Source organism: Periplaneta americana, chromosome 9 (assembly GCF_040183065.1).
Source record: "Periplaneta americana isolate PAMFEO1 chromosome 9, P.americana_PAMFEO1_priV1, whole genome shotgun sequence".
NCBI classification, from domain to species: domain Eukaryota; kingdom Metazoa; phylum Arthropoda; class Insecta; order Blattodea; family Blattidae; genus Periplaneta; species Periplaneta americana.
In genome coordinates this window covers 19,403,540-19,980,255 of record NC_091125.1, presented here as the reverse complement: position 1 = coordinate 19,980,255, position 576,716 = coordinate 19,403,540, and the positions used below count along the sequence as shown (strand labels likewise).

The following is a 576,716-nucleotide window of genomic DNA, read 5'->3' as shown; positions in this document are numbered from 1 at the left end:
TTTAATTACAAGGCCTATTGAGGATTTAATTATAATTTACAAGACATCCATGTTTCACTGTAACCGATATATAATTACCCGAGGAAATTTTAAAGCTCTGAAACATAATGGGTTAACATTTTTCGTTGTATTTTTGAAACATTCATTTTATGCGAAAAAACATGTTATTTCCTCTTACTCTTTGTATAAGTAGCTGCCCGTTTGTGACTAATTTTGTGACCTTTTCCTTTTTATTGGATTACTTAATTGTATTTTTAATTAATCTGTAAATTAAAGTATTATAAAAAGACACGGTGGGCCTATATTCTATGCAGTTTTATTACCGATAGTAAATAAACTTACGAAGAATTTCTAAAATATAATGCTCAGCACAGTTCTCAAGATGTTAATCACAAAAGCAAAGCTATTATATTTAATATTTCTGCAAGACGCAACTTTCTCACACACTATTACAGTTTTCAAACCAATAAAAGTTACATAACTCATGTTTTCACTTCACCCAAATGAAGGCTACTGTCAGACAAAGTGCAAAGTACTGTCAAGTGATGTAAATAAATTGCCATGAATAAACATGTTTTAAAAACAATAGTGTCCTTTCTTGTGTCAATTTCGCTGTTTCAGTCTTACTTAATAGACTACATTTTTCATTAATTTGTAACTTCAATTTCCTTACAAAAACGTCGACAGTAAAAGTGTCCTATATTTTCATGACACATTTATATCAGGCTTATCTTTGAGTTATTTCATGTTGTACTATAAAACAAGCTATTAAAACAAGACACTTGTAAAATTAGGATTTACCAAAACTTTTTTTATCTTAAGACATTCTAGGATACGCTGTCATATTCGTAATCTTTGCAATAAATTGCATCCTAGATCATATATATGTGATTGCATATACATACAGCATACTGTGTAATGTTTTCCCCGAGATTAGCTGATCGGATAGAGCTAAGAGAGCTGTTATCTTGGTGCCACGTTTATTCGACAGAGTAATATTGAACGCCCTCTCTATTTACTTTAGTGCTTGAAGGTACAGTATACGTAATTGTACTTGGTTCCACTAGAAAACTGGATTATAGTACTACAATAATGACACACTTAAAAAAAAAGTAAACTCAATCAACAGTAAAACAAAAACAAACAAAAAAAAAACTTTACGTACTTTTATTTCTCCCTTCCCCAGAATACGTCTGTTAGGTAACAATTAATATTAGAGGAAACAGGCCATAAAGGAAAAAACACTGAAGGGTACGTACACGTTGGAGCAACGATAAACGATAAAAGAAATGACCTAGCGACGCTTTGGTATTATCAAAGAATCAAGTGTTCATATCGGAGCAACGAGGACGCGGAAAGCGAACATTTTGATTTATCAGTAGAAGATATTCTATACATCCACTTAATGGAAGAAGATATATAGGAAATATCAGCTGCTAGGTTCAAGTTTAATATAACTTAAATACGTACAAAAGTGAACCCGTTTCTCATCCCAAAGGTGGTATAAATTCGTTGTGCTGTGATTGGTTCTTGTGATCACATAATGTATCACGAATAAATACACAACTGATCAATTTTCCAATAATTAATTTAATATGCCGAAATAATAATAAGTCGATAAATATTCGGATATATTGATAACCACCCGTCATTATACAGAGTAATATTATCTTAATCAGAGATCATATGAACGACAAGAGCGAAGGAAATGGTACTTTTCTTTTTCGTCGCTTTTATCGTGTATCTTCGCTTTTATCGTTACTCCAATATGCACACCTCAATGACAATGCATGCTTCAATTCTCTCTGATATAGCATCGGTGCTTCTTTTATCGTTTATCGTCGCTCCAACGTGTACGTACCCTAAGGCATCCTGCCTAGGACTCGCGTTATGGAATGCGCGCTGGTTCGAGTCTTCATGGGGGAAGAAATTTTCCCATGAAATTTCGACCAGTGTATGGGACCGGTGCCCACCCAGCATCGTGATGCACTTGGGAAACTACGATAGGTAGAGAAAATCCGGTTTCGCAAACCAACTATATTGCCTGGGGGGATCATCGTGCCAACCACACTATACCTCCATTCTGGTTGGATGATCGTCCACCTCTGCTTCGGCATGTGGACGTGAGGTCAGCAGCTGGCTGGTCGGTCTTGGCCCTGCAAAGAGCTGTAGCATCATGGATTTACTTTGTTAGTAGAAGTGGTTGTGGTGATAGTATTTATAGCATTAATAGTAGCGGTAGTAGTAGTGGTGGTGGTAGTAGTAGTGTGGTGGCAGAGGTGGTAGTAATAATAGTGATACAGTAGTGGTATAGTAGTGTAAATAGTGGTAATAGTAGTAGTGGTGGTAGTAACTAGTACTAGTGATAGTAGTAGTAGTATTGGTAATAATAATAATAGTGATAGTAGTGTTCGCAGTGGTGGTAGTAGTGATAGTAGTATTAGTTGTAGTAATAGTATTAGCAGTAGTCGTGGTGACAGTAGTAGTCTTAGTAATTTATAATATTGGTTGTAGACCTATTAGTAATAGTTGTAGTAATGGTGTAATAGTAATACAAGTAGTGATAATAGTGATGGTAGTAGTAGATATTACACTGGTGACAGATGTAGTATTGGTGGTAGACCTAGTAGGGAAAGTGGTAGTGTTTTAGTACTGGCAGTAGTATCGGTAATTTAGTTAACTACTGCAGGATTATTTAGCATCGAATTTCATTATGAGCGAGAAATTATCTACAAATTTTTCCTGGAGACCTCCTCTATCAAGGACAGGGTTATTATAGAGGAAGTGTTACAAATATTAAATAGTGTGATATAGGATCTGAGACGTGTTGTATTCTAGCGGAAGCCTTCCAGATTACTACGCAATGATAGGGGAGAGTTGCCTTATTTGTACCGTTTTACACATTTTATTTTTTTTTTCTAATTTTAACTGACAAATGTTGAATCATTACAATAGCGACGTCTTAATTCTTGGCATGTTGGGAGGATTTTCCTAAAAAGAAAAGTTTACTTCAAGTTAACATGAAGTCATGACGTTCAGTTTTCTAAATGTCTGCAATGAGTACAAAATATGCAACTGGTTTCCTAAATTGTAACATTGGGTTCCTAAATTGTACCACATTCATCAGGGCATCAAAGTTCTTGCTGTGGATGGTGTGTCCCTCAAGCAACAGCACTACTGGCCTTTGTTTGGTAGGATGGACGGAGGAAATGAATTGTTGCATCCATTTGACGAACAATTCAGAGTTGATGTAGCCAGTTTCTGAAACTGTAATAATAGTGACCGGTGGAGCACCAACAGACAGATCATAATCATGGGAGGAACATATTGACCAGATGCAATGGCACATCGTTGTATCCACTCCATTTTCTCCGCTCGATATCACACCCACTTCTTTCTTGCCTTTCCTCGCTACGATTTTCTGTGTTTTCTTCTGTATTGTGAAGAAGCCACTTTCGTCCACATTGAAAATTCTCGTGGATTCCAATTTGTATCTTTCACTAATGTTTTCCAGCAGGTCGAAGAATTCATAGACACGTTCCTTGTTGAACCCTTTCGCTCGAGCCATGGATGTTGCCTCTGTCTACCTACACAATTTGGGATACCTCTTCAGATAGGCTGTGCATAATACCATTTCTTCAATGCTTGGTCCTTTTCACGATCGAAATTAAGTGGCAGTTCATTTCTCTGAGTTATATCAAAATCAAGTTTCCTAACATCTGTTGGAGTTAATCCAAATATCATTTATTAAAACTTTAGAATGTGATTTTCAAGTTCATTTTCAATTTCTGCCGAAAATACTGTGGTTCTTCTAAACGATTTCACATCTCCATTAGCAATTACGTTTTTGTTTTTCGCATGTTTTAGTATTGTAGGCTTAGGCAGATTGTACATTCGGGCACATTAATTTATTCCATGATCGCCATTCATATATGCAGCAACAGCAAGATTTTTGCCACTGTGGAATTAATGTAAAATGCAATTATAATTTGTTAAAAAGGAAGAAACTTAAAAACGCCAGAACATGAAATGTGGAAATTATTCGATTAAATTCTAAATGCATAATTTATTGTGTTTATGCTATTTTTGTCACAGTAATTTTTATTATTTGTAATGAACGTCTGACATGACTATTTTAAATTCAGAATTTAATGTGTTTTATTTCCTAAAAATAAAAATTACAGTGTTATGTTCATATTGAAATGATTAGACGTTAATAAAGTATAATTGCTGATTTAAATTAGATATGATTTTCTTCATACGTCACTATAATTTAAAAAATATATAATGAAAGGTCCCTATATTGTACCAGTACATTATAGGAAACTGAAGCCGGTACAAAATACGCAACCTCGCCATGTTTTCTTTGTTGAATTCTTGCTGCTTAACAGTTTCTAACAGAAGTCTGTAACTTAATGACAATTACAATATATAAATGTAGTTTTAAATAATATAAAGCATTGTGGACTTCCACTTACCTTTCGGAAGTAATTGTTGTAGCCAGGTAGCGCAAAAACTAGATTGAAACTGCCTAAAACAAGATTTTACACTTCACGTCTGCACAACACAATCCACAGACTTCGTCTCTCATAAAATGGCATATTTGTAGATGTAGTTCACAATGTTTGACGTAGATGACAACACTTATCAATGAACTAATTTTCAAGACGGTAGTACAATTTGGGCAACGGTACAAATTACGCAACTCTCCCCTACTCTCTTTCGCGGGAATGTGTTAGTTTGCAGTTAGAAGCTGAAATGTTGAAACCTTTACCATTATGTAGGCCTATTACGTTTTCGAGGAAATTTTGGCGGTAAGTTCTTTTTTTGAATATACATTGTTATTCCTTAGGCCTATATATTCTTAAAGGGAAATAATCTACTTTCATAGCAATGTATGTTTAATTGATTTCGTTTTTAAATTTTGATATGTTTAAAGGTTATGATGACTTGCAATATTAATGTGTCGTGAATTTTACATGAGAAAGGAAATCTTATCTGGATCTGAAATAAAATATAAAAATCTACGAATTCTGAAATCATTTCTACACAAGATCCTCCACCAGTCATTTGCATATGATATTTGTACCAATGAATAAAAAGCATTTCATTCTTATTTTATGTTTGATATTGCCATAGTTTAAGTTGAATTGTGCTGCGTTTGTATGGAACAGAATTAGACTCCTAATAGCGTTTTCTATCTGTGGCTCAGCTTTAGCGTTCTGATCTTTGAACCAGGCGGTCCGGATTCGATCCCAGTCTGGTTGTGATGGACTTTGGGTAGACAAATCTGATCTTGCAGAGGCTATTCTCGTTTCCTTTTCATTCTACCAACAATCTCAATCTTCTCCTCATTTTATCTATTATCTGCAATAGTTGAAAATAAACTGCAGTGATGTCTTTGGGATAGTACGGATCCCCGATGCTGGCACAGGATTTAAGGACTTGTGACTTCGGGCCCTGGGGCTTGCCAGTTGTCAGATACTATTCTGAGAGTGGGAGCTGCTTCCGTTGGGGATGAGGCAAGATGGCCCTTCTGTCAGCATCTAATTCACGAATACTACCCAGGCCACCCGTCGGACTTCGACAATCACAACATATAAAGAGCGCACTATAGTCGCGCTTAGGTGGACGGATCCGACATTCGAAAAGCCATCCAAGGAAGCACTGTGTATCCAAGTTTAGTATTATTATTCTCTCCATGGAGAGTTCATTTATTTAAAAAATCACGTTCTGTCACCTGTGTGACAATTTATTATTGAAGTATTGAAGGAGCAACCGAAAATCGCACCTAGTTAGAATTTCAATTTATAATATTGCAATAATATTGATAAGTACTAGCAGATATAAAAGATAAGGGAAACATTCCGTTGGGTATAAAAAAGACTTCTGCAAAAGAAAAAAGAAAAATATCTTACATCCAAACAAACAGTCGAAGTCTTAAAATGATTAGGCCCTAATATAGAAATCCCGTCACCCAAGTAAATCTTCCTAGCTTTATAAAACATCTGAATTCATCTCTGAATTGACTCGTAACTCTCTCACGTTCTTGTATTGCTTTCTGTATTTATGTACTGTATTTTTACCGGTGTTTGCAATTATGGCCACCAATAGTAAGAAAGAAGGGGGCGAATCAAATATGTTTGTGTGTCTAATGCCTACCCACTTCATTTTGTGTGATTCGAGTTCCGCATACTGCGGATAGGTGGCAGGACTATGACTCATTTTCAAGTTGCACACCACTTCGGCAGGCCACGTTATGCATGATCAAGTTGCACACCACTTCGGCAGGCTACGTTATGCATGATGTGTATCTGTGAAGAGTTATGTCGTGTACTAGGGTGAGTGTATGTGTAAGTGTTCGTGTAAGTGTAGTGTAGAGAATGGATGAGGATGATGATGAAGGTGAGGAAGGGAGAAGGGGAAACCCGGTGATGGCTCGTAGCCTACTCCTGTCGAATAGCACTAAGGGGGCCGCCAGGCTTAACGTCCCCATCCGACTGACGAATCATCAACAGTGACACATGCCTTCTCTTCATATGCACTGCGGAGAGATTTGGGATTTAACCGAGGCATATTGGTGATTAGGAGTTGTGCTGTGCATCGCCCTCTCTCCTAGTCCCGAAGTAGAAATTTTACATGAAAATCTCTGATCCCGCCGGGAATTGAACCCGGGTCGGCTAGTCTGGAGGCAGACGCGCTACCACAGAGCTAACTCGGCGGACTTGCGAATCAAATATTATTTGTAATAAAAACGCAGATGGCTTTCTGTAACCGCCTATTATTCCATAGTTACTATACCTATGCTATTTTGATTCATTTAAAACAGATGAATGCAAGACTTCGTATTCCATGAAATCAGACATATTTTAGTCATAGTGTAGGCTAGGCCTAATGGAATGGACTTCACATTCTTTGCTTGCAGATAATGCGTATATCTTAGTGACATTATTGACAGTTCCGAAGTGATAAATATACAACACAGGGGTCGACAAACTATAGACTTGCTGAAAGTGTGAAGGTGGAAAGGAGTGGCAACAGTTCGGTCTACGCAAGAGAACCGAACTTGAGTCGGCAGAAATGCTGTTTCACAAACATCTGCCTAGGCCTACTGATGGGCAGACATAGGATTTATGTTCACTAGAAGTTAAGAATGGCGCCGAGCGCTTCTGTGAAGATTAGTCTGAATCTGATCCTAACAAGAGTAGGCTCTACTGCCCAAGGTAAATATAATATACTGTACTACCTTCCTTCCGCTGGCGCCGTCTAGCCACTAAAGAGGAGAAGGAGAGAAGTGCTATGTTTCGTACAAAATAATGCTGTATTGTTCCTGTTTTAGTATGTAACAAAATTTCCCTACTTTAACTAAGAAGCACTTCATTATCATCAACCTTTCTACTCGTAACACGATTACTATATACTCGCCTTCCATTGCTTTAAATAATCCAACTAAAAACTCACGCTCAGAGGGCAACTGTTTTCAAACGGCATCTAGTTATTTACTCTCGCGTGCCGACAAGCATCTCCATGACATCATCTTGGCTTATTTCCTGCAACAGCATAGACAAAAATATTAATTAGATTTCGCGCTGCTTCGTATAGGTACCAGCTTGATTCAGATCTCATTTCCTACTGAGTATAAGTGGATGTGGTGTTCGTTAAGAGAATTCTTAGGCTTTATTGACGAGAGTCCAAAACTTAGCAATAAAGAAGTGAGTCATAAAGATTGTGTAAACTATAGACTAAAAACATAGAAAGATCTCCAAATTCATGTATACTATATTCGAGAGACTATTGAAACTCAAAAGCGAATGTTAAAACCATTGGTAGCAAAAATCGAAAGTACATCTCGTTACACAGCCCAGTCGATATTACAAGTACAGTATCCATTATAGCATATTATTATTATTATTATTATTATTATTATTATTATTATTATTATTATTATTACCGTATTTGCTCGCATAATTTGCGCACTTTTTAATTAACTTTGGCCACTGAAAAATTGGGGTGCGTAAAATGTGCGGATTATTCAAATAAGAGGTTCTGTTCTGCGTTTATCTCAATTAGTATATGTATAGGTAAGTATTTACGGTAGGGCTAATTTTCTATACCGGTAACTTGTCTCTACCAAGGACAAGTATTGTTAAAGTAGCGGGACTTTGGGGTTTCTTTCTGAAACAGGTACTTCAGTTGCTGGTGAATGACCTACGATGGACTGAAGGGCAGGTAAATCCCTACTACACTGAAAAAATATTTACGTAATCCCTACTACACTGAAAAAAATATGTACGTAAAATGTGTGCGCAAAATACACGGAGCAAAAATAAAGTTCAAAATAATCCCTTAAAAATTAGGGTGCGCAAAATACGCGGGGGCGCAAATTACGCGAGCAAATACGGTATCATCACCATCATCATCATCATAATCATCATCATCATCATTTTCATATTATTCCCCAAAGGATCGCGTAATGATTTATCAACAGTAATCTCCAGGGCTAGGATTTTGATGAAATTGCATCTTTTTTCTAGTAAGCCAGAAACATTGCTGCGTTAGTATTTATATGTTATGTGATAAACTGAGTATTTTAAAACATATTTGTTAGAGTATTCTTTTGCAATTTTTACCTCTTACAACTCATAAGAGCATTTTTTTGTTTTATTTGGTCATTTTTGGGGTATTTTCATTTAATTTTGGCCATAAATCCCCATTATTAACGTAAAATATTATTTATTTCCTTTGATATTTTCTCTACATATATTTTTTCAATGAATACCCATTATTTTCTATATTTTTTAATCGTTTTTCTACACAAATATTGTCATTTTAACATAGTACACCCCTACGTAAAGGATCAATCTAATCACCCCTTCAATATAGACTCCTCAATACGTGCTAGTTCCGGATAAGAGTGGCCTTGTGGTTGACTACATGGAACTAATTAATTAAAGTGTACTACTTAGAAAAATTATGTAAAATTAAATAAATTTGATTGTTGGTACTAGAATTTAATTTAATTACTAGTCTAAATATTAATATTCTTACTAAGCCAATTATGTAAGATCAATTTTTAGGGCATTTTAAGGGTATTTTTGAAAGATTTTTGTATTGTTTTTAGGACATTTTTTTTCATGATTTATAGGTCATCACAATCCTAGCCGTAGTAATCTCTCTAGAGGTTTTGATTTATCTAGAGAAAATCAAAACTCGAGTGGGATTTAATTGACTATTTCATGATTAGAAGAAATAAAGTACTCTAATACAATAAAATTCCATTTCACTAATGTTAGCTTCATCAAAACGTTTGAACTGAGCCGCCATTTTCAGTTGACTATCTATGCGGTAAACAAATAACGATCGCAAAGCATGTTTTATAGTACCGTAAAAAAAATTGCAGTTTGAAATGTTGGAAAACAAAGAAACAAATGGTAGGGAGGTGATAAAAACAAAAGAAAGTAGTATATAAAGATTGGAAGAAATAAACTACTCTAATACCGGTACAATAAAGTAGGTATTGACTTCAAAAATTCTATTTCACTAATGTCAGCTTCACCAAAACGTTTTAACGGAGTCGCCATCTTCACTTCACTATCTATACGGGAAACAAATGACGATCGCAAAGCATGTTTTATAGTATTCTACTGTAAAAATTTGTATTTTGAAATGTTGACAAACAAAGAAACAAATGCTAGGGAAGTTATAAAAACAAACAAATTACAGGGAAGTGACAAAAACAAACAAATGCTAGAGAAGTGAATAATTTTTTTTCATATTTAAGAACTTTGGCGCACAAACTTTCCTGATGAAATACATAGTGTACTGACAAAATACTCGAACCATATGCCACACCGTTAAACATTATCATCGTAGCTCCTATGATAATAAATCAAACGCACTGCAATTCAGCAAATAATTGAGCGGCAAATAACGTCTTCGTGTGCTTTCTGCGAACGCCAATGAAAGAGCCAAAATGGCGGGCGATTATATTAAGTATTTATCGAGCCTTAAGAAATGAATAACGTCTTCCTCAGCGAATCACAAGACGCACCTGCAACGTGATTGGCTGCCGGAAATTAGAGCGAACGGGACTATAGCTAGAACAGCAACTTGATTCGAAGCCTGTAAGTTCGTTTCCTCTTTGAAACGCTAAACAAATAGGCCTAAAGTGCAAATGTAAACCGTTAATTTCCCAAATCTACAGATAAAAATAAATCGGAGTTAGCTTAAATAAAAATTCAAGGTAGCGATAAAATATAGTGTATCAATAAAATATACAATAAAATGATAGGAATATACCATATAACAATACCAAAAAAATACCTCTTTAGATGACGTTAGGTATTCAAACTTCTCGAAACGTCCTTTTCTCTCCTAATTCATCATACGTGACAGCAAATCTAGCTTTGTAGTGTCTTTCAACATTATATTAAATTTCTTTGTGTAATTGTAATAATAGTAGTAGTAGTAATAATAATAATAATAATAATAATAATAATAATAATAATAATAATAATAATAATAGAAGACATATTGTTTTACTGAGTTAAATGACAAAGGTTTCCGTGGGTTTATTTTGAGATTGGCACCCTTCTTAGCTAATGTACCAGCCTGTTCATTCCCATGTAGATTACAATGTCCTGGGATCCACTGTAACACAACTGTTTTGCCACGTTCTTTTAAAGTTGCAAGTATTTTTTGACAATTATTGATTTGTTCTGTGTAGGGGTGATCAGTTTTGTTTATGGACAAAATGGCTGCTTTTGAGTCCGAGAGGATGACGGCGTTTGTGAATTTATCCACAGTTATCTGGCAGTTGAAAGCTTTCGTCTTAACACTGAACATGACATCCTGGGTAAACACCTCAATCGTCTTGGCATCCTTCCATCAGCATTCTGCATTTTGTGCCATCAACAGGAAGACATGGATAGACAACATCTTGCAAAATGCCCTGCTCTGAAATCCTCCAAGGAAGTCGACCGCTACTGGGAAGCCAGAGCCCGAATGTTTTAATTACTTAATCCATAGTTTTGTTCACCACTTTCTTGTTTTTCCCCCAGTCAATGATAGTAACTATCCATTAGACAAATAAATAAATAAATAATAGAAGACATGTTGTACAGTCATTAATTACAGATATAAAGTATGTATCATGTTACGGTCTCATACCTTCTTTTGCTAAATTCCACGTATTCTGCCGTGATGAACTCGCTACTGAACCAATATGTTATACCTGAGAGGCAGTCTGATCATCTGCCCTGTCAAGACAAGCAGCGGATACCACTCACAGAATATGCTCTCATGCCGACCGCTGGTATAGAAAGACCATATGTCTTGCCAAGATCTATTATTTCCGAGAAACAAATAATCTAGAGAACTTTTTCCTCCAATGGATAACTTTTCGGACATAAAAATTAATGCTTGGATATATGCATATGAAGTACTTTGAGAAATTAACGCTAGGACGTGACATAAATATCACGACACCTGTTCTACTATACAGAGTAAACTGTAAATAATGTCATTAATTTCAGGGAGGTATTCTTTGAGGCACTTCAAACAAAAAACTTTAATACAATTTTGCTCGTTTCTACTTCCTTTTCGAGATAAAAATTGTTTTATATGAAATATTTCATAGCGTGTTTTGGGAAATCCATTGATTTAAATCCTTATAGGCATATGCTTATTAATGGAGAAAAATTCGTTCCGGCACCGGGATTCGTGAATGACTACATAAAGTCATTGGCTACACAATATTCGATAGACGATGGCGAGAATATACAGAGTGTCTCACCTAACTCTGCGATCCCAAATATTTTCGAAATGAAACAAGATGTGATAAATCTGCTTGCGCAGGCATGTACCCATGACAGGGGCTCACACAATGGGAAGAAACATCAATTTCAACTCAAAGTTTCCTTTTTTAAAATGGAACATGTATGTTTTTTCTAGCGAACTGAAAATTAGTGGTATAATTACTGATAACAGAATTGGTTTCACTTTTCTAAACCTCATACCTTCTGAATAACTAAACTTTTAAAGTGTAGCAACGGAGACACTGTCTGTGACGTTATGCAAAGAGTGTGTAGTACTGTACACACAGCAAGAGTGCAGAAAACGTCAACGTACAAACACAGCAACTAACAACGGAAACGACGTCACTGTTCTGGCTGCTGTAGCTCACAATCCGCGAGTGAGTGCACGACAGATTGAAAGCGGTTCTGGAATAAGCCGTAGTAGTGTTTGGAGAATTTTGCATAGGCAGAAGTTTCATCCACATCATATGTATCACTGCACCAAGAACTGTACGGGAATGATTTTGAAGGCCACATTGTAGTCTGTCGTTTTGCAGTACAGCAGTTGCAAGATGATAATGCATTCCTAAGTAATATTTTGTTTACGGATGAAGCTTCCTTCACAAATCATGGTCCTTGCAAAATCCCCACTGACTTAGCGAGGTTGCTCATCAACAATAATGGAGTATCAATGTTTGGTGCGGTATCATTAACAACAGTATTGTAGGTCCCTGTTTTTATCAAAGAACATTAAACGGACAGCGATACGCATAATTTCTTCAAGACACTCTACTCCTTCTCATGGAGGACGTAGGATTGGAAACTCGCCTATCAATGTGGTTTCAGCATGATAGATGCCTCCCGCATGTTTGCAGAGAAGTAGTGGATGCAAAGTTTCCAAATTGATGGATAGAACAGGGTGGTCCTGTGAGATGGCCAGCTCGGTCCCCCGACTTCACGTCATTAGACTTCTTTCTCTGGGGCGAAGTGAAAGATAGAGTGTAGGCTATTAGGAAGTACCAACGACACTAGAGAATATGCAACAACGTATTGCTGCGGTGTGTGCGGCAATATCTGCAGAAACACTATGATCTGTGCAACGCTCTCTTGTTCACCATCTCCACAAATGTATTGATGCAAACGGTGGTCACTTGGAACATGTGTTGAAGTGACACAGTTTATTTGTGAGTGCGTTTTCCATGCTGTATGTAATTTACAAACGTGAAGTTTCTTTGAACTATAGGCCACTAGTAGGCTATTCTGTTTAGGAAAGTAAAACCACTTTCGTTATCAGTAATTTTACCTCTGCTTTTCAGTTCGCTGAAAAAAAAAACATACATTTTTCCATTTAAAAAGGTAACTTTGAGTTGAAAGTGATATATTTTTTTTAATTTTTTGCTTGTGCATACCCTCCCATTGTGTGAACCCCTGACATGGATACATGCCTGCGCAAGTAGATTTTTCACATCTTGTTTCATTTCCAAAATATTTTAGGTCGCAGAATTAGGTGAGACACCCTGTATATAGGCCTAACTATATGCTTAGTAAATTTAAGAGAGCTGTATATTATGATAATTGAAAGAATTTTTGTTTTGTCCTTTAAAAATACAGAAATTTAATCTGAATAAATGTAACACTTTAAAAATTCCTTTCCAGAATGAAAGTTAGGCCCTACATATTTTGTTCAGATCAAGTAATTAATAATATATATTTATCTGTAGGTTATTATTGATATGTCAATGTATACAATAATAATGTATATAGGTCACAAAGTGGGCGAAAACCTCCCCCCCCCGCCCCTCGTATTCTTAATTCACTTAGTTTGTGAACGTTGAATATGAATGTTGGTACCTCCATGTTTACGTTGGTATTATGCCACCATGACAACCGTGCAGTTATAAATAAACATGGCTGACCAGACTTCGTTTACCATCGAACAAATATTAGTGACAGCTGTTTGGCTTCATGAAAAACGTCATACTGGCGACACTGTGGGAACAGTGAAGATGAAATTTCGTGACCGCTTTGGTGTGGAACCGCCAAGAAAAACAATGTTGGGGTGGAAAAAACGTGCATTCGCAACATTTCGCATTACAAGTGCGCCGATACCTGAATTCGAACTTTCCCAACCGGTGGATTGGAAGACGATCTGCAGATGATCAAGTTCCTTTTGCCTGGCCTCCACGAAGTCCCGACCTCACAACACCTGATAATGCTCTGGGGGTTCATCAAGGACAGTGCGAAATCACCGCTATAACACAATGGCACAATCACGAGCAGCTGTGGAAAATGCCTTCAACGAGTAACCCTTGATTATCTCCGCAAAACATCTGCCACGACATGGCGCAGAATTCAGATGTGCTATGAAAATGAAGGTCTTCATACCTATGTTTGGATCGTTAAACTATCAGGTACATGTCCTTATCAATCAATCAACCACATAGGCCTACATCGTAGTGTCGTAGACCTAATACATGGGTACAAGGGAGTATGCCCACTTTTGTGACCTCTCTTTACATAGGCTAAATGAATAACAAACTAGACAAAACGCCACAATTTAAGAATAAGAAGGAGAACAGTCTCCACTTTTGGCCCGTGCAGCGGGAAAAACATTTTCAGCTATTTCATTTGAAAATAACATAGCTACTTAGTACATAATAGGCCTATAATGCGACAATTTCGTCACCACTATAGTTCATTCAGAAAAACGTTAGGATGCGTTAAAACAGTTTCAAGCCTATTGAATATGACCTATGACTGATAAAACTGAAGAAAGCAGTACATGCGAAACATTGAACAGTACAGCTATTTTTAAATAGTTGTTTTATACTGCATGTTTTTTGTTTTAAGTACTGAGGTAAAGTATGTCAAAATACTTTTTAATAAGTTTATTTTACGACGCTTTATCAACTGCGATGGTTATCTGGCGTTAGAGTGAAATGAAGGTAATAATGGCAGCGAAATGAGTCCAGGGTCCAGCGCCGAAAGTTACCCAGCATTTACTTTTAATGGGCCGAAGGAAAACCCCGAAAAAATCTCAACCAGGCAACTTTCATCAAAACATAGATTCCTTTAAAACAAATTCAACCTATCATGAGTATAACACCAGAACATCCCAAAACATACATCTGAATTACCACAGGCTTACCAGAAGTCTTAACAACATATCACATGGAGGCAGCAATTTACTGGGTGTTCATTTCAAAGTGTGCCATGACGTCACTGTTGCTGGGTCACCGATTTGAAGCGAGTTTCAGTTTATATGTTAGAGAAGTTGCCTATTATTTAAGGCGTTCTTCAATCTGAACTTGAGAATGTGTACGGTATAACTTGAACGTCGTAGCAACAGATGGCGGTCTGTACGGTCTGTGTGCTACCATAACCTATTTCGAACTGTGTTTTGCGCCGGCAAGTCGTACGCAGGGTATTTGTTATCATCGGTTGCGTATGGTAACATTCCACAACACAAATCAAATGCTCCGTGTCCATGTTGACCGTCGAAGTTAATGTCAACAAATACGTAAGTAATCGTCTTAACCCTCTCCCCATATCTCGACAGTACGTATTTCCAAACAGTTCACATTCCTGCCACTACCGGCGTTACCGTACGTATCGGCACGTACTCTTCAGAATGAACGCCGTACTTGCTAGCCAACTTCTCTGCCTCTTAGATTATACACCTGAGCTGTGGAAGTGTAGGAAGATTGAATTCTCTAGGCTCATCAGCTAGCCACATGACGGCATGCAGCGAGCCAAGACACATTTTGAACTGAACACCCAGTATATAATAAACTTCCACAGAAAATCAAAGAACTTAACATAAGAAAATTCAAAAAAGAGGTAAATAACATTTTATTAACACATATGCCATTTTGCACAAATGAATATCTAAATTTAAAATTTTAGAATTTAACGTTTCTTGATACTGCCCTTGACCATTTATGTTTCAGGTAACTCAGAGTTGAAGAAAAGACAGGGAAAAGCAAAAAGAGAAGATACTAGATAGAACAGTGGAAACTGAAGATCAAGCTTGTCCTGTAATATTAAACTGTTAAATTTATTTAGAATTAAGTCTATTTTTGTATTATATTGTATGTTATGTCATTTTTCTTGTGTACTGACGACGCCATGAATGCTTGTAATTCTATTCGGCTAATAAAGATATAATCTAATCTAATCTAATCTTTACCCAACCAAGATTTGAATCTGGGTCCGAGCATTTTATGGTCAGGCATGCTAATTGCTAGTACTCCACAGCGGTGAACTCAAAAAACTGGTTTATTACCGAGAAAGTATTATGTAGGCTACTATTTTGATGCATGTAAATTTAAATTTTCGGATATTCGTACAATATAACCTTGTGACAAATACGCATCAATACACCGTCACAATGTGAACCATATTTCCATTATAAACATTTTGGGAACGGAATATCACCAATAAAGATGTAAACCTATTAAGTTAGTCGGTGATACCTACTCATTTATTTTATGAATTAGAACATTTAACTACATAGTAATCATCTTGTTTTAAGCCGTAGGTATAACTATAGGCTATCACTGCTGATTCTGTGCAAAATATAACTCTACACGTTGTCACATGCATTTTTTTTTTTACGAATCACCAGTAGCGACATACCTACGCCTGCTTAGACGCGTCACAATATACAATAGGACTACGAGGGTGGATTTGGCAGAACTTCTCAGCTGCTCTATTAAACATGACGTTTCCATGACAATGGACATCGTCCCATATCCTACCGCTATACTGTAGGCGTCCGCTTCGCCGCCTAAGGTTGACGCTCACTGGCACGAACCGACCGGAACGGAAATCTACAGCAGTCCGTCTTCCGCGGAAGCTCTGACGCTCACTGCTCGGAATATTCCGGTACAGTCGACAGGCAGTCTGGTTTAAACATGGAGTGGGATAGCAGTTCCGAAGATTATTTTATTTTACTGAGTCTTTAGCTGATGAGGAAGAAAAAAAGAAAATATGGGTCCATAACTAGAGCCAGGATTTTATGTAATGTGAAAATGAGAACTATGTAGACTACATAAATATGAAGCTAAAAATGACGAAGTATGTAGATAAATATGTAATAAATAAAAAAACGTTGGTAATTTAAAATCTAAGCTTTATTAGATGTATTTTTGCACACTAATAAAAAATTACAGGTGCACATGTGATTGAACCACATTGCTTGGAGGCGCAATTAATAATTAAATATTTTTACATATTTTCTGCGGTTATTGATCGTGTCGTCAACGGCAACCCATACGTAGGAATCATCAAGTCCATCTCTAATCCTTTTCATTGTGTCAGTATAGCAGCAGTTCAAATATTTTTTCCGGAGTGTTGATTCATGCGAAATATTGAAGATGCAGTATTTGCGTAGGAATGCTTGGAACTTTGGAACTCCAAGTTTATACCACTGTATATGTTTGCAGCAACCATTGCCATGCACAAATTTGTATTAAATTCACTTGTAGAAGACGAATGTTTCAGCACCACTTGTGTAAGAAGAACTTTTTCTTTTCGACGGAGCACGTTTTTTATTTCTCACATAAAGTCCAATTTTTAAATGCTATTCTAATTGTGACTTCATGGAGCACCCAATGCGTTTGTCACACACTTTGGACTGCACGATTTTACCATTTTAGTAAAGGAATCGTCAATTGAAATCCAGTCTTTTAACTTGGATGCGAATGGCAGTAGGCTTGCTACTTGTATTACCTGATGTCAAAATAAGTTTCTTAAAAAAAAAAAACAGAAAAAACTATTGTTTTCTTTTAGAGCAACTGATTGGGGGTGTTTGTGCGAAACGGTCATACCCACAGTGTAATTTTCATTCTTTCCTTCACTACTACCATTCGCATTGGTATTTGTACCTACTTTACCGTTACTTCTCAAGGGATATAGCCTGCAAACTATTAGCATTGCAAAGAGATGTCCATTTTTTGACAGAATACGTTATTATTTTCAATTATCAAATTATATTTATGCACTAGAGACGAAGGGATAAGCTTTATAAACAATTTTAAAAAATAACTTAAGCATTACGTAGAGAGAAAATTAGTGAAAAAAGGTATATATATATATATATATATATATATATATATATATATATTCTTTCAAAATATGCAATATCCTTCAAAATATTTAAAAATATATAATATATGCCAAAGTATTTATTATGCACCAAAATATGTAAAAAAACATTTAAAACTTCGGAATAATGATCCCTTTCGTTAATCCTCGATGCTACTTACCCATTAGAGTTCTACGAAATGTTTATTTTGCCATTATTCAGTCTACCATTCAATATGGTATAGGCCTAATTGTTTGGGGTGGAAGTACAAACATTAATCTTAGTTCGTTAAATTTACTACAAAAGCGAATAATTAAAATTTGTTTGAAGAAACGTTTCGATTATCCAACTAAATTAATTTATTCTGAATTTAATGTATTTAATATTGAACAAATTTATAAGTATACGCTGTTAAAATTTTATCATAAAAATCGTAATAAGTTTGTATTACAGACACATAATTATGACAAAAGACGAAATATTAATTCAACATTGATAGAACCTAAATATCTCACATCCGCTGGTCTAAAGAATAGCATTAATTTTGGCCCTCGGTTGTACAATGCTTTAACTAAATTACACCCAGAACTTCTAACATGTAACCCACTAACATATAACAAGAAAATTAGAAACGTGTTAATATCTTCAATTTGATTAAATAAATTTATAGTCTATGTGTATGAATTAATCAACCTATATTATATTTGTATTCTATAATTTTGAAATATATATATATATATAGTCCTACTTTTCACGTGCGATATTATTCTTCTCTAGTGTTAATATTATATTATATAATTCCATTGCCGCTGTAATTTAAATTTTAGTTCCTATTTTATTTTACTTATTTATTTTTATAATTTTTTTCTATATTTCTCTTATATTAATATTGTATTATATAATTTCTATAACTGTAATTTTAATTTTATTTCCTATGTTATTTCATATTCTCTTATAGGCCTATTAATATTATATCTTAACTGCGACCGAGCACGAGCGCTGCTCATTCGGTCTCAAATTTTGTTAATACTACTGTATCTCCTTTTTTATATTGATTGTATTATTTTATTTCCATTTGTCTTGTTTGTTTGTAATTATATTCTTTATTATGTATATTTAAGTTTAAATTTAAATTTAATATGATTCGCGGACTTTTAGCTTTCCTTATAGCTACATATGTAGGAACGGAATATGTAATTACATACAATCCGTGCTCTAGTCATAACAATATAAAAAAGTGTTTTGATTAATTTAACCATTTTTTCCCACATTTGTGTAAAGATCGAGTAAGGGTTTTTTTAGTACTTTCGTATGAGCGAAGAAAAATGTTTAAAACTTCATCTGTTATTAGCATCTGAAATAATGAAGGGAAACATCACATTTCGAAGGCCAATCAGCACAGAAGCGCGATTAGCTCTGTTAAAATTAACTTTTCATCACCCATTTTAAGAATAATCTGTCTGGACAACGCACCAGCACACGTTGAGTGGGAAAGTACTGAGAACAGCCAACACACTTTTCTCCGAAGACCAGCGAAGACATACGAATGCTCACGATTGTCATCGGAAATTCCGCTAGGGTCGTGTCGCGAGAACCCTGTCCGTCAGGACCGGCAGCCGGTTGCTTCCGTTCGGACAAGTGAGCGTTTGCCGTTTAAAATACATGCATACGTCTCTCGCAGAATATTTCCGGTTCGTTCCGGTCGGTTCGTGCCAGTGAGCGTCAACCTTTAGCGAGTGTCTATGAAACTACCCGGCATACAGTATATGAATGGATTGACAATTCAAATATGATAAACGCTATTCTCTCTGCATAATTTGCCGTTCTCAAAATCCAAAGTTTTATTTCACATTTTAATATTTTGTCATAACCATGCCTCTCTATTACTAAACACCATGATCCGCAACTAAATACCACACTTCTCTGCACGGTGTGTCAGAAGTGTTCGTGATGTGAGGATATAACGTACACACTAGTAAGTTACGCCTATTTTAAGCAAAAGTTTGCCAACATGGATCTACAAATGAATTGTTTGCGAGATATTGCACATGTTATGTTAAGATCCATCACTGACTTGTTTATTCATACGCATGCTTATTTCGTCCTATTCTCCTTTTAGAGTGGACTGAGATGGAATAGCAGGCACGTTACTTGTTAGAGGATAGTTGTAGAGCTATTGTCTAAGAAGTTCATGATCATAGGAAGAAAAGTAAAGATGGTAAACTTGCGAATTCTAAATGAAGTAGGCCTAGTAGAGCAAGTGGACAGCTTCAAATACGTGGGGTGTACTATAAGCAGTAATATGAGCTGCTACCAGAAGTCAAAAGGAGGATAGCAATGGCCAAGGAAGCTTTCAGTAGAAAAAAAAAGCATTTTCTGCGGATTTCTGGAAAATAACTAAGGAAGAGACTAGTGAACTGTCATAGCATAATGTGAAGCTGCCCCTTCTAGCTGAAACCGCATTCTCATCCATTTATTTAGTGTAAATCATGTAGGAAGTCTATTATAATGCTGTTAAATAATTTGTCAAGTGTATATTGGCCAACATTTCTATAAAAAGAATATTGTTCTTGTTCCATAATCATATTGCTTAATATTCCACACTATGTAGACAATTACGTTTTGAGCACTAAACTTATTGGATGAACGCATCTACCTTGAGTTGTCTTTGGATCAGTATCGTGTATTTTATGTATGAGCGTAATAATAAGAATAAAAATAAAACTAAGAAGAATATGAGTGTCCCTTGTAGGATAGAGTATCCTAGAAAAAGTGGCCCATTTGAACATATTCGTTGGGCTATTGCGAGTGTTCATACATGTATGGTTGTACCCATCCAAAAAGAATAGGCATTGTCACTAAATGAAACATGCTGAAGGAAGGATTGGTCAATATGCAAATACCGCATTATCCTGTTGCTATAAGCTCGCCTCTTCCATCTTTTTTGCATTATGTGTACTAGGCCTACGTGCAACAATTTGAAGAGATGGAATCACTCTGATTTCAATATTCTGCGAACAGGTTCTCTATTACCACGGTACCGGTACCATTATCTCGAGCCACATAGCACACTGAACTTTCTGAGCTGATCGATTTGTAATCCAATCCATTGAATTTTGTTCGTAGGTACTGTACCCTATTTAAGACGACTGCGGTACTTTGTTTCATGTCGAGCACACTAAATGTTATTTTAAGTTAAAACCGGACATAAAAAAGGCTGTAACTGCCAGAGAGAAGAACCCTAGAATACTGGGCTTTCTTGTATAATAGTAATAATTATATCATACATTTTATACGTCTATGGAAGAAGCTAGTTCTAAATAAAATTTCAATGGGAATTATCCTCTTTTCTTAGTGGATTGAGTCAGGGACTTAACTCTTTTCTGGAAAAAAAGCTATTTTTCAAAGATATTGGCACATAGGGTACAGCTTTTTTATGCCAGTCTTCAATTTATGTAATAAACTGCCTTTTCATTAATGTGATGGTTTAGGAATGTCTAAATGACGACAATGAAACTCGCTTGCAGCTTCCCTTGTTCTGTGATTGTCCCCACAGAGAAGATCTACTAATTTCGTTCTTTGTTCAGGAGTCAACATAATCTTTTCTTCAACAATCAATAGCCTATCAGCTGATTACAACTCAAAATAATAATATGATTTCTCCTTCAGTTCTCAATAACTTCAAACAATAAACGATACAAAACAAACTAAATGTACCGGTAGTATTATTGTTTACCATAGCCTACTTCACGATTAAAATCACAATAGAATACAATAATGCATTCCATTTGGCAAGTGACTTTCGTCTCACAATATTTGCAATAATTTCTTGCTCTAGTAAGAAAAAGAGTTTGTTTGTTTAGTCAACTGTCTGAAGACAGGTTTGAACCAGGGGATAATGGGATATGCTGACCAGTTCCTTTGCATATATCGCTTTAGTAACATTTTACACTAATCAGACTAGGATTATATATATAAAACAATAAACGCATATAATGTTTGTATGAGAATTATACCCTGAAGTTATTCTGTGAATGAGAAGTTTACCGACCCCTAACATATAGCACTTAAAACATCCTCACTATAATTTTATTATTGTTATATGTTGGATTAACTGGCATTGATTAAGAATTCAGAGGTTGCATGCAAAACTGTATTAAAAACTAGTAGCTGCGAAATTATTATAACATTTATAACATTTCGTTAATTTTTCTCTTAATAAATTGAATGAATGTGTTATGAACATCGTATTTATCGTATGATAATCTAAAACAAAGAGCAGGAAACAGGAAGCGCATCAAGTTAGTATTGTAGAAGACTAGGGAATTTTCACGTCAGTTGGTATCGTTGTCGCCATTAAGAAGTGAACGTCAACCTGAGACATCTGCCGAAGTGTCGTCAGCTGTTGTAGGAGGTGACTGGATAGATTTACATTGCTGAAAGATGGTTTGTATAATTAAGTACTTAATATTAAGTAGTACATTACTAGCATGTTTTATTAATTACATTGTGTAACGTAATATTAAACTTTCTGTATAATTGTATATTTCATTCAATATTTTCAGTCGCTCGCAGAGAAAATTGGTACAATAATGCAAAGACCAGGACAAGATGCTGTTCCAAAAGACGATGTCCCGTGGTGGATGAAATACGCTGGTCGTGGTTTAGGAACCGCCGGTAGTTTAGGTATATTGTCTTTATCATTACATTGAAGTTGATTTGGATTCCATCGATTTTTTTTTATTCTGATAGTCACGAAAGGGGAACATCACTTCGTGTGAACTCTTATTAATATCATGAAGCAATCTCTATCATTTCATTAGAATAAATGTAAATTATAACTAATTATTTTGTGTGTAATGAATATTTAATTGCACTTGGAAGATTCTCTTGCGCCTGTCAGATTACCGGATGTTATTCAGTGAGTTGTACGGTATAGGTAGTGAGGATCATTATATATTACATCTAATTATATTTATTAGGGCCTATAGTGAAAAGATTAGTCGTATTTCAGTTAATAGGCCTACCCTAAAATGCCCTTTTTAACATCATTTGTATTATCTCACTACATTAATTTGCAGAGCAGGTGATTACGGACAACACTTGATACAGTACATAGGCCTAACGTTCCTTATTTAAAATTTTTAATCTGTTTCATTGTTTAAGAAGAATGGAGACAGACCTATTGTAACTGTTGCATCACCCAGGAGACCAAGAGGAAGAGCAGGAAGTCATAATGCTATGTAACAAATACTGTAGGCCTAAATGAACATTCAGTAGGTTAGAACTGAATAATGTAATCGAAGAAGCAGGAAAACATAAGATAATGACAGAAGCTTACATTTCCACGGTAAATTGCAGTTGATTAGTTTTGAATAATTGTAGCATGCTACGACTGTTGTGCGTAATATTGCAAGCTTTAATTTAGCGTAGAAAAATAATGTAATATTTGCAGCTCAAAACATATTTTTTTGACTTGAAGAAATTCGCCATTGACAAAGAAAGGGATTACCCTAACTTTCGTTGGAAAAACAGAATGACCCCCGCGTAGAAAACAACTAGGCTTTATTACTCTCAAAATGAGAGGCAATGCGTATTCTTGAATAAAATTATTAAACGTCACCATCTTTGATGTGGGAGTGATTACTGCCATTACATATCCGAAAATGATTCACTGTTACGAGCGGTACAGATTCTTAGCATGGGCTTCTGAAGTGAAGCTGAAAGGCCCTTGTTATGGATTTGAGATATACGTGAAGGAACTCTGTATCCGAAGGAGAACATTCCAGGCAAAATTTTATGGCCAGATAGCAAAACTTTGTATTCTTGACAATCATTTTTCATTTAGATTGCTTAGGAACATAAAATTATAATTCCCATTTAATGCAAGGCTATATTCAAGAGAATAGGTTTAACAAATTAATGATCTGCAAAGGAAATTAAATATATTATCTCTAACGAAACTATTAAATCATTGCAGTTATAAATTATCCTCATAAATGTACAAGTCGACATGGTTCAGACCTAAATTAAAAGATTTGGAACCTTAGGATAATTGTCTTGAACAGTGGCGGCTCCTGCGTATTTCTTAAGAGGAGGAAAGAAGGTAATAGGACGAAATGACACCTTCTTGAATGAAACATGGTACAAATTAGCCAACATGCACAGATGTAACACCAGGTAGTGTTGGGGTTGGCCTTCCCTTCTGTATAGTAATAATATGTTCTTGTAAATCGAGTTTCCTAAATTTTCCGAAATAGATAATGTTTTCACTTCCATTCATTGTTGAATAATTGCACAAATTAACAATTACAAGGAAATTCACCTCGCAGCATTTTTCGAGCACACTACAGCATCACAAGTGTTGGAAGAGACTATAGCTACTAACACGTAATCGGAACCGCGGAAATGGGAATGGGAAATAATCTGAGGAAAGCGAGAACACTGCACCCACCCACGTGGTCTGTGTTGCCACATGTACATTTTACAAGTTCAGTATCACATGCTTTTGAAAAATATCAGTTCTTATAAAGTCATATTACCATTATTGTTCAAAGTTGCCGGTGGCCAATTTTTTATGTAAAAAATAATGTAGTTTGGAGTACCTACTTTCAATTTCAAATATATTTGTACAAAACTGACAACTTGGCTGTGTTGTCTAGTACACAATGAAAGTGAATTACAGGGGCCAAAAAGATCTGCGATACTAACGTAGAACTACTTCCTCTTTGTTTTATATAAACCCGACATTAACTTTCAAATATCCTTGAAAGTTTCAAACCATGAATAGTAGCCTATATAAAGTGCAATAAATAATATTTTTGACATATAATTAAAAAAAAAAAGTTTATATGGTCTCTTTCATAGCACTGCGTTAAAACTGTTTTATTGTACCTGCTCCTAGATGTGTTATAGTCTGTTGAATGCAAGATCGTTAGATGGCAGCGGTAGCGAGCTTGCTGCACGACCAGTTGGTTTCTATTTCTCGTCCATGCGCTGATTCAGAGGAGGATCTCCTCCTTCTCCGTTCATTTACCCGCTTTAAAACTCTGCTTCTTTCTCTGGCCACTAGTGTGCTGTTGTCTATGTGTGTTAACTGCAGTAAAGGAGGAAAGGATTGACTTTCCTCCACACAAACAATCTCGCATCTTTCTCACAGTTTTCTAGCAGCACATGAGCGCGCATCGTTTAAAGCTCGATCAACCGAGATTTTCTTATAGCTGTGAACTTAAAAATTATCGAATCTTCCTTGAATTTAAAGGCACATATTTTATTTGGTATTTACTTTCAAAAGAAGAAAAATGTGAGGAGGACGTTCCTCCCTTCCCTCCCCTGAGGAACCGCCACTGGTCTTAAACCATATTGGAACCTTAGGATAATTGTCTTGAACTATATATTCTAAGTTATGCATTGAAAGCAGATTGTGCATCACATTCCATGTGACTTGTCTTTACGTTAGGGTTGAAAAAACGGGATGGTCCTGAATTTTAGCTTCAAGAAAAATGTCCTGCCTGAATTTTTAATTTCTTGCAAGTGTTCTGAATTTTTTTATATTACTGAAAAAAATTAGAGTTCCTTTCTGTGCGTAGCTTTTTTCTTTTGAGGTTATGCAACGTTAAAATTCAATCAGATTTTTTTTATTAATTCTCTGCAAAGTGACATAGAAGTAGGCATGAAGTATTTGCTGGAATGGGGGGTGTAAAGTGGATGACTTTCTGCATTCACGCAAGCACTGTTATTAAGTAAATTTGATCAATCTGGATTTTCCTATTGCCACTTCCAACGGACTCCTAATGAATATTGACACGTTTATCACTGGGATTGTGGCGCTGGAAATCAATTTTGAACATATTTATCACAACCGCGACATATTTAAATTTTATTGTACAATATATATGCAATTATCACTACAGTGACACAATAATTCTTGCAGATAACATAAATCAACTTAGGAAATGTAATTAACAGAGTCGCAGTTTCACTTCACTTCCACTAAAAGCCAGGTTATGAACCGACTAAACAGGAAGTAGTTGGGTGGGCGAGAGGAAAGTGCGGGTTAGAGGGGTAGCCTGTGCAGTGATGATACGTTGAATGTGGCGGGTTGGAGGGGAAAAGAACAGAGCTTTTCATTGGACCTCACGTGAAAATGTCGTCTGCTAATGAAAATCTGGCAACGGAGACAGTGTAGCCAAACTTCCCAGTTCATTTGCAGTACCATGTGCATTACGAGTCGTATTTCGTACCAGCGTCATTAGCTCGTGCTTTCTCAAACACAGTAATTTTAATTACTAATATTGTTGATAGTGTTATCGAGAACCATATATAGTAGTTATTTTAAACATATCGGTGACAAACGCTGAACATGCTTTGAATCTCGCGCAACTCTGTGGCAACAGAGCTCAGAAAGAGAGCAACAGAACGTTGCTTCAGGTTTTGTCGGTTCATAACCTGGCTTTTAGTATAGATGACCGACTATGACTTCCAGCAGACGATATGCTATAGGTATAGCAGGGATGCCAATATTGGCAAACGAAATGAAACTGTTAGGAATGTTACAACAGGTGTGCTAAACGTTAGGAATGTTACAATAGGTGTGTAGTATGTTAGGTTAGGTTAGGTGTGTAAGATTATATGAATGGTTACGACAGTTGGCGACACTGCAATCATTCTCCCACTCCACCTCAAATTACGTCACGATGACGAAATATGGCTGCCTTCTTGATTCAAGTACGACGATTTTCCTATATAAGTAAGGAACGTATTTAGGGCGGGTTGGGTGGGACCATAGCTCTGCCAATGATCACATCGAGTTTTTACTACTCCACACTACAAAACTAAGGTATTTTCAGTGTTTGTTTTTAATTTCCTGTACTGGCAATACCAAATTCAAGATTCACCATAAATTTGTCTCCCAAGAGCTGAAGCGAAATGACAGCTTCAGCTATTCTTTAACCTCCCATAAGTGTGTTAAATTTTTAAAACTTGTAAGAATTCTGAGCAATATTCAGAATTACTGAAACTGCATCAGTTTTACGTTTGTTTACTTGGACATAGCGCCAGTGTAGAAAAAATTTTTTCCTTAATGAATAGTCAGTGGACTGATGAAAGGAATAGACTTGAAGTGATCTCTGTATTAAAATCAATTTTAATGTTACAATATTTAATTTTAAAGACATGACTTTTGTAGCATTTCATGATTACTTCACGAATAAAGATTATTAAAATAATATTCCCAATCTGATTTAAGCATGACTGGTACACAGAACATTAATGTAAATGTAAACAATATGTAACTGTACAAAATATAGCCTATCTAATATTATTTTGTTGTGCTATTAATATGATATCCCCAAATGTTGTCATTAATTATTAGTATGTGCAATGGAAGGAATGAAAAGACATGTAATAGAGGTCTGCATTCCAATAAAAACAACCAATCAAAGATCATGATAGTACATGCAGTCGGTCGCTGAATTCTGTATGCAGCAAGCTGGCTGCTGCATGTACACTTGGTCAAAATGAAAGTGGCTGGTCTCTTGAGCAGCGAAAATTTTCTAACTCTCTTCAGGTGAGTACTCAGTTCACTATCGTAAACCTCCGTGCTCCGCTTTAGTTAACTCCATAATATAAGGCGCTGATGTGGGCTACCTCCACAGCATGCTTCGAATCTCCATAGTGAATTTTTTGTTTTGTCCTTTCATTTTTTACAACTCCTTTTAGTGTAATAATTTTGGTTATGTTAATTCATGTTACTTACAGATAATTACAAAATTGGTGAAAATTTGGGGTTATAATTCCAGAAAATCAGGATATATTTTGTCATCAGAATTATGGTTTTTCTTTTGTTTATAATTATTGTTTATAATTATTACGTTCTGATGATCACGGATTTAGATTAATAGACCTATAATAATCATATTCCCTATAGCACAGCTTGCAAATTAATTATTGTCAATTATTTAACAGTCAACATATTATTTACTGAATGTTCCTTAGGCAATAGAGTGTAAAGCAGCAGGGATTAATAAAATAAGTAACACAGAATTTTAATACCTCCACAGCATGCTTGGCGTGGAGCAGTGGTTAAGCTACTTAACTTCTATGCAGACAATTTGAGTTCGAATCTCCGTAGTGATTTTTTTTTGTTTTGTTCTTTCTTTTATTTTTACAACTCCTTTTAGTGTAATATAGTCAAATAATTTTGCTTATGTTAATCCATGTTACAGATAATTACAAAATTGGTGAAAATTTGTGGTTATAATTCTAGGAAATCAGAATATATTTTGTCGTCAGAATTATAGATTTTCTTCTTGTTTACAATTACTACGTTTAGGCCCTTATGATCACGGATTTAGATTAGTATAATAATCATATTTCCTGTAGCACAACTTGCATATAAATTATTGCCAATTATTTAAATATCAACATATTTACTGAATGTTACTTAGGCAATAGAGTGCAAAGCAGCAGGGATTAGTAAAATAATTAATGCAGCATTTTAATACAAAAACCCCTAATTGTCGTCTTAGTGTTACTTCCATCTAGCGTCAAAAGTTTCTATTAACACGAAAAAAATAATAAAGCGAAAAGTATTCTAAGGATGAAAAAAATGACGAAAACCTGTTACGTTTTCACTGAGCATTTAAAAGGCAACAAAAAAAAAGTTTAGTAACTCCACGAAGATTTGAACTCGCAATCTCACGAACTCTTAGCTATCACTCTACAAACTACGCTAAGTGTTTTATTGCCATTACAATGGCATTGTAATGAGCAATAGTCATACTCCACTTGAGAACCTGTTACACAGTATATAGTGTTTGTATTACAATATTCACTGTTTAACACTCTGAATGATCTGTCTGTTTTAAATCTCGTATATGAATTATTTTCTCGGAAGATTTTAGTGATTAATAGTTGTGTTCCACATTGTAACTACTAGAAGAATATATGCAATCTTTTGAACAAAGCCTAGCTGTCCCGAGCGCTCACGGAAATACCCGATTCGAATTTAGTCTCTCAGACGCTGGCCACTTTCATTTTGACCAAGTGTACTGACTCTACAAACACCCAATCGAAGCATTATGGTCGACTAGTCAGTGCTTGTTGTTAGAAGAGTATCTTAGGTTGAAAACTATCTTTGTTCAATGTGTTTACATTATGCACTATGAAAATGTTAAACTGTCTGATGCCCTATCACCTGATTAGTGAACCTGCTAGGTATACAGGCTATCAGATTTTAGTCTTTTTCCTCTATATGAACAGAATATTTGTAATATTTTGTAACAGCATTGTATTCGTAACATCACAGGGAAAAAGTAAATACATTAAAGAAACCAAGGAGGAAATTATAGGTAGATAAGATTGCACAAAAATTATTAATTTTAAAATCAAATTGTGATTCTTTGATTTTTGGAATAACTTCAGCACGAATTTTGTTTGCTCTATCCTTGATATTTCGTGATATGGTTGTTGAATGTGGAATAATAGAATCTGCATCCACCTTACTATATATAGGTCTATAGCTTCAACATCAATCATTGCCTGTGATTAAGCATATCTTATTATACACTATTGTAAAAGTTTTAAGTAAAGTGAACTTGTAGATTCAATTTGTTTCTATTAAATACTGTGACTGAGACAGATTATGTCTGTTTTTGAAGAAATTTTGAATGCACCACAAAATCTCTGTTCTTTTTATGCAATCACATATTTACTAAACTACATTAATCATTTTCATTACTGATATAATAAGTTTGACGAGGAAGATGTTGAATAACATTATTAATAATATAAAGTATTATTTCATTTAGCGAATTGTGTTATTTAAATATTATGTTTCCTTATTTAAATGTTCAAATACTTCCTGCTTTTCATGCTATCTGAAATAAAAACAAAACAGTAACCTCCTTAGGTAGGTTGTTTTTGAGTATCAGGCATTAAAAGGTGATGTAACTGTAGTGCAATAACCTTGATAGCTTGTGATCAACTGAGCAAAAGCTTCAACCATTTGGTTATAAGTACTCGACTCCATGCGCTCGAGTGAATCATTACCCAGCTGCCTTCTTCACAACTGAAGGCTGAGTGGTGAACGTCATTCGGTTGTTTTCATGAGAATGCAGAGGTCTAATATATATAAATTCCACAAGGGTAGCTGCCCTTCAATAAGGGTTGCCATAAGACACAGCATACTAAACAAATAAAAGTAAAAATAAACATTTGTGTTATGATTATTATTTTGAAATGGAAGCTACCCTTGGGAAAGTAAATTTATTCAATAATTATTAGTAATCAGATAGAATATAAAGAAATTTAGGTGTACAGGTAACTTGTCATGTTAAAATGTCGTGAATTTTTGTGTTACTGGTATGGAAACTCTAATTTATGTGCAGTAGGCCTAATATTTATTTACCATAATATTTCACGTTTAATTATTTCAGTAATTGACTATTTCAATATGATTTTGAATTTATATTTAAGTGTATTTTAGGCTTAAGTATGTACTTTTCTGTGTGTAACTAAAATACACTTAAGTTATAATAAATAAATAAATAAAAAGTTCATGGTTGAAAAATTCCCTAAATTTTGGAATGTTACTGACACTGTATGGAAGTAAACGCCACATTTTCTTTGAAGCTCTTGTAGTGTAGACTACTTGTATTTCTTAAATTATAAACAGTAGTGTTAGTGAGAAAGATTGAGAACTCAAGATTAAGAAAAAAGATTGTGCACAAGCAGACAGAAAAACATATTCGAAATTTATGTTGTGTTATAATACTGTTGTAGGTATACTTTGCAGAATAGGTTCAAGAAGTACCATAATTAGAATGTTAAAAGCTAAAATTTATTGAACTAAATTGTAACTTAATTCTGATGTGCTGTCTGAAACTATCTCATCTCATCGTCTAATCACATACATGAAAAGAAGCATGGCTTTGAATATTAAGTTGTATGATATTTTAAACTGGAATGTTTTAGTATTGGTCCTAATTTCTTTTTCCACTTTTCTTTTACAGTTGCTATTGGGCTAGGACTTTGGAACTGTGTTGGCATTGTTATTGGACAAGTGGATTGTCTCATTGGTGGCATGTGGCAAATGTAAGTAAAAGAATATATATACACTGTAAATGTGTAGGCCTAACCTATATTAGATTAGACCAGAGCGGGCAATTGGCTGCCTGTATGAGCATTTTATCCATGTGGCAAATGAATCATGTTTGTTTCTTGGTGGTAAGGACTGCTATCCCTCTCCAAGGTAGTGGAGAAGGGGAAATAGGCACTTCTTTTGTACAGATCAGGGGTGAAGTACTTACATATCTTAAGGATGTTGCAAAGCAGAAACCTGGAACTGAGTTTAACAGTGACTGGAAATTGTTATTCCTTTTTTTAAGAATCAAAATAGGGAGGAGATGCACTGTGTCTTATTTGTAAAAAAAAAAAAAAGTCAGGTACAGAAAATATGATTAAAAGCTTTGCAAATGTTTTTTTTTTTTTGCACTAAGATAGGCTATAATTAACTTATTATATGTTCTGATGTTAAAAAATTTTGGTGTGTATGAAATTTATGTATTCGTGCAATATTTTATTTTTTGTTTGCTAGATATGCTTATGTTTTTAGATTTACAAATGGTGATAATATTGTTTTCTTTGATAAGAAATTTAACGTAAAAGGTGTGATTTGTTTATTATTATTATTATTATTATTATTATTATTATTATTATTATTATTATTATTATTATTATTATTACTGCTACCATTGAAGCATAGTTAAGAGTGTTATATTTAATAGGATAAACATAGGCCTATTTAATTACTGTTCATTTAATTTGTTTCTCTAGTTACTGCTTATTTTATAATTACAATTTATTTACAATCACACAAGCAGTGGTATTACTGATAAAATAATAAACACAATAATCTTTCACAGTCATGCCACTAATGTACTGCACAACTATACAACCCTAGTTCACGTCACCACACAGTACTGCAGATGCCTCAGCACACTCGTATAGGCACACTCCAGCTATTTATTGCCAAATCAGGGAATAGCTACTTCTTGTCGGACCTGGATTAGACCATTGCCATGATATCAGTTATGAATATGATGTTAACTGTTTCAGCTGATAAGTTATTTGATAACAAGCCTAATTTAAGAGTCTTGGAGCAGTTTCTCACTCTGCTTAATAGTCTCTCTACTTTAAGGAGTTAGATACAGGTTACAGCAGTAAAATTTTGGAAATATTCAAAATTTTTTTCCTTCATTACTGTATCTTGTACAATAATGAAAATTAGTATGTGTAAAACACTGTCCTTCTGCTATATGAAAAAAATATTTTTACGATTTAAAACATTTATATATATATATATATATATATATATATATAGGCCTATATTTTTTTTTCAAAATTCAAAATTGTGGCAGTTCACTGTGCAGTGATGAAGTGTTTCCCCTCATAACACTATCCAGCATTCTGTGATGAAATTTTTTGTGTGTATTTATGCATGTCATATCTACAATATGATGCAAAATCACTTCTCTATCTTTGACAGATTGTCTGATAAAAAATAAATTCATTTTAAAAAATGGTCAAATATCAGTATTTTTTTCTAACACAAAATAAAAAAAATATTAATTATTAAGGAATGTAGTTGAAAGAGCATGGTATTATAAACATGAGTTTCAGGAATAAAATAAAAGAGAGAGAACATGAAAAAGTTAACAAGTTTATGAGTTATGAGGGAAATGCTTCATCACTGCACAGTGAACTGCTACCATTTTGAATTTATTTAAATATAAATAATTTTTTTAAATTGTAACAATATTAATTTTTTCATATTGCAGAAGGACAGTGTTTTACACATACCAATTTTCATTATTGTACAAGATACAGAATGGAGGAAAAAAATGGTGAATGTTTCCAAAAATTTTACTGCTGTAAGCTGTACCTAACTCCTTAAAGGTATTGTAAAGTAGTTACATATTTTTTAACCCATTAAGTCCCATCCCATTACATTAAGGTTACCATATGTCCACATTTTTCGGAGACACTTCCTGAATTTTGCTTTTTGTTCTCAACAAAATTCGTCCCCAGAATATCCCCAGATATAACCGGCATATCTGTGTTAATTATAGTATTCATTTGGTTTAATGATCCTTGTGCATTGTTGTGGATAAATTTTGTTACAGCAACTTTGCTGCTTTTTCATGATGCTATAATCAAAACCGAAAGTGAGGATGTAACTATAGTCACGTCTTCTATATTGTTATCAAGGTTAATAGAGAAACTGACCTCCAGAAAAGAATAAAAATGTATTTCATTATCAATTAAGTAACTTCTGGCATCTTTAGAAGACTACGGCTCTTATTCCACAACAAAATTTCTCAATGTCCTTTGTGAATTTTATGAAAATGCTATTGAATATCTCAGTGCCTGGGTTATTCATTCACAAGATAAGATATCCATGGAAAGTATATTGCTAAGATCCCTCCAGAAAGAGAAAAATTTGAAGAACAGTCCATTATTTTTCTTCAAATGTTTGTGGACTTCACTTGAAGATAATTTAGTTGATGAAATTTCTTACTTGAAGAAATATGACTTAAGATAAGATAGCAAAATGGAATGAAAATGCTATGTACTTAATGCTGAATATGGAGTAATTTTTTAATTTTTCTCTTAAAAATGATTTCCTGTGCACAACTCCAGAAGTTGATTGAACCATCTCTGTGTCTTCCTGGAAGTAATGCTTCAGTGGAGAGAGTTTTTCCTTCAGTGAACATGATTTGGACATTCCAGAAATCCAGAATGAATTTAGAAATTGTTCGAATCATGCTTGCTATCTTCACCAACTTCAACATGATCTGTCAGGAATTTGCTGCAAAATTAGGATCCAGAGAAGACCTGCTTAAAAAAATTCACTCCTGAAAAGTACAAGTAGCTTAAGTAGTAGTTAAGTAAAATGTTTTTAGTGTATAAATAGAATGAATGTTTTGATTCTTTAAAGTGTGTTAAGCAATATAAGTTATGGCAAAGTAACAGGAATGTTAAAGGTATTTCTATCATAATATAGTCAATTCTGGATATAGTGAAGCTCTGCGGACTTTCATATTTTGTTCACTAAATTCGAAGTGTCTCTCCCCTAACCTTAAATGACATGAATGAATGAAATTGTGAACAAGAAAATAAAATACTATACAATAATTAAAATATTTCATGTTTGTGGAATGGATTACACTGTATACTGTTACTCACAGCTGATTTACTTAAACTACCTATGCTGTTGACCCACATTTGCTTGCAAAAGACCACGTTCAATGTCACTTATAATATTCGCCTATCTTCCAAAGAAAACACTTTACTCTTCGACATTTTTATACAATACATTCACTGTTCGGACACCAGAAATAAACTGTTCAGGTAGAAATGACAAATGCTGTGGTATGACTGTATATACTCAGCCTTGGAATTTTCCAGGTCACTTAATGGAAATTGGGAGGGGATTGATGGAGTTTGAAAGCCATCAGAATCTTACCTTCAGTTATGTTCTGAACATAATGTCCGTCCCCTTTTAATAAAAGAAGGCAATTTCATTTTCCGTTGTTTCAATGCTATCCGTCATAATGGAAATGTTTCTGAGAACAAAAGGCAACCCTTTGATGGTGGAGGATTAGAAATAGCAGTAGAGTGTGTGCCTGAGAACAGAATGGCAATCCTTTAACGTTGGATTTACAGTTCAGCTCATTGTCTAGGAATCACTAATCCTATCTTTGTCCTTTGACTAAAGGATTAAAAAACTTTGTTATTTTCAACACATTCATTCAATTTTATACAAGAAGGTCTGACTTCAAATAAGAATTTGTCAAGATAGAACTCTTGTAACTTCAATTTTTAAGGTCACTATAACCGAAGCAAGGGTTCACTATAAATGGAAATATTAATGTACTTTTTAATGTATGTGGGTTGGGACCAACGATTTAGGTTCAATAAGTCGAATGTTCACTATAACCAAGTTCACTATCCAGAGTTGACTGTATGTTGATATCTGTGTGAGAAAAATCTGGTAGCCTTACATTACATGTATATGGAGTCCTGTCATCCTATCCTATCTCACTTTTTCCCTGATTAAACTTCATTATTTTGATGGTGTTTCTAAACATTTTCTGTTTTATATGGCTAGTTATGTACTTTTTATTCTTATTATATTGGATTTGAAGTATCTTTGCCATGTGACTTATTCAAATCTAAGTGGACATATTAGCCATGACATTGTAAGTTTAATAATTTAAAGGAAGTTTGCAGTTAACATTCCTCCAAACTTTACTGATATAGCATTAGGCCCTACTGATATTCATAGTTAGATTTGGCCCACAATATAATTATATGAGACCAGAGGTCAATGCTTCAAAATCTGTGCTTCAGTGGCTGGTCATGATAATATCTTTGAAAAATATTGGAGTGCAAGAGGTCAAATGACTTCATTGTCAAATGCCTGGCATTAGAAAACAGCAACAGCAACAACAACAACAACGACGACGACGACGACAACAGCAACAACACTTCAAAATGCTCCTTCGTGGTTCTTGCAAGTTCATCATCAATTTTAATTTCATTAGTTTACAGGAAATCATGTAAGACTGGAAATACATCAAAGCAATTTTCTTCTGCTTTACGGGCCCATCTTTGAAGATTTCTAACCACTGCTTCTATTTTGTCCTGCACGTAGAACTTGTGGAAATCCTTACCTTGCAGTGACAAGTTAAGGACATTGAGAGCATTGAAAATGTCATCCAAATACAAAAGCCTTTTTAACCAGTTCTTGTTATTCGCGCATTCTATAAAGTGGCTTATGCTTTCGGATTTTGCATCACTATCTTCCAGTAAAAACATTCTAAGTTCGTCCCAGAGATTCAAATAATCTTGAGAACACTTTAGCCCTCAACAGTCACCGAACTTCACAGTGAAGGAGATGTTTTGTATTCACTGCCCATTTCGTCTCACAGGATAGCAAACAGTTTTGAGTTTTTAGGCCGTGATTATAAAATTGACAGTTTTCACAGCATTGTCAAGACTTTTCTTTAGCCACTCATCCAAACCTTTTACTGCAATGAGTCCATTGCATTGAAGGGCAACTGTTTTAACATTGCTGACTAAACCCGAATAAATGTCAATGGGCACAATTAGTTGTCAAACATACATATTTTGACGAAGTCAAAATGAGCAAAGGATAATAAATTAACCTTGCCGGCAACATCTGTAATTCCATCAAGCTGCAACGAAAAATACTCCCTTTCCTTCAGAGCTGTAATCATAGCTTCTTTGATGGCATCGAACATTTCATCGATTTTTCTTTTTACTGCAGTGTTTGGTAAAAGGATCTCCTTTATTTTTTTCGTGTACTTTTCATCAGATGAAACATTAGATATAATTTCTGCAGCAGGTAAAAGAAGTTCCTTTCCCACGATATGAGCTGCCCTGTTTTTTGCTATTAAGAAGGATAACTGGTAAGACGCTATGATAGCTTGTTTGTTTTGTTGACCTGACGTGAACTTTTCTATAGTAGATTTTGTCAAAAGATAATGACGTTTTTTATTTAAGAAAAATTTAATAGGCTTATGTACTCTGGATGATTGGTTGATAAATGCCTTTCAAGTTTTGATGGTTTCATGCTTGTGTTGGCTAACATTTCAAAACAAATTATACACCAAGGTATTGGCTCCTCTTCAATACCCGAAAACAGAAAGCTATGTTTCAAATACTCAGGGTTATATTTACAGAAACAGGTTTTTTGCTTTTCCACGTTCCCTGCATTGCTTCTACAACTAGAACTCGACTGTGGCTCACCAACACTTTCACATTTATTACTCTGAGCACTTGTTGTGGAATGTTCATCATTATTTGGCTGCTCTCTTTTATGGCATGATCCAGTTTTAAACCACCTCTCCATGTTGACATAAAATCACAAGTACAAGAATTTTTATTTTATTTATTTATTTTATTTTTATTTATTTATTTATTTATTTATTTAATAATGACATATACATAAAAACGTTACATTAAAATACCCCGAAAGAGCAAAGCTCGTGTTCGGGGACAGTTCCGTTACATAGATATACATACTTTGTAGACAAAATACTTAAGAAAAAAGCTCACATAAAGATTGTAATAAAATTAGTAAATAATAATACTAATAATAACTGAGTGAAAAAAGAGATGATGTTTAGATTGATGGATTAATATTAAATTATTATTAGTAGTATAATTAGTGCAGGTCATGTTGATATAGTAACCAAGATAAAATAGAAAAATACACTTAGGATAGAAATAAACTTGTTTTACAATACATGGTACATAATATATATACAGGGAAGTCTGTCATATAAATTTTTTAATTCTGGATCTGAAAATTTCATTGCTTAAAGTAGTCAATTCTGGATGAAATTTTATTATCGAATTATATAGCTGTGGACCATAATTTGTACTGTGTAGTAAAGCAGCAGATGTGAAATATTTAGGTTCAACTAATTTAAGAATTTCATTTCGTCTCGTATTATGAGCATGTGGCTGAGCTACAAATTTCGTTCTAATTTCATTAAAGAGTATTTATAAATTTGGTCAATTCTAAAAACATTCAATTCAGAATGGATCAAATTTGTTGGATAATCCAGTCGCCTTTTCAAACAAATTTTGATTATACGTTTTTGCAACATAATTAGAGGAAAAAGAGCAGTTTTTGTAATGCCTCCCCATCCAATTATACCATATTGGATAACAGATTCAACTAGAGCCAAATAAACCAAACGTAATACATGAGTAGGCAAGTAATGGCGAAGGTTTACAAATTTGTAAATTGTTTTACGTATCCTGTTACATAAAAAGGTGATTTGTCTATCCCATTTCAAGAATGACAAGAGACTACTGAAGAAAAATTTAATTTTATTAGCAGTGAAGTTTTATTCCCCATTATTACATTTAAATCTCAAGCTGACTAAAACTCACTGTTGACTTTTGTCAATTAGAATTGCATAATATAAATACACGCTACCAATCCAAATTAAATTAAAAACATCAGTGGGTTGCGACTCATAGTTTGGAAACTGCTGCACTAGCTAACAAAATCAAAACTAAATCAGAGATCACACAGTAAGAAATGGGCAGAAATCAGTAAACACTGGAAAACAAATAGCAAGAAACACAGAAAAGAAGCTGTGGCAAACTTCCAGTTGAATGCAGGACATAACTACCTTGCAACACATCTTCGTAGGATAGGAATCTACAACACAGAAGAATGCACATTGTGCAATTCACAAGGCTCATCTATGGGAAAAAAAGTCTTCTCCAATGTACAAAATTCAACAAAGTGATGCAATAAACAAAAAATCTGGACATTCTATACCGAGAAGCAAGAAACAAAATGGGTTAAATGATCCCAAATGTGGCCATTGGAATCCAACCAACTAAATTTTTCTCTAACAATAATGTGTAGATGTATGTACACCTAAACTAATTCTTTTATTTCATTATCTTATATGTAAAAAAAAGCAAAGGTAAAGTTCAGCTGATCGTTTGAAAATGAAATGATCTTTGTCTACTGAATAAACTCCGGCCATTTACTCTTACAGTTAAAATAAAGACTTCTGACAGCTTTGTAACATCAACTTTTTAATTCTTTTCTACTACTACCCACATCTTTTCCAGTGTTTACTGATTTCTGCCCATTTCTTACTGTGTGATTTTAAAACTTAACACTAGAGCCGCCAGAACTAGTTATATACTTAGAACTGTTAATGTGATCATTTTGACAACTTCTATATATAGGCCTACAGTACAGCACTAAGTAACAAAATAAACAACACTTAATAATACTTATGTCTTTCTCTTATTTTCCTAGCAACTTTATAATATATTAATTTACTTAATACAATATATTTTTCTATTTCTCTTACTCCCCTGACAACAAGAAAATTTATTTTAGGTCAAAATGTAGGAATCAAATAATCTCGCAGCCTGTTCCTACCCATTGTCTCATTGAAGAATAGGGGACCAACAGGAGGTCTGAATGTCATCGTGAATCTGACACTGGCAATTGGGCCATCTAGCCTCAGGCCCTTACAGAGCCAGGTCCCGTTTCGCTGATAAGTAGCCCGAGGAGTCTGGAGCCCCAAGCCCTTCTTGTATCAGCATCGGAAACCCGTACTATCCTCAAAACTTCACTTCAGTCTATTTTTATTATTAGAGATGATATATGAAATAAGGGGGAGATGGAGAGTGTTGGTGGAATGTTTAAAATCCCATAAAAATCCTCTGCAATGTCGTCTTTGTCCAAAAAAAATTCCATCACAAGCTAGTCAGGGATCGAAATTGGGCCACCTGAATGGAAACCCAATGCGCTAGCACTTGAGTCCCAGATATCTGCAAGGTTGGGATTACTACAGAATCCAGGTTCAGGTTCGACGACTCTGTTACCTTTGTTGTTCGAAATGTTATCCTCCGAATCATCTGTAGGGTAGTAATTTTCGTCTGAGGAATTACCACTATTTTCTATCAGCAACCCTACATCTGGATCATATTCCACGTCTGATTTATCCTCGGGAAAATTATACATAATCTTCAGCAATCCTTCATTTGTTGGAGGCCATTGTCACCCTATGATTGCTGCTGAGACATTCTTGTGTAAATAACTGATGAAATGAATTGTTATAGACTAACTAACGCACAAATACCGACGAAGGCATTCATTTCATTGTAGAGTATTTAATTTCAATTGTTGGGTTTGAATTAAAAACACAAAAATTATTATAACATTTGTTGGAGAACATTTTACATTACAGTGGTCAAAGTGACTGCTTGGCGATTCTAAGTATAAAGATCAATAACTATATAACTAATTTAGCAACAGTAAATATTGTTGTGCCCAGATGATTTACGAAACAGCGTAGGAAAAGTCACAAACTCACAACAGTACACTATAAAAACTGTAGGAGTAATAGCGAGTTTAAAAATGAAAAGCAATCATAACACCCTATATTGTGGATACTAATCCTGAAGGTGATCTCCATTTCATTGCACACATTCTTCAAATCGAGATTCTTTGTTTCCCATTACATAATGCAACATGTCCACAGGAATTTCAGAAACTTCGTTATGAATTCTTTCTTTTAGTTCTTCGATGTTTTGTGGGAGTGAATCATTTTAAAAATACAAGAAGGTATCCTCTAAAAGAAAATTGAAAACCTACATTTATTAACCATTAAACCTATTCTTTAGTCTTCAGATACTCCCAAAAGAATAAATTGCATGCTGTTGGATCTGGCTATCTTGCAAGCTATGGAAGAGATAATGTGGCCTGGAAACAAAAATGCTTGTCTAGCCATGTGACTGGTCATCCCATTGTGTTGAAATTACGTGTCTGGAGTGATTTCAAATTTCTCCTTAACTTTAGAAAACAAAAATTTTTCATTAATTTGGACATATTGCTTTGATATTACTGTAACAGAATTCCCATTATCATCCTCAATAAAATAATGTCCGATGATTCTAAAGGGTACTATTGCACACCATGCAGTGACTTTGGCTCTGTACAGATGCCCCTGATGCATTTCATGAGTAGTGTCAAAAGTTTCATTTATTAACATATCCAGAGAAATGAAAGTATGTTTATCAACAAACAGTAAAACCCCGATAAGACGCTGTTCAAGGGACCGGGTGTAAACCGCATATTAACCGGGACCGCGTATTAGGCGGGTATACTAATTTTGACTTATATACAATATCTATTAGCATTTTCCTTTATTGAAATACATGATTCATGAAAGGTAATATAGTATTACTCCATTATGTAATTACTGTACTGTACATCAAAGACATTTACAATATGTACTGTACTTAATTCTTTCGGGAAAAAAGTCATTTATAGTTGTTTTCTGTGTGCATGTTTTCCAAGTCATCATGTTTACCACACTTCAGTTTCCTGCGATTATATCTTCCCTACGATGTCGCTACTGTAGTGATTGAGTCGCGGTTTTTCATTATCATTCTTAATATCGATATGGGATTCCTAATGAATCAGACAGTTGTTTCTGAGTAAGAGTACTGTTCTCATCGTAATTCGTAATATTTCCAATTTTTCTGTTTGAGAGAGAGGGTTAGCAAGAGGGTGAGGTATTGTAACTGTATGTAGACTTTAAGCACGCAGGTAAAGAGTATGAAGGTTTAAATGTGCAGGTAAAGGGTCGAATACCAATACTTTTCAGGTTAATGGCACTAGTGAGTTCAATGACCAAGATGTTTCATTGCTGTTACAGTACATTGCTGAAAATTACATCAAAAATATTCCACAAAAACCGTGTATTATGGAGGACTTGAGCGCAACAAACGGGGTATATTATAAAGGCGTTATATATGAAAAGTGCAGGGACCGGACAAAAAAAGTGTATTACACGGGATAGCGTAATAAGCGGACACATCTTATCGAGTTTTTACTGTATCTGCAGGGGCGGCTTTCGAAGGGGGGCTGCAGAGCTGCAGCACCCCCAGAATTTGTGGCTCTTGACTCGTTTTATGTTGTGAAATACATTTATTATACAGTCTCTATTTAGCAGCTCGAATTTTTTACAAAATTTCGCTCTCATTGACATGTACACAATCGTTAGTGAAGTCACTTCCTCCCCTGGTGCAGTGAAACCAAAGACAAGGACTATAGGATGAAGCCACTTACTCCCCTGGAGCTGCCAGTCTCGTCTCAGATGCTTTGCGCGTTAGTTTTACCCCTCCCCCCGCTGCCCCTTGCCTTAGAATCCAGAGTTTCCAGGCGCTGCAAAATTTACAGCAGTTTGTCAGTAGCGCGCAGTTTTAAATACATTTTCTTTAATGTTGTGAGTTTATACAACAATGTTTAATTCTGTACAATATTTACGGTCTATTCAATTCAGTACCTTAACAATTCAGGAGAAATGTGAAATTAAGTGCCCATCAGTTGAATCTCATAATGGAAAGAGCCGCTAAACAAAATACAAAGGCTCGCATATTTTTTGCTCATTTATCCAGTATCCCTGCTTTCTTCTCTCGATCTCCTCACAGTCTGTATTAGATTAATTTGTTTCAAAGACAATTCAATCAGCTGGGGCAACAAGATGGAGTTTTAAAATAAGAACAGTAAATGTTGTTCATGAGAAGAAGGAGCCATTGCTAGAATGTTTTCAAACCATAATGGAATCTGAAACATCTAACAACATCACAATAAATGAGGAAAGCACGGAACAGTGCACAGTTGAGCAGCGAGATCTGTGAAAATGAAAACCCTAAAAAGCGTCGTAAGATCTAAGGGATTCAGACAAGGGTTACGGCAGCCAAGAAAGTGTGTGACCTCATTATCACACAAACTAACACCCGATTCCAGTTCATAGATCATCTGATATTATCTTCTCTTCTGTGTCAAGAAAAATTTAAATGCTACAAACTAAAAACGGAACTCACTGTGTTGTATCAGAGACAAGAATTCAGAAATATCAGTGACACAGTCAAGCTCTTGCAGTTTCTTCTATCTGAGAACTTGCAGGGCTCATTTTCAGAAGTTGTGGAACTACTACGCATAGCTACCACCATATTAATGACAACTTCCGAACCAGAACGTTGCTTTTCGTGTTTGAAGAGAGTAAAATCCTATCTTAGAAATACGATGAGAGAAGAGAGACTGACCGCATTAGCTATGTTTTCCATTGTAAAGATTATGTTAAACTACATACCGGATTTTAATAAGAAGATGATTCAAAAGTTTGCAACCTACAAGACAAGGCGCATGGAACTAATTAATCTTTAAATAAAATAAGTTGCTTGATATTTTTTGTATGCAGCCCCCCTTAATTCAATACTCACGAGCCGCCACTGTGTATCTGGATAGTGTTTGACAATCCAAGTGAAATTGCATGATGACAGGCAGAGTTAATGCTTTCTTTGTTTACCTAGAGACTACTACTTCAGTGCAGAGCCAGTTGCTTCAGAAGTCTGCACCTAGACTTCAGTGGCATGGGCTAATGGTACCACATCATTGCAGTGCATATTGTAGTGACATCGAAATAGCTGTTTTTTCAGCCACAGAATTATTCCCATTGCACATTGTTCACGTGTCCAACTCTCCATCACACCGCAACTAAATGCTGTAGTACGAAGAATCGATTTTTATTGGCAAAAATTAAAATATCAGCATGTGTTTGGGAACAATTTATGTTTATAATCGCCTGACTCATCTTGTATTATAAAAGTACCTAAAGTGTTTATACCAAATTTACAGAGGTGTTGCATATTTGGAAGCAAATTTTACAGTTAATCATTGTTTTTGCAAGCAGATTTGTATTATTTTTAATCACTTTAAGTAAAATTTAAGTGAAAAATGGTACTACAACCTTGGTGCAAAGAAAATTTTACTAGTTCTTTAGATTTATCTTCTAGTGACCATTACTTCAGCATTACACTGCAATCTGATTCCCTTAGTTCTTTATTTTAGGACTTCTAAGTAAGTTCCAGTTGACGATATTTCCTTGTGAAAGCTTTTATTATAGTTATGAAAATTTGGGGTGTGCTCTAATATTTTTAAGAGATGTTTTTTAATGGCAAGGAGTAATAGTTCAGGCAGTCTTTCTTGAATTTGAGTGCTTCTGAGATATGTGTGAATTCTTTTCATTGCAGAAAAAGCTCTCAGCAGAACTACTTGTAGCTGGAATGGTTAACAACAAGGCAAATAACTTTGTTACTTCCAACAGTGCAGAATTTAAACTAGTCTTTGTGAGATATTTATAGAGTGGAGAGGTATTAACCCTTATTTATTTCTGATGATGCATACATAACAGATTTAAGGACAGAATCATCAAAGTAACATCTGTAGGAAGTAATGAGAGATACATATGTACTTGGAAAAGCTTTTCAGTAAATTTCGAACTTGCTAAGGTCTATGAGAGATAGAAACTCAAGTTTTTCTATGATTGATTTGGTCATTCAGATTGCTAATATTATATATAGTATCTAAAATTTACAACTACAGCCTACAATAAGAAGCTGTTTTCTCATTATTTATAACAGAAATTCTTGCTCTTCTAGATTCAACGTCTTTGTTGCTTGATCTACATTAAAATTACTTTTCACAGTGTCACCATAAGTTGTTACATTTATCTTTCAGAAAGTTATTTTACTCTTCAACTTTTTTTGGGGTAGTATACGAATATCATTCATTTTTGTTGGCAGGATATCAAACAAAATGTTTGCCCTTGATAGAATTTCATCGCATAAGCAGAAAGTTAAAATCAAATTAAGAGTAGTACTGAAGCCTCTAGGATAGCACGTATTCTAGTTTCTCAATCACAGTTTTTACGGCCAATGACTATTGAATAAAAAAATTCTAACAACTTTCGGTTTATTTTCCTAGATAGTTTCAACTAGTTTCTGTGCTATTACGAGCTACTGGAGGTAGGCATTTGTTTTATTACAATTTATGATACACTGCTTTTCTTTTAGAAGTTTGAAAAAGGTTAAAAACCGGAAAGAATTTAAAAAACAACTTTACGTTCCTTAATGCATTTCACTGCCTGTTTTATAACCAAATTAAGCGTATGTGCTTAGGAGTGGACAAGAAATGCAGTTTAGATATTTCACCTTTATATACTTCTGAAACCCATTACAGAACAGCCATCATAAGTTGAGGCTACTAGTTTCTTGCCACAATCAAACTCCGAAATTAGTTCAATCAAATATGCTACTATTTCATTAGCAGATTGACTTCCACTCGCATAAATCAATTTTATGAAGTGTTCTCGAATTTCATCACAGATGATATAATGTAACACGAATGCTGTGACTTGTATATCATCAGTTGCTTTGGCTATAGTAGATCAGATACGAAAGACGCATCTCTCATATAGCATCAATTTAGCCATTTAGAATGTTGTGGGACATTCCAGCAAGCATAAGAACTTTCTAAGGGTTATGCAATTCCTCGTTATATTTAGTTCTGTGATGGAGAAGTTCTACATAATTCTGTCTCTGTTGTCTGAGACACTCCGAAATAGAAGTTCTTGTTCACTCAGAAAACTATAGCAGCTACTAAATAACTGACTACATCTGTGTTGCTCTTAACCTTTTTATAGTATTTGTCATGATTTATTTTGAATGCCACACTTAAGCATTCTTCAGTTCTAGTATTTCCAAACTTCTGCAAAACAATCTTAGAACTAGTATGTGTTACTGTAAGTTCATGTCGCTTTTTGAAACATAACTGTTTACATAACTAACTCTTTTATTTATCCATATATTAGCCTCATTTGAGACGAGAAGGCATGACTATAAAAAAACAATAGATTTCTTACAACTACAAAGTCTCTTGAATACCACTCTTGATGCACAGAAATTTCTATTTCTTTGATTGAATTTTTCACCATTGGAATAGGTCTTTCTTCTTCAATGATTTGTTTTTTCCAATTTTATTTTTTCTACTACCAAAAGACTGCTTTAATGACTGTTCTGTAATTTAGTTGCATTCATCCATTTTGTTTTCAAACTCCAGTGAACAAAGAGCAAATAATTAAATTATTTCTCGTATAGCTATCACGGAAGCAACAATAAAATCTTTAACATGACCACTCTTCTCACTGGCTGGCAAGTGGCTGGTGCAACTGCCAACTGCGCATGTATGGCTCTTAGCTAGCAACCATGGCCAGTTAATGAACAGACATTTGCTTGCACCAGGCAGTCCTGCTATACTACATTGTATGTCTCTAATGCAACACGTTAAGAAATATAAACAGTCATTATCATACGAGTTAAAATAACAATTTATATAACAATATACAAAATCAAATAAAAAATAAAGAGTAAATTTTGAAATTTTAGCGGTGCTAACACTGACATTTCTCTCTGCTATCCCTATATTTTTTCCTTAATGTTTTATCGCCTGCTTTTGAGTGATTGTAATCTTTTGTTATGTCATTCTTATTATATACCTATATAACAAAATATTCAATACTTTATATGAGATCATCAGTGTACTTTAGAAGTTAGCAAGTAGAATGTGTGCTTTGAAGCTGTGCAGCACTGAAGCATGGATTCGAATCCCACTTTGGTTATCTAGTTAAGTTTTTTTCGTAAGCTTTCCCCAGTTCTAAGACGAATGTCAGGAAAACCCATGGCAAATCCTCAGATACACATCTCCAAAATAGCATCCCACTATCACAAATTCCAACATTGCTAGATAACTGTTCAGTTGATATGTTATTAATTAACTGGTTAAATACTTTTATAGTAGAGTTATTTAATACTTTTCTTGTAGTAAATAGGATCTCTACGGAAATCTTGTCATTTTCAATTAGTCCAATTTTCCTGCTATTTAGCAATAGTTTTAACACATCTGCACCTCTTTATAAATATGAGTAAGTATGTTTAATGTATGGAGCTAGTAAAATGTTTCCCTTTTTATTATTTTATAATAAATTATAAATCTTAATAATTTTCTTTTCTGACATCTTCTTTTTTTCCCCGAAACTCATGTTAGTATTTCTTTATGTGTGTCAAAGTACCTCAACTGGCTTGGTTATTTATCTTACGTTGATTTGTCTATATTATTCTTGTTCTTATCTTAATAACTATTAAAAAATTGCTCCCTTAATATTAATTTCATATTCACTAACCATTAATATGTTCATATGAACCATTATTTTAATATCAGTTATTATTGGATCTATTGGTGGATTAAATCAAATTTCGATCCGAAACATTCTAACATATTCTTCAATTAGCATTGTGAATATTTATTATATTTACACTAATTTTCCTTAAATGTATTAATTTTAAATAGTGATGTTGCATTTTGATTATGAATAATTAATTTAACTTTTTAACTAAGTTGAAAACAATACAATTTCATTTTACACACATCAATTAAAATCATACAGTATATCATCTTATTGTGTTGATATTGTTGTGGTGCTGATACATTTTTTTATTTCCTTGTAAAATTCTTGCTAATAAATTAGTACTTTATAATTAATATACAGTAGACATACAACTATGAATGTAATGTTTTCATTTATCATCTTAAGTATTGCTGTAACAGCTTGTGTTATTATTTCATTGTCCACTTCATGGTATTTATTCAAATTTTCATAGGACTTCCCCCCCCCCCCACACTGATTTCATATGTTTATTGAGCTTGAAGAGAGAGAGTCGTATTCCTCACTCTACAGTGTTCATAATTTGTTATTTTCAGAGATGGGGTCATTCCATGAAAATGCGACATTTTCATGAAAAAGAAAAATCTCACGAATCCCTGCCTTTTATGTCGTTTTTTTCGTTATGATCCGAATTTTTTGAATCTGACAACACTGATTGTGTAACAATGCTTATGTGGGGGAAGAAGCATAAAGAAGTCCGTGATTTAATAGCGCGAAATCATCTATTAGAAATCACATATTGGAATGCACATTTAAAGCAAATACTGTAAATCATTACTTCTGTATATTAAATTCAATTAATAATGAAGTGTTGACCTTTGTTAATAATTATAATGCATAGAAACCGTAATACAATGATTATTTCGAGCTTGATTACAATTATTACAAAGAAAGTTTGAGAGTTTGTGTGTCACTCTCAAATGGACATTTATTTATATTTCTTTAAAACTATTTCATTTTTAATGTTTCATAAATGTAAAAATGAGACACATCACATAACAATCAACTTCTTATATGAACAACATTTTGATTTATACACACATTCTGCAAGAAAAACACGTGACACACATAACATAATGACACAATGTTCGTGTATCACTAAAGTTTATCCTCAAATCCACTTACAACTTTCGTTGTTATTGGAAGTCTTTATGCCTAAACTAATTAGCAGTGGGATTTAAAATACTTATCGTTGATTTAGATAATTGTCTGTGTGTGCACACGCACCTGTGCCTTTTTTTTTTTTTTTTCCAATGTACATATACTGTAGGTTAAACATTCTTGAAAATATGTATTCCATAATAATTGTTGTAAGGGGAAAAGGAACTGGCCATTATCTCCTGGCCTAGTTGCCTCATAAGTGGTGCCTTCTTGGTATCACTTGTGAGATTCACACCTGTCTTCGGACAGTTGACTAAACAACAACAGTTGTAAAAATATAATGTGTAGGGGATGTTCCATATGAAATCGGACAAAATTTAAGAAAATTTGACCTCACATTTAAAAAAAAGAAAGGTCTTCACTGGACAAGCCTAATGGTGGGTTAAAATATCCCCAACTAGTATTACTTCTCATTTTATATAGCATTAAATTTATCGTACTTTCGTAAAATTCTTAGTTTTGAAAGAACATTGCTCAGAGACATTTAGTGGTAGGATTTTCAACGGCATCTCTTTTTAAAGCAGACTCAGAGAGTAATATGACGACTTTGGAGGGATTTTTTAAAAATTCTTATTCACTTGACTAGGCAGATTTATTTATATTACTTTTTTTTTTTGTTGACGAAATAGCAAAAATAAAATAAAAATACGACAATATGGGTGACTTAATATAGAATAAAACACAATTTACAGACCCAAAATTTTCTTTGGGTAAGGGTACAAAATAAAATAAAGAAAAGAATTCTCATTGTGGATTTCTTTGCCGCGTGGCTCCATCCCATAGCAAGCTGAGCGTGTGCGTAGTTGGCCAACGTTAGCAGCTTGTAAGTTCCGTCATGCGAGTAGTTCACGCATTCGAAAACAACTCTAAATGGAATATGTATTTCTCTGAATATTAAAATAATTTTCTACAGATATTACATAATCACTACACTAACCTGTTACTGTTTACTGATGGTTACGACTGGTATAATTCTTACTTTTAAGGCAACACATAATCACTATCTTACCTTAACATACCAGTTTTTTTTTTTAATTTGCTGCAATGCAATAAAGGAAAAGTCTCAAACATTGGAATTGAATAACCATTGTCGTCTTGTAATAATACACACAGAAGATTGGCTAGTCCTAGTGGGTCACTATTTGTCTCTTTCCTTGTGTTGTGACAACACACCAGTTGTTTCAAGACCACTCAAGGCCAGCTGATAAGAATATTCTGGCTTCTCTCACATCTCCGCATGACGCTGCAGGGAGTGCGTATTTTTATAGCGAGATTTGAAATATTTATTTTAAGGTTTTTCATTTAAAAAGCTTTTAAAAAAAAATGGTATGTTTTTTGTCTCAACAATAACTAATATTACAATATTTTATATCTATATTTTTTTGGTGGTAACATGTTATAAATCACAAAAAAACAATGTATTCATAATTTCCATAAACAATAAAATATGTGTGTTATACTCCATCAATACACTTAAATGTGCACTACAAAATTAGGTATAGCTTAAGTTTTTATTTCGAAGCCAGACGTAATAGTATGCGTTGAAAGTAAGAATAAAATACAAAATATGCTAAATTTTAAGGAAATATCAGAAAAACTACTGAACTAAAGAAAGTCAAAATTTTTACATTTGCTAGTTCCCACATACTAAACCTCTGTAGGAATTTTCAGACAATTCTGACATGCCATGGTATTTCGTTGTCCGATTTCATATGGAATAGCCTGTAGGCCTAAAATTCGTATAAAACATTTAATTTATGCCTACGTTCGTATAAAATATTTATTTATTTTTTAATTCCTTGAATTAGAAACTTACAAAATTGGTTATGTTAATTTATTTTTATATAAAAACAAGCTTACACAGTACATATTTATGGTAAGTAGGTAGCCACCATACCAGGCCTATGTGTAAATGAATCGGGTATTGTGAAAAGGGTTCTAAGTCACCATTTCGGTAATTTTGAGTTAATTACATTTTCGTAATTCTTGAGGATAGCTCTGTGTTTCGGTGTTAAAAGGGACTTCAGTCGGCACTTCCGTAGTAGTGAAATGTATGCTACATGTATCATGTTGTGTGTAAGAAGGGACCTGAGTCAATGACTTAGGTATTTATTTACACTCCATGTTGGCCTCACTGGAAATTTCCATACATTGTCAACACTAGAAATTAGCTGTTTCATTCTTTATTTGCGGAGTGTGAAGATACAGTAGAAAGTATTGCGGTTACATAAGAAAAATTAAAGTTAATGAAGACCCTAATGTACTTCAGTTTCCTAAAAGGAAGAAAAGAATAAGACATGATGAATCCTAAAGAAAAATGTGATTAAAAAGACAAAATTATGTAGTGAAGAATATGTTGGGCATAGAGGAAAGCTTCATTGTGGTCGCACTTCACATTCTCCTTGCAACTAAGTTATACAATTTTCTTAACACAGTGTGTTCTCATTGTTATATTTGTGTTAAACATAATAACAAATGAATTATTAAATAATTAGAACAATTTTATTGCTTTTATTCAGATATAAATAAGAACCACAACATATCATATCATGGCCATTTTTACAGAACATTAATTTATAATAAGTCTGTGACCATAGCCACCTTAAAACGTAACATTCATGAAATGTTCTTTGTTTTTTATTTGTAAAATAGCTAAAGAGTACTCATTATTTTTCTTTCATAGACTACCAAAACTTCATTTTATCTCAAATAGATTTGCAATTTTTTGTCCATCTTTATGTCGAAAACTGTCCTGACCAAAACAAGAACTACATGGTTTCAAGAATTTGCCTCGCACTTACTGACACAGGACGCTTTAAAGTGATCAAGCAATTTTTCCCTATAAGGGGACACTTGTATAATCCTTGTGATTGGAACTTTGCCATAATCAAACGTTCTATTAGGAAATGTGATAGGATCTACACAGTAAAAGAAGTATGTGCCCTTGTTGTGAATTCCTACAAGAAATCACCTGCACCCTGACCATTGTGGATACAGATGATATTCTTGATTGTTCAAGCTGGTGGAGCAGATAATCTGTGTCACTTGAAACACAAGGCAGACTACATACAGAGAGGGTACCTTTCAACATTTCAACTTTTCACTACTTTGAGTACTCATCAGAAATGAAAGGAGTGATCAAAGCAAGTGACGGAATCAATACCTCAGCAAATATTCATTCATTTAGGCTGAAAAGATATGAAATTGTTGAGCTGCCATCTATGAAAACATATCTTACAGGGAAAGTACCAATAAAAGAAAGTAAAATCAAGGATTTGGGAAATGCTTTTGAGTATATTGCTCATGAATTTAAAGACTTTTATGATAATATTTTCTTGTGGTCAGCATCTCAATACATAACAGACTGGGATAACAAACTATGGAGATGATACTAATCCTCTCTACTCTCTAGGCTAAAAGATGTTTTTTTTTTTTTTTTTTTAAATTCTGTATTTGTTTTCAACATGATTATCTAAGCACAATAGTGTATTTCATGTATAATTTCCCTCAATAAATCAGAAGAGCATCATCATTCACTCAAAAGATTGTAAAAAGGTACCCAAGTCAACCATTTTCGAAACAGAATTTCTCCATTACGAAATTTGTTCATAAAACTAAGTGTTTTTATAGTTATCTCTACCACAAAAATTTTTGTCTTAAGTAGGCTACATGCATAATGAAATGAAACCCTTTTTTTTAATTATCTCGAAACTAGAAGAAAGTGACTTAATTCCCTTTTTACAATACCGGATTCAAATAAATTGGTGTATATACTTGCACATTAGGTAAATGGTACTAAATTTCTAGTATTAATTTAAAATAGTCTCATTTAATAACATTAATTAACTTACCTTAGATGTCATTTAGCAATTCTAAAAGATAGGCCTATTTTAATCTATATTAGTTGTTCTATTGATATCATAAATATTTATACATTTTGAATATTTTTATAGTATTTTCAAGAATTTTAAGTTAGATAAATTTAGTTTGAGTTAGCACAAAAATGAAATCAGCCCACTGGATCACTGACCTAACTTCTCCAGTTACTGTAAATGCTGCAGTAGGCCTACTCTACTACAAAAACAACGGGCAACAGTAATAGAACAATAAAGAAAGTAACTGCCTGGAAGGGATGGTGCAGTCACACATTTTAAGAATAGATATATGATGGCAACCGTGTCGAACAATAACTATCTGCATGCCATCCATTATGATTAACCTATGATGACATCAAATGTGCTATTGGTGCAGCTCAGTCGGTTAAGGCACTTACCTGCCGATCCAGAGTTGCGCTCGTGCACAGGTTCGATTCCCGCTTGGGTTGATTACCTGGTTGGGGTTTTTCCGAGGTTTTCCCCAACCGTAAGGCGAATGTCAGGTAATCTATGGCGAATCCCGGCCTCATCTCGCCAAATACCACTTCGCTATCACCAATCCCATTGACACTAAATAACCTAGTCATTGATACAATGGCGTTAAATGACCAAGTAAAAAAAAAAGAAATGTACAGGGGAAATTTCTCTCGAAATTATTCAAATCAACTTCACAAGGAGTTATACCTGAAAGCTCTATTTGCATAATACACGTCACTGTTCGTTAACAGTAAAACCACAATTTGTCACACAGAGTTTGTGTGCACTCAGTGTGGTTGCTTGATGGTTGTCAGCCCACTTTGAGGTCTGTGGATATAGAGGAAAAAATTGGTTTGGTGTCTGGTAGAGTTCCTGGTTGGTAGCTCAGTTGGTAGAGCATTGGTACATGTAACCAAAGGTCCCATGTTCGATACCCAGCCCAGGAACAATTTTTTCCTCGAAATTATGTACAGGGGAAGTTACAGAAGGTTGTGGTGGCGAAGAATTTAAAGTATCTGTGATATTCAAGGAAGGGAAGTACTACAAATGGCAGAAAAAGTGGACATATTGATGTATTCGTCACATGACATTACACAGGAAATATCATCATCAGACACCGGATTCTAGGGCAGATGCCTATTTTGTTTCTTTAGGAGAAAAGTAAAAATAATTATTAATATTTGTGTTTCATGGAAATTGAAAGGTATTCAAAGAGTTGTATAGTGCCCTAAAATGCCCTAAAACGGTTATTAGAGCCTAATTTGTTAATATTCGCCTAAAAATGCCTAACTCACTGTAAAGTTTCGCATTTTACTCTTACTTTTTATAATTTATACATGCATTCACTGCGAAATTTAAGGCATTTAAAAAGTGGAAAGTTTGCTTCACACCGGCCATGAAACCATTGATAAAGGAAACAAAATGTTTTGAATCTCACGACACTCGCAATAGATTTCACCGAATTTAACATGTTTGGAGGCATAAATGCCGACAAAGAACCAACCTTAGTTTTGAAGCAGGCAACAATCACAACATGTGCTGCTACCGATTCAGAGATATACTATACTATAAAAATGACTGTTTTCGGTCTGAAACCGATTAGCTGTACTGCCCTTCAGAGTGTCATAAAATCACAATTTTTGGAGAAAGAGTGTTTTTGAAATATTTATGAAAAGTCGTAAAACTGCGAATTAGTAGGGTAAACCGTTACAAAATATTTAAAAGAATGGCCCTCCTAGTGTTAACACTACCAGGAAATGCAACAATAAGTGGAACTTTGTATTTTTGTCCAATTGAATCTCAATAACAACGGTTCATTTGAATGCTCGTTAACAGTTGCTCTTTCCCTCACCTTATTTGTGTTGAGAAGTTTTGAGCGTAGGACGTTTTCCTGTGAAGTTTAACGCGATAATGCCGAAAAATATAAGTGCAAAATCTACATTGATCTGGCAATGGCTAACAGAATATTCAGAATTCACTTATGATGGAAAAATAATATTCTGCAAGATTTGTAGCAAACAGGTATGTAACAATAGTTGAAATATATAAATTCTATTAATTTTAATGAGTAGGCCTATAATATTTATACATTGACTGAGCTATCCTGAGGTATAATTCTTTTTAAGACCACTACACTTTAACCTTTTAAATTCCGATAGTTAAAGTATTTGCAGGTCATTAAAATTTTGATTGTTCGAACCCACTAACTTTGTGATAGAAATACGGCAATACAACAATTAGGATTTTATTTTAATTCAGTTTACTTTACATTTTTAGATTTCGCAAGAAAAGAAGTGCCACCTAAAGCAGCATGTGCAAGGAGCGGCTCATAAGGCTAAAGCTCAGCAGAAAAATCAACTGCAACAAACTTTACTAACACAGCTTACTTCATCCAATCTCAGCAGCAATTTCTATGCTGATTTAACCAGAGCGTTTGTTGCTGCTAACATTCCCTGGAATGCAATTGAAAATCCGGTTTTAAGACAGTTTTTACAAAAATACTGCAAACAAAATATCCCATCTGAGTCGACCCTAAGAAAAAATTACTTAGACAGAATATACAATGAAACTTTAGCTTCCATTCGGGAGGATATAGGTGATTCTTACATATGGGTCTCTGTGGATGAAACCTCAGATCCTATGAATAGGTATATAGCAAATATGGTAGTAGGAAAACTTAGTCCTGATGGACCTTCGATTCCACACCTCGTATGTGTTAAGGAACTTTCGAAAGTGAATAGCCAAGCCATTGCTTATTTTGTAAATAAAGGCCTACAGTCTTTATACTCAGGTAATATAGACGATTCTAAAGTTCTGTTGTTTTGTACTGATGCTGCCTCATACATGGTTGCTGCAGCTCCACTTCTTAAAACATTTTATCCTAACCTCACGCATGTAACCTGTCTAGCACATGGCCTTCACAGGGTTTCTGAAACAATCCGGAATGAATTTCCTCTTGTCAATTCGTTTATTTCTAACACAAAAAAATGTTTTTGTAAAGCCCCATCCAGGATTTCAATATTCAGAGAGAACTTTCCAGATATCCCACTCCCACCTCAGCCGGTTGTTATACGATGGGGAACCTGGATTCAGTCAGTGGTGTATTATTCTAAGTATTTTAAAGAAGTGGTCACAGTTATTGATAAATTACCTGAAACTGATAGTGCAGCGTGTGTGAAAGCAGTGAAAGATTGTCTGAATGACTCACGAGTGAAAAACGATATTGCCTACATAACATCAAACTTTTCTTTCATACCTGCAAGCATTGAACAATTAGAACGTGAAAACAATCTCTTTGTAGCCAAATAGCAATAGTAAAGGAAGCTCAAGTGAACATACATTCTGCTTTGGGCGAAACTGGGAAAAAAGTTAAAAATAAGTGGGACAACGTATTAAATAAGAATGTAGGATTTTCATTGTTGGAAAAAGTATCAAGAGTGATATCAGGGGAAAGTGTAAATGTTCCAGTAAGTATTGATGTTTCTATTGTACCTAATTTAAAATTTGCGCCTCTCACATCAGTTTCGGTTGAAAGAAGTTTTTCTGCTTTCAAAATGATTCTCAGTGACAAAAGGCAAAGGTTAACTGTGGAGAATTTAGAAAAAATTCTGGTGGTGTACTGTGCAGATAATTATAATAAAGTCTGAGCATGGAACTGAATTTCAATAACTTAAAATGAGTAATCTTGATATCAATAATCATTATTTCATTAATTTCAATATATTACATTTGTGCAGCTCTGTTTATAAATATAATATAGTATTCTTTTTTAATGTTTAAACATACTTTTTTGTGCGTATTTTAGTGTATAACTAAAAATTTCAGTGAAAGAAATAAGTATGATACCTTGATGTGCCTAAAATGCCTATTTTCATTAAAATAGAGCCTAATTTTACAAATTTTGAGCTTATTTTAGGCGCCTAAAACTGCAATTTTTAGTGCCTAAAAATCTGATGTCTAATCATCACATATGGGTGTAAACAACCGTGGATATTTTAAATCTGAAAGTGTATTTTAGTGTAATCAAGTGTTTTGTATAATAAGAACTGTAGGCATAGTTTTTGACAAGAAGTGTTGTATTATAGTGCATTTAAAACAATTAGTAACCAACATGACAGAAATGTTCATGTGTCATAACATATTTGCAATATTTTATTTGTTAGTGGCTGTTATTTTTTTTTTAAGTTTGTGATTTAGCAGTTACATGTACTACACAAGTGTCTTAATTGTTTGGAAAACAACTGAATGCATTTGTGTCATTTGACATAATAATATGAACATTTTTCATTTTGGTAATAAATTAAGTGGCAAGAAAATGTTCGTGTGTTACATCATATAATATTTCATATTTTTACATTATTTATTTTCGTTAAGAATTTGTGTTTATATTTAGGAATGCTTATGTTAAAAGACAATGTCTTTTTCATTAACTACTAAGTATTTAATTAAATATCCTGCGAAGTTCATAGTTACTTCGAAAATTTTATGTATGTCAATATGGAATGACCCAGGTATAGCATTCTTATTATCGTTCTTTCCAGCAGTAGCAAACCAAAAATTGAAAATTTTTATTTTAGTTATGCTGTATTATACTGTAGTATTAAAGTAGAGTCACCATTCGATAAAATGTCAAGGGAGAACATTTCGTGTGGAAGATGACTTAGGTCACAAAAGGACCTTTTTAAAATTACCGTTATTTACAGTATACAAGTTTGACCTAGAAAACAATATACACAATATAATGCAATGAATAATTATTCATCAGAAGATAGATTGAAAAAAAAATGAGAAAAAAGGTACAATTGAGATTACAGAATATACTTTCAAATTGGCAATATAATATGGCAGCAAAACCTAGATAAATAAAGGAGAATTGAAACATTAGAAATGGATCATTGAGGAACAGGATAAGAAATGAAGATATAGGTTCAGTGTAGAATTAACATCACAAATTCAGTGGCATCAAAGAAAGCAGCATGACCACGTAGAAAGTATGCTACCTGAATGCCTACCTTGACATGACAGTCTATATGTAGGGTATTATCCAAATGGAATACTAGACATGGGCTGCCTCCACAGAAGATGAAAACAGAAGTTTCAATAATTAAACAAAAATGGGTATTCTCAAAAACTATGCCTACAGTTCTTATTATACAAAATTTTCCTCTTCTGGCTGACCACTATGAGACTCAAACCAAACTGTAAGGTCCAGGATTACTTTGGATTTGCAGTTTGGTTTAAACAGAATTATATATCAAATATATTAAATGACACATACTATATACTTGTGTTTTTGTGGGAAAAAATTCTGCGAACTGACATACCGAGGGTCGTGTCTTATATCAACAGTACTGATTGGCACAATGAGTACAAACAAATATGTTCTGAGCTGTGTGGGCGCAAATATTCACCCGATAATGTTTATGAATGATTAAGGAATCATTCGTGGAAAACTATAACTAGTTCACTGTAGCTTGAGTATCAAAGAGTTGTCGACATTAACCTTTTGAATGGGACGAAAATTAATTAGATCTCGGTTAAGTAGTCCTTCAAGTTAATCTTCTGACTTACACTTGTCTGGACTCTGGAATTGTCACGCATATGTACTTCAGTCACCATCGCCATAGGAGTCACATATTTATCAGAGATGGCGATTTCTCGGAGCTGTGATTTTGGAACTACAGTCACAGTTGGAACCAGCAACAAACCTGTCACAGCGACAAAATCACAGATCTCGAAATCACATCCCATCACTAGTTTGGTCATACTTTTATGTGCAGTATTAATAATACAGGAATGTAACCTACCTGATAACCCTCTGTGTTTTTATTTGTATCGTTATCCCAGGTTTCAACTAATTTGTCTGGTGCTGGTGATAGAATATTGGTTGCCTATGTTATCTCTATAGATCAGTGTTCACTCACAAACAAATAGTATGTGATAGCAGGTGATTGTGATTGAGTAATAAGATGGGTCAGAATAAAATCATGCTACATCTTTTGGCGTGTTTTTTAATGTTCACAATTTCACTGTAATTTTATATGTATATTCCTTTACTTATTTATTCTTTGCAAGAATTTTAACTGAAAAATTTAGAAAATGCACCTGTTAACACATTGATGACTTTGGCTTCTACCACCAAACTTTCATTAAAAAAGTTACATCCTGAAATGTTGCAAAATGCTAAATTTTACCGTTAATGCTAAATCTGATTTCTAAAGTGCTAAATTTTTTATTTTCATTTGCTAAAATCTACTATTTCTACTCTACATTTTTACATACTTAATAATGTAATTTGTCATAATTGAGGAACATAACTAATTTATCATGATATTTGTTCACAGGGTAGCAGGTGCACTTGTGATTGTAATAGAAGCTCCATGCTGCTGTCTTTTTATTGATTTTGTGCAGAACTTCAGTGACTGGGTAGAGAAAAGACCTTATTGGAATAGAGCAGCTTTGTACTGCGTGTAAGTGATGTCTTTGTTTTCCAAGTGTGAATTTAACTTTAAATGAATTTTGTTGTGACATAGCTCATTTAGCTGGCCTCTACATTTTTTAATGCATTTTTTTAATAAGTGTAACTCTCGTTTGAATATTCTTTGTTTGAGAATAAGTATATTATCGGTTAAAAAGGTAAAAGGTAAAAAAATTGCTACCCGAAGAAAAAAGAGTAAAATTTGTCATTTTTATATTCTTGATACTATTGAATGTGTATTGATGTGTAGAAAATTAATTATTTCAAATTAACGAGTGTAAATGTGCCTTTTCTGTAATCTGCAGTACCATGGATTCAATATGTGTTTGAATGTTGAAGCAGTGTTCTAGAAAATTTTAAGAATTAATACAATTTTGCTCAGAGAGAGAAAGAGAAATACAATTTAAACCTTACAAAGTGGTAGAAGTGTAAAGTATAAGACATAAGAGTTCTTGCCACTGGAATCTCATAGTAATTGGTTTCTTCAGTCAGTAGAAGTGGTAACTTAAGCATTTAATTAGTACTGTTTTCTGATGAGGCGTGGTTTTATTTGCATGCATACATACATACATACATACATAAATGCGTGTTCTGCCCAAGGGCAGGTCTTCCACTGCAAACCCAGCATTCTCTAATCTTTCCTATTTTCTGCCTTCCTCTTAGTCTCCGCATATGATCCACTTATCTTAATGTCATCTATCATTTGATATCTTTTTCTGCCCCGAACTCTTCTCCTGTTCACCATTCCTTCCAGTGCATCCTTCAGTAAGCAGTTTCTCCTCAGCCAATGACCTAACCAATTCCTTTTTCTCTTTCTGATCAGTTTCAACATCATTCTTTCTTGACCTACTCCTTTCAACACAGCTTCGTTTTTTATTCTGTCTGTCCATTTCACATGCTCCAGTCTTCCCCATATCCACATTTCAAATGGTTCTATTTGCTTCTCTTCACTTCGCCGTGATGTCCATGTTTCTGTCCCATAGAATGCCATATTCCACACAAAGCACTTCACTAGTCTCTTACTTACTTACTTACAAATGGCTTTTAAGGAACCCGAAGGTTCATTGCCGCCCTCACATAAGCCCACCATCGGTCCCTATCCTGTGCAATATTAAGCCAGTCTCTATCATCATACCCCACCTCCCTCAAATCCATTTTAATATTATCCTCCCATCTACGTCTCGGCCTCCCTAAAGGTCTTTTTCCCTCCGGTCTCCCAACTAACACTCTATATGCATTTCTGGATTCGCCCATACGTGCTACATGCCCTGCCCATCTCAAACGTCTGGATTTCAAGTTCCTAATTATGTCAGGTGAAGAATACAATGCGTGCAGTTCTGCTTCACTAGTCTCTTCCTTAGTTTATTTGCATGGACGAGTTAATTTACAGAACAGTCGGTTTCTTATCTCCATTCTGCAATTGTATTGGTCAAATGAAAACCTGAGGCTGATTTACTATGTTATAACTCTTGTTGCACATGTTCAATAATTGAGGTGTCTAGTATCAAAACCGCACAAAATTAAAAAAAATGAGTTTTAATTATGAACTGAAAATAGTAGTGTATATCTGGTAAAGCAAGAATCGACTATGTCATCGTATTACAAAATCACTGATTATAGGGTTGTGCTACAAAACGGGTCAAGTCACTCAGCCAGTGAATTCAAAACCGGCCAAGTAAAGGAATGACATTGTTATCCTGCTGCCATGTTTTTGTTTTGAATTATGTATTGCTGGATTATGCAACAATGTTATCAAATCAGTAGGCAACATATTTGCCTATTCTCGAAATCATTTTGCGATGTTGACAACAAAAATTCTGAATTTTTCCATTATCGATAAACATCTTCCAGAGTTTTGCATTCATTATCAGAGATGATATTTGTTATGTACGAAGGATCTTTCATTGGATTAGCTGACTGGGGCAGCCTTAGAGGACACTCATCTTATCTGCTTTCTCTTTGTGGTTTTCTTCAGATGCAGTGATTAATTTTGAGGCATTTTGCAGGAAAATTGAACTACAAATCTACTTGTCTTCAATGGCCAGATTAAGCTTTATTACCTTTATGGTTCACCAGCAGATTAGCTTTTGGCTGATGAAATCTTGTCACGATAAGAACGATTACATTGCAAAAATCTTTACTCGAATTTCGACTCGTAAATGGTGGAACTCATTTCAGTCGTTGATTTGAGTTCTAATTACTGCAGTAGATAGCACTACCTACAGACAACCAAGGCATGACTCAACTCTGCGACCAAAGAAACTTGCTTCTTGGACTAGGCTTAGCAATATTGGTTAGGCTATTTTAATGTTTCAATAGGTTATAATTTATATTAGGTTTTTGGCTTCAAAATTTTTATATTATTATGATGTACCGAAGTACATATGATATTTCCGTGCAGAAATTCTGCGTCATCATATGATGAAAGATGAGTGGAACAGAGAAAAATTCTCTCCGGCATGGGATTTGAACCTGAGTTTTCAGCTCTATGTGCTGACACTCTATCCACTAAGCCACACCGGATTCCCATCCCGATGTCAGATTGAATCCTCTCAGTTTCTTCAAAATTTTTGTAACTTGGAGTGAAACACGTGCTTAGCAGATTTAATACTGTCACATAAATTCAGATCATTTTCCCAATTGTAGGCCATTCGTTTCTACCCCAGAACTGTGTTTATGGAAGGATTGAAAAAGAAGTTAAAAAGCGCGAGATCCTTAATCTCTAATGAATATAAACAATTATTATCTCACCATGGAACTGTGCATGGCTTGTAAATTTGATGATTGGAAATCTGATATTGCTGATGTAATGAAGCCCCCTTGTGATTGACATTTTATTTTAGTCAAGGCAAAAGGAATTATTAAGAAAACAAACAGAACACCATTTACTATCTTTGTAAGAGGTGAGCTATTCTACCACAGTGATACTGTGAAGTGTCAAAGCCTGTATAAAAGGAATAAATCGGTGGCTCAAATGAACTCTAACACAGTGAGTGAAAGAAATTTTCTTTCTATATCTAAAACCAAAGACATAAAAAATCTCTTGGAGAAACATTTTCGTCCAACATGGGAAGATCTCCTGTCATTGCAGTTTTACAAGGCCATAATCTTATCTGGTGTAAGAGCTTCCACTGGTCATGAGAGTTCCAGTACAGTTTCTGATGTCCCTGATGTCTTTCCCAGTGATTCATGTGAATTGCCAAATATTGTAATCTAAGTGAGGACTAGCTGAGAACTTAAAAAAATATTACTTATTGTGTGTAAATAGTATCTATCATAATACTGCAACTATAACTGATTATTTACTATTTGTATGTAAGTTTCTAATGTTGTATTTAAGTTTTAAGCAAATTGCGATTTTAGTGAAAGAAATCTACTGCAAACAGTAGGTCCATTCTTCTAAGTTTTATAAAGTTTTTTAGTAATATTTCAATAGTAATTTTAATGCTATACAGTATTATTATTATTATTATTATTATTATTATTATTATTATTATTATTATTATTATTATTATTATTATTGTCAGGTTAAGGTTTTCAAATGATCATAGAATCGTGGAAGCCACCGGCGTAGCTCAGTCGGTTAAGGCGCTTGCCTGCCGGTCTGAAGTTGCGTTCGGGCGCGGGTTCGATTCCCGCTTGGGCTGATTACCTGGTTGGGTTTTTTCCGAGGTTTTCCCCAATCGTAATGTGAATGCAAGGTAATCTATGGCGAATCCTCGGCCTCATCTCGCCAAATATCATCTCATTATCACCAATCTCATCGACGCTAAATAACCTCGTAGTTGATACAGCGTCGTTAAATAACCAAATAAAATAAAAAATAAAGAATCGTGGAATAGTAGTGCAGTGATTGTGAGATAGGTTTCCTCCAAGGAGTTCAGTTTCAACAGCCATCTCATTCTACTTCTACTTCATTATTGCTTCATCGTCTTATGTTATCTCTTTATCACTGTACAAATTATTAAATAAATGACTTCAAAAGAGTGAAAATAGATTTTAATTAAGAGAAGCTCTATACATATATTATATATCCAGCACCTGTATGTATACATATGTGCATTCTTATGGATGTGTATGTATAGTGAAGGAATATTTATTGCTGTTCTTTTTTATTTTTTTTTTTCAGTATTGCTCTACCAGCAATATTTCTCTGTCCTGGGCTTGGTAGTATATTTGGAAGTGGTTTAATCTTCACTACAGGTGTGATATATGGACTTATGGCCCTCGGAAGAAAGTAAGTAACTTTTGTGAACAGTATTTTAGATACATTTTATTTTCATGTTTTTACTGTTTACTGACTTTAATGTACTATTTATAAGTATTAAAGGGTTTCATTTTAACAGATATAGTTTACTGTAATGAAAATTTCATGACATTAAAATGAAAATTTTCGTTTGGTACAACAAAATTACGTATAGGCCTATATTTTATATACCAAAATGTAGCAATGATGGTCGTGGTAAAGTGGTACCCAGTAACAACAATAACAGCTATGAGAGCAATGAATGCTATGGTGAGGGTGGGAAGTAGTGTTTAGCTATGGTGGTGGTAGCAGCAATGGCTGTGGCATAAGTGATAGGGCCGATTGGATGGATGGATGGATGGATGGATGGATGATTGGATGGCGAGGAGGAAAATGGCTGGATGATACAAATGAAAGTTACTAATTTCATTGAATAAGAACTTCCTAGTGAAACGAAAATAGGGTTTGGTGTTGCTGTTATATTTATAATATTGTTGTCATTGTCATCTTTTTCTTTGTTAGATTCCGTATACCAAACCATATAGAATCATTTTTAGCAAAGACTGAGTAACATTCTTATAAATGCCTTGTGATATTATCGCATATCAAGCAGATTATTTGTTATAAGGGTTACGTTATTTTGGTAGGTAGATAAATACGTGAGGTACAACTACAACTGATATTGAATGTATAGAATATGTAAATTGTCAGATTGTCACTTGTTAGGGTTTTCACATTGCAATTATTTGTGCCATTTAATTTCTTATTTTTATCTATTATAGTAGAGGAGGCAAGACATGTCCTGTGACCTTATCACGCACCATGGCTATACCCCCAATGGATATGAAGGGGGAAAATAACTTTTGAGTCGGTAGATTCGTGTAATATTAACCAAACTGAAACAAACTTTGTTTCTGATCTCCCATCCTTTCCCCTCTCTCGTAGCTCACATGCCAGATTTCGTCTCTCGATCTATACTACTTCTGCTCTGTTACCACCGATATTATTACTACATCTACTATTACAACTACCTATCACTACTATGACCACGACTACCACAACAATAACCATTACAACTACTAATATTATGCAGAATGACATGCGGAATTGGTATTCGTAGGATCTGAGATTGAGTTATGAAGGCTGACAATTGTACACATCTCGTGGCATATCTTGAGTGATAGGGACCATTAGACTGGAAGTGGGTAGTACCTATTGCACTGATTTCCACATTGTTGCTACAACACATCAGTTGTATCACATTAGATGTGTGGTTAATGTTTTGGTTTGCTTTATATGAGCATCTTTTCTTACCTTAATTTTAATTTTTACTGACGCCATCCAGCTCTCAAGATATACCATGACTTGTGTAATCTAGGTTTATTATGGTTCTCTTTAAACTATTCAAGCAAATGTCATTGATTTATAAAATAGCGGACATTTGAGAAAATACTGGTAGAATATTTATATTGGTTATTTCACTAGATGTGTGGCACATAGATCCCATTTTATGTTGTGTCATGCAGACAGGTCATCGTTTCTATTGTGTTTTTCACAACAGTTGGATTTTTATCAACAAAAAGCATGTGTTTGAATATGATTAGTGTGTCAATTTTCAGTTTAGTCATTTCATACTTATCAATTTAATATACCGTACATTTCATAAATGTAAATTTCACGAACTTGTACTACTATAAATATGAGAACTCCATTTATAGTTTGAGAACGATTACAGCGACATGAAGGCAATGTGATATTGGCACTTAAGATCACCTATTTTCATTATCAGCTGATTCAACCTTCGGGAAGCAGCAGCACATGACCATCTAATTATTCTAATGCAATGGCTCACTAGAATATTAGGCAGAGAATTTCTTAGTGGACACCAGTGCCCCAGTGGCAGTCCATGACTTCTAATGTAAGGGAAGCAATTTTACGAAGGTTGCTAGATCATGGGTGCCCTGCCCCCATCCCAGTCTTTTCCATTTTTGAAGATAAACAGGCTTACTGCTACTTTTAATACTTTTATAGACATCTATTGGAATTTATTCATTTTGTTAGTTGGCATTTTAGTATTCAATATGATCTTTTCAGTTTATTCTTTAATATTAATTTGAATTGTAATTCCATCTGACAGGACACACTTAAAGAAATCTCTTTCTTACTTCAGAATCTAATGCTGCCATTCTTAAGTAGAATTTAAAAAAAGGAAATGCTGCCAAGAGTCACGGAAAAACTATTGCATTCTTTGATTGAGAGAGTACTAAATTAAACTGGTGTGCCAAATAGTGCACAAATATTGCCTCGGGATATCTATCTCTAACTCTCTAGAACATTAATTTCTCCTGATATTACAGCAGCACCATCATAATATTGTGCAACAATTTAGAACCACACTCATTTAGGGTATCAAATAAGTGCTCCATGAGAGCACTGGAAGTGTGGTTTCCGCTGACAACTGTAAAATCCAGAAATCGTTCAACAGTTTCTCCATCAGGAACGTAGGCGGAGAGAGAATCGTTTCTTTGGGGGGGGGGGGGGGGCAAAGTAAAACCATAGAATCCCCATATAACGGGTTATGGGGAAGCTCATTTACCTCCTCCCCCCATTATAGCTTGACCGTGGTACAGTACAATATATACAATATATCGGAATATGATCATTTAATAAAGGTATTTTCTGGGGCATGTTTCTACAGTGTTACATGCATATCCACGATGTTTCGGACTGAATTGTATAGGGCTTGAACTGTAGATCTACTACTGTACAAATTATAATAGGGCATAATTTAAAACAATCCCTCTCTTTTTTTCTCTCGTACAAAATAGTTTAATAGTTTATATTACTTGTCTAAGAACAATATGTGTAGACAAGGTCAGATAAGCCAAGAACAATTACAAAGAGACTGTACAATCAAAAAATTCTGTCAATGCATATACTGTACAGCAATAAAACTACCTAACAGTGCTAACAGAAACTTTTTTATATTAAGCTTTCCTGAAGATATCATGTGAAATGTAAACTCTAATTATTTTATCTAATCTCGTCTTTAAGTTTACACATTATACTGGGATCACTTTTCTTTTTTCTGCATTATTCTGCAGTATGTTATTCATATTTCTATGGCCTGAACACCTGCAGACTTCTAACACATGAATATAGGCTGTTACAAAGGAAACATTACAGTGCTTCCATTCCTCAAATGAGGTAAAGAAATTCTTATACATTCAGAAATTTAAAATAAATATTACAGTCCAGAAACATGATCTGAAGACATTAATTCGTCAATTTAAGCACAGAAACTTAATCATAAACAAAAGCAAAAAAGATCTTTTGAATTCAGTGTTTTCTAACGTTAATAAAATAACAGTTCAGACAAGTTTGGGGAGGGCAGTGCTGCCCCATGCCTCCCCCCCCCCCCCCCATAACTCCGCCTATGATCAGGAAGTGAGTATCTTATCACTGTTGATAGTAGAGAATGAAAAGATATATTACTGACCTCGTGTAATATTAGGGTAATTAATGGTGGAAGAGTTACTTCAGCTTTTATCTCGTTAAAAATGATAATGGCAACATTTTCAGTTGTCAATCTGAAAATGTTTTATAACCCTGAGAAGACTGTAGGTTTTTGAAGATAACTATCTAGAGCATCATCATACTTTCTTAACAATGAAATCAATTCAGTATAATCCCCTCTGTTTGCAAAGGTTTCATCTTTATTTCTAAAAAAAAGTTCCCGAGTGTCCAAGAAGATAGCAATATGAATCAAATGCCGTACCACTTTCCTATTGTTTTTCATGGTCTCTTACTTAATATGCTGGTCTAATTTTATTGTAAGTTTACTCTGGTTGTACCAAATGTTGTTAGATAGATTGTAAATGTATATAGTTTTGTGATTTTTTATGTCTTGTGGCTTTTGACAAATTGTTCATATCATGGAACCCAGAATCGTTCCAAGTGCCTTTCTCATTAGAAAATAAAATAAAAGACCAACAGAATAATTTTGGCATTTTTTGCATTCACATAACCAGTCAATTTTTTTCATAGTGTATTGTTCTTTCCTAAAGTAGTGTACATGTCGCTTTGTTTTAGTTTGAATATGATCAAGTAGATCGGGTGTAGGCCTACTGCGCGAAATCATTTCATTCTTCTCTTCAAACATCCTCGAACTGAATGACTGCGATTTTAAACACACTAACACGCAGACTAACACTCTCGCACTGTACTGCAATCTCTTCAAATGGAGAGGAATGAATCCAAGCAATGCGTTCCCTTCACACGATAGTCAACAGCACGCAGTATAATGTAGCATAGATTTGTACATACCTGAAAAAGAATTCGTATCTGGAAGAATTCTCAATCACCTTTTAAATAATATATCACTTTCATCAACTATAATGAATTACATACTTAAAGTCCAACAAATACATACATTAACACTTGCTATTCACGCTTGAACATGTGGAAAAAAAAAAAAACTTAAAACACACTACAGCTGTGCGAAAAAGAACTTAGGGTACGCATTCAAAGAAACATTCCAGAACTCTCAGCAGCTATAGTGAGGGTCACGTAAGTGTAATTCCTGAAAGTTCATTTTTGGCCATCTCTTCAATGTTGCCAACTAATGCCAGTTATCACCATAGAGGGAAAAATCACAATGATACATACTGAAATAATAATAATAATAATAATAATAATAATAACAATAATAACAATAATAACAATAATAATGATAATAATATAGTAATTAACAATAACAATGTCTTACTTATTTACCACATCTCATCTTTATGTTGCAAGGTGTTTTCTAAATGGTTCAATAAATTATGAAATAGTACCATTATAGGCTATTTTCCTCCTGGACTTCTCACATATTATATTGGTAATTTGGATTAGTATGATCTAATATTAAAATTTATTTTTCATTGCTTTAACCAAACAGTTTACGTTCACGAGACCTAACCTAAAAATATAGTTGTGTGTATGAGACTTCAACTTCTTGAATCTCTTAAATGATTTTTGAATGCTTAACTGCAATCTTTCCTGAATACCAGCTAACATTTTCTTTTCCTGTCAATACACTTCTCCCTTACTTTTTTCATGTAACACAGAACTATTATTATGCCACAAATGATTGCGTGAACATATTATTTAGTTGGTGTAGGTGATTCTGAATATTTGTGACGAATATTAACAAATATACTTTTTAACATGTTTTACAGAGTTTTTTATTCTGTAAACAAATAAGTTTCCACTAAAATAATTCTCTATCTAATACTGTAGCAAACCATTGCGTTGGATTGACTGGACAGATATGCACTACTGGTTTCCAATAGGTTGCCTGAGCTGGTATAGGATGAGATGATGTAAGTGCGGATAAAGCATTGAATAGATGTGTACTGTAACCATTCCCAAGTAGATTCACACAAGTTTATACTTACTTCTGAGTTGCCTGTCTCCCTTTGGATGGGAGTATAGAAAGGATCAAATACTAGGTTTAAGTATTAAAAAACTGTATATGAATATTTAGATTTATAAATAACTACTTCAGGGAACAGGCTTTTGTTTTTGTCCATTAAGTGGGCATGCAGTATACACCTTCGGAAGTCGAAAAAATGTTTTCTGATGCTCTCTCTTTTTGGTTTTGTTGAATGGAGTTTTCTAAATAGTATGGCGAGAAAATGTTTAAATATCTCATACTTTTCGAGTTATGACCTAAAACAAGAGACTCTGTTAATTGACTTGAACATTTAAACATAGACAGAACTCCTCATCCTGTGTAAGTTTGTCACTTATTTCCTGTAACTTAAGTTTCCAAATCTTTTTCATCAAAACTTTCACTTTTTTTTAGATAAAATCATGAAATTTTGCATCAAGTATGTTTTGTACAGGAGTGCTTTTAGCACTATTTTATCATTTCAAGTTATTTTTTCATTACTAATTCTTTATGTAAAAATAATTAAATTTTATGGTTCATGCCAAAAAAAATCGCAAAAATAAATTCTTATTTACATAGTCAACTAATAATGGCAGTATTTAGTAACACATTAAGAATAAAAGAGAGGAGAAATCATTAAAAATAGAAAAAATGTACAAGATATCAGCGTAACTAATTTTCCCTGCACAAATTTGTATCCCCAATTTGAAAATAATAATTACTTTAACAATAAAAGTTTTTTGGATTCTAAAAATTGTTTATTGATCTAGAAGTATTGTCTAATCATTATACGAAATTCGAGCGCAAAATTAATTTGGGTTATGTAGAAATTAAATTTTGAATTTTTCAATGAAAGACGGGAAGCAAGTCGTACAATTAGGAATAAAAAGAGAGGTTACTTGAAGGAAAAACTGAATGAGGTAGAAACAAATAGTAGGAATAAAAACATTCGAGATTTATATAAGGGTATAAAGGAATTTAAGAACGGATATCAGCCAAGGGTAAACGTGATCAAGGATGAGAATGGTGACTTGCTTGCAGACTCTCCATCAATCCTAAACAGATGGAAAAACTATTTTGCGCAACTACTAAATGTACATAGGCCAAATAGAAATGATCGGGACGAAATTGAAATACAAACTGCTGAGTCATTTATACCCGAACCCACGCTTTCAGAAGTCGAAATTGCGATAGAAAATCTGAAAAAGTACAAGTCTCCAGGTATCGATCAAATTCCAGCAGAATTAATACAAGAGGGTGGGAGTGCATTATATAGCGAAATTTATAAACTTGTACTTGCTATTTGGGAAAAGGAAATTGTACCAGAACAATGGAAGGAGTCCATAATTGTACCTATTTTTAAAAAGGGGGACAAAACCAACTGTGGTAACTTTCGAGGAATATCACTTTTGTTGACGTCGTACAAAATTTTGTCCAATATTCTTTTGAGAAGATTAACTCCGTACGTAGATGAAATTATTGGGGATCATCAGTGCGGTTTTCGGCGTAATAGATCGACTGTTGATCAGATTTTTTGTATTCGACAGATAATGGAGAAAAAATGGGAGTATAAGGGTACAGTACATCAGTTATTCATAGATTTCAAAAAGGCTTATGACTCGGTTAAGAGGGAAGTATTATATGATATTCTTATTGAATTTGGTATTCCCAAGAAACTAGTTCGATTAATTAAAATGTGTCTCAGTGAAACATACAGCAGAGTCCGTGTAGGTCAGTTTCTATCTGATGCTTTTCCAATTCACTGCGGGCTAAAGCAGGGAGATGCACTATCACCTTTACTTTTTAACTTCGCTCTAGAATATGCCATTAGGAAAGTTCAGGATAACAGGCAGGGTTTGGAATTGAATGGGTTACATCAGCTTCTTGTCTATGCGGATGACGTGAATATGTTAGGAGAAAATACACAAACGATTATGGAAAACACGGAAATTTTACTTGAAGCAAGTAGAGCGATCGGTTTGGAAGTAAATCCCGAAAAGACAAAGTATATGATTATGTCTCGTGACCAGAATATTGTACGAAATGGAAATATAAAAATTGGAGATTTATCCTTCGAAGAGGTGGAAAAATTCAAATATCTTGGAGCAACAGTAACAAATATAAATGACACTCGGGAGGAAATTAAACGCAGAATAAATATGGGAAATGCGTGTTATTATTCGGTTGAGAAGCTCTTATCATCCAGTCTGCTGTCCAAAAATCTGAAAGTTAGAATTTATAAAACAGTTATATTACCAGTTCTTCTGTATGGTTGTGAAACTTGGACTCTCACTCTGAGAGAGGAACATAGGTTCAGGGTGTTTGAGAATAAGGTGCTAAGGAAAATATTTGGGGCTAAGCGGGATGAAGTTACAGGAGAATGGAGAAAGTTACACAACACAGAACTGCACGCATTGTATTCTTCACCTGACATAATTAGGAACATTAAATCCAGACGTTTGAGATGGGCAGGGCATGTAGCACGTATGGGCGAATCCAGAAATGCATATAGAGTGTTAGTTGGGAGACCGGAGGGAAAAAGACCTTTAGGGAGGCCGAGACGTAGATGGGAGGATAATATTAAAATGGATTTGATGGAGGTGGGGTATGATGATAGAGACTGGATTAATCTTGCACAGGATAGGGACCGCTGGCGGGCTTATGTGAGGGCGGCAATGAACCTTCGGGTTCCTTAAAAGCCATTTGTAAGTAAGTAAGTAAGTAATAAATTTATACTAGCAAAAGTTGTACATACCACCTTAACAGGATCAGTTTTTAAAATGTTCTTGAAGTACAACATACCAGATACAACAAATATTACTTGTATTAAAAATACCTATAAATATATTCAGACTTTGATTCTTCTCTCTTCCAGTGTAGCATATAATTTTTAGAAAATACAGTCAGCAGAGCATCATCATCATATTTTGGTATTTATTAGAATATTACGTGTTTCGTAATCCAGAGAGCTGTCATTCTAATAATATTTTTTTATTGAAAGGATATTGGAATCTTATATAGTTCAATATCAGTAGGTACGAGTATTTGAATGAAACTTCTATACATCTGTTTTAAGGTATTTAAATGGTCATAGAACTCCTGTTTCAGGGCTCGAGGTGTTACAATACTTTATTCCCTTAAATGTTGCAGTCGTGTTGCTAACTATGTGATTTTATGTGTGGACACTGTTGATGCATGCACATGGGTTTTGGAAACAAGTTTGAATGTAGTTGTGTGTATCCGTGCAGAGGGTCACGTCAAGACATGGCAGCCATGGCATCTCCACCAGCATCAACACCCCAGGCTGACCATAACACCACATTAATGGAGGATCCTGATGTCTGGCGTCCAACTTAGGCCCATTAACACGTTCACATGAGGCAAATACTAACTCATGCTTGCTTTGTAATGATATGTTGCACGTTTTCCTTACACCCTGTATGTTAAAATAGTTAATGATATAATTTATAATTGTCTGTTCACTCTCATTCATCCAACCACCCATTTGCTCCCACACCCGCCCACTCATTTATCTACCCATGTGTTGCTATCCATTCAAAATTAGATGTGTCCAATGTGACCACGAAAGTGGAATGATTGTCAGTAGTCAGTTTTCAAAGAAAACGCAGACAACGTTCTCATATATTTTCATGGGGTTTTATCTCTTAATTCACAACTTCAGGAACCTCAGTGGTATTGAGAATATGACAAAATAGGGCACTCACTGTATCGTTGAATAGGTATTCTAGGATGTTATGCATATAATGGTTTTCTCACACAGTTATTCAATACTCCACATCCACACTTAAAAGATCATATACAATTTCAAATTCTTTATCATTATTAATTTTGTATGTTAACAGAAAATGACTAACTTTCTAGATCACTAACACAACTTCCATCTGAATATACTTACTACGGTATTATACTTTACGGTATGTAGAGTGAACTTAATGTAGTATGATAAAACCCCTTAATGAATCTCTAGGGGACTATTTTTTTTCTTAAATACCAGTTTGTCTTAAAAAAAAGGGAGTTTCACTTAACATAAGTAAGGGAGGGCTGAGAGTTGAAACACTATTTAACTGCATTACATTTACATACTCTTAACACCTGCTAAATATACTGTTAGTAAACACACATTAACAATAAACTTTTCACAACAGACAATATTATATTTTCTCAAAATCAGAGTAACATACATTTATAACTATTTAAAAATATCTGGTGAAGTATCCGATTTCTTAACATCTTCTGTTAAAATTAAATAATATTCAGTATCAAATAACTCTAGAAGTCTCTTGTTGGGTTTTTGAGCATACCTCTGATTTTCTTTTGTAGTTGCTTTAGGAAAATCTTATTAATTTCTCATAAGTACTGTGTGACAGTCGCCTTTTCTGTTTCAAATTTCTTATTTGGATTATTTGTTAATATTTTTATAACAGTTATTGGTGGAGTTTTAACATCTATTATTAATTGAAGGATTTGATTTTGTATGTTACTAAATTTTTTCCACATTTTTATGATTATTAGTATTCCTTCGTAATATTTAAAAATTTACTTTGTATACATTTTGTAAATGGTATTTAAGGTTCGTGTAGAACATCATCACTTTTTTCCTGCCAGTCATTTTAAGAATGAGAGGATTTTTCTGCCTTTCTACAAATATACTCAAGACATTTCTTTCCTAATAATATTGTGACAAACATCCACTTGTTCTTACATGTTTCATTTAATGTTTCATCATCCAACTGTAATGATGTCAATGATTTCTTCCTTAGTGAAAATAATGAATAGTTTTCTGAGCATTTATTTTCATTAAATTGTTAGATGACCAATTCTGTAAATGTATCAGAGATTATTTGCTTGTGTTTATTAATTGGAGAGCAATGCTTAACTGGCAACATTTAAATCCCGGTAACTTCACATTTCCGTTGCTGTAATAGACTATGTTTGAATTACAATATTCTTACCTCCTTCGATTTTCGTAAAAGATGTACTGCAGTAACACATTTGAATTAACAAATTCTTAACTCCTTCATTGCTGAACATGAGAGCCCTATACCAAACCTTAATTACGTCTTATGATTTTATAAGGGTCGAACTCGGGAAATAATTCCCTTACAAATTTGAAACAATGGCTTATTGCTATGGGCAAGAATCATTATGTATGTAAATTTTGACTTTTTTAACGTCTTCATATGCATACTAATGACATATCTATACAAGGCTCCAACTCAGGAAATAATGCATTCACGGAGTTCAAATTATGGCATGTTACTACATAGGCAAGGGTCATTGCTCATAACAAGATCCAAGAGCTAGCTATACACCAACGTAATCGGGTAATTATTATGTAGCCGAGGTTTGGTTTTCTTCCACTTATTTAGAGACGTCCTATTCGACCGATACAGTCCGAAATTTTAATGTGTATGTTAATTCCAATTCAGAAACCAAAATCAATATCAATATACAAAATATTACTGTCAATAATACGAATAATAATGTAGGTCTAAGTATAACATTACTGGCATGAAATAATATTCATCACGTCACTAATATAATGTTATTAGCTAGTCATTAAAATTTTATTATATCCATTGTTGACGTCCTAACTTCACCGAAACGAATGCCATGATCTATGTAAATAATAGTTCAATATTACCTTACCAACATGAGCATCTACGAGTGACGTGAATAATGTTTACATACGAAAGTAATTATTATTATGGTTATGTTGCCATTCCTTTGCCTCTTGTCTTTCAAATTGTTAAAAAATGAGTAATAGGCCCTAAATGTTTACAGTTAATATTAAATTATGTCAGCCCTGTCAGATTCCTTATGTAGATGGAGGACCATCTCATAGAGATTCCAGTCCACACCTGTGGAGTAAGGGTCAGCGCGTCTGGCTGTGAAACCAGGTGGCCCGGGTTCGAATCCCGGTCGGGACAGGTTACCTGTGGTTGAGGTTTTTTCCGGGGTTTTCCCTCAACCCAATACGAGCATATGCTGGGTAACTTTCGGTGCTGGACCCCGGACTCATTTCACCGGCATTATCACCTTCATATTATTCAGACGCTAAATAACCTAGATGTTGATAAAGCGTCGTAAAATAACCCAATAAAATAAAAATAAAAAAGATAGAGATTCCAGATATTAGATTCTGTTTCGTGACATGCACATTCAGAATTCGTTCCCACTAAATGTACTGATTGTCCCTACTGATTCTTCTTTATACTGTGCTCTAATCAGCAGTAACAACAATCGAGGTTGCCAAGCAACGATATAAAACAAAAGATGTAAAATAAATGAATGAGGTGTATAAACAATTGAATGCTCTTTCATATTTAAGTGTAAAAAAGGGGTGCCATTTGAAATTTCAAAGTGAGGGAGGCTGAGGAGTGGGGGGTGATATCTAAAATACAATTAAGCGTGGTTTCAGACTTCCCCCTCAATATCTAAATTGACGTGTTTTTTGTTTAAATTAAATTCAAGCATGCAAGATGCTATACTTTATGTACAGTACTACCGTACGTTTCCAGTTAACATAATGTTGAAAATAGAAATAAATACACACAATACATAAAATCTACAACTAACAATGAGTAAAATAAGGAAGTAAAAGTTAAAAAATATATCAGCTTAAAAATTTTTAATAACGTTTGCATTATAATGTATGGGATTTAAAATATGTACGCAAAACTAAAAAGTGCACTAAACTGAAGTCTGCTATACTGTACTGTAGCCTAGTTGGCAGTTACATCACTCTTGTTTGATGTATCATTTCCTCTACACTGCAGTAATGCAGTCCCCAGAGCCTCGTTTGTTTATAACAGGTTGCATCATGTGAAAACAAAGATGGGACTTGGGTAAGAGAGGATTGAAATACACTTCACTTCTCCTTTGCAATCGACGTTTAGATGTTCATATGTAACAGGTTGCACCACGTGAAGATCAGGATGGGAATTGGGTAGGAAAGGATTGTAATACACTTCACTACGGTACTCCTTTGCAACCCACATGCAGACATGTTGAAATCCACATCTTGTGTGAAATGTGAAAACATGTAGGCCTTACTTCATCAGTGAGGTAGTAAAAATAATAACCTAACACATTGTCAGTAACCTTCATTATCATCACCTTCCCTTCGCATGAAGCTTTGTTGCAATCTGAATGTTCGTGCATTTGTATTAATGCATGTAGATGTAATATTAATCGTATTAATTACAAAATACTTTAAAATATATGTGTGAATGTTTGTGGCTTTTTACAATTTCTTCAGATAAGTGTTTCTTATGTTTGTAAGTCCCTATTCTCTGATTCTTAGTAATGCTTGTAGCGGTTCTAGAGAAATATAGGTTAATATTTTTAAAATTCATTTCGGTATAGACTGTTTCTTTTGAACTTGCAGCTTCCGAATACTGTATCAAGTATGTAAAAATATATGAACAAACAGCATTTAAGACTATTTTTAAGAGTCTATCTTGTATCTGCTGCATTCCTGTTAACTTTTGAAGCAATGGACAAGTTTTAATTTAATTAGACTTAATTGAGAGGCATTTTCTTATTTACAGTCTGATTCATTGAACGAATCCAGTCTGGTAAACTTTCAGAATAATGAGTGAAACAGTAATACAATATATGATCGTAAATATAGAAACTGTTAAGATATATTAAAGATTATATAATAGTTATATGAACACTAATAAATACAATAAAATTCTTAAAGAAATTAGTAATAGTCAGACATGTTTCGGAGATGCTTCTCCCTCTTCAGCGACTATTTACCACGACAGATGGTTCAGGTGATCGAACCTCCTTTCAGCCAAGCAAAAATGCTGTTCGATCACCTGAACCATCCGTCATGGTAAATAGTTACAGTTTTTATTGACATGGTGTTAAATGGTATCACAAGTAATGTATTTATTAATTTTCCTGTCTGTATCCTTATCGAATGAAAAAATATTTATGTAATTCGTAGTGTTCCCTTAATTGTTTTGAGCAGTATATTTATTAATTGAATACACAATATCTGGAGATATCTACGATACTGGAAAAATTTTCACATTGTCCTTAGTGTTAAAATACCAACATGACGCATGAGGAAGCATTAATTTTATATTGTAATTTTGTCAATCTTCTCTACTACATTAATTGGTTGAATGTCAAAGATAAAATATTTTATCACAATCTGGATAAAAATTGTTAAATATATCAATACTATTCAATGTTTCATTTCTAGTTGCTATTCTCAGAAACCCAGAATTTTAGTCATTAGTACATTTGAGCACTGTGTGGATATTTTCTGAACGAGTTTAGTGAAAACAAGTATCAATTGGTATAAAATATGCTCTATTTTGGCATCTATAATAATTATTATTTTACGATATACGTGAATATTATGACATGTAAATATACACGAAAATATATAGTTAGAAAAGATCATCTTTGATATATCAACTTCTCGTTGTACAGTATATTATCGTAGATTATATTAAAATTCATTAATGAATAGGATATGATCACGTACAAGAGGTAACTTAGATAGGTATTCTATGATGTGTGAGTGTGCATATGCATGTTTGATATGTGAAAATGCTTAAGTATAAGAATATGCATGTGCATGTTTAAAAATATGTATACGGTACCGTGTCTAAATGAAACTAACTTATGCTTTATTTAGAATAACGATTTTGATAGTGTTTACTGTATCTTTTATAAAATTGAAACCTTGAAAACTGTTACTTTTGTACTATCAGAATGACCGAATTTCGTCATAGTTTGCTTTTATTTAGTATATGTAGTCTGTTTTACTATCTTAACTCATAATTAATATATACAATATAACTCATGCTTACAGCAAACTTAGTTATTCCTTTTCGTGTAATTATCTAACTCTGTTGATGATCTCAAGAACTGATCATTTTCACAGAGAACTATGTTACTTGTTTGTAGTTTAATCTACAATCAGACGTGCCTAATTTGTGATGATACAGTTCTTGTCAAGCTTAGATTGCCTCACTCACACTACTCTCTAGCCTCATGGCCGACTCAAAATATAATAAATTAGATGGTGTGAGCCTGTTAGAGCATTGTCGCGTTTTCTTCAAAATAAATCAGCAATGAGTGTTTAATGAAGAACCTTTAGCTAAGGCTTAAAAATGTTCGATACTGTACCATACAATATAACACAACTAAAACAACCCATCTTCACAGTATGTACTGTAATATCCATCCAACTGGACTTCCTACAACATACATCCTAACACAAGATTACAAAAGAGTTGTGGAATGTCGTATTTGAAATACTAGAGCTATTGAAGCCTGACCGCCTGCATAAGTACGAGGAGTTTTTATTTTATTTATTTGATGGTGTCACTGTCATGACATTACAAGTTCTAGGTCACATGGATCCTAGCTAACAAGGCAGTATCTAGAATTTCCCAGAATGGTGCTGCCATCTGGACAGGAGTTATAGTAACATGATGCAATAGGTAGATGATAAGACTTGCGTTTGGGGAAAGGAATGAATCCTTCCTGTGATTGGCTACTGCATTGAGGGCATGTCTAGCTGTATTAAGTATGTTTGATACTTCGAAGTTCATGAAAAAGTAAAATGCTGCTTACAGCTTGCCTGTGTGCTGTTTTACAAATTACAATAAAATGTTTATATTAATGTAGTGTACAGAACTTTAAAAATAATGTTGTATTTTAATTATTGAACTCAATGACTTATTTATGAAAGAGTGATGGATTGTAGGCCTACAACGTATTAATGAATATCTTATAACTGAATATGTTGTAGGTCTACAGAAAATAAAAGAATGCTCATGGCTTGTGGATGTTTTATGCCTGTAACACACTATACCGAGAACTATGAACTATGTAATATGTGTGGAGACTGCTAGCAATGCTTATGTCTTCACACTACAGCGAGAAATATATTGCTACACAATGGACCCATCTCTCTATAAATAACTAAAACACGAATTTTATTACACCATATGGAAGGCAGTTTGATTAAAGACGTTGTATATAATACTATTCAAGGTTTTTGGGTTTGATATGCATTGAAAGAAATAAAGTTACATAAATTTGAACATCTGACTTTCTATTAATTGTTCAATTTCATTCACGTAATATAAATTTTATAGGCTACAATTAGATTAGGTTACCTGTGGGAGTGCGAAATACAGGTGGTAGGGTAGCTATGTTTTCAAAAAATCGCTAGCTGACCAATGTCAGCCACAATCTAATACATACAGAAGCGCAACTCATACGTATTGTAACTTTTTATACTAAACAACAATGTAACTTTATTATCTCAACAACAGGATTTGCTCTCCACACAGTAACACAGTATTCGTTAGTGCACTCCACTGACGACAATGACAATTTACTTGGACTATTACGAACAACAATGAACTGTTAATCTTAACTAATATTTACAAAGCACTATTTACAACACAGAACGGTCAGTTCTCAATTCACAGCTCGTTTGTCTTGGCTAGTTCTTCTAGCTCAGTCACTCGCGTTCACAAAATCTCGAACCACAGGCCTTCAGAGACGATCCGCTGAACTTCGAACTCAGGTCCCCCAACTGCGGTCCACTGCACTCGAACTCTGGGCTTCAGGCTCCACAGTTACGGACACAACTCAAGTCGCGCTCTGGTCTCAAAGCTGGCTTCACTGCTACACAAGACTGGCTTACTGACTGACTGAATGGATGACTGTCTCAAGTTCACTCACGTGCGTAATTTATACTCACACCACAGTTTCTGGAAAGTACGAGTTCTCGATATTTCGTCGCGCGTCCAGATAACACTCCAGAGAAAGCACTCGAACAATCCGGACCCCTCTCCTCTCCGTCGCGATCGCTCTTTCCCCTTTCTTCTCTCCGCAAGCACCAGATGCGCGTGCAACCTCCCCTCGCCTCTCCAAGCCGCGCGCCGTTCCGCAGTGCTCTGTGGAGTCCGTGTCGACAGCAGCATTCATTTATACTTCGATCATCAGTTATGTGATTGGAAGCAATTGCTTGAATTGCTGCTTTTGACTCTATGAGTAATATAGCTTTATAATATAAGCTGTGTTTTCAGTAGTAGCTTAAACTCTGTTCAATTTAAATTGTTTGCAATTTAATCCGTAATTCAAACCATGTTCCATATTTTCGACACAGTCTGGATTTATTCAAGAAGTTAATATTTTGCAAAAGGATTCAATACTCCATGAATTCTTGAAAAATTAACACCATGATCCCTACTTGAATGCAATATAACATTCAACTTTTGAAAAATATAAAGAAAAAAAACACGAATACAAAAATTATGGAATTACTTGCATTAAAAACTGTAGATACATTATCAAAAATCGAAATCGTTACACATTTACACATATGATCTCTGCAACAAAATAATATACTGCAACAGGTATTTACTTTTTTTTTATTTAAACTGTCCTTCCTGACATACAAATAGGCAAAGGATAAGGAATAAATGTTTTATAGAACACAATACGTAGGCGACCTACAATGTGGATTATTGGTTATGACTGAGTTATGATTTTCTGATATACACTTACCTCTCTTGGTCTTTAGGAAGTCTGAAAAATGACAAATTCCGAGATTTAAACTTGTTATTGCAATTTACAGCACTGGACACATTGCCTTTATTCTGACACATGAGTAAAACGTTATTATAACATCTCGCATCCCTTAAAAGCACGTGCTGACTGTATCAACCCTATGACCTGTGCCTTGCCTGCCGCTTGGGCGCTAGTGTAGCAAATGTTGGCAAAAAAAGTGTTGAAGTTGCGTGACTGTATGTATTAGACTGTGTCAGCTATGCCTTATTTCGAGCATTACTCCGTGCTAAAGGAAAGCATTTTCCAAGCTCGACAAATACATTACATAATTCTCGCTATTGTGCTATGGGCCTTAAAATGAAACTTTATTAAATATCATTCATACTGTAGGCTTATTAATAACCTTAAAATGATCTATGTATTATAATACTTTCCGACAGTAATTTATCAAGTCATAAGCAATAAGATTTAATAGTAAATGGCTTACTGGAAGAATTGCTGAAATTATATTTTGTGTTTTGCATTGTAGGCTTAGTATCTGATTACCAATAAAATTCCTATCATATGGCATGTCCCTTTTTAGGTTAAAATATTAATTAAGAGAAACAGTACAGGTAATCAACAGATTAAAAGCATACCAATACTAAAAAGTAATAGCCAAGCCCATATCTTATTTATGCAACTATTCAACATTTGATGCTGTATTTCCAAAGAGATGGAAATCTTCAGTTATTATTCCTTTATTAAAAGGAAAGCAAATTCTTGGTCAGAAACTACGCCCATATCCCTTCTACCAATTTCCTCAAAGATCTTCGAAAAAGTTATGTACAAAAATTGTGTGCCCATATAAGAGGATATACAGTATCATCATCATCATCATCATCATCATCATCACATCATCATCATCACATCATCATCATCATCATCACATCATCATCATCATCATCTCGACAGGTACAACATTCTCATCTCAGGACAATTTGGATTGAGGAAGAATAAATCAAATGAGCAAGCTACATTTAATTTAACTGATAAAATCCTGAAAGCACTTAATGAAGAATTATATACAGAAGAGATATTTTCTGATCTGCTCAAAGCCTTCGAATGTATTAATCATAAAATGCAACTAAATAAATGAGAATACCATGGAATTAAATCCATAGCATACCAGTATCAATTGTTTAAATCATAACTTATCTCCTGACCTAAACAGAAAACAAAAAGTTGAAATCAGTGCATTCAATAACTTTCTTAAATCTCCTTCACGTCAGCAAATATTCAGAGTGGAATTACACAAGGGTTTATGATAGGGTCTCTTCTTTTCTTAATTTTCATAAATGATCTTGGCCTCTTAATAAAGAAAACAAATTATGCTATAGGCCTGCTGTTTGCAGATAACACAAGTGTCATAATAACAACTTTGCCACATTCAATTTTTTTTAGTAATGATGGGTACTTGACTGCTCGTCACTGACCCAATATAAAACAGAATTTATGACTGATTCACAACCAGTAAACTAGCTCTAAGCGTTAATAAATCTAATATAATTCAATTTGAAACCAATTCAAGTTAAATTTCTCAAACGTTAGACACATCAGGAAACCTCATCAACCAAATTTCTTGGTTTGTATCCCAGATCATACATATAACAGATTGATCAGCTTTATGTGCTTTGAAGGCAACAACTCTTATCAATTTTATTATGCTGCTATCTAGCGACTGCAGAAGAAGTCACGTTATAACTCTCATTTGAATTACATGGAGCAACTGTACTTCCATCTAGCAGTCGTTACCAATTGACAGTGGCAATCCTGATGGTTGTTCTCTTCCACATGTTACCGCTTTTAACATGGGAATGGCCAATTTGTTATATAAATTACAATTTGTTATTAATGGAGAAAAATTCGCTTTGGCGCTGAGGATCGATCCCAGTCTCCCAGTTCTACGCACTGGGTGCTCTAACCACTGAGCTACACTGAAGTTCAACCCACCGCACCAGATTGAATCTTTCTCCTTTGGGTCTTTTCCCTTAGTGGCCTTATTCCATGTTCGACACGCACGCGCACGCGCGCACACACACACACACACACACACACACATACACACACACACACACACACACACACACATACACACACACACACACACACACACCTAAACTTAGGCATTCCATACAAATAGCGGCATAATACAAGCTTATATTATAATTAGTCAACAATCAGGTATATGGTAGCTTATCAATCATTAACTTAACACAACTGGAATTCAACTTAAGTAATATGCATCCCAGGCAATATAGATGTAAACCAGAACATTTAGTATTACAAACTGTAAGGGAACATGTTATTTAATTACGTTTCTAAAAAAAAAAAAAAAAAAAAAAAAAAAAAAAAAAAAAAAAAACCTCACAGAGGGTTCCGAAAAAATGTATGCACACTTTGACAGGAGGTATCTATTTAATATATTTCAAAGTTTGACCGAGAAACAACAGTAATTTGTAGTATGATATCCTGTAAAGAGATGAGACTCGCATACATTATGCTAGCATTGCTGCGAGACAGGTCAATTGACAACAACAACAAAAAAATGAAGCCAAGATTATCGTTTGAACAGTGGAAAGCAATTTTGAAATGGTATTGGAGAACCGATAATGTTGTTGAAGTTCAACGGTAATGGAGATGTGTGTACAGAACAAAACCACCAACGAGATTAACAATTGCACTCATTTGTGACAAATTTGAGACTCATGGTACCATATGCGATGTTTACAAGGGCAGATCTGGGAGACCTTGCACATCAACAAGCCCCACGTCCTCGGCTATGGTTTTGGAATGTTTTGAGCACTCACTACAGAAATCTACAAAGCAATGTGCATGTGAGACTGGGATTAGCAGAATCAGCGTACGTCGTATTATTAAAACAGCAAACTTGAAAGTTTCCATCCCAAGACTTTGCATACATTAAATGAAGATGACCCTGATCAGAAAATACTGTGAGTGGTTTCGGAACATGGTGCAAGGGGATGAGACCTTAGTAGGGAAAGTTGTTTGGTCCGATGAGGCACAATTTAAGTTGAACAGAACTGTTAACTGGCATAACTGTGTCTACTGGTGTGCGAACAAACCACGTGTTTTTGTGGAAAAGGCTGTTAATTTACCTGGAATTAATGTTTTGTGTGTATTGTCATCTAGGGGTCTTAATTGGACCATTCTTTTTTGATGGAACAGTAACTGGGTAAGTGTACCTGAACATGTTACGCACATCCGTCTTACTCGCCATTCATAGACTCTATGGAAATGAGGAATTTTACTTCCAACAGGATGGTGCACCACCACATTACCACTGAGATGTACGTGCATATCTTGATGACAATCTTTCAGGGCACTGGATAGGACAAAGATGTCCGATTGAGTTTCCACCGCATTCTCCAGATCTAACTCTGACTTTTACCTATGAGAAACTCTCAAGAATGTTGTATACCGTAGAAAACCAACTACACTGGCAGCACTTCGGGAAGAAATTGAAACGGCATGTGCTACAATCGCTGAGGACACTTTTGCAAATGTTGCTCAAACAGTATGGAATAATATTTTGGAGAAATTCTGCGGATTGGATAGTAAATACATATTCTTACTGTAAAAACGGAGTAATTAGAATACTACTTGAGCAGTGCCTAGAGAATTGTGTAGACCATTTAAAAAAATTGACCTTAACAATTCAATTAGTCTAGTCTTCAGTAAATTTCGTATTATGTAATAAAGAACAGTTTCAAACTAATTCTGTCATACATAGCATAAATATCCGTATAATGAATGATTTTCGTACACCATCATCAAATTTATCATGCTATCAAAAGGTAGTACCTTATATGGCAATAAAAATATTCAGTAGTCTTCCAATGACAGTATAATATATTAGGTCTTGGAAACTTTTAACTTGCTCTCATGTAAAGACAGTAAGACATGACATATCAGGTTTTTCCCTGTACTCTTCAAATATTTTCCGTCCTCTTTCTGCAACTTGTACTGTAGAGCACAATAAGCATTAGGTTAATGTTAGCTAAGTGTGTATATGTGTGCGCGTGCATGCTTGTGTTTTAATGTATTTCAACATGCTCCATTACATAGGTTGTAATATTACATGTTTTGAAATGTATGGATAATTACATTTTCATACATCAAATTTATCAATTGCATAATCAATAAAATCAATGTGATAATATGTATAAGGAAAACAAAATCATAGTAAAATACCATTCCAACTTATGAAGCCCTACACTTTTCTACTTACAAATTTACCAATTATATAAGCAATAATAATTCAAAATGCGCATGTGTGTGCGTGCGCGCTTTTTTTTTTCTTACAAAAAAAAAAAGAGCTATGTTTAACGATAATTCCATTGTTGAGTTTTAAAGTGATTCAAAAGTAATTTCAAGCTTTAAAATGTTATAGATGAAGGCTAGGGAAAAAACAGGGAATGTGAATTTTTAGTGATTTGATGGTGTGTAGCGCAACTGGAATTAAAGATGTGTCTAATCACAAATACCTAGTTTTGAAGTCATTGAAATACATTTTATTTAAATTTGAAAGATTATGTAGTGACATAAATGAAATATTAAATTTAATTCAGATTCTAAGTAAAAATTATTTTGTTACACACTTTATATCTGAATATATACTGTATATTTCTTTTAACCACTGGCATAATATTGATTGATTTATTTCCAACAACTTTTGTATATAACATTTTGTGATAAATATAAAAATTACAAAGTTATGAGTAATATTCCGTCCCCCGTTTTTTTTTTTTTTTTTTTTTTTTTTTTTTTTTTTTTTCCCCACTCCGTATAGTAGCATGCTACTAAACACTTCTGTGATTTTAGATTTTGTGATTCAACATGAATTGGAAGACTTACTACTTTACATGAAGATCTATCATTTAGGATTTTAGAGAGTTTTAGAGTGATTTTACTGCCAATTTTTATATTAGCTTTGTGTAGAAATATAGTTGGTAGAAAATGCTTTGTTGTCAGGAATCCGTTCTATTTACAGATGTATAAAAAATGCACTAGATATTAAAATATTTGTGCTTGCTTTCCTTAAGTATATCATCTTTTCTTATGTGCAGGGCAACGCAGGAGGAAATGATTAGTAATGCTGAAAGAGAAACAAATGCTTCAGTATCTACCCCATCATCTGGGATGCGGTCGACTTTGGTTGATAATGCAGTGCCAATGTCAATCACTGGCTCCCCAAAGGCAGCTTTTGATAGTGGTGTCTGACATCTTAACAGACACATAACTTGACTCTTATTTATTGTTTTTGGTATGTATTCAACAGTGAACTCTTGTTATTTCATCAAAGAACAAGGATGCTAAACGTATTCTACGAAGGTCACATTAACATTAAACAAATTACGAACATGACTGTCAAAATATTGGAATACAGTTCATGCTAACAACGACCTAATGTTACATTCACATCTATTAATGTAAATTAATTTCCCTTTATATTGATTTTAGACTATCATTACAGGAACATCATTTAAAATGTATCATATCTACTCCTTGATTAAATTGAGTTGGTACAGTTTTTGATACACTCTGTCCAGTCATAAAGATGAATTGAAACAAAGTCCATTCGTTTCTGTTTTATAGAGGGATGAATGTGATGTGATCAGTGTTCAGTTATAAGAGGAGCAATTGCTTTTACGTTATTCTGTAAAATTTATTTGAATGAACAATATAAATTCAAATGATCTCCTCATTTATACATTTTGTTTGGTTTTTTTTTATAAACTAAGGCTCCCATTTTTCATCCCAAAGAGAAATATTCTCTAAGAAACTGGAAAACGTAATATCATACTAGTGTATATTTAAGTGGTTATAATGATAATATTCATTAACAAATATGCAGACTTCATCAGTTGCTGGTCATTGCTCTTGTGCTTAGGATGTGACAAGTTTAACATACCAGATTAAGCAATTATTAACACTGGTATGTATTCTTCTTCTTCTTCCTATCACGTATTAAGCCTGGTGGCCTGTTTTAGTCTCACTCAATCATTTCAGTGGACGGTCCAATGATCTTGTTCCTAAAGGGCTGTAACTTAGTGCTTGGCATGGTATCCTTGTTCTAGGAATCCTGAGTATACGAGATTTTCATTTCTGCCTATAATTTTGAATTTTCTCTATAATTGGATTAATATTTAATTCTTTCAAAATATCCAGATTTTTCTTTTTGTCTAATCTGGTATGTATTTTATTAAAATAATTAATACCCATTAATTTCCATACACTTAGTTTATTAAGAATTTGAGAAAGTCGACGAATTCCAGACATAAAATCACAGATAAAAATTTAATAAAAATCGAAATCTTTCATCGCATCTTGACGGCAAACATGTTTTCTTTTGCTCTCAAATCATTAATGATTTCCAAAATTCTTACCACAGCCACAAAAATAAGATGTTACGAAACAATAATTCTCCCCATCATAATACACGGTACAGAAACGTGTATTTTAACAAAGAAAACAAATTTTTGAAAATAAAAATATTGAGAAAGATTTTTGGCCCCATTCAAGACAATGGACAGTGGCGAATTAAGAAGAATAGGGAAATAAGAAGCCTGTACCTGGAAGCAGATGTTGCAGCACTAGTTAAAAATAGAAGACTTAGCTGGTTAGGATATATACTAAGAAGAGAAAAACAATCTCTTATAAAAGTTACGTGGAAAGAACTACCAGGACCTTTGGGATGACCCAGATTCCACTGGAACGACTAGGTGCAAAGAGATCTGGGATGAATAGGAGGAAATAGGACCATGGCAGAAGATAGAGAAGCTTGGATGGAAATTGTGATTGAAGCCAAAAACCTTCTGAGGTTTGTGCACAGTGATTGATTAATTGATTGATTATTGTAACTAATGTTTTGGGCATGAGTAATAACCTGACTTCTGGAATGCTTATCTGAGTGATCTGTATCATAATCAGTAGCCACACTCATAAAGGCCACATTTCTTCCTCTCATTTCCTCATAAGTAAACTTAATAAGCAGTGTTTTGTTACTCCACTACCTTTTTATGCAGTTGAAAAACAGACAGGAGTATTATAAGTGTTCCAGTTACGCAGTATGAGAACCAGGATGATTGGGAGTCATAGAGTGAACTCTGATTTGGTTTCACATTGCTGCAACCATGTCTTTTAAAATTAAATTATTCACGTGAATTCTCTCTGTAAACACAGAAACAAGACTGATCACCTGAGAGTATGCTTCTTATTATTGTAACAAATCTTTTTTATAAGTTATTTATATTGAGAAATAATATTATATTAACTTTAAATTCTGGATATACAGGGTGTCAACATGAAACCTTTACAACTTCAGATGTAAATAACAAATTATTGAGACAAGATGTCTGGATGCGGTTTCCTGCATGTTAATCAGAAACTGTCAAAGTTTTTATGACAAAATCAGTAGACCTTTACATGTGCATCGTTAGTTATATGTAGCACATCAAGCTGATACTCGATTTCCTGCCCTGTTCGCTGGAGAATCTGGACACCAACGGCTGCCTCGTCACTGAAGACAACACGCTGATGGAATTCTTCCTCAGCATCAATTGTGCCCAGCATGTTGACAGCAAATGCTGTGCAACATGGACAATCATATGGCTGAAGAACTTGCACTATTGTCAATGCATTTTGAACTGGCGGATCAAGGTCACGTACAAACGTACAAACCATGTACGAGTCACTGAACTGAAAACTGTGAACTGAAACACTGGTAATCCCGACTGTCCCAGCTGACTTTATTTGAGGAGAATGGTCCAGGAATGGGGTAAGCACACGTGGAAAATGCAGTCCATTGCTTGACCTTGAGCCCCAGTTCAAAATGCACTGATAGTAGCTAAACTTTGTGAAAGACTTTGTGGACAGTCGAACGTGATAAATTCAATTCCCTGATGGTATTATGAGTGGTTTCGGACAATTGCACCTTGCACACATTCATTGTCTTCCACATTTGTACTTCACTGCCCACTGCCCTTTTGCACTCCCAGTCTCCATGAATTTTTGGTGCCACTCCCAGATTGTTGGTCATGATGGCAGTTCTCTTCTATATTGGGTCTGAACGTGATGTTGCACTTATGTATCTGAACATGTTTTGATAAACCAGGATTCACATTGTATCATCTCCTGAAGTGTTAACATCGCCTTTACTATCAGATTTCAAATTTCACCAAAATTCATATCTTCAACCAAAAATCGCATTTCAACAATCCAATAAAATTTCCATAAAAACGTTGACAGTTTCTTATTTATATGCAGAAAACCACATCCAGATATTGTGTCTCAATAATTTATTTACATCTGAAATTGTATTGATTTCATGTGGACACTTAGAGTTTTAATACTTACGTGTGATTAGTGATTGTAGGTGTGGATGAAAGTTAATACTATAGATGTAACAAATAATTTTTATATTACGAGCTGGATTGTTATGATACATGTGTGGTATGCATGTAGAGAGTAAGCTGGAAATTAACATTAGGTCTTTCATGAATTTTACAAAGGAGGCAGTACATTCTTTTTAAATTTGACTGCATTGATTCTGTAATCACATTAATCACAATCCATAACAATAGTCTTGCTTAATATTTTTCATTTGTTTTCTACTATGTGTATCTGTAGTGATATCCAAAAATATCAATATTCAGTTGTAATATCGCCACTTGTAAGATTATGGAAGGATACAGTAAATTTGCAAACTTTAAAATTTTCCATGCATAATGTTTTCTAATGTGGACTACGTAACTTATAACTGAAGATACTCTGTAAAAAAAATTATTGGATTAAGATTTTACTTTAACTGGCTAGTTATTATGTAGTACCTGCTTGAATACTGGTAGGCCTATACAACATTTTTATTCTAATTTGTTAATATATAAAATTCATTATGTGAGGCCGGCAATGAACCTTCGGGTTCCTTAAAAGCCATTTGTAAGTAAGTAAGTAATAATATTCATTAGTTTTATGTTGCTTATAATTGAAGGATACTTCTCTAGGATGCATCTATCACACAATGACTCTAATAGTCTTTGAAAAAAAATTAAAATCTTACAGTTCTCTTTTTTGGTTATTAGTATAGTGTACGAATTTTAGGTTAAATACTGGATTAGGTTATAAGATAGTGCAGTTAAATTTTTATCTTTCTCTCCCTGCCTCCCTCTTCTTTATTCAAATTTTCTATGATGTGATATTTTTGTTGCTATAAATATTATTTATTCATACATTATTATTTTTGTAATAATTAGTGAATATAGATAAATAAATGGCAAACAATTACAAATTTGAAGCTCACTAAACGAAATCTTACTGTGACAAAGAATCTTTAAAATGCATCGAATTAAAATAAAATTGAATGTGAATAAATTGAAAAGGCAAATTCGGAAGAAACAAGCCAACGAAAAGAAAAGGAAATTTAAATTCATTAATGAAGGAAGAGAATGGAGGAAACAAAAGCTGGAAAGAGAACGAATAATTAAGGGGAATATTTTGGTTGTATTGTTATCCTACTTTTTATATCACATCAACACATACATGAGACACATTCCAGGAAACATGACACAAAGCACCTCAGAATCTTCAGTATCAGAGTGTTTAAAAAACTGTTAGTTCTTTTGTTATTAGCCTCTTCTATTTTCGCTTAAAAATAGTATTTTTGTTTTCCCATTTGTATAACATATTTCATTAATATTAACAAGTATATCTAGTGATATGATTTTTTTTATACCGGTAGTCCAGATTTTGTGCCAAAACTGAATTGTTAGTAAACATATTACTCATTGTCCTATAAAACAAAGTTCACATTTTTATTTTCATATTTTCGGAAGCTAACTGCATATACTATATACATATACAATAATCCCCACCCTCAAATAATGCCTGCAACCTAATTTTATGGAAAGAAATCTTGAAAATATATATATATATATATATATATATATTCCCCCCCCCCCACTTTTATTACAAAGAAAAATAGTTACATGATTTATTTATATTATATTGGTCCTGCAATAAAAGAAAAAGAATTTTAATTTTGCGTCTTGCATGAATAAGAACAGCAAAATATTGATAAAAAAAAAACTTCTCATTCATCATCACTTTCGTCGTTGCTGGCTAAAGAGATGTTGGTGTCGAAATCATCTTTGTCGCCATCTTGCCACAGCATATCGTCATCTGTTCCATCCAATGAATTGGTAATCCCATACTTCTCAAAGCTATACATGCTATTGTTTCAAGGTACCCGTACCCTAATTTTTGCAAAAAAATATATGCGGGGATTATTCGAGTATATACGGTATAATGTAAGTGTATTGTTTGCTGTTGTCATTAGAAGACAGAAGATTTTTGGTTCCTACACAGCGACAAGATATCACATCCCTTGGCATAAGGAGGGAGCATAGTAATCAGTTCAATGACCTCTCTGAAACTGATGTACAACTAACATTCAGTATCGGGACCGAAACTCTGCTGTCTGGTCATAAGTTACAAGAATGCTATCATGATTTTCACGTGTTAGTACTTATGTACAGTAATAACAAGATTTCACTGTATCTTTGTCCTGTATTATGATTAATGCATGAAAATGGTACAGCTTAATTTTTTTATTAGTTAGAACGATGGAGCACTCCAGTCTAGTGTTCTTTGTCATTATCTTATGAATTTATAATGTTTAGTTTATTTCAGTGTTCTTTATTAGCAGAACTTGTATGTTCAGCAGAGGGACACATACTTGGTGACGGGAGAAAGGTTTTAAATGGAAAACAAGAGCGAAAGTATACACTATGCTTCCGAGACTTCTTCTGTACTTTCATTCATCATTCTTACATTGCTTCTTCGTAACTGTTACATTAAATACAAATTACTGTTTTCATGGTATTTCTTGAGAATTAAATAGTTAAAAGGTTTTTGAGTGTGTATGCCCATGTGTGTGTGCGTGCAACCAGAATTTTTCACTTTAATGTTTCTTTCTTCCAAACATATAGACATTTTTTGTGTCATCTTTGCCACTTTGAAAAGTGGTGGTGCAATATATACATATTAGCACGCATTTCCCTCCTTCGAATATTGGTAGTTGAATAACGTGAGAAATTTTGTCACATTTTTGATACTTTATAGTTTAGTGTTATTAAAATTATAATTAATAATGATTATTTATAAGTAATGAACAAGTGTCTTTGCAGGTTTTGTATTGCGAGATAGGATGCTGACATGCGCATTTATTTGTTGCAAGACAATTTGTGATGAGTTAAATACAACATAAAGTAATATGGTTTGAAATCCATGGAAGACTTAAAGCTGCTCTTATCACAGTGATGCGTGTTGAATTGTTTGCTAATCTGGGAGTCAGTGCATGTATATTGATTCCAAGGGTGGAAACTGCAAGTATCTGTTCAGGACGAAACAAATTTTTGTGTGTACATTTGGCTGCATTGATTGCCTTCCCCCTCTGTTATAACCTTCCTAGCACAGAGGACACTAGTTGTTAATTATCATTTATAACATTAGAATGTTTCACAAACCAGCAAATCATAAATCAAACTGTACATTCCTGTTTTGGAGGCTGTCTCATATGGTTGTTGATTGTTCATATCATTGTAGAAATATAAAGTTATGATGACATTTGGTGGATTAATAGGCTGTAGCCTTCTAACAGTAGATATACAGCAGATTTTTCATGTTGAGGTCGCATTAATTGTAAAATATTTTCAAATATTTATAACTATTCCTACTAAGTAACGAGATACAAATTTAAATGTTTCACTAGGTATCATGTGGGAAATAATTTTGATTATTGAAACAATATCCAGTAGTTTTAAACAAATGTATAAATAAAAATATTTTCTCTGATTATTTTATGACTGTAACTTTGATAAAGTTCTGTATGTTGTGTTAATGTGATGATGGATATATGCTTCTGCTTTCTTTATAGGCTTATTATACGAGTACAATGAATGTATTTACAAAAATAACCAACATAAACATGAACAAACATTTCTTTGGAGTATTTTGTGGTATTTTGAACACTAGTTTGAGTTTGTATCTCACATCACATCCACATAGGACTATTTGTTGATTTATTATGTAACTGTATTGGGAAATATCTTATCAGCTTCCAAATTGTGAATAAACGAGGTGTTCTTTCAGATCCCGGATATCATATTTTGAGTATGGAGGTAAAATGGCGTAAATAGTCAAGAATATGGGAATTTTAATATTGTTGGTAAAGATAAATTTGTAACTCAGTATAGTATGAGATTCCAGTTGCATGTAAGAAGTTAGTTTTACGAGAGTAGTGTGTGTCAGTGGAAGAAGTGTTACTAGTACTTGTGACTAAAAGTGGGATAACGTGCTAGTGACAGTTTACTAATATTAAAGTTATGCATTTATGTAAGTTTGAAATAAATGTTAGCTGCAGACGTGTGCACATCAAGGTTCCCTTTGCCCTTCAATATGGCAGCTAAATGGATACCAAAATGAAAGAGTATAGTTCTTAAGTCTTTGAAGTCTAGGTTGGTGCTGCGTTTAGTTGTTTATGCATAACTCTAGTCTTTATGGTTAATAGCCTGGACCATACTTTATTGAACTTCTGATATTGTCCGTCTAGGAAATATTTTGCTCCTTTTCTTGGATTTACAGAATTCTAAAACTGTCCGTTTTTTACTCTAGATTTTAAAGGTGTTACCAGAAATGTAATTCCGTAATATTGTGTAGTATGTGAATTGGAGTATAGAGATTTTCTTACAGATTGGAACAAACACTGTGAGGAGTGTTAGGACAGTGTTCGCTTAAGACAATAGTACAGAAAATAAAGGCATTAAATCCTTTGTGAAGGATGCAGTCATATTTTGAACGCTTACTTTTATTTAGTTGTAAATGTCATTGTTCCATTAATATGATGTGTTTCAATTATGGCCTATTCTAGTTCCTATAAGTGAGACCAAAATATTATATTTTGTAAACTATTGTCACTAGTTTAATATAAACTGGAATACATGCAAAAATGTGTTAATGAAAGTAGGAAGTGAAAATTTTCAGAATTCGTTCATTATGTTCAAATAAGCAATTTCCTGAAGTTTGCAGATAAGAAGAAAATATGACTGTGTCTAAGATTCAATTTGTTGTACTAAAAAGTATAATTTATTATCTCAATCTAATTTTATTAAACATGATAAAGGACACAGTTATTGAACTTTCGAGGTAGTAGTGTAAATTGACAGTAGATATACATTATAATTTATATTCAAGTGATAACAAAAATACTGGTTTATTGAAGTGGTAAATGCCTGCATTTTTTCAGTGCATATGATAATTTTATGTGCGAAAATGATTAAAATTGTGTTTTTTTTATATTCCAGGTCTGTTTTATAATAGATATTTACTGAATCAACTGAATAATAATAATAATAATAATAATAATAATAATAATAATAATAATAATAATAATAATAATAATGAATAATATTTAAATGCCTTCTAAGTTGAATTGTGAAATTTTATTACTTCAGTTATTTATTATTTCCATTGATGACATACTTCCATTATCACTCTTAGGTAACGGAGGAAATGTGTGTTATGTAAAGTATGTATATAACAACAGTGATATATCGGGGTATTGTCAAAAGAGGATTTGGTGACCAAGATTTTTTACTTGTTTTTATTTAAGTCAACGCAGCATATAAAATTAATGTTTGTGTATTTTCATTTGAATATTAGGAAAGCATGTAAATAATAAAACATATTAATCATAAAAAAGGTACAATAAATAATTTACAACAATATCATGGACACTGATAAAAATCTAAAATCAGTTACATCAACACAAAGCCATCTACAACACACAATAGAAAACAGAAACTCAACAATAGTAACAAGGCCTATTAGTATACCCACAAATCCTAACACGCGATATGATCACAGATGAGGAAAGATGAGTGGAATGGAGAAAAATTCCTGCACCGGGATTTGAACCCGGGTTTTCAGCTCTATGTGCTGACGCTCTATCCACTAAGCCACATTGAATTCCCATCCCGAAGTCTATGACGCAGTGCATGAGGGTAGGCCACCCAAGAGGTGGAACTTAAACTGAGAGGATTCGATCCGACATCAGGATGGGAATCTGGTGTGGCTTAGTGGATAGAGTGTTAGGACGTAGAGCTGAAAACCCGGTTCAAATCCCTGTGCCAGAGAGAATTTTTCTCTGTTCCACTCATCTTTCATCATATGATGACGCAGAATATCTGCACAGAAATATCATAATATGTACTTCTGTACATCGTAATAATATATGATCACAGTTGCTAAACGTGTATAAATAAACTTGACAAATAAAAAATAATGAAATAAAATAATTTACAAACATTTGACAATACAGAGTGAATAAAAAGTATGGGAACAAAGTTCAGGAGGTAATTCCTGACAGGAAAAGGAACAAAAAATTCATATCAACATGTGTCTGGAAATGGACAGTGAGTCTGCAATAAAGCAATTAGTACTGGTACATTACATTACACATTACATGGTATTAATTTCATCCATGTTCCAATGTTACAACAGATGTTCAAAGTGGCCTCCATGGGATACAATGCAAGCGCCCATATGTCGCATCATGAATTGCCTCACTCTTTCGAATGTTCCAGCCTGTAGCCGAATAGTGTCACAGGCTACAAGGGCACACTCTTCAAGGGTCTGCACACCAGGAACTGGCTCAGCATACACAAGACTTTTCAGTTGCCCCCACAAGAAAACATCAAGGGAGTTTAAGTCCGGTGATCGAGGTGGTCAGGCGCAAGGACCTCTTCGTCCTATCCATCTTTGGGGAAGAAGATGTTGTTGAGGTGTTGGGCGAACAGTCATGCAGAAGTTGGCTGGTGCTCCAGTATGCATCAGCCACATTACTTGTCTTATTGCCAAAGGCACATTCTCCAGCAAAAGAGGCAGTGTGTTCTGCAGGAATTCCGGATACATCTGTCCATTAAGGCGTTGTGGCAAAACAAATGGTCCAAATAGGTTCGTGTTGTTATGAGAGAATGATGTTCATCAGTGCCATTTACCGTGACAAATATGCATTTCTAGACACATGTTTTTTGTTGAGTTTCTGTCAGGAATCACCTCCTGAAGTTTGTCCCCTTACTTTTTATTCTCCCTGTATAACACATGGAGTAAACAAGTTTATGAAATGCAACAAAATTGTAAAAACAGAAAATAATAGAAGTGCGTATATGTTCTAAAACATGAAATTGTTTGCAAAAACAAAAAACAAACATTATTACATTTAAACGAAATTCCGAAATTGACGAGATTTTATTAATTTTGAATTTTTAGTGAAGGAAATGCATATGCCTAGTCTCACTTCTGAATACACTCCTGTACAGCGCACTTTGTGAACTTCAGGATCAGAATGGTCATCACTGTTGAATTGAAAAATGTAGCAGATACAATTCCTTATGTTTTATTGCCTTCCTCAGAAGTTGTACTATAGCAAATGAAGGGGCTTGGAGTTACAGGTAAATGATCAAGCTGTTACCAAAAAAAAAAAAAAAAAAAACACAGTCACACTGTAGCTTTTGTATATTCAGGCATTAAATTTAACTCACCGTATCTTTTTGAAGATCTGACAAATCGTTCTTTCACATATCAACACTGAATGACACCAATAACCTAAATGTATTGAACTAAATAAAATCTAATCCAATATAAAATGCACTGATTAAAAATCAATATATGGAGATGCTGATATTCTCGTATTACATTGTCTTTTTTGGCTGGAATTGGCATGACTCGTCTTTAAATTATGCCTTTTATTTGCTGCTGTTGTAAGTTAGCATGTAATCATACAATAATTATTTACTTTTCTAGCTAGACTGAGGTACATTAAAAAAGGTAATAGGACTAATAGATATTTTTTGTATGGATTGTGCTCTTTTACTGGTAATATAGACTAGCAAAAACTCTTAAATAATAATAAGTAATGTTCCTGTTTATAATATAAAGAAAAATATAATATGCCACTTTAAGAGTGATTGATATTTGCCACATGTATGTCATGAAGACTTATTATGAATGTCAAGGTTGGCTTATTGTTCGATATCTGTCACAAAGAATGTCATTTCAGTCGAGCTCTTGGATTCACATCCCTTGCTCACATTTACAATTGGAGTTTTCAAGATAATTGTAAACTGGAGAAGACGAGGGTTGTACTTCTGGACTACTTGGTGGAGGCAATGTCCTTACAGAAACTGGAACTGCTGCCTGTGGATCAGGATGCTCAGTTAACAGAAATAGAGCTAGCTTTTCTTCTCATCCAGACAACACACTGAAACATATTTCATCAGTAGTTAATTGTATGATATCTTTGTGAAATAGATATCATATTTTGCCCTTGGTGGAAATGGATCTGTCACTCTGTGCATCTTCTTCTTTAAGAACCTGGGAAATAATACTATTCACCTCACTATGTGCTATCTCTTCTTTGACAGTCCAATGCTGTTTCCCTTTAGAGATTTATCTCAAACAATTCAAACAACTCTACTGTTTCCATACGATCAGTATTGGCATTCCATTCTTCTCGTCTGCTGACTTATATTTCTCTTATGTTTTCAGAAACGTATTTCTGTAAATCTCCATGGGAAGCTATTAATACTCTCAGATGCTAAACAACATTCATTGATAAGAAACATAAAAAATATATTACAGTTGTATGAACACTAATAAATATAATATAATTATTAAAAAATTAGTAAAAGTCAGACATGTTTCGGAGATGCTTCTCCATCCTCAGTGACTTTACCACGACGGCTGGTTCAGGTGATCAAACCGCGTTGTTGCTTGGCTTAAAGGAGATTGACCTTAAAGCCAAGCAACAGTTCTATCACCTGAACCAGCCATCATGGTAAAGTCACTGAGGATGGAGAAGCATCTCCGATACATGTCTGACTTTTACTAATTTTTTAATAATTATATTATATTTATTAGTGTTCATACAACTGTAATATATTTTTTACGTTTCTTATCAAATCTATGAACACTGTATAATTGGCCCAACATGTGTGGTTTATCTTTGAATATGAACATTCATTGACTTGTTCTATTATATGTATGTATGTATTGCAAGTAATTTTACGGCTGTCACTGTCTCCCGCTTCTCAACTTCCAGGTACTCCGCTTTTGCCAATCGCCCATTTGTAGACCCCTGCGGACCATATCCTCCTGAACCTCCTTGCTCCATTTTTTCATTGGCCTTCCTCTTCTCTTTTTTTTCCGGGGGAGTCCAGTTGAAGATCTTATTTGGCCAGCGGTTGGCTGACATTCTCTGGAGATGCCCATACCATTTCAGGTGCTTACGTTTTATTATATTATGATCTATTTATAGTTTGCATCGCATTGTAAGCTTGAAAATTATCAAGCATTTGGTTTTTGTGTGAATTTTTTCGTATTATCGTCCTTTCTTATACCAGTAGTCAGGGGCGGCTTTCGAAGAGGGGCTGCGGAGCTGCAGCACCCCCAGATATTTGTGGTTCTTGTCTCGTTTTATGTTGTGAAATACATTTATTATACAGTCCCTATTTAGCGGTTCGAATTTTTTAAAACTACACTCTCATTGACATACACGCAATCGTTAGTAAAGTCACTTTCTTCCCTGGTGCTGCCAGAGCGAAGCCAGAGACAAGGACTATGGGTGAAGCCACTTCCTCCCCTGGAGCTGCCAGTCTCCTCTCGGATGCTTTGCGCTTTAGTTTTACCCCTCCCCCTCCTGCCCCTGGCCATGAATCCAGAGTTTCTAGGCGCTGCAAAAATCGCAGCAGCTTGTGAGTAGCGCGCAGTTTTAAATACATTTTCTTTAATGTTGTGAGTATAACAAGTGCAGCAATGTTTAATTCTGTACAATAAAATTAGAGTCTATTCAGTTCAGTACCTTAACAATTCAGGAGAAATGTGAAATTAAGTGCCCATCAATTGAATCTCATAATGGAAAGAGCCGCTAAACAAAATACAAAAGCTCACACATTTTTTGCTAATTTATCCAGTATCCCTGCTTTCTTCTGTTGATTTCCATACAGTCTGTATTAGATTAATGTGTTTCAAAGACAATTCCATCAGATGGGGCAATAAGATGGAGTTTTAAAATAAGAACAGTAAATGTTGTTCATGAGAAGAAGGAGCCATTGGTAGAATGTTTTCAAACCATAATGGAATCGAAACATCTAACAACATCACAATAAATGAGGCAAGTGCCCTGGTGCGTGCTCTTGAAGATGCTAAATTCAATTTCTGGCTCAGTTTTTTTCATTTATTGATATATCATGTAGATATAGTATACAACCAACTACAACATCTCCAGTTAGATATTTCTAAGGTTCAAATCTGCATATAAAAATTAAGTTATGGTTTATTTAACGACACTCGCAACCGCAGGGGTTATATCAGCGTCACCGATGTGCCGGAATTTTGTCCCGCAGGATTCTTTTAAATGCCAGACATGAGCCTGTCTCATTTAAACACACTTAAATGCCATCGACCTGGGCCGGGATCGAACCTGCAACCGACTATGCTACCGAGGCCGACTCTGCATATCAAGCTTTGTTAATGCCATACAGACAATACGGAACAGTGCACAGTTGAGCAGCGAGATCTGTGAAAATGAAAACCCTAAAAAGCGTCGTAAGGTCGAAGGGATTCAGATAAGGGTTTTGGCAGCCAAGGAAATGTGTGACCTCTTTTTCACACAAGCTAACACCCGATTCTAGTTCATAGATCATCTGATATTATCTTCTCTTCTGTGTCAAGAAAAATTTGAATGCTACAAAAACTCATTTCCTGAAAATGACTTAAATGTATATGTGAAGCTTTTCCCAATGCTCGATAAAGACAAACTCAAAACGGAAGTCACTGTGTTGTGTCAAAGACAAGAATTCAGAAATATCAGTGATGCAGTCAAGCTCTTGCAGGTTCTTCTATCTAAGAACTTACAGGTCTCATTTTCAGAAGTTGTGAAACTACTACGCATAGCTATCACAGTGTTCGCACATACAGATGTGCTCTACAATATTCTTCAGACAAAAAGTCTAGACATAGCATACTGCTTGCAAGAGGTATCAAAGTTAAAAAAATACTATATCCGAGTTCAGACGTAGTGGGTTTCCGTCCATATGGAGTAATATGGAAAATGAAAATTCTTCAGCCAATGCAATGGAACCACCATTAAAGCGAAGAAAAGGAGATGATGAATTGAAATACAGGCAGCTGTACTACAGCATACTAGATCGTATGCACATGGAAATTACTGACAGATTTTCTGATTATGGAAAGCTTCAGTTCACACATCTAGATTCTCAAAAATTTTCTGCTTATAGAGAAAACTTCCTGAATGAGCCACTAAACAAATTATTTCAGTCCTATAACAGTCACTTTGATCAAGTACGTTTGAAAAATGAATTAAGTGTAATATATTCAGCAGAAGTCTTTGATTTTTCGAACAAACCTATCCATGAAATATTATCTGCCATATATGAAAACCAGCTGAACCAAGTTATTCCTGAAGTCCTTAAATTGGCAACATTAATTGTGACAATACCAGCTATGTCAGCATCGGTAGAAAGAACATTTTCTGTGTTGAAGAGAATAAAATCCTACTGTAGATCAACTCATACACAAGAACGTTTATCCGGCTTGACACTAATATCCATTGAAAAGTCATTTCTACAGAAACTTTGCAAGTGGCCCAACTGTAATTTCAATGACGAAGTCATCAATGTATTTTCGTCCCAATCAAGACGACTGGAATTCACATAAACATGTAAGGAATTTTATTATAGGGATTTTAAAATATATTTTGTGTAATAATAGGGTCAGTGGTAGCCCAAACCCTTTAACCAGTATATGCCACTGCCGTATACTTCCATAATTATGGAAGATATCTTGCGGGCACTGCTGCTGTTCTTTCTCTTCTAGGTCTGACACTAATACAGTCCTCTTAAAATAATTTGTTATAGGAAGTACAGTTCCAGGAAAAACTGGTCTGCCTGAATTTTCCAAGTTCCAGATAATATATTATATTACAATGCATTGCATATGCTGAGCGCTCCTAAGGAGTGGTACACACGAGATCACTTTAGCAGTTATTGAAATTCATTTTACTTCGATTGTTGTTATACCCGAAAGGCATTTGAAAATATGTGATGAAAATTGATCTATTCTTAATAGTAGATGAATATTTATAAATCGTGCAGTAAAACAGAGTGATGGTAAACGAAATGTATGTATCCAATGCCTACTCACTTTCACTTGCGTGATTTGGGTTCTGAATATTGCTGATAGATGGTGGGACTATTTTCAAGTTGCACACCACTTTAGCGGGCACCACTGCATGATTTAATATGCATAATTAATTAAAAACCTCTTTCCTCAACAGTATCTGAACCCTGAACTTTGTAATCTCTGAGCAAGCACACTAGCACAGAACTATCGGAATACTTGCAATGAATTATGATAATCAGGTTTGCCATACTGTATCATATTTGTTATATTATAACTCTCTAGAAATTAATTTTATCTTATTTTCGGATTAATTTCGTGTTTCTTGCAGTAGTTGTGAAATACCTTTCTGTAATACTATTCAAATAATACTGGTTTGAAAACTGTTGTTAAATCATTGTGATGTGAATCATGCTCTGTAAGGATCTTCAAGAGTTGAGCCATTTTTTTTCTGGAACTGCATACTTTGGAATGGTCTCAACAAGTTGTTGAACCTCATCACAGATATCCAAATTGGGACAAAAGCCGAACTAACCATCATATGCGTGAAATGTTCAACAGTTCTATAATCTGGATTATTATAAGAAATTTGAAGTTTCAATGACTTCACTTTTTGATATATAGACTGTGCTAAATGAAAGAAGTAACTATATGTACACGGATTTGAGGAGAGATAGATTTTGCAGCATTAAGTTAATTCAACATCAGACTTAATTCTAACTAGAGGTGTGAAATTAATGTATTGTGTTTCCCCGTGGCTTGAATGTATTCACTTTCGATGTGTTATAAAGTGGTTGATCATTTTGCGGTACATGGCTTCCACGGAAAGATCTGCACAGAAAGCACCTACCACGACCCCAAGGACGACTGCATCTGCAAGTTATGTAACAAACCGTGCTCCAAGTATCACCTACAGAAGTGCAAAAACAGAACTCTATCACGAATTGAACAAACTAAAGACTTCTGAAATCACAGCCGCAATGTAACATACCTCTCTATATCTTTTTCTTTGTACACATTGTGTTTAATAAATTATTTAATAAAATGGTCGGTATTAAGCTCATCACATGAGCAAAGTACAGATATACTTCAGGAATACCTTCAAATGCCGAAGAACCCACAAATGTTTGTCTGTTGTTAAAGATGATTCAGACTTTACAGTCTAACTTAGTTCAGCTGTCTGTACAACAGTCGTAAATGAGTATGTATGTCACACACGCACCTTGTTGGATTCAGATCTGTTGCATAGTGATGTTGGGCTTGCAGAACATGTGGCAGTTAAGTAGTACTTGGAAGTTGCATTCTCTTATTTTGGGAACAGTTGTGAAACTAAAGGACGAAATATAAGAGACCTATATACAAAAATATGAAATATTCTGAACTAGAGCTAATTATTCTTTATACAAAGTGAAAAATAATATCTGTGGCTTAAATAGTAGCATTTCTAGCAATTTTGAACACCGAAGTGGAGATTCATTTTGTCTTTTGATTGACCCATAATTTCCAACTGCAGCATGGTGGTCAAGTCAAATTGGGCGCAACATCCATAAGGTCTAAACCTTCAAGACATAATGAAAGTTATTGGAAAGATGTGATATTTTGTGACAAAACAAAAATTGAATTCATCTTATTTGAACGTAAAGCTAAAGGAATAATTTTTATTATCATTTGTTGAAATCATAATACTGTAAGTTTGATATTGTATTGGAAAAATATATATTCTCATACATACATATATATAGCAGGCCTTAATGATCCTAAAGACAAATTTGTTCATGATATCTATCAAATATATAAATCTTATAATTTATATAAGGGTTAGTGCTTTCAGTAAATGGGTTTCAGAGACCTAGTGGCGTACTTTCCTATCCTCCAGTCTACAGAAATATTAAAAGTGCAGCTAAAATTTTTCCAATGCACTTTATTCATAAATTCAATTATAACCGTACTGTAGTCTTTCTTATTACTTGCATAAATTGACAACGTTCACATTTTAATCATTTAAGTTTTAATTCAGTTTTAGTTTCATCTTATATATTTATTTTAGGTCTAGATGTTGTGCAATTGAAAAATGAATCATATGTCTACCATTATAAATATGTAATGTTAGAAACATTTGATTTGACAAGTAATAATCTATTTCCATAATAATGTTAATGGTGTAAAGCATAAGAAATAAGTATTGTTTATCTTACATTCTGTCCTCCTAAATGCACTCATCCCTACATATAAAAAATGCAGGCATTGCCACTGTAGTTCACCCAGGTCCTTTGTTAAAGTGACAGTTACGATTTTAATTACACAAAACATTAGAATTTCATTTTAATATAACGTCGATATTTTGTTTCTTCTAATTATTTAAATATTGATGCTATCTTAAATATAAAATTGGTCTGGTACTACTTTAGCTTCCAGAAAATTTCTTCAACAGCAACACTGATGGTTTCGAAAGTTTTGAATCAATTGCTCACTAAACCCACTAAGTAAATATTCAAATTCAATATTACATCTGGTTTGTAAGTTGCACAAGTTCTTTTTTGTTTACAATTTGCAGTTAATAATGAAGTGAATTTTCTAGAATTTTCATTTTATTGTTAGAATTGTGTGCACAAATGTCTGTGACTTCAGATGGTGCGAGTGCAAGTAAATGACTACACATACGCCAAGTGTTAAAAGAGTTTTAAAACTGGAAAAGAAAAATGTATATGAATAATTTCGGAGTTTTTAATATACATCAATATATATGACGACATTTAATGTTAATGTGTGTGTGTATGTGTGCTTGTGCATATGTTTTGAATGTCTTTTGGTGGAAAAAAGTGTTTCACATTAAAGATAAAACTACAACAAAAATTTCTGTCCACTTTTACATTTGTTCGTGTATGTTAGCATGTATTTATGGAGAGGAGGAGGCAAGATGTATGTGCTTGTATGTAAGCTTATTTGAATTGATTGTGTGTGTGATTGGTGCATGGTATTTTAGTAGGTCTTCTTGAGAAGGTGAATGGTGAAAATTAAGACCAAATGAACATGTGTGTTTGTCAGCCAATCTGAACTGTTTATATCATGTAGTATGTTTAAAAATTACTGTCAAAATTTAAGACAAATGTTATTTTCAATTAACAACATAATATTAATTATAATAAGTTTGTTTTAATGTAATGGTTACTTCATCACTACTGGTAATTGTGTCAATGGTACCCATTTGTATGTATTCTTCTATTTTATAAATATATATTTTGTTTAACGATTGAATGTGACAAACCTTCTGATACAATTTTGATGGGGTAGGAAACTGATAGGTAGGAAAATATTAATTTAAGAAGGCCACTTTCCCATTAGAATAAAACGAATTTTCTATGTATGGTTTATAGTATAATTGTAAAATATGTTAAGTCTGCAAACTGGAAGAGCCATTGTCTATTTCAGTACTTCCAGATGTTATTAATATATACATATATAAATAAGTGCCGTATAGCTCGATTGTAAGTGATGTTCTGGAATCGAAATCCATGTCAATTAGCGAACATGTGCAGGTTGTAATGCTGGTAGAGAATGGATCCTGCTTGCAAGTGTTCGCTGAACTTCGCTTGCAGTGGAGCTCACTGTTAGTATACTGTATGTGTTTAGTTGCTCATAACTATACAATAATGTGTGTTTGAGTGTGTGTGTGTTTGTGGTCACGGATATATGTTATGCCTGTAATGATAGTGTTTTGGACCACAAATCGATAAATGTAAGTGTCCAATGTAGTATATTAATAAATGTGACAAAAATATCGGTAGTTCACATTGTCCATTTTTACTTCTTTGTACCTGATGATAGAGAGTTCGTCATTTTTGCACTCGCATTATCAACATAGAAATGGCATTTACCTTATAACACAAAGTACAAAGAGAATATTATTTATAGTTTTCAACTGAAATAATACCTATTCAGCTTCTCTGATGCTGATAAATTCTTTCTGACATCCTGTTGTCTGACTCCTCCACCATCTTGTCCTAGGTCCATCTATCCACTATTTTGCCTCCATCTGCATTCAGTGTGAATTATTTCACTGGATTTTTTCTTCTGGTATCAGGAAAACGTAAACATGAAACTGAAGGTTTTTAATATTTGAGGAGAAAAATTCGCTCCGGTGCCGGGGATCGAACCCGGATCCTTGGTTCTACGTACCAAGCACTCTGACGACTGAGCTACGCCGAATTCAATCCACAGCACCAGACCGAACCCTCCTCCTTCAATGTTTCCCTTTGTGGCCTGACTCCAAGTTAGGCATATATGTTGACGTATATGTCCAATGTCAACTGCCACTGAGCGCTTGGTACATAGAACCCTAGATCATATATGTAACAGATAACTCCTCACTACGTTAAAATCGGCAGCACTTTGAAGAGAACAACCGCCAGGATCGCCACCCGTCCACCGTAAACGAACACGAGATGGCAGCACAGTCACTAATGCTATTCAAATGGGTATTATGACGTGACTCCTTATGTAACAACTAGATGGCAGCGTAGTAAACCTGACAAAAGTTGTTAACCTCAAAGCCTATAACCTCGACATATCTGTTACATATATGATCTAGGATAGAACCAAGGATCCGGGTTCGATCCTGGGCTCCGGGGCGAATTGTCAATATTACAGATATTATTCTGTAGGACAAATTAATAAATCTATAATATGAAGGTTTTTAGTTTGATTAGTAATTTTATATTGAAACACTGCTATTATTATATAAAACTATGGCTGTTCCTGTTCTTTTACGTAGGTCTGAAACATGGACTTAACATCTAAACACAAAAGAAAATTAAAAGCTGGAGAGATAAAATGTTGTGTTAGATTTTGTCTTTTTTATATAATGTGGACTTGTTGTATACGTATATTGTGTGAACTTGCTGGGACAATGAATTCTTTGGGGTTAAGGGGACGTAACCTCCGAAAATGTTGCAAATTTCTATGTATTATATGCTGTCTTTTTCATGAAATTTAAGAAAATGGTGAATATGTTACATTAATCCAATATGGCCACCGTATATCTTACAAAATCGTTCTCAACGTCATCAATGACGTCACAGCTATCCATCGATTCCAGGAAATTACATAGAATTCTATTGACCTTCATCTAATTGATATGGCACGAGCTGCCATTGCCATCTATGTGTAGCAGATTGAACAGAATATGTTGTCATTTGGTACCATATCATCAGCATACTTACAAGGAGAGGACATGCTCTGTACATCACGGAATGGAATAAGATTGTGTGAGATGAAAGTACAAGACCTATTGTTTAAAGTCATACATGGTACAGGTGGCCAATGACCCCTCGTTTTGGGAATATTGGCTATTGTTTGTGACATACTTCCATTAGGTGCTCAATAGGGAAGTATTAGCCTGTGTAACGGCTGTGTAGCTGACTTGTTATCCAGGCAACCTGAGTTCGAATCTTAACTGGTCCTGTATTTTTTTCTTTTAATAATGATTAATATTGTGATCACAGTTATCTATTGACATACCTATATCATATTTCTCAATGTATTGAATGCTTCATCATGTTTTAAACAAATTACTAATTAACTAACATTGTATTGTAAAAGATAAACAATGAAATACTGCTCACGTAGGAAGGTAAGATGTGTCACTGGTGTCTGTTCTATTTCTGTAGCAGCTATTCCATTTCATTTTGTCCCGATTCATTATGATGTCATAAAAACACACAAAACATACATATTTCCTGCACCATGCACAGCAAATGAAAGAAGATTGTCCACAGTCACACACATTTTTCCGCACTTCTGCTGTGAAACAGATATCCTTCACATTCACAAACACTTCTCGTTCGTTTATCAATTTTGATGCATACCACGCATATATCAACATGGCTTTGAATATAGGAACTGACAACTGAAAGTGAATAATAATAATAATAATAATAATAATAATAATAATAATAATAATATCAAGCTTTAAAAAATGAGAAGGCATTAGGATTCGAACTCGGGTTGCTTGGATGACAACTCAGCATCCAGCCATATGAACTACGCTGTTACACAGTCCAATTCTTCCCTATTAGGCACCTAACGGAAGTATGTCATAAACAATAGCCAATATTTCCAAAACAAGGGGTCATTGGCCACCCATACCAGGTATGACTTTAAACAGTGTCTCTTGTACTTTCATGTCACAAAATCTGATTTAATTCGGTGATATACAGAGCGTGCCCTCTCCTTGTTAGTATTGTTGTAGGAGCTGACTGTTTCAAGAAGCTTTTTGACATTATTTTCTATTTCAACTTCCGAGTGCATTGTACTGTACAGAAGGAATTTTTATTTCGTTTTCCTTTATAAACTATCATGAGTATTGTCTGCCTGCCTCATGATTTTGACATCATGGATTTCTCTGCTTGCACATTTAATGTACAGACAAGACTTGTGCATTTACCTTGTAGCTTATTTCCAAGTTTCACAGTGGTGAAGTTGCCTGAAATCACACTTCGTCTTTTTCTTGGATATGGTGCCATCAACTTCATGACTATATTTTCCGGAAGTCTTTGATCAGCTGGTCGCAGTTCGTCTTTTCCAAAATAAGGGACCCATTACTAAGGAATTTTGAGTCAACATCTGCAAGAAGTCAGAATTTTTGTGCCAAATTTATCTGGTTTGTTCAGCATGAGTTGCAAGAAGGGATGTCTTGCTTTGATACGAAAAAGCTGCTCGTCTACAGTAACATTTGCAGAATAATTGGCTGTTTTCAATCAATCTGTTACAGATACTGGAAATGAGTGCATATTTATCTAACTTCAAGTGTTGTTTTTATTTCAAAATGCAAAAAGTCTTAGAATTTTTCAGAATCTATTTCTATTCATTATTTCTGAAGAATGATGGTCCCACTTTTTTGTAGATCATAGTTCATTAGGCTCAATACTTCTGGCTCCTAGACAACCACATGCATGTACTAAAGCAATGAAAATATCTAATGCATTTAATAAACTTACACTCCAGGAATTGTCTTCAACAACCCTTCACAACTCTGTTGTAGTGCATTCTTTTATGTAATTTAACATTGCTGCATCAATAAATACACACCATGCAAACACTATGCTTTGAATTTTATGTAGGTCCCGGATTTTCTTTCAAGATGTTATTCTGCTTTATGCCCTTATGTTTGAATCTAATTCACAGAGGGCAATCAGTGTTGTGTAATGAAGTGTTAAAGCATTCAATCAAGTTTTTTTTAATAGTGGTAGTAACTGTACTTCTAAGAAAAGTCAATGATGCAGTAGTTGATATTCCTTAAAGTTAAATTGGTAAATGTTCAGTACATCACTGCGACTTCGTAGCAATGCCATATTGTATTTTTTGTCCAGGGAAAATGCTTGTCTTTTACAGAAACACTCACCCCTGCCATTTCGTAGCAATACTGTATTCATTTTCTCTGGCCCAAAAATACAATATGGCTACAAAGTAGCAATGAAGTGCTGAATATTTATTATTAAATTAACTTTATACAGAGTGTGCAGATCCGTCTTTGGATGTTTCAAACAGTATGTTGGTGTGGTCAGATATTCAAAGCTAGTTAGATGGTGTTGTAAATATTCTGTACTCCCCTTCTTTGTGATACGAATCACCCCAAATCAGCATTTGCAAGTTTTTCAATTACTCTACACATAATTCTGCAGTAGCATGCTACATTGCAGTTTTCCTTTATTTGTAGACTTTTTAGACTTTTTCAAGGCCACTAATTGTTGTTAGTTTTTCCGATGTACTGTAATATGTCACTATTGGTGTGATTGTGATTTTGAAGAACATCATTGTTGTTTCTGGAGACAGTCTTATTACGTTTAGTTTATGCTATAGAATAGATTGCTCTTATAGCTATTACTGAGTTCTCCCGATTGATTTATTCCGAGGTACTTAATTGTGTTTATTCAGTGGTGGTTCCTCTATTTGAGTACAGGAGCACGTGAACACCTTAAAAATCAACAATAATCACACGTATTATTGTATTAATATTACATCTATTACTTTCCAATGTGCAATGAAGTTCCTACATTTTTTGGCTCGAGAGAATGTTCTATTCGTGTGTCGTGTGTCTTTAAATCTCCATTGGACAGGTTGACATGAGCTCGCATAATTTTTCTCTAGCAGGATGGAATAGCCTCAGGCGAGAATATTTTCTGGTTTATTACAATAGCTCTGCTCGCACAGGTCTAACATGCTCATGACAGAGAAAGAGAGATACTCTAACTCTCTTGGGTCTGGCATCCTGTTCCTTTCTCCCTCTTTCCTCGTTTTCTCTCTTTACTCTTTTTTTTTTTTCGAAATACTGTTATGCGCAGGGGTTGGTTTTGCTGTCTTTTGTTCATAAAAGTATGTATGTATTTATTTACACTGCAAGTGGGCAAGCACCCTGTGGCAGTTGTATACACAATATAAACAATACACAATACAATTATATACACAGTACAATAAGAATACACAATACAATTTAACACAACAATTACAATTAATTATAATAATAATACATAAAATAACCTAATTAGTAAGTGAACCTAATTTTACAATACAACCTACATATGTATAGGCCCTACAGAAGTTTCACATTGGTACTGATAATAGTCTTTCACTTTACTCTTATCTCACTCACTGTAATGGCACTATGACACATTTCACTGACACACTATAACAGCGGTCGTCAAGAGAGTGCACGCTCGTGCTATAGTAAAGGCAGAAGAAATAGGCGGGTTTTTGGTCTTGTGCGGAAACTACTCACTCCACACTTTCTCTAGCGGTTTATGACCCGAACAAAGAGACCTTCCTGTCGCTGTGTTCGAATGCTAGATGTTGACAAGTGCTCGTCTGTGATACTATTGTGTTATAGTTTGTTCGAAAAAAATATATCATAATAACATAATAAACAGTATTTTGAAATACCAATCACTCACAATAACCAGAATTTTTATATACTGATCATCCAAGTAATCGCTATCATGTCTCAGTCAAGCCCTAATATCACAATTCATATTAAAGACGTTATTTATCACGTTTGTTGTTTCTTGAAAAAACTTCAAGTTTGTGACGACATTAAAAGTGTCCTATTATCAACGCAGACAGCTATGCCAAGGAGTGTAGTGTTTCTCTACAATCGGTTAAGAGAACCTGTGCAGAACGATTTTTCTATTCTTACTTATTTGTCATTTGTTTTTGTTAAGCTAAGCCATTCTTAAGTATGCTTATAATACGTAAGTATTTTTTTTTACTACGAAACTCGTTCATGTTACAATAACGTGTACATTTTCTACACACAGTAAAAATATATTAATTTTTTGCACTTTAATTTTTTATTTTCTCATGATTCACAAAGTTGATAACTGAATAAACTTTATTTAGTAGTTACCGGTACTATTTCAATACAATATTCTGAAAACATATAAAAACAAAATACTAATATAATGCTAAAATATTTGATTTCTCGTACTAGGTTTACATTACATATAATGATTGATACATTTGTGAAATGGCTAAATTGCGAAATATTATACATGATAATAGAATCTAAAGTCTGATTAGTGTAATATGTTACTATTCAATGATGTATGCAATGGCGAAGGAAAGAGAACTGGCCACCATAACCCATTATCTCCTGGTTTAGTTACCTCATTAATGATGCCTTATTGTTGTCACTTATGAGTTTTAGATCTGTGTTCGGACAGTTGACTAAACAAAACAATATTCAGTAAATCAGGTATTTGTAATTAATAGAAATTACGTTATTATTTGATTTGTTCTTTTAAGTTTTCCTATAGTGCAAAACGTGTGAATGGAGGAGTAAGTTATTTGGGACAGGATCATACACCAAACAGGTTCTGAGGGGTATAGGAGTCGGGGTAGCGAATGAGGGGTTCGCCATACTCGCCTATTTCTTCTGCCCCTACTATAGCGTCTCTTACCCTCGAGCCCTCTAGTGCATTTATAGGAGCGGACGGGTAAGCAGTATTTCAGTGGCGACTTTTCGTTCGTACCATAAATTACGTAACTCAGTGGAATTCAATAGTACTAATAGTGTAATGAAGCACCTAGTGTTCACATGTGTATTTAAGTAGGCTTATTTTACATAGTTAATAATTTCTCAGGATTTCCGTTTTTAATGTCAAATAACTTAAAAAAAAAGTCACTTCTGAAATTGTGGATTCGAATCAAAGGAGGAGACAAGCCACAAATCCTTGTATTTCACTGAAATGTGAGGAAATAATTTCTCTGGACTAAATTCTATGACATATTATTCTAATGGTAGGTTATATTTAAAATGTGTAAAATTTGGAATTTATGAGCACACACGGCAGAATATTTAAATTTATGTAAATATTTTAATTGTGGTTTATTCTCTTATCTGACTGGGCCCCTCAATTTTGAAAAAAAAAATATATATATAATTAGGAGAAACCTAATATATAAAGTACAAGAAGAAGTTTTGAAAGAAATTTATGAACTTATAAAACCAAGTACATATATCTTTGAGTTTGGAAGATGAATCGAACAAATTTCAATTTATGTGATCTTCTCCTAAACGCATAAAATAATCGATCATTATTACGATTTTATTGTCGGTTGCTATCAGGTCGCAATTGAGAATAGCAATGTATGAAAAACAAACTACGTACGTCGTGGCGAACTGTTCGAGACTGTCGACAGTTCTACTGGGTGTTCAGTTCAAAGTGTGTCATGGCTCGCTGTATGCCGTCATGTGGCTAGTCGATGAGATTAGAGAATTCAATCTTCCTACACTTCCGCAGAGATGTATTACGTATGTGCGAGAGAAGTTGCCTAGAAAGTACGGCGTTCATTCTGAAGAGTACTTACCGATACGTACGGTGACGCCGGTAGTGACAGGAATGTGAACTGTTTCGAAACATGTACTGAGGTGAGTTTTTTTCTTACTGTCGAGATATGGGGAGAGGGTTAAGATGATTACTTACGTATTTGTTGACATTAATTTCGACGGTCAACATGGACACGGAGCATTGATTTGTGTTGTGGAATGTTGCCGTACGCAAACGATGATAACAAATATCCTGCGTACGACTTGGCATCGAAAAACACAGTTCGAAAGAGGTTATGGTAGCACACAGACCGTACAGACCGCCATCTGTTGCTACGACGTTCAAGTTATACCGTACACGTTCTCAAGTTCAGATTGAACGCCTTGATTAATAGGCAACTTCTCTGACATAAAAGCTGAAACTGGCTTCAAATCGCTGACTCATCAACAGTGACGTCATGACACACTTTGAAATGAACACTCAGTAGAAAGACCGAAACAGTCTTGTTCAGTATCAGACAGTCCGAGACGAAACTTGTCTCGTCCAAGACACGATGTCCGATGCAGTATTTTGCGGGCCTAGGGAAACGTTCTCTGATAACTGCATGTCAGTATCAGAATTATTAATAATAATAATAATACCTGTCTTATATTGGTATTTTTTAACTTCTCCATCATTTCGATTCTTTCGTCATCTTTTAATTTGTCGTATTCATTAGCATGACAGTTGTCATAGTGACGCTGCAGATTATATTTTCTTATCACATTGAGTACCTTATTGCAAATTAAACATCTTGATGCATTTTCAAACTCTGTAAAAAAAAATGCCTCCTCCCATGAAGGCTTAAACAACGTAGGGGTGGAAGACCTACGTAAATCACTATTTGAACTTTCTGCCATCGTGTACGTGCACAAACCACTCACAAGTATCTAGTACTTACTACTCTAGTCTCCACTGATCGTCCGCATCACCTATTAAACCCGAGTCACACGGGGATAGTTTACAGGAGTCAAGTGCTCGAAGCCTCTAAACTGGATGCTATATTTGTGATCACACGGAGACATTAAACTTGAAAGCATGCTTGAAAAAAAGCGCGCGCTGAATGTTGTATTCATAGTGGTGTTTGAATTCTTGTATTGTATTATAGTTAATAAAAATTAATAGTGAACTGGCATTTTTAGTTTGGTGAAACTGAAGATGCCACCAGCACATATTCAAGCATGTGTGCAGCTAATTGGCGCCTTGTTATTGTATGAATTACAAAATATTCTTGAAAAAAAAAAAAGGAAAAGAGAACGTGGGTTAAGAAATGGATTCGTAGAAGAATTCTACACGGTGCATCTAATACCTTGTTGAAAGAATTATCTGAAGAAGATCCTGCAGAATACAGGAAGCATCTCAGAAAGAGCCCTGTTTTAAGGGTTTTTTACTTTTTTTGAACCACTTCTACGTCTATGTTTTCGAAACCTTGTTTCATGAGTTCACTGACTAGTTTCTGGAATAATAATTCACGCTTGTTTTTATTGAGGTATTCTTTGTCACGCATATTCCATACAAGTTCATACTTCTCATACACTTTAAAAAAACTGTACGATATCGTTAGAATTCCACTTAGGGGCGCTCATTATTAATTTACTTCGACAATAGGCATAAAATACAAGCTTTCTACTTGCCAAGTTGCTACAAGTTCGCATTCACACGCGGGAAGTGGTGGAGTCAAGTTGGTCACGTGACTGGAAAGTGGACACAAAAGTTGACGGGTCGTCAACTCAAATTCTGCTTGACCGCCAAGTCACAACTTGACTGTCTCGACCATATCACACGGGGAAAGTTGAAGGAAAGTCGACTTGCTCCAAGCACTTGACTCCTGTAAACTATCCCCGTGTGAATTGGCCTTTAGTAAAGCCAGATTCCTCCCTTTCCCTCCCACGAAGCATGCACGGACTGCAGGCTTCCCCGCTCTCTATACCCAATACCCATTTCAGCGAGTGCTGACGACCACTGCTCTATAACACATTTCACTGACACTATAGAACACATTTCATTGACGCTATAAATTATCACTGATCGGAACTATTCACTGCACTGTAAAACCATAACTTAACTGACTCACCACGCTTCACTGATACAACCAGGGGCGGCTTTAGAGGTAGTGCCGTTGTGCCATGGCACTACCAGAATACAGAAGGAAAAGGAGAATTCATATTTTCCGCTCAAAACCTGAGAGAAAAAAGTTACGCTTACACAAACTCTACCGTCAATATGATCTTTGCAGCGAAACACTTTGTAACCAGTGTTTGGAGGATGGATCTGTGCCAGGCACTACATCCCATAAGAAATATAATGGGATGCGCGCGCAATCTTCATGTTCGCTCGTCCTTTTCAGCATCTAAAAGCATGATCTGAAATGTGCCAGGCACAAATTGCCGCTGGCTTTTGCAATGCTTGTAAAACTGTATACATCCCCATTTACTACGCCGATCCCTTACTACCTCGCGCTCTGTCTGCCCTTCGCTTTGTCGGAACAAGTTTCTTAGCGAAGACTGCAACAATAATAACAAGATAATAAAATCTCTCCCGGTTTCTTGAAAACTTGGCTTGAGAAAGTTTTCACTTTATTATTTCTACCAACAGTACCAAGTGTAGTGTGAACGTGTTAAGTCGTGAGGTTGTCATCGTAATAGTGGTCGTGTTATCGTGTTGTGTACTGTTAAAAAATGAATTCGGTTGGCGCTTTATTGAAATCTCAGTTTTCAACATTAACATATGAAAACAAACTTCGTGTTAAAGAATCAGGCAGACCAACACCGCACTTAAATATTCATCAAAAGCAACAAAGTGCTAAAATTAACAGATCTCGCAAATTCAACCCAGATATTTATTTAAAAAACAACTGGTTGTGTGCATGCGATGTGAAAAATGCGTTCTTCTTTTTCCCGTGTGTTCTGTTCGGAGGTAAACTTAGCTGGTCAAAAGTGGGTGTGACAGATTTAGTACACTTATAGGGTAAAATAAAAACACATCATAAGTCAAAGGTTAATATAATAAATAATATAAATAACGTCTTCAGTTTGTCTATGCTGGGTAAAGCGAACACTGAAAATCAGTTAAATTCACACTACAGACTCGCGATTGCAAAACACAATGAGCAAGTTGATAAAAACAGATATGTGTTAAATTTAATAATAAATTGTATACGATTTTGTGGGGCACTAGATTTAGCACTATGAGGGCACGATGAATCTGAGGAGTTTTGTTTGCAAAATAGACAACTTCAACAAAAAAATGATGGATTTATTTTCAAGTCAGAAGAATAGGCGAATGGGTTTTATCTATCGCGCATATTAACCTGGTCAACAAAAGTGCTCAAGTGCTCCAGTTGTATAAATTTGGTGAGTGATTATTATTATTATTATTATTATTATTATTATTATTATTATTATTATTATTATTATTATTATTATTAGAGACGAGAATTTTATGCACTATAAAATCCCAAAATATGCATGCATTCATGCACTATCAAACTATGAAATATGCATGATCAAGCGAAAAATACATTAAAATATGCACTTTTATTTTTGTTTCAAAATGTCTTATTTCACTTCACTTTTTTTGCACAGTTAAAAGCCTAATAACATTTTTAAATTGGTTTCTGTGAGGTTCCTGCACTTGTCTCTATATTGCAAGAAGTTACGGGTTTAAACTTGAATGAACATATTTGTGACAGTGTCAGGTCAAATTCTTCATTCAAGTTTTCGCCACAAATAACCTTCTCCACTGAACAAAAGAATCCGCAGTCCGGGTTAGCATTTATGACCCTGTCCAATTTGTTTTTCGCCGCTACATCCACTTTCCCACGGGCATAACTGAGGGATCTATGAAATTCTTTGAAGATTATTTCTATTGTTGCATTCTTGCTATATGTGAAACAGATGCGACATGCTGGTCGACTTGAAATTTTTTAGTACATTTCATCTGAAATCATAATAGACCTTACGGTTACCTAGATACGATTTAAAAACGGACATCGTAATTTAATAATTATTTTGAACAAGTTTTGTAATTTTTTTACAAAGAACAATTGTCGTATAAAATATTCGGAAACAGAACAGCATTGCTTTACTCTTTACTCCAACAGTCGCAAAATACGACATCCTCATCTGACCTAATAAAATCTTTTCCTTTACAGTAATCCACTGTGCAAAGAATACACTTTTGGAATCTTTAAATTGGAAACATTTTACAACCACATTAACACGCGCAAACAGAATAAACAAGCACATTAACAACTTACAACATTCACACACTGCAAACACAGTTTAACGGTGATTCCAATTTTAGAAGAATCTAAATTGCTACTAGTACTAGAAAAGGAAGAGAATTTACAACCTCCCTGAAAGAGGATGCTTTTGACCTAAATTATTTGTCGGCAATTTCCTTGAACCCTCTATATTTCCTCTCTACTTGCTATTCTCAAAATATCCAACGTAATACATTTATGACACGCAGTGTGTAGAGGTCGTCGGTAGAGTATTGTAAAAGTGGACTTCCGTCCAGGGAAAGGTCCTCTAACACCTTATTGAGAAAATCTTAACATTTTATTTAATTTTTCTGTTATATAGTTTTTTCTTTTTTTTTTCTTCAATCCTGATTTCTGAAGCTAAAATATGGGACATAAAATCGAGAAACTAATGTGTCCACACAAAACCATTAAAACATGTATTTAAACTGAATTTAATGTATATTATATGCATTATTAAGCTAAAAATTACCTAAATATGCATTATGCATGTTTTTATCCCTAAAAAGTCGAAAACATGCAAATATGCACGGGAAAAGTACACATATTTGGAACCTGCAAGTAATGAAATGGATAAGTACTAAGTATGAGCTATGTCCTATGTTCCTATAAAAACATGCATTTGCATGGAATTCTCGTCTCTAATTATTATTATTATTATTATTATTATTATTATTATTATTATTATTGTTGTAGGAAAAAGAGTTACCCTCCCCCTTAGGGTATCCTGGATAAACCACTGATTTTGGCACTATGCATTAAATATGTATGAGCCGCCACTGGTTACAACAGTTCAAATAAGACAATTATACCCTTATGCATACTTATAAACAGAACTACATTTAAGCTAAACATTTCTAGTCTAAAACCCTCTTACACGCTATTTTTAAATAATTTACAATTCAATCCAAGGGAGTAACTCGTCAGGCTAAATAAATACATGTCACCTTAAAAAGAATTAAATGTTAAATGTCACATTAATTTTAATTCGAACTTTATACACAACTTTTTAAGTCATTCTTGAATCTCCTTAAGGAAGGACAGCCCTCAAAGACCGCTGCAGGTAGGTCATTCCAATCATTTATAGTTCTATTTAAAAATGAGAATTTATTTACATCCGTTTTCTGTTTCCTACATTTGAGGAAAATACAAGCTGCATTGGTGCGTATTAAAACAGTATAACACTTAAAGATTGCAGACGGACGTGTGTGAAATTGTGTGTTAAATTATTGTGGTGTCATATAAAATTGCTTATGGAGTATAGTAAAAGTGCATTCAGCAGAAAATAGATTTAATGTAATTTCGTTAAAAGTTGTATAATAATGTATAATACTGTGTTAGGCTGTGATTAATTATTTTTAATGATTACTGATTAGAAACTGTGCATTGTGTACAGTTTTGCTTTAACAATGAACTCCATTCAGTCGCTATTAAACAAAGACTTCTTCTCTTATGATGATAGATTAGTAGCTAAAAGATCAGGTCCTGATCGGCCAGAATTAACAATAGAGCAAGTAACAAAATGTGAAAAAACGGGAATATCGTAGAAAATTCAATATATCTACGTATAATAACTATAAGTAGTTGTGTGGATGCTCTACTAGAAATGCGTTGTTTTGTTTTCTCTGCCTGATATTCAGCAAGGAATCAAACGCATGGACAAAAACACAAATTTATTATCTTAATTTATTAAAATATTATTGCTTTCATACCGATAACTTACTTCAAATTAGAAACCTAAAATTATTTATCTTATAATTATTTAACTGATTAGGGGGATCTAATGTAGATGTTTGAGTTAGTCTATTTAGAATCTAAAATTCCGTTTAGTATGTCTATTACTATTATTATTATTATTATTATTATTATTATTATTATTATTATTATTATTATTATTATTATTATTAGAATAGGCCTACATATTTGTATAATTAATCAATTTAGAGATTAAAATTGAATAATAGTGCAATATTATCACACATAATTATTTTGAAACAGTGGTTGAATCTGAATAGACAAATTACGATATTACTAAAATTCAGACGTCATGTTTATGAAGTTCATAAGCCTATACAAAATAGATAACATATTTTACTTTAAAATTTATATAATAGTAGTGAAACAAAGCAGCCGGATATCTGAAATCGTATAGCAACTAACTACGAAGTGGGAGGTTCCAGGTTCAATGCCGGACGGTGGCAGAATTTTCTCGTTACAAAAACTTCCAGAACGGCACCGAGGTTCACTCAGGTTTCGTGCAAATTCAATTTCGGAGTTTTCAGGAGTTTTGAGCTTGGCGCCGATCACATCACTCCGTTCTAGTGAGAAAGTTACGGAAGCATGAATCTCTGTCTCCATGCCCCTACATACGCCTTCATGGCGTTTGAAGAGTCTACTTTTACTTTTGATATTAATACGTACTCATATAATACAGTACAACTTTCTTCAAACTATATGGTAGCTAACCATTGTTCCTTGCACGCAAATGTTGCGATATGAGCATGACATTGAAAGAACAACGCTAGTTGTTAATAGCTACTAATGAATAAGAAAGAAAACCATGTGATGCGTGTGTTGCGGAACAAGGATGTGACACGATGACTCACGCTAGGCATGCTGACTGGCAATTACAAGACATGACTCTCTCAGGGTTTCAACGCAAACATTTTGGAGTAGCTAAAGATGGGCTGTAAATTTCGCTCTGCATAGGTAATCTAAACTTTTATCACCAATTTATTTCGTTTTCTGGACTGTAAAAGTGTAAAACATATACTGTATTTTTTTTTACGGATCCTCTTTGAGCGCTGCACATGTTCAAACCAACTACTTTATACATTCTGCGCTGATATGGCTAATATCCTGGACTCTCAGTTCTGTATTAGGCTACTTCTTCGTTTCTATTTAGGCGAAGGAGACTATATCCTGCCAAAGGTTTCAAGAAACTGCATACTGTAAATAATACCACGAAAATTACAACTTGACTGTCAGACCGATGCGCTTTCACGCGTTGGTTATGGAGAGATCATGCAATGGGTGATTTTATTCAGAACCGTACCTTTGGACAATAGTTTGCTAAAAAGGTGGAGCTTAATGTAACACCATTCATAGCGCACCATACTTCTATTTTCACATTATGTAACAGCTCTTTATGAAAGAGGTTGGGGTTTTTCGGATCACCAATACCTGTTGTTTTGTGTGCTTACATACCCAAGCAATTGAAACCAACCCGCCTCTGTAACCAGAAGAAGTTTAGGGTCAATTCCGAAATCCTGCTCTCCATTTAAAAGTCCACTTTCAAAATTAACGCCTGAATATAGAATCACCACGTCGTAGTTCTTGTACCACTGTAAATCTGTAAGGTTTTAACTTCAATAACTTTGTAACAAATCGCATAGAGCAGTAAGACATACCGGTCAGTTTCCTGAGAAAGACGACGAAGCGATTTTTAGGAGAATTTTCCAAGCGATGTCCAATGTCGTGACATTTTTCTAGGTGAGGACACTCTGCGTTTCTTATTTGTAACATTTCCTGTCGCCGGGATTTATTCACTAATTCATGGATCATTCAACGATTTGTAAAAGTAACACCTGTGGAAATCCCTCCTGATGTCTTCGAACTTCACGATGCGAATTTTTGACATTATCATACATAAACATCCGTTGTTGAATATAATATGTGTACCATTTTAAGTTAAAATTATGATCACGAACGCACGAGCGTAAACTAACATCGTCTTCGTTAGATTCCAATCAGCTCACGAGGGCCGTTACATTATGTATGAGCTATGTACGTGGTGTGTCTAAAAAGTTCGGTGAATGGTGTCATATCTGAACGGCAACTTGGCGCATGTGCTTGCGCATGCGCATGGTTCTTCAGAGACTTGGGGAGAATCGATACACAGCATGCAATGCATGTGACTGGCAGTGTAAACAGACTGCGACCAGTTGAACGTAGTCAGTGTAAGAGGAAGTGTCACAGTGCAATAGAGCAACGTGTAAACGTGAAGTTCTGCTACAAATTAGGGAAGACTGCAACGGAGACACATGGAATGTTGGTGCAGGTGTACGGGAGGGAAGCCGTGAGCAGAAAATGTGTTTACGAATGGTTTAAACGCTTCCGTGAAGGGAAGGAAACAATTGAGGATGAGCCAAGTTCAGGTCGGCCATCGACAAGCAGAACCCCAGAAATGATCGAGAAAGTGCGACAAATGCTAGCACAAGATCGGCGACTGACTCTAAGATTGATTGCGGAGGAATTGGACATTAGCAAGGACACGGTGCACATCATCGTCCGCGATGATTTGGGTAAGCGGAAGATCTGCTCCCGATTTGTGCCGCACAAACTCACAGACGAGCAGAAAGCAAAACGGATGGAAACTTCTGGTAATTTCATTTCCATGTGTGACCAGGATCCATTGCTTCTGAAAACCATCGTCACGGGAGATGAGACCTGGTGCTACCAGTTCGATCCGGAATCAAAACGGCAATCGATGTTATGGTGTTCACCGACTTCCCCGCGACCAAAACAAAGCAGTCTGCAAAAATCCAAGGTGAAAACACTGTTGATCGCCTTCTTCGACAACAACGGCATCATCCACAAGGAATTTGTTCCTGCAGGTCAAACCATTAATGCTGCATTTTAGCAGTCCGTTTTGAACCTATTGCTACAGCGTATCCGGCGGGTTCGGCCAGAGTTGCACAGGACTGGAAAATGGATGCTGCTCCATGACAATGCCCCTGCACACTGTGCGATCCGTGTGCGCCAATTCGTGGCTCAGAAGATGGTAACTGTTCTTGATCACCCTCCGTACTCCCCTGATCTGGCCGCCTTCAAGCGAGGAAACAGGAAGAAGTCCGCAGGATCCAGATCAGGGGAGTACGGAGGGTGTTCAAGAACAGTTACCATCTTCTGAGTCAGGAATTGGAAAAGTTCGGAGAATGCTATCAGAAAACAAACAAAACAAAGATACAAACAAATTTTCTTTATTGACCTTCAAAATATTCGCCACCCGCTACAACACAAATTTGACAACGTTCTTACAGCTTCTGGAAACTATCAGCAAAGGTCTCCTGTAGAATCGATCGCAGAACGGCTGTCATACGATCTTTGATGGCATTCACGTCAGCAAAACGTTCACCTTTTACGGCCGCCTTCAAGCGGGGAAACAGGAAGAAGTCCGCAGGAGCCAGATCAGGGGAGTACGGAGGATGTTCAAGAACAGTTACCATCTTCTGAGCCACGAATTGGCGCACACGGATCGCACAGTGTGCAGGGGCATTGTCATGGAGCAGCATCCATTTTCCAGTCCTGTGCAACTCTGGCCGAACCCGCTGGATTTGCTGTAGCAATCGGTTCAAAACGACTGGTAAAATACAGCATTAATGGTTTGACCTGCAGGAACAAATTCCTTGTGGATGATGCCGTTGTTGTCGAAGAAGGCGATCAACAGTGTTTTCACCTTGGATTTTTGCAGACTGTTTTTTTTTTTGGTCGCGGGGAAGTCGGTGAACACCATAACATCGATTGCCGTTTTGATTCCGGATCGAACTGGTAGCACCAGTTTGTGCGGCACAAATCGGGAGCAGATCTTCCGCTTACCCAAATCATCGCGGACGATGATGTGCACCGTGTCCTTGCTAATGTCCAATTCCTCCGCAATCAATCTTAGAGTCAGTCGCCGATCTTGTGCCAACATTTGTCGCACTTTCTCGATCATTTCTGGGGTTCTGCTTGTCGATGGCCGACCTGAACTTGGCTCATCCTCAATTGTTTCCTTCCCTTCACGGAAGCGTTTAAACCATTCGTAAACACATTTTCTGCTCACGGCTTCCCTCCCGTACACCTGCACCAACATTCCATGTGTCTCCGTTGCAGTCTTCCCTAATTTGTAGCAGAACTTCACGTTTACACGTTGCTCTATTGCACTGTGACACTTCCTCTTACACTGACTACGTTCAACTGGTCGCAGTCTGTTTACACTGCCAGTCACATGCATTGCATGCTGTGTATCGATTCTCCCCAAGTCTCTGAAGAACCATGCGCATGCGCAAGCACATGCGCCAAGTTGCCGTTCAGATATGACACCATTCACCGAACTTTTTAGACACACCACGTATTTCTCTAGCAGACAGCAATGTTGCCGCGTTCTGGTCTGAAGATAATTTATTAACTGGTACTCATTAAGTCTATTATTTCACAGGCAGGCAGAAATAGTTACCGGTACCGTAGCCATTAGTTACATTTGAACATTGTATACTTACAAGTATTTTGATAGGCGTTTGAGTAGTTTAATTTAAGTTATGAGCCGAGCTCGACGCATCAGTCAATCATATAGTAGACCATCTCGCCGACAGAATGCATTTAATTAGCATATCGTCGATAGCGCCATCTTTTCTTTTACTTTCTTACCTAAATTCCTATTGGCCGGTTAGGGTTTGAAGCAGACGAGAGAGAGAACCGAGTTTTCTTGTTTAAGATCATTAGGAAAGCCTTTCACTTGGGAACTCATCTTCGACACGTAAGGTTATTTTGGGAACTAGTGGAACATCAGGACTAGTTGTATTATAAAGATCATTCGGGAAGTCGTTGTCGACGTACAAGGTTCTATGGTATTTATTCATTGACCAGTTAACTTAAAATTATGAACTTATATTTTGGTGCTTTTAAGATCATTTTGGCAGTCGTCATATGAAAGTTAATTGGAAATTCGTTATTGCGTTGAGAGTTCAATATAGTAATTCATTCTTATGTGGTCAGGAGGATTTGGTAATTTATTATTGTATTGTGGTATTGATTTAGGAAATCGTCTGATTTGTCAGAAATATCCGCAAGTTCATTCACGAAGTTTCCCGATCGAAAGTAATTTTGCTTACTCGGACTATCGTTCAGCAAAAGGTTAATTTCTGGAAGGGATTGCGATTTTGTATTATTCATATTGAATAGCGACATGTGGCTTTATATTTATTTGACCGCTGTAATATATTCGTTACATTTCTTACGATAGGTTTGTGGAGTTCATGCTAAGGCAATTTGTTACAGATTACGTAGCAGCTCGCGTGAGAGTAGATTGCGCGAGGTTGGAGGTCACTATTCAAGGTGTATTGGTATATTGTGCTTTGCTCAGATTATGCGAAGTAGCCTCGTGGTTTATTGATACGGTAATTTGTGAGATTGGGCGAAGTGGCTTCGCGTTTTATTGATTTTGCGTGCGTATAGGACGAGCGGAGGTTATATACCTATATGGTATTGGGATTTAATGATGGTTTCCAGAATAGTTGTGATCAGCGTGATCTATTTTTATATCGTAATAGAGTATGTAACGCTACAGAAATCGTATTGATCTGTCTATGTCTATACTAATATTCCTTTCCAAACTGATTACTTGTTCATTCACCATGTCGTATATGTTAACTTCATGTGATTATGTGCACATTGAGTGTGTGTGTGTGTGTGTGAGAGAGAGAGATTGTTCTAGCACGGAACATCTTCCGTAAGTTAGTGAGTTCTTACGTTTGAGCCTTCTAGTCAGATTCTAGTCATAACTTCCAAATCTAATTGGGCATTTAATAAGGGTTGTGGAAACCGCTAGATATTGGGGTTAAAGTTTTATATCCTGTTTGAGCTGTTGTGACAATGTTCCAGCGGGGAAATATTTTATAGGTCATAAATCTGTTGTTTGTGAACTTCCGATTAGACTGAGTTATGAGTTTAGGAATGTATTGGGACATATGATTGAAAGTGTTGAAGGTTCTGGATTTTACTCATGGTTATATTTTCAGATTAATTTATTATATCATTTTTCTTTTTATTTAACCTCATACTTTGTGTCTTTGTTTCATCAAATTAATTATGTACTTGTTATTTATTATTTGTTAATAATATTTGTTATAATAAATTCACACTATCTATTTTGTTCTAAGTCTTCCACTGCGCATATCCCGATCATCCGATGCACCAATTTCCATCTGGCGAGTAACATCCAGGTATTCTCGAATTTTTTAGAAGAGTGTTGAAGAGGGGGAAGGAAATCAATTATGAAATCAATCAATCAATCAATCAATCAATCCCTCTCAGTTACGGACTGGAAGGTACCTGGTTCAATCCCGAGTGGTGGTGGTGGTGGTCAAGCCCCTACAATCTCGGCTGCGCGGAACGAGGAAACCGGGGCAAATTGAACGCTGCGCTTGCCGCCATGATGTAGGAGAGCAGACGCATAATAGCAGTAGGTAAATCACGCGATTTAACGCTGTGATGATCTAAAATTGACAGATTATGTCCATTTTCGACGTTTAACGTAAAATTAGGACGAAATAAATATATTCAAAGTTTCATTGATTCGGGTCAGAGCATTAAAGCAAAGGAAATACGTACGCAGCAATTGATAGAAAACATGCTCATACATCCATAAATAGGCATACACAATACACATTACAGAATGTATAAAAATTTTACGTTAATCAGCATATTGTTAGGTTTCAGAGAATAGAAAATTATATTAACATATATTACTCTTAGATCAAAGACGTAAATACATGCACCTTGATTACACAAGTTCTTATTATAATCAAATTCTTAAGTGAAATAAATATGTGATAATCAGTATAGATCTGTTGTTAAGTTTTAGAGAATCGAAAATTATATTACCGGTACTTTTAGACCACAGGACATAAGTAACTACGCAAAATATAATGCGCAAAGGTAGCAAAATTTCATTCCATTTATAAGTCATTCTTCAATTCATAAAGGAAATGCTATCAATTGTAAAAAGTAGCCTACCGGTACCTAATACATTGCAATTAATAGGTAATAAGAAGACCTAAAAACTAAACATAATCACATTATGTAAAAAAAACATAATTTTTATGAGTGGATTTCTTTACATAATATATTGTTATTTTAAATAACCTACCCTGCGTGCTCACTTGCTGGAAGTAATGCGTTCTGGTGGCTGCTTTGGTGGCTAGCTTGCTGGATTTCGAGGGTAGGTTCCTTGCTATTTTTTGTGATGATTTGCAGGCTGGAACCAAAGATGATGATATAATATCACCACTGCCATCAGCGCAGCCACCTTGAAATCCATCACAGAAACTAGCACCGTCTGAACCAGGCTTAAGCGGACCCTGTCGCTATTCTGTAAGTTTTGGCAAAGAAAGAAATTCCATCACCACCACCACCACCACCACCACCACCACCACCACCAAAGACATTATATAGTATACTAGACTCACACGGAGCGCTGGTGTGCTGTCCAAAATTGAAATCAGTCTGCGCATGTTTATGCCGCCATTAAATAGGTAGAAACAGCGGTAAACACGAAGCCCGAGCTACTTGCAAAGTGGCTTGTTGCTATTAAAAGAGATAAATTTCTGCCTTCACCTAACGTAAAATTGTGTTCGGCTCATTTTAAAGACACAGATTTTTGGAAAAGTAATGGCAATAGAATTTTGAAAGATGATGCTGTACCATACCTGTTTAATTTTCCAAGCCATTTGCAAGAGGTACGATATATTATCTCTGTTGTTACACTATCAATATCATTAAAAATCAATCAGTAGTTTACGACAATAAAGAATACTTAATTGTTAGTACAGGTATATCAGACTGTAGAGAAATCCCACTGAGTGAATTATTTAGACTTAGACATCAGTTTTTAAACACAATAAGTGGAAAGATAACTTTTTTTTTATTATGTAAATTAATTTATCTGCAAGATAATAAAAATCGATTCAAAATCTATAGGTGGATAAATAAATAAATAAATAAATAAATAAATAAATAAATAAATAAATAAATAAATAAATAAATAAATAAATAAATAAATAAATAAATAAATGGCTATAATAGCTAAGCCTACTTTGTGGACTTATGATTCAGGGTCCATGATCAATATGTATAGGCCTAACTGGACTAATAAATTAGCCAGCCGTGGGTTTGATCTTGTTGGAGAACATGCTATGTTTCAGATGTAAGGAAATGAATACATAATTTCCTGTGGGAACTAAATATCACTAATGGGATTCTAGGAGGGGAGAGAGAGAGAGAAAAGTTACTATTTTTCAGTTCAACCATCTTTTGGCGTTTAACAGCAAATAAACATGATCTACCTAATTAAGTGTATAAATATTTAAACATTTAGTATTACATTGTAGCAGATTTTGTAACTTAATAGAGGTTGTTTTTTGTAGGTTGAGACGCCACCCCGTAGGCCATTAAAATTACTTTATATTTGTGAGTGGTCTATGCTGTCATTTGCACAGCAATTTCTGTTGTTGTTTTGTTTTTGCAGATATTCCTAGTGCATTATTTTTCACTGGGGGGATTATAAATGCATATAGTTCACATACAAATAACCCGTTTATATTTTGCCGGATATATATTATTAAAAAAAGCAAGGAATATCATATTATTGATATTACTTATGTGCATAAAATTACGTACTATCATTCCGCAAGAAATGATATATACATATATATATAAAATAACAATATATTATGTAAAGAAATCCACTCATAAAAAGTATGTTTTTTTTACATAATGTGATTATGTTTAGTTTTTAGGTCTTCTTGTTACCTATTAATTGCAATGTATTAGGTACTGGTAGGCTACTTTTTATAATTGATAGCATTTCCTTTATGAATTGAAGAATGACTTATAAATGCAATGAAATTTTGCTACCTTTGCGCATTATATTTTGCGTAGTTACTTATGTCCTGTGGTCTAAAAGTGCTGGTAATATAATTTTCGATTCTATAAAACTTAACAACAGGTCTACACTGATCATCACATATTTATTTCACTTAAGAATTTGATTATAATAAGAACTTGTGTAATCAAGGTGCATGATTTACGTCTTTGATCTAAGAGTAATATATGTTAATATAATTTTCGATTCTCTGAAACGTAACAATATGCTGATTAACGTAAAATTATACATTCTGTAATGTGTATTGTGTAGGCCTATTTATGGATGTATGAGCATGTTTTCTATCAATTGCTGCGTACGTATTTTCTTTCCTTTAATGCTCTGACCCAAATCAATGAAACTTTGAATATATATATTTCGTCCTAATTTTACGTTAAACGTCGAAAATGGACATAATCTGTCAATTTTAGATCATCACAGCGTTAAATCGCGTGATTTACGTACTGCTATTATGCGTCTGCTCTCCTACATCATGGCGGCAAGCGCAGCGTTCAATTTGCCCCGGTTTCCTCGTTCCGCGGAGCGGAGACTGTAGGAGCTTGGCCTGAACCGGGCTTTAGTCTCTTGTAAAATTGAGCATCTACTGAGGCTTTCCAGTGGGTAAAGAAGTTCGGAGAATGATACGACCAACCAACTTATTCTAGTGCCGAGGTCATGAATGCGTGATGTCTCTGCTCCCATGCGCGCTCATGGCGTGCAAAGAGAATATTTTTACTTTAGTTTGATAATTTTTGAGTAGATATGCCTAATGTATTTTTTTCGGGAGGTGATATATTATACTGTCCGCTATGTACTGTACGTACTTCAGTATGGTATAAGCACCGTTAACTTAACACAACAATATTTGTATGCTTTTCACTATGTCGCTGTTAATTACTTATTAATATTAAGTCTCTGGTCAATGATATTGACTGTTCTTACAGTAGGTGCTGTATAGCAAGTCGCGTGGTGTCATAGGTAGATTTCAAAGTTAAGGCACATTTACTATTAAGTTAATTACACACAGAATAAGACAGTGTTTACAAAGCAGCTGGCAAGGTAGTTCTCTCCCCTCATACACACATCAAGTTTGTTGGATTGACATGTTGCAATACAAGCCGAGTAAGGAAAAAAATTGAACGTTCGCCGTAAATATTATGTTGCTCAGAATACGTTGTATTATCGTCTCTAGAGTATAGAAATGTAATATTTTTCTTAGGTCAATAAACAGTTATACAGGGAAATACTATTCACAAAGGTATTTTGTAACAATTTTTATAATACTAATAATAGATGTAAAATAATAATAATAATAATAATAATAATAATAATAATAATAATAATAATAATAATTTATTACTAGGATATCAGAACACATACCATTTGTAATAAAACTGTACATAAATTGAATCGGTCATTGCAGAAAGTGGATAAGTCATGAAAAACGCGAAAATGAGTTAAGAGTGCCATTGCTTTCTCCAGACCTAGACACACATCTCCATACAGAAATGGGACACATTTGCTCATTCTCAACGCAAAGCAGAGTACCATAAGCAGCGCAGTCATTGCAGAAAGGGGACAAGTCAGCGACTTACCTTCTTTCTGCACTGACTGACGACGTGACGCAACTGAGTGCCACGGATCTAATAAGTTACGCGCCCATCAGCTGATAGGAAAATGACAGATAAATGACTCAGGGGAAGAAAACTGTGTTATTAGTGGTAAACGTAAACGCAATGAAATTAACTACAACAGAAATGTAAATAAGAAAAATAAACTGAAGGCATTGGAACGTCAATTCCATTGGGAAGTCTGTAGCAGCCCGTACGACAGGAGAAAAATGTGGGCAAGAAACTACTCATTTAGACGAAACTTTGGGTCATCAATTTACAACATTCACAATTTCAAAGACCATACGGCGCACTTCTATTCCTATCATGAAGGTATAAGCCACAAATCTCCAAATCAAGTGTGTTCCTTATGAGTAGTATTGGAATGATGGTCACGTGACAGGAGCTAGGGAGCAAGGCAGGAGCGAGGGGGCGTGGCCAAAGTATTACGTCATAGTGGGCGTGGCAAGTGACGTCATGGGCGTGGCTAAAGTATGATGTCATGGAGGGGGTGGGGGGGACGTAGGAAAGGGGCGTAACTTAAATTACGTCATAAGAGTTCAAGTGTGATGTCATGCAGGTATGTAATGGCATGACATGTTTATCTCCTCAATGTGGAAATTATGACGTAAGAAAGGGGCGTAACGTCATAAATGGCAATCCAAGAGTTCAAGGTTAAAGTATGACGTGCAGGTATGTAATGGCATGACAAGTTCATACATGTTTATCTCATCAATGTTGCTATTTGTGCAAATATAATGCTGGGTCATATCCGGCAATTGTTCTTAGGTGAAAGACAAGTTCACACATGTTTGAAAACTGCTATGTGTGCAAATATTATGCAAGGTCACATCCGGCGAGTGTCCAAGAATTAATCTATCACACTTAAACACATACATTCTTTTTCTTAAGATTCTAATGTAATGGTAATTTAATTGATTGGGGAATGGGTGTTGGAATGTGGGACATAAGGGGCGTAACTTAAATTACGTCAAGGTTAAAGTGTGACGTCATGCGGGTATGTAATGGCATGACAAGTTCATATATGTTTATCTCCTCAATGTGGGGGGCTTAAATTATGACGTAGGAACGGGGCGTAACTTAAATTACGTCATAAGAGTTCAAGGTTAAAGTGTGACGTCATGCGGGTATGTAATGGCATGACAAGTTCATACATGTTTATCTCCTCAATGTGGGGGGCTTAAATTATGACGTAGGAAAGGGGCGTAACTTAAATTACGTCATAAGAGTTCAAGGTTAAAGTGTGACGTTATGCGGGAATGTAATGGCATGACATGTTCATAGATGTTTATCTCCTCAATGTGGAAATTATGACGTAGGAAAGGAGCGTAACGTCATAAATGGCAATCTAAGAGTTCAAGGTTAAAGTATGACGTGCAGGTATGTAATGGCATGACAAGTTCATACATGTTTATCTCCTCAATGCAGATGTAATGTCTGCTATGTGTGCAAATATTATGCTGAGTCATATCCGGCAATTGTTCTCAGGTGAAAGACACAAATTCATACATGTTTGAAAACTGCTATGTGTGCAAATATTATGCAAGGTCACATCCGGCGAGTGTCCAAGAATTAATCTATCACACTTAAACACATACATTCTTTTTCTTAAGATTCTAATGTAATGGTAATTTAATTGATTGGGGAATGGGTTTTGGAATGTGGGACATAAATGGTTGTATAAAAAATTAATCTAGCACACTTGTAAATTAAACAGGATGTGGCTGAAGTTGGAAATGGGGGAGGGGGGTAATAATTTGATATACACACGGCATAACTCAAAGTGTGACGTCATTCACAAGTGCAGGTTGGGGCGTAACGTAATAATTTGAATTACATATGTTCATACAAGTTTGTATAGTTGAAATACACAAGTTCATACATGTCTGAGATTTCATCTACACAATGACGTGATTACACGTGCAAATATTATGCAATCTCACATCCGGTGATGCAATTGCTGAGTAATAATAAAAGCATGTTTTTGAAGCACCTGCAACGTGTCATATTACACAAATATTGCATGATGCAAATAATATGCAAGCTGTTAATTCACATCCGGTGAAGACGCAAGTGCTGAATAATGGCCAGCTGTCCAATGGATGTCCTGAAACTGGTTGTACTTTAAGCCAATTGTTGAGTAATTGATAAAAAATATTAAGATTCTAATGTACTGGTTATTGAATTGATAAATAGTAATGGGAAATGGAAATTGGAATGCGGGAATTATTGATGACGTAAATGGTTGTACTTTAAGCCAATTGATAAAAAAATAATCTAGCACATTTGTAAATTAAACATATACATTCTTCTTCTTCTTCTTCTCATTATTATTATTATTATTATTATTATTATTATTATTATTATTATTATTCGTCATAAAGAAGATTAAAGTGTGACGTTATAAATTTGTAATTGAAGTTGGAAATGGGCGAGGGCTGTTTATAATTTGAAATACATACGGCATAACTTAAAGTGTGATGTTATAAATTTGTAATTGAAGTTGGAAATGGGGGGGGGGAATTTGATAAAATTCTAATGTAATAGTAATTTAATTTATAAATAGTAATGGGTAAGGGAAATTCGCAAGTGTTAATTGAAATTGGAATGGGGGGATTATTGAGGGCGTAAATGGTTGTACTTTAAGCCAATTTATAAAAAAATTAATCTAGCACACTTGTAAATTAAACACATACATTCTTCTCATTTTATTATTATTCCAATGTAATACATTTTGAAGTAAAATTGAGTGGTGTGTTTAGCGTATTTAATACATTATTACCAACATTCAGAATGTGACATTATTATTTCGTAATACAGTAATTGTAACAGATAAATCAATGTAGATATATATGTTGTGTAATGCATAAGCGTGCATATATTATGCAAGCTTGCTGAATCACTTCCGGCGACGATGCAATTGCTGAGTAATGATAAAAATATGTTTTTGAAGCACCTGGAACGTGTTATATTACACAAATATTGCATGATGCAAACAATATGCAAGCTGTTAATTGACATCCGGCGATTGTTCTCACAGCGTTTTATGTTACACAAATATTGTATTGATTACAAGTAAATAATAGCTATCTGCTATGTGTGCAAATATTATGCAAGGTTGCTAATTTTACATCCGACGATGAAATTGCTGAGTAATGATAAAAACATGTTTTTGATTATGTAGCGTAATGACCTTGGAGGTAATATGGCTGGATGATGAGGTGAATTATTTAGAAGTGTAATGAAAGAAGTATTGCAGTTTGGAATAATTGACATTGAACAAGTTTAGACAGCAGTGGGAGGGGGAGGGGCAAGGTGATGAATAATACGCTCGAATTTATACAACTATTACACTATCACATATTTTATAAAAGATCTTTGTCAAAAAAAAAATTTGGTAGTGTAATAGCAGCCATAGCGTTAATAATGTCTCACAATATTTATTTTTAATTTTAATTTAGATGATACTGCATCTCCAGTCTCGGTTTGAGCTGAAGAAGAAGAAATCGCACAATTTAAATGCTCTGAGTGTAAAAAAACAGTGACCATGATGAAGCGTGGTGAATGTTAAGCTTGATTATGAAGAATGTTCGAATTGTAATAAATGTTCTTTTTGGAAATAGTTTTGCACTGTAATTTTTCTATGTCTTAACCATCCATTTCCATCCCACATAACCAAAGGGTTGGGTTCGTTTAGAGAATTAACCTACAACACTTTCCTTTCAAATATTAGTAATCCTTTTCCAATATTAAGAATTGGTATATAGGTTTTCAAATATTAATAATCCTTAAGAATTGGTGTATAAGTTGAGATTATTCTAAACATATATGTTACCAGAATATAACATAATTCCAGTGGTAGCTTATTGATTTGGGAGTGGTGGATTTGAAATGTTCATTACATGTTTGTATGATAAAACCTGAGGATGATTGAGAGAATGTCAATGATTAAACTGAATCTAGTCATTGGGGATGGGGATGTGCTTGGTAAAAGAAAATAGTAACAACATAAAATTATGCGTATATATTTAATCATAAAAAGAAATACAATGCACTGAGTGTTGAAATATATTTTCAGTTAGTGAATCCCAATTGTGATAATGTTTTCACCAAAATTGAAGAAGTAATACATTTTGAGTGGATTGTTTAGTGTATTTAATTTAAGCCATAAATTATTACCCACATTAAATTAATCAGAATGTGACATTATTATTATTATTATTATTATTATTATTATTATTATTATTATTATTATTATTACTATTACTATTATTATTATTATTCCAATTTAATACATTTTGAAGTAACATTTATTGGTTTTATTTTAAGCCATATATTATTAGCGAAAGTATGATTTAGAGCAGTTCGTAATATCCACTTAAATTCCAGAGTAGTAAAATATTATACTGTATTAAGTGGATCATAAAGAAAGTGAAATTCTAAAGAAAGATATTGAGTATGACGTAAGTTGGAATTTATATTGATGCTATGTGATGCAAGCCTGCATTAACATCCCGTGATTGTTTGACGACCACCTGCGATGTATTATATTACACAAATACTGTATGCACATAATAGCTATCTACTATTTTCAACAAATATTATGCTATATTTTATCATTACTCAGCAATTTCATCGTCGGATGTAAAATTAGCAACCTTGCATAATATTTGCACACATTGCAGATAGCTATTCTTTACTTGTAATCAATACAATATTTGTGTAACATAAAACGCTGTGAGAACAATCGCCGGATGTCAATTAACAGCTTGCATATTATTTGCATCATGCAATATTTGTGTAATATAACACGTTCCAGGTGCTTCAAAAACATATTTTTATCATTACTCAGCAATTGCATCGTCGCCGGAAGTGATTCAGCAAGCTTGCATAATATATGCACGCTTATGCATTACACAACATATATATCTACATTGATTTATCTGTTACAATTACTGTATTACGAAATAATAATGTCACATTCTGAATGTTGGTAATAATGTATTAAATACGCTAAACACACCACTCAATTTTACTTCAAAATGTATTACATTGGAATAATAATAAAATGAGAAGAATGTATGTGTTTAATTTACAAGTGTGCTAGATTAATTTTTTTATAAATTGGCTTAAAGTACAACCATTTACGCCCTCAATAATCCCCCCATTCCAATTTCAATTAACACTTGCGAATTTCCCTTACCCATTACTATTTATGAATTAAATTACTATTACATTAGAATTTTATCAAATTCCCCCCCCCCATTTCCAACTTCAATTACTCCAACTTCAATTACAAAATTATACCGTCGCACTTTAATCTTCTTTATGACGAATAATAATAATAATGAGAAGAAGAAGAAGAAGAAGCAATTACTGTATTACGAACTGCTTCGGTAATAATGTATGGCTTAAAATAAATCTAATAAATGTTACTTCAAAATGTATTAAATTGGAACCATAATAATAATAATAATAATAATAATAATAATAATAATAATAATAATAATAATAATAATAATAATAATAATAATAATAACCATATTCTGCGATTGTTTTTTAATCAAATACCACGTACGAATAGAGTGTAATATTTTTTTATCATCACTCAGCAATTTCATCGCCGGATGTAAAATTAGCAACCTTGCATAATATTTGCACACATAGCAGAAAGCGCTTATACAATATTTGTGTAACATAAGACGCTGCGAGAACAATCGCCGGATGTTTGCATCATGCAATATTTGTGTAATATAACACGTTCCAGGAGCTTCAAAAACATGTTTTTATCTTACTCAGCAATTGCATCGTCGCCGGAAGTGATTAAGCAAGCTTGCATAATATTTGCACGCTTATGCATTACACAACATATATATCTACATTGATTTATCTGTTACAATTACTGTATTACGAAATAATAATGTCACATTCTGAATGTTGGTAATAATGTATTAAATACGCTAAACACACCACTCAATTTTACTTCAAAATGTATTACATTGGAATAATAGTAATATGAGAAGAATGTATGTGTTTAATTCACAAGTGTGCTAGATTAATTTTTTTATAAATTGGCTTAAAGTAAAACCATTTACGCCATCAATAATTCCCGCATTCCAATTTCCATTTCCCATTACTATTTATCAATTCAATTACCAGTACATTAGAATTTTAATATTTTTTATCAATTACTCAACAATTGGCTTAAAGTACAACCAGTTTCAGGACATCCATTGGACAGCTGGCCATTATTCAGCACTTGCGTCTTCACCGGATGTGAATTAACAGCTTGCATATTATTTGCATCATGCAATATTTGTTTAATACGACACGTTGCAGGTGCTTCAAAAACATGCTTTTATTATTACTCAGCAATTGCATCACCGGATGTGAGATTGCATAATATTTGCACGTGTAATCACGTCATTGTGTAGATGAAATCTCAGACATGTATGAACTTGTGTATTTCAACTATACAAACTTGTATGAACATATGTAATTCAAATTATTACGTTACGCCCCAACCTGCACTTGTGAATGACGTCACACTTTAAGTTATGCCGTGTGTATATCAAATTATTACCCCCCTCCCCCATTTCCAACTTCAGCCACATCCTGTTTAATTTACAAGTGTGCTAGATTAATTTTTTATACAACCATTTATGTGCCACATTCCAACACCCATTCCCCAATCAATTAAATTACCATTACATTAGAATCTTAAGAAAAAGAATGTATGTGTTTAAGTGTGATAGATTAATTCTTGGACACTCGCCGGATGTGACCTTGCATACATAGCAGGCGAGAACAATCGCAGGATATGAATCAGCATAATATTTGCACACATAGCAGATGGGATTTTCAAACATGTATGAACTTGTCATGCCACAACTTCAATTACATACCTGCACGTCACACTTTAACCTTGAACTCTTAGATTGCCATTTATGACATTACGCCCCTTTCCTATGTCATAATTTCCACATTGAGGAGATAAACATGTATGAACTTGTCATGCCATTACATACCCGCATGACGTCACACTTTAACCTTGAACTCTTATGACGTAATTTAAGTTACGCCCCTTTCCTAAGTCATAATTTAAGCCCCCATCCCCTTCGTGACGTCAAACTTTAAGCCCCACCCCCTCCATGACGCCATACTTTGGCCACGCCCACTTCTGACGTCATACTTTGGCCACGCCCACTGTGACGTCACATGGAACCCCCTACCACCACCCTACCACCAGCCTACCACCACTGGTACCCACCATTTCTTATCTACTCTTATGAACTACATTGAAAATAATGTCCCTTCATCAGTCAATGAATTGTATCTTTTCTCTGATAACTATGAAGGGCAAAATAAAAATTATACCTTAATTCGATTGTTGCTTGCACTGACTCAAATGGGGAGATTTAACAAAATCATTCATTATTTTCCACAACGAGGCCATTCATTTCTTCCCTGTGACCGCAACTTTGGTGTAGTGAAGCGCAAACTAGGAAGACAGACAGGGTATATGTGCCAGACCAATACAATACCTTGATCCACCAGGCAAACACAAACAACAAATTTTCTGTAGAATCAGTTACTAGTGACGATATTTTGAATTTTAAATACTGGTGGCCAGAGTATTACAAGAAAACCACTTGCTCATTAGACACACTGAGGAAGAAAGGGAAAGATAAGAATATGTTTTCTTCAGGACAATTCCGTGAATTTGTTTACTCTAAAGATGATCCAGGATGTGTGACTGCCAGTTTGTTCATTGGTAGTGAAATTAGGAAACACAGATTCTGTATGAAAAAACCCGGTTCTGGACGAATAGTAATGCCTACATAAAAGCATACAATGGGAAAATTCCCATTAATACGAAAGAAAACTTGGAGACGTATCGAAAGTGAGGCAATACATTCCATTGGAACACACTTTCTTTTAAGAAGAGATCCTGAACTGGCCACCTTGTGACAAGGAATCTACAAATTACGAGGTTTCCAACGCCTAACAATGCACTCTATAACAATTGAAACAAATGATTTTGTGTAGTACTTTAGTGTATTTTTATTGTGCTCTCCTATATGCAGTTTTTGAGTATTAGTTTAAAAGTAGAGTTTTGATTTAAAACTGCGGTATAAAATCACATATTGGTACATTTCTGTAGTAGGAATAATGATGAAAATGCAAAAATAATTATGTAAGTGATGACAGTAATGTAGTAATTACACACAAAAACATCATTATCATTGTAATTATTAACATTTAGTTTGTTTTCAAATATTACATTAGCCCAAAATTGTAAATTATATATCTTTTCTTTTATATTTAACAATTCCTTGCATAAGGGGATAAGTCATGGTTCGATTAAACAGCTTTAAACAAAAGTGTTTGAGATGTCAGATGTCTAACATGATGTATTATACTTCACTATTCATAAACAAAGTAACAAAAAATATTTATAATGATTACTCCAGTATTGGAAGAAGAAAACAGTTTTTATTGATTATCTCAAAAGTAAGATTTTATGACTTATCCCCTTTCTGCAATGACCGATTCAATTATAAGTACCGGTAATATAAGAAAAAGAAGCGACATAAATACAGTACCGGTAATTATAAAATACAAGTCACAGAAATAGACTTGTCTGAAAATAATAAGATTACTATGAAAGAAACATTTAGATGAGACATTTAGGAGACAACATGTTCTATTTAATACAGTAATCTAACCTCCGTGTGAGTAAAACTCGTATTGAACATGGAGTAGCTTAATAAATCATTACAAAGAAGCAAATACAGGGACATCATTTTATTTTTACTAACATTTTTAATATTAACCTGTCTATACCTTTAGAGAACCGGAAACACCGCTTGCTCCCCCCTCCAAGACTGGAGTTCGATGATACTGGCGTAAAACACAAATCACTCTAATAGGTATAGGAAGGAAGAAAAGTAGTTCATCCATTTACGTAAACTAGGAAATATCGCGATTTTGAGTTTGATAATTTTCATTAGGTTTTTCTTTAATGAAAGTACAGTACTGTATTAAGAATAAGTGTTTTTACTCACGAAGTGAGTTATCCATGCGAACGTATTCATTATGCGGTGTATATTATACTGCCTACAGCACATTGGCGTACAATATAGAGAAAGAAGTTAAATTGAAAAATAATCATAATATGAATATTTAAACACAATTTTGAAAATGGTGGCCGTTCATTTCGATACAGGCTTCAGTTCTTTTGTGCATATTATCGCACTATAGACTATTGCATCTAATTCCAATTGCCAGTTTCGTCCTTCGTACTAGTAACTCATGTTGAAATAATTCTGTACCTACTCTACGTACTGTAAATTCAATCTTCACTTCTGCCCGACCCGAAAATATAAAATTACTCAGACATGCTATCTACTGTCCGTCCAAGTGGTTATGCCGCAGGATTGTAGAAAGGAGGAAATCACGTGCCAGTTAATTACTTAACGAGGCCCCTTTATTTAAGTTAAATTAAACAGCTGTATAATATTACGTAAACGCCCAATTCCTAAGAGAAATTAATGTTTTCAGAAAAGATCTAAGACAGCCCAGCTTTTACAGAGGGGCGAGCAGAAGCTGGTGGGGGAAATCGGGATGCGACGTAGGCAAACGGACAGTACCTGTGCGAAAATATGATTCAATATTGAAAGCTCTTTCGTCACTGGAAAACGCGAACATATTTCTGGAACATACTATACTCAGTAACTCAGTACTGCTTACTATCTGCTGTCTTGGCTCTGTGTGGAGTTGGAACTTGATTAGTAGAAGGGGTGGGAGTGAAGTACATTAAAAAACTCAGGTACAATAAAAATTGAAGTAAAAATAAAATGATGTCCCTGTATAATGTTATATACGGTACCTGTACTTAAAATGAAAATAACTCAAGCATTGTATTGTAAGAATTTAATATTATTAAGAAGTTAGAATGAAAGTTTTCTAGGTTAACTTGATAACAAAATAGAGTAAACTGAGAATCATTTGAATTCAAATGAGGTACCGGTATCACAAATTTGCAAGATACTTATTTAAAATATACAATATGTTAAATATTCTTAATATATTAACACTAATTTAAATTAGGGCCTAAGTGTTATAAATATCTGCTATTTCTAATTTGGATTTATACGTTATAATTTTTTTAATATAGATGCCGGTACTTCATAATCATGTCATTATACATTTTTAGTCCATAATTGAAGAGTGGATATAAAAAAGGCTGTGGCCTATCGTTGAAAGTTAGTTTTGTAAAAAAAATAAATGAATAAAGCATATGTCCCTAGCTCAATCCACTAAGAAAAATGATAATTTTATTTAGGCCCTAGCTTCTATCCTAGATGTGCAAAACGTATGATACTGATATTATATTACTATCTCACAAGAAAGCTCTGTTTTCTGCGGTTTGTCTCTTTGGCACTTATGCATTTTTTATGCCCAGTCTTCAGTTAAGCTGTATTTTTTGCCAGCAGTTGTGATGAAGTTTGTCTTTTCAAATAAAATGTACTTGTAAGAGTTTTTTTAAAAGAAATTTATTAATGTATATTTAAAAATTTGTTCCAATTGAATTTCGTTTTCGAGCTCGTAGTGACTTTACATTGTCCCAACTGTCCAGATTCAGTGTTAGTACGAAATCTCCAGCCAGACTTAGAATAAAATGGAATGGAATTTTTGGGAGAGGACACTATGACCCACCATGCGGGTTATTGCGCTAACCTTCAAGATAGGCCCATTCCCAAACCCACATCGGCTGACTACACTAATGTTCGCTGCGTACCTAGGTTTCGAGCAACCGAGCAGGCCTGGGATTTATCAACAGTAATCTCACTAGAAGTTTTGATTTATCTAGAGAAAATCAAAACTCGAGTGGGATTTAATTGACTATTACACGATTAGAAGTATATAAGGATTAGAAGTAACGAAGTACTCCAATACAATAAAATATTAATTGACTTACGAAAATACAACTGTCTTCAAATGTATTATTGTACCATCTCAATATTACAAATATTACGCTAGATGCATGCTAGATGGCAGTAGTGAGTCGAGAAGTTCTCGATCTATTATACACGATGGCAATGTTACTAGTCAAGAAGGCTTTGTTGATTAAGTTTCATTTTTATTAAAATGCAACATTCCACTTCAATTATCCGAATCCCAGTATTCAACGTCACTTGACAGATGATTTTCAATAAATCTTAATATTAAACAATCTCTGATACGTGACTATCCATAATATCATATAGCAGAAGCTATAACATAACCTAACTAATATACACAAGTGTCAGAAAAGTTTTAATTAACGACGATGACATAAAAAATAAACATGAATAATTTTAAAAGGAATAATTATTGAATGTACAATTTTCAAATTTGAATGTGGTTGGTGGTTCAATTGATGTTATATTGGACGTGTGCGTAATAGAAGTGGAACTCGTTGATTTAGGCCTACATGGTGTATTCAACTTATTCAGAATTTCCGAATGAATAATTTTAAAAGGAATAATTATTAAATGTACAATTTTCAAATTTGAATGTGGTTGGTGTTTCAATTGATGTTATATTGGACGTGTGCATAATAGAAGTGGAACTCGTTGATTTAGGCCTACATGGTGTATTCAACTTATTCAGGATTTCCGAATGGTGCTCTTCATTTATTTGTAAATCGGATTTCAGAAGATGCATAGGTATGATCAGTGATTTCTATTAATTCTGTTCTTGAATGCCAATGCGAGTCATATTTGAAACTGCTGTGCATCGACTGGAGTGGTTTGTAATTTTATATATATATATATATTTTTTGTTTGACGTCCAGACCCGCGCAGTTTCAAATGTTGTCAAACAAAGAAACAAATGCTAGGGACGCGATAAAATTAAACAAATGCTAGGGACGCGATAAAATTAAACAAGTGCTAGGGACGCGATAAAATTGTGCGATAAGCAGCCATGATTGGTTGAAATACGTCCTTTCGTACCGTTTTATTGGTCAAAAGTAGTATGACGTAGTAAGAGTGTAATAGTCATTGAAAAATCCATAGTGACACTTGTGGCAGGCAAGATCACAGTTGAGGTCTTTCTCGGGGTTCTCCCGTTTCCCCATATTAGGCATCTACATCATTCCGATCCTTCCGTGTATTAAGCAGTGAGCTTTAGAGCTCACTGGTATTAAGCCAATGCCTTCTCGATCTAGACCAGGCCGTATTTTCAGAATACGGTTACTTTCCTTATTTGTAGGTATAAAATTCACCACAGTTTCTCCCACCAGTATTAAATTTAGAGTTCCCCAAAAAAGGTATGAGACGATGGAATATTCTCGTCTCAGATGTAAAACACTGCGCATGATCGGAGACCAGAGCACTTATACACAAGATAACGAATATTTAAGTTACTTAAATTCAGGCTATGTGGTTTGTTGTTAGCATTATTCCGAAATTCACTTAAAAACTGCAAAAAATACGGTAATATGACGTAAATAATAAATAAATATATAGGCTACATAAATCGTGTAGTTAAATCAACATTTGAACCTTCATGACTAGATCGACACTCCGCGCGGAAATGAAAACTTTTGTGTTGTATCGATAGCTCAGTCGCTAAATTTTTTATGAATTGTGCAAAAAAGCGCGGGTTCGATTCTTGGTCCCTACCAACGTTTTTTTTATTTCGTCTGAATAACGTTGAAATAGAGTTTTACAAAGTGCTGAGATTGAGTGTTAATGATCATAGACAATACAAAATTGCAAATTATAATATTATAAACGTTAATCTAATGAACGCATTTACACAATTTATATTATATTATATTGTATTATATTATATTATATTATATTATATTATATTAGCTGTAAATGTATATATATATATATATATATATATATATATATATATATATATATATATATATGAAAAACTAACAATTACAATGAAATTGAAAAATGTAAAATTCTTTAAAAACAAACATTAAGAAATTGATTTTAAATAACTAGGTCTACATTAAAAAAACGTATTAGCCACCGAGACAAGCTGGAGAGACAGATATTTATTAAGCTTTTTAGTCTCGCCGTAGGCAGGTTCCCATTCAAAATATTGACAAAGAATATTATAGCCCGGGCCATTTAGCAAAACGTTCCAAGAGGGGAAACATCGGAGTGAGAATGCTGGCTTCCCCTCCTCGAGAAGGCTCTAAATTAAGTTTTTTCATTTAATTTAATTTCATTTCATTTCAGTTATTGTATTCTATAGATCTTACATTACAAGCTTTAAGATATGGAATAAATCACAATTTCATAAGATTACAATTGTAATCTTCATCTTACGATGTTTGGGTACAAATTTTTGTACTATATAGATGAGGAGGCGAGATATGGTATAATATGAGCTGTGTGTCAAGGGAAAGAAAGAATGAGCTATCAGAATATATATGTAGACCTTCAGAAACTTTCAGAGTACGAAGAGGATACCCAACTAAATATTTTAAGAATATGAACTAGGTGTCCCACACGTTTCATTAAGGCGCTATAGGCCTTTTTTGACTGACGACAAACTTTACTGAACGCCCATGATGTCACGACACATTTATTTTATTTTTATTAATAATATTAATATAGTAATAATAATAATTAACAGCTTCTATGTAGTGTGGGACATCCAGTGTTGTATGTAGGTCGATGTTAACACGCAATCGAAAAAAAAAAAAAAAAAAAAAAAAAGCAACAACTTGAGTGGCATTAGAACAAACAAAGGTTTGTGTCAAAAATCCCAACCTATCTATGCTGTATGTCCGACAAAAAACTTTTATTATCAATTTCGAAAATTCGTCTATTTAAATTAGTGTGAAGTCTGCGCTTGGTGGGTTGCACAGAATTTCTCTATAAGTGCCCTTATGGTTGACAGGCCAACATGTAACTCATCTTAAAGATGCAGCAGTCTGTTCGTTTATTTAGAATTTACTATTATCATGGTAGAAATCGCTGATTCACACAAGTATGACGTTGGAAACGGCAGCAAAATATTTATGGTCCTCTTTGCAATTGTGGGGTACTGACATCGCGCATAAGTCCAAAAAGACTACACTGAATCATATTTAGTACTTAAGGGTAGATGGTGCGACATCATAGTTATAAATGCTCACGCCCCTACAGAAGAGAAAGACGACTATATAAAGGATAGCTTCTATGAGGAATTGGAACATACTTTTGATCAGTTCCCTAGATATCATATGAAAATTTTATTGGGGGATTTCAACGCTAAAGTAGGACGGGAGGATATTTTTAGACCAACTATTGGAAAAGAGAGCCTACACGCAATTAGTAGTGACAATGGAGTTAGATTAGTCAACTTTGCCACATCGAAAAATTTAATTGTCAAAAGTACAACATTCCCCCATAAGGATATACATAAATATACTTGGACTTCTCCAGATGGATTGACACACAACCAAATAGATCACGTCTTGATAGATAAACGGAGACATACTAGTATAGTAGATATTCGAACTTTCAGAGGTGCAGACTGTAATTCTGACCATTATTTGGTGATTGGAGAATTAAGAGAAAGATTATCAGTAGCCAAGCGAGTAGAGCAACAAGTTAATATTACTAAATTCAATATTTTGAAATTAAAGGACGAGGAAGCTAAGCAAAATTATCAGGTCGAAATTTCGAATAGGTTTGCCACTTTAGAAAGTTCCGACGAAGTTGAGAAAGAATTAGATGTTAATAGCGTGTGGGAAAATATCAGAGATAGTATCAAAATTGCAGCTGAGCAGAGCATAGGTTATTATGAAACTAAGAAAAAGAAACCGTGGTTTGATGAAGATTGTTGCATGGTAGTAGAAAGAAGGAAACAGGCAAAATTGAAATTCTTACAGGATCCAGTTGAGGAGAATAGAGATAATTATTTCAATGAAAGACGGGAAGCAAGTCGTACACTTAGGAATAAAAAGAGAGGTTACTTGAAGGAAAAACTGAATGAGGTAGAAACAAATAGTAAGAATAAAAACATTCGAGATTTATATAAGGGTATAAAGGAATTTAAGAACGGATATCAGTCAAGGGTAAACGTGATCAAGGATGAGAATGGTGACTTGCTTGCAGACTCTTCATCAATCCTAAACAGATGGAAAAACTATTTTGCGCAACTACTAAATGTACATAGGCCAAATAGAAATGATCGGGACGATATTGAAATACAAACTGCTGAGCCATTTATACCCGAACCCACGATTTCAGAAGTCGAAATTGCGATAGAAAATCTGAAAAAGTACAAGTCTCCAGGTATCGATCAAATTCCAGCAGAATTAATACAAGAGGGTGGAAGTGCATTATATAGCGAAATTTATAAACTTGTACTTGCTATTTGGGAAAAGGAAATTGTACCAGAACAATGGAAGGAGTCCATAATTGTACCTATTTTTAAAAAGGGGGACAAAACGAACTGTGGTAACTTTCGAGGAATATCACTTTTGTTGACGTCGTACAAAATTTTGTCCAATATTCTTTTGAGGAGATTAACTCCGTACGTAGATGAAATTATTGGGGATCATCAGTGCGGTTTTCGGCGTAATAGATCGACTATTGATCAGATTTTTTGTATTCGGCAGATAATGGAGAAAAAATGGGAGTATAAGGGTACAGTACATCAGTTATTCATAGATTTCAAAAAGGCATATGACTCGGTTAAGAGGGAAGTATTATATGATATTCTTATTGAATTTGGTATTCCCAAGAAACTAGTTCGATTAATTAAAATGTGTCTCAGTGAAACATACAGCAGAGTCCGTATAGGTCAGTTTCTATCTGATGCTTTTCCAATTCACTGCGGGCTAAAGCAGGGAGATGCACTATCACCTTTACTTTTTAACTTCGCGCTTGAATATGCCATTAGGAAAGTTCAGGATAACAGGCAGGGTTTGGAATTGAACGGGCTACATCAGCTTCTTGTCTATGCAGATGACGTGAATATGTTAGGAGAAAATACACAAACGGTTAGGGAAAACACGGAAATTTTACTTGAAGCAAGTAAAGCGATCGGTTTGGAAGTAAATCCCGAAAAGACAAAGTATATGATTATGTCTCGTGACGGGAATATTGTACGAAATGGAAATATAAATATTGGAGATTTATCCTTCGAAGAGGTGGAAAAATTCAAATATCTTGGAGCAACAGTAACAAATGTAAATGACACTCGGGAGGAAATTAAACGCAGAATAAATATGGGAAATGCCTGTTATTATTCGGTTGAGAAGCTCTTATCATCCAGTCTGCTGTCCAAAAATCTGAAAGTTAGAATTTATAAAACAGTTATATTACCGGTTGTTCTATATGGCTGTGAAACTTGGACTCTCACTCTGAGAGAGGAACATAGGTTAAGGGTGTTTGAGAATAAGGTGCTAAGGAAAATATTTGGGGCTAAGCGGGATGAAGTTACAGGAGAATGGAGAAAGTTACACAACACAGAACTGCACGCATTGTATTCTTCACCTGACATAATTAGGAACATTAAATCCAGACGTTTGAGATGGGCAGGGCATGTAGCACGTATGGGCGAATCCAGATATGCATATAGAGTGTTAGTTGGGAGACCGAAGGGAAAAAGACCTTTAGGGAGGCCGAGACGTAGATGGGAGGATAATATTAAAATGGATTTGAGGGAGGTGGGGTATGATGATAGAGACTGGATTAATCTTGCACAGGATAGGGACCGCTGGCGGGCTTATGTGAGGGCGGCAATGAACCTTCGGGTTCCTTAAAAGCCATTTGTAAGTAAGTAAGTAAGTAAGAAATTACCCATTCTAACTCTGAAACGGACAAGTTAGGGAAGTACTTTGTTACTGAAGTTTGTAACGCATTGAGGTGTTCTCCTATTAAGAATATTGGACAAAATTTCGTACGACGTCAACAAAATTGATATTCCTCGAAAGTTATTACCGTTAGCCTTCCCACCTCTTAAAACTAGGTACAATAAGGTTCAAAAAGAACAGTCCGGCGACAAATGTCAAAGTTCCAGAAACAGAACAATGCGCATGCCCATCTCCTTGAAACTACAATTCACAAGATGACACAATTAAAACACGTAAATGTGTTGTATTTTGTTCTAAAATATGTTATAAAATAAAACGAAGAGTTGATTCTAGCTGCATCAAGGCCTCTTGAAGAATGAAATAGCAATACAATTGATAAATACCAAAGAGTTTGTAATACTTACTAGAGACACATACCCGTGAGTGGCAGGCAAGAAAAATGTCACAAATTGAATCGGCTAGCATCCGCCATTAAAGGGAGTGTTTGCGGCGCGAAATTCGAAAACAGTACCACAATACATTGATGTAGCCTGGTGATAGACACTGTTTTAAACATCTTTTACAAAGGATGAGTCGTGATGAAATAAACATGAATGGCAGAGGAGTGCTATATTTATTAAAGTATTATAATGATTCATCTTTGGCGATATTCTAAAAAATAAATTAAATCGCCATATACTGTACGCTCTGGATAAGTATGTGAAATATTGAATAATGGCAATGTCAACATTAATTTTCAATATTACTTTATTGTTTTAAGGACATAATAATGGATATTTACTGTAATATTTAAAATGATCTATATTTGTCCTTTCATGCAAAGGAAGAGGAAGGTATATGGTGCTTAGAAAATATTTAGTGGTGAAATGTGAGATCATAAAAATTCTGGAAACTGATTTAAAATATAATGAGAATAAATGTTATCATAAAACAATCTATTCATTGTGTAGTTGATGACTACCAAGTTAGAGGTCAGTACAGACTTTTTAATACAATTAGTAGCGGTAATAGTAGGCCTAGGAGTAGTGGTAATAGTAGGCCTAGTAGTAGTGGTAATAGTAGGCCTAGTAGTAGTGGTAATAATAGGCCTAGTAGTAGTGGTAATAATAGACCTAGTAGTAGTGGTAATAATAGGTCTTGTAGTAGTGGTAATAGGCCTAGTAGTAATGGTAATAGGGCTAGTTTTGGTAGTATTAGTAGGCCTAGTAGTAGTGGTAATAGTAGGCCTAGTAGTAGTGGTAATAGGCCTAGTAGTAATGGTAATAGAAGAGCTAATTTTGGTAGTATTAGTAGGCGTAGTAGTAGTGTTAATAGTAGGCCTAGTAGTAGTGGTAATAGTAGACCTAGTAGTAGTGATAATAATAGGTCTAGCAGTAGCAGTAATAATAGACCTAGTAGTGGTGGTAATAATAGGCCTAGTAGTAGTGGTAATAGTAGGCGTAGTAGTAATGGTAATAGTAGGCCTATTAGTAGTGGTAATAGTAGGCCTAGTAGTAGTGGTAATAGTAGGTGTTGTAGTAGTGGTGGTAGTAGTAGTAGGCCTAGTAGTAGTGACAATAGTAGGCCTAGTAGTAGTTGTAATAGTAGACCTAGTAGTAGTGGTAATAATAGGCCTAGTAGTAGTGATAATAATAGACCTAGTAGTAGTGGTAATAATAGGCCTAGTAGTAGTGGTAATAGTAGGCCTAGTATTAGTGGTAGTAGTAGGCTTAATTTTTGTGGTAATAGTAGGCCTAGTAGTAGTGGTAATAATAGGCCTAGTTGTAGTGGTAATAGTAGGCCTAGTTTTGGTGGTATTAGTAGGCCTAATAGTAGTGACACCTAGTCAGTGGGAGTGGTAATAATAGAACTAGTAGTAGTGATAATAGTAGGCCTAGTAGTAGTGGTAATAGTAGACCTAGTAGTAGTGGTAATAATAGGCCTAGTAGTAGTGGTAATAATAGACCTAGTAGTAGTGGTAATAATAGGCCTAGTAGTAGTGGTAATAGTAGGCCTAGTATTAGTGGTAGTAGTAGGCTTAATTTTTGTGGTAATAGTAGGCCTAGTAGTAGTGGTAATAATAGGCCTAGTTGTAGTGGTAATAGTAGGCCTAGTTTTGGTGGTATTAGTAGGCCTAGTAGTAGTGAGACCTAGTCAGTGGGAGTGGTAATAATAGAACTAGTAGTAGTGGTAATAGTAGGCCTAGTAGTAGTGGTAATAGTAGGCCTAGTAGTAGTGGTAATAGTAGACCGAGTAGCAGTAGTAATAATAGGCCTAGCTAGGCCATCAGCTATATTTTCACTGATTTCTTTGCATTTAATACAACCAGAAACTAGAAGTACATGCTGTACAAAACGGAAATTATATGATTAATTAATTTATTGTGAAACAAAACAGTTTTAGACAGATATAGTCTGCGGATTTTCTTATGCACTCTGCTATTATAATCCACTGTAATGTGATGGCGCCTAACCCTTACATACATTGTTGAAATCAACCTTATAAATCTGATTAATGTGTTTCTGGAAAAACTTTATCCAATAAATATTCCGACATTCTGTAAACACAAGCAAAGGAGGAACTGCATTTGGAACATTCTTCCAAATATTAAGATATGCATGCTTTCCTGGGCATCCTACAATAGTAGCTAAGTTCGAACAATTATTTGCGGCGCAGTATTTCACCATTTTCTTATTATTTCCCTTCAAGTGTACTTATATTTATCCGTACTCCTCAATAAGCATGAACTGCTTGCACTCCGACGAAGCATCAACTGCTTTTAATGGCGGCCGAACAGCGGTTCAATTTTGTACGCGAAACTAGCGCCGTTGGTGTCTCTAGTTATATATTACAAACTCTTTGATAAATACTAAATCTATCGAAACGGAGTACAAAATATATCGAAACAAAGATGAACGAGAAAGCTACGTAATGCGCCAGATTAAAGTATGAGCCATTGCAGCGTAGGTCAGCGTGTCTCAACCTTTTTGATGGTGCGGACCCCTTGCTGTTATATTATATTCATGTTTACTTGTTCTTTATAAAAAATTAAAACTAAGGTAACACTACAAATCGAATATATTTGAAATTAATAAAGGTCAAATAATAAATGTTACAAAATTATTATGCTCCAATGTATTAAACTCTTGACGTGTTCACAGTTTTTAATACTCGTAATTGAGTTGATGATAAATGAAACACTTCACTTTTACAACAAACTTAATGTGATACTTGTTATTGTAATCCTTCTACAAAAACATCAATTCTCGGCTTCAATGTTTTATTCAGACCTAGTCGCAAAAGCTTTTGCAGATTTTGTAGTCCTAGAGGATTCTTTTCCTTTGAACATATTGAAGCCATTGCCGAGAAGTCTGCCTCACCTAACCGAGTAGTTTAGAATGGAAGAAGCTTTTCACTGCCACACTGATGAGTGAAGGAAATTCTTTGCTTACGCTTATTCAGAATTCTGATAATGATGTTTCCAAGAATTTATTTTTCAGAGTGCTGTCATATAATAACTCTGTCAAGTTGTCTTCCTCACACCTTACATGGCTGAAGAGAGGTTTCACTACTAGAGTTAAATGAAAATAGAATCCACTCATTCTTTTCTTTGGACGGAGAAAATAATATTCAAATTTCTCTCTTGTTTTTCCAAAAGTTCTATGATTCTATTTCATTAATATTTCACCACAGTACTTTCAAGCACTTTAATGTATTCGAAAAACATGTCTGTGATTTTTTTTCGTTCTTTTTTCAAGATATAAAGTTTTCTTTTGAATACATTATTTCGATCCATGAAATTAAAGATGTTTTTTTAAGGTCCTTGAAGTGTAAGGTTGAGCTCGTTAACCAAGTGAAATATATCACTCAGGTATGCCAATTTCATTACCCAGTCATCATCATCATCATACATTCGATGAGTTGAAAGACTTTATCATTAAAAACTATTTAAACTTCAGTTCTTAGCTCCAATAACCTTGATAATAATTTTCCGCGGCTCAGCCAACGTACTTCAGAATGTAGTAACAAAGCGGAATGTTGGACTCCAACTTCAGAACAGAAAGCTGCTAATAACCTGGAGATTTTTGGGAACGATTTACAGTGGCGTAGCATTAAATTTTGAGCAGGGGAAGCTAACTCAAGTTGTTTTTCTTGTACATATGAGAAAACGTATTACAAAAATATAGTCTCAAAATAAATAGTAGTCAATGTCAGTCAGCAGTCCGAAGATTTGTTGGAACCTCGTAAGTAACAACAATAAGGCATGACCTCAAATGGTACGTAGTAAAATATGATTTCTTATCTCTAACAAATAGACACGGTCATTTGTTTTTTAAATCGCACTTTTGTTCGTAAGTCAGTCTTGATAATAGAATTAATCGTCCTAAAAATTCAAGTAAATCGGTGTCAGGAACTGTTATTTCACTCATTATTTATTATATCAGCCACAGTGCACACTAACACTTCAATTGAACACAACTCACGAAAGGGATAACTGGGAAACTACATTATTTTGAATGTAAAAGCTAGCTTCTTGCGAGCCTTGCGACCAGGGTAGTTTAGTTAGAAAGGGATGGAAAATCTGCGGGGTGGGTTACATAGAAGAATGAGTGAAAGAAACCAGTTTGCTTGGAAGCTGGTGTGCGCAAGCTTCATGTTTACTGCTGCATCACGAATCATCCTGAGCTGCCGCATCACAATATTTAACGCATTAAATATAGATTATATTAAAATTAATAAATAATTTTGTTCATAAACTGTAGGTTTATTATGAAATTATTATTAATTGGGGAAGCTTAGCTTTTTAGCTTACATTGACGCTACGCTACTGACGATTTAATCGTAGCCTATTTACTATTTTAATTGCATCTGTTAAGACGACATGTAACTCTGGTGACATATATATACATACACATATATATATATATATATATATATATATATATATATATATATATATATATATATATACATACTGGTAAGATGTTCTCGGTGAATAATGCAATGAGTTGTGTTCATATAAGGAGAATGAGCTTTAATTCGTGCGCCAAAACCAGAATACTGGCCAACCATTGCTGCTGTCCCGTTTGTACACAAACCAACACAATACTTCCATTCTAATCCTTCAGTACTAAAATAGGTATTCAAAACATTGAAAATGCCCTCTGCAGTAGGATCGGCAAGTTCAAGACAACACAGCATTTCTTCCACACTAGATACAGTTTTGTGGTTTATAAATCTAACATAGACCATCAAAATAGTACGACCAACGATGTCGGCAGATTCATCTATCTGTATGGCAAACCACGGTGATAATTTAATACAGTCAATTAGCTGAGACTTTGTATCGTCCGGCATCATATTAACACGTCTAAAGGGCTTTCAGAATAAGAAGGCATATGACCTACGCCAATCGAGTGCTAGCAGCAATACGGCGTTGTCAGACGATGCACGGTGTACGAGACGTGGAAGACAGCAACAGATAAGGACAGAAACTATCAGTCGCTGCTCGTTGCAAGCGAGAGGACGGGTCGAGATCCGTTCCTTCATTGTGTGTAATTTTAAATATTATTACTCTTACTGAAGTAATTTTCATCCAAATTTTTATTATTCTTCGCTTCACAGATCAGTAGATCTTGGAGTCACTAACTTGCGAAATAAAGTGACAGATATGTAGAAATTTACTTTGCTAATGTCAGACAAAGAATGTCTTCATTTAAAAAAGGAATGCTGCATATTGTATTGCACTATCTGACATGTGGAAATTCTCTCCTGAAATAATTGAAGGCGTGAAACTGTACCCAAATGTTTAGACTTTCTTGTACAGCAGTGCTCAATTCATTATTGTTTATTTCTCCAGAGGAAAGATGAGATACTGTTTGTTTGTAGGGGCAGCCTACGAATCTAGCGATAATAAAACGTAAACATGTGTGTAGAAACGTAATTTAGTATTGATATTGAAGTTGAAAAGTAATTTATTTTTCCTCTGCTAAATGAAGCCTATATAATTTAATTTAATTCTCTAGCTTATACCTTACTTAGGGTCCAGGGTTCTATATTCTGGTTACGAATCTGGCTATAATGCAACGTAAGCATAATAATTATGTGTTCATACATAATTCAGTATTCATATTGAAACTGTAGATTATTTTATTTTTCTCTGTAAAACTAAGTCTATCTAATTTTATTTTATTCTCTAACTTTTACGTATCTAGAGGTCCAAGGTTCTATATTCTGGCTAAGAATCCGGCTATAAGAATATAAGCATATCTGTTCATAGGTAGGTCTATTCAGTACTCATATTGAAATTGAAGATTACTTTCTTTTACTTTGTTAAATCAAGCCTATCTAATTTAATTTAATCCTCAGGCTTATACCTACCTAGAGGTCCAGGGTTCTATGTTCTATCACTCTGGCCTGTGGCATATCCTACTAGTGAAGGTAGTTATATAGAAGTGAATGTGAAAACCGTAACCCAATAATATCGTTAATATATTTAAGGTAAATTTGTATATTAAAAAAACGTATAAAATGTAATATATTATATATAACGCGAGGTTTTTAAAATAAAAACTGAGTTTTGGAATTGTAAAATCTTCTCGTTTCTAGCATGCCTATATTTATTTTAAAAGTGAAATATAATTAAATTGCTTATCTTATAAAGTTTTTTTATGCTCTTCGTATAACTCATCGAAAAAGAGACAGGGGTGTTTACGTTTACAATATCAACCAAATATCTGATACGTTTAAGCAATATTTCGTCTTATACCATGTATAATATTCCAATGATAAATGAAAATCGTATCAGTGGTTTTTCTCAGCTTTCTTCTTACTTTCCACGTTCTATAATGGCACTGCTAACACATTCTACTAATGTAGTCTATTTTAATTATTATACGATGAAGTAATACACGGTTCTGAAAATCGTCCAAATAATTAACACGTTTGTTTTGCGTTATTTCCAGGAGAGGTAAATACTGGTATATCACGTATTTGAATTGTCTCTTTGCCCTGTCCGAGAATACGAGATAACGTATGTACAGTTTCCCTGGAAAAGGATGAGACGATTGAATATTCCAAAGTCTCAGATGTAAGACACTGCGCATGATCGGAGACCAGAGCACCGATACACAAGATAACGAATAATGAGTTACTTAAATTCAGGCTATTTGGTTTGTTACTAGCATCGTTCCGAAATTCACTTCAAAAACTGCAAAAAATATGATAATATTACGTAAATAAAGGATAAATATATACATAAATCGTGTAGTTAAATCGACAATGGACCTTCATGACACTCCTCACAGAAAGGAACGCTTTCATGTCGCTTCAATAGCTCAGACGGTAAGACTTCTACGTGTTGTGTAGAAGAGTGCGAGTTCGATTCTTAGTCTACACAACGATTTTTTTTGTCTAAATAACGTTGAAATAGCTAAGTAACGTTGAAATAGAGATTTACAAAGTCCTGAGATTAAGTGTTAATGATCGCAAACAATACAAAATTACAAGTTATAATATTATAAACGTTAATCTAATGAATGCACTTATACACACATATACAATGTAAATGCATATATATTAAAAACTAACAATTAAAATGAAATTAAAAAATATATGTAATAATAGACAAACTTTTACAAAGGTTTAGAGTCCTTAGGCTAAGTCATATGTTGAGTAATTATTACAATATTTTATTAATAGCTTTCCCATATGTGTAAGAAATGCGCTCGCACAAAACAATTTTTGTTAAAAGTATGGCTTTGGATTATTTCATTCTCACCCCTTCAGTTAATTTTAACTATTTTATCTACGTGTTTGCAATAGTGTTTCATTTAATGTGCATTCAATTTTATTCATGTTATGATTGAATGAAAAAGCACTGTTGCAGTTATTGACTAATTACATATATTAATACTAATTCTTAAATGCATCTGTTAAGTAACCTATTGCAGTATCTTTTGCAAAATCTTGAATGTTTAAGTTGTTAATAATATTTCTGTACTATATACTATAAGACGTTAAAAGAATTTGCAATAGATTTGGGATCCTCTACTTCATAATCATTGGTTTTAATGAAAAAATATTTTATTTCTTAGGATATCTACAAGTTTAAATTTAATAATATTCCGAATAGGTTTAATTGTATTATCTGAATTTCGTACTTTTCTATTCAAAGATATTCTATTTCCCTGTTTCATAATTTTTTATAAATTACACTGTACTTTTTGCAGTATTTAAGAACATGAGGATCATTACATTGCAACACATTACATATCGATTCTTCTTTTTAATACATGAGATAAGTCCCTGCGTTATCTACATGTTTTTACTTTTGAATTTTTTTCACAACACTGAGTGGAGAACATCCACTGACGTGATTATGAAATTAAGTGAAAAATTCAATACATTTACTCTTAATATCAGTAGTACCAGTATCATATATGTTTTTCCAAGATTCATTTTGTAGACATAAATGTGAATAATCACTAGATACAGCATTTACGATCCTTTCTTAGTTTTTAAATTAATATTTTGAAATTGTTCAGTAACATTGGAAACACTCAGGATTTGTTTATCATGTTCAGACAAATAATTGATTATAGGTTCTGTCGAATAGAAATTAGTCTAATTCTGTGTACAAAACATTTATCAATGGCTGTGCTACTTCAGCTTGTATGCTGTGGGAAAATGACTCTGCGACTAAGGTTTCCAGTTTCAAGGAGTGAATTTAATTTACTTTTAAGGAAAAGTTCCGAGAGATAATCTATGTTTATGTCACTAAAGATCACAAATTCCATATGAGATTTCTAAAGTCTTTTCTTTACAAATTCAATGTTGGCTATAAATATTAATAAATAATCTAAGAAATATGAATGATTGTAGTTAGAAGTCTGATTTACATTATAAAAAGCAAGAAGTTACATTCCTCCGCAAGTTTCGAACTTTCGATGATGGTTTTGTCGTCCAACGCACAACCACGGACCTATTCAATGCTTATGTTAATAACCTACAATTTAGCTGTAGTAATGTGTTGTCATAACTTGGGGTTTGTTTACCTAATGTAATTAGATTTAATTTGATTAGTTTCGCAACAATTGGACTTCCTGTTATATCCTGTTATTTAGATATTTAATTCAGGGTTGATTTATTAACTCTTACTATGCAAGATGCCCCTTATTTCAATAATTCTATATCACGTTAAATAGTCATTGTCTACACTAAAGTATTATCGTCATCCCTCATTTCTCATCGTAATGGCGAACCGACGTGACATGAGACAGCGAGTTATAGCTCTAGTTGAGGCTGGATATGGGGCTAGATCTGCTGGCCGTTTGGTCAGTGTTCCTGGAAGTACAGCCGCGAGGTGGGTTCATCGTTACCAAAATTTAGGGGAGGTCGAAAATCGCCCTATTCCTGGGCGTTCGTGGATTTCTTCATTGGAAGAGGATGCTCTCTTATTCGAGACAGTTCGACAGGACCCCTTTCTGACTGCTAACGAAATAAGAGCAGCATCTAACTTTCCCGGCTCTTCACAGACTGTGATCAGCAGGTTGAGGAACCGCGGTATTAGGAGCCGGAGGGCTGCGCAAATGGAAATATTGGGAGAAGCACAAGCTGTCGACCATCTTGCCTTCGCTACCAATCGACTGGATTTCGATTGGAGAAATGTAATTTTCTCCGACGAAACAACCATCTCGAGTGATTACGAAGGTCCTGTCCGTGTCTATCGTGAGGATGGTCTCCGACATGACCAGCGCTATGTGCACCCACGTGAAAGATCGGGGCGCTTTAGCATATCGTGTTAGAGGTGGATGTCTTACGATGGACCTGAACGCATCAATGGTCGGTTTAATGCGGGAACTTACGAGCACATTCTGGAAAATATATTCCTTCCCTCCGCCCGAGAACACTTTCCCGAAGGAACATTGCTGTTCCAGCAGGATAACCATCCCGTGCACTATGCTGCAAGCATTCAAAGATGGTTTCAAAGGAGACCCGAAATCGAAATCATTAATTGGCCTCCGAAGTCACCTGATTTGAATGTCATCGAAAATTTATGGGCGGAATTGCAAAAGAGAAGGATAGCCACCTATGCCCACCGACGTCCTCGAAATCGAGACGAATTGTGGGATCAAGTTGTTGACACCTGGGAAGATCTCGCCGGGGATCAGAACTTATTCCACAATCTCGTGACATCCATGCCCGATCGACTTAGAGCTGTAATAGAAGCTGATGGCATGTGGTCAAGATATTAAGTTAACAGGTCTCTTTTTGTTTCTTATGATTTTTGTTTGAGGAAGAATACTTTTAACTTCCAAGTAAGATTTATTTTTTTTGGCGAGGTTCAGCCCACTTGTAAGACCCAGAAATTGGGCATAAATTATTCCATATTTTTGACAAATTAGACAGTCGAGGAACTCTGAAGAAATTAATTACACCTCAATAAAAAAAAAGTTTTACCCGGGGTCGAACACGAAACGTTTCGGTTATACAGTGGAACCGACACGCTACTATATGAGCTAACGAGACAAGACAGTGACAGCAGCAGTCCAGAATGTAGATCCCTTAGCACGCATTTGCCATTCGGTACAGTGAAGCAATGATATTTTGTGACTCGAGCTATGTTGTGAAATCCTGGCCTTAAATAGCAGTCTTCTTCGTGATCCTTATTCTGGTCCTTGTCCTTGTTGTGGTCCTTGTAACAATTCTTGTACTATTTGTCATGTTATGTATCCCTACGTCGATATCGAGTGAACCGCGCTGTAGAACTTTAACTTCCGACGACCAAGAATCGTCTCATTCTTTTTCAGGGTAACTGTACATCTATACCACACGCCTCTGCAGTCAGATTCTTTGTTTGTGAAGAACTGACACGCACTGCATCATAAACAGTATATACCGGTACTGAAAATACAATTATACTCCTTATCTGTGAGTGTAGAACTATTCTTTTGCGTATAACAGATGTTTTAATCCACGTCTGAATTTGAAAATAAACAGAATCTATCTTCGTTTACAGAGAGGGACTTCAGGGCAAAATATGCTGTATATTGTAGGTTGGATATCTCTGTTTAGTCTTAAAGCGATAACACGCGAACCAGTTGACATATAATTGTCATTCTTGTACCGTTGAGTTCAGAATTCGTAGCTCTATCGAATGGCACAGCTTAAAATTCATTCCTATCCATAAATATTGTGCGCGCAAGAAATAAATTAATACGCGACGCTTCAGCGAGACTTCGCGACGATTTAACTAGGCAACACCGCTTCACTGTTACTGGCTAGTCGAGATAGACCGGCCTGAACTAGCTCCGCCTTATATGCCTTCTTATTCTGAAAGCGCTTTAGTGATGGTTTCATTAGGTAATGGGAGATCTTTAACTTTCTTTGCCTGTGACACTTCAAATAACTCATTTACAACTTGCAGTAAATATGACTCAACAAGTGATTCACCTATTGTACACGCCTCCGTAATTTTTGCAATTTCGTGAGCTACTAAGAATGAAGACTTTATAAAAGCAGCATCAGTTGATAGAGAACTTTCCATGAGCATTTTTTCTTCATTGAAGTCCTTTCGTTTTCTTCCAAAATAATCACGTGGCTTATTAATAGGATTAGGATGAACATTATCCAGATGTTTTAGTTTCGTTGGCTTCAGAGATTCATTAGATAATTTTAAATTACATATGGCTAGGCTGCGGATTTTGCATATTTGCATGTTAGTTTCCTTAAACTCGACGATATGTAGAAAAAACATAAACATCTTTCTCGTTAGGATGCGTATTTTCCGGGCTAGAGGGCCGTGGTCTGTCGGTGTTACAACCAAACGTTTCGTCTAACCCGGAAAATACGCATCCTATCAACGCCGGCCGTGAAAGCCTACATTCTAACATCTTTCTCGTTGTTTGGAATTAATATGCAGAATTTTATTGTGCATATTTGAGCATATCTGTAACTTTATGGCATGTTTATACTTGTAGAGCATATATTTGCATATTTATACCAACTTAATACATCTATCTACTTCGCTCCAATAGATGACGCAATAGTAAGCACATTCCTTTCACGGTTTATCTCCTGGTTGGAGAATAGTATCCCCGTGTGAATCAGACCTATGTGACTCATGTCACTAACTAGCATCCTAAAACCCCCTTACGTGAAAAATACAACTTTCAAGGAAACAACTATCTGAAAATCTACATAACAATTTATTGAAGTTACTGAAAAGACATATCAAATTGAAGTGTAATATTGTACAAATTAAATTTTTTAATATAAAAAGTCTGAAATATCGTTGGGTGGGGACATTGTCCCCAAGACCACTCTCTGAATTCATCGCTTGTTACAGATACAAGTCTGTTTTTTTTAGTGAATGTGAAGTCTATGGTAATATCACAGTCTACTATATACAGTCGCGAAGCTCAATATGTAGTAAAAATGCAAACATGGGTAGTTGCCCACCACAAGGATCGCTACTATCGCCTCATCATCGCAGATCTCTCTCCTATCAGACGACAAAATATGTTACACTTTCGTTGTCGTGTTCCTTTGGAAAAATTAACACCTTCCTTCCATTATTGAAATATTAAATGCATAAAGTTAATTTATTATTTTAATGAAGTATATTAAATTCCACCAAAAAACTCGAAGATACCTGCAAGAAATAAGTAATATAATTTTTGTTTGTGCAAAACGAACTGAAATTTACTATAATAGCTTCACTCATTCAAGATTATAGCGATAATTAACTATGAAACCAATAAATATTAATTTGCATTTCCCTTACAACAATAATAATGGAAATATGAATTAATGGAGTAACTTACGCTTACTGGTACTTGTAGTGTAGGCTTACGTAGTTAACAAAGTAGGATGAGGTTAAGCAATAATAATCACACCAGAATTGGAAATAAAACGTGATCAATAAATTTTATTGTAACAGACTTTTTCTACGTCTCTAGTAAAGCAACAAATAAAAATAACAACAAAATTAACAGCTATAATTAAAAACATATCCTTTGAAAAAAAATAGGCCTAAGCAATAGTAATCCCACCAGAATTGAAAATAAAACGTGATCAATAAATTTCATGAAAACAAACTTAATTTTTCTACGTCTTTAGTAAAATAACACATAAAAATAATAACAAAATTAATAGCTACAATTAAAATATATCCTCTGAAAAAAAAAAGTAGACCTAACCTTTATTTCTCTGGAAATTTAGCAGCCTAAGTGACAGAACTTTAACCGGTATCTAATGTCCTTTCGGTTAGACTGAAACATTTCATTGTGAAATTTAAGGATATAATGTATTCTAACAGTCACAAAGAACTTCAAAATTAAGAGTTTTGTTTCTGCACAGCATTCTTGTGGAAACCCAGGAACCTTTCTGAATCTTTCGGAAATCGGACAAAGGATAACTCTGGCCTCTTTCTCTTACTGTTGCTACAATTTATAGCACTACAAACGTCTCCTCCTTGTCCCATATTATTATTCCAATTATTATATTTTAGCCATTATCATTTTCATTACAACCAATAACGAACATTTCACAAGCATCAATGTGAAATACGCAACGAGCTAACACTCGATAGAAATACGACACAGTCCAAAGTCGACCATGGACAGTCTATTGTTTCTAGTTGCTAACTGCTTGGAGCGCTTTATCACGAGATTTGCAAAAAAACACCTCAAGCTTCGCGACTGTATATAGTAGACTGTGGTAATATTGCATTAATTTGTAACTTGATTCCCTCATCCATGAATGCCTTCAATTGAGCCCACGTCGCTACCCATACGTAACAAGAATTACTACAGACAGTAGCTTTTTTTTATAGCGGCTCTCGCCTGAAAACGACAAGCCTATAGTGAATGCTGAATGCTTATTAGCTGCGACATTTCTTTATCGCTGAGGATAAACAAGGCGGCCATTACAAGGTAACGTGGTAAGCACAATGCTGCCACAAGGCCAACGGAGCCTTCAGGGGAAGTCAGTCAACATATACCGCAATTCTATGTGTTGAAAGGTGTGAGGGGAGTTGAACGTGGGGTGGGGGAACATTGATGTGTAGCAGCTGTAGAAGGATGTGTTAAAAAAAACAAAGACGAGGATAAGTTCTCAATGTTATTAGGATCGCCTCGCTCTAGGCAGCCGATAGTTGGCAGTACATTCACGTCTGTCAGCGAGTTTCCTCCTTCCTTCCTTCCTTCCTATCAACGATCCACAGGTTTATAACACGAGGAATGTCCCGGACAGGTCAGTCGCGATAACAGGCCCGGTGGTTGCGGCACATCTTTTCGATAGCTGAACGGACGGCAGTACCTACGTCACGTCGTGGTGGCCGTTGCTTCTTCAAACGCATGAGACCTCTCTTCGACTGTTCATCGCTTCGTTACAGGAATCTAATCATCACAGCTTTTGCAAAAGAAGGGATTTTTCTTTCGCGGTGTAGTCGTGTGTTAAGTTCACCTGCTATAATAAATTGTCTTCGGTGTATCGGAATCAACTACCTCCATCTGTGCGACGTACGTATGCGAAGTGTAGTAAGAGGATATTAGTAACGATGAGCATCAGCGATAGAATTTGGTATCTAATGTGCAACTGCAAGCGAAAACTGTAGGTGGAACAAGAAACTATGGAGAGCGTGATCAACCCTGGACTGCACAACATCACCGTGCTGCTGACCGAGGTGGACGAGGTGGCGGTGATCCCGGGCGCCGGAGCAGGAAGTCGCCGTGACGAGGAGTACGAGCAATTCCTCGCCGACGTCTGGGTGGGCGTCGTGCTGACCCTTATGGTGCTGAGTTGCGTGTGTTGTGTGTGCTCCTGTCTTCTCTACCACAAATTCCAACAATGGAAGCGTAGCGGTGAGTTCCGATCTTGCTTTTTTTATTCAGGTAATAAGCTAACCCACGTAGGCCTAATTGGTAACGGTTTGCCTATCTTTTGGTCGGCATTCACTTGATCATTTCTTCCGCTTTCACTAACAATTGCTACATATCGCTTATGGCGATTTCCAGAAAACGAGGGACTTTTCCTGCAAGATTATTTTTTACCAATTAAATTGTTGCATGGAGCGAAACAATTTATTCTTCCCGTTGCAAAACAATTTCCCAAACACAATAGACTGAATAAGCTGGAAAAATATCCTCTAAACTTCTACCTAACCCAAGCCATTAAACTTTTATTTTCCCCCGGTGCAACATTCATCTCAATGAATAAATAAAGTAAAAGTACTCGCCTAAATTCTAACCTGCCGTTTTTAATCAAAACTAAGATATGTCACTAAAAGCCATTTTATGTCGCAAATTTAAACAAATGAGAATTTTCATGGGCATATACAAGATTACATATTAACATTTTAACTATGGGTTTTGTTATTTGGTATATTGCTAATTTTCCTTAAGTCAGGTTAAGTTAGGTTAGGTGAAGTTATCTGAGAGTAAAAATTGTTAGTGCATAACAACCTAGGGAACACGACACTTTAGTCTTTAAATAATGCATATGGCCACAAACAGACTCATTTTGCACATTACTGTTTCACTGTTTCAGCGACCTACGTCATTTATCCTACTACTGCTACTACTATTACTGCTGCTACTACTGCTACTACTACTACTACTACTACTACTACTACTACTAATAATAATAATAATAATAATAATAATAATAATAATAATAATAATAATAATCTAGGACATGACAGCCTCTAGAGAGCCAAGTTCGACCAGACGACTGCTGGCCTAAATTCCTATACCTTAGTAGAGGTGGACGATCATCCAACCAATACGGGGGTATCGTGTGGTTAGGCACGGTGATCACTCCATTTGTTCGCCATTTATTCTACGAAAGATAAATACGAATAAATTGGTACTATGCAAGGAAGATTCAAGACCTGATGACTAAAAGGAAACATATTTCCTGAAGTTTCAAGAGCTTTCTCATAAGATACAAAAAATAACACATGCTTTCTTTTTTAAATCGCATGATAATTTAATAGATTTTTACTTTGACATTTCACGAAATACAAATATTGCGTGTCTGTCTGGACAAAGTTCTTCAGGAGCCATTATGAAGCATTCTTGAACAAAATTAACCTCAGAAAAACTTCGGAATGTGTCCGCTATTTTCAGAGATGTAACATAACTCGCCCGGACAATGGTATTCGAGACAATCCTTGGAACTACTTCATATTATATTTTGTCCTTGCTTTGACAAAAAATTAATTTTTAAATCTTGCAAACATCGTTCAAACCTAGACGTGTATAAGAATAAAGAAGTATAAAATACAAATAATATACTATAGGTGTAGGCCTATATGTAAATAAAGTGTGTGTATCCATTGTCTACCCACTTCACTTGCGTGTTTCCGGTTCCGCATATCGGATATAAATATATAAAATGTGTTTTATATAAAACAGTTATATTGCCGGTTGTTCTTTGTTGTGAAACTTGGACTCTTACTTTGAGAGAAGAACATAGGTTAAGGGTGTTTGAGAATAAGGTGCTTAGTAAAGTATTTGGGGCTAAGAGGGAAGACGTTACAGAAGAATGGAGAAAGTTACACAACACAGAACTGCACGCATTGTATTCTTCACCTGACATAATTAGGAACATTAAATCCAGATGTTTGAGATGGGCAGGGCATGTAGCACCTATGGGGGGAATCTAGAAATGCATATAGATTGTTAGTTGGGAGGCCGGAGGTAAAAAGACCTTTGGGGAGGCCGAGAAGTAGATGGAAAGATAATATTAAAATGGATTTGAGGGAGGTGGGATGTGATGGTAGAGACTGGATTAAATAGTCTTGCTCAGGATAGGGACCAATGGCGGGCTTATGTGAGGGCGGCAATGAACCTCCGGGTTCCTTAAAAGCCAGTAAGTAAGTAATAGTCTATCTGAGAGAGGCGGAGTATGAGCATTTGCTAGAGCAGGCCTGCACAAGGTTTGCGCTCTCCGAGCCGGCTCACAGCTCATGAGCGGAATGCAGATATTAGCTGCGCTCTGTATAAGGGTGGACTGGAAAAAGGGGTGATCTCGTACAAAATATACACAAAAGCAAGTAATATTACGAATGTTTATGAAATGAATTCCCGTTCAGTGTTTGCAAAACTATCTTGGACTATTATTAATTAATAAAGAAATATTTACAGTACTTTACATAAATAATAGAAATTCTATAGCTACTTAAATGTACAATATCGTTTTGTTATATTTTTATTTATTAGTACACCAAAACGAGGTTTTATGCTGTTGGCAGCTGAAAGGAACAGTAGCCTACTGATCGTAATGAAACATCAGTTGCAGGTGTTTGATGTCTGCCTTTATTAAAGCTGATTATAGAAAACAGTTGCTCACAAATATAAATGTTGAGCCAAACATAGCAATAATTTTCACAGCAGCCTGTGTAGTCGTGGATATTATTGCTAATGTTTAGTCTTGTAAAACTCAATCAGGCTAGTACTGGGTGTTCAGTTCAAAGTGTGTCATGGCTCGTTGTATGCCGTCATGTGGCTAGTCGATGAGCCTGGAGAATTCAATCTTCCTACACTTCCGCAGAGGCGTATTACCATGTGTCAGAGAAGTTGCCTAGCAAGTACGGCGATCATTCTGAAGAGTACTTAGCGATACGTATGGTAGGAATGTGAACTGTTTGGAAATATGTACTGAGGTGGGTTTTTTCCTTACTGTCGGGATATGGGGAGAGGGTTAAGACGATTACTTACGTATTTGTTGACATTAACTTCGACGGTCAACATGGACACGAAGCATTTGATTTGTGGTGTGGAATGTTGCCGTACGCAACCGATGATAACAAATACCCTGCGTACGACTTGCCCGCGCAAAACACAGTTCGAAAGATGTTATGGTAGTACACAGACAGTACAGACCGCCATCTGTTGCTACGACGTTCAAGGTAGCCGTACACCTTCTCAAGTTCAGATTGAACGCCTTGATTAATAGGCAACTTCTCTGACATAAAAGCTGAAACTCGCTTCAAATTGGTGACTCACAACAGTGACGTCATGACACACTTTGAGATGAACACCCAGTAGTATTATTCAAACGATCTTCAGCCCTTAGGTCACATTGAAGATCAATAAGTTCGAGCTGTATGTTAAATGTTATGTTCTGTCTTTTAGATTCCTCCATACTGTACTGTAGCAGTAGGTAAGCAACATGAAACAGCTACTGAGAATAGGCCTACACACTGCATTCCACTAGATAGCTGAGTGGTCCTTTCCCTCTCCTCTACCTATAGCAAGTCTGTCATTCTGACGTATCTTCCTCTCCGTTTCGGCGAGCGGTAAACAGAGCTCTCCCGCTCCGAAGGAGCGCGCGCGCTCGTCGAGCGCTGTTTGTGCAGGTATGTGCTAGAGGTTGTGTTGTGGGTTGAGAATCCAAGTGATTCAATTGTGCATTCGTTCACATGACTGATCTAGACCACTCAATCACCGCAGGAACTTGCACATATCATACAGGGAAGGAAAGTTTTGACATGGCTGTTGGTGTATATTTACGAATATTAATAACTTCTCCATAACTACTTTGATTATACTGAATATTTATAAATGAATTCTTCTGGAAATTATGCACAACAAATGCAACCATTTTTACAAAGCTAACACAAGATGGGTTCTTGATAACTTATATTCATCCCCCTTCATAATATAAGTACCTTTGTGTTATAAAACGAGTTATTCTCTGTCGAGGCCACTGGCGTAGCTTAAGGATAAGCCAGATCGACTTATGGTTAGTGACTGCGTTTAGATGTTGGTTCGAGTCCCGCTGGGCTGATTTCTTGTTAATTTCGTCCGAGATTTCCTCCGAATGTATTGTAAGACGAATGTCAGTTAATTACCTTGGCGAATCCTCGGGCTCACTTGTCAGATGAGATTTCATTATCATTAGTGGCCCATACATTAGCAGTATTATCGACAGGCTTTACCCGACGAGACTGTCCCGTCAGTATTTGCCCGTCACGGGGTAGTTCTTTCTCTGACCACTAACACAAAAGTGAAAATGAAGGGCAGGCAAATATGTTGATTTATCCCGTGGCGGGTGAATATTTCTTGTTAATGGTGCAAGACTGTCAATAATCTCGTACGTTGGCGTGACCCATTGGATTTTCAACTTGATGAAAGTAGGCCTATTAGTAAGCGTGTTGTGTGTGAAAAAAATGAATCGCAGAAAAAGACTTTCTTTGCTTAGCTAGTTACATATTATATTGAAAATGAAATTTAAATACAGAACACGTTCAGTTTGGAGTAAAAATTAACTAGCAACGAAGAAAACTTTAACTCACATGCCTGTTCATAAAGGGTTGAGAGAAAATTGCCCCGATTATTTTAACAATCATCTCGGAATGATAATATAGCATTTAACGACATACTGAACTCGGTAGCATAATATTAATTAACGAAACAAATGCGAGAATGTATACCACCTTATGAGCGTCTCGTTGAGATTTTTGGTAACAGGAAGGTCCTATGAAAATATTATATTTTCCGCTTCTGATCTTGATGAACATAAGTAATGTGTTAGACCAAACAGTCGGTTCGTATACGTTTTCGTTCCCTATCCGCTCTTTCTACTTGCTTATACTTTTTCTAATTTATTTTCTATAACTTACGAATACTTTGAATTTTGTTGTTTGCAAACTTGATGCCTGCTTCTGGGTAACTTCTCTTACTAAATATTACTAATTGCTCATAGACCTTATTTTTTTTAATTTAGATTTAAATACTCTTTTGATTTTATATTCCAAAGGCATGGGAACTTTTCTTACAGTTTTATGGACTACATAAGAAACTCTTTCGGTAAGATACGACTAGATCTATCCAGTTTCAACGATACACACACTTTCCCACCAATAGAAGCCTGTTTCTAATACTGCTATGTTAAGGGACACGTGTGAATTTTGCCTGTCACAAGCTGTACACTTGGACTGGGAAGTGGAAAACCTGGCGTGTGAGTTGCGCATTACCCAAAAGTAATACTGGCAGGCATATTCCGCCGCATCCAAAGACTGTCGCTGCATGGGTAGCTATTATCAGCATATCCACCGACGCTAAATGACGTCACTGTTGATATTGCCCCGTTAAATAACCGGTTAAAATTATTTCTATTGAATTATTCATTTAATCGAAAACTCTTTCATACAAACATTTTAGGACTTTACAAAATCTAAGTTTGATACTATGAAGAATTAACGTGTCTTATTGTTGGGGTACACAAGAATAAAAACCCAAGTACTCGCACTTCCAATTCTAATTTCTTGTATCATTTCGACTTGTGTTATTGTTACACACAACACTCAGTTTATAGAAAATAATTGTGACATTAAGTTATTGTTATTATTATTATTATTATTATTATTATTATTATTATTATTATTATTATTTAATATAAAAATAGATTTGAGGGTGGTGGGATATGATGGTAGAGACTGGATTAATCTTGCTCAGAATAGGGACCGATGGCGGGCTTATGTAAGGGCGGCAATGAACCTCCGGGTTCCTTAAAAGCCATTTGTATTTAAGTAAATATTATTATTATTATTATTAATATTATTATTACCATCATCATCATCATGTGGAACGATTTGACCCGGGTTCAAATCCTGATTGGGACAAGTTACCTCTGACTCATTTCGTCATCATTACTACACTTCTCTTCTTTCATGATCATCATCTCCGTTTCTTTGATATGTTTCGGGTTTACTAGACCTACGCGTAAACTTTTAAACACAAATGGAAAGATATCATATAAAGCATATTTAACCTGTTATTATATTTTTATAGAATAACAGCAAGGAAATATAGTTATATTGGTTAATCTTTGAATATAGACATTGCAAACACACATATCTACTCTACTTACGAATTTTAATTAATACACAAGTCTCAAGTCTGCTGCAGTGCAAACATCAATTTTATGCTGGTACTGTAATTCAATGCGTAATTATTTAAGCCTGTAATTTTGGACGCAGATCGTTAGTTAAATTATATTTACTATTTACGTACCACTGAATTTTTTGTCGACACAAAAAAATTCTCAATTCATCGTCTAATACTTAATATTCACTCCATCACAACAAACTTTCCACATAAGAATAACCCACAGAGACGGTCATATTTCATTTCACGACGTGCTATGACCTTATATCTAGGTGGTGTTGGTTGATCCCACGTCCAAAGAGGCCTTTTATTTTGCACACATCCAAAGCCTGGTCCCATATGTATCTCTAGTTAAGAAAATATCATGAATCTAGTATTTTCTTTTCTTGTTTTGGATATTTAGGCCGTGTCTCAAAGCTACATTTTCAGCTGAAGTGAACTAGATTGTTGACTAAATAGCCGGATGTGACGTCAGAAGTTATGATCCAAAGCTACATAGTGCATAGCAGTCAAGTCTGTAGTAGCTAGTAAACGAAAATGCTTGCTCGATTGTTGACTTGTTCACTAAACAAACATGGATACCTCATCAGCAATTGGGGTTATGAAATCTGAAAATGCTTTGGAAGTGAAATAATGTAAATGTAATGTAGAATAACACGTTAACTTTGAACACTGACATTGTTAGTACCTTCTGTACAATGTTTTAAACATTATTGTAATATATTAAGCCCTTCCTTATCTTTTCCACAACTCGTAATGAAACTGCGTTAGAACACTGCCTTCTTAATTCAGTGCTGCACCATGATGTCATGGTTTTTAGAAAAATAGTCAATGAAGAAGGCCATGTTTGAAGCATACATGTCCAAAGCTCCCTAGTGTGTAGTTTACAAGTCACCTAGGCCGTGTCTCAAAGCTACAATTTCAGCTGAAGTGAACTAGATTGTTGACTAAATAGCCGGATGTGACGTCAGAAGTTATGATCCAAAGCTACATAGTTCATAGCAATCAAGTCCGTAGTAGCTAGTAAACGAAAATGCTTGCTCGATTGTTGACTTGTTCACTAAACAAACATGGATACCTCATCAGCAATTGGGGTTATGAAATCTGAAAATGCTTTGGAAGTGACATAATGTAAATATAATGTAGAATAACACGTTAACGTTGAACACTGACATTGTTAGTACCTTCTGTACAATGTTGTAAACATTATTGTAATATATTAAGCCCTTATATTTTCCACATAAGTCATAATGAAACTGCATTAGGACATTGTCCTCAATTCAGTGCTGCACCATATCATCATGGTTTTTTTAGAAAAATAGTCTGTGAAGAAGGCCATGATTCAAGCATACATGTCCAAAGCTCCCTAGTGTGTAGTTTACAAGTCACCTAGTTGCTAGTCACTAGTGTGTAGTATGGACTTGAGCTTTGAGACACGGCCTTAGTTCTTATTTTTCCGCTTCTTCACAAACTGTGCTAAAGTTATTATGTGATACATTTTAAACTGCAACACGCTTCGGTTCGATTCGATACCACTGTATGTGAGCAGCAGCAGATTTTACGTTTCGAATCGATTCGATTCTGCTAAGTCGGAGCGGGCATTCGTATGTTCAGAGAACAACCAGAGGAGTATACAAAGAAGAATAAGTTGTGTAGCACACAAATGGAGTGTAGCATTAATAAAATTAAAATTTAAACGGCCGACAGTTGTAATAATTAAATAAGTTGGTCCAATATGGAGTAAAATAACTGTGAGAAATATGGATAAAAGAAATGGGTAGCGTACAGTGAAAGTGACGTAATCTTGTAGATAACATCACTATGCAATCAATAATTTAAGTGACAAACAATATTCCGATAAGACCCGACATTTTGGCATTGAGTGTGTTGTCTTCAGTTGTGCCAATCTCACTTTATGTTATGTCTAATGTCAGATCGAAAACCAAAATAATTGCACGACAGAGTTACTGTGCATACAAGGAAGAGCAAAATGATATGTGATCCTGTTCCTCAAAATATGTTAAGGAAGACGGGCGGAACAATAAATTTACGAGTGATAAACTAATTGTAACTAGGACTTCATCATCATCATCAACAATACGATTTGGGCCCATTGGCCCGTTTCGTCTCGATAGCAATATTAAAATTGGTCTTTCCAGCGTTTTCCAGGGCGTCCGATTCGTCTTCTCCCTTGGGGTTTATAATGGTGTAGTCGGTATGGAATGCGAGTTGGTTCCATCCTACATATATGTTCATGCCATTTATTCCTATATTCTGTGATAGTTTCTGTAATATTTGGCATATTTAGTTCCTGTCGTATGTCTTCATTTCGCTTGTGGTCCAATAAGCTATATCCTGCTATTGGCCTTAGCAGTCTCATTTCAGCTGCTTCTATTCTCTTCATTTGTTGAGTTGTCATACACCATGTTTCGGATCCATAGGTTAATGTTGGAATCGCCATTGTTTTGTAAAATTTTAAAATTGTGTCAGTCCTAACTTTCTTCTTTAGTGTTCTTTTTATCGTGCCAATTAACTGCTGGAATTTAGAGAGCTTCCTATCTATGTCGTTAATTTGTTCATATGATATCATGCAGCCTAGGTAATTAAAACAGTTCACTTACTCTATGATTTCATTATTAATAATTATGTTTGTTCTTAATGGCGTTTTTCCCTTAAAACCCATCACTTTAGTCTTTTTAGTAGATATCTGAAGATCATATTCTTTGGCGATGCAGTTCAGTTTAAATAAAGCTCGTTGGAGGTCATCTTCTGTAGTTGTAAATATATCCTGATCATCAGCAAACAATATTGTATTTAGAGGTGTATTGGTTCGGTTAAAAATTGTTTCCATATGTAATAGCCACCTTCTGGTGACGTCGTCAATGTATAAATTAAATAAAACAGGTGATAAAGAACACCCTTGTCGAACACCTCGTGTTATTTCTTTGCTTTCTTTGCTTATTCCATTCTTTAGTTTAATTCTAATTTTAGTGTTACTATATAAGCCTTATATTACCCTTATTAGATGATCTGGTATTCCTTTAGATCTCAATACTTCCCATAATTTTTGACGATTAACAGTGTCAAAAGCTTTATTGTAATCAATAAAGGCAATATAAGTTGGGATGTTGTATTCCCTATTTTTCTCAATCATCTGGCTTATGGAGAATACACAATCGATACAGGATCTATTCTTCCTAAAACCATGTTGTTCTTCCAGTAATATATTTTCTGTTATAACAGCTAATCGGTTTGTTATTATTTTAGAATATATTTTATATCCGGTATTTAGAAGACTGATCCCACGATAATTTCCACAATCTCTCCTGTCTCCTTTCTTAAATATGGGGATAATTATAGCTTCTTGCCATTCTTCTGGTGAATATCCATATTTCCAGCAAACATTTAAAAGATTTAGTAATCTGTACATAAAGTTTTCAGGAGCATACTTTATTAATTCCATATTAATGTCATCCGGGCCGGGAGCTTTTCTGTTCCGGCTGTTCTTTACAACATCTTTTAACTCCTCTATCGTAATCGGATCAACGTCTTCGTTATTTATAGATAAATGTTCAAAGTTGTAATTAGGACTTCAAATCAAAATATAAGATTGTAACTTACATTAAGAAGAACAGTATCCAAATTTAAACGATACAGATAAGTAAGAGTAATATAGCACAGCCCACTCCCAATGATTTTATTTAATTTCCACGTCCCTCACATTAGAAGAGAAATACATGGAAATTCAGTCGTAGCTCTCTAGATTCGACGTTAAAACTTAAGGGAAATAAAATCGTACGCGAATGCATGGAAAAAGTCTTTATAATTTTCTTAGATATGTATGTATTTATTTACACTGCAAATGGGCAAGCACCCGGTGGCAGTGGTATACTCAATATAAACAATAGGCCTACACAATAAAATTACAATACACAATACAATTATACAATACACAATACAATTATACAATACATAATACAATTATACAATACACAATACAATACGAATACACTATACAATTTAACACAATAATTACAGTTAATAATAATAATACATAAAATAACCTAATTAATAAGTGAACCTAATTTTACAATATAACCTACATATGTATAGGCCCTACATAATTTTCACATTGGTACTGATAATAATCTTTCACTTTACTATCATCTCACTCACCATAGTGGCACTATGACGCATTTCACTGACACTTTAGGACACATTTCACTGACACTATAGAACACATTTCATTGACACTATAAATTATCACTGATCAGAACTATTCACTGCACTGTAAAACCATAACTTCACTGATTCACCACGCTTCACTGATACAACAGCTCACATAAGACAAATAATTACACCCTTATGCATACTTATAAGCAGAACTACATTTAACCTAAACATTTCTAGTCTAAGACCCTCTTATACGCTATTTTTTTTAATTATTTACAATTCAAACCAAGGGAGTAACTCGTCAGACTAAATAAATACATGTCACCTTAAAAAATTAAATGTTAAATGTCACGTTAATTTTAATTTACACTTTATACGCAAGTTTTTAAGTTATTTAAGGAAGGACAACCCTCAAAGACCGCTGCAGGTAGATCATTCCAATCATTTATAGTTCTATTTAAAAATGAGAATTTACCTACATCCGTTTTCTGTTTCCTACATTTAATTTTAAAATCATGATCGTTCCTACCATAGTACGTTGGCTTCTCTAACCGAGCAGTTATGTCTACTCATGCTTCTGACCTAGATGTGCTCTATACAGTGATGTTATTCTAGTTTTCTTATGTCTGTTTTCCAAAGTTTCCCATTTAAGTTCTTTTGTCGTATCGTTTCCATCTTCTCTTTTACCTTTAACAAATTTAGCTGCCCTATACTGGATTCTTTCTAAGGAATTTATCTGATATATTCTATAGGGATCCCAACATGTTGTTCCGTATTCCATTAACGGTCGCACTAACGTTAGATATGCTATTTCCCTCGATTTGGGGCTAGCCTTTTTCAAGGTTCCATAATAAAGTGAAGTGCCTTCCATGCTTTACCTGTAACATTATCAACATGCTCTCCCCAAGAAAGTTTGGAGTTTAAATACACTCCTAGGTATTTACAACATTGTTCTTGCGGAATTACAACACCACTGAATTCGTAACTAAGATTAGTTTCCTCTCGGGTTTTACAAAATGTTATAGATTTACTTTTAGAACAATTTATTTTCATCCTATGCATTAACGCCCAGTTATAAATTTTATTCAAGTCTGTTTGAATAGCATCCACATCTGAATTATTTCTAACCTTTCTATAGATAATGCAGTCGTCTGCAAATAGCCTCACATTTGATGTAATATTCTGGCATAAGTCATTTACGTATATTATAAAGAGTAATGGCCCCAGAACGCTGCCCTGTGGCACCCTGAACTTACGTTCCCAATTTCCGATATTTCATGACCTACTCTAACTCTCTGGGTTCTACCTTTTAAGAATTCTTGGATCCATAGCATCACTCTTTTATCTATTCCTAGCCTACTTAACTTATCTATTAATATGTACTGTGGCACCAAATCAAATGCTTTCGAAAAATCAATCACAACTGCATCGATTCTTCCGCCTCTATCTACCTCCTCAGCTAGATTCTGAACCAGCGACGTAATTTGACTATCACATAAGAAGCCTTCCCTAAAACAATGCGGCTGTTGTAAAACCAGTCTTTCGCATTTAGAACACGATGAATATAATCCGATATCAAATGCTCCATGACTTTACATACCGGTACGACAGATGTAAGGCTAATCGCTCTATAGTTTCCGACATCTAATTTATTTCCACCTTTATGTGTGGGTACCACTATAGCTGATTTCCAGTCACATGGAATAGCTGCATTGTTTATGGAAACATGAAATATACGCATTAAGTATGGAATTATGGCCTCGGAACCTAATTTAAGAATCTCTGTAGCAATACTATCTGGTCCTCGAGACTTTCGATTTTTAATTTCGTTATTCTCTCTCTAATCTTTTTGGAAGTTATTTTGAAAGTCGAATTTGGTTCAAATTCATATTCATATTCACATATAAAACAGGAGATACACAAAAAGTGTTTCAGGCATAATTTGATGTAATTTTTACAGCATTGTAATGTATAATTATTAATTATTATTAACAAATGTGAGAAGTAACTTTTAGGTGGATAGTTTTTTTTATCCACTATTACATACTTCGTAAAAAGTATCACTTTGGAAAACGTATTATATGTCTTTCACGTGTTAAATTTTATGTTACGTTGTTAACATGATTCGACCTGCTATTGACCATCATCAGAACTGGTTGTTGCTGGTCTTGGCGCCTTTTGTTTTGTTTCCTCTTTGGGGTTTGTTTGTGTAGTGTAATGTGGAGTCAAAGAGTGTGTGTGTTCTGAAATTGAGTTGTGTTGAGAATTTCATTTTTATATGTTTTTGTGTGTTTGTATATTTCGTATTGTTCTAGTGTGTTTACTTTCTGGCTTTTTGGTTGGATGAGTAGAATTTCCATGTCTGTGTTGTTGCCTCTGCATGTGTGGTTAGCATTTGTGATGTGTTCTGCATATGCGGAAGTGTTTTGTAATTTTGTTATGGCCGTGATTTCTTTGTAACGTGTTTGAAACGATGAACTAAACGCACTACCGAAAATACATAAAGGAAATACTGCCCGTGCCTCACTTTCTGAGCTGTTTCTTTGCGGGGCGAGACGCAGAGGGGGAGAGTGGGAGGTCCTGGGTACCGCATGTGCCTACTACCCTACGTTCAACACATCGGCCTTTTCAGGATTTCTTTCGTCAGCTATGGAGCAAGATCAGCCATGGACAAGCGAATGTATAGGCTGTCCCCTCACAAAACAAATTATGTCCTTCTCATCAATTCCTGTAACTAAACACTAATACCAGTGGTACACTACAGTCTCTATTTGAGATTATCGACCTAATCGCGATTACGGTTATCACGTGTACACATCCGTAAACTCTTTTCTCTATGGCAGTGTTTCTGAAACTTTTTCCACCGCGAAACCCCTTTTAATCTACAGTGTAACTGCGGAATTCTTGTAATATTTTATTGGTATTTAATAGTTAACAGACAAGTGAAAGCTAGTATCTCAATAATTCTGTTCAGTGGGACGAATGTATTTGTTTTTTAAGCCTGCAATCTGGTTTTATGGCGGAAAGTTGTTGTCTCATTTCTACTGTACTTCTGCATTTTGTTTTTTCGGTATTTTGTTTTAGTGAACACATACGCAGAGAATCCAATGATGAAAGTGACAAGTATTATGGGTATTTTCCGTTTTAGATGTTCATTAAACATATTGTTATTACTGATTGTTAACCTTGTTCTCTTTTGAATAAATGTTCATGTTAAACTATGATGCCAGATGTGGGATTATAATTGCCTATGTCAGTACAAGTTACAAAAATAGGGAATGCAACATTTTAACATGAACATATAATTAAAAGAGAACAAGGTTAATAATCAATACAAATCAATAACTACATTTCTGTAACAACCATGGCTATCTCTAACCATATTACATCTTTCCTTCTTTGCATAGCAAACATTCTCTTAAATAATATTTCTGCCACTTCTTAGCAACATCTCATCTGAATAATTTCAAGGGAAAAATTGTTCCGGGGCCGGGTATCGATCCCGGGACCTCTGGTTGAACGTACCAGCGCTCTACCAACTGAGCTACCCGGGAACTCCACCAAACACCGTCTCAACTTTTCCCTTTATATCCACACAACTCGCGTGGGCTGACGAAACGCCAGAGACCCACATCGAGTGCACACAATCTCTGTGTGACTTGGAATTGTGGTTTTCTGTTGACGTACACAGTGACGTATATATTATGCAAATCTAGTCTTTCAGGTGAAGCTCCCTGTAAAGCAGATTTGAATAATTTCAAGGGAAAAATTGTTCCGGGGCCGGGTATAGTTCCCGGGACCTCTGGTTGAACGTACCAGCGCTCTACCAACTGAGCTACCCGGGAACTCCACCCGACACCGTCTCAACTTTTCCCTTTATATCCACACAACTCGCGTGGGCTGACGAAACGCCAGAGACCCACATCGAGTGCACACAATCTCTATGTGACTTCAATGTTCAACCAGAGGTCCCGGGATCGATACCCGGCCCCGGAACAATTTTTCCCTTGAAATTATTCAAATCTGCTTTACAGGGAGCTTCACCTGAAAGACTAGATTTGCATAATATATACGTCACTTTGTATGTCAACAGAAAACCACAATTCCAAGTCACACAGAGATTGTGTGCACTCGATGTGGGTCTTGAACATCTCATCTGTTATGTCTTTCCTGCAATTAACACTCTCTTTATTCTCTCCCTGAATAACAACTTCATTCCTTTCTTCTTTAACTTTCCATGGTATCCATGATTCCTTCTCCTGCTGGAATTAAGTGACATCTGTTTCTTATAAACTCCTTCTGATCAATTTCCACTATATATGATCTGGGATGAATCTGCTCCACAGTATTACCATATCTTCTTAAGTTCACAATCCACACTTTCTCTCTTTCCAGCAGTTGTTTTAAGTCTTTGACTCTGTGTCGTCTCTTAAAGTAATTTGTGAAGCAGATTCATCCCATATCATATAGGGTAAAGATTGGAAATATTGTTATGTGAGTAATATTGTGATAGTTTATTTTGAGAATTTATTACAGTTTTACTAGCGAGATGAAGATCGATTTTTTGCGTCAACGTATTAAGGGAATGTTCGTGGACAAGTTGCTGCACAAAACCGGTCCTTCTCTCGCTCATTAAATTGTAATGCATTTTCAAAAAGAACCATCACAATATTACTCACATCACAGTATTACTAACGTTTACCCTATAGTGGAAGTTGCTCAGAAAAATTTTAGAAGGAACAGATGTCACTTAATTCCAACAGGAGAAGAAAAGAAACAAAATGAAACATGGATACCATGGGAAGCTGGAGAATAAAGGACTGAAGGTGCTATTCAAGAAGAGAATAAAGAGAGTGTTAATTGCAGGAAAGACATAACAGGTGGGATGTTGCTAAGACAGGGCAGAAGAATTGTTTAAGAGAATGTTTTAGTATATAGAGAAGAAGAGATGTAATATGATATAGAGATGGCCATGGTTGTTATAGATATGTGGTTAATGATTTGTACTGATTGTTAACCTTGTTCTCTTTTGAATAAAATGTTCATGATGAAATAAGAACTGTATAAACTAACCGATCTAATAATAGCCAGTGTTAAATTATTTATCTGCAACTACGTTTTTCCAAATCTATTTCTGTTTTGCAAATCGCCAACTGGTGCATAAACACATTAAGAATAAACGTTCAGTGTACTTGTATTGTAAATAGATCACAAAGGTTTCCATCCTTCCTGTTAGCGAACCCAGCGACCTAGGTAATATATTATATTATGGTCTTCTCGACGTAGGCTTAACACGTGGAAAAGTGTGCTACGTCATGATAACTAAGCAGTTTTTTCGGCTTATAGAAGGAACGGAATTTTTGCGAAATCCCTCTTGAGGCAATTTTGCCGATTAGCTGATGGACGGCGCCTTGTGATAAGGTACAGTCATAAGGACATGTTATGTCGTGTACGACTGTATATATTGCATGCAAACGTAGGCTATACTTGTAATTTATAGTTAACATTTCCTTATGTGTTTTTGAATGGTCAATTTCTGCTCCTTCTTATTTTCTTCATATTGGTTTCTTTATTTTATATATGAGTCGGTTAATTCTAAAACTTAACATGTCCATGGCTTATAATTTTGTATTTACAGATACGGAATAAATTGCATAGTGTAAAACTCATTCTTGCAACATATATTGCAACAATTGTAATAATATTTCTGTTTATTGTAAGTAAATATTGTTAAAAATACGTTTGACATGAAGAGTTTTGGGAAATGTAGTTGGACATGTTGAGTTTTGGAACACTTTTACAGGGACATGTGAAGTTTCAGAATGAAAATATGTTAAGATAATATTAAAATGGATTTGAAGGAGGTAAGATATGATGGTAGAGACTGGATTAATCTTGCTCAGGATAAGGACCGATGGCGGAATTATGTGAGGGCGTCAGTGAACCTCCAGATTTTTTAAAAGCCATAAGTAATTTCAAGGGAACCCGGGACCTTAGGTTAAGCGCGTCAACACTCTACCGACTGAGCTACCCAGGAAATGTAAACCATACCGCCTCAATTTTTCCCTCACATACCACACACCTCAAGTGGACTGACAAGACGCCAGAATCCACCACTGAATGCACACAAACTCTGTGTGGCTTGAATGTGGTTTTCTGTTAACGAACAGTGACGTATATTATGGAAATCTGGCTTTCAGGTATAGATCCCTGTGAAGTTGATTTGAATAATTTCAAGGGAACAATTGTTCCGGGGCCGGGTACTCAGTGTTGGATTCTGGCGTCTTGTCAGCCCATGTGGATATAAAGGGAAAAATTGAGCCATTTTCGGTTATAGTTCCTGGGTAGCTCAGTCGGTAGAGCGTTGGCGCGCTCAGCCAAATATCCCGGATTAGATAACTGGCCTCGGAACAATTTTTCCCTTGAAATTATTCAAGTCACTTCACAGTGAGCTGTACCCGAAAGCCAGATTTGCAGCTATAAGTAAAGAAGAAAGTAAGTATTATTACTACTATTAGGGCCTACTACTACTACTACTACTACTACTACTACTACTACTACTGCTGCTACTACTACTACTACTACTACTACTACTACTACTACTACTACTACTACCACTACTTAAATAATGTGAAAGACGTAATGAATGAAATTAGTTTTATTTAGTTCAAAAAATTATATATATAAAGGCTTAATATAATATTTAGTTACATAAATTGAACATTTTTCAAAATTCAAGTTTGAAAATCACTCTACAAATTGAGGTCGTTGTCTACCATTGAAGGATTATCTTCCTCCTGTTCTCATTGGTACTCAGTTCCACCAAATTAATTAATCTTTCATAGAACTTAAGACATCGGATCGTTTGTCAGTTATCACTTCATCACCGTAATGCTTTCTGATAAGGTTCATAACATCAGTGACATTTGCTGGTTTAGGTACTAATGTCGTGCATTACAGCCCTATGTTCGGTTCAAGTTTGTCGAGTACAGCGAAGTTCGATATTCGCCGATATTCACTTTGCAGAAGGAGGCCTATTGTGTTTATTTTATCTTGTTATCAAAATATTCGCTATCCTTCACTCATGTTTTAATCTCTTAAGAATTTTGGCATGTAACTTGCGATTAGTTTTTCATACGAAATAAGGCAAAGTTTTTAATGTCTTGTTTGCCTCTCTCATGTTCAAACACTGCAGAAGTTAGGTACAACACCTAAACATATAGGTGCAAGAACAATTTGTAAAATGCTCTTCCTTTTCCCGCAAACACTTTTTGATGCACTAATATATGTATGATAATACATATAGATAGTCTCTTACTGAATAGTTACAGATATATTCCTATGCAAAATAAGTATTTTAAATGGAACAAATTTGAAGTGCCAATTTGCAGGTGACATCAGAACTTCAGTCACATCCTTCTTGCAATTAAAGAACTCTGAAGGATAGATCACCATCTCAAAACTTTGAAAAGAATATCTCTGTATTCATCTAGGTTTACGATAACTTCCCCTCTTCAAATAAATTTCTCAATGCCCTCGATTGCTCTATCTGGCAATATGTAAGAATGTTCATGTTTGGGAAATATTAATTTTACAGTAATTATTTGCATTGGTGCTTCATCCTTCAGCAACTTATTCAGCTTACCTAACATAGTTTGATTTTTATTTTGTCCTCTTCTGCGTTTGTTTTTATTTTTCTTCCATGAACACACATCCCTCGTTCTTTTTCTACCTCGTCCTGGTTCTTATGAAGAGATTTTACTCTTACAACTTCTAGTCTTTGTTTCCTGGATTCATTTCGAAGGAACAAAAAATTCCTATCTGAATGTTCACTTTCGTTAGAGGTATTTGTAATGTGGTCTACTCGTAAATGCATTTACTATTAGAAAAAAGTTCATTGTTGAATAATTAAAATTTAAATTGCATTAGATTTGATTTTGTACAAGTTTTCTAGCATTAAATAGAATAAAAAAGATATTAATAATATAATAATTTCATTTTATGACGACATGTTGACTTTTGGAACGTGAGGAACCTTGGACATGTTTAATTTTTGGACAAAACACAGATTTGAGTGCTTAATATCTAGGCTTAAGTGAAATGTTAAATATTGGAACAAAACATTTTTCCATTTCATGTAGACGTTCATGAAGAACACAGAGCATGCATTAATTCGTTTTTCAAAATTTATGGATATCTTGGAACTAACCGACTCATATTATTATAGTTTTTCTCCTGTCTTTCGATTTGCCGTATACAAAAACAAATCTTAAAATGCGGAAACATTTCAATATTTGGGCATGTTGGAGCCATCTTTTTTCATTTCGTCTCAACTTCCCGTTATATTCTCTTTGCGCCCTAAACATTTTGTCAGAGGAATATTTTTCAACTTGAAGCACAGTTTTGCTATTAATAATGTTTTATGATTCAAGTAGGCTTAGGCCTATATATTTTATGTAGATACATACGCTCAAATGTAAAAATAATTATTTATTGTATATGCAACAATTTTCCTAGCAGAGGCTATGTAATTCTATCTTGTGCCTTCGAAAATCTGAAAAGGCCATATAGAAATATTGGAATCTACGTTGGCTGTCCTAAATTGAATTACAAATACTTCCAGTTTGGTTGAAAAAAAAAAAAAAAACATCCCAAGTCAAACTGAATGCAAGGAATATTGAAACTAGACTGAGCTCTAGGTTTTTCAAGGTACACTTTTATATTCTTAAATTAATAAAAAAAATATTGCTACAAAGATGACACATTGGCCGTACTTTCGCTTTCTCACTATGCATTCCACTTGTCTCGCAACATCTCACTTCCTTTTCCATGAATTGCGAATGATATTACTGTATGCATTTTACTATCTTGAACTACTCAGTATTATTCGAAAAACATACCTAATTGATATCATTTAATATGCATCCACATATTAAGAGGAACTTATCTTTTTCTAAAGTGCACAAAAAAGGCGTCTTTTTATAATTACAAAAGTAAAACATTTGACTGCATTAATAATTTTTGTGTTTTTGATAGATATAGACTAATTATATAATTGATCCTACAGAGAGTTATACCATTTCAAGTATATTGTAATCATTTATAATGCATTTCTTTTTCACAAAAATAATTTTGCAAATGCTGCAAACTAAATTCATTAAAAATTCAAATAAAGATTTTTAAAATTTATTTTTTGGAAAAAAATACCAGAATGTTTTTAGTTACTCGCTTCCTATAACAATGAACATACTCCACCGAAATATAACGCTAAAAGCAAAGCAATAAATCAGTGAAATGTGACCCTGTTGAAAGATATCACTTTTAAGAGCCTTCCTTCTTAATTGTTTTTTTTTTGTTTTGTTTTATCTCTATGGTCTGTTGTTTAGTCAACTGTCCGAAACAGTCTTGAATCTCATAAGTGACACCAATAAATATCATCCATGAAACAACTAAGCCAGGAGATAATGGGCTAGGGTGACCAGATCCTTTCCTCTGCCATTGCATACATCGCTGTAACATATTACACTAATCAGACTTCACATATATACAAACAATTGTTCTTCATCTGACACGTATCATGTGAGATGTACTGCCTGATAATAGATGCACCTACATATCAGCCAGAACCTGAATCGGAGGGAATTTCTATGGTAACAATGTTTTTTTTTTCTTTGCTAGTTTAAGAAGGAGCATTTCGAAAAATTCATGGACACAAGTTCAATTCTGGGCAGAAATATAGTTTATGCGTATCATTAGTGGTAAATACCCACACCACGGGATTATCTATAATAATATTTTATTTTTAACATCAATAATGGTGCCTTACCTTTCATAAGTTTAGTAGTTTTTAATAATCAATATACAGGCTGCCGTACTCAGAAAACTACAGAACATACAATCAGAGCTGTAAGGAAAATTATGTAGGAAAATTGACGTTTTACTGAAAACTATTATTTTTCCTCACATCCTCAGATGCCAAGCATCAAATTGAGAGGTCAATTATTAAAATCCGTTTAGCCATTTTCCCATAGTTTCAAAGAGCGGAAAATGGCTAATCAAATTAGGTATATAAAAAGATAATAAAATTAATGAATGAAAATTTTCTGTATTAATGTCACGAGAGGTCTGAGATCTGCCGATAAATCTCAGACCTCGAGTGACATTTATTAGGACTATTTCGTGAATAAAATAAAAATTTAAATAAAATATCCCTAAAATTCGATCACAAAATGTTAATAATTGTATATTAACGAATACTTAACCTATTCAGACATTGTGAAGTTGAAATACTCGTAGATGAATATCGATTATTGCAATAAAGAAATTCGATGTTATTATTCAGTAATGCCAATTGCGAAAATCGAAATAGAGGTTTAACATTGTTAATTACATGTACTGCACTTTTCTCTTATTATTATAACAAATACATTTTCATTATCTGCTGAAATCATAATTTAATTTAACAGTAACAGTGGGGACAGCTATATACCAATGCTTATGTATTCACAGTGAGACATGTTGCTACACAGTGAAGCCATCTCTGTATAGATAGGCCTAATTAAAACACGAATTTTATTACGCCATACGAAAGGCAGTTTGATCAAAGACATTATTACTATGCAAGGTCTTTGAGTTTGATATGCGATGATGTTACATAAATTTGAACGTCTATTAATTGTTTAATTTCAATACAAATGTTATAGGCTAAATTTTATAGGTTACGTTAGGCCTCCTGTGGAAGCAGGACCAATGTCAGCTGTGCCTTGTTTCGACCGTTACAATGAGTGCTACACGAAAGCATTTTTTATAGCTCGACAAACGCATTCTCGCTACAGTGTGTAACGGAACTAAAGCTGCATCTACACAGTTCAATATTTCAATCACGTATGCGTGCAATCTGGGAAGAATATTGAAAGAATCAAGTTTAAAGGTACGTTCAATTAAGATGCATGAAGATTTTGTGTCTACATGTTGCGCCGTTTTGAACGTCGTCTTCACTGCGTCAATATATTAATTAATATTAAATATCAACCGTGCATTCATTGCTTTAAAGTTGAAAGAAAAGTTTAACCGTGTAGTTGCATCTTAATGTATTCATGATCATCAATTTACGGGGAAACAGTTGGCGACAGCGACTAAAACAAGAGAACGACCATGCGATAAATTGATAGCGATAAATCTAGCTGCAAAAATTATCGCAAAGTATGACTGTGATTGGTTGGAATTCAAAATTTCATTACACTGCATTGGTCGAAAATGGAATGACGTCATATAAACGAAATAGTCAATGTAATTTGAGATCAAGGGAACTTGTTCAGAAATTTATATACATAATGAGTTGTGATGTACCTAATTATCTTACAATTTACACAGATTTCCATATGTAAATGTAATTATGAATTCCCCAAAACGCTCGAGAATGTACAGTAGAAGATGTATATAGAGGTTTTATTTATCAATAAATGGAAATATCCAATCACTCCCGCTTCGATAAGAGTTTTGAAGGCCGAACTATCACGAATATAAGACTCCTCTGTATGGGAGAACATAGCGCGTACCACCGTTACCCCATACTAGTTAGGTGATCTTTCACTTGTTAAACATTTGTACGTGAGGCCAGCAGTTGGTTGGTCCATGGCTTGTCGCACCACGGATTCTTTTTATAAATAGCCTATCTTTTTTCCCTCCATAGAAGACAATTAAGCAGAGAAAAGCTCATCTGGGTTTGGAGCAGTAAGACGTTCTTAACAACTAAACGTCCCTGTCCATGATTAAGAAAAAAATATAACAACAGTTACGATGTAGAGGGCAAAATTCTCAAGAAACACTGGTATAGAAGGAGCAGCAATGCCATAGGCATCTTTAGTACACGACGGAAATGTGTCAACACGTGCTTAGAGATGATGTCATCAACAGACTTACAGATGACAAACAGGTATCTTGGGAATAATTATTAGTTTTCTTAAGTTCGGTAAACAAGGAAAACTAATACATTTAAAAATTCTTTGACACATTTAAGACGTGTCGTTTTTAAACAAAAGGTGCGAAGGGAAACTTATTATTTTGAAAGTAGATCTGCCTACATTAGGTGATGTTACATTCACCACGTGCGTGGTTACAAAACATGGATTTAAAATTCTTAAAGACTTGAAAGGAGATGAAATGTGGTTTCTAGTAATCCTGAAAAGCTGTGTATTGCTAGATAAAAAATACAATACACGGAACACACGAACTCACGCCTGAATAGCAGCATTCCGTCTTTTAGTGATTGTAGTACGGTTTCCAGACTTCCTAATGACAGGAGATGACGATACGTGTTAATCTTTTTATTTAATCTGCAAGAAAACCATTATATTTAAAAAAACTGAAAAATAATAAATAATTCCTTATAATTTTCTCTAAAGATAAGAGTAAAAATCAGAATCTTACGAGAGTATTTACCGAGTGAAACAGTGTTAACATTTCGGGGAAAATAGTTTTTTTTTTTGAGAAAAAGTATTCATTTGGGACTAATATGGTATCAGATTTTTTTGCTGTACTCTTTGCAAAGAACAAGGTGTTAAAATCTGCACATTATTATTAAATTTACACTTTTTTATACAAGGTGAGTCATAAGTATGTTTGGAAAACGCGTGAGGGTGCTGCTGGATCAAAAATAAGAACAATTCCTTATATGAAAATTTGACGGAAAATGCTTAGGCCTATTTATTAAAAAAAATAGTAATAGTGACTTTTATTTTCATAAGTATCTGATCATAACATTGTGTTGTTTTGTTTTGATTTTGTACCAGTGTTTGTTTACAAACAACACAGTGACAAGACAGTAGTACATTGTTTTGTTTTAATTGGACGCGGTGGTCCAGTACCTTGGCCACCCAGATCACCAACCTCACCCCATTAGATTTTATCTTTGGGATCACTTGAAGGCTGTCGTTTATCCAACACCAGTGAATGATGCAGATGAGCTATTGTAGCGTTTTGTAAATGCATGCCAATTGATCCGTGATGGCAACATAGTGTTTGAGCGAACTGGCCAGTCGTGTGTACGTCGTGCTCAGGATGTGTAAATAATGGAGGGGGGACACTTTCATCGCCTTTTTAAACGTTAAATGACAAGTTTCCAAACATGTACTTGTGACATAACAAAAAAGAACAAAAGCAAAGTATGACCATTTCTCCAATAAATAAGCATTTTCCGTCAAATTTTCATATAAGAAATTGTTCTTATTTTTGATCCAGGAGCACGCTCACGCGTTTTCCAAATATACTTATGACTCACTCCGTATATTTTGATTTTTTCGTTTAGTTGCATTAATTCTTAGAACTACATAATTATATTGAGTGGAGACTACGATTTCATGTCAAAATAAATTCATCAGTTGTTATTTAAGAAAAATTCAGCAAATAGGGTTATTTGGGAATAAAGTAACAATACGTAAATATGTTTACGATGTCAGAAACATTGATAAATTCTAAAGTCTACATGTTTTATTTGCGAATGCGACACTTAAAATACAAATGCAAACATGGTTTTGAAATGTAGTCCTTGATATTTAAATTAACATTATTTAAGATCTCACTAACACAAGTTCTTTCTTACAATTTAGTATGCACGGCAATAGCAACATATTCATGTATTCTTCTGATATCTGTATGGACGATTTTTGTTTGTTATTATTTTCATGGTGTCATGTGAAGTACCATTTCTTTAAATGTTATATTGCTATTTTATTGTAAATATACTGTTATTAATAACGATGAATGCTACAGTTTGGTTCAGCAGAATACTGGTAGTTCATTATGCAATTGCCGATGGCGACTTATAAAACAAATTGTGATCTCATCTGATAAGCTGACGGTGTGTACTGAAAGTGGCTTTGTTTTTTTATTATTTATTGGGTTATTTTACGACGCTGTATCAACATCTAGGTTCTTTAGCGTCTGAATGAAATGAAGGTGATAATGCCGGTGAAATGAGTCCGGGGTCCAGCACCGAAAGTTACCCAGCATTTGCTCGTATTGGGTTGAGGGAAAACCCCGGAAAAAACCTCAACCAGGTAATTTGCCTCGACCGGGATTCGAACCCGGGCCGCCTGGTTTCGCGGCCAGACGCGCTGACTGTTACTCCACAGGTGTGGACGAAAGTGGCTTTGTAATGCGTCATTGATCATCATAGCAGATTCCTATATTTAACGCAGAAACATTTTTTTCTACGAAAATATTTTATTACGAATAAGAGACTTTTCCCGAGCAGCAGCAAGGGTCACCCAGGTAGTTCCCACGGGCATTGATATTTCACTGATATAGCCTGAGCGTACAATTAATACCCAGGCGGAAGGTTTTGTGTTCGATATATCTTTTTTGCACGCATCAATATTTATAATGTCAAGCGGTGTTGTCACACTTTCGTTGCAAAAATTATTCCTGGTTACAATTATTTGTATATGGATATCAGTACAATGATTACTACTAACCATCATCCACAGTAAATAAAATTTAAGCTATAAGATTACTTTTAATGAAAATTGAAATTAAAATTCCTGAACTTTTTTGTCGTTATCAGTCAAGTACAGATACAACATTAGGTTTCACTTCACGTGGAATATAAATGAGAACATCAATTACAATTGCTAACGTATCATTGGTAGACATATGTTACCACTTCTTTTGATTGGAGCGGCATCTGAGAAGACCTAATCAATGAACAAACTCTTATCTTATCTCTTCAAAAGAAAGCGCCCTCTTTGACGTTGCCTGAGTATTAAATGAACGCTCGAACTATATCAGCGAGGGACGGAGTCAAATCGTCTCATAGGCTATTCAGCACCAGGAATTTCACCTTCATCCGTCAGCTATAATACTTTTCTTCTGACCCGTCCCTAGTCCAGCCCTCGTAAAGCCAAGCCAAATCTACATTGCAAAAAAGTACTGTGCTAATATTATTTACCTACAATAATGGAGGAGATATAATATAACTATGGCGACATTTTATTGACTGACCTTTCCAGCGACAACAAAACAAAACTTCAACGTGCTCATTATTTGTGTGTACGTTTTGTAAGCAATGTTCGCAAATATGATCATATTACCCCATCCGTGGAAGCAATAGGTTGACTTAAACTAGATAAGAAAAGAAATGTACTTCCATTTCTCCTTCTCTTCGAAATATTGAACTCTCCTATTCCTTCGTACCTGTTGTCTCGCTTGACTTACCTTTCTTCCCACCATAATCTGAACACGCTCTCGCCATGAAACAATACTAACAATCAAGATCGGTATATAGACAGGTTACCTCGTAACTTTTTTCCTGTAAGATGGCAGCACCATGTAAAACGTCATCAGTACGCCGCGAATTTCCAGCGGTCTTTCCACGTGGTGAACTGATTTGAAGCCAGTGTTCTGATACCTATTGTGCGAGTTTAATATTTTACAGTGTGAAGTTTATCTACTGAATATTGAAAGTGATGTGTAATTGTGACATAGGCGAGTGATATAAATTTATAATCTGAAGTTCAGGTGATACTAAGCTATTTTCAGTATCTTACACTCTTTCTTCCTTTGTTCTTATTTCGGTTTTTCACAATGACTGGAACAATTTGTAGTGTTGCAGTTAGCACAAGCATTTCAGAACAGGCAAAAAAGCAAGGCGAAAAAATATCTTTCTTTACTTTGCCTAAAGAAAAATAAATAAGGAAATTATGGGTGCAAAAATGTTATCGTAAAGATATATTCGATGCTGCAAATAAAAAGATTTGCTTTAAACATTTTACTAAAGATGATTTTGATGATACCATTAAAGCAAAATTGACAAATTCCCTGCAAAAAAATTAAATTTACTGCCACAAACGACGATTCTTGACAATACTCCTCCGACTGAAAGATTAAAAAGAAAACAAAATGAAGAAATCGTAGAGAAGATTTTACTATCGAGCCATTGTAACGATGATCTTGATCATAGTCAATTAAACAACGATGAACAAAATTCTGAAAATTCTGACAAATATACAAATACAAATACATAACAGATTTGGAAAGACGAGTAAATGATCTTGAACGTAACAATTCCGAATTAAATGTCTTAATCGATCAATACAAACCGGATTTCGATACTAAATTTCAGGATACATTGGAGGGCTTTTTAACAAAGAATCAATTAGATATAATTACAAAGAAAAACAGTAAGACAAGATGGACAGATGATGAAATAGCTAGGGCATTTACCTTAAGATATTTCAGTATTCGGGCTTATAAATATATGAGAGAGATACTGAAATACTCTTTGCCGGGCATATCAACACTTAAGCGATGGGCAACTAATATCAATCTAAGAAATAGAATGTAATCTATTTCATGGGCGTTAGTGGACAGAATAAGAACAACAGAGAAAGAGCCACCGTCCTCTCTTTCGACGAAATGAAAGTTTCGACTGTGTATGAAAACGACCCTAAAGAGGACGAAATATTAGGCCCGCACAAGTATATGCAAGTAGTAATGGCGACAGGGCTTTTAGGCAACTGGAAGCAGCCGGTATATGTCTGATTTGATGAAAAATTAACTAGACCAACACTTGGTGAATTATTTATTATTTCACTGCATGACATCCAGTACGATGTAATAGCATGTGAGTCGGATTGCGGGGGAGGAAATATGGGACTGTGGAAGGAGCTTGGTTTCACCACTGACAATACTTATTACTTACATCCGATTTGAAGAGGACACATATACTTCTTCGCCGTTGCTCTTCATTTAATTAAATTAATGAGAAACTGGTTCATTGACAGTGGTTTTTGTCTTGAAGATGGGACGTTGATCACAAAAGAGTCCGTGTATCATTTAATAGAAAATACAAAGTCAGAAATCAATTCTTGCCAAAAACTCACTCTGAACTACCTGAACTGTGAAAAATCGCAGAGGCAAAGTGTTTTTATCAACCACTCAACTTTTTTGCAATAAAGTAGCAACAGCTCTCAGTCGATATTTGCAGGAGATAACTCAGAGTTTGCAAGAAATGTCGCTAACTTCATTCGGTTAGTCCGTTATTGGTTTGATTTAATGAATTCGTATAATTCAGGCATCCTTTTACAAACAGCCAAGCCTTACGGCAAAAGTCTAGAGTCTCAAAATGAAATTCTAAATGAAGTGATTAAAGTCGTCTCAGGTATGAAGTGTATGTCTAAAAAATCTATACAGTTATTCCAGAAAGGTTTAATATTATCATCGAATTCATTGCGCAGCCTGTACACTAGTGTGTCTTCTAAATATGACATATTCTACATCTTTACACACAGACTTAACCAAGACTGCTTAGAGAATCTTTTCTCTCAAATGTGAACAAGGGGAGGACTCCATGATCACCCTTCGCCCTTAAATAGTTTGCAGAGGTTGAGAATGATATTGATGGGAAGGATCCTGGGATTGTTCAAAGCAATAAAAATACTTTGAGCAATTGTATGGAAGATGAAAGTGAGTATATAATGTCAAGTGTCATGAAACAGGCGAAAATAAAGGAACTTATACTCCATGAAAACCTCTCAACTGAAGACAATGAATGTGCAGAACAACTTCCTCTTCTTCGACTGCTTCCTCCAAATGCGACAAAGAAAACACATATAAGATGAGCCAACAATTAAACAAATATCAGAGGGAGACGGACTGGCATACATCGCTGGTTACATTGCAAAGAAGAACCAACGAGAATTTCCTGAACTAGGCACCCACACTTACAAAATTAAAAAAAAAAGATACATTCTTATAGTTTGCCATCCTGGATTAGAAGTTTATTTTTCGGTGGCCTAATTGAACCGTCTGCGTTCTGGATGAAGAATGTTAATGCAATGGAAGTAGTCTTTCAGAAAATTCATGGGGATAGTTTTAAATTAGGGAAAGGTACAACAGAAATTAGGCCCACTTGTAGAGAGCTACCAGATATTCCCCGAATATTAGTTGCAAGCTTTTGCCGGCAAAGGGTATTTATAAGACTAAAATACCTTAATAAAAAGCAAAAAGAAATATTCGATCACGGAAAAGAAAAACAGACGGCGACTATGAAAGACGACTTAAAAAAAAAGTGGTTACATGAAATGGAAACTTAAACTGTACACTTCAGTTGTTTTTTGATAGATTTTAAGTGTTTATTTCATTGTGTATATGGATTGAAACACGGAGAAAATCGGAGTGAGACAAGTGGCCAACAGACTTCGAGCTCACATATCCTATGCACTTTTTCTCAGCCTCAATTTCCCTTGCAAGGACGCGTTTTCTCGTACCTTTTAAATGTTTCTTCCCCCATTTCTTCATTAATTCAATTGGTTCATTGAAACCCGTACAAATCCTGAAACTAACAGTGACCGATGTCAACAGGTTCAAACAGTTTGCCAAAAGATATTTTACGATTATAAAGTTATATATTATGTTTTTGGAAAAGCGCAGTAGGTCGTGCTTGAGGCGTTGTGCTGCCTGCCGAAAGGTTGCGAGTTTGATTCCTGAAGGCGTTGTAGGTTTTTACCATTTATCCACTCCCAGCCGAACTATGAAAATGGTCCTGGGGTTTACTCAGCCTCCAACAGAAGTGAATACGAAGGGTATATCCTTGGGGATGAAAGCGGAAAGGACGTAGACTGACATCCCTACTGCTACTAATATCGATTATAGGAAAGGTGGGAACCTTAATCTGTCGCTACCTTATGGGCTCATAGGGATTTCTTTACTTTTTTGAGCCACCGGCGTAGCTCAGTCGGCTAAAGCGTTTGCCTGCCGATCCGAACTTGCGCTCGGACGCAGATGCGATTCTCGCTTAGGCTGATTGCCTGGTTGGTTTTTTTTTCGAGGTTTTTTCCAACCGTAAGACGAAAGTCAGGTGATCTATGGTGAATCCTCGGCCTCATCTCGCCAAATACCATCTCGCTATCACCAATCCCATCGACGCTAAATAACCTAGTAGTTGATACGACGTCGTTAAATAACCAACTAAAAGTAGCTTTTTGTGTCATCTCTCCTGTTTTCATGAAGAAAAACTCGGAAAGTGGTTTGTGTCAACTATTTTGTCTTTTCTGCACGCATTATTCTTTCCAGAAGCAAAATATGTTCCAGTAATGAGCTGTCTCAAATAGAGGCAACAAAGACAATTGGCTCTCTCATTCATGTATCAAAGATGGGGGAGCGGGAATGTTATAACTATGCATAGCGCACGTTCTTTTTTAAATTATTATTGTACTGAATTATTATAGGCCATTAGTTATCTCGTCTATATAATCTACCTGTTCATCAGGGGCAGAAGAAATTATACTAAGAAGCTACCCACCTCGCTCTGCTTCTACGTGCAGCTAGCTAGCTCACTTACCCCCACCATAAGCTATGGCGCAACCATGCATTTGATTTCACGAGATAACGAATGGCCTATATTTTGTTTTATTTATCTTTAATCTTTAGAGGAATTCAGAATTTTCGCATAGTACATAATTATGAAGTTTTATATAAACCTGAAAAGGATTTGATATCGTATCCAGCAACTTCTCACCTGTTGTCAATTTAATTCGTTGAGACAATGATCGAATTAGTTCAACCGCATAGCCGGGTCCAACAAACGCACCCATAATGTTGTTCTACATAGGTTGGATAAAAAGTTATGGCAACACTGCTGTCGCGTGACGATGGTGCGTTCGAGAGCTGCCAACTGTGTGGACATGAACAAGGATTGTTAGATGAGTTAGTGCAGCCAGCGGCGACAGTACTCTGTCATTCTACTGCAGTGTGTAGGGATAGTGCGAACGCCCTAAGACCACGTTTACAAAACCAGAGCAACGTTCCTGGATCAAAATTGATGTGCACAAGAATGTTTTCAGGGACTGCTTGAAGCATGTGCCGATGCAGCGTTGCCATATCGCACAGTGGCACGATGGGTTAAAGCGTTCCGGAAAGGCAGGGATACCGTTCAGGACAACCTCGGTACAGGACGACCCCGCGTGGAGGACAACGCAGTTCAACTCCTTGCTTCCCCGTTGGATGCTGATCGCCGATGGACTGCGCGTGAGTTCGCAGCGGAAGTCGGAGTATGTCACAAAACTGTGCTCCACATTCTGCAAGACATTCTGGGTTACCGCAAAATTACAGGGCGTTGGATACCCCATGAAATGTCCGAGGTTTAACAATGGCACCGCTATGCAGTAGCACTGGCCTTGTTGAACCGGTATCAAAGGAAAGATGACGACTTTCTTGGACGAATCGTCGCTATGGACGAAACCTGGGCTCGCTCATACGAACCAACCAAACTTGAAACGTCAATCAAATGAATGGAAGCCCTACGCAAAGTGCTGTGAAGGTGATGTTCATTATGGTGTATGACATTGATGGGGTAATACTGCACCACGCTGTACCTCCAAGACAGACGGCAAACGCGGACTACTACTGCAGGTTCCTGCAGCACCACCTTCGTCCAGCCCTCAGGAGAAAACGACGACACTTGGTGGTACAGAATCCCATCATTCTTCATGATAATGCAAGGAGTCACACCGCTGCTGCTGTCAAGGACCTCTTGCACCGCTGGCTATGGGAGATACTGGCACATCCACCGTACTCACCCGATATGAGTCCATACGATTACGATCTTTTCACCAAAGTGAAAGAACCACTGCGAGGAACCCGGTACAATACCAGAGGTGAACTTATCCGTGCTATAGGGCGGTCAATACGGAACATCAGCAAAGATGGACGCGCTGATGGTGTACGACGCCTTCCAAACATTTGGCAAAAGGTAATAAATAAGGAGGGCGACTATATAGAAGGTACGTAAATTCTGTACCCCTGTGAATAAAGCCATGTCATAAATATCGAACTGTTGCCATTACTTTTTATCCAGCCTAATAGATAAACATCGAAATATTTATTTTCATGATAACGTGATAACACAACTATTTTTGAATATTTTCATCATTTAATAAAATTAGACGATAGTAATTGTATTAATAGTTTTTTCCACTGTAGTTCCACTATTTATTATTATTATTATTATTATTATTATTATTATTATTGTATTTGCCTATTTGGTGTTTAAGTACTGTATATTATTTATTCAAAATTACTTATATTTCAAACTAAACTTTCAAATCGCCGTTCAAGAAAATATTTTCAACTCGCTTTGTAATAATGGATCACGTTACTCTATTTGCAGCATTTGGTAAGGTTGACTTCTTCTAACTGACCAATCTCTAATACCGAGTTTATGAAAGCGTAAAACCATGCATCTTGATGACGTGTATGAGCATTTTACCTTAAATAAGTGACGACAGGAAGAACAAAATTGCTGAAACTTTAAGTAGGTAAAAATTATTATTGTTGCGTTGGCTGCCAGGGCCAACCAGTTCATTCACATTGCACATGCGAACATAAAATTGTGACGTGTTAACCTTACGCGGAAGCTACAACGATCAAGGATAAAATGAACTGAAACCAATTCTATTGTATAACGTTACGATAACAGAAAATTGGAAACGAATTTTATATCGAATTATTAGGTCACAGTATATCACATACATCGTATTAAGGTCGAACGCGATCATGTGTCAGTCACTTTCTTGAAGGAATATATTTTCTCTTTCTCTAACAAAGCAAGGCTAAGGTCGAACATATTGAATTGCATTCTCTTCTAATTAAAACAAGTATCACTTCTCCTGAACCTTGACATAAGATTGCTTTCTCGAGGCCTGGTTTTTTACGGAGTGATTTAATCTAGTCTTCGTTTTGTATGGCTATATTCCGATAGAGCGACGGACTGCGAACTGCGCGCTCGAATGGTGTCGAAATGTGTTGTACTTACAATGTAAAAAATCTAATATCGATATTCTAACTCCAAGTATGCGTAAATTAAGACCTTTCGAGACATTTATACTAAAAATTTAATCACTGTTGCACAGAAATTGTGAAATTCCAAGAATGTGATCTCTTCAGTTGCAAGAATAGGCTATATTCGTTATCTATTTTGTCTACGTTTTAAGCAATGCAATTTTGCTATTAATTTAGGAGTCCGAAGAATTTCTGTAGTACGTTATTGTTGGCAGTCGGGTAGCTCAGTTGGTAGAGCAACAGGCTACGGACTGGCAGGTGACGGGTTCAATCCCGGGCGGTGGCTGGATTTTTCTCGCTGCCGAAACTTACAGAATGGCCCCGGGATCCACTTAACCTCCTCCGGGAGTGTGCTACCCACCACACTACCTCATAAGCTGTGGTGTATTTCTAAATAAAAAAGTGCCCTGGCTCTGCGGTTTTCGGTAGTGCCGGTAGTAGTGTCTTCATCGTTGTCGTCGTAGCCATCGCCGTCGTCGTCCTCATCATCATCATCATCATCATCGTCATCATCATAATCATCATCACCATTTCCACAGGAATACTTATGGAATGTCAGACGAAAATACATGGATTCGAATCTAGGCTAGAAGTTGTTAGGTCTGCAGAGTTGACCTTACTTTGAAATTGTTTAAATATGGATGAAGTTGTTGTTTAGTCAACTATCTGAAGACAGGTTTGGACCTCATAAGTGACGCCACTCATGAGACAACCAAGCCAAAAGCTATTAAGGTAGGATGGCCAGTTCTTTTCCCCATCCATTGCATACATCGCTGAATAGTAACATATTACACTAATCAGTCTTCAGATGTATGAAAACAAATTATTGTTCTTCCTTTGACATTGTGAAGTGTACCCTGCTCATAAGCATGGAGTTCCATCTCCATGACTTAGTCGCCTTCGTTGCATCTAAAGAGGATAACTTTCATTGATTGATTTTTTTACTTGGCTATTTAACGACGCTGTATCAATTACTAGGTTATTTAGCGTCGAGGGAATTGGTGATATGAATGGTATTTGGCGAGATGAGATCGAAGATTCGTCATAGATTACCTGACATTCGTCTTACGGTTGGGGAAAACCTCGGGAAAAATCCAACCAGGTAATCAGCTCAAGCAGGAATGGAACCCACTCTCGAGCGCAACTTTGAATTAACAGGCAAACGCGTTACCGCCTGAGCTATGTGAGTGGCCATTGTTTGATTTCACTAGGGCTGGGAGTCGCTATAGCTTAAATGCGACAGGCTCATGTCAGTAGATTAATTGGCATGTAAAAGAATTCCTGCGGGACAAAATTCCGGTACATCGGCGATGCTGATATAACCTCGGCAGCTGCGAGCGTCGTTAAATAAACCATAATTTATTTTTTTTTTACTAGGGCTGGATCCATGATGGATCCTTGCATTTGGGCTGTTTAGGGTCATTGTACGCCCTATATGTGATGATTGTCTAAGTCCGACGTATGGCCCGGGGTAGCATTCGTGAATCCGACGCTGACAGGCAGGCCATCCTTCCTGGGTCATGCTGATAAGGATTCATCATCTACTCACTAGCCCAAATCCAGAGCCGGTGCCCGAAGCCCATAAAACCTAGATCAGGAACTAAAAACCGTATTAGCCCCAGATATCACTCCAGCTTATTTTTATTGTTACAGGTCATAGATGAAATGAGAGTGTTGGTGGAATGAAAAAGGAAAATGGAGTACCCCAAGAAAAAACTTTCTGTAACGTTTATTTTGTACACCACAAATCTTACCTTGACTTGGCCGGAATCGGACTCAAGGAGAGATAAAGAGCATCTGTTATTGCGTGACTATTTACGTTCTCCGACTATCCATTGCGCCTAGTGTATATACGAATGAATAAATTAAAGAGCTGCAAGCCTGTTTACCACTGTCTTATTCTGAAGTAGCCTATTCCTTTCCATGGAAGGACCTCAAATGATTTTAAGGGAAAACTCCCTGAAAAGAGTACCTAACTTACTTACTACTGTAAAACAAATAAAGAAGGCAGATTTTCTTTATGCACATCTCCATTAAGGACAGCTTCTTCAATCGTTCTGTACTAGTAGGCAGTCCTATCACTCAAGCCCAGATTTCAAAGTGTTCTGTCCTTGATTTGTCGGAATCCTGACCATGAATTTGCCAACTTATGGTTCATGTCATCATGGTATAAGATGCCACGAACCTGCACAAATGAGCGCGTGAATTTGAAAGAGATTATTTTTTTTAGTGCGCAGAGCTAGCTCACAATCCATTGCTTTTAAGTCTAATCACTCTATCTTTCTTTACACTTTAGGTCTTAGGAAGAGATTATATTAACTGGTGTACATGTAACATTTATGACGCAGCTTTGGTTGTGAGAGAATTCACAATAATTAGTTCTAATATCACCTATGTACATTATGTTATAAAAGATGACCTGCGTGTTTGTCATTGAGTTCCACATTGTACCTGTTTAGCATGTAAGACTAAATGTGCCTCAAACCAAACCCTGACCAGGGTTAAAAGCCTAAAGGGATAAAGAGGTACTCTTCTTGCTTTAACATGTTAGTCATCATTGCTTGTGTAAATACTCTGTTATTTTGTACTTTAAAAAGGCTTCAAAAGAGATGCTCTGAAAAGCATAATTACGACACAGGTCTGAATTGGTTTACCGTCGCAATTTTCATAACATCTATAATATACGACAGTGTCATGCACCACTATTACGCCAGATTCAGTGGCAATGACAGTTTTACTCAGATTATTCGTCTCGAATACAATGTTGTGTATGACCCCAGAGTCTCAGATTCGTACCTATTCTATTCGAAATTTGTTGATCGGGACATTTCAGTTACATTTTGCATTTCAAGTTTCAATGAACAAGATACGGAAATTTGATGGAAGCTAGAATACAAAATATGGGGGTTAGAACCTGATAAACTGGAATGATTGACTCTTCCACTTTTTCATTCAGTAGTTAATTTTTACTATTAGACTGAATTTGTTTATTTTTGTCTTACATATACTGTACCTTCTCTAAAGATCCAGAACATCTTATGATTTACATTATTTAGTTCTTAGATCCATAAAACGGATGAGGGATAGCAATTCCTTTCCAATATTTTTCACACGCTTTATATTCTTTGGACTTTATCTGGTTTTTAAGGATCTTTTTAAGGCATCACGAATATTTCGAAACTTGTGCAATTTTTTAATCGAACATTGATCATATGTAGTTCGTATTGATGTGATCATTATATAGTTATGATCGCTGAAAGAAATTATGCAAATAGTACATTAACTTCCTAGCTCTACTCAACACATGTAATCACATATACATTACATCATACTATGTCAGTTTGTCAGTTTCTTAAATATTAACATTATTTTGTCCCAATTTTTAAGACTCGTGATGGTAACAATGGTAATTACATGACGAGAATAGGGAATTTATTTAGACCTATCATCCTTCCAAAGAGAATTCTTAAGAAGGAGTGTGTGCCCCTTTGTTTTTATTATTCCTTTGTTGTTTTAATTAGTACAAAAATTTGATAACTCACGTAATAATCAAGTGTTACGCAATTAACTTAAGGAATTTTATTTTTCGAAGACAATAGCTGAGAAATTATTGTTTGAATTTTAGAAAAGGAATTGTAGGAAAGTGTTTTCTTTGCCATTTCAGAAGGTTAAATAATATAATTGATAAGAATGTTCTGATACAGATGAAAGTGTTTTTATAAAGCAAGTTATAAAATGTGAAATTATTTATATGAAGATGAGGCATGCTGACACAAATGTTCAAAGAAAACGGTGTCCTGAAGACGCTCTTCTTAAGATGCTTCTAATATATATAATACACACACACACACAATTATCAATGTAACTTAAGGATCTATTGAGCTCTGAAGGTAATTTAAAAATCTACAAAATTCTAAATGCAATTGAAGAAATCTATAAAATTCTACATAATTCGGAATATAATTTTGAAATGTGTAAAAATCACAGTGTAATTTAAGATAACTATGAATTCTACATGTATTTTTAAAGAATCTATAAATTCCTAAGCATAATTTAAGACATTTATAAAATTCTAAATTAATTTTATCCTATGCAATTCCTAAAGGCAATTTTTAAAAATCTGTAAACGTCAAGATTTTATTTTAAAGATATATACAACTCTAAATGCAATTTAAGGAATGTATAAAGTCCTAAACGCGACTTAAGACGTAAAAACATTGTAAGTATGATTAAAAAATGTGCAAAATACTAAATGTAATTTAGATCTCATATGAAACCTAGCAGTAATTAAAAAAAAAGCTATAAAATTCTACATGACTTGATTTTAAAAATCTATCAAATTCTAAATATAATTTAAGAAGCGTATAAAATTTCCAATGTAAGTTTAAAATCCTATCAATTCTAAATATAATTTAAGAAATAGATAAAATTCTAACTGTAATTTAGGAAAGTCTATAAAATGTAATAATGCCTATAAGAAATATAATTACCGTACTAGTATACCTAATATTCTAAATGAGGTTTGAAAATTATAACATTCTAATTATAATTGTAAAAATCTATAAAATTCCAAATATAATTTAAGAAATCTATAAAATTTTAAATTTATTTTTAAAATGTAGCCTACAGATTTCCAAATTGTGTCTCGAATATGTACGTAATTTGCATTCTTTTAATATTACACGTTTTTTTTTCTAAAGTGAAGTCTTAAAAAGTTACAGCTTATTTGGAAATGATACAGACCTCAAGATAAACCCCAAATGCGACGGGGGAGTATAAAAATGGTTGACGGCCTTACAATGCGATTTGCAGTTACATTCATAAACGCTTTGCTGAAGTGGATTGTGAGTGGAGTGGCCCTGCAATAAGCTGTATTTGAATTTTAAACCTTCCTGTTTAATCGACCGTCGTAATTCATTTTATGTTACATAATCTGTACTTTGTTCTCTGTTTGTTTTGGAGAAGGCGCAATAATTCACCGCATATTAAGTTGAAATCGCGTTGATTCGATTTTAACACGGCCATTGTGGGTTTACTGCATCCTATCCAATGCCAGGTACTTGACTCTGTGTTATTCACCCAAACGTCCCCATATATGAGCGACACGACGAAGCTGTAGTTATTTTTGTCGCCGTAGTCTTTATTCTATTGGCATCATGGGAGGCGAATTACGTAACACCACATGACAATGATTACTGGAGCAATGGTGAAATGCCCTAGAGAAACGGGTGTAACCTGCGGAAGCCCATCACCAATAAGTCTATTATTTGTACTTAAATTGAGCTTCATGCAAATACATGTTTAAGTCGTCGTCTTAAGTCAGTACAAAATAATTTTTGTTCCAAGAATATGTGAAAGAAAAAAAATTAAAAGTATTTTCATATACCTATACACACGCCGCTATATTCGTAACAACATCGGATGCTGATTATTATTATTATTATTATTATTATTATTATTATTATTATTATTATTATTATTATTATTAAACCCATCACTGTAAAACACCTTCTTATGAAACCACAACATAAGCCCCGGAATGGAGAGGAACAGAGGCTAAGAGTATTCGAGAATAAGGAGCTTAGGAAAATATTTGGGGCTAAGAGGGATGAAGTTGCAGGAGAATGGAGAAAGTTACTAGAATTGCACGCATTATATTCTTCTCTTGACATAATTAGGAATATTAAATTCAGACTTTGAGATGGACAGGGCATGTAGCACGTATAGGCGAATCCAGAAATGCTTTCAGAGTGTTAGTTGGGAGACCAAAGGGAAAAAGACCTTTGGGGAGGCCGAGACGTAGATGGGAGGATAATATAAAAATGGATTTGAGAGAGGTGGGATATGATGGTAGAGGCTGGATTAAGTTAATCTTGCTGAGGATAGGAACCGATGGCGGGCTTATGTGAGGGCATTAATGAACCTCCGGGTTCCTTGAAGGCCATTTGTAAGTATTATTCATTATCTAACGTCCACACTTCAAGAAATATATCTCTCAAGCTCAGATGTATTACCTCACTTTGAGCGAATATGCGGTTTTTATTAAATTAGTAATTACAATAAATTATATATCTTGGAATCGTGAAGTAATACAGATTTTGAAAGTGTTATCTTCTGACGTATAAATAGATTACAAAATATGAAGGGAAGTAATTTACAGATTGTTGTTGTTGTTGTTTAGTCAACTGTTCAAAGACAGGTTTGAACCTCATAAGTGACATCAATAAGGCATCATTCATGAGGCAACTAGGCCAGGAGATAATGGGGTAGGGTGACCAGTTCCTTTCCCTTTCCATTGCATACAATCGCCGATTAGCTACATAGTCCACTAGTCAGACTTCAGATACATACAAACAATTATTCTTACTCTGATATATATCGTCAAGTGAGATGTACTATCTGATAATAGATATACATATCAGAGGTGAATTTACATATTTTGAAAGTGTTATGTTCTGACGTATAAAAATATTACAAAATATGAGGGATCACTTTCATACGGTCTGTGATTCTATTAAAATAATTTTTCATTTATTTCTATTGTAATATTATAATGATACAGTTTGCACAAATCCTTCCATGATTTGTTGAAAACAATATTTATGAAATAACGACAATATTTGTATAGCCTACGTATTATTTTCTATTCTTTTAGTTTCTTCACTATTGTCACTGAGAGAAAACTGGAGACGTAGGCTAACATCTTTAGTACGAAGAATTCCTTAGATATTTAATAAAATCAAATATGAGTTACATTTCAAGTTATTTCTCCACATGACAGACATTACTGACATATAAATAATTCTCAAGTCATCATTTATGTTCTGTAATCGTTCTTTAGCGATATAAATAATATTCAAGACATCATTTATATTCTGTTATGTTCTTTAGCGATATAAACAATATAAATTTAATGTAAGATTTGGAAAAATCCTTGGGAACGTGTCTAGCACTGTCTATAACTCGCACCTGATGGTAAAGGTATGTTTAAGCAGTCAATGCTTAAATTTCTCTGCTGTTTTCTCAGCGTGGAAGAGTGCTTGAACCTTAATAAACACTTCAAAGAAAATATATTTTAGTTCGGAGTTGGAAGATTCGGCCTTGAAGCCGCTGAATTCACAGTCCAGTGCCAATAGACAGATAATTAGCAAGAGCGTAAATACAGTAGTATGAACTACATATTTAAGCAATTGTCACTTCCAGTATTAGCAACAGAAGAACTGAACTGCAGCGAAAAGGTGAAGAGAAAAATTGCTCGAAATATTTTAGAAATATATTTTCAATGTTTAGAATTGGGACTTCGATTCACATGTTTGTTTCAGAATTATATGGCTGCTTTATTTGTTCTATATCAGCATCTGTGTTGAGTTCTGTGTTTGACCCTATATTATGTACTTACTTCGAGTTAGAGAAAATAGTTGTATGGAAAAAATATTATGCATTCAGTAATCGTCACAGATTATAGTGTAACTGATTATGCTTGGCTATGTACAGTGAAGTATAAGGGAATACAAGTAAAATATAATCAGCAATAAGAGAAAGTTGTATATCAGCAATAGGTACGTTCTTATTTTACGATAGACACTTCCATTTTTCTGTGATAACTGAATTAATATAACTTTCTTTTGTTTTTTCTTTCTTTTGATATCCCGAGACGATTGAACGGATTTCTACTGTAGGAATTCAAAGTACCGGTAACTAACTTTTAAACATTTTCCCAATATATAGGCTATAAGGATTTAAATAGAATTCATAGAATACAGATTGAAGACGTTCAACTTACAGACTTGGCATATTTTTGTCATGCATTACAGAATAGATAAGACAGAATATTTACGAGATTGGGTTCATGCGTATCAAAGATTTAGGAAGACAAATATTTTGCTCTTCATTATTCATAATTATATCGGTGTTATGCTCCTGAAACATTGTTCAATAGAATCCTGTGCTATCTATCTCATTGAACTTCAACATCACGGCGAGCTTCAATTTAGTGTAAAATGTTTTTTCACGAAGTAAGAACGAACATGAGTTCTTTTAGATTGTTGTTTGCAGAGGGCTACAAAATCGACATATCGTCGGCTTACAAACAAAATATATTAAGTCAAAAATATTATCTCTGAAAAAAAAGGCGTTTTGAAGACTCTTGACAAAACTGAATCCTCAAAATATTATTTTTAGTAAGTTGTTTCTCTTTATGTCTATTTCATTTTTCAATTCTAAGTTTATACACATACATTATTTATAGCTGTCAAAAGAAAAAGTGGCCGCTCTCTAGATATTAAGTTCCCTTCGGGTATCTCCGCTACAATTCGGAGACAGGCGAAGTTACATGTTGTTGGACCACGATTTGTGCCATATACAGTTATAATTAAAGTATTGTACGTGTTACACTTGTAGCGTAATGGTAGCGTTACAGGCTGGTATTCGTGCGTTAACATCACCGAGTGCTTTTTATGTTCTTTTGTTTTTAAGATAGAGAGAAAATATAATTGCTGCTGTCTCTTTTATGACTGTTTTAGTAGGCCTAATAAACATCAGGTTCATGAATGCATTATGCCATGAGTTTATCATTATTTATTATGACATTACGGCTGCAAATAGAAAGAAAGAAAGAAAGAAAGAAAGAAAGAAAGAAAGAAAGAAAGAAAGAAAGAAAGAAAGAAAGAAAGAAAGAAAGAAAGAAAGAAACATTTTATACTCAACAAAAATATCTTTCGTAGCATAAACAAAACAAACATACTGACTTAGAAAATTCAAACAATTAAAAGTTAAAAACCAAACCAAAAGCCATGATTCAATATTTACTCCATCTTTCTCCAATCTCGGTCACATTTTGCAGTCGAGTGGATATGTCCTAGACGAACTTCCACAAATCGTCAGGATGTCTTGGAGGGGAATTGGGCCAATTTTTCCGCATATTATTGTGGTTGTTTACTTATCCCCCCTTGGCTCAGTTAGAAGAATGTCTGAATTCAGATGTCAACGTCTCAGGGTCAAATGCTAATCGTTCCTTTTCATTGTATTATGTTACAGGTTAGTATAATGTAATAACATAAGAAGAAACTAACACTAGTATTATACAAGTTTATTTTTCTAAATCTTACATTAAATTTATATTGTTTATATCGCTAAAGAACATAACAGAATATAAATGATGTCTTGAATATTATTTATATCGCTAAAGAACGATTACAGAACATAAATGATAACTTGAGAATTATTTATAACGCTAAAGAACTATAATAGAATATAAATTATAACTTGAATATTATTTTATTACTAAAGGACGATAGCAGAATACAAATGATAACTTAAATATTACTTATTACGCTAAAGAACTATAACAGAATATAAATGATAACGAATATTATTTATAACGCTAAAGAACTATAACTAATGATAACTTGAATATTATTTAGGGGAGAGTCGGGTAGTATCGGACATCGGGTAGTATCGTACAGTGCGTTTCTTTCATCTACCACCATATGGTAGTACCTGAATGACATGGTTACGTTTCTCTATGCGACATCACAGAAACGTAACCATGTCACTCAGGTACTATCATCGTGTAGTAAATGAAAGAAACTCACTGTCCGATATTACCCGATGTCCGATACTACCCGACTCTCCCCTATATCGCTAAAGAACGATAAGAATATAAATGAATCCTCTGGATTCAAAATTCCCCAAAGACCATTTTGTTATGAATGAGTTATGCCCACACACTGCTTGCTAAGGATGAATTCTAATGATTTACATAGTTTGAATTAAAAAAATCACTTTATTTAAAGCAAAAGGTTTGTTAAAAGTCACTATTAAGTTGAAATATAAAGACACACAAAAACACATCCAAATGAAATTCTCAACACACAACTCAATTTCAGAACACACACACTCTTTAACTCCACATTACACTACACAAACACACCCCACAGGAAACAAAGCAAATGGCGCCAAGACCAGCAACAACCAGTTCTGAAGAAGGCCCATAACAGGCCGAAACATGTTAAGCAGATACGATAGAATTTAACACGAGAAAGACATATGTGGCGTTCAGAGCAAAAGTGGTGTAAGTTAAAATTGGATAAAGAGGTTTAAAGTAAAAATTCTGTAAAATACAGCGCAAAGTAGCAATTAATATGTCGTTCTTGCTATCCACTGACTACTAGTAGTTTAAATGAAGTGAATATTAATTGCTACTTTACGCTGTATTTTACAGAATGTTTACTTCAACCCTCATTACCCATTCTTGACTTATACCACTTCTGCTCTGAACGGCTCATATAATACATATTCCGAAGTAAAAATTCCCTTTATTTGCCACCAGTTACTGTCAAAATCCTTTAATTTATGAAAGTAGGTGCAGAGGATTTTGAATCTATAGGATTCAAATGGTGACTTGAATGTTATTTGTATCGCTAAAGAACTATAGAAGAATACAAATGATAACTTGAATATTATTTATATCGCCAAAGAATGATAACAAAATAAAATGATGACTTAAATAAGGCTCGAACTCATAACCTTCAAATTATTAAGCGAGTGTTCTACCGCTACTCTACGAGACCAGATATCGATTGACTCCATAGTTCCGAAACTGCTTTAACAAGCGCGAGCATCGTGTAACATCACCGTGATCCGAAGTGGACTTACAAAATATTCGCTGTTAACGAGTGGGGCCACTTTTTTTTGACAGCTGTACATTATATACGTCTTTTTTCTGAGAAGTAATATTGTGACTTAATGTGTTTTGTTTGTAAACCGACGATATATCTGTTATAAATCCTGCTTTATTCTACTCTCTTCTGTGAAAACAATTTTGATTTGACATTCTGTTTAAGCCACAAGGACCATTTTGCAACAGTAAAGTTATTATTTTGTGATAGTGGATTAGTTATGGAAAGATAATAATGGAAACACAGAATTACGGAGGAGGGAATTTGGTTTAATGTTTCAGTTCTGGTACAAAGTTCACGATATTAAGCCGCCTTGGCAGGTCAGCTGGCAGAGCGTTGGTTTACGAGAACCCACGGACACGAGTTCAAATCCCGCCGATGGCTGAGTTGTGTTCGTGGTGGACAAAGTTAAGGTTTTGAGGGTTTCTCGAGGTTCTCTGGTTTTGCTCTCTTCATATCATCTGCATTAACACTCTCAGCAATTCTTCTTTATTAAAAAGTCAGTTTCGAGATTAGGGTATCTAATCGTGTTTGTTGAGTGTCGAATCGGTTGTCCGCCGTGACAAGTGTTCCCCGTGTTTGGCTGAAGATTAGTAGATGTCACGGTGATGGGTACTATACGACTCTAAGATGTTCAAAGAAGAACGTGAACCCATTGTTTTCTATGGGGGGATTTGACGACTCAAGTGCCAGACCATCACCAGAGGTATAGTATTTGGATTTCTTAGTTGGAGAGGAATGCGTGATGTGACGGATGGTGGAGCAGGTTCAGCCGGGCGGAACAATCGACATGCAGCTCATTCCATTACGGGGACACAAAAAGCCTACTTTGGCTGCAGTGCATAAGGGTGCTTCCGTCTTGCCCGGTAGTTACTGATGTCAATATCAAATTCACGAGATTTATCGGAGATTAAACTTTGATCTTTCTGATGGGAAACAGCTGACTGAGCTATTAATTGGCTCTGTGTACCAGTTCAGCTAACTTGTGAGTTTCATCAATTACAGTTCTTTTTTTTTCTAATTTTTTTGTACAAGAAAATAAATATGTGTGAGAAAACTATTACTCTTCTTTCTAGATTTATCATCACATACACTAAAGAATTAGAATTAACATCTTATCCAGGTGAATGACTAAGAAATAACAAAATTAGCTTACAACTGCAATCCGATAGGTAGAAGAGATTTGGAACGACCAGAAGAGATAACGATATCTAACAGAAAGTTTAATAGTCGTACGTACTATTGCTGCTACTGTTATTTCAGGTATGATGGTCATGATGAAAGAAAATGAATGGATTTTGAAAAGCGCGTAATGTACTATTTTCTTATTAAATTCCATGTGTTCATATCATGTAAGTTTTGATGAATTTAGGCCAGTAAGAGTGTTAATCTCATATTTATAGAAGCAACTACTTAAAATTCTGTCGTCATTCACACAGCAAAGGCATGCGCGCAATCGAAACAGCGACACAAGTACGAACATAGCATGGGGCAAGCAATAACCAGCATATAGCAGGAAGTTAGCACGCCAGACCAACACTCCGCTGGCAAGAGTGTGTGAAAAGGAACAAATTTAATGTCTATCGAAAAGTAAATGGGAAATTAATACATGTTTAAGTCCATAATTTACATGGCATTTGGCTGTAATACTGCGATAAGGAGTCAGAAGCAATGGATTCTCTTTGACTAACACTTTTAGAACTGCTCTCCTAACGGACGTTCTTTTCCGAGGGACAAGAGAGACGAAATTTTATAGGGCTACTAATCACCAGGCAACGCATTTTCGTTCCCAAACAAGTTATCGGTTAGTAAATCCTGACCGTTCTGAGTTCAAACTTTGATGCTAAGTGTTTACGTCGGGACGCTACGAAAGGTATAGTTCAGTACATAATAGCAATGGATCATGACAACTATAAGTTGGATTGCTACTAAATTGAAATGGTCTGTCCAGCTACTTTTTAACCACATAAACACACTAAAACTTCGAAACTAGCGTTCTACAAAATATTAGTGCTACATATAACAAAAAATATAATTAGATAATAATACTGAACTAGTATATAGAATATAATATATTATACAACATAATAGTAAACATGATACACATTAACTGTATATACTCTATATACAATATATGCAATTAATTCATATAACAAAATCAGTTCCGTTACGGTGAACAAAACATATATGCTGAGATTATGAAATTCATATCTTTTACCATAATAATTATCAGTAAAAAATTTGTTTAGGCTAAGAAAATATTGTTCCTACTTACATGACATTAGAGAAACACAATTATAATAAGAAAACAAATATACAAATTAACAATATTTATATTTCACACAATATATACAAATAATTCATTTATCAAAACCTATAGGCTATGAATATTTTGGATAAAATTCTTTACGGATAAGACAATACTTTCTTCAAAAAAATTATTAAATCATGAAAATTTAATGAAACTTATAAAATGTTTTAAAGCAAAACCTGGTGATTTACTGTTAATAATTTTTGGAAAAAGAAAAAGAAAAACAAGAGCGAAACTAAGTAAATTACGTATAGAAATGGCTCATCATTTAAATTTAAAAAATCCTCAAATATTTAAACCTTTATGGATTATAGATTTGCCGCTTTTGGACATACATTCTGAGGTTGTGAAATGCAAATCTTTTACGAACGTCACAAAATTTGTTTAAACCAGTCACTTCCAACTCAGTGCTCTGTGACGTCATAGCGAGCTTGTCTCGTTCTCCGTAGCAATCCAGACAGACTCTTGGAGCAGACTGCAACGCCAGATCCTATCGAAGCAGTGGTGTATGGCAAACCAGTATAACTTAGCGTTTACAGTACCTAATAATAATATGTTAATGTCTTAGGAACGAGATAGGTGCACGCTACTATACTTAAATAATTTTGGTATCTGTCTGATATATTTAATGTACTCTAAGTTCATGTGGACTTATTTTTAGACTAAACTGTAGTCCTGGGCGGCTTGGCCTTTTATTAAAAACCGCTTGTGTCAACCCAAGCTAAGTGCAGTTATTTAGTAGGTAGGCATATTTTACTTATGTAGAAAGTCACCTGATATAACCTAGATATCAGAACTACATGTCTTTAAATAATTTTATATATATTTTTTCTAGGTTGAAGATATAAATGAAAATGCAAGTAGGTTCCTAATTGCACCAACACTGAAATTTCTGCAACGTGTTCCAAAATAACTATTTCTGTTGGAAGTGAAGTTAATTTATCAGTTCACAATCCTAGGAAAGAAAGATTGAGGAAATTAAAATGACTTAAAAAAACGGCATGTACATAGTAAAGTATCCTCATTGTTATCTGTAGGAGAAAACAGTCGTGATTCTCAACTTGCGGGTGGAAATAGCGACCAATTAAAATTTATGTGATAAGTTTTTAACTACCGTAAAGATTTTAGCACACATTGTGAAAATTCAAGTGGATTTACGGGATCGTATCAAGAAAGGAATGTGATACCCAAAGGAACAGAAAACTGTGGCTCTAACGACGTTTTTAAGTCGTAATGTTTATAAGTTTATGCATTACTACAGTTATTGTCTACAACATGCTTAAGACAAATGACAGAAAAATGGCAGTACTTTCCTGCCCCAAATGAATTTATATTTTCTGGTGTAAAGTTGAAAGTGAGTAATTTAAGTGAGATAGAGAAATATTGTCTTAATTTCAGATGAAATCTCATTTTTTACTTCAAATCGAATGATGAAATAGTAGAATTAGGTACCGTAGTTTCCTCTAACTATGGTCCACATTTTTCACATTTTTCTTTGTATATTCAGTACTGTTCATCCAGATTAAGTGAAATTTTGGCTTCCGACTCTTGTAAGTTTATATTAAATAAATATTAACATATGTGTTTGAAATTATTTAATTACAAGTGTTAAAAAATAATAAGCATTGGTACATAGTTGTATTCTGAGTTGCCCAACTATGGTCCACTCATATATTCATGCTTGAAAGCATGAATGGCCTATAGCTGGAGCTGTTATTATTCGTAAAACAATACATTGAGTTTCTAATTTAAGGGTAGAAACATAATCTAGCACAGAAATATTAAAAACTAGCTGTACCCGTACGCTCCGCTGCACTTATTAGAAATAAATATAAAGTAATTACATAATTAAAATAGGTCATTGGGTCCAGGGAACATTCGTGTTTGATAGAAGAATAAATCGTTTAATATGCCACTTAATTTAAATTGTATTTAAATAATTAAAATGCTATCATTTTGTTCCAGAGACCACTCATTTGGTGCAAATATAATTCCTTTAACATTTTTTCTAAATTAGTCTTGAATGCATCCTTTAATAAATCACTCCAAATTAATAGAGTTGATTGTGTACGAAGATCATTTTTATGTTAACCTTACTGCGCATCTTTTTTTTTTGGTAAGTTTATTTTATTCACGCCTTAACGTCTGTGGTCATGTTGTATGTTTAGATTGTGTGGTTATATCAGTAGGCCGTTTTTACTCTTGTTGAGTTCCTGTTTCTATTGTATGTTGTAGATGGCTTGTGTTCATGTAACCTATTATAGACTTTGATTAATGTTTTTGGTATTGGTAATTGAGGCGGTGATGAATAATGGCATGTATTTTTCCAATCCGGCATTTGCCTTTATGACTAAGGGAAATCATGAAAAACCTCAGTCAGATTGGTCGGCCACGGGGTTTGAACCCGGGAACCCCGAATGCGTGTCTCAAATGCTACCGCCTGAGCCAACTCGCTCGGTTATATATCATTGTTTATGCAAATAAAAAAATGAGGTACCCTACATAAATATTATTTTAAGAAATACAGGAAACGAATATGGGCAAATTATGAGCGCAAGAACGCAATTTCATGACACTTTTTAAAATACCTCAGCTCCAGTGATCTCTATGGTAAAATGAGTGTATAAAATTAGAGTATTTTATGTGGACCAAATAAAGTTCCAATAATCAAGTTTCGCAGAATATCAAGTTTTCTGTGCGTACAGATTTCTTTTCATCTTACCTCAGTCCTCATTTGTAGCATTACACCCATCTAGAGAAACTACAAATTTCGAATAGTGAAGGTTAATTAGCTTCTGAGATTACTTCATACAAACACACAAAATATTCTCTGTATATTAATATTGATAAACGTCAAGGCCGCCTTAAATAGACGAAGTCATTTGTTTTGATTTCATTGTAGCCATCGTTGTCGTTCCTGTAATAACTCCTATGTCACATATCGATTTTCAGATTTTTGCTCTATTAAATAACTTAAATAGTGATGCAGCAAATAATACAATCTATTATATATAACTTAATTATATTTCTTTCGAAAATGTAAGAATTCACGATCTCCTATGCACTACTGTCATAGAATGAATAAATTTGTTTTTCTTCCTACTAAAAAATTTAATATTTTGCACATAGAAGTTCCTGAACAACGATACTATAATCTGAGGCGGCGGTGGAAATGTATTGTATTGTATATCCTTAAATATCAGTCCTATCAAAAATTTTCAAGGAATAAAACTTATCGGCAATCATTTTTAAAGAAACTTTTGTTATGTAACATTTTTCAGAACAATCAATAATAAGCGAGATATTTCGGTTTATTTAATTCAGGCCCCCTTATAACCCCCTTTTAAACAAAGTATTTTGAATGCTATATAGCCTAAAATATAAGTTACAAAGAACGTAATTTATATTCCAATTTTCATCGGAATCCGTTCAGCCATTATCGCGTGAAAAGGTAAACATCCAGACAGACAGACTTAAATATCAGTCCTATCAAAATTTTGCTTGGAACAAAACGTATCGGAAATCATTTTTAAAGAAACGTTTGTTATATAACATTTTTCACAAAAAGTAATAATAAGCGAGATATTTCGGTTTATTTAATTCAGGCCCCCTTATAACCCCCCTTTTAAATAAAGTATTTTGAATGCCTTATAGCCTAAAATCTAAGTTACAACGAACTTAATTTATATTCCAATTTTCATCGAAATCCGTTCAGCCATTATCGCGTGAAAAGGTAACAAATATACAGACAGACAGACAGACAGACAGACGTACAAACAACATTTTCAAAAAAGCGATTTTCGGTTTCAGGGTGGTTAATTATATATGTTAGGACCAATTATTTTTGGAAAATCGAAAATTACCAGAAACATTTCTGCTACAGATTTATTATTAGTATAGATAAATGAAAAGTATATGGATTCTTTTTATTAGTACACATTACATAAACACTCAATAAACAAGTGAATTCTGAAAGTCATTTTTCTGCAATAATGAACAACTATATTCACCGGCAAAAAAACCGGGCCACCTAAATTTCTCAATTTTTTATGAGGTGAGAATCAGAAAATCCTTTATGAAATGAAGAAAACATTGCTTCCCAGAAAAACAAACTTATCCATTATCATTTGGGCTATTATTTTCAACGCCAAACAATGGATATAATTAAAAGGTGTAAAAACTTACAAATTATATCAATTTTCTTCTAAATGTTCAACTGATTTTGTGGCCATCCAGATGTTGTTAATAGCGGGTATTGCCTCCCCGTGACTGTATGACTGTTACCATTCACCGATTCAACCCTTAGATCAGATTCTGGATGTCAGTCTGGTCGATTCTATTCCATTCTTTACTTAGAACATTTCGGAGCTGCTGTAAGTTGCTGTGAGGATTTAGACGACTTCTAACTCGCTTCCCTAGCATCCTCCACACTTGTTCAATAGGGTTTATATCAGGACTTCTTGCTGGCCATGTCATCCTATTCAATCCAACGTCGTGAAGGAACTCATCCACCATTCCTGTAGCATGAGGGCAAGCATTGTCATGCATTAACAGGATCTTTCCACCAATAAATGGGGCATATGGTACCACATGTTAAATTAGATCTTCTTCGATGTATCTTGGAGCAGTCAAAGCACCTCCATTAATGAAAACAAGTTCTGTATGAGCTTCATACGAAATGCCACCCCATACCATTACTGAACCACCTTGGAAACTGACACGTGAACTGAAGGTACATGAAGAAAAACGTTCTCCTTCTCTTCCCACACTCTTTCACGTCCATCTGTAAACTAAATCTCGATTCTTCTGTGAAGAGAATTCGTCGCCACTCCCCCAGATTCCAATTAGCATGATTGTGAGCAAAACGTAATCGTTCAACATGATGTTGCTGGAGCAATTCTGGGCCTTTAGCTAGTCTTCTGGAATCAGTCCACATTCATCCAGACGTCCTTTTACAGTTCTCTCACTCACGTTAACTTGTCTTATTTTCTGGAAGGCTCTTCTGGTCTCAATAGCTGTGGAATGGTGATTTCTTAATGTGTTTAGGACAATAAAATGGTCGTCACGAGCCGAAGTTACTCGTTTTCTCCCTGAACCGGGTCTCCAGAAATACCTCCTGTCTCTCTAAAGCGATGGTACACTCGTTGTATGGTCGGTCGAGGAATACCAAGAACTGCAGCCACATAACGCTAACTATTCCCATCTTCTATCAATGCAACCACTTTTACTCAATCGGTAGGACTTAGTGACATTTGTATACAATGAAGTACTCCAATACTGCCTCAGAAGAGCTTACCAGTCCGTAGACATCTTCAGCTTAGCTTGAAATGAGTCCGAAAAGTTTACACATAATATTACAAGAAGAACGAATCTTCTATTCAAATCATTGTTGGCTATTACGTATTCAGTATTACATTGTTACGTATCACAAAATTAATGAATAACTAAATGAACCTCAGCACACCTACAATTATTTAAAAAAATCCTACAATTTTCAAAAAATTTAAATAAAATGTAGTTGGCCCGGTTTTTTTGCAGGTGAGTGTATATTATTAAAGAACAAAAGTACGGTATCAAAATAAACTAACACATTCTTAGCAAAATATTATGCAAGTAAATTCACTGATAATGTTTATTTGTCGTACTGAGAACTACATCCATTAGGCTTATTTCGATCCTTTGAATCTCTACTTCTCTTGTAATTCTGAAATTGAAAATATATCTCTCTTTTTCGAGACGCATTTGGGATCTTCAATTTGTTTTATTATGTTTTCCTTTCTATAGAATAAAATGACTTCCATTTCTCGCCACCTCAGTAATTGCCGCTTCTTACTATACATGAAACAACAGCTCCATTGTTCTTCATTTTCATAACTTTCCCTGGCCACAATTGCTCCTCATAAGTAACTACCATATAACTATGTGCCTTTAGCATTAATTTAACATATTTCATCTTCTTTTCCATATCTGACTCACTGTCTGTAAATATGGAGAGAACACCGGAAACATCATAATCTGTATCCAACTCAATTTCATCGCTCTCATAGTCACTTACAGGCACGGTTGTTTTCCTTCTACCCTGAAGTTTTCGTTTTACCTGACCATCGTTCGTGCTAGTACCATTGATGCTGGAACAGCCTGTTTCTTTGTTTACTTGACTATAATGTTAAATGGCGTTTTAGAATATACTGAGATACCATATTTGCAGAAGTAAATAATCACATTGATCACATTTTATTGAAACAAATATTTCAAAATGAAATATAACTATGGTCCATGAAAAATTGTGGTACATAGTTGAGGACTGACTTCTAGCCTTGAGGTTAAACATTTTTCACGCAGAGTCCTTAACCTCTGCCAGTGTAATGATTACGTGAAAGTAAACACTATATAACCAGGTTTAATTTTACAAATAATTATATATCTTTAACTTATCAGTTCTACAGAGGAGAGCTTAATAAGACAGACAAACACAAACTGAATGATTTCGTGTCTTCACACATTCAATAGAACGATGCACACTGACCTTGTTAAGCATCCATATCATTGCCACGTGTAATGGTAGATAGAAGCATCTATGGGGAATATAATTCCATCACAGTGGCGCCTTAAATGGCAAACACCGAACTCTTGAGGGACTAAGTAGTACATAATGCGTTTTGGACCATAGTTGGGTGCCTGGACCATAGTTATGGGAAATTACGGTAATACAGGTACTGTACAATGAAATGTGTAATCTATGTTTGGCATGAACTGGTAGGTCTACAATGTAGATTCTACATATTTGTAGTTGCTTCATAAATGAATGGGAATTAAAAAAAATGAGACAAAAGCATTGCCCATTTAAGTAGCCTATGGTATTGCTTGCATACCATATATAATATGATAATATGTAAATATAATTAGTATCATTATTACACTATTATTACTACTACTACTACCACTAGAACTGTATTTTTATATTATGTATAATAAGTCTAATTCTGTACCTAATAGTTTTTCATTTTTGTATTTCTTTGTATTACTAGAATGTAATACAGGCCTACTTTCAACACGGCTGTCAGTACTGCTTCATAATAATCAAAGGAATCGATATCTACTTTCCTTTCTGTATATTACTTATTTTTTACATTACACCATTAGACCTATACATTCAACCAGAGCTAGTAGCTCTGACAATCCACGATCCGCCGAGCTCGGCTCTGACTATTTCCCCGGCCCTCTTCTCCGAGAGGAAAAGCGTGCTCCGACGTCAGAACTCGACCAGTTGGTAATGACTGGTTTAAAGTGAAAGAATGTACTTTCTACGTCATATGACATTACAGGGAAATATTCATATATCAGATTATCATTTCACATAAATCTCAATATGTTTCCGAAATTGGAATATAACCAACTGTAACGTAGATCTTGCTGGAGGTATTCTTTTGAAAGAAAGAAAATAAAGAAGAAATAAATATTGCATATTTTAGAAATTAAGTTACATTAATTTAGACCCTAGAGACATTGGAATGGGACAATTGTCTGTTCAAAAACGAGCCCACTTAGAAGATTATTAAAAAAAATACAGATCAAAATTGAATACAATATAACATAGATCAGACGTCTCCAAAAGCCTACTCGCGAGTAAGCCCCTGAACGGAACCGAAGCCAGTACGTAATGAGCGTGCTCCGCCTCACCCATTTCCACCTGTACTGTACTCAATGTTTATGCGCAAACAAGAGCAGTGGCGGACTGCCATTATCACTGTGTTGGTCGGAGTGTTCCACGTTTCACAATGTCTTCTAATTATAGACGTAGTACATTCAAGGATGAATAGGAAGAAAAATTTTATTGTGTTAGTGGGGAGAATGTGAAATGCTTAATTTGTTCGAAAATTCTTATGGGTGTGTTAAAATTCAACATGCGACGACAATACTCGACTCTTCACAAAGAATATCATACAAATACTGGCATGTTGGACATGTGAAAATAATTTATTTTGGGGCTATCTGTATAACTGTTGGTTATACATAATAATCAGTATATTACAATACGTTTACACTCAGTACCGCATGACAAACATATGCTTTTCGTTTAATTTTAGGTGAAATGCATAGGCCTATGGAGGGTAGCTGCGAATATATTGAATAAGCAGTCGTGGACAGCCGATAAGGGGTGGTCCTCCAGCTTGGGGGTTGGGCGAAGGGCTAACAACCCATCACCGTAAAAAACAGCTTGTTACGAATTCCTACAGTAAGCCTCGGAATAGGACTGATTCTCTGGCACGACCACAGCAAAGGAATAAGGTTTTGAGATTTGGCACTTGGAACGTAACTAGTCTTTATAGAACAGGAGGGGTAACATTAGTAGCAAAAGAACTAGCTAGATATAGAATAGACTTTGTGGGAGTACAAGAGGTTAGGTTAGATGGGAATGGCATATCACAAATAGGAGATTACTTGTTGTATTATGGGGAAGGAAACAATAATCACCAATTAGGAACAGGATTCTTTGTACATAAAAGAATAAAATCAGCAGTAAAAAAGGTCGAATTTATCAGTGACAGGTTATCATATTTAGTACTTAAGGGTAGATGGTGCGACATCATAGTTATAAATGCTCACGCCCCTACAGAAGAGAAAGACGATTATATAAAGGATAGCTTCTATGAGGAATTGGAACATACTTTTGATCAGTTCCCTAGATATCATATGAAAATTTTATTGGGGGATTTCAACGCTAAAGTAGGACGGGAGGATATTTTTAGACCAACTATTGGAAAAGAGAGCCTACACGCAATTAGTAGTGACAATGGAGTTAGATTAGTCAACTTTGCCACATCGAAAAATTTAATTGTCAAAAGTACAACATTCCCCCATAAGGATATACATAAATATACTTGGACTTCTCCAGATGGATTGACACACAACCAAATAGATCACGTCTTGATAGATAAACGGAGACATACTAGTATAGTAGATATTCGAACTTTCAGAGGTGCAGACTGTAATTCTGACCATTATTTGGTGATTGGAGAATTAAGAGAAAGATTATCAGTAGCCAAGCGAGTAGAGCAACAAGTTAATATTACTAAATTCAATATTTTGAAATTAAAGGACGAGGAAGCTAAGCAAAATTATCAGGTCGAAATTTCGAATAGGTTTGCCACTTTAGAAAGTTCCGACGAAGTTGAGAAAGAATTAGATGTTAATAGCGTGTGGGAAAATATCAGAGATAGTATCAAAATTGCAGCTGAGCAGAGCATAGGTTATTATGAAACTAAGAAAAAGAAACCGTGGTTTGATGAAGATTGTTGCATGGTAGTAGAAAGAAGGAAACAGGCAAAATTGAAATTCTTACAGGATCCAGTTGAGGAGAATAGAGATAATTATTTCAATGAAAGACGGGAAGCAAGTCGTACACTTAGGAATAAAAAGAGAGGTTACTTGAAGGAAAAACTGAATGAGGTAGAAACAAATAGTAAGAATAAAAACATTCGAGATTTATATAAGGGTATAAAGGAATTTAAGAACGGATATCAGTCAAGGGTAAACGTGATCAAGGATGAGAATGGTGACTTGCTTGCAGACTCTTCATCAATCCTAAACAGATGGAAAAACTATTTTGCGCAACTACTAAATGTACATAGGCCAAATAGAAATGATCGGGACGATATTGAAATACAAACTGCTGAGCCATTTATACCCGAACCCACGATTTCAGAAGTCGAAATTGCGATAGAAAATCTGAAAAAGTACAAGTCTCCAGGTATCGATCAAATTCCAGCAGAATTAATACAAGAGGGTGGAAGTGCATTATATAGCGAAATTTATAAACTTGTACTTGCTATTTGGGAAAAGGAAATTGTACCAGAACAATGGAAGGAGTCCATAATTGTACCTATTTTTAAAAAGGGGGACAAAACGAACTGTGGTAACTTTCGAGGAATATCACTTTTGTTGACGTCGTACAAAATTTTGTCCAATATTCTTTTGAGGAGATTAACTCCGTACGTAGATGAAATTATTGGGGATCATCAGTGCGGTTTTCGGCGTAATAGATCGACTATTGATCAGATTTTTTGTATTCGGCAGATAATGGAGAAAAAATGGGAGTATAAGGGTACAGTACATCAGTTATTCATAGATTTCAAAAAGGCATATGACTCGGTTAAGAGGGAAGTATTATATGATATTCTTATTGAATTTGGTATTCCCAAGAAACTAGTTCGATTAATTAAAATGTGTCTCAGTGAAACATACAGCAGAGTCCGTATAGGTCAGTTTCTATCTGATCCTTTTCCAATTCACTGCGGGCTAAAGCAGGGAGATGCACTATCACCTTTACTTTTTAACTTCGCTTTAGAATATGCCATTACGAAAGTTCAGGATAACAGGCAGGGTTTGGAATTGAACGGGCTACATCAGCTTCTTGTCTATGCAGATGACGTGAATATGTTAGGAGAAAATACACAAACGGTTAGGGAAAACACGGAAATTTTACTTGAAGCAAGTAAAGCGATCGGTTTGGAAGTAAATCCCGAAAAGACAAAGTATATGATTATGTCTCGTGACGGGAATATTGTACGAAATGGAAATATAAATATTGGAGATTTATCCTTCGAAGAGGTGGAAAAATTCAAATATCTTGGAGCAACAGTAACAAATGTAAATGACACTCGGGAGGAAATTAAACGCAGAATAAATATGGGAAATGCCTGTTATTATTCGGTTGAGAAGCTCTTATCATCCAGTCTGCTGTCCAAAAATCTGAAAGTTAGAATTTATAAAACAGTTATATTACCGGTTGTTCTATATGGCTGTGAAACTTGGACTCTCACTCTGAGAGAGGAACATAGGTTAAGGGTGCTTGAGAATAAGGTGCTTAGGAAAATATTTGGGGCTAAGCGGGATGAAGTTACAGGAGAATGGAGAAAGTTACACAACACAGAACTGCACGCATTGTATTCTTCACCTGACATAATTAGGAACTTGAAATCCAGACGTTTGAGATGGGCAGGGCATGTAGCACGTATGGGCGAAACCAGAAATGCATATAGAGTGTTAGTTGGGAGACCGGAGGGAAAAAGACCTTTAGGGAGGCCGAGACGTAGATGGGAGGATAATATTAAAATGGATTTGAGGGAGGTGGGGTATGATGATAGAGACTGGATTAATCTTGCACAGGATAGGGACCGCTGGCGGGCTTATGTGAGGGCGGCAATGAACCTTCGGGTTCCTTAAAAGCCATTTGTAAGTAAGTAAGTAAGTATGCATAGGCCTACAAATATTTTGATAAATATAAAACAAGAAAATACAAACACAAATCACACACGTGTCCTCAGTCTTACACAAAAAAAGCTTCTTGCTAGCTATGTTCTAGCTTGGAATATTGAAAAGTCAATGAAGCCCTTTACAGAAGTATCATTGGTAAAACCGTGCATACAGAACGTTACTAAAATACTGTGTCCAAAAGAAAGTCAAAGTTAAAGAAAATTAAATTGTTTCCAATTACAGTCCAGAGAAGGAATTTCAAGATTGCAAATGTAATTGAATCTGAAGTCGAAACCACAACTAACCAGTTTGTAGCTTAATCACTTGCATTGGACGAAAGCACAGATAGAAGTGACAAAGCTCACGTAGCCATTTTCATCCGAGTAGTTAATGAACATTTTACTGTGTCTGAATGTCTTCTAGATGGTATTATAAAATACAAATAGAGAAGATCTTTTCCAGGCACTGAAAGGCACCATAGAACAGAAGAGTTTGAATTTGCAATGGCTTGTGTCAATAGCAACAGACGGGGCTCCAGCTCCATAGTATGGCAAAATAATATACAAACGTATGATATTTCTTATTCTTTTGATGTTATTATTTGTAAACAAAAGCAGACCGTTGCCGCGATCCCCCACTGATCGCTCCCATCTGTTGAGGTACGAGTCTCTTCCCCTTCTCTAGCTTTACAGCACACTGTGTTCGGCGGGCAGCATCGAGAGCACGAATAACAATACGCTTTTTGGTGACCTCTGACATAGATTGATAAATTAAAATTATATTAACAGAAAAGTGTGAATGAAAATTCTACTTAGGTACTCAGAATTAGAATCAGATCACAATGTGGTCATAACTTGGTGTTCTACATAAACATCATTGACGATGGAACGTCTGTATTGTACCATGATTTATAGTCTATGCGTATCTGTTTGCAATAACTACCTTTCTTATGAATCCACGTGATGTAATAGATGTACCAGAAGAAACTACTCGATCCGCTGTACGTTTTGGAACACAAATGCGCTGCCTGCTAATAACTAATTTAACCGAGCGAGTTGGCTCATGCGTATCACATGGGACACGCATTCGGGAGGTCCGTGGTTCGATTTACGGACCGACCAACATGACCGTGGTTTCTTCGTGGTTTCCCGTAGTTACTTAGCCAAATGCCGGATTGGAATTTTCATTGCCACGGTCCATTTTCCCTTCCCCTCTCGTGTAGAAAAAGAATTTAGATTATTTCCATATCATATTCATCTTTCTCATCTCATTCAATAGACATATTCAGGTCAAGACGCATGTCTTCATCCTCTTACGGGAGGGGGCGTCCTCTCCGCAACCGTTCCTGGTTTCCCAGCCTTCCGCAATATCTCTGCCAGGAATCATTCCTTAAGAGTACTTCCAAGGGCGCTTCAACACCTTGGAAGGGCCGTTGAGATGGATTCTGTGCTGCTTGGTCACCTTGGCGATATGAACTTAGAGCGGGGGAAGGTAGGAAGCCCCCATTGGGTGAGCTGGTGAGGGGTCATATGCGGCCTGTCGGCTGGTACACCCTCATCCTCATTCATCCCATACAATTCGAGGTGCACAATAGACCTCAATATGGCCGATGTGCAAAGAGTCGTCCTATCCCGCACGTATCCACCGTCACCTAACCTAATAACTAATTTATTTTAGTGCTAACATAAAATCTATATCTCTATTAAAATACTCAATCCTTTGTAATATAAAGGATTGTAATATAATCCGAATTCTTATTTATTTAATTTTTTATTTTATTTATTTATTTTATAGCTATATTTATTTTTTATTTATTATTTATTTATTTTATTTATTTATTTTATTTCATTGATTTATTTTGTTTATTTCTTTTATCTATTTATTCACCTTTGTTTTAGGTAATGAATACTTTCTTCTTCGGTATTATTTATGCTAACTGCAATGGTAACTTATTCTCATTTCTTAATTTCTCACTTGACTGTGTCGGTCAGAGGAAGAACAATATTGTTCATATGGCCTAAATCTCAAGTCTGATTAGTGTTACTAGTCAGCGATGTATGCAGTGGAGAGGTAAGGGAAGTGGCCACTTTACCCCTTTATCTCCTGGCTTAATTGCCTCATGAGTGATGCCTTAATAGTATAATTTATGAGGTTGAAACCTATCTTCGGACAGTTGACTAACCAACAAACAACAATCACCATAATAATTTTCCTGACATTCTTGTGGTCGCCCTTCAATATCCTAATTTTTGTACCCGATATGTCCTACGGGGGAAAAAGCTACTAATATGTCCGAGGAGAGTGAAGAGGAAGTTCCTATACAGCTCATCCTGCGGTTGCTGAGTGACCAGACCTTCATCCTATCACGCAGTAGGTCCGGGTTCGAGTTCCGGTTAGGTCTGGAATTTTTCATTGACTATGACACTTTTACTACGTCATACTACTTCTGACCAATAAAACGGTACGAAAGGACGTCTTTCAACCAATCATGGCTGATTATCGCACAATTTTATCACTTCTGTAGCATTTGTATGTTTTTATCACTACCCTAGCATTTGTTTCTTTGTTTCCTAACATTTCAAACTGCAAATTCTTTACGATAGACTACTACAAAACATGCTTTGCCATCGTCATTTATTTACCGCGTAGATAGTCAACTGTAAATGGCGGCTGCGTTCAAACGTTTTGGTGAAGGTAACATTAGTGAAATAGAAGTTTAGTAAGTCAATTAATATCTATTTTATTTTATAAGAGTACTTTATTTCTTATAAACTTTTTATACTTTTTTCTGTTTTTATCACCTCCCTACCATTTGTTTCTTTGTTTGCCAACATTTCAAACTGCAAATTCTTTACGGTACTATAAAACACGCTTTGCGATCGCCATTTGTTTACCGCATAGACAGTCAACTGGAAATGGCGGCTCCGTTCAAACGTTTTGGTGAAGCTAACATTAGTGAAATAGAATTTCAGTAAGTCAATTAATATTTTATTGTGTTAGAGTACCTACTTCATTTCTTCTAGTCTTTGTATACTGTCTTCTGAAGCCTTGGTTTTTCTGAACCGACGCATGCGACGTGCGAGATGCGAAGCCCGCCTCATACAGACCTCGCACCTCGCAGCTATAGAAACCACTCACTATCTCTCGTGTTGTCCAGATTTGTGCGAGGCGGGCCTCGCACGTCGCATGCATCGGTTCAGAAAAACCAAGGCTTTATCGTGAAATAGTCAATTAAATCCCACTCGAGTTTTGATTTTCTTTAGATAAATCAAAACCTGTAGTGAGACTACTGTTGAAAAATCCATAGTGACAGTTGTGGCGGACAAGATCGTAGTTAGGGTTTTGCTCGGGGTTTTCGCGTTTTCCCATCTTAGGCATCTACATCATTCCGTCATCATTCCATAGCATTGCCGAACGACGGCTGGCGACGCACACGGAGAGTGCTGGCCTAGGGACGAGCGGTGTTGCCTGTTCGAAACCTTGGTACGCAGCGAAACTTAGTGTAGTCAGCCGGTGTTGGTTTGAGGATGCGCCTAGCTTGAGGGTTAGCACTTCTGGATCATAATGCCCCTCCCTTGAAATTCCATTCCATTTATCAGTATAGGACTAAGAAGACAAACGGATGAAGGATATAGGAGCAGGCACTCAACAACTGAATTGAAAATGAGACGCATGGCGAGAATCTGTCAGTTTATATGAACCCATACAATAACAATAATTTTATTTATTTAAGACCCAAGGCTTTGGAGAAGAATGCAGAGAGGATCCAGAAATTGTTGCACGAATTATTCAATAAAAATAATTAAGAAGACAACACTCGCATAGAAAACAGGACAACATAGGAGAAACTGAAGAAAAAAACTGAATTTCATTTGTAACGTGTGCATAAATATGACTTGTCAAGAGAAATAGAATTTAAAATATTAATTAAAATGTTTATAAATAATCCAAATTTTCTTTTAACTTCGTGATATGCAGCTGTCAATTTTTGTAGTATAATTCAAGCTTCAATCCCATATTAAAATCTGTGAAATATTTATTCTAAATAAAGTATTTCAAGAAGTGGACAAACCAGTTTGTTTTCTATCCTTTGTGCAGATATTAGTATTAGCAATGCCATCTAGTTTCTAGTGGCAATACCACTTTGTATGCATAGTTTATTTCTAATGGGCCATATCCTCTATTTTTATTGGGTGTAAAATAATTTATACACGCATGAAAGGTAGACAAAAGTATCTGAGATTGAAAGACTCCATTTCACAAATCAGACAGCGAGTGTTGTGGCATACATTTATTACTTATGGAAAAGACAATAGAGAACAGACATTAAATTATAATAAGTTATTCGCCACTGAGAGCTTAGTTTTCAAAATAGAACCTTGACAGAAAGCCATCACTTTTATAGAATTATGTAACGAAAACTTAGGCTATCATTAGACAAAGTGATGACGAAGGTGCATGCATTTAACCGTCACAAAACGTGAATGTATTCGACTTATCATTGTTACATACAGCACGAGAAGCTACAAAATTAATCGCAGCAATAAAGATGTATTCTTAACGACGTTTTTGACCTCTCGTAGGAGAGATAATGGTTAGTTTTCCTCAGTTATTGTGAAAATTAGTAGATGAGCTGAGAAGATTTAATTTACATCAAAACTGTATTTTAAAAATTCTTGAAAATGTTTCTGACTTTTGGCTAGTATGAAGCACATATTCAATATCTGTCAGAAACATTTTCATATGACAGTAGTTCCAGGTTCCGGCTTTGTATTAGACATCTGCACTTTGTCATATGGAGTTATATCGATATCGAAACAACCAAAATTTGAGTACTTCATGACAGCATACGATTAGGGCATAATCGAAAGAAGGAGCTTAAAAGCAAATCAATATATTGTTGAATTTAAAGATAATCAGAACTACAATTTTACGGAATATAGCATCTAGACCAATCATGTCAGCATCAGTTCGCTATAACTAAGTCGCCCGCCATGTGAACAGTCGAGCTTGCGGTGAATATCATTCACCTCTTACGCCGTAAGAGAGGTAGCAAGAGTGAATAAGTGCATTGGTAGTAGAGTAAGGGAGGTTATTGTCGGATACCATTTTGATGTTTCAAAATAAAGGTAATTAAAAAAAAGTTAGAACTGGAATTACTCAGTATTATAATAACCTATTGGGGTTCCTGCAGATTGTACATAAGTATAAGGTAATTTACATAATATGTATTTGCTGTATAACTTTCAAAGACAAAACAGAAATAATATCATCACTGACAGAATGGGAAGCTAATGTCGGATACATTAGACATTATTATGTAAGAGGTATGATAATGCATTTAAAATAATATATTGCATATCAGAAACTATTACAATAGTGTTCTGTTTAGTCAACTGATATGCAAGCCTTTTAACATCATTTCTGGTTCATCCAAAATATTTTCTCTCCATCATTAACACATAGTCAACTAGCTTCTCTTCAAGTGAAGCTGGGAGTATTGGTTTTCGTCCAAGTTTCGATTTAATGGCTTGGTGGGCTCAGAGTTGGACCGTACATAATTAAATAATGTTGATCGAGGTACATTGAATCTTTTGGAAGCAGCAAGATAGCCCATTCTTTTCTCCCGTACTGCGACAATGGCATTTACCATATCTCAGACTTCCATTTTCTTTAGACTGAATCTCTTTTTTCTTTTACTTTAGGCATCTAAAAATATCAGAAGAATAAACAATTCTTTACTTCATAATATTCGATTAATTAGAAAATTAATTACTTACATTAATTAAAAATACCCATGAGTAAAAATGTAGTGGTTTGTTATAGAAAACATATAAATGGGTTTAAGGCAGCTTTTATGTAGCGAGCAGCATTGAAAGACAGCCGACAATGCCCTCGGCTAGTATCCGACATTGCCCTCGGCTAGTATCCGACATTGCCCTCGGCTAGTATCCGACATTGCCCTCAGCTAGTATCCGACATTGGCCGAGTCTTCACAAACAGTAAAACAAGCCAGCTGCATGAAACATGTTGTCGATAGCATTTCTGCAATTAGAGAATTAAAAAGCCTTATCTATGGTATATCAAACAGTGAATACCATGTTGTGTAAATATAAGAATAACTTGTAATGAATAAATCACATTACTTACCCTCAAAAAGTTTTTTTTTGCAGAAACGTTGAAAACACGCTATTCACACACAGTGAAGCACTCAATAGTAATGGCTATTCCTGCAGATGTTCGTCTACTTGTAGAGAATGTAATGCATTATTTTCACATCAGATTGCACCATTCGATGGAAAAGAAATATGTTACCCGAGATTATCCAATATTACCAGACCTATCCGACAATCCCCTCCCTTACTTTACGAAACATACAAATACTTGCTTTACAGTACCTACTGAAAACAACACGATAGCCAGTGGTAGTGGGACCTTATAGAGTCACATATTTATGTATTATGTTTGATTATTTTATTATATATTTATATATTACTACGTTTTAATATGTTATTTTAACATGTATAATTTATGTTGTTGGATTGATGGGAAGAATTAACTCTTTTTATATTTATATGTTTATTTATGGGAAGCTGATCCATTTTTGCATAGTTTTTGTTTGTTTGTTTGTTTGTTTGTTTAGTCAACTGTCCGAAGACAGGTCTGAACCTCACAAGTGATACCAAGAAGGCACCACTTATGAGACAACTAGGCCAGAATATAATGGGATAGGGTGGCCAATTCCTTTCCCCCTCTATTGCATACATCGCCGACTAGCTACATACTACACTAGTCAGACTTCAGATGCATACAAATAATATTGTTCTTCCTCTGACATCGCCAAGTGAGATGTACTGCCTGATATATAAGATTAAATTACCTTAGGCCCTTAGGGATATAGTGTAATTATTAAGACTATTAATTGGCACTCAAATCTCAGTACTAGTTCTAGAATCAGTAGTAGCTGTTATTCAATCTTAGAATGAATATTGGTTATTCAAGCTTTCAAACAGCAATTACGATGGAGAGGTGCAATGTATAATGTGTAAAAAACGCGCAATCTGTAAGAAATTTAATGTACAGCGACATTACGATGTATATAATTCCCATGAATACAAGAACGTCGCGGAAGATGATAGGATGAAAATGGCTAATGATAATAAAAACATTTGAAACTATAAGTTTTTGAAAATTTTACTAAAATATTTAAAATCTCACTAGAAGTTATGTTGTGCTTTTAACAATTTTAAAAGTTTTACTGTTGTTATTATTTGTTTAAATTCGGTCGTAATTTTGAAGCAGAAGTCTTAGTAATGTAAATATTTGAGAGCACTTACAGATGCGATCAGTTTTTTCACGAATGAATCCCAAAAGAACTAGGCGAAGACCAAGTATGACAGATTCTCACATAGAGTTCATTATGGTGATAGTTTCCTGCAAAACTAACATTGGAAGAATTATTTCTAGAGAACATCACATAAATTTAGAAGATTGAAGCTTTCAAGAATAAGGACAAACAAGAAAGTTTGTATATATGTGTAAAAACAAAATAGATTTGAATTATTTTAGTTTTATTTTGAAAAAAAATTGTCAATATATACGATTCAAAAAAAAAGTACCGTAATTTCCCATAACTATGGTCCAGGCACCCAACTATGGTCCAAAACGCATTATGTACTACTTAGTCCCCCAAGAGTTCGATGTTTGCCATTTAAGACGCCACTGTGATGGAATTATGTTCCCCATAGATGCTTCTATCTACTATTACACGTGGCAATGATGTAGATGCTTAACAAGGTCAGTGTGCATCGTTCTATTGAATGTGTGAAGACACGAAATCATTCAGTTTGTGTTTGTCTGTTTTATTAAGCTCTCCTCTGTAGAACTGGTAAATTATAGATATATGATTGTTTGTACAATTAAACCTGGCTATACAGTGTTTACTTTCACGTAATAATTAGACTGGCAGAGGTTAAGGACTCTGCGTGAAAAATGATTAACCTCAAGGCTAGAAGTCAGTCCTCAACTATGTACCACAATTTTTTGTGGACTATAGTTGTATTTCATTTTGAAATATTTGTTTTAATGAAATGTGAACAATTTGATTATTTACTTCTGCAAATACGGTATCTCAGTATATTCTAAAACACCATTTAATATTATAGTCCAGTAAATAAAGAAATAGGCTGTTCCAGCATCAATGGTACTAGCACGAATAATGATCCGGTAAAACGAAAACTTCAGGGTAGAAGGATCACAACCGTGCCTGTAAGTGACTATGAGAGCAATGAAATTGAATTGGATACAGAGTATGATGTTTCCGGTGTACTCTCCATAATTACAGACAGTGAGTCAGATGTGGAAAAGAAGACGAAATCTGTTAAAATAATGCTAAAGGCACATAGTTATATGGTAGTAACTTATGAGGAGGAATTGTGGTCAGGCAAAGTTTTGGAAGTGAAGAACAATGGAGCTGTTGTTTCATGTATAGTAAGAAGCGGCAATTACTGAGGGGAGGCAATATCCGCTATTAGTAACATCTGGGTGGCTACAAAATCAGTTGAACATTTGGAAGAAAATTGAAATAATTTGTAAGTTTTTACACCTTTTTTACGCCTTTTAATTACATCCATTGTTTGGCGTTGAAAATAATAGCGGAAGTGATAATAAAAAGAGTTTTTTTTTCTGGGAAGCAATGTTTTCTTCATTTCATAATGGGTTTTCTGATTCTCACCTCATAAAAAAATTGAGAAACTTTAGGTGGCCCGATATTTTTGCCGGTGAGTGTAGTTGTTCATTATTGCAGCAAAAATGACTTTCAGATTTCACTTGTTTATTGTGTGTTTATGCAATATGTACTAATAAAAAAAAATCCATGTACTTTTCATTTATTTTTAATATTTCTGTGCTAGATTATGTTTCTACCCTTAAATTAGAAACTCAATTTATTGATTTACGAATAATTACAGATCCAGCTATAGTCCATTCATGCTTTCAAGCATGAGTATATGAGTGGGCCATAGTTGGGCAACTCAGAATACAACTATGTACCAATGCTTATTATTTTTGCAACACTTGTAATTATATAATTTCAAACACATATGTCAATATTTATTTAATATACACTTACAAGAGTTCGAAGCCAAAATTTCACTTAATCTGGATGAATAGTATTGAATATACAAAGAAAAATGTGACAAATGTGGACCATAGTTAGGGGAAACTACGGTATCAGGTTATAGCCTACTGCGCATTTATTCATTTCCAATGTAGTAATACAAATTGTTTGTGTTATAATGTGAAATAATTTGTATTAAGAATTATTGTCAAGTATACCTCCAAAGAAATATTATATTTTATTTATTTTATTTTACGACGCTGTATCAACATGTAGGTTACTTAGCGTCTGAATGAAATGAAGGTGATAATGTCGGTGAAATGAGTCCGGGGTCCAGCACCGAAAGTTACCCAGCATTTGCTCGTATTGGGATGAGGGAGAACCCCGGAAAAAACCTCAACCATGTAACTTGCCCCGACCGGGATTCGAACCCGAGGCACCTGGTTTCGCGTCCAGACGCGCTGACCGTTAGTCCACAGGTGTGGACGAAATATTATATAGCATGATTGTCGAAACTTAAATTTCGTAAATAAATGATCCTAGTAGGGCTGTTATAACCCAGTATTAACTTATGCTAAATGTATATTACAATAGTAACTTATTCCCTGTACAGCGTACACTACTAATTGACGATTCCTCTTAACTTACACGCCGCGACACTCAGAGCGCTCGCAAAGTGCAATCTCATAGGCAGCAGTTCGTAACCTTACCCGTGTTCTTGAAATGCCTGATCTAAATCAACTTTCTACTTCAGAGTAGATAATAATAATAATAATAATAATAATAATAATAATAATAATAATAATAATAATAATAATAATAGCCTAATGTGTCCCTTGAAGAGCAAAGGCCTCCTGCTAGAGGGTAGCTCTGTTTCACTAACGCGGTGAGCTACTCCGCGTTAGGTTGTGTCTAGTGTTTCTTTGTCTGGTTGGAGTTGATTTCGCTGTCACTTTGATTAATTTGATTTCACTAACACTTTTATTATATTGAAAGCACCATCACTGAGTCAACTTGGGATGTTGTTTGTGGCTGGCACTGTCTTCATTTGTAGTCGACTTCCAATTGTTCTCCATGTTCCCCTGCTTCTTGCTATTCTGGACCATTGCTGGCCTGCTTGTGTTGTGTAGAAGTCTGCCCACCTCTTCCTTGGTCTGCCTCTGTGCCGGTCTCCTGTGCGCGGGTCCCACATGGTGGCTCTGTATGTCCATCTTTCGTCTTTCATCCGCGCGATGTGGCCTCCCCACTTCCACTTCAATTTGTTTGCTCTTTGTGTGACGTTTGTTGTTGATGCCATTTGGGACAGCGAATCATTGGAAATTCTGTCTCTCATAGTTATTCCCAATATCTTTCGTTCCATTTTCCTTTGGCATATTTCTAGCGTATTCATCTGTCTGTTTGTTGTCGACCATGTTTGGCATCCATAAAGTAGTGTTGGGTAGACGCAAGTTTGTAGTACTTCGAATTTGAGTCTTCTGCTGATTGTCTTATCCAGAAGTATGAACTGGAGGGACCAGAAGGATTTCCAAGCTAAGGATATTCTTCTTCTTATTTCTTTTCCAGTCTTGTCTTTAAAGGAAATTAGTTGGCCTAGGTATGTGTATTCCGTTGCATATGGTAGCGTTGTTCCGTCAATTGAGATGGGGATTTCTTGTCTGTTTGTCATCAGCTGTGTTTTTGTCATGTTCATTGATAGACCTGCGGTTTTGCTTTGTATACAGAGTTGTTGGAGCATTGACTGTAGTTCTTCTGGTGTTTTTGCGAACAGGACTACGTCGTCCGCGAATCTTAGGTCTGTTAGGTGTCTTCCGTTTATGTTTATTCCCTGTTGCTTGTTCCAGTTCATTTTTCTGAATACATTTTCCAAAACGCTTGTAAAGAGTTTGGGAGAGATTGGGTCACCTTGTCGTACTCCACGTTCTAGACGGAATGATTGACCTTCTTTTTCTGTTCTTACATTAGCAAAGTTTTGTCTATAAATATTGCTCAATAGACGAATGTATTTGCCTTCCACTCCCTGTGTCGACAAGGCCTGCAGAATGCTTCTGTGTTCGATTGAGTCGAAAGCTTTGCTGTAGTCTACAAAGCCTAGGTACAAAGGTAAGTTAAATTCCTCTCAGAGTAGATACGAATTTTTAATAATGAACTTCCCGAGAGCTCATCAAACAGTATCAAACTGTAAAATTGGAGTTACTTAACATAAGACAAAGCAATATTTAGTTAAGCTTCCAGAAAGTAGATGAATTTATCCTAAACTATTACTACTGCAACTACTGCTGCTCTTAACCCAGATTTTCCCATCGTCCTTTTTTAAGGACAGTTGCAGTGGCTTCGGATATTATGTCATTGTTGGTGTTAGGGACATTTTATAAGTTGTGCGATAATGTTGGTAGTATTTGTTAGCTTTAGAAAATATACGTTCCTTGTTTCAGTTTATTTCAACATCATTTAACCGATTTTTGAGAGTAACTAATGTGCTACTGTATTTAATCACAAAAAATTTTTGGGCTTATCTAGGTTAACTACAGGTGCGGTTCAATCCAGGCCATAGCGCGTTTGCTTACTGATCGGAGGCTGAGTTGGGATGTGGGTTGACTGATCAGCTGTTTGCATTTTCCCCAACTGCAAGGCATATTACGACAATACAATTACTGATACCAGTACTCTTGCCTCCACCACCACCACCACCACCACCACCACCACCACCACCACCACCACCACCACCACCATCATCATCATCATCATCATCATCATCATCATCATCAGCAGCAGCAGCAGCATCAAAATCACTACCACCATCACTATTGCTATTATACTGTGCCACTAAAAGAATAGACTTCTCCCTCCAAAAGCTAGTATGAATTTCATGAATGGGAAAGGAGTGTTACCCTCGATAATCTTCAAAGAAGATATAGAAATCTCATAAATTTCTTCAGTCTACCATTGCAGATGTTGACTCTGTCTTATGATGACAATTTATGTCTTGTTTCATAGTTATAGAAATATTTTTTCATCAGTGTTATTCGCAATTTGTCTTATAATTGTGCATTTTTAAGAGGAAAACGTAGAATTATTCACTTGAACATTTAGGGCCGTATTCATAAACATTCTTAGCGCGGGCTTTCGGTGGATGATCAGCGAACTAACGTTTTTCGTATTCATAAACCAGTGTCAGCGATATGATATGATATGAACAAAGCTCGGAAGTTGGGGACTTGTGTCTTTGAACGTGGCTAAGCGACCGGACTTCAATGTCAACAAACTCTCGCTTCCAGCACGGAGGTACTGTCAGGTCTGCTATAAAAGTGGTTCCTGGGTGGAACAACATAATGATAATATTATGATAGGTTGAAACATCTAATTTTATAGCATATATATAAATAAACATGCAAAATACATCAAATTTACAGTTCTGCTCTGTACATTTCATTACAGTGTATGACTACATGCATTCGAAGATTTTCGAACCCATAAATTCTTCGTCTGTTAGTTAAACATGATTTGAAACGAAGGAAACTTATTTCCAAGTCACATGAAGTGACGGGAGCAAACTTTAATTTTTTTATTTTATTTATTTTAACTAGCTACCTAGTGAGTACAAATTGCATTTATAAAATAAAAATGTTTCTAGCCACTACCGTAAGAGTCAGGCTCGTGTACGGTGTGGTCTTAGTGAATAATATAACGTAAAATTTACAAGGACAGTTTACTAAATACAGTAATTAACTTAATTCAAACCAATAAGTACAACACAAGAGCAAGAATAAAGAAGAAAGGGAAAACGAGAGAAAAATACACATTTAATATAAATTGACAATCCGACAGAAGCCAGTGATATTCAATAAAAACATGAATATAGTCGATAGAAATAAAAGGTAAAAAAAGTACATTTGTTACTATTATATATCATGGATAATTTTACAAAATTCTTTTTTAAAAGTTTCAATTTTAAAAAATTTCAAATTTGGAAAATGGTTTGAAATTTTATTATAAAGTCTTGGGCCTAAATAAAATACTGAATATTTCACTGTCACTGTTTCCTGTTCGATTTTCAGCAGATCTCGTATCTGAGAAAGATAAGTATATCCTAAATTTTTCTCGCAAATAGTTTTCAATTAGTGTATCACTACTAGGGAAGGTCCCTCTACGACTTGATCCCTGGCTATGGACAAATTCTCCATCAATTTAAAGGACTGCAATGTCTTTCAATGAATGCCCGTTTCCAGCTCTAGTTTATGTGTGGTACAACTTACAAGATATAAACTCTGCATTAGAAGAAAATAATGTATCTCCTCAGAATTCCTCCACGAAATTCTGTACCTAAAATTTAAGAAATGCATTTTCAAACTTCCATAACACCCATTCGAATAACACGTATTTTCTATTTCCTCAAACAGACCGTTTACCTGTAATTCTCTTAATGTCATTGGCTTCGACGTGACACAGTTTATTCTTTCGTCTTCTTGCCATTCGATGTGACCACTTTCTTAGTACAAACGACTGTCCCTGAGCACTTGCAGCGTGAGCTTTGTGTACGTTATGCCTGTAACCTTACTCAAGCACACGACACACAAGTCCCCAAGATCCGAGCTTTGGATATGAATCCTGTTTAGCACGCTCGTAGCCCGGGCTAGCGAAATGTCTATGAATAGCACCCTAAGGGATTTGTTTGTCATTTTCACTTATCTTAGTAAGCATGAATATAAAAATGTGAGAAGCGAAAAGCCGTCAGTATCGCTGTACAAAATTGAGACCTCTCAGCGAGAAGATAAATTGATGTCTAAAGTTTCGATTTGTATTGATAGGTTTATAAAGTAAAGGATATATTCCAAAGTGACATCCTGAAATTGTACAAGGCTGTCAGGTAAATATTATATTAAAGGTAATGTGAAAAATACTAAGTAATGTCGTTTTTCAATCCAGGAAAAATTCCAATCTACTTGTTTATTGCAACTCTCGGATATTATTGCAGAAAGAAATACTCATCTGCCATGACCTTGAAGTTGATGATTCTGAACTAGACATGATCGGTGACGGCAAATATGACGTCAATGAGCTGTCACAGTTAAGTAATTAATTTACGTCAGGGATAGACCTTACAACTTGTTCCGACTTCATATCATCTCATACATAGAAGAGGATGGGACGTATGTTCAGCACTTTAAAACTGGATCAATCGACTAAGGGAAGGAGAACTTCGACAGAAAAACCTTGGTCCTCCAAGTTGGGGGTTATGCGGGAAAACGGTAACCTTTCCATGTAAAAAAAATATGTACTCATAGAATATAGGGAGCTAAATTACAGAAGATAACTAATGATAAACTGCGTTTTATCGTCCAGTGGTTTAATTAATGTTAATTTTTAATGTAATTTCATGCCATGATTATGTTTACATTTCTCTTCCATCCATAGGACTGGATATTTATCCCTTTTCATGTGCTGTCCTGTACTGTCTCAACAGTGACCTGTGCCGTACTGACCATGTGACGAGATAACTCTACAATCTATGGTTGTCTATAGTAGACAAATATAGCTTTCAGGTAAAGCTCCCTGTGAAACAGAATTGAGAGTTCTCTATAGTAGAGTCTATAATAGGCTTCACGTAAGATTAGTTCCCAAAAAGCTAATATGGCCGTCTTTTCAATGTTGCCATCTGTTGCCAGATATCACTAAAGCAAGTAAAATTGCAATATTATGTATGGAAATATAATAATAATAATAATAATAATAGTATTATTATTATTATTATTATTATTATTATTATTATTATTATTATTATTATTAAAATGTATTTTTTCTGGAAACATGAAATTCATTGGTTTGACTAAATAGTTTATGACTCATCAGTTCTAACCTAAAAATGTATTTAGTTTGGCCACATGAAATTCCGAAAACCGAATACCTCTCTAAAATATATACTGTTTTTTCATTAAAAAATTGTTACTGATATTATTAATGATTAATTACGTTTCAATTTTTACGGTAAAGATTGTTATAAGGCCTATGCTCATAATATTGCAAATATATTAATAATTTTGGTAGGGTGTATTTTAGTAACTATGAGCAGTAAATGACTAAAATTTCAATTCAATATGTGCTATAATAAGTGAATAGAGTGCACCTAATCACAGACATGTAGTGAATTTATAAAAAAAAAAAAGTATATGTTTAAATTCAAAAATAATTTTAAGCGGAAAGATTTACTCTAGAGTCTATAATAACCATTCTTTTTTTATTTTAAAGCTGAATGTGTATACGCACATCACTAACAAAATTAAAGAGTTCTGATAAATAGTATTATATTTATGGCTACTTGAAACTAGGCTATTTTTACCATTATTTTGCTTGCGAGAAGTACCAACTCCTCTTAAGGTTTATTTAAACCAGCATGTATAGGCCTAGACCTACCCATCCCTGAGGGCGTGATTTGGATTGCCTCTTTGAATAATGTGGACGGAGTTGCTGGGACAGCCTGTATAAATAAACTAGTATGGTTGTAATAAGTTCATAATAAGAAACAAATGTTTATTTTACACATTCAATTACATTTTACACATTCATTTACAGAATCATATCCTGCACTAGATAACTTCAATATATCGCTTAATTTAAAATGTCTCCAAAGACCTTCGCCTCAATTAGAACAGGTGAACACTGTTTATGTTTAAGCCTTTTAAGGACTCATCCTTTGTGTTCATGCCTTTGAAATTGGAATACTTAAAAAATACTAATAGTTGGCACTTTGTTGTCCATAGTCCTGAAAACTGTCGCTCTTTTATTGTAAACGTTATTAATGTATCATCGGTGTTTACAAATTGCAAGAATCTTCAACTCATAGCACCGATCTGGTAGGTTATCTAGGTTAACACAGAAACTTAAGTGTCAACACCAAATTACTTACAATATTAAAAGTTACTTTTTATTTATGAGTAGACAGCGCATTTTTGTTGAAAGGTTGGCAGTACTGACTGAGGAGGTAAGATTGTGATAAAGCAGCTCTGTGTTTTCATACTCATATAATACAATTCTCTCTCACACACACACACACACACACACACACACACGCACGCACGCACGCACGCACGCACGCACGCACGCACACACATCTTCATAGCATCATATTTAAAGATACTTAAAATACTCCCCAATCATTTGATATATAAATCACAAATTCATAACATCCATTTCCCACGCAATTTTGTAATAATAGCCTATACTTCGCATTTCGTACACAACATAAATCGCTATAATGTAAACAGTTAACCTCAAATATCATTCAACACTTTGGTCACTACTCCCGACCTTTTCTTTTAACTTGAGTAATTCTTAACTCAAAGTTGACTAATTTTAAGGCTTTTTGTTATTTGTAAAGTTGAAATATTTAATTGATACTCAAATAGGCTTAATTGTAACACCTACCGTAATATAGAACGTGTTTACATAGTTTAAGAAGGACTAGGGTAATTCATTAATAGCACATTTCAATATAAATACTATTGTTGGTTAAGAAATTGCGTGCGTTAAATAACAAATAGTGAAGTTGCATCAAAACTGAAATATAAGTGTAGTGAAGTGATGTATCGTGTAGATTAACATCGACAAGTGTGGTACCGGTATAGTGAAGTGATAAAGTGCAGTGCTAACAATAAGTGTGTAATACTAAGAAGTGTGAAGTGTGGGCCTAATTGTTTTCGTGATTTATTGTGCCAGAGACATGAGTGCTAAGGCGTGTGATTTGAGTGGAAACTGTGGTGCGTGTCGTAGGAAAGTTAGACAGGGAGTATTTTGTGACAGTTGTAGAATGTGGTTTCATTACGGATGTAGTAACACTACTAGTGATGAGGTTAGTCTATGCGATAACTGGTCATGTGAACTCTGTCACTATAAAACATTAGTTGTAAAACAGGAGGAAACCATCGCCAACCTACGATATGAGGTGGAACTTTTCAAAATTCAATTGGGAAGTAGAAATGTTGTTTCAACTTTCAATTCAGATTTGCTTGATTTTAAGGTTGTATCCAGACGAAATCGTAGGAGGAGAAGGTTCTCTGCTGAGGATGTTAGTGAAATAAAGTTGACCAACAGATTCAATGTTTTAGAAACAATGGAAGTTGATCAACCATCCCTAGATCCTCCACAACAGGCTTCTGCTGAAGATGATGGTAGAAAAAGTAAAGTATTGTTACTGGGGAGCAGTCACGGGAGGGGAATAGCAAACCTGTTGAAAGAGGAATTAGGGACTGACTATGAGATTTGTAGCATAGTAAAACCTAGTGCTGGACTTACTCATGTTACAGAAGATCTGGTAAAACTATCTTCTGGTTTTACCATGAGGGATCATATTGTAGTCGTGGGTGGGCCAGGGAACAGCCTGGATAGAGATGTTAGTTACCCTGTTGAGAGAGATCTAGAGAACATAAGTAAGGACAGCAGCCACACAAATGTGGAGGTAGTGGAGCTTTTTGACAGGTATGACAAGCCGTGGCTTCATAGCAGGGTGAGGAGTATGAATGCACGACTTGGACGTGCCTTGATCAGACCCAATGCCTCTCATATTGGTGTGATAGAGGTATGTAGCATTAAGAGAGATGAGTATACATCTCATGGCCTACACTTGAATTCTGGAGGCAAGAAGAAGCTTTCGCATCTGATCGCTAATAGAATAAAGGGTAGGATTCCAGTGATTACCAATATAATTCCTGCTGTTCATCATAGGACATCTCCTTTTTTAGGGTAAAATATAAATTAGAAAAAGAAAGTAGGCCTACAGGTAATCAGAACAGAGAAGTAAATACAAATCATAAATTTTGTAGGGTTAATTCAAATTCAAAAACAAAAGATACCGGAAGTCAGTTTAGTTTATTTCATCAAAACATACAAAGCCTTAGAAACAAGTCACCAGAGTTATTAACATTCTTAGAAATAGAACAAATAAACCCATATATAATATGCGTCACTGAACATCATATGAAACAACAGGAATTATCGGCACTTTCACTGGAAGGATACAAACCAGGAGATAGCTATTGTAGACAGAATCTACAGAAAGGAGGTGTGTGCATATTTGTTCGAAACAGTATAAATTTTAAAAATATCAGCCTTTCAAAATTTAGCAGAGAAAAAGATTTAGAGCTGTGTGCGGTATAATTAGAATTAAAATCTGGTAATCTTATAGTTATAGGTATATACAGGTCGCCCTCTGGAGATTTCAAACATTTTCTTCATCTACTAGAAAATAAATTACAACACATACATGAAAAAAAAAACACGAATACATGTTTTGCGGAGACTTAAACATTGACTATCTCACTGAGAACACTAAAAAAGAAGAATTTAACACATTATTAGCAACCTTCAATTTAATACATACAGTCAATTTTCCAACTAGAATAAAAAAAGGATCGATTTCTGCAATTGATAATATAATTATAAGGAAAGATAGATTAGATAGTTACCGCACAGTTCCCATTATAAATGGTCTTTCAGACAATGATGCTCAACTAATAAGGAGAAACGATAGCATTCCTGCATCAAAACCCGAATAAATTTAGGTTAAGGGTCATAAATGAAGAATCTTTAAAGGACTTCGAAGCTAAACTAAAAAATTAAATATGGGAATCAGTATATGATAATGGTGATATGAATAGTAAATTCAATGTGTTTCATAATACGTTCTTAAATATCTTTGAATCCAGTTTTCCTGTAAAGTACAAAAATTCTCAAACATTTAAAAACAATTGGATTACACAAGGCATAAAAATCTCTTGTAAAACTAAGAGGTCTCTCTATATTCAAAGTAAAAATAGTAACGATCCCAAATCAATAGCTCACTTTAAAAAGTACTCTAAAATATTACACAAAGTAATCTTACAAGCCAAAGAACTTTACTATAACGGAATTATTCTAAACTCGAATAATAAAATCAAAACAACTTGGAACATAATAAAAAAAGAAAGTGGAAAGTGTAGAAGTAAAGAACAAGGTTACACTCTTGTAACAGATAACAGAAAAACATTAGATGCAACAGAAGTTGCGAACATATTCAACAATCATTTTCTCTCAATAACTGATAACCTAAACATCCCACAGAATTATAATAATAATAATAATAATAATAATAATAATAATAATAATAATAATAATAATAATAATAATAATAATAATGCCATCGATTGTTTGAAAATATCTATTCCTGTAACTTTCCCAAATATTGAAATTTTTCCAACAAATTCACGAGAAATAATTACAATTCTAAAGCAATTAAAGTCTAAAAATTCCTCGGGATATGATGAAATTACTAGTAAAATATTAAAAGCCAGTTCACAAATAATAGCCAAGCCCCTGTCTTATTTATGTAACTTTTCAATGTTTAACGGTGTATTTCCAGAGCGACTGAAATATTCAGTTGTTATTCCTTTATTCAAGAAAGGGGACAGAACCTCGCCCGAAAACTGCAGGCCCATATCCCTTCTACCAGTCTTCTCAAAGGTCTTCGAAAAAGTTAGCCTATATATAAGAGAGTATATCATCATCTTGATAGATACAACATTCTCATTCCGTAACAATGGATTCAGAAAGAATAAATCAACTGAGCAAGCGACGTTTAATTTAACTAATAAAATTCTGGAAGCTATTAATAAAAAATTACAAGTAGGAGGGATATTCTGTGATCTCTCCAAAGCTTTTGATTGTATTAACCATAAAATTCTACTACAAAAATTAGAATACTATGGTATAAAAGGCATAGCATATCAGTGGTTTAAGTCATATCTCCTAAACAGAAAACAAAAAGTGAAAATCAACGCATTTAATGACTCTTTTAAATCTACTTCAACATGGGGAAATGTTCATACAGGGGTCCCACAAGGACCTATATTAGGGCCTCTTCTTTTTCTAATTTTTATAAATGACCTTGGCCCCATAATAAAAGGAATAGGTTATCCTATACTATTTGCAGATGACACAAGTATCATAATTACAGACAAGAACTTTGCCACATTAAAATATAAAACAGAAACAATTCTCCTTAAAATTTATGACTGGTTTACAACCAATAAACTAGCATTAAACATTAATAAAACTAACATGATTCAATTTAAAGCCACTTCAAATTTAATCTCTGAAACATTGGACACAACTATCAACAATATACCTCTACTAGAAACATCAACAACCAGATTTCTTGGTTTGCATATTAATAATACAATAAATTGGAAAAATCATATCAAAGAAATAACCCCCAAACTCAGCTCAGCATGCTTCGCAATTAGGTCGTTACAACAATTTCTAAACAGCAATATCTTAAAGACAATATATTTTGCCTATTTTCAATCCATTATGTCCTACGGAATAATATTTTGGGGATTGATGATTTATTTTATGACATTTTATTTTGTGTTCAATTTTAATATTCATGATAAAACGCAAATATTGTACATGTAAACAGCTGAGTCAGGACGCATCTAATTATAATGTAACATTCATCAAATTAAGTGGTAACAATGTTTATTTGCCCGAATATTACTTCGCTCGACTTATATTTGTATTTAGTATTTAGTGTGTATAATATGACACTTATGATGATCTGATGTTGGCAAACAGTTGCCGAAAACGTTAATCCTATCAATAAATGTGGCATAGTTAATAATATAAGACTACACATTACATGATAAGCAATCAGACGGACCCATTAAACCTAGATTCACTCTATTAAGAACTTTCTGCATGCCATAGACTCAGTTTCAATTGAAACCGCGAAATCAGCTGTCTGACACAAGTGTGAGGAATGATTTAACTTACATTCAACATACTTTTTCACACATTACGAGAGAACTAAAAAATTTCCAAAACAGGGACTTTTCACTTGGTTTGAAAATTGTGAATAGTACTGTGGTACAACTGAATGAACTGAGTCGTGGTTGGCCTGCAGGCACACTGTACAGTATTTTAAAAGAATCATAGATGTGAAGAAATAAGAAATGTTACGTGCAAATTCGAATGTGAAGATAACCTTCAACTTAATCTCAGTCCCCAGTAGACATTATGAATTTGAAATGTTTTAACCATTAGGCCTACATCATGTGATGTTGAATGTAGTTTCAATGAATATAAATCCGTTCATGGTAACAACAGAAAAAGATTGACTTTCGAGCACTTGAAAGAAACTTTTGTAATCTGTTTTTCTGATTGCAGGGAATAAATGATCGTGTCTTATTTGAATTTCATATGCAAAGAACATATAAAACTGTAAACATTATATAGATACTACTTATAAATAATTGAAAGGAAATTGTCATTTTTGGTAAATTTCTTGTATTTTATATTCAGAGAAGAATAATTACTTTATTACCTTCGTAATCCATTGATGCATCTTTACTTTTTAACTTCGCTCTAGAATATGCCATTAGGAAAATTCAGGATAACAGACAGGGTTTGAAATTGAACGAGTTACATCAGCTTCTTGTCTATGCGGATGACGTGAATGTGTTAGGAGAAAATCCACAAACGATTTTGGAAAACAGGGAAATTTTACTTAAAGCAAGTAAAGCGATAGGTTTGAAAGTAAATTCCGAAAAGACAAACTATTTGATTATGTCGCGTGACCAGAATATTCTACAAAATGGAAACATAAAAATTGGAGATTTATCTTTCGAAGAGGTTGAAAAATTGAAATATCTTGGAGCAACAGTAACAAATATAAATTACACTCGAGAGGAAGTTAAACGCAGAATAAATATGGGAAATGCGTGTTATTATTCGGTTGAGAAGCTCTTATCATCCAGTCTGCTGTCCAAAAATCTGAAAGTTAGAATTTATAAAACAGTTATATTACCGGTTCTTCTGTATGGTTGTGAAACTTGGACTCTCACTCTGAGAGAGGAACATAGGTTAAGGGTGTTTGAAAATAAGGTGCTTAGGAAAATATTTGGGGCTAAGAGGGATGAAGTTACAGGAGAATGGAGAAAATTACACAACGCAGAACTGCACGCATTGTATTCTTCACCTGACATAATTAGAACATTAAATCCAGACTTTGAGATGGGTAGGACATGTAGCACGTATGGGTGAATCCAGAACTGCATATAGGGTGTTAGTTGGGAGACCGGAGGGAAAAATACCTTTGGGGAGGCCGAGACGTAGATGGGAGGATAATATTAAAATGGATTTGAAGGAGGTGGGATATGATGATAGAGACTGGATTAATCTTGCACATGATAGGGACAGATGGCGGGCTTATGTGAGAGCGGCAATGAACCTGCGGGTTCCTTAAAACCCATTTGTAAGTAAGTTAGTAATCGATTGTTTTGGTAACAGGGAATAAAATATTTGTATTATTTGAACTTCATATTAAAATAATGATTAATGAATGAGAAGTAAAACATTAGGCCTGTATGCTGTAATTAAATGAAAACTATATTTCTTTTATAATATTTAAGTACATATTTAATAATACATGTCCAGATAAAAATGACTAAATATATATTTAAAACTGCCTACTGAAGGATGCATTAGAAGGAATGGTGAACGGGAGAAGAGTTAGGGCAGAAGAAGATATCAGATGATAAACGACATTAAGATATATGGATCATATGCTGAGACAAATAGGAAGGCAGAAAATAGGAAAGATTGGAGAATGCTGAATTTGCAGTGAAAAACCTACCATTTGGCAGAACACTATGTATGTATAATTTACATATTTATACAGGGACATCACTTTATTTTTACCAACATTTTTAACATTAACCTGGCTATACTCGGAAACACTGTTCCCCCTTCCATTACAGGAGTTTGATGTTACTAGTGCAATATGTAAACAAATCATTTTACTAGCTATAGGAGGAGAGAAAAGTAGTGTATCTATTTATGTTGTAGGGAAATACGATATTACGATTTTCAGTTTGATTATTACTTTTACGGAATTTATCAAAATACAGTAGAGTAGTAACATTTTTTTTTTCTAAAAACTCAACTTTTCAGGCGGCTATGTTCGTTATGTAATGTCTACTTTATTTAGCATATTAATTATTGATGTTAACATACAATATAGAGAGTGCATTTAAATTGAGGGGGTCATAAGTAAAGGGCTGTAAGTGCACTTAAGTTACTTTTGAGAAAATGGGGACTAAATATTTAAGCTTTCGTAAAACCGGTTAAATTTGTATTTAAATTTTAATGTGTGATGCGATTAAAATATCCCTTTGCCACTAAAATTTTAGATACTTTAGCTTACACTGGATGCACTTAACTCATGTTATTACAAATGTCACTAGCATTCCTTTGTTTCTAGCCAACTCAATTCAAAATAAGCTAATATGAATTTTTAAACAAGTTGCTGAAAATGGTTGCCGTTCATTACAATGCAGGCTTCAATTCTTTACGCATATTATTAAAAACATTTTGAATCATATCCTCCGAAATTGAATTTATCGTTTCTTCAATATAATTTTTTAGTACGATATTATTAATATAGGTTCTTTCTTCTATAGAAAACGCAATCATATTTCTGAAACACACTATACACTGCAGTGTTTACTTCACTGCTTGAAGACTTCGAACGCAACAGCGGCCGTAAGTTTGTGTGTCTGACGGGAGCAAGGACATTAGTGAAGGGGTGAGAGTGAAGTACATTCAGAAATGCAGGTACAATAAAAATGCAAGTAAAAATAAAATGATGTCCCTGTACATCTTCAGTACATAAATCCATTCACTGGCAGGATGGATGAAGATTAAGGCGATTATGACGTGCAATAAGACCTTGATCCGGCATTTTCTCTTAATTGGTCGAGGGAAAGCCCCGGAGGAAAACCTCAATCATATAACTTGCCCCGAGCCCGCTAGTTTCGCAATCAGGCGAGACATAATTAGGAAGAATTTCTCTGACACAAAAAATTCTTGGAGGCATACCGTCTACATTGTTAGGCTACATTTCCATTCTGTCTTATGCAGAGAAAATGATCACGTAAAATGAAGTAGTCATGTATTTTATTTCGATTACTTATTTATGTGCATCATTCTCAGATGAAATTATTCGTTTAAGTACGGAATGTGAATAAATTGTAACAAATGTTAGAAAAACTTCTATACACAAAGGAAGAGAGAGAGAAAGAGAGAGATGACGTATAGAAAGACAGAGAAACAAGGCATGCCAAAAAAAAACTACAATGTTGCAACAAACGTGTATTTTTGCGAAAAAAAAAATGTAAGTGAATTTTTACAGTGTATTCAAAATGACGAGAAATTAAAAAAGAACCTGAAAATGCAAACTATTTTTACATATTAGTTTGTTTTATTATTTCGGAAAGGAAATTAGTGTCTGGAAGCAGGAATGAATTTGTAGGTAGTTATATATGATTTTTCACTTTTTCTCTGGCGCGAATAAGTAGAAGTACCTAATTATATTATTTGTATAATACGCAGTATATTAAATACTTAAAATTAGAAAGAAGTTGTATCAAACTTTTGTATATCTCGGTGCGTTTTACAAATCAGGGTGAGGACATTTTACAACAACAATGAGAAAGAAACTGAGAAGGAGACTGTCAAATAGCAAATTTGTGCATTTCTAGTACTAACTGTTTCACACAAATTATAGTAAGTTCTATTTCATGTAACATTTCTGGAAATTAAATATCATTTCGTGGCTATAATTTATATCAAATACTGAATTTAAAAATCAGTTAAATATTTATGAGGAAGAGTGTACACATACAAACATGCAGAGAGAGAGAGAGAGAGACAAACTTGGCGACGCTACGTAAAGAAACACTTTTCGGTAGATATTGTTATTAAACCGAAAACAGCTTGCTATTCGAAATATAATGCAATTTTTCTCATCAGAATTCATTGCAAAATTACTATAATTTGGTTTAAGAAATCATTACTTGCTTTCAGTCATCTGATGATTCTTTATTTTTTAAATTGAGTTAATAAAACTATTTGTTGGAATATTTTCAGTTACAATAAATAATAAGATTACATAGGGAAATAAAAGTGAAAATTTATGGCCAGAGACTACACCAACGAACAATGAACACTCAGCATAAACGTAACCTAATAAAATATAAAGCATAATTTATTTCTGTAAGGGAATGTAATGTATGTCAGGAGCATAAACATTTAATCATAAACGTAACCTAGTAAAATGAAAGGTATAATTTATTTCTGTAATAGAAAAGTAATGTATGTCAGGAGCATAAACATTTAAAGTAGAAGGCCAAGGTTACCAAGACCCATTTAGTGGATTCTAAAAGCCCTGTATTTTCACTTCTCGGTATATGATAAGTTCATCTTATAATACACCTAATATGACCTAATAAACTGTTTCGGTATATTATTAAGTTCTATAAAAAGGACACTTTCTTCACTTTAAATCAGATTGGCAGTGACTGAATACCACATTACAAGTCACGCCAATAGGAAGGAGATTTTGGAAACCAGTAGTATATGCTATTAATGATGTTGAATTAATGATGGTGATGATGATGATGATGATGATAATAATAATAATAATAATAATAATAATAATAATAATAATAATAGGCGTCATGACCCTTTACTTCTTAGAGATTTTCATGATGATAACGGAATTTAACACGTTAACCACTTGGACAAATCTGTGTTATGTTTGTATGATTTGAGGCTTTCTCGGCGTTGGTTCGCTAATATGTTTTCGCGGGATATCAGCAGAGTTAAAATTTTGGAATGTTCCAAGCTTTTCAACTGCTATCTCTGCAGCCATGTTCAGGGAAGAAGTGTCTGGAAATCGAAAAGAGAGGAGAATATGGAGGAAAAAATTTAAAAGGTACGCAAAACGCGTCCTTGGAAGGGGTTGGGGGCTGTAAGAAACTAAATATGTGAGCTCCAAGCCTGTTGGCCACTAGTCTCGCTCCGGGTTACGCTGCTCCACTGAAGGAGCTCTAGAAAATTTTGAAGGTGAAAACCGAAAATGGACGTAACCTCTTAGGTACCACATACGCGAGGGGACGGAAATGTGATCAAGTGATCACGGGACGGGGCGAGGAGGAGATGGCTGGTGTTTGCCGTTAGGATGGCAGGTGTTATCTTGCACATTGAAAGAGGCTTAGCCATTTCGCAGTGGAAGTGGAGTCGTGAAGACTCTGTCATCTGTTGTTCGACTACAAGGCAAGTGAAGGCCGTCAGAAGAAGCGCCGTGAAATCTAAATCTGCAATTTGAGAGGTTCCCTGTCCTTTCAAATTGAGACTAATTGAGTGACCTCGTACTTTTAATAGATAATTTATAGGTTCTGAACTAGGGCATACGTCGTTTACAAGAAAGGGGAATATATATGGGGAAGGGCATATAGGTCCGTGGCCCATTTCTTATAGGGCTCATCCCTACATTTGTCTTACGCCTTAGGAAAACCACGGAATACCTTAGGCAGGATGAGTTTTCTCAAGAGACTAGCCAATTTGGCTATTAGGTAGGAGATGATTGTTGTCATGAGCCTTGTTGAATCGTCTCAATTTAGAGACCAGCCATTTGGCTTTATGCTGACTCAATTACGAAGAGAGGGGAGAGATGTAATTATTAAATAATTTAGAGTAATTAGGGGGATTCATGAGGATATGAGTGCAAGTCCGTGGCCTATTTCTTTTAGGACTCATCCCGACATTTGTCTTAGCGCCTTAGGAAAACCACGGAAAAACCTTAGACAGGATGAGTTGTCTCAATTTCAGAGACTAGCCAGTTGGCTCTTAGGTAGAATGACTCTATGAATCGATGGATATATGCTAGCCAATTGGCTCTATGATAGTTCCATCGATCAACAAATGTAGATATTGTCAGGGAGGGATTTTGTTTAGCCCAGTTAAGACAAGGTCATTTCAAAGCGGTTGCACTATCCAAGGAGTCTCATGGAGTCGAGTCGTGACTACCAAAACCTGGGAGTAACGCCAGCCTCCCTGTCCTCCTGTCTCAAGAGTATAGCTAATGGACCTGTCTGGTGTCTACGCCGTAACCTAGGATCATACTCTCCGAGGCCAGATATAAGCGGGTTGGGATTAGAACGAGCTTCCGCATACAGGTTCCTAGCCAGTCGAGCAATGAACTCGTCTATGGTCGAAAAATCGAAAGAGAATTGGGAGGAAAAATTTTAAAAGGTACGCAAAACGCGTCCTTGCAAGGGGTTGGGGGCTGTACAAAACTAAATATGTGAGCTCCAAGCCTGTTGGCCACTAGTCTCACTCCGGGTTACGCTGCTCCACTGAAGGAACTCTAGAACATTTTGAAGGGGAAGCCGAAATTGGACGTAACCTCTTAGGTACCACATACGCGAGGGGGACAGAGATTTGATCGTCTATGGTCAGAAAGTCGTAGGTTATATAGATGTTAGGCTGTCTCAGATGATACGGGATTGGTTGGCGGATCGGCCAATCCGGGGCCGGGAATTATCATTCCTCGTAAGCTCCGCCCCTCCCGGGATTCCTGTGTGAAGTTTGGCGGGCGGCGAGCCCTGTTCCGCCGGTTGGAATCGGTTGCTGTCCTCGGTCCGTGATCTTCGTGACCTTGCTTGTAAGATGGCCTAAGCTGGTCCAAGGCCGGTGTCCATGCCTGACTGAGCTGTAGTCCACCGTCCCTGTTAAAGTTGTTTTTCTCCAGCTTAATCTCTATGGCCTCCTTGATTGTACGTTCCCAGTAATGGCTTGATTTGTTAATGACCTTGGTGTGGTCAAATAGTATTTTATGCTCCTTTTTCTATGCTGTGTTGCGCCACTGCAGATTTTTCCGGGTAATACAGCCTCAGGTTCCTCTTATGCTCTTTGATTCTGTCTTCGATTGTGCGGCCATTCTGCCCTATGTATACTTCGCCGCACTCACATGGAATCTTGTAAATCCCTGGTGTCCTTAGGCCCTGACTGTCTTTAACCTGACGTAGATGACTCCGGATTTTGCTCTGTGATAAGTTATTAATATACAGCAGTATCAGCACATGAAATGTTTCCTAGAGAAATTAGCAATTTAATTCTAAAGCTGGTTCAGTGTTGATATTTTCTTTCTTCATCTCACTGACGAATTACGATAGAAGTATCGAGTCTGAAAAGTTGAACATTTTATCTTCATTCAAGCATCTATTGATAATCAAAAGATTCAGAATATAATACAAGGTTATATAATTTACATTATTGCATTATTCTTCTGAACAATATTTTGAAAGTTTCTGATATGTAAGTTTCTTCCGTAAAAACTAAATAATGACTTTGGGAAATAATTATGGTGTAACCCTATAATACGAGAAATGGCGAGAAATTTAATTTTGAATTGTAACGCCTTGGTAATTCGTCTGACAAATGTGAGAATGCTCTGGCAAAGAAGTGTTATTCGTTATGTTTGTGTATGACCTGTGGTAGGACTGTGTAGCGAGTATTTTAGGAAATTAAGGTATTTATAATCTCCCTTACACTTGGAAGCAAGCAAGATTTGGTGCTATTTTTTTTTTCAGTGTAAATCTACAGATATTATATTTATTCACTTTAAGAACTACATTTTTTTCTTAAATATAGTTTGCTGTGATGGTAGCTTGCTTCTGTGTGTTCACTTGGCTTTGGTCGAAATTCCTATCCGTAGTGTCACTATTCCTGCGGACCATTGACTACATCGATATGCACATTCTTGTAATATGGCTATGTCGTGGCCATTTTACAAGATTGAGTGGCCGTATTATAAGACTACAAGAAAGTTCTGTAAGGGCAAGAGGTTTTGGTAAAGAAACGTTTTAAATACCATGTTCACATTGAAAAATAATATACTGATATCACAATGAAGTACGAAAAGAAACAAAAGGTAGGCAGAACTTATTTTTATACTTTCAAGAATTATCACCCAGAACTCTCTCGGTGAGCAAACCTGAGTCTTTTTCATTGGCACTGCCTGTCATTCGTAGATTAAACAACATTCAGAAAAAAGCATAACAATGTTGCAGTTTGAAATGTTGCTTTCTCAAGCTTGGGCAAAGTGATGTTTCATGGGAAATGCTATCAATGAATTCCGTGCATGTGGGCTTTTTCCCTTCAACAGTTCAGAATCTGCGTACCCTCCATCTGAATACTTCTCTCAGGCGGAAAATAAAAATTCTGATAAACACAATGGAATCAACAAACGGGGCAACAGGGAGCAAATCCAGCAACAATGGAAAATGTCCAAGATTGTCTGAAAAACACAGCACATAACCAACAAAAAGAAAAGTTCATCACCAACAGCGTCTCATCGTCCGATGAGTCCACGGATGACAATGAAAACAACATTCACTGTTACGCAGGTTATGCCTTATGTGACACGTAACAATGAAGAAAGTGGGTACAAGGGCGCAAAAGGCGACAATTTTAACTTCGCCTGAACAAATAAAGGAAAAACTGGAGAAGAAATTGAATTTCAAGAGAAATAAACCAGCCAAAACAAAGTTCAACTAAATAAAAAAAAAACTTCCTACTGCTGCTAATGAGAACTCTTAGTGTGACTACTCTAATGGGCAGTGTTGCCAACAAATGAATTGTATCCCCGTCAGTCTAACACCTGCAAATCCGTCAGAATCCGTCAAAATTAAAATAATAATAATAATAAAAATAAAAAAAATAATACCCACTCAATATATCTATATTTGTTTAGTCAACTGTCCGAAGAAAGGTCTGAACCTCACAAGTGATACCAAGAAGGTACCACTTATGAGGCAACCAGGACAGGAGATAATGGGGTAGGGTGGCCAGTTCCTTTCCCCCTCCATTAGACACATCGCCGACTACCTACATATTACACTAGTCAGACTTCAGATGCATACAAACAATTGTTCTTCCTCTGACACATATCGTCAAGTGAGATGTATTGCCTGATAATAGATATACATATCAGCCAAACGGCACGGGCAGGACTGTTCAAAGAAAAACAGTAAAACCCCCCAAAATTAATCAATTAAAAATGACAGCAGCTAAAAAATTCAAAAGACGATGTAAATCGTGATTTCCGTCAGAAAATCAGTCACCCGTCAAAGCCATTCTTTTCCTGTCCGCTACGTTGAAAATTCCGTCATTTTTGACAGAATATCCTTCCAGTTGGCAACACTGGTGATGGGCTATTCAGCGATGACCATGATGGGGAAGTGTGGGTGTTCTGTATTCGTTGCAAATATTGGCGTCATGAAGGACATGCAGGAATGAAAAATTTCGTATGTAACTTATTGACAGTAAAAATGAAAACCAAATATAGTGTGCACTTTCGTGGCCATATTATAAGACTATCCTTTAAAATGGCCAATTCTGTGGTTCTGTAATAAAACTGTATTTTCATATAAATGTATTCAAGTAAAATTATCAATACTTAATGTGATATTTTATTAGTGATATTCAAATCTGATACAATATACTTCATCAAAATAGTCCCAACTGTTTATATGAAAAGCGCGACAGAAAATTTTGGTGTCTATATTACAAGACTTGACCCTAATTATTATATGCAATGCAATAAATAAGTGTAATTATCTGGAATGCCAATCACCTCATGAAAGCATTTGCAAGCAAAGATAATTCAATGTCAACAAATATTTCATTCATTCATTCATTCATTCATTCATTCATTCATTCATTCATTCATTCATTCATCCATCCGTTCATTCAATCGTTCATTCATTCATCCATTAATTAATTAATTCATTCATTCATTCATTTATTCTGGCAGAGTTAAGGCCATGAGGCCTTCTCTTCCACACTACCAGAAGTAAAATACATAATGAAACAATGACAAAAACAGGATAGTCATACATAAATATAAAAATAATTTTCATTCACATTAACAAACTTACATGGGCTATAATGAAATATTAACTAAACATGATACATAATTAAGTTACTTACAATTCATATTCTAATTCTACTTTATGGTAGGCCTAAATGACAATTTATATACACACAGAATAACCTATAAAAATCGGCTGACACTCACAAATCGATTTCATGTAGAAGTATGTAGTTCTTACTTCTTAATTTAAATTGATTAACCGTTCGGCAATCCCTGACATGACAAGGTAAGGAGTTCCATAGGCGACAAACTGACACTGTGAAAGAGGATGAATATAAAGGTGACGAGGAATGGATAATAAGGCCTGATGTTGATTCCGTAACGTTGTAAGATGTTCAAAGCGAGTTCTCAGATATTTTGGAGTAGAAGTGAATAATATTCTAAACACAACAGATAAAGAATGTGCTATTCTACGTTCCTTCAGGCGAACCCAAGAAAGACATTTAAAAGATGGCATTATATGGTCAAATTTACGAGTATTGCATATGAAGCGGACACACACATTATGAACACGTTGTAGTCTTTCAACTAAATTGACAGTTATATTTGTCAAGAGAGAATCCCAGTAATCAAAATGGGGCAAGACTAGCGATTGAATAATATTTCTTTTTATAGAAAGAGGAAGACAGTTTCGCAAGTGATTTAGAGAGTGGAGCAATGAAAATGTTTTCTTACAGATGTGAATTACTGATTATTCCAGTTTAGATCTCTGTCCATTAAAAATCCAAGATTTTTTAGGGTGTCGCTATACTTAATAAACGACCCATTTTTTGACAGTCTTAGTATGGTTTTGTCGTCAATTGTACTGAGTAAGCGCTGATGTCCTATTACAATCGCCTGCGATATTCCTGGGTTTAACCTCAGTCCAAACCTTTGTGCCCACAAATAGATAGAGTTTAGGTCTACAGTCATTGTGATCACTATATCAGTTAGTTCATCAGGACGAAAGTGTGTATAGATCTGTAAATCGTCAGCAAACAAGTGGTATCTGCAGTGCTGTATGGTTTTTGTCACGTCGTTAATATATATCGTAAATAGTAGAGGACCTAGCACTGACCCTTCAGGAACTCCAGACTTCGTGAAGCGCCATTCAGGAGAGAAATCACCAATTAATGTACACTGCTGGCGGTCACGAAGGTAGGATTGAAATCAAGCGACAGCATTATCCGATAAATTCAAGTTTTTCAATTTACATAAAAGGAGGTCAATATCAAGAGTATCAAAGGCCTTGCTGAAGTCAAGTAAAGTCAATGAAGTCAGTTTACTGTCATCCGAAGCTTCGCGTATATCTTCATTGACTCATAGTAACGCAGTTGTGGTGCCGTGGCCAGTCCTGAATCCTGATTGGTAATCGTCAAGTAAGTCGTTATGGTTTAAGTATGCTGTCAGGTCTGATAGGTCTGTAGTCGTCCGGAGAAGATGGAGTTTTATTTTTGGGGAGAGGACGGATAAGGGCTTTTTCCCAGGGGCTTGGAAAATTAGCAGTAATAAGTGAAGCGTTAAATATGTGTGTCAGTGTAGGTAGTATTATGTCAGATGGGAATATTAAAAAAATTCAAATCTACCAACTCAAAAACGAGATTTGCACTTGCAGTAATTCGGAAGTTACAAAGTTATTGCAGGATAGTGAAATTTGAACTCAATAGCAGAGATCAGACTTTTTTTTAAATATCTAGATGCAAAAAAGAAATCACGGAATATAATAAAAACTGGAAATCAAAACCATCCTTGACAAATTCCAAAAATTAAAATACAAGAGTACAACACAAAAAATGAACATTTTATTAACTTTACATTTTCTTCTACTGCCTAAAAGAGAAATATAACTGCAAAGACCTCTGGATCATTATTCAGACGTTATTCACTTCTGGCCACAACGATAACTTCGATAATGATGATGATGATGATTATTATTATTATTATTATTATTATTATTATTATTATTATTATTATTATTCTTGTTGTGAAATATGTGTGCATGTGTGTGTTAATCAATTCATTCAGTAGACCTATATTTTATTTATTAGAAATGAATAAGAATCCCTCATTATTCGCCATAAACTAAATATAGTAACGACAACCATATCTTGTAGCCATGATTCATAACTCGTATCATAACTATTACGCTATGAAGTTCGTTGTATGCAAATCATTTACAAGGATGACAACCGGTTCTTTGACTAATTTTTGTTTTTCTATGCCTGAGCTAGAAAATGATTCCATGGATGGCGGTGAGCAGGGCATTCAGCTTGAAGAAGTGAAGGGCAGTGATTGTTAATCAATTGGTAATAAAAATGGTTCTAAAGTAAATTTATCATTGTTAATAAGAGGACTAACGAATTACAGTTGCAGTATAAATTTAAACAATAAAGTTACGTAGTTACTTAGTAGAGCCCTATCATAACTTATCATAATAATTATATCAGCTGCAGCTCAGGGATTGGAACAAATCGGTTCATTTCTCTTCTAGACGCAATTATTTGGAGAGTACCTGTATTACAGTCACTTTGTGTACCAGAATTTGTTTAGAATCTTTGGAGTTTCGAACCAAATATCTTTTAAAAATGCATTCAAATGTGTTGTTTGCGAGATGTGAATTAAATTTATTATTGAATCTCCAAGAAAGATAGCCCTATTTTAAAAAGTATGCTAGGGCTGTAGTTTTACACATAAACACACATGGACAACTAAACAAAATTGAAAAATATTACTTTCTATAATGTCTTAAAAATACCAGAGGTATTTGTGAAACTCTTTTAAGCAACATTGTTTTAGGAATACTTTTGTTATTGATGGTGTAGAAGTTATATTGTACATGCTGAGTTTCTAGTCTGTATATTGCCTTATTGTAATTGATATTCAAATAGCAAGTTGTCAACTGTTTATGTGAGGTGTTCGCTGGGACATGAAGAGCTGGTTGGACTATCTATTTTGAAACGTTCAAAATATGAATTAAATTTTCCGAGTCCAGTCTTAAATTGAAGGGTTCAGAGCCATAATGGGTCAAGCACCATCTATTAAAAACGGAGAAAGTAAGGGTTAAAGTTAAGTGAATACCATAGTTTAATGAAGATTGACATATCATTTAGTTTTAATGTGCATACTTTGTATTATTTGCTATATGTTTCTATTGAATTATGGTAATAACTTCATTTTAACCCTTGTTTTCAACGGTTTTAGTAAATGACGCTTGACCCACTATGGTTCTGAAACCTTCAATTGTGTGGATGCGTATGATAGTGAAGAAAAGAAGTAGCTAGATTTAGAATAGACTTCGTGGGAGTACAAGAGGTTAGGTTAGATGGGAATGGCGTATCACAAACAGATTACTTGTATTATGGGGAAGGAAACAATAATCGTCAATTAGGAACATGATTCTTTGTTCATAAAAAAATAAAATCAGCAGTGAAAAAGGTCGAATTTATCAGTGACAGGTTATCATATTTAGCACTTAAGGGTAGATGGTGCGATATCGTAGTTATAAATGCTCACGCCCCTGCAAAAGAGACTGACGACCATATAAAGGATAACTTATATGAGGAATTGGAACATACTTTCGTTCAGTTAGTGTGCTCCAACCACGAGAAAGTCTCTGCCGGCTGAGACGAGAGGGAGTAATGCTGTGAATGAATGTTGATGTCATAAGATGTCATAAGGTCACACACGTGGGTACTCATATCTCTATTGGCTCGCTGTCACAGAACAAACAATAACATTGATACACACATGTTTATACTACCCTAGTTACAAAATTAGATCACTGTTAATCTCCTGGTCTTTTAATCTCTCCATACAGGAAATAACAAATGCAGGAGAGCGCATGGTTTTTAAACAGACGTTATAACGATAATATTATATATCTACTTCGCTCCAATACATGTCGCAATAGTAAGCACATTCCTTTCACGGTTGATCTCCTGGTTGGAGAACAGTATCTAGACATAATATGAACATTTTATTGGGGATTTCAATGCTGAAATAGGACAGGATATTTTTAAACCGACTATTGGAAAAGAGAGCCTACACGTAACTAGTAATGATAATGGAGTTAGGTTAGTCAACTTTGCCACGTCAAAAAATTTAGGCCTAATTGTCAAAAGTACAACATTCCCCCATAAGGATATGCATAAATATACTTGGACTTTTCCAGCTGAATTGACACATAACCAGATAGATCATATCATGATAGATAAACGAAGACATACTAGTATAGTACACATTCAAACTTTCAAGGGGGCAGACTGTGATTCTGACCATTATTCGGTAATTGGAGAACTAAGAGAAAGACTCAGTAGCTAAGCGAGTAGAGCAACAAGTTAATATTAGAAGATTCAATATTCCGAAATTAAAGGACGAGGAAACTAAACAACTTTATCGGTTCGAAATTTCAAATAGTTTTGCGCTTTAGCAATTGCAACGAAGTTGACAAAGCGTTAGATATTAGTAAGTGTGGGAAAATATCAAAATTGCAGCTGAGCAGAGTATAGGTTATTATGAATCTAAGAAAAAGAAACCGTGGTTTGATGAAGATTGTTGCATGATAGTAGAAAGAAGGAAACAGGCAAAATTTAAATTCTTACAGGATTCAGTTGAGGTGAATAGAGATAATTATTTCAATGAAAGACGGGAAGCAAGTCGTACACTTAGGAATAAAAAGTTCCCTTGACTTTCGTTAGCTAACTGTAAAAATCATTATTATTAAGTTTTTTCGTAATTATTTTGTAATAAAATAGATTTTAACATACTTTTAAGCATGATATAAGCCTAAATCTGTACTGTAAATATTTTTTAATAAAATAGATGTTGACGTAATGTAAAGTATAATATAGGCGCAAACCTAAATCTAAGTACATATTTTCTGTCCTCTTTTTTCGAACAATGTCCTCCTTATTGAAGCTTTGTGTCCTCTTTTTTACCGTTTGAAAATTAAGGCGAGTTCGAAAATTTCGCCTCCTTTAGGCTTGAAGACAGTCAGTTCAGTCCATAGTCTGTCGCTATACAGGCTTAGTGGCCTGTTTAGGAAGAATGTCTATAATATACATGAGACTGTTTTTAGAAAACTTGGAAAGCATAATTATATACTATCAGTGAAGGACGCTTAAACACAAACTGAAAGCATGATAAGACTTCTGCGTCATGTGACAGAAATATTATGGAAAAGGAAGCAGAAACAATTATTTTGTTTTGAAACTTCATTCCAGTTGATTGAGTTCTGCTATGATTAATAAATCGTTATAGTAATTGCAGTTGCATGTGAGCAGTACTCAGATAAATTACTACGTTACAGTTTGTTTCAATCTACCGTCATTTTCAGAATTCTCGATGTGGCACTAGCAGGGTGGTCTAATTTTTAAATTTATTTAGACATGTTTGCACACAATGCGTTAATTGTGTAATAAAATACAAATAAATAATAAATTGAAACGTGTGTTGAGGTTGACATCCATTGACGTTTCTCAGATGAAATTGAAAATGGTTATTTAACGTCCTGTAACAATAGATCTGAACTTGACTGTTCCATGTACTGTACTAATTACGAAGGATCTATGGAGTGTGCTGCTTATTTTGATATACTTTTGATATGAGTAAATTTAAAGAGTTAAGTAAAGGTTGGATCAGTGATAGGCTACAAACATATAGGCCTATAGTTTGTTAATCATTTCAGACAATAAAGTGTTATTACTTACTAGCAAGCACCATACTTTTGGACTTAAAAAACTTAGAGTAGTTTTTTTTCAACCCATGTTTTAGGATTTAAATCTCCTAGTTAAGAATTTATAGTTTTTTACGGGAAAATGTAAATATACGTAACATGCTATTAATATATTGCAATAACTATTAGACTTTTATCTGTCAATTAATGAAAGTCTAATAGTTATGTGAGACGTCCTAAAAGAAGATGGAGGGATAATCTTGTGTGACTGGGACGGACCTCTGACCCATCTTGTTGTGGATTAAAAATTATTAGACTTACATTAAAATATCCGTTATAATATTGTAAGTATGAAAAGTAGTTTGATAATTCACGTGGTGCAAAGGATACCTGGGAGATCCAAACGCCTATAGGGGTATTGCTCTTGAGTGCAGTTTCTTCAAAATTCTCACTGGCACCCTGACAAAGAGACTGACAACCGTCATAGACCACCTGATACCGGAACAACAACTTGGATTCAGAAGGGGGAGGTCCATCCTACAAGCAGTGAGCTGCCTGCAGAAAAAAATCAAAGAGGCACTGAATGCACCTAGTGGGAAACTGCATTCAGTGCTCATAGGCTTCTCCAAAGACTTTGACATGCTCAACTGGAATTTACTTGTGTGGAAGTTGGAACATCTCATTCGAAAGGACCACTACATTGCGGTCATTATCAAAGACATCTTTGTCAATAACAGTGTCTTGGTACAAGATAACGCAACCAGATCAGCAGAAGTAGAACAGTTCAATAGAGTCCTATAGGAGGACCCATTGGGCCCACATTTATTCATCATTGCCACAGCAGATGTAACCCAAGTCATCAACGAGAATACGAGATTATATGCACACAGACAACATGGCTCTCGTAGCAGGAGTCCTTCAGCTAACTTGCGACCTAGGCCCAAGGAAACAACCTCAATATAAACCCACAGGAAACAGTTCACGTAGTCTTCAGGAAAGGATGCAGACTCTCAGCAGTAGACAAAATAACGCTAAAGAAACTCAACACTCGCCATAGTCAAAAGCTTCAAATATCTAGGGGTTACCTTCCAAACCAGGGGAAATATATTCACGCAACACAACAGACAGAGCCATCAGAGCAACAGTGGCAATGAATGACATGACAAGATGTCCACTACAGCAGTTATGCAGATCTTCAGGGTAAAAGTCTTGTCAATAATAACATGCGGTATAGAGGCCACATGGAAACATCTGAATACAAGCAACCTGAGGCAGCTTGAAAAAGTGAAGGCAGCTTATCTCAAGAAAATGCTGGGCATTTCGAAATTCGCACCATTCCGCCTCGCCCATGAGCTTTCATGGAAACATTTTCTGATGCCTTCTACGCCGGGCTACGTAGAATTACTCGGCAAAATTCAGCAGAAGAAATAATGCGTCTGGGAGGATTTCTACAGGACATATGTCTTGATAAATCGCGAATGGACATACGCTAACTACGAGCTGAGGCATCTAATCAAGCGAATAGTTGTACGTACATGGCTTCCATTTCAAGCTCTGCAGAACCAAGGTCTACCACGAACCAAATACCGAGAGTATATGTGCTTACTGTGAGTAACTGTGCAAGCGATATCATGTACAGGGACATCACTTTATTTTTACTTGCATTTTTATTGTACCTGCCTTTCTGAATGTGCTTGACTCCCACCCCTTTCACTAATGTCCTTGCTAACGTCATCCACACAAACTTACTGCCGCTGTTGCTAGCAGTGAAGTAAACAGTACAGAGTACAGTGTGTTTCAGGAATATGTTGCATTTTCTATAGAAGAAAGAGCTTACATTATTGAAATTTATTTTCACACAGGTACAGTGTGTAGCATAACTGAATTTATCTGTGTGGACTGAGCACAAGTGAAGATTAGAGTTATCGAAAGTACAGTACCCTATAATATGGTACGGAACTTAATAGAATTATTTAAGGAAGAGTTTTGTTTTACTGTTTGTAGGTATGAAGGACGATGATGGAAACTGGAATTACAATATAACCGAAAGTGAACAACAGTTTTTTTCCTAATTATATTATTACGGAATACTTTCGTAGAAATGTCATTAATCTGGTAGATAAATTTAGAGCAGCAGTGTGTACAGAAAGGAAGAAAAGTGTAAGATGGCCTACAAAGATGATAGAAGATGCTGTAGAAGATGCTAAAGAAAGGATGCAGCGAAGTCCTAATAAGTCGGTCAAGAAGTTAGCTGTAGAAATTGGTTTTTTTTTTTTTTTACGGAAGTGCTCACAAAATTCTCAAGAATAAATTAGGTTAGTAATATGCTGAATAAAGTAAACGTTACATAATGAATATAACCGCCCGAAGAGTTGAGTTTGTGAAAAAAAAAATGTTACTACTCTACTGTTTTTTGATCAAATACCGTAATAGTAATAATGATCAAACCGAAAATCGTAGTAAGCTACTGCATTTCCCTGTAACATAAATGGATACACTACTTTTCTCTCCTCCTATAGCTAGTAAAATGATTTGTTTACATATTGCACTAGTAACACCAAACTCCTGTAATGGAAGAGGGTAACAATGTTTCCGAGTATAGACAGGTTAATGTTAAAAATGTTGGTAAAAATAAAGTGATGTCCCTGTACTACAGTGCTCTAACAGATGCCAATGAAACTGATGGTGAGGGGTCTGACGACAACTACGATGACGACGACGAGGATGTTGGCTCACCATTAGCTCAGCCACTGGAATAGAAATTTGCAGCACAAAAGATACGTTTTATTAATTCATCTTTTCCTTAAACGGAACACAGGCATATAATAACCGCTATTTTTGCAAGAATATGCTTTGGACATAATGCTATTTAGGGCCATGTCAATTCATTTGCACAGAAAATTACTATTCGAAATTCAGTCTATCATTCAATTTATTTTATCACATTGTGCCTTTGTGTTATTCGACAACTTTATTTACTCTAATAAAAGTGAAGCTATTACAGAAACTGATATAAACTCAGCGAGTATAATTATTTACGTCTGACGCAACTAATTTTTCTATATTTTGTGACTTTTAATTTCATTCGATGAAGTCTGATAATCATATTTATTACCATTATTATTATTATTATTATTATTATTATTATTATTATTATTATTATTATTACTATTATTATTAAGAAACCTTCTGCATCTTCCTATCAAGCCAATCTCTGGTAAAGGGTCTCGCTCTACAGTTTTAAAACTACTGCCGCTGAGAAACAGAGACGGAGACGGTAGTTGTGACAACGTCGCGCTCGCATGTTATTGGCGCACTCGAAACGTTAGGAGGTTTGAGCGTGACTGCGGCGCCGGGGATCGAACCCGGGTCTTAGTCTATGAACAACTAACCTTATCTCCGTACGCTCTGGGACAGAATACGATCACTACTTATTAAAGATAAACTGCAACTAAACTGAAACTGTACAAAGTTTACGCAATATAACACTCCGACAATATAACTGAGGGGAGGATCCACGTGGTAACGCCGTTTTCACTTTCTTTGTGGCGCAAGAAAGGATAGTAACGTATCAAATTCCTATTGGCTGAGGGATACGGGGTGTGGATGAAAGGGAGTTCCAAAATAGACGTTACGGAACTGTCACAAGTTCCTATTTTGTGTGCAGAAGGAATGTCATTTGTCTTTCTTATCATTTGTAATTCAATTATGTGTAACATTCAAGCAGCTCTATCTCAGCCCTCAATGAAAATTGGACACTTGTTTATATGAACTTTTTTCACTGAGAATAGTCCATACTATTATCACCTAAAACTTTGCTATTCCTCTTGAATCATCCTGTCTACATACACGTGTTTTTGAGAATAACATTTACTATTCAAGAGTGTACTAAGATCTCACTTTTCAATTCTGATAGTTTGGTTTTGATTTAGAACGCACTTAAATACCAGGTCGTCTCAAACCTCTTCTCCATGTTCTGCTCATTTATCTTTGAATTGCTAGGCAAAGGATGACTTGTTTATATCTGTTAGTATGGTTTTGAAATCCATTTCAAGAAACACTTGAATTTAATTTAATTTAAGAGGGGAAGGGCTTTAACAGCCCTAGCACTGCGATCTAAAACTTTTTAACTTCGCTCTAGAATGTGCCATTAGGAAAATCCAAGAAAAGAGACAGGATTTGGAATTGAACAGATTACATCAGCTGTTTGTCTCAGCGGATGACAGTAATATGTTAGGAGAAAATCAACAAACCATTAGGGAAAACACAGGAATTTTACTTGAAGCAAGTAAAGAGATAGGTTTGGAAGTAAATCCCTAAACGACAGAATATATAATGCCTCGTGACCAGAACATTGTACGAAATATAAATATAAAAATTGAAAATTTATTCTTTGAAAAGGTAGAAAAATCCTAATATCTTGGAGAACAAGTAACAAATATGAATTACGCTCGGGAGGAAATTAAACGTAGAATAAATATGAGAAATGCCTATTATTCGGTTGAGAAGCTTTTGTCATTCAGTCTGCTCTCAAAAAAGCTGAAAGATAGAATTTATAAAACAATAATTATATTACCAGTTGTTCTGCATGGTTGTGAAACTTGGACTGTCACTTTGAGATAGAAACAGAGGTTAAGGGTATTTGAGACTAGGATGCTTAGGAAAATATTTGGGACTAAGAGGGATGAAGTTACAGGAGAATGGAGAAAGTTACACAACGCAGAACTGCAAGCATTGTATTCTTCACCTGACAAATTACGCTTGGTATCGTTCGCCCGCCTGCAACCTTCCCTCATAAGCAGTCAGGCAGTGTGGTTGCACGTGACTCCCAAACAGTCCTAAGAATGACCCAAAAGGACTGCTGGGTTCCGCCGACCTGCGCCAGACTGTGCTGCTTTCAGATGCATGATTAATGTCAACCAAGTCATTCAGACCTGACAAGAAGCCTACAGATATAGACAAACTACTGAAAACTTAATTTGTTGTCTTCTGAAATGTACCGTTAATAAATACAAAGAAAACTATTTCTCGTCAACATAATATCCATTAAATGCCAACAATTATTATAAATTACTTACACTTTCCTTTTCATCGTAGTGATATAAATTTAATGCAAACCATTCAAACTTTCAGCTTCATAAATAAAAAAAATCTGTCCCTCAGAAGTTAAATAGAAAATCAATATTCTGAAGAATGAAAAAAACTTTTATACATTTTACAAGTATTCATGAGGCTTTTAATTGTTGATAAGGAAAAAGTTAAAATGAAATATTTTTCTATAATAGTTGTTCATTGTTACCAATATCTTTTCAACATATTTCCTTCTCTTCTCTTCTCTTCTCTTCTCTTCTCTTCTCTTCTCTTCTCTTCTCTTCTCTTCTCTTCTCTTCTCTTCTCTTCTCTTCTCTTCTCTTCTCTTCTCTTCTCTTCTCTTCTCTTCTCTTCTCTTCTCTCCTCTCCTCTCCTCTCCTCTCCTCTCCTCTCCTCTCCTCTCCTCTCCTCAACTAGTCACCAGTTACCGAAATGTTACTATTTTGTTGAGTCAGATACACTTTTCAGGAATATGAAACGTATAATATTGTCTTATTATTTTATGAATTCTGTTTCTTTAATCAAGAATTATCTGCCGTGTTGGACCATAAGATAAAGATTTTCTGAAGTGACTAAATAGCCAACGAACTTAGATTTCAAACTAGTACTGTTTCATCTTAACCAGCGCAGACTGGCGTCCGTGAATGCAAGACACTATACCTTATAATACGAGCAAACAGGCAGGCTTTCTTGGGTCCCGCCTGGACTGAGCCTATAAAACCCGGGCTCAGTGGGTTCAGTCTTAGAAGTTAACTTGCTTTGTAGCGTCACCGGAACCCAAGCCTGACGGCAAGCAGGTACGGGCGTGAGTCTTGTTTGATTTGCCGGTCTCTACAGGGCATGTAGCACGCATGGGCGACTCCAGAAATGCATAAAGAGTGTTAGTGGGAGGCCATAGGAAAAAAGACCTTTGGATAGGCCGAGACGTAGATGGGAGGATAATATAAAAATGGATTTGAGGGAGGTGGGATATGATGGTAGAGACTGGATTAATCTTGCTTAGGATAGGGACCGATATCGGGCATATGTGAGGGGGGCAATGAACTTCCGGGTTCTCTAAAAGCCATAAGTTTGTAAATTACTTTATTAACAAAATATGTAGTGGAGTACAGTACAATTTTTCTGCAAGAATTTTCCAAAACAAAAATCTAGGAATGTAGCACATCCCGAAATCTTTCTCTTTACTAAACACAGTAGGTTGGGCGTGATTTAAATATCAATTATATTGTTGCTGGCAAATTACCTTTGTTATAATTATATGAGTGTTAACAATGCATTCAAATTACCAGATACATTTGTGCACCGTTCTTATTTTAAAAACATAAATAATTGGTTTCACAACACTAGTCTATATCGGATTCACCCCGTTTTACGGCACTTTTTTCGGATACAGAGAAATGTCTGTTTTCTAGAATTCAGGATCCATGTGGCCTGCAATGTTATTGGTCTGTTGTTTTTCAAATAAAATATACATTATATTGTACATTTCAATTAATATATGTATGTATGTATTATTTTTTTCGTATGCACAGTAAGGCTGAATTTGATCAATTAATGACTGTTTTTCACACTTTATAGTGAGTTTTGCGGAAAATATGCAAATGTTGAGTAATCAGGTTGTCGTGTGCCATATCAGTGGAAATATAGTGCTCATGTGATACTCGTACGTTACCTACTTCTGCGGACAGCATAAAGCTTTTATCTGTTATGAAAGCAAGCTCTGAAGGTTCGTCTATTTGAGACTATTACGTGCTCCTAAAAGTAGCATAACGGCATAGTCCTAAGTGATAGTTTACAATATAAATAATTGATAATAGTGGGAATAATAGTAATATTGTTAGACGTGCATTCTGAAATTCGCTTATATTTTCTGAATGTGGGACTGTAATTTTCCCACTGATACTTCTCCTAGCTTGTGAGACATATTGTCAATCGCAAAGAGAAAATGGGTTCTCACATATATACATGGATTCATCTGGTAGAAGGATCATAGTGTCAAAATTATCACCTCAAGATATTCATTCTCCACTGCATGAAGAACTTCCAAGTATAAAGAGATTCTGATTTGTCGATTGTCTTCATACTAAACAATCAGCAGTGCTCCAAACAGAAGCTTCGGCTGAGAATGTAATATAATATTTTAACTGCACGGACATGCTTCGCAAATGAATACTGAACATTATTAAGCCTTCTTACGTCTTCTTTCAGATATTTTCTTAATACCTCATTACATGAATTTTTCACAGTACATAACGTATAATGCCTTATATTTTCCAATTAATTCAAACAGAGAGAGCTATCCATGGAGAGTTATCATTTTGCCTGCACTAAAAATCTATTTACAATGCCAAGTACCTACAGATTGAATTCGCATACCGTAAAGAAGGGATGTCAAAACGCCTGCACAGCGTGCTCTTAAGAACCCGTATAACATTCCGTTATAGGCATCCAACAAGGAAAACTCAGTGCGCAGACACCAGCGGGAGTGACTTTGTCGTGCAAATGACGTATCTCCCGTTCCCAGCATGCTCTCACACCTACTGCAGGGGGGGGGGTAAGAGGGGTATAGCATGCGCGCCGCGAGGAATTCGAGCTGAGTTTTGCTAGTAGGATACCTATAAGAGAACGTTGTTGGAATTCTATTGCTTGTAGTATGAGCACGCAGTGCAGAGCTTTGACATTCCTACCTTCATCATGATCATAGCACTACAGTCAAAGTGGACCTTTGCTTCTCACACAACAGCTCTCCACTTCACTCTGTCCCCAGACACAGTCCTCCCGTTCCTCATTCCTAGGCTTGTAACGTCTCGCAATACGTCGTCCATCCACCTCTTCTTCGGTCTTCCTCTCCCTCTTTCTCCCTCCATTCTTGAGTTCATTATCATCTTAGGAAGCCTTTCCTTATCCATTCTCACTAAATGTTCTAATCATCTCAGCCTAATAGATTTAATAAAGATCACTATATTCTCGCCTTCCAATAGCTGATCAGTCTCTTTATTCGTTCTTTTTCTTCGGTCTCCTTTCTTGTGTACTGGATCGTAAATCCTAAATACAATTTTTCTTTTAAAGATGAGAAACATCCTTGCCTTAAAGCCTAATAATAGAATAATAATAATAATAATAATAATAAGAAGAAGAAGAAGAAGAAGAAGAAGAAGAAGAAGAAATGTCAGAGAGAAGTGAAATAGAGAGAGGAGTTCGACAAGGATGAATTTGATCACGTACACTGTTCAACATCTACTGTACTTGGAGCATTTAGGCAGAACTGTTTTCAGAACATGGGAGCGGTAATTGTAGGAGGAAGAAGATTTCCTAATGATATGGGGATGTAGTTAGCAGAAGAGGAGACAATACTAAGGGACATGCTGTTGGAGATAAATTAATGACAACTGTAAGCAGTAGGGGAAGTCGGGGGAATATGGGCACCTTAGTACTATTTCGGGTGCAATATCTCGGTTTTTTCTAATAACTAATTTTACAGCTGGGGTATGTTTCTTAACAATTTAACTATATTATATAAGAATCCTGACTGCTTATGCAAGTAAAACTGCAAAATGCAGTTTCGCCAAATAATAGACCCTTATAACTCCTATATCTATTTTTCGATGTACCTTTCCAGATTTATTTTACTACTTGTTCCTGGTGGATAATATGAATAATACTAGGCCTATAATAATCCTGTCGGTAATCTATTTTCGCCCATTCCTTGTACTTGATCACGATCACCGATTCTTGTTTTCTTCGATCATCCCTTATAACTCCTGATATATGAATGACACATTCAGCTTTATTTCCTCGACCTACCTCTTTTCTTTGAATCTGATGAATTATTTATTAGTATTTTACTCAGAAAAATTACTAGTTCGGAGCACTGTTATCGCTGTTATAAATTTAATATTCAAACTGCATAGAAAACAAATATTCAAACTGTATAGGAGAAAAGCTATAAAATACCAACTCAGAGACTTGATAAGAATTTTTAAGAAGAATAAGGTTTGAACCAATTCCTAATTTTCATAAAGTGATAACTACCCAGAATGGTCTAAGGCTCAGAAATGTACTAAATCTTGTGTATTTAACAAGCAGATGGAATAAAAAAGACAAATGCGATACTAGTGAGATTCTTGCAGAATATGGAGTACAAAGCTTGATGGTAAGTAATGCAGCAAGAACTTATTGTAACACATATCTTATTCTTGCTTCTATATCTATTCTAATATCATAGCAAACTACAGTGGAACCCCGATTATCCGCCACCCTATTAACCGATCGACGGATTATCCGACCGTCTTTCTGTCGCTCCTTTCTTTCTTTCTTTCTTTCTTTCTTTCCTTTCTTTCTTTCTTTCTTTCTTTCTTTCTTTCTTTCTTTCTTTCTTTCTTTCTTTACTGCGGAAATAACATGTAAGAAACTTAATACTATACCTTATGTTAGCACCTATTTTCTCTAGACTGTATCATTTCAAATCTTTACCCTTACACAGTACTACTGCAGGCAATAAGCAGTTACTTGAAGGTATTTTTCCCAGCTTGTAACATAGTCACTAAGTTACCTGCTTTCAAAGAAATAGTCCCAAGAATTTCCGCACAATAGCTATATAGCAAACCTGTGCAGCATTCAGTCCTTGTTCTACTGTTCGAATGCCCGTACTTAATAACTTCTATGCAAAATATCTTCCACGGGTGTCAAAAGTGTTTTGCTAAGTATCGGAATAAAAATTCAAATAATTGAGAGTTTTGGAAAAAGAGAAACCGTAGCTCATTTCGCATCAGAATACGTGATTGGCGTTACAATATGCGCGATTTAATGAAAAATAATGATAAAGTGTATAACGTACCGGTATGTAGATCTACAACAGGAGCCCTCTACTATTCCTATCCTTCCGCAAACAACCACCATAAGGAATTTCCTTGGCCTTATAAACCCGTCGCTAACAACCAGAATTAAAATAGTAAACTTCTGATCTACTATCTAGCATGCTAAACACAGCACTATGGAGGAAATTATGAGACTGTAGTATGGACTTCTGAAAATATTTTATGGTACGGATAATCCGGTTTGTTCGATTAACCGTCCAGTCCAGCCCCTTCATTACCACGGATAATAGGAGTTCTACTGTAGATAATTTTTTCTTCCACCATGTTAATAATGTAAAAAAAGAAGTGCTTATACAAATTTTGGCCACTCGACCGCAATTACGAGACCGTCCAGAAAGTGATTTTCCCTGGGGCCATTTACAGAAAAAAGGCACAATTACATGGAAAGATTTATTGAAACAGATACAGTAATTGTTGTGCTATTGTGAACATATCCCCCACTGGAATTGAGACATATTTTGTCATATCATGGGATCAATTGTTGTAACCTTGTGTCGTAGAAGTCTGCCGTCTTTGATCAGAACATGCATTTGGCAGCCGTCTGCACCTCTCTGTCGATCCCAAGATGTGACAAATGTCTCAAGTCCGGTGGGGAATATATTGAAAAGTAGCTCAACAATTGCTGTGTCTGTTCCAATAATTTTTTCCAATGGAATTGTGTTTTCTTTCAGTTAACGGCCCCTGGCGAATTTATTTTTTAAGGCCCTCATAATTGCGGTGGAGTAGCCATTTGTATAAGCACTTCTTTTGACATTATTAACATGGTGGAAGAAACAAAATTAACTTTTTTATCTGCCCCCATCAGAATGTTTGCTTGTAAAGTGTTGCCTCACATCCGTTATCGCTAAAGGCAAAGTCAGCACTATGACAAGCCAAACTGACCCAGATTGTGGCTTGAGGTTAATCGGCATTTAATGGCAATAGGGATCAGTCCTACGTGCCCGTCGCCTCTACCCCCAAGTAGGCTAAATGCCCTTGGTACTCATTTCTGTTAGAGGCTGACAAGGAAAGTTCACCAAGTGATAATGGGTTTTCACAACGATTTTACCCCCACACGTTCCATTTGAAATAAGAAACCTTTCTATAAATTTCTACATCCGGAGAAGCCTAACCTTCGAGATATAATTTTTCAAAGTAATCGCTTGACACTCATATGTCTCATAGGCCTGTATGTTATATATGGATTGTATTAATTGAAATTGATACGGATTATATACAAATTTCCAATTCGGCATTTACCTTTGTGACTAACAAGGGAACCGTCCCAACTGAGCCTTGGCTATTTGAATAAAAAAATATACAAGTTAATTTTTGTATGAAAACACAACGTGGTAATAATCGGTTATGTCGCTTTTTTTTTTTTTTTTTTTTTTTGTTATTAACGATTTATATAAAATCGTGAAATTCGAACGCCTAGACTTATTCCGCTCTTGAGCTGAACGTGGCCGACTATGGCGGACACCCTCTCTTCGATTCAAAATACGGAATTCACGAGCACATTGTTGTATCTTGGTTGTGGCCATGGATAGACAGTATGTACTGTGTCTGTATTATCTTGTGTTATGTTCTTAAGTTTCTTTCCTAAGGAACGGACTATTTTTGTGTTTACATTTTGTATTGAATAGGAAGTTTATTATAACGTGCATTAATCTCATTAGTGTTGTCAATATTTTAAAACTGGAAGTTGATAAGGTGTATGGTGAAATAGTCGGAGAAAGAGCACAAGAACTTCAACTTATATATGATAAATATACGAATAAAAACAGGACATTTATTGTAATATGTGACACTTCAGACGTCGATAGTGATTCGGATAGTGGTGAAACTTTACGTGAAGGAAGAGTATATCCAGAATCTAATCCAGGACTTTCCACTAGTGAATACGAATCTTCAAGTCCTGAAAAACAAGTGGTCAACACATGAAAAAATGCAAATGTTCTTGATAGGCACAAAAATATTACGGAACATTATGACAGCCTAAAAGCCCGCGAAAACAACAAGAATCTGATTAAATCTACAGACTTACAGAATTGGGAAAGGAGGATTTAGACCTATTTTAATATCATTCGTAAGCATGAGAACAAGAGAAATTATCTTAAGGAACTTAAGAAAATTAAGAATGACGAAAATAAGGGTTGAAAAGGACGTAAACTATGAAACAAGAAAAAGGCGTAAATCACTGATACCGTTCATGAAATCAGCTAGAAATAAGGGACATTTTGCTAAGATATATGAAGACAAACTAAAAGTCAACGAGAGGTACTATGACCTGGAGTTTTGTGAGGAAAATGTAAATCATCCGGAATTTGGATTAAATAACGTGGCAGAGAAACATCATAGGCAGACTGACAAACACGCGCAGCGGGAATCGAAAGCAGAGGAGGAGAACGAAATCAGCGAACAGAGCAACCGACTTCAAAAGATAACATTGGAGTTAATGTAGAATATTTAGTGAATCAGGGAATGTGCAAGGTACAAACTAAAGAGAATAAAAATTTCGCAAAACACAATATGGAAAGTAAAAAAATGTTGGAAAAGCAATGGTTTGGTTTAATGCCGAGTAAAGGGACGAAAAGCTATTAGAATCCGAACGTGACGGGAACCATGGAACGAAAAATGATGAATCAGGAGTCGGAGCCAGAAGGCGACAAACACAGAAAGAAGACATCGAACCAGGGAGTAAAAAAACGGATCACCAAGCAAAATTTTACCAAGCTAGCAGACAAAGAGAAGCACACTTCAAAGAAGAGTGGCTTAAAGGATACAGCGGCAAAGAAGTATGCGAATGATAAGAGAAAGAAAGGTTTAAGCTGTGTAATGATGAATGAGTCTAGTGAAGAAGGGGGAACTACTGATGGATATGAATCAAGTGAGGGACAATAGAGGAAAGAAGAAGGAAAGAGAGGGAGAGGAATCCAGGAGCGCATATGATTCAAGTCCAGCAACCATGGGAGATATTGATAGGATACCAAAGATGTGCGAAAGACTAGAGGAAACTTGTAAAAAAGTTGAGAGAGTTTTGTGATAGTGAGAAGATGAATAAGGGAGCAGAAAAGCAATAAAGGTAGTGAGGCTAATAAGAGTTAGAAATAGTAAGTAAATAATATTTAGAGTTGCATGTAATCGAGAGAAGAAGAATATGGGAAGTGGAGGAGGTAGAAAGTGAGTGAAAGGAGTGAGAGTGAACCGTTAAGTTATCCAATAAAGTGATAAAGTGATAAGTGAATTGGACAAGTAATAAAAAGGAAGTATTTCAAACATTATAACATTAAATGAGACAAATAGTATAATACGGTAATGTAGATGAGAAAGTAGAAAAATTAGTGAATACAAATCAGAAGTTAAAATATTTTAAGATAAACAGAAAATTAGGGAAAACAGTAATGAAAGATGACAATGATAGTAGTAGTGATGAATGAGTAGATTGTAGCCGAGAATGTTTGTAAACAAGAGTAAAATAGACAGTATTGCATAGTATTCGGGAATGGGATTGAGGGAGTCGTGGCTCGTGATCATTTTTGTTGGTGGGGCCAGATATTTCACAAATTTTGCGGTATACGTTAAATAATGCACCAAGATTTTTTATTTCATTTTAGTTCATTGTTTCTGCTTAAAAATTAGTTCAGCACAATACAACTAAAACTATAACTCATTGCTGCAGTACCATCATATGCTTGAGTTATGAGTTTAATTTCTAAATTGAAATGTTGTAGACTTTGTTTTAGAACTTCGCTCATACCGTTAGCCGTGCGGTTGTTTACCTCTTTGAAAGAAAGAAACCTTTCCACAGGTTTACAACCTTTTATGTATCTCAAAATAATAACAAATTGGCCTTTGCAGGTTATGTCTGTTGTTTCGTCAGCTTGCACAACAAAAAAAATCTGTAGAATTAATGTTCTGTTTCAGATCTTCGATGTATACATCATACATACTTCTAATAATTCCTTTTGTATAATGTGTAAAGTACTGTTTAAGTGTTCATCTAATATGTTATCAAGACTGGCAAGTAAAGATAACAACTCTAACAAGTTTCCCCGATGCAGATCCCTGATTTTCGTTCTGAACCCTCAGTCATAATTCGTGAGTTTCGCAATACTAAAGAATCGATTACTCTTGCTAGTATGCCTGTTATTTGTGACCTGTCCTTGTGTTTCTGGAGTGAAAATTTGACTGCGGAATCAATTTGTGCTGCGATATTTACTGTCCCAAATAGTTTAAACTTACAAGCATTTTCTAAATGTATTGCTCTTTCTTCTTGTTTTTTGATGCTCTCCCTTAAATGTTTTAGATCTTTGCAACTTGTCGACGTCCACACTCCCTCGCCACCAAACAATAGACAATAGAAACAAAATGAACTTTGTTTTTCGTCACTTACAGTTAGCCAGGACTTCTTTGTAAACCACAAGTTGCAGAAAGTTCTCCTATTCATACCATCCGCCTGTGTAAAACTGAAGTCATTAGGTTGATGTGAGCGTAGTCGTTCAACTTCAAGTTTATCTTCTAATTTTAACGAAGAAAACGGTGTTTTAATAGGTATTCATGTTTTCACACTTCGCTCGCATGCACTATTCAAAGTTCACACGGACACTTCTAGAATTAACCCACTGTCCAGTGGCACTGCGACTCACAGTACAACAAATAACTGCGACTGTCGCTTTCGTCCGGCAGGCGGGCCAGGCTCGTCGGGCCCCAACGAGAAGCATTATACTCGTGACGGTAACTTCGCAACACTTCGTGAATCTCCGTCGCACTGGCAGTTGAGCGGTAAAGTGATTCAAGTTGTGGGGCCCTTTGACGCGGGCCCAAGCTCACAATATTTAGTGTCATACTATCTTTGACGTTTTACTGACACAAATTCCGCGATGTTATTAAATTTACTAAAACAATTATGAATCCAGTACACTGTCCTAAACAAAATTTACGCATTTTAAATTCGAAAAGAAAATTGCTGGGGAACGAAATATTGGTGGGACACGGCCCCTGTGGCCCATGAGGATGGGCCGCCCCTGGATTGAGGGAAGATAAAGAAGGTGAAAAGTTGAAAATACTGTATATCAGAAAGTATGGGAGAAGAAATAGACAGAAATAGGGTTTAACTTTATGTAATTGGAAGATATGGAAAGATATAGATGATAGGAGAAATATATTAGGATATGTGATTGAATGTAATCAAGGGTAGTGGTGGACCATAATATGCAGAAATGTGAGGGAAACCCTACCTGAAAGCCATATGATGATAATAAATATGAATATGAACGATTAAATCTACAGCAAAAAAATTAAATTCACAATAAAATATGTAAAAAAGGCTATAGAACATTTCAAAAAAACCTCCCAAGTCAAGCATACGGGACACTATACTGTATAAAAGAAAGAAATACTACAGGCGTTCAAGATATCCGCGAACAAAACCTAACTGTTCATGACTTCAATTAAAAACTGGGCTATATTATCAGCATAAAAAACAACTATCGGTTACTTGCATCTGAAAAAGTTTCTGCGACGTTTTAAGAAACGAAACAGAATAAGCTCCAGAAAAATAACAAAATTCTTTTCTATGAACTATGCACAGAATGAATCTAAACTAATTGAAACAGCAAAACATTTTATGACATATAAACAAAATCATTTCAGAAACCCCATGCAATGCTGATTGTGTATTCAACACCGACCAGTCAAAATTTGAATAAGAGATGATATCTTGTAGGACTTTATCACAAACAGGTGAAAAGCACACCCATGCAGTTGTGCAATCATCTTCTATGACGCATTCCTACACTTTACAGGTTAATATTTCATTGGCTGTCACCTTAGGTACTCGATTTTACCTTTGTTTCCAAGAACCGAAAGGAGAGTTGGGCCCAAAGTTAAACATATTATTGAAAGGGAAACTCCATTGAATCTTGTGGTTGATGCTAGCAATTCAGGGAAACTCAGGAAAGACCTTGTGAAACGATGGCTGATGAGTGTGTTCATTCCTGATCTTAGGGATGATAATTACTTCTACTAGATTCATGGAGTGGACAAACTGATAAAAACATTTTAATGACCCTGAAATAAAGATGTTTTTAAATAATAAAATAATTCAGACTCAAATAATTCTCCCCAAGACCACAAAGGTTTGTGCAGCCACTTAACGTTTACTTTTTCCGGCAGTATAAAATTGTAATTTGGAGAATAGAAGACTATTTCAGACACAAAATTATAATTGAAAATAGTACAGAAAATTTGCTTGATTATAATAAAAATACATTCTGCTGTCTATGATCAGTTCTGTTCCCCTGCACAACAAGACAGTCGGGTGACGAGGCCCTTTTATTTAAGCTATTTTGTATAATATTACGTATACGTCCAATTCCTAAAAGAAATTAATGTTTTCTGAAAAGAGCTAAGACAGCCCAGACACTAGCCTTTACAGAGGGGTGAGCAGAAGCAGGTGGAGGAAATCGGGATGCGACGTAGGCAAACGGACGACAGTACCTGTGCGAAAATATGATTCAATATTGAAAGCTCTTTCGTCACTGGAAAACGCGAACATATTTCTGGAACGTGTTGTACTCACTAACTCAGTACTGTTTACTATATGCGGCCTTGGTTCTATGTGGAGGACAGTTGGAACTTCATTAATAGAAGGGGTGAGAGTGAAGTACATTCAAAAACTCAGGTACAATAAAAATTGAATAAAAATAAAATTATGTCCCTTTATGGTTCCATCTGACTTGTCAGAAGATCAAGAGGGAACAGATAGTAGAAGAAACGTGGCTGTGCAAGGACTGCGGGAACGAGGCAGGCAACAGGGAGCTCATCGGTCTACGGAACGAGGTGAAGAAGCTACGGGAGAAGCTAGAGACGGCGGAGAAACGGATCAAGTTTCTGGAGGACGAAAATAAGTTGTTGCGACGGGAAAAGGAAAATGGCGAAGAGAGGGAGGAGAAGAAGAAGCATGGTGCGGCAAGTGTTATCATCGGAGACTCCATCATTCGACACGTAGGGAATCTACAATCGGAGCTGGCGACAGAGTGTTACCCTGGGATTAGAGTGAAAGAAATGAAAAGCGTGATCGAAAATCAGGAACGAGGGGACCCGAAAAACATCGTCCTTCACGTAGGAACAAACGATTTGCGAAGAGGTGTTGATTATATCATGGCAGATGTATATGACTTGGTGATGGAAACGAAGAAGAAATATCCGGCAGCTGGGATTGTCATCAGTGGAATCGTCAGACGGAGGGATGTGAACTGGAGAAAAGTGGGTCGTGTGAATAAAGCTTTCGAGTGGGTAGCGGAGTGTCTTGGTGCGCGTTTCGTCGATCCAAATTCCTGGATAGACGACAGATGCTTCGGAAGAGACGGAATCCACCTAAATCGGAGGGGGGCTGCAGACATAGGATCCCTCTTCGCGCGGGTAGTTACTACAACATGGCGCGGCGGGATCGAGGATCCATCAGCTGGCAGCGGCACCGAAGGACTATCAGCCGACGGCGGGGGCGTGGGACTACCGGCGGTCAGCGGGGGTGCGGTCGAAGACCTATCCGCGGGCGGCGTAGACCTGCAGTGACGGCGAGGTGCCACGGGGATTCAGAATGTTCAAGTAAGGACAGGCCTACTAAGACTACTGCAGGTTAATTGCCGAAGTATTAGAAATAAACTTATTCCGTTTTGGAACTTGGTCGATGTTTATAATCCAGATGTAATAATTGGGACGGAATCATGGCTTAGGGAAGACATAAATGACTCGGAAATTTTTAGGTCGGATTATAGAGTCTTCAGAAAGGATAGAAGTGAAAAGGGAGGGGGAGTTTTCGTTTGTACTAAGATAGAAATAAGTAGCAATCTTCTGTGGATACATGAGGAAGTTGAAATATTGAATGTTCAGATAAGAAATGGGCTGGAAACCTTAGATGTAATAGCATGTTACAGACCACCCAGAGAATTAAACAATTTAACTTTGCACAAACTAAATGAATATCTTAATACAGTATCAGAAGACCGAAACGTAGTAATTGCTGGGGATCTAAACCTCCCGAAAATTAACTGGAACGGGATTTCAGGTACAAATTCAGATGCACAGACCCTTGTTAATGAATTGATCTGGCGTAAAGATTTCACGCAGGTAGTAAATGGTCCGACGCGTGACAATGCCCTCTTAGATGTTTACCTACTAAGACCTGTCTCTCTCTTTGTCAACTCTGAAAGTCTTCATAAAATAAGTGATCACAATAGCGTCTTATTAGAAATCTTCTGGGAAAACACAGTAAATCCGAGGTCAAGTCCAGTGTCTGTCTGGAATTTTAACAAAACCGATGTCCATGAATTACAAACGTTTCTACGACAAAAGCATGAAGACTTTCTAAGGACTGAAGGAAATATGGAAAATGTGTGGCATAAATTTAAGTGTATAATTTTGGAGGCATTAGTAAAATGTGTATCTTCTAAAATAATTAAGAAAAATCCGGACCCAGAATATTACACTAATTATATTCGCTACTTAAAGAAAAAGACAAGGCGCGCATTTAGCAAACGTAAACGGAGCCATGAGCATTAGGAAAAATATGTTGAATTAATTAAGAAACTTGAGTGTGAAAAAAGGTTAGCTCAGGAAAATTTTCTAAAAACTATTTTAAAAGAAGATGAAAGTAACAATTGGAGACAGTTTTATAATTATGTACGCAGGAGAAAAGGGAAAAATGAAGGAGTAGTGCTTTTACGAAATCAGAACGGAGAAAGTATAACTGATGACAAAGAAAAGGCCGACTTATTAAATTCCTATTTCATTTCGGTTTTCAATAATAATAATAATAATAATAATAATAATAATAATAATAATCCCGCTGATAGGAGTGGTTGTGTCACAGACCGTGAATGTGAACCAAATTCGACTTTCAAAATAACTTCCAAAGGGGTTAGAGAGAGAATAACGAAATTAAAAAATCGGAAGTCTCGAGGACCAGATAGTATTGCTACAGAGATTCTTAAATTAGGTTCCGAGGCCATAATTCCATACTTAATGCGTATATTTCATGTTTCCATAAACAATGCAGCTATTCCATGTGACTGGAAATCAGCTATAGTGGTACCCATACATAAAGGTGGAAATAAATTAGATGTCGGAAACTACAGACCGATTAGCCTTACATCTGTCGTATGTAAAGTCATGGAGCATTTGATATCGGATTATATTCGTCATGTTCTAAATGCGAAAGACTGGTTTTACAACCGCCAGCATGGTTTTAGGGAAGGCTTCTCATGTGATAGTCAAATTACGTCGCTGGTTCAGGATCTAGCTGAAGAGGTAGATAGAGGCGGAAGAATCGATGCAGTTGTGATTGACTTTTCGAAAGCATTTGATTTGGTGCCACATGACATATTAATAGATAAGTTAAGTAGGCTAGGAATAGATAAAAGAGTGGTGCTATGGATCCAAGAATTCTTAAAAGGTAGAACCCAGAGAGTTAGAGTAGGTCATGAAATATCGGAAATTGGAAATATAAGTTCAGGGGTGCCACAGGGCAGCGTTCTGGGTCCATTACTCTTTATAATATACGTAAATGACCTATGCCAGGATATTACATCAAATGTGAGGCTATTTGCAGACGACTGCATTATCTATAGAAAGATTAGAAATAATTCAGATGTATAGATGCTATTCAAACAGACTTGAATAACATTTACAACTGGGCGTTAAAGCATAGGATGAAAATAAATGGTTCTAAAAGTAAATCTATAACATTTTGTAAAACCCGAGAGGAAACTAGTCTTAATTACGAATTCAGTGGTGTTGTAATTCCGCAAGAACAATGTTGTAAATACCTAGGAGTGTATTTAAACTCCAAACTTTCTTGGGGAGAGCATGTTGATAATGTTACAGGCAAAGCATGGAGGGCACTTCACTTTATTATGAGAATCTTGAGAAAGGCTAGCCCCAAATCGAGGGAAATAGCATATCTAACATTAGTGCGACCGTTAATGGAATACGGAACAACATGTTGGGATCCCTATAGAATATATCAGATAAATTCCTTAGAAAGAATCCAGTATAGGGCAGCTAAATTTGTTAAAGGTAAAAGAGAAGATGGGAACGATACGATAAAAGAACTTAAATGGGAAACTTTGGAAAACAGACGTAGGAAAACTAGAATAACATCATTGTATAGAGCACATCTAGGTCAGAAAGCATGGGTAGACATAACGGCTCGGTTAGAAAAGCCAACGTACTATGGTAGGAACGATCATGATTTTAAAATCAAATGTAGGAAACAGAAAACGGATGTAGGTAAATTCTCATTTTTAAATAGAACTATAAATGATTGGAATGACCTACCTGCAGCGGTCTTTGAGGGCTGTCCTTCCTTAAGGAGATTCAAGAATAATTTAAAGAGTTGTGTATAAAGTGAAAATTAAAGTTAAGGTGACATTCAACACTTAATTTTTTAAGGTGGCATGTATTTATCTAGCCTGACGAGTTTACTTCCTTGGTTTGAATTGTAAATTATTTAAAAATAGCGTGTAAGAGGGCCTTAGACTAGAAACGTTTAGTTTAAATGTAGTTCTGTTTATAAGTATGCATAAGAATGCAATTATTTGACTTATTTGAACTGTTGTATCAGTGAAGCGAGGTGAGTCAGTGAAGTTATGGTTTTACAGTGCAGTGAACAGTTCCGATCAGTGATAATTTATAGCGTCAATGAAATGTGTTCTATAGTGTCAGTGAAATGTGTTACAGAGTGTCAGTGAAATGTGTACTAAAGTGTCAGTGAAATGCGTCATAGTGCCACTACAGGGAATGAGATGAGAGTAAAGTGAAAGACTATTGAAAATTATGTAGGACCTATACATAATTATGTAGGTTGTGTTGTAAAATTAGGTGTTTTATTTTATGTTTTATTATTATTGTGTTAAATTGTATTGTGTATTCTTATTGTATTGTGTGTAAAATTGTATATGTGTTGTAAATTTTATTATGTATTGTAAATTTTATTGTGTATTGCTTATCATTTTAACTGTGTATTGTTAATATTGTATATACCACTGCCACCGGGTGCTTGTCCACTTGCAGTGTAAATAAATACATACATACATAAGGATGAAGAGTATAGATTTAGAACTTTCCGCTTGTTGTTTTGCTTGCATTTAGCGCATGAGTAGCATATCTAATATCTACATCCTTGATTAAAGATGTTATATATCGTTAATAACAAAAAAGCGACATAAGCGACTATTACCACATTGTTTATCATACAAAAATTAGCTTGCATAATTTTTTTTATTCAAATAGCCGCGGTCCAGTTGAGACGGTTCCCTTGTGAGAGAATCCATGGAAATCTTCAGTCAGATTGACCGCTCACGGGATTTGAACCCGCGACCTCCTCATTGCGAGTCTAGTATCTTATCACTGAGTTACCACGCTCGATTGAGAGATTACTGTCATTTATATACTTTTGATCTGATCTCTGAGGGGATAACGAGAAAGAGCGAGATCATTTCTCTTCTCCGTATGTCTGAACTGGCACTGCTTTTGTTTTATAAAATTTAAATTAAGCATCTCATCTTGTTTCAGAGTTAAAACGTTTCTTATTGTCCCATCCACCCACTGAAATTTATTTCGTATTACATTAATGTCTATTTTATATAGGTATGCATAACAGGTTTATAATGTTTAACAACATTATATCTCTATACTTTTATTTTTGTTCGCCACAGAACGCTATCATTCCATGTATGACTTGAGGCTTTCCCGGCGTTTGATGTAGAATAACTCTTCTCGGGTTCTCAGCCAGGGGAGTTGGAGATTTGCTTCCAAGCTTTCGATGGCTAGCTCTGCCATCTTCTTCTAGAAGAAGAGCTAGCCATCGAAAGCCTGGAAGCAAATCTCCAACTCACCTGGCTGAGAACCCGAGAAGAGTTATTTTGCTATAATTCCAGTCCAATTCTTTCAATCTCTTCTCTTGCATGGCATGTGTGATATATTCATGGTTTCCATAGACTTCCCCATTTTTTTCTTTTATATAGTAATGTCACGAGACATTTATTAGGACTATTTCGTGAATAAAATAAAAATGTAAATAATATATCCCTAAAATTCGCTCACAAAATGTTAATAATTGTATATTTACAAATACTTAACCTATTCAGACATTGTGAAGTTGAAATACATGAATATCGGTTACTGCAATAAAGAAATTGTATGTTATCAGTAATGCCAATTTCTAAAAGCGAAATACAGGTTTAACAATGTTAATTACATGTCTGCGCTTTTCTCTTATTATTATAACAGAAATGCACTTTCATTATTTTCTGAAATTATAATTTAATTCAAACATTTTATAATATAATTACAAGTAACCTGATTAATACATTAATTAAATGAAAAATTGTTGAAAACGCAGTTATAAAATCTGAATGAAGGAGTGTAATTTTCTTCAGATAGCCTACAATGGACATGGAATTAGAAGATGAAGATGTAGATGTGAAAGTAGGATTTCGCACTTTATTTAGTATTTCATCGTTACATTGGTTACATTACACACTATACCGAGACGTATGAACCATGTAATATGTATGGAGACAGCTAGCAATGCTTATGTATTCACACCAGAGTCCTGCAGACTGGCCCACAGCTCAACACTGCTAGTCCTAATGCATCAGCAGCTCAGCCCACCCAAGACCAGCACTGCTTAACGCAGCCTCTTCCTATCCCATTGCACTGGGCTTCCAAGATCACCGTAGCCCTCCGCACTGCTCAACACTGCACCAGTTGATTGCATTCTACTGCTTTCCTGCTTTCGCGCATTGATTGTGCTTTCGCTTGGCGTGTGGCATGAAAATACAGTTACCAGCATATCGGACACATTACAAAATTAAATTATTTTCCACTGCTGTCGAACACAGATTTAAAAACTGTCCCTATAGTACTTTTTTAATTTCAATCCGGTTCTGTTGTTTTAAACTCTCTAGCAACGATTTTCTCCTTTATTATGTCTTCTCTTTAAAATGTATGTTTTCACAGCCGGTATCTATGATGAAGGTTTTCCGGGCTGCTATTACACTATCAAAGTTCTTTGGCAAAGATCTTTTATAAAATATATGACCGTGTAATGGGTTTACTTTTATAAAAGTTTCTTTGATAAAAGATCTTTTATAAAATGTTAGTACAGTTTATCTTTGATAAAAGATTTCTATACCTTGAAACAAATATGCCGAAACGCAAATATAACCGGATTATTGCTACCACAAAAATTCTGATATCGGAGTATGAAGGAAATGAAATGTAAATAAATAATTGTATAATATAATATTAATATTATATAATAATATTTTATAATAATTTGTACTGTGTAACTTTTCAAGTCCTCGTATTGTAGATCTTTCAATAAGTTCTGATATATACCTCTCTTATCACGTCTTGCAATCCATGGTTTAACCCCTGATCACATATTTGTGTTGTGATCGGTAGGTTTAATCCAATGGCGTTTCTTTTTCAGTAACATGCATATTGTAATAATTGAACTAATTGTAGCTTAAGAAGCATAATACTTTTTTCATTCATGGTGTTATAAACTTAACGTGTAAATATTAGTATCAACAAATCCTCGGAACACGTGTTCACTGTTGTGGAACAAGTGTTACGAGAGCTTTTGTTCCTAATTTTAGGTTTTGTTTGATAAAATCTTTCGTAAAAGATATTGTGTAGTGTAATATACAACAAACCCTATCTTTTATCAAATATCTTTAATAGTAACCTCAAAGAGACTGTATTTTCTTTGCGATGTACCATAATTTGGACTCATCTTGAAAAACATAAATCAAAAACGAAAACGTTTGAAACAGTAGCTTATCGTTGATCGAACAGAAAGCACAAGCCCGCGTAAACTCAATTCATAAGTAACTGATAGAAGCGGAAACTTGGGCTCGATGCCGTGATATAAAACTCACCGCACAAAACTGCTCCGCAAGCAGTCCGCTCCAACCCGTGCGGTGAGGCTGGGTGACGTCACGGGCTAGTTCCGTCCGGCACTGTGGAGTCCAGTGCGGTGCAGTGCCGAAGTAGCCCATGGGCTGGGCCGTTGTGCAGGACTCTGATTCACACTACAGCGAGACAGTGCAGCCATCTCTGCGTAGATAATTAAAACACGAATTTTATTACGCTATTTCATTAATTTATTTATTTTATTGGGTTATTTTACGACGCTGTACCAACATCTAGGTTATTTAGCGTCTGAATGATATGAAGGTGATAATGCCGGTGAAATTTATTTATTTTATTGGGTTATTTTACGACGCTGTATCAACATCTAGGTTATTTAGCGTCTGAATGATATGAAGGTGATAATGCCGGTGAAATGAATCCGGGATCCAGCACCGAAAGTTACCCAGCATTTGCTCGTATTGGGTTGAGGGAAAACCCCGGAAAAAACCTCAACCAGGTAACTTGCTCCGACCGGGATTCGAACCCGGGCCACCTGGTTTCGCAGCCAGACGCGCTGACCGTTACTCCACAGGTGTGGACTTTATTACGCTATACGGAAGGCAGTTTATATAATACTATGCAAGGTCTTCGGGTTTGATATGCGCTGATGTTACATCAATTTGAACATCTGACGTTCTATTAATTGTTTAATTCCATTCACTTAATACAAATTTTATAGGCTACAAATAGGTTAGGATTACCTGTGGGAGCGGGACCAATGTCAACTATTATTATGATGTACCGAAGTGCATATGATATATCCGAGTCCACACCTGTGGAGTAACGGTCAGCGCGTCTGGCCGCGAAGCTACGTGGTCCGGGTTCGAATCCCGTTCGGGGCAAGTTACCTGGTTGAGGTTTTTCCTGGGTTTTCCCTCAACCCAACACGAGCAAATGCTGGATAACTTTCGGTGCTGGACCCCGGACCCATTTCACCGGCATTATCACCTTCATACCACACGAGCGCTGCTCATTCGGTCTCAAATTTTGTTAATACTACTGTATTTCCTTTTTTATATTGTTTGTATTATTTTATTTCTATTTCTCTTGTTTGTTTGTAATTATATTCTTTATTCTGTATATTTAACATTTAAATAAATAAATATCATTCAGACGCTAAATAACCTAGATGTTGATACAGCGTCGTAAAATAGCCCAATAAAATAAATATATCCGAGCAGGAATTCTGCGATACCATATGATGAAGGATGGATAGAACAGAGAAAAATTCTCTCGGCACCGGGACTCGAACCCGGGTTTTCAGCTCTACGTGCTGACGCTTTATTCACAAAGCCACACCGGATTCCAGCTCCGTTGCCGGATCGAATCCCCTCAGTTTAAGTTCTACCTCTCAGTTTTCCCTTTGGTGGCCTACTCTCATGTACTTTGTCACAGAATATGTGACAGTGGCACAATGTCCAACGCACTATGTACAGAGGTGGATTCATTACGAGTGACTAAGTGGCCGGGATCCGCTCACGGCACTCATCCCGTCGGATATATATATATATATATATATATATATATATATATATATATATATATATATATATATTGTGACTTTTTTATTAGTAACAACAATGTAATTTATTCGCCACAACAATAATTCCTTTCTACAATTCACCTTAAACGCTCTTGTCAACAATTGGATCTTCACTCAACACAGTATTCGTTATAGCACTCCACCGACGACAATGACAATTTACTTGGACTATTACGCACAACAATGAACTGTTAATCTTAACTAATATTTACAAAGCACTATTTACAAATCAGAACTACCAGTTCTCAGTTCACAGTTCTTCTATCTCAGTCACTCGAGTTCACAGTATCTCGAACCACAGACCTTCAGAGACAGTTCACTGTACTCGAACTCGGGTCCCTCCAACTGCGGTCCACTGCACTCGAACTCAGGTCCCTCCAACTGCGGTCCACTGCACTCGAACTCAGGCCTTCGGCTGCTGACGCAGTTGCGGACGCACACTCGAGTCGAACTCCGGTACACAAGACTTGCTTGCTCTGGCTTTCTCACTGACTGGCTGACTGAAAACTCTGAAACTGAAACTGCTGTCGTTCCTTCGCGACCGTAATTTATAACTACAGCGACGTAGCCTCGAAGGTTCCACCCGTCTCTAGAGATGGCATTCCAGAGAAATCCAGGGCCCTCTCCTCTCTACCAGCACCAGATGCGCGCGCAAACTCGTCGCGTGACGTAATACACCCTCTCTCTTCTCTCCACCGCGCGACGTCACTCAATGTTCCGTGGAGCCTGTGCGATCTGCTTTCATGCGGGACGCTGGTTGTGAGTTCGAATCTCACGTCGCTGTCACAATATATATTAGTAAAAGTGTCAAACTTACGTAAGGTAACAATGTTGTTATTAAAAATGAAACATTTTTATAGTTATTAATCAAGTGGTGTGGATCTTTTTCGTATATTTAATGACGATGTGATGTAGCTATTTATATGTGTGTATCCAATGCCCACCCACTTCACTTGCGCGATTGGGGTTCCGCATACTGCGGATTTCCGGCTAGTCTGGAGGCAGACACGCTATCACAGAGCTAACTCAGAGGACTTAGATATTTATATGTGTGATTCTCTCATTTTTCTAAGTAGTAATTGAGGCATGTTTCCTATTTTACCTCTGTCTTTAAACTACATCAAAATCAATGTCATATTTCTTTGGTTTAATCAATTAGATTTGTGATCGCTGCTAAGCATATTTTGTTGTAGGGAAAATAGCAGGCCTTTTCACTTCTTGCTGCCATGATGAGTAAGTTTATTTCCCGCAACCAGCAACGAATGAAACACCGAAACTGCTAACGATTTACGATGAACAATTTTATTTAGGGCGCATATGAGATTCTACAACTCTGATATAGCATTCGCCTCATTTTCCGATCTCAGCAATAGATTACTCACAACAGTCTATAATGCTGAAATTATACAGGATAATACATAAATAGCTTAAGTATCTGATCTTTCACCATTTCATTAGGAGCTTATGGAAAACTATACGTCATTGATTCAACATATGCTAAGGTTTTACATGACCAAAATTATGTCTAGCATTCACAGGTACCTAATACACTCCAAATATTGTCAGATATTGTTGTTAACAATCTTTATGTTATTTCTAAAAAAATCCAGAGGACATTGCGGGTGTTTTTGTCTCCATAGATGGTGAGCCACGAAAATACTGTTATGTTGTGCGTGACAGACAAGGGGGGACTAAATTAAGCCCTCACTGTGACCTGATTAAATATATCACCTCCTCTTCCCTGATGAATCATAATTGCAATACACTGCCCCACGCCAGCAAAACAAGCCCACTATAAAGGCTTTACTTCAGTTTGTACCATTTTGGATTGCTGTTCGTAACCATTTCTCACACATTCATTAGTCACACAAATTAATCCAGCAATATTTGGTAGATCAGTATTGTCTGGAGAAAGCGCAAAAATTACAATTCCTAAGAAAAGACCAAAAGGTATTACTTACTGATAAAATAAGAGACCTACAAGATTTTGTAATCTCTTGATCACCTCAGCAAGCTCTCTTAGTGGGAAAAAGTGATTCTGGACTCTACATTTCATGGTAGTTCACGAAACATGCAGCAGCTATAATAAGATGCTATGTCTTTTGTTCAAAGCATGACAAACTTTACATTTTCTTAACTCTCACCTACAATCCGCAATGATCTGAAATAGTTACAGCATTACTCCCACATGAAAACTCGCCGATCGTCCTGTTATTGTTACTTGCGATTTCGCATTGAAACTCAAGAAATGAAGATGGATGGGTTCAAGGAAAGTATTTGGCATAAAAAAACATTCAGAGAGAGTATGTTTCACTATTATGGAAGCAAATAACTTTCAAGATGTCTGGTATTCTTCATTGAAAATAAATCTAAACAATTTTTATTTGAACTTCTTATGGACTTAGTTTGCAGCATTTGCTGCACAAGCCACTAGTATTATATGTAAGAAACACAAAAAATATTGTTTGAGTTTCTGTTAAAAGTCCAACACTGATAGAATGTATGCTTGACTGTTAGGAGCTAAATTCATGTTTTCGGGTAGTTATTCATTCACCAGCTCCCCCTTCCTCGTCTCTTTCCCCTTCCCTGTTTAGGCTACCCGACCAGTTCGAGCTCAGTATCCCACCGCTTCCTTGGCCTTCTCAAACTTCCTCTTGGCTCATATCCAGCCTCACCGGTATGTCAGTGCTAGAGTTGGGGTCAATGATTCAGCGAACCTGCTTTCGATTAATGGGACCTGACTATCAGAAGCTGAGGCAGGATGGCTCACTTGTCAGCGTTGGACTCACGAATGCCACTCAAGCCACCTGTCACACTTGGACAATCATCGCATATACATAGTACAGGGCGCGGCTGACCCCGAAATGATTCCAAAACGTACGTCTTGATTGCCATTAGCTGCCATAGTGTTTATCCGATAGTGTACGTGTTGATTCCCATTAGCTGCTACCTTATTCCTCCCATAACGTACGTGTTGATTCCCATCAGCTAACAACAGTGTCATAACTTTTCCCGTCCCATTTAAGACTGTCTATATGCGATAGGTATGGTTAAAAATGTTTGGCTTTTTGTTATTCTCATAATGTAGGCCTACATGCCAAGTTGCAATTGTCAAGCATAAGTAATAAAATTATGTAGATGGGAGAAACTTGTAGCAGATTTTTGAAGATATTCATACCGGGTAATGATAGAATCAGATAGCTTTTCTATTTGTTCTCTTATGTAGTTTTCTTTGTCCCTCATTTTTTGGAAGTAGTTTTCTTCTCTCTTCTCATTTTAACGTAAGTTTCAGCTTGAACACACTTTAATATGTTGGGATGGGAAAAGTAAAATTGAGCGTTCAGTTTAGAGTGGCGGAATGCCTCACAGCAGTTGGTAGTCCGTTCAGAACTACTACTAAAGTCGGCCCGAAAGTGAGCGGAATCAATACGAATGTTATTGTTTGGCGAACTTACCAAAGGAGGAAATGAAGTCGTTTACTATTCGACCGCAGGGGGACGCAAAACGGCAGGAGCGCAGGGCCCACAATGGACCAAAGTGTGCCTAAGTGTACGGACCCGTCTCTTGTCTGGCCATCGTAAAGCCAAACCAAACCAACCCCACAAATAAATATAATTACAAAAATATGTATTTTCATCGAAGTATAAATAATAAGATTCTAGGAGAAAGACAATTTGAAATTGTAATAAACTTCGTTGAATTGCCACACGCAGCATGCAATCAGGTTGCCTATGTACGGTAGTATAGAGGAGGTGAGCGACCGCCCGGTCGCGTAGTATAAGCAGTTCATGTTAAGAGATGTGACCGGTCCAAATAGATAGAGCAGCTACACCTAATGTATACCTATGTAAGCACTTGTTTTTGCATTACTGTGGTTGGAATAGTCAAAGCTTAGCATTTGTTCAGTGTAGACAAGAATTCAATCAAACATACTACAATGAGAGTGTTGCTGTTCCAAATAATTGCCCCTGGAATACCCTTACCCCCGCAGCCAGTCTTGACCCGTTGGGGAACGTGGTTGGATGCTGTTAATTATTATGCAGAACATTACAGCAAAATAATGGAGGTAATTGATGCATTGGATAGCACAGACAGTTCCGCTGGTGCAGCTATAAAATCATTGCCTTCTGAACAGCTATTGGAAGATATTCTGTTCATTGATTCTAATTTTAAAATCGTGTCCAAAAGCATCATTCTGTTAGAATCGTCTAAACTACAACTCTCAGAAGCCCTTAATATAGGGGATAAAGTATCACAAACCCTTATCCAAAATAACAATTCACTAATTTTAGAAAAAGTGAAATGTGAGTTGAGAAACATTATTGCTAAAAATTCTGCCTATTCACAACCTTCGTATTATGAATGATGTACTATCAGGTCATGACAAGACGTCTGAAGTTGGTGTACTAAAAAGTAGTAACTTTCCGTTCTTCAAATATGTACGTATTACATCGTGTGATGTTGAACGTACATTTCCCAATATAAAAACTGTTTAAGTGACCATCGGAGGAGATTACTTTGCAGTCGCTCAAAATGTACGTAACTCTTCACTGCAATGCACATATTCAAGAATGATGTGAGTATCTTACATTAAATTTTAAGAGTTAATATATCTCACTATAAAATAATTGTGTATTTACATGTTTAGACATTTCCTACTTCAAAGATCATTCATAATATTTCTTGAATGCAGGATACAGGTTTTATTGTAGCCGCAGTATACTGCTCAGTATTTACATCAGAGGCATACTCAATCCTTTGCACGCCCCCTTCTCATACAGTCTATACTGCGTGAGCAGTAAACCTTGCGATTCTCGTGGCAATTCCACTAAGTCTAGTGATAAATAATATAACAAGGATTATTTGTTATTTAATGTTTCGAGCCACAAAAGAAAAATTAAACAAAACTGGTACACTGACGTTCAAAAGTATCCGACCTACGAGTTTATGATAGTGTATGCGAACTTTCTAACAATGGGATAAGTCAGAACCAAAGATATGAAAAATTGGCAAACTTTGAAAGAGTTCCGCTAGTTCTCAATAGATGGCACCATTATTGGGAGCCGTTAAAAAAGTGTCAGGGAAAATGATTATGTGGATTAAGATTAAGATTAAGCATGTAATTCGTCGACCTCAAACAAAAAGGGACTTTCGAGCAGTCAGTGGACGCAAGCCATTAAGATGAACTGTAATACAATACCTGTACGTACTCTCCCTGGTAGAACTCTTGACTCAACCCGTTGCAGAAGATGCGACGAGCAAGAAACGCTTCCTCACGTCTTGGGTTTCTGCCATCGTGGAGAATTGCTCCGAATCAACAGATATAATACGGTTCGTTCTCTCATCGCAGCTTCAATCCATCAGAATGCGTCCTATGAGGTTTATGAGGAGGTTGGTTGCGTCTCTTCTGATTGCTCTGCTAGACGTGCTGATATCATCATAATTGATCGGCAGAAGGATAAGAGTGTCATTCTTGATCCCACAATGCGTTTCGAGATGCAAGAGCAAAAGCCACAAGAGGTGTGTCGTGAAAAACAAGTAATCTTTGAGCCTTGTTGTCAGCATCTCGGAACACAATACCACATCACACAATGGATAGTTTTTGGGCTCATGTTCGGTGCCCGTGGTACGATTCCAATCAACTTAAACAATTTAAAATTTCTGATGCAGCGATTGATGCCATAGGATCTCATGTGTTAAAATCATCCTTAGCTATAATTAGTAATCATTTGTACCCAAGAAACTTTTATTGTAAATGATTTCCTACGTTTTCTTATCATTTATCTTACTATTTTTTTCTTTCAAATTGTCACATAATTGTTTTTATGCTCGACCATGCCGAAACGAAGTAATTATACACCTGGTAGCAGACCTTTAATGCATGTCATTAAAGTACACCTACTCATTAAAGGTCAGGTCTTTCAGCCAATGACGACTCAGGTTACAACTGTTCAGCCAATGACAGGTCAGCTTTCTACCGTTATAAAACCGCAAGTATCGATTATTCTCGGATATGCAATCGAAAGAGAATTAGCGAAAAGTCACGGAGGCTGGAAATCCAATACTGCCGCAGAAGGTTATGTTCTGCTACTATAATAATTAGCGTTGATTGTAAATAATATTGAAATAAATTCAATTTGTCATCTCAATTGTTTTTCAATGTCGAATTTAATTTCAGTGTTATCTCTGTAGGTTCTTATGGCCTAGCAAGGTCAATGTGGACATCTGTTCCTCGGAAAAAATCAATACTTTCGCGTCTGCGCACATCTCACAACATACGGAACATTGCTGAAGGTCAGATACAATTAAAATTAATAATATCAAGTTAGAAATATGGTCGAGCATAAAAAGTCGCATGAAACTCGCCTATAATGGTAATTAAGAAGCTCGTATGAAAATTATGAAACTCGCTTGCGCTCGTTTCATAAATATCCATACTCACTTCTTAATTACCTTCATTATAGGCTCGTTGCATAATGTACTATTAATCATTGTTCATTGTGAATTGATTAGTAGGCCGATCTATCGAACCCTTATTTAGGGCGGCTTTTTTTCAATTCTATTCTTCTAATAGACAGTAACAGCGGCTTCCAGCCAAACTCAGTGTTGTTTTATAATCAATAGAGTGGGATGAAAAACTGAATTCTGTAACACGGGTATATTTATCTACGATTGGCAACAGTGACTATTATCTTTGTCATCTATTCATAGAAGTAATAAGTAAGGAATCCACACTTACACCAACAAATTATCGATCACTATCGATTAGTAGTGTCAAATATCTTTGAACGACAGTGTACCTTAAGTATTATATCCTCCTAACAATAAGAAGGAAAATAGATTTTCAAAATAAGTAATTATTAATTTTGAATTACAAACCGAAGACAATATGGAAAGATTTTCTTAAAACGGAATAGGCCATGGCGCCTAAGTCTTAAAATGGAAAATTCTAGTCACACATAACTTTCCTGCTGATAATATTAACTCGAGCGTGCTAAAGCTGCCGACGGGAGTGAGCGGCTGCATATCAATTTAATACTTGCGGAAGACCTTGTGTAAAGGAGATAGATAGGTGAATACTTGGGACGACCGTCAGACTGAAGCCTTGAAATACCCTTGTGCTAAGCTAAGACAACAGTATTTCGGAGTCCCAATGAACAGAGTACGACAGTTCTTAACCTTGAACTCTATCGTTAAACTGTACTCAACGACTGCTGTACGAATGAACAGTTCAAGCATGTACTGTAATACAAAGAGCATTAAACACACCGATTGATAACTTTTTACAGTAGCTATACACGCACTGTTGGCGTCCTGGCTCTATGGAATGAATACAGAACACATGCTACTATGGTGGCGAGAAGGGGACGATAATGGCCCAACTGATTTTCTGTTTTAAAATGTATTTATGTAAATTGTTACAGTTATTTTTTGTGAACTAAACCTTCTCAGTGCTTTCTGGTTAAACGTATACATTCTCACATCGCTTTAAACTGCACTTATGCCCATGCTTACTCTAAGTAGGATTCCTCTACCCTTCACTGTAATTCGCAATTTCATAGGCGACAAAAAATCTTACATCAGGTCGTATAGGTGTCGGTACTGCTAAAAGAATTTTGAAAAGAAGAAATTAGCTGACAATACGACCTGTAGAACACAATATACAGCCTCAAAATGTAACTTAAAATCTGCATTACAGTAGCGTTTTTGTTAGGATGTTGTAATAAACGTAGTATGTCTTGAACGATAGCATTCATTAGATTAGGAGTAGGTGGGCATGCTTTACTGTGATATATACGCCTATAGGCTATACTGTACATAATATATGTATAAAAAGGTCATATATTTTATTTTGTTTCAAATTTTCAAATTTCAAATGCATCGGAAAATGCTATGACATTGTCATATACAGGGACATCATTTTATTTTTACTTGCATTTTTATTGTACCTGCATTTCTGAATGTACTTCACTCTCACCCCTTCACTAATGTCCTTGCTCCCGTCAGACACACAAACTTACGGCCGCTGTTGCATTCGAAGTCTTCAAGCAGTGAAGTAAACACTGCAGTGTACAGTGTGTTTCATAAATATAATTGCGTTTTCTATAGAAGAAAGAACCTATATTAATAATATCGTACTAAAAATTATATTCAATAAACGATAAATTCAATTTCAGAGAATACGCTTCAAAATGTTTTTAATAATATGCGTACTGAATTGAAGCCTGCATTGTAATGAACGGCAACCATTTTCAGCAACTTGTTTAAAAATTCATATTAGCTTTTTTTGAATTGAGGTGGCTAGAAGCAAAAGAATGCTAGTGACATTTGTAATAACATGAGTTAAGTGCATCCAGTGTAAGCAAAAGTGTCTAAAATTTTAGTGGCAAAGGGATATTTTAATCGCATCACACATTAAAATTTAAATAAAAATTTCACCGATTTTACGAAAGCTTAAATATTTAAACCCCATTTTCTCAAAAGCAACTTAAGTGCACTTACAGCCCTTCACTTATGACCCCCTCAATTTAAATGCACTCTCTATATTGTATGTTAACACCAATAATTAATATGCTAAATAAAATAGACATTACATAACGAACATAGCCGCCTGAAAAGTTAAGTTTTTGAAAAAAAAATGTTACTACTCTACTGTATTTTGATAAATTCCGTAAAAGTGATGATCAGACTGAAAATCGTAATGTCGTATTTTCCTACAACATAAATGGATACACTACTTTTCTCTCCTCCTATAGCTAGTAAAATGATTTGTTTACATATTGCACTAGTAACATCAAACTCCTGTAATGGAAGGGGGCAACAGTGTTTCCGAGTATAGCCAGGTTAATGTTAAAAATGTTGGTAAAAATAAAGTGATGTCCCTGTATATACTAAACTTTCACTTAAAAACTTTTTAGTCTAAATAACTATTTATTTCAATTAAATTTCTTTTTATTAATTAGTACTACACCCCAAGAGAGCCTTGACTTCATTAATGATCCTCTACCATCCTTCACGAACCTCAGCCTGCTTCATCCAATTCCGGATTCCAAACCTCGCCAAATCACTTTCCACACAATCCACCCAAAGCGATCGTGGACTTCCTCTCAACCTTGTTGCCTCTATTTTTTGTGTGATAAGCATCTTAGCCTTCCTAAGGTTCTCCATACGTCCAACATGTCTCAACAATCTCAATCTAGATATTCTAACGAAGGATCAATATCTGGTTCTTTAAACATATCGTACAACTCCTAGTTGTATCTGATTCTCCATGTATTGCCCATTTGTATACCTTCGAAAATTCTTCTCAGTATCTTTCTTTCGAAAATTGCTATTTGTGTACATGTGTCGTTTTCTAATGTCCACGATTCTGAACCGTAAGTTGTCACTGGCCTAATTAGAGTCTTGTATAATTATGTTCAGTTTGATTTCTCTGGTTACTATTTTGCTTTTAAGCGCGGTTAAAAGCGCATAGTAGGCTCTATTGGGCAAATTAATTATTCTTCTCTGAATTTCATCTTTTAATTCATTATTATACCTTAATAAAGGACCAAGATATACAAATTCTTGAACTTTCTCAAACATATATCCTCCAATTAGAATTTCATTCCTGTTGTTGTTGTTGTTGTTGTTGTTGTTGTTGTTGTTGTTGTTGTTGTTGTTGTTGGTATTATTCTGAGGTTCATAGCTTCTAGAAATGTTCACGTACTTAAATCTTTTGACATTGATCTTGAATTCCAGGACATTAGTTTGGGCATCTAATGCTATTAATGTTTCCTCTACATCTTTTAACCTTCTCCCAGTAATGATAACATTATCGGCAAAAGCTAGAATTTGGCTACACTTATTGAATATGGATCCTTTTGTTTGTATTCTCCCTTTTTGAATTGTTATTTGTACTGCCATTTTAAATAATAGTGGGGCCATGGCATCACTTTGTCTTACCCCCTTCTTCAGTTTAATTTTATTAGACAGATGTTTACCTCTTTTAATAATAGCCTGAGGTTCATTATATAACATCTTACACAGTTCCACTAGTTTTTTTTTTTTTTTTTTTTTTTTTTTTGGTAATCCAAGCCTTCGCATGGGTTCCCATATCTTGACCATCTGTAGATTATCGTATGCTGCTTCATAGCCCAGAAAAAGATTAAGTATAACTAAGTTATTCTCCAGACATTTTTCGTGTATCTATTTCATTGTATACAACTGATCAACAGTTGATTTCCCTTTCCTGAAGCCACACTGGTAATCCCCAATGATTGCTTCCATGTACCCTTCCATTCTATTACATAGGCCTATAGCATTAGTTAGAATTTTATATACAGTGCTCATATCTCCTTTTTTATGTATGGGATTGATCAATCCAGTTTTCCAATCTTCAGGAATATTTTCTGTTTCCCATATTATCGTTATAAGTTCCAAGATTTTGCCCTTTAGTTCCTTACCTCCTTTTTCAATTAATTCTGCCGATATGTTGTCACCTCCTGGAACTTTATTGTTCTTAAGTTTATTTATGACCATATCTACAGTATGTCAGTTTCATCTGGTGGGTCAACATATGGTTCAGCTGTACTTAATATGTTATCATTATATTGTATCCTTCCCTTCTAATCCCATTCTCATTCTCCTTACACCCGTCCTCATCTTTAAAGTGTCGTTAATAATGCTTTTCCCATACTTTCATTGCTTGTGTCTCATTTCCTATTATTTCCCCTTGTCCGTTTCTAATTAAGTTCGTCACTGGTTTAAATCCTCTACAAAAATTAACTTCCTTGTAAAATTGCTTAACATTATGGTTGTTGTATTGTTGGTTTATATTATGGAGTTTATCTTGTATGATCGCTCTTTTTTTTTTTCTTTTTAGACACACTATTTACTTCTCTCCTCTTCTCCATGTATTCCATTTTATTTGCTTTGATATACCTTACTATCATTTTCTTGTACCCTAAGTTTTTCTCATTCAGCACTGCCTTACAGTCCTCAGAAAACCATTCATTGCTTGTTGGTTTTCCTTCTTTCCCAATACTTTTTTCCGCTGCACATTGATGCAGTTTTTAATTTGATTCCATAATTCCTGAGAATTTTTCCCGTTACCCTCCATCTCCTTAAATCCTTCCTTTACATTTGCATACGTTTTACCTATTACCTCATCCTCCAGTTTCTTAATATTCCATGTAACCATTTCACTTCTTTAAGTTGGATTAAGTTTGTTTATTTTAACCCTCACTTTTGCTCTTACGAAATAGTGATTAGAACCTATCTCCGCACCCCTTAAACTTCTAACATAATTCATTGATGTACTGTGTCTTCTGTCCACTTGTACATGATCGATTTGGTTAAATGTCTGTTTTTCCGGTGAATTCCAAGTTCTTTTGTGGATGTCTTTGTGTTTAAACCATGTTCCTTCTACAGCCAGATCCCTTCCATTAGTAAAAGTGACCATCATTTTACCATTTTTATTGGTTTTCTCATGTAAACTGTGTTTACCACAGGTTGGAGCTAAATATCTCACTTTTCTCACCTTTGCATTAAAGTTACCCATGGTTATTTTCATGTCATATCACACACATTTTCCAGTTTCGTATAAAATTGCTCCTCTATTGTCTCACTCTTTTCTTCGGTTGGTGCATGGATCGACTTTAAAGTGATATTATAAAACCTTATTTTCACTCTCAGCGCACATATTCTCTCACTGATCGGTTGAAAACCTAAAATATTATTTAAAATTAATTTATTTACATAAAAATCAGTTCCAAATTGATGTTTGTTATTGTTATTTCCAATATAAAATAATGCATATTTAGGTTTGTATATTATCCCATTGCCCGGACATTTCATTTCTTGTATATGACAAAAGTTGGTCACTCATTCCCTTCATGGCCCAGGTTTGTATAGAGAACGAAAGTTCTACGTCGCGAATGACAAATCATTAGTCCTTGATCTTTTCCGGGTCTGATACCCATGTTTTCCGTCCTTAATCCGAGGCTCATTATGTCTCCTAACGGTATTGATTTTACACGCCCAACCTCCAACCTGGAGGGCCAGGATATTTTAATCGGCGTTTCCGTCCCTTAAACCAGCTGTCTTCACCACGACTCTGGAGTCTGGTTTGCCCCTCCCTAAAATGAGGTGCCTCTTCCGTTCCTTCCGCCATTGGGAGTTCTTGTCTCCTCTTCCGCCTTCACGACCGTTGAACAGCTTCTTCGCCTCAGTTAGTCCGCGAGTGTTTATTTGGCTAAGTCTTACTCACATCTGTCCTATACATCGACAGGAACGTCCCCTATCAGCCATTGGGAAGCGTCGTGTCGGGGTTGAGGCCCCCCTCCACGTGTCTCATGCAAAGTTAATTCTAGGCCCTACTTAATTCACTTAATTCAGATCTAAACCCCTGCATGTGAGCTGACCAGGCACGGTCAATTAAATTTAATGTAAACAAAAAAGTAAATTTATATATTGAGGAGCAAGTTTAAACCAGTGCATTTAGGTTTCACCCATCACCCTTGTCACCACCCCTTTGAAATTTCAAATTTCGCCCCTATATTATGACACTTAAATTTGAAAAAGTATTAAATTGTTCATACATTTCATTCATTCGTTCTCACGTCTTTCGTTTTTTCTATCTTCGGGTCCACACCTGTGGAGTAACGGTCAGCGCATCTGGCCGTGAAACCAGGTGGCCCGGGTTCGAATTCCGGTCGGGGCAAGTTACCTGGTTGAGGTTTTTTCCGGGGTTTTCCCTCAACCCAATACGAGCAAATGCTGGGTAACTTTCGGTGCTGGACTCCGGATTCATTTCACCGGCATTATCACCTTCATTTCACTCTGACGCTAAATAACCTGAGATGTTGATACAGCGTCGTAAAATAACCCAATAAAATAAAATAAAAATCTATCGTCGGCGTCGCCTGGTAACGTGGATTGTTGTTTTGTTGTTATTATCATTTGGTTGCAGGATGAAAACACAGTTTATTTTGGTTAATTTCCTAAATTTAATTAATTGAATTTACTAAATTAAAAGTTCACAATGCACACCATTGCTGGCTAGACAGTACGTAATGCAGCCTATTTCATAACTACATAGCATTGCCATAGTATCAAAGCCCTGCTCAAGTATCGTAATTCCAAACTTAGTCTTGAATATCCTTTATCTCGTTCTAAATATTATAATACACAACCGTAATATTATTTAATATTAGTTTGTGTTATTACCTGAAATAACCTATAATAAACAATAGTCTTTAAGTCTTTGTAGTTTTATTCTCTTCAACTCTAACCAACAATAACAACAATCAGATTGTCAGGTGACGATAGGAACCAAATTTGTGAAACAAATATTAATGAGCTGTGTAAACAATTGGATAAAAATAATAATCCGTGGCGCTACAGCCCACGAAGGACCAAGACCGACAGCCGGCTGCTGGCCTCACGGCCACATGCCGAGGCAGAGGTGGACGATCATCCAACCAGAATGGAGATATCGTGTGGTTAGCACGATGAGCCCCCCAGCCGTTATAGCTGGTTTGCGTAACCGGATTTCGCTACCTATTGTAGCTCCCCAAGTGCATCACGATACTGGGTGGGCACCGGTCCCATACACTGGCCGAAATTTCATGAGAAATTTCTTTCCCCATGAGGACTCGAACCAGTGCACATTCCGTAACGCGAGTCCTAGGCAGGATGCTTTAGACCACGACGCCACGGCGCGGGACAAACAATTGAATACTCTTTCAAATTTAAGTAGGCTATCATAATATAGGGGAGCTATTTGAAATTTAAAAGGAGAGAGGTTAGGAGGTGAAACCTAAAATGCAGCTTCCCCCCTCAATATCTAAATTGACGTGTTTTCTTTATTAAATTTAATTTAATTGGAATAAATAGTTACTTAGACTGGAAAGTTTTGAAATGAAAGCCCTGTACGTGTGTGTGTGTGTGTGTGTGTGTGTGTGTGTGTGTGTGTGTGTGTGTGTGTGTGTGTGTGTGTGTGTGTGTGTGTGTGTGTGTGTGTGTGTGTGCGTCTTTACTAAGTTCCCCAATTTGCTGTTTTACGTTTATTATACTGTATTGCAGCGGTCGGCATTTCATGAGGCAAGCGGTATCTTACGTCAGACTTATGCAGGCGCAGTTCACTAGTGCATCTCTCCACACTCACTCACTCACTCCACGTAGGACAGGAAGAGTACATATGTAACTGGCGATCAGCATGTCTGTTTGCAAGCCATTAAACGTAAAGAGTGCAGCAAAACGAATATTTCTAGAAGAATGGGAACAGAAATTCTTTTGAATAATTTCAAGGAAAAAATTGTTCCGGGGCTGGATATCGATCCCGGGATCCTTCACTTAGCGCACGAATGCTCTACCGACTGAGCTACCCCAGGAACCATAATTAAATTTACTTTAAGTCACACAGAATTCTGTGCACTCAAAGTTGGATTCTCGCGTGTTGTCAACCCATTTGAATTGTGTGGATATAAAGGGAAGAATTGTGACGATGTCGTGTATGTTTCCTGGGGAAGCTCAAAGTCACACAGAATGAGTGCACTCAAAGTTGTGTTCTGGCGTCTTGTCAGCCCATTTTGAGTTGTGTGGATATAAATGGAAGAATTGTGACGGTGTCGTGTATGGTTCCTGGGATAGCTTAATCGGTAGAGCATTCGTGCGCTAAGCGAAGGGTCCCGGGATCGATACCCTGCTCCAGAACAATTTTTCCCTTGAAATTATTCAAGCCTGCTTCACAGGGAGCTTCTACCTGAAAGCCAGATTTGCAGAATATCTTCGTTACTGTAGATACGTTAACAGAAAGCCACAATTTAAGTCACACAGAATTGTGTGCACTCAAAGTTGGGTTCTGGCGTCTTGTCAGCCCATTTTGAGTTGTGTGGATATAAAGGGAAGAATTGTGATGGTGGCGTGTATTTTTCCTGGGATATCTCAGTCAGTAGAGCATTCGTGCGCGAAGAGAAAGGTCCCGGGATCGATACCCGGCCCCGAAACAATTTTTCCTTGAAATTATTCAAGCCTGCTTCACAGGGAGCTTCTACCTGAAAGCCAGATTTGTAGAAATTCTTTTGTTGTGCATAGGAAGAAAATGTAACATGTTTGTTATGTTCTAAACTACTTAAAGGATTTCATATTACCACCATAAAGAGGCAGTATACAAAACTGCATTGTCACGTGTATTTTGCCATAATATTAATACTGATTAAGAAAAAAGCGTTGCCAAATATAATTTTCTGATATTATAAAATGTTGAAACTTTGCAAACAAACCTGTATAAGACAAAATTTCTGAGATTTAAAAGTTTCCCGAAAATTCACTACAATTCAAAATATTCACTTCTTAGGTCATTTTGTGCTAGGTTTATTCCAATGTTCGGCTCGACATATACACTGGTGGCCATAATTCTGGAAACTTTTTGTTTCTGTACTGAATTATTATAAAATTTGTATTAATTCACAGATTTATACAATAGAAAATGTTATTCGTGACTGACCCGTTACTGATGGGGTTATAATAAAGGTATTATATTAAATCCTGACTATTTTAACAATAAATTATCATTACTAAGTGGGAAATTATGTTCTTGTCGTTTAAGATCTAAATATTAATTTCAGATTTCATTATAATTTCCCATTATTTACTGTTATAAAAACTAGTCCATTGTTGAGTTTAAGATTATTGTTGATCAGTAGAAGCATTGGTGAGCACTGGTAGCATAACATATGGACATTATTAATTTGTTTCTATCATTAATCCGACTTAAGATTTCGTTAGGTGAACACCTGATTGCTTTACAACAAACTTTATTGATCATTTTTTCACAATGGCTCCACGAAAGGACTGAACACCTTCTAGGGCAGCCATACTTCGAGAAGAAGGCTACACAATCAAGAAAATTGCAAGAAAACTTGGTAATGGTGCTACATTGCCTGGCGTCCAGAAGATATGTGAGAGGTACAAATCCATAGAATCTTGTAAAACAACACTTAGGACTGGTAGAAAACCTAAAGTAAGTCCAAGAGAAGTGAAGCAGATTTGTCGATTAGCATTGAAAGATGGAAGGGAAACTTATAATGAAAATCTGAAATTAATATTTAGATCTTAAACGACAAGAACATAATTTCCCACATAGTAATGATTATTTATTGTTAAAATATTCAGGATTTAATATAATACATTTGTTATAACCCCATAATTAACGAATCAGTCACGAGAAACATTTTCAATCAGGATTTAATATAATACCTTTGTTATAACCCCATAATTAACGAATCAGTCACGAGAAACATTTTCAATTGTATAAATCTGTGAATCAATGCAGATGTTACAATAATTCAGTACAAAAACAAAAAGTTTCCAGAATTATGGCCACCAGTGTATATGTGAGCAATTTCTTTCAAAAATGAAACACGTTAAATGTAAAGCGCGCTCCCGATTGACGGACCAACACACATTTGAGCAATTACAAATTGCAACTTATGATGGAGAACCAGATTTCACTTCACTAATTAAAACATCGGGGTAGACTGATGAGTAATTTCAAATCCATCAGATAATATAGTTCGGTTACTTATTTCCAAGCTATACGGGCGAGATTCAGTCCTCTCCTTCCCCAGCCTATTGCTTTCTACTACCCTTCTTCTTGCAAGGCGGGCTGCGTTTCATACGACGTCATCTATGTTGACGTTCTGTCGACCCCTGCTGTATTGTATTGAATGAAATATCATTTAAAGGTAGTACTTATAAATATTTTTATACCAGAATATCATATCTACGACATTGGCTTTATTAATGGCGTAAGTTCTAATTTTACAATCCTAGTACCGATATATTTTGTGTAGTCTGTTGTTGAATGTTTCATTCTGTGGTCTCTTTAGTAGAAACTAGCTTCCTTAATGCCTTTTGATTTTTTTGCAATCTGTTTATGGATGTCCTTTTTGCTGTTGATATATACCCTACTGGTTAACATAGAACGTCCTCTATTAGAAAATGCTATTGGTTTTGCGTTGTCGCATCTTCTGCATTTGTGTGTTAACTATTAAGCTGTACCATTGGTTATTTAACGACGCTGTATCAACTACGGTGAGATTGATGATAGCGAATTGTTATTTGGCGATACTTGCTCGAGGTTTCGCAAGATTAACTGACATTCTCCTCGTAGTTGGAGAAAATCTCGAAAAATTATTAAAGCGGAATTCGAACCCACGCCAGGACGCAACCTTGAATCACCAGTCACGCTCGATCCTCTAAAACAGAGAGTGATTCTTTCAGTACTAGTCTGTATAACTAATAACAATAGCTTTAGCTTACCTTTGGCTACAAAATAGAGACGCTAGCCGTGTTTTAGATGCCGGTATTGGTATTGTGAGCTATTCACAAGTTTACTGGAAAACCTCTTTCGAAAACTCAAATGAGAAAAGCACGACATACACATAAATGGCAGAAAACTAACAAACCACCTCTTTGCTGATGGTGTTGTCTTGTTCGCAAAATCCGCTAACGAGCTGACAAAATGCTGGAGGACCCGAACAATAAATCAAGATGCTTGACTAGCCATGAATCCGAACAAAACGAAGTCAGTGACAAATCACACGAAAATTGAAATCAAAATCAGCGACGTAACCCTGGACTAAGTCACAGACTACACACAACTTGGACAGACAAAGTCCTTTCACAACACATGTACAAAAAAAAAAAAAAAAAATGAAGGGGAAGATAGTCCTGGCTTAGCAGAAATTTTGGAGTCTACAGTCCATTGTGAATGACAAATACCAAACCCTGATGACGAAAAAAGTGCTGGAGAAATGTGTGATCCCTGTTCTTCTGTATGGTTGCCAAACATGATCGCTAGAATAGGACAAGGCAGAGCTTAAAATATGTCTCCCTGAGGGACATAAGAAGATGGGCATGAGTAACATGGTGACGGCAGCACGAAGACTGAAGTGGAAGTGAAGTGGCCACGTGTGCAGACTTAATTTGACAAGGTGAGCTCTGATAACGACGTGGGACCCAAGACTGGGAAAGAGCAACATAGGACACTACGAGTGTTGGGTGGATCTCTTCAGTAAGAAGGAAGGTAGACAGTGGGTGTGTAGCTAAATGATCCTGGAGTGAACAGAAAGAAAGATGGATAGCTTAAAATATGATAGAGTCTACGAACAATACTGAGATGACTTATAGACATAGTTAAAAGAAAAGTGAATAGGCCTATGTATTGCTAGGAGTAGCTTCCTTGGCAAGTAACAAAGAAAGTTAGCTATACTCATGCAGGGGGCTCTTGTCATAATGAGATTCTGTGAGCTTATCTTTATCTTTAATACTAAGACCTGCTACTACTACTATTATTATTATTATTATTATTATTATTACTACTATTAAGCATATTACTTAGTTGATTAGCTCATTAATAACTGAACATCAATAATTATTATAAACACAGCAAACTCGACATAAACATACAATTATTAACATTTCAGTGATTGTGTCTATTATCTACCCACCCACTCACCCACCCATCCATCCATTGATCCATTCATTTATACTGTCGGTCTATCTGTCCGTTCCTCTATTCGTCCATCCGCCCATTCCCCATCCATCCATCCATCCATCTATCGTCATCGACGTTAACTAAGGAGTTAGCAAAACTGACTCTTGCTCGGGCGTTGGTTCGATTCCCGCTAAGACTAATCATTTGGTTTCCTCTTTTTCGAAGTTTTTCCCAACTACGACTCATCTCTCTAACTGTCCCCACTATTACCAATTTCGTCTGTTACATAGCCTCATAGTTAATGCTGTCATGCAAGAGAAGGTATGTGTTCAAAATGACATTAAAGGCAAGCTCACATTACGTACCATTATGACTGTGTGGTTAACACGGCACAGGGTCACTCACTTCTGAGACAATATAGGACAGCATATGACAAGGGATAAACACCTAGTCTCTTGAACCTAATATTTGATAATTTTATTATAGAGTAGACCTATTCATTAATTCATTCATAGTTTTCTGCTTAAGGGTAGGTCTTTCACTGCAAATCCAACATTCTCGAATTTTCTCTCCTTTTTGTCTTCCTCTTAGTCTCCGTATAAGAACCGTGTATATGTCATCTGATATATTTTTCTGCCCCAAATTTTCTCTCGTTCACCATTCCTTGCAGTGTAGCCTTCAATAGGTAGTTTCTTCTTGTTATTTAGCGTGATTGCGAGATGGTATTTAGCGAGATGAGGCTGAGGATTCGTCATAATTACCTGATATTTGCCTTCCGGTTGGGGAAAACTTAAAAAAAAAGCTCAAGCGGGAATCAATCTCACGTACGAGTGCAACTTCGGATCAGCAGGCAAAGGCGCTACTGCTTGAGCTACGCCCGTGGCTAATCTCCTCTTCTGCTAACAACGCATTATAGAACATATCTGTACATATACAGGGACATCATTTTATTTTTACTAACATTTTTAATATTAACCTGTCTATACCTTTAGAGAACCGGAAACACCGCTTGCTCCCCCCTCCACGACTGGAGTTCGATGATACTGGCGTAAAACATAAATCACTCTACTAGGTATAGGATGGAAGAAAAGTAGTTCATCCATTTACGTAAACTAGGAAATATCGCGATTTTGAGTTTGATAATTTTCATTAGGTTTTTCTTTAATCAAAGTACAGTACTGTATTAAGAATAAGTGTTTTTACTCACGAAGTGAGTTATCCATGCGAACGTATTCATTATGCAATGTACGAGTAAATATACTGTCTACAGCACATTAGGATACAATATAGAGAAAGAAGTTAAATTGAAAAATAATCATAATATGAATATTTAAATACAATTTTGAAAATGGTGGCCGTTCATTTCCATACAGGCTTCAGTTCTTTTGTGCATATTATCGCACTATAGACTATTGCATCTAATTCCAATTGCCAGTTTCGTCCTTCGTACTAGTAACTCATGTTGAAATAATTGTGTACCTACTCTACGTACTGTAAATTTAAGCTTCACTTCTGCCCGACCCGAAAATATAAAATTACTCAGACATGCTGTCTACTGTCCGTCCAAGTGGTTATGCCGCAGGATTGTAGAAAGGGAGGAAATCACGTGACAGTTAATTACGTAACGAGGCCCTTTTATTTAAATTAAATTAAACAGCTGTATAATATTACGTAAACGTCCAATTCCTAACAGAAATTAATGTTTTCAGAAAAGAGCTAAAACAGCCCAGCTTTTACAGAGGGGCGAGCAGAAGCAGGTGGGGGAAATCGGGATGCGACGTAGGCAAACGGACAGTACCTGTGCGAAAATATGATTCAATATTGAAAGCTCTTTCGTCACTGGAAAACGCGAACATATTTCTGGAACGTACTATACTCAGTAACTCAGCACTGCTTACTATCTGCGGTCTTGGTTCTGTGTGGAGTTGGAACTTCATTAGTAGAAGGGGCGGGAGTGAAGTACATTCAAAAACTCAGGTACAATAAAAATTGAAGTAAAAATAAAATGATGTCCCTGTATATTTGTATAAACAAGATTAACATATTTATTAACGTATTGTTCGGATTTTTAGTTTGATAGAAATTTTAACTTGTATACATATTTCGCATGTCATTTTTGTACATACATACATACATACATACATACATACATACATACATACATACATACTTACATACATACACACATACATGGCATGGGACTTCCAACAGAAACACAAATCGTGGACTTAACAGGAAAAATTTGGTACGTCTCTTTGTTTTTCTATATATTTAGGCTACCCATTTTTTCCAATAAGCCTACAAAATATTTCTGTTTTAAAGAGGTATTCGAATTTAATGGCGTAGCTTTCATGCATTTTCAAATCCATATCCTAATAATTGCTCAGACTACGGTTAGCTAATATTTCATCCCCGGATAAAAACAAATGTACTTCACTTTCATAATTGCAGCCACAATTATTCATAGATCTTTTCTTCAAGGTCCTTCGAATTTGTAAATGGAAACGCCATCGTTTGAGCCGCAGAGGAGAACTGGTTAATTTATTCTTCAATAGCTTCATAATAATTCCAATCACGTACAGTGAGTTACCGCAAACTGAATTCATCATTGCGAAGTCAGACAGAAATTCAGCGAGTGTTGCGCTTGTTACACTTCCGCATCCGGTACTTGGCGAAGGTCAACAGCGTAGGAGGTCACAATGTTTGTATTTCCGCAAAAAGACGAATACCCATCTGTGATCAGCGTACCAATTAAGTCAGTGGTTTCACTCACGAAGTTTGAGAACTGATGAAAAAAGTGGCCGTCAGCTTCGAATGCATTCGTCGTGACATAGTATTCATGTTGTACCTGCGCAGATTCTGAGCTTACATCGTGTGTTGAATCTGCTCATTGCAATATTGAATACTGTTGTAAAGCAGATCGATCTACTTTACTTCTGGTATGCATTTAAATTGAATTTGTATCACTTATTTTATATCGTTGTCATCCAAGGAATGTTAATGGCATTACATTCTCCATAACTTACCTAGGATCTCTGTACCATAATCTCTCTTGATTAAAAACAAAACAAACAAAAAAAGTGTTGTCTGTAACACCGTTATGTATCAAGGAGAGAGACTATTACGTCTGAAAAAGAAACAATACAATCTATTTGTAACGCAATCCTACGGAGCAGGTTTTAATTATTCTGTTAATGATATTGCTTGTCCCGAGCCGTAGCGTCGTGGTCTAAGGTCAAAGGCATCATTCCTACGAATCGCGCTACGAAATGCGCGCTGGTTCGAGTCCTCATGGGAGAAGAAAAAATTTGCTTATGAAATTTCGACCAGTTTCGATAGCAGCTATAACAAATAGGGGGATCATAGTGTTAACAACACGACATCTCCGTTCTGGTTGGATGATCGTTCCTCCTCCGCTGAGAATTAAGCGATGAGCGGGACTCGAACAAGTAACTTTTGTTTTGTAGATAGTCAAACTTATACCATTCAGCTGTCACAAATTCGACAACAAGCCTTTGCCAATGTTCGTTCTAGTATGCGCACTGAACATCGCGGGCATTCGTGTATTTGGAAGTTTAGTGAGTTATATCGTTATCTAAATCAGAAATAGATAACGGCAGAACAAAGTTACGTTCGTTCTAAAGGCGTGGGAGGGAAAACAGTAAGCGGAATAATAAAAAAGTGCATATGGTTTTCTCAAGGTACTCCCGTTTTCCTATTTCATTCCACTAACACACTCCGCCTCTCTCTCATTCCATGCATCATCTACGATAGTTAAATTAGACTGGGGTAAAGTCTAAATGCTAGCTCCACACTCTCGCCGAGTCAAGCCGAGCCAAGGCGAGCGCGAGAGTGTGGATGGTGCGCTCGCCTCGCCTCGCCGTGTCTCGCCTAGACTCGCACTCGCCTGCGCTCTGCTCCGTGTCGGTTTTTGGTGTCCGAGTCAAAGGAAGCGAATGGTGAACCCGAGCGTCACCCCAGATACAATAACAAAAAGTGCAGATCAATGGTTCTCACTACGCGGCCCGCGGACCGCATGCGGCTCTTAAAGTGATTTATTGCGGCTATTGAATTAATATTAGGCCTGCTATTACTATTTTTTTACCTTTTCTTTTTAATTTCTGTAATAATGTGCAACTGGGGAAATCTTTGGTTACTCTGCATCCTTACTGCCAGTGAAGGTGTTCAACAACAACGCGCATTTGTTTTCATTTTAAAGAAGGTACTGCAGTGTCATGTCTCATGTCTTACTATGTCTTGATATAATACTGCGTTATAAATGTTTTTATCTTAATAGACATAGCGTGCATTCAAATTTTTGTAACAGGTACTCAAAAGATTCTCAATCAAAGATAGAGAACCTGAAAATGTTAAAAATTCCTTAATATCTGTACAGAAAGTAATGTATTCCCTGTACATAAAAATCAATTGACAACAAAAGCATCGTGCCACGTAGCTCTTTATAGATTCGGTGATTGTTAAGAGTGTCTTCTAGCTGTATGTGACACTTTATTTTCTAAATTTCCAAACTCATTCAAAACAGATTACAGGTGAAATAAAACATCAAATCAACCTGCTCGTATCGTATGATTTGCATAAGGATAGCAGAGTCCGCTCTTTAACTTCAAAATATCAGTAATATATTATACATATTTGATAATGATCACGATGATGCTGATGATAATAATAGCAATAATAATAATAATAATAATAATAATAATAATAATAATAATAATAATAATACACCAAATTATATAATAATTAAAAATCTGCGCATTTGCTAAGCTTCAATACTGTAAAATGCATTGTGGCTCTCGGCAAGTTCCTATTTTCCACTTTCGGCTCTCCTTTAATTTCTAGTGAATACCATTGGTGTAGACTCTTGTACTCAATTACTTACTTACAAATGACTTTTAGGGACTCCGGAAGTTCATTGCCGCCCTCACATAAGCCCGCCATCGGTCCCTATTCTGAAAATAATTAATCCAGTCCCTAGCATAATATTCTACCTGCCACAAATCCATTTTAATATTATCCTCCCATCTACACCTTGACCTCCCCAAAGATCTTTTCCCCTCGGGTCTTCCAACTAACACTCTATATGCTTTTCTGGATTCATCCATACGTGCTACATGTCCTGCCCATCTCAAACGTCTGGATTTAGTATTCCTAATTATGTTAGGTGAAGAATACAATGCGTGCAATTCTGCGTTGTTTAACTTTCTCCATTCTCCTGTGACTTCATCCCTCTTAGCCACAAATATTTTACTAAGCACCTTATTCTCGAAGACCCTTAACCTCTGTTCCTCTCTCAAAGTGAGAGTCCAAGTTTCACAACCATACAGAACAACCGGTAATATAGTAACTGTTTTTTTTTTAATTCTAACTTTCAGCATTTTCGGGAGCAGACTGGATGACAGAAGTTTCTCAACTGAATAATAACAGGCATTTCTCATATTTATTCTGCGTTTAATTTCCCCTCGAGTGTCATTTATCTGTTGCTCCAACGTACTGGAATTTTTCCACTTTTTCAAAAGATAAATTTTATATTGAGGTTTCGCAACAAGCTCTTTTTTTTACGGTGATGGGTTATTAGTCCTTCGCCCAAACCCGAAGCTGGAGGACCACCACTTATCAAATTTCCGCGACTGTCTGTTCAATATATTTCAGTTATTCTAGCTGCCAATATGGCGAGCCGCAATTTGTCTGGTATCGCTTTTCTCAGTTGTGTCTTTCTTCGAAATAATTGGCGATACAGAAGTTATCAAATTCTCCTGATGGTTCACAAAAATTGTTCGTTAAAGATATTTTCTATCATGTCCCTGCAATATAAATTAATATGTAGTTTTAAATGGCTTTAATTATCTTGGCAAACAAATGACTAGTCATTTTTTATTAATCATTTATAAATTCCTATTAAGATATTGTGATAACATTAGAGTCGATATATTGTGTAATAATAAAATCGTTGCCACGTTGGAAATGTTCATAGACAAGTTACAGTATACTAAATGAGAAATAATGTAATATCGGCAAATTCATCTCGTCCGATTTTTGTGTATAGCTTCATCCACCATCTTTTTTATCCGAGGCTTCCGACTTTTTTGATGTGATATGTTACCAATAGTTGTAATAACTAAGCGCATACAGAGCTGATGCAGCGGCAATTCGGTAGCTTCCATCGTGTACACGTCACAACTGAACGTCTCGCCTCGCCTCGCCTCGGCTCGGCTCGGCGAGAGTGTGGACGGGTACATCGCTCGCAACAACACGGTTTGCGCTCGCCGAGTGGCAATCGGGTCGACTCGGCGAGAGTGTGGAGGTAGCATAAGGATTAGTAAGGGTTTCCAATGCTGACATTATAAAGTGTTTGGATCTCCAGGTCCTGTGGCTTATTGGATACTCATCTAGGAATGAGACATCGCTGTTAGGTCTGAGTCAGAATGCTCTACCTGTCAGTATCGTATTCACTAATGTCATTCGTGCCATCTGTCGGACTAGAACAATAGTCAAGTATAGGGCGCACAATAGGCTGATGTAAGCCTAAATGCATAGATGCATTCTGGCCTCAAAAAGTCAATGAAGTATGCTACACTGTGATGAAAAAAAAATATATTGATCATAAACATGTTTATACGTACAGTACCTATATGTATTCGTTTGAGCTGATTACCTTGTTGTGTCTTTTTCGAGGTTTTCCCAACTGTAAGGTCAGATAGTTCATGGCTAATCCTCGTGATGCACTTCCGCCATCGGTGTACTAATTTCTGCATGCCTTCGGAAAAGAATGAAGCCGCCTATTGACGACACCAACAACGCATTGCATTGGTGACTTCTTCGTTGGACGCGAAGCATGTGACCTTCAGATGTTCCTTGAGCTTCGGAAAGCGCCAGAAGTCAGGTGGCGCCAGGTTCGGACTATAAGGTGGTCAGGCAAAACATCAGTATTGCCAACAATCGTCACTTCAAAGTCGCCAAATAAGATGTCAAATGTTGAATTTGAATTTAGGCCTACAAGTAAAAAAAGCGTATGTAAAGAAACGCTTAAGATTAACAATAGCGCCCACCGGCGTGGCTCAGTCGGTTAAGGCGTTTGCCTGCCGGTCTGAAGTTGCGCTCGGGCGCGAGTTCGATCCCCGCTTGAATACTTGGTTGGGTTTATTCCGAGGTTTTCCCCAACCGTAAGGTGAATTCCAGGTAATCTATGGCGAATCCTCGGCCTCATCTTGCCAAATACCATCTCGCTATGACCAATCTCATCGACGCTAAATAACCTCGTAGTTGATACAGCGTTGTTAAATAACCGACTAAAATAAAATAAAAAATTAACAATAGCAAAAATGTATCGTTACTTTTAGAGATATAAATCATCCATATCCTCCTCTGTAGCTGCTGACGTGGAAGACAGGGATTCATATAAGCCGAAAGTGGAACGTATTATACGCATCAGTATTTCCAGTCTTCCGCAGAACATTTTCAGGAAATATGTTATTTGTAACTCGTTTTTTCTGCAATTCTCAAGCTGTTCCTGGTGTGAAGTATAGCATTAGCTGTTTTGATATGAATTATGTTGCGTAGTTTTGGTTTCACTAAGTTAAGCTGGCTGAACAGGCGTTCTAAATACGTGAGGAAGTACTGCCAAAGCAATCATAGAAAATTATTAGAGGTAGCCTCGGCTGAATATTTGTACTCATAGTCTACTGGTACACCTCAACCCAAAAATGTTTACTGCACCATTTAACAGCGCCAAAAATTCGCCAAAAGAAAGATAATACAGGAGATTATCCAAGATATCATGATACGCTGTGCAAGGTTGTTCTTATGAAGTTTTGAAATTAGTCTATACCAAGGAAAATAATATTTTCTCTATAATAATATTAAAAATGTCAAAATATTGTCAAATTAAAAATGTTTCCAAATACATCTGATTAAAAACAGATAAAATGACAAAACGCAAAAATCGCTAAATAGGCTATGTCAGCAAATGATTAATAAAAACTCCAAAAAAGTCGTTGGTCACTATTTCGTAATTTTTGTCGTTAGACACCTCAAAACCGCTAGATATAGCAACTTGTCGCTAAAGTTGGCAACACTGCAAAACATCTTGGAACTACAGCTTTTCCAACGCGGCAATTGTTTCCCGACTTGTGTGGGGCAAAGCATTGAATGATCACATTCACATCTTTCAGCGAACGAACTCTACCCAGACGTTCACGCAATTTCTGAAGCGTCTGTACGTAGCGATCTGAGGTGACGGTTGCGCCACGTTTCAGAAATTCAACCAGCTTCACACCATCACAGTCCCAAATGATATGATTCTTCTAGCTGATAATTTTGTGTCTTGAACTTCTTGGGACGAGGGGAGTTTGAATGCCTGCACCCCATGGACATGCCTTAGCCTCTGGCAAAGTCACCAATGCAGTCAACAGGCGGCCTCATTCTTTTCGGACGGCATCCAGGAACTAGTGCACCGATGGCGGAAGTGCATCAACGCCGGTGATGGCATACTCCTCGAAAAGAGGACATTTCAAACTTTTTTTTTGAGTGTAACATCTTTCAATTTTATCAATTAAAAAACGAGTTACACTCAAGGAGGCAAAACGTATTGAACAACCTATGTACTAAAAAATGTATGCATTGGCATTTAAGACAATGAATTGGTATGACCAGCGGTGCTCTCTGTACCCTAATGAAAGTTTAATATGCGAATACACCACTTATACTATAAGTTCTTAGTCACACGCGTGCCTTGTGTGCAAATTACACTGGTAAACAAGATTTTGCTTATTATTGTTTTTTTTATCATTTCTTACAGATTTCGATACGCTGAACACGAATCCGATAATGGTTTTTGTCGTAGTGTCAATATTTTGGATTATATCGGGATATTTTATTTCTGAGAATGCTGGTTTAGCAATATGTACATGCACTATTTACATTGATATCCGCTAGGTCGCAACATGACTCTTGCGTATAAATACCTATTGTTGACGCTCAGTATCATAACAAGTGCATTGAGTCTGTAATTACTTCGTGAATTAAGCAAGGAAAAAGTTCTAAATTAATGACAGTTATATAGAGTGGACCGCTCGAATGTACCTAATTTCAATTGTATGTAACTTGTGAACGGTTGAAGATAGAACCTTACGGTAACTTATATATGAAAGGAAAACTCAACAAGTTTCGAATCCTGTCGGTAGATGGTGCGCAGACACGGTTTCTTTTCGAAGATTGTATCGATTGTAAAAATGGCGACACCGCAGACGAAAGCGCAAACTGTGTTGTGGTGTGCGGAGTTTAAATCAATTGTTAAGAGTTCAAAGGGAGAATCGGCGAGTGTTTAACCATGATGCTCTAACTGCTAAAAGCATTAAGAAGTGGCACGATCATTTTTAGCTACGGATCGATGTTGAAGAAGCATGGTGGTGGTCGTAGAACATCCGACGAAATGGTTGCAAATGTTAAAGCTGCGTATGAACGAAGCCCGCAGAAGTCATTAAGAAGAGCTTCGCGGGAACTTTAAGTACCAAAATCAACATTGCAACGAATTGTCCACAAACGTTTCAAACTGTACGCATACAAAGTGCAGTTAATGCAACGTCTGGAGCCGGATGACAAACCCAAACGAGTGGAATTCACTAATATGATGCTAGACCGTCTCGGTGCTGATCCTGACTTTAGAGGACCAATCGCTTGGCCCCCGAGATCTCCGGATTTAACACCGCTCGATTTCTTTCTCTGGAGCTACATCAAAGATAAAGTGTACGCCACCCCAGTCAGAGACCTTCGTGATCTTCGGGAGCGCATTATAGAGGGTATTGAGAGCATTCCAGAAGACATGCTCCAATGTGCTTGGCAAGAAGTCGTTCATTGCCTCAATATCATCACAGTGACAGCTGGAGCTCACGTAGAGATATAGTGATGTGCATATCGAAACTTGTTGAGTTTTCCTTTCATATAAACGTTACTGTAGGTTTCTATCTTCAACCGTTTACCAGTCACATACAATTGAAATTAGGTACATTCGAGCTGTCACCCTGTATATTTTCTAAGTCATTCTAGGTCATAGGAGTTAACTATTTTGCATTCCTGTATTATATTTGTGTATTTACATGTAACTCTTGATTTATTGAAGTAGTGTTAGTGACTGTCCTAGGTTTGAAACTGTTTTCTTACAATGTTACAAATAAATATCATTTACTGTGTTAATCAAATTTAAATTGCTTACATCATCCAAACTGTTGAAACTACAGAAAAACTGATGTGATATTCGTGATCAGCGGGTCAGAGTTACTGGTATAATCCTAAAAAATCAACATAAGCAAAAAGTTTATTGGAATTTTGATATATTACAAATTAACTAATTTTCTGTTTTAATCAAATATAAATTGCTTACATCATCCAAACCGTTGACACTATGAAAAAACTGATGTGATATTCGTGATCAGCGTTACTAATAAACCACTAAAAAATTAACATAAGCAGAAAGTTGATTAAAATTTGTTTACCAGTGTTATTAGTGAAAAGTAATAATTGGGTGTTTGAGTCTATATCAGAACTTTATTATGTATGGATATTGTACTTTGAGCCCCAAACTGTCCTGCGTGTCGTTATGACTGATTATAATGACGATGATAATGATAATTATTGTAATAGTAGTGCCAACGATAGCAATAGTGGTGGTAGGTCTACTACTAATATGGTGGTAATGTTTGTGGTAGTGGCACTGGCGATGATGACACGAAAGAAACGTGGTTAACCGAAAGCCATTATACGTATCTTTTGTTTAATGTATTGTTTCCGTTGAGTTAGTAACATAATAAAGAAGTCACGTGTTACACTTTATCTTCGTGCGTAACTGAAAACTCGTTTGAACATAGTGGTTTATCTGTTTACAGGAATATCTAAATACTGCCATTTGAAATTGTGCTGCGCATGTAAGATATGACTAGCCATGTCAGCTGCGGAATGTACAGTCTTTGTTATACAGAGTACACCACCTATGGGAATCCAAATAAAATCAGAAAAAATAAATAAGCTATTGCCATGCAATCTAATGAGTTCTAGATTTCATGGAGTAGTATCTTCCTCCTTCTTCATGAAGCCCTACAACGTCTTCGAGATGTTTTGGACTTTCTTTTGAACCAAAATTTGATGTGCTCACATGGTGGGCCTCTATCGCCGTGTAGTCAGCATGATACTGAGTCACCGGAGAGACACTGCACGGCGGCAAAGACACAGAACAAAGACTCGGTCTTCTCGAGGAGCGGAGATAAGTAGAGCCCAAAGAGTTTGTAATACTTGCTAGAGACACATACAGAGGCCTTAAACTAGGAAGCTGCCTGGATAGGGGAAGTAGTAGAGCTAACGGAGGCTCCGATACCCAGGTATAGTCATATTACCTGAAAAGTTGACCTCTTGACAATGTATTCAAGATGTACCCTCCCTATGCAGCCTTCTCAACTGTTATTAGAACTGAGCTGTACCGTTCTAGTCCACAGTGCACAGCAGTAGGCGGGCAGTGGTAGGGGAGAAGTGCTCTATGCTCCTGCGCGAACGAGACAGCTTGCTAGTTTGAGGCATCTGTACCCGTGAGTGGCAGGCAAGAAAAATGTCACAAATTGAATCGGCTAGCATCCGCCATTAAAAGGAGTGTTTGCGGAGCGAAATTCGAAAACAGTACCACAATCAATTGATGTAGCCTGGTGACAGACACTGTTTTAAACATCTTTTACAAAGGATGAGTCGTGATGAAATAAACATGAATGGCAGAGGAGCGCTATATTTATTAAAGTATTATAGTGATTCATCTTTGGCGATATTCTAAAAAATAAATTAAATCACCCATATACACTCGGGATAAGTATGTGAAATATTGAATAATGGCAATGTCAACATTAATTTTCAGTATTACTAGTATTGTTTTAAGGACATAATAATGGATATTTACTGTAATATTTAAAATGATCTATATTTCAGTCCTTTCATGCAAAGGAAGAGGAAGGTACTTATATGGTGCTTAGAAAATATATATTTAGTGGTGAAATATGAGATCATAAAAATTCTGGAAACTGATTAAAAATATAATGAGCATAAATTTTATCATAAAACAATCTATTCATTGTGTAGTTGATGACCACTAAGTTAGAGGTCAGTACAGACTTTTTAATACAATTAGTAGCGGTAATAGTAGTCCTAGGAGTAGTGGTAATAGTAGGCCTAATAGTAGTGGTAATAATAGACCTAGTTGTAGTGATAATAATAGACCTAGTTGTAGTGGTAATAAGAGGCCTAGTACTAGTGGTAATAGGCCTAGTAGTAATGGTAATAGGAGGCCTAGTTTTGGTAGTATTAGTAGGCCTAGTAGTAGTGGTAATAGTAGGCCTAGTAGTAATGGTAATAATAGGCCTAGTAGTAGTGGTAATAGTAGGCCTAGTAGTAGTGGTAATAATAGGTCTAGTAGTAGTGGTAATAATAGGCCTAGTAGCAGTGATAATAGTAGGCGTAGTAGTAGTGGTAATAGTAGGCGTAGTAGTAGTGGTAATAGTAGGAGTAGTAGTTGTGGTAATAGTAGGAGTAGCTTTAGTGGTAGTACTGGGCCTAGTTTTTGTGGTAATAGTAGGCCTAGTATTAGTGGTAATAGTAGGCCTAGTTTTTGTGGTAACAAATAAATATGTTTTATTTAACGACGCTCGCAACTGCAGAGGTTATATCAGCGTCGCCGGATGTGCCGGAATTTTATCCCGCAGGAGTTCTTTTACATGCCAGTAAATATACTGACATCTACTGACATGAGCCTGTCGCATTTAAGCACACTTAAATGCCATCGACTTCGCCCGGGATCGAACCCGCAACCTTGGGCATAGAAGGCCAGCGCTATACCAACTCGCCAACCAAGTCGACTTGTGGTAATAGTAGGCCTAGTAGTAGTGGTAATAATAGGCCTAGTAGTAGTGGTATCAGTAGGCCTAGTAGTAGTGAGACCTAGTTATTAGAAGTGGTAATAATAGATCTAGTAGTAGTGGTGATAGTAGGCCTAGTAGTAGTGGTCATAGTAGACTTAGTAGTAGTGGTAATAATAGGCCTAGCTAGGCCATCAGCTATATTTTCACTAATTTCTTTGCATTTAATGCAACCAAAAACTAGAAGTACATGCTGTACAAAACGGAAATTACATTATTAATTCATTTATTGTGAAACAAAACAGTTTTAGACAGATATAGTCTGCGGATTTTCTTATGCACTCTGCTATTATAATCCACTGTAATATGATGTCACCTAACCCTTACATACATTGTTGAAACCAACCCTATAAACCTGATTAATGTGTTTCTGGAAAAACTTTATCCAAGAAATATTCCAACATTCTGTAAACACATTCAAAGGAGGAACTGCATTTGGAACATTATTCCAAATATTAAGATATGCATGTTTTCCTGAGCATCCTACAATAGTAGCTATGTTCGAACAATTATTTGCGGCGCAGTATTTCACCATTTTCTTATTATTTCCCTTCAAGTGTACTTATATTTATTCGTATACTCCTCAATAAGCATGAACTGCTCGCACTCCCGGCGAAGCATCAACTCCCTTTAATGGCGGCCGAACAGCGGTTCAATTTTGTACGTGAAACTAGCAATGTTGGTGTCTCTAGTTATATATTACAAACTCTCTGGTGGACCCATAGACCACTTGGGCGGGAAACGCACGCACTGTCTACTGAACCACAGCAGCGCATTCACACACTAGCATTACAAAAGATAATGTTAATTTGTAAGAAACAAACGGACTGAGACATCATAAAATAATGAGAAACACCTCTAATTATTTTAGTACAGGGATGTTAAAGCGCCTGCACTGCGTGTTCATATTACAAGCAATATAAATCCAACAAGGTTCACTTTTAGGAATATAAAGTACTGCACAATCACAGTCTAGTATATACAGTCACTAAGCTCAATACTAGTAAATACGCATCTATAGATAGCTGCTAACCCCTAGGATCGCTACTATCGCCTCATTACAGACAATGGGAAATAGTAGGGGAGAGTTGGGTAGTATCGGACAGTGCGTTTCTTTCATCTAGCACCATATGGTGGAACCTGAATGACATGGTTACGTTTCTCTATGCGACATCACAGAAACGTAACCATGTCAATCAGGTACTATCATCGTGTGGTAGATGAAAGAAACTCACTGTCCGATATTACCCGATGTCCGATACTACCCGACTCTCCCCTACCTGCACAGTGTATTGTTTCTAGTACCCTCAGAAACTCAAGCTTCGTGACAGTATATACCAGACTGTGGTACAATCATCTCGCTTAAGGAAATGTTATGCCGATGGTTGAGAGCACGCAGTGCAGGCGTTTTGACATCTCTGATTTAGTAACATTTTTGTTATAGGCTAAGTCCCAACTGTTTTTAATAAATAACGTAAGGAATTGCATGATCAAATTTATATCCGAATTCTTAATAATAAATATTAAACAACTTATCCAATCATTATATGCGTCAAAAAATTAATAAACTACAAAAATATACGTATAATAAAATAATGTATGAATAATACTTTCTTATCGAGCATAGGAGGAGATACTCGGACGGAGACATAAAGGGGGTAATGACCCCCTTGATATAGGATACTGTCTCTCTCTCTAGCATTAGGTATGGCGAAAGCATAATTCTGCAAATTGGCATGCAAATCTACGTTTACGTAAACGTTATGGGTGCTATTCATAGACATTTCGCAGCTCGCGCTACGAGCGTGCTAAACTATCCCCGGCTATCGACTGGTTACTTGTACAGGATTCATATCATATCATATCGCTAACACTGGTTTATGAATACGAAAAACGTTAGTTCACTTATCATTCGCCGGAAGCCCGCACTAAGAATGTCTATGAATACGGCCCTATGTTTCTATATATAAGCATTCATTATGCGATTTATCTTTTTACAGTATGGTTAAGAAAGAATAGGAACAAGACAGAAACATTTTATGGAGAAAGTTCATTCAGTTCACTGCATGTGACAGTGAGTTCGCGAGATACCCGTTCTTTTTTTTTTTTAAGTATAGAACAAAGTGAAGTTAAATCATTCATAGTTTTCTGTTCAAGGGCAGGTCTTTCACTGCAAATTCAGTATTCTTCAATCTTCCCTATTATGAAAAACCTGCTAATACTGCGGATAATAGTGTAAGTGATGCTATTATTATAGGTGATGACATTCAACCTACAACTAGTGACCATCCAAGTGATAACAAATGGCGAAGTGGACAAATATGAAACATCCTATAGAATCAGTGATGGCACAGCTTTCTAATTCACACAAGGATCTTAGGATCTTGTTAATAAAAAATCAATCATATTTATTTCATATACGGAATATGTATGATAAGTCTTTCTTGTGTTAAATTTTAACGTACCTTGTTAACATGTTTCGACCTATTTTGAGTCATCTTCAGAACTGGTCGTTGTTGGTGTTGGCGCCTCTTGTTTCCTGTGTGGGTGCGTTCGTAGTGTAGAGTCAAAGAGTGTATGTGTTTTGAAATTGAGTTGTGTGTTGAGAATATCGTTGGGGTGTGTTTTCGTGTGTCTGTATATTTCATATTGTTCTAGTGTGTTGAGTTTCTGGCTTTTTGGTTGGATGTGCAGTATTTCCATGTCTGTGTTGCCACAAAATCAACACACTAGAACAATATGAAATATACAGACACACGAAAACACACCCCAACGATATTCTCAACACACAACTCAATTTCAAAACACATACACTCTTTGACTCTACACTACGAACGCACCCACACAGGAAACAAGAGGCGCCAACACCAACAACGACCAGTTCTGAAGATGACCCAAAATAGGTCGCAACATTTTAACGAGGTACGTTAAAATTTAACACAAGAAAGACTTATCATACATATTACGAAGCGATACAGTGTTGAAAGTTGTGTAATTAAGATGTATATATTTCATATAGTTGACATTTTGCTGTACTTAATGGAACACATGATTTTTTTAAAATTCCACGATTTTCATCCAAAATTTGTGAAATTTAAACTACTGTACATAAACGGCCTACAATACCTTCATCTATACAAAATTTGGTGCCATTAGCGCTAACAATTTTGAAATTATATTTTTTTAATATATTTTATATTGACGTCACTAAAAAAGCTCCTTGCATCAAAGTTTTCAAAATTTTTAATTTTCATATTTGCTCAAAACCTTGGAAATAGTTATGAGAATAAAAATTGATTAGCTTTCTGATCTCATTCTTAATAGAGAGTCACAATACATTTTTAAATTTAATGAATATACCAGTAGGAGCATATTTTAATAAGTTCAATATGAATATGCCCCGAAGGAACTTAATATTAATATTTCAACAAATTAAATTTTATCCAGCATAACACCTCGAACTACTGGAAGAAAGAGATCGTTTGAATCCCGGTGTCAGTTACTTCATAAGGGGGAAGATATAGTCTTCTACGAAGAATATCCAAGAGCCAATTCATATGCTAATTTTAATTAAATATTTTATTTATAAGCTTAATTTTAAGGTTATCTTTTAAGATTTTATTTTATCAATGTTGCTTAATTATTACAATTTATTTTATAAGAATATTCATATTTAATTCATTATATTTGCTATTAATTTCCGGATTCTCGTGATCATCCTTAATTAAGGCCTGACGATTTATTTCTCTATAAATCTCTCTCTTTCTTTATCTATCTATCTATCTATCTATCTATCTATCTATCTATCTATCTATCTATCTATCTATCTATCTATCTATCTATCTATCTATCTATCTATCTATCTATCTATCTATCTATCTATCTATCTATCTATCTATCCATCCATCCATCCATCCATCCATCCATCCATCCATCCATCCATCCATCCATCCATCCATCCATCCATCCATCCATCCATCCATCCATCCATCCATCCATCCATCCATCCATCCATCCATCCATCCATCCATCCATCCATCCATCCATCCATCCATCCATCCATCCATCCATCCATCCATCCATCCATCCATCCATCCATCTATCTCTAATTGATCTCTGTGAGAAGTTTCAGACCAATCTGTCAATAACTGTTGAGCAAGGAGGTTTTTTTTATTGAATAAAGTGCTTAAAGTTTTATAGTCGTGAAAACAACATTAAAAAAATTCTCTCAACTCACTCACGCACCGTATGTATGTTTATATGGTTAGATCATTTAAAACAGTCTCAAATATAATTACGAGCATAAAAATAAAAGAAGTGGATTTTCTTAATTGTTCAGCATTATTCCACCATAGTGTCCCCGTAACTAAGCAATGTATAGGTTTCAGAGGGCATCATGAATGTTTATTTTTTCATTGTGTATGAATAGGTATGTATTATCCACCGCTGTAGAGTAACGGTTAGCATGTCTGACTGTGAAACGAGCAGCCCTGGTTCAAATCTCGGATAGGACAAGTTACTTGAATAAATGAATTTATTCTGTGACTTGACATGATCTACAAATTTCGACTTAACATTAAATCCAAATAAGTCGCAGGCAATTCTAATCGGACAACAACGACTCTTACGCATTTCAAAAACCGCTATTACAAATTCTATAAAATTGAATGAAATTATTATCCCATTCAGTCCCTCTGTTAAATATCTAGGTGTGTACGTGGACGAGGGCCTCAAGTGGAATGTCCAAGTCACACACACACGCAAGACCGTCTCCTCCATCCTTCATTCATTAAATCGCCTGAAAAATGTTCTACTCTTTCAATTAAAAAGAATTCTCATACAAACATTGGTGCTGCCACATTTTGACTATTACGACATTCTACTAACAGATTTAAATTCTAACTTAGCTCAAAGATTGCAGCGCGTTCATAATGCCTGCATACGTTTCATTTGCAACATCCACAAATACGACCACATTACACCTTCCCTTGAAACGCCCCAATGGGTAAGATTACAGGACCGAAGATACAGTGTCTATCGTCCTTATTCGTACATATCTAATTTAAACTAATAAGACAACATTATGTACAAAATAATTATACTCATATACTAATAGTAGTGTACCATGCTTTAAAACCATTTCTTAGAACGTTAATTTACAACCAGTTTTTATTTTAAGCTCTAATTAACAAAAATATTAATAAATACATTAGGCTACTTTGAAAGTAAAACTGTATGTCATTTATATTCTTACACTTGAGTAATTTTGACTTATTCGGGGGTGCCGTGCCTTAATGGTAACAGCGAGTGTGCATTACCGCGTGCTCTAGGGTTTGTTTTGCTTCAGCAGTCAGTTCTGTTCAAAATGGGCAAGTCGAAGGAGCTCAGTGCTGAGCTAAAGAAGACGATAGTTAGACTGGCTCTTAAAGGTTATTCTTTACGGAAAATAGCCAATATAGTAAACAAAAGTCATTCCACGATACAATACGTGGTTAATAAATTCAAATACCTTGGATTTACTGCAAATTAGAAGAGAAAACCAAAAGAAAAAATACTAAATGAGAGGGGGAAAAGGTTTAAAATAAGACAGATAAAATCAAATCCACGGTTAAGTGTGCCGAAACCACGTTCTCTCATGACAAAAACCACAAGGAAGACTGTTAGTGTAACAACGGTGCGACGTGTCCTATATAAATATGGATTTCATGGTAGAAGGATAGAAAAAGGCCCTTTGTAAGTAGAAAAAAAATCGAGCTTTAACAATTAAATTTCCTAAAGTTCATGTAAATTAGGAGCAAGAATTTTGGGACAGTGATGAGACCAAGATTAATCTTTTCGGATCCGATGGTGCCCATAGAGTGTGGAAAAAGAAGAATGAGGCCGATAAAGTGGATAACAATCTTCCCACTGTGAAACATGGAGGTGGCGTCATAATGATTTGGTGCTATAAGTCTTCGAAAGGCGTGAGTAACATCGACTTAATTGATACAATTATGGACAACGTAGTCTATAACAACATCTTGAAAAATAATGTCAAGGAAAGTGCAATAAAATGGATTTGCCGTCTGTCTACATTTTCCAACAAGAGAACGACAGCAAACATACGGCCGAAATGAACAAACACTGGTTGATATGGAACGTCCCGAAACAACTCCATACTCCTCCTCAATCACCCGATCTGAATCCCATCAAGCATTTGTGGTCCAAACTTAAGGAAACATAAAAATACAATTTCGTCCAAAGAACACCTCAAAACTGTTGTGCTGGAAGAATGGCGAAATTTCACTCCGCAGCAATATAAAACGTTGGTAAATTCCATGCGGAGGTGTCAGGCAGTGATCAAAGCCAGAGGATATGCAGCTAGGTATTAGAACGTAATTGTTTGTTATTTATGAGTTATTTAATTTTGTTACTAACTGTACGAATACAAATGACAGGTAGAGAAATGATATATTTTGTTAAATTTCGTTTATTTACGTGTTTATGGTATATATGGAATTCACTTTTTGTTTTATTTGTATTCATAATGCTACTGAACAGAATTTTCAAAGAGAAATGTAATACCTTCATTTCATGTGTCTTTTATCACCAAAGTTGTTACATATTTTCACCTGTACGAATAAGACTGATAGGCACTATAGCCTATATCCATTCACTAATTTCCCTATATCGCATCATCAATACTTCTTCGCCTAACTATCTCTCGGTGCGTTTTAATTTCTTATCCTCTTATCACAGCCTGGGTACTCGTTCTAAAAATGACCCTTTATTATCTATGCCTTGCCATAAAACAGCTCACTATTCTTCCTCTTTAACAGAATCAGCAATTCGTTTCTGGAACTCCCTACCCAGCTCCCTCAGGAACTGTCGAATGATATTGCAATTTAAAAGTGAATTGTTTAAACACGTGACCAGTATTCAGGATTAATTCTCCTTTGTGTGTATATGTGTATATATGTAATTTTCCTCAGTGTTGTATAGTTACAATTTACATTTGAATTTGTTATTCTTGTAATTTGTAATATTGGTTCACCTACCGCTTGCATATTCATTGAGTGTAACTTCTAGCCTTATATTATTTTGTAATTATTATTTAGTATGTTCGCATTATTTTACTCGACTTGTGCTTGTATAACTATATAAATTTTTATCAGTGTTCTTTAAATATTAGTCTGTAAAATTATATCAGCTTCTTTTGTTTCTGGCTAAGTGGAAGAGAAGGCCTGATGGCCTTAACTTCGCCAGAATAAATAAATAGATATTATTATTATTATTATTATTATTATTATTTATTAAATGCCATTGTGATCATTATTCATTACCATAGCTCAAGCATCAAGTTAAGTTCACTGTCCAGCGTGCCGAATTCGTACAATAGCGCTACCGTTCGATGACAAATATATTTCACATAACAGGAGTGGTAAGCATAATAAACCTCAGGCTGCAGTGCAAGCCTTCGGCTCCTTAGGTCTTTGTTATGTGTGTGGGCACATTCGTATTCTCACGATAAGAATACTGTATGTATTTAAGAATTACCTTATTAATTTTATCGTCCTATTGTGCTCACCCTCCTCAACGAAATCCGTATATCTCTGTCTATGTTAGCAAATATTAGGTTATACAAGGTGTCCACATGAAACCTTTACAACTTCAAATGTAAATAACAAATTATTGAGACATGATATCTGGATACGGTTTTCTGCATGTTAATCAGAAACTGTCAACGTTTTTATGGGATTATTTTTTGAATTGTTGAAATGAGTTTTTTGGTTGCAAGTGTTAATTTTGGTCAAATCTGACACTGAAGGAGATGTGGACACCTCAGGAGATGGCACAATGTGTATCCTGATTTATCGAGACATGATCAGATACATAAGTGCAACATCACGTCCGAACCCACTATGGAACAGAACCGCCATCACGGCCAAAAATCCGGGATTGGCACCGAAAATTTATACGCTGGGAGTGTGCTGCGGCAAAAGGACAGTGGGCGGCAAAGCACAAGTGTGGACGAGATTGAACGTGTCCAAGGTGTAATTGTCCCAGAAGGAATCCTTCCTCGGCGTCAATTCTAGCCAACATGTCGACAGCAAATGCTGTGCGGCGTGGACGATTATTTGGCTGAAGAGCTTGCACTAGCTGAACTTTGTATGCGTACACCTCAGATTCTTGTAAAGAACTATGAACAGTCGAATGCGGCAAGTTCAATTCTCTAGCAGCACTGCGAATGGACTTACTAGGGCTTACTGATCGTGTCTCGATAAACCAGGGTACACATTGTGTCATCTCCTGAACTACGCACACCTCTTTCGCTGTCAGATTTCACCAAAATTCACATCTGCAACCAAAAAACGCATTCCAACAATCCAACAAAATTCCCATAAAACTTTGACAGTTTCTGATTAAAATGCAGAAAATCACATCCAGATATCATGTCTCAATACTTTGTTATTTACATCTGAAGTTGTAAAGGTTTCATGTGGACACTCTGTATTACCATAATTTTCTTTGTTACTATTGTTACTATGTATATATTCCCGAACTTGACTAATTTTATTACTATTAATGTCTCATTACAGAAATAGAACATCTACCCGAGACCATGCGAGTATGAAGACACGTAATAGACTTATGGCCGGTTTCACCAACCTTCGTTATCATTATAACGTCTCGTTAAATAATTTAATGATATGTTAGCCAGTTTCTGTGTTTCACCAAGCACCGTTATTGCTAATGCAGCTTTAAACTTGCCGTTAATTTATTAGGACCTAATTCGTCGCGTTAAAACAGTAACGATGCGTTAGAAGTCAACAACATGGCGGACGTATTCGATGCTGAAATTCTTTATTTAGAACTTCAACATAATGGCGAACTTATATGTGGTAATAACACTCGGAATAATAATTTTGTAGTTTTAAGTGATAAAGAATTCCACGAAGTCTATACATTAAGGAAATAAGTAGTAAGAATGATTATAGAAGAAACTGAATAATTATAAGTTAGAATACGGCAGATAGGAATCACCTTAACCACCCACTTAAAACAAAACCTTTTCAACACATTCTTCTCGCTTTAAGATTTCATGTTGCGAGAAGTTTTGTAATAGTAATTGGCGATATGAACGGGGTGTCAAAAGCTGTATTGTATAGATATATGTGAATAAAATATCAGTTATTAACATTAAGACCACAATACATTCATTATTTTTATAATAGGTCCATAGCTAAATTCCCTGTCGTCATTGACACAATAGATTGTATAGGCTTACATGTTCCAATCGTATCTCCTGGAAGTAATATGGCCGAAAGATTCTGCAATAGAAGATCCTATTTTTTTTTAAAAATTTCATATGCAAAGCTCCGCACAGAGAAATTGTTGCGAAACTAGCTCTGAGGTAGTTTCCTTCATACTCCGTTTATACACCTTGCACATATGAACCTGTAACAGGTTGGGTTTCGTTAGTTTAGGTTCCTGTTATGCCTTGCATGTACGATCAACTGCATTTCCACAAAAAAATCCCTTACAAATTCAACGATTTTCACTTCTGTAATCACCAAAACTACCTCAGCGCTAGTTTCACCGAAATTGTAAATCGATGGCCAAGATCAGTACATGATAGCACAACATTACAAAGAAGTAAGAGAAGGATACATTTTGAAATGGGAAGGTTGCAATGAGGTTTACTTTTAGGATACGGTGGATAACCCTTAAAATTTAATGACACCTCTCCTGAATTTTGTCACATAAGCAGGGCAAAATTGTTGTAGGGTACATAAATCTGCATGAAATACAGTGGAAAAGTAGTGTGCAATTTATGGAAGAGGCGATTTCCCGTCCTAAATTTAGGCCTAAGAACAATGCTGTGAATGATTTGCATATAATTGTGGCAGCAATTCTAAAGCTGTCCACCTTATAATTCGCAAAATTCTTCTTAGATTTCTTTAATTAGTTGCAATTTAACTGCTCTACATTCCTCCTATTTACATTCGGAAAATTATTTAATTCTTTTTCATATGTGACCCATATCCCTTCTTTTTTAACGTTATTCCATCTGTCTTTTTGTTTTTAATTACGGTATGACAATATACTGTATTTAGGAAGAATATCAAGAACTTTGAGATATTCTTAAAATTACTGCCTCTTACCCGTTTGGCTATCATTGTTTCCTCGTGCTAAACAAAACAAAGTCAGCCATGATCATTTATGTAACTAATGAAAGTCGCGATTTCGAAACCGTGGTCGTATGAGAAATATAACATGCAAGATACAAGAACGAAATCCCCACGTTAGTAAACACATGTTAATTTTAAAGAAACGAGGCTTGGTGAAACAGTCAATTTTTTAAGATTTCGTTAAAATTAAACAATCCTTTTGTTTGTGCTGATTTAAAGAAGCTTGGTGAAACGGGCCCTTAAAATAATAATATTGTCATATTTTATTTGCTTTGCTGAATACAGAATGAACGAATTTTGCCTATCAATGGATCCTCAGAAGTAATCTATGTCTCATTTAAAACAACGAAATTGAACCCAAAACTGTGAAAGATTACTCTATCTCTTGTCTCAGTAGTGCTGAAGTGCGAAGTGTCCGTAGCTGTGACATGTAACAATGAATATCAAATCCAGTGTTGCCAACATATAAATTGTATCCCCGTCAGCATAACACTGGAAATCCGTCAGAATAACTACAACGTCTTTGGTCAGAATCCGTCAAAATAAAAATAAAAAATAAGACCCAATATATATGCATATATAAGCACATTTTAACACAACTTACTAATCCTGATCAAAATAATAATTCGTCAACATCTAACTTGATTACGAGGAAACAGTGTAAATCATAATTTCCGCCAGAAAATCCGTCATTCGTCAAAGCTATTTTTTCCCCGTCCGCTACGTTGAAATTCCGTCAGTTTTGACGTAAAATTCCCATTCGTAATTGAACTTCGCAGTTGTGAATTGTAGCACCATCTGTGGCGGAGAAGAGAAAGCTTTACGAAGGTATAGCATATAGCTACGTGTCTGCGCGATACTTGAAAAGTTGGTTTGGTTCAACTTTTTATTACATAATGTATATTGTTAATGAGCGGGCGCGCAGTAAACGTTGTGGTTAAGGTATTTTCTGCAAAGCCAGAAGGTCAAGGGTTCTATTCCCTACGCGATCATGATCTAATCCTGCCAACGGCCCTATAGCCCTGGAGTTTACTCATGTCATCCTCTGAAAGAAATGAGTACTAGACAGGAGCGAATCTAGCTACTTGGCGCCTCTAGGCAGAGAAAAATATTTTCACCTCTTATTTCGCCCTATATGCGTCATTTGGATCAACTGAAATAATTGATTCCGCGTCATCATTACTATTTTCACCTCTTATTTCGCTCTATATGCGTCATTTGGATCAACTGGAATAATTGATTCCGCGTCATTATTACTGTTTCTAATGTCGGAAACGCCTGACTGAGATAAACCACACACTCCACTATTTTCGGTACCTACTGTTGGCCACATTATTACACTCTGATGTATCTGGATTCGAACTGGAACAAGGTGGCTGTATTTGTTTTTTTAAATAACACATCTATTTTTGCACTTTTTTTTTCACAATTTCCTCTTTTTTATTGCCTTGTCTTTCGCGAGTTTCCGGTATTGTTTTTAGTCAACTGTCCTAAGACAGGTCTGGACCCCACAGGTGACACCATCAAGGCATCACTCATAAGGCAACTAGACCAGGAGATAATGGGTTGACCAGTTCCTTTCCCTCTCCATTGCATACATAGCTACATATTATACTAATTAGATTTCAGATGCAGTTCTTCCTCTGACACATATCGTCAAGTGAGATGTACTGTCTGATAATAGATGTACCCTGCAGCCAGAACCTTAATCAGAGGTATTTCCGGTATTGAGAACCACTTAGCTTTCTCCAACTGTCACTCATTATAATGAATATGAAAATATAAATCACCTAGGTCAGTGGTATTCACTAGAAATTAGAGAGCCAAAAATGAGAACTAGTAATTTGCCGAGAGCCACAATGCATTTTACTGTACTGAAGCTTAACAAAATACGTGGATTTTTAATTGTTGTATTTAGAACGGTTATTATTATTATTATTATTATTATTATTATTATTATTATTATTATTATTATTATTATTGTTATTATTATTATTATTATTATTATTATTATTATTATTATTATTATTATTTAAATATAAAACAACTAACACATTTTTTTAGTGTTCTTGAAGATTAAAGGCGGACTCTGCTACTCTTCTGCAAAATCATACCAATACGAGCAGGTTGATTTGTTGTTCTATTTCATTTGTAAACTATTTTGAACTTCGAAATTTAACAAATAAAGCTTCACATACAGCTATAAGGTACTCCTTAAAACTTATGCATCTGTAAATGGCTTCGTTTTCGCTACATGATACGATGCTTTTGTAGTCAATTCGTTTTTATGCGCAGTGGCATACATTACTTTCTGTTCAGATATTACAGACATTTTTAATATTTTCAATTTTTCTGTCCTTGATTGGGAATATTTTGGATACTTGTTATCAAAGTTTGAATGTACGCAATTATAATATTCATTGAAATAAAAATATTTATAACTCATTATTATATCAAGACATAATAAGCACATTAGACATGACACAATCTTTTTTAAAGAAAACAAATAGTCTACGTGTCGTTGTTGAATTCCTTTACTAACAGTAATGATGCAGGGTAACCAAAGTTTTCTAGAGTTGCACAATATTATAGAAATTAAAAAATAATTCTCATAAAAGAACAGTAATAGCCTAGATCATATATACCCAGATTGCTCGGCGTTCTAGGCTTTGACGGTAACAACTTTTGTCAGGTTTACTATGCTGTCATCTAGTTGTTACATAAGGAATCACGTCATAAATCATTAAGTTTTATCTTAATTATTTTGTAATAAAATAGATATTAACATACTTTTAAGTATGATAGAAGCCTAAATGTGTACTGTAAATATTTTGTAATAAAATATATATTGCCAGAATTTATGCTGAATGAGAACAAAGAATTGCCTGAATTTTCTGACCCAAACTGGATAAAGGATCTTGCCTTTTTAGTTGACATATTTGAACACCTTAATAATTTAAATTTAAACCTGCAAGGTAAAAACCTTCTAATTTACAATATGGCAGACATAGTTAACAGCTTCAAGTTGAAGCTTTCTCAAATGTCACAACGCAACTTCTTTCACTTTCAGCATATTCAGTCACTGATTGAAACAATTGATACAGACAAATATTGCAGTATATTGGAAGATCTTACAATGGACTTCGACAGATGATTTCAGGACTTGGAAATAATTAAACCTAAACTAGAACTTTTCTATCGATCTCTTGCTGCAAACATAGCAACTGTACATCAAGAATTGCAGCTAGAAATAATTGATATTGGGAATACAACGTTATTAAAACATACTTATAGTAATCAGGACCTCCTTATCTTTTACAAATGTTTGAGACCTGAACTGTATCCTATGGTCCGTAAATTTTCAGCTCAAATTATGACAATTTTCGGTAGCACATATGCATGTGAACAATTTCTTTCATTGATGAAGCTAACGAAGCAAAGACCGAGGGTCATATTATCTGATAACAGTATGCGTGCTACGCTTCGACTTGCTAGTTCAAATAACATAGTACTAAACATTACAAGGCTGGTACCGGACAGAAATCGTAGGAACGATTCTGGTAAAACTTCATTTTGAAATGCTAATTTTCCCCATTTTCGCTATTACAGAAGATAGTAATTGTAATAACCAAGAATATTCAGAAATCATTATGTTATGCTATTTTTAAGTTACTAAATCAGTATTAGGTTATAATAGGCTACAAAACTAACCTTCGCTGACTATTGTAAAGCATATATAAATTATTCAGCTATCAGATAATTGCATTTAATAAAAATATATAAACAAATGTGTAACGAATTATTACATCTGGACACCAGATCATTTTCACTTTGTCCGCCCCTGCGTCTTGCTCATTTCTGTGTTTACGGAATTCCACTCCAGCACGTAAGTACGCGAAGGAATCGAATGTCGTTTATCGCTCTTTCTTTGACATCACTGCCCTATGCAAAGAGATATTTCAATAATTTACAATGCTTGCAAGCAGTACAGTGGACAGGGAACTTAGCTTCACCAAAACGTATTGTATTAATGAACGCACATATTTATGTGATTTTAAATATACATCTTTTGGGCACTTTAGTTCCAAATTTCTTAAAAAAAAATAAACATTTATCTTAAAAACATTAATTTCCAATAAATTCGTGCTAAAAACAAAATTTTCGAGTATACACAAAATTCTGCGTTTTTCTCAAGTTTAAACTTCAGATATTTTTACCAGGCAGGGCTTGAGGCTATTGTTACAGTGGATGAATATTCTGACGTATACGTCAGAAAAAACAACTGCGGGCAACCTAATAGCAGCGATTACAGTGCGTGCGCATTCTTCGCCAGTTGCCGCAGTGCGTCAGAACCAGTTTGCCGTTCAAACTATAGTTTAATTTTCATCCGAATTCGTTAGAACTGCTGCAATGATTGTTGAAAGTTTGATCAGTTTCGTGTTTGAAAATAGGAGTCTGTGGGACATGAAGAAAAAAACGCGCCATAATCCTGATATTTCTCGTAAGAAGTGAGAGAAAATTAGCAAATGCATGTATTTACATTTTACATCATGTTTATACAATGTCACAAAAAATAATTATTGCTTCTATCTTGGATCACTATTAACGAAATAATAAAGTTTATTTCGTTAATAATTATATGTTGAATAATAATTCATTTTGGTAAAAAGCCTAGTGAATTTGAGCAATGTCATTTCATATCAGTCGTTCTTAAATCAATTTGAGTGCACTGAAAGGTATATTAACGGGTATTTCTAGCTAATGAATTCTAAACATTACTCTGTAATTTGTTAATAACGGAGAAAAATTCGCTCCGGCGTCGGGGATCGAACCCAGGACTCCCAGTTCTTCGCACTGGGTGCTCTACCACTGAACTATGCCGAAGCTCAAGTCACAGCACCGAATCGAATATTTCTCCTTTGGTTTTTCCCTTTTTTGGCGTCCTGGGTTCGATCTCCGGCGCTGGAGCGCATTTTTCTCCGTCATGAACAATAATAACCACAACAGAGAATTGTTTACATAAATTGTTCTGTGAGCTAACCTAAACGTTACCAACTCAAGTCTAATCAATAAAATGTATCTTAATAAATATTGTAATATATTAAGTGCTCGTGTATTGTGTAAGTCTATATTAACACTAATTAATCATTACAAAACTTCATTTGGAACGTATTTGAGCTTGTGCATAAAATTGTAGTGTCAAATTCTGATAAGCTTAACTTGCGAACCTGGAAGTGAACATAAAACTACACCGTAGAAGTAACGCGGTTTCGTCAAAGTGTTTACAAGAAATGGGATACATGACGTCCATTTAAATAGCTCAGTTGGTATAGCGGCTGGCTACGGACTGGAAGGTCCGGGGTTCGATCCCAGGTGGTGATAGGATTTTTTCTCGTTGCCAAACTTTCAGAACGGCTCCGAGGTTCACTCAGCCTCCTATAAAATTGAGTACCGGGTCTTTCCCGGGCTAAAAGGCGGTCAGAGCGTGGTGCCGACCACACCACCTCATTCTAGTGCCGAGGTCATGGAAAGCATGGGGCGCTACCTCCGTGCCTTCATAGCATGTTACAGGGGGTACCTTTACCTTACCTTACCTTTCATCAATAGGACTGATAAAATAATGTGTGTATACAGGGTCGGGTTTACTTTTATTAGCGATAAACGCAAAATGTGACGAGATACAACAAGAAGTACTAGGGCATTCGATAAGTAATTGCAACAATGCTGTACATCAGTGCTCTTGTTAGCGGTGACGATTGAAATCTTGTACTACGTAATAGAGCAGCGATTGTTTCGATTTGCAATATTGAAAGTCTCGAAGTAGCCATATTTTGTAAATACAGTTTCCGATTTGTAGTAAACAATACAGTCCTAAAGGTACGAACAAAGGTGCTTCATAGTTGCAAAAGAAAAACATCCAATTCAGTGCTTTAGGGCATTACAAGAAGTCTGTGGGAGAGAAGTCCTAAAGTTGCCTCGTTTAATTATTAGGCAGCGGCATTCCTTTTAAGATTTGTAGGTCTTTATTGCATGCACCGATAATAAAATGAAAATGCGACGTTGTCACGTCTTGTTTGTTACTGCTATATATTAATATAACATGGATATGGGCTAGGCTTAATTGCTCAAAGCATGAGTTAATTTGAAGATTATTTATATTATTTAGATTATTTATTTTAAATTAATTATTTAAAGAAATAATTAAATGTTTCTCCATAAGGAAAACCGGAAAGTTTGACTTTTTGTAATAATTCTTTTATTGTTAAGGATTGGCCCTTATTGTAAGAACTATATATTTCACGGCGAATGTAATCACACGTAAAACCATCTACTCTATTAAATTTTGTGACTTTGTGTCCACGCTTTTTAGGTGACTTAGGTCCCTTTTTTACAATTTTACTTACAGTATTTCTATTTAATTTAAGAATTTTAGATGTCTCCGAAATTTTTCCTTGACCTAAATTGTTTTTCAGAACATACGTGTGAGCATTGCACACAAACGTTTGACACTGCTTACATAATTTTGGTCTAGCTTTTGAATTTGAATTGTTATTTAACTCTGATATATTATTATTATTATTATTATTATTATTATTATTATTATTATTATTATTATTATTTTTATTATTATTATTATTATTATTATTATTATTATTACCATCGTCGTTATTGACGTTCATGGATATCGGTTCCGACACTTCACTCGCTTCCCACGGCCTCCACATTTTTATTATACACTGAACTGTAATATAATTAATTTTCACTGTGAACTAGAACAAGACACACTGCTAAAATTTTCAACTCCGCGTGGAGTATTGGAGCGGCCTTCAAAAGACTTGGCGACGACAATGGAGCGGCCTTCAAAAGACTTGACGACGACAATGGACAGCGACATAATTAAAATTATTGAAACTACAAAGCTTCCGTCCTCTTTGACACCGCTAGCCTACTAATTGAATGTGGCTACTTTACCATACTGAACTATTACAAGTTGAGTAGAAGCGAAGCATTCGCTTTCAATCAAGAGTTGACATCCAAAAAGCTTGAGAATGATAAGTGAGAGAGATATCCAGATAAAATGCTGCTGCAGATGGAGTCGGCGTCTTCCAAGAATTTGGCAAGGTATTATTGACATGGCAGGAGACTATTATTTGAAGTATGTAATGTCAAAAGTAACCTAAAAAAATTAGTGTGAAACAGTAACTATGTTGACATTTCTTTACGAATGCCTTAGTATGCAAGTTTTATCATAGCTGAGGCTGATTTATGACAGTAAATTTGTTGCGAATTTTCGCGAAAAATGGCTGTTCCTACGAAAAGTCTTCATCTCTTGATTAAAAACGAAAAAAGATACTTTTTAAAATACTATTAAAGTAAAATATATTAGTTTTGAAAATATTAGTTGTAAAAGACTAGAGAGGCAAATTATTTGGGAATTTTATTATTCTCTTTAGCGATTCGTAATATTATTGATGACTGGATTTTGTATAAAACTGAGTTAAGTAATAATAAGACTGATTTATAAAGAGTATTATTATTATTATTATTATTATTATTATTATTATTATTATTATTATTATTATTATTATTATTATTATTATTATTATTGTCATTATTATTATTAGCAGCAGCAGCGGCTTTATGTCGCCATGAATGTTTCAAATACAATGCAATGTATAAAATTATTGCAATTTGAGATTGTGTATAAGTGTAAAACAAAAAATCACGAAATTTTCACGATATTAGTGATCCTAGTGGTTAGAAACTATCTATGGATACATATTTACTACGTATTGAGCTCCGTGACTGTATATATTAGACTGTGGTATTACTTTAATTTTACTGGTTATTCAACAATTATTTAGCGTAGACGAAATTTATGATAGCGAGTTGGTATTTGGCGAGATGAACCTGAGGATTTGGCATATGAAGAGTCCACTGCAAAAAGAGGGAATGCCGTAAATTTGTGAAAAATGAGATGAAGATTCAGTACTATAGATCAAAGGGAGTAGAATGTGATAATTCCATATCTATATCGTGTTGACGAATTGGTATATCACACAAGAGTGGGAATGTCAAAGTTTAAATTGCATTTCCTGCAAAATGCAATACATTCGACATTCTCCCTTTTGCAGTAGACTCTTCAATTATGATTACATTATATTCATTTTTCTATCGGGGAAAACCTCGGAAAAATCCAACCAGGTAATCAACAAACCGCAATCGAACCGTGACGTTCGAGCGCAGTTCCGAATCATCAGGCAAACGCACTACTTCATTAACTATGCCGGTGACCTAAAAATTACTTTCCAGTCATTTATGTATGTACAGTTTCCCTGGAAAAGGATGAGACGATTGAATATTCCTAAATCTCAGATGTAAGACACTGCGCATGATCGGAGACCAGAGCACTGATACACAAGATAACGAATATTGAGTTACTTAAATGCAGGCTATTTAGTTTGTTACTAGCATCGTTCCGAAATTCACTTCAAATACTGCAAAAAATATGATAATATTACGTAAATAAAATATAAATATATACGCAAATCGTGTAGTTAAATCGACAATGGACCTTTATGACTAGATCGACACTCCGCACAGAAAGGAAAACGTTCGTGTCGTTTCAATAGCTCAAACGCTTAAACTCCTGCCTGTTGTGTAGAAGAGAGCGAGTTCGATTCTTAGTCTACTGTACATCAACGATTTTTTCTTTGTCTAAATAATGTTGAAATAGCTAAGTAACGTTGAAATAGAGTTTTACAAAGTCCTGAGATTAAGTGTTAATGATCACAGACAATACAAAATTACAAGTTATAATATTATAAACGTTAATCTAGTGAATGCATTTATATACACACACATACACAATGTAAATGCATATATATTAAAACTAACAATTGAAATGAAATTAAAAAAATATTCCTAAGCCACACAGACAAACTTTTACGAAGGTTTAGAGTCCTTAGGCTATGTCATTTGCGGACACACATACTTACGACATGGGACTCAAGGATTGGCAAACGGGACGCTGGAAGACAGAAGACAAGATGGGCAGACGAACTTAGAGCAAGATTCGGCCATCTATGGTCATGAACAGCGAAAGACCGACAACAATGGAAACTAATCACAAAGTGACTTGCAACCTAAACAGTGACTAGTGAACAGTGGACCCTTCAGCTATGACATTAAAAAAGTGACCATCATTCCCGGAGTGGCTAACCGGGAACTGTTTGACAAGCCACCCTGCATAGTCAGGAGGCCCTTGCCCTTCATGGGATTTCGTGGCTAATTCTAATTCTAATTCTAAATATTACAATATTTTATTAGTAGCTTTCCAATATGTGTAAGAAATGCTCGCGCACAAAACACTTTTTGTTAAAAGTGTGGCTTTGGATTATTTCATTCTCACCCCTTCAGTTGAGTTTAACTATTTTATCTACGTGTTTCCAATAGTGTTTAATTTAATGTGCATTCAATTTTATTCATGTTATGATTGAATGAAAAAGCAATGTTGCAGTTATTGACTAATTACATATATTAATACTAATTATAAAATGCAACTGTTAAGTAGCCAATTGCAGTATCTTTTGCAAAATCTTTAATGTTTAAGTTGTCAATAATATTTCTGTACCATATACTATAAGACGTTAAAAGAATTTGCAATAGATTTGGAATCCTCTACTTTATAATCACTTGTTTTAATGAAAACATATTTTCTTTCTTAGAATATCTACAAGTTTAACTTTAATAATATTCCGAATAGCTTTAATTGCATTATCTGAATTTTATACTTTTCTATTCAAATGTATTCTATTTCCCTCTTTCATAATTTTTGATGAATTACACTGTACTTCTTGTAATATTTAAGAACATGAGGATCATTACATTGCAGCTCATTACATAGAGATTCTTCTTTTTAATACATGAGGTTTTTAAGTCCCTGCGTTATCTACATTTTTTTACTTTTGAATTTTTTCACAACATTGAGTGGAGAACATTCACTGAAGTGATTCTGAAATTAAGTGAAAGATACAATACATTTACTCTTAATATCAGTAGTGCCAGTATCATATACGTTTTTCCAAGATTCATTTTGTAGACATAAATGTAAATAATCACTAGATACAGCATTTACGACCATTTTTTAGTTTTTAAATTAATATTTTGAAATTGTTCAGTGACATTGGAAACACTTAGGATTTGTTTATCATGTTCAGGCAAGCCATTGATTATAGATTTTGTCGAATAGGAATTCAGTCTAATTCTGTGTACAAAACTTTTATCAATGGCTGTGCTACTTCAGCTTCTATGCTGTGGGAAAATTACACTACGACTAAGGTTGTCAGTTTCAAGGAGTGAATTTAATTTACTTTTACGGAAAAGTTCCGAGAGATAATCTATGTTTATGTCACTACAGAATAGCCACCTATGCCCACCGACGCCCTCGAAATCGAGACGAATTGTGGAATCAAGTTGTCGACACCTGGGAAGATCTCGCCGGGGATCAGAACCTATTCCACAATCTCGTGACATCCATGCCGGATTGACTTAGAGCTGTAATAGAAGCTGATGGCATGTGAACAAGATTTTAAGTTAACAGGTCTCATTTTGTTTCTTATGATTGTTGTTTGAGGAAGAATACTTTTAACTTCCAAGTAAGATTTTTTTTTACGAGGTTCAGCCCACTTGTAAGACCCAGAAATTGGGCATAAATTATTCCATATTTTTCGACAAATTAGACAGTCGAGAAACTCTGAAGAAATTAATTACACCTCAATAAAAAAAAGTTTTACCTGGGATCGAACACGAGACGTTTCGGTTATATAGTGGAACCGACACGCTACTATGTGAGCTACCGAGACAAGACAATGATAGCAGCAGTCCAGAATGTAGATCCCATAGCAGGCGTTTGCCATTCGGTACACAGAAGCAATGATATTTTGTGACTCGAGCTATGTTGTGAAATCGTGGCCTTAAATGGCTATCTTCTTCGTGATTCTTATTCTGGTCCTTGTCCTTGTTGTGGTCCTTGTAACAATTCTTGTTGTATATGTCATGGTATTTATTGTTACGTCGATATCGAGTGAACCGCGCTGTAGAACTTTAACTTCCGACGACCAAGAGTCGTCTCATTCCTTTTAAGGGTAACTGTACCTATGTTTAAAAGTGAAAATATTCTTCCATCGTTTTGCTTTTCATATGCATCAACATCAATAGTTATGAATTTGTAGACCTAACTTGCATCAGCTATAGTCTAGGCCTACTTTGCAATACAATGGAAAATATTGTTTGTAATAATCATAATAACGTATACAGATCTTGAATTCTGTCGACACTTTTTTCACGTTTTTACCATATGCATATATAGAAATATTAATGCCGCATTGGCTCAATTGTCTGGAAAAATAATTATTCAGTCATTCATTCATAGTGTTCTGCCCAAGGGCAGGTCTTTCACTGCAAACCCAGCATTCTCCAGTCTTTCCTATTTCCTGCCTTCCTCTTTGTCTCCGCATATGAGCCATATATCTTACTGTCGCCTATCATCTGATATCTTCTTCTGCCCCGTACTCTTCTCCCGTTCACCATTCCTTCCAGTGCATCCTTCAGAAGACAGTTTCTTCTCAACCAGAGACCCAGCCAATTTCTTTTCCTCTTTCTGGTCACTTTCAGCATCAAATAATTATAAAGATAGTGAAATATATATTATATAAAACTTTTAAAAGTGAAAAAAAAAAAAAAAAAAAAAAAAAAAAATGGTTCCTTTCACTCTAAGTGATATTGACAATTATTCATATTAAATATGAGAAGGTCTACTTTTCCAATTACTTTCACATTTATGTCTTTAAAATGCCGAAAAGGCTGTTGATCATGTATGTCGATACCCGAAACATTTTGAGAACTAATTCAAATGCACAACTAATCATTTTCATTGTAACACATTTTTCTTTTCGACTGTGTACATGGGGTAGACCTATGTTCTAATTATACAGTTCTGAAGCGCTTGTGGAAAGCCTCTGTTTCTTGTTGCTTGCTTCAACTTTTAATTCATTTAGAGTCTCGTTCTGAATCTGAAAATTACTGTTTGCTCATTTGTGTTTAATTTACTAAGTAGTGTTTTTCCATTTATTTGAAATGACATGTTTATCGATTGTGATAATATTGCATGTTTTGATACATTTATTTACCAAAGTCTTGTTTTACTGTATATCCTTATTCTTTTTCTCTTCAACATCGCGCATGCCTTAATTGAATGTTGAAAGATTGATATTTTTTTGTTGCTTCAGTCGTGTTGTTTCTCGTTATCTTTAAAAATGTATTGCTTATTATTATAACTCGTGGTCTGATTAGTGTAGTATGTAATTAGTCAGCAATATGCAATTGAGGGGGAAAGGAATTGGCTACTCGACCCCATTATTTCCTGGTTTAGTTACCTCATGAGTGATGTCTTATTGGCAGTGGCGAAGCTTTTAAGAGAATTTTGAGGCTTAGCTTACCCAAAAAAATTGAGTTATTGAACCTAGTAACAGTAGGCCTACAAGTTCGTAATAACGATGTATCGTAAAACTTGGTTTCACTCCAATCCTTCCATATATCAAGTTCACTTTTGGCAGTCATTTCAAGATGCGGAATTTAGTGTGAGGCTTGTGGTAGAAGCCTCTAAAGCTATGACTACGACCTTGTAAGCTTGAGGGGGGACCGGGGAGGAGGTATCGATTCGCTACATATCCGTATGAAACGAGGCTAGCCTTACGTGTGTCTTACATATTATTTTTATGTAAAATGGCTCATAATGAGAGAATATTGAGGTCATTATTTGTAGAATTAAGAGAGAAACAGTTTTCAAGTTGGACGTATGAAACAAAATATGCATACAAAGATAGGAGATCGATACCACATTTACAATACAAATTAAAATAGCAGATGGAAGAAGAGAAAATAGAGTTTTTCAATTGTCATGGTATAAGAAATATCTTTGGGTAACAGGGTGCTCTGAGACACATAAGTTATATTGTTATACCACGGCCGTGGTTATACCTGTATTCTATTTGGGGGTGAAAATGAGTGGTCATCATCTTGTGGGGTCTGTGTCACAAAAAAAAATTATAGAAAGCCGAGAAACATCGGCTGTATAAAAATATATAAATTAATCACATTTTTTCAGTCTACTTCTACAGCATATAATATACCTTAGCTTTGCCACTATTTCTTTGTGTCACTAATGAGGTTCAGATCTGTCTTCGGACAGTTGACTAAAGAAATGAACAGTAAGCCTACCTAAAGAATGAGCAAATAACATAATATAAGAAAGTAATTTTTATTTTAAGTTATAAACACTGAATGTGTATTTTAATGTTGCTAATAATGCAATGACTGCTATTGAAATAAAATATGTTTGTTCTTTTTATAGTTTTGGAGTCCCGCGGAAACTCAATGGAGACTGGTGGCGCTTCGGGTGGTGACGTAGAGTCTCTGCCAAGTTATACAATTGTATCAGGACTACCAACGTATGATGAAGCACTCGAACAACTGCGACAAGTGCAAGAACTACAAACAGACAACAAATTGGCAGAAGTTCAAGCGCAAAGTACACAAAGTAATGCTATCAGCAGTGACAATAATCGACAGCAGCATTCTTTATCGAAATTATCAGTCGTGGAATTTCTACAACAATATAAATCATATCCACAACAATAATTTAACATATTTTCGATTTCGAAAGAACCACGATGGCACTTGTCACAGTGCCTATTGTATTAATTTACCGTGTTCATTAGTAAAATTTAGTTGTACTAATCAAAATGTATTTTTCAGTTTCCATTATTGAAATTGAAACTCGAGGTAATTACTATTAAACGCTAGTGAAGAAGCTTTATTATTGTTTCCTAAAGACTAAATAATGTGTGAAATTCGATGTACCTGCCTTGAAATATTGGAAGTTGTATGTTTAAATTGTAGAATATAGTATAAAGTGCTCTTATTTTCCTGTGTTTAAATCAGCGAAAGTAATGAATGAGAATATACATGTAATATATCCGAACTGATTTTGAATAGGGAACTTTTGTTATAGTATTGGTAGCATGTACAGTTGTGATTGTTTTGTGTTTGGTAGCGAAACCGAGCGCAAACCAGCGGATCCGGTTGCAAGAAACTTTCAGGTTATCGTCATTTCTGTTATGATATTTATTGTACTCGTTTTAATTGGTTAATTGGATTGAGTAAAGTAAGTTTTCTGTTCTGTGCTGAAGTTTGTAAATAAAGTATAATGTACAATTATAATCACCATATATATACATTTTAATTTTAACCTAATTGACAGATGGTTAGTTCGTGAGTGAAAGTGAATTGAACAAAACTTTGTTTTATCTTGGGATGTTTACTTTTTGAAAAACCAGAACGGAAAGAATAGAGAAGAGTGATATAAGGGTATAAGGCTTCGAAAGGTGAGTAAGTAACATAATGTGTAGTCAATTTCAATTGTTATCTCCAGAAGTAGCCTATAGGTAAGACTTTGTTGAAAAAGAAATGAGAAATTAGGCCTATATCATTATGATATTAATTCGATAATTTTCAAGGAAAGGTTGCTATTCCTTCATCTAATCTAAAGCAAGAGGCTTGTATAGAGAGGTGATGGTGTAGAACAAGTGAAAGTGGAGGAACAGCTGCATTTCGTTGGAAATAACCTCTAATTCAGTGTGGGTTTATATACCGGTATATGTAAAATATGTACATCATTTAGCCTATTTTGTTCAAGAAATTTTACGAAATTCAGATCCATAAGTGATATAAATACCTTTTGTACAGTGGAATTAATTCTGCGTTCGTGATCACAAGCAAGAAATGGGCAGTAATCAGCTGTACAGTTTGACGTGGGGCGAATTTGGAACTTCCTTGGTTTCTGCTGTTCAGTTACTACGCTGCCACGGTGATCTAGTTGATGTCACTTTGGCAGCTGGAGGACGTAGCTTTCCAGCTCATAAAATAGTATTATGTGCTGCAAGCCCCTTCCTACTTAATCTTTTAAAGGTAAGGTTTAACATATTATATCGAGTTAGTGTGTGTTGTTAATCAAAATGTACTGTAACGTTACCGATATTCATTAATATGGTAAGTTACTCTTGCACACTGCTATGTTTGTAAATTATTTTAGGGCTATTGGAATTTTATGATTTAGGCATACACACTGTCAACAATTTATCTTAAAATACAAAAAAGAGCAGATTTGTCTGTGTTTGTCGAATGCGCTTCATCACGCTTACGAAAAGACACTTTTCGTTTCCAACAATTTATTTTGTGTGCACAAGGTTGAAATTTTGGAGAAGAGGGGAAGGAGGTAACCATATTCTGAAATTTATTCGGAATTTCTCTTATTGGTAATTCTACAGAAGAACTAGACCAAAGGATGCACCATTTTTTTCTTTAACAATTGCGGGGCGCGCTTCCGTACAGGGGCAGCAGCATTTCTCTAAGGGCAGGGCCCAGTTTAGTTGTGTATGTATTAATCGAAAAAAAATGTCATATAAACATGCGTCCTATTCTCAATATTTTCTAGCCCCTAATTTTCGATTAATACACACACATACCTAAAACTAAAATGGGCTCTAACTTTAGAGAAATGCTGCTGCCCCTGTATGGAAGTGCCCCACCCCCCAATACTTTCCATAGAATAACCTAAAACTATTCACGTGCTGTACATAGTAATGAATGGATGTATCACCTCCATAACGGCACATGCTGATGAGACATGTAATTTAAATACCATTGTTGGAGATCCAAGTGCCAATTTCTGAACAGTGGGTGCTTGGTGACCTGGACTGCACAAGTAAGAAACTATTTTTAGTGCTAATGGAGGTGTAAATTTCTGCACATTTTTAGTTTCACTGGCGATGGATATTATTGTCGATGGAGCTTGTATTTCGTCATAATTAACAGTCGTATTTTGCACTTAAATGGTGATTCACTCGTTCATGACAGCTGATGTGGACACTATGACAGCGTACATCCATTCATTAATTTGTACAACAGGTGAATATTCCTAGGTTATTCTGTGGAAAGTATTTTGAGTGCTGAAAAGTAAAACAACATGTATCGAATATGAATGAGGTTTCGCCCACCTCATTGCATATTACATGACTAGTGTGAACTAGTCAGTTTGTTTTATTACCATTAAGTACGAGAAAAATTCGTACCGGCACCGGGAATCGAACCCAGGACCTCTCAGCTGTGCGCGCTGAGTGCTCTTAACCAACTGAGCCATGCCGGGACACGATCCACGACGCCGGCCGAACTCCTCTCGTAGTATTATGTTACGGTCTTACTACCTGCATTTAAGACGATACAAGTCATATATATACAAGAGCGCATATTATATGACTTTATGGCCATATTCAACAACAGTTTCTGAAAACTGTTAACATTATATATGTATCGAATATGAATGAGGTCTTACCCACCTCATTGCATATTACATGACTAGTGTGAACTAGTCTGTTTTATTACCATTAAGTACGAGAACAATTCGCCGTGGATCGTGTCCTGGCATGGCTCAGTTGGTTAAGAGCACTCAGCGCACACATCTGAGAGGTCCTGGGTTCGATTCCCGGTGCCAGTACGAATTTTTCTCATATATATATATGACGTGTATCGTCTTAAATGCAGGTAGTAAGGCCGTAACATAATACTATGAGAGGAGTTCGGCCGGCATCGTGGATCGTGTCCCGGCATGGCTCAGTTGGTTAAGAGCACTCAGCGCGCACAGCTGAGAGGTCCTGGGTTCGATTCCTGGTGCCGGTACGAATTTTTCTCGTACTTAATGGTAATAAAACAACATGCTTAATACTCTAGTCTTACTATTCGTAGGGTACGCAATTGTTGAAGAAAAAGTGATGCGTCCTTTGGTTTTCTTCATCTGTAGAATTAAGCTCTTATTCTTTTACACGTTAGTTCCTATGGAAATTGAAACTTCGATCTCGGTACATACCACATGAAGGACTGACATCTAATTTGTGTTGCGTTGTTTTGTGATGAAATGTAACTGAGAGATGGCATAAACTTTACATATCTGGAAAATGAAAAAATACACCTTTCTACTATCCACATAAAGCATAACATATCCATTTTCATTAAATAACGTATTTTCATTAACGGAACAATCAAATTTCTTGTCTGTCATAAACTTCCATGTGTAAGGCTTCTTTAGAGAAGTCTGTGCCAAGCAAGTTAGGTAACTCCATTTCTTTACATATTCTATGAATGTATCGTAAAAATAGACTCAAAACTTTGCTCACTAATTCTATCTTCAGCTTCTAAGTGAAAAGTTTTTTGTTTTCCAATGTGTGGAAATTGCTTGTCTTTCTATTATCTGTATTCATGATCAGATCTTTTATTTTGCACTGTACATCTGCTTCTCGAATACCATCATGTTCAAGGTCTTTCATTACAAAGTTAAACAAATCAACCTGATTATGCAAGAATGTAAGAAACAACAGTGATGTTTCGAAATTATTTTGAAATTCTGAAGATAAGATATACTGTTTTAGACCCGGATATATATAATTTATTCTCTTTATAGCAGGCATAATGAAAACCACCTACCTAGTCTTAGTGTGTCCCAATATGTGATATGATATAGCCTATATCTATTTCATTCAACATATTCGGTCCTGCTGACCCTTCACATTTTCTGTATTCGGGCCAGCAGTCCCTTACTTAGCCTACACTGTTACATACTTGATACTTTGATGTATAGTGACCGAAATGTATGTTCTTGCTTATATATTTCATGTCCCTTCACTTTCACTTATCACTCCTAATTTATATTACTTATTATCTTACTACGCTATTCTTATTCTTATCTACTCCTAACAACAAACATTACGAATAGATTCACATTCTACTTCACTCCGTCCTTTCTCTGTAATTAACGAACTAATTTTTTCTTGCAAATTAATTCATTTCCTTTTGAACTTATTTAAATATAGAAGACTTGTTGCAGGAAAAACTGAATATTATTGTCCTTAGCATATTGATAACATATTTAGCGTCCATTCCATAGGAACACTGGCTTAATTTGGTTTAGAACTTTAATCTTAGGGTCCACTGTATTTATAAAAACAATTCTGAAAGCTTAAGAAAGTGTATCTATTCAACTCCGTCTCTCCACCATATAAATATCCCTGCTATTTTTTACCATCACTGATACAACATTTCCTCAGATTATATACTGTTTTTTCTTCTCTATTGCCCCCTTGTTTCACACTACTTACTGGATTCTCTGTACTTCCCCTTGTTTCCTCCGCCCTTCCTCATTCCCCACTATCTTATTTCATTGATTCATGCTTATTCCCCTGCTAACTTCCATCTTCAAGCTGACATCATAGGAGACTCTGCTATCTCCTCTGCTTCCTTGCACTCCTGATGTGGCCTTGGGGTGACATCATTACTAATCACATTTCGCTAGCCCATGCTACGAACGTGCTAAACTAGCCCCGGCTATCGCCTGATTACTTGTACAGGATTCATATCATATCATGTCGCTAACATGGTTTATGAATACGAAAAACGTTAGTTCGCTGATCATCCACTGGAAGCCCATGCTAAGAATGTCTATGAATATGGCCCCTAGATGTCTATTCTTCTTTGCTTTGTTCCTTCCTACTCCCACTCTCTTTTTTCCTGTTGATATAGATGCCTGTTAGTTCATTGTCACTTGATTTGAATTGGTTGACTTTGCTGATTTCTGCAGACATTCTTCCTTCCCAATCTCATGTATCCTTCACCCTTTCTTTTCATTGAGTTTTTATTTACAATAGCTCTCACTTTCTCTTTTATCTCTGCCCTTTTCCTTTCATTTAAATTCTCATAATTTTCTGACTCACTCATGCTTTCCGGACAAAATTCAACATCGAATACTTCACTATTAATTTTCAATTTATCCTTAACTAATCTTGTGTAATGCCCATTACTCCTAGCTGCTTTCATAAAGGGCACTAACACCTTTCTTCTGCATCTCACCTCGTATTCAAAATCTTACTCGATACTAATATTCAAGTCTTTTAATGCTTTCTTACTGCCCATAATCTTCTCCTTGATTATCAGGTTCGCCGGTCTGACCAAAATGGGTCTATTATTACCCTTCCCCAACCTATATGCTTCCTTCATTTGTCCATTTCCAATATCAATTCCTAACCACTTTCAACACACATTCACTAACACTTTGTATGTGTCCCAAGACTGTTCTTTTTCATATTCTTCTATCCCAAAAAAAGATTAGATTGTTCTTCCTTTTTCTAAGTATTTCACCTTCCTTTTTAACATACTGGGTGGATGAGATGAAACGTCACCGAAGCTGCAGAAAACTAGTTGCTGGAGTGCCACTACCTGCTCCCGGGTTTATGGCCTGTTATTCTCGGAGTAGAGCCCGTGCAAATTACATATTAATTAGTTCGCAAGATCTAATTGAATGATTAACAGAAATCTAGCAATAATTCATAATTTTTTTTACGGTTCCTGTTGCTCAGTAATAATTCTATCTTCGTAGTGTATCCAGCTATTTGCTGACAACACGTGTTCCACTATGTTTCACTATGAATTTCCTCTTCTTACAAATATTGGGTAAAAAGCACGATGTTGGTTGTATATTTCAGCGCCACATTCCAAAGATGAGGTGTCTTCAGTATATATTGGAGAGAATTGTCCAAGGTTACAGGAATTGCAGATTTTACACTAGTTTTAGGGATATTTCGCGGGTGCTTGTGTAAAGGGGGTTAAGTATGATTTTGCTAAACTGGGACAAGTACAGATTTCAACTCTTCACAATTACTTTTTTCTTGTGTTAAAGGGGTTAAATCATTCTTCCATCCATGATGCAGTTACAGTACTCCGTATTTTGTGACAAAGGGGTTTTATTCAGTACCAAAGGAGAGAAGTTTACATATCTTACAATCTGACTGAACCCCCTTTACACGAGCACCTGTGATTTGTGACAGGGCATTTTAAGAGGATATGTTCCAAATCTTGTTCGTTATTGTTGCACCAGGAACAACTACTAGAGTCAACAATATTAAAGCGGTGAAGATACTTCTGAGTGATAATATGGCCTGTCCTGGCTCATGCTTAGAAAGTTTGTATGTGTCTGGGAATATTGTGGAACATTTGTAAATCATTAGGTTTCGATCGAATATTTTGAAGAACTTTGCCTTTATTAGAAGAAAGCCATAATTCGATCCATAAGTTTGTTAAATGAGAATTAACTGCAGAATATGCACAGGTTAAAGAAATTATTTACATTGGTTTGGGCCCCAAAGATGTTGCCTGTTTGGCAGTATTATCAGCAATCTCATTTCCAGTAATGCCGCAATGACTAGGTATCCATTGGAATACTATTTCTTTTTGAAGATTTAGTTTATTTAATATTTTCTGTATAGAGCTTGTAATTTGTGCATAGGAAGTTGGAGTATATTTCATGATATTTAGAATAGCTCCCATTGAGCCACTAAAAATGCATATAAGTATATCAGATAAGGAAGAGACATGTAAAAGAGCTGCCTCTATGGTCAGTAGTTCTGTTTCGAGACTAGAGGGAGATGAACATGGTATATAATATTTCTCGTTATATTTTGGGATATAATACCCTGCACCTGAAAGTCCATCATCAGTATTCCGTGATCCATCAGTATAGATATGAAGACAATTTTCATATTTGTTACAGATTAGTTCCATGGAGCTAGATTTTAAAACATGTTTATTTATTTTATTTATTTAAATTTAAATATACAGAATAAAGAATATAATTACAAAGAAACAAGAGAAATAGAAATAAAATAATACAAACAATAACAAAGGAGATACAGTAGTATTAACAAAATTTGAGACCAAATGAGCAGTGCTCGTGTTCGGTCGCAGTTCAGATATAATATTAATAGGCCTATAAGAGAATATAAAATAAAATAAAATAGGAAATAGAATTAAAATTATAGTTACAGAAATTATATAATACAATATTAATATAAGAGAAATGTGGTGCATCATTCTTAGTATAATCGCCAGGGATACTAATATAACACTTTAGCCTTTTCCACATCCATGGTGGTGTTTCATTGACAACTAAATTTTGTTCCATCGTTAAACAAGTTACATTTAAAGGCACATCTTCCATTTGTATATTATAAAACTTGCTGAAGTTGTGATCCATTATTTGAAAAAACGTATAACGTCTTGATGAAGACTGAAATTTAAGGTGAATTTTAAGAATTTTCTCACGTATATATAACTAAACAAGTTGGACATTACATTCAATTTCTATTGCACATGTTGAGGTGGTTTTAGGCACTCCCAAACTCAGTTTTAATGCAGCATTTTGGAATGTAGTAATTTTTTTCAGGTGAGTCTTTGTTGTACCACCCCAAACTTCACACCCATATAATAATTTGGATCTTATATAAGCTATATAAAACGTTCACATTGTTATGATATCAGATCCCCATTTTTTATTTGCAACAATTTTTAAAAGATTAAGTCTAGGCACACATTGTGTAATAATATGATTGATATGTGCGTGCCATAGAAGCTTTTCATCAAAAATAATGCCGAGAACTTTTGGGGTTGGATTATATGGGATTTGCATATTGTTGATGAAAATTGGAGGTTTATAGTTTTTCAGACTATAAGTTATTTTCTTGTAAATACAGTGTATTCGGTTTTTGAGTGTGATATAGATAATTTCCATTTACTTGCCCAAGAGATTATATTATTTATGGCTATTTGAATAGATTTTAAAGCTTTGTCTGGGTCTTTATTGGTAGCCCATATTGAAACATCATCAACATAAATACATATTTTGACGTCGGAAGGAATGACATCAGGTAGGCTATGTAACATGATATTGAAGAGGGTTGGACTAAGTACAGATCCTTGCGGTGTACCACTGGTGATCCTTTGAGAAGACGATAAATGATTGTTTACGGAGCTTTGGATTGTTCTTTCAGTAAGGAAAAAATGTAAGAATTTCAGTATTCTGCCTTTGAGTTCAATTGTCATGCATTGCAATTGTATGGATTTATGATGAACAGTGTCAAAAGCATTATACAAATCTGGCTTTCAGGTAGTAGCTTCCTGTACAGAGAGCTACTACCTGAAAGCCAGATTTGTGTAATACATTCGTTACTGGAGGTATGTGAACAGAAAGCCACAATTTAAGTCACACAAGTACTTATGTGCACTCATAGTTAAGTTCTGGCATCTTGTCAGCTCACTTGAGTCGTGTGGATACAAAGGAAAAATTGTGACGGTGTCGTGTATAGTTCCTGGGGTAGCTCAGTTGGAAGAGCGATCGTCGCTAAGCGAAGGGTCCCGGGGTCGATACCCAGCCCTGGAACAATTTTTCCTTGAAATTATTCAAATTATTCAGTGTCAAAAGCACTTTCAAAGTCTATCATAATGGCTATAGTAGTTTTGCCATTAATGAATCCAGAATATATATCTTGAGTCATATATAATAATGCTTCGGTTGTGCCACTTGATGGTCTAAAACCAAATTGAAATTGACTAAGTAGTTTGAAATTTTCGATTCTCCAAGTTAGTCTTCATTGTATAATACGTTCTAATAATTTCGAAAGACAAGAGGTTGCTGAGATTGGTCGGTATGCTTTGGGGTCCAATTTATCTTTATAAGGTTTCAGGATTGGGATTATTATTGAATTTTTCCAATTTTTAGGATAAAATCCTGTTTTCCAAATGTCATTAAATAATTTAAGGATTTCTTCTCTGAAGCCAAGTGAAGTATTTATTAGCATACTATTGTGGATTTCATCTTCACCCGTAGCAGAATTGTGTAAGTCCGAGAGGGCCAATTGTAGTTCATCAATAGTGATTGGAGATTCAGCAATATCATTATGATGGAAAATAAGTTCGTAATTACATGTAAAATATTGCTCTTCCTTTGTCAGATATTTCGGCCAAGTAGAAACATTATTTGATTTTTGGGTGTAATATGAATTTAGAAGTTCGGCCTTTTTTTGGTTGTTCGTTATTATGAAGCCATATTATCTCGAAGATGAGTGATAGGTTCATATCCTTTGCCTTCGATTGCCTTAAATTTTTTCCAAACAGTTGAAGATGGGGTGTTTGGATTTAAGTAATAATGAATCCGCCAATTTACTCAGATGTGTGCAACAATTGAGAGAATATTCTCGGACTACCAGATTCCGCGCAACAAAATATTGCAGAAAGCAATTTTCAGCTTTGTGCTGAGTGCCGAGTGTTTAAGTTGTGTCATGAGGTACAGTACAGAACAACGCACTTTTATTTGTAATACTTTCGCAAAAATAGTCTTCATGGAGGTGTCACTGTAACTGCTGTTGTCAATTTCCCGATTCCCCTGTGCCGGGTAAAATAACATTATACCGACTAGTAAAGAAGTTCAAAGAGACAGGGTCTGTACAAAATAAGAAGCTTCGTGTGAATAAACGTGTATTAAAACAGGAGAAATTGGACGAAATAGGCTTTTGGTTAGAGCAAAGCCCTCACAAATCTTTGCGCCATTTAACACAACAAGTAGGGGTGTCTAAAACATCTCTTCAACTTGCCACTAAACTATTAAAGTTAAAACCATACCAAACCCATGTAGTGCACCAGCTTTTGGCTCCTGCCGATGCAGCTGGGATTCATTTTTGTAATTGGTACCATCAATCAGTCCATGATGGCTTAGTAAACCCGACGTTGGTTTTTTTCAGTGATGAGGCCTGGTCCCACCTCGGTGGTTATGTAAATAGTCAGAACAATAGATGTTGGAGCACTGAAAATCCCCATAACAACTTAGAATTGCCGCTACATGATGAAAAAATAGGTGTGTGGTGTGCCATATCAGGAAGGAGAATAATAGGCCCTTTCTTTTTTGAGGACATTATAAATTCTAAACGTTATATGCAGCCTTTCTTCGCATAGCTCACAGATGAAGAAAAAGAACACACATAATTTGTTCAGGGCAATGTGATGGCACTTACTGCACATGTTTCAATGCAAGCAATCTCTAATGTTTTCGGCGATTGCATTGTGAGTCGTGGTTTGTGGTCCCCCAGGTCCTCCGATTTAACTCCTTGTGATTTTTATTTGTGGGGGACATTAAAGAGAGTAGCATACAGAAACAACCCTCACACTTTGAATGAACTTAAGGAAAATATCCAACAAGAAGTGCAGAACATTAGTGAAAATGAACTTCAAAAAGTGTCAGGAAATGTGCTCAAAAGATGTGAAGCTTGTTTGAATGCAGAAGGCCACCATTTCCAGCATTTACAAGAATGAGGTAAGCTTTTATGTTTTTATCGTACCGCATATTACTATTGCTTTGGCAGTAAGCATTTTATGTTTTTATCCTACCGCATATTACTATCATCCGTTGATGGTAGAAAGACCACTCCTATAGCATGCGGAGGTTGCTAGATTTTTGGTTAGGCGGTGGCATTTTGTCTAGTCCACCCGGTATTATTCTCCTTTTGTAGATCTTCTAATTTTCTATTAATCTTGTCAATGCTCTCCCTAAGACTTGTGGTATCCATTCTAAACAGTTCCTTCACCTCATTTAATGTTCACTTCAAAATTACTTATGTATACTACTACACTTTGCTATGTTAACAGGCTCGCAGTCACTCATGTCTTATTGTCTCATTAAGGACTGTGTCCCAATATATTTTTATATTCCACTTCAGAATTCCATAAGTGTTTGAACACACACTGTGTAAATGTTGTTGTTTTCTAATGCCAGGCGTTTGACAATAAAGTCATTTGACCTCTGTTAAATGGCAAGTTGTAGCCGATTTAAGTGAACACCAAATTTTAACGTTTTGGTGGCTACTTCATTCACACACAACCCCCAGAATGTCTGGAGGACCACACCTGCTGTTGGTCGACGGGTCCATTGGACCTAGCTGGGAGATCTTGTTGATCACCAGCTTTCCCTCCTTAAGCCACTGGAGGACGATTTTAGTGCCATAGCAGATCAGCACTAGGAACAGAAAAGTAGAAAGAGGATGAAGGAAAGGGAAATGAACCCCTAGACCTCGAAATTGTGTAAATGTGGAAATGTTGACAAATTTTGTCCCACTGGTAAACAGTCAGCAGCTGTCTGTACAGCATTATGTAGTATGTGTGCTACACAACCCACACCAATTACTTTCCTCTTTGTTTTGTTTTTAAGTTTGTGGTATACGTTATTAGTCCCTCTCCTTTTGCTCCCCCGAAGTTAGTATTTGTGTTATCTGCTGAAAACGACACAATTTTATTGGTTAGCTGGGCGTCATCAAGTACTTGCATTATGTGATCCTTTAGGATTTCAGATGTTTCGCCCGTCAAGTTTGAGAAAGAGATTATTTTATTTTAATCCCCTCGAACGGAACAGAATAACAAACCAATACAGGAACAACTTTCATATGCTTGTAATTAGATGAGTCCGCCATTACTGTTGTGTGTTTGGCTTCTACAAATTCCTCATGGAGCAAGACCATTTACAATTATTGCTTTCACCTTAGTCTGTGCACAAGTATACTTAGGTTCAAATAACTTCCTATATTGCAGACATGCAGTTCGTCAACATGAAAGTCTGCTTGTGAATCACTGTGTCAAAAGCAAATATCCCACCACAACCATTGCACTGTCACCCATACATTTGTTGAGGAAATACGAATTAATTGTTTTGCTTGACACACTATCAGAATCTCCTTTGTGTGTCTTGATCCTAACATGTTTTTGAATATCATTTCTATCACCATGGTCGATTGAAAAAGTAGACTTGCAAATAACACAAAACAATTTATCCACATCATTTTCAACACCACTAACAAAAGGAAATTCGCGTTTTTAAAATACCTGAAAACACACACTTTCGCTTCGATGGCATCTCACTATTACTAAACAAAGAACCCAACAGTATGTATTGAATTGCCTTCCTTTGGTCGTATACTGCTTAACAGTTAAGATTTGATTTGAGAAGTGCAGGTGGCTGGTGATATGACAGTCATGTGATCACGAGACAGATTCATTATTGTGATAGTAGTAGTTCAAATACAAAGTAGGAAATTTATTTAAATTTATTATGTTGTCTGTAGCTATGTACTGTACACTGCAAATGCAGTATATAATATCATATTCAAATATTTTATACAAACACTATTTCCGTTTGGTATATAGTATATAGACCTATATATTGGCAACAGTGACTGTTATCTTCACCATCTATTCATAGAAGTAATAACTACAGAATCCACACTTACACCAACAAATTATCGATCACTACGATTAGTGTTCAGATATCTCTGAACGTCAGTGTACCTTTGTTGTGATTTCTCTGGTATGTGTATCTCTGCCAGTACAGCATAGGATACATAAGCTCCCCTCACAAACTTCAAGGTCATGTCGCTGCTTTGGGTGGGAAAGTGTATTAGAAATGAAGCAATTTGGGACGGGTTGTGTGGATTTATAGCTTTCACAGTAATAATCGTGTCTCTAAAATGGTGTGCTACAATTTTCGGGTTATTTTCATTAATTTAAAACACATTTTTATCTTCCATGTGTGGTGTGTGGTGGGTCGACCAAATGGAACAGTATGAAGACATTCGTCACCATATAATTACATTCAGTAGTGACGAAACTTATTACAAATCTGGTGAAACTTTCACCATGCATAGGAGAAAACAAAATCATTGAAAAAATAACTTCGGAATTGTAGCATACCATTAGAGACAAGATGTTATCACTGTAAAAGCTGTAAACCCATTCACCATGCTGCAAATACCATCGTTTCTAATGTAACAACATTTTCACATGCAGTGGTATCACCATGATATTGCACTACACAGAAAACTATCCCTTTCTTTGCTTCAGGGTAAATATATCTGTGTACCAGTACCTATCTATCAAGAGTATAAGCAAGCCAAACCTAATCTGTCACTCATCCTCGACTTTATGAAAACTCACTTTTTGTCTGTCTACCAGAAAACGTATATGCAAGGTATACCAAACATCTTAACAAACCAAACCTAATCTATCACTAATCCTCGACCTTATGAAAAACACGCTTATTTATTTGTCCAGATATTGTAGATTTGTAAAGTTGTACCACGTCTAGTATATACAGTCACGAAGCTTGAGTTGTGAGGTTGCTAGGAACAATGAACTGTGCAGGTACTATTTCACATTGTCTGTAATGAGGCGATAGTAGCGATCCTAGTGGTTAGCAACTATCTATGTTTGCATATTTATTACATATTGAGCTTCGTGACTGTATATTAGACTGCGGTTGTACCATCTCTCAGTTTCAGTTCTTCATGAAATAATGTAATACAAATCAGACTTCTGTCCTGTGTATGGTGTGTATCTAGATCGAATTTTCAATAAAAAATCATTCTTAATTTCAATTGCTTTTGTTGAGTTAGTGGCTGGCAAATTATGCATGAAGACTAGTGGTTTTCATATTTGAGTCATACCAAGTCAGTTTAACATATTGTTTCTGATTCATTTCATAGTATCATAATGAAATTTGGAATTCATATTGACAATGGAGATGTGTGAAAAAATAATACTAAATTTTAGATTTCTATGGGCACTGGGAAAGAAAAAAATTGTGGAGAGTTTTGAAATGTTATCAAAAATAGTCACCAGACAATTATTTTACTGTAGCAGGTTGTATTTATAAGATAAGATTTTGGTCTCGTATTAAAACTATTTCATGTACTTTCATTTGAGATATAACACAATAGGGTTTATGATGAATAATAATATTGTTTATCAGAATCAAGCTAAAATTAAAAAATATGACTTTCTCAGAAACAGACAATTTTTACATTAAAAAAAGTTATAATTAATTTAGATTATTATTAGGCCTATTGAATCTCCAGATATATAGAAACTCAATTTCACCATGATATAGTAGCGTGCAAATTAATCCGAACAATGTAATTACTTATGCAAAAACACTCAAACGGGATAAAAAAAAGATCTAAGACATACTTCACAAGGGAAGTATCACACCCCACATGCCGAAACTTACCCCGAAACTTTGATGACATAACCGATGTACTATGAGAAGGCCACGTGAAAAATATTAGTTGCCTGTTTCCACTGCAAGGCCCCGAAATAAACCCTGGAATTTTGCATGTAAGTAATAGGGAAATGGATACTAGTCGCTACTAGTTGGAATGGACAGCCCTTCCTGTGTGCAAGCCAGTGGAGCGGTGGGTGGCAATCAGCAGCGAACAGACGTACGTTGAGTCAAAGTCAGTAATACAAGCGGACAACTACAGGGTTATAGGTCTCGCAAGGACGGAATACCGACAGAAGGAATGCGAATCAAACACTGCGATAAGGAAGAGCGGGCGACAGGAAAGGTCACGAGATAACTTTAATGATATTCAAGATCAGTGTGACAATGAAGTGTTTATTCGTTGTGCATGGTGCCGAAAAGAATTGTGTTTTAAACATTCAATCGATGCCAGTCACTTCTGTTCTTGTTTATACTTCATTGAGAAGATGGGATGCGAGAGAGTTTACTCCATTTCACACACGCACTCCACTCCGCTCGCCAGTGACGCAGGGATGTCCAGCTACGCCACGTTATCGTCTGACCACAGAAGGATTCCAGCTTCGATTTTGGGGCCTTGCAGTGGAAACAGGCAGCTAATGTTTTGCACGTGATCTTCTCATAGCACATCAGTTATGTCACTAAAGTTTCGAGGTAAGTTTCGGCATGTGGGGTGTGATACTTCCCTTGTCAGTAATCTATGTGGCCTCACTTGTTCCTAATAACAGCTCTGAAACGATTTGGCATGGATTCCACTAATTTCCCACAAATATTCTTCATTTCTTCATCGCGAAACCATACACCAATGAGGGCAGAAATCATCTTCTCCTTCGTAGAACAATCCATTTTTTGCATTCTTCTTTTGCAAATTGACCACAAGTTCTCAATGGGGTTGATGTCGGGTGAATTGCCTGGCCAGGGGAGTACCTGAATATTCTTCTTGTTGAAGAATTCTGTAGTTTTTCGAGACTTATGGCATGGTGCCAGGTCTTGTTGGAACACACCTCTGCCATCCGGAAATGATTTTTGCAGCTGGGGTACGATTCTGGTTTCCAATAAGTGAATATATTTGATAGGTATTAATGCTCCAGGCCCTTCATGTGTAAAACAACCCCAAAACATTACTTTAGGGGGGGTATTTGGGTGCTTGTTGGAGATGAGCTGCTGTTACTTTTTCGGATCCTTTCCATACATAAGAAACACGGTGGCCGTGGACCTCGAAATGAGACTCATCAGAAAAAAGTACATTCTTCCAGTCATTCACTGTCCAGTGTTGATGTAATTTTGCCCACATTAAGCGTTTTTTGCACATAACAGGGGTTAGCAGTTGCTTCTTAATAGGCTTACGAGCCCTTTGTCCAGCTTCCAAAAGCCTACGCCGCACTGTTGTGACGTGAATATTCGCCCCAGTGGTAGCCATTAACTCGCGGGTTAAGTCGACAGCAGTTAGTCTAGGATTTAATTTACTTTTCCTGACAATTAAACGATCATCTGCAGGTGAAGTCTTCCTTTTCCGGCCACAGTTTCCTTTTTTCTGGGGTGTGATGGATCCAGTCTCCCTGTATCGTTTTATGATCGAATTAACAGTAGCCAAACCGATGTGACATTCTGCAGCAATTTGCCTCTGTGTCATAGAAGAATGCTCTGCTAATGTTATAATTTTAGACTGTTTTCGTGGAGTTGTATCCATTTGTGAAGAAGACAGAATGTACACAGGATTGCAGTATTAAGTCTTCAACACAACTGAAATGCTTATAAGTACAAAACGACAGGCAAAATGTCACATATTATAAAGAAATAATAATGACAGACCTTGAACAATGGAATTACACGTACTAGGTACAGATGCCAATTAAAGTGGTATGAGCAGCTGTGAGGCCAACAATGACAGAAAATGTAAAAATATGTCGTGTTTGGATTAATTTGCACGCTACTGTATATTTTAGGGTTATAGTTTGATACACAGTTAAAAGCACACAATATGTACCCAGCATAAATGGTAGTAGGTACACTATGAGAATAATGCATACAATATTAATTCTAGAAACACTAGCTATTATCTGCAAAGATAGTCCCAGCTCGATCCAGCTTACACAGCAAATACAGGTGCTCACTGTTTAGATCCCTCAATGCATCTCAAATAAAACCTTACCAATTTGAACCCCGGAAAATAAACACTGATGTAAGTGTAACTGATGCTTTCATGGAAAATAGAATTGAAAATTTAGACTGGTGTAATTGTGTGGAATGTCAGTCTATGCCTGCAAAAAAGTGTTTTGTTGCCGAGAAAGTGTCATTATAAACGATCTTAGAGGAATTGCAGAGTGTATAACATTTCATAATCCGTTTAAAAGTGTGGTTTTAATATAGATACTGTTAATACATCAGATATTTAATGATCGTGAGATCAGAATTCGTCTTCGAAATTATATACTGGGTCAATTCATGGTAAGATATAGGGAAGAAAACAAGATGTGTAATGCCATCCTGTGTTGTGAATAAAAAAAGAAACCTATTTCCGGAAATTTGGTATATGTATGTAAATTTTCGAGCAGCTGAAAACTTAGTAATCAAATAGATACCTTGACTGAAAAATAAAAACGTTTTTCACCAAATATTTTGTTAATATAATGTACATGCAATATCCTACTAATTAATAAGAACTTATGCATAGTTTAAGCTCCTGAAATCTGCTAAACTGGTGACAATGAACTTGTTCTAGTGTTTCTAGTCGAGGTACTGGAGCAATACAACTACGCACATCACAAATGTAGTTCTTTTTCAGTTCAGGTGAAGTACTCCCCTCTATTTCTTCGAATATTTGTTTACACCATTAATGAATTTTATGTTCATACATTATAGCAGCAACCACAGAACAATAAAATAATTGAAGTGCACAACGCATGTTACGACAGGGATGCAGAGAACAAATGGTGTGCTCCTGGTGGTCTGGCTGTGAAGTTTAACATTTGAAAATTTGAGCGCGATATTGGTGGTTTTATTGATCAAATTAGAAGGATTGTTAAAGATAAACGTTATTATTTTTGTGTGTTTATGTTATTTAAGATAATAAGTAAAAACAGAAGAAGACCAGCATTCAGCATTATAACATCTGTAATCGTCTTCACCGTATTAATGATATGCATCTTAACTTTGTAAGGAACCTGCACCTTGAACAGCAACTGAGTCTATGTAGACTAAACATCAATGTCTTTTATTGCTCCCAACACTAAAGGTCGACAATTGAGGGAGATCTTGCGGAACAGAAGTTTTGAATCATGGTGTAAATTACCTTATAAGAGCCAAAGTGTTATTCCTGTATTTTAAGTGCCCCAAGCCAATTCCTGGATGTCATCAAAAGCAAATTTATCAATTTCAGAATACATTATTGCAATTAAAATATCCAGCAATCTATCTGTAGTTAGATCTGTGCCCAGCAGAAATTTCAACACAACCCGTTGTTGCCATCCCAGCTGCAATGAGATGGAAACTCCTGGTCACGCGTTGGGATTCTGTTGAAAAACAGAGCTGCTGCGCAACATTCGACACCATAAGGCCAGGACCGGTATTGCTGATGTCCTCAAGCATTGTGGATGAGAGGAATATCAGGAGATCCACAGCGTTTCATCCTTAGATTCGAACAGAAGAGCAAATATTGCAGCCATCCACGGGACTCAATCTAAGGGAATAGTTCTTGATCCTACAATCTGGTTTGAGAGGGATGCCCTGCAAACACAGCACGTTGATGAGAAGAGATCCATTTATGAGTCCTGCATCCCATACCTAAGTGAGAAATATAACATTTCCACTAGTGAGTGGAGTGTTTCTGGTCTTTTGTTTGGTGCATGTGGCACATTTCCTAAATTCACATGTAATATATTTTTAAAAGCACTCGGTCTCCGATTTTTTTTTAAATTCAAACAATTTTATTGAATATTCTTAAGGATTCAATCCAAATATTGCATTACCATTTATATTTTGGCCGCTAATGATTCTGTTGGGTTTGCATTTCTCTGGATTTTTTTTTACAATTCCTGTATTTAGTCATTTTTGTCTTTTATAAATTATTCAGTAGTGCTTTTGTTCTGGATCTTTATGGTCACCCTCATTGAGGACAAATTATTTTATAAAAAAATAAAACTAAAATATAAGTTCTGATGATATTTTAACTTATTTTCTTAATTAAATAACATAAACATACAAACGACTCATAAAATAATCATCAGACTCTCGTCTCTTTTGTTGTTTCGTGTGGCTTTCTTTTGCCTACGAGATATATCTTGTATTCAGCAATGTTTCCCACTAGCATCCAATCAGAAAATTCCATTGAAATGTTTAGCGCCTCTGGTGATCGGGCAACAAAACAATGGCCTGCACAATCTTGCTACCAGAAACTCCTCTCTCAGTTTCACTCCCCTGGTGGCAACTAACTTTTTAGTAGCTGTGAGTACCGAGATTTGTTTGATGAAACTTTTATCAAATACTCTACAATGATAATACCGGAAAGTTCACGGTAATAGTGGCGAATGACTCGCCAGTGCTATTTAGCGGCAAGGATTGTAGGCAGCAAAGATGACGTGACGAATACCCCGATGAACTGTGATATAAGCTTTGTTCTTGAACAAAGACGTCATGTCGTAAGGATTACTCTCATTATAGTTGCACACAATGTCAGTTAAATGTTGAATTCTTTCTCTGGGTTTTGTAAAAACTATGCCTAGCAAAATATGCTAGATTTTTCTTTAAATTTCCAAAAGATAGGAATTGGGAGTAGTCATGTAAACACCGTAGAATATTACTTTTCTGTTACAAGATTATTATTATTATTATTATTATTATTATTATTATTATTATTATTATTATTATTATTATTATTCTGCAGTTATTTGCTTTTATCTTTTAGGTGTGCCATGCTCATATGGGTAAATAAACGCAAAAGACAGACGTTAGTTAGCAAGATTTAATAGGTCGTGTCAGCAGTGGCGTGCATTCTGAGTAGGCTAGGTCTGCTGCGCCTACCCAGACAGAAAGGAAGAAATTTATTAAATTTGTATTTAAAAGTAATACTGTTAACTTAGGAAAGTCTGCAGAGTCCTTAACTAATTTCAGCAAACTTTGGCTTGGCATCCTATTTTCATTTCCTTTTGGCTGGTTCTGTACGTCGCATTTGAATTATTGTCCCCTGTGTGCTTGGCCTCGCGTCATCTTTCTTCACTGGAGAGTTGGGCTGCCGGCTTGTAGGCTTGAGGTCCTGCAGTGAGCGTAGTATTTCCCTTCATAGTCAGTATATTAGAACAGCTGGCGCATGCACCCTGATTGCTCATTGCCGTAATACGCTAGGCTGGTAGGTGCTATTGAAAGCGCTTTTGGTGATGAAATTACTGTATTATAGAGTTTATTTGAACTTCTGGTGGTAAAGTGAGTGTGTTATAGAGTTTATTTACACAAAGTGAGATATAACTAGTGCGATATTGTTGTAATATGGCAGAAGATCACTGTATAATTGAACAGATTTTTAAAAAGCCTTTCGGTTGTAGACCATTAAGCGAAAAAGTTGAAATTGTAACTGTGGGGGGAAGACCAGTGCCGGCGCTTCTGAACTTAAAGTTTTTACATAAAGAAAAGAGTAGAGAATATTTACGTTATTTCAATGTGAACCAATATGTGAAAACTAATTGGCTAACCAGATGCAGTCATCTTAATAAATTATTTTGCTGGCCATGCTTATTATTTTGTAACGAACAAAGTGTGTGGAAAAAAGAGGGTTATAATAATGTAAACTTTTTTTTCAACTCAACAACAATGTAATTTTATTATCTCAACAATAGGATTTGCTCTCCACACAGTAACACAGTATCCATTAGTGCACTCCACAGACGACAATGACAATTTTACTTGGACTATTACGAACAACAATGAACTGTTAATCTTAACTAATATTCACAAAGCACTATTTACAACACAGAACTGTCAGTTCTTGGTTCACAGCTCATCTGTCTTGGCTAGTTCTTCTAGCTCAGTCACTCGCGTTCACAGAATCTCGAACCCCAGACCTTCAGAGACAGTCCACTGTACTCGAACTCAGGTCCCTCCAACTGCGGTCCACTGCATTCGAACTCAGGCCTTCGGATGCTGACACAGTTGCGGACGCACACTCAAGTCGAACTCCGGTACACAAGACTGGCTGGCTTGCTCTGTTCACTGGCCTACTGACTGAACTAATCATGAATAAACTGCTCAAGTTCACTCGCGTTTCTTCTTTTATAACTAAACCATAGTTACGAGAAATTTCTACGGGTGTCCAGAGATAGCTCTCTCGAATTATCTGGATATCTCCACTTTGTGGGCGAGGGTCCGTCCCCCCTTCACTCTGCACGTAGCAGTTTGCTTCCATCCTCAATCGGCAGGTAGCAGATGCGTGCGCAACCTCCCCTCGCGCGTCGCAGTAGTACACCGCCCCTCTACCCTCTCAGCATCCAGATGCTCCCCTCGCCGCCACACCTAAGCGACCAACGGACACGCGTTCGAACCCCGGTGTAGCTGTCACATAAAGAAAAGAGTAGAGAATATTTACGTTATTTCAATGTGAACCAGTATGTGAAAACTAATTGGCTAACCAGATGCAGTCATCTTAATAAATTATTTTGCTGGCCATGCTTATTATTTTGTAACGAACAAAGCGTGTGGAAAAAAGAGGGTTATACTAATTTAAATAATCTCAGCAATGCCATTGTCAAACACGAACGATTGCAGTGTCATTTGCATTCGGTTGTTCAGCTTTCTTGTTTTGGAAGTGTTCGTATTGACACCCAACTTGATCAACAATTGAAATCAGATTTAGCGTGTCACAATGAAATGGTGAAGAACAGAGAAATATTGAAATGCCTAATCGACGCAACGTGCTTCTTAGCCATGCAAGAACTGCCGTTCAGAGGGCATGGCGAAAGTGAAGATTCACTTAACAAAGGCAACTATATAGAACTTCTACATTTGTTGAGCAGCTACGACACTACTCTTCGAGAACATCTAGAGTCATCTAAAACATTTAAGGGCACATCAAACGGAATTCAAAATGACCTTATAACTGCTATCAGTGGCATGTTGATGGAATCTATTAAGAATGACATTTCCATGACCCAGCATACTGCAATTATTTTAGATGAAACATCCAATGTAACCAACAAATCACAACTGTCCACCACTCTCAGATATGTCAATGACCAGACAGCACAGGTTCAAGAAACGTTTATTTCCTTCGTTGATGTGAGTGCAGATAGATCCGCTAATGGTTTATTTAATCATGTAATGGACATAGTGGTATCTTATGATATCAGAAACAAATTAGTTGGTCAAACATATGACGGTGCGGCAGTGATGGCTGGAGAAATAAATGGACTTAAAACCAAAGTTCAAGACATTTATCCTAGAGCTCTATTTGTTCATTGTTTCAGACATGTCCTAAATCTAGTCTTATCTCAGTCAGCTATGAGTATTAAGGAGTGCCGGATATATTTTCAAACATTGAATGGACTAAGTAGCTTCTTCTCCAAGGCTACAAAACGCGTGCATGCTCTTACTGAATATTCCAACATAATAATTCCAAGAAATGCACCCACAAGATGGAATTTCTCTTCCAGAATAGTCAATGTTGTAAAGGAGAACCGTGAATTGCTGGTAGACTTTTTTAAAAATATATTCAACAACTCATCAGACTGGAAAGTGGAACTGTTGCTCTTGCGCGTGGATATTTGTCTTTCCTTTCAGAGTTTGAGACCAAATTTCTTCTAAATGTGTTGTCAAAGATCTATGCATACACTGACATTCTGTACAACATTCTTCAGACGAAGCATTTGGATATTCTGTATTGTGTAGAAAAGGTTAATGAAACAAAATGTATTCTTCTACATGAGAGAGACAGATTTGATGCATTATGGAATGATGTTTATAATGAAGTCGAATGTGAAGAAGTGCCGCGAAAAAGAAAATACCTGGAAAATGTCATAAAATACAGGAGAATATTTTTTGAAATAATAGACAATGTGACAAACCATATCACAGATAGGTTTGGAAATCTCCCTCAGTTGGAATTTATTTCATTGCTTGATCCAACCAAATTTCAGTCTTATAAATTAAATTTTCCTAATTCCGCCCAGGATGCGCTGAATGTAAAGCACAGTGCAATGTTTGATATAGTCCGTCTAAAAAATGAATTGACAGTCCTATATTCAATGGAGGAGTTTCGTGAAAAGTACCCTTATGAACTGGTAACACATTTAAAATCAAAACAACTCCACACAGCATTTGTCGAATTGTACAAATTGACCCTACTGGTTTTGACCATACCAAGCACATCTGCATCTGCTGAGAGGTCATTTTCTGTCTTTAAGCGGATTAAATCATTTCAAAGATCAACTCAAGGGCAAGAAAGATTGAGCAGTCTAGCCTTGATGTCCATTGAGAAGAAAAAGCTGAAAGAAATCCGAAAATCCCCTACATTCCACAGCGATGTCATTGAGAAGTTTTCTAAACAGGAGCGCAGAATGGAGTTCACCTTCAAGTAAATAAGGTGTGATTTATTTAATTACTAATTTATTTTATCATTAGTTTCCGAAGGTTTCTGTTTTTTTACCCTCCTTCTGGCTGCTGCTCTGGTTTGATGTCAGAACTGACTAAAATTATATCAAATATCAAATCATCAGTGTGTTCGAGATATTGTAAGTTGTATACCTATGTAGCATGCAAACATGAAGAGCCTACCCTAATGCAATAAGATCCCCACGCCACTGCACGTCAGCTACTATCGCTATTTGCATCTTATCTAAAATTCTTTATGAATTAAAACACAATATCATAAGCAAAATGCGAGCACCAGCTAAAAACGTTGTCAACCTTCTATACGAAACATTTAAAATTAGAGGGACAGAATATCTGTACAAAAATTACAGAATATATTCAGATCACTTTTGATTATCGGACTTCAATAATCATAATTTGAAACATTAGGGGTAAATAAAAATAGAATGTAATAAATTGGAAAAGTTTACCGGAGTTTCAGAGACTGTTAATTTTTAATACTCTGCTTTTAATAACAGACTGAAGATAACAGTTATTACTTCACTGAATTTAACAGCTCCTTCTTCCCAAACTATGAGTCAAAATCAAAGCACAATGAAAAAACCGCGAAGGTCCCAAAGAAACATATTAGATCTTGCATTGAGGAGACTATGGGTTTTCTGATATCAGACAGAAATCACAGACGATACTCCTCCATCATGTAATTAGATAGTGCATTAGCAATGCCATAGGTATTTCCTATATTAACTGAAACAGTTATGTATTAAAATGCATAAACCTACTTTACATTGTTCATAGAAAACAAAATTTCTTTAAAGTTTCTCCGTATAAAAATTGAAACTCTTTACTTTTTTTAACCAAATAGTGTGCCTTGGGATGTGTAACATAAAAATGTGAATTATTGATTTTGTTTAGAAAGTGGACTCATGTTTTTTATAATAAGTGATTCAGGTAGTTATTCGGTCAAATAATTTGCCTAGTCCTACACTTTAAAGGCATTATTCATATTTCACTAAATTAAGTTCATTTTATTATGATGCAAGAAATCCTAAAAGATAAAAAATGGCTCAAGTGGAAATGACAGCTCTGAATACAGTAAGTTCAAATGCCGATTTAATTAAAATTGTTCAAGATAATGAATTCATTAGTCACAACTCTGCTTAAAAAGAAGGCACTGGGGAGACGATATTCCAGTTACGACAGAAATTTTGCCGCAACTTTCCATTAATGTTCACCTCAAGGCTAAATATTTTTAAGAGGAAAATTATGTTTACCAACAGTTGGATCTCTCAAAAATTGGCTTCATGAATTTGGTATAGGCCCCGGTATAAATCGCACCATACAATTAATTATTAAAAATAAAATCCGATATTCTACCATTGAATGAAAAGGCCGTAACTATTATTGTTGAAGATAAAATGTCTTTGGAGGAAAATATAACTTATAATGCTAAAACAGACACTTTGAGGGATCCATTGAATTAGGTGTAGACAGGCCTAATCAACAAACTTCAACTGACGTAAAAATTTCAGAAGTGCCGTTTGCAAACCAAGCATTGGTTTTCATTATTCGAGGAATGTACACAATTTTAAAGCAAACTATAAGTTATTTTCGAAAAAAAGATGCCATGTCTGCAGAGATTTTAAAATCATATTTGTTTGATGTAAAAGATAAAATACAAGATACAGACTTCATCCCTAAAGCAGCGACTATGCCAGTATTTTTACTGACAAATATTTCAATGTGCTAATAAATTGTTACATCAAAAATAAAATGTAGAATCATTAGCTAAGAAACGAAATACGCAATGTATGAAAGTTTGTAAAGTCATGCACAACTAAATCAAATACAAGAATTGTCTCATTTCATTTTTATTTCAATAACTTTGTAACTTCTTATTAATTTAAAATGTTGTGAACTTTGTGACTCTAATTAATTCTGTTGATTTACATTTTCTTATTGACATGAAATGCACACCTCTCCGTTTTTCCTTATGTAACCCAGCACGCCGCTAGGAGTGTATAACAATCCAAGCCACTAGATAACAGCACAGTCACTTTTCGCCGCCGCTTGCAATGACAGGCAAGCTTTCCAGTATTATTGTTAGAGAGTATTTGCTTTTATTTATGTTCCACCAATTTTGTGCACAACGCCATCCCATCATAAGAAAAGCAAATTTTTTTTATTTGTATTTTAATGATACATCGTGAAAAGACTCTAGATTCCCGGTGTGGCAGTAATGTTTCGTCTGGTTTAAATTTTTCTATTAATATTAACTGTAGAAATTTATGGTCATGTGAATTAAATCTTCGTTTGAGATGGGTAGGGCATGTAGCACATATGGATGAATCCAGAAATGCTTATAGAGTGTTAGTTGGGAGACCAGAGGGAAAAAGACCTTTGGGGAGGCCGAGACGTAGATGGGAGGATAATATTAAAATGGATTTGAGGGAGATGAGATATGATGATAGAGACTATTAATCTTGCACCGGATAGGGACCGATGGTGAGCTTATGTGAGGGCGGCATTGAACCTCCAGGTTCCTTAAAAGCCATAAATAAATAAGTGAATTAAATCTTATCCATTTGGTCTCATTTAGTTCCTGATTAGTAAGTTAGTTGTGTTCACATTTATTCATTATTGTGTTTCCAGTCTATGAATGTGTATTACAAATATGGTATAATATAGATATGGAATTTTTCAGTCAAAGTAATTTCATCTCCTCCACATGATTGACTCGACCAATGATTAATTATATTTGATTTCCACCCGCTTATTTTATCTTGTCCCAGAGTGGCCAAATTTTAACCTTATCCATTTAAGTAGAGGGATTTACAGTTTGTAGAGATTGTCTGTTAAAATTTTCCAGTAATTTTCTGGTCATTTTGAAGGCAACTGTATCATTGCAGGCAATAAGTACACTGAGATCATTGTTGGGACTAATTAGCTGAGCATGCAGCTGGGATACAATATCACGACCATGGTGAAGAAAATATTCAGAGGAGGATTACTTTTGAATGTATAAAGTTAGAGTTGTCAGATTTATTTTGCATTTATTCAAAAGATAAGATTTTTAAAACTAAATGTACGTGATTTTTAATTGAAGGCCTTTAAAAATTTAATAAACTCTTTATAGCAATATTCTTTGCATAATAATTCTGACAGAGAACAGGTTTAAACAATATTACATTCTGAGAGGTATGATATCAATGCAAATCTTCTGTGTTCAAACATTTTGCAGCTAAACAGAAGGTGTTCCACAGTTTTTAATGCGTCTTCACACATATATAGGCCTACTGATGTGATGTCCTTTCTCTGTTATAATTTGAAACCTCTGAAAGTAACTTCCCATGCCCCAATAACAACTGCGTCATTATGAAATTTAATGATAATTTATTCTTGTCGAGTTTGTAAAATTCAGTTCGGAAATTTACAGTTTCTTGGTTAGGGATCCATTTTTGCTATTCAGCCATTGTTCAGTCCAACATTATTTTATCTCCATCTTTAGTACTTTTGTAATATGCACGGCAGGACACTGTGAATTAGATCCATAAATATTTCTTACAGGATTGCTCTGGGATCACATTATGTAGGAATAAAGACATGCACATGTTTAAAAGTCTGTAACGTGCCATTTTGAATTTATAACTGTTAGTTTTCAGTGTTTCATCATATTAGGAACATTTGTATTACTCAAGTAATATAATATTTAATAACTTAAATAAGAACAATTTGGTTATCTGAAAGACAGATAGTGTTTCGTCTTTTGCCATAAATTATAAGACGGTATTGTTGCATAGCCTATAGGTTTGTTCCAGCAAGCAATTCAGCATGCATTCTGAACTAATACCGAACTTCTTTCAACGCATGTGCCAGTTGTGTACATTATCAGAACTAGTTCGGGATTTTACGTTGTTGAAATGTTTCTTGAACTGTTCCTTCAAGTCCTTTGGAGTGTCTTCTCATATTAAAATTATATTCATCTTCCGAACTTAATTCGTCATAAAATATATCACTATCACCTTCCAAATCACTCATGATCGATGATTTTTTTATTTTAACCTGCCTAGTCTCGAAGAATTTTAACCATAACTTCAGAATAAACCATCTGCGCATGCATCAATAGTCCAGAATTCCCAATTCTGCTCTTAATCAAGAACCAATTTCATTCATTCCAAACGAGTTCTGAAGCACATTGGAACAGAGAACTGGGAGTTCAGTATTGGATTGGAATCAGTTCTAGTCTTGTTGGAACACACATTGGGCTACTGCGCATGAGCAGACAGTTCAGAATCGATTCTGAACCGTGCTGAAACAAGCCTTATAATATGCAATCAATTCAATAAGACCAAGGCCAACTATCTCTCCCAAATCAAAGCCCTCCATGTAATTCTTCTATATCGCGTTCTTTGAGACAACCTCTAGGTTCGTCATAAAATGCAATGTAAAGAAATAACTGAAAACATATTATAACTTTTATACAACAATGTGACTTTTATTTCTACCTTTAACCACACATCCGTCAACAATGTGTATTCCACTCAACACAGCAACACAGTAGTCGTTATTGCACTCCACATAGCGACAATGACATTACACGTGTATTATTGAGAAGAACAACAATGTACTCCAAATTTCAACTAATGTTCACAAAGAACTATGTGCAGAACAGAACTGTCAGTTCTCAGTTCACAGTTTGTTCACCTTGACTAGTTCTTTTAGCTCACTCACTCAAGTTCACTGTACGTCGAATCCAAGCCTTCCAGATACAGTTCACTGCACTTCGAGCCCAAGCCTTCCAGATACAGTTCCCTGCACTTGGAACCCAAGCTTTCCAGACGCAGTTCCCTGCACGTCGAACCCAAGACCTCCGGATACGTTGCACTCGCCTGGATACTGCCACAGTCACGGACTCACTCATGTTCACTGCACTTCGAACTCAGGTTCACCTTGCTCCAAGACTTGAAGGCTGACTGAAGACTAACTAACTAACTTTCTCGCAGCTGACTGACTATCGTTGGCAACTCATGGTGTTATTTATTTACCACGATCGTCTAGAATGTTCTGCATCGCGAAGCCTCTAGACCTCCACAACAATCCGCTCCCACAGGTGCTTCCTTACTTCTGCTCTCTCCACTTCGCACCGGGACCGCAGTTCTTTCCCCTCACTCCACGCTGCGCTCAGCATCTACCGAAGCTCAAGTTTCGTTTCTCCACCCTTCCCTCTCGCTGGATGCGTGCGCAACTCCCAACGCAACCAGACGCGACCAGAATGCTCCAGACGGGTGCCACAATATTTTTCTAACTCTGATGCAAACGTTTTCACATCAAGTAAAAGACAAACAATTTGAGCTTCTAAAATAAATTCTAAATATATAGTAAATTGTTTTAATGACTCTCCACAATAAGTTTTTCCTCTTAAGAATATCGTGACTTCAGTATAAACACAAGAATTTATGTCTACTATTCCCAAAATCAGAATACTGTCAATATTTCTCTACAAAGTGAATAATCCTTAGAAGAATCTCAGCTCCCTTATCATACTTTTCGTAATCCATGTACCAAGAGACTGAAAGTCATCCCATGCAATGTTACTCATTCTCTCTAACAGATGAAAATGCCACCTCGAACCTTAAATCTCGTAGCTTGCCTGTTGTTAAAGTTACCAGGCTTTTCTATAGAGGTAGACAACCAATGCCACTTTGCCCAGTGGAATTGGAAAACACTGAATAGGGTAAGAAGATTTTTGATATGAAAAAAATTCAACATGCTGTAGTCAGAGTAGAATATTGCTTAAAACCCTGATAATATTCCACAGCATACAAGATCTCAGAATTATGGTCGCACTAAAAACTTTTTCCATCTTACACCACACTGTGTGAAGTGTCAAAATCATCATTTTCCTGTATGAACTAAACGTAGAGAAGTCGAACCAATATGTGTAAACTCAGCAAATTCTAAGTTATTGTTATTATCTTGAGTTAAATGATCTGAGTCAAATCTTCCACGGCCAAACCTCTCAACAACATCACCAACCTTAAATTTACAAAACTTTCCTAATCTTAGAGCAAATTCTTTTTCTGTCTCACCATATACAGCTTATTGGCTACACTTTTTACCCTTTAAAACTAATGTTACTAATACTTCAGTTCAAGGTACATATCACTCCTACTACTACAGATGTTATTGGAAACATACTTCAGTCAGTGATAACTTCCCTGAAATCATACCTACCAGAGATTAAAACTTTTCTCCAAGTTATCCCAAGTCTTCTCAATAATGGACATTAATACCAATTATCTATATAAAACATTTTTAAACAGTAATGCAAATTAATGGAATCAAAACTAAGTGAATTACTCCCTCGATACAACATACCTCTAGTGTGTATTACAGAGACTCACCTTATTCATCCAGAGAAGTTTACAGTTTCTGGTTACAATATTTATAGAAACTTCTGAAAATAATTAGAAATGATAAATAGCATCACCCAATCCTTCTGTCAGAACTGAATGGTTTAAGATATCTTCACATTATCTTTCACAATTTACTTTAATTTCAGCATATAGTGTGACAAAGCATTCAGTTGTATTGCAAAATACTACATTAAATGTCTTACATCATTCTTGACAATCACAGAGCATATGTAATATCAGACCTGCCAACTTACGGGAGGTGAAATGCAGGAGATGAGAATTTAGTAAGTACTATCCTTGTTAATAGGACGAAAACATACCATAACATTAAGCACGAAAGTTATACAGTACTCCAAATCGTGCAGATTATCGTGTTAGTGTGGGAGAGCAGAAACCGTAAGCTAATTGCAGGTAGTTTGCACATTATGCATGAAATTTGATATGTCTATAATTTAACCACAAACTGATGACAAATCTACAATAGTCACCTTCCCATACTGTTCATCCCTTGGTCACACAATATAAACCACCAAAAGTATGCTTGAATTCTCAAGATATTGTTAATCTTTTCTCTGATACAACACCAACGATACTAATAGGAGACCTAAATAGTAAACATCAAATTTGGGGATGTTGTGTAACCACCTTTAATGGAAGATGTCTCCTATCTATTACAGAGGAAAATTCTACCAATGTTGTTGCACCTCTTGAACCCACATACTATTGTCATAACATATTACTCGATATATTACACATTGCTCTGCACAAATATGTTTAGAAACCCCTCCAACATGTTAGTAGTACATGAATCGGACTCTGAACATTGTTCTATTCTGATAATGCATTTGAGGACAATCCTATGCTTCACCTTTCTTCCACTCGATTTATCAAAGGTAGGGCCTCCCATAAACATTAACTACTTTAAACTAAAACTAAGTGAAGTTTTGCATCCCATTAAGAACTTGAAGACAATTACTGATGCTGATGCAGCAGAATTTACCTCTTCTATTTGAGCAGCAATGATTCTGTCAAGACATCACCATCTTATCACGAAACTATCTCTCCAAAAATGAAACAGTTTATAAAGGAAAAACATCAAACATGTTGTCTGGCAAAAACATAGAGAATCATGGCATCATCATCATCTAAATCAGCTAACCAGAGAAGAACAGTGATTCATATCTTATCAAAGCCATCTATTTCATCACTAGAAGACTCCTTCTTTTGGAAAGAGACAAAGAGAGCATTAAAAGAGCCATATGTAATCCCACTTTTATAACAAGATGGCTATCGATATGCATGTGACAATGAAAAATATAAACTTTTTGCCTCTTTCATGCCAAACCCAATCAAGAATCAAGAGTTAATGAAGATATTTATCCTTCAGAACCATTGCCTGTAAAGTTCACCTCACCAAATAAGATCCACTCAGTAATTGAGAAACTTACAACAAAGAAATTTCCTAAATATAATCTCATCCCAAACTTTGTATTGAAGTATTTAACTCATATAAAGATCTAGCAACTTTAGCCTCAGTATTCAAAGCTCTACTTTGTCTGAAATATTTCCCTTATAATTGGAAACATATACTGATATTTATTATTGATGCATATAACTGGGAAACCTGCTTCAAATACAAGAAGTCACTGTCCCGTAAGTCTCTTGTCACCCATACCCAAAGTTTTTGAAAAGATTCTTCTGAAACATTTGGATAAGTTTCTACTTCAAGCTTCTATCCTACTGTCTTCGCGCTACGAGTTGGCGCGGGGAGTAGATAGGTGGGACGGGGGAACTTTACGCTACACTCTGACCTGAAAACTTCGTCCACTTACTTGGCTACACAGGAACGGAGTCAGACATAAAAGATTCCGCATCTTCGGTGCTGTCGCTATGACTATCATTATCACATTTTTCAAAATTTCTGGAGTATGATCTGTCCATGATAATCGTCTGTTTATGTTCCAGCCGTGTATATTAATTCGAATCTCTCAACAAAGCCATTAGCCCCACCGCCCCCATCCTGATGAACAACAATGAGTGTTCTGGACACATTTACGGTAGTCAAAACTCCTGTAACATTTTTATCATGCCAGAACTTGGGAAACGTTAAATTGGTAGGCCTATCTATCCGCATTTCGTCCAGATACAAAATCGGTTTTTCCACTTTCCTAAGCTTTCTTATTTGCTGTAGATATCTTCACGTATTCTAATTTACAGTGTTTTCCTCAATTTTTTTGCTGCACACTTCTTCTACCTGAAATCCTTTTTCTTCAGTATTCGTCTTAATGTTGTCTTTCATTTCAAATCAATTTCCTCTTGTAAAAGGGTAGACGTTTGTTGCAGCTTGGTACTATTTTTTTACTTGTTATTTAACGACAATGTAATAACTACTAGCTTCTTCAGTGTCGATTGAATTGATGATGGCGAGATGGTATTTGGCGAAATGAAACCAAGGATTCGCCATAGATTACCTGACATTCGCCTACCGCTTGGGAAAACCTCGGAAAAAACCCAACCAAGTAGTCAGCGCAAACGGGAATCGAACTCACTCCCGAGCACAACTGCAGATCAGCAGGCAAACACGCTACCTCCTGAGCTATGCCGGGGGCCCTCTTTCTTTTTCAAATAAAAATTCTCAATTATATCTTTTTTGTCAATCTCCCGTCGAAGTCGTCTACATTTTTGTTTCGGTAGTCTGGACGTTTACATTTTTTTTCTCCCTTAGGTGTCGACAATGCACTTTCTTCTGTGCAGTCTTTCATTTCATTCCTTATACGCTGTATTGTTCTTGTGGATAGATTAGAGTACTTTTCTACCTTTGCTGTAGGTTTCGTAAGAGGAATGCAAAGGCACTGTTGTTCTTTTTCTTCATCACAGAATTATTTTGTACTTCTAATAATATTCCTTTCTTCGCTATAGATTGTCAATCCTTGTTTCCTCTTTGTCGACACATTTACAATAAACAAAAAGCTGCTATAAACCTAAATAACAGTATACAATAACATAAATTCTATTAACTATATTATTATCAACATTATTAACACGAAAAGCAAGATTTGTGGTATACTGAAAACAATTGTCTTGTTGAAACTAATAAAACACTACAGTAAAAACCCCACTATTATTTTCACAAAGTCGCAAAGACTCATAGACACGTGTAGTAGATGTTTGTGAAACAGGAATATTGCAGTGAACAGCGCGGTGCGCATGCGCGACTCTTACCCCTCCGCCCCGTCTAAGTACTTCAGCCGCCTTCTCCTGGCGTGACAACAGTACCTCTATATCAGTTTGGCTTTCGACGAAATCACTCTACCAGTCATCAAGTATTTTGTATCACTGAAAAAAATTGCACAGGGCTTTGAAAAGAAAGAACACATTATAGTTGCATTTTTGACTTACTCAAGCATTTTATTGAATTTGACATAAAGGTTTTTGGTACAAAATTATACAGGTTCGGCGTTCCAGACTACTTATATAACATAATCACTATTTTCTTGTTAAATCGCACGCTCTCAGAGTGGGTTGTACTCATTCCTCTGTTAGACCCATTAATGCTGGCATTCTTCAAGACTCTATCTTAGACCTGATTTTGTTCACTGTACATACTTTGGACATTCCTGTGACACAACTGAACAAATTACTATGTATGCAGATGATACAGCTATTTATGTAACCCATCATAACATTAACATAGCTTCAAATCATTTTCAAGAACTATTAAATATCATATGCCCTTAGCTTGAAAATTGGTGCATTGCACTGAATTACAACAAATGATTGTGTCTTCCTGCTAAGCCTCCATGAAGAAATCCTGCAACCAATATAATACTGTGGAAACCAAAGAGTGAAGCTGTAAAATATCTCGGAATGCAATTAGATCACTGCCTATTATGGAAACATCATATCAACAACAAACTTAAACACTGAACCTGGCCTATGCAAGATTCACTATCGTGTGTCTATTTCTCAACAAGAAATCATCTCTAAAGCTACAAAATTGCTTGCTACATTACACATCTCTGTTATGACCTCTGCTGCTTTACGCTTGTCCTGTCAGGGTGGAGCTGCAATAAGTGCAATCAAATGCATCCAGTCATATCAAAATGAAGTTCTACAAATCTCACTCAATCAAAGCTAAGTGCCAAAAATAATAAATAGAGTTATTTGAGAAAAACTGGTACTACAAAGGCCTATGGAGTATTGTCCAGTACCATGTACTGGTCATAATTTGAACTGTATAGAGGTCTTATAGCACTTGCTCCAATTGATATATGACCTGAAATAGTACATAGTATATACTAACTTAATATGAACATCTCAATTTCGAAAAAAATGACAGATAGTACCTTTTATATTTCAAGATCTCAATCCTCCATGGTTGTTGCCCTGATTAATGACAGATGCAGCCTCTCTTATGTCACTTATCATAGACACACCAGTCCACACCTGTGGAGTAACGGTCAGCGCGTCTGGCCGCGAAACCAGGTGGCCCGGGTTCGATTCCCGGTCGGGGCAAGTTACCTGGTTGAGGTTTTTTCCGGGGTTTTCCCTCAACCCAATACGAGCAAATGCTGGGTAATTTTCGGTGCTGGACCCCGGACTCATTTCACCGGCATTATCACCTTCATTCCATACAGACGCTAAATAACCTAGATGTTGATACAGCATCGTAAAATAACCCAATAAAAAAAAAATAGACACACCATACACCATGGTGCAAGAAGCTATGAAATGATTCTGAGAAACTTAGAGTTACTCCAGAAGACCTGAATCTGGCAGAGAAAGGAAGACTTCAGCCCGAGATGACCAATTTCTTGTCAGTCAAGTTCTAAGAAATTGCCATACCACAGCAATTGAAGCTTGGAATCGATTACAGCATGTGTGGGGTGTTAATGTGAGCAAGAGGACTATTTGACGACCTGCTATGGGACCAGATCTGACCAGACAGCACCAAGTCTTCAGTTTGCTCATAATTGTGTCCATAGCCCAATGGACCATGCAGTAGTGGAGTAGTGTGTTGTTCCTTGATAAGTCCACGTTCTTCCCGAAATCTGAAGATAGTAGGGAAGGAGTCTGAAGACGATCTAGAGAGTTGTATGCAGAGTGCGCATTGTCTGCAAGGATGCCATTCAGCAGAAGTTCCATGATGGTGTGTGGCAGTATCTCCATGGAGGCCTGAATGGAATTGATGTTTGTTAAGAACAGTAACCTCAGTGCTCACCATACATCAATGAGATTTTCGCCGAATATGCTCTTTCTTTCCTCCATTTATTGGAGATGAATTGATATTATTGCATGTGACAGTTAAACGAAAAATTTGACAAAATTGTAGATGTTTTACTTATGACGACCATTGACTCAAAATTGGTGTAAAAGGTGTGGATTTATGTGTCACAAGTTCATAAAAGTGTAATCTTTAAATTGAGTACAATTGCAGGTATGGTATTTCTGGAATTAATTCATAATTTACATTTAAACTTTCTCAGTCAATTCGGTAAAAAGAAATAATGCTGAGGTAACATTTTTTTCTGGGTTTATGTTTTTTCAAAATATATGAAGAGTTCAGTACTATAGATCAAAAGAATAGAATACAATACACTTTACTGCACTGCAAGAAAGATGATAGTTCCAGATCTACATCGTGTTGACGAATTGGTATACAACACAAAAAGGGGGAATGTCAAAGTTTAAATTTCATTTCCTGCAAAATGAAGTAAATTCGACATTCCCCCGTTTTGCAGTGGACTCTTCATATGGATTTAGTAATACTGTGAGCACTGCACACCATACACTGATTTTTCCAATATCTCATTCTGAAATTTTGTACTCTAGCAACTGTTATTTTGGATTTTAAATGACCACTGAGATAAAATCATGATTTATCACTGAAAACCATTCAAATATTGTCATTCAAATGGTCATGGATTTCTGATACCATCTTCTAAAGTTCACTCTCCACGAGGATTGTTTAAGAAATGTCTCACAAATTTAAAACCAATTCCAAGACTGCATCTTATTTGACAGAAAGACAAACTATAAGAAAGTAAGCTGTACACATTTATTGATTGATTGTGGTGTTGAATAGCAGTGACAGTATTAGCTGCAATTGATAAAAGCAAATTTTCAACGGGGACTGAAGGTGAGGAGGATGAGTAGGAGGAGATAAGAGTAGTGATGTTGTAGGAGGCAATGCCTAAAATAGTGGTGCTACAGTGGAGTCCAAATCTCCTGACATTTGCAAGAGCCAATAACGTGCAAGCATAACGTTGTCAAACCTACAGAGCGAGTGATGCATGCTCCACCGAACTCGTCTGGTGGGAGGGATGGGCGACCATTGCTGAAAACAGGATCTGTTCTCAATAACAAAATAGTGTAATACAATAATAAATAATTTATTCATACAATAATAAATAATGTGTTAAGAAATCATACCTTTAAATTGATGTTTCCAATTCCAGGGGAAAAGCCAATGGTGTGTTTTCGAAGTCATTTAAATTCGTCATGCTTGTAGGTATATTAATATGTTTTCTAGGCAAGACGCATAATTTCTTAGCATCCTGTGTTTCTGCTTTTTGCACTTCTTGCATACGTGTGACATGGTTGATACATTTATTGAACACGACTCGGCAGTTAGTTCTTGCCACTTAGAAAATTAAAAATTTTTATGGTTTTCTTCGGACGAATATTTTCTGAAGAAATTGTAGACATTAAATATAATTTTCCGAACTTTGCTACTATATCCACTGGATCTATTACCTTCACTAATAACTGGCCTTGCTGAATGGCATAATGGAATTTCATACTACTAATAAACAAATAAAGTAATAAACTGATAAGAACATGCAGAAAATGTTTATTACAAACGAATTATTTATTTCACTGACAGACACAAAGTACGTCGAATACCTACACACAAAGAAATCGAGCTGGCATTTTCAGCTCTCACTTCATAATTATTTTCATTTTTTTTTTTAGTAGGTTATTTTACGATGCTTTATCAATAGCTTAGGTTATTTAGCGTCTGAATGAGATGAAGGTGATAATGCCGGTGAAATGAGTCTGGGGTCCAGCACCAAAAATTACCCAGCATTTGCTCATATTGGGTTGAGGAAAACCCCCGGAAAAAACCTCAACCAGGTAACTTGCCCCGACCGGGAATCGAATCCGGGCCACCTGGTTTCGCGGCCAGACGCAATTATTTTCATCTAATGTTTATGTCACTGAATGGATACTATTACAGTTAATAGCCTTGGTGCTTCGAAAGGCTTTCTTATTGGCATGCAGCTGTTTAAACATCACTCTTGGAAGACCATAAAAATCATGAACCAGCTGGACGCGATTAAGACGCACAATATGCGAACTACTTGGCGTAGAAATGAGGTTATTGTTTCTATATATTCAGAAAAATGTCATTCAACCCAATCACATGTAAACACCCTGTCACGAAGAAGTAGCCTATTATTTTTACAAGCGGCGTCAACGAATATCCGTACATGGCAATGCAGCACTGTTGCTACTGGCTATTGCTATACAAGTAAACATGCCCCAATCATCAGGAGATTTGGACTGCACAGTAGTAGTGTAGTAGACATTGAACATTGTCATGAGATTTTAACGTATTTTTCTTACAATTTTGTAATTATTTAGTGCTCGATAATAAATGTATGGATGTTACATATTTCAGAATTTATTTTATGTGATAACCATTTTTTATTGTTCAGAGTACCCCATGTCAACATCCGGTGGTAATGCTGGCAGGTGTCACTGCATCTGACTTGGAGGCTCTGCTCGAGTTTGTTTATCGTGGTGAAGTGAGTGTTGATCCAAACCAGCTGCCTTCTCTTCTACAGGCTGCTCACTGTCTTAATATACAGGGCTTGGCACCTGGAACTATTAGTGGTGAGGTAAGTTGAAATGTGATAATATACTGATTATCTCTTCTGGTTCCTGAAACCATCAGTTGCGAGATAAGATTAAGCATGTATTAATATAATTGTAGTTAAAATATCCAAAAGTAGTGGAGAAAAAACTCATACTATTTAAAATTGATCTTTTCATTGACTCTGTATATTCTGTATCATCCTTTCCCTGATATATCTATTCCTACAAGTTGTTCCTGATCATCTAGAGAATATTTATTCTCTGCTGGCAAATGGGTCATAGCAAGCATAAGTAACTGTATCAGCCACATTGCTGTATTATGAATAGGAGTCACAGATTGGCTGAAACAACAGAGATTAACTTTATAATTTCTTATTGTACGAAGTACAGAGCTATTATTATCATAGGTCCCAGAAAAGAGTGGCTGGCCGGCCACACCCTGCGTGGTTTCCGTCGCGAGGTAACCGTTTCTCCTACACAATCGACCTCCAATAGCCATATGGCATTCAATGTGCTTAGAAGTCGTATAATGAAACTCTAAGTTCTTCAAGTGTACAATGTTAGTGTATAAAGTTTAGTAATTATTGTGTATTTAGGTAATGCCTAGCAACAAATTCTCATTGTGTGAACAGGTATATATGTACAATGCATACATAAAAGGCAGAAGGTCGTGTGCGAAAACAAGATGAAAATTTCGAATAAAGTTTCCAAACAATTCTGCCTTCTGCCAAAACAATTTTTTTTTAAACAATTTATTGATCGATTAGCGCATTTAGCGCTATACAGATCATTTCTAAAAAATATAAATACAATATATGACACTGAATTGAGGACAGTCTAGATTGGGCTCCTCAATGAACAAAAATAATTGTTAATAAATAATTATTTACATAGGTTGGTGTGATGATAAATTTTGATTATAATATGAGGTCCAGCCAAAACAATTGGACAACTCACTAAAAGATTTAAAGAAACAGGCTCAGTGAAGAATCGAAAATCAAGCAGAAAACATAGTGTTCTTACGCGGAATGATTGTCAGTTTATTTCCAACAAGATTCTGCCACTGCTCATACAGCTGCCATGTCAATGAGGGAATTGAGGCATCTTTTCGGTACGAGACTAGTCAGTAATAATTTGTGGTCTCCACAAAGACTTTTATTTATGGGAAACACTAAAAGGTAGGATTTATAGGAAAAATCCTCATTCTATAGATGAACTAAAAGACTATATTCGAGAAGAAATCTAAGTTATCAGTGATGTGGAACTTCAGAATATTGTTCACTCGTTTGTCAGAAGATGTCAGTTGTGTGGGACGGCAAATGGGGGCCATTTTCAGCAACGATTGTGAGCATGGTAAGTCCAAATTATTGAACATTTACTGTTATATATTGGAGAAGCGCTAGAGAAATTATTATGCGCTCAGCAGAAACCACGCAGGGCGCGGCTGGCCAGCCGGCCGGCTGCTGTTTTCTGGGACCTAAGATAATAATAGCTCTGTATAACGAGAAATCGATTTCGAGAGATTTACAGAAATGTACTGTACATTTTCATTATCCCTGGTGTTGAAAAAGTGGTTTGAACATGCTGTTTGTTTACATTTATTTCTCTTACACTATTGGATGGAATTTGTTCATATTCACTATCTAGTGTCAATTTATCTAGTAACTATGCACATGAAATACAAATTTTTTTTTAGTAAATAATGAATATTTTTTTAATGACATACAAAGGCGATTTATTCCTTCACAGGTAAGAAAATTGTTTTAGTGATCTTATGTATTGCATAGAACAAGAGGCAAATAAAATGATGGGACATAATTCGTATCAAAGGAAAAATTGAATACCCACCTATAATAAGGATCTAACTCTATTTTGAAACAGTGAGCCTTTGACACTTTATCTGGTGGGGAGAGGGATATTCAATTATTGTTTCAAAGAAATTAATTTTTACCCGCAGAATTATGTCTCAATTTTTATCATATAAATCCACTTTCATTACCTTCATCACAAGGAAATGATGCACTTTTGAAATTTATTGACATTCACGTACCACTTGACTACTTGAGTGAACATTTTGTAAAGGTTAATTAATATTTGAGGAGAAAAATTCGCTCCGGTGCCGGAGATCGAACCCAGGTCCTTGGTTCTAAGCGTTCTGACCACTGAGCTCTACACTGAATTCAGTCCACAGCACCGGACCGAACTCTCCTCCTACAATGTTTCTCTTTTGTGGCCTGACTCCAAGTTGGGCATATACATTGACGTTTATATTTCAAGTCAACTGCCATTACACAAGGAGCGCACTCAGCTGAGTGACTAATGGCCAGGATTCCGCAGTAAAGTGCACAGCAATCTGTACAGAATCATGCACTGCTAATTAGACGAATTTACTAAAGATGTTATTAATTGGTCCAACAGAATAATATCTGTTATAGTAACAATTAATATTTAAGGAGAAAAATTCGCTCTGGCACCGGGGATCAAACCCGGGTCCTTGGTTCTACGTACCAAGCTCTCTGACCACTGAGCTACGCCGAATTCAATCCACAGCACTGGACTGAACTCTCCTCCTACAGTGTTGCCCTTTTGTGGCCTGACTCCAAGTTGGGCATATACGTTGACGTTTATATTTCAAGTCAACTGTGCCAGAAATGCATATAGAGTGTTAGTTGGGAGACCAGCGGGAAAAAGACCTTTGGGGAGGCCGAGATGTAGATGGGAGTATAATATTAAAATGGATTTGAGGAAGGTGGAATATGATGATAGAGACTGGATTAATCTTACACAGGATAGGGACCGATGGTGGGCTTATGTGAGGGCGGCAGTGAACATGCGGGTTCCTTAAAAGCCATTTGTAAGTAAGTTGTAAATAAGTATTAAATACCAACATAGCCTATTTAGCAAATTTACTCTCCTGTTAAAATCTGGGTGGGTATGAAATTATTTATATTTGCAAGAGATTATCTCTTGAACTATCGGAAAAGTAAGTATGTTTATTATTACCTTTCTGCTGTTGTTGATCCTATTTATCAGTAACAATCTCTTATTCGGTTCTTAAGAAATGAGAGAGGACATTCATTCATAGTATTCTGCGTAAGGACAGGTCTTTCACTGCAAACCTAGCTTTCTCCAATCTTTCCTATTTTCTCAGTCTCCGCATAAGAGAAGACAATGCATAAGAAATATTTGAATTAGCAGCCAACTTTGCTAATTCACATTATTTTCAACGTGTCCTTGAATCCAGAATTGTCAAATGTGATTTGAACTTTTATTAATTAATTAGTTGCCTAATGTCAGATGCAAGACAGATTTATACTTAATTTGAACAACTTGCAAGGCTGATTGAAAATCACTCCGTAAACAAGCACTACTTTCATTGTGTCCACCATCTTGTAGCTTTGCATATTACCTACAATTCAACTTAAAATATTGAACATTGTATAGAGGAAAAGGAATTGGTTGGGTCACTAGCTGAGAAGAAACTGTCTACTGAAGGATGCACTGGAAGGAATGGTGAACAGGAGAAGAGTTCAGGGTAGAAGAAGATATCAGATGATAGACGACATTAAGATATATGGATCATTTTATTTTATTTTATTAGGTTATTTTACGACGCTTTATCAGCATCTGAGATTATTTAGCGTCTGAATGAGATGAAGGTGATAATGCCAGTGAAATGAGTCCGGGGTCCAGCACCAAAAGTTACTCAGCATTTGCTCATATTGGGTTGAGGGAAAACCCCGGAAAAAACCTCAACCAGGTAACTTGCCCCGACTGGAAATCGAACCCGGTCACCTGGTTTCACGGCCAGACGCACTAACCATTGCTCCACAGGTGTGAACTATATGGATCATATGAGGAAACAAAGAGGAAGGCGGAAAATAGGAATGACTGGAGAAAGCTGGGTTTGCAGTGAAAGACCTGCCTTTGGGCAGAACACTAAATGAAATGAATATATAGAGAATTTAAACAAAACTGAATGAATTATCGAGATATTGTTGTACACTACAAATGCACATTCCATTTCGATATCTTGAGTTGGTGTGTCCCTAAAACGGTAGCCATTCTGCATAGATAGAGTTATGTCTTTTCTCAATAAACAGTTTTCCTAGGCATTGGACACTGAAGCACAAGACTTTGAAACTAGTCACGCAAGGTAAATCCTAAATATTAACACAGTAAAGAAATTGGAAATTTAATCAGTAAAATGCTAGTTGAAAATAAATGTCTATTCGAGCAATAATATGAGCAGTGTGTGTAGGTTGTATGACACCTTTTTGTCATTTATAGAAGAAAGCTTTGTTGTATTGTGCCTATTGCAATTTATTCTGGGTTTACTTCCTTTGTAGTATATATTGGAAGGCATTAATAGAAGAAGGGAACTCAACAGCCCCACGATATATAGTTTTCATTATAGAATAGTTAAGTCTCCAAGTACGTCTTCATACCATAGATAGGTTGATTAAAAGACAGCAAGTTTTGTTGGCGAGGTAGTCAACATATGATCGAAGAGCTAATTTAGTATCCAGTGTACCAACCAAGTAACATAATTTGTCCATTAATGTGCATTTTTATTGATTTGTTATAAATCTTACTGAATTTATTTTCCTTATCCAGTAGTGAGCATTTCCTAAGTTATGTTGGCACTAAAATGAAATTTTTTTTATCTGTCGCCACTCAAAGATAACTTTGAGGAATTTATTAACTTTGAAGTTTAAGTTCCTAATAGTTTTAGATTTAAGTAGCATTTCTGTATGTCTACAAGCTGTATCCTTCTGAAAGATCTTGTTCTTAGACATTGACATCATATTTATACTGTGTTGTGATAGAAAATTTGCCTGTAGTGGTCCAGTATCTGCACTGGACATGGGTCATGATTTCAGTGTATTACGTTCCAAAATTTATATCTGTCTCAAGATTGAACTAAGTTCGAAAACGCTGGTTACCATTTCTTTTGTATCAAAATATAAGTGCTTAAAAATTAAGTATAGTGAAAATGATAAAAGAATAAATAATAATGGTGAGGAATAATTGTTTATATTTTACAGAAACCTGAAGATATAAATACAGTACCATCTGCACATGAAGCTCTTACAAGAGATGTAATAAATTCCTTTTTGCCAATACGAAGAAGGAAACGTACAAAACGAAGAAATTCATCAGGTTAGTTCAATTTGTGACCTATATTTTTGACTAGGAATGGTAATGTTTATACAATATCCATTTACTTATACAGAGTGTACACAAAAGAACTCCCTGATTTTAAGACTTAATATTAATCCCATGAAGTGAGATTTTAGCATTCTGTTATTTCTTCGAAGATATTCAGTAAGATTGTACGGTGATAAGGAGAAAGCAATACATCATGAACTAGTCTGCCCATATGACCATCATTAAAAAATTAGCATTGCAACTGAGAGGTAGGTCTAATAGTACCACGACAAATGTGCAACAAAACCACAATGCATCATTTGGTTCGTTGAAACCAAACCAAATCAGTTGTTATTGTTCTGTGAAACTTTCGTCATATGTATGACTATTAATCAGTGGATGAAATAATTTAAAGAGACAGGGAGGGTTTTGAATGGAAATGTTTAATTAGAACGTAACCATTTTTAACCAATTCATTTGTTAAGGTTCTGTGAAAGTTTCGTCATGTGTTTGACTATTAGCAGTGGTTGAAACAATTTAATGAGACAGGGAGTGTTTTGAATAAAAATGTCTAATTAAAACATAACAATTATTAGTTTTCGCATTAAAAGTTAGTATTCCACAGAATACATAATCATGTTCCTAACATCATTAGTTTCGAAGTTCGAAAGGTAAAATTTAAAAATTGCTACTGTTAGTAGTTATGATCCTATAGTAGTTACATATGAAAGTGTTGACCTTAACCTGCTAGACATCAGTGTTGGGCTTTCCCCCCTTTCCTCTAATACGGGACTATGCTTCTTGTATCTTTCAACGAATTAGACTGTTTTTCTTCATATCTGATATAAAAATCGAGGTGCACAAACACAAGTGATTGAGTTTGCTATATGAGGCCTGGCATATACAGTAAAACTTCATTTATATGTTTTATGGAGGGTCTGAAAAAAAAAAACATGTAAATGAGAAAAACGTATATCTGAAATGGTATTTAATTACATCTGAAATAGCAATAATAAATAATTAATAACATGTCATTATTTTACAAAAAAAAAAAAAAAAGTCAGTTACAAACACACTTTCTCTTTCTTCCACTCATCAGAAGTCAAAAACCAATCAGCAACCTTCTCGTCATATCAGGTTGTCTACTGTCAAAATATTTTCAGTTTGGAAGGGTGTTACGGTAGTTGTGTTCAGTGTGGTCACAGCTTTGATGCTGGATCTTCATTGTTTAAAATGTTCCATTTCTTCCCTTTGCACATACATACTTCTCTCTCCTCTCTGAATTGATTCTCCCACTGGTGCAGAACTGATTTACTGAAGCTAGCATGTGCGGAGACAAGAATGGGCAGCTTCGAATTTCCAGGAATTTCAAAGCCGGCTACATCTTAACAATGGGAATCCTGGGAAACGAGAATGCGGATGTTTTAGCAAAGAAGGGCAGCACTGCTACTTACAGACCTGTTACTAAATTTACGTATTACTCTGTGAAAAGATTTATTAAATCTACATACTTAGACTTCAACAAACAAAATTTGATAACACAATCTCAAGGGAAAAAATGGAACTCTCTGCATCATAATCTACAGTTAATTCCCGATTTACCACGAAAATCGTCTGTAGCTGCATTTAGATTGGCAACAGGCCGTGATTGTTTGGCCAAACACCTGCATAGAATTGGAATATATCAGTCCCCTAACTGCCCATTGTGCAACTCAAACCAAGAAATGGATTCAGAACACCTCAAAATCTGTGCTTCAGTGGCTGACCATGATAATATCTTTGAAAAATATTGGAGTGCAAGAGGTCAAATGACTTTATTGTCAAACGCCTAGCATTAGAAAACAACAACAATAACATATATCACTCTCGCCCCACAGTAAAATCTGCCAAGCCATTCTCATACTATAGTATGTTAAACTTATTAGATCTGTGGGGTGACTCCGATAGCCGTTTGTATGTGATTATAAACAAGTTTATGTAAACAGAATTTGTTTTATGGAGAAGTAGCACTCTGAACCTTAACAATAACATACATTTTAACACTTGAAATTCAGTCTAGGCTGCCAAGTCTTAGATTGAAGTTTAATTTTCTCTCACGTCAATTTTCTTTTCAAATGTGTATCTAAATCTATCACCATTTTGTTCAGCTTTTGGTTCTGGCAAAATGAACCACATACCATGATGGTGGTTGAAGATGTCCTGTGGTTCATCACTTTTTCTGGGTACTTTATTTCTCTCCTGTAGAGTTAACTTCTTTCCAGAATCATCATTTAAGTTACTCTCACCGTAGTTAAAAATATGTGTTGTGGCACATTTTCAAGTGTTTGCATCAGTTTGGTGAAATATTCCCTTATAGAATCTTCGGAGACATTTGCCCTAGCATGCGAAATATTCTGTGAAATTCTTTGAGCAATCAGAGTCTTGTGGTGTTTGATGAAGCCTCAGGTTCAGTCAGTGCCATTGTAACTGAATTTTGATATATTTACTCCCTTTTTATCTAGGTAAGATTTTGTGAACCTCTGTACATCAGCCATCGACAAAGGGAAACCCCAGTCGCCACACTAACAATTTTATTACCCTGACTAGACACTTTTCTTCTGTCCAGATAGTACTGTTTGGCCTCCTGGCTTACGAATATGGGTGCCATGAAATTTGTTATGGAGTGTGCCATATGGTATTTTGTATCTTTTAAATGCTTGTTTGATAGATTATTTATTTTCACTTATTTTTTAATAGCATCCTCCAGATCATCATTAACTTACTATAGTTTCCATAATTACGAGAACCTGGCTTTGGTGCATATGTGTATGATACATCTTATCACTAGAATTCACTTTATTAACTTAAAACAAACTAATAACATCGTAACAAGCAGAACTATGCATGAGACGTCCAATTCTGTCACTTAAGAAACAAATACAACATGAAAATTAATTACCTGCAGTTGAATCAAAGCCACCCCAGCAATGGAATCAAAATGAGCCCACATAAAATAAAAATCAATAAATGGTCCAATTTCTTTCGAAACATGTGGTAATTTAAGTGAAAATGATCAGAAAGGAGTGTTAAAAAGTAATAACTTTTAAAGAGTATTATTATTATTATTATTATTATTATTATTATTATTATTATTATTATTATTGTTGTTTTTGTTATTATTATTATTATTATTATTATTATTATTATTATTATTATTATTATTGTTGTTATTATTATTGTACTTTCATGACCATGTTGATCATTTATTTAATCATTCACTAAGAATGCTTGGTCTTATTAGGTCTATTAATTATTCCTTTTCCTCTCCTGATACACTACTTACATTATATTATGCTTTAATAAGGTCTAAATTAGAATATGCATCTGTTGCGTGGAACTCTGTTACTTCTACTGATTCGGCTAAACTAGAAAATATCCAAAGAAAATTAATTTTGCTTTGTGCATTCAGATTCGTACCCTACTCCTCTTCTTTAAATTATGAACTGTCTAGTAAATATTTTAACTGTACCAGTCTGTATTCGAGACATCAGGTTATTGATTACACTTCCTTTAGTAATGCTATTAATGGTGTCATTGATTGCGATTCTTTTATATGTAACACCTATCTTAGAATTCCCGTGAAAGGTTTTCGTGGTCAAAGAATTTTCTTCACTAAATTATTTAAATCCCTTTCTCCAGTAGCCAGGTGTATTAAAAGTGCCAATTTGCAAGATCTGATTTGATTTTACTTATGCGTGATATGCTCGTATCCTTACTTGTCATTTAATTTTTAATATCATTTATTATTTGTTAGATATTGCTATTTACCATATTGGCCCGAGTGTAAGCCGCACCCAAGTATAAGCCGCACCCTTAATTTTAGGGGAAAATGAGAAAAAAGAAAAAGAAAAATTGAGTGCAGAATGAGAAAAAAAGGAAAATTGAGTGCAGTGAAATTTACCTGTCACATTATCCAGTTACAAAACTGTTTACACTATTTAAACACTTTTTCTTCAATTACGGTATTACGTGGATAAATCACCAAAAATACCGGTACAACTAATCACCTTCTTCTCCAATGTCACTGCTGACTTCACTACTACCAGTACCGGTATTTGTTTTATCACTGTCACTTTGTTCATCACTCTCCGCCCAAAGTACGTCGTCCTCACTGCCATCCAGAGCATTAGACACGCAGCATTTCTTGAAGCCTTTGATGATTGAATCTGGTGATATCATGTGCCATGAAGAGAATCCACTCACACATAAGGCTGACAGATGGCTTCTTGATCTTCCCAGATGGAGTGAATGCATGACCCCCTTCTAGAAGCCAATCCGAATACTGTTTTCGGAGATGGTCTTTAAAAGGCTTGTTCACGACGACATCAAGCACCTGCAATTTTGATGTCATACCTCCAGGTATGATGACTAGGTCTGTCTTCAATGCAGTAATTTTCTTCTTTACTTCGGGTGTGAGGTGACCTTCAAAGGCATCCAATACTAACATAGCCCTCTTACAGAGCAGCGCACCTGGTCTGCGATTCCAAACCGTAGCTAGCCAGTCCACCATTAGTTCGGTTGTCAGCCATCCTTTCTCTTGGCAATGAATCACTAATCCCTTAGGTAAATTCTCCTTGGGCATAGTTTTACGCTTCAGAATAACGTACAGAGGTAGTTTTCCTCCATCTGCTGTAACCGCCAGCATCACAGTGATTCTTTGTTTTTCATTTCCAGTTGTTCTCAATGATATGCTTTTCGCCCCTTTATTGTCAACTGTCATATTGCTCGGCATGTCCCAAAATACGGGCGTCTTGTCGGCATTGCCGATCTGGTGTAATGGGTAAGAGTGGCGCTGACGCAATTCAATGACGTGAAGTTAATGAGTTTCTCAGTAAAATCCTCTGGCAGTCTCTGTGCTAATGAAGTGCTTCGTCGGAGAACAAGACCACTTCTACGCATAAACCTGCGGCACCAACCTATACTTCCATGGAATTCTGTCTGTGGAATGTTTAGGGTCTTCGCTATTTCCAACGATTTTACCTGGATTACTTGTCGAGAGATAAGCATCCCTTCTTTCCTTTTGTCTTGTACAAAGGAAAGGACCCTATGTTCTAGTTCAGGGTATTTCCCAGCCTTGGGTCCTCTGAAAGATTTTCTGGTTGTGTTGGCATTTTTCAGTTTATCCTCTGAGGCGATCCAGCGCCGCACATTAGACTCATCCACACTAAACTTTTTGCCGGCTTCTCTATTAGACGTACTCCTAGCATGACGAATAACTGCAAGTTTGAAACTAGCGTCATAACTGCGCCGAATTCCCAAGCTTGTTGAAGCTTTTCTTTCTACGTTTCCGCTCATGGCTGAACCCGTAGCTACGTACAAACTGTTTTAATCTGTCCTATCATACAAAAGAGTACGATCACTGTAATATGAAGACTGGTACATTGTTGCGTCATATACCATATGACTGCTGACAATTTCAAACACGAGCACGTGGCATTGTTGCTCCATTTCAAAATGATAAAATTACCGGTAGCAACATGCCCACATTTCAAGTTTAAATTTATCGGCCGCGCAAATAAGCCGCACCCCAACTTTTCGAGTTTGAAATTTGAATAAAAAGTGCGGCTTATATTCGGACCAATATGGTATTTTGTTGCATATGGCCAATGATTAATGTTGACTTTTATATTGATTGTATTTCATTTCACTGCCATTTTCTGTCATTCATTCTAATCACCATTTGTTCTCTTTTGTATTGTTTTTTGTATCTTGTGCTAAACTGTTATTGGCCTTGTGCTGTTGTTTTGCACGTTAATATTCTAAATAAATAAATTATTATTATTATTATTATTATTATTATTATTATTGTTATTATTATTATTATTATTATTATTATTACTAGCCGTACCCGTGCGCTCCGCTGCACCCGTTAGAAATAAATATAAAGTAATTACATAATTAAAATAGGACATTTGGTCCAGGGAACATTCGTGTTTGTTAGAAGGATAAATCGTTTAATATGTTACTTAATTTAAATTGCATCCAAATAATTAAAATGCGATAATTTGGTCCAGAGACACTCATTTGGTGCAATGACAATTCCTTTAACATGTTTCTTAATTTTTATTACATGCAACCATAGTTTAATGAAGATTGACATCATTTAGATTTAATGTGTATATTTTATTTTACTTGTTATAGGTTTCCATTGAATTATGGTAATAACTTAATTTTAACCCTTGTTTTCTATGTATTCAGTAAATGGTGCTTGGCCCACTATGGTTCTGAACCCTTCAAATAACTTAAATTATATTATATAATATTACATATTATATTATATTATATTATATTATATTATATTATATTATATTATATTATATTATACTATACTATATCAGAAGTTACTGTAATAACATTATAGCATTATGTCCAGCTAGAGAAACTACACTTTCCAATGGTGAAATAATAATTAATTATACAAATCGGTTAATTTAGCTTCCAATATTACTTCATACAAACACAGAAACATTCTCTGTAGGCTATCTTTCATAGCTTTCGATTGTTGCTGTCCAAGGCCCCTTATAGACGAAATCATTTGTTTTTTAATTCATTACACGGCCTTAGACGACAGTTATTTTAATTTTAAAACTCATTTATCTCATTAAATATCAGTCCTATCAAAATTTTTCAAGGAATAAAACTTATCGCAAATTATTTTTAAAGAAACTTTTGTTATATAACATTTTTCACAAAAATCAATAATAAGCAAGATATTTCGATTTATTTAATTCAGGCCCCCTTATAACCCCCCTTTTAAATAATGTATTTTGAATGCCATATAGCTAAAATCTAAGTTACAACGAACTTAATTTATATTCCAATTTTCATTGAAATCCGTTCAGCCATTATCGCGTAAAAAGGTAACAAACATACAGACAGACAGACATACAAACAAAAATGTCAAAAAAGCTATTTTCGGTTTCAGGGTGGTTAATTATATATGTTAGGACCAATTATTTTTGGAAAATCGAAAATTACCAGAAAAATTTCGGCTACAGATTTATTATTAGTATAGATTAGCTGGAGTTCCAAAAGTTTCTATACTATTTTTTTAAACATTAATGCACCTTTCACAATAACAATAGATTTGTAATGTATCAATACATATTACACTGCAACAAAGTATATAATTTAAAACTAGTAGAGTCAGTGATCCTAACCTTGCATTTGAAAATTTCTCAGCATACTTCGAAACTTTACCATAGCCATTTTCTTTTTAAACATGTTTCAAAGTCATCCCAGTTGAAGGTAAATGAAGTTTTACTGTATATATGGCATTGTATCATGTCAATTATACCACCATTGTTAGTGTTCATCTTTCATTAGCTCATGTGCGAAGAATTTTAATCATCTACTGAATACATTATTTTGTGTAGTTGGCTGTTCTGTATGGTTGTGAAACTTGGACTCTCACTTTGAGAGAGGAACAGAGATTAAGGGTGTTTGAGAATAAGGTTCTTAGGAAAATATTTGGGGCTAAGAGGGATGAAGTTACAGGAGAATGGATAAAGTTACACAACGGAGTGCTTCATGCATTGTATACTTCACCCGACATAATTAGAAACATAAAATCCAGACATTTGAGATGGGCAGGACATGAAGCACGTATGGGCGAATCCAGAAATGCATATAAAGTGTTAGTTGGGAGGCCAGAGGGAAAAAGACCTTTTGGGAGGCCGAGACGTAGGTGGGAAGATAATATTAAAAAGGATTTGAGGGAGGTGGGATATGATGGTAGTGACTGGATTAATCTTGCTCAGGATAGGGACCAATGGCGGGCTTATGTGAGGGCGGCAATGAACCTCCGGGTTCCTTAAAAGCCAGTAAGTAAGTAAGTAAGTTGGAAAAATTGTAGTTGAGAGGAAATTAAAATAAAATCAGCAGTAATTTGTGTTTCAAATAATGAGCACTCCAGTTTTTCTTCGCTAAATTCTGTAAAAAAAAAATATGCACTGAGTATTTATGTATATATGGTAATTATTTCCAATACTAATGTCATAAGCTTTTCGAAGAAAACTATTAATCTTAAATTCAAAAATAATATTTAAATTAACAGAACAAATTTTACGATGAAAGAGTAATGGAACGGAGAAAAATTCTCTCCGGCGCCGGGATTTGAACCCGGGTTTTCAGCTCTACGTGCTGATGCTTTATCCACTAAGCCACACCGGATACAACCCCGACGCCGGTCAGAATCGTCTCAGATTAAGCTCCAATTCTTGGGTTCCCTCTAATGGCCGCCCTCTGCACTACATCATAGATGTCTATGAACGCAGGACCGAAGTCCACACATGTGCTGAGGTGCACTCGATATGAGTGACTAGTTGGCCGGGATCCGACGGAATAAGCGCCGTCTTAAATCACGAAGTGATTTATGCATATCATATATATTATTTTAATGTACCGAAGTACATATGATATTTCCATGCAGATATTCTGCGTCATCATACGATGAAAGAGTAATGGAACGGAGAAAAATTCTCTCCGGCGCTCAGCACATGTGTGGACTTCGGTCCTGCGTTCATAGACATCTATGACGTAGTGCAGAGGGCGGCCACTAGAGGGAACCCAAGAGTTGGAGCTTAATCTGAGACGATTCTGACCGGCGTCGGGGTTGTATCCGGTGTGGCTTAGTGGATAAAGCATCAGCACGTAGAGCTGAAAACCCGGGTTCAAATCCCGGCGCCGGAGAGAATTTTTCTCCGTTCCATTACTCTTTCATCGTATGATGACGCAGAATATCTGCATGGAAATATCATATGTACTTCGGTACATTAAAATTATATATAGAACAAATTTTGTTAAATATCTTGGAGTATTCTTGATAGTAAACTTATTTTCACAAACTTGTAGATTGTTACATAAACATGCAAAGTAGATTGCCTTCACATGGTGCTCCCTGGATAATACTAAATGACCGAGGAGTCCAAAGATGTCTAAAAGGAATAAGAAAAGTTTTTCAAGAATGAACAAGTTAAAATCTTCCAATGGAACACAAAAGACACAGAACTGAAAACCATAATAAACCAGAAGGAATTGGATGCAGTTATTTTTTCTGCTTACCCTGAACCAAGATCACTACAGAAAATTTAAAATACTTCATTATGAAAGAATGGACATTATATTATCCACTATACAAACGCAGGAAAATACCTAGCAGTGCGTATACAGCAATAAAAATAAAAATGTAAAATCCAAATTCAAAATAATCAAATAAATGGATTCGCGAAACCAATAAGAAATAGTTGGATTACAAATATGGAAACCCAATAAAAGATTCAAAACACTACATGTGATATACAGGGTGTCCCAGAAGGAATGTAAAATAATTAGCAGGATAATATAGTTTGGGTTAACCTACATCAATTTAACCTGATATACTTATGTCCAAAGTCTAAAACAGTTGGAGAAAAATTAAGGGGATAAATACTGGAATGTCTTGCAGTTCCTTGTATTATACTTGACATGTTATGCCCAATCTTTTGCACACAGCAGCATCTGAGCACAGCAATGCCAGTGCAAAACACAACTGAATACATGTTCACTTGATATTTAAATCCTGTATTTGCCTAGTGAATAGTGAATATGCAGACTTGCTTTTGTTTGTGGATTTTGTGATGGCAATGCATTGGATGCTGTTGAGGAATACAGATGACGTTTTTCCCAATTGAAGAGTTCCATTGAGCTGTGTGCTTTCCCGTGTTTACCAGATGTTATCTGAAACTGGCAAGCTAGCAAGTCTTTCATTGAGGTTGGAAATAGAACCGGTACCTGTATATGATATGAATCCATAAGAATGTCAACTTTACTACTTTGTGATGTGTAATTATTTTATTTTCTTACTGAGTTTGTGCTTAATTATGAAATAAACTTATTGGAACAACACAAGATGCAGCATTTTAAACAATAAATCACATCAAATATTCTAAAATGTTGTCGTTTTCTAATGCCAGGCGTTTGACAATAAAGTCATTTGACCTTTTGCACTCCAATATTTTTCAAAGATATTGTCATGGTCAGCCACTGAAGCATGGATTTTGAGGTGTTCCGAATCCATTTCTCAGTTTGAGTTGCACAATGGGCCGTTAGGGGATTGATATATTCCAGTAATTCTATGCAGGTGTTTGGCCAAACAGTCATGGCCTGTTGCCAATCTAAATGCAGCTACAGACGATTTGAATGGTAAATCGGGAATTAACTGCGGTTTATGATGCAAAGAGTTCCATTTTTTCCCTTGAGATTGTGTTATCAAATTTTGTTTGTTGAAGTCTAAGCATGTAGATTTAATAAATCTTTTCACGGAGTAATACGTAGATTTAGTAACAGGTCCATAAGTAGCAGCGCTACCTTCTCTTGCTAAAGCATCCGCATTCTCGTTTCCCAGGATTCCACAATGGGATGGTATCCATTGGAATAGAATTCTTTTATTGAGTGTTATTAATTGAGAGAGCATTTTAGTTATTTCTGCTGTTTGAGATGAAGGTGTATGTCTATAGTGGTTTCAAAATAAGAAGGCATATGGCCTATGCCAATCGAGTGTTAGCAGCAGTACGTCGTCACACAGTGCACGGTGCACGAGACGTGGAAGATAGAGACAACAGATAAGGACAGAAAATATCAGTCGCTGCTGGCAATGAGTGGGTGGGTCGAGACCTGTTCCTTCTTTGTGTGTAATGTTTAAATATAATTACTCTTACTGAACTAATTTTCATTCCAATTTTTATTACTTCTTCGCTTTACAGATCAGTAGATCTTGGAGTCACTAACTTGCGAAATAAAGTGACAGATATGTAGAAATTTACTTTGCTAATGTCAGACAAAGAATGTCTTAATTCAGTTTCAGACTTCCTTGTACAGCAAAGCTGTATTTATTATTGTTCATTTCTCCAGAGGAAAGGTGAGATACAGTTTGTTTGTAAGGGCAGCCTACGAATCTAGCGATAATAAAATGTAAACATATCTGTAGGTACATAATTTAGTATTGATATTGAAGTTGAAAAGTATTTTATTCTTTCTCTGTTAAATGAAGCTTATATAATTTAATTTAATTCTCTAGTTTATACATACCTAGGGGTCCAGGGTATATGCTCATATATAATTCAGTATTCATACTGAAACTGTAGATTATTTTATTTTTCTCTGTTAAACTAAGTCTATCTAATTTCATTTTATTCTCTAACTTTTACGTATCTAGAGGTCCAAGGTTCTTTATTCTGGCTAAGAATCCGGCTATAAGAATATAAGCATATCTGTTCATATGTAGGCCTAATTCAGTACTCATATTGAAATTAAAGATTACTTTCTTTTACTTTGTTAAATCAAGCCTATCTAATTTAACACGTTTGCTGCCGACTGTATTGTTGCAAAATCTATCCCCAGGAGCCGATTAGTTTTTTGTGTTTATTTATCATGTAATAGTGTCTATGAATAATTTTTAGCCTCGTATACAATTTTCGAGTACAGACAGTGTTTGAAATCTTGATGATGCGTCACCGGCACCACGTTAAGAAGTCCATCACCAGTGCCATTTGGCGCATTTACGTGTCACACATTTTTTTGTTTGAAATAACTACTGAAGCTTTCCTGGCGACGTGATAATTCGAAATTTTCTCGGGCTTCCAGCCAGGTCATAAGTTGGTGATCCACCGACGTTTCGAGGATGTTCATCTTCCTCATCTTCAGGGTTAACCCTGAACATCCTCGAAACATCGGTGGATCACCAACTTATGAACTGACTGGAAGCCCAAGAAAATTTCTAATTATTTTTTTGTTTGTTACGTGACCGTATATTGAAATATTGTTGGGGAAAAACAAATTAGGCCTACCTTAACTTCATTTGTGATAGATTCTGGAGTAGGAATCGACACACAATCTAGGTTGACCAGGGCAATCACGACAGTAGAATGTTGATTCTTTTCTTCTGCCATTGTCATAACACACTTTGCAGTGTTTCCTCATTATTTTGCCTTTCTCATTAGCGCGTTGTTTTGCAGGCAGGTGTTTCACAGCTGGTGATACCTGTTTGATTGTTGGACTGCTCAATGTTGCATACGAGAGCAAATATCGTGTTACTGAATGTCTGAAATCATATAACGAAACCTTACTCCTTGTGGTGTACCGAGAATGAAGATTATGTGCATTCAGTAACATCATTTGGAAGAAGTGGATGCCAATTTTTTATACCACCAAACTGTTTTTCTTTCACATGCTTAATATGAATGCATTTGACCTTGCCGATCGATGCCTGACATGTGGTTATTATAGTTTTCAATTGCATGTGGCTTTTGCACTTTTTGCCCTCTTTTATTCACTGTTTCAACAATATTGTCTTCAATTTCAGTCGAGATAAATAAGACGTCCCTCTTGTCTTTCCACTTCGTTACAGCTACACCATTAGCACACTGACACCTTCGTTCTCCCTTCTGTAACTTAGATTTCGTGACTTCATTTGGGTTGTTCTTGCGATTGGAGCATAATGTTCCTGTACAGTACGTGTCAGCTTGGAGAAGCTGTAAAGCTAGGTGATAACCATTGTATAAATTGTCCATGTATAGAGCATGACTCACATTCAGCTTGCTGTCCATCGGTTTTAGTACAACATTCGAGGCATGTCTTTTGCCACCCAAATTATCAATTAGTCCTGTGTATACTAAATAAAATTCGTAATACCATACCATTGTCTTCTGTGAGCATGTACAATTTTATTCTGTATTTGTGTCTTTTCATAGAACTCGTCACACGCAAATAAATTAAAAAAATTCACTGGGTCATCATCAGCAAGTTCGACTTTTAGCCCAGGAATACCACTAAAGTTTATATTCTTCAAATTAAGTGGTCCATCTCACCAAAAAGAGTTCGAAATAACCACATTTTGAACTGGAGTGGCAACTGGAGTAGTACTTGAATTATTAGATGTATCAAAATCAGTTTCACTATCACTCTTACTCTCACTTTCACTTTCACTTTCATTTTCATTTTCACTTTGGCTTTCGTTTGGATTGGAATCACTGTCACTGTCCGAATCAGACATTGAAGTATTCAATAGACGTGCAATTTCGTCATCCTTGCAAGTTTCAACTGACGCCCTTGCACGATTTTTGCATTTGAAGGACCTGGAGGCATCTGAGAATTATCATCTAATTTATCATCCATGATTCCTCTACTTAAATGAGTGGAAGGTAATAACCAAAAATGATAATAAGTAGCAGCACACTTCCAGTAAGTAATACTACATAACAATACAGGATAACCAAAATACTGAAGGAATAATGTGCAGGAAAGCAAGAAAATAACTATGACGTACATACACATCATTGGCATATGGCGCAAGGACTGTGTGACGTGTGACGCGTCAAGTGGCATTCAACGTGTTAATTTAATCCTCAAGCTTATACCTACTTAAAGGTCCAGGGTTCTATGTTCTATCACTCTGGCCTGTGTCAGGATAAGCCTAAATATATATATATATATATATATATATATATATATATATATTTATTTATTTATTAAGGTTTTTAAAATAGAAATTGAGTTTTCAATTATAAAATCTCATCGTTTCTAGCATGCCTGTATTTATTTTAAAAGTGAAATGTAATTAAATTGCTTCATCTTATAAAGTTTTTTAATGCTCTTAAGGAAGAATGTTGTTAATACTCTTCATATAATTCATCGAAAAAGAGGCAGGAGTGTTTATGTTTACAATATCAACCAAATATCTCATATGTTTAAGCAGTATTTCGTCTTATGCCATGTATAATATTCCAATGAAAAGTGAAAATCGTATTCGTGGTTATTCTGAGCTTTCTTCTTGCTTTCCACGTGCTATAATGGCACTGCTAACACATACTACTAATATAGTTTATTTAAAATATCGTACGATGAAGTAATACACGGTTCTGAAAATCGTTCAAATGATTAACACGTTTTGCGTTATTTTCCAGTAGAGGTAAATACTGGTATACCACTTACAGTATTTGAATTGTCTCTTTGCCCTGTTCGAGAATACGAGATAACGTATGCACTTCTAAACCACACACCTCTGCAGTCAGATTCTTTGTTTGTGGAAAACTGACACACACTGCACCATAAGCTAGTCCTGTAGAATAATTATATATAGAAAATACAATACTCCTCGCCTGTGAGTGTATAACTGTTCTTTCACGTATAACAGATGAAACACCAGATCCAATTGCAATCCCTTCAAGAGACATTGGTACGGTAAGTTACACATCACAAGCGAAAACAGTCCATGTCTGAATTGAAAATAAACCGACTCTATCTTCGTTTACAGAGGGACTTCAGAGCAAAATATGTTGTATATTGTAGATTGGATATCTCTGTTTAGTCTTAAAACGATAACATGCTAGCCAGTTGACATATAATTGCCATTCTTGTACAGTTGAATTCAGAATTCGCAGTTCTATCGAATGGCACAGCTTAAAATTCATTCCTAGCCATAAATATTGTACGTGCAAGAAAGAATCTAATACACGATGCTTCAGCGAGACTTCGCAACGATTTAACTGGGCAACACCGCTTCACTGTTACTGGCTAGTCGAGATAGACTGGCCTGAACTAGCTCCACCTTATATGCCTTCTTATTCTGAAAGTGCTCTAGAGACTATTGATAGAATAGCTGCTTTGGAGTCCGACAATATAACACATTCTTAAATTTATTGATGTGGCATAGAAGATTCCTGAGACTTTCACTTATTGCAATGATTTCTCCATCAAAACTTGTTGTTCCATATCCAAGAGATCTATAAAGTGAGAAGAGACAGCATGTAACACCTGCACCAGCACCTTGTTCTCTGGAGATCAAGGATCCATCGGTGTATAAATGAAGCCAGTTTTGTGGGGGTACCTAATATTAATTGTCTCTAAAGATAATTGTTTCATTATTTCAGTGTTTACTTCTGATTTCAGTATTTCTTCTGTTAAATTTAGATTATATTCTATATTTAATAGAGTTAAAGGGTTTGGTTTAATTTGTAAGTTTTCTTTTAAATTCGGGATGTTGATCTTCTGTTTTAATTCTTGAACCAAGGATATAAAACTTTTTTGAACTTTAAATCTAAAGACAGGACTGTATGAATGCCAATTGTTTCCTGGTAATCTGATAAGTTTTTCATATTGAATCAGTGCTTTTTCTTCTATTGTCATTTTGATGCTGTTAATATTAGTGAGGAATCTCATAGAGTCTATTGGAGTTGTTTTGATTCCACCAGTAATGAGAATGAAAGCTTGCTTTTGAATATGTTCTAGTTCGTTTATGAAAGGTGAAGTAATTAAAATTTCTCCACAGTATGTCAGCACTGGCTGAATGTAGTGTTCAAAGTATTTCTAGAGCATCCCCATTTCTTTCCTGCTAGTTTTTCCAGAAGGGAAAATCTTTGACGAGCTTTTTCAGAAATATATTTCAAATGGTTAACTTACTGTAGAAAATAACTCCAAGATATTTGGATTCATAAGTCCTAGGAAGGTGTTGGCCATTGTATTGGATGTTGAATTCTCTTTCTTTTTTACCAAGTGAAAATATTTGGTAGTTACTTTTGCTTAAATTGAGTGTCATCAAATTTGATGTATTCCATTCATGTAGTTGATTTAGAGCTTTAAGAGCAGAATTTTGAATTTTGTCTCTATGTCTGGGAGATCTGGAAGCCCACAAAACTATATCAACTGCAAATAGTGCTGTTTTCATGTTTGATTCCTCTGATAGGGAGGGTAAATCATTTATGTAAATATTGAATAAAGTTGTGCTGAGGACAGCACCCTGAGTTAGACCTCAATATGTTTGTTACTAGAAAATGAGTTATTGAATTTAGTAGCAATGAATCTGTCATTAAGGGATTCTGATGTCCATCTGAACATATTGCTGGAGATACCTAATTTCTGGAGTTTTAGTAATATTTTATTTCTCCAAACAGAGTCAAATGCTAATTGAAAGTCAATAAATATTGCCAAAGTATCTTCTTTCTTGTTAAAACTCGTATGACTTGTTCATTAATAGAGTGTAGTTGTGGAAAGCCAGCTTGTCTTGGTGATAAAAGATTTTGGGTTTTTAAATACCAAGTTAATCTGTTGTAGATCATTGACTCCATAGTTTTTGCTATCATGCTTAATAGTGCTATTGGTCGATAACTATTAACATCATGAACAGATTTCCCTTTTTTGTGAATTGGTGCAATGATTGCTTTTTCCAAGCTGCAGGAATGAGGTGTTCCATGATAAATTGAAAATGGATAAAAGTACAGACTTGGCTTTTTCCCTCGGATGTTTGAAAAATTCTAAATGAATGTTGTCGGAACCAGGAGATTTCTTGGTTTTTAAATTTTGTATGGCCATAGTTAATTCTTTGAAAATAAATTTTTGATGAAATATTTCAGGTTTTGTGATATTACTAGTAACATTCTTTTTATTATTTTTATGTAATTCTCTTTTGATAATTTTGTCAATTGTTTTTTTATATTGAGATGTAATCTATGAGAGTTTGAGTAGTGTTTATTAAATGCATTTGCTATATCTCTACTATCTGTTAGTGTTTTGTTATTATGAATAATAGGTTGACTAGTATTTTCCTGGTATTGGAAATATTCTTTAGAAATTTATATGTTTTAGTGCTATCAATTCTGTAGTTGAATAACTCTTCTCGGGTTCTCAGCCAGGTGAGTTGGAGATTAGCTTCCAAGCTTTCGACGGCTAGCTCTGCCATCTTCTTCAGGGACGAAGTGATGTGGGACCATGTCTAGCCGGTATATATGCAAAAGTAGGGCTTCCTGCTGCGGGCCAATCAGGAGCTAGTTCCTAGTCCCGACCGCCAGGCGCATTCTGGTTGGTGGACACGTCAGCCAATCAGGAGCTACTTGCTGGTCCCGACTGTCTGCCGTGTGCTGATGGTCTAAGCGTATTGATGGCTGTACTCAGCTGTAGACCCCTGTCTCTGTTGAAATTATTGCCATCTAGCTGGATTTCGATGGCTTCCTTGATAACTAAGTCCCAGTAACCTGATGTCTTGTCCAAGATGGTGGTGGCGCTGAAATCTATCTTGTGGCCAGTTTCTAGGCTGTGTTGGGCTACTGCAGACTTATCAGGATAATATAGTCTTATGCTGCGTTGGTGTTCCTTGCAGCGTTCCATAATAGTTCGTCCCGTCTGCCCGATGTAGCATTTCCCACACTCACAAGGTATTCTGTAGACACCAGGTGTCCTGAGACCAAGGTCGTCCTTAACTGGTCTCAGCAAGTTCTGGATCTTTGTGGGCGGCTTATGGATGGTTTTAATCCCGTGTTTTCTTAGCATTCTGCTAATTTTGCCCGAGATGGGGCCGTAGAACGGGATATATGCCAAGCCCTTTGTCTCTTCTTGTTCCTTGGCAGGTGGTTTGTCCGAAAAGGCCCTTCTGAGGGCCAAGCCGATTTCCCTGTTGCCGAAGTTGTTCTGTAGGAACGTCTTACGTAGGTGACAGATCTCAGAAGGGAGACTCTCTTTGTCCGAAATCCCTCTCGCCCTGTGTAGAAGAGTCGACAGGACCGTTCGTTTCTGTGCTGGATGGTGGTGGCTGTGTCCATTGAGATATAGATCAGTATGAGTCGGTTTCCTGTATACTCTGTGACCCAGTGTGCCATCTGACTTCCTGGAGATGAGAATGTCTAAGAAGGGGAGACATCCGTCTTTTTCCACCTCTTTCGTGAACTGGATGTTCGGGTGGATATTGTTCAGGTATTCTTGGAACTCCTGAAGTTTTTCTTCTCCATGAGGCCAGACGACCAAAGTGTCATCTACATAGTGGTAGAAGTGAGCTGGTTTCAGGGGCGCGTTCTGCAGAGCTCTGTGCTCGAAGTCTTCCATGTACAAATTGGCTATGGCAGGTGACAGAGGTGAGCCCATGGCTACACCGTCGGATTGCTCATAGTTCTGCCCTTTGTACATGAAGTAGGTGGAGCTGAGCGTATGGTTAAAGAGTCCAATTACCTCAGGCGGGAAGTGAGGTCTCAATAACTCCAACGTTTCCTTGAGTGGGACTCTAATGAAGAGGGATACAACATCAAAACTCACCAGAATATCAGATGGATTTGTTCTGATGCTCTGTAGAGTCTTGATGAACTCTGCTGAATTCTTCGCATGGTGGCTACATTTTCCCACAAGAGGATTCAGATGACTGGTGAGGTGAACTATTATGGAATGCTGCAAGGAACACCAACGCAGCATAAGACTATATTATCCTGATAAGTCTGCAGTAGCCCAACACAGCCTAGAAACTGGCCACAAGATAGATTTCAGCGCCACCACCATCTTGGACAAGACATCAGGTTAGTTATCAAGGAAGCCATCGAAATCCAGCTAGATGGCAATAATTTCAACAGGGACGGGGGTCTACAGCTGAGTACAGCCATCAATACGCTTAGACCACCAGCACACGGCAGACAGTCGGGACCAGCAAGTAGCTCCTGATTAGCTGATGTGTCCACCAACCAGAATGCGCCTGGCGGTCGGGACTAGGAACTAGCTCCTGATTGGCCCGCAGCAGGAAGCCCTACTTTTGCATATATACCGGCTAGACATGGTCCCACATCACTTCGTCCCTGAAGAAGATGGCAGAGCTTGCCGTCGAAAGCTTGGAAGCTAATCTCCAACTCACTTGGCTGAGAATCCGAGAAGAGTTATTCTACATCAAACGCCGGGAAAGCCTCAAGTCATACATTGTTCACCTTTACGGGGAGGAAATGCATCGCAGCATCCGCAAGTTCGAACAGCTGCGTAAGAAGAGGGCCAGTGCACTTTGTTCTCTGGCCTTTCTACAGAGGTGCCGGGACCAGGACACCATCCCCCGATTTGCCGTGATTCGACACCATGTCAATTCACTGGCAGCTCGGAGAATCTTCAGATGCACGAGTCTGGCACTCGTAAGAGAACGGATACACCACACTAGGAGAGTACTGGACACCATCGCCCGCGAGCTTCTAGACATCCACCTCCAGTTGACTTCCGCGCTTCATCCGCAGGATTGGGAGTGGGTTGACAGTTCCACCACGGCACAAGAGCAACTTTACAGGAGAAAGGCGACCACTAGACAAAGTGACAAATTTAATAGACTGTCTGTTGCCAACCAAGTCACACCACCTTTGGATTTTGACCGCGTGGTGGTCAACCTGACTGGCAAGACATTGGACCCGAACCAGGTATCAGTTCTACCAAAAGGACTTAACTTTGCCCTAGCACCCAAGAAACCTCCTGTAAAGGAAATCATGAGCGGGGTGGAACAAGCTATCCACAAACTCCCGACCGACACTGCAGAAGAGATTCGCAGGGATGTCTGCGGGGCCCTCATAAGGGCTGGTAGAGCCACACCCAACATCACAAAGGCAGAACACCAGGCACTCTGCTCGTTACGAGAGGATGAAAGTATTGAGGTGTTCCCGGCAGATAAAGGAAATGCTTCGGTCGTCATGGAGTCCAATACATACCATGAGAAGATCCTGGAACTACTAGCGGATCAATCATACAAGACACTCAGCCGCGATCCCACGAGCTCCATAGAAAGGCGCACAACAGCCTTACTAAAGAAGGCCAATCTGCCAGCCGAAGTGACGAAGTCCTTGACTCCACATTCCACGAGACCACCTAGACTCTACTGGTTGCCGAAAATTCACAAGAAGGAGGTTCCCCTGAGACCTATTGTCAGCGCCATAGGTTCTCCCACCTACCGGCTGGCCAAATACCTCACCAGTCTTCTGAATCCTCTTGTGGGAAAATGCAGCCACCATGTGAAGAATTCAGCAGAGTTCATCAAGACTCTACAGAGCATCAGAACAAATCCATCTGATATTCTGGTGAGTTTTGATGTTGTATCCCTCTTCACTAGAGCCCACTCAAGGAAACGCCTGAGGTAATTGGACTCTTTAACCATACGCTCAGCTCCACCTACTTCATGTACAAAGGGCAGAACTATGAGCAATCCGACGGTGTAGCCATGAGCTCACCTCTGTCACCTGCCATAGCCAATTTGTACATGGAAGACTTCGAGCACAGAGCTCTGGAGAACGCGCCCCTGAAACCAGCTCACTTCTACCGCTATGTAGATGACACTTTGGTCGTCTGGCCTCATGGAGAAGAAAAACTTCAGGAGTTCCAAGAATACCTGAACAATATCCACCCGAACATCCAGTTCACGAAAGAGGTGGAAAAAGACGGATGTCTCCCCTTCTTAGACTTTCTCATCTCCAGGAAGTCAGATGGCACACTGGGTCACAGAGTATACAGGAAACCGACTCATACCGATCTATATCTCAATGGACACAGCCACCACCATCCAGCACAGAAACGAACGGTCCTGTTGACTCTTCTACACAGGGCGAGAGGGATTTCGGACAAAGAGAGTCTCCCTTCTGAGATCTGTCACCTACGTAAGACGTTCCTACAGAACAACTTCGGCAACAGGGAAATCGGCTTGGCCCTCAGAAGGGCCTTTTCGGACAAACCACCTGCCGAGGAACAAGAAGAGACAAAGGGCATGGCATATATCCCGTTCTATGGCCCCATCTCGGGCAAAATTAGCAGAATGCTAAGAAAACACGGGATTAAAACCATCCATAAGCCGCCCACAAAGTTCCAGAACTTGCTGAGACCAGTTAAGGACGACCTTGGTCTCAGGACACCTGGTGTCTACAGAATACCTTGTGAGTGTGGGAAATGCTACATCGGGCAGACGGGACGAACTATTATGGAACGCTGCAAGGAACACCAACGCAGCATAAGACTATATTATCCTGATAAGTCTGCAGTAGCCCAACACAGCCTAGAAACTGGCCACAAGATAGATTTCAGCGCCACCACCATCTTGGACAAGACATCAGGTTACTGGGACTTAGTTATCAAGGAAGCCATCGAAATCTAGCTAGATGGCAATAATTTCAACAGAGACGGGGGTCTACAGCTGAGTACAGCCATCAATATGCTTAGACCACCAGCACACGGCAGACAGTCGGGACCAGCAAGTAGCTCCTGATTGGCTGACGTGTCCACCAACCAGAATGCGCCTGGCGGTCGGGACTAGGAACTAGCTCCTGATTGGCCCGCAGCGGGAAGCCCTACTTTTGCATATATACCGGCTAGACATGGTCCCACATCACTTCGTCCCTGAAGAAGATGGCAGAGCTAGCCGTCGAAAGCTTGGAAGCTAATCTCCAACTCACCTGGCTGAGAACCTGAGAAGAGTTATTCTACATCAAACGCCTGGAAAGCCTCAAGTCATAAATTCTGTAGTTAATATTTTCAATAAATTTATTAAAACTGATCTTTTTTGCTGTTATATTTGCTTTTTTAAGAATGGCAGTCTTCTTCCTCCAATTTTGAATATCTTCTGGTGTTTTACTATGTTGTGCTTTGGTTCTTGCTTTATCTCTATCTCATTTCAATAAATTCAGGTTTTCTGTCCAGAATGGGGTATATTTTTTTGGTTTGCCTCGTGGAATGTGCTTTTTTGCAATTTTAAGAATAGATTACAGAAATATTTGTTCAATCTGTCTGAGTTTGTGTTTCCCATTGGTGGGTGTTGAGCTTGAGGTGTTTGTCTAAACTCTGTTCTAATAATAGTTTCCAACCCGCTTTTTTAAAATTCCATGTTGTTTTGTTATTGTAGGGTTCATTTCTTCGGTTTTGGTGGAGATGGATAGAAGCAATGATGACTCTATGGCCAGATTCAGGATGTTCAATTATTTTTTTCTTGGTTTCGTAATGGATATCCGATGTTACCAGTAATAAGTCTGGATTTGTGCCAGAACCAGAATAATGTGTGAAAGTAGGGGGATCTTCTTTTCTGTAGACAAGTTCTGCAGTTGTAGTATTTAGGAGGTCCATGATCATGTTCTGAAATGTAGAAATACAACTATAATGACTCCATTTAATAATTTCCCATCTGTTACATTTCGGACATAGGTATATCAGGTTAAATCGATGTAGACTAACCCAAACTATACTATCCTGAAGTATTTTACATTACTCCTGAGACACCCTGTTTATAATCCATCTAGTAACAGACAACTAAATTTCCGTGATAAAGGTTGCCATATTTTGATAAGTAAAAAAGAGGACACTTTATCAACGCCTACTTCTGAACAGATCGATATCATAGATCATGTACACTATTGATATGTGTATATTATGTAGACTATTGAAGCTGAGAAATATTGCTAGTAGTAATTTTCTTAACCTTAAATAATAATAAAAAAAAATAATACAAACAAGTGAGTAGGTTATAATTTAATCTTTACAACCATAAGTCTAATTATAAATCACAAAAAACAACACAATTTCAATACTTTGGTCTCCTATATTGTTACAAAAAAGTTACCTTATGATCTGTTACTTTGAGATGCACTTTGTCCATCTTTCTGATGCTAAACACAACTGAATTATTTTCCCTTTCAAGTTCTGAAATATATGAGTGAAACATACTCATAAGAGACTCCAAATGAAATAAAAATAATTCACTAAACTCGTCTTCAAAGAACTTTTTTAACACAATTGGTGGCTTATTGAGTGACAGAAAAAAATGCCCTGAGAGCTGAAGACATGTGAATGAGTCGAGAGATGCCTGGAAATAATGACAACCTCCTTGTCTTGTTATGAGATAACAGATTTTTGTACTCAATGTCTACAAATTCGCAGTACTGTTTTAACTGCTCCGTTTGCACTGTATAGATGTGAAAGTACTGGTATATCTTGAAAATAATACTTTCAACATCAACATCCATAGTGTCTACTGCTTGATGAACACAGTTATTCAAAATATGTGCTGGACATCCCACACCAATTAAAGTTTTGTTGTGTACCAGTAACTCTTTCTTCAACTTTGCAAAAACATTTCTTCCTTCTGAATTCCGTCGTATCCCTCCAAACATTGTGTTGCAGTTATCACCTGTGAATGCTATGCACTTCTTTACCAGTTCTTTATTTCCAGAGTTTCCTTCACATATGAGATATTGTACCTGCAGTCTCATTGGTAGGGACCAGATTTTTATGTAATTACATATTATATTCCTTTTAACATAACCATATATAAATAACAAATCTTTGCGAATCTTGTAATTACCATTAATATATTAAAATTTGATACTACATATTTTTACATATTTACCCCACATTGCATATTATGGCTTGGTATTACATAAATCTACATATTTAGGGGTTTTATTCATTTTTACTTCTCTAAAAGAAAAAAAAAAAAAAACTTCTGCTGGGGAAGTTTACAATTTGAAATACACAGATTTGAAAAGCCTTTTTACCTACCCAAGAAAGGATATATTTCGGGACAAAACATAATGTCCTTAGTTCCAAGAAGTAGTAGAGGCACTCACCCTATACCGCCCACCATAAATATGAGTGAACAAAAGGCAACCTTTCTCGTACAACTGCCTTGTATTGTAAAAATCACTCAGAAAGTAGCGTTGCCTTCATGCGATGGAGTGGGACGAGAACAAGATGATTTGTCTCGAACTTATAATTGTTCTGCACACGTCTTAACAAGCCGTTCCCATGCAATTTGTAACCTTACCACCCTCTTCCTAATCCTTCCAGGGAAAACCCATGTCAAGTCTGACATGAGCCGCAATAAAGTAGCCGACTTTTGAAAAGAAGCTGGAGTAAAGGAACAAACTGGAAAAATGTTGAAAGACTAAAATAAATAGCTTTTCAGGTCATTGCTTGACTTCTTTACTTTAAATTTAGTAGACCTATATGGAAATGAGATTTTCCGAGCAATTAGAAAGTATGGTTCTCGGCTGGAATAATCCTACCCTTCTGAATGAGACAGGAATGTCACTTTTCAAACAACAGTTTGAGGTTTTAGTAGGTACTTTGTTTCTTACAGGGAGCAGCTGAAATGCATGTGTCCCACATCTCCTCTTATTTTCTCCTAATCCAGTAAAGTGAAACAGTGCTTGCAATAGGCCTACAGTTGTGTCATTCATTTCACTCAGTTCTCTAGTTCATCCACTGCTTTTAACTACCTAAAATGGCCCCTGTATCTTCATCTCTAACGACAAATATAAAATCATGGATTGAGATGAACAGTAGCGATGTTAATTTTTATGACTTCGTGTCTTAAATCGGTGGTCAGTATCGGTGGTCAGTAAAATTTTATTGCACTTAACAGCAATTGCAGAACATTAGAAATGCATAAAGCGTGTGAGATATATTTAAACCAATGAGCTGGAGTGTCATTGTAATTAGTAATTACTAATTATTATTATGTAATTAGGCCTGCATATTGCTTGCTGCTATTTATGCGCAGTCTTACCTACCTATATCTATCAGATGTTGATATTAAATATTTTCATGATTTTACATATTTTGTTACATATTCAGGTTATTTTTCTTACATAAATATGTACACATTTCACACCTTGATATTACATAAAAATCCGGTCCCTATTCATTGGGTTGACTTTTCAATTCAATTATTTTGGACTTGCAAACCACCATTCTTCCATTCGAAATACTGGATAACTATTGGAAAAAGCTTTATCGAATCATGGTTACTTACGTCAGCAGAAACTCCACAATAAAGTATTTTTCTTCAATTGTTTTTAAAACATTTCCCAAAGAATCGGGTGCCAAAACAGAGTTTATAATTGCCTCTGTCTTCGTTTTTCCACAATGAGCCTTCTTCGCAATATCCGAATCAGGGAACATCATCTCCAGTAGGCCAGATGTAACTATTGTGATGTTTAACAGTGTGGAAAGCGAAATTTCCTTCTACTGTGCTTACTTCATCTTTCAATTTGCTGCCAGGTTTTACAAAAAAGTCGGTTAATTTTGAAGGAGAACTTTCTCCTCGAACTGCTCTTTTGTTTTTTCGCAATCCAGATGTGCTTGCAAATCAAGTCCTCCTTTAAATGACACTGAAATATAAGTATTGGCTTTACATACCATACATTCACCCTCGAAATCATCTCACCTATTCGAAAACAAGGATACTTCTTCTGTAACTCGGCAGAAAATTTACACTTTCTTTTCGGCATTTCTTCTTGTACAAACTACAAGCATGCACAGCACAACAAAAGACCATTATGAAAGTCGGAAGCCAGCAAGCAATAGTAAACTGGAAGATAACATATAGCATTGCCACCTAGTGGCAACAGTTTTAAACACAAAACTCAAGCTTCTAAACATTACAAAAATAAAACATCGATAATATTGCGGTCAAAGAGTACGTAAAGAGAAGTTCACGAAAATATTTAAAGTGGGGTGGACTAAAGTGTTACTTAACTGTAACAAATAGAAGGTTCCAAGTTACAAGAAAGTAACTGTTACAAATATTTAAGACATTTTCCTTCACTACTAACATCGTATTTTAAACTTAATGTAAAAACCCAGACAATTAGCCAAAATCTAAAAACGTGCCCGGTCGAAAAATTTAACTCTAAAAGAGAGAACGTGTTCGGGAAAACCCAGACGTATGGCAACCCTAGTGATACAGAAAAAAAAAAACACACATACACACAGTAATCATTGGAGATTTTAATACAGCATCACCCAGCTGGGGATATAAAGACACAAGCTATGCAGGCAGCATAGTAGAAGACACCTCAATATGTATAATGCATAACTCTACGTAGGTATAAGAGAAGTCTGTAAAGCCAACACAGGTTCTTACCTACTTTAAAAATGGTGGCTTCTGATCCCATTTACCAGTGCAGAGTTAACAGTCATTAAAAAAATATAGGTCGTTACTTGAGTTTGTAACTTATTTACTGACAATCCCTGATATTTTCATTTTTCTTTTCCTTATTCAAAAGTGCATATTGTTTTGAAATTGTTGGTTATTGGGGTGCTAGGTACGAGGGATTCCACTGTATAGTTTTTAATAAAGACGTGAAATATTGCTTTCTGTTTCTGAATTGGGCAGATTCCACAGTATACAAAATAAATTACACTGTAATGCCTGTTCTGTCCACCAGGACTAGAGAATTGTTCACATTGCATAAATTTCTTCCCTATTCACGTCTTGTGTAATGCAATTTTACTTTAAGAAAAATCACTACAAGTCTTGAGGAAATTGAATTGAAGTGAAATGTGTCTGAGCTGCCACCATGTTATGAAAAATTCTGATAATTAGGTTGTAAAAATAATTACCACTCCATCTGGAGCAGTAGGTAGACCTTTAGCAGTTAGCACATATGTAACAGAAAGCTAAAATAGTAAAATGTATAGATAAAATATTGAATAATTTCAAGGGAAAAATTGTTCCGGGGCCGGGTATCGATCCTGGGACCTCTGGTTGAACGTACCAGCACTCTACCACTGAGCTACCCGGGAACTCCACCCGACACCGTCTCAACTTTTCCCTTTATATCCACACAACTCGCGTGGGCTGACGAAATGCCAGAGACCCACGAGTGCACACAATCTCTGTGTGACTTGGAATTGTGGTTTTCTGTTAACGAACACAGTAACGTATATATTATGAAAGACTAGATTTGCAGCTAAAATATTTATTATTAAACCTAACGGTCTTAAAGTAGATAAAGCAATGTTTTTTTTTTAAAATCATACTCAAAATGAGCCCCTAACCAGCCATAAACATTGTTAAACCAGAAATACATAAAAGAAAAATATTTAATCAAACATGAACATTGTGGACAATTTATTTCACACATTTTAAAATGAAATAGCAGTTATTTTGGTACTGTGAAAGCAATGTAAAGAAAAGTGTCATTTGCATCATTATGTTTTATTGTCCTTCCACATGTGATTTTTAGTTATTTAGAAATACTGTGTTTTGAATAGTAAAATCGACAACTTACAGAAGGGCGTCCTATATTGATTTACATTTTTTTGTTTTTCTCATATAAATATATTAGTTACAACTCGGCAAATAGGTCCATCTTCTCACTATAGTCTCTTTTCTTTTGTTTCTACCTTCATTTCCAAGAACGTTATGCACCTGTTCTCCAGGATGACCTGCTTGACTCGGGCGACATTGATTGCATTTGTTACCATCACTTTCCTTCAGAACTGGTCCCTTACTCTGTTGACATGCATCCTTTTTTTCAGCTGTCCACGGTTTTCTGTGACAGTGCATGCTCTCCACACACACTGCCACCAATCACCTCTGAATCTCTGCCGTGGTCACCCTCTTTTCAGAGAAACCATGTCGTCCAGTGCTGCCATTGATGATCTCTCTCCATGATGTCCACTCATGTAATGATAGCATCTAGAAAAATGAGCTGTGCTGTATACAAAATTCATCCCTCTATCCACTGCTGCCACCAGATGGCAGGCCACTGTACTAGCTACTGCTGATTGTCTTGACCAGTCAAATGGCGGGCTATGAGTTGTGAGAAATTTGAAAGTGTAAGTCAGTATAGTACGCCCCTTGTAAAATATGGTTACAAGTATTCTTCTTGACTGATAATATTCATATTTGTAATGAAAATTCATATTCGTGGATGCATATTCCTTTAAACTTCAGGTTCAGGTGGAAAATGGGCACGCCAAGACAATATGAGTGCAGATGCAGAAAACAGACCTTTGGAACATCAGACCTCTAGTGGTAGTAGTGGGGGTGGAGGAGTTACTATGACTTCAGAGCAAGATGTGCTCAATATTCCTGATGTACCACGCAAGACTGAAGAGACAGAGAGTCATACACAGACTGGGGATGAATCATGTGAGTACTGTTTTTATTACTTCTTGCCTGGAAGTTTTTATTTATTTATTTTTTTTGCTTTAATGTGATAAAATATTGTGGAGAAATACAGGGTGTCCACCATGAACCTGACACATTTGAAATTGCTGTGTAATTCATACTGCTTGGGGTAAAAAGAAAAGAATGCATGCAATATCAAGAGTAACTCACCAAGTTTTATTAAAAAAAATCAGTACACCTCAACATGAGATCCTCTCGTTGCACGAAGAACATCTAGCCTGAATTCAATTTCCTGCCAGGTCTTCTGAAGCATCTCGGGCGTAACGGAATTGACTGCATCTCTTATGCGTCCGCGTAGCTGTTGAAGATCACGAATTTTGTGGCCTATATACACTTTGTTCTTGACATATCCCAACAAGAAAAAGTCTAGAGGGGTAATATCCGGTGATCGAGGTGGCCATCTTGTCGGTCCATCACGCCCAATCCAGCGATTGGGAAATTGTGTGTCGAGAAATTCTCGAATGATCAGGCTCCAATGTAGTGGGGCGCCGTCCTGTTGAAAGATGACATTTGGCTGCAAATGCATTAACTGAGGCACAACAAATTGATCCAACATGTCGAGGTAGGTATTGCGCGTAACTGTTTGTTCTGCAAAGAAAAAGGGGCTGATGATCAAATTGTGCATCAATCCGCACCACACATTTAATTTCGGCTGTCACGAATGTGTTCTACAATGCAGTGTGGGTTTTCTGACCCCCAAATACGCGCATTATGTGTGTTGACTTTGCCCGATAAATGAAAAGTGGCCTCATCAGAAAAAGCAATGCGAGTTAAAAATGCTGGATCTTCATCAATGTGCTGTAACATGTCGATAGCAAATGCCTGCCTCTTATTACCGTCATCTGGTTTCAGTTCATGAACCAAATGCAATTTGTATCTATGAAACCCAAGAGAGCGATGCAGTATCTTATGTACCATGGACTTCGGCATCTGCAGTTCTCGTCCTGCTTGTCGAACTGACTTGCGTGGACTTCGTTCATACGCCTGTCTCACTGCTGCTACACGCTCCTCTGATACGCGCACATTACCACCACCATGCAATTTCACCACACTTCCCGTTGCCAAAAAGTGCTGTTTCCATGTCTTAATGGTGTTCCGTGATGGTGGGTCCTTCTGGAACACGCGCCGAAAGTTGCGTTGCACTTGAATCACCGAATTTGTTTCAGCATACCACCAGATCGCTTGTGCTCACTCCTGTGCTGTCGCCATCTTGACTTAAGCTACCGCAGCGCCACATACAACCTCTCGCGCGGGCTTTTAAAAATAGCCAACAAAATTTCCACAGTTTCTCTACATATTGCAATGCACGTTACCAACTTATTTCCATTCATTGGTTTTTGGCAGCCAAATGAAATGTGTCAGGTTCATGGTGGACATATTGTATTTCCTCACTTGGTGCACTATTGGCTGAACGGCTACAGTGTTGGTTTTCTATGCTGATAACTCAGGCTCAAATCCTGATGCATCCAAGTTGAATTTGTTGTGGACAAAGACTGTGCTTGGTAGTAAGTTTTTGTGGGGTACTCCCATTTCCTCTACTAACATTGTATCATTGATCCATTAATCATCATCATGCAGTGCCATGTAGTGACATGTTTGGTGTACTGAGAGCAATGCCTTGAAAGCAAAAAGGAACTATATTGCTCATGCTTGGGTGAATGATACCTGCCATTGGATTCCTCACTCACTTACACCTGTTTTGTTACGGTTATTCATCTTACATGATGTACCTTTAATATATAAGCGATGTGATCAGGTAAGATTTTATACAAGAGAAATTTCTCTTTAAGTGTTACCACGTAACATACAATATGTTTGAGAAGCAAGAATTTTTTTACATTGATTTTTTTTTAATGTTGTAATCATTGTGGAATAATATTAGTTACAATTATTGTCATATATCCTGCAAGATAGCACTTCAGAGTTATAAACGTATGACATAGGTCTTTGAATGAGACATTACTGAGTGTGCTTTAGACTGATGGTTATATATTTTTGTTTAGAATGCATAGAGGTGTTTGAAAATTGTTTCATTTTTTTCCAGAAAGTGTTAATTTAATACTTAAAAAGTGGTGTTTTGTGTTTTTATTTGTCAACTAATATATGCTGTATTTATAGCACTGATTAGGTTTCAAATAATTAAATACGTGAAATTACAAAATATTGGGCCTTAAACTAATGGAATGTGTGTTACACATTGTTCATTAAATTGTAGGTAATTAAACATATTAAATTACAAATCCTTGTGTTCTACACTAAATGGAATCCAATAAAAAATATTCACTATCTAAAAAAATCTACATGATATCCAGTGCTGTCATGGTAAATTTTTTCTTGGCCATGCACTCTCGCCATATCAAATAATCACATTGTTCTGCGAGATATATTTGAATAAATTTAACTTTGCTAATATGTTTTTTTTTATTTTTTTTTATTTTTTTTTTTTTTTTGCTGGCATTGTAATAAAAACAATATATAATACAAAATAATACATGAAAACAATAGCAGCTCTAAATTATGTTTTGTTGTTCTTATCAAAAGCTTGGCTCTGACAATGAAGCCATTAGCTCTCTTGCCTCCAGTATCTCTCTGTGATGAATCCAACAGGTAGTGCTTCACAGGTTTGAAGATGTTCTTCAGCCATTTCCTCTTCTTTGTTGCATAGGGGACAATTTGGATTTGTATAGATACCTAATGTGTTTAGATGTTTTGCTAAATAACCATGTTCCATAATCAGTCTAAATTTTCCTACTACCATTTTATGGGGTGTTTGTGGAATGATTTCTGGTTTATTGATTAAAATATTCCATTTTTTATCCTTAGCTTGTTTGTGTATAAATTCTGTATATTTGTCTTTATATTTATTTTTAATTAGTCTTTTAATAGATAGGAAAGGTAAATTCTTAGTTTTACTTGAAATTAATTTGGAGCCATTTTTGCAAGATCAGCAGCAATTCCACATGTACAGGTATCCATTGCAAGTGGACTTTTTTCTGTAACTTGTGAAGTAGTTGTATCATTTTCTGACATTCCTGAATTTGGATTGACATAATTTTATGCGAGTTAAGTGCATAGATTGCTACCTTAGAATCTGTGAGTATGACAGTTTTTTAAAATTATATAATGTGCCAAACAGCTTTTCTTGTAGAACAGAGGCATCAAGATGAATGTTTGAACGTGTGTCTGTGGCAGTACGGTGACTTTTCAACCATTCTTTAATGCATGGCTTTGGATTCCAGCGTTGTAGAGGTGGACCATTTATACAAATGAACATAAGTGATAATAATTAATATATTGGGAATAACAAGAGAGGATCTTCGATCAGTGCATATCTCATTCATGGTGCAGAAGCGTCTCTCACATTCTGCCATTCCTATTGGAAAGGTTTTTAAGCAAATTTGAAAATTCATCAAGCTTTCAGGTAGACTATGAGGATTTTCAATAAATTCTCTCATCCCCAGTAATGCTTGTTGAGCTTAAACATCAAATCTTTCATACACTACGAATTTCATGTTCACCAAAACGAAATGAAGGATTTTCAGGCCATAGACTTGGTGACAGAATTTTCATGTCTGATACAAGTTGGGTTTCACTTTCACTGGCATTTAATATTTCACCTTACAAAGTCGACTTTTCAGTGTAGCACTTAATTCACTGATGAAATCTTCCAAATTGATTTTCTTCATCCTACCACTTTCTCCCACTGAAACTCCTTTAAAGATTCCATCTCTAAGGGTATTCTTAGCTTCTGTGTAATACTTCCTTAGATATACTTTGAAACTCTCCAAAATACGGATAGTTCTTGTGCACAAAACCTCAGCTTTCTGCATAACAGTGCTGCTTGACTGCAGTTGTAGGGATAGAAGTGATATTTCTTCAAGCACATCATACATTAGTGCCAAATTTAAAATAAAGGCAGAGTTTGATAGCTTCTTTGCTAAACCTCCCATAAGCTCTCTTGTAGTGGTATTTCGTGTTAAATCAGATAATCCAGAATTGAAATAGGTATGGAGTGCAGTTTATGATTTCCAAACAGCTCTGATTGTTCGACAGCTGCTAGCTACCCAATGAACATATAAAATCTTTCCTATTTTTTCAGAAGTTGTGTTTCTAATTCCTCTGCCACAAGCTTCAATTCCTGTTGATTCTTTGGAGATTGACTAAAATAAGAGTAGGTCTTATCCAACAGAAATATGAAGTGAATTTACTGCCATTATTTTATCAATAACATCACCTATTCCAAGTTCTAATCTGTGCCAATGCCAAAGAAAAAGTTTGGGATACTTTTTAATCTATGTCCTACTCCTGTTTTTTGCCTAAAATTACACTTGCTCCATCACAAAAGATATCCAATGTTTTTTAAAATAATCTTCTGCAAATTCGTATCACTTCTAACAGTTCAATAATGCATTACAAATACTTGAAGAAATTTGTTCTTCAAGTTGCATAAAATCGAAAAACACAAATTCTGGATCATCTTTGATAATACATGCAAGTACACTACTAAAACTGTTTTCTTGCTAATTATCGTGTCATCAGTTAGTACAGCTAATTTTGTACCACAACTTATGTGATATGTGGATATCTCTGCCACAACTTTGTTTCATGTTAATAAACACAATTATGTTTATTCATTAAAATTAAAATCACAGCAAAGGAACACATGTTACTATTTGAAACACGAACCTCCGAAAGAAAATAGTTTACTGGAACAGTGTTGCCAACTCAAGTATACAGGAAGTTGCCATACATCATTCAAAAAGTCGCTAGAATACAAATTTTCAATAATGAAATTTTTCTTTTCTCGCTGGAGAGTGCTGAAAAAGTCGCTAAATCTCATTTAACCAACAGAAAAGTTACGAAAAATTTGTTGCTAAAATCAAAATTCGCCACATTTGGCTACAGTGTTACTAGATTGGCAACACTGACTGAGAAGCGGAAGTGAAAAAATGCATGAACAAATGCAACCTAACTTGGCAATGCTGCCAATGTCGAGGTTTAAATTGATATTCGATTGTCAATGGGCAATTTCAGCCAAGTACAATATTTCAATGGACAGAAAAGAACCTTCCTTCTTCAATCCTTAAAACTCAGTAGTTTCCTAGAAAAGGCAACAAAGATTAAATCGATATTGAACATTCCTAACACCAGAGAAAATTTACTCATAAGAGAAAATCCATTGGAATTATTACAACCTACCTTCAGTTTGGAATTAACAGAGGAAATAAGTAAATCAGACACACCAAAAGAAATACAAAAACTTCTAGCACTGGAAACGATCAATATTAGATACCCTACAGAAGAATGGCTACACATATATACCGATGGATCCACCACAGAAAACCTTACTGGAGCTGGAGTTACATGTACATATTTTTCCTTTTATCATTCTGTTGGCAGAGACACAACAAATTATGATGGCGAAATAGAAGCTATACACATTGCTCTCCGACAATTATTAAATCTTCCCTTAAATAAATATAACAAGACAGTAATTCTTTTAGATTCTAAAGCTGTAATTCAGGGAATATGTTCAAATACTACACAGAAGTCAACAAAAATAAGAGAATGCTACAAAATGTTAACACAACTCCAAAAAGTTAATAAGATTGTCCATCTCCAATGGATTCCAGCACACTGTGGCAGACACACTTGCAAAGAAAGGCACAACAATAAAACAAATGTCTAAATTTAATTTCTCATATTCCTCAATAAAACGCTTGATCACTACAAAATTTTCTCTTCATACCTACAAGAAATAGAATCAAATGCTAAAGACAAAAAATGGATTACACTACTTTCCAACCCAGATATAATCCCTCAGAGACCAAGGAAAACAGCAGTTGCAGCCTTCAGACTATTGACAAATCATGACTGTCTAGCAAGTCATCTCTACAGAATAGGTATCTCAGCTTCACCAATATGTGTCCTGTGTAACGATCCAGCAGAAATGAATGAAGATCACTTGAAGACCTGTGAAGCATTAAGATCAGAAGAAACTACAGTTCAAAAGTATTGGAAAGCACGACTGCTCATGGCCTCATTGCCAGATGCAAGGCACTAGACAACAACAACAACAACAACAACAACGACAATGTTTCAATGGAATAAATGTTTGTCTGAATTAAAAATAATACAATACAATTTGTAAAAGAAGCGTATGGATTCGATTTTTCTCTTGCCTATACGGCCTCTCAATAAAAAGCAGGTGGTCATACACCATATGCTCCGTATGGCTTCCATGACAGCACTGATAATATCATAACCAAAACCTACTGCATCACTTGCGGCTTGACTCGTCTGTATTGTGTATTTCGGTTTTCAATGGTGTTCATGCTAGAGTAGCAACTGCATCGTAGAACTCATTTGTGATTTATGTCAACATTTCAGAGGTGCAGCTGCATGCCACTGCTAGTAGGAATGACTGTCTCTGTGTCTTTTATATATACTTACTGGCTTAGGAGTGGGAGGGAGAAGAAGTACTACTGGGTGTTCAGTTCAAAGTGTGTCATGGCTCGCTGTATGCCGTCATGTGGCTAGCCGATGAGTCTAAAGAATTCAATCTTCCTACACTTCCGCAGAGGTGTATAACCTATGAGGCAGAGAAGTTGCCTAGCAAGTACGGCGTTCCTTCTGAAGAGTACGTACCGATACATACGGTAACGCCAGTAGTGGCAGGAATGTGAACTGTTTGGAAATACGTACTGTCGGGATACGGGGAGAGGGTTAAGACGATTACTTATGTATTTGTTGACATTAACTTCGACGGTCAACATGGACATGGAGCATTTGATTTGTGTTGTGGAATGTTACTGTACGCAACCGATGATAACAAATACCCTGCGTACGACTTGCCGGCGCGAAACACATTCGAAAGAGGTTATGGTAGCACACAGATCGTACAGACCGCCATCTGTTGCTGAGACGTTCAAGTTATACCGTACACGTTCTCAAGTTCAGATTGAAAAACGCCTTAAATAATAGGCAACTTCTCTGACATATAAGCTGAAACTCGCTTCAAATCGGTGACCCAACAACAGTGACGTCATGTCACACTTTGAAATGAACACCCAGTATATGTAAACACAACATCAAAAATGTGACAGCATTAATGGAATACAGCATCTTGTATACTACCAAAGCTTCACTATAAATACTATTGTGCTCTTTCCACTGCACTGACATTACCACTACATTTTACTATGAATACTACTCTGTACCCCCCCCCCACCCCACCCAGTAGAATTTATGATGCGCCTGTCACAGTGTACTGTGGTCAGAGCAGTCAGTAGCAAGTGTGACAGGTTGAATTAGTGTAGTTTCAATTTTGGTGAATGAAAGTCGCTTCACATTTTATTATTTATCTCATTTGTCCTGCTAATTAAATCATAAATGGATTTACTAAAAAAATAAATACATGTAAAGCAACATTGATGTTTTTTTCGTAAAATGAGGTAAAGTTATTTTTATCTTAAAAATTCGCATTATTTTGCTATTTGAAAATGCATCTTACGATGACCATAAACAGTAATGTATTAACAGATCTTTTATGAGAGCAAAAGAAACCATTATGGTATGTTAATATTTTAATTGAAACCCGAATCACGTAAAGTGAAGTGGGTAGGCATTGGTTACATGCATACATACATACATACATACATACATACATACATACATACATACATACATACATACATACATACATACATACATACACACATACACACACATATACATACATACATACATACATACACACACATACATACATACATACATACATACATACATACATACATACATACATACATACATACATACATACATACATACATACATACATACATACATACATACATATTTTAATTGCATTCTTTTTAGTAAAATCTTTTTGTTATATAATACGAAAATTTTTGTCTCCCCATCATAAATCTCTCAAGAAATGAATTTTTTTTCACAGTCGCATAATTAGGATGACCTGTAAAAACGGGATCGTCCCTTTTTCAGGGCTAGTAGAATATGTTCCATTCTTTTCTTTTTTCCAAATGACGTATTTGTCCTATTTTGTTCGTGTTATTTCATGTTTATTATTAGTTATGTAGACATTCATATCTTGGTCTTGGAAGCATTTTCAACTAATGTTTGTATATGTATAAGTTTGATTTAGTTAAGACTAAGACACTAAATGGTGATGGTGGCACATCACTCATAATCGTAACGCAATGTGTCTCAAAGAATTTTATTGTTAAACTGATTAAAGTGGCTGAGGTTCAGCATATTCTTTATCACCAGTGTGTTGGTATGAGTGAAAATGAATCAGGAGAGACTCATCTCTTGTGTTCGAAAGAAATTTTATTGAGAGAACAAATTCCGAAAGTATTGTATATTTTGTTAATTCAGGACTGAAATTATTATTTATCTGAATGGCGTTGAAGACCAATGAGTACTTTTAATTTTAACAGATGCAGCAACTTTCATGATTTCAGCAGGCCGACTTTTGAAGCCATTTTATTTAGTATTAGTATTTATTTATTTAACCTGGTAGAGATAAGCCGTCAGGCCTTCTTTGCCCCTCTACCAGGGGATTACAACTACACTATGAAGAATAAAATTACAATTAGTATTAAATTTACAATTACAATAAAAATCAAAGTACTAAAATATTACCTGATTAACGAAAGTTAGACAAATTTATTATAGAAGTTAAGAACAGAGAAAAAAAAATTTTTTTTTTTAGTATTTATTGATTATGTCTTATAACCAGAATATTGTACGAAATGCAGAATAAATATGGGAAATGCCTGTTATTATTTGGTTGACAAGCTTTTGTCGCCTAGTCTGCTATCAAAAAATCTGAAAGTTAGAATTTATAAAACACTTATATTACCGGTTGTTCTGTATGATTGTGAAACTTGAACTCCCACTTTGAGAGAGAAACAGAGGTTAAGAGTGAATAATTTCAAGGAAAAATTGTTCTGGGGCCGGGTATTGATCCCAGGACCCTTTGCTTAGTGCGCGAACGCTCTACCGCAGCAGTGACCAAAACTCGAACGGCAGTGATTACATGCGAGATACAGTCTAAGAAGTAAGAACACAGAGGAGAGGTACATGGCATGAAAACTACAACCAGTGATGGTTCGTGCACTAACATTGAGTTCTTCATCAACCCCACAAATAAAAATTGCAAGCTTTGTTGTATTAGTAATGTCATTACTGTCATCAAGATCCAATTAAAAATATATACAAATTTTCTTGCTTTTTAAAAATATTCCTCATGAACACAATCAGGAATTTCCTGAATTCTCTTCTGGATTTTAGTCGAGAAATGCGCAGTTTTTTTCAAAATTAATTAACAACTTTCATTGGACAAATTATTTCAGCCACCTTGATCATTACGCTTTTATAAAACTCTCCTTCATTGGAAGGCTGAAGAGAACGAGCTATTTCGCTCGTCACTAGATAGCTGGCTTCCTTACATTTATTTATGTCATCTTTCTCTTCATGACGATGATTGAAGGCTGATTTCAGTTCTTGGAGTTTAATAGCTCATTTCATTACTACACTAGCATGTAATATTCAATCAGTTTCTCTATATTATTACTATTATTATTATTATTATTATTATTATTATTATTATTATTATTATTATTATTATTAAATCAATACTTACTTACTTACTGGCTTTTAAGGAACCCGGAGGTTCATTGCCGCCCTCACATAAGCCCGCCATTGGTCTCTATCCTGAGCAAGATTATTAAATCAATAATTAGTTAGAAGATTAAAAAGAAAATTAAAATGGAGATATGGTATAGTAATCATTTTATCATTCAAGGGAAGATATAGGCATATATATTGAGGCACGTATATAAAAATTATGGTAACACTTGCTGATAAATAATAATAATAATAATAATAATAATAATAATAATAATGGTTATGCCTGTGTATTCAGTGTAATGTCGTTTTTATATACTACTACTAATTGAACCATTGAGCAAAGCAACGTATTATATTTTCTCCGACAGAACAGCGAATAAATTCCTCTTCCCATTCTGTACAAAACCTTGTGTTCCTGCTCATAAAGACAGAGGGATTGCAGAGCGACATGGCATCGACAATGCTTACCTTCAGTACGTGAGCGAGATAGAGAGCAATGTACAGGAAACTCCCCTTACTAATATGAATGTGTTTGATTACACGATGTAATCATGATACCCAGTTTGGTCACCGCTGCTCTACCGACTGAGCTACCCCAGGAACTATACACGACACCGTCATAATTTTTCCTTTGTATCCACACAACTCAAATGAGCTGACAGGACGCCAGAACTCAACTATGAGTGCACACAAATATGTGTGACTTAATTTTGAAATTATTCAAACCTGCTTTACAGGGAGCTACTACCTGAAAGCCAGATTTGCATAAGAGATTAAGAGTGTTTGAGAATAAGGTTCTTAGAAAAATATTTGAGGCTAAGGAGGATCAAGTTACAGGAGAATGGAGAAAGTTACACGACACAGAACTGCACGCTTTGTATTCTTCACCAGACATAATTAGGAACATTAAATCTAGACGTTTGAGATGGGCAGAGCATGTGGCATGTATGGGTGAATCCAGAAATGCTTATAGAATGTTAGTTGGGAGGCCAGAGGAAGAAAGACCTTTGGGGAGGTCGAGATGTAGATGGGAGTATAATATTAAAATGGATTTGAGGGAGGTGGGATATGAAGATAGAGAGTGGATTAATCTTGAACAGGATAGGGACCAATGGCGGGCTTATGTGAGGGTGGCGAAGAACCTCCGAGTTCTTTAAAAACCAATTGTAAGTAAGTAAGTATTTACTGAATTAGAAATTAAATCTAGAATAACAAAATTGTATAGTGATGAAATTACTGGATATTGAAATATTTTGTGATAGATTAAGAGAACTAATCTTACACACCTAATTTCTCTTGCTCATGGTATAGCCAGATCGAATTGCAGAAGAAGTAAGAGTAAATAAGTTAGTTTCACGTGTCAAAAAAGTTTTTTTGATATCACCTTCTAGAATTGGTGCATTTAAAGAAAAGTTGCCAAACACTCCCTTACCCCCAGAACCTGTAGTAACGAAGTGAGGGACATGGTTGAAAGTAGTGGCATATCATGCAAAGAACTTTGGGAAGATAGGAGAAATAATGAATTTGAAGACAGTGATGCGCAATGTATCTAGGAAGCACAATTAGTGCTAAAAGAGAAGCAGCCAAAGGTAGATGCAGCATATAACGATGCAAATTTCACATTTTTAGCTGACACTATTCAACAATTAGAAGCCAGGAGTCTGTCTTTGTGTGAATCAATGTCACTGGTATTGGGTGCAAAAAAAGCAATTAGAAGAACTTCTGCTAGTCATACTTCTCAAATACACGAGAAATTTAAGTGTTCTGTCACGAAACCTTGACATTACAACTATCCATTCAATTTATAATGTACTAAGTGGAAGTGGTGGTGAGCTTCCAAAGGAATTTATTGTAGTTAGAATGTGATTCTTTAAGAATGTCCCATTGGCCTTAGTTGATGTTTTGAGGTCTTTTTTGGCATACAAACTTATCTTATCAAACAAGCGCCACAAATTTGAGTGTTCCAATCTTGAGAAAGTATTAGTGGTTTTTTTTGTAATGACAGCTATGGAGTTCATTGAACATTGCTTTAGCAAGAAGAAAAAGAAAAATAGGACACTTATTTTTGTCATTATTTCGTAAATAGTGTGTTAGATATATTTTCTGTCTTTACTCACGTCCACACCTGTGGAGTAACGGTCAGCGCGTCTGGCTGCGAAACCAGGTGGCCCGGGTTCGAATCCCGGTCGGGGCAAGTTACCTGGTTGAGGTTTTTTCCGAGATTTTCTCTCAACCCAATACGAGCACATGCTGGGTAACTTTCGGTGCTGGATCCCAGACTCATTTCACCAGCATTATCACCTTCATATCATTCAGATGCTAAATAACCTAGATGTTGATACAGCGTCGTAAAATAACCCAATCTTTACTCACCACAACTATGATTCTATTTAGTTTCCTTATGTAATTATGTTGTATTGTTTTTTGTGTTTCATCAATCATCATACGTGTTTCTCTAAGGGACAAAACCAACTGTGGTAACTTTCGAGGAATATCACTTTTGTTGACGTCGTACAAAATTTTGTCCAATATTCTTTTGAGGAGATTAACTCCGTACGTAGATGAAATTATTGGGGATCATCAGTGCGGTTTTCGGCGTAATAGATCGACTATTGATCAGATTTTTTGTATTCGGCAGATAATGGAGAAAAAATGGGAGTATAAGGGTGCAGTACATCAGTTATTCATAGATTTCAAAAAGGCTTATGACTCGGTTAAGAGGGAAGTATTATATGATATTCTTATTGAATTTGGTATTCCCAAGAAACTAGTTCGATTAATTAAAATGTGTCTCAGTGAAACATATAGCAGAGTCCGTATAGGTCAGTTTCTATCTGATCCTTTTCCAATTCACTGCGGGCTAAAGCAGGGAGATGCACTATCACCTTTACTTTTTAACTTCGCTTTAGAATATGCCATTAGGAAAGTTCAGGATAACAGGCAGGGTTTGGAATTGAACGGTTTACATCAGCTTCTTGTCTATGCAGATGACGTGAATATGTTAGGAGAAAATACACAAACGGTTAGGGAAAACACGGAAATTTTACTTGAAGCAAGTAAAGCGATCGGTTTGGAAGTAAATCCCGAAAAGACAAAGTATATGATTATGTCTCGTGACGGGAATATTGTACGAAATGGAAATATAAATATTGGAGATTTATCCTTCGAAGAGGTGGAAAAATTCAAATATCTTGGAGCAACAGTAACAAATATAAATGACACTCGGGAGGAAATTAAACGCAGAATAAATATGGGAAATGCGTGTTATTATTCGGTTGAGAAGCTCTTATCATCCAGTCTGCTGTCCAAAAATCTGAAAGTTAGAATTTATAAAACAGTTATATTACCGGTTCTTCTATATGGCTGTGAAACTTGGACTCTCACTCTGAGAGAGGAACATAGGTTAAGGGTGTTTGAGAATAAGGTGCTTAGGAAAATATTTGGGGCTAAGCGGGATGAAGTTACAGGAGAATGGAGAAAGTTACACAACACAGAACTGCACGCATTGTATTCTTCACCTGACATAATTAGGAGCATTAAATCCAGACGTTTGAGATGGGCAGGGCATGTAGCACGTATGGGCGAATCCAGAAATGCATATAGAGTGTTAGTTGGGAGACCGGAGGGAAAAAGACCTTTAGGGAGGCCGAGACGTAGATGGGAGGATAATATTAAAATGGATTTGAGGGAGGTGGGGTATGATGATAGAGGCTGGCTTAATCTTGCACAGGATAGGGACCGATGGCGGGCTTATGTGAGGGCGGCAATGAACCTTCGGGTTCCTTAAAAGCCATTTGTAAGTAAGTAAGTGCTTTTGTAGGTGCCTAAAAGTAAGTTTTTAGTGCCTTAGTTATGAGTCAACAAATAGAAGACAAATTTGGCTGCAATATATCTTGTCGAGTTTTTGTGGTACTAATGTTATGAATACTCCACCAGTGATCCTCAAGAATGAATTTTGTCGCACTTTTTCCACATTTTCTTGTATTCTGTTGTTTGAAAGCTGGCCAGAATGTTGGATTCTTCAGTATTCTTGTATGGATTAGAAATACAAAACCAGTGATAAGTTTGGATTGTGTTCCTACTCTTACCACCAATGCTTATTTGAGGAGTTTAATGATATTGATTATGGTAATGATGACATCAAAGATGATGAATTATTTAGGATTAACTATAGTTTGTTCCTATGGACAAATCATCATTACTTTGAACATTATTGTTCTTGATGTCCTCGTGGAAGATAATGATATTCTAATTTTGAGACTCTGTCTTTATATGTGCTGTAAAGTATCTTTCCAGTTTTGTTGGTACCGGTAGTCCTGCATTCCTTTGATTATACAAAAAATCAAAAACTTATCTTTAATGTCGATGCTTCTGTGTTGGTCAGATCTACTAATATATATTTTGATGTACCGAAGTACATATGATATTTCCATGCAGATATTCTGCGTCATCACATGATGAAAGAGAGATGGAACGGAGAAAAATTCTCTCTGGCGCCGGGATTTGAACCCGGGTTTTCAGCTCTACGTGCTGATGCTTTATCCACTAAGCCACGCCGGATACAATCCCGACGCCGTTCAGAATCGTCTCAGATTAAGCTCCATCTCTTGGGTTCCCTCTAGTGGCCGCCCTCTGCACTACGTCATAGATGTCTGAACGCAGGACCGAAGTCCATACATGTGTTGAGGTGCACTCAGATGAGTGACTGATTGGCCGGGATCCGACCAATCAGTCACTCATCTGAGTGCACCTCAACACATGTATGGACTTCGGTCCTGCGTTCAGACATCTATGACGTAGTGCAGAGGGCGGCCACTAGAGGGAACCCAAGAGATGGAGCTTAATCTGAGACGATTCTGAACGGCGTCGGGATTGTATCCTGCATGGCTTAGTGGATAAAGCATCAGCACGTAGAGCTGAAAACCCGGGTTCAAATCCCGGCGCCGGAGAGAATTTTTCTCCGTTCCATCTCTCTTTCATCATGTGATGACGCAGAATATCTGCATGGAAATATCATATGTACTTCGGTACATCAAAATATATATGATATGCGTAATAAATCACTTTGTGATTTAAGACGGCGCCCATACCGTCGGATCCCGGCCAATCAGTCACTCATCTGAGTGCACCTCAACACATGTATGGACTTCGGTCCTGCGTTCATAGACATCTATGACGTAGTGCAGAGGGCGGCCACTAGAGGGAACCCAAGAGATGGAGCTTAATCTGAGACGATTCTGAACGGCGTCGGGATTGTATCCGGCGTGGCTTAGTGGATAAAGCATCAGCACGTAGAGCTGAAAACCCGGGTTCAAATCCCGGTGCCGGAGAGAATTTTTCTCCGTTCCATCTCTCTTTCATCATGTGATGACGCAGAATATCTGCATGGAAATATCATATGTACTTCGGTACATCAAAATATATATGATATGCGTAATAAATCACTTTGTGATTTAAGACGGCGCCCATACCGTCGGATCCCGGCCAATCAGTCACTCATCTGAGTGCACCTCAACACATGTATGGACTTCGGTCCTGCGTTCATAGACATCTATGACGTAGTGCAGAGGGCGGCCACTAGAGGGAACCCAAGAGATGGAGCTTAATCTGAGACGATTCTGAACGGCGTCGGGATTGTATCCGGCGTGGCTTAGTGGATAAAGCATCAGCACATAGAGCTGAAAACCCGGGTTCAAATCCCGGCGCTGGAGAGAATTTTTCTCCGTTCCATCTCTCTTTCATCAGATCTACTAAGTTTAGAAACAGTATTAAGAAGTATATTATTGTTGCTTCAAATGTTTAAAATGTATTCTGTTTCAAATTCAGATTTTACTCCCATATTGAAGTACTGCTTTCGGTTATAGAACTTAACCGTAATTTTATATCATTTATCCTTTTTCTTGCTGGCATATCTTTTAATAACTCCTTTTCTTATATATTTTTTTGTAATGTGATTGTAAATCACTTCTGTAGCATAGAAACGTGTTTCCTAATGGGGGTCATTCCACGAAATTAAGGATAAAAGCGTTGAATTTTAAAATTATCATTTTGTCTGAAATTTCTATATTTCCTTGAAGTACATTAAGTGAAGTTTTACAACACTAATGTATTTTCTTCTAGACATGATTATTATTGTATTTTCCTGTGACTTAGTTTGATGACTAGCACTTGCTACACTTGTTCGCAAGCAACTCTTTCAGTTTGTAAAATTGTCTGTTTCGGAGATTTATATTACAAACAGAGAGATAGCAACAAAAGGTAAGTTATGACATGTTTAGATTTGAATATTACCTGTCCATTTCACTTACAATTAGAGTTAAATTCAACCATCTGCCGTGTAACACGAGTTACGAAAATAAACTCTCCCCCCCCCCTCCCATAAGTGTGTTATTTAATCATATCTATCTCTTAAATTTTTTAGTCCTGTTAGTATTCATCCTTATCTTCTATCATAGCTAAAAAAACGCGTTGTTGATACAGTGAAACCAAGACGGAAGTGACATGGTCCTAATTTTTTTTCCGTTGTGGACAAGTTTCCGTGTTATTCAAGTGTGAAGTTGAAATGGAATATTTTATCATTTGTATAAATGAAAAACAAAATGGCATACCGCAAATTGTAGGAATTACAAAATATTCCGTTTAACACTACTGACATTAAATCACCTTCCTGTCACTTATTAAATTGGTGAATCATCTTAATGAAAATCTCATTTCCTGTATAAATTGTATCGTAACTCGCTCATTAAACACTATAAAGTTATTAATCACACTAAATTTAATATCTAACACTATACTATAATACTGTACTGTATATCACAACACATAATTTAGTTCAACTAGAAGCCATTAGAATTCTGGATTATCTCATTTCTTTGCCAGTTCAATGGTTTGCTTTGCAGAATAAGTCCAGAAATTGGCATGATGTTTGAAAGGGCAAGAATAATCCACTCTCACAAGAGTTCATTTATTTCTATGTTACCAGTTGTTTTCTGTTTCCTTTTTATGTCACCATTATTGACCGCAAGCCACTCATTCATGATACGGCCTTTATTTTTTAAAGTGTTAAGTTACACGTGAGTTTTCCATTCCTAAATTTCAACATTATTTTCCATATGCTTCGTTTCTAATTTTCCTCGATAACTTTTACTTCATCATTTAATGATAGTGCAACATTTTTACGCAACTTTTTTTAATCACGAAATCGCAAATACACTTGCGTTCTACCCAGCTACAGGAGTGAAGCATTGAACATCTTTGAAGAGACTCGTCAGCCTAGTCAACAGGGTAATAAAATTTATGACCACCAGGCCAACACACCCTCGCACCCTCAACAATTTTGCAAAGAAAACTTGTTTTTATCTTAGTGACCTACGTATTTCGTACATTCCTTGAAAGAACATACTGTTTCAAAATATAGTTGACATTAAAATAGTGTGTCGAAAATAATATTTCCGTTTTGAACAGAAGCAGACAGTTTCCGTTTCCGCATTGGACAGTTTCCATTTTATTCAGAAAAAGTTACACATAATACATACGAATTTCGCCGGGACCAATAAATTGTTCCGAAATAGACAGGATTCTGGATTATTCAGGTTCTGATTTGAATAGGTTTGACTGTATTATACAAGAACCTATTTTGAAATCTGAAAATACGTAGCATGAGTTACGCATGTGTTATATTTTGTTACGATATTTAGGTGAAAGTTTTCCTTAAATTTTGCACTTATCGAGATTTTAAAATTCCTGAAATTATAAAGCAAGAAACAAAATTTTTTTTTCCAATGTGTGTCAGCTGTAAAGTTTTTAGATTTGGCCTAACATCTGCCTTTGTGTTTGATTGATTCAGTGCTTTATGGCAGACTCAATTCAAGTACTATGTTTAAAAGTGTCACAACCATAAAAGGAATAGCCCTAACACAGATACACTGCATTAAAGTCTACCATATAAGAAGGAAAAGTCGCTACTTTCTTTTTAAGCAAGGGGGCTAGCCCTACAGCTTCAAAGTCTATTTCTAAGAATTCTTTGGTGCATGGTACAGACACTGATGAGTCAACAGATAGAGTTTCTTTCAAGGAAAGGGGTGAATTAATGTCTACGTATATTGAAGTAGGAACTTTTGTATTAGTTAAATTTGATGATATATTCAGATAATTTCAGATAGTGATAGTTTCAGATATGTTGCAAAGTTCTGAAGATAAAGGTGACATTAAAATAATATGTCTCAAGAGTGCTGGCAGTTATGGATTGCTTCTTAAAATCAATAAAGGAAACACGTCATATGTGAAATGAACCAAATTTTATGTAAGCTATCTACATCAGTTGTTGAAATGAAAGGGGACAATGTTTTACAAAATTGATAAGAATTGGTATCAAAGAAGTGTAATTGGGTTTATATTATATGTAATATCTTTGAATTTAAAGTTCTTTTGAAATAAAATGTTAATTTGCCATTGTGTATGCAGTGAAAATTTAAATTAATAGGAGTGTCAGACACCATGTAATGAAGTAAGGAAATCCCCTTGGGTGGCAATATTATAAAAGACAATTGTTGAAAAGTGTATTTTTCTATATTTTCCTCCAAGATTTATGATTCACTGTGTAATAAAATGCAATGTTCACAAATTTACATTTACAGACAAAATGTAACATGAATTACTAAAGGTAAAAGGTAAAGGTATCCCCGTAACATGCCATGAAGGCACTTGGGGGGCATGGAGGTAGAGCCCCATGCTTTCCATGACCTCGGCACTAGAATGAGGTGGTGTGGTCGGCACCACGCTCTGACCGCCTTTTACCCCCGGGAAAGACCCGGTACTCAATTTTATAGAAGGCTGAGTGAACCTTGGGGCTAGCACTTCTTAATAAAATTATTTTCTTTTATTCCTCTTTTTGTTATCCATGGTTAAAGAAAATGACTAAATGTTCTAAATATATTAAACAGTAGTACAATAGAATCCCTCTTAACCGACACCAATGAGACCAGGCAAATTCCAGATATTAGATTTTGCCAGATAAGTGAATAAGTATTTAAAAAAATTACCTGTTCGTATTTTATGATGCCAACCTGTTGAAACTACAGCCATATGAAGCTTATTTCTTAGTCACTTGATCATTACAAAATAACATAAAATTGTGTGGATTTTCTTTATCAAAACACATCACTTAACACAAAAATACACTCATTTTCGATTTGAAACCCTTAGGCAAGGTTTCTGTCTTTCATATCAGTGTTGTAGAAAGATATTTCCATAATAAACCATTCTCATTGGCGTTATGTATTTGTTCTGCACTAACATTACTCTCAGACACAATTTTCTGAAACTGATTAATAAACTCATCTGCAGACATTTCGTCGACACTCCTTTGTTCACTGGACACATCTAGTTTTCGGATTCCAGGTCTCTGTTTGAATCTGTTAAACCACCCAATGGAAAATCCACACTCACCTTGCTGTTTCATTTTCTTGTGCAATTCCGTGGCTTTTTCAGCCCCGAAATGCACATTCCCTCAGATCTTTTAATTGCGAACCATTCGTATAGAACATGGTCTAATTCTTCACAGTGGGATTCATGTACAGTTTTCCGATTTTCCACAACTTCCATAGATTCATTGCAAAGAGTTTGTAATACTTACTAGAGACACATACCCGTGAGTGGCAGGCATGAAAAATGTCACAAATTGAATCAGCTAGCATCCGCCATTAAAGGGAGTGTTTGCGGCGGGAAATTCGAAAACAGTACCACTATACATTGACGTAGCCTGGTGATAGACACTGTTTCAAACATCTTTTACAAAGGATGAGTCGTGATGAAATAAACATGAATGGCAGAGGAGCGCTATATTTATTAAAGTATTATAATGATTCATCTTTGGCGATATTGTAAAAAATAAATTAAATCACCCATATACACTCGGGATAAGTATGTGAAATATTGAATAATGGCAATGTCAGTATTAATTTTCAGTATTACTAGTATTGTTTTAAGGACATAATCATGGATATTTACTGTAATATTTAAAATTATCTATATTTGAGTCCTTTCATGCAAAGGAAGAGGAAGGTATATGGGGCTTAGAAAATATTTAGTGGTGAAATATGAGATCATAAAAATTCTGGAAACTGATTTAAAATATAATGAGGATAGATTTTATCACAAAACAATCTATTGTATAGTTGATGACCACCAAGTTAGAGGTCAATACAGACATTTTAATACAATTAGTAGTGGTAATAGTAGGCCTAGAAGTAGTAGTAAATAATAGACCTAGTAGTAATGGTAATAATAGGCCTAATAGTAATGGTAATAATAGGCCTAGTGGTAGTGGTAATAGGCCTAGTAATAATGGTAATAGGAGGCCTAGTTTTGGTAGTATTAGTAGGCCTAATAGTAGTAATAATAGGCCTAGTAGTAGTGGTAAACGTAGGCCTAGTAGTAGTGGTAATAGTAGGCCTAGTAGTAGTGGTAATAATAGGGCTAGTAGTAGTAGTAATAATAGACCTAGTAGTAGTGATAATAGTAGGCTTAGTAGTAGTAATGGTAATAGTAGGCAAAGTAGTAGTAGTAATAGTAGGTGTAGTAGTAGTGGTGGTAGTAGGTATAGATTTGTGGCAATAGTAGGCCTACTAGTAGTGGCAATAGTAGGCCTAGTAGTAGTGGTAATAATAAGCCTAGTAGTAGTGGTAATAGTAGGCCTAGTATTAGTGGTAGTAGTAGGCCTAGTTTTGTGGTAATAGTAGGTCTAGTAGTAGTGGTAGTAATAGACCTATAGTAGGGAGCAAAGATATTGGCGGGTCGTACTTAGCACATTTTTGCACGTACCACCCCCTCTCTTCTGACCTGTCCATTGGGATGACTTGACTGGCAGGGTGTCGATGCGTTCGGGTGTAGTTGCTTGCAAGCCAATCGTTGGGTATTGAGAGAGTAGTCATCGTAGCTGTTGTCTGTACATATTCAAACAGTAATTTTCAATACTAACAGTGGAATTGCTTCTGTGCCTAGTTGAGTGACATGTCTAGAAAGGGAGCGGATATGCGGAGCCAAGCGAAAGGAATTATTTATAGTGTTTACGAATACTTAAAAAAAACTTTAATTAATACAACAAATTAAAATTTTCGTAACATGATTGAAATTCTGGTTATTAAGAGAATGAGGAAAACAGGAATTAGGTCACTATAAGTTTAAGTGAAATATTTTAAGATCTGATAGTATATTGGCAATATGCTCATTGCAGTGAAGTAAATCGTTAAAAACCATTGTGTTATTATTATTATTATTATTATTATTATTATTATTATTATTATTATATTATTATTATTATTATTATTATTATTATTATTAAATTTGCACTGATGGATTTCATTTAATATAGTATTACTAGCCATTGTTAAGTCAATTATATTATATAAAATAAAACCTGGGTACCGACACAATACTATTTACAAATTATTTACATCACCAATACCAGTGATTTTACTCACGGGACTGGCTTCATCTTTTCTTGCAACCCTTGTTTTGTTCAAAAGTTCTCTGGTCACTGCTGTCAGTTGGTCACCTGCTGTGATTCTTCCTCACGAAAGGTCCCTGTTGACTTTCTTTGTCGCATTCCCAGGACCGCTGCCATCATTTTTGGCCTCATTTCTGAACAGCTGGAGCCATTCATCACGACTTCTACTCTTTGTGAAGCAGATGACAATAGGACGCGTCTTCCCTGGCCTGGATGGTATGCGATGTGCTACGCTTACATCATGTTGCACCAATTCACTACCACCTATGACTTCCGATATTTAGTCAATGACTTCATAAGTTGATTGTTCATCGATCTCCGGAACTCCAAATAGCATTATATTGTATCTGCGTATGTACTGCTGCAGATCACGCACTTTCCGTTTGAGTTGGTCATTTTCTTGCACTAGCCTCTTCATCTCCTCCTGCGTGGAGTTGAGTTCATGTCTTGTGTGCGCCAATTCCTCTCTAAGACTGTCGAACTTGGAAGATATGAATTCAACTAATTTTCTTAGTTCATTCACCTCAAAATACGAATGCTATTCGATATCAGTATAGTAGTTATAAAATCATGTCGCATATTGTATACCAGTAGTTTGTATGATAACAAATGAAGTGTTCACATGTGCTGTTGTTTAATGAAATAATTATAATGCTGCGCATAGAAATTACACTAAATACTGACACACAGACAGTGTTTATATATAAACACTATTTCGATGTTACAGACTTTAGGTTACGTAGCGAGGAGTGAAAGATGTTTCGGAAGCGACCCTTCGAAGAACGTTTACAGCTAAAGTAGGGGTGGAACGTGGGTTGGGTTAGTATGAAGGGGTATACCTCCATCCGCCAATATTCCTGCTCCCTACTATAGTAGTAGTGGTATTAATAGGCCTAGTAGTAGTGGTAATAGTAGGCCTAGTAGTAGTGGTAATAGTAGGCCTAGTATTAGTGGTAGTAGTAGGCCTATTTTTTGTGGTAATAGTAGGTCTAGTAGTATAGTAGTAGTGGTAATAATAGGCCTAATAGTAGTGGTAATAGTAGGTCTAGTTTTGGTGGTATTAGTAGGCCTAGTAGTAGTGAGACTAGTTAGTAGTAGTGGTAATAATAAACCTAGTAGTAGTGGTAATAGTAGGCCTAGTAGTTAGTAGCAGTCATAGTAGACCTAGTAGTAGTGGTAATAATAGGCCTAGCTAGGCCATCAGCTATATTTTCACTAATTTCTTTGCATTTAATACAACCAAAAACTAGAAGTACATACTGTACAAAACGAAAATTACATGATTAATTCATTTATTGTGAAACAAAACAGTTTTAGACAGCTGTAGTCTGAGGATTTTCTTATGCACTCTGCTATTATAATCCACTGTAATGTGATGGCACCTAACCCTTACATACATTGTTGAAATTAACCTTATAAACCTGATTAATGTGTTTCTGGAAAAAATTTATCCAAGAAATATTCCGACGTTCTGTAAACATATTCAAAGGAGGAACTGCATTTGGAACATTCTTCCAAATATTAAGATATGCATGTTTTCCTGGGCATCCTACAATAATAGGTATGTTCGAACAATTATTTGCGGCGCAGTATTTCACCATTTTCTTATTATTTCCCTTCAAGCGTACTTATATTTATTCGTACTCCTCAGTAAGCATGAACTATGTGCACTCCTGACGAAGCATCAACTCCCTTTAATGGCAGCCGAACAGCGGTTCAATTTTGTACGCGAAACTAGCGCCGTTGGTGTCTCTAGTTATATATTACAAACTCTTTGAGTCATTATTACTTATGAACAGTGGTGCCAACTTTTGGAAACCATTGGGTGGGCTCAAACACGAGTTATAAGTTAAAATAAATAAATCTCATAAATAATAATAATAATAATAATAATAATAATAATAATAATACTTATGGCTTTTAAGGAACCCAGAGATTCATTGCCGCCCTCACATAAGTCCACCATCAGTCCCTATCCTGAGCAAGATTAATAATAACCCATCTCCCTCAAATTCATTTTAATATTATTCTCCCATCTATGTCTCGGCCTCCTCAAAGATCTTTTTCCCTCCGACCTCCCAACTAACACTCTATATGCATTTCTGGATTTGCCCATGTGTGCTACATGCCCTGCCAATTTCAAATGTCTGCATTGTGTAATTTTATCCGTTATCCTGTAACTTCATCCCTCTTAGTCCGAAATATTTTTCTAGGTACCTTATTCTCAAACACCCTTAACTTGTGTTCCTCTCTCAAAGTGAGAGTCAAAGTTAACAACCATACAGAACAACTAGTAATATAACTGTTTTATAAATTCTAATTTTCAGACTGGATGACAAACGTTTCTCAATCGAATAATAACAAGCATGTCCCATATTTATTCTGTGTTTAATTTCTTCCCGAGTGTCATTTATATTATTTTGTTACTGTTGCTCCAAGATATTTGAGTTTTTTCACGTCTTCAGAGGATAAATTTCCAATTTTTATATTTCCATTTCATACAATATTCTGGTCACAAGACATAATCATATACTTTGTCTTTTCGGTATTTACTTCCAAACCTATCTCTTTACTTGTTTCAAGTAATATTTTCGTGTTTTCCCTAATCGTTTGTGGATTTTTTCCTAACATATTGACGTCATCCACATAAACAGCTGATGTAACCTGTTCAATTCCAAACCCGTTATCCTGAACTTTCCTAATGGCATACTCTAGAGCAAAGTTAAAAATTGGAAAAGCATCAAACAGAAACTGACATATATGGACTCTGCTGTACGTTTCACTGAGACACATTTTAATAATAATAATAATAATAATAATAATAATAATAATAATAATAATAATAACAACAATAACAATAACAATGGTTCAATTCCAAACCCTCTCTGTTATCCCGAACTTTCCTAATGGCATACTCCAGAGCAAAGTTAAAAAGTAAAGTTGTTAGTGCACCTCCTTGCTTTAGCCCGCAGTGAATTGGAAAAGCATCCGACAGAAACTGACATATACGGACTCTGCTGTATGTTTTACTGAGACATATTTTAATAATAATAACAACAACAATAATAATGGTTTAATTAGACCACAAAACTCTTGCAATCATAAAAGAAACACTGACAAATACAAAGTCTAAAGTTAAGTTTATAGGGAAAAATTTCAGAACTTTTCAAATTAAAAACAGGAGTAAGACAAGGAGATGGACGCTCTCCATTACTTTCCAACAATGTCCTTGAAAAAGTAATACAAGAGTGGCATAAACAAAAAAAAAAAAAATCCTCAAAATTAATCAACCAATCACATTAGGCAGAGAAAAATTGAAGATACGAGGGAGAGTCAAAAAGTAACCTTAATAATTGTTTTATTATTTGAATATGTACAATAAGACTATAAACACTTTATTACTTTTCAGCATAGTCCCACCTACGTTCAATGCAAGTGTTCCTGTTACATTATGTCAAAAGTGATGAAGTGTTTGTAGTCTTATTGTACATATTCAATTAATAAAACAATTGAATCTATTTGTTTTGAAAGCGCATCAGTCACTAACTTTCCCATTTTTGCTTATTTATGTTGGTATCTTCAGACATAGACTCATTCATTTGTGTTGAAAGGGCATCATATAGTCTGTTTTAAAGCTAAAATACTTGCACACAAAGACTGAGATTGGTTTTGAAAAGGCATCAGTCACTGACTCATGCCGTTTCAACCATCTGGTAGCTGAGTAGGATTTTATTTTTTCTGTGAGTTCCTATTTAAAACTGAAGATGGTACTAGTTGCTCACAAATGATCAACAATATTTATATCTTCAGGGGCTTATTGATGTGCAAGAAGTGAAACAGAGGCACCCAAGATTGGAGTCATGTAGATTAAACTCAACCTCTTTCAAGTATCATTTACAAATTGATGCTCATCGAAACAAGATGTGTTTTGATGCAACGTTATCGGTTTTTGCCATTAGTGTAAAATGAGTACGAAGGGTTCGTGATTTGAAAATAGTAGGAAAAACACCGAAAGACCGAAGAGGTAGAGGTGTTTCCAATTCCATACCACATGATATTGCAATGATGATTCGAGAACATATTGAATCATTTCAAGATAGAGAGTCTCATTATTCGGAGAAAAAACCTACTACTTAAATGCTGATCTCAATATTACTCTGATGTGGAAGTGGTTTGTACAAAAACATCCTGATGTTAAATGTTCTTACTGGAAATACTTGGACTATTTCAGAAAACACTTCAACTACAGATTTGGGAGGCCACAAGTGGATACATGCTGTACATGTGAGGAGCTAAACTTAAAAATAAAATCTTCTCATCTCAACGAAGCAGCAAAACGTACTGCAGTGGCCAAGTTGATGGTTCATAGGAGAAAGAGCAAGAAATTTTACAATGCTCTACAACAGTAGTCGTCAGCACTTGCTGAAATGGGTAAAGTGCATGGAGGTTAAGGAACTCTGCTCTGTCGTGCACAAGGGATAGAGAGACAGCATATCTGCCAGCAGCGACGAATGCACCCTAGGGCAGTGTCTTGTCTGCGGGTAAGAGATGCTAGCCCGAGCATACAGTGTTTTGATGACCGCTGCTGTACAATATCAAAGTTCAAAAGAAGGTCAAAATGAAACGCATGTTTTATCGTTAGCATTTGACTTCCGAAAGTACTGGTACAAGAACTGTTTTATCGCACACAATTTATGGTTAATGATTTTTGCATAACCAACATAAAGAAAACGACAAGAACTCTTTATGTGTATCATGAGGGCAATGGACGTAAAAGCCCTGACGAAGTTTGTAGTTTTTCGAGTGACTACCTGAAGGGGAATAAACATTACTGAACTCAGGCTCTTTATAGACAATTGCTCAGCTTAAAACAAAAACCAGACTCTCTATAGATACCTTTTATTTCTCACAGATTCGGGACAATTCAACAAAATAGAGCAGTTTTTTCTGTCAGGGGGCACAGTTTTCTGCCCTGTGACAGAGATTTTGGGGTCATAAAACGTAGACTACGAGACATGATAGGATATATACTATTCATGATGTAGTTGAACACATCATTCTTAATGCTAAACCAGGAAAATTTACTGTTAAGGAAGTAGAAGCATTAGAGATCTGTGATTACAAGCAGTGGTGGAAGGATTACAACAAGAAGATACCAGTTGAGATTGAAAGCGAGCATAAGTCAAGGAAAGAATGGATGTTCTTATTCTTTTCCATCTCTGCACAGTTTCACTTCATTTTTGAGAAGGATAAAAAGGGTTATGTCACAGTTTACACTACTATCAATGGCCTCAACGTTCATACTTTTTGGATGGCACTCCAGCTGCATCAAATGATCCAACCCGCACAGAAAAAGGAATGTCCAGCAGGGAAAGTCCCTATTAAATCAAGTAAAATGAGTGGCTTTGTGAGATTGAAAGACTTTGTACCAGAGGAAAAGACTGAACTTCATAATGATATTTAGAACTGGCCAGTGACAACACTATTGTATGTTATTTTTCACAAGTGATTGGTTTAGCTTTATTGCAATAAATACCTTCACTGTTCACTCAATAAAAATAAAATTTAATTTACGTGAAGATTTTTTTTTTGGTCCTACACAATACGTCTGTTACAGTAACAATTAATATTAGAGGAGAAAAATTTGCTCCGGCGTCGGGAATCAAACCTGGGTCCAACTTCGGCATAGCTCAACGGTTAGAGCATTTGGTATGTAGAATCAAGGACCTGGGTTCGATCCATGGCACCAGAGCGAATTTTTCTCCTCTAATATAAAAAATTTAATTGTTTCATGCGTTAAATTTTTAATTTGTGTTGAAAGGGCATCATTTTCAAAAATTCAAAAATCAATAAAAGAATAAATAATTAATGCAGCAATACAAATTATTTCCAAAATGTAAGGTACATGATGGTGAAACGGAAAAATAATAAAACACATATTTTATAAACGTCTGTTTCAATTAATATAGTTTTTTTTTATGTTTTCTAAATATTTTCGTTAGGTGTGTGATGCCCTTTCAAAAAAAGAGATTCAATTATTAAGGTTACTTTTTGACTCTCCCTCGTAGATTACCTAGCATTTGCAGACGACTTAGCAATTTTACCTCATGACATCATAACAGCTCAAACACAGACTGAACTGTAAAAAAAAAAAAAAAAAAAAAAGCAGAGAAAATCGATCTCCGGATATCCTTTGGAAAAACAGAATAGTTACCGGGAAGCACCAAAGTATTTGGAAACCAAATATGGTAAAATTAAACGAGTCCCAGAAAGTAAATACCTCAGTGAAATGATTAGAAGAATGGAGTTGAAACAAAAGCAAACAAAATTAGATGTCAGAAAAAATGGAGACAGAATTTCGGCTCACTTAAAATATTTAAAATTGCATATTCAAACATACAAAATTAAGACATTATAAAAACTCATTGAACCAGAATCTCTCTATGGAGCAGAAACGTTAATTTTGAATAGAACAGCAGATGTCTGAAATATTGAGAAAAAAGAACGCAAAGTCTTAAGGAAAATTTTAGGCCAAAAAGTCATAGGTAAACAATACAGACTGAAAAGTAAAGAAGAAAAAGAAACATAGACATTTATAGTGACACTAGGGAAAAAAAAAAAAGGTTAAAATTTTTATGGACACATCTGAAGAATGAACCCCGACAGACTCAGAAAACAAATACAAGTAGCTGAATTTTATGGAAATAAGACTAAAGCACAAACACATACTATAGAATGGATTGCCGAAATAAAAAATGACTTAAAATAGCAGAAATCACACAAGAAGACATCTTAACAGAGAGATCTTTGGAATCAAAGTTCATAAAATGGCACGTTGACAAAGAGAAAAAGACTGGAACAACGTGGACTGAAGAGAGACAAAAAGCCCACAGCCAAAGAATGAGAGAACTGTGGGCAAAGAAACTCCTCTAAGTACTTTGTGTAGTGCTAAATGGGCTTGTTAATAACTATAATAATAATAATAATAATAATAATAATAATAATACGACAAATTATTGGATGGGCTCGGGTCACATGGGCCCATATAAGTTGGCACCACTGTTTATGAATCACTGGAGTTGACTGCCTTGTTTCTCTATATCATATCAAGTTGAACTTCCAACTTTATATTCGTTCATTAATTTGGATCCACTAACTCCTCTCTCCATTTTCTCAAGTAATTCAAACTTTTGCTTCAGTGTGAGGATGTTCCTCTTTCCTCTTGCGCTTAGTGGTAGTAGCTATGATGCTATCTGTTAGGCCTACACAAATTAAACTTTTATGCACTGTAGGAACAGAGAATTCACACTTTCCTATTTAGACTCATCCAACACCCCCTCGAAATGGGCGAGTTCAAGTGGTAAATTTAAAGATATCATCTCAGCTCGATGTTTGCAAGGCTCAAGCGGCAACTTACTGACGCTACCCGAACTATCCCAGGAACATAACCTGTGTTTTTTTTGTCTTTTTCACGTGTGAACAATGTAAAGACATAACAGGGTTTTCTGTCTGCTTTCACGCGTGAACACAACATGCAACAAGTGCGATCCACGAAAACCACTCACATCTTCGTCCATCTCTTCTCTTTCACAGGCATGACTTTTTTTTTGCCTGGCCAAAAGTGCCGTTGTTTTGGTAGTGCCAGTTATTTGGATGCTGGATATGAGGGATTTTACTGTATTGATAAAACTGGAAACATGTAAGGCTTTTGCTTTCAGAGAGGTTGGAAATAACATTATCGTCTTTATTTGTAATGTCTTTTTTGTGTAAACGTGAGTTAAAACTGTTTCATCAGGTAATCAGAAATAATTAATAATATTCCCGATTACTAGCTACTGCTATGAAGAATGTCCCTAAATGCAATCAATAAGCCAAATACTTGCTTTATTTTTTGTTTTAGTATATCTGATAAGTTTATGAATGTGTCTGAATGTAATGTGAGGTCGACCTCGGTAGTGTAGTCGGTATAGTGGTGGTCTTCTGTGCTCGAGGTTGCGAGTTTGATCCCGGCCCAGGTCGATGGCATTTAAGTGTGTTTAAATGCGACAGGCTCATGTCAGTGGATTTACTGGCATGTAAAGGAACTCCTGCGGGACAAAATTCCTGCACACTGGTGATGCTGATATAACCTCTGCAATTGCGAGCATCGTTAAATGAACCATAATTTATAATTTTTTGTAATATGAGTTACTGTGAAATGATCCTACATGAAATATAAGAAATTTTCTCAAGTTTTGACTATTTTGTGTGTATTGTAGGTGGTTTTTCCAAGTTTGAAGCAAGACTTGTTGGAGATACATTTCTTTCTTTAAGTCCACCATTTTATTAGAATCTGAAATTACGCAAGCTAATAATTTTGTGGTGTTCGGGTAAAGGGGTATAAGTCATTTTTTTGTCCAGGTGGAATTTTGTTCCCCAGATGAACACACAAGTTAAATTATACAAGTGGGTGTGCAAAAATCAAAGAATACAAGCAGTTGATGTGTTTTATTTGTGTAGAAATGTATTTGTAATAAGGGTTCCAAGTTTAATTTTCATTTATCTCCGAACTCATTTTTATGACTTATCTCCCTTTACCCAAACACCACAGAATTACACCTTACGAAACTATAGTAGGTATAGTAGAATGCCTTTCTAACAAGATTCTGAGGGATTACAGTTTTTTTTTCCTTAAATAAGGGTTTTCCTTGAAAGGGGGCTTACATAAAATGGGAGGAGAAGGCTAAACTAGCTAGTACTAACATGTGTGTTATATACCAAACATTATAATTGTTTAATTAGGCCTACAATTATTATTTACAATACATTTCATTATAATATATTCTAACTCTTCAAATGGTGAGGCACAAATGTTTTTCCATTTGATTGAACCTGAACCACACTGAAACTTGGCATAGAAAATTTCTTCTTCTTTCTTCTTTGTTCTCCATAATAAAGTAGTTGGCAAACCAGGCCTTTTTGCCATCTGTGATAGTATTATTTGAAGATTAGCCTCGAAATCCCTTATTATTTTCACTTTCTGTTCAATAGTTAATTTCTTCTACTTAGTCCCCATTGTAACGATGCGTAACTAGCATAAACAAACAAAAAACTTGGAAACAGGATCCACACAACTCATGAGAACAAAGCAAGCAAAGCAACCACTCTGTGAAAACAATGCAAAACAGTCTTTGTCAAGAATATAAAGAATAACGCTGCTGCATTACTATCGATTGAGATGCACTATTGAATATGCCAGTAATATTGATTATTGAAAGTCTATTCGATATTTCATTATTTATTTATTTATTTCTATAACAGGGCAAAGCTCCAATCACAATAGACAGTACAAATATTTGCTTAGAACATAAAATTGGAGATAACATGAAAAAAGAGATAAAAACAGATACAAATGCAAGGTGTAAGAGTAAATACAAATGAAAAAAAAAAAACAAATACATACTATGTAAATAAAAGACACAGATACAGATATAAATGAAAAATACAAAATAAAAAAGAATGAATAGATAAATATAGATATCATAATCAAAATATGTAAAATGTAGCTATATTGTTGTGATACACCATAACTAATATATAAATGTTGATGACAATAAATCTATCTATAATGTGGCTATATATGGCAAATTACAGAATAATAAATAGATAGCAATACTATTTAAAATCAACTCCTTCACTATATTAATAAGAAAATGTGTATGTTTCATGTAAGAAATGCTGAAATCTAGATCCCATGTTTTACATATTTCATTGAATTTGAACACATTCTTTACACTGGTGAATTTTTATGTGCTGAAGTGTTTGGTTTTTTATAATATAACAATTGACGATTTCTTAAATTTGATATTCTAGCATTAAGCTGGATTTGTGATAATATTTCGCTATTATCCGGTAGACCGTTGAATATTTTATACAATATAAGTTGTTCAACAAGTAATCTATGACTGGCAAAAGACATTAAATTAAATTCAGCTAGTAGATTGTTGTACGAAATTTTGTTATGGAAGGCCGAATAATGATATTTTTTAAAATAAAAATATCTTGAGAATCGTTTTTTGAATTTTTTCAATTTGTTTGCTATGTGATTTACAAAGGGTAACCAAATTACTGAGGCATATTCCAATTTAACTCGATCAGATTTTTTAAAGCATTATTTGTTATATTAAATATGTGATTGGGAAGATAATATTAAAATGGATTTGAGGGAGGTGGGATGTGATGATAGAGACTGGATTAATCTTGCTCAGGATAGGGACCAATGGCGGGCTTATGTGAGGGCGGGAATGAACCTCCAGGTTCCTTAAAAGCCAGTAAGTAAGAAAGTAAGTAAGTAAGTAATTTACAGTGACATCTTTCACATAATACGAGGGGGATCCAGGAAATAACGACCATTTTGTTGTAATAATTAAAAAAAAAAATATTTATTTGAAAAAACAAAGTCTGTTACATAACTGAAGCTTCCTTTACTTCTCTACATAATCACCACCTACATTTAAACATTTGTCGTATCTGTTCACTAGCTTTAGAATTCCCGTGTTATACTCCTCTGCCGCCAGTTCATTAAGCCAGGTGTTCACTGTCTTCTTCAACTCTTCATCACTTCCAAAACGCGTACCACCCAGAAAGTCTTTCAGCTTAGTGAATCGCTAGGAGCAAGGTCTGGACTATAGGGCGGATGATCAAAGATTTCCCAACCGAATTGATCCAGCAATTCTCGAGTTGAAGCAGTAGTGTGCGGGCGGGCGTTGTCGTGAAGAAGCACAATTCCTCTCGAAAGCATTCCTCGCCTCTTGTTGTGGATGGCTCGCCGTAGTTTTCGTAAAGTCTCACAATAACGATTTGCATTGATCGTAGTGCCTTTTGGCATGAAATCCAGCAAAAGAACACCTTTGCGATCCCAAAAGACAGTAGGCATGACTTTTTGTGTTGAGAGAGTCTGTTTGAATTTTCTCGGTTTCTTGGGTGATGAGGGATGATGCCACTGACTTGATTGGCGCTTGGTCTCTGGGGTGGTTGTGAGACACCCAGGTCTCATCACCAGTCACAATTTGATCAAGAAAGGCGTCTCTATCTGTGTGATATCGCATCAAGAATGCCAATGCTGAGGCCATTCTCTGAGTTTTGTGTTGGTCACTCAGTTGCCATGGAACCCATCGTGCACAGATTTTGTGGTAACCAAGATGTTGCGACACAATTTCACCAAGCAAAGAACGAGAAATGTCAGGAAAGGCAATATGCAATTCGTCGAGTGATGTGCGCATGTCTTGCAAGATTCTGTCGTTCACTTTAGTCTTCAGGTCTTCTGTGATGAGTGATGGGCGTCCGGGTCGAGTTTCATCGTGGACATTTGTTCGCCCATTGTTGAACATTTCGCACCATTTTCTCACATTCTTTCATTCATTACAGTATTACCATACACTTCTTTCAATTGCCGGTAAATTTCTGCAGGTTTCAAATGTCGGGCATTCAAAAATCGAATCACACTCCTCACCTCACAGTCGGCGGGATTATCAATCACGTCGTTCATTTTGAAGTAACACAAAATGCACAATGGCGACTTGTTGCAACCAGTACTCACAACATTATGAGAACACATGTTAAGGAAGCCAGTTGACCTTCAAACAAGGAAGGGGAGTCAGCTGCACGGCGGGTATGTGCGAACCGTCGTTATTTCCTGGATCCCCCTTGTATATTCGTTGTAATGGTTCATCATTCATTTTATAATTACCTCTTAAATAAGAAGTAGACCTTGTATAAGTCATATAACATTTTTTATATTAAAATTTAACCCATTATTTAAAAGTAATTGATAAACATTGTTGATATCAATTTGTAGAAATTCCAAGTCGGACACATTTTGTGTCTTTAGATGATCAGCATAAAGTAAACATTTTGAATATTTAATTACTTTAGGAAAATCATTAATACAGTATAAATCAAGAATACACTTGAAAATATTCCTTAAAAGTGGGATTTTCCTTAAACTGGTTTCTTTAAAGGCGGGACTTAATTATATTATTCTTATGGTAATTTGGCAGGGACTTAAAGATTATTCCTCAAAAATGGTATAATGTTAAAACTGGATTTTACTGTATAGATAATAACATTGCTGAGAGAAATTGATAATTTGTTAAGAAGCAAGACATAAGAAAACAGTCTGTCATAAAAGTTTATATAGAGATTACTACAAGAATAAGTGAACAGTTCAACATATAACAAGAATAGTAAAGATAGAATACTGGTATTGTAAAAATATCACCTGACAGGACACCAAAAAGAAAGTAGAAATGTGGGCTGCTCTGTCCAGACATTAATGGACAGTGGACTAAAAAGTCTCTATAATTGAATACCTGCGTGCAAAAAGGTTGTAACACGCATGTTTGTAAAAGTAATTTTGCTATTCAGAATAGGGTGCAAATATCCATAGTAGCTGATACGCCCTTTTAAACCCCATTAACTAACTAACTAATTCAACCAACTATTCAGAATGATTATGTGCGCCGTGAAGAGTGTGTGTGTTGAGTTAATATTGCCAAATCTGATATTTTGCTACCTACATTTCAGTTGTCAATAGTTGTATGGGAGCAAAACAGTAATTGTAATGAGTCTGTAGCTATGTCCTTGCCTGTCATGCAAGCTTTCCAGGTTCCAGTCCTAGTCAGGCCTGAATCTATAGTGACACTTGTGGCAGAGAAGATCACATTTTGAGATTTTCTTGGAGTTCTCCTGTTTCTCCATATTAAACATAATCATTTCTTCCTATCTCAATTCCATGATCATTCCGTAACAGTCTTCGAACACTAACTTGCACAGTCAAAAGGTTGTACAATAAGTTACAATGTAAGCAACTATTTTTTTACGGGAAAACACATTGTTTTGTTCATTTTAGATCATGAAGCTCTTCTTCTTCTTCTTCTTCTTCTTCTTCTTCTTTTTTAATTCAGCATATTGTTATGCATATATAGTACTATGGAATACAAAGTAAAAATAGAAAATATTTTCAAATAAAATTGTAACAGAAATTCAATTTGCATGTTAAAATCGTTTTGCTCAGTTTGTGTGTTTCTTTATGGCATGTCTTTCATCATCTTTATTGAATCGGTTTTCATGCTTTTCTCTACCATCATCTAGAGCAACGTTGTTCAACAATTTTTCAACATATGGCACACTAAAGATATTAATTTAAAATCCCGCGGCACACTCATAGTAATCTAAAGCAAATAGTTCCCAAGCGGGGTGGGGGGGGAAGATATTTTGAGGGTTTTAGGAGGGAATATGTTTACTGAACGTTGACTTGTGCCATGTTCGCTGAATGTTGACTCTTGTGGACTCTATTTTATATTCTTTTCACTTTTATTTTTCCAATTTTTGCTATAACCTTTACTATTTTCATTTTCTCATGGCACACCAGCGGGTCATTCGAGGCACACTGGTTGAAAATGGCTGATCTAGAGGTTTACCATATTTAGTCTTTTCTTACAACCATGGCATTCAGCAAATGTGGCCAAACTTTCTTGTGGGAGTACCAGTTGTAAGTTTGCACAATCTGCCTTGTCTGTATGATAAAGAACAGAGTGTGTTCGTGGAAAATAAACTGGATCTCATTACTATAGTCCCGTCACTCTAATTTCCGGCAGCCAATCACATTACAGGTCGGCTACATTTAAATGTGTGCGTCTTGTGATTCGCTGATGAAGACGTTATGCACTTCCTAAGGCTCAATAAATACTTGATATAATCGCCCGCCATTTTGGATCTTTCGTTTGCGTTTGCAGAAAGTACACGAGGACGTTGTTTGCCACTCAATTATTTGCTGAATTACTGTGCGTTTGATTTATTATCATAGGAGCTCGACATGATAATGTTTAACTCTGTGGCAAATAGATTTCTCGTCTGTTAGCTCGGCAACAAAAGAACAAAAATGGCGAACGATACTACCTACATTGACTTTATAGAGCCTTCATTTCCTAAGACGTAAGCAAATAGGAGGAGTCATGCTGGGAATAACAGCGTCGTGACTATATGTGCGAATACATTCCATTATGAAAACTTGAAAAGAGATTAGGTAATTTTTGCTGGGCTCAAACGCATAACATAAAAGTCATAATTCATTTTAGTGTTCAGAAGTAATTAATTAACTTTGGTAACTGGCCACCCTATCCCATTATCTCCTGGCTTAGTTGTCTCATGAATGTCTTATTGGTGTCACTTATGAGGTTCCAAACTGTCTTTGGGCAGTTGGTTAAACAACAACAACAACGACATACTAATATTTTGTATTTGTACCTTTAGAGTACTACACAGAAAGAGAAACTTAATAAACAGTCAAAAGGTTGTAACTTACATTTTTGCATGGGAAAATACATTGTTCTGTTCATTTTAGAAAATGAAGCACTTTTTCATATTTTTTTCACTTTAACATATTATTATACATGTACACTTGATCAAAATGAAAGTGGCTGGTCTGTTGAGCAGTGAAAATTTTCTTAGTCCTTTCGGGTGAGCGCGCAGTTCACTACTGTAAACCTCCGTGTGCTGCTTTAGTTAACTCCATAATACAAGGCTCTGGTTTGGACTACCTCCACAGCATGCTTCGAATCTCTGTAAGGAATTTTTTGTTTTATCCTTTCTTTTATTTTTTACAACTCGTTTTAGTGTAATATAGTCAAATAATTTTGCTTATGTTACTTCATGTTACTTACAGATAATTACAAAATTGGTGAAAATTTGTCGTTATAATTGTAGGAAATCAGGATATATTTTGTCATCAGAATTATGGTTTTTCTTCTTTCACTTTCTTCCCTATGGCACAACTTGCAAATTAATTATTGCTAATTATTTAACCATCAATATATTTACTGAATGTTCCTTGGGCAATAGAGTGCAAATAAAATAATTAACACAGCATTTTAATACTAAAGCCCCTAATTGTCGTCTTCAGTGTTACTTCCATCTAGCATCAAAAGTTTCTATTAGCACGAAAAAAATAATAAAGCGAAAAGTATTCTAAAGATAAAATAAATTGACGAAAACCTGTTATATTTTCACTGATGCATTTAAAAGGCAAAAAAGAAAAAGTTTAGTAGCTCCACGAAGATCGAAACTTGCAACCTCACGAATACTTAGCTAACACTCTACTGCTATGCTAAGAGTTTTACTGCAGTAAGAACGGCATTGTAACTAGCAATCGTCATACTCCACTTGAGAACCTGTTATACAGTATATAGTATTTGTGTTACAATATTCACTGTTTAAATACTCTGAACGATCTGTCTGTTTTAAATCTCATATATGAATTATTTTCTCGGAAGATTTTAGTGATTAATAGTTGTGTTCCCCATTATAACTACTAGAAGAATATACACAATCTTTTGCACAAAGCCTGGCTGTCCCAAGCGCTCATGGAAATACCCAATTCGAACTTAGTCTCTCAGATGCCAGCCACTTTCATTTTGACCAAGTGTACTGTGGAATGCAAAGAAAAAAATAGAAAACATTTCCAAATAAAATTCTAGCAGAAATTCAATGTTTTTCTTTCCAGTAAAATTTATAATTTGCATGTCAAAACCTTTTTGTCCGTAGGTTTTCAATTTTGAAATTATAATTATGGTCGCACATTATTACAATATTAAAATCATAAGTTATAAATTGATGGCGGCTGATTTATGACTTGTGGTTTGTGGTCATTTTAAACAGTGCTATTTGTTTGGCAATGAAGCCTTCTTTGATTTTGCAGTCCAGTAATACTGAGCAGTGTTAAATAGTACTAGGAAGAGGTTCACAGGTTATTAGGATATCTCTATGCTTAGGTAGATATTTATTACACACTGCAATTTGGTAAAACCGAAATTTCAGCCATGTGTAGATTGTTGGCCAGACAATCAGAACTCATGAGGAAGCAACCCAAAGTTAAGTTTTAAAACAATATGAAAAGAAGAAAAACATATCTATGGAAAGAAAGAATGTACATATGCTGACTTAAAACTTTTCACTGCTTTACTAAATATACCTTTAATGCAATGCGGCATTGCAATTCTCTACTACCTTATCCATACAAAATTGGTTCAGTTCTCATTGATTACAGATGTCATTTTAGTTTGTGAAAAAAGATTTGCAATAAACATGCAAGAATAATACAGTGCGTGCATTGGAGAGAGTTGAATGTATGCACTAGCAACAGCAGTTATGTTGGTACTACGAAATCTTACTTGTAACAAACTGTGAAACAAGCAAGTCCAGATTCAAATCCAGTTTGAGATTTTTTCCGGGATTTTCCCTCAACTCAATAGGAGCAAATCCTGTTAACTTTTGGCGTTGGAATCTGTACTCATTTTGCTGGCATTATCACTTTTATCTCACTCACATGCTAGATAACCATCGCAGTTAATAAAGCGTTGTAAAGTAAACCAATTAAAAAAACAAAACAAACAATACAAAACTTAAAGTATGCACTTATTACAATCATAACAGTTCATAGTTCAACTCGTTTATACCTATTTGCAAACTCTTTCACTAATGTTTCTTGAATAAAAGTAATTCAGAGTAAAAAGTAATTCAGACCCGGAATATTATACAAAATATGTCAGACAACTTAAGAAAAAGGCTAGGTGAGCGTACAACAAAAGGAATGTGAGCTTAGAAAATTACCAGAAATTCAAGGACCTTACGAAACAGTTAGAAAGAGAAAAGAAAAAGGCAGAAGAGAACTACCTGCAAAATTTATTGAAAGAAGGTGAAAATAACTGGGGTAGGTTTTATAATTACATGCACAGAAGAAGGGGATATCGGGAATCAATACCAGTTTTGAGAGACGCTAATGACCAAATAATTACAGGGGACAAACAAAAAGCAGACTTACTAAACTCAAAATTTATTTCTATTTTCAATGAAAAGGAAAGAGAGATTACAGTCGATGAAAGTGAATGCACAGAGATGTTCGAAATAACGGCTAAAGATGTTCAGAACAGAATAAAGAGACTACAAAACCGAAAATCGCGCGGTCCAGACGATATTCCCTCAGAAATTATAAAGCTAGGAGGTGAAGCCATGATCCCGTACTTAATGCGAATTTTTAATATATCAATAAATAATTGTAGTATCCCAGACGACTGGAAATCGGCTATCATAATCCTCATATATAAAGCTGGAGACAAATTCGATGCGAACAATTACAGACCTGTCAGTCTCACATCAGTTATCTGCAAAATAATGGAACACCTAATAACACAATAAATTCGCAACATTTTAGAAAATAACGAATGGCTGAACAAAAATCAACACGGCTTCAGACCAGGATACTCTTGCGAGAGTCAAATCACATCCTTAATACAAGATTTATCCGATGAAATTGATAGGGGGGGAAGAATAGACGGAGTTGTGATCGATTTCGCTAAAGCTTTTGACGTAATGCCTCACGAAAAACTTTTAGAGAAACTAAGCAGGCTTGCAATAGATAATCATGTAGTAAGATGGATAAATAAATTCTTAGAGAGCAGAACCCAAAAGGTCAGACTAGGAAAAGAAATATTGGCACTAGGAAATGTAACATCAGGCGTGCCTCAAGGGGCGGTCCTTGCACCTCTATTGTTTCTTATATATATAAACGATATAAATAGAAATACTACGTCTCAGATAAGGTTATTCGCGGACAACTGTATAATATATAGACAAATTAATGATGAATCCGATATCGCTGCGTTACAAAACGATCTTAACATTATTGAAATCTGGACGACAGAAAATAAAATGAAAATCAATGTCAGTAAAAGTAAGACAATATCCTTCTGTAGAACACATAAAGAAATTTGTCTCGGATATCAACTGAATGGTACATCGGTGCCACAAGTGAACACTTGTAAATACCTAGGTATATATTTAGGTAACAAACTGGGTTGGGAGAAACAAGTCACTAATACCACAAGGAAAGCCTGGAAAGCACTACATTTCTCTATGCATATTCTGAAGAAATCTAACCGAAAGTCCAAAGAATTAGCGTACAAAACCCTTGTTCGCCCAATTATGGAATATGGAGCAGTAGATTGGGATCCGTACAGACAAAACCAAATCGATTCAATAGAAAAGGTCCAACGCAAGGCAGCAAAATGGGGAAGGGACATGGTGAGGAGATAGTGAAAGATTTAGGGTGGGAACTTCTCAAATAAAGGCGACGAAAACCCAGACTCACCGCATTGTTTAAGTCACAAATGGGACACAAAGCATGGACCGGTATCAATGCTAGATTAGCAACACCATCATACTTAGGAAGGGCTGATCATATTAGGAAGTTTAAATGTAGAAAACAAAGAATGGACGTGGCAAAATTTTCCTTTGTTAACCGCACAATAGTAGACTGGAACAGCTTACCTGTGGCAGTCTTTCAGGGTGGTCCTCTTAAAATCAATACATTTAAGGAAAGGTTGAGAAGATTAGACTGAAAATGTAATTGGAGGTGCAGTGTAATTATTTAAGTTGTGTCATGTAACTAATTGAGTTGAAATATAATTAATTAAGTTGATATGTAATTAATTAAGATGATATGTAATTTAGTTGATATGTAATTAATTAAGATAATATGTAATTAAGTTGGTATGTAATTAATTAAGGTGATACGTAATTATTTAAATTGGTAATAATTGGGTGAAATAGAAGTACTTATAAGTTAGATTTACTTTTGCTTATCGTAGGCGTTATTATAGAATAGTTTTTATTTATAGTCCTAGGTTTATTGCATTTACTATTTAAAGATTTACGTTTATTTTATTTTATTTCATTTACGTTTATTTATTTTATTTCATGTAATTGTAATTATTGTATATTATATATCACTGCCACCGGATGAATACCCAATTGTAGTGTTAATAAATAAATACATACATACATACATAACCGACTGTACATAATTTATACTCGTCTTAAGTTCATCAATTGTTTTTGGATTATTTTCATATACTGCAGATTTTGCCACACCCCAAAAGTAATAATCTGGTGAAGTCAAATCAAGCGACCACAGTGGCCAGAAGCCATTAGTAATTGTTCTTTCTCCAAAGAACGAATTTAAAAGTCGAAGCGATTGATAATTGTAGCATTGTCCTGCTAGAAGAAACAGCCACAATCTCACTTTAATTTAGCTGAACAATAAATAGATAAATTATTTAGGAACAGTAGACATCCGAATTCATAGAACTGTCAAAGAAGAACGACCATATTATACATGCTCTTAATATGGCAATCCACTGTCTGATTTTCTCTGGATGTTGTTTCTCTTAATGCGTAGGGATTTTCTGAATACCAATTCCGTGAATTTTGAGAATTTATAGCCAGATAAGTGAAACCATGCTTTGCCTATAAATAAAGTGTCATTTAAAACTTAAAACCTGCGTCGTTTTATGAATCTCTGGAACCATGTACAATACAACAGCCTCTTTTCGTGATCACTTTCTTTTAATTCCTGAACCACTGTAATTTTATAGGGGTACAGTTGACGTTCTCTTTTACAACCTTATTTGCTGTCCACTCCGCAACATTATATCCGAAATTTTAACAAGTTATTTTGTCTGTTAAAATCGTAGGCCTGCCACAGCTTGGTGCGTCATGAACTGGCCCAGTTTCATGAAATTTATTAATATAAAATATCGCTATTTGGAGAACTGAAATTAGAAAAACGAATACAAAATTTCTTTTTCACTCTTTCTGTAAACTTATTTCTTTTCCAGAAAACTTCTTCCATCAAAAACACATTATTACAGCCTTCTGTCACAAAACACACTGCACTACAAAGTGAAAGTGTCTGCCCTTAAACTAATACTGTTAGGTACACAGGTTGAAGGACGTGTCATTGACTGGCTCAGGGAGTGCTGCCAACTGAAATACTTTCCCTGATTGCAGACCATCACTTACCTCATTGGGGAGAGACATCCCTTCGGTACTACATTTTTGCCTAGTTCCTTAAAAAAAAAAAAAAAACCCTACATGAAATCTTGATTGAATTGTCATGACATGGGAATACATTATTTGTCATTTTCGAAGTATAAATAATTTTGACCATAATCAGAGCTTATTAGACAGTGATTAATTTTGTATTGGCAAAGGCAAGACATTGTTATTGTATGCATACGTGCTAATGCGGAAGTAACAGTTTTTTTAGGTGAAATTTATTTCAACAGAATGTGCAAGTAATGTAACACATTAATTTATTATACTGATATTATTATGACACTGACTAAAGATAAGAATAGATATTTCTTGCAAAAAAAAAAAAATGGTGTTAATGAAAGTAAAGTGGACGTCTGCATAAAGGTAAACATCAAATTGTTTCCTGATACCAGAAAAATATTTGATTTACTCTTATTAGCTGCTCAAATGTGAAATGGAATGCTACGGCTCATACATAACATAATAGATGAACTGTATCATTACTTCAGACCATAGACCAGTTTAATTTTCATATTGACTTTGCATAACAATTCAGGAATTCTCAGGCTCTTCATTTTTATAGGCTGAATTTAAATAGCAAGTTACAACTATTTTATTGAAGCTCTTACATATTTAAAGAATATATTAACCTCCATCTAAAACAGGGCTGGGCACAGGAGCGAATCCAGACTCTAAACGGGAACGCTTAATATTCATCCATCATGGCATCAACGCTGCGCGGTGTTTGGTGGGGAAGAAAGGGGTTGAAGAGAACTCATATGACTCCCCATGAGAGAGTAAAATCCTAGAAGCCCTGCTCTAAAAGAAAGTACTGTAGTTGATTTCTTCACTTCTTCTTATGCAGAAGTTTAATTGAAAATTAATAAATAAAGGTGAAGCAGTAATAACAAGCGTAAGTTGAAGTTTGTAGTACCCAGAGTCTCTATGATGATTTGAATTATGTAGTAATTATGCAGCTAAATGTCTTTTATTTTGAATCTGTCTGGTACAATGAAATCTCAGTATAACATGTATCAGAAATTAATATTTGTACTTAATTTTGAAACGTACGTCATAATGAAAAAAGGAAGTGTTATCCAAACAAAGTTGTTTTGATTTTACATTACATAGTGTAGAGTTATTACACATCATATTATATTAGTGCATTTTATTTACTGCAGTTGTGTTTACAGTCCATGTAAGATTCAGAGAACTCAAGAAACCCACTACACCTATACACAGTTATAAGTAATATACATATCACTCGATTTTAAAATTGCCTTATAACACAAAATAAATTAAAGTTAAAAAAAAAATGTTACTATCTGCAACAAATTTTCACATCGTACACAATACACTCAACAAGATGGAGGAAATTCTTGTTGACTTCTCTTTGGTTTGTTTTACTCAATTTATCTTCTACAAACTGGTAAAGTTCACTCATTGGCTTGATAATCATTTTTGCAAGAAACAACAACAACAAAGATCATATGCACGCAAGATGCTATACTTTACGTTTCCAGCCAACATGTTCAAAATAAAAACGCATAGGCCTTCACGTAGTACATAAAATCTGCTACCAACTATACTTGAAATGAAGATGCAAAATTTTAAAATAAATACTCTCAACTAAAATAATTTTCGTACATAGTAATGAAATGATCACAAATAATGATATCGTAAAAATGAAATGTATTTGCTTTATAATGTGTGGGATTTTAGTGAGGGATTTAAAATGTGTGTGAAAAACTTAAAAATAGGGTTACCTGAAGTCCTCTATATTGAGACAGTATCACTCTAAAAAACGGTTCGTATAATCACCAATTAAGAACAGGATTATTTATTCATAAAAGAATAAAGCCAGCAGGAAAAAGGTAGAATTTATTAGTGGCAGGTTATCATATTTTGTATGTAAGGGTAGATTGTGCGATATCATAGTTATAAATGCTCACACCCCTATATAGTATAAGAGAAAGATACCATGTAAAGAATAGTTTATATGAGGAATTGAAACACACTTTTGATCAGTTACCTAGATATCACATGAAAATTTTATTGGGGGACTTCATTGCTAAAGTAGGATGGGAGGATATTTTTAAACTGGCTCTTGGAAAAGAGAGCATTCACGTAAGTAGCAATGATAATGAAGTTAGGTTAGTCAACTTTGCCACATCAAAACATTTAATTGTGAAAACTACAACATTCCCGCATAAAAATATACATAAATATACTTGGAGTTCTCCAGATGGATTGACACACAACCAAATAGATCACATCCTGATAGATAAACGAAGAATACTAGTATAATAGACATTCGATCCTTCAGAGGGGCAGACTGTGATTCTGACCATTATTTGGTAACTGGAAAATTAAGAGAAAGACTGTTAGTAGCCAAGTGAGTAGAGCAACAAATTAATATTAGGAGATTCAATATTTCGAAATTAAAAGACGAGGAAACTAAGCAACATTATCAGGTTGAAATTTCAAATAGGTTTACCACTCTAGGAAGTTCCAACGAAGTTGAGAAGGAGTTAGATATTAATATTGTGTGGGAAAATATCATATATAATATCAAAATTGTAGCTGAGCAGAATACAGGTTATTATGAAAGTAAGAAAAAGAAACCGTGGTATGATGAAGATTGTTCCATGATGGTAGAAAGAAGGAAACAGGCAAAATTGAAATTCTTACAGGATTCAGTCTAAGTTAATAGAGATAATTATTTCAATGAAAAACAGTAAGCAAGTCGTTCACTTAGGAACAAAAAGAGAGATTACTTGAAGGAAAGACTGAATTAGGTATAAACAAATACTTACTGGCTTTTAAGGAACCTGGAGGTTCATTGCCGCCCTCACATAAGCTCGCCATAGGTCCCTATCCTGAGCAAGATTAATCCATTCTCTATCATCATATCCCACCTCCCTCAAATCCATTTTAATATTATCTTCCCATCTGTGCCTCGGCCTCCCTAAAGGTCTTTTTCCCTCTGGCCTCCCAACTAACACTCTATATGCATTTCTGGATTTCCCATACGTGCTACATGCCCTGCCCATCTCAAACGTCTGGATTTAATGTTCCTAATTATGTCAGGTGAAGAATACAATTCGTGCAGTTCTATGTTGTGTAACTTTCTCCATTCTCCTGTAACTTCATCCCTCTTAGCCCCAAATATTTTCCTAAGCACCTTATTCTCAAACACCCTTAACCTATGTTCCTCTCTCAAAGTGAGAGTCCAAGTTTTACAACCATAAAGAACAACCGGTAATATAACTGTTTTATAAATTCTAACTTTCAGATTTTTTGACAAAAATAAACATACCTAGTATAAACAAATAGTAAGAATAAAAACATTAGAGGTATATATAAGAGCAGAAAGGAATTTAAGGGATATCAAGGAAGAGTAAACTTGTTCGAGGATAAGAATGGTGACTTGCTTGTAGACCCTCATTCCATCCTGAACAGATGGAAAAACTGTTTTGGACAACTACTAAATGTACATAGGCCAAGTAGAAATGATCGGGATGATATTAAAATACAAACTGCTGAGCCATTTATACTCAAACCCACACTTTCTGAAGTTGAAATTGCGATTGAAAATCCGAAAAAGTACAAGTCTTCAGATATTGATCAAATTCCAGTATAATTAATACAAAAGGATGGAAATGCATTATCTAGTGGAATTTATAAGCTTGTACTTGCTATTTGATAAAAGGAAATTGTACCAGAACAATGGAAGGAGTTCATAATTGTACCTATCTTTAACAAGGGGGAAGAGACTAACTGTGGTAACTTTCAAGGAATATCACTTTCATTGATGTCGTACAAAATTTTGTGCAATTTGAGAAGATTAAGATGAAATTATTGGGGATCATCAGTGTGGTTTTAGATGTAATAGATCGACTACTGATCAGATTTTTGTATCTGACAGATATTGGAGAAAAAAATGGTAGTATAAGGGCACAGTATATCAGTTATTCATAGATTTTAAAAAGGTATATGACTCAGTTAAGAGAGAAGTTTTATAATATTCTTATTGAATTTGATATTCCCAAGAAACTAGTTCGTGTCTCAGTATAACAGAATCCATATGACATATTCTGGCAGATGCTTTTCCAATTCACTACGAACTAAAGCAAGGAGATGCACTATCACCTTTACTTTTTAACTTTGCTCTAGAATATGCCATTAGGAAAGTCCAAGAAAACAGAGAGGGTTTGGAATTGAACGGGTTACATCAGCTGCTTGTGTATGCAGATGTCATGAATATGTTAGGAGAAAATCCAGAAACTATTAGGGAAAGCATGGAAATTTTACTTGAAGCAAGTAATGAGATAGGTTTGGAAGTAAATCCCGAAAAAACAAAATATATGATTGTCTCGTGACCCAGAACATGGTACAAAATGGAAATATAATAATCGTACATTTATCCTTTGAAAAAAATGGAAAAATTCAAATATCTTGGAGCAACAGTAACAGATACAGGGTGTGTCATAAGTATGTTTGGAAAATGCATGAGCTTGCTCCTGGATAAAAAATAAGAACAATTCCTTATATTAAAATTTGACGGAAAATGCTTATTTGTTGAAAAAAATAGTAATAGTGATTTTTGTTTCCATAAGTATGTGATCATATTATTGTGTTGTTTTTGTTTTGGTTTTGTACCAGTGTTTGTTTACAAATAACAGTGACAAGACAGTAGTACATTGTTTTTGTTTTGATTGGACATGGTCCAGTGCCTTGGGCACATGGATCACCTGACCTCACCCCATTAGATTTTTATGTTTGGGGTCACTTGAAGGCTGTCATCTATGCAACACCAGTGACTGATGCAGAGGAGCTATTGCAACGTGTTGAAAGTGCATGCCAATTGATCCATGATGACAGCATGGTGTTTGAACAAACTCGTCAGTCATGTGTACATCGTGCTCAGGCATGTGTAAACAATGGAGGACACATTGGGCACCTTTTGTAAACGTTAAATGATAAGTTTCCAAACATGTGACACAACAAAAAAAGAGAACAAAAACAAAGTATGACCATTTCTCCAATAAATAAACATTTTCGGTCAGATTTTATTATAAGGAATTATTCTTACTTTTGATCCAGGAGCACGCTTACCCATAACAAAATTCAAAATCACAATCACAATCGTAAACTGTATTCATATTTTAAATCAACTTCGGAACATGCAACTTCCAATATAAGCTTACCTATCCAGTAAAATCAAGTAGCTACGATTAAATCAAAGCAGTATTCTGTTGAACAGAAAACTTACACTTGAACGGAAAGAAAGGGACGTTAGTAATTTCATCTCTTAAAAGTTCATTGGTGCATTCAGAAAAACAATCAATTATTTCATTTTGAATCGTTTTAGATTTCCCAGAAAAAACAGGCCTAATTTTTTCATAGTGATTTCTAATTTTCAGAGGGCCCCTGTTCTGTGACGAAATACTCTCATCATGACCGCGAAAAGCCAACTCCTGCTTGCTTAGAAACAATACCGTATCGATTACGGTGTGCATTACCAGTCTATTTAAACATCGTTTTCATTAAATTGACTTACATATAACCTGGAACTTTCCTTTAGTGCATCCGCAATGGTGTTCATGTTCTTCTGCAGTGCCTTTAATTGCAAAATACATTTAATGTGTTCAGCTGAATCTGCATGGCTGTGAAGACTGCGATTGACATTTTTGAAGTCGCAAAATCCAGTTGAATTCCAAGCGAGTTTCTTGTTTCCCAGAAGAAGACAAGGCCAACAATATAACTTCTCGTTGTAGTGACTCCCACACAATCAGTTGTAATCGGCATACCACGAATCTTGGAACTGAATATTGTATGACCAACCACCACTTTTCACTTATTTCACAGTTATATTAATGTGAGGTGTTGGTCTGCCGTATTTTAAAGTATCTTGCTTATCGTCTGCACACCAACGAAAGAACGGTGTCTCCAAAAGATTACACACTAAATCGTTTAACAGATTCATGTTTTCATCATATTAATACACTTAGTAACACCTTCACACTTCGCTGCACTTGTCACAACAAAGAATATGTAGGCCTATAGACTAAAAGTGAAATCATTGGTCAGCGTGGGTCAAATGTACAACTTAGTTTCAAATGTTATGCCAACTTTCTTTATTACAGGGTACTCAAATTATTTCAAAATCTATACAAAACATAATATTCCAGAGGTGCTAACGTTAAAAAATACCAAAATATATATGTTATATACTGAATTTAAACAATATGTAACTTCTTTACAGAATATATTATGTTTTCTTATTTAGTTGCAAAATATTACGGTTTGCCACCCTGGTCCAATGTTTGGACGAGAGAGAGATTCTGTCTTTCAAGAACAGAGAAAGGAGATGAATGCCTGCTCCCCAGACCTTCCTAATAGTCTCGCAAAAAGGACCGGTAATTCATAGTAAGCAACTCGTTGCCATGGCAACCGGGTGTGTTTACTGAAGGTGAAAAGGAAAGTTCCATTCAGACCTTCAGCTGGTCTGCTAGCCACGTGGCCTGACCGGTGAGGGGTTCATGTGAAGTACTGCAGTGAACATTAACTGAGCGGATTAAGCCGAACAAGATATTAAAAAGTAGAGCAAAATATGGTTTAGTGAAGAATTCATTTTATTTTAATTTGTTGATAAAATATATTTTATTAATGCACGAAAAAAGGAGTGAAGGTGGCCTTCATGTACTTCACTTGAATAACCGCCACTGCTAGTCTGCTTTCAAAAAGACTGAAAGTTAGAATTTATAAAACAGTAATATTACTGGTTGTTCTATGTAGGTGTGAAACTTGGACTCTCACTTCGAGAGAGGAACGGATGTTAAGGAGAATAGAGAAAGTTACACAATGCAGAACTGCACACATTGTATTCTTCGCCTAATATAATTAGGAACATTAAATCCAAACATTTGAGATGAGCAGGACATGTAGCACGAATGGTTGAATCCAGAAATGTATATAGAGTGTTAGTTGGGAGATCTGAGGAAAAGAAACCTTTGAGGAGGCGAGACATAAATGGGAGGATAATATTAAAGTGGGTTTGAGGTAGGGACTGGATTAATCTTGTTCAGGATAGGGACTGATAACAGGCTTGTGTGAGGGCGGCAGTGAACCTCTGGGTTCTCTGAAAGCCATTTGTAAATAAGTATTCTGTAGTAGGATGTAAGGAAAATGTTGTTGTCATCATATAATGCTGTATGATTGGCAACAAAGCCATTTGTCCTTTTGCACTCCAATATTTTTCATAGATATTTTCAAGATGAACTACTGAAGTACAGATTTTAAGATGATCTAAATCCATTTCATCTTGTAAGTCACATAACAGACAATTTGGAGATTGATATATTCTAATTCTGTACAAATGCTTGGCCAGACAATCGTGTCCTGTGATCAGTCTGAATGCTGCTACAGAAGATTTCCATGGTGAATCATAAATCACATGTTGATTTTGATACAAAGTATTTCATTTCTTTCCTTGCGATTTGGTTATAAAATTTTGATTATTAATATCTTTGTATAATAATTTGTATTTAATTGCGCGTTGCAGAATGAAATGTAGAATTAGCAACAGATCTGTAAATGGCTGTACAACCCTTCTTAGCCAGAGTATCGGTATTTTCATTTCTCAGAACTCCACAATGAGATGAAATGAATTGGAAAATTATTCTTTTGTTTAATGTATTAATGGGAAGAGCATCTGAATTATTTCTGTTGTTTGAGAAGAAGGGTAGGAGTTAGAGACTATTTATAAAATAACCGATTTAGAATCTGTCAGTATGACTGCATTTCGAAATTTGGTGATATGATGTAAAAGATTTCTAAGACTTTCAGTTTTGGCTGTAATTTTTCCATCAAAACTTGTACCGTAAGCCAAAGGTCTATAAAGTGAAAAAAGAAAGCAGGTAACTCATGCACCAGCATCTTGCTCTCTGGAAATCAAGGATCCATCTGTATGTATATGGAGCCAATCATTTAAAGAATATCTGGTATTAATTGTCTCTAATGGTAGTAACTTCATTTTTTCGAGGTTTGTTTCTGTTTTACATATTTTCTCTGTAATATTTAAATTGTATTCTGTAATCAAAATCCTTGTGGTCACCCTCACTAGAGGGCTGGTGATTTAATCAAATCTTCCTCTCTAACAAAGTTAGGTGATTTGATTTGATATGTAAATTTTCTTTTAAGTGTGGAAGGTGAATATTTTGTTGTAGGCCTCTATTTCCTGAACCAAATAAATAAAACTTTTGTTGAGTTTTTCATCTGCAGAAAGATGTAATTGAATGCCAGTTATTTTATTTTCAATTATTTATTTAATTTGGTGAAGTTAAGGCCATCAGGCCTTCTCTACCACACCACCAGAATTCAAATAGGCTTATACAAAAAAACAAATGTAGGGAGAAGAAGAAGCTAAGAAATAGGAATAAAATTACAAATACAAATACAAAAAATACACAAATGAAAAAATGCAAAAAGATAAAATCACAATGGGCACAAAAAGTACTAATGCAATATATTGACTGCCTAATATATTAGTGATTAAAGAAAATGACTAAACATCTAAAAATAAGTAACTGATTATACAAATATCAAGAGAAACAAAACACTAACAATTTCGAAACATTTGCAATAAATTAGAATACTTAGTTTAATGCATTGTACTCTATGCACTAAGAAGATGTTTAATAAGTTTGTTTTCGAATACTGTTGAATTCTGATTATATTACCGGTTCTTCTATATGGCTGTGAAACTTGGACTCTCACTCTGAGAGAGGAACATAGGTTAAGGGTGTTTGAGAATAAGGTGCTTAGGAAAATATTTGGGGCTAAGCGGGATGAAGTTACAGGAGAATGGAGAAAGTTACACAACACAGAACTGCACGCATTGTATTCTTCACCTGACATAATTAGGAACTTGAAATCCAGACGTTTGAGATGGGCAGGGCATGTAGCACGTATGGGCGAATCCAGAAATGCATATAGAGTGTTAGTTGGGAGACCGGAGGGAAAAAGACCTTTAGGGAGGCCGAGACGTAGATGGGAGGATAATATTAAAATGGATTTGAGGGAGGTGGGGTATGATGATAGAGACTGGCTTAATCTTGCACAGGATAGGGACCGATGGCGGGCTTATGTGAGGGCGGCAATGAACCTTCGGGTTCCTTAAAAGCCATTTGTAAGTAAGTAAGTAAGTTGAATTCTGACAGTCTCATCAAACATGAACTTCAAGTCAATTGTTCCATATACAGAATATTGATAACAAATGGCGAATATTTTATTAAAATTACGATTATTAAGTTTTATGTTTTTATTTTAAATCCACTCTTATCTTTTATTATTTTCATTTTGTGCAGTGTCTGCTGTACAGTGTAGTATTTGATGTAAGAATTCGAGAATTCGCGGATTTTTTTTTCAGTTTCAATCTTGAAAATCATCAAGAAATGTATAAATTGTTTATTTTCTACAGGTTTTATACACTGATTAGGAAAGATACCAGCTTCCTACCTTATCTAGACTTGGTTTATTGAGATATATTAGGGAGATTAGAAGAATATGTCTATCTCTTACTTCTCATTCTGAAACTTAAAGAAACTAACTTTAATTTTTAATGACTTTCAAAGCTGATATTAAATTCAATTGAAATTGAATAATTTTTTTAATAATCCAAAATATTTTCAGTAATCATCTGAAAACACATTTTTAACGTGACTACTTCTCAGAATATTCCTGAAAGTTCGGTATTCTTTACTTAAGCAGTGATAAGAATTTTTATGAGATAGTTGGAAAGCAGGACACTTTTTAGATTCCAACATTATGTGTTCGTATAAGTGCTTAGTAGTTGCTTAATCCCAGACGTCTTTAAATAAAAAAAATTGTGCCTCCAATCTGAAACTCTAAGTATTTAGAATACCCTAGAATTGAGAAGCATATTGTCATAAGTTTTGATAGTAACATATGTATTAGTTGGTAAGATTGTTAATTTGTAGAAATTAGATCTATCCTGTATTCTGATTGAGGAAGAATATTGTCATGTATAAGTGTAGGTAGCATATACAATTAATTACTAAAGTTGTTATATTTTGTAGAAATGTGTAGAATTTGTTATGTATGTTACATAGTGAAATTCAGATTTCTCTAAGTTGACAAACTATGTAGTTCACTGAGTTTTAGACTCCTCCCTTAATTATGTCCATTGATGATGGAGATCAAACTACTAAGGTCTCTTTCACTGCAAGAAGTATGCATATGGGAATCACTTAATGTAATGAAATACAATAATAATTGTAATAATATCAGTGAGTCTTGGAAATTTATTTCTTGAGAAAAAGTTGGAAAAAATTAGCTTTTTCAAGAAGACCTCACTCGAAAAATTGTTGAAGTACAAAGTTCACTGAAGGTAGTGATGAGTCAGTTGCAGTGGACGAAATTATCGAATCATTACATGATATTTAAACCAGTTTTTCTTATAATAAGAATGCAATTGAGGACCTAATATTCTAAATGTGCTAAGTGCCAAAACAACTGTCTTGATGAGAAACACTTCGAAATTCATGTTGAGATACCTACAACACTGTCTTTTGGTGCACGAATGAATCACTTACAATTGAGCTATGACAAAGACAATTTAGTATGATATTTACATATGGATGTTCCTCTCTGAGATTGAATAAAATTAAATTTGAACAATTGACAATTAGAACAATTAGAATGTGTGTGTGTGTCTAATGACTACCCGCTTCACTTTGCGTAATTTGGGTTCCGCATATTGCGGATAGATGGCAGGACTGTGAACCATTTTCAAGTTGCACACCTCTTCGGTGGGCCACGTTATGCATGATATGTATCTGTGAAGAGTTATGTCGTGTACTGGGGTGAGTGTATGTATAAATATTCGTGTAGTGTAGGGAATGGGTAAAGATGATGATGAAAATGAGGAAAGGAAAAGGGGAAACCTGGTGCCAGCATGTAGCCTACTCCTGTTGAATAGCACCAAAGGGGCCGCCAGGCTTAACGTCCCCATCTGACAGGCGAATCACTATCAACAGTGACATATCCCTTCTCTTCATATGCATTTCAGAGAGATTAGAGATTTAACCCAGGCATATTGGTGTACAATTTAGTGATTAGAAGTTGTGCACTGCCATCTCTCCTAGTCCCAAGGTAGAAATTTTACATGAAAATTTCTGACCTTGCCGGGAATTGAAGCCAGACCAGCTATTCTGGAGGCAGACACTACCACAGAGCTAACTCGGCGGACACACATTTAGAATGTTAGGCCTTCAATTATTTGCAATCCACCTGTTTACACACATATACACATATGTTTAGGAAATTTACTTGTGCATGAGTTTTCTGAATATTCTGCAGAAATATAATACAATTAATAAAAGGTAAATAATATACAAGAAATGTTTTGATAATCAAAATAAAAATTGCATGACTTCATATTAAAGTACAAAAATGAATAGCAATGTTAAATAAAATCTTTGATTATCAATGTAGGCCGAATCCTTGCAATTTTGGATAATATTTTATTGCAGAAAAGTCCAACACATTTCTTCTTAGAGTCAGTTAGTCTAGAATACGAAACCTATAGGAGAGACCACTAAATTGGCAACACTGACAATGGCCGTAGGTGGGACCTTCTAAATACTATTTTCTTTTTTCTAGGTACAGTTATGAACGAATCATCCATGCATGAAAATTTATCTTATCGATAACGAAATCAGAATGAAAGTGTTTTATACAAACCATTGAGTTCTTCGTAGGGGTAAAATGTTGATGATGGGTGCTTCTTGTCCACTCTTTATCTTTCAGAAAAAGAAATACATATGCAGATGGACTTTCTGTATCGTAATTCGATTTACAATCTGAGACACTACACGTGCAAGGCATTTTAAGATTAAGTCTGGTAACAACATAACAAATAACACTTTCAAGCTTTATTCTCTACGAAAACAGTTATATCAATTGTGATTTGTATAAACGTTAATAAAATCTGTAAATTCCAACCAATTATGCTAATTCTTTCAGAAAGTTTCAAATTCATGTGTCTACACCAGTAACTGTCACAGGTTTTAACTGTTACAGTTTCAAGGTTTGAGACAAAGAAAAGAAATTGTGAAAATTTAGTTTTGCGAGATTTTTAAAAAGTTACAATTCTGTTATTATATGCTAACTTATAAACCCCGCAATGATTACTCTAGAGACAAATGATACCAGAAACACCGAAGAGTTGCATGAAGTATACATACATTCACAATTGCACTAACTACTCGATTGTTCATCATTTTTTACTCACTTTCGCTTCCAGTGACAGGTCTGGTAGTATTTAGAAGGTCCTGCCATATGTCTTTGCCTCTGTACAGCTTTATGATGTATGACATATTTTGTTATAGTTTTGATGGTAATGTAACAGATACAAACATAAGTTAGTGAATGTCCATTGAAGGGAAATGAAAAAAGTTATGTTATATCAAGTCATAGAATATACAGTTTTATACAGGGACCATGAAAATTACGGATGATGTTTCTGTGAAATCTATAGTTTAATTAATAAATATTGTTACTTTCCCAATTAATTGATGCATGTAACTCCAATAGAGGTAATCAACATAATATTTTATTGTAGATATGTCTAAATTTGTTTCGGTACTTACATATACACACTTATATGCATGTGCTCATAGATGCGTACACACACACACATGCGACTAGGCTTCTCAACTAAATATTTGCATATTTCTTCTTACATCCATGTATTTGATGCATAAGTTATTAATTTCTGTTTGTTTTGAATAGTACTTTATTTGCTTTTCGATACAAATTTATGACTTCAAAAATGTACAGTGTGCTTGGCATCTGTAACAGGTTTAATTCCCACTTATGCATACTTATCTTATAAATGTCCTTTGTAATTGCATAGTTACAAAGGACATTAACAGCAGTGCTATTAGAGTGAATGTAGCAAGGGTCGACACAAGCACAACCATCGCCTGGTTGAGCTGCTCTGGCTTAGTTGCACAGTATTGAATTTGTTGTCCCTGCTTACTTGCAGTAGTTTAAGAGCCAGCTGCCAGGTGGTGATTTGTGTGTTTGTGTCTGCTGGCAGCATCATCGCTGCTACTGGCGGCCGGTGCAGGTGCGGGCGGGGGGAAGGTGCGGGGCGCGTCTGACCAGCCTGGCGTGTGCCCTCTCTGCGGATCCATGCTGCGTCAAGCTCGTAACCTCCGACGACATCTGCTGACCAGTTGCAAGTATCGTATGATGGGTGCTGCACTGCCAAGTAGCACCAGCCCATCTCCACCTCAGTCACAAATTCTGGCACTGCAGCCTGTCAGTTCCACATCATCTCCGATAGTTCTCCACAGCTCGGGAAACGAAAACTGTGAACAGATCGTGTGTAAAGTTTCTCCTCTGCCCTCACCACTCCCTTCTCCATTGCCTTCGCCTGTTTCCTCGTGTAGTAGTGCCATTCCTCCTGGTTGTAGTGTAATGACTTCTCCTCCTCCACCTCCACCACCAATGACACATCAGTGAATTTCTCATTATCAATATAAAATCAGCGAATACTTCATTGTTTTGTGTGAAGTTTGTTACTGTAATAGTTTCGTAGAAGCTTATGAAGTAATTATAATGAGTACATATGTTGATGAGACTGTAAAGGTACAGTGGAAGCATAGTTATCAAGAGATGCTTGAGTGAGGTGTTTTGAAAATAACTTTTTTGTAAAATTTTGGAATAGATTTATTTTTAGATAACTTCAAAATTAAATTAAAAAGTATTAAATGTTAACATTAACATTTTGTTGTAAGTGGCATATTTATGGAATAATACGCGTGAACTGTAAATCTTCTTACAGTTGACAATACAAGAACTCAGATTAGAGTTGTATCACATTACATGTGTTTTATCTTATTAATGTACAGTACCAGAAAAGAGTAACGTGCGACTTTTGGAGGTCGTTTTATAGCGTGATTCGCACAGTAGCATTCGTAAAGAGAAACGCATCACTCAGAAGTGTGACCTTTCGTCTCGTCTCAGTAACTCACATACACAGCTTGCCATCTGCCTGTCATGCAGAAGGGAGTGGGTTCGAGCTCATCCCAGTGAGGTCCCCTTCAAATAACATTAAAATGGAGTTTACAATCTTGAGACTGATGTTTCAACTTGTTAAAAAAAGTGGAATAGCTGCTGCTCAGCTACTATGGGTTATTTATTTTCAGGTTCAGGGGCGCAGATTACTTCAAGGGAGCTATTAGCTTACATTTCTGGCTAGGACAAAATGGTTTTTCTGAAAGGAAAGAACAAGTCAGTTCTTGACTACATACTGAAGAAACTAGATTTAGTGAACTGGACTGATATGTCATTGTAAGGAATATTAATGACAATTTATAGTGTAACTTTAATACAAATTAAAATTGTAATTTTATTGTTTCAACAATAATTACTTTCTATAATTGAATGTGAACACTTCCGTCAACAATGGGATTTCCACTCCACACAGTAACACAGTATTCGTTATTGCACTCCACAGACGACAATGACAATTTACTTGGATTATTGAGAACAACAATGAACTGTTAATCTTATCTAATGTTCACAGAGCACTATTTACAAATCAGAACTGTCAGTTCTCAGTTCACAGTTCGTTTGCCTTGGCTAATTCTTCTAGCTCAGTCACTCGAGTTCACAGTATCTCGAACCCCAGACCTTCAGAGACAGTCCTCTGAACTTCGAACTCAGGTCCCCCAACTGCGGTCCACTGCACTCAAACTCAGGACTTCCAGCTCCCACAGTTACCGACACAACTCAAGTCGAACTCCGGTCTCGAAGCTGACTTCACCGCTACACAAGACTGCCTTGCTGTCCAAAACTAGCAACGACTGCAACTAACTAACTAACTAACTAACTAACTAACTAACTAACTAACTAACTAACTAACTAACTAACTAACTAACTCAAGTTCACTTGCGTCTCTTCTTTTATAACCAAACCATAGTTTCGAGAAGCTACGATCTCGCGAACAATCTTCAGATGTCCAGACTTCTCTGGATTTCTCCCCTCAGTCACCAGCTGCTTACTTCCCCCTCTCTCAGCATGCCGCCGTTTCTCCTCTCCTCTCCTCTCCTCTCCTCTCCTCTCCTCTCCTCTCCTCTCCTCTCCTCTCCTCTCCTCTCCTCTCCTCTCCTCTCCTCTCCTCTCCACACCGCGCGCCGCAGTGCACCTCCCCTTGCCCTCTCGGCAAGCAGATGTTTCCTTTACGTCCGCCACTCCGAAGCGACCAACGTTTCGTCTCCCGCGCGCCCTGTCGGACACGCGTTCGAATCCCGACGCAGCTGTCACATTGCTCCCTCCTTAGGGCTGTCCGTCTCAGACAGTCCCTTCGTAGGCCGCTAGTTGGTCCAATGTTTGGGTCCTCCAGCTGCTCCCTCCTTATGGTGGTGTCACTCCATCCTGGGCTTGGCCAGGCAGCTATTACTCGTACTCTGTGGGCGCCATCTTGCTCTTCCACTTGGCCCTCCAAGGAGAGCTCGCTGGCCACGGGTTGATCTTCGGCGTCCATCAGGAACACTTCATCCCGACCAAGATGGAGTATACGGCGCCGGACGTCCACCGTCGCATCGAGTAACCGCATGGCGTCGAGTCCCAGGACGACGTCTTCGGTGATGTTGGCGACGAACACCCATATCTCCAGTTTCCTCTTCCCCAAGATCAGATTCAGGAAGACCTCTCTCTGGATGGGCAAGCTCTCGCCTGAAGCATTACATAGCTCGTATCGGCGCAGCGGCGTCCTCCCAAGTAGGCCACGCACGACGTCTGGTCCGGTGTCCACCAGTACTCTGCATGGACGGCCTTTTACCCGTCTTTCAGCAATCAGCCCATCGTCGCATCTTCTGTTGACCGGTTTCAGGACGAGCCGAGGGGACGGTGATGACGGCGCCGACGTGCTCCTCCTAGCATCGGCCCACTCTCTCTCCTGACTGTAGCCAGGTCGGTCGCAATTCCTCCCCAAGTGCCCAGGTTCACCACAGGACCAGCAGGTGGGCACTCCTCGTCTTCGTTGCTCGGGTGACTTCGGTTGACGTTCCTTGACGTCGGCCGCCACGACGCTCCTAATCCGGTGCGATGTCGAGACGTTCGCCGTCAACTTGGCTGCCTCCATCCTGAGGGCCGCCACCAGAGCTGCGTTGATGGTACGATGCTCTGCCAAGAGTGGCTGTTGTCTGATTTCGGGGTCTCGAACTCCACTGCCGAAGGTGTAGGCCGCCTCCCCAGCGATGAAGTCAGTAGATAGGCCCCTGAGGGCCTTATGGGCCAGTTGTTCCACCGCCATTGCAAATTCTTGTAGGGACTCGCCTGACTGTTGGACCCTCGTTTTCAGTTGGGTCCTGAATGCTGCTGCAAGTTGATGGTCACCATAACGTCCCTCCAAGGCCGTCATTATCTCAGCGGTTGTCCCATCTTCAGGAACGCTGTGAAGAATCTCCGACGCCTGTCCTTGAAGCGCGGTCAGTAGCTGAGTAGTCTTCTCCGCTGGCGTCCACCCATTATGTGCCGCGGTAGCCTCGAACTGGCGACGGAAAATCGCCCAAGACGTCGTACCGTCCAACTTCGGCGTCTTGACGTTCGAATGTTTGACTGAAGGTGATGGCTCTGCAGGACCACTATATGGAGTCCTAAAGTCTGTTGCCGCTTCTTGCATGGCCCGTCGAACCTCCACGGCAACTATCTGTTTATGTTCTCTAGCCTGGCGATCCACTAACGTATGTGCTTGTTTTCTTCAGCATGTTGGTCCATCAGCACACTCGTTTCCTCTTGACGACGTTCGAGAGCGCTAATTTTGCCATCGAAATGGCCTACGTCCTGTCTTAGTTCGGCCACTGTCTCGTTTATAGTTGCAACATTCTCGTTTAGTTTGTCAAAATCGGCTTTAAGTTCGTCTCTCACGATGGTAACTATTCCATCTACTGTACTTGGGCCGAAACGCTACCGATTTGCATAGCGACGTCACTTTTAATCTCCGTTTTCACTTCACTGATGTCGTTTTTCATATCACTGATGTGCTTATTCATGTCGTCTTTCATGTCTGACTTCACTTCACTGATGTCGTTTTTCACCTCACTAATATCGTTCTTCATTTCTGCTTTTACGTCACTTATGGCGTTCTTCACCTCACTGATATGTTTGTTCATTTCTGCTTTCATTTCCGTGATGGCTTGCAGGATCTGCTGTAGGTTCTCCATTATGTCTATAATATTTCGCTTCTGGCACCAGTTGTAACTTTTTTAAACAAAACAATAATGCAATTTTATTGTTTTAACAATAATTACTTTCTGTAATTGAATGTGAACACTTCCGTCAACAATGGGATTTCCACTCCACACAGTAACACAGTATTCGTTATTGCACTCCACAGACGACAATGACATTTACTTGGATTATTGAGAACAACAATGAACTGTTAATCTTAACTAATGTTCACAGAGCACTATTTACAAATCAGAACTGTCAGTTCCCAGTTCACAGTTCGTTTGCCTTGGCTAATTCTTCTAGCTCAGTCACTCGAGTTCACAGTATCTCGAACCCCAGACCTTCAGAGACAATCCACTGAACTTCGAACTCAGGTCCCCCAACTGCGGTCCACTGCACTCAAACTCAGGACTTCCGGCTCCCACAGTTACCGACACAACTCAAGTCGAACTCCGGTCTCGAAGCTGACTTCACTGCTACACAAGACTGCCTTGCTGTCCAAAACTAGCAATGACTGCAACTAACTAACTAACTAACTAACTAACTAACTCAAGTTCACTTGCGTCTCTTCTTTTATAACCAAACCATAGTTTCGAGAAGCTACAATCTCGCGAACAATCTTCAGATGTCGAGAAGATGGCGTCTATCCAAACTTCTCTGCATTTCTCCCCTTAGTCACCAGCTGCTTACTTCCTCCTCTCTCAGCATGCCGCCGTTTCTCCTCTCCTCTCCACGCCGCGCGCCGCAGTGCACCTCCCCTTGCCCTCTCGGCATGCAGACGTTCCCTTTACATCCGCCACACCGAAGCGACCAACGTTTCGCCTCCTGCGCGCCCTGTCGGACACGCATTCGAATCCCGACGCAGCTGTCACTATATAGTGTTTAAAAAAATTAACTGAAAGGAATCGAACTCTTAGGAAAGTTTTAGCTAAAAACAGTGAGTCAGTGAATGGTTGAACTGTATTTTAACTGTCTTGAGTCATCTGAGCTACTGAGATAAGGAGGAAGGTTTTACTTCTGCACGACATGTCAATATCCCCTTGAAGGTCGAATTTTCGATTTTACTGCACGATTTATATGCATATCCATTTATTATTTGCAGCAAATTCATTTTCATTACATCTTTTCAAGTGCATTTCAATAGGTTACAGTAACACTCGAAATAGAAAGAATTTCAATAATTCTGTTAGTGATAGCATGTGTACTGTATCTGTGCCCTAGGTCTCTGAGCGTGTGGAGTGTCTTGTATTTGGGACTTAGAATATTCAAATGGCCCATTAGTTTTTTCTGGTACCATGCATACTGTGATAGTAGTAAATGTTGTATAATTTCATTTAGTTTCTTAAAATATGACAAACTGTCTTAAAGCTTTTATGAAATGCAGAGAACATGAATTTGTCTGGAGTAGAATTATGGACGAAGGTAAATTACATTACTTATTTAAAGACTCTGGTATAAAGAAAAGAACAGTTAAATACTACCAATTTGCAAAAAGCTGTAGAATGCTATCCAACATGTGGAATAATTGATACTTTTAGTTAGTTAACTTTAAGAAGCTAAGAACTACTTTATCAAATTTCCTTTGTATCAGAATTTAGTCTCATTCACTTTATCTTTGGTAAATGATGTTCCACTGTATCACATTCTTTTGTAATGGAAAGAAATTTGCCATCTGTGATTAGTACCTTATCATATATTGATGATAGGAACCATCAGTGAGAATGAAGTCAGTAGTTATTCATAATCAAATTTTAGTTTAGACACATAGATATATTGAACTAAAAAAAATAGTGATTCTTAAGTATATATTTATTTACGTATATGTGAAATGAATTAATTCAGTCTTATATAATTTCATAAAATGAAATAGACACATATAACTTTTCCTAAAGAATAATGATTGAATTTGATGCTGTCTAGATGTCTGCACATGAAATATTTGGAAAATAACAATATGTTCTCTTCTTAATGCATCATATGTTGTGATTATTGATACATAAGAGTAAAGATATAGCACATGGTCATACAGGAATATTTATATGAGATAAAAAATTTACAGAAAATATTCACAAATGGGAGGACCATAACATAATACAAATAAATAAATGAACGACGAAATAAACTAGATTACAGTGCTTTAAAAAAGGTTTTAGGTAACCATTCTGAAGAATTTTGAAGAGGTGACTGAGGAAGTGGTTCATGACAGAGTATGTAACTCATTTCTGTTAACACTCTGAAAAAGATTGCCAAGGAGTTATCATGAGGAAATATCAATAACAAGATAATAGTGAAGAAGAGAAATATGAAGCCTTTAGCGTTTAAACACACAAGAAAACAATTAAATTTAGGTCTATTTTATGAAGACAGATCCAGCTCATATTATGTACTTCTTAAAGCCCTTTTAGTAGAATTCACACATTCGGTGACCAAAGAAAAGTTGCCATACAACTAAAATTTAAAGTTACACGCAAATGTGAAGATGTATAGTGATAGTGATGCTTAATAGGGCGCATCAGCAACTATGGCTATTTACATACTTATCTCCTTATCTACAATTCTTCAAAAACAAAACACAAATAATAGCATAAGTAAAATGCAAACACTGGCTAAAAATGTTGTCACACTAGAATGAGATACACAGATTCTTAATAACAAAGCAATTCATAATATATCATAAACATGAACAATTCTTAGACTTTTAGCAATGTTTAAAAAACATAAACTAATAAAATAAAGACCACCACATGCGAACTATCTGGCAGTCAGCATGCATGAGAGATAATGGGTGTGATGATGTAGTGGTTGTTCTGCATGCAATGGCATCCCACAGTCACCAACTTTGAGTAACCCACTTCAACTGGAAGATTTATATATTATATTTGTTCCTTTGTGCTACAAAGGAGTCTGTGTGGACTACATATTTATTGACTAATAGAAACATTTAAACGTGCATCAGATATTAATTGTGTCCTTTTACATTACATCAGTCATTCACAAGCAAGAAAAATAAATTAATGCAATTTTTATAAACAAATTATAGTTTATATCTGAAGTGTCATCCTGGTAGAAGATACATAGGAATATTGGTGCAATTTGCCTCAATGTATTGGTGATATATGAACAATAGTCAGCTGCTCAGAATTGCTCTGCTTTATGAACCTAATGGACAACAAGACTGGACTGGAAGACCGAAAGGGAAGAAATTTTCGAGTTTTATGAAAAAGAGCTAACTAAATCTTAAGTTAATGATTATGAAGATGAAGAGCCTGTAATAATTGTGTCAGACACGTAACATATGGAGCATCACACTAGTAATGTTTTCTCCAGAAAGAAATACAAAATATGCCAGAAATTAAGGAAACACTAAAATATAAAGAAGTTAGAAATAAACAAGAGTGTGGATAACAGCTGTATGCACAGCAGCAATGAAAGTCATGTTAAGTAGGAAATGTCACTCAATATAAGTAACTTTTCCTGTTTAGATCAATGGTTAGCTTCCCTGACTTTCACATATTATGCATTGTTCATTTGCAATACTGTTTCTTTGAATTGAATAATGTAGACATTGCAGAAATGTGTAGTTATGTTTATGGAAGCTGCTCATATTCTAATCAGCTCTCGACTATAAATTAATACACATCATTACTCAATTCGTAGCATAATTATGTTTTGTCATCAATAGGATGTGTGCTAAGTGCAGAGATTTTATGCCATCATTTCACATAGACATTTGAAAGTTGATATCACGAATTAAAGAAATGCTATTGTACTGTTCTCTCAATAAAACATACATTATCAAAGAAGCCAGATTCTTTTAGGTGTTTTTTTTTTGTATACTTGTTAGTCACTGCTTCATTAGCACACAACTTGAGTCTTTTTTTTTTCCTCAGTGTTTACAACCTTGACCTGTTTGGGTGTTGTTATACTTGGTATATGTGGAGTGAATTTACAAAATTTTAGTATATGTTGTTCATTTGCAGAACTGATGCAATAATTGAATATTCATCCTGCGTGTTCTGAAAATATGTTTTCATACAAGAGGGGGGGGGGGAAGAGACTATGCCAAGGAATTTGTGATATTTCTTTTTTAGTCATTATATTAAGTTTCCAGATTATGAAGCACTCTTCATCAAGCCCATCATTGTTTGTTGATCATTAAATTTGTTCGATATCTTTTCAGTGTTTACTTGTGTTGATCACTGTTGTGAGGAGTTCGTCTTCTATATACTTATTTATTTTACTTATCTATTGGCTTTTTCATAAGCTTAAACATTTTATTCTATAGATTGGTGTTTAGGAAGTATAAGGTGGGGCAGAAATACCTCCCCATTTTAAAAGTTTCGTAACTTCAAGAGGTTTAGTGATATATATATGTGAAAGTGCTGTAGTAATATTTCTTGTGTATTGCCATTTTGTCACTGTACTTACGTTTTGAATGTCACACCACGGAGATGACATCCTTGATTTTGTACACACTCTTCCAAATGTCTCTGCAAGTTTCCACACGCATGTTGCACCATATTTAAAGGCACAGCTGCAATTTCCCTTCAGATGACATCCTTCAATTCCTGAATGTTGCAAGGCTTGTGAGAAAACACTTTCGTTTAGAGATAACCCCAAAAAAAGTAATCACATACAGACAGGTCTGGAGAGCAGGCAGGCCACGGAACATCACCACCTCTCGACACACCATGACCTGGAAACAAGTCATGCACCACCACCATGGATGGTCTAGCTGTATGTGCTGCTGCTGAAGCCATATCATTGGTGCTTGAAGTTCTGGAGAAGGAAAATTCTGTATCATCTCAACATATCGAGCACAATTCACTGTCACCACACTTCCATTTTCACTTTCAAAAAAAGCATGGGCCAATAATCCCAAACTGTGCGACACCGCACCAGACAGTGACGCGTTCACTATGAAGCAGTTGCATGTTGATCTCTTTCGGATTTTTCTCTGCCCAGTACCAGAAGTTCTGTTTCTTTACTCTTCCAGACAAATGAAAATGTGTTTTGTCTGACATTAACAGAACAATATTGTTAGACAGGATTTCAAGAAACTGTCCAGCAAATCTCAGACGATTTCCCATATCACAATCTTTAAGTTCGTGGACCATTACCATTTTGTGTGAATAAAAGTTAAGATCCTGTTGCAAAATTCTTCTAAGGCTGCAATTACTTAATTGCAAAGCTGCTGCATGTTTTCTTGCTGAACGTTGTGGGCTCCTTATGAATGCTTGACGAACAATTGCAATGTTTTGTGAAGATTACACTGATCTTGGTCACCCTGATGGTTTCTGTTTTAGTGCTGAAGTTGTATTCCAAAATGACGCAATCCACAATTTTATGGTCTTGCGGCTAGTAACACATCCATGACGTGGAATCTGAAAGTGTGTTTGGAAAGCATGCTGAGTTAACAACAGACTCGCCAGTCTTAAAATAATGTTCCACAATGTATGCACGATGTTGTGAAGTCCACCATTCCATGTTTACTAAGCTATGCAGAAAGCACAATTACTGGATTTGTTTGTCTGAATGCTAAAGATAGCACAAATATTGCTTCAGTCACATGTGCACGATAACAATGAATTAATATGCATGCACGAAACAATTGAATTGCGGAACAGAACTGAAGGATAAAATGGCATACCATAAGGAATAAATCTATATTACTGTTTGATATTTGACTTCAGTATTTTCCATTTTATGTGCAGTTGAAAATGGGGAGATATATCTGCCTCACCTTGTATTATACCTCACTCACCAAGTAATGTACTGTGAAATCACTGGTAAGAAGTAAAAATCTAAGTTTCTTATATATGTGTGCATACACACACACACACACACACACACACACACACACACACACACACAAACACAAACAATGTGTTTCAGATCACCCATATCAGCCTTTTTTGTCGAAACTGTATGATACTGGTTGTTCATAAAAAAAATAAAAGTAAAAAAGGAGAAAACCTCATATACATTTTACTATCATTTTATTGCGAAAAGTAATTTCAACAGTATCACAGAAAAGTGAAACAGACATTTTTAAATGTTTTAAATGTTTGATAAATATTCAGGCCTTTTTTTAAGCTACTTAATGATATTGGAAAGTGATAGGGCAGCATTATTTACTATGCAGTCTTCAGGAAGAAGTGGATAAGAATCATCCTCAATGATGTCCTGTCCTTTCCTCTAATCCCACTGTCTGTGAGAGATATTGGAGAGCAAGAGAAGTTAATGGCTTTCTTGCCAAGAACTCAGCATTAGTTAACAACAAAATTTAAACTACTTATTAATGTCATATAAATCACATTTCTTGTGAACATTACAAATTTTTAATAATTATTGGACAATATAAGACTACCGAATAAAATTATGCACAACTAGTAATTATACATAGTGTTTCAAAAGTGATGGTAAAAATTTAGGGATGAGAAGTAAAAATGAAGAGAAGCAAAATGTTCCAATAAACATGGGTTCTCAAATTAACTTTTTCTTTTGGTGGTTGATGCCACCAGTGAATTGAGTACCTGGATACGGTAAAGTAGCAACATTCATGCTTCGTACATGTGCCGCACTTTCCCCATTCCATTTCCTTCTAAGTGTGAGACGATATCTAAACATGATATGGTTAACAGTGGATAGGTAGAGGAGGACCCATGTCTAGATCGCCAGATTTAAATCCTTTGGATTTTTGTGTATGGAATTATGCAAAAAAGCCTAGTATACACAACAGACATCACCACACCTGAAGAATTGCAGCATTGGATTGTAGATGCTTTCCAGCAAATGAAGAATGATCCAGGATTGCTCGAGTACATTCACGAGCCTTTGAGTCATTCCACGTCAAATCGCACAGCAATAAAACACGACCTTCTCGGAAATGGTCGAATTTTTTTTCATGAATTCCAGACATCAAATAAGGAGACCCGTATTTTTTTATTTTCACAATTATTAATTATTTGTGTAGTTATGAATATTTGAAGTTACGCAAATTATGCGCGCACTGTTACATAAACTCGCTTGGAACTTTGTGTCTACATATAATTGAGATTTGCGGTTTGGCGCATTTGAAAGACGAAATACAACACTTTTTATTACTTTAGGCCTATCACAAATAAATTTAAAATTTGGCCTATTTTTTTAATCATTTCTTTTTCAAAGCAAAATTACTATATTAAATAGCCAAGTTAAAAATCTGAAAAAAATATGGACTTGTTCGCTGATGTATTATCTGTAAACTACTGCATTTATAAATATGGGATCGGCACCCATACATTTGTAACAATTTATTTTCCGGACGCATGCACGCGCTCGCGATGTCCAGCTAATGAACTGCTTGCAGCCATAGGCTAGAAGGCTGCCCGTGGAAATTTCCCGTTGCATCTGATGTCACCATACTAATCATCAAATGATTAATACCTTAAGGAACAGTAAATATCTTATCTAAAATTATTTTATTATTGTCAGCTCAAGGGGAAGCCCTTCACAGTTTATACTGTAATATAGCCAAGTGTTTGATGATAGCAAGACTGGGTAAGGCAGTAAACTTTATGGCAGTAAACAGATGGCATGAGAGAAAAATAATCAGTTTGGGTTTGAATTTCGCGCAGTGAAGTGACTTCTATACAACATGAGTGATGGTAAAGATCACGTAATATATAACAAGTGTTTAAATCCATTTACCTTCCTAATCACGCTTTTAAAAAGAAAAGTACACTAAGACGCGTAAGTCGCGACTTATTGATAAAGCTCAATTTAAAGGAGTCTTTGAGTGTGCAAATATGTGATTTGTTCCGTAAAAATCAATCAATTTTTGCATAGGTCAGGTGAAATTATATGTGAAGCCGGTAGTTCTTGTGATATTAATAAACATGAATCAAATGAAAGTGCGGACAGAGAAAGTGATTATCCCAGTATTTCTTCTAGCAGTTCTATGGATACAGTGCTAGAAATCATTAATATTGAGGAATTAAACAAGAGTTTGATGTCAATAGAATCCCCTATCAAGAAAAGAAAGATACAACAAAACGATACCCCCGTGAAAAGTTTCAAAAGTAAAAGTCTCCCTAGTTTAAGTTTTTCATCATGCATCCATTCAAAAGTCAGCCATATTTTATTTTTGACGGAATGCAAAGAAAGTACAACCTGAAAATTGCATAGTTATTGCAGACTTTTCTGAAAATTATTCATTTGTAATACAAGATTCAATGGAAGGTGTGCATTGGAACATATGCCAAGCCACAATACAGTACAATTTTAATTTTACTTCCTACTATATTTTATTTTATATTATCTTATAGGCCTATTAATATCATATCTGAACTGTGACCGAATACGAGCGCTGCTCATTCGGTCTCAAATTTTGTTAATACTACTGCATCTCCTTTTTTTATATTGATTGTATTATTTTATTTCTATTTCTCTTATTTGTAATTATATTCTTTATTCTGTATATTTAAATAAATAAATAAATAATAAATGAATAAATGAATGAATGAATAAATGAATAAATAAATAAATAAATAAAGAAATAAATAAATCCTTTCGTAGTATATTTCAAAGGAGATACAGAAATTCGTTACAAAAGTAATGTCATCTTAGAAACCATGAAACATGACACCGATCCCTTTCACTTTTTTCAATCCGAAGCAATCAATTTCTTAAAGCAAGAATTCAACGATATGAAAAAAATCATCTACTTTTCCAATGGATCAAGTTCACAATACAAAAAAAAAAAAAAAAAAAAGAAAAAGAAAAAGAATTTATAAAATAATTGCTTACATGAAGACGATTATGAAATTAGTGCTGAATGACACTTCTTTGCAATGTCGCATGGTAAAGGTCCATGTGTTGGCATTGGAGATACTGTTAAAAGACTTGTCACGAGAGTTAGCCTATACAAGATCCTATAACAACACCAAAAAAACTGTTTGATTAGTCACAAAAAACATTTCTAACGTGTCATTTATATTTTGTCCATTCAATAAGCACAAAAACCACACTGAAAATTTGCAGGCCAGATAGCATAATCTAAAACCAATAAGTGGTACATTAAAATTATATTCTTTCATTCCGTTGTCAAAAACTGAAGATTTAGTAAAACAATTTTCTTTCAAGAAAGAAGGTAAGCGAATGAAAATTTAAAATGTGAATGAAAAGAAACATTTGAAAAGCATAATGTACAATTATTTGAAGATATCATAATAAGTAAATTAGCAGTGTTTCCTCGAGTAACTTGATCCGTACTGGGTGTAATGTTGCTACGTTCAGTCAATTATCCAGCGCCGAAAACCTCTTAGCGCGCTTTAACGCTTCCCGTCCACTGCTGCTGCGCCGACCGCTACACTCTGTCATAAGTAATTAAATTTCCATTAAACTATTGGAGATCCCATTCTGATTTTTTCTGGAATTATTAAGAATACTTCAGTGCACCTAGTAGGCATTTTTTTAGATTTTTAATAGGGCTATTTCACATTGATGTATATGTTTTGAAAATTGAATTGTAAAAAAATATTTGAAATAATTATATTAAAATTAGTTTGTAAATATTTAATAAAAAACAGTACTTTAAGCTTTTAAATGCATTTTTCAAAAAAATTTTAACATCAATATCGTCAGAAATATGACGCTTTAAATGTTGCATTGTGCGACATTTTTAACGAATTTTAACATGTAATATTTAAAAACATGTGGACTTAGGAGGAAATAAAAATACACTTGTTGGTTTAAGAGACCCATAGAGTTGGTAAAAAAAATATAAACGCAATCAGAAATATGAAGGTCAAAATTTGTATAATTTTGTGCGATTTGACGTGGAATGACTCCTTTGCGGAGAAGACTAGACAGAGGCTTTCTAGTGCATGGTTAGCATTTTGAACACCTGCTGTAAAATTTTACATGGTCAGCATTTTGAACCCTGCTGTAAAATTTTTCAGTTAACATGTTCATACTATATCATACCTTGTTTATCCACAAACTTCAGTGTTCAAACAAAAAACTGTCTTTTGTGTATTTTCAATCACATTTCTGTGGTGCTGAAGCCAAAATTATTAATTTTACTCTCTCATGATTGATAAATAAAATTGTCACTGCTTTTGTAGGAATTAGTAGGCTACTTAGTATATAGCAGGCCTCAACCAGCACAAAATGACATAATATCTTAAACGGTTAATTTGCGAACCATGTTTATTGGAACTTTTTTGCTTCTCTTCGTTTTTACTTGCCATCCCTAAATTTTTGACAATCACTTTTGAAACACTCTGTATTTAGCTATCATTAGATTAATCCTTCACTACAGGGCAATAAATCAAGTAATTGTAAAAATTGACATGTTTGAGAGAGAGAGAGAGAGGGAGAGGGGGGAAGGGGAGGGATGGGAGAAGGAGAGGGAGGGAGAGAGAGTGATATTCACTTGCGTGATTCAGGTTCCGCATACTGCAGATAGATGGCAGGACTATGGCCCATTTCAAGTTGCATCACTTCTATGGGCCACTTTATGTGAAGAGTTATGTCGTGTACTAGGGTGAATGTATGTGTAAGTGTAGTGTAGGGAATGGATGAGGATGATCATGGTGAGGAAGGGAGAAGGGGAAACCTAGTGCCGGCACATAGCCTACTGCTGTTGAATAACACCAAGGGGGCCACCAGGCTTAACTTCCCCATCACTATCAACAGTGACATATCTCTTCTCTTCATATGCACTGCGGAGAGATTTGGGATTTAACCCATGTATATTGGTGCACAATTTAGTGATTAGAAGTTTTGAACCGCCATCTCTCCTAGTTCCAAGGTAGAAATTTTAGCAGTGTGTCATTTTCAAGCCCTCAATTTTTCCTTTTCTGATAGAAACTTTTTCTAGAAGAGAAACATTTACAGGTACACAATAGATACATTCCATTAAATTGCTGTGTAAACTGAATTTGCGTAAAACGGTAATCATTTTATATGCACAATATAGGATTGGGTTCTCACATATTCACAAATTTGACTTAAAATAATGGGATGTATAGTATTTATATTAGAAACAACTAATGTTATCTTCCAGAAGTTTAATTTTAATTCAGAAATTCAAAATATATTATAAATGTCAACTTGTTTTGTGAAAAAATGTTTAATTCTCGACTATGTAGTTTTCTTCACCATCTGACTATACAGCTCATTGTAACAATGCAGAACATGTTCAACTTTTCTCTTCACTTAAGCACTTATTGCCTCTGGATCATGGTCTTCAAAAATTGTCATTGCAGCACAATAATTTGGAAAGCTTCGGTCATATTTTTTTTTTGTAAGCTTTCTTGCAGACTGAGCTTCCTTGACTTCTGTTTCTTCCTTGTTATTGTTCTCAGTGGTAGCTGTCAGATCCTCATTGCTCAGATCCTCGGAATGAGAGTTCAGAACCTCTCACGCATTCTCTACATCAGTATTAGTGAAACCAATGTCTCGTGCTATGTCCACTATTTCTCTCATAGCCCTGGTAACATGACTGTCCACTTCAACTGCTGGAACCGATATAGCATCAAGCCACAGTTTCCTCCATACACCATAATTTAGGAGTGATGTCATTCCACGCATCTATAATCTCATCAGTTGCCATCTGAATGCTAAACTGTCGCCAGGAAATCTAGGTGGTAAGGTCACTCGAATCACATTCTTCAATGAATTTGGGAAAAGTTTCAGGCAATAGTAGGCCTTAAATGTAGCAATACTGGTCCATGGGTTGAAGGATGGAAGTGGTGTTAGGAGGCAGAATCAGAACTTCGATGTTTTCATTTGAGTCAATAATGGAAGGTAGATGGTTGGGAACATTATCAAGAAGGAAAAGATTTTTGAAAGGAATCTTTTCTTTCTCACAATAGGTTTTCAACTCTCTATGCAGTTCTTTAACAAAATCAATAAGTGAAAATTGCAGAATCATCCAACATTTTTTATTAGGCCTTCAATGAATACTACATCCATTCAGTGCTGTCTGTTATTGTGAATGGTAAATCATAAGCAGTTTTAGTGTACAGTCTTCTGAAGCATTTCCTCCAAAAGGAAAGGTGTATCAGTCCTTAGCAGTCTTAAATCCAGGTGCTGTTTTTTCGTCAATAAAAATGAATGTGCAGCTGAGCATTCATTTCCAAAATAAACCTGATTCATCCCAGTTAAACATATGTTTGTGTGTAACTTTTCACTGTCATAATTCGCTAAATCTTTCTTTAAACTCCTCTGCTCTGACGTCATCTGTCACAGCTGCCACCCCGTCAGTTCTATATTGTGGAAGCTAAAACTTTGCTTGAAACAATCAAACCAACCTGAACTGGCCGAGAAAGGTGTTGGATTACCCTCTTCTGTCATCAAATCTACATACAAAGTCTTGGTTTTAGCTTGAATATCAGTTCCAGCAAAATGCATGTGTTGCTAGTTATGGTGCTCGATCCAGTGGCTTAGCATATTCTCCATTCTTTCCATTGCCTCTGAGTGAAATTTGGTCACTCTAGTTACACTCATGTTGGTTGGAGATTGAGTAATTTTTCGAATTGATTCCCTATTGTCACGAATAATTCTTACAGTTGATTCACTAAGTCCTAAAGCACTCTGAATGTCAACAGTATGCTCACCTTTCTCACAGTGAGGTCTTTCCATACAAAATTTTAAATTTTGTAATGTCAAGTTCCGGATTTTTTCAATATTTTAGTAAATGAATGTCATAATAATAAATAGTTAAGTGGCCTAATATGAACTTCGTATCACCAGTGGTTGAAAAGTAATGAAGGGTGAAATATTCGGGGAGTTGATATGTGGACTATTGTTAAAAATATTATTAAAATGGCATGATTCATTGTATCAACGTAAAAATTGTGCCAATAGAATGATGACTCTATATATTTAAACTTACTTTTGAGTTATTATGAATTTTTACTTCGAGCATGTATTAAAATTTACAGTAAAATAAGAAAATGTTAATATTTTTAAATCGAAATTTTTTTTTTACTATGCTCCTTTTTTTTTATAGTGAGATAAACAATTTCTTAATCGATTACAAAAAAATTTATGATGGCATCTCTAATACTTTGGGAAATATTAAATAAACCAGAATTGAAAATGTTGTCATTAAGGTTCATAATCGCATGCAGTGTATTATGTCATGCGCTCATACCAGACACCCACACGCATGCTTAGCGATCGATATGACAAATGCCAGATGTTACGACATCTGCTCAATGGGTCAGTATTAGCTTTCATGTGAAGTTTTGTTTTTTTCCTGTTATAATCTCAGCACAACTTTTTCCCTTCAGTTTAGATGGTGATTTTGATATGTTCTGTCATTGTAAATTGTAAGTGTTCAATATGCCTAAATTAAAGACGAAAAGTTGGAATCATCTGTGGTGTTGCAACACTTTTGGACTTGAAAAACTTTCGTCACAACTCAGTAAAAGAGAAGTGATCAGTAGCATGTGTAAAAAGGTCCCGCATTTAGTGGTAGGTGATGCTATTTGCGAATGCTTTTGCCATAAGATTTCAAAAATTGAAATAATTAGTGGCGTTGCTGGAACTGAAAGTGAGGTTGGCAAATCAACAAGCAAAGAAGAATGTTTACAAACAGAGGCGGAAAATTCAACAAGTGAAGAAGAATATGCTCCTGAACGTAAGGAATCTATAAATATATCTATTAGAAATCTATCAGAAATATTGACGTCATTGTTACAGAGAAATTTAGTACAAGGAATGGACAACTGAAAGGACCAATATGATTTTAGTGAAAAGTGACTGTGTAAATTTCATTAATAACTTCATTGGTTGGCTTAAAAAATTTGAGATACACAACTTCATTGCAAAGTCTCAAGCATATTATTTAAAGTAGCTGAAAAATGAAATAAAGCCCGGTGAGTTCATTATCATTGGTGATTTTTCAGAGAATTACAGTTTCATTATTCAGGATGCTACACAAGGTCATCACTGGAGTACCTCTCAAGCAACAATACACCCATTCACTGTATATTACAGAAATTCAGTTGGTGGTAATTTAGAGAACCTTTGTTTTTCAGTAATTTCGGAATGCTTAGTTCACGATAGTGCAACAGTTCATGTTTTTTAAAGGAAAATGATAGAACCTCTGAAACAAACACATACCGAAATATCTAAAATATATGATTTTAGTGACGGAGCAGCTAGCCAATACAAGAACAAAAAAACTCTGTTAATCTACTCAATCATGAACACGATTTTAAAAAACCTGCGGAGTGACATTTCTTTGAAACTAGTCATGATAAAGGGCCCAGTGATGGTGTAAGGGGTACAGTCAAGCAACTCGCTGCAAAAGCCAGCCTGCAAGGAACTCTAATTTCATCTCCTAAAGAACTGTATGATTAGTCAAAATGCAGTATATAGGGAATTATTGTGTCATTCACATCCATTGAAAAACATGAAGAAGTAGTTACAAAACTAAATCCTCAAAGATTTGCCGGCCTAAAGACTGTTCCCAAAACAAGCAGTGTTCACTGTGTGGTTCCAGTTAATGGAAAGTTAGCAATAAAACCCTATTCTGCTTCATCAAAAGTACCGAAACTAGTTGAAATCAGATGTGTGACGCGCACTGGTTGTCAACGCGGAAACGCTTCTCGCAGTGACCAGCAGCAGTGATGGCGCATGACATAGCGACATAGATCACCCTTTACATGGTGAATTGTTTTAATTTATAACTTCCTTATTTTTGAAGATCCCATTATGAAAATTTGACAGCCTAATGAAAATGCTCTGTATATTGCCATTTATTTTTTTTTTACGTGAATTGGAATATTCGATTTTATGTAATGGTATTTTTTAAAAATATATTTTGAATTTCTTTAAACACAATTTTCAGAGCTGCACTGAATTATAGTATCTTAATAATCTATTTTGTAAGTTATCTAACAATATCTTTAAAAAAAAATTTGTAATTATTCTTATGGTCGGAAAACAAATTGAAAATAGAGCTATATGCTGAAATAAAAATATTTTAACTGCCCATTACATTTAAACGGTAGCTGTTGCAAACATAATTTTGTACATGATTAATATATATAACATAAAGAGTTGAATGTACAATTTTTAACAAATTTGGAGATATTAATGTTTTGCGTCATATTGTTTTGCATGGAATTACCCAGTGATCAAGAACCTCTTACTTTGTTTCTAGTGAATATTGTCTTTGTACATGCTTCTTCCCCTCGAAAGGCACACATTCTTTTCTTTTACTCGATATTTTAAATACACACCCTCATACACACAGACTTGGGGCTTCACTGATCTTACTTGAGCAGTGCACAAACGTACTGAAAAAAACATCATGAGATGCACGTCACCATTGCTTGTTATTGCTTCCACGTAAAATTAATAGATGCCAATACAGGGATTTAAACATGTATTGTGTATATTCGAAAGTGCAGATAATGAAGCCGCTTATAATGGGGTCTAACTGTATAAACACAACACTTTTTTTCAAGATGGTTGTTTACAACACAGTGTTTTAAATGGTAGTTTTTATAAACCTGATGATAGTGAAGAAGAGTTGCTAGGATTGTCTGAAAATACTGAATACTTTATTGTTGCTTGAGCATGTTTACTCTTTCTTTTAAAGTATTGTAATTATTCTTCTTATTCTTCATCTTTTTTTCTGTCTACTAACAAAGGGAATAGACAGCTGCAGAAGCACTTAGGCATAAATGGCCCATTATGCACCCCATACATTAGAAAACATCCTAGAGACCGCAGTGGGTGACCAACTTCACAGTGGTGTTGGATTTGATTTCCTGGATTTTCTCAGGAGACATGATATGTTTCCCGAGGTATTGTTGCCTGATATGGCTTAAACCTGGACAGTTCAGCAGAATGTGAGGTGATGGCTCAACATCCATCCCACAGGGTACTCTGTGAGGCCCAATATATGTAGATGTTTATACAGATGGCATTATCTGGTTAGGAGTGCGGATGCTAATTTTAAACTTTTCTTTTCTAAGACTAGGGAAGTAGGATTGTAATATAATGTAGAAATAATGTTAAAAGAAAATCTCATTACAGTAAAGACATGATGATGTGTGTTGAAATAATTTTCTATTTTATATCCTGTAGACTTCATGGTCTCCTCTTTGCTTGACCATACCATCAGCTGAGTATTCGAGTATACTAATTCCACTTTTAGAAGAATACCAGATAAAGTATATTTCCAATACTCAGTTTAGGTAGGTATCATATGCACATACTGTGATATCCTATCTCTAAATATGATATTTTCAAAATGGGTTTGTTCTATATTGTGTTAAATATCAGTCTCTTCAGTATTGGTTTGTTCTATATCCAACTACCAATGGGCAATACTATTATGATCACATTTCGGACTTCTTTTGCAAGCATAAAATTAATGATTGTAACTTAACAACTCAAAATTCAAATATCTTGGAGCAACAGTAACAAATATAAATGACACTTGGGAGGAAATTAAACGCAGAATAAATGTGGGAAATGCCTGTTATTATTCGGTTGAGAAGCTTTTGTCTTCTAGTCTGCTGTCAAAAAATCTGAAAGTTAGAATTTATAAAACAGTTATATTACTGGTTGTTCTGTACGGATGTGAAACTTGGACTTTCACTCTGAGAGAGGATCAGAGATTAAGGGTGTTTGAGAATAAGGTTCTTAGGAAAATATTGGGGCTAAGAGGGATGAAGTTACAGGAGAATGGAGAAAGTTACACAACTCAGAACTGCATGCATTGTATTCTTCACCTGACATAATTAGGAATATTAAATCCAGACGTTTGAGATGGGCAGGGCATGTGGCACGTATGGGCAAATCCAGAAATGCATATAGAGTGTTAGTTGGAAGGCCGGAAGGAATAAGACCTTTGGGGAGGCCGAGACGTAGATGGGAGGATAATATTAAAATGGTTTTGAGGGAGGTGGGATATGATGGTAGGGACTGCATTAATCTTGCTCAGGATATGGACCGATGGCGGGCTTATGTGAGGGCGGGTTCCTTAAAAGCCATAAGTAAGTAAGTTAGTAACTTAACAACTCGTGTTCATCTAATGGAAAAGCCTAGTGTGTTCTTTGCCATAAATTATCATCAAATCAAATTGCAAGTGTTATGATAAAAATTTTATATTCCATTGTTAAAGATAATCTAGCTGAACATTTAATTCTGCGGTAGGATTCTTGCGTGTCACACAACAAAAATAAAGTAATGACTGTAACACTATTGCATTTCTGGCGCAAAGTTCGCAAATCACCACAACAGAACAAAAATATTCTGAACCTGGACATGGAAACATTCAATAAATTGATTCAATCCGTGGTAAAATTAAAAGGCCTCTTGAAAAAGAATATGTACTGTATATACATATTTACAGTTCCTTATGTCTGAATCGTTTGTTCAGAGTTCTTTCCTGTCATTCAAGGAAGCCATTTGAAATAACTGAAATGTCAGAAGGTGACTTCTTTGATTACAAAATATGTGCGTCCACTGATTTCAATTTTTTTTTTCAGTCCCTTTTTGTTTTTTTAAAAATCAACCTTTTTTCTTAGCCTATAAATGATCATTTCGGAAATATCTGTGAACATAGACTTAAGTTTATAATGAGCAAACGTACCTATACAAAAGGGTGTTAACATAGAAGTTGTATTTTCAAAAAAGAGCATTTCTTCCTATTAGGCCCCTTAAGAATGATTCTAAAACAGTGACAGAAGAATGAAAGAAAGATATTGCATCCATGCTGCAGTACATGCCACAGATAAGATAGTTTTATACAGCAACAATATGTAAGCAGTAGGAACCACATTCACTACATTTTACCATTTATTTAAGAAAGCATTATTTTGTTCGGATATCATACCATTTATTTAAAGAAACACTATTTCGTATGAATATTGTTTGAATACCGTACATTGTGTTTAAATATCCTAGCATTTTTTTTAAATTACCTAATATAAAAACAATGAACTGTAATGATCTAATAAACAATGCTGTAATGAACAGTATACTTTTTCTATGCACGTCTTTCATCAAAGGATACAAAGTAAAATGCCTATACAGATTATATATTAAGAAATAATAATGTCCTTCTTCTTCTTCTTTTTCTTCTTCTTCTTCTTCTTCTTCTTCTTCTTCTTCTTCTTCACCACATTTATTATAAGACACTATCATTGGAAATCAGGTCCAGTATTCCGCATACAATGCCAATCCAAGATACAAGGTATCTTGCAGCGTGATATCCATAGCTTACCTACGTGTTTCTGGGATTATTTTGAGTGGGAAAGTTCTATTGCAACGGTATCTACAGAGAAACAATTATAAATTAATAATTTTGTTACTTGTGATTGAGTTACAATTTTTTTCTGAGGAATACACATTCTGAATTATCACATTTGAGGTTCGAAATGACCACTATGGTTGTCGAGGCATCTTTGAGCTCTGTCTGTAAGAGAGTTCATCGCTCTCATTACAACACTGCCATCATTTTTCAAGCCTTCACTGCACTCCATTATTTTCCCGAGAAGTTCGACCCTTGTGTTCGAATGAGCAGCATACACAACTGATTTCATGTGCTCCAAGGAAGTAATCTAATGAAGACAAATCTGGTGATCTTGGTGGCCAAGTCACTGGACCTCCTCGGCTAATCCAACGATGTGGCAACTGTTGATTTAAAAAAAGGAGTCATAGCCTGTCAAAGTGTGGAGGTGCACCATCTTGCTGCCTTGTCTGATAAGAAGAGGAATGTCCTCCAACAGGAATAGCAACCCTGCCTGCAGGAAATGCAGATAATGTTGAGCTGTGAAGGCGTTTGGAAACTCAACAGGTCAGACAAATTGGTTTCCAATTATACCAAACCAAATGTTTACCGAGAACTGAGTTTGGAAATGTGTTTCCTCAGATGCATGTGGATTCTAAACCAGTCAGCCCACAAATGTGCGTCTTTTGTGTTTGTGATGTTGACCAGTCAGTCCACAGATGTGCATCTCTTGTATTTGTGATGTTGAAAGTTGCTTCATCTGTGAACAAAATCTTCGAGCACAACTCACGGTTTAGAATAAACCAAATGCAGAAGTTCTCACATACAATGTAATTGTTTGGTTGCAGAGCCTGGACTCTTGTGATGTGAAGTGGGTACAGACCAAAGTCATGCAAGGTTTTCCAAACTGACATACGATTAGTTCCCATTTGATTAGCAATTCTTCGAACACTTGTAGTTGGACTGTGATGTGTGTGTATTCTGTTCAGAATTAACTGAACTACACCCTTATGACAAGTATGCATACTGTTGTAAGAAAATCACAAGTAAAATTATTGATTTAGAATTGTGTTTTCTGTAGATACCATTGTAATTTGTATCCATGTTGATTAGAACATTTTTACTCAAAATAATCCCAGGCACACATACTGTAGGTAAACTATCCCATTGTGGGATAACCTGTATACAAACTCCTCGAAGTGCCACACCCATAGGTGACTAAATTTATGTCAATGTAATTACTAGCTAATTACTTAATACAACCGATAAGTGATAAATGATAAAAGATGATGATGGACATGTCTGCACTATACTATACAGACCTATGAATAATTTATAATATTAATTACTGAATAACAGTGCTTACAACATTGCTGCTCTGCTGTATCATGTCAAAGACTCTTGTTTCTCTGTTTTCTCGGAACTTACACTGATGGACTTGGTACATTCCAATACTCAGGCAGCGATATGTTTCCACTGCTACATACTCTTTTAAAACATTTAGACAGATACAACTTTTTTAAGGTTGATTCCTCAGGTGTGTTCAGGCCAGTGTACTTTGATAAACAATTCTTCAGACTTTGATTGTTTAGTTTGTAGAAGGGTATATCACTTGCAATAAAGGCTTCACTTGAAATCCAATTGGTTTATTTTACGTCACTTTATCAACGCAATGGTTATCTAGCGTCTGAATGAAATGAAGGTGATAATTCCAGCAAAATGAGTCTAGGGTTCAGCATCGAAAGTTACCCAGCATTTACTCTTAATAGATTGAGGGGAAACCACTGAAAAAACCTCAACTAGGTAACTTGTCCCAACCAGGATTTGAACCCGGGCCTGCTCGTTTCATGGTCAGATATGCTGACCATTATTCCACAGCAGTGGACTTCACCTAAGTTCATAGGGTAAAGAGTGCCTCATGATTCACTCTATGAAGTACTAGCAAAGACCTCTGCTAAGTGTTGTTGTCATCTCACCCAAAACGTCACTCCTTGTTTATGCTTTTACACCTGTATGTGTTGTGTCACTAGAGATTTTTGGCTGAAACTTGCAGGTTTTCCACATGGTTGGCAATACGATGCTTTACTATTGCTCGTAAATATCCCCCGTATTCAATAATGTATCCTTTTTGCTTCCCTGCTAAACTTGAAGCACTTCTGGCATAGCAGGCACTATAACATACTATGCAACACTCATATGACACTTGATGGCTGTGAGGCTATGAACTATGACATCTCAAAAGTGCATCAATAGAGCCATCTAGCAGCAATATTCCACCATTACTTTATCGGGAGAGCTCATTAGACAAAAGTAAGGCAAAAGTCTAAAATATGCAATTTTTATAATTCAATACATTTTCATTTAAAAAATTCAATTTCAAGACAAAAACTCTCGAAATATTTGCATTTTATTAGTGTTGTCAAAATATGTGGTTTTATGTTGCAACTCACAAAATATGCATTTTTATATGAAATAAAATTTCAGAACCGACAATGGAGGTGGCTCAGATGGCAAAGTTTGAGACTCACATTTGGTTCAAACCCCATGGCCGGTCAATCTGACTGGGGTATTTCATAGTTTACCTCAGTCACAAAGGCAAATGCCAAATTGTAAATTTACATACCATGACTTGTCTCCTATTTAATCACCAATATCATAAACTTAAAAAAAAATCTTATAGAACACATGACAATGGAAACAGAATCACAACAATAGTAAACAGATTACCTTACTGATACACCAAAAAATCCTATACACAGATGTTAAATCGTGTATAAAAAAGACAATTACATTCATGAACATGTGATAAATACATAAATATCTGGGCCCTAATAATAACCATCTGAAATATTAAAACATTATCATAGTTTAATCAGTTTCAACACTTACGAGTTTTGCATCTTTAATATCCTTGATTATTTCTTCTTGACACATCTTTTAACATACATTGAAGAATTTCATTGTGAATGATTTTAGAGATGTCCTTAAAAACAGTTATCTTTTCTAAGTGGCCTCTCAAAACACTATCAAGCTCAGTACTGAAAGTAATCAAACCACGAAAAGTACTAGAATACTGTGATGAGTCTTGGTCATTATGCAGCTGTATGAGAGAAGGGGGCATATTTGAACAGATTGAATTTCTCATCTGAACACACAATTTTCACTAAGTTGCCGGTACTGATGGCAGAAGGCAGCCCTTCTGATGAACTGACTACCATTTTCCTTCCATTTAATTTATTGATGTGAACTCAGTGGATGAACTTATGTTGAAGTGCTCGGAAAGTATTTTCTTTTCTTTCGAATTTCGTTAGGATATTCTGACAACATGAACGTTTCAGAGGTGAGTTTCATTATGTAATCACAGTTTAGTATATACAGTTGCAAAGCTCAATACTTACTAAATATGCAAATGTAGACAGTTGAAATGTGCATCCATAGATAGTTGCTAGCCACCAGGATCGCTACTATCGCCTCATCACAGACTCTTTCCCTAGCAGACGATAAAATGTATTGTACTTTTGATATTGTGTTCTTTTGAAAAATTAACACCTTTCTTCCACTATTGAAATACGAAATACATAAGGTTTATATATTATTTTCATAACGTACGTATATATTATATTTTATAAACTCACCTTCCTGGATCTTTCGGAAGGATAACTCTGACCTCTTTTTCTTAGAATTTATAGTGCAACAAACGTCTCCTTTTCCCATATTATTACTCAAATTATTGTATTTTAGCCATTTATAGTTATTATAACCGATAACAAACATTTCACAGTTTACACAACTTTTCACAACAATGCGAAATGCGGCACAGTTAATGCCTTTTCTATCTGGACCGCCGTAATATATGTTCGGGTTTTCTATTTCAGTGTATGGAGCTCAGTGAATTATTATTATATTATAACTTTATTGCATATCATAGCTAAGTTTTATTTAGTGTAATGTGTCCATAAGTTCCCTTTACTTCTTGTTGCATAATATGTTGCAGAAATAATTACAAAACTGTGTTATTTTAATGTGAAGAGAATTTTACATTTTAACATAATCTTTTCGCATCAACATTTTAAGTTTAGAATGGAAGCTATTTTGAGGTTTAATAAAAAAGAATTTATATTGTGATTTTAATATAGCACATCTACCTTCCTTGATAAAGACAGAAAATTTATCATACCACTCTTATGAAATTAGTGTATGTACGATTGTTACTTCGTCTCTTAGGTAGTAGATAAATACAATAATTAAATACTCAATTGTAGTATTAAAATACAGACAAATTGAATGTGCGGAGTATCATACATGACATTATGTTTAATTATAATGTATAATTGCGAATTTAGGAATATAAGATATAGTAAACATGACCTATAATATTTCCATATGAATGGCAGGGCATTGGAGACCACTAAAATTAGACAGAAAGGGGCAATTGGGACAGTAAACATAACCTATAATTTCAACATATCGTGCGGTACAACTGAAAATTATTGAATCGTGCATAAATGAATGTACAATAATTTCGCAATATTTAATCGAAATAAAGGCAGTTAGGTCTATTACACATACGAACAACGTAATTTTCACACCAAAAATAATATTACACCTTAACTCGCAAGGAATTATGTCTGAAGTGTCTCCTAATCATTGTTTTAAATTTTATTAATGCAATTACACTACATTTTAAAGAAATATATGTTACTTTTTATGCATTCCATTTAATCTATATGGTTGAAACGCCGCCCTTCGTGATCGAGTCAAGCGAGTCACACAGTCTGCCTTATGGCTTGTATTAGATCACGATGGCAGTGACACAGTCTATTGTTCCTAGTACTCACAGCGCTCCAAGCGGCTAGCAACTATCGCGAGAAATGCAAAAAATCACCCCAAGCTTCGCGAGACTGTGATGTAATGTTAGAGCCTAATGAATTCACTTTTCGAAACTTATTGTAGATATCTAATATTTACTTCTAATGTTCAAAATTGCCCCACAACATTAATGTAACAGTACTGTGAGAAACGTTTTAAAAGTTTAATATAACGAATTTATTGATATTATATTTGTTTTTAGAACATAAAATTATTAGGACATACATAAAGAAAGGAACAAGCATGAATTATCCAATGAAGTTATTCAGGATGCATCAAGGTCTGCCAATGAAGGAAAACTCTCATTAAGAGCTGCAGCTTCAAAGTATGACATGTCTCACAGATCATTATTTTACCAAGTGAAGAAGTTTTATGTTTTTCAATTACAACTCATTTCTGAGGAATACAGGATGAAATTTCAATTAATAAAACTAAAATAATGGGATTCATCAGAAAAAATCGTCTCCGCAGCAAAATTTGCTTTTATAATAAATCTGTAGAACAGGTCTCATGTTATAAATATTTGAGTTATCGTTTGAGCTATGAACAAGAAAAAGACATTTCTACAAATCTGAATTACTTTAACTATGCAATGAATACCATTAATAACATTTTCAAACCTTCTCTTGTTCAAAAACATACAAAAATTAAAACCTATATTTTTATTTATTTATTTATTTACTTGGTTATTTAACGACGCTGTATCAACTACGAGGTTATTTAGCGTCGATGGAATTGGTGATTGTGAGAAGATATTTGGCGAGATGAGGCCAAGGATCCGCCATAGATTACCTGACATTTGCCTTACAATTGGGGAAAACCTCGGGAAAAACCCAACCAGGTAATCAGCCCAAGCGGGAATCCAACCCGCGCCCGAGCGCAACTCCGGATCAGCAGGCAAGAGTCTTAGCGGACAGAGCTACGCCTTAAAACTTATAAAACACTGGCGAGACCTGTTCTCATGCATGGAAGTGAAGCTTGGATCATACGTAAATGTGATAAACACTGAATCACTGCCAATGAAATTAAGTTTTTAAGAAGAATTGTTGCCTGTACTAGATTAGACAAGAAGAAAAATTTGGATATTTTGAAGGACTTAAATATTAACCCAATTTTAGAGAAAATTCAAAATTATAAACAGAAATGGAAATCTCATATACTCAGGATGCCTAGAACAAGAATACCATGCCAAGCACTAAATTACCACCCTTTAGGAACAAGATTTTTGGGCATCTGCTAAAACGATGGAGTGAGACCGTAACAGGCCACCAGGCTCAATACATGATAGGAGGAAGAAGAAGAAGAAGAAGAAGAAGAAGAAGAAGAAGAAGAAGAAGAAGAAGTTTAAGAAGGCTATGACAGGTGGAAAATATAATTTGCTATATACGAGCCAACAAGTGTTCAGCGAGGAGCAGAAGTTGCAGTTAGTTAATTATATTATTAAATGTACTAAGATTAATTATGGGAGGATAATATTAAAATGGATTTGAGGGAGATGGGATATGATGATAGAGACTGGATTAATCTTGCACAGGATAGGGACCGATGGCGGGCTTATGTGAGGGCAGCAATGAACCTTCGGGTTCCTTAAAAGCCATTTGTAAGTAAGTATTAAGATTAATTATTACACAAATATACGTCAATTAGCATGTGATTATGTTCGTCATTTAGCTTGCAAGTATACGAAAGCATGGAATAGTAACAGAATTGCTGGAATTGACTGACTTTAGGGCTGCATGAAGCTACATGACAACTCAGAATGAGAAAACCTGTCTGCCAAGAGCTACATCTACAATATCAGGTTTATGTGGAACTCGAGAATATATAGAGTCATAGAAAGAAATGACACTAAGGAAATTTTTTTTTGACGTAATGTGCAACAAAAGAATCTGAAGTTCTCTATGTTAGACAAGTGAAAGAGGTAGATGGACAATATGAGATTTATGTAGAGGTTCTGACAAATGTGGAACTTCACATATCCTAAAACTGAAGCTGCAGTTAAACTGAGAAAAGTGATATTCTCACGAAATTCACACAACCAGAGAATACAGGAAAAAGTGCTTGCACTACGACAATGAAACAGTTAGCCGTGAACTTCAGTAGCTTTAAAGGAAAATAATGTGCTCTTTACATTATATTTTTGAGCATCAATTAGTTCTTTAACAGATGATTTGGACATTGTTCAACGTGCCCCATACCTGTTCAAAGGTTTCCCATACATGGGGCAGTTTTGAACATGTTACAAGAGTTTGTTCTGACTTAATTTATGTTTCAGATATATGTAATTTCTGCAAATATAAAATTCTGAGGTGTTTATTAAGCAATATCTTTTAAGTCTGTGCTATTTAAAGTTAAAAAAAAATTGATAATGGATGTGAATAAAAAAATGTTAAAAAATGTAACTAGAAAAACTGTTTAAGTGTGTCCCCTTCTCCCCTATGTTCCTTCTATATGCAGTGTCCATTTCAGCTAGGGTGTTTTCCAGGAACTCCCATATTTAAGCTAATTTTTTTTTTTGGATTCTCCTGGCTCCCATACTGATATCCTAATTCTCCTCTATTTATCTTTACTAATCATGATTGCTAATTATTTTATGTAACCTAATAATAATAATCGCTAAATATATTTAGATATAAACTTTCATTAATATCGATTGTTTAGTAGGTACCAATCTGTAAGTAATTTTGTTCCAGTGATCCTGTAATGACTGGTGTAAGTATGATTGTAAAGAGTTTTTTTCAGCTTGCATAGCAAGATAAAAAATTTAATATTCTGCAGCATCCTGTTAACAGACATAAAGAAATAAGTTAAAACTAAGAAACATTTTTATTGTAGTAGTCAGTATTGTGACCTAACTCATATTTGTATTAAAATTAAATGGATAGTTTTATAATCAATCCTGGTTTCACATTCCAAATAATTGTGTTGTAATTTGTCGTAGCTAAGTCTCATTTTATTGTGATCAGAAGGTGGTCACCCTAATTTCAGCAGATGTATTAACATTTACATACATGACTAAACTTAGTGAGTTCTTAATATGAGATGAGGAAGATTCGTTTTTTTTTTTAATACGATCATGCAGATGTTATATGTCCTTCATTTTCCCATGAATATTCCCCTTCGAAAAGTGTACACGTAAAACTGACTTCACACCCACATAACCAGTCATAGTTTTTTGTACATCACAGATTTGAAGTTTCTATTGAACGTTCTGCTTTTTGTCTTAATCATTTGTGTTATGTGAATGTTTGACATGGGCCTATCCAATTGTTTCACCTCAGATTTTTCTTTGGCAGTCAATTGCAAATACTGCCTAGACAGTAAAGACTGCACAGAATTCTTTACCTGGCAAAATATCACTGACTTCTAAGAGTGCACAATAATAAAGACACACAATGTAATCAATAAGCTATTTAGCTTGTACATAAAATAAAGCAGTCATACATTAATAAGTCAAGCAAGACTGCTGAAGACCAAACTGAAGGAAAGAGTGGTTTGTATTTAGAAAATGTAAAGCCATTAGTTCACGATTTAATCTAGCAGGTGGAAGTTCTCCATAACCCATCCAAAGTCACTATAGTAAAGACAAAAGAAATAGGCGGGTTTTTGGTCTTGTGCGGAAACTACTCACGCCACACTTTCTATTGCGGTTTATGACCTGAACAAAGAGACCTTCCTGTCGCTGCGTTCGAATGCTGGTTGTTGACAAGTGCTCGTCTGTGATACTACTGTGTTATAGCTTGTTCGAAAATATATATGTAATAATAAACAGTATTTTAAAATACTAATCATCCAAGTAATTGCTATTATGTCCCAGTTGAGCCCTGATATCAGAAGTCATACTAATGGCGTTATTTATCAAGTTTACTGTTTTTTGAAAGAACTTAAAAAATGGGGAGGGAATTAAGTGTCCTATCATCAACGCAAATAGCCACTGCCAAGACGTTTAGTGTTTCTCTAAGATTGGTTCAGAGAATTTGTGCAGAACGATTTTTTTAAGTCATACTAAGGCCGTGTCTCAAAGCTACATTTTCAGCTGAAGTGAACTAGATTGTTGACTAAATAGCCGGATGTGACGTCAGAAGTTATGATCCAAAGTGCATAGCAATCAAGTCCATAGTAGCTAGTAAACGAAAATGCTTGCTTGATTGCTGACTTGTTCACTAAACAAACATGGATACCTCATCAGCAATTGGGGTTATTACATCTGAAAATGCTTTGGAAGTGAAATAATGTAAATATAATGTAGAATAACACGTTAACTTTGAACACTGGCATTGTTAGTACCTTCTGTACAATGTTTTTAAACATTATTGTAATATATTAAGTCCTTATCTTTTCCACATAATTTGTAATGAAACTGCATTAGGACACTGCCTTCTTAATTTATTGCTGCACCGTGATGCCATGGTTTTTAGAAAAATAATCTATGAAGAAGGCCATGTTTCCAGCATACATGTCCAAAGCTCCCTAGTGTGTAGTTTACAAGTCGCCTAGTTGCTAGTCACTAGTGTGTAGTATGGACTTGAGCTTTGAGACACGGCCTTACTGTGTTATTTGTTATGTTAAGCTAAGCCATCCTTAAGTGTGGTTCTAATACATAAATGTTTTTTTATTACGAAAATCGTTCATGTTATAATAACTGCTACATTTTCTACATACAGCAAAAATATATTAACTTTTTGCACTTCAATTTTTAATTCAGAAAGTTGATAACTCTATTTAGTATTTACTAAATCAATAGAATATTCTGAAAACACATAAAAACAAAATACTTGTGTGTAATGCTAAATATTTTATTTCTCGTATTAGGTTTACATTACTTACTTACTTACTTACTGGCTTTTAAGGAACCTGGAGGTTCATTGCCGCCCTCACATAAGCCCGCCATTGGTCCCTATCCTGAGCAAGATTAATCCAGTCTCTACCATCATATCCTACCTCCTCAAATCCATTTTAATATTATCTTCCCATCTACGTCTTGGCCTCCCCAAAGATGTTTTGCCCTCCGGCCTCCCAACTAACACTCTATATGCATTTCTGGATTCGCCCATACGTGCTACATGTCCTGCCCATCTCAAACGTCTGGATTTTATGGTCCTAATTATGTCAGGTGAAGTATACAATGCTTGCAGCTCTGTATTGTGTAACTTTCTCCATTCTCCTGTAACTTCATCCCCTGATGTTGATAAAGCGTCGTAAAATAACCTACTTAAAAAAAAAAAAGTAACTTCATCCCTCTTAGCCCCAAATATTTTCCTAAGAACCTTATTCTCAAACACCCTTAATCTCTGTTCCTCTCTCAAAGTGAGAGTCCAAGTTTCACAACCATACAGAACAACCGGTAATATAACTGTTTTATAAATTCTAACTTTCAGATTTTTTGACAGCAGACTAGATGACAAAAGCTTCTCAACCGAATAATAACAGGCATTTCCCATATTTATTCTGCGTTTAATTTCCTCCCGAGTGTCATTTATGTTTGTTACTGTTGCTCCAAGATATTTGAATTTTTCCACCTCTTCGAAGGATAAATCTCCAATTTTTGTAGTTCCATTTCGTACTATATTCTGGTCAGGAGACATAATCATATACTTAGTCTTTTCGGGATTTACTTCCAACCAATCGCTTTACTTGCTTCAACTAGAATTTCTGCGTTTCCCCCAATTGTTTGTGGATTTTCTCCTAACATGTTCACATCATCCGCATAGACAAGAAGCTGATGTAACCTGTTCAGTACCAAACCCTCTGTGTTATCCTGAACTTTCTCAATGACATATTCTAGAGCGAAGTTAAAAAGTAAAGGTGATAGTGCATCTCCCTGCTTTAGCCTGCAGTGAATTGGAAAAGCATCAGATAGAAACTGGCCTATATGGACTCTGCTGTAAGTTTCACTAAGACACATTTTAATTAATCGAACTAGTTTCTTGGGAATACCAAATTCAATAAGAATATTATATAAAACTTCTCTCTTAACTGAGTCATGCGCCGTTTTGAAATCTATGAATAACTGATGTACTGTACCCTTATACTCCCATTTTTTCTCCAATATCTGTCGAATACAAAAAATCTGATCAATAGTCGATCTATTACGCCTAAAACCACACTGATGATCCCTAATAATTTCATTAGGTTTACATTACATAATAATAATTATTTTTGTGAAATGGCTAACTTGCGAAATATTATAAATTGTAATATCATCTAAAGTCTGATTAGTGTACGCGATGTATGCAATGGAGGGGAAAGGGAACTGGCCACCATAACCCATTATCTCCTGGGTTAGTTACCTCATGAGTGATGCCTTATTGTTGTCACTTATGAGTTTCAGACCTGTGTTCGGACAATTGACTAAACAAAACAAAAATATTCAGTAAGTCAGGTATTTGTAATCATGTTATTTCATATGTTCTTTTAAGTTTTCCTATAGAGCAAAATATGTGAATGGAAGAGTAAGTTGCATGCAGGGCCAAGGAAGGATAGTCCGCCTGTTAGAGTCGGATTCACATCAATCAGTCAGTCAATACCCATTCATCTGTCTAAGAACAAGATTCTTCTGTCTTTCTACTAAACAGTCAAATTTGGTTTGATGTTTGATGTTCACAAATCCACAAGACTACCATTTTAAACTGGCTAGAAATGTTCCGGTAACTTTCTCTATTATGGTTATGTGTTAAGATATATGTCGGATTTTTATACTCAATTAAGTAACATCATTTTGTAAAATGTAAGTTGGCAAATTCATGAAAACTTAAACTTAAGTAATTAACTTTTCCAAAGTTGCTGTCTTTTTTTTTAACAACTCTGCAGTGGTAACTTAATTTCGTAGAGATGGTCAAATTTAATATAGTGGCTCGTTTTCCTTTCTTTTTTTTATGCTTGTACCATAATGCTTGCTAATGTAATAATGTTTTATTTTTGTTCTAGCAGCAGTGAAGAAAAATAGTGTGTCTGACCAACCTGCGACATGCCCTCTTTGTGGTGCCACTCTACGCCAATCTCGAAATTTACGTCGTCACTTAGAACTTTTACATTTCGGTGTAGGGAGATCAACAGTACGTGTTCGATCAAGGAAAGGAAGTGTACAGCAACAGCAGCAGCAACCACAACCACAGCCACCACCTCCACCTCCACCATCACAACAAGGAGGACAAGATGTTTCAGGACCTCACACTCCTCGATCTCCGGTTTCTGTTCCTTCATCTTTAGCTCAGCCTGATTTGCACAGTCCACCACCTACAGTATCCCAAGCTACCAATATCCATAGTCCAAGTCTTGGTTTGGTCATGCCTGGACAACAGATGACACACGTTTCAACAGGTACACATGTTATGGGTCTTCCACCTGGATGTCAGAATGGACAAGCTCTGCGAATTCCGCGCCATGAAGACATTCAGCAGCAACAGCAGCAGCAGGCAGCACAGCAGGATAGGGCAGGGGGTTCTGGACTATGTGAGCCAGCGCCTGTTCTTGGCTGCATGCTGCCTCCAATGCCTTCACCACATGACCCCTTGTTCCGACAGCACCACACAGAGCTGTTGAGAGGTGCAGGACTGTATGCAGAAACTCGGGCTCCTCCACGTGCCCCAGGGAACCCTACAGGAATGCGACAGGAGGTGGCATGAGACTATGTTACATGGGAATCCACAGTGTCATCAGGTCATGCATGATTTTGAACGATTCTTTGCAATACAGTTTTATTCATGCATCTATGACATTACATTCCTCTTCCATTCATGTACCATGTCATCAGATATTATATAACATTATATAGTTGAGGATTACATTTGCTGTGCTAGTCTGTGTGGTCATTATCTCAGAATCAAATTGTTCAGAATTTGCATTATGTCATATCTTATAAGAGATAATTTGATTGCAAAGAAGCTTTTAATTGAAATGTTTATACATCTTGATTACACAACTTTTAACACTGTATCACTTCGGAATATGTATGGTAAGACTTTCCTGTGATAAATTTCAACATACCTCGTTTACATGTTTCAACCTATTTATGGGTCATCTTCAGAACTGGTTGGTCTTGGCGCCACTTGTTCTGTTTCCTGTGAGGTTGTGTTCCTGTGGTATAGTGTAGAGTCAAAGAGTGTGTGTGTTTTGAAGTCTAGTGTGTTTAGTTTCTGGCTTTTTGGTTGGATGTGTAGTATTTCCATGTCTGTGTTGATGTCTCTGTGGGTGTGGTTAGCATTTGAGACATCAACACAGACATGGGAATACTACACATCCAACCAAAAAGCCAGAAACTAAACACACTAGACTTCAAAACACACACACTCTTTGACTCTACACTATACCACAGGAACACACCCTCACAGGAAACAGAACAAGTGACGTCAAGACCAACAGCGACCAGTTCTGAAGATGACCCATAAATAGGTCGAAACATGTAAACGAGGTACGTTGAAATTTAACACAGTAAAAGTCTTATCACACATATTCCGAAGTGAAATGTTTATTTTTACTTTCTCATTATATTTTAGAGATATGAAAATTGAAACTTTTTTGCGGAATAATAACAACACTTAACAAATAAAGCAAAGAAAAATAGAGATTACATTTTAGACTATTAGCTGCATATGTTCCTTTATGGATATGAATTTGAGTTTTGAAGAGAAATTACAAAGTAAATTCGAAACTACTGGAATTTCCATCTATAACTCATCCTTTTTGTGGAAACTCCTCCATTTCACATTATTTTCAGACGAACGGTTTTGCTCACTATATTACATTAAGCATCATCAGGTTTTTGTACGGTACTTAACCCTTGTACTACCAGAAATTTTTGTGACACTGAATACCATGGGGTCAATGCTGAACCCAGTATTAAAAAAATCGGAAAAAAAAAACATTTTCATTACTGACATTTATGCACTAAATTAGTCTTCAGCCATTGTTTTCATCATAATTTATTCATAAAATAATTATTTACTTACAATATTAACATTTTTATACAGTTATTGATACTGATATGTAGTGAAGTAATACATTTTTTCAAGCATTTTTCATATGTGCTTGGAAGGACTTCTCCAATCAATTACTATATTGTTTGCATATCAAATGATGTTGAAATGTAATCTTTGCACAACTTGAGCACTTGCTTGAATGTTTTCGGTCAACAGAAGTGCCCCGATAAAAGTTCTAATCTTCCAATTTTATCCATCACAGTTATTATTTAAGTCAAAAGTGGGAATTGAACCCGAGAGCACCTAGTGATAAGGACATGCATTAGTGTTGATAAACTGGAAGGCTTTATTCTATTTTAGGATATTATACAGTAAGGATATTACTTACTTTTTTGTACTAGGTTATTTAATGATGCTGTATCAACTACCGGGTTCCAAATCTAGCTTTCAGGTGTAGCTCCCTGTGAAGCTGATTTGAATAATTTCAAAGGAAAAATTGTTCCGGGGCCGGGTATCGAACCCGGGACCTTCGGCTAAACGCACCAATGCTCTACCAACTGATCTACCCAGGAACTCTACCAGACACTGACTCAATTTCTCCCTTTATATCCACGGACCTCAAAGTGGGCTGACAAACGTCAAGCAACCAACATTGAGTGCAGACAAACTCTGTGTGACTTAATGTGATTTTCTGTTAACGGACAGTGGCGTGTATTATGCAAACCTAGCTTTCGGGTTTAGTTCCCTGTGAAAAGAATTTGAATAATTTCAAGGGAAAAATTGTTCCAGGGCCGAGTGACGAACCTGGGGCCTTTCGCTAAACGCACCATTGCTCTACCAACTGAGCTACCAAGGAATGCTACCAGACACCGACTCAGTAGAGTTCCTGGGTAGTTCATTTGGTAGAACGTTGGTGCGTTTAGCCAAAGATCCCGGGTTCGATACTCGGCCCCAGAACAATTTTTCCCTTGAAATTATTCAACTATTGGGTTATCTAGCGTCGATGGAACTGGTGATAGTGAAATGATATTTGACGAGATGAGACGGAGGATTCGCCATAGATTACCTGACATTCGCCTTAGGGTTGGGAAAAACCTCGCAAAGAACCCAACCAGGTTATCAGCGCAAGTGGGAATCGAACTGACGCCCGAGCGCAACTCCGGACCAGCAGGCAAACGTGCTACCGCCTGAGCTACGCCAGTGACCATGACTTGAAAATGCGTTGGACAGCAGTAGTCAAAATTTTCATCACCATCAGACGAGGACTCGATACTTGATGCACAATAACTACTTGAAGATCACCGTCTTCAAGATTTTCGATGGCGTCAACCTCCCCATCATCACCAGAAAGGTTCTGGTCATCATTCGTTAAAAACATAGCATCACAATCGCAACGAATGAAATCTTCAGTCTTTTGTATATCCTTCCATTGCGGTACTCCTGCCTTAAGTGTTACCCAATTGCAGTCCCACAAACTCTCAGTGGGTTCAAGCCATTTATTTAAATATTCAGCTGAAGTTTGATAAAATATATGGACATACTGTTTAAATTTTGCAATCTCTGATGATAAACCGTCATTTTCCAATTTACCAAGAATTGATCTGACAGCCGATGTTATGAAATAATCTTCACCCTTGGAAACTAAATTAGCTTTTAAATCATTTAACCCAGAAGTTACTTCAAAAACTGTAATTGTTTGACCCTCTACTCTTTGAACTGCAGTGTGAAAAGTTGATGCTTGGTTGTGAAGAAAGTACAGCCGAGCTTCTGATAAAGGATTTTCAAAGAATGATTTGATAACAAATGGACATTTATTTTGAGATTCAAAATATGATTTCAGAGAAACAACCATAATCCAAAGACGTTCGACAGGGAGTAAAGCAAGGCACCTTGTTTTGCTATACACTAAAACTTGTTTGTACTCCTGGTCTACAAATTCACAAAATTCTTTAAGATTTTCAACCCTTACAGTATACACATAGAAATAAAAATATATTTTAGAAACAATGCCTTCAATATCAATAGGAAGGACATCAGCAATCATCTGGATAGTATTGTGAATTGTATGAGCAGAATATCCAACCCCAAGTAAGTTATGGCCTAAATTTCCTTTCAGTTTTGTGAAGACATTGTTGACACCCTTTCTAGATACACTTCCAAAATTGCAGTTCTTATTATCTGCACAAAGAGCAATTGTTTTTTCTTTTAAGTTGTTATTTTTCAAACACTTACTTAAAAATGTAGCAATGATTTCTGAAGTTTCTCCAGGCAATGATTTAAGATCCAGTATTTTAACTTGAATTCCCTCACTAGGATTAAAGTACGCAACATGCAATGGAAATAATTTTACATCCTTATGGTTTGATGCATCCGTCATTATTGAAATAAAGTTAGCTTTCTGTAAATCAGATTCTAGTTGAGAAATGCCAAATGGAGTTAAAACATTTAATATAATTGCCTCGGTTTTGCTACGGCCACAAGTAAATTTTGGTTCAAAAGTACATTGGATAAGTTTAGAGGTACAGTCCATTGATCTGAAAGATTGGTTGTGGTGGACAGTATGGTAAGTGAACACTCCTTCAACAGCTGCTAATTTAGGGTCGTATTCATAGACAAGACTTTGGACCAAAGTTTACTTTGGAAAGTACAAAGTCACCATTTTCCTATTCAAAGTCGATACTTTGACAAAAGTAAACTTCAATCATGACTTTACTTCGAAGTCGCCAAAAATCTAGACTTTGACTTCGACTTTCGTTAGCAGACATAAGGAAAATGGCTGATATTTTGCAAATTGTTGAATTTGCCGAGAATATTGAGGACATCCAGGAAATTATTGAAGCTGATCATGTTCCTAGGTGTATTATTAGAGATGCACAGAACCCATTGAATTTAGCAGGGATAGTGAATTCAAATCAAGATATAGATTTGATAAACAGACCGTGCTAGATATTCTCGTCATGTTTCAACATGCATTGATAAATGATAATCAAAGAGGATTACTTGTTCCGCCAATGATAGAACTTCTTATTTCGTTGCGATATTACGCTACAGGTAAGGATTAGTGGTTTACTATTGATTTTGTGTATTTAATTCTATAGAGGTTAGGTTATAGGCCTACAGTTGGATATGCAGTTAACTAGTGTATAAATTACTGCGGTCGTTATAATGCTGTTTTCTGCATATTTCAGGTAATTTTCAAGTAGTTTCTGCAGACTTGCGGGGAGTAAGTCAGCCAACTGTGAGCAGGATAATCAAACGAATATCTGTTTTAATTGCTCGGAAAAGACCACATTTTATTAAATTTCCTAATCCAGCTGAATGTCAGGACAATGCCCGTCATGTATATGAAAGGTCCCGGTTCCCTGGAGTCGTGGGAGCTATTGATGGTACCCATGTACCAATATTGAATCCTGGTGGTGAACATGCAGAAACGATGATGTAAATTATAATAATGGTGAAGAGTACCGGCCGCCTCCCCAACCGTTAGGAGCAGTAGCCAGGAGAAATGTTATTGCAAGATATTTTAAATAATTATCAGATAATTCATGTTATATTCTGAATAAATGCTATACTTTGAAGCAGTTACTTGAAGAAGGGCCCAACTCAGCATTTTAAAACATTTCAGTATCAAAAATTGCATATTATATCTTTATCAAATATTGATAGAAAATTTAAATATTTAAGTGCATATACATACTGACTGGCTGGGCAGTGAAGCAAGCGGCTGTATTCAACCCTGCAGCGATGTAAAGTTTTTACTATGAATCACCTGATTTGAAAGTAGGAATATTACGTCTCCTCTCTCGCTCTCTCCCACCCTCCAACATTCAAAGCGACCAAGGTCATTGACTCTACCAACACAATTCCTGAGTCCCTGTGTTCTGCTTGCCACTTCTGCAGAGCCAGCTAATATACGGACTGTATGTATAATTCCTCCTAGATGATATATAATTTTTTTTATTTTATGTATGTTTTAAAAGGGTTTTATTATAATTTGAAAGGAACAACTGGGCCCCTAATCGGATAGTCGCTTCAATTGGTTTGCTGTTCAATTACTTGAAAGCCTACATGCTAAGATTATTTTGTAACAGTTTCTCTCTTGTTACCTCTCAGAAATGTTGCAGTGTTTATGCATATCCAGTTTTAAAATCTAATACCTATAAGTTATATAGGCCTACAACTACTACATGTATCATTTCAATAATGAAATAAGATTTATTGAACTGAATGGTTTTGTTGTTTTATTTCAGTAGGCCTAAAACATAGTAGGCCTACATGGCAAACATGTGAGTTTATGGAGTAGGTGTCAATATTTGAAATAATAGACATTTTAAATCAAGGTTTTAAATGTGCTTGATAAAAGCAGTTTATCCAACAATAATGCCACAACCAAGTCTGAATTTAATTCCACCATTATAATTCATTCTTCCACACAAACATAGTTTGACTGACAGTGACTGTAATTTTTTCCCCAGCATTGCTTCCATGGTAATTGTAGAATCAACTGATCCTGCAAGAGACAACAGTGTCACTAACATTTCAGCCTTCCTCTATAAAAGTTGTCAAAATATATCTTAGATACAATATTAATCACAATCTTTATTCGGAAGCACTATACAGGTGAACCCTTAAGCAATATCATTAATTTCGAAGTGTTCTTCTTTGAGATATTTCAAACAAAATAATTTAATACAATTTTGCTCGTTTGTGCTTCCTTTTCGAGAAAAAACCATGATTTCCAAGAACTTTCAAATATAATAGTAATATAATAACTAACCTTGAAGGAATATAAGAGGTTATAATTAGAATAGAAAATGTGAAATATAATACTTTAGCCTAATTGTCTATGCAATAAAAATGTTGTATGTGATAACGAAAATGCAGTCTGTAAGTCCCAGTTCCTTATGTTATGTGGATATGAAATTAAATGCTCACTTCTGTTTATCTGGGTAACACGTAACACTATATAAAAAAAAAAAAACATTTAGTTGGCATTCATTAATTGTTGATGTAATTCCTTCATGTGCTGGATAGTGAGGTTATGTATCTCTTGTTGGTGTAGCAGCCTAGCAGCGTGATACTCATTCTCGTGCAGAATTTTCAGCTGGTGAAGTTCTTTCAATTGCTCCATTTCGAGTTTTTTTCCGCTCTTCTAGGTATCCCGTTGCCGTCTCACGTTGTTTCTTTATATTTTGTTTTTTTCTGCTGTGTTGTGTATCCACATTTTCTGATGTTGTAGGCTGTTCGATCTGTGGAAGGTCTAATTCCTCACCCTCAGCAAATTCGTCACTCACTAGTACAGTTTGCATAATATTCTCACCTCTATAGGAATCGCTGGAAACTCGGAGATTCAGATGTGGGACAATGCTTTCAACAGCTAATAGGGTGCTGTCTTTCGTTTCATCATTAGGTGGTGGCCCTCCTCCTGTAAGAATTCTTTCCTTTCTTTCTGCCGTTTTGTGTTGTCTGCTTTTAAATTTCATGTTGTTCCAACATTTCTTTAACTGTTTTCCACTTCTCTTATTGGTATTTCCTACACCACAAAATTCTTTACTTATTTCTTCCCAAGCAGCATTTTTCTTTTTCATGCATACCGTGTCCGTTTTCTTGTTTTCCACCACGTCTTTATGTTTTTTTTACCAATTCCAGTAAAATATCTCTTTCAAAATTTGTCATTGGTGACATCTTCATATCTTCCATGTTTTCAGAATAATTATTTGAAATGAAATAATTACATGAAGCTGCAGGAATTGCTAATAATCGTTTAACATGTACTGATGTTCAGTTGTTTCATTGGTTTTGTGACTTTGATTGTGGCAATGCCTACTCTATTTCAACTATCTATTAATTTAATTCGTTTAAAAGGCAGTGATTGTGATTGCCAACATTAGAACAAAATCATCAAATCTCGACTTACCAAAGTCAAAGTCAAAGTCTCAGAAGTATTGTCTATGAATAGGACTTTTAACAAAGTTAAACTTTACTACGAAAGTCGACTTTGGGAAGTCTTCATCCAAAGTCACGTTTATGAATACAGCCCTTAATATCTTTATCACCAAAACTTTCACTTTAAAAAAAATTAGTCAGTACGGTGCTAGAAGCACTTGCACACACTATTATTTTATGTTTTTCACTGTTTATATGTTGTGATATATCCGATCGCCTCCATGGCATATACTGAAAGTAGATGCACACTTATTGTATCAAACATCTGAATCAGAAATTGTTTTTTAATAAATGAATATTCCTTTTGTAGGTCACTATTAAAAACACACTTTCTTTTCGGCGGTCGCATATTATTAATTTCAAGTGTTTTAGCACTCGCAGTTTACAAAAGTTCACTGTATTTTATTATTTCAGAAATGCAGAACACAATACTGTCTTCTACCAAAGTCACACTGTAATGAATTTCTTTTGACTGAAGCATATGCATTTACAGTTTTCGTTATTGTTGGTGGCATTCACATCAAACAGAGTGATTATGATTGCTTAGTTGGCATTGTCTTACCATAACGAGTGCAGAGTGGCACAGTTCAATTGTCGACAACTGTATGTACCAAATCAAAGTCTCCACATGGTTTCAGGTGTGTATGTGAGTCATTCCACGTCAAATTGCACAGCAATAAAACACGACCTTCTCGGAAATGGTCGAATTTTTTTTTTCGTGAATTCCAGACATCAAATAAGGAGACCCGTATTGTTTTATTTTCACAATTATTAATTATCTGTGTAGTTATGACTATTTGAAGTTACGCAAATTATGCGCACACTGTTACATAAACTCACTTGGAACTCTGTGTCTACATATAATTGAGACTTGCGGTTTGGCGCATTTGAAAGACTAAATACAACACTTTTTATTACTTTAGGCCTATCACAAATAAATTTAAAATTTGGCGTATTTTTTTAATCATTTCTTTTTCAAAGCAAAATTACTATATTAAATAGCCAAGTTAAAAATCTGAAAAAAATTTAGACTTATTCACTGATGTATTATCTGTAAACTACTGCATTTATAAATATGGGATCGGCACCCATGCATTTGTAACAATTTATTTTCCGGACGCATGCACGCGCTCGCGATGCCCAGCTAATGAACTGCTTAAAGCCATAGGCTAGAAGGCTGCCCATGGAAAGTTTTACAAAATCCCCCGTTGCATCTGATGTCACCATACTAATCATCAAATGATTAATACCTTAAGGAACAGTAAATATCTTATCTAAATTTATTTTATTATTGTCAGCTCAGCTAAGAGGGGAAGGAAGCCCTTCACAGTGCTGTATGTTTATACTGTAATATAGCCAAGTGTTTGATGATAGCAAGGCTGGGTAAGGCAGTAAACTTTATGGCAGGAGACAAAATTTAGAAGAGAAAAATAATCAGTTTGGGTTTGAATTTCACGCAGTGATGTGACTTCTATACAACATGAGTGATGGTAAAGATCGCGTAATATATAACAAGTGTTTAAATCCATTTACCTTCCTAATCACGCTTTTAAAAAGAAAAGTACACTAAGACGCGTAAGTCGCGACTTATTGATAAAGTTCAATTTAAAGGAGTCATTGAATGTGCAAATATGTGATTCGTTCCATAAAAATCAATCAATTTCCGGATAGGTCAGGTGAAATTATATGTGAAGCCGGTAGTTCTTGTGATATTACTTCCTTATTTGTTTTTAGTAACTGTTGAAGATATACAGAAATAATCTTGAAACTCAGAGAGATATGATTTAACATCTCTGATTTTTTTGCCTAAATTTTTGAAGAAATTTCCTTCTTAATATTTCTTTTCATTGTACCCAGAAAAGTCATGCTTTCTCCAAGGGATTTTGTGTGAGGTTGTTGCTACTGCAGTAATTATCATTGGTAAGACTACCTTCATATCATTCAGATGCTAGATAACCATAGATGTTGATAAAACGTCGTAAAATAAACCACTATCATTGGTAAGATTCCTTTTTGTTTTCTCAATCAGTTTTACGTGTCTCTTTATGATACCATCAGGCTAGTTTGATTTTAGGTAGGGTCCTGGCATCTGCTTCCACAATAAACGCCAATGTCTAGAGCATAAAAGTCATTGATGTCCCAGAGAGCATAAATCTTGAACCCAAATATATATCGCAGGCTTGTTTAGAATGTATTGAATAAACCCAGCATAGGGATGAAGCATCTTGTCCATAGTAACAAACTACTATTTAAAAAAAAAACTACAAATAATGCCCATGGCTTGTCAGTATATTTTTTCATTAATCTTCCTCGTATGTAATCGTGAAAATTTTGTAACTAATTCAACAGTTCATGGCATAAATATGCGTCAAAAAATGACTTTTATACTCCATCAGCAAGTCTATTGTGCTATTAAAAAAGAGTACGTTATATGGCAGTAAAAATGTTTAATAGCCTCCCTGTCGATATAAAAAATGAAACTCAAAACATAAGATTACTTAGAGCCAAATTAAAGAAGTATCTAATTTCTCATGCCTTCTATTTTATAGGTGAATTAATGACATTCAACAACGCTTCATGAAATTGATACTAAAACTTTGTGTTGTACTAGTAGACTATATTGTAAACCTCTTCTGTGTATATTTCAACTAGACTGTGACTATAAATTAAAACTTTATAGTAGTATTAAGTTTTTTGACTTGTTCCATATTCTAGCGAATACCATGGAATGTTAATAAATACAACATAATACAATAGTCACTGACATTGTAATGGGCAATGCAGTTGTTGATAACTCCTGATGGAATTCTCAAATAGATACCAGTTTGTGAGTTTTTTCCTCTCATTTCAGCTGTCTAAGTTGTCAAATCTTAGGGCTGGAAGTAAAAAAGCGGAAGCACTTATAACTGAAGAGGCCTTGCATAGACTAAAATCTTCTCATCTTCAGTCAAAACAGTAGAAGATCCAAATTTACGAACTTTTGGGCTCTTTCCACTTGTGTTGTAATACATTGTAACTCTAGGCACACTGCAGTCATTGTAGCATGCATTTCTATGGCCTTAGCCATTTCATCAGAGCTGTAATTTCTCTTAGAAGCCATACCTGAAACGTGATGTTCAGTTATTAACAATGTTGGGTGTTACATTGATCTTAATTTATAATTAGTCTCTTTAAATAATATTGGATCTTAATATCTTCACTCCCTATCTCCATATCATCATTAAAATTGTTATCTAGTTTTGCATTACCACCCACTCCTACATACGTCATATCTTCAGTATTCACGTCATAAGCAGCTAGCTCCATATCACTAGCACTAGAACATGCTTGTCCATGCTGTCTACTTATATCTTGGCTGGCTTGCTTGTTTATTTTATTGTCAGATGTTACTTTAAGTTGAACATGATCAGATGTTAGCATCTTGGATTCTGAATTATTATTTAGATTTTGCTGTACATCATGTGTTGGGATGTTACTCGTATTGAAATCATTTGTCTGTACGGTAACTTAAAGTTCTTCATACTGTTCAGATTTCGTCACTGTGCCTTTTCCACTCGAGCATTTCCTGCTGTCAATATGTGCCTGGTAAGAGATTAGGTACTGTCTTGTTTCTTTTGTAGCATGGGGCACCTCGCTGTAGGTAAACGGTCTTCTAATTGGGACCAAGTGGGTGTCTGTCCTTTTGATTTATACTGGTATCTGTCGTCTAGGGCATGCATTTCGAAGATGGCCTACTTCGTGACAATACGCGCAAGTTATTGTTTGATTTTCATAAGTAATTAATGCTTTATTAACCGGATACTTCAATGTATGAAGGAATATGAGGTTTCAGAATCATTCGTACTGCTCTCACTTCATTTAGTATTTTGTATCGGAATGTGTCTCCCCATGTATAATTTCATATGTATTGGATATCACCAGATTTACTCACAAGCTAACCATCTCAGGTTATGGAGCTTGTAAGGTGGGGTTACTTTGCACCATTTTTTTCTATATTATACTTTAAAGTCTAAAATTTGTTGTATTTGAGTTATAAATTTTGTATATTTTGCAGACATGCATAAAAGTCTATTAAAACACATACTCAAATTCAGGATTTGTAAATTGGATATTTTTTTTATTCTACAAAAACAAAATGAGAAATGAGGCAGGACATGAAACTGGAGCAAAGTTACCACATGCAAATTTTACTTTGCACCACAGTAACTACTATAGCAATACAAAACATATGAATAATTCAATATAAATGCAGAAATATAAAATTTTGTTAACATCAATAAATTGTCTCTCGACAAATCTTAGTTTTTGCTTCTCAATGGTCATTAGCACAACATTGAAACACTCTTAATATCTCCCTACAACCAAATATCTTGTAGTTCAGGAACTGAGAAATAATCGCGATTATTGATTGCCTTTGGCAGATTGATGGGCCCTAAAACATCCTCCCAACTGTACTCCATACTGTGAACAGCTTTTGGCCACTTCCAAGCTCTTGCAGATCGTTCCATTGGCGAAATAACAACTGCATCTGAACTACAATTCTTTATTTGACCAGAAAAGAGTTCTCTTTATCTGAAAATGACAAACTCGCCACTCTTTCTCTTCAGAGGTTTCCATTTTCCTCTACTTTCACACACGTCTTCCTCAGTTTCTGATAACCCAACATCTTCTATGCAATTCAATTAGTCTTGAGGCGAAGGTGCAACATTATCATTTTCTGATTCAGATTCTGAATCTGGTACCAGTAGGGGAGATGGTGATAATATGAACCAGTTTTCTATTTTCAACGAAATATCCTATTTCTAATGTTGCTATTGCATCAATAACCATGAGTAATGTTATAAGTGATATTATTTGTAATGCATGACTAGTAATGGGGACAAAAATAAAATTATTAAATGGGTACATTATTATTTATAAACATACTGCAAAACATGGGTCTTAGAAGGTAGGGTGGTAATATGAAACAAGCATAAAAATAAAGGCAAAATATTTTATATTACTATTCTGTATTATTTTTTATCACTAATCCAATATTTATCTTAATTCTAATACATGCAAACAAAAAAATTCGCTTAAAATATTAATAAAACTTATTTGAAATTGAACAATGGTCTTAATTCAAAGTTCTGTGAAGTTCTTTATGAACAGAAGTCGCAAATAAAAACATCACTGTCACAACCACTGCACATCATGTGAGCCCATTCCTGGCACATTCTACATTGAACCCAAAGTTCTCCCGATTTTGAGTTCTTAAATGTCTCCCCACAAAATAGAAGTCTGCATCATCAGTCGCTGGAAACTCCTGTCCAATAGGTTCTGATAAGTTCGAGCTGCCAGAAGACAGTCTTGTCTCTTCCTCATCACTAGAAGTTTCATCTGCAGTTCTCCTCTTGGGAAACAGTCTTCTTCTTTCTCTTTTCTCATTCTTCATAGCCCTTTTGCTAGTTCCTGGTTGATTATTGTGGTTTCTATCTCCAGAGACTACCTTGTGACTTGGTGTTCCTTTCTTCTTTGGATTTGTTTTAGCTGCTTTTTATCTATTGAAGACTTTAAAGCATCCTTACATGGAGAACTGGTTATAACAGTGGCTGAAAGTGCTTTTCGACCTCTATTTGATGTCTTCTTTCTTGCACTTGGGACTGGAGAGATGTCTTGTGGAGTGACATGGATTACAGACATTGATGAACTTCCAACCTTTTCTTCTGTTCTTTCTTTATCTTTCCTCGAGACAGCCCTGTTTTCTGATCCAGAACGATGAGCATCATCATCATCGTCGTTGTCATCTTAGTCGTTACCATCATGTTCACTTTGGACTGCTTCATTTTGAGCAGCAATGAAGTCAGTGTTGGAAAACACATTCCTGTTCAGTGGAAAGACCCCAGTACACTTAAAACCACTGACTGCTATAGCCCCGGTTTGAACCTTGAGGTATGCCTTGGCGAATTTCTCGGCAATATCATATGTAGCCATACTGCCCGTTCTCAGTGCCTGCCTAATCTCTTAACTGTAATAAGTCTTTAGGGGACCCATGAATGTTGTATCAAGGTGCTGCAGTTTGTGGGTAGTGTGAGGTGGCAAGCACGGATTGTTACATGGTTTTCTTTAGCTTTTATGATAATATCCAGGTTCCTTGTGTGTGAAAAGTGTCCATCTAGTATAAGCAACACTGGTGATTCAGCTGTAGGTTTTCTGTGTTGAATGAAATGGGAAAACCGCTCGGTAAAAAGGTAGGACTGTACCCAGCCTGACTGATGACACCTTCCTATAGCTGCCGGAGGTGCCCCCTTCATCAATCTGTCTGTCCAGTTGGTGCGAGGAAAGATCATCATAGGAGGAACGAAATTGCCTCCTGCACTCATGCATGTAATGATGGTCACAAGGCTTTCCCTTTCTGCAGCCGTCAGAGCTCCTATTTGTTTTTTTTTTATTTTTAGTCCAATCACATGCGGAAGTTTACTATTTTCAGACCAGTTTCGTCGATATTGAAGATCCGATCTGGATGATAACAATGCTTCACGTATTCCTCTTTGAGAAGGTAAAAAAGGTTTGTAACACTTTCCTTGTTGAAGCCGATGGCTCGAGCAAGTGATGTCCCTTCAGGTTTCCTGATTGATAGCTGATGCTCATGTCTATTCATGAAATGGTCCAATTATGCTCTTCCTTCCTTCCATCGTCATCGAAATTGTTGCAGATCCCATTTCTAATTGCTAGCTGATATGCTATTTGCCGTATATCATTATGAGTAAGACCATGAAATTTACTTTCCACCAACAAACAATACTCTACGAGCTCCTCCTCGATTTTTTCAGTTAGAATAGGCTTTCTTCCTAGTTTTTCTTTAACCAAAATATTTGGATCAACATCTCTTTTAGCCACCTTTCTAAAAAGAGTAGCTTTGGGAACATTAAAACAACGTGCTGCTTCATTTAGTGTTTTAGTCTTTTCCTGGACTGCCGTTATTGCGTTTAACATGCATTCTGGCTGCATTTCTGCCTTATCCCCCTTTTCTCTGGTCCTAACTTGCTTCTTGGCATAGCGACACCTAAGAAAAAGAAGTGGTTGTATTATGGAACAGCCTGTTTCATATTACCATCCAACGCCATTTTCCAAACAATTACACTATTCACAATGTTTAAAATATGATTTCAAGTAACTAACCCTGCCATTTTAAAGTTAAATCATATTACTATTTCATACTCTAATCATAATAGGTATATTACATTTATTAATATAGGCATCAGAAAAAATATTGAATCTTACCTCGCAAAAAGTTTTGATGGATAGAAAACACAACACTTCTACTTATGACCACATACAGCACCATACTGACGCTGCTGCCTCTAGAGACAGCAGCGAGGACCAACTGTTATAATTACGGCTGTTACCGGTAGATGGCTGCACATGTTTGACTAACTCTTTTCTGTTTCATATTACAACCCTGTTTCATAATACCACCATCTCCCCTACAATCAAATGAGATTTGAAAAGCCTGCATTGACCACATCTTCTATGCTGATGTCATGAGCAATACTTTTCCTGGCTGGAACATCAACTTTTCTTCTCTTTGTATGTTGTCATTTACTGTGTTGCTTCTCTTTTCAGCTAAAAGCTCTCTGAAGCTGTTTTCAATTTCCTCCCTCTCACAAGCCCTGCCAGGAAGACGTTCTAACAGTTGGTTTACATTGCAAGGATGAATTCTACATTTCAGAAAGCCAGATTTTAGATAATCATTTGCATGTATAGATATTACATCCATCAACTGTTTCAGCAGTCAGGGAAAATGTTGCTTTTGCAAAACAGCACTATGAATTCCAGCTTCACTCTCTCAGTATTGACCTAAAATCTTCCACGCAGCTTTTAATGGCCAGAAGAATGCCACATCTAAGGGCTGTGTCAGATGGGTATTATTTGCTGGTAAGCAAACAAAATGAATGTCACTCTCTCTCTGCACAATTGCAAGACATTTGGTGTTGAATGAGATGCCAAATTGTCCTCTATAAGGATTTTTTTCCCTCCAAGTTTCTTCAATCCAGGGAGCATAAGACTTTCAAACCAGTCTGAATATTTCTGTAGTAAACCATCCAGATTTGGAGTTGCTGTATCTACATCCTGCTGGATCTTCTCACGAAATTGACCATATATTTTGAGATCGGTAAACCACGTATGGAGGAAGGACTTCACCAACAGCTGAGCCACACATCATGATAGACACATATGCCTTTGAAGCATTGCAAATGTTTTCCAGGTACTTCACACCTCTTCAGTTATAACCCTTTTGGAACCCAGGTCATCGGTGAAGTTACTCTCATCATAGACCTAGTTCTACACTTTTTGAAGGTATCCCTTCCAGTGAGCTTTCAAATTGTCCATATTAATCTGTAAGAATTTGTTTGTCTACTGATGCCCTAGCCTTTTTTGTATTCACAGCAAAACATACAGTGAGTTCCGGATGTTTCTAAGCTCCTCACCCACTCTTTTCCTGGAAGATTATATGTAAATTGTTTGACTTCCTTCCCAATTCTTCCCAGATAAGTACTAACAATGCACTACAATTCAAATTCATCAATAGGAAATTCAAACTCCTCATGGCAACAACACAATCTGAAAATATTTTCTCATCTTCAGTAAAAATAGCTGGTTTTGCATGTGTAGAAGAGTGATGCCCCTTTATTTTGTTAGTAATAGTTTGTCTGGGTATACCAAACTGTGTTTCTGCGGCCCTGGTTGACATTCCATTCCGAATGGCTGTCAAACATTCATTCAGCTTCTCAGAAGAGTAGTCGGCATACCACTGGCTCCCAGATTGTCTGCTATCAGTGTACCGGTATTTTATCTGCAACACAACATAATTACATGTTTCAGTTTTTCATTTTAGCATACTATAATAATAAATAATAACATACTACACAATAGAGGACATACTATTAGAATATTTATAAAAAGTGTTGGGGTTACTTTACTCCACTCGCATGCTGGTCCAAAGTATTTCCAACTTAATCTAAATGGACATCCATGTACTTTCACTCGAAATGTACATTTCTGGCATAGTAAACTGTAACAAACAATATAATTCTTAGATGGTAACTTAATAAAGTATTAAATACAAATGTTCTTACCTCATTAACACTTGAAGAAATTTAGGTCACACATAAAAGTTAAAATACAAAAATTTGCACGTTTCTGAGCTTGACTTGCAATGACTGCACACACAGGAACAAAGCATTTTTTAATGCATAATTGATAAAGAAGTAGTGTCAAAACCACTAGGTTTTTTGCCTATGCATATAAACTGAACAACATGAGAGGAAAACAAGTGGGAGAAAACCACTAAATCAAGATTCAGTGATGATACCATCAGAATGAGAATAAAGAAAAACTAGTCAATAAACTAAAAGCCTAAGGATTAATGATAGATTTTGGTGTCCTAAATTTGGTGAACTGCCGAGGATCATAACTTCCTATTGATAAGATGAATGGGTTGTTACTGGAATGAAGTTTATGGTAGAAGTGTCGTGTAGCTTGTAGAAGATGAGTGTGGAGATAGTCAACCTGTAGATCTTCATGGACTTGTATATTGTTGGTAAACCAATTGCACGCATAGATGATCCGGAGAGCTCTGTTTTGCATTGTTTGGAGTGGCTTGAGGGTAGTCCGAGGTGCATGAAACCAGGCAGGAGAAGCATAAGTCAGATTAGGAAGAATTAGGTTGTCGATAAAGATTTGTCTTCTGTTTCAAACTGAGCACTGGAGATCGTAGTAATGAATAAATTTGAAAGGTCCGAGCAGTAACTTTAGCATTAGTGGATTTGATATGTTGTGTCCAGAGTAAGCATTTGTCAAAAATGACTCCTAAATATTTAACTTGATCAACATATTGTAGACATTGACCATATAATGTAAGTTTACTATCAGGTTTTTTGGTGCACTTTGTGAAAATTATGGATTCGCACTTGTCAGGGTTGATTTGTATTCTCCAACACAGGAACCATCGTTCAATGAAACTCACATGTCTTTGAATGGCGGCAATAGCTTCGTTTGGATGAGATTTGGTGCAGTAAATTATGGTGTCATCAGCGTACATAGATGTTGTTGCTTGTAAAGATGTTGGTAAATCAGAAGTATTATGCAGTAGAGGATAGGGCCGATCACAGATTCTTGAGGAACTCTGCCATTGATGTGATGCACAGTAGACAGATGGCCGTCAACTTTAACACAGTAAGTCCTTTGATGAAGATAACTCGCAATAAGTCATGTGAGAGCATCTGGAAAATGGGGGAGTAATTTATAAAGCAGTCCATAGTGCCACACGGAGTCAAATGCTTTTGCAATGTCTAGTAGAAAAGCTGCAGTATAAGATTTATTGTTAAAGCCTTTTGTGATTTCTTCAACCAGAGCTAGAATGGTGTAGGTTATGTTTCTATTCTTCTGAAAAGCCATCTGATAATTTGGGATAATATTGGAAGCATGGATAAGTAGTCTAGAGAGAATTATTCATTCCAACACTTTGCCATGAGTGTCTAATAAACTAATTGGACGTCTATTCTGAGGTATTGTAGGATCCTTTCTTGCTTTGGGTATAGTTATTACACTCGGATGCTTCCATGCTGTTGGAAAAGAGTGAAGTCTGAGAGAAGCATTCAAAATTTTTGTAACATGAAGAATTGCTTTGCTGGGCAAGTTTTTTAGAGCGATATTTGGAAGTTTGTCATGACCAGGCGATTTTGAGGATTTTAGACGTTTGATGATTCTTGAAACTAATGAAGGTGATGTGGGTTGTATGACTGCTGTTAGTGTTTGAAGCAGAACGTTGCTGACTTCACTAGTGATTCTATTATTCTGTTGAGAGCAGAAAGGATGGACTGGAGCTGGCGAAAATTGTGACTTCAAATGCTGTGCAAGAACTTCAGATTTGCCTCTGGGATTGTAAACTGGCCCGTTAGAACTTTGAATAGGTTTTTGTCTGGAGTGCTGAGAGGGTTTTGTAAGCCTCTTGGTTATACGCCAGATATTGTTTGAAGAAGCCGAATCTCTGACATCTTTTTCAAATTTGTCTAGTCTTTGGCAGAGAGCAAGCCTATGGACCCTGTTTCTGAGATTATTATATAGATTTTTTGAAGCCTCAGATCGGGTATGTTGCCACATTTTTCTTGCTCTGCGTTTTGATTTTATTAATTCCAAGAGATCCTGATTACATTTTGTCCTGTTGGTTGACATTTCTTTAGAAGTAGAGATACGAAGAGCATCCTGAACTGTACTGATGTACATTCCAACAGCTAACTTAAGATCATTTACAGTAGCGATAGATGGATTATTAGAAAGTGAACTGGATAAGTAGTCCCGATAATGTTTCCAATTTGTAGTGGTCTTCTCAGTCTTTGGAAAAATTGTAGCTGCAGGAATATGGTCCAGGATTGACAGAACAGGATTATAATCTGACGTTAAAGCAGATATAGATTCAATAAACAGAGGAGTAAGGTTGCTATTGATTAGAGGAATATCAATTATATCTGGTCTGTCTGTTATTGTAAGGATAATGGGTGGGGTTATATGGCGCTATCACCATATACCAATTTTGTGTTGCATGGGATTCTAGAATTTTGCCTCAGTTAGTAGTTAATTGAGAGTTCCAGAGCGTATTCTTGGCATTAAAATCACCGGCGTGTACATAGTTAGAAGCAGAATGATGAAGAATTTCAAGATCAGAAGGTAAAATAGGCTTAGAAGGAGAAACATATATAGATCCAAGTTGGAGCATAGTTACATCATTCACAGGCATGGAAATAAATGTTCCCTCCATTTCATTAAATGGAGATGTCGAGACAGAGGTATGATGTAAACTCTGTTTCATGATAACTGCTGTACCCCCATGAGGCGCACACAGTCCATCATTCCTATATGTGACGTAATTTCGTAGACTAAGTTTCTTGTTTGGTGTCAGATGAGTTTCGTTTACAAGAAGAACATCAACGGCATATTCTTCTAAAAACATTGGAAGAATGTCTATATCTCTAAAAATGCCATTGGCATTCCAAAATACAATATGTAATGGTCTATTAATGGGAGCCATTTTAGCATTTCTAATTATCAAAAAGATATCTACATCCTTCTAGAATAGCACTGAATTTACTTAAAGTTTCAGTTTGATTATTCACTTTAATCATGATATTCTTAAGTTTTTTGAAGAAAAGAATAATATTAAGTTCCTTAATGAATGACCAGATTTCCTTTAAATCTTGCATAAAAGAATTCGAACCAGCAGGTTGATTATCGGTATATTGTTCAAATCTTGAAAAACCCGGAACAGTTCGGTTAGTTGCTGGAAGACGCAGAAAAATTGTTGAGTTTGCGATGTCTGGACGACGATCGATGTGATCTTTGTTACGCGCATTGCCATTAATGTACACTTGTCGCTTTATGCATGTTCGAGAGTTTGCTGTATGATTCCCGTCGCAATTTGCACATCTAGGTAGTTGATTTGAAGACATTATGCATTCACTGGATAAGTGTTCACCACCACATTTTACGCACTTAGGAGAGACGTAACATGCGATAGCTTTGTGTCCGAAACCCTGGCATTTGTAACATTGTAATGGGCCTGGCAAACTGACATAATCTTCAGTTGTAACTTTAATATGAAATAAACCAGTTAAGTTAAGAATGTTTGGGGCATCCTGCATGACGTAAACAGAAACTACCCATAAAGGGAGAAATTCATTATACCATTGGCCTGTATCTGCATTTTCTCTTCTCCTCTTCATTTGTCTGATAGATTCTAATGGGAAGTTCTGTAATTTGAGTTCACTTTCAATATCTGATATAGTAATGTCTAATGTCTATAGGAAGATCCCTAATCACTACCTTACGTGTCTTCAGAGGTGCAAGAGGAAAAGTATAGAATTGATAACTATTCTCCTTGAGGTAGGAAACCATAGTTGAATGGTCACATTCTGATAAAGTATAAATTTTAATACCTTGCGGACAATATTGAGCAGTTACTTCTTCCTTTAGTTGAGACTTTAGATTTTGTCGTACTGTAAAATAGTTAAACTTTGAAACAACTATTATTGGAGGCGGATTCTTCTGTGCAGATTTGCTGCTGCCTGATTTGACAGTTGCAGATGTCGTACGAACATCCGTTGAGTATGTGGAGATAGTGTTTGTATTTTGACTAACGCTAGCTTGAGTAATAGTTGTTGTAAGTTCCGTTGAATTTGTACTTGTAAGAACCTGAAATCTATTGGTAGTTGGAATAGTATATTCTGTCACGACATTCGCGAGTTTTTTAGACACTTCCGTTTTTATTGATTTCTTTGCTGGCTTGAATTCTAATTCTGATTTTCTGATCCGTGGATAAGTTTTCATACCTGAAGATAGTTCCTGACGACGAACATGACCATTGTAGCAGGATCCAGTTACTTCAAAAAAATTGCATTAGCATGCCATCTGTTGGGGAAGCTATGAACTAAATACCTACAGTTATCTCATATTTTACTTCATAGAGGCCAGTCGCAATCATTTGGAAAATGAAGGTGCAAAGTAACTCCACCTTACAGTAATTTTCGTTTGTTAAGAAGCATGGTTATAGTCATTCGTTTTGCTTTTTCCTCGTTTACAAAATATAGTAACTAGAAAATCGATGCTACTTATGCCACTTTTTTCGCGCATTCGGATTCCCACAGTTCTGCAACACCTAACACAGCTCTCGCATTAATGTTCTAGTCTAGTTTCTTTTTCTCGTAATTCACATTAATACAGTACTCTTGCTAAAATTCAAATTCATTTTGAATTAAAAATATGTATTACCTTTGTCACTCACCTTAAATATGATAGTGTGGATTCGAAATGAAGTGGTTGGGACAAAGAGCCACGGAACAGTACAAACATTTTATATAGGCTGATTTTTCACATTTTTCTGTAAAAAACACACACACAACATTGTTGCAAGCACATTATCAAACTTTCTCACATGTTTCTCCATCACAGATCCACACCTATGCCACGTCTATATTAGCATATCTTTGAGCACAGGTGAAACTGGTGATACACAACATAATGTAATATCATTATGAAGCCCATATCGTACACTGTGTCTGGAATATTTTCACAGATATTTATGTCTCAAATACTCTTCTCACCTTCGAATTACAATTTTATATTGCATAAAAAATGCACATCCATTGGTTACACAAAATCTTGTAGTTTCTGGAGAGATGATTAGTGTTTTAACCTATTTGATCCCAAGACACTTTGCTTTTATTATATACACACAATACATAACACAAAATATGACACTCTATCAGAAAAAACATGACATTTAGTCAACCATTCACTTTTTGTGGCATGCAATGGAACGGAACACTTCACTCATTTCATTCTGGTGTTCTTCTTACACATTCTGCATCGCCCCTGATTATCTGCTTGAAGAATATCATGACCAAAATTTTGTTTGGGGTGAAACGGAAGTCTTCCAGTAGGTCCTGATTTTGGAGAAATCGGAGTTGATTCAAACAATCTGCTAACTACTCTTCTTGTGAAAGTCAACAAATCCATTCTAGACTCTGATGAGGGTGTTAGTGTAATGTGAAGATGCCAAGCAGAAATTTTCAACATTGAGATACAGTTGATCAAAATTGGCCAGTACCATTTTTTTGACGTTATTGCTGGTCTGTATTGAGAAATGAAGCGATCTAGTAGTCAATGCCTCCCGTGTGTTGATTGTATGATCTTATCATTGCTGGCTGAGGGACTAGAATATGTATCTTCTGACTCTGGCTGAATCTCTTTGTGTGGTGTGTGGGATGTACTGTGTCATAATTTGAAGCCACACAAACAACTTTGTTATCTTTCCATTTTACTGCAAGAACATTTCCATCTGTCCTATAATCATATGTTCCCCGAGGACTTTGATTTGTATGGCTGATATTTTGCAGTGTACATTTCTTGAATCGAACTTCTCTTACAGTTCCTGTCGCCCAAAAACCTAAAATACGTAGTTCGGCCAGTAAGTCATAAGACGTGAAAAAATTGCCCATGAACACTGCATGACAGGAAGAATATTCAACACAACTCAACATATATTTCACAACTTGTGTACCCAGTGGCATGTCTCTCTTTTCATTGCTTTTTCCACAGTACATTTCTATATTGAAGGGATAACTATAATTTGAAACTGATAGGTTTTCCACGCAAAAAACATCTTGCAACTATGGCGACCGTAGTACGGGACCATTTGCTCATCAACTCTGAGCTCCTTTTCAAAAATTCCAAACTGCTGTAGCGAGTCATTTACAGCTTCAATCAGTGGTCGAATTTTTGCTTTTTAATCTCCCGATTTTAGGTTTTCATTATCTGCAACATGGATGTTTTTCTTGAAGTTTAGAAATTTGTTACAGCTCATTTGTTTAGCAACAAGGGGCACAGAAACATCATCATCCTTCGACCAGTAGAGTTTTTTTACATGGAAGTGAATGGTAACCTGATAGAAATATTATGCCAAAAAACTTAAGAATGTCTGATTCATTGCAAGAGAAATTTACATAATTTTTTTGGTTAGCTTAACATTGTATTTCTGTAACAAAAATATTCAAAATTCTATTATTAGGAAAATTATGAAATAGCTCGAATGGTTGTAACCCCACTAATTGTGGATACATTTCCTCTAAATTATTTAGGGTACCAGAAGGTAACGTTTTATCAAAATTTTCAGATTTTCTCCAATTTGGCATTTCTGTATTTCGATTTACTTTATTTTTAGCAACTGCAGCATTATCAGGGTTTCTTTGAACTTTACATGTGGGTTCTTCAGGCATGAGCGTAGATTTTTCAGCAACTGCAGCATTATCAGGATTTCTTTGAATATTACATTGGGGTTCTTCAGGCATGAGCATAGATTTTTCAGCAACTGCAGCATTATCAGGGTTTCTTCGAATTTTATGTGGGGGTTCTTCATGCATGAGCGTAGATTTTTCAGCAGTGTTACCTGTATGTAGTTCTAGATGCCCACAGACATCTATTGGCAGTCCAGAAGAATTATTAGCAGTATTGTCATCATCACGAGCCTCCTCATCTGTGACATTTCCATCACCGCCTTCACAAGGCAATATCACAACATCTGTTTCCATATCCGTATCAAATTCGTCATTTTCTATCACTGTGATAAATTGTTTATAAGAAATCTGAAATATCCAGTAACAATTCTATATTCACTAATATTAAATCTACATGCTCTTTTACTTCCTAAAACTATTATAATATGAAATTCATTGTAAATTTTTATAACAGACATGTTACATAAGTTTGCTTATACATGTTCCCATTGTGGAACATGCATTTTGGATCGACTATAAATAAACTTAATTACAGAAAATTTTTAATATGCGAACACAGGCATATTCTGTGTACTATGCGTTGCTTACGAGATTATACAAGCTGGCGCATAGAGCTTGAAATACGAGTCTGAAGTGGTTCCCTCGTAATGCCAATTCCGCCGCTCGGAGCGCTGTTCTATACTAAATATTCATAACAGAACACCTAAATGACATTGATATTTGGGACATGTAAAGGACTCACCATTGCTTATTAAATGCTTAGTACAATATTTTATGGATAATAGACGTAATTTCCAAACTTCTACGTCTCAATTATATTACAATAAAAGGCTGTCATTCTTGATATTAAAATATATTACGTATTATAAACTAAGGTACTACACCTTTCTGTTGTTTAATTCATACACTGCACCTTTTCGGAAATAATGAAAGAAAATATATTTTACATGAATACTGTAGTCTACCCTTTTCACGTATTCATTTATTATTATTATTATTATTATTATTATTATTATTATTATTATTATTATTATTCCATTGAATTAAGGTACTGTATTATCTTCCATTTCCCTGACTTCATAATTTAATCATTTGTAAGTAGGCCTAACTTATCCCTTTCTTTTTTAAAAATATATTGACGTTGAAGTGATATGACTTTTACTAAAGCAAACTGCAGTCACAATACATGATTAGTACAAGTGTACGATTTTTCTTGCACAACTTGCAGCGGTGAAATAAATATCTAATAGGCCTGCTGATTAACCTGTTACTTACAAATGGCTTTTAAGGAACCCGCAGGTTCATTGCCGCCCTCACATAAGCCCGCCACCATTGGTCCCTATCCTGTGCAGGATTAATCCAGTAGTGGGTAGCAATAGCAAATGTTATGATATTTTAGTGTGTGTGTGTGTAAACAGTTTTTAAATTAGGAGTTAGAATTAAATTAATTAGGAAGTTAGACTGCAATATATGTGATTAGAAATGGTTTTCGAATTTGACCATTTCCCAAAACATAAACAAATATCTCAGGAATCTCAGGGACAATATTTTTTAGAATTTGCCACCCATAGGCACATGCGCATCTTCTCTCCCCGATCCCCATTTCATTTTTAGTAATGTCTGAATCTAGCCCCCCTGAGCTGTTTTCTGTCGTCACTCATGACATGTCAATTTAATGAAAACATAAAGTAAAATTTTCGGTACACTATGCAGTGATAATTGTACTTTATCACAACGAATAATTGTAGTATTTATTTATTTATTTATTTACATATTTATTTATTTACGTATTTATTTATTTATTTATTTATTTATTTACTTATTTATTTATTTATTTATTTATTTATTTATTTATTTATTTATTTATTACTCGTAATGTCGTAATAATATTTGATTTGACTTGGAGGATGAGGGGAGTACGTTACACTAAACTCGGCATGCTCAACATTAAAATCGCCTTGCTGCGTATGTTGTATCCAGTGACATCGCCAGGATCAGAGCAAGGGGGGTGCGGATGGGGTGCGAGCTGTAAAAATGTGGTACATAAAAAATCCAAAATGTTCTTTCATGCACTTGCGCGCATACTATACATCTGTTTATTATTATTATTATTATTATTATTATTATTATTATTATTATTATTATTATTATTATTATTATTATTATTATTGCTCATCACATCCATTACGATACACTATGGACGTAGTTTTTTCACATCCAAGAAATTGTTTGTTTGTTTTAGTTCTTCAAAATAATTTATGCCTAGTATTTTGTTAATAAAATGCCCTTTGGGGTGCGGAAAGGGGTGCTCCGATTTTTATGGGGTGCTTGCGCACCCTTTCGCACCTCCCTAGCGACGTCCCTGGTTGTATCCTAAATAATGCAAATCAATATTCAATATTCAGCAGTAATAATTAACCATTGTCGTGGAATATTTCGCCACTATAAATGATGATGGTAAATCATACTCTTTTCCTCGAATAACACTACTGATTGCCTTAAGGCAAGACAAGCTAAGAACTATATTAATTTGATTTTGATAATAATAATAATAATAATAATAATAATAATAATAATAATAATACTTACTTACAAATGGCTTTTAAGGAACCCGAAGGTTCATTGCCGCCCTCACATAAGCCCGCCATCGGTCCCTATCCTGAGCAAGATTAATCCAGTCTCTATCATCATATCCCACCTCCCTCAAATCCATTTTAATATTATCCTCCCATCTACGTCTCGGCCTCCCTAAAGGTCTTTTTCCCTCTGGTCTCCCAACTAACACTCTATATGGATTTCCGGATTCGCCCATACGTGCTATATGCCCTGCCCATCTCAAACATCTGGATTTAATGTTCCTAATTATGTCAGGTGAAGAATACAATGCGTGCAGTTCTGCATTGTGTAACTTTCTCCATTCTCCTGTAACTTCATCCCTCTTAGCCCCAAATATTTTCCTAAGCACCTTATTCTCAAACACCCTTAACCTATGTTCCTCTCCCAGAGTGAGAGTCCAAGTTTCACAACCATACAGAAGAACCAGTAATATAACTGTTTTATAAATTCTAATTTTCAGATTTTTGGACAGCAGACTGGATGATAAGAGCTTCTCAACCGAATAATAACACGCATTTCCCATATTTATTCTGCGTTTAATTTCCTCCCGAGTGTTATTTATATTTGTTACTGTTGCTCCAAGATATTTGAATTTTTCCACCTCTTCGAAGGATAAATCTCCAATTTTTATATTTCCATTTCGTACAATATTCTGGTCAGGAGACATAATCATATACTTTGTCTTTTCGGGATTTACTTCCAAACCGATCGCTTTACTTGCTTCAAGTAAAATTTCCGTGTTTTCCCTAATCGTTTGTATATTTTCTCCTAACATATTCACGTCATCACATAGACAAGAAGCTGATGTAACCCGTTCAATTCCAAACCCTGCCTGTTATCCTGAACTTTCCTAATGGCATATTCTAAAGCGAAGTTAAAAATTAAAGCTGATAGTGTATCTCCCTGCTTTAGCCCGCAGTAAATTGGAAAAGCATCAGATAGAAACTGACCTATACGGACTCTGCTGTATGTTTCACTGAGACACATTTTAATTAATCGAACTAGAATAATAATAATAATAATAATAATAATAATAATAATAATAATAATAATAATGTCTGAAAGTAGGAGAAGCGGGTAGTTCACTTTCAGCAATTATAACAAATTATAGGGAACGAAATCTGAAGGAAATACACGGAACTGAAAACTGTCAACTTGCCAAAGTAAATGAACCATTTATGAACAATGTAGTTTGGAAGCAAAATTTTTAATTCAACAAATTCAGACTTTCGGGAAAAAAATTGTAAATTCCATTAAATGACGCTGAAAATCTGCATACTGATATTTAACAAGTCATCAATAAATCTCAAATAAGACTGTAATATGCTTGACCTATTTATAATTTTCGTACTCAATCAGTAATGCACAATTAATCAAACTATTTTCACGATACACAATGCTTAGTAATGGTACTATTCATCATTTCTTAGTGCAGCGAGGCAAACCTGGCGGCAGAAATTGTCATGACTCTCAGAGACCTACTCTCGATCGTGCTATGCGCCAGCTTGTATAATCTCGTAAGCAAAGGTACTATGCATAATCAATTTGTATTAGATAACAATAAAAATAAAGGATTATACTTACAGTCATAGAAGAAAATACACAGCACTACAGCTAACTTGAAAATATCGCTACTCCTGCTCATAATAAAACGGAAATCATTTACATTCAACCCCAACAATGGACTAAAACTTTTAATTTGAACATTTAGCAACAATGTGAAATGGCCAGCAGAAGCATTTCATATTTATATTATTTTTAAATATTTTTTTTCTCAGTGTTCCCAGATGTGCAAAGGATCTGCGCCTGTGGATCAATGAAGAAAGAGAAACTGTGAAGTTAACTATCGTGACAATAATTTCCTGATGGAGTTCAAGAACAGTGACGAAATCTTCGTTGTTGTTTTCAACTATTGCAGGCACTGTAATTTGAAGTTTGAAAGTTTATACACACACATCCATTTATCTTGTTTCTCTGGAAAGTTATTCTTATGGATTCAATGAGAATTTTGCTGCTGCTTATTTGCCAAAATCTTATCGATGTTTTGGATCTAAAGTGGATACTGCAAGACAGAGGATGGAATCAACATCCATTCGGTTCCTGTATTTTGTCTTAATTTCTCAGACAGCAGAGAAAGTTGTTTCATATAAATACGTTGTTGAAAAAGTCACTAGTAATTTCAATGCTTTTCTGCTGTGTGGAAAGGAATGTGAGCATTTTTCCTTATGGTTAATAGTGAAAAGTTTAGTAGAATTAGTGAAACATTTCGAGTTCATTATAGTTTGATTTCATTTCTACAACATGCCGAGAAGTACGAAAGTGTACACATGTTTCATGGTAATCAACATATCAAAAACGAATGTGCAGTCTAATATCTAAACTCCACGTGTTGACCATAGTGTTACAGAGTGTGTGGTTAGTGCTTCCAAGAGGAAACTAAGTGAAGAAGTTGTACGTAATGATAGTGACAGTGCAAATAGTTGTAATAGTTAAAATACTAGGCCTAGTGATGTAAATATTATTATTAGTGTTGACTTACTTTAATCTTTTGTGAATAAAAACACTATCTGTAAATACTGTAAGTCATCAGATTCATTGTATATAGAGGAAAATATTAGTGGTAGGTTGGGTTTGTGCTCCGAGATTATTATGAAGTGCAAGAAGACTGATGCTACCAACACATCAAGAACTTTAGTATGTACTAGGCACAAGTACTATGATATTAATGTCAGACTTGTATATGGTCTCCGATCTATAACAAAGGGAAGAAATGTGGTGAACTCCTGTGTGGCATGCTCAACCTCTCTCCTCCACCTACTGAATTCAGTGACCACATTTGAATTCTTGGAAAGAAACTTGAGAGAAGAAATACTACATAATTTGAAAGGAAAAAACGTGAGGAGAAAATTTCTTTTGGAATTAGGGAAGGAATTAGTGAGGCTCCAAATCCAAAGAAGAATTTTGTTGCCCTAGTGTAGAACACAATCGATTAAATCGATAGTCTTCAAGGATCATCCAGGATGATGTTCAAGCACCAAAACGTAACCAACATATACCAGTATCTGCCCATGAGGAAAACTTCATAGTTTTTGTGGGACTTACAGGTGCATTTGGTGACTCAGGAGAATTTAGATCTTCATTGTTTTGCATTCGTGCAATAAGTTTGTTTTACCTATCCAGACAAAAAAATAGGTTTGGTAAATGTATTTGTCTTTCAGTTCCAAATTTCAATACAAAGGTTTACAAGATGTTTAAAAAACAATTGCTGTTATGGTATATTTTGTGTAATTATGTTTAAAGTGACAATTTTCTATTAGTCCAACTGATATTTCTCTACAAAAATGAAAAATTTCTAAGGAAACACTATATTTCATACCTCTTCCATAACTTCTTGTCTCTCATTGCCAGACAACATCCTCAGGTGGCGAAATGGCACCTACAGAAAAGTTTCCATCTTATGATACATATGAAGATAAAACTTTTCTTGCATATGTTGCTTGAGGCGATTAAGCAAGTGGTCTGATTTCTGTGTTTTGTTTAGGGAGCTCTTGACTCAAGTGGTCCAGAAGTTTCACTTTCCACGGTAACACAAAGTGGACACTGGGCAGTTTCAATCTCAAATTCTTTCGATACTTCCATGAAGGGCTGTAAAATATATTACATGTGATTAAGATACCGAAAAATAATATTGTAAAATGTAGTAGCTATTAAAATCTGATACATTTTATCACATGTTCAGAACGTAAATTAAAATAAATTTTATGACAAAATTTATTAATTACATAATAAAATGTATTACATACCGTAAGTAGGTTAATTAACTCATTCATCAACACAACATCGATTCCACTAATGTTATGGAACTCGTTCTTCTCGACGAGCTTGTCACACAATGCCTGGTATTGACACTGTATGGATAACATCATCATCAACAGGGTATTCCATCGAGTTTCATTTGACTGTTCTAATGTTTTTTCCCAAATAATTGATTAGACCACTGTGCTTGGCATAGGAAACTAAATCTTTCGATTCTGTCATGAGTTCATTAATTTGAGGGCAATTCTCAGATAGTAACTGTGGCTTAAAGGCATTTCGTAAAACTGTGTTGAGCAAGTGACAGGAACAATTTAGTCTTGTATAATCAGCAAGCCCACAGACTACGTTCGAACCTTGATCTGTTGTAAAGGCTACATCTTTCACAACATTTTCGGTGATACCCAAGGACAGAAATCGTCTCAATAATTCTTTTCTTATGTTTTCTCCTGTTTTTCGCTCATGTGGGAATCGGATAGTAAAGATGACGCACGTTTTAAGGTTCCAGTCAACGAAATACGAAACTGTGCACGTTAAGTAATGATTCTTTTTTGCTGTACATGTCCACATGTCTGTTGTTAAAACAGCTTCACCATAAGTCATGCGGTCGATAACTTTGGGCATGATTGAATCCCTCAACATTTTCGCTTTCTCCACCATATGTCAGGACACTGTTGTCGAATGGGGGACGGCATGTTTAGCACTCACTTTACCAAACCCAGCTCCAGTGTTTATTAACGTCTGTGCAAGATCGAGGAAACCTTCGCCGTTAACTGTCCCAAATGACCTCAAATCTCTTGCACACATGGCCACACATTTCTCGATAAAATTAGCTCCTGCGACGGTTTGGGTACACATTTCCCATAGTCACCCCGAGCTTCGTGATTTGCAATGCATGGATGACGGGAAATATGTGAGGTCCCAGTTAAGCCCTTTGTATGAGCGTACAGTTCCCCACATATTGAGCAACAAACAAAATTGACTACATTTCCAGTACTGTCGGTCACAGGTTTAAAAACAGTCAAAATGGCACTTTTTAAATTTGTATCTGGCTCTGCTGTTTTGAACTCTCTGGCAGTGAGTTTCTCTTTCATTTCTTTTTTTCTAGAGAGACTGTCTTTTCTTTTCGGTGCACCACTACTTGAACTCATTATAAAAACAACAGAAATCAAAAACTAAACAAAAATGTTTTAAATAGTAATTTGTTGTTGATTGAACAGCATACACAAGAACAAGCCTGCTCAAACGCAAATAAGTGACTGATACAGAAGAGACTTGGATTCGGTGCTTTGATACCAGTCTACAGCACATATACGTTACTTGCGGTGCAGTGACAGGCTTGTTTCATTCGAAGCTGTGAAGTCAGTGCGGCAGAGTCATGCAGGCTGGGCCACAGCTCAGCACTGCGAGTCCTAATGCATCAGCAGCCCAGCCCACCCAAGACCAACACTGCTTGATGTGGCTGCTTCCTAACCCACTGCCCAAGCCTGCAGCACTGCACCAGTTGGTTGCATTTTACTGCTTTCCTGCTTGCACGCATTGGTTGTGCTTTTGCTTGGCGTGTGATGTGAGCATACAGTTACTTGCATACTGGACACATTACAAAATTGAATTATTTTCCACTGTTGTCGAACACAGATTTAAAAACTGTCCCTATGGTACTTCTTTAATTTCCATCCGATTCTATTGTTTTAAACTCTCTAGCAGAGATTTTCTCCTTTATTACTTTTTATCTAGAGTGACTGTATTTTAGCATCTATGCTTTCAAGGCCGGTGTCTGTGATGAAGGTTTTCCAGGCTGCTATTACACTATCAAAGTTCTTTGACAAAGATGTTTTATAGAATATATGTCAGTGTAATGGGTTTTATTTTATAAACGTTTCTTTCATAAAAGATCTTTTATAAAATGTAAGTTCAGCTTGTTATCTTTGATAAAATATTTCTATACCTTGAAACAAATATGGCGGGACACAAATATAGCTGGACTATTTCTACCACAAAAATTCTGATGTTGGAGTATGAAGGAATTCAAATGTTGTAAATAAATAATTTTGTAATTTAATACAGTATATAATAATAATAATAATAATAATAATAATAATAATAATAATAATAATAATAATAATAATAATATTTTATAATAATTTGTATAATTTTTCAAGTCCTCGCATTTTAGCTCTTTCAATAAGTTCTGATGTATACCTCTCTTATCACGTCTTGCCATCCATGGTTTGACCTTGATCACATATTTGTATTGTCATCAGGGGTTTAACCCACAGTTGTTTCTTTTTCAGTAACATGCATATTGTAATAATTGAACTAATTGTAGCTGTTCTTCATTTATGGTGTTATAAACATAACGCGTAAATATTAGTATAAACAAATCATAAACTTAACGCGTAAATATTAGTATCAACAAATCCTCCAGAACACGTGTTCACTGTTGTGAAACAATACCGGTAATTGTTCGGAGAGCTTTTGTTCCTAATTTAGGTTATGTTTGATAAAATGTTTTATAAAAGATTTTACGTAGGGTAATATACCCCAAATCCTATCCTTTATCAAAGATCTTTGATAAAATATTTTATCATATTCTTTGTCAAAGAACTTTGATAGTGTAATAGTAGCCTCAGAGAGACTGTATTTTCTTTGTGATTATTTGGACTCATCTTGAAAAACTGAAATCAAAAACTAAAACAAAAGTGTTTGAAACAGTAGCTGATCGTTGATTGAACAGCACACACAAGCACAAGCCTGCGCAAAATAAATTCATTAAGTAACTGATAGACGCAGAAACTTTGGCCCATGCCTTAATACAAGCCCATCACAAAACCGTTCCACAAGCATTTCGCTCCGACCCGTTTGGTGATGCTGAGTGATGTCACGAGCTAGTTCTGTGCGACACTGCGGAGCCCAGTGCTGTGCAGTGCGGAAGCAGCCCATGGGCTGGGCCATCATGCAGGACTCTGATACAAGTCCATCGCGCAAAACTGTTCCGCAAGCAGTTTACTCCAATCTGTGCGGTGATGCTGAGTGACGTCACGAGCTAGCTCCCTGAAACAATGCGGAGCCCAGTGCTGTGCAGTGCGAAAGCAGCCCATGGACTGGGTCGTTGTGCAGGGCTCTGCCCCTTGCACCCCTGAAAAATACTTGGGATCTTAAAAATCAATATAACATGGTTCGTTTTTGTTGTGTGATATCAGTCACTCTTTCAGAGGGGTAGTTCTTACCGTACTTTTGACTTATGACCTTTTCTTGAAAAGAAGTTGAATTGAATTATGTAATATCTTCAAATATTTTAGATGAGTTGTGAGAGGTTGTACAAAATATGTAGTTACTTCTAGTAAATTATAAATTATACTTTCTTTACTTATCCATAATTTGAACAACTGGTATGCGGACATGTCTCTAATGGTGTATAATTTCACTTTTAACTCAAACGGCAAATTATTGTAAAAATAACATTAAGTTTTAGGAATTATGTTTTTAACTAATTTTACCAAACCCACCCTTTTACTGTACTCTTCTAGTAGAGTACAAACACTTCAACGTAACAATATCATAGCAGAAGATGGCTTCCCCAGTACAATAGAATGGAACTCTTCTTCTGAATAATTGTATACATTCTCATTATCAGAATTTTAATAACACATCCAAACCTGTTTTAGTGGCCAGATCTTTTAAGTCATAAAACATTTCATAGTTAATTTCGGTGATGTCGTAGGGTTTCCCTATTTTCTTTTGATGTACGTATTAATGTCACATACGTGGAATGGATCTGACTTGAGGGATCTAGTTACTTTATGTTCACTGGAACAAGAATTCAAATATATTTATTAAAATTATTTTCTTATCGATATGTTACAACTCGATAATAAGCTGATGATTACTCATGAGCATTTGCAATATTGCGGAAATATAAACCTCTATTTGTACACTAGCATTACTTATTTCCAGATAAGATTATCTTGTCTTAGTTTCTACTGCAATAAAATCAGTATTGGAGATGGGCATGCTCTGTGAAAGTTTCGATTCAAGCTCGTCTATCAGCTGATGTTGTAGACTCCACAATGACATCTGCTTCTTCTGAAGCTTCATCGAAAACATGACCATAGCAAACACATAATAAATATAAGATGACATTATTAAGTAATAAAAATAGGGTATTATAAGGATTATTAAAAAAAATTGTACAAGGCTATTATGGTTGAATAGGAATGAAACTTATTTAATTATTTTTTTTAGTTTGTTATTTAACGATGCTGTATCAACGAGGAGGTTATTTAGCCTCGATGAGATTGGTGATAGCGAGATGGTATTTGGCGAGATGAGGCCGAGGATTCGCCATAGATTATCTGGCATTCACCTTACAGTTGGGGAAAACCTCGGGAAAAACCCAACCAGGTAATCAGCCCAAGCAGGGATCGAACCCGCTCCCGAGCGCAATTTCAGACCAGCAGGCAAGTGCCTTAACCGACTGAGCCACGCCGGTGGCTTATTTAATTATTATTATGCTTATTTTATAATATAACTTACAACTCTCCAACATTCTATCTCAACTGCTCCTCATAGACGATCTCTTTGGCATTTTCGAATGAACCTTTTACAAGTTTCATAATTAACCTGAAATGCGTTCATATTTTTGGCTCCATTGTTGAGTTCGTAAGTCATCTAAAATAGATAGATAAACACAAGCGAAGACTTAAATCTAAAATGTGTTTAGAAATTGTGAAAAAGAAGTACTTAATCAAACTCATTACAACAATCCACCTTTTCGGCAATAACGACACAAAAGAAAAATGAATTCATTGTGTGTCAGTATTTACATTAAAAATGTAAAGAAAACTGGCATAACTTAAAACAAACTATTCATAGTAATAAGAAAATACTAAAATATTAATTATAATGACAAACATTAATGGTGTCGTTTTTTATGTATACAATTGTTTCGGCTGAGCCGTCATTTTTTGAATTGTGACTGTTTGATAATAAACTGATTAATGCTATGGATCAACACACAACTGAATTGTGACGTTTTTCCAGATGCATTAATAAGAAGATTAACTCGATGGAAAATCGACATAACTGCTCTCTCTCAGCTGTTTTTGTTACTTAATTTATGGCAGTTTTCTAGATGAAAGATTCCATTGTTTTCTATTTAATCCGAGTATAAACAAAAAATGAAGATTTTTTAGTTGTGCCACTTTTCCAGAGTACCATCGATATCACTGTTAAAACCATCTTTCCTTGAAGCTTTCTAGAATTGAATGTTTTAATGCACCCATAATTCTCTCTTCTGTGAATTTATCATCATCGAGTGTTTCAGTAGGTACATTTCATTACTTCCTCTCTGATGTGTTTATGGTGTTCATTGTCTCTCTCACTGTCCTCTGGTGTAAAATGTTCCATTATATGCTTAATTGTGCTCTCCTTATCTGTGGTGTGCTTTTCACTTGTTTTCTGAAGGATAGTGAATGTTGTGATATATTGTAGTTTTCCTTCTGCCAATTTGTTCAAACTTTCCAAGGATTAGAATCTTCTGTTTGGAAGAAAAATTCCTTCCAAGATGTGACTTTGCCTGCCATAGCTTTGCCTAATACAGTGAAACCTGTCTAAAACGGCCATCTGAAGTTACCTTGTAAAATGGCTGTTTTGTCAGGTGACCGCTTGATTAAGGTTGCGGTTTTTTTATGAATCAGCATGAAAATACTGAATTTCATTGACTTTTCAGTACTGTGCGTGTACAACAATCGTGCATATTAATGTCAGCCTCTTCCATTCTTGCAACTAGTCTTTTCAAAACTCACTTGCGGTACCTCAATTTAAATGACTAGATAATACTTTGATCAAGGGACTGGAGGTGTGATGTCGTATTTGGAGGAAGAAACACCAATTTCACCGATCACATTGCGATTTTGTCATTTAATCTTGGAATTGAAATCGCATAGCTAATTCTCAAACAATGATGATGTCATCCAAGTTTTATTGTTGATAGTCCACTTCACCCCCAATAAGCCCATGTCAACATTTTTCAGACATCTCGATTTCAATGATTTCCCTATCATTAAGAGTGGTTCTTTTTATCTTGCAGCATTTCAAAAAAAGAGCAGGGTTATTCTGTCTTTTGCCAACTTCCTACCTTTACACTCTTTTTTCTTAAAACTTAAAGTTTTGTTAGGGAGGGCTCTGAAAAAAAAAACCTGTTTCGTCAACATTGTAAATGTCTCTGAGTTCATATTCCGCAAGAATTGAAGGCAGTTTATTTTTTCTATTCTTCAAATAACATTGGTTGCAATGTCACCTCCTTCACCAGACACAGAACGAAATGCAATGTTATGCCGTTTTCTAAAGCACTCTAACCTCCCATTACTAGCAACAAAATTGCTTACATTGAGTTCTTTGGCAATATCAAGAGCTTTCTCTTGAATCATAGGCCCACTTGCTGGCAATTTCTTCGTCCTCGCACACTTGAACCATTCGTAAACGAAATCATTCACATTACTAAATACAGATTCTCTCTTCCTTTTTGGCCATCACGCATATTTTTCTCCATTCTTTCAATATTTCATCTTTATTCTTAATTATATCGTTTATGTGTGTCCTTTAACATTTGAATATTTCTGCAATTTTTCTCGCAGATGTTCCCTTCTCACTTTCTTCAATCATTTTTCGTCTCACCTCTAAACTACTCTAGATTTATTATAATTAGACATGATTTGTCTCTCAAACTAACTTCACAGTTCCTCTGAATCAACTGAATGAAAAGAAGACAAATTCATAAAAGCTGGTCCAATAGACAATAGAGAAAGGTAGAAAGAGGAGAAAAAAAATATAAAAATTCGAATGGTTAACTACTGACCTAAAACATACTGTGACATTTTCGATAGAAAAAGTCCTTGTTTCAATCCTTTAAAAACCGAGTAAGAATTTATGGCTGTGCAGGGTAGGAGTGGAAAGTGACAAAAGAGTCGTAAAACAGTAACCAACTAACCCTAAGATATGGAGGGTGTACTGTTGTACACTTAGGTATTGTCCTCATGATATTGCTTCCTGTCCTCTAACCATCGAAAAAATAGGTCAGACAGTATCTGTGAAAAGATTTTTTGTTGGACAGTGACTGTTATAGTCAGGTTCCAATCCAAATAGACCCCGGCTGCTGGCCGGCGCATGAGGTGGCTGCTAAATAAAGAGAGAATTTGTATTGATCTTATGGAAAATCCAATTGGTTCCAGAGAAAATTGGCCTTTTGGCCAGGTGGCTGTTTAAATGAAGTGACCACAAAGGCAGGTTTCATTGTAATTCCTTTTCCTGGATATCCACGGACTCTGAAACAGAACAGATTACGTGGATACCCAGATTACCGCAATCCTTTGCACCAGGAACACCGACAAATTAGCCATTGTTATTCCAGTGTGCGCTATTGCCATATACAGTACTATAGGGAACGAATGTAGCCTAAATCAGACTAAAATATTTTTAATTTTAAGGTCCTCGGACAATGGCCTAAATTGAGTTTTATTTTAAATGTTTCTATCCCAAGCTTGTTGAAATGGAATAACAATGGCAACCGACTAGCTGATTGTGCTACTCTATCCATGAACTCTGTTCAGTTTTGCATGTAAATCCATTCAACAAAAATTTGCACTTTGGCTTCTAGACACTTCGATTCTTATCCATCTTTTCTGAAGACTGCATAATGGAGAGAGTTATGCGAGTTGAGATATCTACAGTCTCAGTTAAATTGTATGAGTTTATTAGTGATATAAATTCAGATACTTTCTTGCCATTAACTAAAAAGTTTACATTAAATCACCACACACAATTATTGGTTTGTTTTTATTTTTCAAGATGTTTAGAAGAATTTCAGGGTTTTCAAAGAATGCAGGGCTCGCACAGGACAATATTTCATTATAATATATTTATGTATAGCCTCATGGGGACTCCCACGTACAGCACACATGCGATTCAATCAGCACTATAATCAATCTTCTTAACATATCTAGCTGTTTGCTGACAACATAAAGTCCACAGTAGTATTTTGTTCGGTGTTCATGATAGATGCACGCTGCCAGGAGCCAGAGTTGGGGTGTAGTCAATATATACTGCAGAGCTGTGTCTTCTGCAACCTGGCATTATTGATTTTAATTTACTTCTTTTGTGGTTTATGGATGGATAGTATAGAAGAATGTGTTCCATATCTTCATCATGATTATTACACCACAGACAAGTAGGAGTATCAGAGAGATGAAATCGGTTTAGGTACAATTGTGTGATAATGTGACCTGTTGTTAAAAATGTTTGAACATGTCTGGGCAAGTTTTTGTACATTTCCAGATCATTTGGTTTCTTTTGTACGGACTATAACATTTTTCCTTTGTCAGAAGAGAGCCAGTTGTTGATCCATAGGTTTATAAAATGAGACTTTACTGAAGCAAAGGCACTAGACAGAGATATGCGATACTTTTTTTTAAACACCCTAACTTATATGTGTGCACCATTATCTGAAATAGAACCAAGAATGATTAGAATAAAATTAAGTAGGTAATTTAGGTTATGTTAAGTTAGTTTAGGTTAGAGGAGGTAAGGTTATGCTATGTTATGGTATGTTTTTCAGACAGAAAACTTGAAAAAAAAAAAATAGGTAGTCCGGCTTATACTGAAATACCAGGATATGTAATGGTAGTATGTTTAGTTAAATTAGGTAACTTAAGTTGAAGGAAGTTAATTTTTAAACAAATTTGAGATAGTCATATAGCAATAGTTAAATGTGGCTTAACTGGGAACTGCAGGGGTAACTGGTCCGTAACTGGGCCAGTGATGGACCCAGTTACCTCAACTGTATGTCCCAGATACCCCATTTTCATAACCATGCATGGAGTAACTGGACCATTCCCCCCTCAACCTCAAAATGTAAAGAGAAAATGTGCAAAAAAATGCATATACAGTTTAGATGTTTAATATTTATGCTAAACTAACAAACATGAAACAACACTCACTGTGGTGGAGTGAAAAATCTCCAAAATGTCCTCTTCACCATGTTGTTTTCTTTCGAGATCCATTCTATTCAGTTCTTTCACTCACTTTCTTTTCACTTCTGAACGACTTGGATACACTACTTCACTTCGTTATGTTAGCAGGAGCTCGGTCACTCACATCTTACACATTGTGCTGCTTGTTGAGGACTGAGGACTATATACTAACGGCTTCATTTTCTCATTATCTCTGTATTCTCCAGAGTTACTAATGCTTTACTTTTTGAGCGTTTCTATTCTTTTTTCCAGTCACTGTTCTACAGGTTATTCTGTCACATTAATGTTTTACAAAACAGTTAATCATTATGTTAAGGAATTTATTAACGAAAAGAAGTTTACAATCTTCACATACCAGTACTGAATTAGTTTGACCTACTTCTTCAAAAATAAGGGCCTTTAACAGTGGTGTAGGCTGCTCTCAACACTTAGGCTAGCTCTAGTTTTTACTGTAATGACATGCCATGCCATGCTTACTTGTAACAATTTTTAACAGTGCAACATTCGTCCAGTAAAGCTTATTTAATATTAATTTAAATCTCCTGTAAAATTATTTTGAAACACAAACACATACCTTCAGAGATTATTTGTAAAGGAAGTCTATTCTCCTTGTCTTTTACGTGAATTTCTTTGTCACTTTATCATAGAGCATGTCCGGAATGTTTTTCTCAAGTTTAATAAGATTAAATAAGTTTTCATTAACTTTCTCATTATGTAAGGAATCTGCTATTTTTTGTTACTCATTCAATGCATGGTCAATCCTATCTGCTCCAAAAGTTTGTAAAGTAGCAAAAGCACTTAGGTTGAGCTGTTTAGACGTTTTCCATTGCTAATTGTTCATTAGAGATCCACTCTTCAAAACATTGTGTTATAATTTTGACAATTACCAATGGAAAAAGTCCAAACAGCTCAACCATTGAACAATTCACCATTGCTCTACCCCCTCTTCATTCAGATCAATCTTAAGTGGTTGTCAGATTTCTGATGTCTATTGCATCAGTGACTAAATAATTTAAGCTGTTAAACCCATTTCTATTCCAAAGAGTCACTTGTGGAAAATAAAAAATAAGTCCAATAATAAAATTTCTTCAACTCGCCAAATATGATGTCTTCGTACTTTTCATAATTTGCAGTACTGAAGGTTCTAATATAAGATGTTCACATTTGAGTTCATTAAGAACTGGTTGTGGTTTTTCATTTTTAATAATTTCCAGTTTTTTTTTTTAAATTAAGTCTAGAAAAAGTGATTTCAACAAATGACCAATAACCTCGGACATTTTTCAATGAAATACACTACTACACAGCAAACAATAGATACGTTCGAGCCCAATTAAAAACACTGTAAACTTAATAACTTGTATATAAGAAATAACCATTGAAATTCACATATTAAAATAACATTCATATGATATGAACCGAAATAATGATGGCAAAGTAGCGCACAGAGTAGACACACAATTATTTATCCTGTCACGAAAATGAAAATTTTGCTAATATATTACCAAGAACCAAAATAAAGCCTTCATGGGTTCATTTCTTAAATATTACAACATTAATATCAACATAATAAAAAAACATATTTACATATACTGTAATATAACCTTATATATATATATATATATATATATATATATATATATATATATATATATATATATAATATAAAGGCTTTGATCACATTCGATAAAATATGTGAAAAAGATTGGTTGGCTATTCTGAAACTTTGGATTGTGGAGTTGTCTGCTATTGTCGTAAACCTATGTTGTAACCACAGATATATTATCTGTGATTGTAATGCTGCAGGAGTCGCAATCTTTCTAAGCAAATTGTTACCGCTAGCTTTTTGAATAGTGGTGCAATGGCAACTTAAGTGAGTGCATTGATTCCATCCCCCCCCCTCCCCCCGAACCTTCTGCTGATTGCATTCACCCAGCACACTAGCTGTCACTATCTCAAATCTGTTGCAAAAATATAGCTTGCAGTTAGACCTATCCAATGTGAAGTGCAGCTGAAGTGAATCTAACAGATAAATAATATTGATCTTATAACCGTAAATTTGCAATACCAATGAGAAAATCGATGATAATAACAAAATCTATGGGCTTCGCAGTTAGCCTAGCTAGCTCATAGAATATGCCACTGGCTTTTAACTTGGGTTTTACATCTTGTTGGCTTGATGAAAGAATTTGTCTGAAGTGCATGTGAAAAGTTGATCGAATAATTTTAGTTAAATCAACTGAATAACTTGTGAGAATGAGGAAATTGGCACTATGACACTTTTTATTTGCAATGTGCTGATAAATGCCTGTCAAGTTTTCAGATTTTAAACTAACTAGTTTCAAGTTGCATGTATGTATATATGTATCTAATGCCTATCCACTTCACTTTACGTGATTCGGGTTCCGCATATTGCGGATAGATGGCAGGACTGTGACCCATTTTCTAGTTGCAAATCACTTTGGTGGGCCATGCTGTAATTACATTATGTGTATCTGTGGAGAGTTATGTCGTGTACTAGGATGAGTGTATGTGTAAGTGTTCTTGTAAGTGTAGTGTATGGAATGAGTGATGATGATAATGAAGATGAGGAAGGGAGAAAGGGAACCCCAGTGCCGACATGTAGCCTCCTCTTGTTGAATAGCACCAAGGGGGCCGCCAGTCTTAAACATCCTCATCTGACAGACGAATCACTATGAACAATGACATATGCCTTCTCTTCATATGCACTGCAGAGACATTTGGAATTTAACCCAAACATATTGGTGCACAATCTAGTGATTAGAAGTTGTGCGTCGCCATCTCTTGTAGTCCCGAGGTAGAAATTTGATATGAAAATGGGAATCGAACCCAGGCCGGTTAGTCTGGAAGCAGACATGCTACCATAGAGCTAACTCGGCGGACTTCCAGTTTCCATGTTTCATGTGGTATTATGCTACAAGCCCACCCTGTCACATGTGTTAATGCATTATTTGGAATCATACATTGATCAAGTTCAACAGTATGCACAATACTGTTGTTTGTTGCTGGATAACCATTGCAGATTCTAAATGAACTTTCTTCAATCTCCTTCATAACTAAAAATCACTAACTTAAATTTCGCAGTTGCTTCTTTCTGAAGATGTTAAATGCTGACAACTCATAATTCCTCTGATGACAGACTTAAATTTTCAGCTGTCAACGATAATGTTATTATTACCCTTAGAAGCATGATAGAGAAAATATTTTCAAGACAGTTTTGCATTGTACATCTTGTAAGCAGGAACCGAAAGTTAAAATCCTGTTTCAGATCTTTCCACAGATGTCGTAGCACTTATATTTTGTATTCAACCCTTAAAGAAAGGAGGTTTTGTCTTTCTTTCACTTAGAATTTTGAGTTCTAACTACAGACTTTCTAATTTTTTCAGAGTTGTCCAATGACAAGAAGTAGTCTGTAAATTTCTACATGAGAGTTTAGCATTATTCATGGCCAATGAATTAAAACAGTCAAATTCATGATCTATTAACTCTATAAATTCAGCTGTTTGAAGAGCTTCTTCAGATAATGACTGAAACGACACACAAGTTTTCATGGCCTTGCTGATGAAATGATTTAGCACCTGTGAAGCCAAACAAACTGTCATAGGCGAGAAAGGTGGAAGTTCTAGGTGATACAGTCATTAAGTTCTGAGACTGACACCTGGAGAGTAGGCACCCACGGGAATATGGATGTCTCACAAGATGCCGCGTAAAACTGCATACACTTAAACAGATCTACATCCTCCCTCAAAATAGTCGCCGTTGACAACTATGCACGTCTGCCAATGTTGGTACAGCTGCTGGAAACACCGCTGAAAGATGTTGGCAGGAAGGTCCTGTACAGCTTCTCTTGTGGCAGTCATGACCTCTTCAGCAGAATGAAACCTACGCCCACATAGGATTGCTTTCACATGGGGAAAGAGAGAAAAATCGCATAGTGCGAGATCAGGTGAGTACGGAGCGTGTGGCAAAACGGGGACCTGTTGTCTTGCAAGTTCCACTTGAACAAGGACAGAGCAATGTGCAGGGGCATTGTCGTGTAGCAACAGCCAATTCTTCCTATGCCAAAGCTGAGGACGCTTATGACGAATTGAATTGTGTAAATGGCCAAGGATCTCCTTGTAGCAGGTCTTGTTTACAGTTGCAACTTGTGGGATGAATTCCATGTGAACAATAATTCCATTTGAATCAAAAAACAGTTTAAGCATCACCTTGCCTTTTGACCTGTCTTGTCGCGGTTTTTTCTATCGTGGCAATAATGGCGTTTTCCAGGTAGCGGATTGTCGCTTCAGTTGCGGATCATAAAGGAAACACCATGTTTCATCTCCAGTTGTGATCCAGTTGAGAAAGATCGGATCATTGTCAGCACTACTGATCAGATATTATTATGATGTACCGAAGTACATAAGATATTTCCGTGCAGAAATTCTGCGTCATCATATGATGAAAGATGAGTGGAACAGAGAAAAATTCTCTCCAGCACCAGGATTTGAACCGGGTTTTCAGATCTATGTGCTGACGATCTATCTACTAAGCCACAACAGATTCCCAATCCGATGTCGGGTTGAATTCTCTCAGTTTAAGTTACACCTCTTGGGTTCCCTCTAGTGGCCCACCCTCATGCACTGCGTCATAGATGTATGACAGTGGCACAGTGTCCATACATGTGCAGAGGTGCACTCGTTATGAGTGACTTAAGTGCCAGGATCCGACAGAGTAAGCACCGTCTTAAATCACTAAGTGATTATTTTTTCGCATATCATATATTATTACGATGTACCGAAGTACATATGATATTTCCATACAGAAATTCTGCGTCATCATATGATAGAAGATGAGTAGAACAGAGAAAAATTCTCTCTGGCACTACTTGATCAGGTTACCACATCGTCATATGATCATCACGTTGGTCTTGCGTCAGGATGCGTGGCACACTGTACTGGGTAACATGCGACATGTTCAGGTCATCAGACAGAATTTTGTAGCACATATCATGGCTTGTCCCTACTGCTGCTGCGAGATCGTCTACTGATTGGGAGCGGTTGGCATGCACCAACATTGCAACTTCTTCGACCTTGCATTCAGTTCGAATCGTTTGTGGTCAACCAGTACGCACATCATCCTCCAAACTGTCTCTTCCTTGTAAAAAACGTTGGTGCCACCTAAACACAGCACTGCGACTCAATGTGTCGTCATCGTAAACTTGCTGCATCATTTGAAATGTTTCGGTAGCAGTTTTGCCTAATTTCTGGCAGAAATTGACGTTTGCCCATTGCTCAAACTGCGACATACTCGAGTTCCAACGCACGCATTCAAATCACCATCACAACAAAAACCGTAGTTCTACTTACACTATATGCACACAACTGTCTCTTACTGGGACGAGAGACTAACTGACAAGGTACCATACCATGGCGCCACCTATCTGGTCTAGTGCACCACACCGCCACTATGCGCCCAGTCTCAGAACTTAATGATTGTACCACATATATATGTTGTCTCATCCTTGGGCATAATCGAGGATTCGTATATTTATTCTTATTATAGAGTTGAGCAACATGTTGCTACTTATATATCTTATCTTTCTACAAAAGATTGTGCTGCTTAAGGGTTTTATACTGAATTTAGGATATGTGGAGTGTCATGAAGGAAATGTACAATTTCGCCATGTATTTCAACAAATTACAATTACATCCCAATAAATTCCGCATTCTAATATTACTGGTTGCCTGGTCACTAACGACTACTTTAGGGAATAGCCACATTTCCTAACCTTGCAGATGGCTCAGAAAAGAAGATCCTTTAGAATATCATTCAGCGTGGAATTATTAGATACGAGATATCCTATTATCTGCATGTAATTAGTTTGCAAGCCCCTAATCATAAATAAAAAAGCCTGATTTGCGAGTTTGTTTGATTTTGATTCTCGTACTGTCCAAATTCTACAAAGATATTGAATAAATCTGATTTTGCATCATACGAGAAACTTTGTTTCAAAGATATCTCGTCAAGTACAATGGGAAACAATTCTCTGAGCTGGTATTAGACTTCTCGATTTTTAATCTTAAGAAGTTGTATTGTTGTGTCATTAAAATCTGGACCAATATCCAATTGTTGTAGCCAGTTATGGAAGGAGCAAATAGTCGGCAGACAGCCAGACAAATAAGTCTTCAAGTATCAGTATGCAACGGTGAAACATAATGCAATGGCAATGTCAAATTTTTGTCATACTCGGTATATCATCTTCCCATAGGTTTTCATTTTCTTACCTTCAATTAAGATTTAAGGAAAGAATCTTCTACCAGTAATTGAATACATTCCAAAGATGAATGACAGTTTTACAATTTTTGTACGTCATCTCTTAGGGCTTGAATGGGTTTCCTTTCTTTTGACATTATTTTCTGTGCAAACCATAGAATTCCGATATAACAAGATTATGGGGGACATCACTTATCTCCTCCCCCCTTTATAGCTTGACCTTGGTACAGTATATCGGAATATGATCTTTTAATAAAGGTATTGCAAAATAAAATAAGATTGTAACAAAATATGCAGACAATTTAAATTTTTTTTCCTCATGTACAGATGAGGGACCTGAAGGCTTGCACTGCAGCCTGAGTATTATTGTGCTTATCACTCCTATTCTGTGAATGATTGGGTAGCTGAACGGCCACGCTCTTGTACAAGTACAACATGCCAAACCGTGAACTTAACCAGGGCTATTGTATGGATGATGATATGTGAATTAATGATGTTAAAATGAGTCCGAGGTCCAACACCGAAAATTACCCAGCAATTCTGCCTCAATTGGTTGAGGAAAAACCCCGGAAAAGTCCCAACCAAGTAACTTGTCCCAACCAGGATTTTAACCTGGGCCCACTCGTTTCATGGTCAGACATGCTAACCATTACTCCACAGCGGTGGACCAGTTTTACATTTACTTTATCTGTTTATTTAAAGAAACAAGATATCATATGAAATGTAAATTCTAATTATTTTATTTAATCTCGTCTTTAAGTTTACACATTATACCGGGACCACTTTTCCTTTTTCTGCATTGTTGTGCAGTATGTTATTCATATTTCTCCAAGTGGCTGCTTGAACACCTGCAGACTTCTAACACATCAGTACAGGCTGTTACAAAAAAATTACAGTGCTTCCATTCCTCAAATGAGGTATAGAAATTTTAATACACTCAGAAATTTACATGGTCTGAAGACATTAATTCGTCAATTTAAGCACAGACACTTAATTGTAAACAAAAGCAAAAAAAAAAAAAAAAAACCTTCTGAATTCAATATTTCCTAACGTTAATAAAAAGAGGATTTTGACCAAGTTTGAGGGGGGAGGGCAGTGTCCCCCCATAACTCCGCCTATGAATATATCAGAAATGACCACGTGCATTTGTTGATACAAGGTACCATTCTAAGAGTGTGCCATGTTAAACTTAAATATTTCTGTCAGGAGGGAATCTGAAAAAAGGACACTGCTTCTCGTTGCCAAATATAATTCTTACAATGAAACATTGCACATAAACAAGGCCTAATTTACACTCCATCATTAGCTTACACAGACAAAACAAGAAATGTTTCAATTTTCCTCTCCTCAGCTTATTTAAACCTTTGCCACTTGGAGCGTTGTTAGTGATTAAGTTTAGTAATGTCGCACATATGGGAGCCAGCTTTCTAGTATTAGCTGTCTACAGTATTTGGTACCACTTACGAATTGCTTTCCTGGGTCTATTCGAAATTTTGTCTGGAAATATCGTTGAATACTAATGATAGCTGTTTGCATGATAAGCATACAGAAGGCTTTTTAATCATGATTTAGGCCTACCATTTTTCTATAATGACTTCTGTATCGTCTCAATTCTTTTCCTTGTAACTCCATGTATGGACATGAATGCCTTCAAACACACTGGAATTTCTTCAATTAGCTCATCTCTTTTTATGCGAACTTGATATTGGAAGGAAGAGTCACGCAACTGGGCTTCATCTTTACATTTATGAGGGCGCCTCTTTTTAATTAGCAACATAGTTACTAACCCTGTAAGATAAGAACTTCGTTCATCCCATGATTGTAGTAATCACACTGTAACACTTAAGCCTTTTACACCTCCAATCTTCGCCTCGTTCATGGCTCTGTACTCTTAATTTCTTGTTCACATCCTCAATTCTTCCCTATGATTTTCTCTTTTTTGTTAGATGTGTCGGTGTTTTGCCTTCTGATTCTGATGAACTCATGTTTATAACTAAAATAGCCTGACATGATCTCACATAATTCTAGCATTATCAACAATGATATTATGTTAGTAGAATTGCCAACAATGCTATTAGTTCATTGTTGCAGGTGCACGCCTTAATAACTAATAAAACGTCGAGACAAAACCATTGCATACCTCATTCTTGTTATATTTTAAGATGACTTACCTCATTTTCAACATGTACTTTCTATGGAACGATAAATTAGGCCTTGAAGAACACAATGAACGCAATATCACAATTTCGCAAAAAAAAAAAAAGTGACTTACCTCGTTTTTCCCATGTAGTCTTCAATTGTTTCTCATATTCATCAAATTAAAGTAATGTGAATGCCTAATACTGGTATATACATGTAGGGAAACCAATTGATTGATAATTTAGGGATAAAATGAAAGCTGAATAAAACTAAATACTGTACTGCATTTTAGATTTCTACATTTTTCTCTTGTTAATGCAGGGAAGACAGCTACAGTATATGCTCTGTCCTGTTGCAGTACCTTGCATGTCTTCTCACTGTACGCTTTATGAACGAGTTAAGGGCATTGTAGGGGTGGTGGTTGAGGAGGGAGGGTTGACAAAGTCATGAAGCACTATAGGGGTGGTGATTGAAGGAGGGATAAGGACACGGTTATGCATGGATCTAAAGAAGCACGAATAACTGAGAATACGACTTGCATTAGTGTTGTCCAGGACATTAAAATTATAACTCAAACTGTAAAACATGAACTCAAGTTAATTCAGACAGAGCACAAATGAAACTAATTGTAAAGAAACTGTTTGAAGTTTTGTAATGGGTAACTAAGAATTAGGATTAAATTATAATATGATCTTTTTAAAAATGAACTGAAGAACACTGTTATTAAGATAAATCTAAGCATTTATATACTGTATATACAATACATGATATTATTCACAGCAATACTGAAACAAATTTTTCTCTGCAAAATTAAAATAAACATTGCTTCCCTGTTTCAACATTAATACACCAGATGAACTTTATTACGATGATTTTCTGGATTTTTAAATTCTCATTATTGTCTTTGAATGCAAGCTTATACTTTCAAAATCTTCTAGAAGATTTGAATATTTTTCTCTGCAGCCATCATAATAACAGCTTTAGCAGAATCTCCATCAATAAATGACCTTAGATTTTTCGCTATACATAATTCTGAAGCTCAAGTGAACAGAATATTTGCTAATTTGATGATCAGCAGTCGCCTTTAACTGTTTTATCATCTCATCACGTTCATCTCCCTGATATTAGTCATATTCACTTGCATGGCACGAAAAATAGTGCCATTGTAGATTAAACATTTTAACTCAATGCATTTCCTTGCCACAAAATAAGTATTTTTGCCTCTTCACCACATGACACAAAAAAAGGAAAAAGTTCTCCCATACTGACAAGAAACTAAGTTAGAAGCCATCATAAAGATATGTTTACTTTCGAAGCTTACAACGACTGAACACTCACAATGCCTTTACACTGAATTCCCCATACCATACTGGAACCAGCTATACGTGCACTCAGAAGATGTCACAAGCTGTACAAGCCTCGCGTTCACTGCACATATGTCACAAGTAGGTTGAGTTGTCTAGGCCTGATCTAGTACATGTAAGTTACTTTGGCACACATATAAATGATAATTTACAGTCATTCTACGCAGAACTCAGAGACTTAAAACTTTGTGGGTTAGGCAACTCTGGCATTGAGCCACTCCTATGATGTAGTTAAGTTTTATACAAAAAAAGTTACAACATGCATCTTCACAAAGTGAAGTTCATAACGATTCCCATTGCAATTGCTGAAAATGATTACTTTCACAAATTATGAATCTTTGATATAGTACTTTACTTTTTTATTTCTTATTTTTGCTAAGTAATGAACTTTTACCATACCAACCAAACATATAATGAGAAAGTGTACACTTTATCTTTGTTTTCTCTATGCACAGACAGTACAGAGTGAATTGTAAACATTCATGAATGGTGGAAGAGGAGTGTTGAATCTTGTTGAAGAGTCATCAATTACATTAGACCTCTTTGTGTAACTATTCCCCCACCGCCTAGTTAAAGTACTTCTCCCTTGTGGTGATACTGTACTTTGAATATAGTTTATTTGTTGTAAAGCTTAATGAAAGTTTTTAACTTTTTATGTAGTTTATATAAGAGTACTGTTAATTTAACCAATTGTTATAAATCTTACAATTTTAAGGAGATAATACAGTATGTTATTTTAAATCACAGTTGTCGTGAAAGAATATTAGGTGGGGAGTGTTTGTAAACATTCATATTGCTGTTGTTATTGAAAGTTAAGGTAGTATTAGTTTATTTTTTGGTGTAAATAACTTGTGAAATAACAATTTTCAGAATACTGTACTATTCCTTAGGCCTTATCTGTTTCAATCTGAATATATTAATTGTAAATTAATTCTTTTGTGATATCTTATTGTGGTTTATTACATAGAATCAACAAATAACATATGTACAAATTATTTCCAAATTTCTGTTTTTAAATTTATTCGAACTTAAGTTCCTGAGCGAACAACATATTATAATGACTCGAACATTTAGAATCCAAGAATAAACTTATTTTCAGACTGTATCAATATGGTTATCTTACATTTTTCCTTAGTCATCAATACAAGAATCAAAGGGGTTGAGTATAGTGAAATCTTTGCATACCAAGACAATGTGAAGATTTATTGAAGTTACGAACTGTTAATATTTTAGTGTATTTTTCCGCAAAGTAAAGAATACAAAATGTATTGTGTTGTCCGCCTGTGGATGAAATGCTATCCTAGATTAAAATAATTTTATGTATTTGAAGAAAATACTAATTATTATTTCTGTTTGACGTTATTATGACTTGAATTAAATAACTAGGCCTATTGGGGGGAAGAATAAATGTTTTAGTTGAGCAAGTTCTGAATCAAAATTTCTTGATACCACTGCTTTCAATATGCAGGACAAATATTTACTATTTTTATATAAGTAACACTATGGATTTCACTCTTTACCCAGCACTTTCTGAAAGGTAAAAGTCATATATTCATTAATATTTTTATCAGAACATGCAGTTTGAGTGTGGGTTGATTGTTTTATCATATTCCATATTGTTTATTTCGACTTCCACCTGATAAGATCATGCTATAAATTTAAAATCCTCTTTTGGAATGTGCATTGCATGGTCTTCACAATTTTTAATGACTGAAGTTTATGTACACATCAAAAAAAGTTTCTTTGCCACAAAATATTTGTATAATAAATTAGGAAATGTAGGAGGAACGTTTGAATATGAATATACAACATAATTTTATAACAATTTTCTTCCATGATTCAAAGATTGTTTCCGTATTTGCATTTGTTCACTGTTGATTAGCAAGAGATTCAGGGATTTACAGAAGCTACATTTTTCTTTATTTAAGTTTTGGCGGATTTTCAGTTCAAATGATATTCTGTGGGTTGTTTCGTCAACAAAGCCTTGCAGAGAGGGAAATTGCTGAACAAGTTTGAGGAAGTCACAGCGACATTGTTAAGACATGTAAAAGATTTGAAGAGACTGGAAATAACGAGGACAGGCCAAGAAGTGGTCGACCTGTGATCACCTTAGGTCGACCACAGAGATTGAAGATCACTATTATTGTTGATGTCTTGTAGGAACCCCAAAAAAGAACACAACAGAACTGCACCGACAGCTGTTGGAAACAATCAGAAGGTGTGCTTCAACACAGATGATAAGAAATTGCCATCACAGAACATTGCAATCTATGCTCAAGACATCTTTAGCAAGAATCAGCTTTAACCCTAGCTCAACGAGGTGCAAGGTGCTGGTAGGCAAGAAATCATCGAGGGTGGACTTTAGAGAAATGGTGCCATGTTCTCTTCACCAATGAAGATCATCACCATCGTATCTGGAGAGAGTCTGGATGTGTAGCGTGTCTACAACAACCAACCCATCATGTTCAGCAAGGGGTGGTTCAGTTATGTTTGGGCTGATATCATCCACGGCCACAGGATGATGCTTGTGTCTGTCCATGGGATGAGTGTAGTTCAATATCTAGAGACCATCAGACAATGAAATTTTCCATAAAAATCATGAAGATGACTTTGTGCTAATGGACGATAATGCCTGACTTCATTGAGGTCGTGTTAAAGACTACATCAAGGAGATTAGAATTTGTAGAAAGGATAGACCCTCTAACTTGCCAGACATGAATCCTATTGAGCATATTTGGCGCCAGTTGAAAAGAACTGTAGGCATAGAAGAAACCCCCAGGCACCTTGGCAGAGCTTAAGGATGCTGCCATTCAGGAATGGGACAGACTGAACAAGATCTTGACAATCTCACAGGCAGTATGCAAAGGAGGATACGTGATTGTTATATGTGTAACAGGATACTAAATTCATCACACAAGGTGTAAAAGCTCTACGTAGAATCCTTACGCATAGATGTAAGGAAATTTTAATTTGTTTTGTACTGCAGCATTATAAACAGTCTTTATCATTAGTGAAAATCGTGCATAATATGCCACATTATTCTACCAGTGCCGTAAAATATTACCATGCCAATTGCAACATCACAACTTGTATTATGACGGCATAACATGTGCCATAAAGTTAATATTATGAAACAATTTTCCGTCCTATAATTTTTAATACATCATTATTGTCATAGACCATGATATCAAACTACCCATCATTCCAAATTTGTTGTTATTTCTTTATTAATTGTTTCATAATGCTGTCGTACAAAAAATACTGTATGAAACACGTTTAGGTATAATGTTACACAGTTACTGCACTCTTAAAAATTGGGAAACTCGCTTTGCTCATTACCTAAACATTGGCTTATGCTATAAAGTATAACATTATAAATTTGTTTCATGATATATAATTGTTACCAGTACCATTAAAACCCAAATTCCGTCAAAACCAGTTTCAACTAGTAAAAACTAGTTTAAAAAATGTAGATAGATAAAAAGTAAGTTTTCATAAGATCTAGAATCAATGACAGGTTAGATTTGGTTTGTTTAGGCTTTTACCAAACAAAGACCTAAACAAACCAAACCTAACCTGTCATTGGTTCTAGATCTTACGAAAACTCGCTTTCTATCTACTTGAACTAGTTTTTAATAGTTGAAACTGCTTTTGACGGATTTCGGATTTTTACAGTATCATAGGCCTAATTATGTTGTGTGTTTTTGTTCATGGATTCTTTGAATAATTTTTTTCTGTTCAAGTGACGTTTATATTCATATTCTTACCATAAATTCAAGTACAGCGAATAATTTTGTGTTATTCAGGAAGAAGAACTAAGCAAATTATTTTGGAACAATAACAATTGTATGTTCTTCAAGATTTTTTAACAGGTTTTGGCCCAGGAAAAAAAAATATGTACTAAGGAAAATAACAGTTTGCTTAATTGAATAACGAAAATTATGCAACATGGAAATATAAGTAACAGTTATTACTGAAGAAAGGATGCTGGGAAGCTGTAATTAAAGATCCTTCTACTGAAATAACAAATAAATGGATTGAAAAGGATGGTAAAGCTAAAGCATGTATAGGACTTTTGGTTGAAGTTAATCAGCTGCAGCATATAAAGAAAAGGAAGACAGCAAAAGAAGTATGGGAAACAATTAGAGTATACCATGAAAATGGGATGACTCTAAAAAGCAGGTAAGTAAGTAAAAACTGTACCATAATGTTCCGAGAAATCATGACCAATAGTACAGAGAAGTTTGTATTTCTGGGAAAATACTTGCATTTCATTCACTGATTTTTTTTTTTTAGTACAAGGGAAAGTACTCGTCTTTATTTACTGATCAAACACAGCCGGTACTCGTTTTAGCTTGATATTTTGCAACAACATCTACTAAGCCAGCCAAAGTCTTTGGTTCAGGGATAATTATTCGGAATACATTACATAGCCATCTTTACTGATCTTCATTTGTTTTAATGGTGGAACAGTTTACTTACCTCTATTCTAGAGTTCAGCAGAAAAGTCAACATTGTCAAAAAGAATGAATATTGAAGAAATTATGTGGAATAGAACTCATGGAAAATGGAAACATGGAAGCAAACCTAGTTGAAATGGATAAACTTATTGACAATCCCATACTAGGACCCGAATTTCGATTACTTTGCATCTTTCAAGAGGAGTGAAATAAAACCATTTTATGTTTTTTTTTTTTTTTTTTTTTTTGCCATTTCCTTCGAATTTTCTGTGGTTTATAAGTAATTTAATATTAAGGTCATCCAAAAAAATGTAGGTTTCTGCCATTTTTAGATGGTTTTAATGCATTCCCAGATTAGCCTATCGTCCTTCTGAAAGGATTTTAGAATTAGGCCTACCTCTATTTCTTCATTATTCTCGTACATGAATTTTGTATCTGTGCTGCATGTTTATATCCTGGAGGTAGTATTTGGTGCCTAGATGTAATAATGTACATATGTATATATTATATGTAATTATCAGGCAGCGCATTTTCGCAGCATATATCCTGGAGTTTTAGGTTTGAAACTCTGACCCGAAATGGTTACGTCAGGATGCTACGAAAGGTGTAACTAATATTTTTTAAAATATGGTTTATTTAACCATACTCGCAATTGCTGAGGTTATATCAGCGTCACCGGTGTGCTGAATTTTGTCCCACAGGAGTTATTTTACATGCCACTAAATCTAGTGACATGAGTCTGTCCAGAGCCATCTTCAGTTACAAGCCGGAGCATGGATAGGTTTGGCAACGCTGAGTGGAGGCGAAATAGAGGTTTGACGTTTTAGCACAGTCTAGTACAAGGTGCGGCAAAGGAATCGGACGGTTTTAGAAGGCCATTTACTAAGCAACATGTGGAATTATGGATATCGACTGACCGTCATTTGTTAGCATTTTTGATGCCATTTAGTGTAATCATGGAAATATAGAGCTCGGAGCATCGTGCTTTCATTATCGAGACATTTTTCAAGAGTTGCGATTCAGTTGTGAAAACTCAGCATGCCTTTAGTCTCCAATTTAATGTTGGCCACCACGGAGCCATTTCTGCTCGCAATACCATATTGAGATGGGTACAAAACTTTCAATTATGAGCGTCAGCTTGCAAGAAGAAACCACCAAGACACGTTCGAAGTGTACGAACATCAGATAACATTGAGCGAGTAAGAGTGGCTGTTAGGAGAAGCCCACATCGATCAGCTAGATGGCAGGCTATAGCACTGCGACTTTCAGAACGAATATTGCATTCAGATATTAAGTTTCATCCATATAAACTTATGATTGTTCAGCAATTGAATGAGGGTGACTATGTCCAACGCAGGACATTCGCCGAGAGGATGGTGGAAATTTTGGCTGACGAAGTTGTTATGTTCATGAATGACGAGGCACATTTCCATTTAAATGTTTATGTTAATAAGCAGAACTTTAGATACAGGGCCCCCGAAAATCCTAACGAACTACACGAGCATCTGCTTCACTGTGCAAAGGTTACTGTTTGATGTGCTGTGTCTAGATACTGCATCATAGGCCTGTTTTTTTTTTTTTTTTTTTTTTGGGAGAACGGGAACACTGCGACAGTGAATAGTGAATGAATGCTACGTCGAAATGCTGAGGGCATTTCTTCAACAAGAACTGTGTAGGCGTCTATGTGGAATTGACAGACAAATTGTATGGTTTCAACAAGGTGGTGCCACGGCTCATATGGCAGAAAATTCAATGACAGTTCTGCGCCACATGTTTCTAGGGCACATCATTTCTCGGCGTGGCGACATTCCCTGGCCTCCCCGCTCGCCTGACCTTACTGTCTGCGACTACTTTCTGTGGGGTTACCTGAAGTCCAAAGTGTAAGTAAACAGGCCCCAAGCAACTGATGACCTGAAGATTGCCATTGCCCAGGAAATCGCCAACATTGATGGCAAAATGTTGGAAAGAGCGACAGACAACTTCAGGGAAAGACTTGGGTGCATAGAGAGAGACGGACACCATTTGAAGGACATAATTTTCAAGACAATCTAAATGTATGTCAAGAAAATGGCATATATAGCCAGTTTTTTTGGCAGTAATAGATTTTTAATATTTGAGGAGAAAAATTCGCTCCGGCGCCGGGGATCGAACCCGGGTCCTTGGTTCTACGTATCAAGTGCTCTGACCACTGAGCTACGCCGAATTCAGTCCACAGCGCTAGATCGAACCTTCCTCCTACAGTGTTGTTTCCCTTTTTGTGGCCTGACTCCAAGTTGGGCATATACGTTGACGTTTATATTTCAAGTCAACTGCCATTACACAAGGAGCGCACTCAGCTGAGTGACTAATGGCCAGAATTCCGCAGTAAAGTGCACAGCAATCTGTACAGAATAATGCACTGCTAGCTGGACGAATGTACTAAAGATGTTATTAATTGGTCCAACAGAGTAATATCTGTTACTGTGGCAATTAATATTTGAGGAGAAAAATTCGCTCTGGCGCCGGGGATCGAACCCGGGTCCTTGGTTCTACGTACCAAGCGCTCTGACCACTGAGCTACGCCGAATTCAGTCAACAACTGTAACCAACTTGGAGTCAGGCCACAAAAAGGGGGGGGAAAAAAGGGAAACAACACTGTAGGAGGAAGGTTTGATCTGGCACTGTGGATTGAATTCAGCGTAGCTCAGAGGTCAGAGCGCTTGGTACGTAGAACCAAGGACCCGGGTTCGATCCCCGTTGCCGGAGCGAATTTTTCTCCTCAAATATTAATTGTCACAGTAACAGATATTATTCTGTTGGACCAATTAATAACATCTTTAGTAATAGATTTGTTGTATTAGACATAACTACTGAGTTATTTCCATTTGAAAATCGTCCGATTCCTTTGCTGCACCTTGTATATAGCTTGGGATGATTTTTTTTGCATTTTTCGCGATAGTTGCTAGCTGCTTGGAGTGCTGAGAGTACTAGGAACAATCAAAGACGTTATATAGTATACTAGACTCATACGGAGCGCTGCTGTTCTGTCCAAAATTGAAACCAGTTTGCGCAAGTTTATGCTGCCATGTTACTGGTAGAAACAGAGTGCTAAACATGATGGTGTCATACTTGTCATTTGTTTTGTCTCGGGTGTTTTTAGTGAACAGTGGGAAAGTAATGTCAATTGATGTGATAATACTGTAGTATGAATTTTGGTTTTGTAAATATTATTATAGTTGATATGGAGTGATGTGCTTTGTAAATAGTGAAAAATAGTGATTTCCTGTAGGGCGTATAAGTGCAATAACACGTGGCTTAGAGGGTCAAGAATTTCTTTTCACAAGTAAGTACAAATGCTTTAAAATAATAAAATTGAATTCTGGAGGCTACATTGAAACTGTAACATATGTATATCTTGCATACCATAATTGAAAATGTTTATAATTAGGCAATAATCTGTCTTTACAGGTTCACTTTGAAGAAGCCCAAGCTTGTTATAATAAGAGACAAATTTGTGTCTTCCAGGGGCGTGTATTTAGGGCAAGCAGGGCAAGCGCTGCATACCCTAGTAGACTTACACTTCAAATTAATGTATCATTTTATCTCATTCAGGTTATAAATAAACATTTTTTAATAAAGTGTATTCTGCACTTTAAATTTAAATGTTCTGCATTAACCACATTTCTGCAGTAAGGCAGCTCTTCGTTCACAGCTTGCCTGAAGCCTCATTTTACAGTGCTGGCGCATGCGCGGACAGTAGACAAGGATGGAAAATTTCCTCGTACACCTCTGTATTGCCAATACTGTACGCCTGTACACAGCAAGACTAAGCACTGGGATTATCGCTTGTCCAGGCTTGCTAAGTTCCTCCAGAAGAATACCAGTGTTGAATTTGGCAGTGTGTGTGAAACATATGATTTGTTTGTCAATTGAATAGTGTTCAGGATCTCTCAGTTATTTGAAGATTTATTTCTTTGTGAGTGACAAATTATGTCGTAGTTTTCCGTGTATAAATTAAATATTGATTAAGAATGGGCGATTCGTTATATCCTATCGAACAATTATTGAAACACCCATTTCGACTACATTCTTTGCAAGAAAAATTAAACGTAATACAAAGTGATCGACCATGTCCTGAAATGCCAACGCTTTTTGCAGCTCATAAAGATAAAGAAAAAGAATATATTCGACATTATCAAGCATCCCAATATCAGAAAACTCAGTGGATTGCAGGAAGTGCGAAATTAAATAAACGCTTTTGCTGGCCCTGTCTTATATTTTCTAAAGAAGAAACAGTTTGGTCTAAAAATGGTTATGATAATCTGAACAATCTGCACAATGCCATTAATAAACATGAAAAGTCACAGGCACATATTTTTAGTGTTTTACAATTTAAGTCATTTGGATCATCAAGAATAGACGTACAGTTAGATTCACAACTTCGTGTCAGTGTCGAGCAACACAATGAAATGGTGCGAAAGAACAGGGAAATATTGAAGAGGTTAATTGATACAGTCTGTTTTCTAGCCATGCATGAATTGTCATTTCGTGGTCATTGTGAGTCAGAAGAGGCAGTTAACAAAGGAGTATATTTAGGTGCGCAAAATATGACTTAACCCTCAGTCATCATCTGGAAACTTCTACCACATTCTGCGAAAACTTCAAATCGAATACAGAATAATTTGATTCTCGCTGTAATTGATGTTGTTATGGATAACATAAAACAAGAACTTTCAAAAACGTCATTTGTTGCAATCATGCTAGATGAAACTTCAGACATTATGAATGCATCCCAGCTTTCAACCACTCTTAGGTATGTTGATTCAGAGAATGGTGAGATTAATGAAAGATTCATATGTTTTACTGATGTAAGCAATGATAGATCTGCCAGTGGTTTATTCGAATATGTCCAAAATATAGCCACTGAGTATGACATAAGTAACAAGCTCGTTGCTCAAACGTTCGATGGAGCTGCTGTCATGGCTGGTCACACAAATGGTCTGAGAGCTAAAGTTCTTGAAAAATATCCTAAGGCAATATTTGTGCACTGTTTCAGTCATAATTAAATTTAATCTTGTCGCAGTCACTTACATGTTTGAAAGAGTGCAGAATATTTTTCCAGACTTTAACTGGTTTGGGTTCTTTCTTCAGTAAATCGTCCAAAAGAACACAACGACTTAAGGAATACACCTCAAAGAAAATCCCTAGACATGCTCCAACTAGATGGAATTTTACATCGCGTCTTGTTCATACTGTAAAGGAACATAGGGATGAATTTATTGGATTTTTTCAAGTCATATTAGACGACAGTTCTACCTGGGACAGTGAAACAGTTGTTACTGCACAAGGCTTCCTTACATGTCTGACCAGTTTTGAGACATCACTGTTATTAGTTATTCAGATATTCAGCGACACTGACATACTTTTCAATATACTTCAGTCCAGATCTTTAGATATCCAGTACGGTATTGCCGTAAAAAAGTTACAGAAACAAAGAGATATATCCAAAATCTCAGAAAATGTTGGGATTCTATAAGGACAGAAACTGTAGTTTACCACCATGAAGATGATGAAACTGCAAGTAAACGTCGCTGCACAGAACAAGACCCTGAAGTTGCAAGAAAGGCTCTTTACATTGAGATAATCGATACAATAGTTTTTCAGATTGATGAAAGATTTAGTTCTATGCATAATTTAAACTTTGTGGCTTTGTTAGATCCTCAGAAGTACGAAGAATATAGGGTGAACTTTCCTGCTACTATATTTAACATTTTGAAAGAAAATCACTCGGACACGTTTGATTTTATCAGGCTGAAAAATAAACTCATTGTGCTCTACTCTTATGATAAATTTTCTGGACAACATCCGTACCAGCTGGTTAATACACTCAAGAAAAAACAACTTGACACAGTATTACCAGAAGTCTATAAACTTGGATTACTTATTGTCACTATCCCTAGCACCACAGCTTCTGTAGAGCGAACATTCTCTGCACTTAGAAGAATAAAATCATACCAGCGATCAACACAAAGCCAAGAACGTCTTAACGGGTTAGCACTTCTATCCATTGAAAAGGGACTTCTTCATACAGTCATACAATCTGCCACATTTTATGAAGATGTAATCAGAAAGTTCACAAATCAAGAAAGAAGAATGGACTTTACTTTTAAGTAATACATTTCTACAGCTACTGTCGTTGCTGTTCATTGCCATATTACATGCGAGTAAGCCTAATGAAAGAATGCTTATAATATTATTTATTAACATTTTGTAGTACTGTAGCTAAAATAGTCTATATATATATATATATATATATATATATATAGACACACACACACACACAGGGTGATTCACGAGGATTTACCGTCACTTAAGGAGCTTATTTCCGAAGACATTTTGAGCAAAAAATGTCATGAACATTTGCCCTAATCGCAATATTTTCAGAGTTACATTAATTTGAAGTTATTAGTAAAATACCTTTTTTCTTTAGTTTTACGGGTAGAAAAATATTACAAATAGAGAATGAACTATTCAGTAGTGCCATTTCTTTAATTGGCTAGTTTTCTAAAGCTAAAAATAAACTCCGTAAGGGACGGTAAATCCTCGTGAATCACCCTGAAAGTTTTATAAGTCATGATTGATGTGTATAAAAGAAATGTGAATAAGTAAACTTCAGAGCTTACCCACACAAAAAATACGCCACACGCTCCTGGTGTCTTCACATTATTCGTCTCATTTTAAAGGTACAGATTTTTGGGAAAGTAATGGCAATAGAATTTTTAAAGATGATATACCATCCCTGTTAATTTTCCAAGCTATTTGCAAAAGGTATGATATAATATTATCTCTGTTGTTACAATATCAATATCATTAAATGTCACAAGATAGCACAAATGAAGGAACGGCACAGTGTCTAATTTGCAGAAAATTATGTAAATCCAATGCAGGAATAAGTATACATATGGGTAAAGCCCATCCAGAAGAGAGAAGAAAAAAACTGGCACATAGGTATACTACAGCATTTTCTCATTCATCAGATTTTAATAATGCAAGCAATATTTCACCCAACAAAAACATTACTGACACTTCAGCTACATATCAACAGAGTTTCCAAAAAAAAACTCTCGAAACAACAAATCTAAATTCTGTAGTAGTTAACAATCAGGACCCTGTTCAAGTTTTCCAACAGAGTGAAGATGTAATATCTTATCCAGAAAATACACAAAGTGATCATATATGTTTTCATCCAATGAAAGAATGGGAAGAAAAGCTATGCCACATCCAGTCTGTAGGAACGAGTGAAGATTTTGAAGCTCTAATGGAAGATGTTAGGCATTTTTTCACACAGCAAATGACTGAATTGCCAGGACCCCAACATCCAGCTGTGAAGCATTATCAGACACATAAAGTAAGTAAAATTAACAGTAAATGTAATTATAAAACAACAACCAATCCACAAAAGAAATCTAAGAGACAGCGAATGAAAAATAGACAAAAATATGAATACGAACTAACCCAGTATCAATTTTACAATTAAAGACGTAAAGTAGAAAGAAAAGTTTTACATACAGTAATTTAAATCACAAAGCTACGTGTCAAATCTCGACACGTCTGATAACTGAACATTTTGAACATGTTTTCAGTACTACAAATAATAGCTCCCCTCTTTCTGATGAGGATGAAGATTCCATACAATTTCCTGAAGATATAGTGATTACCAGGGAAAGGATTTATATGTAAATACATATTTACTTATAAAGCTAATATAATTTATATTTTGCATTATCTTTATGTTTCACAATGTGTAGGGTTGAAAAATCCTACTTTTATTTTCCATATTTTTCCATATTTTAGAGTTTAGTACATATTTTCGTTAATTTCCATATATTTTCCATATTTCATATAAAACAGTCCATATTATATTAGGTTTAACAATAAAACAAAACAAAATTCCATTAACTTTTAAAAATACATTTCAACAATAGAGATTTAAACACATGTTCAGTAATCCCTTTAACATCAGAGTTATTTGAAAATTAGCAGTCCTATCAACAATGGGAAAGTAAGTTACAAAACTGTATTAATTTAATTTAAAATTTTTAACAGACTTCAGTTGTGCAGCTCAACAGTTAAATGCCAGTCAGAGTACACATAGGTTCAGTTTTGTAAATCATACTATAAAGACGGTAAATATGCCAAAAGTACGTCATTCAGTCAATTTAAAATCAAAACTAACAAGTTACATTTCAGAATTTAAAGAAGATGGTTTATCAACTGACAATAAAATATTATTTTGTAATTTGTGTCAGTGTGCAGTATCATCTACACAAAAGTTCCTGGTGCAACAACACATTACAACTAGTAAACATCAGGCCAACAAACAACTAAATTCCAAGCAGAGACAATTGTTTTTAACACAACCAACAACATCGAATGTAAGATCTGAGTTTAACATCGACCTGTGCCGTTCTCTCATCTCTGCTGATATTCCTCTCTACAAACTAAAGAATAAGGTCTTCAGGGAATTCCTTGAAAAATATACTCAACATACAATCCCGGATGAGTCAACACTTAGGAAGACGTATGCTCCATCCATCTACGATGAGACAATACAGAAGATAAGAGATGAAATTAAAGATAGTTCAATTTGGGTTTCCATTGATGAGACTCCCGACAAAGAAGGTAGACTTGTTGGTAATGTAGTTATCGGTTTGTTAAGTGAACAATATTCTGAACGAATTCTTTTACATTGTGATGTTCTAGAAAAGTGCAATAACAAAACTATAGTTAAACTGTTCAACGAAGCTATGGGTATCCTGTGGCCAAAGGGTATTATGTACGATAATGTGTTATTCTTTATTAGCGATGCTGCCCCTTATATGGTCAAAGCTGGACAAGCATTATCTGTTGTATATCCTAAATTGACTCATTTTACTTGTGTGGCGCATGCATTTCATCGTGTGGCAGAAGTGGTCAGAGACAATTTCCCTAAAGTAGATTTGTTGATTTCATCAGTGAAAAAAGTATTTCTCAAAGCTCCCAGTAGAGTTAACGTGTTGAAAGAAATGTACCCTGAAATTCCATTGCCACCAAAGCCAATTTTAACTAGATGGGGTACATGGCTAGAAGCAGTTGAATATTATGCCGAACATATAGACTCTATTAACAATGTTCTCCTTGCATTGGACTCTGAAGATGCAGTCTCAATTGATACTGCGAAAACAGTTACCTGTGACATAAGTGTGAAGAATGACTTAGCTCACATTCAGCATACATTTTCATGCATCATAAAAACGCTCAAAAGTCTCCAAAATAGGCACCTTTCACTATCTGAAAGTTTTGAAATTATAAATAGTACTGTGGAACAACTGAATCGTGGTAGAGGTAAAGTTGCAGATGCAGTAAGAGCTAAGGTGGACACTGTACTTTCAAAAAACCCTGGATATGAAGAACTACAAAAGGTTGTTGCTGTGATGAGTGGTGAATCAACAGTGAAGATTAACTTGGACTTATCCCCAGCAGACATTGTGAAATTGAATTATGTACCAGTTACTTCTTGTGACGTCGAACGCTCTTTTAGTCAGTATAAATCTATCCTCAGAGACAATAGAAGAAGATTCACTTTTCAGCACTTGAAAGAAATGTTTGTAACCTATTGTTATGGTAACAGACAATAAAAATTGTGTTTTGTTGAAACTACATTGGAAGATAAGGTACGTCCATTATATTTTTTGTTTAGTTTGATTAAAATGTACCAATATTTAACGTACATAGTCATTTTTTTATAATTTTAAGTCCATATTTAATTCCATATTTTGGTAAAAATCCATATTTAATTCCATATTTTGGTAAAAATAACTACATATATATTTACATATTTCATATATTTTTAGTCCATATAAATCCGTTCCCTGGTGATTACTGAGAGTGATATTCATAAAGCGTTATTTGGTATTAAAGTTGACACTTCCCCTGGACCAGATAGAATAACAGTACGCGTTTTAGTAGTAGTGGTGGTGGTGGTGGTGGTGGTGGTGGTGGTGGCGGTGGCGGTGGTGGTGGCGGTGGCGGTGGCGGCGGCGGCGGCGGCGGCTTGCCTGGCAGAGTTAAGGCCATGAGGCCTTCTCTTCCACTCAACCAGGTTTCAATAATATACATGAAATACAAAATTAGATTACAAAGATTATAAAACAACACAAAAGAAAATACCTTAGAAATTACATAAAATATAGTAGAAAATTACAAAAGTCAAGATCAGGTACATAATATAAAATTACAAATAGTCATGATCGGTTACATAATATATAAAGTAGAAAATTACACATAATCAAAATCAGTTACATAACATAAGGGGAATACACACACACAGACACACAATTTATAAGACCTAAAATGCCCGAGATAAATTCGATGATTAATTCACTTGAGATATATTATACAGTTAATATACTAATAGGAGAATAAATATGGGTTACAAGACATAAAATGTTGATTAGCAAAGACGTACTAAATGGCATACAAACACAAATGATTAAGTAATATATCAAGATAATAAAAAAAAAAAAGAAAAGAAAAAAAAAAGAAGAGAGAGGAGAAAAACTAACAACTTGGTTATTTAAGACTATTTAGAAACTTCCGCAAGAGTCTAGTTCTGTTCATTAAAAACATTTCTAAGTAGAGTGTAGCCTAAGTCACTTCATAGTCACCATCATTGTCCTTCTCTTTTAATATTTCATCCACATAATACACTGACCGTTTACCCAAAAACTGCACCAAAACAAAATCTCCTTTCTGAGGTTCCCTCTGCAAATCTTCGAGACCTGTAAGCTCTTCTTCAGGCATCGATTCTGTGTCCCCTATAGATGAATCATCAGAGAGTTCAATAGGTTCATCTTCAGATGTTTCCTCATTAATAACATTCTTATTTGTTTTCTTGTTTTTAAATAACTTTCTTTTGGGATTGGTTGTTTTGTTTCTAGTTTCTTCTTCCAATCTTTTTTTCTCAGGCGTATCAGTGGGAATAAAAGATCGTCCCTTTTTGTTTCTCATAAACTTTCTCTCTCTTTCACCTGCTTTTGGATATTCTCTAATTTCTTGTGGGCTTACATAAACTTGTGAAGTTGAATGACTGTCCTTATCTGATAGTTGAGGAGAAATTTGTCCAGGGTTGCTGTTGCCATTCTTTTCAACTTCGTCTTTTATTTCAGAATTGCTGCTGGGACATAGGCCTATTTCCCTGTCAGTAACTGCACTCACCAAATAGTCTGCATCAGAGAAAACATTTATGTCAAACGGGTAGATACCAGTTTTACGGAACCCTGATATAATGTTGCTTGGAGAAAATGCCCTCTCATGAGCTTGACCTATCAAACTTGCCACTTCATATATGGACACAGTTTTCCCAGGATTTCTCATTAGCCAGGAGTCTGCTGCTGCATTGTAGTGGCTCTTGAAAGAAAAAAACACACTAACATCAAGTGGTTGAAGGTGGTTGCTGCAGTGGGGAGGAATTGTTAGAATAGTCACTCCATTTTCTTTTGCACACTCAATTGCACCTAAGCTAATATGACTCTCATGATTGTCCATTATTTGCAGCGATGGATTATCCTTTGCTGAATTAGTATGTTTTACAAAATGTTTGATTACTTCTGGAAAAATGTCTCCATTCATCCGTCCGGATGTTGTAGCGAGTCCAAGACTGCCTGTGGGTGCTCCATGTAACATATGGTCTCGAAATTTGACCCGAGGAAAGATAATTGCAGGAGGCAGTCACTCACAATGTAACATGCTGTGACCAAATTTCCTCTCTCTGCATTTGTTACCTTGCTGACCTGCTACACACCTTTGCCAGCAATGATGTTCTGTGGAGTCTGAACTGTACTGCAGCCTGTTTCGTCAAGATTGAAGATCCAGGTTCCATCTGCAAAATGTGGTGTTCGATGCATCACCATTTCTAACTTGTCAAAAAATTGACCAACATTATGCTTGTTGAATGAGGTAGCACGTGACAAGCTGCATGCTTCTGGTTTTCTTATCGACAGGTTAGGCTGTCGCTTTAAAAAACTTCTCATCCACTCTATACCAGCTCTTTTATTGATGTTCCATGATTCAGGGTAATTCAACTGATTCCTTACTGCTAATTCATATGATAGTTTCCTACAATCCATTGAAGTTAATCCATAACACATTGCAGAACATGTAAACAAATAATCAACTAAATCCTTTTCCAGATCAGATGATAAAACTTGACGACTGTTATACTTGGGGCACATTCTCACTGGTCTGTTCTCATTGCTCTGTTCTTTCTTCTTTTTCACATATCTGAAACACAGATTCATACAATTATTATGTAGCCTAGTACCTATGTAAAAGTAAGGAAAATATTATTTTGTGCGAGATCGTGCGTATTTGCTTGTTTTCTGCACAGAACCAATACGCGGTAAGTGTGAAATACCATATTTAGTATTCTCAACATAACACACATAACAATTTCCCTCTTCTTACCGCTTAAGCGCGACATTCATTTTACTGCTTTAGGCTTTTAATATATTATTTTTAGAGACGTTTAACATAGTAATAATTATAAATTGGAAACTTACCACTGCAATTTCACCTAAATTGCAATGTTAATTATTGTTTTTAAATATTTGCAAAAATTAAGTAAAGTCTACTACTCCACGAAACTTATTGCATTCCTGATACGAGTAACATTAAGGAAGTCGTGAAAAAATCAATGAGATTACAGATGCCGATGTTATTACTGCAATATGTTATATAAATAATATTGTTAAAATATTAAAATGAAAAAATAAATCATTACATAACTTTACCGTTTGTTTTAAGTTCGCATTTATAGACTGGGGGAAAAAAAAAGACACGTATATCACGGCCTGCTGGAGTATAGTAAACACAGAAAACATTTTACAGCAACAATGCTGAAGAAAGATATTTTGGTGTTCCGAAGTTGGCGTCATTAAACAGAAACCAACATGGAAATTTCATTGCAACTAATTAGAAATTCGTCTTTCAGGTATGTAATAAACGATCTTCGCACAAAATAATGTACGATACATGAGCGGTATGTTTGTTTTCATGTTCTCGGAAATTAAAAATGCTCAACTACGTTTCGCTTTTTCAATCTTTTCCTCGAACATGAAAACGTCAACATACTGCTCTTGTAACGTATATTACTAATAAAATATAGAATAAGAACACTGAAATATGTTAACTCAACTGTATAATATTTGGTAGGCAACACCTTTTGTTTTGGCAGCTTTCCGAAATGACATTCCTTCCTCAACAAGCATTACAGCAGCTCTCATATCTTCTTCTTTGAACGTTCCAATCTCTGTCTTCCTTTTTCTGTTGAGTGTCATGCTTTAAAAAATTTTAAAATCAATAGTTATACTGTAAATCAGATAATACTTGGGGCACGGTGAGAAAGTGTTTCACTCTGCCCCACAGAACAAAATCTCATAACATGTGCTGTCTCACTATAACCTTAAATCTAAAAAAAATAAAGAATAGGTAGCATCCTACTTTAAACATTGCTTATTACACTATCACACAACAAATCTGTATAGTAAAATATATATATCCAGAAATTGATTTACCAAACCACTAAAATAATTTACTTTACATACCTTAAAATGCGTTTTTCCTCTCACGAAACATGAAACATTCACAAACAACTGACAATCACGCTAAAATATGTGAATATACGGAACTGCCAACTTGATGAAAAACCGCCAAATTCCCTCGAATTTTAAACAGCGATATGACCAATGTTTCACTGTGGCCCACACTCCCCTACTTAAAAGATTATAGACTCCGACTGCTCCTGATTTCCTGTGACAAGGAATTCCAGGAACGAGCTGTGTGTATTGTGAAGGAAGCAGAGTAGAGAGATGTTTGATGGACTGAAATTGATAGAACATGGTTATGCTGTGAACGTGTATCACGGTTGTGGTGGGATGCTAAAAGTGTGAAGCGAGGAACTAGGTAAATAGGTGTGGAATTATTTAAAATCTGATACAGCAAACAGAGTGAATGAACTGAACGTCTCTCCCGTAAACAAAACCAAGATAATTGAAAGAAATACTCGGAGACATGATCATAACGACGGCTGTTAAAAATGAAACGAACACAAGCATTATGAACACGCTGAAGCCTCAATGACAATTCAACACTAAGATCACTATACAAAACGTCGCAATAGTCAAAGTAAGGCATCACCAGGGTCTGTATCAAGATCTGTTTCAGTTCAGAAGGAAAGAAATTTTTCAGTCTTTTCAGAGAATGCAAGATTGAGAAAGTTTTCTTACAGACATATTTTACCTGTGCATTCCAGCTGAGATTCGAGTCGAAATGGAAACCTAAGTTTTTAACCGTAGTACTGAATGGTATTATAGTATTATTTAAAGTCACTGGCAAAAGTGTATTAATTTTGATGGAAGATAGTAATCTTTGATGTCTTAGTAGAATTACTTGCGTTTTCCCGGGATTAAGGTTCATCCTGCATTTTCTAGCCCAGCTGCTGATTAACGTAAGATCATGATTTAATTTTGATAGGCTATCATTAAGTGAGTTTGGTCGTGAAGATACCTGATACCTGAAGATCATCTGCATAGAGATGATGCTGACAATGTTTAAGGGCAGTAGATATGTCGTTAATGTAAATAGCGAAAAATAGAGGCCCTAGTACAGATCCTTGAGGGATTCCTGCCTTCACGTCTCGCCATGAAGAAAACCGATTATTGTGAGACACACATTGATGGCGATCGCGAAGGTAAGACTCCATCCACATGATTGCTGTGTCTGACAAATGCAACATTTTCAGCTTTGCAATAAGAATATCAATGTCGATAGTTTCAAATGCTCGAGAAAAGTCCAGTAGTGATAGTACGGTCACTTCGCGTCTGTCCATAGCTTCACGAGCATCTTCAGTGATCTTAAGTAGGGCAGTAGAGGTGCTATGATTTGGTCTGAAGCCGGACTGGAGTGGGTCAAGGAGATTATATGAGTCCAGGTAGCCGGTGAGTTGCCTGTGGACTATACATTCTAGTACTTTAGATAATGTCGGAAGAATACTTATTGATCTGTAGTCGCTAGGAGTAGTAGGCTGAATGACTTTAGGGAGGGGTCGAACAAGAGCATATTTCCATTGCACAGAGTAGGAGGATGTGATAAGAGAAGCGTTGAAGATATGTGTAAGAGTTGGAAGAATAATGTCGATTATTTTACTAAGCATTGTTGTGGTAATACCGTTGGTGCCGTGTGCTTTTGTTTTGATACGTTTTAAAGATTTAATTATGTCTGTAGGAGATACGTCACACAGAAAAAATTTCTCACGTATAGGCGGAGGTCGGGATGTGAGTTCGTCTATAACTTGTTGTTTTGTGACTCTGTCAGGACAAATGGGTGGTGACGAAGTATAGTGGTCATTTAGTTCGTCGAGTGAAATGTTAATAATCTCAGTCTGTGGTTTTTGTTTTCCTAGGCCCATTGTTCTTAAGTTTTTCCATAAGTTCTTTGCTGTGGTGTCAGGTGCGATAAGTCTGTGGCTATGCTGGATTTTGGCATTACGTATTATTTGCGTCGTTCTGTTTCGCAGGCTTTTGTAATACTGCCAGTTATTAGCGGTTTTATGACGCTTATAAGTACGAAAAGCCGCATCCCTTCTCGCCATTAGTTCCCTTATTGTGTCGGTCATCCACGGGGCAGGAGGTCTGGATACTCGTCTAGTCTTTACTGGTGCGTGTTTGTCGTATAGTTGTAGTATCATATCATTGAAAGCTTCCACTTTCTCGTCAACAGTATGTAAGTTCCAAATATAATTCCAAGGCATTTCCAAAGCGTCAGCTGTAAGTTTAGTTTCGTCAATGTTATTCATATCCCTGTAAGATATTATCTTGGATATCTGTTTAGGACACTGAAGCGAGTATTCTACGTAAATTAAGTCATGAGCTGAGATACTGGGCACTGGTAGTTGTCCGTGTCTTAGGACTCTCTGGGGGTGAGTGGTCACAATTAGGTCAAGTAGCGTCTCAGTAGAAGCAGTGTGATGTGTTGGTAGGATGGGTAGTATTGTCATGTTACAGGAATTAAACATTGATTTAAGCTTATTTGCATCTGCTGAATTAGTAGAGAGAAGGTTAGTGTTGAAATCACGGCAACAATGGCATGTTCATAATGGGGAATTAAATCCAACAGTGCATTTTCAAGATCAACGAGATGGCCAATTTTCGGTGGTTGGTATGTAACGCAGATGAGACATTTTTTAAAGTTGGAGGAAATTTCGACAAAGAGAAATTCTGGACGGGCTGAATACTCGGAGGGAGAGTGTAGAATGATTTTAGGTTGGAGATACTTCTAATATAAGCTGCTACACCACCTCCCTGCTTTCCTGTTCTGTAATTTCTAAGTAGCGTATAACCATCCAAATGGACAAGTGAAGAGGGGAGTGTTGGTTGAAGCCAGGACTCGGACACAAGTATGCAATGAAGGTCAAGCGGTGAGAAGATGGAAAGAAATTCACTGTAGTGAGACAACAAGCTGTGTGCATTCACATGAGCGACTTTAAGAGTAATGGGAGAGGATGAGAATGACAGCTTTAACAGATCGGAGGTAGACGGTGGCGGGGGAGAGGGATGGTTGTCGGTAGAAGGGTCTATGGCAGTTAGTGCTTGAGGATATATTGTGAAGGAGTTGTTGTCATGGCTATTGTCGAGGTCAGGAGCAGTCGGAAAAGATTTCTGGCAAATTCCTAAGTCAATGTTGCCAACACAAAATATTAAACAGTAAAAATGCTATAAATTGTAACTTAAATTTATAATAGATATTAACTTAAAATATTAATTCTATCACTATATTAACTCAATAAAAATTAGGGGTGATATATGCAAAACTTTTAAAAATATTGAGTGTACTAATAGTAATGATTATCTAAAGAATATAGATAAAATAGAGATAAAGTAAAAATAAAAACAGAACTAGACCTTGAGTGTCATATCACCCGACTTCTACATGTTCTGGAGATCCTCCATGCGCACTATTCTTCTTTTTGTGCCTTGGTGGTTTACTATGATCACGCCATCGCTTGTCCATACTCTATTAAGTCCAAATCTTGTTATGGCTTCCTGTGGTATCGCTGTCGCACCTTTGTTAGATCCTCGCGAACCGTAATTTTAGACCCCTTCAATTTTCGTCTGTTGCTGAAAATTTCCCACCTCTTGCGATAACTCACAAATTTGACGATAATAGGACGAGGTTTATCACCATCTCATGGCTTCTGTCAATGTCCGACACATTTAGTTCGACACCTATTTTCTGCGCCACATCTATTGCTAATTTGTCGGTGTCTTCGTTTTCTTCTTCCACAATACCGAATATTCTAACACACTGTCTACGCTGGTATTGCTCGAGATTGTCAATCTTACTTTCTAGTTCACTAATCTTTTTGTCTTTCTCGAGTATGGTTTTCTTCAACTCGGTAATCACGTCACTATTTCTTTCGATGGTCGCTTTCAGCTCGGCCACAACGGAATCCCGTATAATGTTTGTGAGCACCTCCAGCCAGGCCGCATCTTGCAGAGCCTCCTTCATGACGCGCTGCACTGTTCCTTCGATTTCTACACTGCTATCGGACTTTTTCGGACCCATTGTATTTTCTAATATTAACTAACGTTAAACTTTGAACACAGTATAACTTCTAGATCAGCTACGCATATCGCGTACAATTTTAATACATAAAGGAGACGACGTGAACGATTTAAAACATTGGAGGCCAATTACTCTTTACTCCGTCATTCGAAGAGTCATTGAAAGAGCCCTTGACATTAAGCTTCGATCTTATATTGTATTAAATGCTCATCAGAGAGGTTTTCTTAATATACCTGGAACTCATATCAATGCATTTTTAATAAATGGCTGTCTTCAATCATCTGAGCTTAATAAGAAAGACTGTTGTGTCGTGTTTCTGGACGTGTCTAAAGCCTTTGATTCTGTTGACCATGAACATATTCTTAGAGCCCTTAAATCATCTGGCATTCCACAGAACCTGTTCAGACTTATTGGTTCCTTATTAACTAATAATGCAATTCAAATAGAAACTAACCACACAAAAACCAAGCCAATAAGCATAAAACGAGGCGTTGCTCAAGGATCTCCATTCTCTACAATAATTTTCAATTTTGCACTGAATTGCGTTCTTGAAAATTTAACAGATCATGAAATTAGCAAACAGTATGGTTTTACACTTTCCAATGATCTTCAAAACCTAAGTGCTTTCGCATTTGCTGATGGTTTGGCTCTTGTTGGAAAAGATGAAAAGTTAGCAACAGCTCCCATTGATATGGCTGAAAGTAAATTAGATGAACTAGGTCTTGAAATTAACACTATTAAAAGCAAGTGTATAATTCTCGAAAGAGATATTTTAACTAAAGGAGCTCTCATTTCACTTCATGGATCAGCTATACATAGTACTTATGATAAATCTGAAACAATTCGATATCTGGGAGTTGATTTTCGCGACAAAATATACTTAGATAAAAAGAAAATTATAACAAATTTAATACGTGATCTTAACAATCTTACACAAACTCCATTACTGAAGCCTGATCAGAAATTGAAGATTGTGAATGAATATATATGGCCTGGGCTCATTTATCCTTTGCAATGTGCTCCACTTGTTCAGCTCCCCGACTGCTTCCTTAAAGATCTAGATAAAGTAATTAGAAGTGATGTCAAAGAAATGATATCTCTTCCTGATGATACATCTAATGACATGCTATATTCTTCTAAAAAGGTACGTGGCCTAGGACTTATTAAGGCTGAATGGGAAGCTAATATTCAGCATTTTAACATCTGTAAACGACTCTCACAAGTTATTGATGATCATCTCCTTCTTATCAGGAATCTTGAAGAGGAGAAGAAAACTGCTCTCAAGCACCTGAAAATTCCTGAAGTCAGCATAACACCTCGAACTACTGGAAGACATCTACGTGATGAATTGCGAAAGAGATCGTTGTGTCAGGGGAAAGGTGTAGTCAACTATGAAGAATATCCAAGAGCCAATTCATGGGTCAGCATCAAAAAGAATTTGTCGTCTTCGGAATATATTAATGCAATCAAGATGTCCTGCAACCTTACTGCAGTGCACTCCGTTTCTGGCAGAGCTTTCAGCATGACCCGTTGCCATCAACCAGACTGCAACGAGACAGAAACTCTTGGCCATGTGTTGGGCTTTTGTCGGAAAGGAGAGTTATTACGTAACAACAGGCATCATAGAGTCCATGGAGCTATCGCCTGTCTTCTTCAGAACAAGGGTTGGGAAGTTCATGAAGAGGTCCACTGCATTTCTGAAGACGACTCTCACAGAAGAGTGGATATAATAGCAATAAACAGGCAGCAACAAAAGGCTATTATCATAGATCCAATGTTATCTGACGTTCGTACACTTCGAACTTGTCCTGGTGGTTTCTTCTCACAAGCTGATGCTCATAATTGAAAGTTTTGTACCCATCTCAATATGGTATTGCGAGCAGGAATGGCTCTGTGGTGGCCAACATTAAATTGGAGACTAAAGGCATGCTGAGTTTTCACAACTGAATCGCAACTCTTGAAAAATGTCTCAATAACGAAAGCACGATTCTCCGAGCTCTATACTTCCATGATTACACTAAATGGCATCAAAAATGCTAACAAATGACGGTCAGTTGATATCCATAATTCCACATGTTGCTTAGTAAATGGCCTTCTAAAACCGTCCGATTCCTTTGCCGCACCTTGTACTAGACTGTGCTAAAACGTCAAACCTCTATTTCGCCTCCACTCAGCATTACCAAACCTACCCATGCTCCGGGTTGTAACTGAAGATGGCTCTGGACAGACTCATGTCACTAGATTTAGTGGCATGTAAAAGAACTCTTGTGGGACAAAATTCGGCACACTGGCGACGCTGATATAACCTCAGCAGTTGTGAGAGTGGTTAAATAAACCATATTTAAAAAAATATTAGTTACACCTTTCGTAGCGTCCTGACGTAAGCATTTCGGATCAGAGTTTCAAACCTAAAACTCCAGGATATATGCTGCGAAAATGCGCTGCCTGGTAATTACATATAATATATACATAATATATGTGTATTTTATAATTACATCTAGGCACCAAATACTACCTCCAGGATATAAACATGCAGCATAGATACAAAATTCATGTACAAGTATAATGAAGAAATAGAGGTAGACCTAATTCTAAAATCTATGTAATTTTTGCCACACAACGAACTGTCCTTTCAGAAGGACGATAGGCTAATCTGGGAATGCATTAAAACCATCTAAAAATGGCAGAAACCTACATTTTTTTGGATGACCTTAATATTAAATTTCTTATAAACAACAGATAATTCGAAGGAAATGGCAAAAAAAAAAAAACCATAAAATGGTTTTATTTCACTCCTCTTGATATGATCCACAATTATTTTCTACAGAACAACGTCCTAGGATCATCAGAAAAAAGATGCAAAGTAATCGAAATTCGGGTCCTAGTGATGGGATTGTCAGTAAGTTTATCCATTTCAACTAGGTTTGCTTCCGTGTTTCCATATTCCGTGAGTTCTATTCCACATAATTTCTTCAATATTCATTCTTTTTGACAACGTTGACTTTTCTGCTAAACTCTAGAATAGAGGTAAGTAAACTGTTCCACCATTAAAACAAATGAAGATCAGTAAAGATGGCTATGTAATGTATTCCGAATAATTATCCCTGAACCAAAGACTTTGGCTGGCTTAGTAGATGTTGTTGCAAAATATCAAGCTAAAACGAGTACCGGCTGTGTTTGATCAGTAAATAAAGACGAGTACTTTCCCTTGTACTAAAAAAAAATCAGTGAATGAAATGCAAGTATTTTCCCAGAAATACAAACTTCTCTGTACTATTGGTCATGATTTCTTGGAACATTATGGTACAGTTTTGACTTACTTACCTGCTTTTTAGAGTCATCCCATTTTCATGGTATACTCTAATTGTTTCCCATACTTCTTTTGCTGTCTTCCTTTTCTTTATATGCTGCAGCTGATTAACTTCAACCAAAAGTCCTATACATGCTTTAGCTTCACCATCCTTTTCAATCCATTTATTTGTTATTTCAGTAGGAGGATTTTTAATTACAGCTTCCCAGCATTCTTTCTTCAGTAATAACTGTTACTTATATTTCCATGTTGCATAATTTTCGTTATTCAATTAAGCAAACTGTTATTTTCCTTAGTACATACTTTGATTTTTTTTTTCCTAGGGCCAAAACCTGTTGAAAAATCTTGAAGAATATACCATTTTTATTGTTCCAAAATAATTTGCTTAGTTCTACTTCCTGAATAACACAAAATTACTCACTGTACCTTGAATTTATGGTAAGAATATGAATATAAACGTCACTTGAACAGAAAAAAATCATTCAAAGAATCCATGAACAAAAGCATACAACATAATTAGGCCTATGTTACCGTAAAAACCCGAAATCTGTCAAAACCAGTTTCAACTATTAAAAACTAGTTCAAGTAGATAAAAAGAGAGTTTTCGTAAGATCTAGAACCAATGACATGTTAGGTTTGGTTTGTTTAGGTCTTTGTTTGGTAAAAGCCTAAACAAACCTAACCTAACCTGTCAATGATTCTAGATCTTATGAAAATTTGCTTTCTATCTAATATTAAATACGTATCTTACCTTACTTATACATATTATATGCATTAATTACCAGCTAGTCCAAAATATTAATAAGGTAAAGTACCCAAATAAGGGACAGGCCCTAATAAGAGATACATTGTTAACTTCTCTGGTATAATTTGCCATCTCTCTGCAACTATGGTAAATCAATGTTTGTGCCACAGTCTACTATATACAGTCGCGAAGCTTGAGGTGATTTTTTGCAAATCTCGTGATAAAGCGCTCCAAGCGGTTAGCAACTAGAAACAATAGACTGTCCACGGTCGACTTTGGACTGTGTCGTATTTCCATCGAGTGCTAGCTCGTTGCGTATTTCACATTGATGCTTGTGAAATGTTCGTTATTGGTTGTAATGAAAATGTTAATGGCTAAAATACAATAATTGGAATAATAATATTTTACTAGAGACGTAGAAAAATTAAGTTTGTTTTAATGAAATTTATTGATCACGTTTTATTTCAATTCTGGTGGGATTATTATTGCTTAGGCCTACTTTTTTTTTTTCAAAGGCTATGTTTTTAATTGTAGCTGTTAATTTTGTTGTTATTTTTATTTGTTACTTTACTAGAGACGTAGAAAAAGTCTGTTAGAATAAAATTTATTGATCACGTTTTATTTCCAATTCTGGTGTGATTATTATTGCTTAACCTCATCCCACTTTGTTAACTACGTAAGCCTACACTACAAGTACCGGTACACGTAAGTTGCTCCATTAATTCATATTTCCATTATTATTATTGTAAAGGGAAATGAAAATTAATATTTATTGGTTTCATAGTTAATTATCGCTATAATCTTGAATGAGTGAAGCAATTATAGTAAATTTCAGTTCGTTTTGCACAAACAAAAATAATATTAACCTATTTCTTGCAGGTATCTTCAAGTTTATGGTGGAATTTAATATACTTAATTAAAATAATAAATTAACTTTATGCATTTAATATTTCAATAATGGAAGGAAGGTGTTAATTTTTCCAAAAGAACATAACGAAAGTGTAACATATTTTGTCGTCTATTAGGAGAGAGAACTGCGATGATGAGGCGATAGTAGCGATCCTAGTGGTGGGCAACTACCCATGTTTGCATTTTTACTACATATTGAGCTTCGCGACTGTATATAGTAGACTGTGTTTGTGCTTCTAAAGCATCGTGTTCTTTGTCTAACCTCAGTTGAAAGTAAGCAACAAAGCTGAGAGCAGTAAAGTAATTTTTCATACTTTGAACTTTTTACTGGTTTTTGTTGAGGAAGAGAACAACAGTTAATGTAAGCTACAACAAATTTATTATTAATTTTATAAAATTGCTGGCAAAATGTTGCATATAATAAGGTAGATTGCTAATAAAAAGATAATAATTTATGATAGCTATTTCATTTTTACTTACTCTGTTTCCTAATAAGATATACTTAGGGGTCCTATTAAGAGATAGTGTCTCTTATTTAGAACCCTTATTTGGTATTATTGTGATGCTCACCTTTGAGAGTTTATGAAAAGCATTAATACTTCCAGTCGAGTCAGTTTGTCTGCCAGTAACTACATAAGAATCAATGAAAGATTAATTGAACTATTAACGTAATTAAAATTAATTACGAATTAGGTTAATCATTAATTATCCATCGTCCTCAATTATTTATTACAAAAATTACTAATTGAAATAATTAAGTTATTATTATTAATGACTGAAATTGATTAATCATTGAGATGACAATAATATCAATAGCTAAAGTCAATTAAAATTGGCCAGTCCGACAATATTTACCTTACTTAATGTTTAAAACATAAGTGCTTAATTCGTAAAATATTCTCTATACATTTCTAATAAAAATCTTGTGTAATTATTAAAACTATTAAATTTAATTGCGACTCCTGGCTTCGAAAATTTCGTTGGACCTTGTAAATGTGGTATTGTACCTCATAAATTAATCCATAAAAAAGCATAAGTTGGTAAATAGTTCAGGAGAAAATCAAAGTGGGACACTACTAGAGCTGGAATCAAGGTGCACGAGATAACTCGGGATAATAATTTCATAGTGATTTTTTAGAGTATGTAAGAAAATTAGTGATACAGTGGTTCTGCAATATTAAATGATCCCTTTACGAAAATAAAAAATGACACGTTTTTTTCACAAAACTGGTAAAATATATAGTAAGGGAAGAGGTTAAAGTGGGAATGACGGAAGAAGAAAGGCTAAATGAATCGTCCTCCAAAAAAAAGGGGCGGGCACAGGTCCAAAAAATTTGAAAATTGATATTTCAGTGAGAAAATGTTTTCAGAATATTTTCTATATGAAAAGGAATATGCCACGTCCAATGGTAGTTGAATAAATAGGAAATATTAAACTTGTTTTCTGAAGAGAGGTTCCAAGTCAAAGACTTGAAACTTTCTATTAGAGTTTACAGGTTAGAAATCTTGAATACTTATAATGTTTTGGTAACTTATGAACACGTGTTCATTGTTGTGGCATAGACACATTGCATAAATTGTATTTTGTGTATTTATTGTTTTATACTTGATGAAGAGAACGTAGAAACTACACAACATAGTAATAAGATGGGATCAAATCTTCCAACAATATCAAACATTTCGTTGTAACAGAGGTACAATCTCAATATATTAGACTTTAAAACTTGGTGATCACTTTTCTGAGGATCTGATTTCAGAGAAAACTGCATCAAGAGATTTCTAGAGACAAAAATTTGCTTTTGGTATTAGAAGTTTGATGCATTTCGTGTACGATTCTGGGAAGCCAGGTCTCATCGTGAGATATACCACTGTTAATGGACCTGCTACAAACAATTTCCAAGTTAATCAAGCAGAGAAAAGAATCTCTATCCTCCCCACCAAAGTAGCTTCCCCCAAATGAAATTCTTATAAAAAGGCCAAAATAAATTACATCGGGAACGCTCTCCGCTACCTAGCTCAGGAATGTGAAGAAATCTACACCGAACTTATTAACTGGCCCACAACCAAAGGTGATTAAAGTAGTCAGTGACTGAATATCTTCTTAAAACTAACAGAAAGGGTACAAGTCAAAAATTTTAATTATTTATAAACACCACAAATTGTTACTCAGAGTTGTGCTTGTAGCATATATAAGAACAAATTAAATGGAAACAGCTAAAAAAGTGTCTTAATAAACCCTACAGCAGAGTATCTTTTCCTCAACTTCCCACAACTTTAAAAAACTGGACTTAGGATTTTTCTCTTTGGGACAATTCAAATGGTCTTTTTTTTTTAACGGGAGATTGAATAATTAAAAGTAGCTGTAACAGAAGAAGTATTGGTCAACGGGTTTTAGTTCGTTATTTGACAAGAGAATGAAGGATTGGAAGTAGCTATAACGGAAGACTGGGTGGATAGTTTTTAGTTATATAATGAAAGAATTGACGATTAAAAGTAACTATTACAAAAGGAGGGTGGGATGAATAGTTTTAATTAGTTATTTAACTAGAGATTAAATGTGTTATCTATGATGTAAAAAGATGTGTGAATAATTTTTGTCGGTTATTAAAAGGAGAGAAAATTAAGCACAGAATACATATGGGAAATGCTTGTTATTATTCAGTTGAGAAGCTTTTATCATCCAGTCTGCTGTCAAAAAATCTGGAAGTTAGAATTTATAAAACAGTTATGTTACCGGTTGTACTTTATGGTTGTGAAACTTGGACTCTCACTTTGAGATAGGAACACAGGTTAAGGGTGTTTGAAAATAAGGTTCTTAGGAAAATATTTAGGGCTAAGAGGGATGAAGTTACAGGAGAATGGAGAAAGGTACACAACATAGAACTGCACGCATTGTATTCTTCACCGGACATAATTAGGAACATTAAATCCAGACGTTTGAGATGGGCAGGGCATGTAGCACGTATGGGCGAATTCAGAAATGTATATACAGTGTTAGTTGGGAGGCCGGAGGGAAAAAGACCTTTAGGGAGGCCGAGACGTAGATGGGAATATCATATTAAAATGGATTTGAGGGAGGTGGGATATGATGAGAGAGACTGGATTAATCTTGCTCAGGATAGGGACCAATGGCGGGCTTATGTGAGGGCGGCAATGAACCTCCGGGTTCCTTAAAAGCCAGTAAGTAAGTATTAAACGGAGAGCGATGGATTAAAAGTAGCTATAACAGAAGAAAAATGGATTAATGGTTTTTAGTCTGCTATTTAATGAGATAATGAAAGATTGAAAGCAGCTATAGCGGAAGAAGGATAACTGAATTTTTTTAATAGAGAGTTTTCGCACCCTCCTGATATGCTAGACGTTTAATGCCATGTTGACGTCACTGATGAAATAGTCAATCAGAACCATTCACCTCTCGTTATTTCAATACGGAACCCGCTATCTCTAGCCGGATAACGTGGACGTGAATGAAGTTTACCCTATGCCTAATCCGGTGTTAAAAGATGGCATTTCGTTTGAGATTTACCACTGTGGATGATACTCATCTACTGAGAACAATTCAAGATGGATAAATTATTCAGGCCGAAGTACAAGAAGGATCAGGAAAGTATTTTTGTTGAAATTCCAACACATAAGAAGATTGATTCGTGAGTACTCCGCCAAACGAAAATGCTCCTTTGTTCAACACGTCGTAACTCAGTAACCAGTAAATATTTTGAGTAGCGACAACTTTTAAAAATAATTTCCTTCCTCTCTAAACATTTATATCGTTTGGTCCCCCATCTAACGTCGAAAACAATAAAAATTACAGCTTATCAACTTTTGAAGATGTAATTGTCTATTCTGAACACATGGCATTGAAGTTAGTATTTTTTCTTACTTGTCAAAAACGATCTCAACTTCGAATTTTTTCTATACTTTCCTTAGACATTGAGCTATCCCAAAAAAAGTTAAAACGCGATTGATTGACTATCATAGAAACTACGACATGATAAATGATAAAGGAGCGGGAAGTATCGTATAATAATTCTTTCCCAAGTTTTACGAACGGTAACATACGTCACTACTTACGTCAACATAGCATTAACGGTTTATCCTACCAGGAGAGTGCGAAAACTCTCTAATCTGTTATAACGAGAGCGTTAAGAATTAGAAGTGGCTATAACGGAAGGAAGATGGGTATGGTTCTTAGTCGGTAATCAAACGAGAGAGTAATGGATTAAAACCGGATTTGAACCCTGCTCCCTTGACTTCTAAGCCGAGCGCGATATAACTGGATCATCGTGGCGAATTTTTTCCCAATATAATATTGTTGACTGAATCCTGTCTGCCAGTATAACAATTTGTTTGACTTCACACTAAAATTTCATCTTTCTCCTTTTCCAATAATTAATCAACATATTTGATTGCTTCTTCAAAGCTTCACGTACACTGACGTTTACCATGGCCGTTTTCTATACCACTGGACATAACAGACGATTTGGTGATGACAGCAAAGCAACTCTCTGAATCCTCCGGCATGATTTTATTTCCGTCGTGTACCGTAGCTAGTTGGAAGTTGGAATAGCTCCTTTACGTGGTAGAGGAATATTAATTTATGATTGTGGATAATGACATTCTGTTGAGAGTCTCCATTCTCTCGTCGCAGTATTTCAAAGCAATAATAGCACTGACATTCTCCAGTATCATCCATTTATTAATTGAAAAATGCTGTAACAGAGATTTTCTTTAATATTGGTACATTTTTATCAATATTTCTGCCTTTTCATTTCCATCTTACCCAGAATAGGATTTTATTCATTACTGTGTTTTATTTTTAACTGACTTTTTAAATTTGTGTTTATTTTTATGTTTATTTCATTTTCTTCGCCATGGATTATATCGTTCTTCCAGATCTGCATCTTTAGAATTAAAAGTATCCGTATTATAATATTGCTTTAAACGAAACTTCACTGAAAATCAAGAAAATTTTCCTAATATTTCTATTTGCTATTTTACGTCTTTAGAATGTAGGCCTTTATTTTCATATCTATACTAATAATAAATCTGTAGCCGAAATTTTTCTGGTAATTTTCGATTTTCCAAAAATAATTGGTCCTAACATATATAATTAACCACCCTGAAACCGAAAATCGCTTTTTTGAAATTTTTGTTTGTATGTCTGTCTGTCTGTCTGTATGTTTGTTACCTTTTCACGCGATAATAGCTGAACGAATTTCGATGAAAATTGGAATATAAATTAAGTTCGTTGTAACTTAGATTTTAGGCTATATGGCATTCAAAATACATTATTTAAAATGGGGGTTATAAGGGGGTCTGAATTAAATAAATCGAATTATCTCGCTTATTATTGATTTTTGTGAAAAATGTTACATAACAAACATTTCTTTAAAACGCATTTGCGATAAGTTTTATTCCTCGAAAAATTTTGATAGGACTGATATTTAATGAGATAAATGAGTTTTAAAATTAAAATAACTGCCATCTAAGGCAGTACAATGAAATAAAAAACAAATGACTTCGTCTATAAGGGGCCTTGGACAGCAACAATCGAAAGCTATGAAAGATAGCCTACAGAGAATGTTTCTGTGTTTGTATGACGTAATATCGGAAGCTAAATTAACCGATTTGTATAATTAATTATTATTTCACCATTGGGAAGTGTAGCTTCTTTAGATGGATATAATGCTATAATGTTATTACAGTAACTTCTGATATAATGTAATGTAATATAATATAATATAATATATAATATAATATAATATAATATAATATAATATAATATAATACAGGGACATCATTTTATTTTTACTAACATTTTTAATATTAACCTGGCTATACCATTTGCTACCCCTTCCCACTACTGGAGTTCGATGATACTGCGTAAAATAAAAACAAATCACTTTACTAGGTATAGGAGGGAAGAAAAGTAGTTCATCCATTTACGTAAACTAGGAAATATCGCAATTTCGAGTTTGATAATTTTTCATTAAGTTTTTGTGTAATCAAAATACAGTACAGTTTTAACAATAAGTGTTTTTACTCACGAACTGAGTTAACCATGCGAACGTATTCATTATGCAGTGTACTGTATATTATACTGTCTACAGCACATTAGCGTACAATATAGAGAATGAAACGAAATTGTAAAATAATCATAATATGGATATTTAAACACATTTTTGAAAATAGTGACCGTTCATTTCGATACAGGGTTCAGTCCTTTTGTGCATATTATCGCACTATAGACTATTGTACCTAATTCCAATTACCAGTTTCGTCCTTCGTACTAATAACTCATGTTGAAATAATTCTGTACCTACTCTGTAAAAACGTACCTTACGTACTGTAAATTCAATCTTCACTTCTGTCTGATCCGAAAAAATAAAATTACTCAGACATGCTATCTACTGTCCGTCCAAGTAGTTATGTCGAAGGATCGTAGAAAAGGGGGAAATCACGTGACAATTAATTATTTAACGAGGCCCTTTTATTTAAGTTATTTTAAACAGTTGCATAATATTACGTAGACGTCCAATTCCTAACAGAAATTAATGTTTTCAGAAAAGACTAAGACAGCCAATCCACTAGCCTTTTCAGCGGCGTGAGCAGAAGCAGGTGGGGAAAATCGGGATGCGACGTAGGCAAACGGACGACAGCACCTGTGCGAAAATATGATTCAATATTGAAAGCTGTTTCGTCACTAGAAAACGCGAACATATTTCTGGAACGTACTATACTCAGTACTGCTTACGCGGCCTTGGTTGTGTTGGAAGTTTACTAGTAGAAGGGGTGGGAGTGAAGTACATTCAAAAACTCAGGTACAATAAAAATTGAAGTAAAAATAAAATGATGTCCCTGTATAATTTAAGTTATTTGAAGGGTTCAGAACCATAGTGGGCCAAACGCCATTTACTGAATACGTAGAAAACAAGGGTTAAAATTTAGTTATTACCATAATTCAATGTAAACCTATAACAAGTAAAATAAAGTATACACATTAACCCAGATAAGCCCAAAAATTTTTTGTGATAAAAATACAGTAGCACATTAGTTACTCTCAAAAATCGGTTAAATGATGTTGAAATAAACTGAAACAAGGAACGTATATTTTCTAAAGCTAACATACTACCAACATTATCGCACAACTTATAAAATGTCCCTAACACCAACAATGACATAATATCCTAAGGCACTGCAACTGTCCTTGAAAAAGGACGGTGGGAAAATCTGGGTTAAATCTAAATGATGTCAATGTTCATTAAACTATGGTTGCATGTAATAAAAATTAGAAACATGTTAAAGGAATTGTCATTGCACCAATGAGTGGTCTCTGGACCAAAATGATAGCATTTTAATTATTTGGATGTAATTTAAATTAAGTAACATATTAAACGATTTATCCTTCTATGAAACACGAATGTTCCCTGGATCAAATGTCCTATTTTAATTATGTAATTACTTTATATTTATTTCTAACGAGTGCAGCGGAGCGAACGGGTACGGCTAGTCCTAAATAGATTTAGTTCAATTCCGATTAGAAATATGTTTAAAAATGTTTTTAAATTAAGTCTATAATGAGGCATGCATTTTTAAAGATATGTCAAAATTATTTATTCTTAAAATATTTTCTTTTACAAATCTAGTAACTTTTTTTTTTCAATAGTTGGTTCTCTGAAGTTACGAGATGAACGTAGCGGAGGAGAATTTTAATAAGTTATGTGTTACATATGTATTCATTTTACTTTTAAATCTGCTTTTCCGTAAGTTTATTTTTATTGATTCAATACCAACATTTTAATGACAAACATTAATATTAATCAATCTGGATGAAATTTTTACTTTAAGTATGTATGAGGTAGTTGCATGTTTTTATGCATTTATTTTGTAAGAAATACTGCTACTTTATTTTATTAATATTATTTCATGAATTACAGGAAAAATAACATATTCAAGATTTCAACTTTTAAGTGAATAAATGAGATATTTCATAAAATGAATGCATAGAAATGTTTCGTTAAAAGCCATTGGTAAATAAGTAACAAACTAGTACTTCCAATGCAGTGAAACTCCTATTTCACGCTATTCAGGACTCATGGACCAGAAAATAATTTAAATTTTAAATAGTTAAGTAGTTAATACAAATATTCATTTATATGAGGCCTCGCCATCCTCATTAATATTATTGACTATAATAACCAATGCCTATAAGTAGCCATTCTCTAAATATCTATTAATTTGAGAAAATTTCATTCCGGCACCGGGAATCGAACCCGGGACCTCTCATCTCTACGCGCTGAGTGCTCTTCAGCACGCAGAGCTGAGAGGTCCCGGTTTCGATTCCCGGTGTCAGAACGAATTTTTATCATATTAATAGATAGTTAATACAAGTTAGACTGCCTAAAGCGGATTTTTAATGCCTAAGTGCCCTTAGCTTAGTAATAACCAGGGACAACACTTTGTCCCAGCATGGATGGATTTTAAGTTGGTTGTTGCTTGTCTATATTCACGTCACGGAGGCCATGGGTTCGAAGGTACTGCATTGTGACAAGAAAGGGCAACCTGTGTGTGCTGCGCCGGAAAACGAAAGTACGTTTGATTTGTTTAGGATTCGAACCTATGCTGCTCTCTGCCGCTGCCTGCTTGTTCCGCATTATAGTGGCTTACCTACAGTTCCTTATCTGTTGTCATTTAATGGCAAGGTGGTTGTGATCGTGACTCTGTGTGCAGAAATGTAAACATAATACAATGCAGTCAGACAAGAGCTCTAAACTGAATGCAATTGCAACTGCGTTTGAAAGTGAGTATTTCAGTGTAGAAGGCGAGTATTTATCGTCTGCATACGAAACAAATAGGTAGGTAGAAACAAAATCTTTGCAATAGATGAGACATCGGATGCTGTGGGACGATATGTAGTTCACTTTGTTGTAGGAGTGATGTCCTCCAGTGAAATTTTTGTTGTCATCAGAAATACTAGAAAAAGTAAACAGTGCAACTACTGTTAATCTTTTTGAGACATCTATGACCCTTTTATGGCCTGAGGACATTAAACGGCACAATGTGATACTATTTATGACAGACGGTACTGCATATATGATCAAAGCAGGAAATGAATTAAAAACCATATACCCCAACAAAATTCCCCTCACTTACGTAGACCATGCACTCCATAGGGTGGCATCTATTACGCACAATATTATGAAAAAGTAGCTGAAGTGTTGCGAAGCTTCGACAGTGAGGACAGTTGTGCCATTCGATGCGAAATATTTCAGAGACGATTAAAAAGGTTCCCGATGGACCGGCTACAGACAGAATTAAAGTAAGACTGCAGCATGTCCTCAAAAATAATCCTGACTGTTCAGAAGTGTGTAAATCAACAAGCATACAGCTTGGTGTCAATAACGTAGACAATACTGTTTACTTTAAATATGCACCTATAACATTGTGCGATGTTGAGCGAACCTCCTCGCAGTACAAGCATATTTTTAGTGAAAACAGAAGCAATTTAATTTTTTTCACACTTAAAAATGCACATTGTTATATAATATAACGGACTACAGTTTATATCAGAATAATGTACGTACCTCGATTGCAATACTTGTATGTAATTTGACTAACTCGTCGTTGTTGCATACGGTGTTGTAAATGTGTGTAAGAAATATTGTAAACATGTAACTAATCAAGGCACATGC

General features: G+C 35.7%; 2 protein-coding genes and 1 non-coding gene across 8 annotated transcripts; all 3 read left to right on the top strand.

The window, feature by feature from the left end:
- Positions 1-22,204: 22,204 nt before the first annotated feature.
- On the top strand, positions 22,205-103,606 carry fwe (Calcium channel fwe). 4 transcript variants are annotated; one of them, XM_069834480.1, is made up of 7 exons: positions 22,205-22,329; positions 22,449-22,569; positions 30,897-30,978; positions 57,946-58,071; positions 62,209-62,316; positions 84,472-84,668; positions 94,045-103,606. In XM_069834480.1, exons 1-6 carry the CDS (start codon positions 22,327-22,329, stop codon positions 84,623-84,625), a joined length of 594 nt encoding a protein of 197 aa, XP_069690581.1. In that variant the 5' UTR covers positions 22,205-22,326; the 3' UTR covers positions 84,626-84,668; positions 94,045-103,606. The 4 variants fall into 4 exon arrangements, with proteins under 4 accessions (XP_069690581.1, XP_069690580.1, XP_069690582.1 ...); XM_069834479.1 differs by having other exon boundaries at positions 90,589-103,606; XM_069834481.1 differs by lacking the exon at positions 94,045-103,606 and adding an exon at positions 71,011-71,142 and having other exon boundaries at positions 84,472-84,608.
- A 54,283-nt stretch (positions 103,607-157,889) lies between these two features.
- On the top strand, positions 157,890-492,230 carry LOC138705815 (transcription activator GAGA-like). Of its 3 annotated transcripts, none has more exons than XM_069834475.1 (7): positions 157,890-158,767; positions 332,141-333,173; positions 333,535-333,756; positions 369,510-369,692; positions 374,718-374,832; positions 402,332-402,529; positions 490,960-492,230. In XM_069834475.1, the coding sequence occupies exons 3-7, from the start codon at positions 333,571-333,573 to the stop codon at positions 491,655-491,657; spliced, it is 1,380 nt and encodes a 459-aa protein (XP_069690576.1). In that variant the 5' UTR covers positions 157,890-158,767; positions 332,141-333,173; positions 333,535-333,570; the 3' UTR covers positions 491,658-492,230. The 3 variants fall into 3 exon arrangements, with proteins under 3 accessions (XP_069690576.1, XP_069690577.1, XP_069690578.1); XM_069834476.1 differs by having other exon boundaries at positions 490,963-492,227; XM_069834477.1 differs by lacking the exon at positions 490,960-492,230 and adding an exon at positions 456,772-464,932.
- TRNAY-AUA (transfer RNA tyrosine (anticodon AUA)) lies at positions 417,865-417,936 on the top strand. The gene has a single exon. It is a non-coding gene; the product is annotated as a tRNA-Tyr (tRNA).
- Positions 492,231-576,716: the final 84,486 nt, after the last annotated feature.

What these genes read in the sequence shown, in the direction of transcription:
- fwe (XM_069834480.1), top strand. An exon ending in AGAGCAGCTTTGTACTGCGT is followed by an intron (nt 58,072 to 62,208) that starts GTAAGTGATGTC and finishes TTTTTTTTTCAG; the next exon opens with TATTGCTCTACCAGCAATAT. An exon ending in CTTATGGCCCTCGGAAGAAA is followed by an intron (nt 62,317 to 84,471) that starts GTAAGTAACTTT and finishes TCTTATGTGCAG; the next exon opens with GGCAACGCAGGAGGAAATGA.
- LOC138705815 (XM_069834475.1), top strand. Translation starts at nt 333,571, where the DNA reads ATGGGCAGTAATCAGCTGTACAGTTTGACGTGGGGCGAATTTGGAACT. An exon ending in TCCTACTTAATCTTTTAAAG is followed by an intron (nt 333,757 to 369,509) that starts GTAAGGTTTAAC and finishes TTTATTGTTCAG; the next exon opens with AGTACCCCATGTCAACATCC. An exon ending in CTGGAACTATTAGTGGTGAG is followed by an intron (nt 369,693 to 374,717) that starts GTAAGTTGAAAT and finishes TATATTTTACAG; the next exon opens with AAACCTGAAGATATAAATAC.